Raw genomic sequence first — 560,196 nt, forward strand, 5'->3', positions numbered from 1 at the left:
TGCCCATTGCCAATCCAAGATTTTCATGTAGATATTTGTTGGCAAATATCACTCGGAAAGTATTCAAGCACTATTTGTCAGCAACCTTGCCCTGTGTTTCGTCACCCTTAGTTTTCTGAAATCATCCCAAACTCCATTACCTGGTTGCCTGCCCCCATTTGTGTGGCCACCTCAATGTCCACCTTTACCCCTTGAGTTAGTTACACCACCTGCTGTTAGCTTACTGGTTCCATCCTCTGCATCCCATGATTTTTATTATACAGCTGTATCTCATGCTAATTTGCTAACTGGATGACCTCTGCATCTACTACAGCTCTCCTTTAAGCATTATCTGGATTTCAGGTAGGTCCTGTGCACTGGGTCTCTCACTTCATTCATTATCATTCAGGGCCTGAATTATTCATTCAGGGCCACAATCTGGGGGGGGGGGGGTCCCTGCTGATTTTGACCTTTTTTGTAGTAAAACCCCTGATACGAATGTTAACTCCAAATCATTCATATAACAGTTTTGGTTAAAATTTAATAATGTATGATAATATAATACACCTTCAAATTGGCCTATCAATCCGCCAGAGTAACACCCTCTTCCCTCTTACGAACAGCCCTCGGCCCCCACCCTGAAAGGTAAGTTTTACCACTGGCATTCCGCACTTTGGTTAGCAGATTACTGATGTTCTGTAATTTTTAGTTCCCTTTTGTTCCTCTTTGAGTTCCAAAAAATACCTTACATGGCCCCCTTAAGGAGCCCCTATGTCAGTCTAGGGCCCCCAGACAGGTTAGTCCACCATCCATCGTTTGCCAGAAGCTTCTGATGATCTTCACTTTTATCCCCCATGCTAGGACAATGTAGCCTTCTATGCCGTTTCTCATTGTTCCAGTCATGCCAGGGCTGCTTCCTGACTCTCCTCTCATTTTCCTAAGAGTTTGGGTTTATCTCTTGGGTCAAAAATTAGACTAATTATACTGGCTTTGAATCCAACTCAACCATCTTCCAGAGTTTCAGCGAAACGTACCTCAAAAATACGCCTTACTCTGAATGGATGGTATTAATTAACACATTATCACAGCATTATGTTTCAGCATGTCATACTGTATAGTTTCTTCAAGGTTCTCCACGTTTCTGGACTGTCATGGTCACTTAAGAATCTCTGTTTAAAGCTAATCCACTTTGCAAGTATTTCCTGTTTATTCTGCCACCATTGTTTACATGTCCCTCAGAGGTGACATACCGCCGTTCCAGGGAGGTCCTGAGTATTACATCTAGTCCCTCTGTGAAAGGTGCCTCTCCAGGGATTTCAGGAAATCACTGGGATCACCATCACGGCTTCCAGCAAATGGTGTGCCAATGCTTGAAGTCTGAGGGTACAGCCCTGCTTGTTATCAGGTTTCCTTCTCGGGGAACCTATCTCCTGTTTTGCATTATGTGGGAAGTCCTTAACATAAGTCAGATTTGTTTTGCGTCTTAGGCAATAATGTCCTTGGGGATGCACTAAGCTAGCTTTTGTCTCCGACATCTATGCTATTACTCTAGTGTCAAATAAATCCCTGCTAAGCAGATTATAAATTTCTCATATTCATTCTGCTCCTATTTTTTTCATAAACACCGTATGGTCTAAGGTAAATGTTTCAATTAATTCCCTAGCAGCTCTAGCAGTATTATTAAAGGTTCAAGTAATGTATACATATCCTCATGGAAATTAGAATGCATTAAATTAACATTGCTTTACATGTAATTCCACAAACCATCCATGCCCTGGTCCCCATTTTGTCAGGGAATATTGTAGTGCATAAAAAAATATGCATTGTTGCTTCAGAAATGAATAATAATATCAACATATTGTATTGCTGGGCTCTATTTTGTAATGTCCTGCTGAGGAAATATCTGTCTCCTATATCCCATTGCTATATAGCAGAATTGCAACATTTTCCCTAAGAACTGGGGAAAAGCATCATCCATTTCCTGAATAGTAAACAAACACATTCATGCACCCTGTCACTCCCTGGCCCATCTGCCCCTCCTGTTTCCTCCCTAGCATGGCCCTAACAAGCCACGCCTATTAAACGTTAGTCTTACCTCTCATTCCCGCCCTCTCGTTAATTACTCCAGCTGCCACTCATTTGCTCCCTTGTCAGTCTTGTATTTCCCAGTTCTATGTTCGCCAGACTAGTCATTGACGTGGTACCCCCCTGTTACCTGTGCCCTGTCTTCTTCTGCTCCTCCCGGTTTTGATGAAAACTGGGGGCTAATTAGAGTTACCAAATTGCCCATAGATGTGAGTGACTGGTGTGTGAGTGTGCCCTGCGTTGGCGCCCCATCCTGGGTTGTTCCCTGCCTTGTGCCCATAGCCTCCAGGAGAGGGTTCAGAAAATAGATGGATGGATGGATGGATATTATTCATTTATTCATTCATTCATTCATTATTTCTTATGTTTGCTTTATTTAAAACTTCTGTAGCTAGCACACACCCCCACAGCATAGCTAGTATTATCCCAGTGACACCTTCCCCCCATTACGTCTTACGAACAATAGACACTGCAGCCACCTGTGGTTAGCGACAGGCTTTCGGCACATCCTGGTCTACCAGTGGGCTTGACATTCTTAATTACATCACGTCCATATCTATTGCATACTGCTAGCCAAAAGAAAGCCAGACCATTCGGAAAATTAACATGGTTACGGTTGTCAAAGGCACCAGACAACTTTGCTGTACTGGTGTGGGTTCCTGGACTGTAGATACACAGCAACTTGTCAAGGTTATTAATAAACAGACCTACATCCATATTTCTCTGGGATATAATTTGATGATCATTGCTGTTCTCCTGGACCTTCTCCTGGACTGTCAAAAAGACAGCATGGGCTCTTTGAAGATAATCACCTTCACAACATTTTACCCCCAAACCATTCCATTGTCATATTGATTTTGCAGCCTAAATTTTCGTTGAAGCATTTGTGATGTTACTGTGAGAAGCAGAGCAATTGTACTGTACATAGAGCCTTGATAAATAGTTGCAAGGAAACAACTGAAAAAGCAAAAAGCAGAATGACAGATAATAATGGATCTTGTTTACTGGCACCATGCTATGTACGAGGCTCTTGGGAGGTGCCATCTTATTGGACAGGCCAAGGTAGAGACTGCATTCTCATCATTACTGACACAGCTCTCACTGTGCTAACACACAGATACGGTGATGTGGCAACAAGAAAAATCTATCACCTCACTGTACTTATCTGGCAGGACAGACAATAACTGTTTCTTCTATGCAGATGAAAGGTGAAGCATTTAATTACAAAACTAATCTCATGGGATGCAGATTGAAGTGCTGACCCATGGTAACCTCCTTGTGTCTCCTCACATGTGTCATTTATATATTTTCATGGGAGCAGTTAACTGCTTAACACCACAAAAAGACAAAAACAAACACAGATGATCCAGCACAAGCTTCCATATCTGTTTACCTTATCCAGAGACATTTTCTGAGCTCAGATAGGTTCTCAGAATGCCAGGTAACCAACCAGAAAATCTCCTTTTTAGCATTTTTCTATTTACTGCAGGGTCATTAAATTTGATTCTGACGTAGTTGTCTCATATGTTATTGAAGACTTTGTAAATTTGACAATCATCAATTTTTAACTGCCACATAAATTCTTCTTATCATTAGCATTCTGGTTGCGAAATGTACAATATGTACATGGAATTGGTTATTGAATTGCTGCTAGATTTCTAATGAGTGACTGTGTGATTCTAGCAATCCCGAATAGAAGACTCCATCCTTAGCTTAAAATAAAACTGACTGCTCTATTTTCTCTGTTGTCAAGGAGACCTGCTGCTCCTCCATAACTTGACCCCAGTTCTAGTAATCGCTTCTTTTAGCAGCAATGTTTTCATCTAACCTGCACCACACTGTGCACTTGAAGTCCTATGAGTCGGATCGATCATACTCTGCACTAACAGAAAGGACATTACAGATGGGGACTAGCAAACCTCAAGCACAGCGTCGCCGTCTTCAGAAATGTCCGACTGTGTGCAAAACCTCCCAAGGCTACAGCGCAGCTTGCTTTACGAAACAGACCACAGTGGTAGCCGAGGATTCAGAAGCTGCCCATCTGAATGACTCTTCAAAATAATACCCAGCTATACTCAAGAAACTGATGCTGATTATTTTTCTTAGTCTGCATGCACTGATGATTTTTAGAAAACCACACTGTGTGGTTCACTTGAAAACTGCTTTTCCTTAACCATGCAAGAAGTCAAGAGATTAAAGAACAACTTAAAAAAAACAGGAATCTGAGGCACAAAAAGTACTGAATGAAAAATCCAACTTTAAGGTACCTAAATATACTTCTCCAGGCTTCTTAAGCATAAAGAACAAAACGCTCAAGTATCTCGAACTTCAGCCATGTCAATGCCCTGAAGCGATTAGGGTTTTGTGCTTCAAAGGGAAAGTACAAGATAAAAGTGGGGCAACAGTTCTCCTTTATCAACTATCTAAACTGTAAAAGATTTCAACACAAAATCAGCATTTCAAATGTTCAACATAAGCAGGTTACTTAACGTATAATCCTTTGAAGTCTGATGAAGATCTGAGGGACTTATTCAATGAAAAAAATGAAACAAGACGTATATGCCACTGATATTTCTCACCAAGATGAAGAGCAGACCCCTTTAAAATGAAAAAATCAATTAGAAAATATTTAACTATTCTTTGGGGCCCATGATAGCATGTTATATTTGCCCCCCGACCCAGACTATTCCAAATAAATTTAAAATTTCCTAGGGCCCCCATCACTCAGGATCCTTTAGAACCAACCTAAGCACCCCCCCCCCCCCTTCCCAAGGCGCCCCCCCCCACCCCTCCCCCGTTTGTTATGGTTCCACTATTAGGTAAATAATCACCCAAATGCCATGTAAATTTTTGGATGTCAGTAAATAATGCAAATGAATTAAATAAATATCGTGGCTGAAAAATGTAGGATGCAGCTATACCCTGGAAACGTTTACATCTTCCCATTAGTCAATCCCTCAATTAGCCATAAAAATGAAGGCAGACAAACTCAATCATTATTCAATAACCACCAATGATGTATTTGGAACTCTCAAGATTAAATTTGTAATCGTTTACTTTGTATACATGTGAATTTGTGCATGTGTTTCACACAGTGCTGGGTTTCTTTGCTCCTGAAAAGCATGTGCCATCCTAGCGATTTCCTCGGCCGGTCAGTGGCAGCAGTAATTTGAGGCTAGATTTCTCTGGAGACCCCCTCAGTACTCTCCTTATATCAGATTCAGTAAAGGGGCACGACTCAAGCTCAGAGGTGGAAATTAGCCAAGGCTCTGATTTTATCCAGTCGCAGCACGAAGCTCGGGCCTTTTCGGAAATGCTGTGTTTACCGTGTCTTCCACTGAGCAGCTCGAACTTGTAAATGGTGTAGCTCTATTTTGAGCACAGAGGTAAAAGAGCTTGGACTTTTATGGGGATTATCAAGGACAATTATTACACAATGCACTTTTCAGGGACTATTAGCTAATCAAGCAAAAGAAAAGCTGGGCAATTAGTGTCCTTCCTGGTGATTAATTTCTTGGTGCTTTACAAGAAGCAGCCAAGACAAATAGAAACCGTGCCAGGTTTCTTTATGTCAATGATGCATGAATTGCCTGATAATTAGACACACTGTAAAAAGCAACTCTCCTCATGTTCCTGCTGAAATCTTACGTACGTGAATGAAGTGTTTCCTGTTATCGCCGGCTGATCTAAGAATCCAAAGACGAGAGAAACGATTGTCATGGTGTTTGTCATCAAGCAGTACCAGGGCGTTTAGTAACATATGGATAAACCTTTGAATTCCTTCTCTGATCTTGCACAAATCTGTCATTTACCATTGGATGGTGTGTGGCTTAGTGGGTCTGGACGCTGCGTCTGTGATGAGAAACTCAGTGGTTTCACTCCCAGGTCATTTTCACTCTTGGTGAGCAAGGCAACACCCAAATGTTCCAGGGACTGGCTGGTCCTGCTTCCTCAAAATGTACATTGTTTTGCATGAAAGAATCTGTTAAATAAATAAATGTGAACTGTTTAGTAAAGGAAAGTTGTCTGACTACTGTAGTCCAGAGCCTTTTCCAGTCAACTATTCACATCTGCTCCATATTTGGGAGAAAAGCACCAAGTGAAAAACAGACCAATCAGAAGTACCCTTCTGTGAACGCCCAGTACCCAGGGCCCAGAGCTCGCCACACCTAGGATGCAGCAGAGAGCGCTGGGTGTCTCCGGCAGTCGCAGGGATGTGCTGGAGCCCAAGCCGAATAATTGGGGGCATTTCCTTTGCTAAAGAGACAGATGTTCTGCCTGAGATAATTGTGGGCAGGGAGGCAGGAGACTGCAGTTCTCTCCTGGAGGGATGAAGCCGCCACAGGCCACAGGCAGATGGAGGAAGTGCGGCTCATCCATCATTGGCCTTCCCAGAACTGGGTGACAGGGTGTCTGCCACACAGCGTGCACCACTGCCTGCTCTACCATGACAGAGACAGCCGGCTCAGTAACACAGTGACAGATTACATCTTTCCCATTTCCGCTGGCATCCTCCCTGCCATGCCGTTCTTCACGTCCTAACAAGGTCTCAGGGTTAACCAGCAACTTGTTAGACAACTGGAAACGGCTCCCAGTATATACAAGCAGATGAATTATAGCGGTGGTCCGTATATTCGGGTTTCCCAGTCCGGTCCTCGGGGACCCACAGACAGTCTATGTTTTTGCTCCTTCCCTATGTGGACTGCAGGGCAGGGAGCTGTGAGGCAGCAAAAACATGGACCATCTCTGGGTTCCTGAAGACCGGGTTGGGAAACACTTTTCATAAGGACTTAATTCTTTCACAGCCTGAGCTGCTCTAACTTTCGGTTTTCAGATACAAAATTTCAAACTTTCTGATACAAAACAATGGGATCTTATAAATATACTAAAGGGTTTAAGTGATCCATAAAACTGTATTTCTTCCTGCACCCCACCAGGCCTTTTTGTGGGGCTGGGTTTAGAGCCTAAGCCTGCTGGTTCTATCAAAGTGGTTCCCCCAGCCTGAAAAGTCAGCAAGTGTTCCTTGGACAAACCATCAGCCTATTCCAGTGTTTTGTTGGCTATTTTTTCCCAGAACATTTCACAGATCATTACTGATTTCTTCCATTAATTTTTTTTTATAGAATATGTACCTAAAAATGCAACGTAACACTTTACCATTCAGTGGGATCTTGCATACAAATAAAACATTATAGTGTATAAGAATTTCAGTATATATTCAAAATAATCTTCAGTAAATATGCAATAGAAAAGATACACATTTTCGTGGGTGCAGATAGGTGGCAGTCTCCTGGTTTCATGTGACTTGTTCCATGATGCTTCAGGTCTGGAATCAGACGTGACTGGCTTAAAGCTGGAGAGGAACACTGCCCCCGCAGAGACCCCCCGGTTCTTACTCACCTAGGCTCTGGAGACTAGGCTGTGTAATATAAAGAGTTGCAGATCTTTGAGCTCTTAAGCCTGTTAGGGTCTCGCCTGCTGACTTTATGCTTGTCCTGCTTCAATTATTCCAGTTCGATTCAGAGAAGCCGATTACACCTAACCTCAGGGCGCCCTAGGAGAGGCGGGGCCTCACACAACTGTGACACGCCGCAATGAGTATCCGCATTATGCAAATTGTTAAAATGGATCTGAGGAAAGCAAGGCGGACCTGAGGAAATGAGGATAAAATTAGAAGTAGATACAAAACAATAGTAAAGAAAATTAAAGTATAAGCAGCCCCCAATGGGTTTTGTATGCGGTGCTTGTGGTCGTTGAAGCAGGTTGCACGTCTACTGCAGCCCCATTGAATATTAGCAACAGGCCCATGAGGGTTGAGGGGGAAGAAGCCAAGAGCGGTACTACTGTTACCGCAGAAACAAGCCAATGCAAGTAACACATAAGGGATTTTATTTACCCTTTTTTTCACACTTTAGATGCACGTCAGCAGTGCAATTTCTGTGATAGCGCCTTATAATCATAAACAGCTCAACAAATCCCGCTAATCTACAGTGCCCAATATATAACAAAAGAATGTATAATTCTGATGGGGCAGAAATTCTCCACGATAAGCCCTAAACAAAGACAAAGGGCAGAGTACTTATCAGAAATGTCTCGCCCACCTGGGACGTTTTCTCCATTATATCTTAAGGCTCATGTATTACTGGAATAACCCGGAGTAATTATTAATTATCAGTCTTTCATGAATTTTGGGGAAGTATTTCCTATTATTCTTTGTTACTGGGTGCACTGGGTACAGGAGGGAAGTAAATAAAGTCATATCTCAGCATCCTCAGTGAATGACTCGTTCCAGCAGGTCGGCGACCCTCACAGCTCACTGGCCGCTGCGATCTCCAATAAAAAAAGGCTTAAAATGAGAGTCGTTACAGAAGAAAATGACATTTCATTCCTAACCCTAACCCTTTGCACCCTCTACATGGGCATCGTTTGGCCAGACATCACATTAGTCTCTTTATGTTCAGCATTATTTTGAAACGCTTTTTAGCAGTTTTACAATGAACTGTCAATTAACATTACAAAAACTATAATACATTTTTCATGTGTCTAAACTTAAGCATGATGTCAATAGTCTCCTCAGTAAATTGCCTGTAAGTAACGTTGTCTACCCAGCTAACATTTAACGTTGGCCGAATGTTGGTAGAACGTCATTAGCAGACGTTGGCCGGACGTGCATCTGCAGATCGGGTTTACGTCAACTCAACGTCTGCATCGAACGTCAAATGCACGTTGTCCCAACGTGCAGTAAACCAAGTAGTGATAAGCAAATGTGTGCAATTCCCTGTGACCAACGTAAAACCAACGTCCCATGGACATTATGGGGACCATGTGCCAACCTACTTTCGATGTCTGGGTTACATCAACTCAACGTCTGCAGCTAATTTATACATTTTAGCAGAAGTTCAGTAGAACTGATTCATGTTTTGTTACTCATGAGCACGGCAGCTATGCCCTTCCTGACACTTGGACCAATATCTTAAAGGCTGAGGTTCCAAACAGTTGCTCTTCCTTGTAAAATGGCACAAAAAATTAGGGTCAGAAAAGGAGTAAAACAAAAACCTGTTTAAGTGTGAAAAGACTTCACAGACAGTAAACACGGCATCTCATTTCAGTAAGACCAATAGGATCTTTATCCTGCTTTACCCTCAGCACTGCTAGTAACAGCATAAATAGTCTTGTCCAGACCAACGCTGATGCATTCTCCCAGTCTAGGAAAGGCTTTCTGTCTCTTCAACAATCTCATATTTCAGTGTTCATACTCGGGCTAATGGCATCCTCAAGATACCCACTCATAACACATTAACAATTTATGCATAATTTGTCATTGCAGTGGCTGCCAAACTCTCACAGGCAATTACATTGTTAATACAAGCCCACTTATGTGCTGTCAAGGGACGTTTTGAATATTTCAAGTGCCAAAAACAAGTTACGGACCCATTCAACACTGAATATTATCACCGTGTTCAAACTACCTGTCTGTGCCCTTTCATACAAAATACAGATTAAAACTAACGCCAGTAATGACTGATATTTGCATGTTATATATTTTTATTGGAATCTGAAGGCATATTGTGAGAGCAAAAGTGTGCTACATAGGAGCCAGGAAATCAGTCATCCAACGGAGAAAGACATTTTATCGGCCTTAATCTTCACCCTATTTAACAGCTGGATGGATGGGTGCTGTTAGAGATTTTTACTCCCAACCTGGACCGATCCAATTATTTTCAGATTTTTTAGGACCCCAGTCACTCAGGAGTCACTCAGGAGTCCTTGGAATCGTTCTAACATTCCCACCTTTACAGTACAACTGGTTCCATGTTTGTGGGAAGAGTATAAAGCGAATCCGTTTGTCATCGACCTGTCCTTTGGCCAATATCAGCAGCATAACAAGATGCGTCAGGGTAGTGCTTGTCTATTTGAAAGCACGTGTTTGTTGGCATTCAGTTCCTTCGACCAAACGCGGATCCGCGTCTCCAAATGCAGATGCTAAGAATCACTTCTGGCTGACTCACATTAGGAGGCAGGAGCTCTTTTGAGTATCTCTTATCCATGCACAGTATGGGGTAAAGCTGTTTTCCAAGTAGCAAGAGCCATCAACCATCACTGCTTTGTGAGTATGGTTGTAGCACCAGGGACTACGAGACTGAAAAAAAGCAGAATTTCTATACAATTTATAAGCATGAAAGGCAAATTAATCAGGTCACCATGGAAGTTCTTTCCGTCTGTTGCATTTTATTTACATGTATAAAAACAACCGAATAACTTCTATTCAAAACAATGTGAACAAATTCTTCATCAGACATACTGAGGAACGCCAACCTAATGTACATGGGTTGTCGCTGCAGGCATTCTGTCAGACAGCAGGAAGGACACCCGTTCTTTCACATGCATGTCGACTACGCAGCTGAAAACACAGTCACGCATGGATGGCTCCCTGTCCGTCACATACAGAAAGTCTGCTGTATCTTCTTGATCTCTTGTAGGGAACAGCTAAGAGGTTATCACCACGGCTTACTGCCTCCATCAACATTAAGGGCTTAGCGGATAATTCGGGAAGGTCTGTGAGGCATCAGCTAGAACCACACTGAAAACGTTAGCAGTTCTTATCATCAGCGTCCCCCTGACATGGGCCCAGGAACGCCCCCCCCCCAAGGCCGGTAAACTTCCCTTCGACCACTGCATCAGAATTTGTCAATTCATCCATGAGAGTCATATGTTTTCTGTCATTTATAGAGGAGCCGCTGACAAAAATGAACCTGCTGTCATATTTATCTGGAGTGACCTTGAAACAGCCGGCTGTTGATTGACTTTAAAGGATGGCGACGTGCTGCACAGCATGCCTCTGCTGGGGCTTCCCGAAGGCAGGGTCATGTTATTAGCGTGGCCCCCCCTGACCCACGTCAGGGCACTTCAGCCAAGCTGTCAGCTCATATCTCAGGTGATGAGTGTGGCAGACTCTCCTCAGACATATTTGCTATGCTATAATTGGGAACAGTTATATATATAATATTCCTTATCGATGTCAAAGCAGAGTTAGCACTTGCTTGCAGATACAGGCATAACTTTTAATTAAACATTCAGCATATTACAGCTGGTTACGGAGTACTTATATTAAGACGCATCCAACCTGATAATCTTGTAGGGAAGTGGTGAGGCAAGACTTAGCTCTAGAAGTACAATGCTTTTCTTTCTTTTGATTCGCATGTTTTGACAGTCTGATTTAAATCTTGAAAATGCGATGCATAGACGTCAGATTGTCCTACAGCGCGGTGAAGGCTGAATTAAATGTTCACATTTCGAGAACGCAAAGTGAGTTGGAGACGCTGCATATTCTCTCAGTCCCCCAGGCTCCACAGCCTAGTTGCTGTATGGAGATGCTTCCCTGGTATAGTATGTATGACCAATTTTAGGGATCGTGCTTGTGATCGTCTTGAATATTTAACACAATCTTGTTCAAAATTTAAAAAGAAACAACCCCCCCCCCCAAACAACTACAAATTCCAATGCTCATCACTAAAGGTACTAACTACTACTGAGACTCGTTATTTTATTAATGCCCTGAAGTTGTACATTACCATTTTATATTCTAGAAACTGGTTTATCCACCATAGCATTCATTGTCATGTTTTTTCCAGTCACCCTCCCACAGGAATTTTACCCTCATTCTACAAATACTTTTGCTTTCCTCGTGTCATTAGTGACCCAGCATGTAAAACTAAAAACATCAACCCACAAATGCTCTAAACTCAGCAAACATTTACTGTATTTAATGTTTGACTGTTGATGACTCATGGTGACTCTGAACAGTTTCTGGACGTGTTTAATGCTTTACGAATATTTTTTTAATTAAACAAATTCTTAATATTTCCTAGCCTAGCCTAATATTAGCAATTAGCAATAATGGCGACTCTTAGAAATGTTTTCAATTTATCTAAAGCACAATAACATACCGGGGGTCTATTGTGACCCGATACCTTTCTTGCGAACAAACGGTCATAAAAAATTAATTTGACGCAATTTCAGTATTTCTTTTTTAAAATTAATATAGATGAAAAATATGAGGCAAATCCAAAAGACTGATTCAAGACTGCATCAAATAATATGACAAAAAATAATAAAAAGTTACATCTCAGGTCACTAATGAGGTATGCATCTAGGAGTTAACTTGGATCCTTTTGCCCTTAAGCAATTTGCAACCTGTTGACAAGAGCTGTTTCTATCAGCTGCGTTTGCTCCAAGTGAAAGCCTCAAATGAGTCAGCCCTACACGTGACTTGCTGTTCGCAGCGTCAGCTCTGGGACTGTAAATCAGATTGTTTAATCTGGCAGAGCAGAATGCACAAAATAAAAAGGGACAAAGGAAAATACAATAATCAGCGAGCAAAAAAAACATATTAACATGACTTTGGAACTTTGGAGAAAACCGACTGACGGTCCAAAAGCAAAGGACATGAGATTTGCCCTTAGTCAAAATGGTGTTTTCGATATCAGAGGTCCATGAGTAAAAAAAAAAGTGTGGTTTCTGGCTGATCTGTTGGGAAATTAGGTTTGAACTTTGGAATTCCAAGGACAAATTGTGTTGTTCTTAGCGAGAGTAATGCAGAGTATCACAACAGAATGATGAACCGGGGACATATAAAACTCCATGTCAGGTTGCGGTCCGTCGATCACTTTGCCCTTCTCTCTGAGGCTTTGTCACTTCTGAGGGAAGAATGCATGAGGGCATGTACTGTCAGGGTAGACCTAAGGAGCTCAAGGTGATCAGATATATCAAAGCCGGAGTGATGTGACAGCTGGGATGTGTCATCCAGTGTTTCTCCAGTCCCCATGCCACAGTGCTGTCTCCCTTCTGGCACTGGTGGGAGGAACACTGAGCTAGAATGGCAGACAGAGTTCCAGACAGAGACCTCGACATCTGTTGTCACAGCTGTGATGGACAGGTTAGGGCAGCTGAGTTGAAATACCCAATTCATGTGAGGGTGTCACACAATCACCCAATTGATTGCCACAGAGGCCATGCTATTCACTGACTTCAATTAGCATTGGATTTTTGAAGAACTCAGCTTTGTTCTTCACGGGAGGGAGAAAACATTGACTCAGACAGCAGCTTGCCCCCGCTCTGTCAGGAAACTCTGGGTCATAGAATTCCACTGGGGAGCACGGAGTTTCTCCTCCAACCGGGACCTAAAAAATACATATGGAAAATACAGTGCAGCAGGTCAATGTCAGAGTTAGACAGGTGGAGGCATGAGCAAAAAACACACAAGGTGCCATAAGTTCTGGTGCCAGGCATATATTCAGAATCAAAGGCAGAAAAGCTAAGCTTGAAGTGATGAATATACATGCAGACGTAACAAACAAACCATGAAAACAACTGAAATTATCCCTGGCCTTGCGCCCTAAATAGGATGAAGACCGGATGTAGACTGTGCAGTGCTGTACTCCCATTTCAGACTTGTTTTGAATAGTTCAATTTAATGAACAGACATAAACAGTCAAAGATTATGTTATATTTTTATCTTCAGAATTACTTGGATCGACTTTGGAACAACTGCAGCGGTTTCCCAACTCGACACAAAACAGCAGCTCACAGCATCGTGATAAATACATAAGAGACTAGCATCTTTTTCAAAGGGTGTAAAATCCGCACTGAGCAGATCAAGCTGCTATTCAGGGGCAAATCAGAAAAATCTCTCTCTCATGCACTGCTAGAGGGCAGCATTGTGTCAGGCTGCAATCCGTAGCATGCCCCACTGACAGTATGCTATTCCTGGACAAGAAGAATCGGCAAAGGTGTCATTTGTTCAGCCTCAAAACCGCTCTGATGTTCACCCATGCCATCACGGCTCTCAGTAAACATTTGCTGCATGTTGAAGGAGCACCCGGGTGAAATTCATACATGTGTCAACAGGTGGAGCAGTGGTTAAGGCACAGAAGCATATATGCCTGGGGATATAGCAGCCGCGTGATTGGGGGTGCATTTGACATGTTGCATTGGTCCCTAGCATGGGTGACCTCGAAAAGTAACCTTTAGTTCCCTAATGACACTTAGGACTACAAATTAAAAATGTATTATTATTCTCTTATAATATAATTATTATCTTTACAGATTTTTTTGCAATACCACAAATTTATAAGCAAGTGACTGGAGAGTAGTGTAGGGTTGCAATCAACAATATGGCATTTGCTCCAGGACCTGAGTCTTTGTAGGGAGTAAGAAAATAGCAGGAACATCAGCCTTTATTTATTTGCTCAGTTCACTGTGAAGAGTTCATTTCCATATCTTGAGCCTCTTTCTAGAGGCCCTGTCATCCTCCTGTTGGGGCCAGCTGACCATGCTGCAAAGAGACACGCGACACAAGAAGAATGTGGGCCAAGTCTGCCAAATGACTGAGGTCATTCGGCCAGATAGATAATCTGTCCTTCTATAGCTGCACTTTATCATGATAGGTTTGATTGGTTAACTTTTGATCAATCATACTAATGAATAACGTAAAACATGAAATAAACATGAATCACATGACATCTAAGAACTGAGCGTAAAATGAGAACTTAAAAAGCTCTAATTGTTCTCACTGTAGCCAAGGAAAGATACATTTCTGTGCTGTCAGTTAAAGGACTTAAATGCCAATTGTAAAAGTGCATGCTGGGAAATTCAGAAGACTACTTTAAAGGAATTTCAGAACATGCATTCAGACATTTCAGATATATACGTTTTCTCCAAGGAAATTAAGACTATTTCTTATGAAAGAGGGTGATGCAACAGGAATCCTTCTCATAATACCATCTCCAACCAAGGCATCTCCACTCATGGGTATTTCCTGACATTGTCAATTACCTTAATCTGTTACCTCTGTCTGCCACTCCTACTTACAAAAGTGCAGAAATCATTTAACGTGTACAATGTCTGCAATAATACCCCAAGACGCCCTAAAACCATACAATCAGCACATGGCTGAACAGGTGTGAAAAACAAAGGTCCAAATGACCAGGCTGGTGCACAGATGTTAAAATGGCTACCAAACAGGCTTCTATCCCAGTCCCATAGCATCTACACTTCAGCACAACGCACAAGTGCCCCATGTGTGACGCATCGGTGCCTCGCTGTTGCAACTCACAATGTCTCACGCAGATGAGATGACGTTATGTAACAGTCCTCCCGGAGTGTCCCGAGAATCCCAAATGCGAGCGAATCTTTTCCAGCCATCGAGTCATGACACATTTCTCTCATTTCTCCCTCACTTCTGTCCGTCGTAATGAAACATTCTGACTTACTGATAGGCTCCAGATGTTATCTTACACAGATTAAAAGAAATTAGACAGACGCAACAAACAACAGAACATCAATTTAGCAAAAAATCAAGTGAAAGCGCTCAACAATGTCGTCAGGTGCTCAGGCCAAGCAGCACCGGCCAGACCCAGGGATTTGTGCCTGTGTGGGAATGTGTGCTGGACGTGCCGGTGCCGTCCTCAGGGAGATGCTAAGTATGAGGAGTCAGCCAAATGCTGGCGATAGACAAATGAAAAACAGAGACCAGCTCCAGCTCTTTCTGATGTTGAGCACCAAATGCTCATTCACTGGTCACACACCTTTTTGCGTGAATCACATTTACATTGATTTAAGCTTCATTTGCTAAAAGTGCCTGCTACCTCCATAATAAAATATAGCCAAGTCTAATAAAACTGAAATCTTGTAAACCAAAATGAAACTCCAAGCCATTTTGTATCAAAACTAAAACAGGTTGTTGCCACAACTATTCCCAATACATTAAGCAAATAATTTAGATTAGCACCAATTAAATGCATGTTGTTGTTTTTTACTTGGTATGGATGACATTATTTGATACAAGGTAATTTATTAATACAATAGAATGAATTATTGTTAATCACTATTTATTGTAAAACTGCAAAGTGAATCAATTGTCTGTACATGCCAAACTGCTGATATGACAATGGGGAATGAATCACCTTTATGAGTTACAGATCATTTTCAATGTGATTATGATCTGGGAGAAACGACAGGGTTTAGCACTCTCTATTCCAACACTGACAAGCGTATTATCTTGTGTAGGGTGTAGGTTTCAAATTCGAAAGAGGATGGCGGGAGATTTCCTTCAGCATCACACGAAGGGAAATTATTGGAGAATCAAGAAGAAAGTACAGTAATCTTAATTTGACACTGAAGAGAACAGACCAAGCTGTGGTTATACGGTAGATGAAAAAAAAATTCCACTCACACTCCCAATTTGAGTTGGTGGTATATATATATAAAATAATGTCAGAGGGATGAATACATCAGGACAATTTATGCAGCGGAACTTTAAGAAATGTTTGCATTGAAACAGGAACATATGACATTCTCACTATCTTCTATGCAGGATCACAGTGTCCAGATGCAATCCCAGATACTACAGGTGAAAGGCAGGGAATAACTCAGAGCTGGGCGCCAACCCATCACTGGGAACTGTACCATTCACAGCCAATAACACAATTCACAGCCACGGACAATTTAAAACTCCTGTTCACCTCAGCATCATTTTGGACTGAGGGGAAAAAAACCCCGGGAAGGCCCAGGACAGAGAGTTGAACCCTGATTCCAGTGATTCCAGATCTAACCATTGTGTCACCATACTCACCGCCATATTGTTAAATATTGAAGTTTTATTGTCCAATAACATCATCTCAAAGCCCGCTCAAAACGATGAGGCAGACCCTCTCCACCATAATAATCCTGTAATATAATATCGCCACGTGCTGCATTGTGCTATATTCCTTAAAACTGGAGGGCAGCATCTGTTCGTTGTAAAAACTTTCAGATGGGTCAGCGTTGATTAGCCAGCTGGCATCACACAATCCCTTGCAAACTGAAAAGTTCTTTTGAAGCCAGGAAGAGGCCACAGGCCTATGGATGTCGCTTGATTTTCCTCCTTTGATGTCCAACGTGAGCTGAAGTTATGTGATATTTCTCAAGGGCTCTAACTTTTTTTTGACAAAGTGCTCATCTTTCAATTAATATCTTTAAGTGTTTATACTCCAATCAGTGAATAATCAGGGAATAAAAAGAACCACGCACATTGATATTAAGCAAAGTACATATCATCAAAATATATTGCTGCAGACAGACAGACAGACAGACAGACAGACAGATAGATAGATAGATAGATAGATAGATAGATAGATAGATAGATAGATAGATAGATAGATAGATAGATAGATAGATAGATAGATAGATGCTTTAATGACTCAGGACGCTGCAGTCAGCCACTGGGAGTCACGGCGTACAGTAGCCCATGCTGCCCATGTGCTGTGCTGTAGCCCCGCTGCTCAGGAACAGGCAGTGGCAATGGGAGACTGCTGGGTGCATTTCGAGAATACCTCCCCGGAAAGCCAGCCCCTTCCCTTCCAATCTCTCTCTCTCTGCCTCCCTGCCTGATGTTCCCTGCCTCCCCCGCCACCCCTCCCATCCCGCACTCGTGTGCGAACGCTCCTCTGAAGACCTCTCCCTCACACACGCAACTCCGTCTGTGGCTGAAAGAGCGGATATTCTCTCTGCAGTGGTTCACTTTGGTTTACGTGTCTGGAGACTGCGGTCAACTTCACTGTTTTCTGTGTCTGATTTTATGTTCTCACTTTCATTTTGTTTCATTTCCCTCTTTGAAACCTTCTTTTTTTTGCATGAAAATCACTGATTTCTTAATCATCAGGGCAATCATTTTTGTTCCTGGCAAAACTCTAATTTCCTTCTTCTCTTTGACAGACTATTGCGCAATGACCGCAGGTTAAAGGTGGACTTTTTGCGAATGTGGGAACATCTTTTAGTTGTTTTATTTATTAATTTATTTATTGAAAATGCTTCTTTTTGTAATCACTGGGACCTCAAACTTCTTGTGAATCACACATGCTGCACTATGAGTTCATCAGTGTTGTATGACTGGTCCTAAATGTCGAACCGCTCTCTCAAAGAAGTCCTGCTTTATTCTGCACTCAACCAAGGTAAGGCATTCAAATTGGTACTTTGTTACTTAGGGTTAGTGAAACTGTACCAAATAGAGAGTGACTCACTAAGAATAGAGGTACCTGCAGTGTTTTCTATATATATGAAGACCAAATAACTCTTAATTACAATTTAAATCTTACTTACAATTCAGCGCAGTACTTTTCAGATGATTTGGTGAATCCTCCCCCGCAAACAACAAATACGATAGAGTTTCAATAGTCTTTTCTGTGGGTTTGCTGTCAGGACACAGTGCCTTTAGCGAACAATAGTTCAGTTAAACTAAAACTTAATTCATGTCCAAAAAACCAACGGTATTTCCATACAAAATCCCAGTTGCAAATTATTAGTTTGTAAAATGTGCCTGTTTTCTGACCATGTGTTGTCCATCGATGCACAGAGATGGCCACCCTGGAGCCAGTGGGGGTCCTATTGGAGAGGATGACCAACACCACCGATCCTCCACGGAATGCTTCAGCTGAGGATATGGCTGCCACCTTTACCATTGGCACAATCCTGTCCGTCATGTGCCTGGCGGGAGTAACTGGGAACATCTACACTCTGGTAGTCATGTGTCACTCCATGCGCTCAGTTGCCTCCATGTATATCTACATCATCAACCTGGCGTTGGCAGACCTACTGTACTTGTTGACAATCCCATTCGTGGTCTGTACCCACTTCCTGAAGGGTTGGTACTTTGGTGAGGTGGGTTGCCACATCCTAATTAGTATGGACTTCCTGACCATGCATGCCAGCATCTTCACACTGACTATCATGAGCACAGAGAGATACTTTGCCGTTCTCAAGCCGCTGGACACGGTGAAAAGATCCAAAAGCTACCGCAAAGCCATTGCGATCCTGGTGTGGGTGGCATCCCTTATTCTAACCTTACCCATGATCATCAGAATCCAGCTCATACCGGTGGGCAACAAGATCATGTGCCAACCTACTCTCAGCCAACTGTCCTACAAGATCTATATCTCCTTCCTCTTCTGCACAAGCATCGTGGCCCCCGGAATGATAATTGGCTACCTTTACATCCGCCTGGCCCGGACATACTGGGTCAGTCAGACAGAGATCTTCAAGCAAACGAAGAAGTTGCCTAACCAGAAAGTGCTGTACCTGATCTTCACCATCGTGCTGCTCTTCTGGGCCTGCTTTCTGCCCTTCTGGATCTGGCAGCTTTTGGGACAGTTCCATCCTTCCTTGTCTCTGTCCGGCAAAGCCAGGCGCAACATCAACTACATGACCACCTGTCTCACCTACAGCAACAGCTGCATCAACCCCTTCCTCTACACATTGCTCACCAAGAACTACAAGGAGTACCTGCACAATCGGCAGCGGACCTGGACCGCGGGGAGCTACTTCAACCGCAGGAGCCGCTTCCAGCGATCCCCTCGCCGCTCCCTGTCATCCAGCAGCCAGCAGTGCACTGAGAGCTTTATGCTTGGACATACTGCTCGAACTAACCACTGCAGTCTATGAGGTAGGTGCCTGTCCATGCACTGGCTGACACTCCCCCAGCTTCCCTTACCCACCTACTTGACCAGCATTTCTCAGTCCCAACCTTGGGGACCTGCAGTTCATGTTGTAGCTTCCTCCCAGCTTCCAGTAGGGAGCAATAACATGGCAGAGAGCTGGGAGGGAGATTGGTTTGGGAAACACTGTACTAGACCATCGTGGGTTAAATCTCCTGACAACTTAGTACAATATGTTCAGTCTCTGAGATATGTTTTGGTGACTGAGATGCGTTTCGTGGTCCGTTTACGTTAAGAGGAAGCTGGTTTGGTTTGGTGGCCTAAACTTGCCTCAGCTGTTTGGAATTAAGCTCCATCCAAGGTGTGATGTGATGGGTATTCATGAGGTTGCAAACACATCTGGGTTTTTCATAGCACATCTTCACTTTATGGGCCAGCAAAGGACTTATTAAAAAGAGGAATTGTATGGATTTTTTTGTGGGATCTGGAGGGTTGAAAGGGAGAGGAAGAAGTGAAGAAGCTTGCGCTTGACAGCACTCCATCCCGACCTTTTCACTATCAGCCTCAGACTTTCTTACCCAGAAACATTTCTCATAGTTGTGAGAATGACTGACGCTTAAATGAGATGAGCATCCCTTGTAAGCAGCAAACTCCGCTGTTATTACACCCAGTAATTTATGGTCAAGAAAAATGCTGGTTCAATGAAATGTTAATGAGCTATGTCTAATTGATCTGCATAATCATAAACTTATTTGTATATAAATAACATTACCTAAATAGCATATATGTCTAGACTTTTTCTGAGGTTTCATTTGTTAATTTATTGATATGCTATAATTGTATAATTTCAATAATGTAAATATAATCATATCAATAACCTAGAATGCAATTTCATTCTGTTATGTAAATGACATGAATATTTACTTCTCAGGATATTTTGGCACAAAAATCAACCACTAATCCTAGAATTTATTTAAACAGTCATAATAGGAAAAATGCATAAATGTATTAATCAGGATATACTTTACGATTTGCAATTGTTTTTGTCTTTCAAAGCATAACAAACACAAACAATGAATTAGATACATGAACGTTTATTTTTGTTTGATGTGAGTAAAATTGTAGATCTATCTGTAGATGCGAATATTTAAAAATATATAATATTGCATATTTATTTGTTCCCGTTTTCTTCACTACTTGACATTGGTATGATGTCAGTGCATGTGTGGTTTCTTTTCTCTATTTACTTTAAAAAAATAAATATTAGGGTGTATACATCAATCTGGTAAAGTATTTTATTGTCATATAAGATCTAGAAGCAAAATATTACATTTTGCACATATAGTATATGTTATTGTTTTCAATTTCCATATAATCATATTACCTTAGAGGATTTTAAAAAAATCACAGAATATATATCGCAAGGTATGTATAATACTCTATTCAGTGGATTTATAACTGTCCCTTAGATTTTACTGCTAGTTAAAGTCATTGTCAATGAATATTCATCAGCAGTGAATAATCAATAATATGGTTGTATTGCACTCTAAGATGCTGATTTTCTCGCTTCAGTGGATCAGAAAAAAAGACTATGAATGTAACACAGTCAGCTAGGAACAATCAGGAATTATCTATATTGGTTCAGTTTATAAAAAGTTGCAGTTTGCAGGGTCTAAACACCATATTTCTCATCAGAGGAACACTTTCGTTATCAGTTTTCACTGCCCTATTCTGCACCTGACGTTAACATACCCCTTCAGACTGTAATACACCCTTCATACTGTAACATACCCCTTCAGACTGTAATACACCCTTCAGACTGTAACATACCCCTTCAGACTGTAATATACCCTTCAGACTGTAATACACCCTTCAGACTGTAACATACCCCTTCAGACTTTCCAAATTATACATGTACTGTAGGTTAACAGCTTTGGAATAAACAACATTTTGTACTTTACAAAAAATAAATCACAATTTATAACTGTTTCATTCCATTTATAAAACTTCCAAGAAACATGCAACCTAGGTATGAAACTCATTCTACAGTCAAGTGAAAGGAATTTAGGGTGACCTTTGGGTATTATTGAAACTGTAATAGTTACAGTATTGTTACGTGATGTCTAATCAATAGCCAATCATATAGACGGCAATTCTCCAGAAATAACAGAGCTAAACTGAACACTTTTCACAAATGTATATACAATTGTAGCGAATGCACTTTTATAAAAAAAAAGAACTGAGAGAGCAAATATATGCAGTCCTTAAGTAAATATAAAATGCTGCAATGCACAACACTAATTGCACGTGGCTGTAATCATCACAGAAAAAAAGTGAAAATATGGAGATGAGCCATGAAACATGATTTGGCAGAAAAGCAGCATGCAGCAATGGATCAGTGGTCTCTAAGTGATTAATCATGTTACTGCCTTATGATGTTAGTCCACACAAAATGTGCAGTGAAGTCTTATGACTTACAGATTGCCAAAACAGGAGGCAAAAAAATAGTGTTTATAATCAATTGTGAATGAGTGAATGAAAGAATGGATGAACATGTTAAAACTAATTAAAAGATTAACAGCAGGAAAGGAGCATGTGAAACGAATCAAGCCAAGGCATTCTATTAAAATTATGAAGGCACTGGATTAAATTGTACAAACTAAACAGAAACAAATCACACATGCACTGAAACACTGGACAGAAAAAGACTGAGCAATATCTTTAATCACCCTTGCTTGATATGTTTTACTTTTTCATAAGCATTGATTAAGTTCATTCTCTTGACTCATAGCTAAGGTTTTCCTGTCCTTACTCTTCTCACATGATGGGAGAGACCATCATTTTTGCTGACCTCATCAATCACACCTGCAGCAAAGAACGTAAAATGTTTCCTGTTAGTGCAGTACATGTATCACGGTGGGATTTTCTTTGATTTTGTATCACAATGAGCAGAGTACAACTCAATGCAAGCCTGTCTATAGTTACATTTAATCCACATTAATAACACATCTTTTACTATGGATTCTATTGCAAAGTACTAATTGATTTATTTATGCATACTACTGATGTCACACTACTGATGTTATGCATACTACTGATGTCAGACTACTGATGTTATGCATACTACTGATGTCACACTAATTATGTTATGCATACTACTGATGTCACACTACTGATGTTATGCATACTACTGATGTCACACTAATTATGTTATGCGTACTACTGATGTCACACTACTGATGTCATGCATACTACTGATGTTTTCGTGACTTACACCAGTGTCTCATTTTCTTAGTTTCCATTTCAAGCCACTTGGCTCTGCCTTAGAAAAACTATGAGCCAACAGACCAGAAAATAATCATAAAGTCCAAAAGAGCAGCAGTTTCTTATTGCTCGGTTTTCCCCAGGTGAACACAGATTATCAGTTCATACAGCCTGAAGTTCAATTCAGCTGCAGTATAGTAGGCAAGAAGGCTGACCTTTGTGCATTTCTGTTTATCAAATCATGCACTGCAACTATGCTTGAAGAAACGACATAATGCCCACCGTATTGATTCCTTTCGAAGGGGTGTAAGTCGACTCCACAATCATCACGCCAGATCACCAAACCTTTCTCTTATTCCCACAAGATGTTTAAATGGTGCTCTGTGGCAAAGGTCAGCATACTGATTTAGAGTTAGTCATCAATAAACCCTTTAAGAAGTTCAGCGCATACTTTTAAGTGCACGCATGAAAGAATTTTTTGCTTTGTTCTTTTTTATAGCCAGAACATTGCTTTCAAAGTACAAACAGTTATTAGCTGAATTATTTACATGACTGCTAATTCTTTTTAATTTCTTCCCCTTTTTATGGCATTTGCGCATATTTTTTAAGTGATACATTATTATGTGTTTATTCTGTGAACCCTAATTCAGCATGAGGTTAATATAATGCTCTTTACCAGGAAGCTTTAATTGTGGTGTTTAAATTTTCACGTAACAGTTTGCCTGAAAAGTCAATTATTGATCTGATTAGTCAATTTTCTTATCAGTTTTACCAGACTATTTTTCTCTGCGTTTTTCGTATTAATTAATTTATTTATTTTTATACCAGCTAAAATGCTGTGCCAGGGGTCAGACAAGTTTGACACAGGAGGTTTAACACATTAAGGCCCATTTGCTAAATGCTGTTAAGCGTTCTTTTTTGTAATATCTACGTGGAAATTTTCAGATGAGGGATGGGCCACTGTTGTACATGAAAGTAAAGCAAAGAAAATGATGCTTACAGTATGTATGTATAATTTTCTATTCTCAGCTGTCATGCATGTGTGTGTTTCTCCAGATTATGCATGCGCGCTCTGCTGATTGGACAGTCAGTTTCTGCTTGAAGAAGGATGCAAAGGGATGGGACAGAGGAGAGCGCTGAATGAAGCGGAAGGCGGGCTGTCTCAGAACAGGCGGGGGTGGATCTTTATTTGGGATAATGCCAAAGATGGGGGGAGGGGCTGAATGAAGGAGAGTTATGGCATTGAGAATACAACAATGAAGGAGGTATGGGGCAGGGAAAGGAGGGGGGGGGGTGGGGGTTAGTGAAACGAAGAATGTAACTGATGTGACTGTAATGGAGCAGCAGTGTTTACGTATCGGCCTCTTTCTTTGGGGGAGGATTTGTAAATAGTTTTCCTGTGACCCCTGAGAAAGGGGCATGTCTGCCCTCTGCGTTTGTGTGAATTTGCGCCTTTGTGTCACAGCTCAGACACTGACAGGGCTATTTCAGAAGCACGGGAAATATGTAATGTTGGACTAATAGATACGTGAAAGCAGCTTCAAGCAATTTAAGTGGCCTCTCACACAGTCTGTATTTAAATAGTGTTTTTTTGTGCATTACAGGTTTCTCTGGATTAGCAATAACATCCTTTAACACACAAAAAAGTTGCCCACTTCGCTAAATCTGCATTACACTTTCACACAGTAGCCTGTTAAAGGTCGTATAGCTACTTGGCTGGTAATCTTGTTTTTATGCTTCTCTTAACCCTAACCCTGCCACTATTTCATAATGCCTCTGTGATTTACAGCTGGTGTTCTAACCCTTGGTGCTGAGCTAAATGTCACACAACGTATTAGTAATGGCATTACAGGACAAAAAAAAAAAAAAAACTTGTTCCGAAGTCTATTATGAACCTGACCAGATAAGTCTTGCCACGCGTTTCCAGCCTTAATAATGATTATGCATAATGAAATCGTGTATAGGGGTTGGCATGGTGGTGCAGTGGTTAGCACTGTTGCTGTGTGAGATCAGGGTTTGCATCTCTGCCATGGATCCCTGTGTGTGGAGTTTGCATTTCTCCCCTTGTCTTCATGGGGTTTCCTCTGGGTACAACCGGTCTCCCTCTACAGTCCAGAAATGTGCTTAGGTTAATAGGAGTTACCAATAGGTGTGAATGGCGTGTGAGTGTGCCCTGTGATGGTTGGTGCCCCGTCCTGGGTTGCTTCCTACTGTACCTTGTGCCTACAGCTCTGGACTCCCTGCGACCCTCAATAGGACGAGTAGTTACCGAAAATGAATGAATGGAAATCATGTGTAACGAGCATTTACACTGTACGTGGCCAGTCACTTTCTTTGTACATGTTCTACAGTATGTTCCCATGTATTGCAATATAACAATTTTTTTTTCTGACATGGTGATTGTACTTAAATTTGGCTTGTTGTTTCAGGTTCCTTATCATCCCTGTCAAATGATCCAAAAGTGAGACTCTAATCACCATGTGGTCCATTTCACTGAGGTCTACAGCTTCAGCGTGCGACAAAGGAAGGGAAGCTCTGCTGTGTCCAAACATATTTCGTCTCATTTCTGTAGACCTGGCATCAGAATAGCAGTGAAGGCAGTGTAACCAGCACGGGTTCACTGGAATCCTGGGCCCAACACATTGTTTATTCTTCTCAATTCAAACTTAATTAATAAGAAAAAATTATCGATGCATTGTCGCTAATCAGTATTATAACCATTTATGGGGAAAAAACGTTATCACATGCAAACGAAAGACATAAACACATATTTAGTGGAGACAAGAAACAGTTCAAAGAGCTTGAAAGGATCATCGGGCTTAAGCAGGACCAGATGATGAAAGACATTCTTATAGTAATACATAAGAGAACTTCTGGGGAAGGTGACTCCAGGAAAGATTTTATTAGGTGTATCTGACACGAAAGGCAGATTTCAGTGATTTGCACAGTCACCACCACCAGAGGGGGCACCACCTCAACACCTCCGAAGCATGTATATACAGTAAGAACTGCTTCATTAAAAACACACATTCTGCATTCTACTATTTTCCTTTAAAAAAGGTGCCTCAAGTGTGGTACGAATATATTGCGTTCCTCAATAATATTTATAGTTTTATATATATGCACACACACACACCCATGTATACTGTATATGACAGTGCTTAAAATCATTTAGTTTCTTAATACATTGCTAAAGAGATGTGTGACTTCCAATCGATAAAATCTTTATGTATTTTGAGTGGAAATTGATTGCATTGGTTGCTCTTGGAAAACTTTATCTAATTGAGAAAGATGGTGATCGCAGATCACATGGTCATTGCTGTGTTTCCTGCGTCTCGGGTGCTTCAGAAGCCCCCTTATAAGGAAACGGGGGGGGGGGGTGTAGTGCTTTTTTTGAGGCCACAGATTCTCCAAAAAGCAAATCATGTGGCTGCAGCAGAATACAGGCGACCCTCCTGCATCATGACTTTCCCCATCCAGGATATATTGTATGATCAGCATAAGAAATTAAGTGGGAATTGTTTGGGAATTTTGCAAAAGCTGCTCATGACATGCCAGCAGACGACGCTCTAAAAGTTTATTAACTCATAAATGCATAAAATAAACATATAGTGCTATTTTGGAGGGTGCCAAGCATGTTTATGGCGGCCTTTCACATCATATCTCGCAGAGATCTTTGTATCTCATCTTTCTAAAATTCTTTTCGCCTTCATTCTGCTCACATACTTGCTTTCTTCATCAAGAGGACTGACAACAAATATTACACAGTTCTTTCATATCACATGTGGCCTGCGCCCCGAACCACAAGGTGGAAGGATCAAGTGTATATACAATATCCAGTCAAGAGCTTCATTTACAGTTTGATGGAATGTTAGAATGGCTAAGATGCATGATCTAAGTGATATTGAACAGTGTGATTGTTCCAGCATTTACAGAACAGCCTTCCTAGGTCTTCATACATCTACGGTGTACAGAAAAGTGTATGTGGAGCAAACACCCAGTCAGTGGTATTTTTGTTGCAATTAATGTCTTGTTAATGATGAGGTCAGAGGAGAATGACTCATTACAGCAAAAAGGAATAGAGGCACTTTATTAATCCCCAGAGGGAAACCGGGGAGTTTTCACATACCTCGTCTTCCTCTCTACAAGAGATACAGACACATACGTACACACAGGAAAAGCAGGTTTTGCAATCAGAGTACAGCATCAGCCAGGGGCATTGAAGCAGTTATGGTTCATTACTTTGGTGGATATAGGATATAGGATCTGAACCCACAACCTTCCAAACATGGGCATAGAATGCTATCTCACAAAGCTGAATGGCAATAGAAAAATCCCAGTTGGGGCTGAGAGCGTCACAAGTGTGAAAATAACAGCTCAGTACAACAGCAAAGTGCTGATAAACTTCACAGCTTCTCTTGAAGCTTTTCTGGTAGGGAAAGTGAGTTTTAGCTAGCCATGCCTAATAAAGTGGCCACTGAGTGCATGTGCATGGTTATAAGATGGCACAGTAAGTCCCAGAAAAGTTGTTGTCTTTTACCTTTGAGAAATCAGAATAAATATCTTGCTATTAGTTTGCAGACTTGCTAAAGCTATGGCCGTCGCTGAAATTGAATAAATAGGTATGATGGCATAGCTGTCAACTTCAATATGAATGAGAGAAAGCATAGTGCATGGTGGTTGAACACAGACTCTTTTATGTTGCGCAATAGCAAAATTATAGAAACATGGAACACAGATGTTCTTACACTAGACACCGTGTAGCAGTGTGCTCCCTGTGAATGTTAGCAAGAAAACAGCTGACAAATTCATTAAGGAGCATACTAATACAAATGAGGAAACGCAATCACGAAAATACATTAATCCCAAGATCTACAAATTCTGAATGATAAATCTAAAATATTGCTTCACTACTTAAGCTTTTAAGGATATAATAACTTAGTGAAGAAGAGTGTGTGAGAATGTGTTTTTCTACTTATTACATTGTGGGGACCAGATTTCTCCACAATGTAATGAAAACCTGTAACGTTTTACCTTGTGGGGACATTTTTTCCATTCCCCACAAGGATAACCTCAATTTTATAAAAATCTGGGACTGCAATAAAACATTAATTAATATGCTGATTCTCACGCCCGGCTCGTCCACTCCTCGTGTGTGCTACGCCCCCTGATTATCCACGTGTGCTTCCCTGATCTTGCCCAGCTGTGTCCGATATATTTTCGCCCAGTACCGTCTATTTCAGTCCATGTCTTGCCTTAGTTCTTGGTCCGTCATTGATGTTAGTCGATGTTCGAGCTTCTGTTCTGTTCCGTCCTGACCTGCCCGTACCTGAATAAACCCCCAGTTCTTCCCCGTACTTCGCCTGCTTGCCTGCTTTCTGCCCGCTTGCCTGCCTGTACGCCCGTGCGATCACCTGTTTTACCGGCGCGATCGTAACACTGATAGTATAATTAATTGATAGACATGCCAAAAGTCATGTATTTTGTTTGGTTCCTCATGGTTAAGGTTAGGCCTGGGTAGGGCATAGGGTTGTTACAGTTGGGATTAGGGTTACGCCCATAGAAATGAATGGAAAGACTTATATACAGTGTGTGTGTGTTTGTGTGCTTGAGTGAGTGAAAGAGAGAGAGAGAGAGAGAGAGAGAGAGAGACAGAGTTTTGCCCTCCGTGCTGAGTGAAATACAGTGTTTGCATATGAAATGTTTCTTATCAAATACTGACTCATAGCTAAGTGTCACCTCAGCTATTGAGATTCTTCCTTCCTTTGGGAGCTTTTTCTGCCTGAAATTTCCTGCAATCACTACAAATCATTAGTTTAATTGTTCTGGGCTCCTCAGTAGGAGGCTGCCAGCATATCAGTCCAATTTATCATGTGTTCATGAAAATTAAAAATATCCAAAACGAAAGGTGAACTGGTTATATATAAACATTTCCCATCTTCTGTAAAATGCCCATTGTTCCATTAATCATTATTCTTTATGCAACTAACTTGTGTGTGCATGGCTAAAATATGTGTGGCTGCAGTCCCCTAAAGAGGGAAACATATTTTTCCCAGCATTCGCAACAAACAGCCATATTGGGACCCTGACCCCTTGGAGTCAGAGCTAGACCAATTGAAAACATGAAATTCACAGTGGGACTGGTTGGCCTAAAAAATCCAAAAAGTCCACTTCAGAACTGGGGTGTGTTTCCCAGCAACAAACAAGACAAGATCCGTAAGTGTTTCCCAAAGCCTTTCGTTATTCCAGAATTACCGAACAAACCTTAAATGGTACTTTGTTGGTTCCTCCCCAGCCTAGAGAAGTACGGACTTTTGATAACAGGAACATCGATCCGACATATTTCAATGGTGAAATATATTATGAGATTGTTGCATCAGACATGCAAATGTAAAAAAATATAAACTAATTAAAAATTCAATAAAATCACTCCGAATTAAGACCAAAATTATTTAACTGATAAATTTGTCGGAAATATACTAATGCGCTCAAAATGTGATGTTGGTTCCTTGTAAAAAATGAACAATGGCCAGCAGCAATAGCGTTAAAACATTTTATTGAGGAGGTGGTCAAAAATACATTTTAATAAAATAATTACTGCGGTGTGTGCAGCATATCATCCATAACAATGACAGCAGAGCAGCATTCAGTGGGAAATCTTATCACTCCTAAGGACTTGTGCAGATACCAGATTCCACATGGCCATGCTCTATAGCAGTGCGTGTTCTTTGATGTGTGGCGTTACAGTATGTGTCTCCTCAGCCACAGTTTGGGGATTCGACACTGAAGCCAGCAAGTATTCGCTAAAAGGAGCCAGCACCAAACCAGCCACCAGGGAGCACACCATCCTTTGCTATCTGACACACTCCAACACTGGACCAGATATAAGCATCAGTGTACTCCCAGGCTACTGTCTGTAAAATGTCCTTCATGGCTGCATATCACCTGGGCATTTAGGCCTAGTACCAAAACCATTTTTTCAACAGATACAGCTAGGATTCAAGAGTTTGGGAGTATGAATAGGGCTGCGTGTTCCATCCAGTGCACCAAAATTACCTGCAATGACATGAAAACCATTTGTAGTGTAATACAAACATACCCTTCCAGCTGGAACTTGTACGTAGGTCTGTGCACGACGCAATAGAAATGTGATCATGGATATGGACGCAGTAACCTTGCTGAGGCCATGTGCATCACCAACCATACCCATCAGCAGCATAGATAATAGAGCAGTCACAAGCTGAACAATCCTGATGTGCTCCTCCTTTCAATTTATCCTGCACCAGACCTAGGAGGTTCATTATTTCAGTCCAGGTCAGCCTGTATTTGCCTATGAATTGTCCATTACTAAGAAGGTACTAAGGCTTCATGTTCCTCAATACAGCATTCAGACATGCAGCTTGGCTTCCTAGACGATTCTGTCTCAAATCCCATCTTCGGTTGAGTTGCCATTGCTGGTCCTGAGGGCTGATTCACCTTCCCAATTTAAAGGATGTGACTGAACACGTAGCAAATCTAATTTGGTAGCTCATTGTGTACCATGGTTGTTGAGAATTTATAAATTGTGCCCCATTCCATATATTTATTGGAATTTTAATTAAACTGGCCACACACTGTAAGATGTTCAATTGGAAGTGGAATGACAGGAAGAAAAAATGCATTAATTCATTAATCATTCAGTTCAAATAAATTCAGTACAATCACACAACACGATAATGCAATTTCATCTAGCAGAACACAAATAATTATATAATAGATTTAGTTTTTAGATGGTAGATGTATATATTGATTTTATATATGTATGGAGTGTACTTTATATTTACATGATTGTAAGACACAAATTGTGCGATTGTTTTTAGCCTGTTCTAACCATATGCATTTGGTTTATGTCAGCCCTCTAATGGATAGGGTTCTGATAGGGTTACTTGTCTGACTGTATGAAATGCTCTTTCACCACGATACACAAAAACACTGTTAAATTATTTGTTCTGTACATGACACTTCAAATGCGGCATTTTTTCATTCTGAACAATAGTGACAAGCACAGACTTTTCAGCTACTGTAGGTGCTTGAAATTAAGTAAATATTTGTGATCAAGGTGGGGGTAGGTGGTGCAGTGCACACTGCAACTGTACTATGTACTGAATATGACTGAATGAGAAATCAATTGCATTTTAATTCTACTTCCTATTATTCAGATTCAAATTCTACACTCTGTTGTCAACCAATTTCAATGGTGCGAAAACAATGCGCCCATTTTACCGTTAATTTATAGCCTACACTATAGCTTTATATTGTAACATCTGCCTCGTTATTATTTTATTATCATCAACATTATTATTACGTTGTCCAAAAAAAAGAGTGTCAATGTGTTTTTGTGATCTATTTTGAGTGATCTGTATGTCTCTGTAACAGAACAGTGGGCAAAAGTTCAAATAAAGAATGACAGAAAATGACGAGTGGGTTGGAGCAATTGTAAATTCACAAGATTACGAACTGCTTCAGTTATGAAGGGATTCAAGAAACACTCGCTAATTAATGGTTTGTCCTAAATGCTAGATAAACTACTTAGCATTATGAAGCTTTTGGGAAATGCACCCCAGATCAGATTAAAAAATAACTGATTATGTAAGTGCAATATTACTAGTTAAACTCCATAGTCCTATTATCTACTGCAACAACTAAATCAAAATGTCCATCTTTCTTGGAGGATGGACCATGGGATCTCCTTGGAATGTCCATGTGCAGAAAGTGAGCTGAGAACAACACAATATACTTTTATTACACAACATGCCATCAGGTTCATGATTTAATGATCAACCTGTTGACTTCTACTCTCCACTTTCTACTGACTGCTGGACAGCATAGTCACTCTTTTTCCCCGAGGTATATGTCGTATACCTGCCTGTCTCTCTCATTTCATGGCCCTAACAAGCCATGCCTGTTACTCGTTTATCCCTCTTGTCTTACCTAACCCACATATGGAAATCGCTCCCAGCTGCCTCTTGTTAGCTCCCTCATCAGTCCCATATATACATGCTTCCCAGTCTTGTGTTCCCCAGTGTGGTTATTGATGTCAAACTTTCCTGTTGCCTGTGCCCCTCCTTATTGCCTGTCTTCCTGTTTTGACCCCTCGTGAACCTCTTTGTTTCCAGTCTTTGTTCATTTAATTCAATAACCCCCCTTTTTGTTTACCAAATCCCCTGCCCTCGAGTCCTTCATGCCTTAAGTCACAATAGTATATGACTGATGACCACATTTGCAGGCCCAGAATATGACATAGAACACCCGGAAGAGGAGAAACTGCACAGGCATTATTGTGTTCAAATCCATTCATTCAAAGTAGGTTTCAAAGGTTCCGAAAGATGTAATACTGTGGGTATGTTTTTGTCCTTCTACGGAGTGTGAAAAACAAACAGGTTTTGTTTTTTGTATTTTTTCCATGCTTGTACATCTCTTTTTTACACATCAGGGGGCAGATCGATGACTCACAATAACACTCTTTACTAAGTCCAAATAAGGGAATAGTTAACATGATGTTAATGACACGCTTTTACCCCAGGCAGATAGACAGAGGTGCCTTACACAGAACAAATGTTCTTTTAGCAAATGGTAGACAGATGGAAAGCTTATTAGAATCTGGATATTTGAGGTATGAGTTGAAGTGTGGCCTGCTTGCCGAGAAACCCTTTCTCCGTTGGCTGGCTTCTCTCCGGCACCTGGGCTCCTACCTACCCACAAATAGGACAGAGTCTACCAGCTATCAGGGTTTCATAAAAGAAAAAAAAACAGCAAGAGCTGAGAATCTAAGTAAGTGATCTTCTCAACCTGCAATGTCTCGGTATTATCAAACATTACTTAATTCACATGAATACTACGTTAAAGTGTTATGTGTTACTATGTCACAAAGTGATGCAACATTCTCAAAAGGGCTCAGGACTGTAACTTTCTTACAGTATAAAGAGGAACACTAAGTATTGAGGTGATATGATTATAACTCACATTTCTTGGCTGAAGCCCACAGCATCTTGTGCGTAATTATATGTATCATTATTTTCTATTCTGTGTTAAATACATATCTCTTATTAATTTAATATAACACTAGTTACATTTACAGAAAAATTATGCTTCTTGTTTGGCTAGTATTTAGTTCATGATCTAGAACCTGACCAATTTAATATGAGAAACAATAATTCTGTTCTATGTGCACAGCCTTTCACGTTATTCAATATTTTCATTATATTCCTCCTACAAGCCTATTATGGTGATTTCTTATCTGAAATCAGACAAGTATGCGTGCTTCATCTTGAGATTAAGTTTATTATCATGTATATGAATACATGTTTAATACACAATGTATTTGGTTGTGTTCCCATGTACAGTAATCAGTGTAAAATAGCAATATTTCACCGATTTTTGATTTTCAGTAGCTACTTGTTGAAAAACTTATGTCGCCATACAAAAAGTGACATTCACAACATGTGAATATAATAATTATTAATATCTTAATATTCTCTGTGCATTGCCCTTTCAGTAACATGCCTGCATATGCCGGACTTTTCTTCGAACTCTTGAAAACCTGTTGCTGTGAGATAAAAGCAGAGTTTTAAAGAGGCAATTTGCCGCAAAAACAGCAACATGTGAAAACTCTTAAGGTCAGTTTTTTCTTTTACCGAGTTACTTGAACCAGCCGTCATACTGTCTTGGCTGGAATGATGACCAGTATTATTTTTATGACGATTTCAGTTGTTGACAATGTGGTATGGGGATCACAGTATAACAAAAAAGGACACCATCTTTAAGTTGGAGAGTGAATGCACACGCATACAAGGAAATCACGGTTTGTAACTGACACAATCAAATTTATTGGTAAAATATGACAAACAATACTCCCTCGATCTGGAGGTCAAATATAAGACTAACCATACCTGATGACCTTTGACATTAACTTTTCTTGTGCTATGCTGCTTCCCATTGAAGGGGTGGAGCTTACTTGATGAATGCCTGCTGACAATGGGGATGCTGTGGTCTGTCCTCGAGAGGTAGGGGATTAGGTTAGCACAACTGAGCACATGATACAGAGTGCCCAAATGTCAGTTGTTAGAAAATTTACTTGAGCATATACACTGTACAGTGCCATACAGATGAAGCATCAACTGGCAGGGACACACCAGCCATACTTGCTTCTGTAAAGCAATTAGTACAGGGGTGGTCAATCTTATCCACAAAGGGCCGGCGCGTATGCGGATTTTCACTGCAACTCCCTAATTAGATTACTAATTAGAGGACTGATTGGCTGAAGAGTCCTCACATCTGGGTTTGAACAGCTGACCTAAAGGTTATCCCAAAAACCTGCATACACACAGGCCCTTTGTGGATAAGACTGGCCACCCCTGAATTAGTATATGATTTTCATTAAAATTTAGCTCACTCTTCACTTCTTGAGTACTAGGATTTTGCTGATTGTTGCACGTCATTTAATGCTTCTCTTTCTGAACTCAGTTCCATGTGCAGTTTGCTAATGGAGGATGACAAAAAAAAGTTGCAGACTACTGTGCATGAAGCTCTTTACAAGTTAGCAGGATAAAAAGAGGATTAAAGGTATTCAGCATCTCATCTATCTGGTGTGATCTTTGGAGCAAGCCTCTGTGGTGCATTCTCAGTAATGGACAGGCTTTCTAAGAAACACATTACCCTAGAAGTTATAATCAGACCATGATCAAAAACCTTGCTGCGAAATTATCGTAAACGATTCTTTATCATCCAGTGAAATTTGTGGCATATGATGGTAAATCATTCAAGCAAAAAAAAAGGTCTTAGTGTAGATCACATGTCACTGGACTTTTATACGTACATATATACAGTGTATATACAGCCACAGAAAAAATTAAGAGACCGCAGCAGAATTTTTTGTTTTAATCATTTCTCTACAGCTGTACGTTTGTGAATAATATATATATATATTTTTTGCAAACTGCAGCCTCATTAATGAAGGGCTTCTTCCTTGCTTTATTGGACTTCAGTCCTGCTCCTAGGAGCCTGATACTGTACACACTGTCCTAGCAGTGCACTTCACACCTGCACTTAACGTTTCCCACTCCTTTTGAAGGTCACTTGATGTCATTGTCTGATTCATGAAAAACTGTCAGATATGTTAACAGTCATCTCTGGCATTAGAATGTCGCTTCTGCCCTCTACCTGCCTGGTTTCTGATCATTCCCAGTGTCTCCAGCTTCACCTCATTCCTGTGTACTGCTGTCTTAGAAATTTTGAACCTGGAAGCAACCTGCTGCTCAGAGCAGCCTTCTGCCAGCAGAACCAGGATTAAACCAGGATTTAAAAATGCAGATTTGTTTAAAAATATAGAGTGGTCTCTTAATTTTTTCCACAGCTGTAGAAGGCCACATGGCACAGCCAGGATAATATAGTTGTCCATGAATTCTAGCTTTCTGCTTTTGAGGGTCAGGAATGCAATGAAAGTGCATGTTTCTTGTGAAAGTATCGATTCACCACAAGGACTATAACACTAGAGTCTCAAATACCATTAATAGCACAGGATGCCTTTAAGGCATTTTCTTGCCTTCTCAGTTGGCATCTGAGCTAAGCGATTAACATGCTTCTACACAAATACAGACCACTTCCAACTTCCATGTTTTCTTCACCTTCCTCTTCTTTTCAAAACTGAACCAAGTATTTTTTACTGCTGATGTTTTATTTATTTTTTTATTTCACCATCCGGCTTTGAAGACCAAACTGAAAATGAAAATGAACTACAAGTGTACTTTTAATCTGCGTTCATTTATTCACTCCAGCCCAAATTGGCCTTTAATCTGTGGTAAAAATTCGTGGACAGAAGCTACACATAGTATTTTGGCTGCAGTTAGGGACTAATTAGTGGAATAAGATATATCCAGCTTTAATTATTTAGTAAACATGCTTACTAAACAAACCTAAATAAACATGGAGCAACTTGGGGCATAATTTTGTGGCTGTGCAAGATGACCGAAACTATAATGAACAAGATATCTGCAATGGCCTATGTCTCCTACTGTATGTTCAGGAGACATGTCATTTCTCAGCTCAGCACCAACTTACAGATAGCAGAGCTTGTGTAAAGAGCACAACATGACACACAGCACCATATTTCACTTACACAGTGAAAAACACCAAGCATGAACATATACATTTTATTGTTGACATTATCATCATCACGTATTCAGATCAATAAATCCCTGTCGTCACATATTCAGGCCTCCTGGTACAGTAAGAGCTACAGTGGCAACCTGCCGAGTTGATCAGGCCAGACCTCTCTGTCCAATGCCCAGAAGTCCGCACAAGTTTCCAGTCCAGCTGGGAGACAGAATCCCCACAGATTTCTTATTATGGACAAATCAAATAAACGAAATGGGGAGGAGGCTGTTTGACCCACAGTTTTGAAATAATGTAGTATTATGCTATTACTTATGTATTAATTAACCACACACTAAGTTACATAATGATCTCATATTTGTTCATCATTAATGAGTTATGACATCTTTTCTCTGAAGCAGTTACTATATTTGTTACTGTTTGTTACCTAATTCTATAAACCTTTGTGAACTACTGAAGGAACGAATGATGAATAACACGTGATAGTGATCTCACATTTGTACATCAAATGAATGCATCTTTTATGTCAAGTAGCTATATTTGTTCACGATTTGTCCATGATTTGAACTCTAGTAGTAATTGAGTTGTTGCTATGTATTTCTGCCCCAAGTAAAGTGTTACTGGATAAATAATTGTTTTTTCAATTATATCCTAGTTATATTCTGTAGATCAGATTCTTCAGTTTCTTTAGAGTAGTAGCTGCTCGTTTTATTACTTTTTGCTAAGTAGAGTGGGAGCCCTGAATCGTCGTTTACTTCAGTTATCCATGGTTTGCCACGGCCCAAAAAAAACATTAAAGAATTCTAGAATTAAACGCTTCATGAATTTCAAACTGTGCACTAAGAGAGTACAGGCTGTAACATGGTGAAACGCGCCAGCCTGTTCCTAGCACATACAGGTAACTTATGTTCCTTTGTCCCCATACCTCGCTTCCCTCTACCACTCTTAGCCGTCTGCCTCTAGCATTCTCGCTGCTCACATTCATTGCCATGTTATAGCAGAGTTTGTGTCATAAAAATTTATAAAAAAAAAAAAAAAAAAAAAAAAAAAACACAATTCTCATTGCTCTTCATACATAATATTTTTGAAAAATGTAAGGCCAATGGAACCCATCTGTAATGGAAGTGGCATTTTTCATTACAGGTGCAGCTTGACTAAATGGTGGAGGGAGGAGTTTGCACAGCTGCAGCCGTGTAGATTATTGGGATCAGATTTAGCTCTCGGCCCCTCAATCAAACCAAACAGCATTCAATTGTTACTCGTCCACATTAAGATGATGTGTATCCTAGGGTAATTCTGTCTATAAACCGTAAATCAGCTTATAAAACGGTTCCACTTGGTAGGCATTTGGAAGCTTCATAGCCCAGACAATCGAAAATACTCTTATTACTCTTTAAATTTTAAATCCTATTCATATATTGACTATTTTCTAACCGCTAACTTTATTACACATGGATTGATGGATCTAATCATCCATAGCATTATAACTTCGGTCCATGTCCTCATCGGTATTACATTTCTAGTATATTCACACACTTGACGCCCACAGTGTTTCAATAAGACCTTCCTCAGTTACAGTCAACATGAATGGGCATTGTTTTTAGAGACAATATACAGTACCAGTAATATTGGAATGCGCAGTATGGGACACAGTTATGGTAGCAATGAGAGAGAAAAATGTCTTTTTGCGCCCAAAAGAAGAAAAGAGGTAAAGATAAAGCAATTAGAGGTCTCTCCTCAAAGGCCTCTAGAAAACCCTTTATGAGCTGAACAATACCATTTACCAAAAACCAGATCTTTCTTTTCTTTGACTCCTGCAAGATAATTTCATATATTGTAATAAAACCAGGAAACTTGTATGAAACTTACTAAACAAAATACAGAAAAAAATCATTAAATACCTCTATTAGGTATAAATCTGGAAATATCGTCTTAGAACAATTAACAACACTTTCAGATACTTTGATCCTAATCTCTGTATTGTGGATTATAATGTTACATCAGAAGAAATAAGTACCTTCCAAAGGAATATTTCACTTCAACAGTTAAACAAAACACAGAGAGAATTTCTAGAAACTCATATGAGGAGAGGTATGCATGAGAGCACATCTCATGCCAAACAATCAAGCACGCGGTTTAATTATATAATTAATTCTATAAACACATGCCTTTATATATGAATACTGCCCTTATTACTGGACATGCTACTGTTCTCACTGTTATCGCTAAAGACCCTTTGATGGAGTTAACTGGCCCTTTCCCTATGGCATTCGGCAAAGTGTCTGGCCAACATTGTTAATTGGTTGACATCTGAGATTCTGTCTCATGTCCACCTTACATGAAACACAATGCTGGAGTTATGGATTCACTCCTCCTCCAAATTGTCCTGTCTATCAAATATCTAGGTGCTCATATACCACCCAATCTAAAGGATTTGCTTAAGCTCAATTTCATCCCACTATTTCAGTCTATTCAAGATGGAATATTATCACTTTCATCAATAGGGTGACTCTCCACACTCAAGACGAAGGTGTTTGTAAAAGCCAACTCCCTCTTCTCTATGACCCCCGCAAATCCACCCCCTGCCTGATTCACTGAGCTCATTTCTGCAGTGACTTCATTACTAATGACAGGGAGAAAACTTAAAATGAAGCTGTCATCTATTCAGAAAATAAAATTACATGGTGGACTAGAACTTTTTCAACTATAGTACTTTCTTTTATATCAGTTACAGTATGTTCATCTTAGTATCCATTCAATGTAGATTGATATGGAAAAACAACATCAGGCTCAAGAAATGCTTGTCAAAGACATAACCAATCACAGACATTTGTGGGGAAAAAAACAATGCAACTTTACAGGACTTAGCATAACCTAAACCGCATGGTTGAAAGACATTTCTTAGCAACTCGTCACCATTAATTTTCATCCAACTATGGCACAATGTTGTGTTCAAAATCAGCAGAAAAGGTACAGAAAGAGAGAGGAGTTTACAGCCTGTGCCTGTATTCAAAGATGACTTGCTCATGACCTTCAAACAGATAAAGAGAAAGAAATACAATTTAATTCACATTTAGTTAAAAGAATTACAAAGGAACACTATGACCATGACTGGGATAATCACTTAGAAGGTGGGTGGGGGGTGGGTCAATTGCCGTTTGTAACTTGAAATGTTTATAAGTCGTCATTCAACATCATTTTAATGGTATACGTAAAGTACAAAGAACTAGGATGCTGGGAGTACGCACGCTACGCTGCTGCTGTGGCAGGAGCAGCGGCCAGAAGTTGAAAGACATTTCTTAGCAACTTGTCACCATTTAATTTTAACTCTCTAAAAGGCAGGATTGGTGTTGCAGACAGATGTTGCGGACAGGAAACGGGAGCCCAAAGAACACAATTTGGACTTACAGTCCTCTTCATTCGTATGTCTGAGAGTTCGTAAGTTGAGAGTTCGTAAGTAGAGGTCTGTATTTGTTCTTAAGACAGGAATTCACAGTAATATATTTACAGTAGCTGAAGAACAAAAGTAGCAACAGACATCAGTATGCACCCTTGTCAATGTTGCATTCTATGGCGTCCCATCCTGCCCTCACTGCATTGCCATTTTCTATCGTCTTGCCACAACAGCCTTGTCCTGTCTTCATAGTTCTATTTTGTACATTTCTATCATCCTACACTTTCACATACAAAAGTGTTGAAGTCCAAGCGGTACTCCATCCAATTTTTGTTATTGTTGTACGTCTGCTGCCCTCCTTGGACAAGATGAACTTGAGGCGTTGTAGGTTTTACGAGCTGTTAAAGTATTCTGGGTAAATGGAATATTTACAGCCTACAGTGAAGATGTAAGCAAATGTGACCTGATTTGACACTTTGTTTCTGGTCATGATGTTTCTGAGCAAATAAAAATGTATGCGTGTGGAGCCCTAGTCTTGAGAATGTTTTAAAATTAGCACACCCATGTGAATATATCTGCTCAGCGCCCAGGACCTCAGCCAATGAAGGGCATTCAGACTGACATCACAAAAAAAATAAATGATTATTGAAAATTTCAAGAAAAAACAAAATGTGCAAGAAAAAGCTCCCTCACACATGCATGTGTGCTATTCATGTTGACGGACCACATTCATGTGCTTCAGCGTAGAAATTACCGACATCTTCATTGACAAAAGAAAATCAGCATTATTAGTCTTGCTGTTACAGCATATGGCGTCAGAAAATAACATTTACTCTCTAAAAGTGCATCAAGAAATCAATACCTTCAGCACTTTCGGTGAATTGCCGAACACCTCCAGTGCCGGGGATTTGAATCATCTCTCCACTCTGTGTGGGCGGAGATTTACATGGGTTCTCTTGTATCTTCCTGCACTCCAAAGACATGCAGTTAAATGAACTGGCATTTCTAAACTGGGATAATAGGTTGGAAGATGGAATGGTTATGAAATATAGTACTGATATAATTTTAAACATCCATGCCTAGGCCTTAGTTTGGTTTCATTTATACTGGTTTATTTTAGATTCTACTATATGTCTAGCCTATATTTCTATTAAGACTGGAAAATCTATTGCTGAACGCATTGCATTAATAACGCATCGATTAATCACACCTAATATTTATTGAATGGGCAAATATTGCTAAGTCAATATGTCGCATGCTGATAGGCTCCTACCCAAAAAGACTGAATGCTGTAATTAAATCAAAAGGTGCTTCAAAAAAGTATTAGTCTAAGGCCGTGCACATTTATGTAACCAGCTTATTGTATGTGTTTTACGTTTTATATTTTCCCCCCTAACAGATCTGCTTGCTTTTCAATTGAATTGTACAGGTTATAGGTCACATTAAAGGTGGGAAAAGTTTTGAAATGATTCATTGTGGTCTCAGTTTTTTACATCACAAAAACCTGCAATTTTAACAGGGCTGTGAACGCGTTTTATATCCACTATGTTCATGGAATTAACTTGTGCAATTCGTGTCATTTTGTAATATGTGCAGTTCAGAAAATATCAAGTTTGTAATTTTCTTTTTATCACTTTCCAAAGGTTTCTCCTCATTGTTCAATTGCACACGTAAAAATTTACACAACAGTCCATCTATTGCCATGTATATATGGAGGTTAAATAATAAATATCAAACATTAACATTTTATTTAGGATATCACTGTAGTGTTACTTATGTAAACAAATAAATACCCCCTCATTTAAACACAGCCTGTGGCATATTTAATATCTGAACCACAGTAATCCACTATGAGCCAAGCAGTGAACTAATACCCTACTCTTAAATGGAAGCACAGAGAACCAATTTCTCATGGCCTACATTGTATCATTTGGTTCCAGTGAAATAAATTTGCACTAATCACATAACACATAATGCTTTCGAGATGGGTCACTTTAATTACTGTGTATTGCCTACAAATGGTAACACGCAATGGTCAGATTTTAGTTATCACATGGGCCCGAGTACTTCGACACAAAATGAGAATCTATTAAGTGTCACTTGCCAGAGACTGCTTGCATTTCATGCGTGTCCAGGCACATACAGTATATGGACAAAAAAAGAAAAATATTATACAAATATTAAATACAGCTTCATATTTACTCATTAAGTTCAATTTATTATTATATGACATGCATTCATTTTTCTGGAAGGTGGCTATAAGCAACAAGATGCCTGTGCATGAATTAAACATTTCTCCATTGAAAATTCCATGAAGGTTATGGACAGACACCATGAAAAGCACCCACCAAATCACTGACTACTACCCAAGCTCCCTGTTCCACCTTTTTGGTGTCATGGTCCCTGCCTCAGAGCCCCACCTTGACATCTGCTCCAGTCCACTAAGCTTTGCTAATCTACTCCTGCCTTGGGAGCCCAGGCAGGCCTGCCTTGCTGGGTGAAAACAAGACGTCGACGGAGATTTTAATTTTAAGAAAAATAAATGGTGGCTGGTAAGGAAGCAGTACATATAGAATCATTTATTTATTTAGGAGATATACAGTAGGCAGCAATCTGACATGCCTGACTGCCTGGATAAGTGCATGTATCCTTCTGTATGCACTCTGTAGATAGAGAAGTGGGAGAAGGTTGAGGAAGAATGTTCCAGTTTAACTGCAAACTATAAAAGTCACACCTTTGTCTGAAACAAAAGGCAACAGATTCCATCCATCCATCCATTTTCCAAACCGCTTATCCTATTGGGTCGCGGGGGGTCCGGAGCCTATCCCGGAAGCAATGGGCACGAGGCAGGGAACAACCCAGGATGGGGGGCCAGCCCATCGCAGGGCACACTCACACACCATTCACTCACACATGCACACCTATGGGCAATTTAGCGACTCCAATTAGCCTCAGCATGTTTTTGGACTGTGGGGGGAAACCGGAGTACCCGGAGGAAACCCCACGACGACATGGGGAGAACATGCAAACTCCACACACATGTGACCCAGGCGGAGACTTGAACCCGGGTCCCAGAGGTGTGAGGCAACAGTGCTAACCACTGCACCACCATGCCGCCCCCAGCAACAGATTCATTAAGAGGATAAATTAAGTGCTGGTATGGCAGGCCAGTTTATATGGAAAATCTGCCAAAGCCAGTCTGTGAGCCTCTGTTACACATCTTTTGGTAAGAATGGCAGACCGTGCAGTTCGACAGACTGCAGTGACACTGCGGGCTTCACAGTAACGGTCCCACACTGGCAACCACTAGGCACAGAAAGCCCCAGATGCAGGCTCCATTTATGAGTTGCACTACACTCCAGGGCCCTTGCAGATCCTGTAATTTATATAAACCGCAGACTTCCTTGTTAATTATTCCGTTCTGAAATGCACTATAATTAAGTGTAGGAAACTATGGCTAGATTTTGTAAAAAAAAAATTGAATATAAACTGTAAAAAAAAAGCTGGTAAGATGGCAAGATTTGCAAGTCACTGAATACATGTTTTTTATATTATTTATATGCATGATTTATGTATTTTTTATATGACTTATGTACTGTATTAAAATTAGATTTCAGTTTGCAGTGAATTCTATTTGTCACCTTTTTCATGTTCTGAACCAGTTTAAGGGCGATTCTAAGTAAAGATGAAACAATTAAGTAAAGGAATAATTAATTAATTGCATTGTGATAATTATTGATATCATTTGATATGGAAAAAATTACAAAATATTTAACTGTATCTCCCAGTCAAATGCTGATATCAAAATTGATTTACACACATCGTTTTACTATCGTCTGTCTGTCATCAGACATTGTAGCATTTATAAAATAAGGATAAAACTCTCACCTTTGATACAATTAGGAACCACACTGTCGTAAACTTTTCATACACCAGTCCTATGAACACGACCAGCCAAAAAAAATGCATCTAAACTTTTATGAGCTTTGAACTGCGCTTGCAAGTATTTATAAGTAAGAACACACCACACAGGTTTCTGAATAGCATGTCTGGTGAGGCAGAGATTTATCAAAACTGGTTCCTATATCAGCCATTAACATTTTTTGCCAAAACAAACATGCCACATAACCCAACAGTTCATAGGAACGTCACTGAAGAATGCTAAGTGCACAAGAGAGATAAATAAAAGATAATTCAGTACTAAAGGTACTAAAGCAGGCTTGAAGTAAGACTCTGCAGAGAAGAATGCAGTTGTTTAACAAGTATATTTACAATAATAATGCAATGCCGGGTTTATTTTGGGTCGGCTGCTGAATTTTTTATTTATTTTTCGGTGAGGGGTCTTGAATTTATTTTGAATCTTAAGTGTGTTTTCATTCAGCTGTCCTTCAAAGATATCTAGTGTTTGCTGCATGCATTTCTGTAATTGGTACAGTCCTAGTAATTACATTTCTGGTGAAAGTCTGTGCTGTATGCCAGTAAACTGATGTTCTATTACAGAAGATGGTAGCATGAGAATTCATGGTGTACGCCTGTGTGTTTTCATGTTAAGAGATTAGCGGAAATACCGTCATCTGCAAGGAATTAGCATTTCATACCCTGTCTACGTCCAGAGCGCAACAAGTCAGACACAACTGAAAGCCATTAATGACTTGGGAAGTTTTACAATGCATTAAGTCAGATTCAGCAAAAATACATAGAATAAATAATTCAATTTAAGCATCCAGCACATATCTAACATAATGGTATACCCAAGATACATTTTATGCTGTTAACACTATATTTTAATGAAGAGCTAACATAATCCCAAGTATGATATGTTTAGAAACACATGGCACGAGACTCTCTGGATAACATACCAGTCCATCACAAGACAAGCATACATTTAAAGGGAATGGCAGTGTACAAAAAACTCAAAAAGCCTGGTATTAACTACTTTGGACGGCTGTTCTGTTTATTTTTACTAGACCTTCACTCCAGACTTGAATAATTTCCAGTCATACATAACTAATGTCTCTCCAAGTAAAAAAAAAAAAAAAAAAAAAAACAGCAAAATAAAATATTGTTAAAGAACTTCGTTATAATGCCTGAGCATTTACCACTGCTCTCTCGCTGCTATTTCAGAGCGGATGCTTATTTGTTCTGCTTTATGTTTCGTACTAATATTTGTTTTATTTCCTTTCCTAAAAGCAGATGTTATGTCGGTTCAGCCACTGCTAAATTACTCCTTTCAACCATTTTGCGTTTCAGTGGGTTTGTATGCTAAAAGCTAACGATAATAGCACGCGTTCCATTCTCAGACTAGAAAAGTAATTCGAAAAAACAAAACCTCATTATGTTTGCAGCCTGGGAAAATTCACAATACTGCTAATTCTCATAGAGAATGCACATTATGTATTGCGTTACGTATTTAAATAATTAAATAATATTTGTACAATATAATTTCTGAGTTTGACTTGCATGGAATTTTTGACAAATGAAAGAGGAACAGCTTATATATGGGAAGAAATCATTCTTGTATAACTGCAGCTGAGAGTCGGATGGGATCGGGAGTTACATAATATTTGGTTTGTGTCACCTTTTCATCTCATTGCGGAACCATCTGTTGTGGATGGAAAAGACAAAGAGCCCCCTGTAATTATGTTCTGTAATGCTGGCCAGTAAGGAGTGGCTGGTGTCTGTCATGGATTTACCATTCACTGCCGCGGCGTTTGATTAAACGCGTTGTGTTTTTACGGCGGATGCTTGTCAGCTGCGTGGCCTCGGGAAGCGGAGAGCCGTGAGTGCATCGCCATCATCATCACGCCGCACTAATTGGCAGCTAGCTCACGGCATTGCTCGCCCCGCTTTGGAGCTGGAAGGCGGCGTGTTAAGGAGCGAGGAACCGCTGCGTCTTGGCACAGGTGCCGGAACATCCGAGCCAAACCCCATTAACATCTCACGTTCGCTGGGTTTCTGATTCATAGTTGGACCGTAATGGGATACTGATGTGAAAGACATGGGTGAGAAAAAAAAAATCTATTAACAACAGACCAGGTCTTAGTAATAGACCGAAACCCACTGACCTCGTTACCTGAAGAAAAACAGTTCCTTTAGGATCTCACATCATGGAAGAAGTCACACAGGGGAAGCCAGGAACTGAACACAAGCACAAAGGGAACAAAATTTAATGTTTATTAAATTAAAACCAACTTCACAGAGCTAATGAGCATGTGGCCCGATGACACTTCAGTGCTTCGAAACAAATCAGGAACTTTATCAATATTGCTTATTTTATTTTATCTGCAAAATAAAAATGAACTAATTAAGAACTGGCATAACCTGTGTTTGAGACCAGTACGAACATATGTCTCCTCTTACAATAAATAACTTTGTCTGTCTGCCCTTCTAATGAATGGCTATCTATGCCACCAACGTTTAGCTTCATAAATAAGAACAATTGTTGCTTCATACATTGTCTTCTTGCATACAAATAAATTACCGAAATCGAAAACAGGATCTCAATGCTGTTTTTGGAAACAAGCCCAGGAATGCTCTTATTCACTTGTCATTTGTTTGGTTGAAGTTATGAGTGACTGTTTAATTTGTTAAATATGTTAAATTTTTGGATGCGATTTCCTGTAATCATAGACATATATATATATATATATGTCTGTATATATACTTTATTATTTATTTATTATTTTTTTATGAAACTTTTCTCTTGAGGAATTTTGATTGCATCTTTTCAGAAACATTTCACTTTGTTTTCTTCTGAAATCCCAACAGAATCAGATAAAATTTCATAAGCTGTGAGAACCAGAAACCTAATAAACTTCTCAAAATAACACTGTTGGGTCAAACTCTGTTCTATGAATGAGGGTTACGTCTCACACACTGGAGATCAATCACATGTGTGTGCCTGAAAAAGCCAGCTCCTCATATTCATTTTTGTCTCCTTTTTTGTAATTCAGAACACAAATAAATAAGCAAATAAACTGATCAATCCCAAAAGCCAAGTCAATTAACTTACTTCATTAAACTTCATTTCTGTCACACAACGATCAAATGTGATGGACAGGGATGTAATCTGTCATTATACTGGAAGGAACAGGAAATTTCTGGGAAACTTCTCTAACTTCACGTAAATGAAAATCACTTTGGTAAAGTCTTTGGTGACAAAACGAAATATACTGCAGTGCGTCAGGACTTCACACTCTGCTGCTGTGATTATGTGGATGTGTTATAAAGGACAAGGAAAGATAATTTTGTAATATGCATGAAATACATGTTTTGGTCTCTTAATTGTTATGTTTAAAACCGTACTCAGTAGCACTGGAGAATAAATATTAAAGTGTAGATAATGACAGATCAACAATTTAACAACAAAGATGTGATTTATTTTCTTGCTTATGAAATTCCTGCAGCTTTTACTAAACTGATTCAAAGTTGGGGAGTAAGTATATCAGTGACATTAATGTCCATGAACGAATGATAGAATTAAAGCTATGAACTGTATGAAACTTCAATTGCTCAGAAACATTCATAGACTGCAAATATTGCAGATGATGACTGATTAAGTATGCCATGGGGTGGTGGGAGGGCACAACTTAATAATTCAAATGCAAACGGGGGGTGAATGAGTCCAAATTAAATATTGGGGACACCCCCCCCCCCCACTCAGATCCTATGCCTCTGGGGACGAATCAACCATTGCAACAAATCAGGGCAAGACAGGTATCCACGTCCCTATGGTACGTTACCCCTGCTGCCCAAAGGCCATAATTAAAGAGAGAGCAGGATCAGAAAGTTCCCTCTTAACCTTTCAGTTTATTGTACACTCAGGGGATTATCAGCCACCACAGTCTGCTGTGGAGAGACGATGACGACCACAATAATAATAATAATAAGTAAAGTAAAGTAAATAACAGTGACCCTGAATAGGATAAGTGGTTTTAGAGAATGGATGGCTAATAATAACCAGACATAAATTAAAAGAAATCCCTGATCTCCAGACCTGGGACACTGACCTTTAGGAAAGGAGTCCTGATAACGTATACTGCATAGGACAGGCATGAAGATAGCCTTCCACCCACCCACAAAAAATGGCTCTTTCTGGAGTCTTCAGAAGAAACGGCAACTTCTACAGTAAAATGTGTTTTTTTCCATCCCTGGCACCTCTCTGAACTCAGTATTCCTCCAGTAGGAAACACTTATTCACACAATCTTCTTTTGACATGCCCTTTGAAAAACAGCCTCATACAAAGAGTTTTGTGGATGATATAGTTACCAAGGCAGTATTTTGGGGGGATACACTTACCATGGCAATGTTCTATGAGGGATACAGTTACCGCTGCCATTTGTCTTTATTCAACCCAAACTCAGTATTTTATGCAAATGGTGAAACAGGGATTCTCGTCCAACGGCCTTTTGTTTCCAAGCCACCCAGACGTTCCAAACAATTGAAGAAATCGGAGAATGTCTCAAGAGCTAAGACGCTTATCACGAGATTAGAAAACCAGAAAAAGTGTTAAAAGGCTGCCCAGGGTACGATGGGACAGGCAGCAGGTAAGAAAAGGGACCGGAGAGATGGACGTGGCAGCCTGCATGCAAGGTAGTGAGGGGAGTCCAAAGGGATTAGCTGTCTCTGCCGTCAGTCTATAACCGTCTACAGCCCTCTGTCAAGAGTTTGATGTAGGGCCAGACAACTTGAACCACAGCATTACGGTCCATAACAAATGCAGAATATAATAAGAGCTACAATATCCCCCATTAATCTTCCTTAGGTATGCGAGTTGATTAATACCTGCCATAACATTGTCAGTATGTCAGTAACAAACACACAGACACACAGGCACAACAGAGAGACCTTGGCAGTGGTCATGGCTGTCCTGGCTGACACTGGGGGAGCTGGACTGCCCTTACTGGAATGAGAAAACGAGGGAGCTACGGAGAAGTGAGTCGCTTCCTCATTAAATAAGAAATCCACAATTGATGCCCGTGCTGGCTGGGCGAACAGGACTCACACAAGCTAAACAATTAAGCCGAATGGCTTCGGAATCTAGCTCATGTAAGCATTAATAGAAAAGATGTCGGATTTCATAACTCTCAATCTTTTTGTGGCACTTTTTAGTTTTGCTGCATTTTATGCATGCTGCTGCATTGTTTTACCACTGCACGTCGGCAGAGAGACAATTCAGAATTTCACTGCTTTTCAGCTAGAACGTTTCATAACACTCGGGCACATTTCTTGATATTCTCTCACCTGCTCTCTGCCAGCCTTGCAATAAAACTGGATACCAGGAACTCGTTTCTGCTGTCAGAGTGTTCACTCCTGGCCACACACCAATCCCAGAAGCCTGTAGCCCCTGAGACCCATGTGTTAAGTCTAGTCTGCAGTCGGAGCGCCACTGACTGCAGCAGTGCATGGCAAAGACCCCTCGAGTCCTGCTCATCCTCCGAAACCGCACATCACATTGGGAAGTGAAAAAAACCAACATACACAGTGCTGTCAGAGGCTATGAAAACATCGCTAATACAATCATATACAAGATCAATATATTATGCCTATTTCCTCACTGGTATTTCTTCATTATAAGTTACTTCAGTGAGTAGCACTGTAGCTTCACATCTCCAGGGATCTGAGTTTGATTCCCACCATTCACTCCTTGTAGAATTTGCATATTCTACCCTTTTCATGTCTCCCCTGGTCCTCCAGGCTCCTCCCACATTCCAGAAACAGGCGATTTAGGTGAATTTTTCTGTCTCTAAATTGCCCATAATTTGTGGGTACGTGCTCTGTGATGGACCAGCGTCCTTCATAAGGTGCTGTCTGCCACCCGACCCTGTGATTTATGGCATAAGTTCCACAATTACTAGGGCCCTGTAGTAGTTGGAAGATGGAAATCAAATAAGTTGTGCAATAACTTGGACGTTTTTCCAGCATTGAGATAAAGTCAGGATTCCAAACGGCTGAAACCGCTGTGCCCTTTGAAAAGTCCTCTTAGTATTTAAATGTAAAGCGCTGCACAAGAACCCAAACACTTACAGTAATTAGCGTGTCCTCAATGTAGCATAAAGCGCTGCACACTCCTCTGTCAATTTCAGATTCTCTGCAAAGTGCTGTATTTACCATCTGTAGGACTGAAGGTTTCATTTTGCCACACGACAAAATATCGTTCTCCTTACTTTTTCCGTGTTCCTCCAATGGTAGCATTTCGTCCCTTTTCAATGTATTCACAAGATTAACGGATACATTGTGCTTTCAAATGCCCCATGCAACTTCTTGATGTCATATTATATTATTTTTTATTTGAAAACACTATTGTCAAGATAGGGATTTGGGGGGTAACTCCCTACTTGAAATTCTTTTGACACAATGTTATTCAGATGTGTCTTCCATTTAATAAAAATGTGTTTGTGGGGACTTTTAGTTCGTTGAGCTCTATGCTGATGAGTTTTACGAAAAAGTGAATTAAAAATACCCAGGTAAACGAAGCCTTTGCTTTGTTATACCGTTTGGTACAAGTGGCAGAAAATCTATAAGGCAGATTCTCTGCAGCCGGGCTGACATGGGAGTGATCGGCACTGTAATGAACTCAACAAACTCATTCATGGAGAAGCATCTACATTTAAGTTCCCAGGATACCGTTCTCCCAACTGAGCCAGTGAATATTAATTGCTTTCCTCCACCCCCTTCCACGCAAAAATTGGCAGATGCTCCTCCCCAGCCTTAGCTGCCAGATATGCAGATTTCTATTTCCCGAAGGGTCGTGCTGATACCACAAAAGAATGTCCTGACTGAGCTATACAATGCAAGCAGTGCTAATGACTATTCCTTACTTTCTTCTCCTCCTCATTCTTCTTCTTAGTATTTGCATTGCTAATATCATTACAGCTGACATCAATATCAAATTGCATAAGACAGCTGACGACCCGGGTTGAGACAACGGCCCACTGCACGACTTGTTCCAAGCGAAGACTCACTCATTAAAAAGTGCAGTAGCTGCAGTCAGGAAGTAATGTGTGATAAGCAGTTATCTAAACAGCTTAAGCAGGAGGGGCATCATGGTGGCATGTGTGAGTGCCCAGTGACGGGTTGGCACCCCACCATGTGCCTATAAGGCTCCAGACTCACTGTGACCCTGAATAGGACAAGCAGCTTCAGAAAATGGGTGGATTAAGCAGAGGGAACAAGTGTGTTGTCAGTAAGCTGTAACAATGCTGTAAAGCAGATTGACGGGGTCAGATTTCTGTAAACCACAGACAGGCATTGATGCCGTTACACTAATAAGACACACTGAGCACGGGAACAGATGGAGCAGCTGAAAATCCTAAAGAAACGAACCTTTGGAGTGAGCTGAGTTAATCTGTGACCCGTATGATGACCTCAAGAAAATGGCTCACGGGACTATTGATCACCTGCAGTGACTCTGACTTTTATATTGACTGTGAGGGCGCAGTGGGAGCCAGTAAACCAATTCAACTGCCATCATGCCGAAGGTAAAAAAAATCAACAAATGCGTAATTTAATTTAGGAACAGTCAGGAGGCGATTAAATTGTAAATAATAATGTGGTCAACGTGGAAGCACTGGACCAGCAGTCCAGCTGCAGGAGGGATGGGAATGTCACCTTGTTTTGATCTGTTTTCCTCCTGATTAAGTTGAGACCCAGAAAATTGGACGTTCTGACAAGCTGAAGTGGTCCTTCTTGTACCCCTCACCGGGCTGTTGATTAAGGTCAAAGGGCATGTTAGATTATTAGGTTATTTATTCACTAATCAGCCTCAACAGCACCAGCTGCACTGCCCTCACCCCCTTTCTCTCTGAATATCTCGAGTACACGTCCTTCCAGGCCGCTGGATTTCATCCTGTGCCTTTCCATTCACTCAGTCCCCTGCAAGCTCCTGAGAAATGATGCATTCTAATGGTCGCCGTGAAACAGAAAACAACTCCCACTCGAGCCAAAAAACAGGATTTTGTCATTTTGTTCATATGATTTCCTCTGCCGGCCCCTGCAATTGCATTTAACTGAAAAACAACTAGTTTGTTACTTCTCAATGCCATGTACCTGTTCTGGTCCATATCAATCTCAAATGCTCAGATTTAAAACAATACTTTTAAAACGTTTCATGTAGGCCTCAAGAGAAAGGAAACTCACAGGCAAAGAAATAAAAGCATGCATCTGACCTCATCTGCTTTTGATCAGCTTCATTCATGAAACATTAATTTATTATAAAGGGCAGTACATGTGATTTTCCACAGATTTTAAAGTGGTGCTTGACATCGCGACATACTTTTCAAAGAGTTGCAGGTACGTTACAGGTTTTATTTTAGTCTTAGGATGAAAATTGTCAGGTGTGCTATACATGTCATCCAAGACAGTTCACTAGAGATAGGAATGACACAATCTGGATTATTTCGTGAGCCTTTTTTTCATTTACAGGCATAAGACACATTCCAGGCTGAGATTCATCTAAGTCTGCTCAGATTCCTTCCAGCATGACATTTTCATTTCATTATGTCAAGCACAGAGTGTATAGCCAGTGAAAACAGGATTTGGAACTGAACTATGAATGAAAACAGACATCACTTATTAACATGTGAAAAATAACGACAATGGTAAATACCAATAACAACAATAATAATAATAATGTTTATTCAGCCTTCTATTGACATAAGAATACTTTGCAAATTGTCAGAAATCCAGCAATTTCTTAATTCCACCCCCAGCTATAACGGGTTCATTGGTATATTACCGAAACAATTTTTTTTACACGCACTTTATTCTTACAAAAAAATGCTACGATGCCACTTTTGTTCTACTTTATGTTAGTAGAAACTTTAGAAATTTTCAGTATTTTGCTGTCAATATATTATTTCCTGTATTTTGTGCCTCAAATTTCAAAAGCTTCAAAAATCGCTGGTCAAAAAAGGCTTTAATAATTATCAGAGTGGTTTTCCCAGTCACATGATTATATATAAATTTGGGGTGGCATGGTGGTGCAGTGGTTTGCACTGTTGCCTCACACCTCTGGGACCCAGATTCAAGTCTCCGCCTGGGTCACATGTGTGTGGAGTTTGCATGTTCTCCCCATGTCGTCATGGGGTTTCCTCCGGGTACTCCGGTTTCCCCCCACAGTCCAAAGACATGCTGAGGCTAATTGGAGTTGCTAAATTGCCCGTAGGAACGCATGAGTGAGTGAATGGTGTGTGAGTGTGCCCTGCGATGGGATGGCCCCCCATCCTGGGCTGTTCCCTGCCTCATGCCCATTGCTTCCGGGATAGGCTCCAGACCCCCCAGTTAGATAAGCGGTTTGGAAAATGGATGGAGATATGGAAAAATTATCTTGACAATTGCATCCAACATAGGTTTGGTATAGATTAAGCCTATATAGAACATCGTCTACTACTTACATTGCTTGCTATTTGAAACACTGTGAGTATATATATATACTTACACACACATTTCTTTTTCCTTTGACGGTTGCCTTTTCTGTTTAAAACCTCCGTCATGTCACAAGATCAAAGATTGTTAAAATTTGTTTAATAATTTTTATTTCCACCGCTAAATTATGACGAGAATCACATGTAAGTTCTAATGAGTTCTGAGCAAGGCCCTTGGTTTGTTTGAAGACGGTGAGTCATGCTTTGAGGTAAACAGAATCTCGCTGATATGCCTGTGTGGAGGAGAGGGGTGAAAATTTCATGTTGTTACATGGAAGAGGAGTGTGCAGTTCAAGGGAAGCCGGACGGATGAGTGCTGTGCTTAGTAGCCCAGCTACCGCATCCACACAAAGTATGACAATTTCTCACCATTATGGCTCATTCAGCTTTGCGTACTTGCCTTGGGAGAATTAGTGCTGGGAGTGGAGGAGGACACAGTCCGGCTCGATAATATTCCCCAGCTCTGGATGTCCTTCATAAACGGGAGTGTAAAAGCATTAAAAGCGATTAGAGTGGAACAAGGACTGCTACTCATACTGTAGCACTTATGTCCTGCTGCCAAATCCAACAGCAATATGCTTATCGCAATATGGAAGCATCACATTGCACATTGGCATGTATGCGAGGTATTAACAGTTGCTGGATTTTGTATTGTTTTAACAGGGTTGGAAAAGTGGTTGACAGATGCGGCGTGGAGCAGGCTAAGGGACCTGACATCAGTCAAGACGGGGAAAGAAAAGAGCGCAGATGGATGTGGACACGTGGCATGTCATCATTGCTGACATGCATGGACCAGCACCAAGTGCAGCATCTGTCATCTTTGGATGTACAGTACAATCACCAGCTCCTAAAGTACTGCACACCTGCCATACTGAAATTCTGATGCGGCTCCTGTCACACAGTAACTATGGTAACATGTTTCTCGACATTCTGCCATGTTCACCTCTGAGTGACTTTTGCTTTCACCGTTGTCATTGTTCCCTGACATTCTGGAGTAAATTCCAGAAGAAAAGTGTCATCACCTCACTTGATTTTCCACACTCTACTGCACCTTGAGCATCAGACTCAATCCCCCCTGTAATTTACCAGTTTCTATGGAACTAAGGCCTTACCTAATGTAATTTTATTGAATTCACGTTGCGATCATTGTCGTGTGATCAATATTTATCTGTTTTGCTCCTTAATTTCAACAGTTCGAAATGCAATTCAAGCATTTTGCGTAGGATAAATATGACCCAATAGCAGGCATGATATCATGTTTAAAATATATGTGCTGACAATTTTCAGACTCACTAAATTTCTAAATACCTTTACTTAGCCTCAGGTAGACAAGCCAATCAGAATCGTGATTGCATTGGTATGTGGAGGTTACCACTCGCCATGAGAGATGTTAGACACATTTCTGTTGGGCTTCATCCTTGGCACTGACGATCAGCCCAGTCATCTAGATATCCAGTACGCAGGCAGACAGCTGGCAGATTGAGGGCAGGTGATACAGACCCACCTATCAGTCATCAGTTAATCAGCAGAACTCAGGGCAAAACCGTGGCTATAGGCTGCTCATTATTCAAGGGGGGCAACTGAGTGCCGTTTTGGTTGATGCGTACATGGGTACAATGCAAAAGAACATCTGACTTTGTATAACAGGGAGGGTGTGTCCATCAACCCAAGGAATTGAGGGTCTGCTAATGTGTTTTTAAAATGAGAAAAACAGACAACTGGTGCCCTCAAGCTTTGAGCATGGGGGGGGGGGGGGGGTCACACCCGAGATTCCTTTTTTTTTCTGGTCAGAATATGAGTTTCACTGCTGAGTATCATCAGTGCTGTTTTCATTAATGTTTCTTTTTTCTGTCCACAAGAATATTCCTTTGAGTAGCATGTTTGCACAGCCATATATAGCTGGTTTTTAGCCAGCAAGCAACGCTACCAATCACATAAACTAAGCAACGAAAACATGTACGGCAGATGCCGTGGTCTTCCCGTGTGCTTATATGGCGTGTCGCTGAGAACACTCCGTGTAGGAGTTCCTCTGGGAAGGGCCACAGCCAGCGGATATCACGATGCACATCTTAGACCAAATGGCCAGTGCCAAAGATAAACCCTGCATAGACAGACACGCTTAATTTATTTCTTATTTGGAGCTACACACTGAAACTCAAGGAGGACTTGATGTCTGCAAGTGAACTTGCAGGGCTCTCTATGAATAAAGCAGCCCTGCCCAGTCAAAGGTTCATTGTATTAACATATTTCTTATAAATACAGATGCATGTATAGTAGCTCTGTCTCTAATTTAAAAGAACTGCATTTTAGATGAGCGTAAGCATTAGGCAGACAGAGATCAAAGGGCTATGAGACCGAGGCCAGACAAGAAGATGTAAATATGTGCTTATTGCTTTTTTGGTGTAATGACTTTCCTTATTGCTTCTTGGCTTTATTTGCTAACAAAAATTTGAAGTTGCCAGACTGTGCTTTTGATCGCATATTAATATGTTTACCTGTGCAAATTCTGCTTCACTCATTTCAGTGTATCTCTGTGCGTGTGTCATTGGTGTTGGAAAAGCAGGCAGAGACATGGGCAGCTTAATGAAGACGGTTAACGTACGGGGAAATGACTGAACACGATTTTCCACTAAATGAGAGGATCATCATAGTTGTAATTTTCTACCTTGTTATTTTCACAGGAAAATGCTTTCAACAGCGAATAGCACAGCGTGTCAAATTACCTACGCCCCAGTTCATCACAGGATCTAGAAATATGAATAATCAATAATCAAGATGGATTACCTTAGTTAGGTAAGCTTACTGTAGCAAGGGGTAAGCTAGGGGCTAGTATTCCAGTGCGTCATGGAAGGCTGGGGGTTTAATGTAAATAAAGCTACATTGACCAATAATAATCATTTGCTCTAAAACACAGAAATAAAAATGAAAGACAGCACCCACACATACGTAGTTAATTAATATTACAAATATGTAGTGGTGCACAGGATGCCGTTAATCCGCAAGCTGCTAATTAGCGAAACTAAGGTGATAACATTTTACTTAAGGACATTCTTTTAGTAATTTATAAAGACATTCATAATGCATAGTGGCTAAGGCTTCCTTCTCAATTTGAGCATACTGCTGATTGGTGGAAGGCTTGCTGCTGCTGTGGGCTCCAGGTCCACATGCTGGACTTCCTCAACAATTCTCTAAAAGGACGTGTTTTCTCCACCAGGTGAGGTAGGAATTTCCCCAGATGGTTTGTCATTCCAAGAAAACACCTAACTACTCGCTAACATTACTGGATTCCGTCATAATTTTCACGGCATTCACCTTGTTGGGGTCGACGCTGATTCCTGAGGGCTCAATAACTTGTCCCAGGAACTTTATCCTGCTCGTTGATAACTCGCACTTGTCGCTTAGTGTCATTCTGGCCTCCTGCAGTCGTGTCAACACCTTTCTTAGCGTCTCATCGTGTTCTCTATGCGTCGTGCCCCAAATGAGCACGTCGTCCTTCTGACACAGAACCCCTTCCAGTCCCTCCAGGATGCGAGATAAGCGCTTCTGGAAGTGTTCTCCAGCAGACGAAATCCCAAAGCAAAGGCAATTGTAACAGTACTGGCCGAATGGGATTATGAAGGTTGTGAGGAGAGAGGACTCTTTGGATAACGGGATCTGCCGGAATCCAGCCTTGGCATCGAGTTTCCAGAAAACTTTGGCTCTAGCAAGCTGTCCTACTGTAACGTGTGTTCGACGGAAGGCAGAGGATGATCCTCCCTCATCACAGGCTTCTTTTTCTCTGTGAGATTTGTGCAAATTCGAACTTTTCCTGAGCGCTTGGGTGCCCCCACCATAGGTGCACACCATGCTGGGGGCTCTTCTACCTTTGAATTCACCCCTTGCTTCTCCATATGATTCAGCTCTTCTTTTACCTTTGGCATGAGCGGGAGTGATGTGCAGCATGGCATGGAGAGGAAGAAAGGCTTCGCCCCGGGCTTTAGTACAATATTGTACTCCCCCTCCATTTTCCATAAACCTGAGAAAAGCTTTGGAAACTCTCCTTTTACAGTCTCTTTAGTGTCCAGGCTGAAGTTGGCTACCAGCTGAAGTGGTATGGCGGCTACTCCTCCAAGGAGTGGCATGTTTACTTTTAAAGGCGGTCCTCCTGGTCCGTAAAGAACCTTTTTCGCTCTGGGCAACTTGTTGAACTGGCCCTGGGTGTAGGACTTTACGGGGACTGCAGTGACGTCAGCCCCAGTGTTAATGTTGAACACTGCTTTGTGGTTGTCCACTTTTATTCCTGATAATCCACGGACTGACTCCCGTTTTCCTTAACACAGAGCCTAAAAGATGCGATGTCCGCATCGCTGTTCTCAGTCACTGCTGCTACACTCACTTCCGTGCTCGGTTTGGTTTTTGGACTCTAGCGTTAATGCCCCTTCTTTCTGCAGTGATTATACGCAGCCTCTCTTGCTGCACGCTGCTGAGGATAATGCCGTCGTGTGTCTCCACATTGTGAACGTTTCTCCGGAGTCCTGTTTGCTCCGCTGCCTGTTTTTCTTTCGTGTTAAAGCCGCTAAGCCGTTGTGTACTTATGCCATCTACCTGGTTATTACGAGCTTCTGCTTTAAAATGTCTTAAGCATTTCAAGCCACTTTTTTTACACTTGCACACACGCTTTGTTAATGACTTTCTCTAACGTCAGTTCAGCATCCATTTGTAGCTGTTCTGATAGGCGCTTATCCCTTGGACCCACGACAGGTCGATCTCTCAACATTTCGTCATGCAGAGCACCATGTCCGCAATGCTCTGCGAGGCAATGTAGCACGGTGTGAAAGCTGTGGACCACCTCGCCGACTCCGTGTGCTCTTTGATTGAATTTAGCCCTCTCGCATATGATATTTCTGCTAGCTACAAAATGAGCATCCAGTTTTTGTTTAACTGCATAATCACCCGCTTCCTACTCAGTTAGGTGCAGAGAAAGTAAAATATCTTCAGCGTCTTCGCCCATTGAATAAATGAATGTATTCACTTGGTTTTTGTCGTCTTGTGTGTCTAATCCTGAAACCTTTCAAATCTTTTTATCCACTTTGTCCACTCGTCTGCCTTGAACGAAAACGTCTTTGGAGGAGTGATTTGGAACTGAGTCATTCTGTTGCCGGTACATGCTATTGCTGCCTCGCTAACTAGCCTAGCAGTTTCACTCAGCGGTCTCGTGTAAATGATGCACGCCAAACTAGTGCACTATGCAGCCGTCTACACAATAATATTATCTATTTATCATCACACTTCTGACACCATGTTCAGTTGGCCAAGCTTATACTCGAAATAGGGAGAGAGTGAGACATTCTGTCTGTCCGATACAGCAGATGTCTTGGCCTCCATTCCCTCTTGTCCCTCTGCAGATCCAATTATCTTTGGCTGAGCACCTACAGGATTGTGAGCAGAAATAAGGGAATGGCTCTCTCTTCCATATGTTACATAAAGAATGCAGCATCGACCATGAGATACATGCACTTCAGCCAGTTCACACGCTCACTCACTACACCTTGTGTTTCTCACGCTGAGAAGTACAGTGAGGGATAATGCCCACCATGGTTCCCATTCCATAGAATTAACGGACAGGCATGCGGAGTGTTTTCCACCACGTTCATAGCCGTCCCGATCTTGTTATACAGAGTTAATAGTCACCTACCAGCCAATCAGAAAATAGCATTTGTTGTTTCTGTAAATTCCAAAATAAGTTACATGTGATCCTGCTGCAAGCACATTAATAGAGGGATGCACACACACCGAGTGCAGACAAGGCAGATGTGGCAGAGCAAGATCAGATGAATGCAGCAGGCAGGGTTTTCAAATCTCATGCATTGACCGTGAGAGAAGTACTTCCGCTCCTAACAGATAATCTCACCCCAAACTTTTGATGAAATTTGAGACCCCTGCAATATGGTGACATGACATAAGTGACTGACCACTCACAGATACACAACAGATACACAGCACAAGGTGTATCTGATTCTCAAAACTGACCTGTCCACATGGTCCTTGAGTGAAAGACTTATGATGGGATAATTGGGTTACTCTAAATAAGTATAACTTGGCTGACCTAATCCGGTTTATACAAAACACCCCTGGAAAACCTACTATTTTTAAAAATAGTGACAATTCATTGTGTTTGAATGATACTATTCTGTTACTATAAAATCCAACTGTCTTAACTAACACAAATGTCAGATTATGAAAGGATGTACCCTGTTGAATAGTTCTGGTTTAATGAGTTGAACTGAATATGAAAATAGATTTTTTGCCAACCCAATTAGGGTTCCAGGAGGGCGTGTGTATATATTTCTTTGTCTAATTGACCACTGGGTGAATTCCAGATGGTTTCCCATAGTGTACTTTGTAAGAAACATCTCAAAGCTTGTATTTCTCTTGAAGGTTTTCAAGGAATGGCATTTTCAAGGAGAGCATAAATTGAAAAACACACAGAAGAAGGTATGAAATCCATACACTTTTGGACAGAAATGGCTGATTGACCAATATCACACAGCTATAAAATTGAACCTTGCAGTAGATTTTAATAGATGATAATAAAGAACAAAGAATGTATAAAGAACAAAGAATTTTCAGTTCCAGAACGCTAATTAAAAATTTCTTTAGGATTTTTCGCATGAGGAAAAGCTTATGAAGGGTATAAGCTCAGGCACTTAGAAACAAAAACTTCTTGGTACTAAATTTCCGATAGCAGGACAGTGCACCAGTCATGGAGTGATACCCTGTCCCTGTCTTTCCTGTGATGGAATGACACCCTATCCAGGGCGGTCCCTGTCTTTCCTGTGATGGAGTGACACCCTCTTCAGGGCGGTCCCTGTCTTTCCTGTGATGGAGTGACACCCTATCCAGGGCGGTCCCTGTCTTTCCTGTGATGGAGTGACACCCTGTCCAAGGGCGGTCCCTGTCTTTCCTGTGATATAGTGACACCCTCTTCAGAGCGGACCCTGTGTTTCCTGTGATGGACTGACACCCTGTCCAAGGGCGGTCCCTGTCTTTCCTGTGATATAGTGACACCCTCTTCAGGGCGGACCCTGTGTTTCCTGTGATGGACTGACACCCTGTTCAGGGCGGTCCCTGTCTTTCCTGTGATAGAGTGACACCCTATCCAGGGCGGTCCCTGTCTTTTCAGAGATGGACTGACACCCTGTCCAGGGCGGTCCCTGTCTTTCCTGTGATAGAGTGACACCCTATCCAGGGCGGTCCCTGTCTTTTCAGAGATGGACTGACACCCTGTCCAGGGCGGTCCCTGTCTTTCCTGTGATAGAGTGACACCCTCTTCAGGGTGGACCCTGTGTTTCCTGTGATGGAGTGACACCCTGTCCAGGGCGGTCCCTGTCTTTCCTGTGATAGAGTGACACCCTCTTCAGGGTGGACCCTGTGTTTCCTGTGATGGAGTGACACCCTGTCCAGGGCGGTCCCTGTCTTTCCTGTGATGGAAAAGGAAATTTTTACCTTTTACAGGACATTAAATTGCTTCAGTATGAATACAAATATACAAATAAAACAGTTATAGTTATGAATAAAATTACTAACCAAGGAAGATAAGCATGCATAAGGCAGCACATGCAAAAGCTGTAATTCAATGAGTGACACTGAAACACTATTCAAAGCTCAAACTGCACATGTTCGGACACTGGTTCACCTACAGAAACGTTCATGACATCCCATTCGAAATCCACGGGCATCAGTATGGAGTTGTTCCTCACCCATTTACAGCTGTAAATAGCTGCCACTCTTTTGGAAAGGCTTTACACACAATTTAAAAATGGGGGTTAATGCCAGAGGAGGTTTGGAACTCTGCAGTTATTGAGTCAACAGAAAGATGGTAACTTTTACACACTGTGCGCGTTAGCACTCAGCGTCCACAGTCTGATACTTTATGTGGTCTGCCACTTTGTGGCTGAGTTTCTCTATTTCTCATATTTGTATCTCATATCTAGCAGGAAAGACAACTCATGAATTAATTTACTACAAAGGTGGCATCCTGTGACAGTACTGTACCACGCTTAAAGTCACTGAGCTCTTCAGTACTGTACTACGCTTAAAGTCACTGAGCTCTTCAGAATGACACATTCTTTCACAAATGTTTGTAAACCTGACTGCATGGCTAGGTGCTGGATTTTATACACCTGTGAGTACAATGAAACTAAGTAGTGTGTACTAATACCTTTGTCCAGATAGTATATAAGAAGTAACAGAAGACTAAATGTGGTGTCATAAAGGTTTTATTTCAGTAGCTACATACTGTATGAAACCGTACATTTTGGGGCAAATGTGTGGCTTATACTTAAATTTTTGTTGTCAATGCATATATGGGTGAAATGTATTCAGTGAAGATCTTAGCACATGCTAGTCTGGAACAACATGATCTTCACTGGATTAGTCCTTCCAAGAACGATAAATGTAGGACTTTGAAAAAATAGAAATGCCCTTTCTATCACTTCTAGAATGCACATGTTCACCAGTATTATCCTTTACTTATGGTTCCCTAACAATGTTTTTTTTTCCTACCCACCACTACCAGACGCAAACTCTCTGGCATACAGTAGCTCTGAGTCATAATGTAACCGAAACTGAAGAATGTTAAAATGAACTATTGAATTATATTAAAAAATTATGCACGAGAAAATCTCAGTGTATCTATTGTCTAAACCATCAAATTATCTCATAGGTATATTTTATAATTTCAATTATATACTAATAGTGCTGGATAATACCAGGTTGGAACAGCTAAAGGTCAACTTTCATTGTATTTATTTTATTGGCTGGTGACAGGCTTGAATAAAATATGGAAAGTTTTGCACAAAATGAAGTGTACCTTTAAAATGTGTTCGACCAGCACTAGTCTATATTCAAAACTCAAGCCTGGAACAGCAGTGTAAGGCAGTGCCTCAAGTGAAATCAACCTGGTTTCATTTTGCGTCCGTAAAAGGTCACATAATTGGCAGAACGAAAATCCTGGGCAGGGTGAACAAGCGTAGTTAAAATGATCAGAACAGCACTAAATTTACTATATATGCAATAAAAAAAAGTAATGAACAAAGGTAGAATATGATCTAATTCCAATTACTGGAAATTGAAGTTTAAATAACTTTTGTCAGAAGTGCACAAACATCCACACTCATTCAAAGCTGTCGGCTGCCCAGTTGGATACAATCGTTCAGCCAGTGAGTGGTTCCTTACAATAGTGTATTAAACCTTTTAAAAAGTGAACTAAATATAGGCTCAGTTCAGTTATACTGTAGCAGCCAAGCAAAGTAGATATAGTAGACAGTACATCCAAATAGTCCAAAGAAATGCATAAACCATAATAAAAGAAACTCAGGTGTAAACTGCACCAAGAAAACTAGCAGACAACAATACATTATGTAATTAATACGCCCTAATTAACTAGAGGGAGATTTTTTCACCAAGGTAAACTTAGCTTATTCACAGGGGTATAACAATAGTTCTGTTTCACTAATGTGTTGCCATCGAGCAAGTAACATTTTAAAGGTGGGTGGAGGTGTTAATGAATACTCCAACCTGCACTTAATTTCTGTCTCTCAAGTACTGAAATACTTTCGGGTACCACAATAAGACTACCTTTATAATGGACTTATGAATGGTTTATAATCAGGTTATTAATTAGGCTGTAATACTTTGTAAATTGTTAATAGACAATCATAAGTTATAACAGTTTATAATAATAACAACAATAATAACTATTATTATTATTATTAATGATAATAATACTCATTTATAAGTGATAAAACAGAGCCTAATTGTGAACCAAACCAGACTTTCTTATTTGTTTATTTTAATTCTAACTTGTTTGAAGCTGTCTAATTACAGAGCACCTAAACTTACTTTACCATTATTCACAGCCTACTGTATTTTGTAAATCAATCCTTATTGACATAACTGGTCCATCCTTCCCAATGAATGACACATGTATTTGTGCTACTGATCTATTGACAGGAGCAGCTGAAGGTTTGTTACATACTTGCTACTGAATGAGGACCTAAATGCTGTGATTTAGATTTAGATCGGAAAGACAGTGATGTCTCAACCTTTGCGTGCATCACCTTCACATTTAGTACAATGGAAAGAGTCATTTTGATGAATGAGAGATGCACATACATTACACAGCATGTGAATTATTTCTCATGTGAATTATTCTCTGCAACAGTGGTGAGGACCAATCTCAAGCTATTAACCAGCTATCCATCCATCCATCCTTTTTCCAAACCGCTTATCGGGGGGGGGGGCTATCCTGGAACCAAGGGACATGAGGCAGGGAACAACCCAGGATGGGGGGGCCAGCCCATCGCAGGGCACACTCACACACCCTTCACTCAGCAACTCCAATTAGCCTCAGCATGTCTTTGGACTGTGGGGGGAAACCGGAGTACCCGGAGGAAACCCCACGACAACACGGGGAGAACATGCAAACTCCGCACACATGTGACCCAGGCAGAGACTCGAACCCGGGTCCCAGAGTTGTGAGGCAACATAGCTAACCACGGCACCATCATGTCGCCCCCATTAACCAGCTATTATCGAGCTAAAAAGGTTCTGGTTCAAAAGTTTGCCACAATCATAAAGTGAATAATATGAAACAATTCTTTCAATCCTTTTACGACAGTTTCGGTTGTGAATTTAAGTTTGAACTAGTGTAAGACTGTCTCCATCCATCTTTCAACATTTTTTTCTTGATCTTTAAAGTGTGACTCACTACATCTATTACCTGTGATGCACAGACTGCCTAGACTTACCTCTCCTTACAATCAAAGGCCCCCAACCATATCTATGCATGTTATGATTTTCAGAAATGGTGTCTGCAAAGGTTTAGTTGATATCATGTATGGAAATTTTTTTTAAAGATAAGCAGATGATGGTACCATTTCCCTTTATCTGTTACATGTATGCAGTACAGTATGTATGCAGTATAGTATATATGCAGTACATAGATCATACTTAGACATTCCTAGATCTAGCTACATAGATTCCGTTCCTCCAAAGCCACTTTCTATACCGACCTACCGTGCATCAGATTTCAGCAAATCAGGTAACTGAATTTCTGTTGTAGGGTAATTCCAGCATTATGGATATGACGCTTAGAAAAAAATGCTTCAGAGCATGTATAAGCTTGCTGGAGGCCAAGTGTAAGCCCTGGAGTTGAATATGGACAAATTCTCAAAATTCACATATTAAATAAATGTTATAAATGCATAGCATTTTATTAGTGTTTTGGATGTGACATCAAATGGAGATTTGCAAAGGACTGCCTTGCAATACTTTTCAGTGGAGCCATGCAAAACAATGAATTACAGGGAAAATTCCATGTACCAAAGACAGTCTCCTACTTTCCCTTAGATGTCAGCCCGGGAAGGATGCCTCTGGGAGCTGGTGCAGCCATGCAGCCACTCTGCGCTGTAAACGGGGAGAGATACAAATCATCTTGGATGCTGAATGCTGTTTAGGAAAGACAGGGCACCGCGAGACCTTGGCACTGACTCGGGGATCAGTCATGTGCTGACGGAGATCCAGAGCAGTCCAGCTCAAACGGGGCATGATTAATCGGCCAAGGGTTGCGCCAGAAAGACACACATGCATGAAGCATCCAGTCTGGGTCCTGCTGGAACTGCAGGTTTCTGGTCCTCTGCCGAGGAGAGAGCAGACAGTGGCCGTGCTTTATGTTTCTCTCCTGCTTTTAGCCATCATCACAATGCACATACCTTTGCCACAGAGCAGAGTTGCATGTCTGCAGTACTCAGCTGAGGCGAGAGGGAAATCTGCCCAATCTGTCAGAGCAGTTTGTTTTAAATAAAAAAAAAACAAAAAAACAAAAACAGACATTGGCCTCAACTGAGGACAATGAGACAACTGAGGAAACTATATTCCTCCATCCTCATTTTTCACTGGCTTCTCTGTGAGGCCTGTCAATAACGTTTCTCAGTGGGTTACAGATGTAAGCCTCCATCAGTCTGTAACTTAATTGTCTTTTTTTAACTAAATTGGAAAAACCCAATGAAAATTAACAGAATTCCAGTCATGTACAAAACAAATAACAGTTAAACTATATATATATATATATACATACAATCAACAATCAAATTATTGCATGGCTTTTGGATATATATATATATATATATCCGCACAGACATTTCCATAATTTTTTGACTGACTCAGTTCTGTTCTTTCACTAATAATTTAATATTATTTGAAATTAATGTTTCCTTAATACTTTCAGTTGTTTCTAAAGTAAAACATATATTTTGTAAATGAATGAAGTAATATTTTTTGTTATTAAAACTAAAAAATTCACAATATTTTTACTGAGTTAAGCAAGCATTCCAAGAGCACTGTGTGCATGTACAGTATGTATGCAAGTATGTATGTACAGTATGTATGTATGTATGCAAGTATGTATGTATGTATGCAAGTATGTATGTATGTACTATATGTATATAATCGGTTCAGGGGTCAAACAGCACAAATGCAGTTATACTTTGTCATATTCTTGAATGTTACTAATTTTAAGCTAATTACAATCTTAATCATCAGAATTATAGTAATCAACATACCACTGAGTCATCAAGCAGTAGGATAGTGAGGGGCAGGGCACGCCACCTGTCTGATCAGAGAAACGCCTCAGATTTCCTCTGCTGCAGGGTTTTCCTCTCTTCCATGATTCAGTGCCTCAGTCCTCAAGTAAGTGTCACTTTTGCAGAAATCCATGCAATTCCTGTAGGCCATGGGAGGCCAGTCTCATCCACAAAGGCCCGGTGTGTAAGCAGGTTTTTGGGATAACCTTTAGGTTAGCTCAGGAGTGCAGATGGTGGGGGGACAACGAGGACAAGGGGGACAAGGGGGACACGTCCTCCCCCCATCCCCCAGTTACATTACCAGTCAAAAGTTTTGCATGCCACAGATTTTTAATACTTTTACATTTGTTTCATAAACTGCTGACCTTTTATTCTTGCACTAGAAAGTTGATGAAAAGCTATAAATGAAAATATAAGTGAAATAAAGTAAGTTCACTTTATAACATGGAAAGAGAATTTAACAGTGCAACCTAGTATCTAATCTAACAGACAACCTAGTAACTGGCTGTGTGCTGATTGCATAGTCAAATTCTAGGCTGTCCTTTAACTTTAAATATACCAGTCAACGGTTTCATCCCACGAAACAGAGCAGTATTTAATGTCCCTTGTACGAAGAATGCCTTGAATTTTCTCTGCTGTTACAACTACTAAAGGAGGTCACTTTGATGAAACAAAGATATGACATGTTCTTGCTAATAAAGGTACCCAAATGGCGAACATACTGTGAATTTATTTGTTAGCAAAGAATATTGAGTGTATTTTTAGTAAATGTTAAGTGAGCAACATGCAAATGTAGAAAATCTCAGAGTGTACAAATTTACTTTGCTAGTGTTAATAGGGACCTTGACCCATCCCTCACACTTTTGAGGGGAAAAAATAAGAAAATTTTGTTAAGTAGCATCTCTAAATAGGGTTCGATATGCTTCATTAAAGCTATACATCTATGAATGTGTCCTGACACATTTTGTAACATTACATTATACTGAGGCTCAGTAAATTTAAACTTTCAACAAACAGAGAAATCTGTTGTTTATGCTCTTGTCCAACAGGCCATTTCTGGGTGACTGGCTATTCCATACCCGACAACATTGTATGCATGTCGAAGAGTGTCAATCAAAATCACACCGAATTCCTCATCAAGCGTAGCTGTATAAGCTTAAGAGCTGAAACCTTTTGCTCAGTTTGGTCCCACCCACTTCAAAAATCTCTCCTGGTCCCCGGGGTGAGCAGTACAAACCCAGGTGTGAGGACTCTCAGCCAATCAGTCCGCTAATTAGTAATCTAACTCAGGAGTTGCAGCGAAAGTGTCTGGGTACGAAGCAGGGAAGAAGGCACAGGAGCCGGGGGAATTGGGCGAATATGCCATTTATTCTGAATAGATACACTTACAGTTCTGGATCGTACAAGCCACCCCTGCTGTAGGCTTACCTGTCCTTGATGCTACATTTGTAAATCCCTTTGAAGATGTGTACTAACCCAGGTCACAGTATGATGAGATAAGGAGCTGCCCATGACAGAGATTTATAGTGGGGACCATGACTCATGGATGCTGAATAAGCTGCTACTTGTGATTCAATTGCCTTCAGCCCGCTCCCCCTAGAGATGAATTCACATACTCAGTATACCTTTATTGAGAGCACCACATACACACTCAGAGTCTTGGAGTCATAGCTATCATTCCAGATGCAACAGTCAGAATCCAAAGGAAGAATGCCTGACTCACCTATTATGCAGGATTGTTAATCTAACCAAAGCTCCTACCTAACGACCGACCGGCAGATGAATCACTAATCTACTGTAACTAATCGTGACGCATGGAAAATTATAGTTTCTTTTTTGAGTGAACTTGATCCAAGATTCTCAGTCCTTACTGATGACACTATGGGTTAAGTTACATCAGGTTAAAAATGATTTAATGATGTCCTCATTATGATGTGTTGTATGTGAAAATTAATCAAGTATGTCATCTGATCAAAAGAGATCATTGTGCTCACTGTTCAGGAAGGGTGACACAACCTTGGAAACGGTTGCAAAACGCTTTGGGCCCCACTGAAAACCATACACCACTGTTCACTTCCCAGGAAAGGTCAATCACCAAATATAATCCCAACAGCAAGGCTGACAATATAACATGAGATGAAAATTAACCTTGAGGGTCAAAGTTGATCTCAATTTTCACAAGTCCACCAGCAAAGAAGGAATGACTGCTTTCAAAAAAGTGCATGTCCATCCATATCCTGTTTTCTGAAAATTATCTAACAGGAGTACCCAGAATTGTAAAGTTACCAGAGAGTGGGTCTTACAGCATGGCAACCATGCTTAGTATGCAAGACAATCAGCAAAATTACTGCAGCAGAAAGTTCATTACTTTAGAATGGCTAAGTTAAAAAATGATTAGTAAAGCATTTTCTAACAAATGAGGTCTTGGATCAATGTGTTAACATGAAAAAAAGTAATTATTTTTGTCTTTTATTGCTCAATCTTATTTTCTATATTGATTCTTTGCCATCAATGGTCAAATAATGTAATTCAGAGCTATTGATATCTCTAAATGGTTAATAAGTCTTTGTTTCTGTTGTGTTGGACAAAAAAGATGCAAGAGAAGGGATCAGGGCCAAAACAGGATAGGTTTATTCTCAGTCAAAAGACAGGAAAATACAGGGCTGTCAGGGAAGCTCAAAACTGGTACTCACCACTAGACTTACAGACATAACAACACTAATGTCAGGACTGGGGAGCATTGGACTGGGAGGTACTTATAACAGGGACTAACGGAGAGCACAACGAGAGGCAGCTGGAGTGAATTACAGAAGGGCAGAAGTTAGAGGTAAGACAAATGCGTAACAGGAATGTCACACTGGGGAAAGAAACCGAAGGATTGGCTAAGCAGGGTGTGACAGTTTCTTGCTGATGTAGAAGATATTATTACAATATGCAGTCCTTCTACAGCATGACTAACACATTCCTGAAAACCCTCATATTCACAATAGCAGCATATCAAAATACATATATGCAACAGGAAAAATGTAACTTATACCTAACAGAATTAAATAATAAACAAAGCGATACAAGTGACCAATAATGTAATTATATGCAGTTTAAGCAACAGCAAATAATAATTCATTAATGAATTATATTATAAACATTATCTATAGGTCTTATGAGAATTGCCTAGAACCTGATGGATGCCAAGAGCTGGAAGTAGTGAGCCATAGCCACCATGCGGCATGCACCAGGCATGCACGCAGCACCAATAAAATGGATTACGGTATGCGGAGGGATGCCATGCGGCCTGGCATGCGCTCAGCACTCAGACATGCACTCAGCACATAGCTACAGACAGTCTATGAAAGGCACATGTAAATGAATTTAAAAAGGTTGCTGTGTGTTTATATATGATAATTTGTGAAATATTTTTAGATTTTTACCATTTAAGAATTTCACATGTGCAAATGCATGGAGGTACAAAAAGTTCAACGGTTTTAGATTTGAAAAGCAGTTCCACCCATTCACTGAAAAAAAGCAGGTCAAAATGATTCATTCATGAATTGGATATAACTGTCCTTCATCTGGACAGCTTTGTGCATGCAAGTACTGGTTCTCGCTAAGACTATTTCACGTACTTCACATAGTCTTTTTCTCTTTTATTGAAAATCACGCAAATACAAATGCAATTTTGCATTGTATTGGACTTGGGTGCGAATATAGCAATTGCATTAGAATAGATTTGCGGTGTGACATCATGCATTGTAGCAGGAGTGACTGACAGTTACGTCACCCTTTTTATGGTACAGTAATTAAAAGGTATGACATACTTTAATATTTTATTCACTTAAATTAAAACACATTCTTTTTTCATGGATTTTCTTTTCAAAGCACTGTAATTGAACTCAACTGATCTGAACTGAACTGGAATTTTATTTTATTTTATTGTCAGAGTGGCTCAGAAGCCTCGGTGTGGAAATGCACTATGCCAAATGTTTTAAACATTTGCTATTAATCTTCATAAAACAAAACAAAGCAAAGTAGAACAATAAATTACATTCAGTAAATATACCATTTGTAAAATATTATGACTTGACTTACAGTCAATTATATGTATAGGATAGGATAAAGTTTCATAAAGTTTACCAGAATGAATGACATTATTGATAACACTTTCTATGAATAGCATGTCTATATGAATCTGAGAACACATTCATAACACACTGTAGTGCATTCATAAAGCATTATAAATACAGTTCTAAATAATGATCAAAAGGCATAACACATTATAGCTATGTATACTGTATTTTGAATTATAAATGTTTTATGAAGCTGTCATCTATGATGCACTATACATATCTTCATAATGCAGTTCAAAGCATTCTTAATTCTCATACCGATCATTATAATGCATTATAAAGGTATCTATAGTGGATTATAGATGAGAGCTTCATTAAAGTTTATGAAATATTGTAATCAAAACTATAATGCTTTATGAATTAATAAAAGCTGCTGTAATGTAAAAAGTTCTTATACCTATCATTATAATGCATTATGAAGGTGTCTATATTGGATTATAATTGACAGCTTTAAGTAAAGAGTTATCAAATAATTTTATGTACTTACTTAACAGCTACATCATAAAAAAAATGTCATACTCTTTTCTTCAATTAATGTGAATGACTTGTAAGCAAGGATAGAAAATGTTGACTTCTATTTATGTTAAAATGTAAATTTAGTTAAGTAAACTGCCCTTCATCTTGGGGAAGTGAGGAAAGCATATTATATACTTTGAGAGCAATTTAAAATGATGTAATCGCATAACTGTTCCTCCATAGTCAATTTGCATATCCATGTAATTATAAATGTAAATGCTGCTGTGACAATAACAAACGACTAAGCCAGTGCTGATGTTCCCTGGGACACATGGAGATGACATTTGTGAGGTTGGACTCTAAGTCCACACCTCAGCCACTCTCCCGCAGCCCAGCTGCTCTCACTGGGATACAGACAGCTATGCCTCAGTGTAGTTCACATTTTGCCTACTTTCCGGTCCTATTTTACTAGTCTGACCAGGTGTTGACAGATGTCCAGTCTGTGTGGTTCTCCTGATCCCCTGCCCGGTGAGTGTGTGTCCTGACCCATCTTTCCGTGTGACTGTGGGTTCCAAAGTCCCGCATCTGCATGTGTACCTGCCTTCCCCTTCCACCCCCAGGGCAGATTCTGGGATACAGAATCTGCTGAGGCTAATTGGAGTTGCTACATTGCCCGTAGGTGTGCATGTGTGAGTGGATGGTGTGTGAATGTGCCCTGCGATGGGCTGGCCCCCCATCCTGGGTTGTTCCCTGCCTCGTGCCCATTGCTTCCGGGATAGGCTCCAGACCCTCTGCGATCCAGTAGGATAAGCGGTTTGGAAAATGGATGGATGGACGTTGGACTCACGTGTGGTTTGCTGGGTGGTACTGTAAGATGGCTTAGTAGCAAACACTGAAGTTACACATCTCCATAAGGTTGCTTTTGTCCCAAATTGTGTTGGGTGGAGTCTGCATGGAGTTTCTCCAAAGACTCTTCAGTTTCCTTTTCTTTGTACAGAAGCTGAGGATGGCTGTGCTTGCGATTATTTTTTCAATGCCGTTATCTTGAGATAACAAGATAATCAGCCTGTTAACTCAAGTTAACAAAGCTTGTTTTCTAATGGGATCATTTTTTTTAATTAAAGGAAAAACATTTTGTGACACCCATTTTTTGACCGAATCCTTGGGTGTTATTCCACCAAGCAAAATTCGCTTGATACTGTTCCATCTACACAATGGCCGATATACAAAGCAACCCTTAGATATCAATGTAAACTATGCATAAGCTGCAAGTCCTTTAAAAACCCGCGGGTTACATTGCCACGCTGCTACATTCTCATTATCTCAAGAAAACAAGCTTTGTTATCTCAGAATAAATGATCTTCTCCAGTTAACGTCATTAAAAAAATTGCAAGCACGGCCAATCTCGGCTTGCATATCTTTACAAGTTTGTTTTTATTATTAATTTAAAATAAAATACAAAGCTATACATTTTTAGTGTAATATATTATGCATGGCTTTCCTCAGGGCATCACCCTCAGCTTTAGTCGTATGTAAAATAAACCTCCTGGCTTGGAATAAAAGAATCAGGGCTCTGCTCTCCACCAAAATACTGAGCTTTCATGTTGGTGCAATAGGCATTTTACTTGTAACCCTTCAGGCAAATGTCATTTGTCTTCCACATTGGCTATAGCTCACTTTGGTTTTCCATTGCAGAAGTTTGGCCCAGTAAAAGTGTTGGTGGGTTTGGAGAGCGACAGTAAAGTAAAACCAAAGAGACGTTTATTTACTATTCACATGATGTACATAACGATTCACTATCTGCTAATCTCCGCTAACACGTTTGTGACAATGACCGTATTATGGTAGCATCAAACGCGAGCAGTACTGGCGTTAGCTTGCGTAAATTTTGTATTACGAATCTATTTCATTCAGCTGTTCTGTTAGTACTTTTTAAAGTAGGAGGTTGGAAATATTCAAGTTCCTCGCTGGGAATGCTTCAAAATGCCGTGATGTGCAGTACTACTAATAATGAATAATATATAGAATATGCCTTTTCTTTCTTCGGATAATCCATGCATATTGACACAGGTATTTAAATTTCGACACATCGGATGGTAGTGACGAGGCATCCAGCTCGCTTTAGTCACGCTCATGTCTGCCGTTACGCAGGGCCATGTCAATTTACGAAGGAAAACTGTTTTTTCGTGGCATGGCTCGGGTCGTGCTTGATCCTTGGTGGCAGTAGAAAAGTGACAGCGATGATGTCCACTTTTAAATGATGATGCATTTAATTATGTTCCTAAATACTCAGAAGGGACACTAACTTTGGGCCCTTTTGCAAGGTTTCTCCCAAAATATCTCACTTAGAAGCTAGCATTTGGGCCTAAACTAAGTAATCTGCTTCGCCTTCGAATGGTGCTTTATAAATGATTTACATTGACTCCAGTACCTATGGACTAGTTCCCAGTATATGCGTTTAGGTTGGAGAAGTTGATGGCTCTTTCCTAAACATTACCCATATCAATCTCTGCAACAAGAAGGTCAACATTAATTTCTCTGTTTTTACTGCACTTGAAAACCTGTGAGGCTGTAAGATTTAGTGTCCACATGTGTGGGACTCACAGGAGTGAAACTTGGCGGATACCGCACTGGAAACACTAAACACAAATGCAAAACAGTTACATTTCTCTTAGCCATGTGTTACCCAAAGAAAGAAAATTTATTGATTTCCACTTTCATGTGTTTTTGTGTGGGAAAACCTTGCAATGAAGCTTTGCGTGCCAGTCGATGTGACGGCCTGGTCTAATTATGTGACTCCTTTGGGTTAGGTTTGGCCGTGGGATAATTTTAGAAAACATGACAGACTAACAAAACTGAGCAGCATTGATATAAATTCAGAATACATCACAGCATGTCACCTCGGTAAACATCTGTGTGAAATTCATTCCACATCAAACCAAAAATAAATTAAGGAAAACAGTCACAGAATAATAATGATTTCCTGAGTCAGTATTTCACAGACGCAGCCTCTGGAAAATGTATCACTAACACACAACCCAGTGATTCTGAAGAAAAAACTGCATAATATTATATTTTATTTATTTACCTTTCCATGTTGGTTTTAGTATTTACGCCATATTCCAATGGTTCTAATGGTTATTTTTTAATTTTGTGCTTAGTGGCACGATTCAAAATGAAATATTCTCAAAAACAGGAAGGCTGTACTTGTTTGCAAAGACATGACATGTATGTGTATAGCAGAGCCACACATATAGGAAAATTAAATCATTTTCAATTGTCCAGAAAGCTGATTTGTATACCGCAGCTTAAGTTGGAACAAATTAAAATAAATTTCCCGAAGCTGCCCAAGAACATATGGCTAAGAAAACGACATTTCATCTGACAGCAGCGCACAGAAAAATCTCATTTTGAGGAAATGATCGAAAATAACATTGTTCCTTTTTCCATGTGTATGTGTGATTCATTATTTTGTACCCTATAGGTAAAACAGCCGAGGCACTGAGAACCACAGCTTCTGTCTTTGACCTTTATGACATCATATCCCACAGCAGAGTATTAAGCCTCACTGAGTATTGCTGAGGGGTTTAATATACTCTGAGGGAATCCTATGAGATTGTCCTTATTAGACTCATTTGCAAGTCTCTCTTCAGCCTTCCCATAATACTTCTGGTTGAGCCATATGGGTGTAGACCCTTCCGGAGCTGCTCTTTGTTGGCCATGAAGCACAACTGATCCCCAGTGAGGATAGACTCGATTTCCTGTGGGCACAAATAAAGCGAAATGGGGTGGGTGTCACACTGTTTGTTTTCCTATGTCTTTGAACATAAAGGCAAGGAATTTCTGGCTGTAACAGAATCTCATGACCCGTAAACTCTGATCCTTAGAGAAAATGATAGGGCAGAAGACCCTGCACAGCGGTCTGGTCAAGGCTCTGCAGATGAGCAGCTTGAATGACTACCCAGGATTACAGCGAGTTTGCAAGGCAGAGAGAATGATTCAGAAAGCAATAACGATAATGTGTACTTAAAAAATATTTTAAAAAGGAGAAAATTTTAAGAAACGAACAAAATCAAACATAGCAGTACCATTCTGGGACATGTACAGAAAATAACAAAGGGAAATATTTGCATATTGCCTCCTACCTGAAGGTCAGGAATAAAGCTGTCTCAGTGTTTAAGGTGTCCTGTAGCGGCCGATCAACCAGCCTATATCAGAACCATCCCAGATCATCTGATGCCCAGATACCCCATACAATCCAGCCAAGGCTCCGAATGGCACGCTACCCTAGCAGTCTCCCTGACAAGCATGTGCATAGCCCTGATCGAGCTGCTTTTCTTATACCAAGCAGCAATGCGGGTCTGTAGGGTGCAGACTGACAATGCGACCTTCATGTGGGCATCATAACTGGATCTAGAACTCTGGACACCAGATCATGGTCCATTTCCTAACAAGAACCTAGCTGTAAGATAAGCATCTATTAAGTAATGGGTTAGGGGAACTCTATTTCCTCCACCCCCAAACTGTACACCACACACTCACATATCCACACTAAATCTAAATTAAACAGGTCTGTCACTGGGAATACCAGGAATAACTGCAAATCAATTATATTACCCTATTACAACACATTTAAAGATCTGCCTTAAATTGTTTCCTGCAATTTTTCCCCTAGATATTTCAAGTAATTGAGTGAGGTCGTTAGTACAACATCATACAGTGCTACCATACAGGAAGAGGGGAGGGAAAGAACAATCATGAGAACATTAAGATGATGACAAACAGCAAGGTTAAACAAGCAGTACATTTTAATTGCAGTTAACATCTTGGGAGAACGTGCGTATGCCTTCCGTGAATATTGTCAGGGGATACTCTCCATCCCGCCCATGTACATAACTGTAGTCTCGGTTCCCACCCTTTCTGGGAGCCCAGAACAACACAGCTACCAGATAAGTTCACAACATTAATAGGCAGGTTCAAAAAGATACACTTGTGACCATGGGAACCCAATAACAGAACACAAGAAGTGTGTTTCCAGTTTGTCTAAATATCAGTTGTCCTTGCATTTGTTTTGCTGCCACATCTGTCGTTTGTTGCAGTAATAGGCCTTGCAATATGGTGAAACTTTCAGGGAACCTTCTGTAAGTCATTTTCGTCCCCAATTAACGTGACCTTTCTCCGTCAAATTAATAATAGTTCTTGGTGCAAGCTGGACAGCCTTAAGTCTTGTTGACTTGGGGGGGAAATAGACATAGCCAGGAGTTTTTGCTGCTTTGGTTTAACATTTTAAAAAATTTATCACAGTGCATCGTCATCTTGTTCTCAGGGATACAACCCACCATCTGAACGTCCTAAATAAAGACGAAGGCTTTGGTCCATGTGAAGCTAGAACAGAGATAACAAACAGGATGCTGCGTGTGCTATTTGTGGCAGCGGCAGTGACAGCTTTCACGTCGGCTGGCAGAACCCGAACGCCCTAATTCTGCCAGAGGGGCAGGGGGTATAGTCTGCCATGAGAGGTTCATGCCATCTTTTTTGACAGGAGTCTTGCAGGCAAACCTGTGAGCCATTACTGTTGCTCACTGTGTGTATTGAAGCACTATAAAACGCTGCATCTGACAGCACACAGGGAGCTCTGTTTATTTGAGGTTTCTGCCAAGATACATTGCGGAACTTATATTTCTCAAAAGGAACAAAGATATTGAGATGTTGTGCTGTGAAAGCTCTACTGCTTCTCAGCTGTTAAACAGCACATCATTTGTTGTTCATATGCTGTACAGAAAATATTCCGAAATGTAACTCACTGATTTTGTCATTTCATATTCAAATACACAGTACAATCCATAATTGTTGATATTTAAATCATTCTGACCTACATTTCCATTTTATTTTTTACTTCATATTTTTTTCCTTGTTACCTGGACATTATCCCCCAGATCAAAATGATGTGGGATCGGACCCTGCTAGGGTAGGGTCACCATGTACAAAAATTTTATTTCTGACTGATTGCATATTCCTGCAAATCAATTATATTACCCTAATAATAATTTCTTTTTGTGGGTAAATTGTTCCATAGTGCCACCCAAAAATGATATCAATGTTTACACTCCAGGCTGCATATTGTGCATTGATGTTCTGTACTTCCACTACCTTTGACACTAATAGCTATTCCAAATACTGTGCATATTAGGATTATTCTAATACCCTCACCTACCTGTCTGATCATGTATAGGATGTATTTCACCTGTGCATCCCATGTTTTTTATATTATACTCTTCCTGTATTTAAGTTATATATACTGTGTAATTTATGTTTGTAATTTATGCTGCTGTAACAAAAGAATTTTCCATGGATCGATCTATCTATCTATCTATCTATCTATCTATCTATCTATCTATCTATCCTTCCATCATCCATCCATCCATCCATCCATCCATCTATCTATCTATCTATCTATCCTTCCATTATCCATCCATCTATCTATCTATCCTTCCATCATCCATCCATCTATCTATCTATCTATCTATCTATCTATCTATCCTTCCATCATCCATCTATCTATCCAGATATGCTGTTCAGTATTACATTTAAAATTTGATTTAATTAGCAGACACCATTGTCCAAAGTGACGTACAAATAAGTATCAGAGAGCTACATTACGCAGTGTCCCTGGGGGGATTGGGGCTGAGGGCTTTCCTTTAGGGCCCTTTGGTGAAATCAGAGCCAGTGACCTTCCACTCACAGGCAGCACGAGTGCAAACCCGCAGAGTCATGTTATATACATACGTATCCCGTACTCACAGCTGTATCCTTGAAAATGATGAACCTCGTAAAATATGCATAAGCGCTTTGCATAAAAGGAGCAGTTAAGCACATAAATAATGTAAAACGGCAACTCATTATGATAAATGGACAAAAAATAGGCTTATGTCAGCTCTAAAAGAAATGTTTAAATGACCTTGAGTGTGTTTATAACCCATTTCAGCTTCTTTTTCTATAAGTTCTCATGCAACCCGCAAAGCACTTCTGAAGTCATTGTCTGGGGCCATCTGTTGAGAAAGGATTCTGAGAGTGACTCACAGGGTCGCCAGGCAGCGGGGCCCCACTAAAGGCCCTTAGCACTCTGGCTGATAGGAACTCGCTACAACACTGAGGGCACTTAAAGAGGCGGCTTGGGGCTGAAGTTTCAGCCTGTTTCCCTGGTCTCAGTGGAAGCCCTCAACACTCATGCTCTTATCGCCTTGCATCAGGCAGCGGCTGGTCCCAATTGCTCCCTTCCCTCTGCAGCCAGGACACTTGGCCTGCTGTACACTTGATACCTGTGACATTAAAGTGTGATGAGAACCAGCAATGACAGAATCCATCAGTCATATTTTCTTGGAAATATCCCCAGACTTTTGAGTTTTTTTTTTTGGTTTCCTGATACCCTTGGATGCCAAAAGGTTTTAGGCATAGCTGCCTTTCGCTTATGAACGAAATTAGAACATTCCGTAAGACGAGTGCTATCTTGAAATGAAAAAAATGTGACATTTCACTGGGTTTAACTGACCTATCATGTTATGTTATCAAGCAGTAATTATTGAAAAAAAAAACAAGCAAAAAAGAACAGAAAATACAGAACACTTTGTACCTCGCATGATTTTTTATGGTTCCACTCACAGGAGAAATAAAAAGTAAGAAAAACATGTTGCTTTGCTGCTGCATTCTGACCTTCAACTTTGCAGGATCATCTCGACGACAGTTAAGCAGAATTAACAAACCCCCCCCCCACCCGACGTGTGATTTACTGACTTCCTCTCCACTCATTCTCATTTCCACTCTGTATCATTATCTTGTTGAAGTCTGTCACTTAGGTAAATGATCATACTTTCCATTCATTTAATGAATCTGGAGGGCCCTTATCTACCCCCCTCCCCCCGGCCTATTCAAATTCAGATGTATTTGGTATTTCGTCATGCCTGTAGAGGAGACAGCTCTGACAGTCAAGAAGAGACATATTATGTATCACCTTCACATCTTGGTCTACTAATAACCTCATTTGTCCTACAACCTCATTTGATTTGCTTTCGAGGTACACACCTGCTATTAACTAATTTTGTAAAGCCTCAATTTTTTTTCCCTGCTTCATAATGTTACCAGATGCTGACTCACCCATAAATTCTCAGAAGTTACCTTTGTTAAAATATTATCAGCTCTCTTGTTAGTCCACAACATTTCCCACCCCAACCAAAGGACGATGACACTGGTGAAATAATTTTTTATTCTTTTTTTTAAATAGGAAATTTATTTAATATTATGTTTTATTTTTGTTTCATTTTGTATCATGAATGCGAAAAACAGAAGTCAAAAGAAACCTGTAACTCTGTGAAAATATATTCAGCTATATTTCACTGTAGGTTTATTTTGAAATACAATCACTCTGTATAACTTCACAGCTTCTATAAGAAGGGGCGCTTTTTGGAAACCCGCCCGATTCAAACTTTCCTCCAACGGAGGAAAGCCTGAAAAAGTCCCTTTTTTCCCTTGTCTCTGGATTTGATATTTTTTCTGATAGCTAAATAACATTATAAAACATAATTTTTTATCTTAATCCGGTGCTCAGCTTGTTCGTGTTACAAATTTAAACTGAACATTTCATTGCAGCTCATTTGTGCGGTAGTCCTGGAATATAACACTGAGCATATTCTCAGTGGTTGTGACAAAGGGCCAAACGGCGCCCCTTCCCTTTTCCCTAAATTTAGGCTAGGCGGACTGTGGGAATGAGGAATATTAAAGCACATTCCAGCTTTCTGAACAGTTTATAATTGATGAGTTATGCTTTGACCTTCAGCAGAAGTCTATTTTATAACTTTGTTTTGTCTGTAGAATTGCTTTTTTTCTAACTACTGTTTTCCCATTTATTTAGAACTATTGTGAAAGTACTGTATGTCCATATACACTCACCGGCCACTTTATTAGGTACACCTTGCTAGTACCGGGTTGGACCCCCTTTTGCCTTCAGAACTGCCTTAATCCTTCGTGGCATAGATTCAACAAGGTACTGGAAACATTCCTCAGAGATATTGGTCCATATTGACATGATAGCATCATGCAGTTGCTGCAGATTTGTCGACTGCACATCCATGATGAGAATCTCCCATTCCATCACATTCCAAGGGTGCACTATTGGATTGAGATCTGGTGACTGTGGAGGCCATTTGAGTACAGTGAACTCATTGTCATGTTCAAGAAACCAGTCTGAGATGATTCGAGCTTTATGACATGGTGCATTATCCTGCTGGAAGTAGCCATCAGAAGATGGGTACACTGTGGTCATAAAGGGATGGACATGGTCAGCAATAATACTCAGGTAGGCTGTGGCGTTACATAGATGATCAGTTAGTACTAAGGGGCCCAAAGTGTGCCAAGAAAATGTCCCCCACACCATTACACCACCACCAGCAGCCTGAACCGTTGATACAAGGCAGGATGGATCCATGCTTTTATGTTGTTGACACCAAATTCTGACCCTACCCTCCGAATGTCGCAGCAGAAATCAAGACTCATCAGACCAGGCAACATTTTTCCAGTCTTCTATTGTCCAATTTCGGTGAGCCTGTGCGAATTGTAGCCTCAGTTTCCTGTTCTTTGCTGACAGGAGTGGCACCCAGTGTGGTCTTCTGCTGCTGTAGCCCATCTGCCTCAAGGTTCGACGTGTTGTGCATTCGGAGATGCTCTTCTGCATACCTTGGTTGTAACGAGTGGTTATTTGAGTTACTGTTGCCTTTCTATCAGCTTGAACCACTCTGGCCATTCTTCTCTGACCTCTGGCATCAACAAGGCATTTTCGCCCACAGAACTGCCGCTCACTGGATGTTTTCCTTTTTTCGGACCATTCTCTGTAAACCCTAGAGATGGTTGTGCGTGACAATCCCAGAAGAGCAGCAGTTTCTGCAATACTCAGACCAGCCCTCAGACCAGACCATTCTGAAGCTCGGTTTGAACTGCAGCGGTTCGTCTTGACCATGTCAACATGCCTAAATGCATTGAGTTGCCACCATGTGATTGGCTGATCAGTAATTTGCGTCAACGAGCAGATGGACAGGTCTGCCTAATAAAGTGGCCATCCATACTGTTCTTTCAAGGCTTTATTAGAAAACGCTACACGTAAACCATATATAAATTTCAATTTTGTACTACAATGTTGTACAACTTTATTGAAAAAGGCTTTTATTTTAAGCTTTCACACAGCATACTGCAAATTAAGACTGAATTAAATATTTAATCCTTTACTGCACTGTTATTCCATTCCCCCATCAGAGATTACAATTCTTTATTTTTCCCTTTTTTTCCGTTAATTTTGGCTGACATTTCAAACAAACAATCTGAGATGTTCAGTTTATCCGAGCTGGGATCTCCTTCTCCATACACTTCCCTTGTCAGGCAGTGTAACAAACCTGGGGGGGACTGAATTCACTCACACAAGACAGCAGACGTTGCTGTAGGGTAATAAGTGAAAATAACCAGCTAAGCCATGCAAACGGATTTTGATAGATTCTGCCTTGCATGGGGCTCCTTAAACACTGGACTAAACTTGGTTCCTTGCTATAAACCACATGTTGGTTTTTCATTTATCAGGCTGGTTTTAATGGAAAATTCAGAATGAAAAAAAATGAATGAATAAAATGATCAGTATAACATCAGTGCAAAAAAATCATTTTCCATGAATTTATTGCAGTTTGCAAGGTGTTATAATTAGGATTAGGTTGCGGTGACCTGATTTCAGCATCTTTCTACATTTCACGTCATGATAGAAGAGGCTGCCAGATATCAAAGCAAATTAAACACATTCTTACACCCTTTTCACTCAAGCAAACATCATTAGTTCTGAAATGTTTATCACTAAGAAAAGGCAATAAATTGTGTGCTGACTAACTATCCCTCGCAGCCAAATATAACTCAATAAATGTAAATATTTTGTTATAAAATCAAGAAGCAAGGTACTTCTAAGATTACAACTTATATATGTATTTTCACAAAAGAGCAGGACTCCGACTGAGGAACATGGAGTATATTGCCCATTATATTAAGTTACATTAAGTTACATTACATTAGTATCAAAGTCACCCTTTGATAGAAACAAGTGAGATACAGGAAGCTACTAAATTTTAAATTAAGCAAGGCATATGCCATGTTATTTATAACCAGCAAAAAAGCTATTTATGTCAACAATCGGTCCTCAGGTTGGGAAGATACACTTCAATAGATAGCATACAGACAAGCTTGATTCAAATCTGTTAAAAGCTGATAAACATGTCATTCTCCATCATGTCACAAAACTAATGAGGTATTATTATTATTATTATTATTATTATTATTATTATAGTTGTTCAATGTGTGTGTGTGTGTGTGTGTGTGTGTGCGTGTGTGTGTATATTGTGTTTATATTACATTGTGGGGACCAAATGTTCCCCCCAATGTAACAATTTTGATATTGTGGGGACCATTTTTCAGGTCCCCACAAAGATCTGTGAATGCAATCAAAAAATTAAAAATACCAAAAGTCTTTTTGTTTAGTTACTTATGGTTAAATTTAGGGCTGGGTAGGGGTTAAGGTTGTCATGTTGGGATTACAGTTTTCCCCATAGAAATGACAAGTGAGTCCCCGCAATGATGTAATTGCAAGCCTGTGTGTGGGTGTGTGTAGGTGTAGATACATACAGTGCCTAATGAAGTGGTCACTGACTTGGAGTGTATTTGCCCAGTGCCCGTGATAAATGTACTAATAGCAGAGCTGACAATTACTCTGAGAAATCTAAATGCCCTAGGTCCCTGTATGTACTGTAATACAATGCAAACTACAGTACCATTAAAAAAGACTCAGTTTCATTATATTTTCACGTTGCTAATGGTTAGTGGGCAGTACTTGTATTTGTTTAGCACTATGTCCTTCTTTTTTCCCATTAATAAACTGTATGGAATCACGCTGACCTTTCGCTATTTTTAACTGTGTTGCACCCCGACCTTGTAGCATTCATTGTGACTTCAGGTGCAATTTGATGAATATTAGATATTTTTCCTCCCTGCACACAAACAGCCTCTCAGCATTCAGCGCCATCGGACGAAGGACGAAATAGCCGCATAGCTTAATATGAATATTGTTTGCCATGGATTTGCAACTACAGTATAGAGAATAATATACAGAATAAGTTAATGAGCAGCAAGCATTATGTTTAACAGAAACTTAAAATGTACTTTCACACTAAAAGAAGGGTATAAAGTTAAATGTAGAATCGCACAGAGACAACATTCTCTCACTGGAGAGAAGAGAAGTCCCATCACGAGGCAGCAGTTGGGCAGGTTATGGGTTTGTCCATATTCCCTACACTTTTTCCAACACTGCCAAGTCTAACTGGTGGCGGAAGTGGCCTCAGCCCTGTGGGCTGCGGTTACCACTGAACAACCAAAGTGTGCAGCACTAACTCAGCACTATATGAATCTTTCCAGCTGCTGAATGCTCTTGCCCGGCATAAAATGGATGGCACACTACCAAGGAATTCATCATTAGCTAGCTTTGATCTAACTGTCCTTTGTAATACAAGGATGAAAAAGAGGCTCTGATTATGGAGCAGGAATGTGTATCAAATGCTGCTTCCAAAAAAAGAGAAAATGAACCACCAAGAATGAACCTACTACACGTACAAGAAGAATCTACTGGACTGTATACTCTTCGCCTTTAATGTTGTATATATGTGAATAATCTCCATAATAATGTTTCCATGGAAACAGCATGCTAAATATTTTGTAACACTTTAATTGAGGGGACCTGAATAATGTAGTAGTACATGATTGCTTAATACATACTTACTTGATTAACCACTAGCTAAGCATTTGTTACATACCGATCCCACAGTTATTCATTATTAATCAATCATGACACTTCATGTGTTTAATTTCGGACACTATATTAGTTAACAGTTAAGTAATTAGTTAATAATGGAAAGATTTCACTTGAGGGAGCAAAAATTACTTCTTATTTACTACTTAAGAAAAACTCATGAACTAATACAGGTTTCCCCATGAAATATAATGAACTGTCATGATTGATTAATGATAAAAGAATATGGGATCAACACTCAGTTACTCATTAATTAATGCATAAAGTAGGCATGCACGACATTACAAACTACATTATTCATGTCCCCTCAAATAAAGTGTTACCCATATTTTAATCATTAAATCATAATAGTTGGGTTGCAATGTTTTTGTATGTTGCTGATTGTGTCAGGCCAGTAAATTCTCAGACCTTCTCAGATAGGTGTGGATGAAAGCCTAGATGTTCTTGTTGGGGGCAACAATGGTCCTCCATGTCTCAGGTCCATAGAGTTGGACTGATTTCATGTTGATGTTGAAAACCCTGATCTTGGTGGCAATGGACAGACCCCTGGATCCCAAGATATTCTTTAGTTGGAGGAAAGTTGACCTTGCCTTGCCGATCATAACTCTAATCTCAGTATCTGTCCCACCTTGCCGGTCAACAGTACTGCCAAGGTGGGTGAAGCTTTCTGCCTCTACTACTGCTCTACCTTCCAGTGTGTTAGGGAATGTGTAGGGAATGTGTAGGCAGCATTTACCTTAAGGATCTTGCTCTTTCCTCTGTGGATGCTAAGCCACCTCTTCTCTTTGTATGTTTGCATTCCAAATATTGGAAAGCAGCTTATCAGACATGGTGGTAATTGGTAAGAAGATGTCCTCGGAATATCCGTGGTACTCCTGAATCGTTGTCAAATAAACAGACTTCCCCTCAGTGTAATGACTTCCCAATGATTACATGCTGCCCGCGTTCTGAGGCTGAAAAGATGCTGCATCCCCATGCTCCCTCATCCTAACATGCTGGTATAATCAAAAAGTCTTTTTTTTTTCTTTCAGTGATTCCAACCAGGCATGTGAGGTTATAAAATAACCCCCAAGCCCCAACAGATACTCTCAGAACCACTGCAATTCCGCGATGAATGGTCAGTATTAGCATAATTTACTTCCTGAAATTCAGCAAATGTTTGATTGACTTTTCTGTTCTACTTTGGTAAAGATAGGCAGCATTGTTGGTTTTGTCTTTGGTATGATCCCATACGTACATATCCCAGTGATCAGTGTTCAGTGAAGACTCACGTTTACCAGTGCAACTGATGTCTGAAGATGTTCAACCTTTCCCCTGAGGTTTCACTACCTTCTAAAATTGATCCACCCATCTTTCATACTAGCGTCCAGTACAACATCATAACATATTCTAATTGTGAACATATTGCTCCTTTCATATTCTATACAAAGTTGATATTGCACATCTGCCGACCTGCGGCTGCTTTGGTGTGTCACGATTACAGGGAATTCAAGGATTTCAAGGGTGGGTGGAAACGATTAATGTACTAACCTAGAATGCTACAATTCTGGGTTGAACCTTGACTGAAAACTGCTACTAAAACATAAATTGTCTGTGACCTGTGGTACAGTATTAAATTTTCATCGCATGAAAGAAAATTGTACTTTATTCCACGTATATTATTATATATACGTAATTTGATGAAGTGAGAAATAATTAATGTATGTAAGTCAAGAATTTGACAAGACTAATTATGTCCTATATTTGCCCTATATTTTCCCTTACAAAAACATATTATGTAATAAATCATATGGATCAGCACCTTGTCACCCAGTGTCCTTGTTGAGGTTTTATGTCTGTAACTTATAATTTGTTGCTCCCCTTTGAGCAGCAGGTAACAGTTCCCAGAGGCTACGCCAGTGAACCGTACACAAGGCTTGTTTATAAATATTATATAAATATTTTTAATCAGTGTGATTTCTAAAAGTCTGCATAACAAACAAAACAAAAATGTTAACTCAACCCAAGTGTAGCTGCTGTGTGTAATAAAAAATACATTAGAGCCAGAACATTCTTCCAGACTAGATAGGTCGGCACGCATTCGAATTGCATTTCGTACATTAGAAAGCAAATCATGCACCTTACCGAAAAATGTGTTCAGTCTGTGGTAAAACGAACCTGCCGCTTCTTTCAGCAGTATACTTTAGGTTTATTATCTGCGTATGACACAGATTCACTACATCTACTGTCAGTACACTACAGCTCTGATCAGTGTTCATGCTCAAAGAACAGATTCAAAATAAATCAAAGTTATACCATTTAATTTCAGCTATCTTTTATCTCTCCGTTTCCTGCCTTAAAAATGTCATTTTGAAGATAGGTGGAATAGCCTTCATCAATTGAACAAAAGAGAAGAAGGCAAAAGATATGATGCTATTTATCCTGGGCCATTACAAATCTTCTGATGCTATATTCACTGACGTTACAAAAAACAAAGATTTAGTGTGGCTGGAATATACTCTTGTGCTGTTTGAAACACAGCTCGTTAAAAGCACTCTGGACTTAGATCTCATTTATGCCAACGATGGAATCCTTTTTGAAACAGTGAGAAGGCAGCCACCAGGCATGGAGCTGCGAGGACTATTTATTTATTTATTTATTTACTATCCTACTCCTGCAGCCTCCACAGTAATGATGCCCAGCTAGCAATAATGCATAATCAAGAGACTCTGTTAGAGTTCAAACGTGACAGTTCTTGCTTAAAGAGGAAGAGGAATGGAGGACACAGAATAAGCAGAACAGGAACCCCCCTCAGCATCTTGTCACCTTGATGGCTTGCATGGAAGTTTACTTTGAAATATGGTGTCATATTAGTTGAAATGTATTCTAACTATTTCAATACACTTTTGAACTGGTTTGAAACTATTAACTAATTAACTATTTAAAAAACTATAAAAATCCTTCTAAAATGGTTCCCTACAATTGCACTCAGTACTTACAGTTTTTCTCAGTTGCTTTGATGCATTTCTCACAACAGAATTGAAGTTCTCGATACTACTCGTTCAATTCCCACAACCTCTAGTCAGTTGTGCACAATCAAATGATCAAAATGCATTGTTCTAGCACTGACATACTCAGGGACATAAATACTTGCTTTTGAGTCATGGACTAAGGATTTACCCAATTATGCCGGTCATCAATGATGTTTTGCCATGTGCACTGCTTGCAAGTGTTTAGACAAATGCACTCGCTGTTATGCAAATGTTAAGTGTGTTGTGAGGAATGCACCAAAGCGAAAAACTGTAATATTAAAGTTATTATTTTATGTCAGTCATGTTTTATAATGTTTCCTCCGGGTTCTCTGGTTTCCCCCCACAGTCCAAAAACATGCTGAGGCTAGTTGGAGTTGCTAAATTGCCTGTTGGTGTGCATGTGTGAGTAAATGGTGTGTGAGTGTGCCCTGCGATGGGCTGGCCCCCCATCCTGGGTTGTTCCCTGCCTCGTGCCCATTGCTTCCGGGATAGGCTCCGGACCCCCCACGACCAAGTAGGATAAGCGGTTTGGAAAATGGATAGATGGATGGATATTAATACACTATCATGCAATGCAAAATGGCAATATACAGAAAACTCATTATGCCAGCCGTTGCATCGGTGTAGAATTCACCAGTCAGCTTCAATGCTGACTGAATGCTTAAAAGACTCTTTATTTTAAGACATCCCAAGTCAGCTTGCAAAGTACATCTGGCCACAGTCTCATAATCCTGGATCTGTGAAGCAACAAATCTGGTGAGACATTGTGTCCAAAATCTTTGTTTGCAGGAATTATGCATCCTGCAGGGATTTGAACCCGAGCTCCACTGGTTGACAATGCTTCAACTTCTACAAGTTTCTATGGACCTTTATTCCCAGTTTCTGCTGATTGGATTGTAATTGAACTCCTTCAACTATGTCAATTTCTTTTGAAATGGGTATAGAAGTTAATACAATAAGAAATTATGATCACTAAGGTTTAGAACATGTCGGCAATTAAATGGGAAAAAAAAAGATTTCACCAGAAAAAATCCCCTCTTGGAACATGTAGTGCATTACCTTCCTCAGTACCCTAAGGGGTGAGAGTACGACAGTGGGACATCATTTTCGGTCATTCCCTTCTCCCCAGAGCATTTCTACCTCTTCTTACACATGGCCTTACCATTTATGGCAAAGTTCTGCAGATGCAAGAGCGAGTTCCTTAATAACAATCACTTGGAAAGAATGTTGTAATTGGTTGTTTTTTGTTTTGTTTTACTTTGTATTTTTTGCAGAAACAAAGGGAATAACCACAGACTGTCTATTATTCAAGAGATTTACATCTCTAAATAAAATTTAGTTTTGTTTTACACACACCTGTTATCATTCAGGATCCTTGTGCGCTTCTGAAATCGATGTGTGATATTAGCATATTTTATTTCCTGATTTTACCCTTTTTCTGGACCAGCAGCAACATTTTCTGACATTTTCCAAAATATTGTGCCATGTTTCTCTCACTACATCATCTTTAAAATTTTTGTACATTTCCAAATATTAAAAAAACAAACCTACAAAAGTTAAATGGAACCCATTCATCCATCACAATAACTTCAGTGCAGGCAGTAATGGAGACAATGACTGAGTATGAAGATTTCTGAAAGTCAGGAGCATTTTCACGCCACACATCTCCAGTTCATACCAGTTTACCGTAGCTGCTACAGGGTTGCAAAAGCTGAATTCAGTGGACATCCTCCTGGGTGATGCACCACTAACTAGACCGGCAGCTGGAGTTCCTATATAGTAAATATGGCCTGAGAAACCATCTGGGCCTGAACTGCAAGCACTGGACAAAAGATCACAACCAAATGCAAAGATCTAACAGTCCTGAAGAACCAGAATCCTGTTTCAAATGTATGCATTGGCCTGGTATATATTTGTATGACAAACGTAATATTGGATCTCTATTTATAACTCAGCTCTTTTTTTCTAGCAAGACCAGATGGCAGTTCCTCTCAAATGTAAACTTTCATTTGGTTGGCAATCAAGGACAAGCAGCCTTGACAACCTGTCCTGATCAGTTAGCATACTTTTTGGGCACCCATAGCATTTTGAAATTTATTAATTAAACCAACAGCAATAGCCTATGTGAATAGTTTTAACATTATCAGTGAAATATGCATAGATTAATTAACTTCCATTCAATGGATACATTCCGATATTAATTTGGCCTCAGCTGTTACAGAACCTCATCGCTAGGGAATAGGATATATATGAACTCACATGTAGGGTAAATATGACATTAAACAGAAACACAAAACATAATAATTGCGTTATTATTGTGCATCTAATATCATGCACACATTTACATTTAGTCTATGGAATCTGACAGGTGCCCTTAGCCAGAGTGTCTTACATAAGTGCTTTGAAGTCACCATTTGAAGTGTCATTAGGGAATACATTCTAATACTGATTCAATAGAATATTATCACTCTAAAAAACTCTGCTGGCAAGTAATACTGTTTTTTGTAAGAATATAAGATTGAAAGTGTTCATCCAAGTACTGCCAAAAGAGGTAGGTGTTAACTGGCCGCTTGAAGACAGCCAGCGGTTGGGCTGCACCAGAAGCTTAGGTACAGCTTATATATGTCAGAACTAACTTATGGCCCTACAGAGAAATGTGTTTTTTTCTGTCAGAATGTATTTCCTTTCTGTGAACTTTAAGCTGTAAAGTTAAAAATTCTGACTCATCTTTAAATCATATTGAATATTGAACGTAGAAGACAGACATTTTTAAGAAATATAATACCTTTTACAGAACTATTTTAAATGACACATAGATTATTGAAATATTCATGTATTTATTTCACGACAGTGATTCGTCCATCCATCAATATTCAATAATCAGTATCTGTGATAGTGTTTTTTTAATAAGTCAATCAAAATACATTTTTTGCAGCGTAACCTCCATAAAGAGAATAAAGAAAGGTTGAATTGCATTATCAAAATTTGATCTGATTAATCATGTTTATTCAAATTTTTATTGAACAGATTACAGCAACATTCTCCCTTTATGCTGGATAAAATACGTGAACATCTACTATACAGTAATCAACTCTATCTAGTGATGTATATGGGCCAGATGTCCAGTCAATTAGATCCCAAATAGAGACCTACCAGAAAGGCTACAAAGGGTTACAGAAGTTTTTCGCATAAATTTCAACAAATGCAAAAAAAAAAATAAAAAAATGGGGAGAATTTGATAGCACTGTTAGACTTCCCATGAGCAGTCGTCCAAGAAAATCACACCAGGAGCAGGGGGAAATAATGCAAGAGGAGGTCACAAGGAAGTCCGGGGTAATGAGAACGGGCATGTCGACTGCTCTCACACTGGCTAATGTGAGAGTTTATATCTGCACCTCAAGGAGAACTCGGGACGAGGCCGACATGAATGAAGGCAACCAAGGAGGGAACTGCTGTCCTCAAAAAGATTGTTGTAGTTTTGCCAAAATCCACCTCCATGACCTAGAATGCAGCTGGAAGAAAATTCTGCGGAAGCAAGAGATGAAATTTAAACAATTCATTATTAAAAAGAAATTGTATGTTTTTCAAAAAGGAAACACAAATTATATAAGAGCATGTTACATCTCCGGCAACATAGAAAATAAGAACAGAAAGAGTGTCAAACATCAGAACGAAGATAATTTATACATAAATCTGCAAAAGAAGGGCTGAGGAAATGTTGTTTTGGCCCTAATATAAATTAAATATTGTGGCAAATGTGTGTGGCAAGCAGCCCATTATAAAGACCCAATATTATTGATGAGAAAATCCATCTGGAAAAGCTTGTGACAAAATCACTCCAAAGCCATGAGAGATTAAGCAGTTATTGAATTGTTACCAACTACTAAAGAAGCACAGATTTCTGAAATGATGTGTTCAGGCATAAGTAAGTGGAATTTTTGAATACAATACAGTTCAAAGGTAGCACAGTGGCTCAGTGGGTAACAATCGCCTCACATCTCCAGGGCTGTTGCTGAGGATCTGATCTCTGTGTGTTTCCTACAGATACTCTAGCTGCCTCCTGCAGTCCAATAACAAGTGGTTAGGCTATGTGACGTCACTAAATTGCCCATAGTGTATGATTGTCTCATGTGATGAAATGGCATCCAATCCATGCCGTTCTCCTATCTTGTGCCCTTCATTGCTTGGGATATGATCCCGGTCGCTCCAAAACCCTGTGCAGGATAAGCTTTTGGAAGACGGAAGGATAAATATCTGTTTGATCCGATACTGTTTTTATACTTTAAGTACAGGCCATCATATACATTTACGTGACACAGGGTTTGAAGAATGAAAAGGAGAATATTATGGTTCAGAGGGTAACAGTGGAAGAAAATAAAATGTATCAAGGATTGGAATCAAGGAATCACAGATGGCACAGGCTAAGTCTTAGGGAGCAAACCTGGTGGGGAAGTTGGCTACCACACTATTTTCAGTCCAAGAGGAAAGGGGACTTTTTAGAAACAATTGCGACTTATTGGAAAACAATCTCAGCTTCCACTTAGCACACATATGGCTAGTGGGATCTCACTGCTTTGCTCAATCCCTCCTTAGAAGGAATGATTCCTGTATACCACTAGCAAACCAATTCAGTACTCATATTTGGAAAATTAATCATTTCAACTGAATTAGAACTCTTCTTGATGTGTTTATTTTCAAATCCATGCAGCATTTCATCAAAGGAATAGAAAAAAAACTCATAAAATGAACCAAAGTCAAGAATACAATAAGACCAGACGTGTTAAAGTCAACTGAAATGCCAAAAATTGTTTTCAACTATGGTCCAAAGTTGTGGTCTTTAGTTGTAAGTATTTGTTGGAATTCAGCTAGTGTCACGAAGTAACACTTGAAATGGAAAACACACCATAACAAACCAGCAAAGCATTCAGAATTCGTCATATCTTACAATACTGCTGAACAATTTCCCGAATCTACCTTGAAAATAAGTATGTATTTCTAAAATGCAGAGGACTAAAGGTGGCCACACACTTCAAACGACATCCAGACAAAACGAAATCGAACAAGTCGGTGAGAACAATGTGTTGCATACTTCAGAAATGATGTCACCTTGTTTCTTCTATGTCATGCCACAACCCTACAGGATGAAGAATGTTTTTTGATGCACGAGTCCCACATGCAGACCACAGATACACATGGTGCACGTGCATGAGTCACTTTAATAGAAGAGACCACAGCTTTTAAAATGGAAGTTGCTCTGTTTATTAACAGCTTCTATGGTTTTAATACTAGCAGCAGCACAAACAGGGAAGCCAACAATTTGCACAGCCCTCGCAGTTACACGCTAATGAAACACGCATTCCTTGGAACATGTTACACAGTTATGACATTTACTATTCACAACATAAGTACACAAATAAACATATTAATTAAAAACTTTTTCAAGATATGCACTGAGCAGTGCAACGCATGTCAGTAACTACTAAATCAGTCCTGCTGACCAATCCTACGGCATCACATCATGTGACCCAATTGTGGACAGTAGGTGTTATCAGAACAAGCAAAACACTTTGCCTCGGGGGCCCACACAAGTAGTGTGTCGAAACAGTGATCGCCGCTATTACATCATATTGTTAACGTGACGTTGATTCTGTCCATTTCCTTGTATCTTTTGAAATTAATTATTGTAGGAATTGAAAAGTTGTAGTGTAAAGAATTTAGCAGTTTAACAAGCTGATCAGGAGGATCTTAGTTATAAAAGCCAGAAACTAGAAGTTCAGATGCAGAAAGTAAAAATCCAGACCATGGTTTTCTTTCAACCAACCAGTTGAGCATAAAGAGTTAAAGTCACAGAGTAGCTTAACTGGTTGGTTACTTTCTGAACCTGAACTTTCCATCTCTGTCAATAACAGTGGTGAGTAGTTCATGCTGTAAAGACATCCTGTGCATTGTTATCATCAAAACAGTCACAGTACTGCATTCTCAAAATAGTGTCATAATTTCTAAAGGCACTTCTTAGCTAGAACATATCATTGCTAAGGAGACTATGATGTCTTATGATGAGCATCTACCTGATTTGTCATTTCCTCCATCCTCTCATTGTCTCTGTCAAAAACAGATCTTGTACAGAAAACAAATTTATTTTTAAAACTCCCTAAATTGTTTAGATGCTCACAGCCCGAATCTTGTGAAAAGCAGATTTTTTCCTGCACAACTGAAGTATTGTCTGTTATAACAATATCAACAATCACCACCTCCTATTCTACCGGCATGTGGCAACTGTTCAGTTTCAGCTGAACGCAGTAAGATTTAAATGGACAAAGCCTGCATTTAAGTAGTGAAACTGCATGCTTTATTACAATATACATTCCAGCAATACTGTGACATGTTATGTTGATCACATACCTGTTATATATTCCTGAAAGCCCTTGTACTTGACGTACTCATCACTTTTAACAAAAGAGTCTGCTAAATTATTAAATAAAAATGTCAGTGTAATGCAGGATCATCTGAAATGAGACTCTACCTTTTATCTGTTGGTTAATCCTCGGGAGCAGTCATTCACGGTTAATCTCATGCGGTACTAGTGTGGACCACATTTCACTATAAATATATGTATTCCTTTGTCTTGCTGTTGCTTCAGCATACAGTTCTCCTATCCTTATGTGACTTACTTGGCAACCTTTCTTTCTCCTTTTCATTCTTCTCTTATTGTTTGCCAAGCTCGAAGGATACCTTTCATAGATTTTATAGCTGTGATATATTGTTCCACAGTTCTGTTTGGCATTCAAACCAGAGCTTATCCTACAGTAAGGTATTGCACCACAACACACTACCACTATAGTCTAGAACTGAACTACGCTGATGATTGAAACAATACAGGAAGACATGTTATAAAATTTTTCGATGCACTGTACAACAGACAGCTAGTAAGTCAAAGAGGAGTGGTAGTTCATGGCAAAGTTATTTCTGGGGGCAATGTACCTGTGTCTTATTCCTACCCCACAACCGATTCCTTCTCAGGTCACCCATGTATGGTGGTGAAATGCTTATTCATTCAACTATAAAAAATGTACTTAGATTCATTTCAGTAAAATACAACAAACTGGAAAAGGAGTAAAGGCACGTAAAATGTTCATATTTCAAAATGACAGAAATTCCCTTTTCGTAAAATATCGTCGAGTTTCATACCGAAGGAAGTTCCACTGTGAAGCATAAACGTGGGAAGCAGAGCCAGTCAATCAGCAACGCCAGGAGGAAAAGAAAAGAGCAGAGCTGTTCCTGGTCGTGAAGTGGAGGGGCTTGAACCGTTGTCTCTTTGAAAATAGAGACTGCAGCTAGCCTTTCGCACCCCTTTACGAATGGAAGATGGGGTAGCAGCCAGACACCCCCCATAAAGATGTTTTTAGGTGCTCTGTACTGTTTTCCCTATACCTCTTCATCCTGCTTTTTTGAACACAGAACCAGCGAACCACAGGCTAATCTAAGATCTTACTTAGACAAAATAGCATGAGGTCATCCACAGAGATATCGGCATGCTCATTATAGAGAGCCACCAAGTGCTGGATTTGATAATAAGAGAGAGAGAGAGAGTCTAGATTCCACCCCAGATAATGACCAGATTTAAGAACAAGCAATAGTTCTCCACCTAGCTGCCATGAAAGGGAAGGCTGTATGATTTGTATTTTTTAGAGTGGAAATGAATATGGAGACGAATTTCCTTAAACAAAATCAGACTTAGATTTGTAATTCTACTGAGAATGGCCTATAGCTTCCTGAAACAACAAATCATATTCTTCAGGTATGACATTTGAATAAGGAATAATGTCCAATGGTGCACTTCTACACCAGATCTCTGTAAATTAATTCTTTGAAAACATCCCTCTGAAACTTCATCCAACCATGCATTCTCTGAGCCCTACTGTTTTCTACCCAACTCCAAAATAATAAAATCCCAACACTTCTGCGTATTGTTATTAGTTGGACTTTTATCATATAAATCCTTTGCTTGGCTGACCATTTTTTGTGTTTGGTTTCTCAGTATGATCTGCTTCTTTGTCTTTCCATATTTATGAAACAGTCTGCCTATCTTGACTCTTTTTTAAACCGTGTTTTGTCTCACATTTATCCTCCTTCTTGGCATGCGTGCATCTAGCAAAGTCTTTGTTACACTGTAAAAGGTCTTTAAAGGCCTCCCTTTTGCTTTCTGTCCCCTCAGCTGTAACTGCACAGAACCAGTTACAGTCATACAAAGTTTCCTCTTTCTTGATGGGATTCACAGCCCATTGAAAGGGTGAACATTACATTTACATTTTCTAATTTTGCCTCATATGCTTCATATTTTTCCACACCATAAAAGCAGCTAAAGAAGGAAAAAAAAACATTTTGTGAGACTCACATAATCATTTTCTGTGAAGACACATTAACAATTATTAGAACGTGCATTCGAATGTTTTAACATTCTGTGGTGCATTTTAATCATCCATCTACTTATCTAGTGCACGGTTGAGGGGATATATTGATCTCGTAATTAACTTTCATTCTGCTTGTCTTCTTGGGGGTCACATTTGGAGCAGGCTGAGCAGTACAGCCCAGAGAGTCTTACCTCCAGATTCCAGCTACCAAGGACCCATAAGATGCCATCCCTCCTATAAGACAATCCTTCGGTACAACTGGTTACAGCCAGTTCTGATAAATAACACAATATAAGATTGTGTTTCGGTTACTCAGAATGGCAGGCAATATATAGCAGTATTTTTCAGGAACATTATGACATTAAATACAAATTTATTATTCTTTTTAGAGATTAAAGACAAATAATAAATGCTTAGTGCATGGTTTTCAGTATAAAACTTGATGAAATTATTTCAGTTTGTGTATTAGTACTTTTTCAACAATTTCAGTACATTTTACCGCAATAATACCCATGATAATTTTCGTGACTGTAATCATGATATTAAATGTTCACACCAATTCATCTCTGTTTAAGGCTAGTTAGTGCTATGATTATTTTTCTAGTTTGGACAGCATGTGTTTGGTGATAAAATGTGTTACATAGTGTTTGTCATGCTCCGCTCGTCCAACCCTTCCGTGTGCCACACCCCCTCATCTACCCCGTGTGGATTCCCCGTGTTTACCGGCTGATTCTCATTACGGTTAATTTAGTCCTATGTATTTAAGTCTGCGTTTGGCATGTTTTCCCCAGTCCGGTCATTGACGTCCGACATCTGTCTTGTGCTTTCTGTAATAAATCCCTAGTTCCCCAGTTCTCTATCTCTCTGCTCCTGCTTCCCCAGTCCGAGATGTGACAGTGTTGTTGTTGCAGTATTTACCAACTTTTTAATGCATATATTTTGCCATTTGAAAGATACAGTCATGTGAAAAAATTAGGACACCCCCATTAAATATTTAATTATTTATTAAGAACTATAAAAATGTCATTATTATGTCCTCTTTCAGATTATCTGTAGATAAAGGTGATACAATTTCATCACCGGCAAAAACAAGAAACAAATTCACTTATTTAACAAAAGAGGTTAACTAAGATGCCAACTCCTACTGAGGAAAAAGTTAGGGCACCCTGTGCCCTAATAGCTAGTATTTACCCCTTTGGCTGAAATAACCTCAGTGAGACGTTTCCTATAACCATCTATCAATCTCTGACATTGACTGCCAGAAAGCTTTCTCCACTCTCCAATGCAAAATTCCTTAAGCTGTGTGATGTCTGAAGGGTGTCTTGCATGCACTTCCGCATCAAATCACCCCACAGCATCTCAATGCGATTCAGATTTGGGCTTTGACTTGACCGTTCCAGAACTCTCCTTTTCTTTCTTGTAAGCCATTCCTTAATATATTTACTGGAATGTTTTAGGTCATTGTCATTTGCATGGTTCACCCCCACTTCAGCTTCAACTTCTGGATTGATGTTTTGACATTGTCCTCAAGTACCCTCTGATATGATAAAGAATTCACAGTGGATTCTGTGATGGTGAGCTGGCCAGGTACTGCTGCAGCAAAGCAGCCCCAAACCATGACATTTACACCCCCATGCTTCACAGTTGGTATGAGATTCTTTTGCTCAAAAGCTGTCTTTGGTTTATTCCAAACATGTCCTCTGTTACTGCGCCCAAATAATTCAAGCTTCCTGTACGACCTGTGATGACATTTTAGAATTTTTGGAGACTTCTTTCAGAATCTTTCAGCATCTTCTCTTGGGCTGAACTTGCTAGTGTGACACTGCCCACCACAAAGGGAAAGGAATCCAGAAATGCGTTTCACAGCGCTTTTTAATAAAGGCACTGGAGACAGGTTAAAGGGAACAGGCTGAAAGAATAGTAGATGTCCAAAGGCGTGGGTCAGAAGCCGGGGGACCCGTCCTACACGGGGGCACAGGACTGGAACACACAGGGAAACGGGAACAGGACGGGCCGGGCTCAGCAGGAGAGGAGACGGGTCAGGTTCGGGAACGGGTCTGGGAAGAGGGCGAGGACAAGGTAAGGTTAGAACACAAGGCAGACGGAAGGGGTACAGGGATTTAGGAAAACGATAGACGAGAAAACGCTTGGTATGGCACAATGTCATTGGCTCAATACTTCGCGGCGTCCTGGGGCTTGTCTGTGTCTTTTAACTGTTCGCTAATTAGATGCGCTGCGTCGGACCTTGTGGGGTCCGCCCCTGTGGGCGTGACAGCTAGGGCATCCTGCCTTAACCGTGCTGGCAGTTTTTTAAAATATTCTCCACTTGTAAATTATTTTCCAGACAGTGGAATGGCTGATTCCAGACTCTCTTGATCTTTTTGAGCTCTGTAACGATGTTCTAATTATTTTCACCTGATATGGTGGACCAATTTTCCTGTTCTCTGTGCTCTAATCTATCACCCACCAAAATTTAACATGGATTTTATTAAAGATTTTACTGACTTTTTCACTGAAATATCATTGAAGTATGACAGACTTCTTATCGTTGGTGATTTTAACATCCATGTCTGCTGTAAATCTAAACCTTTAGTCAATGAGCTTCTTAGTCTTGTTGGTTTATTTAACCTAACTCAATCAGTGAATGTCCCGACACGTGTAAAGAGGCACACATTAGACCTTGATCTGTCATAAGGTTTAGATCTGTCAGATATCAATATAGACAACACATGTATATCAGACCATTTTGCTCTTTTGTTTACTGTCACGTTGCCATCCTTCCACGTTAAACCCAGCGCACCATTAACACTTCAACTGCTGCTTGATTCTCCGTTGCTTTTAACGACTCTGTGCTCCGTACCAGTGCAAATTGTGGTGACCTCAACACAGATGAATTGTTTGATCTGTTCAACTCCACATGTTCTGATATTCTGGACTCAGTACTGTAGCTCCTATGAGGATTAAACGCGCCAAACCAGACATGCGTACGGGCATGCTGAGTGAAAGCGGATCTTGAACCTTCGCATGCACTTTGTGAACAATCTCTTAACTTTTTTAAAGATAAAATTGCAAATATCGGATGTTTTACATCTACCTAAGCCTTAGGCCCCTCCAGCTCTCCTATATGCCAAGCTGGTTTTCATCAGTTTGAACCAGCGTCTCTCTCCACCCTAAGTGAAATAATTAAGCATCTGTGGCCATATTTTTGTCCACTTGACACTGTTCCACCATGCCTTTGCAAGGATGTATTGAATTCCATCAGGCCGCATATTGCTGACTTAATTAATTCATCTCTGATGTCCAGCTGTGTTCCAGCTGCCTTTAAACAAGCTGTAGTACAACCGCTGATCAAAAAGAGAAACCTGGATCACTCTGTTCCCTCCAACTTCAGGCCCATTTCTAAACTCCCTTTTTTATCAAAAGTTTTAGAAAAGGTTGTTTATAACCAGTTGCAGGCACACCTTGATTTACAGTAAATGGGATCTCTGAAACTCTAACTGCCCTCCTAAGAGTTTTCAATGATTTGTTCTTAAATCGTTCCAATCATACCTGTCAGGCAGGAGTTTCTCTGTCCAGCTATAGCTTTATAAATAAATTGATTGATTTACAATCATATTACCCCCAGAAGGTGAGTAAGTCATTCATTCTGAAATGAACTACATAGGAAGGTGTTGCACTAAGCCCTCAGGCCATCAGGGACATGTACCATGGCTGTGTCAATAGTCAGTGTCCTCTCTTTGCAGACACACGAGTGGTAGACCAAACAGGACCCGTTTCCTGAAGCCTCGTGTATTTTTTTTTTAATTATTATTATTATTATTTCTCCAAGACCGTTTCTTTCACCAACACAACAGTTTGTTTGTACTGTGCATAAGTTGTTTCCATACAGTGAACAAAGGTGGTACAGGGAACGTGAATATGCATGTGATGTCTCAATACAGAAACCCCACGATGTCAGATGACCACCAGTACAGTTGTATGTTTACTGGATGCTTTTGTCCGATGCGACATACAAGTGAAACAAGTGGTCCATCACAAACATGTGTGGTTACATAATACCTGTACATTTAGTGCCAAATTCTCTTTCAGAGAGGTATAGGTCAGACTCAAGAAGCTGGGAGCTAGAATTGGGATCAGAATTCCATCAACGGTACCTAGAATATCAGGTATACCTGCAATAGCATGAAGGCATTTCCTTTTGCTGTAAATTGTATGTGGGAGGGCATATGGTGTTTAAGTAGTCTAGTTACTGTGTGCACAGTTTTGGACACAGTACTCATAGTGAGGCCGTCCACGTCACCAAATGTCTGCAGGAATCCACTGATGGCACAGAACAATAAACAATAAGAGCGGTACTGAGGGCGAGGTTCTGCTGTGTCCCTCTCTCCAATCCAACCTGCACCAGACCAAGGAGGCTCATGATTTCACCCTTTGGCAGCCTGTTGTTTATCAATTAATTGTTCATTGCTGAGGTGGTTCAAGGGGTTCGCATGGGAATATGGAGACACACTCGTGCAGGGGGAGGGATCGGGGGGGGCACACTTACCAGGCAGGGGTTCTGGAATCACACACTCATGAAAGAACAGAGAAGTAAGTGCAAGCACTCGTGAAAGACAGGGGAGATAATAGTACGCTTGGCAACTTCTCATAGAGACAATTCTTTGAAATGGCTTGTGGGGGACTGGCCAGGTTTATACACACCCAGCAGATTGGGGACCTGGCATGGAGACGTGTCACAGTTGTTGGTACTCTAGATGTGTTGATTAGTTAAATGGGGCTGTGGTTGTGCTTAGGAAACTGACTGTTTGCAGTTCTGCCTTGCAATACATGTCGAGTTTGATCTGTGGGCTCATTTATTATATGCATGTAATATTGCATGCAGTTCTGGCCTGTACAAAGAGTCCTTTTAAGCTGGGGTGAATATTGGTTAAGTAGGACAAAGGGTAAACTGGGACACTAATATGTTTGGTACTCTATGGCTCTGTGGTCTATTAACTTTAGTTCAGCTCGTGCTTTCAGTGATACTTTTATGTTTTAATATTTATGATTAGGACTGTATTTGTCACACCCGATCGTTCGATCTCTCCATATGCCACGCCCCCCCTCATTAACCCCGTGTGAAGTCCCTACGTTTACCAGCTGTCCTACGTTTCTTGCTAATAGTCTTGTGCATTTCAGTCCACATTCAAGTCTGTTTCCCCAGTGGTGTCATTAATGTTACATGTTCCTGTGTCCTGCATTTGGATAGATTCCGAATAAACCCTGCATTCCCTGATCTCTCATCTCCCTGGTCCTGCTTCAGTACATGATGGTACTTTTAAAGTGAGAGAGAAAGTATGATTTCAAATATTGCCCCTGATTACGAATAACCACTCTAATTTATAGTGTATATTGTAAGTAATTATTGCAATACTGCCCTATGATGATGATTATGGTAGGCATAATATGAAATTCATGATTGTCATTGATGGATACTGTTGCTGTTATTGTAATTATTGCTACGTTGTCCACCAAACGGCGTATGTGTGTTTTTTGTGGTTCGTTATGGCTGATCTCTGTAGCTCTGTAACAGGACATCAGGCAAAAGTTTAAATAAGAATGACATAGAAAATAATGCATGGGTCAGAGCACTCATGAATTTACGGAAAACTTCTTACATTTGTACCTGGGCAATCATTGTAAGCTCAGCTTAGCTACAATTATGCCTATTTGACTCCTCGATAGTATGAGTATTTGCAAAGTGCTGTTTTCCTGGCTTGTTTGTCACTTGGGATAAGACTGTCATGCAAATATTTGCATGTAAAAAAGAAAGACAGTTGGCAGTAGAAAAATTAATGCTGTGATTCACAAAGATGTTTCCTGAAAGGAGACCAACAGTATTCCATGTTGGACGTGACCATTTCTGGTAGTGGGAGATGGATGCATGTGACCGGGAAAAGACTGCATCGGCTCTGTCAGCTTGTCTGAGATTGCATGGATGCCTTTTGGACTTTGTAATGCTCCTGCTACATTCCAAGACCTCACGTAACACAGCCTGGAGATTAGTAAATGAGAGATTGCTAATTTATTTGGAAAATGTCACAGTAAGCTCTTCAGATTTTGACAGCCAATTTCACAACTTGAAACAGGTCATAGAATGGCTCTATATTCATGGACTGAAGTTGCAACTAAAGTTGTTATGATAAACAAAAATTACACATTACATTATTGTACACATTACAATACATAATACTCGTACTTAACAGAATACCAAATTTTTCCATTATTATTTTTGTTGAGTGATCAAAATTAAAACATATATGGATCACATTTTATGGAAACCATGCCCCGCTCTCAAGAAGGAGTGTAAATGTCTTTCTTTACATCGTCACTGGAGAGGAGATGGTTTCACGTTCAATGCCAGGTTAGACAGTTTACTCAGGTGGTATTACCAGAATACGCAATTTACCATAATAGTGCATTTTTAGCTACAAGAGATAAGATGGTGGCTCATCCCCAAGAATGCTAACTTGTGGATTGGATCTGCTACCCATGGAGCCTGCAGTTCTAGTCTCGCCCCCAGCACTTGCTTCCTTGCTGGCAATCACATCACCCTGGTTAAGGATGGATGTCTTCTTCTCGCTCCCTGGGGTTCTCCAGGAGCTACATCAGCCAGAGCCCCGGTTGTTGTGTTTTGCTAACTGCTTGAGGTCCCTGTTGTGCCAGTCTCCCTGCCCGAGGTCACTACTATGCCTTGTTCAACACTAGAGGGGTCCACCATGCTGCGCCCTCTGCCAGAGGGGCCCATCGTGCTGTGCTTGCCGGCAGAGGTGTCCACCATCCACTTCTCCCCACCAGAGCTGCCCGTCGTTCTCTGCCTGCAGACAAATCACCTGTCAAGCTCTGCCTGCCTCCAGAAGTGCCCGTGGAGCTCTCTTAATTGCCCGCCAGTTTCCCAGCTATGCTCTGTTCACCTGCTTATGCCTGTGCTCTGTTCACTTCGTTGGCTACCCAGCCTGCAGGCATCACCCAGATGGCTCCTGTCCAACCCGCGGGCATTGCCCAGAGGGCTCCTGTGCAACCTGTGGCTGTTTAGCGCAGATGGCTCCTGCCTGCCTACCTGCCTGCCTGTGGCCATCACCCAGATGACTCCTGCATCGCCCAAACAGCTGTGGTCATTGCCCAGAAGGCTCCTACATTCCCCTGGAGGATCCACTGGGTATTGCCTGTCCTCCTCCATGGGTCACTGTTCTGGATTTAAGCCTTATTGGTCCCCAGCTCCAAAAAAGTCCCAAGTACTGGGGGAAGCTTTGAATTGGGACTGGCTGAGTCTCTGTCTCCCATCGAGGGAAGCAGGAACACATCATCCATGGCAGCCATGCCAGTCCTGACTCTTGCCCTGCAGACCCCTCAGAACTCTCCGGCCAGACCAGCCCCTCAGAGTCCTCTTGTCCCAGTTCCTATCCCCATCTATGTTGTTGCCCGACAAGTCCCACAACGTCCAAGGATTCTGACCCGGAAGTCCCAGCAGCACCCCTCTGCCCTGCGGTACCGGTGGCACGTCCCTACTTGGCAGTTCCTGTTGGCCTTACCTGCTCCAGCCTTGGTTCCTGTCTGGTCTAGTCCCCAATGATGTCTGCCATCATCTTTATGTAATTTTCTCCCTGATCCTGTCTCCCTAAGTCTCCAGTCATGAGTCTGAGTGTCTAGCATCCGACTCCGTCCAGCATCCCCTGGTCCTGCCCTGCCCTGGGGTACTGTCACGTTCAGCCCCACCCTGCTTGTCTGCATTTCCCTTGAGCTTGTAGTCTTACCTCCTGTTCCTGTCCTCCTGTCAACCAGCCACAGTTGCCTCTTATTTACTCCTCTGTTAATCATGTATATTAGCGTCTCTTAGTCCTGTGACTTAATCATTGCTCTCTGTCCGCATGAACTGTCCCGCCTGCTTTCCTAAATAAACTCCCCTGCAGAGGGGTTGCACTAGCTCTCAGTCTGCATTTGGATCATCCTTCTCCTCTGTGTCATGACAGCTACATGAGCTTCATGGTGCATTAAGTTGATTCTGAATAGGAGCTACAGCCACGTATCCTTTGCATTTGAGTGATCATACAGGAGAAAATATTACACAAGGTGTTCTTTATTTGCTGGACGAGTAGGGGCTACAAAATCATTGTTGGCACAATGGACAGTACTTCAAACAACAAAATACACTTAGCTATATATATATATAGCAGTCACACCCCGCATGCCTTTTTCCCCCTGTGTTACGGTACTAACGAGCCACACCTGTTCCTTGTTTAGGCCTGCCTCTTGTTTCAGCCCTCATGTGGAGGATCCCAGGTGCCTCTCGTCTGCTCCCTCATCTGTGGTGTATATAGTGCCTCCTCGTCCTGAGCTCCCCAGCCCGGTCATTGTATTGTTAGGTGTAGTGTCACATTGGAGTGTTCTGCTGGTGACTCTGTGTACCCCTTCAATTACCCTGCACCCTGTGTTTCTCCCCCAATCTCCCTGCCTGGTTTTAGACCCCTTGTGGCCAATTTATTTTTGTCTTTGTCTTGTCTTTCGTTTGAATAAAGTTTTTCCCCCACACCTGCCTTCACCTCCATGCTTCCCGCATTGTGACATAGCTGCGAATATGTGGATAGATACTTTCTTTGCACAGCCACATGTGGCTGTATTTCCTCAGCTTTGGTTTAGCTTATCTTACCAGTGTTACCCATAGAATTAGATTATATTTGTGGCGGTAGCTGGCAAAGGGTACAGGTGCATGTGTGTGTGCACATGGAAGAAGGATGCCAGTCACACACAAACTCAAAAAAGTAAATGAATTTTAGGTATACGGAACTAGCAACTGTGGTGCTTATAATATGCAACCTGAAGTTCACCAGTCGATGTTACAAAACTTCAGCTTTATTTAGACGTACAAACTGATTTTGTCATAGTTCACCACTGTGAGGGAAGTGAATTCAGCTAGCAATGCCAACTGAATCCACACAGTTTTTCATTTTTTGCATTCCCCTCAAAAATCTAAAACTCCCCCTATATGCTAATAATAATAATAATAATAATAATAATAATAATAACAAGCTGAGCAAATCAGTGTGCTATGACCTGACACAGGACGTCTCTACTTGATGGGGATCATGGAAGAGAGATTTGTGGAGCAGCAAGAAGCACCGTCTGCTGTATTTGCTCAGGATTGCAATCTGTGGAATCTCCTGCCCTCAGAGGAGAAACTTGCAACACTTGTGGATATGGAAGCTATTTTGGCCCCTCTCCCGAAACTCCCTCACTGGTGACAAGTACATTACAAGATCCTCACTTCACGCACTTCTGGCCTGCCTTTTGCCCCTCTAGACAGTGAGCATAATAGGGTAGAAGAACTGAAACAAATCATTCAAACTGATTTCAGATGGAGGTATGAACCATCCAAAGGCATCTTTCATGTCAGTACATTCTTGGATCCCTGCTTCCGTGATTCCACTTTGACTGAAGAAGAGCAAGGTCTCGTACTTCAGTGAAGAGGGAGACTGAAGCAGACCAGGAAAGTGACCGTGACGACCATGACAAAACTGATGGAGATGTCACCCAAGCTGGCCCCTTGCCAAGGCTGCCAAAGAGTCTTGTTTTGTACTCTGGCTGACTTTCTGCACATAACAGTTCATAAAAAAGACCAAAACAGGAAAACATAGAAGGTCCACACTGAATGAAACTATTCCGCTAGAGATTGCTGGTTTCCTAGCCATACCTCAGCTTGATGTTGAATGCGACCCACTGATGTGGTGGAAAACAAATGCGACTAGCACTCCATTGCTTTCCGCACTTGCAAAGACATCAGAGAGACTTTTCAGCAGTTCTGGTCTAATTGTGAACCATCGGAGAAACAGGCTGAAACCACAAACTCTTAGCACGATGGTGTTTTTGTCCAACGATTTGGAGTAATGCCTGTGTGAAAGACTGCCAGTGGCCCTACGCATTATTTCGAGATGAGTGATAAGGCAACTGGGTAGTTGTGTAAAGATGCAGTGTTTTTCCAAAAACAGCTTTTCTTTTTACAGTGACTTTCTCCAACAATAGCAAGAAAATATAAAAAATCTAATTCTAAGAACAAAAATGAATAACATGAAAAGAGATTAGAATATAGGCATGTGAACAAACAGGCACATACTTATAGACGTGGATGTGTATACACACACACACACACACACACACACACATACAGTACAACTGATCATTCCAATGGATATATGAAGGCTAAATCACTATCACCTACGATATGATGAGTATATGACTCATCATTAGAAGAAGAAAAACATATATTTTTGCAGTTTTATTGCTAGGCACTCGAGAACACTTTTTTGCATGAATTTTGCTCTGATTTTGGATAGCTATTGTACTCAATACTCATATTTACATCGTTTTATATCAGTGATTATGGGTAAAACAGTTCTCAATATTCTAAAAAAATCTTGCTTATTTCCAAAACCTATGTGTACATCTTTCTTAAATGAGGTTTTGGCTATCTAACCATTTTTGGCCAGTTGTAACATCTATCCATTTTCTGAAACCACTTAGCCTATTCAGGGTCCTGGAGGCCACGGACGCAAGGCAGGGAACAACCCAGGACTGGGGCCAACCCATGGCAGAGCATGCTCACATACCATTCACACACATGCAATTTGGTAACTCCAATTAGCCTCATACATGCACACCTTAGCATGTTTTTGGACTGTTGGGGGAAACTAGAGTACCCGGAGAAAAACCCACATCGACACCGGGAGAACATATGAACTCCATGCACATGGAACCTGGGTGGAGGCTTGAACCCAGGTCTCAGAGGTGTGAGGTGACAGTGTTAACTACTGCACCACTGTGTCACCCACACAGTGTGACTTTTTAGTATAAATTACACGTTTGCTAGATCAGCGATTTCTGTCGACTCCATCAGATACATAGAAATATTTATAACATTATTTTGAATTACTGAATCACAGATTGTTACGATCGTCGCGGAGCGGGGAATCGCTCGGGAAGGCAGACGGGCAGAAAGCAGGCAAGGCAGGCAACGTCGGGGGAAACGGGGATTTATTATCAGAACAGGGAGCAGGAAACATCTGACAAAGACTAACATCAATGACGGACAAGGCACTAAGGTAAGACACGGACTGAGATAGACCAAACAACAGGGTACAGCTGGGTACAATCAGGGAAGCACACGTGGATAATCAGGGGGGCGTGGCACACACGAGGATCGTACGAGCTGGGCGTGACACAGATATTCTGACTTAGTATTTTCTTGGTTCACTTAATTGAAGACACCTATTTTCAAATGAATCATATCACATTTTAGATTAGTCATCTGACAGAGTTGACAAAATACCATGCACGTCTGATGCTTGTCAGCCTTACCTTCCATTCCTGCCTTTGTGTTTATTGCGTCCGGCTGTCTTCTGTTTACCCTCACTAGTTATTGTATTTAAGTGCTCCCCAGTTTTGTGCTCTTTAGTTAGTTCAGTCATTGTTGCTGTTACTGTTGTTACATTGTTACTGTTGCTGTCTCTGTTCTTGTGTCCCTGATGCAATAAAGTCCCCTACAGGCTTTTTGCCTTGGAACAAGCTGCATTTGAGACGGCTCTCTCCATCCTCACTGATGGTGCGTTAGTGGCTGCCACCAGACCTCTGGGGCTTGTTTCAGAGCTGAGGTATGGTGACTGGGTATGGTGGTCACCAGGACGGTTGATGGTTGGGGAGGGCAGTGTAGCACCGATGAGAGAGCTCCACATAACGGAACCTATTTGCATTTCCTGGCATGCTCACAAGCCATGTAATAACCCATGTATGTGTGCGTGTTCTCGAATTGTCGTGTGTGCCCTTGCCTGTGTCATGTGTGAATCCTGTCGGACCCTTGCATGCCCCTGGCTATTGCGTAACTTACCTGCAATCTGTGTGTCTTACTGTCCTGCATCAGATCTCCCTGCGTTTCCTTGTTACATGTGTCAGAGTCGTGGTTGTTGCTTGTGTGTCGTCCTTTTACTGGCTATAATAATAGAACCGCCTTGTTTAAAAGTGCCTCGCCTCGTGTCGTTCCTGCCGCTGTGATGTCTGAGTCTGCCAGTTGTTACAGTCGGTGAACATACCTCCCTACCGGTCTCATCCAGCCTAGTAATCGTTTTCCCTGGTGTGTTCAGCCAGTGCAGCGGATAATTGCTCTTCCCTATAGGGCTGAGCCGAAATGGCCAAAAATGTTATCACAATAAAAATTGTCATATCAGGCGGCATTGATAATAATCACAATAAATGTCAAAACATGATTCCTTTCCAGTTTAAGGTATTAAATGTTATGGACCTTTCCTCAAGCATTTGTTGATATCAAAAAAAGTATTGTTATTGTTTTATTGCCCAGTCCTAGTTTCCTGTTGGGGTCAAATTTTATAATATTTTTAATATTTTAAAATTTTTAATTTTATAATAACTTTTTCAGTTATATACAGTATTAATAAACTGTTATACTTGTGCATGGAGACCTGTTTCTGTCAAAGTTATTGGGTTAGGTTAATGGTGGGTATTCCCTGGGTGGTAGCTCCTGTGAATCTGCACCTTAGTCTGTGGTCCCAGCTTGATTGAAATCATATATATATATATATATATATATATATATATATATATATATATATATATATATATATATATATATATATATATATAGTATATGCATGTGTGTGTGTGAGCAGGTATACCTATCCTTATGGGGACACAATGTCCCCATAACGTGATAAATATCCATTTTTATCAACCAGGATACCGGTCCCCATAAGGGAAAACTCTATTTTATAAAAATCAGTGACTGCTATGAAAAAATTAAAAATGCAAAAACTCTTGTCTTTTGCTTGGTTACTTATGGTTATGGTTAGGGCAGGGTGGGGGTTAAGGTTGTCATAGTTAGTGTTAGAATTTTTCCCATAGAAGTGAATAGGCGGGCCCCATAAGGATAGGTATACCCTACATGTGTGTGTGTGTGTGTGTGTGTGTGTGTCTGCGTGTCCATGCGTTGTGTGTACTAGTATAATAGTACTATTCCATAGTTGTTTTGCATTGCTTTACATGCTTCGGGAGCATGTGGCTAGTCCAATGTAGCTCACATGGATTTAGTGTTTAGGATAGCTGCAGTGAAAGTGACTGTTTATTATACATATTTTAATAGTTACTGTCTGGCATTGTATGCGACTTTTTTGCCCACTTGTGTTTTTCTTTGTGGATATAAATCACTGCAGTACAAAAAACTGAACTTGGACAGGATTTTTTTGCCATGTCCAGTTGCCTTCGTACCAGCAGACAAATCCTCACCAAAATAAGGGGTCATAGCATGGACTAAACATTTTGCTCTTGGCAGAGATGTGATCCGGGCTCAGGGGAATGGAGGCACAGGACATAAATATATCACACACAAGTGGAAATAACCATTACTCCACTGACAACACTGCACAAAACTGCCAAAAAATGTCGAATGGAAGTTTCTTAATTTCCCTTTTGGGTGTAGTTTCAGACATATATTTATGACAGGCAAGATACCATAAAAATGGTGACCGGGTGTTAGAATTTATAATTATTTATCAGCCCAGTTTATGATGCTGAAACTGACCGTCCAAAAAGGGAAAAGGTACCAGCCTACTGCTAATTAACTGACAATAGAGATCACAAGGAGTAAGTTTCATAGACGGAAGCTTAGACAAGATAATATGAATGGATGGATGGATGGATGGATGGATGGATGGATGGATGGATGGATGGTGGATGGAGGTTGTGTTTGTTAAAAAACTGCTTATCCTAGTCAGCTTCACTGGCATATCAAATGATTGTCACACATTTGACTTAAACTTTGAAGTCTATACTTCATTTCGATTAAAGTGTTCCATATGTTGGTTTGTACACTGTAGTCATTTTATTTATATACCAATGTGGTTAAACATCTGTATTATAGAGTCAGAAAAATTGTTCAAAAACTACTAAATATAAGAACTGCATTTTACCTTAGCCATGAAAATCACATCAGTGCAGACACAAAGCAGACAGCACATTACCTGTGTTTGCTTTTAGAACATGTTTCTTCTCTACTGACGTACACAATTTTATATAGAATGTCTCATAGCGCTTGTAAGTGCAATTTGAAATGTATGACAATTACAACCTGCTGTGTACAAAACTACCTCATCTGAATTTATGGTAGAATTCGGATATTACTACATCGTTGGCCATTGTCATTTAGTTTTCCCAGAACCACTTACACGATGAGTCATGGCAAGTTTGGAATCTGTCCCAGAAAACAGAGGGTACGAGGCAGTGGACACCCCCGAAAAGATGCCAATCTATTGGTGGCTACACACAAAATCATAATCTCAGTTCACCTCAACCTCTCCAGATTCCTGGAGGAGACCAGAGGAGAACCATACAGTTTTGTTTTGTTTTTTTTTGCAGAAAATGAGAATGATTAATCAAAATCTTTGAAATGTTTCTGATAATGTAACTGGCTCAGGGCAATTTCTACCCAATTCAGCTTCCAAATAATCATTTGCTATTAAAGATTTTTGAACAATGCCTGGGTGATCACCTGAGTTTTGCTGATGGCATCAAGAAACTTTTTTTTTTTTTTTTTTTTTTAATGAAATACATTGCTCAAAAAGAATTAAAGGAACACTTTGAAAACGAATTACATCTGAATGGGAAAAAAATCATGCTGGATATCTATACTGATATGGGCTGGGAAATGTGTTAGGAGTGAAAGAATGCCACATCGTTTAATGGAAATGAAAATTCCAAATCTACAGAGGGCTGAATTCAAAGAAACCCCGAAAATCAAAGTGAAAAAATGATGCGGCAGGCTAGTCCATTATTCTGAAATTTCATTGCAGCAACTCAAAATCGTACTCAGTAGTTTGTATGGCCCCCACATGCTTGTATGCATGCCTGACAATGTCTGGGCATGGTCCTAATGAGATGATGGATGGTGTCCTGGGCGATCTCTATCACTAAGCTCCTGGACAGTCAGAGGTGCAACCTGGCGGCGTCGGATGGACCGAAACATAATGTCCCAGAGGTGTTCTACTGGATTTAGGTCAGGTGAAGATGGAGGGCAGTCAATGGTACCAATTCCTACATCCTCCAGGAACTGCCTACATGCTCTTGCCACATGAGGCCGGGCATTGCCGTGCACCGGGAGGAAACCAGGACTCACTGCACCAGCGCAGGGTCTGATAATGGGTCCAAGGATTTCATCCCGATACCTAATGGCAGTTGAGGTGCCGTTGTCTAGCCTGTAGAGGTCTGTGCGTCCCTCCATGGATATGCCTCCGCAGACCATCACTGACCCACCACCAAACCGGACATGCTGAACAATGTTACAGGCAGCATAATGTTCTCTACAGCTTCTCCAGACCCTTTCACGTGTCACATGTGCTCATGTTCAACCTGCTCTCGTCTGTGAAAAGCACAGGATGCCTATTCTATGGCAAATGCTGATCGAGCTCCACGGTGCCTGGCAGTGAGAGCAGGGTCCAATAGAGGACATCGGACCCTCAGACCACCCTCATGAAATCTGTTTCAGATTGTTTGGTCAGAGACATTCACACCAGTGGCCTGCTGGAGGTCATTTTGTAGGACTCTGTCAGTGCTCATCCTGTTCCTCCTTGAACAAAGGAGCAGATGCCGGTCCTGCTGATGGGTTAAGGACCTTCTACGGCCCTGTCCATCTCTCCTAGAGTAACTGCCTATCTCCTGGAATCTCCTCCATGCCCTTGAGACTGTGCTGGGAGACACAGCAAACCTTCTGGCAATGGCACGCATTGATACGCCATCCTGGAGGGGTTGGACTACCTGTACAACCTCTGTAGGGTCCAGGTATCGCCTCATGCTACCAGTAGTGACACTGACTTTCGCCAAATGCAAAACTAGTGAAAAAACCATTAGAAAAGATGAGGAGGGAAAAACATCAGTGGCCTCCACCTGTTAAACCATTCCTGTTTGGGGGTCGTCTCATTGTTGCCCCTATAATGCACCTGTAGATAATTTCATTAACATCAAAGCAGCTGAAAATGATAAACAACCCTCTCTGCTACTTAACTGACCGGATCAATATCATTCTGCCTCTATCTTGTTCAAATCAGAAGTACTCTAAAGTTTTTAGCTAAAAATATATAGTTATCCTGAAAGAAAGTTATAATGCAATATATTAATGAACAACTTATCATGGTTTTTAACGAACACTCAACTGATTTCCCTCCAGCATTTTTTTCCATGTGATTAGGTCTATTTCAGATATTTTAGGGTGTTTTTGCGACAGCACTGTTCAGAGTTTGGTTCGATTTCCCCCTCGGTGCGATTTGAATGAACAGGTATGAGCATAGTAATCACATTCGGGTGCAGACTAAGAGAGCCAGACCAAGACCCTTGAGAGGAGGTTGTCTCAGTCCGGTCCCAAACACACTCTGGAGTGGCTTGTCTGTGGTGTTAAAATGGTTTGACCTCAATCCGACCCAACTTCCGGTTGTACTCTGCAACTTTCAGATAAACAGCTCCTGTAGCCAGGTGTGCTTTGTATGCTGAGATTTGTCAGAACACACCAACCAGCAGCAGCAGCTAGAGAAGGAGAAATGAACCAAGGTCTTACTTGGTCTAGCATCAAGCTACGTTGCCTTCTTGAAATCTGGGCAGATGACTACATGTCAGTTCCTAAAAACAACCCATAAAAATATTCAAAATGATCAGTCAGAGGTTGACGTAGAGAGGATTTGACCAGTCAACTAAACAATGCTGTGTGAAAGTAAAAATACTGAGGCAACAGTGTGTGGTTCAGTGGGCTAAACTTCTGTGCTTCTGATCAGAAGGTTGCCAGTTTGAGCCCAGATTGTGGGTCCCTGAGCAAGACCTTTAACCCCCAGCTCCCTGGGTGCTACCAAGGGTGGCTGCCCTTTCCAGTCAGCTTGCTGTCACCTACACAGATCAAGTTGGGGCAGGTGTAAAGAGAATTTTCTTGCAAGGATCAATAAAGTATCAATTATCATTTAACCTGGGAGCATTTACTGCATAGCCCAGGACACAGAACCTTCTTCCTGTATTTACTGCATATCCCAGGACACAGAACCTTCTTCCTGTACGATCCTCGTGTGTGCCACGCCCCCCTGATTATCCACGTGTGCTTCCCCGATCGTACCCAGCTGTTCCTTGTTATTTCGCCTTGACTTTTCTTTATTAGTCCACGTCTTGCCCTGCATTGTTGTCCGTCATTGATGTTAGTTGATGTCAGTGCCAGTGTTCTGTTCCGTTTTTTCCGATCCCTTAATAAATCCCCAGTTTTCCCTGATTCTCATCTGCCTGCCTGATCCTTCCTGCCAGCCTGCTCATCCAATCACCCACGAACCGGACATTCTTCCTGTATTTACTGCATATCCCAGGACACAGGACCTTATTCCTGTATTTATTGTATAGCCCAGGACACAGGACCTTCTTCCTGTATTTACTGCATAGCCCAAGACACAGAACCTTATTCCTGTATTTATTGTATAGCCCAGGACACAGGACCTTCTTCCTGTATTTACTGCATAGCCCAGGACACAGGACCTTATTCCTGTATTTATTGTATAGCCCAGGACACAGGACCTTCTTCCTGTATTTACTGCATAGCCCAGGACACAGGACCTTCTTCCTGTATTTACTGCATAGCCCAGGACACAGGACCTTCTTCCTGTATTTACTGCATAGCCCAGGACACAGGACCTTCTTCCTGTATTTACTGCATAGCCCAGGACACAGGACATTCTTCCTGTATTTACTGCATAGCCCAGGACACAGGACCTTCTTCCTGTATTTACTGCATAGCCCAGGACACAGGACCTTCTTCCTGTATTTACTGCATAGCCCAGGACACAGGACCTTCTTCCTGTATTTACTGCATAGCCCAGGACACAGGACATTCTTCCTGTATTTACTGCATATCCCAGGACACATGACCATATTCCTGTATTTATTGTATAGCCCAGGACACAGGACCTTCTTCCTGTATTTACTGCATAGCCCAGGACACAGGACCTTCTTCCTGTATTTACTGCATAGCCCAGGACACAGGACCTTCTTCCTGTATTTACTGCATAGCCCAGGACACAGGACCTTCTTCCTGTATTTACTGCATAGCCCAGGACACAGGATCTTCTTCCTGTATTTACTGCATATCCCAGGACACAGGACCTTCTTCCTGTATTTACTGCATAGCTCAGGACACAGGACCTTCTTCCTGTATTTACTGCATAGCCCAGGACACAGGACCTTCTTCCTGTATTTACTGCATAGCCCAGGACACAGGATCTTCTTCGTTTCTTTACTTCCTTCTTCCCACCACAGACACATCTAACCAATAGAGAATGTTCTCAGGTGGTTTGTAGTGGTGCATCACTGCTTCGCCTGGATTTTTATCTGTGTGAAAGCAAACCAAACTGAGGGAAACACTATACATTTATAAACTCATCAACTGATTCGGAGAATACTGGCTTTCACTGCAGTACAAAAATGTATGATACAACATGGTAACATGTCTTTCCATGACATGAACCAAATGTTGTGTTTAAAGTTTGTGTCTGTATATATCTCCTCACTCACAAACTTGTAGCATTAGTAATTATCTGGTTCTTTTTCGTACAGTTTTTCGTCTGTAAAATAAAACGCAGACGCATCTATCAACATGGACACTGTCAATAGCCATTGTTATTACATGGCTGTGGTGTGAAATAACCTGCATTCTACAGCATATCTCCAGGACAGTAAGCGAACGAGTACACCTGTCATTTTTCCGTCTGTCACCTGTTTATCGTACGCTGAGGGAGGTTCTGCAGTCTGTCCAACTCCTACTGCTTCTGATTTCCGGAATGGAGTGAGAAATGACTTTCTTGGAAAGTCCAGCAATTCAAATAAAATGAGTCCATAAAAAATATATTTATTTCAGTGGCATGACTATCAATTGAGAAAGTGGAAGTTTATTCAAAGAAAAAGCTTGGACTATATGAATCTGCTTGAGGTTCTGGACTGACGCTGAGAGCATTACAAAGGGACTGATGACGCACAGAATTTGAAGGCAAGTATTTCGTCTTTGAAACTAAGATAAAGTTGAACTAAAACTTCAGTCAGTACAGAATTTAACCATTTAAGAAAGCAGACCTTGGCTTATTCTGTGTTTATTCCATAACAACTATTAAAACATTCTAATGTACATGAGTGCAGGGCTGATACACGATCTTTTTGTAATACAAATTGATGTCTAATGAATGACAACCAAATATCAAAGGAAACCACTTTGAACATGGAAAGTCAACAAGGCATGATAACAAAGATTTGGGATTAATATCTTTTAACTTTAATGTTTGACTTTAATGTTTAATGTCACTAGAGCCAACAGACGTAGATTTTTTTTAAAGTCAAAATTTCATTAGCACAAAAAAGGGAAAACTAAACTTACTTTTTTTTACATGAACCATGGGATTACTATACCCATACATAACCTGATAAAAACATACATATTTAACTTGCTTCAGAGGGACTCATTTATTAAAATGCATATTTGAGCCTCATTTGGTCTGAAACCTTTGAACACATGAAACCTCTATCAGCGCAACAACAAAATTTAAAAACATTCATGACTGTACAAGCTGTAGTCTGTGCAGTAAGAGTGACTTGTTAGGAGGGCTTCACTACCTGCTACCTAAGTTAGCAGGTGGGCTGCAAGATCATTTTTGTTCTATTTTTTTGTTTTAATTAGTTTTTTTATATATATTTTTTTTAATGTTTCCCTTTGGGTATAGTTTCAGTTTAGCTTCATTCGTTTTCCATCATGTTTATTTAAATTTTTCTTTTTACTGAACTTCATAGTGCAGTTTTAATTTTAGTTTTGGTTTTTAAAAAGAAGTTCTGGTGACATTTCACTGGGGGGGGGGGGTGTTATTGTGAGGTCTGGGTTAAATTTTGAGTCTGGATGTGAACCGGAGTCTGCTAACTGCATCAAAGTAAAGGTAATTCACACAAACTATTTGACGGGCGGCTTTACAAATACATTCTTATTTTCAGTGATGCAAAATGGCCATCATCGCAGTAGTTATTGCATATTTATACTATTTGATTTTTTCATTTGTAGAGTTTTACTGTAAATTAATTTTTCTATTAACTGTTAAGCCTCACTGTTAAAACAGTATTCAGAGTTCGACTCTCTCTAAGAAATGGAACTAGCTGTGAAGTTAAAGCAAAATGCTCTTCCATTTTATTGTATTTTTCAGAGAACTGATAGAACTGGCCATTCAATTTACAGAAAATTTACAGATGAATTATCAGCGTATTCCATTAGTTATAGAAACTGAAGTAAATTAATAGATACATTTACAATATACTCCATTACACAGATGAAGGACTGAAGTGCACAGAAAATCAACCAGCAATTTCCTAGTATTCTTCATTAGAGTATGTGTCTATACATATAACGTATGAAAACGGAGGTGAATTGACAGTATTTTCCATTTTAAGAGTTAAAGGAAGTTGTTGAGTTACTTGACAAAAAAACGGTACGTTACTTCTAGTATATTTTCCATTTTTTACAGTGTATGAAATATTTATTGAAGTGGTTAAATAGTCTTTCTAACATTTGTAGTAGTAATTTACCTGAAGTCATTTAAATATTCAAGCATGGGCTATAGCCCACACTAGTCAAACACACAACGTAGCATAATAAATTGAATGCCAGTCTTCGATGCCCCAACTGATGGGACCAGAAGGTGAGTGACACGCGGCCCAGCTGAGTTTTGGAGTCCGAGAGCTTGGAGTCCGAGAGCTTGGAGTCCGAGAGCTTGGGCCGGAATCAGACCTTGATTAAAAACAGAGGATGGCCGATCATACCTGGGCCGATTGCAGCCCAGTGAATTTGGCTGTCTGGGTGGGACCTTTTCCCTTTGTAGAGATCAGTCTGGCTGGCGGGGTTGTCTGGCAGGAAATTCTTCTCACATCATCGTCTGGCTTTCTTCAAATGATGCCTAGAATCTTCCACTATTCTTTAGTGCAACCTGCCATTCATAGTTTCTGGCGGTAATTCCCAAGCTTATAGTTAATGCTCATGGTCGGACAGTGATAACCTTAAGATATGGATGCTTTTCAGTTAATGCAGCAGCCACTGACTTAAGCTCCTGATTACTTGGATAAGCCTTGTAAGAAAAAAAAACACCTGAACTGTGCAATCCAATTTGTCCATTTTCATCTCCCTTAGAATTGTAAAAAGTGTTCCACTTTCTTTGAACAGCCCGTTCCTATTAATTAGCTTGAAATTTCCATCATAAGAGAGTGTAGGAATGAGGAAAGGAGCAGGTCCCTGCTGTGAATTCTCACGCTGCCTTAAAGCAATGGATTCTGGTCTGAGCTGGCGGATTGTGATTATTCCATGCTGCCGGTGTCTAAAGAAGATATTGAGGCCACCTCATCAGATTCTTTACCTGGCTTTTTGGGAATCTTCAGCACTGCTCAGTCTGATGGAAGCTCTTTTACGTCTGTGAAATTTCTGAGCTCATTTATGAATTCGGGATAGAAAGAAAATCAGAAAATCGTGATCAAAGTTATTCTTAAAGAAAGATTTTCAACTGAACAACGTAAGCATGGCTCTCTGCGGTAAGCAGTCTCATTATGTTATGAGGGGTATGCACGCAGCACCATGTCCTGTCAATACGGTAATATTTGTAGTAGCACAAAATTAGGACAAGCCAAATAAAATAGGCTACTGATAAATATATTCTCCTGTTTGCTCAGAGAAATTTCCAAGAATACGTCTATAAAGTTGCAAGTCTATTCCTAGGCAAGAAAAACAGTAGAGAAGGAGCCTAGTGAAAAGGACCAGGCAGAAACCCTTTTATTGGGTGAAAGAAACTGGCATGTTCCTTTTTATACACCAAGTCATCGCTGTCTCTTAGTTTGCCTATAATCTCGTTGTGATACTTCTTAGCTGAAAATGACGGGCAACTTGAGTCTGTGTGTCATCCTTTCTCGCTAGGCAAGATCTACACAGATTATCAGCTTGAAAGCTTTCTTGAAAGCCAGCTAGGTTGGGGGTCAAGACTGTCAGCACCTACACAGTACACTGTGTATTGCGGCAAGTGTGGAGTGGAATTTGGTTGGCAAATTTAGAAGCACTCAATAAACAGCTGTGATCTTCTTACTTTTGTTTGAAGTCAAAACCATCAATTTAGCCACCCAAAGAAAGAGTGAATTTGGTCAACTAAAAGTTAACTTTCTTTGTAATATTGCGGACTCCAAGTAGACTTATACTGCATTGGCAAGCCATCATAAACAACAGCTCTTCCTAACTCTTAACAATGGGACATACATGAAAGTGCTTTGGAGTAGCTTATCATAAGGGTACTCAACTGCAGAGATTTTGCAACACAAAATATAGTACAAAGGGGATACAGGGAGAGGGGGGTCTCAAACAGCCAGAATAACATCTTGAAAATATTGGATTTAATGGCACATATGACTGAGGGTTAAACTACCCTACAATGTCTAGCAGAAATCAGCCCATGCTTATATGGCATTAAGAACGTGTAATAGATCAGTATATATTTGTAGATACGTGTAAGATTGTTCTTGTATTGTAGACACTGCTACTGTTCTGCAGTGAGTAGAATAGGATTTCTTTTTGTGCGCTGCTTCTGATATAAATCGTCGTAGCTCCTCTGCTAATTAATCATCAGTGTTGTTTTCATTTTTTTTAATGTCCTTGATAGATTGCTTTGCTATGAACCTGGAACATGAGACAATATCACTGAATGTGCTTAATATTTTCTGAATTGCACTTTTCATGTTTCCCATCTCAAGCCTTTGCTATTTTTTTTTAATAGCTTAAGTCATTTTTATGAGTTAAACATTATATTCAAATACTTCTCAAATACTCTCCCCATAATGGTTAAAATGGTATTTTTCCCAATTAAACTTCATTAACTAAGCAAAGGTTTTTGAGACAGTACTCACAGGCTAACATAACCGACCTCATGTCTGCTGAAAGCATACTCTTAAAGTCTTACCACTGTATTAAAGACACCTCTCACTTCATTGTTGCTGTTCCCAGAAATAAAATGTAACATATTCGGATAATATACTTTTGGAACTCCATTATCATAGGGGCCCTAGTTTATTCATAGACAATTCTTGAGGGTAGCAGATAGAAGGTAAAGAGCTCCGGGAAAGAGCTCAGGTTTAGCTACATTTGCCGCAGTTAAGCAAATCTTTCATGTCATTACGTGAGTCCAATCATTACAGTATGTGTTTTAATAAAAGAGGAGAGAAACTTTTAGCAAGTGCAACTATTTTTCAGCGTTTGTCAAAGCTGTCTAGTATAGACGGGTTTCTTGTTTACAAAAATGACTGGCTGTGCACACAACCGGGCGGCAAATAGCTTTAGTAGCTGGTCACATGATTGGAGTCAACTGTTGTAATCAACAGAGATTTTGCTTTGGCTGTAAATTCACATGTAAACTCAATAATAAAATGTCATTTCAGTTGAATCATGATTTGCATATTTACATACATTACGTAAAATGTTAACCATCGATAGTAGACTGTCGGTATAGTTATCAGCTGTCTATGAAATTGATTGCTATTCACATGAATGTTTAGCTGGAAGGAGTTAGTCAAATCACAAAAACATTTATAGTTGCCTGCTGACCTAGATGGATCTAGCTAGATCTGTGACAGTGAGGAAATGGCTGACTCCTCCATAATGGTGAGAAATTACCAGAGCCCTGCACTAGTCCCGACCAAGAATGGATTTTACATACTATACTATATGTCACAGAGAAGCCTAGTGTTTCCACAAAAGAAAGGCTGCATGCATACAGAGCCTTTGATCCATATAATTCTATACTTTGTGGTCTGTGATGATGATGTACAGAAACCCATCTATTAAAATTAAATGAACAGTTAATTAAAAAATAAAAAGGATGAATGTGGTCTTGGATCACTGTAAATTAGCAGTGATTCTGTGTATGTGTGTGGGGGGGCTTATTATATTAACTTTATTAGAACGTCTGGTTCCATCGGTAAGATCTGTCTACTAAGCCAGCTCAGTACGTCCGATCAACATCATTATACGAATCAAGGGCCATTTACATGAGCAAAGAGCGTCATTTTTATTTAAATATGCCCTAATAATATTCAGCAATTTTGTTGCCTGAATTGTCTAATGTTTCCCACCAGTTACGTAAACTTCACAGCTCCGTGCTGCAGAGTGGAGAAAGTATCCAGTCTTCAGGACTATTATTGCAGGCTACTGTGTTTTCTTTTTTTAATCTGCTGGTTTGTCAACCGTCCAGGCAGAACCGACAGTCATCCCAGTCTGCGACGCAAACCTCTATGCAGCCATTTGGGACGTATGGGGGCCAGATACCATTTAAATTCAGTTTTTCTTCTCTTTTTTTTGCTTTCTTGATATAATATTATTATTGGCCGAGCAGGATTGTAACGTGGAGACCTGTTTGATGGTAAAGGAATGCAATTAATCTCTGTGTCAGAAGTATTGCCCTTGAGGTACATCAAAAAACCACCGACGTCCCTGTCAAGTCGCCCCTAACCCCCATTAGCAGACACACTCTTGAAAGCAGAAAAACTATTTTGAGATTTAATCAGTGACCATTTTCCATGAGGCCTAATTTTTTGGACCCTCACCCGACTGTCACCCGAGATTTACTATTGCTGTTGGCGCAGGTTGGTCAAAATAGCTGTGCAATCTAAATGACCCAGTCGATCCAGCCTCTCGGACCATTTACTATTTCACAGAGTTCCAGTAGAAAGTTCTGCGGTAACTTAAAAATTTCAGTAACATTCACAGGACAGTTTATGTCCTACAAACCCTGAGAATGTTCCTGGCAGAAGAGGTCACAGCATTTTTGTCCAACAGTTAGCAGATATTTTTTTGAATACCGAGGACTCATCTTATCATGAAATTTATAGCTTAAAAAATGAAAGCAAAAATGACAACACTTTAAAACTGTGGCTATTAATTAATTGAGAGGTATTCTAAAAAAAATTGAGCTGTTTTGTAAGGACATAGTTTTTTGTTTTTAATTTAAAAAAATGGTAATCCATGCAACAAGTAGTTGGAAGATGGATGGATAGAAATAATGTCATTTAAATGCAAAAAACTCTAAAGCCTTCTCATAGAATCATCTCCTTCCAGAACTTTATAACTTATATAATATGAGGAATTTGCAGGTAATGTCAGGTACTATGAGGCAGATTCAGTATCTTAGGCCTGTATATAATGTGAAAACAGCCAATTTTTTGGCCAGAAAATCATTACAATTGGTTGTAACAATTGATTGTTACTTTTATCGGAAGGCTTTTGTTAATTTTAAATTTAGTAATGTGGCAAAAATTTTTGGATCCAAGAAACCTTCACAGAAAGTTAAATATTCCTTTTTAATTTCAAATAATTCATCAACCATAAGCTGTTCCATTCATACTAAATACCCTGGTAGAAGGAGGTAAGGAGTGTGGACTGATTACAGCACATTGCTGCTCCCACCACACGACGAACCAGCTCAGGGATGAGAACCTGAGCACCACACTAGACCAATGGAACAGTGTGAGTTTTTTCCAGTGACTGGAGTGCCAGTCCTGCCACCAACCCCACAAATTTTCCCTGGAAGTTGGAGGACCTGCTACAGGGCTGGATGTAGATTAACATTGTAAGGAATCCGCTTGCAGAGTCTCCGCAGTTTCGGCAAAACGGTGGTTTATTGAACAGTAAAAAATAATATAATGTGATACAGTGTAGACATACACCGGGTATGGAAAGGCAGCTCAAATACAAATTAAGGACAGTTCTTCACCCCCCTTTATACCCCAAAAGACCCTCCCCAACAAGGTTCTGTGTGTAGTGGCAGGGGCGCTGCTAAGGATTTTGGGCCCCATGAAAAGAATCTTGACAGGGCACCCAACACAGTTTATTGGGGGCTTCTCTGGGCCCCCTCTCAGTCATGGGCCCCGAGAATCGTCATCGTTTGCTCCCCCTTTACAGCGCCCCTGTGTAGTGGTCTAAGTAAAGATCAATCCTATTCTTTGTATAGAACTTTCTTTTTCACCTCCAATGTCCATTGAGTAGATCACCTGAATTCATTATGCCATTCCTACCAATAAACTTTCTATTGTTAACATTGCTATTCCATCCTGTACTGTCATCCCATGATCTCTATGAACCTTTGTCAGGGTGTGTGATACAGTTACATAGGCTACTTATGCCGAATAAAGCTTTTTACCAATCCAATTAAACAAAGATCTCCACAAACTATGTATACCTCCGAAAATCAACTTATAGCAAAATCATTTTGTGGATATCAATCAATTATGTGATTAAGTTCCTCAGAACCTATTGCACAATAATATGACCCCCCCCCATGATCATTTCGTCTGTTGTGCCGTGGTTTTCAATGAGACTTGGAATATGTACTGTAACCTGAAAGACATCAAGTGCAGCGTTCATTCGTATGTCAGGTTAACATCTTGCATTCTGAATCAGTCTGTATTGGTCACTATGGAACCTCTTCATTACTGGTCCATTCCTCTCTTTGATTCTAAGTTTAAGATTGTCCTCCCCACAGGTGTCCACGGTTTCATGCGGCCCAGTCCAATTTGCATCCCAAAGCCCTTTCTTGAGGTATTTCCCATGGTATGATTTTCAGACAGAAAATCATCTTCTACAATTCTCTGTACATTTTTTGAGAACATGTCATGTTCTGCCCAATCTTGGATGAATGAATCTTTATTACTTTTCTTACAACATCATACCCAGGACAAAATAATTGCAGGTTGCAGGCCTTGCTCAAGGGCCCAACAGAGCAGGGGTAAGGAGAATGAACTCAAAGGTGACTGGAAATGGAAAAGGTCTGCTTGCCAGGCAAAGGGGGCTGGTGCAGAAGCACAATTCCAATCTCAATACTTTTTTACAGTACAGCTAGATCCCAAAGCATTATGTTCTTCATAATATTTTCTTTCAGGTACACAGTGCCAAATGGAAAATATATATATTTTTTATATGTTAGACACGTTTGACTGCATCTGCCTCAAAATACATTATCTTACATTTAATATTAAAATATTAAACCTTGCCATACCTAAAACTGAAATGTGAATATTTTTCTAAAATTATGACCTTTTAAAGATGATTCACTTTTAAACCATTTAGAAATTTTCGAATTGAATCAAGCTTTTGTTTCATTTGGTGGTGTTTAGTATTCAGTATTGAAATACTATCTGGGAAAGGTTTAGTTTAATGCAAATAAAAAAAAAACTTAGTGTAACTCCAGAGAGTCGTGCTTGAATAAACAAATATTTTTGTTGAATTTGGCACTCCATATTCTATTCTCCCTCAAAGTGCCTCACTCAGTACTTGCACATTAACTTGTCAATACATCCATCTACTTTTTCTGGAAAATGCTTACGGGAGGGAAGGGAGCATATCCTGACGATACTGATGCGCAAAGCCGCTCCCTGAACGGCCGTCCATCACGGAGCACATGCTTACAGTTTAGAGACAGGAATTAACTGCATTTCTTTAGGAGGAAAGCAGAAGCTCCCAAAGAAACCCAGAAGACACGATGAGAACATGTAAACTCCACACACAGAGCAGGAAATGTCTGTTGTGTACAATGTACAATTTAATGCATGCTTTCTCACTGGTGATGAATTGACAACATGCGTCAGTTCATCCTGGTCAGAGTCCGGGGGGGGCTAGTACAAACCTGGTTGATACACTACAGGCAATACTGGAACACTAGAATCATTTTAAAACAGACAAAAAAAATCTATTTCAAATTATTTATTTGCCAGGTGCTTTCGTCCAAAGCAACATGTAAGTGATGCACAGCCTATCATACATAATAAGCATATATAGATCCATCAGATACAAGCTTGGTACAAGTGTTGCTAGGCTAAGCCTCCTGTAAAAGTCCACAAACCAAAGCTAAACAGTTTGGTGCGTGAGAGCAAAGCAATTTCAGTGGAGCAGTCGACAGTCAGCGTGAGTACTGAGGGTAGGGGGTTAGCTGAGGTATCCCCAAAAGAGATGAGTCCCAAGGCAGTGCAGCCAAAATTCAACCAAAGTTAAATTTCTTACATTGTTCCTTTCATGGGCGAATCAACCCTAAACAATGCCTGCAGCAATTCCCCATTATAATTCACTACTTGAAAACTATGCTTATAAACTGCGAACTTGTATAAGATTTAACTGTAATTCCAGATAATATTTTTGGAATGGTTGCAGAGATGAAAAACTTTCACTTCAGTGCCGAAGGTTTATCTTAATAAACTACAGAAGAAAAGTTTTCAGTGGATTATTCAGCACATTTTCTTTAAGCTTAAGTATCCTTAGCCTGATCGTTAAAGAATGGCTTAAAGGCTCAAAATATTTCATTTCTAAGCCAGTAAAAGTGTTTTTATTGCTAGCTTTTAAAGCATCATTGTTCAACAGTATTTGGAAAAAGAACAGAAATCAAGGATCATTTTTAATGTATTGCTTTACATGTAAGAAAATATGGGGAATTAATTGCAGTGGATATTTTGCCTGTTTGTAGTTTATTTTAGATTGTAGATGTACTATTTGCAGCTCTGGCTTTGTTGAGCGTGTAATCCACGTTTTATGGGGAGATCATTCTGCTGCATTTTGATGAAAAACAACATAAATATTACATTGTTCTTTCATGCTTGCGTTTTAATCATGTCAGATGGTAACATATTTCAAATGGAGAGTGTTTGTTCTACTTTCTTTACAAAAAAACATTGAAACTTGAGCTTATTTTCCCCTCTGTTCTGGAAATGCATCCTGTAAAACAAATAAAAATCTATATTACCCCGACCAACAAATCACACTAATATTGCTTTCCTAACACATCTGAATGACTTGCACACATAATGCATCAATTCCGAAAAAGAAAACTTTATATATAGTATAATGAAAATTACCAGATATGCTGTACAACTGAAATTAAACAGTTTACAAAATGGCAGAGGCAGTAAAAGATTGCAGAAGGATGAGGTTGAACTGATCAGCTGCCAGTTACAGTAAATAATAATGTGTAACAGGACAAGAACAGGACAGTAGGGTCTCTCAGTGAGCAACACGCATACCTTCATGCTTGAAGGTTAGAATTCTGTCCCTGCTCTGTGTGGGTGGAATCAGCAGGTTCTTCCTGTGTCATGTAAGTTTCCTCCATTTTGACGATCTAACGGAAAGTGTAAAGTGCAAGGTACAACTAACATTTATGGGGGTCTCCAAATCCATTTTGCTATTTTGACGGCAGAAAAACCAGACTTCGCTCCAGTGCAAGGCGCAAATAGGTTGTCCTAACTCAATTATTCAGAGGGGTGTTTTGTGCATAACATGCAATGAACCAATCAGAATTACTTGTCACCTCACCTTTAAAAGACAGCGGCACATGAGCTATGCTGGATTGCTATTACAATGGCATGTTTGCCTAGCATACCGGGGATCCGTTCCGCAAAACGAACTACATTAGCAACTTGTGTAGTTCAAACTATCCAAGTACAATGCAGGTATTTCCCAAAACCATAGTTCAAATGAATTACTCTTATCAGCAGGAAATGGGCGCCAAATCATTTGGTATTTTGATGAGTTGCGCGCATGGCATGGAAAGGAAGAATGCGCTGGTACGAAACTAGCAAAGCCACCTTGGATCATCATTTCCACCAGTGCAAAATAGGGTCAATTGTGTGTATAAGTGGTATGTGCACTACAATGGACTGGCAACCCATCAAAGGTGAACCTTTGACTTGGGCTTGGATTAGGCTTCTGACCTCCTGGATGGATGGACGGATGGATGGATGGATGGACGGACGGACGGACGGACGGACGGACGGATGGATGGATGGATGGATGGATGGATGGATAAAAAAGAATAAAATAAATGTATGCACAGGATGCTGAAAAGCCTCAACCGGCTTTACAGAAGTAACAAGAGTGACATGAATTACTGTCAGTACTTATGCAGTACTCTCAGACCTCAAGGGACCCTACTGCAGTACTCTCAAACCTCAAGGGACCCTTCTGCAGTACTCTCAGACCTCAATGGACCCTTCTGCAGTACTCTCAGACCTCAAGGAACCCTTCTGCAGTACTCTCAGACCTCAAGGGACCCTTCTGCAGTACTCTCAGACCTCAAGGGACCCTTCTGCAGTACTCTCAGACCTCAAGCAAATTATCCTGAATTCACCCAGCAAAATTCCCAAATGCATAAATCAAAAGTAGACAACATTTTCGAGATTGCTTTGAATGAAAGCTTTAGCCAAGCTACTAAATTTACAACTTAATTATGATCACAGCATATTTTAAGCAAATCACTGTTTTTGACCAGTTCCCAAGTCATGTCACTTTACTAACATGTGCTACAGCAAAATCATATTTAATTTTTTTTTCTAGTAATAACATCATCATTGCTGAAATAAAAAATGAAAAATGATATCCCACTAAAACCACAGCAGTTTAGCAGAAGTAACTTACAATTGAGAGACATAACATACTACATACAGATGCACTGAATTGCCAAGTGGCTGCAGGTGGGTAAGTGGTTTCCAGTCTGGATATAGTGTGCCTTCTCTTTCACATCTTTGTTTCAATTTTCCCAGTTTGTTTATGAATGTTTCAGCCATTCAAAAGGAGAAATGAATTATTTAAGATAATGTGTACATTGCGAATAGCACAATTCATTCCCTGCCACTGTGTAGAGTACGTTGCAAGGGGCCTCTGCTTCTGAATGAAACTCCCCAAGTCACATCGCCAGCATGTTTGCCAAGATGGACAGTGCGGCTTGAGACCAGCCAGAATCCTGAGGTCAGCCCACATCCCTCCTCAGCAGCTGCCTTTGAAATCAAATCTCATTCAGTGAATCTGCGGGGTAAAGTAGTTGTCAAGGGGCATTTGAAAGGGAAGGAGCGCATCACCCAGCGAAGATGCAGACCCTGTGTTAATCTGAAATAGAAAATCGGCATGAGCAAACACCCCACTCCACCTCCCCCCCCCCCCCCAAAAAAAAAAGAAAGAAGACTGGATGCTAAGCCCGCTTCCTACTAAAGTATAAACACTTAGAGACAGCGCAGCGCCCCTGGCATGATCGTCATGAAAGCCCCCCACAGGAGGAATAAGCTTAATGAATAAAAACAACAGGAATCAGGACAGTGGTGACTTTCTGCATATTTCCTTCGGCATTTTTATGTTCTATTTTTCTTTTTCCTTCTTAAATCCAGCTCCAGTTTTGTCTGGCAAGCGATATATTATATAAAATATGTAAAATATGTGAATAGATGGATGAATTCTGAAAAATAATTAATAGCATTACAAGCAGGGTGTCTCCTGCGTCACGCCCTGTGTTTCTGGGATATGGCCCAAGCGGACTGTCACTCTTACCCCTCTTACTGGGTAAGTGCTATGGACCATGGGTGTGTGGAAATATAAGAGAGCTGTAGTAGCTTGTTTGATCTCTAGTTACAGATGCAGAAAACACACATATAAATGCTTCCATTCATTTTTTAGTCGAGTTTTGAAATTTTAGGGTGTGTATTTCCAGTGATAGAATATGGTTAACAGCTGTTCTTAACTACTGAAAAGTAAATTAACGACTGTTTCCATGCATGATTCATCTCAACCTTATTCATCTTCCATGTATATCTCAGTGCCGGAATCGGATAAATACTCAAACATACTATACTGCTAGCTTGTTTAGGGATAAATATAACTACCAAAATAATGCAAGGAGGTTTACGATGCACTTTATGCACCGCGCATAATAAATGTCAAAAACATTCAAGAGTTGCAAGTGTGACGTGCCTGAATTTCCAATCAATGAGTAATTTAAAAAACATAAGCCTGGAATAATATGAACTTTTCAGATGTGGGCAGCTTTGCACATCAGAATTTTTCCTACAATCAATTAATGCCAGATAGATATTCCCCACCATGCTTTAGCTCCTGCCAACAAAGGCACCCCCCTGATTCAAACCACCCACTGCCCCCCTCATTCAGGTATTAGAAGTGCCATTTGGGCGATTAACATTTTATCACAGCCCCTAATAAAAGCTAGCCCTTTTTTGCCTGCAGGTATTTCAGAGAACCGTGGGCAGACATCCATCTTTACAAACACAGACATGTCATATTTGAAGGGATTGTAGCCGCACAGATAATCACAAACCTACTGATTTCTCTCTTCGTTTACATCGTACTTCAAAAAGCACCCAGAAATGGTCTGAGACAAAGCACTGAAGAGGTCTAAAGTGGCCAGTAATCAGGCCAGACCCCAAGCCCATAAAACACCTGTGGAGAGATCTCAGAACAGCAGTTGGGAGAAGAGAGAGAGGTAAGGAACATACATGGGCAGCGTGGTGCTGCACCCACCACACAGAAAAACCAGTACAGCCATGTGGCTGGTGATACCTCAGCACCACACTAGTCCTATGGAACTGTGGGAGTTTTTTTCCAGTGGCTGGAGTGCCAATCCTGCCACCAAATGCCAAATTTCCCTGTAGGCTGGATAACCTGCTTGCAGGGTTGGATGTAGATTAACATCCTACCCAAAACAAAGCAACTGCAGGTTAAGGGCCTTGCTCAAGGGCCCAACAGAGTAGGGGTACCTAGCCTTAGAGCCACCATTCTGCCTGGGAGAAGGTGCCCTTCAAATCTGAGCGACCTGGAGCAGCTGGAAAAAGAAGAGTGGTCCAAAATTCCAGTAGGGAGGTGTAAGAAACTCAGTCATGGTTACAGGAAGAGATTGATTTCACTTATTGTTTCCAAAGGGTGTGCTACCAAATATTAAGTCAAGGGTGCCAATAATTTTGTCCGGTGCTCTTCGGGAATTCTTTGTGGAACGATATCAGATGTGACTTATTTTCTCTGCTTTTTTTCTTGTACCAATGCGAACAATAGAAATTAACATATTGATACCAAAGTATTTGTAATTGTAACAATTTTCATGAGAGGAGTGGTGGAGCGCAGGAGTTCCAATATTTTTTTGTTATTACTGTATGTTCACTAATATCTATTTACTTCTTATTTTAGCTGACTGAATAATCTATTACAGCTAAGCAGGGCTGTCAATTCTCACACATTGACCATTTCAACCGGTTCACACGCTTGTGCTGTGTTCATAGTCAACAACAAATTGGGGCTGTTTATTTTATATTTTATATAGAAGCTTGTAAGTAACATTAACATGGGTTGTACTTGTTAGTTTTAGATTATCAAAGAGTCCATGAATAAAAATGTAATTTGATATGACATATACAGTACAGTATCTAACTCGTATCATGTTGGCATTTCCTGGTGGGGGCAGATGTTTCAATGGGCAGCTATTCACTCTTGGATCTCCTGGTGCTCCTCTTATAATTATAAGGTAAATGAAGGAGTGTAATTCAAAAGTTACAGTAATTACCTCAAACGAAACATTTTAGCAATAGCATAAGTGAAATATTTATGAACACCTCTGTCCTACAGTGTTTGGCACCTCTCAGTCATGTAAAAGCACCCCAACAGAAAAAGAATCATCCAGGTAGTTAGTCGACGTTTAAAAAGCACAGACAAGACATTAAAAGGTATAATATTTGTTCAGTTTCACTCCATTACATTTGACTAAGTTGTGCTTCAGCACTTGTGGGGATTTTCATTGGTATAGTTTAAGACATTAGGCTAATACAAAAAGACAAATAGACAAATATACTATTTGTGTAGACTGAGTATACTCCTATTAAGACTTAGGATACCCCTATTAGTTAGTGTAATTGTCCAATTAAGCTATGCCCATTGCTGACACTAATATGGAATTAAGCACACAACCATGCAACAAAAATTGCATATGGGCCTAGAAAGGGTGATACAGAAGACTTGAGTTATTTTCAGTGTGATGGCAACACCTTTTTCCCAACAGATCGACCTCACCAGCTTTACAGAAGCTTCAAGAGCACTTTACCAGTGAACTATAAGTGAAGTGATTGTGAAGTGGAAACATCGAGGAACAACAATAGTCGAGGCAACAAAGTCACAGAAAGTGTCCGCCAAGTGCCGAAGTTGGAACGCTCCATGCCAACACAAGCATTTGTTGAGAGCTTAACAAAATGGATTTTCCATGGGTGAGTAGCTGAAGCACCAGCGTGGGACCCTGGACTGGTGGAAGCGTGTTCTCCGCAGTGATAAATCACCATTCACTATTTGGAAGGGTGACAGAAGACTGAGAATTCTCCATGTCTGCATAAGTGATGCCAACTATAAATTGGCTTACTAATAATAGTCTGGGACTGTTTTTCATGGTAAAGACCGGGGCCCCTGGTTGCAGTGAAAGCAAAGATTAATTCTACAGCATACATTGATATTTTTGCTAATTCTGGAATTCCTACTTTGTGGCAACAGGGGAAGGGAAGGCCCTGTCTTATGAGTATAGCTCCTTCATACTGAGTGAGGTTTACACATATGTTGTTTCCTTAGAAGTGGAGGAATTTGTCTGGCCTGTGTGGAGCCCTGACCTCAACCCAACAGAATATCTACAGCAGGGTTTCCCAATCCGGTCCTCAAGGACCTGCAGACAGTCCACAGTTTTGCTCCATCCCAGCTCCCAGTAATAGAAAATCAACGTAAATACACAACCTCCATCCCCCAAAAAAGCCAGAGATTGTAACCCAGCTTCTGGTAGGGAGTTGGAAGCGAGGCAAAATGTGGACCGACTGTGAGTCACCGAGGATCGGATTGTGGAGCACTGAATTATAGGATGAATTGGAACACAGAATGCGCAAGATTCTGCCCAAGCTTACCAATGCCCTTGCAGAAAATCCCACCCACTATTTTCCAGCATCTAATGGACACCTTTCCCAGAAGAGTTGAGGCTATCATGGGAATAGTTAAAAATATATGTGAAACTTTTCACAATAGAGGTAAACAAACATTGAATTTGAGTGATAAAAGAATCACTATATACAGTATACTGTGTATATTTATCATTCTTTGGCAGTTCACAGTAAGTCCAACCACGCCTGTGTGTATTTTACTACCTAAAGACCACAGCTGGAATCCTGTTGCTCGACTGCCACTTGCCCCAGTGTCTCTCTCTTCTGTGACTTATGCTCTTTTTTAAAAAAAATTGTTCACAGTGTGTTTTACCCAATCCACTAGCCTACGTAGTTTGTTTTTCACTGTTTTTCAATGGCTCTTTTTGCTTTCCTGCCAGCTGTCTGACCACTCTGCACCTGTCTGCAGACCTGTCTGCCACTATTACCCTGTGACGCTCCCTCCAGGAACCTGCATGCTTTTTACCCTGCTCATACCCTCTCACTGCCCTGATAACATACCATCTATCTATCTATCTATCTATCTATCTATCTATCTATCTATCTATCTATCTATCTATCTATCTATCTATCTATCTATCTATCCATCTATCTGTCTGTCTGTCTATCTATCTACAGTATCTATCTGTCTGTCTATCTATCTATCTATCTATCTATCTATCTATCTATCTATCTGTCTGTCTATCTATCTATCTGTCTGTCTATCTATCTGTCTGTCTATCTGTCTATCTATCTATCTATCTATCTATCTATCTATCTATCTATCTATCTATTTGGTGATATGAAAAGTCGGCATGCACACAGTCACTTAGCTGGCTTACTTGCAGTTCCCTGCTTTTGAATGGGTGTGACCTATTCCCAGTTTGTACAAGGTGTTGTATACACCTACCCCAGAGTTTCCATAAATATACGCATTTTTCCAATCAAGTTTGCATTGATAAATAAGGTTTCGTATAAAAAGCTGCATATGAAAGTTTCGACGTCTTTTTACGCACAAAGTTCTGATAAACAAAGTTCTGGGAACTAAGGCTCTGGAAACTAAGCCTCTGTGCCTGTGATCAGAAGTTTACATCTGAAGCCCCAGCCTTGGCACATCTACAGGTCCTTGACCCCCCGCTTGCTGTGTTGCTGTGGGCAGCTGCCCTTCACAGCCTGCTTGTTCTTACCTGCAGAGAGTAAGTTGCGGGAGGCATAAAGAGAATTTCCCCACAGGGATCAATAAAGCATCAACAAAAATCATACATCCGGCTATCACCGGCATGGTTAGCACTGTTGCCTCACACCTCTGGGACCCGGGTTCGAGTCTCCGCCTGGGTTACATGTGTGTGGAGTTTGCATGTTCTCCCCATGTCGTCATGGGGTTTCCTCCGGGTACTCCGATTTCCCCCCACAGTCCAAAAACATGCTGAGGCTAATTGGAGTTGCTAAATTGCCCGTAGGTGTGAATGTGTAAGTGAATGGTATGTGAGTGAGCCCTGCGATGGGCTGGCCCCCCATCCTGGGTTGTTCCCTGCCTCATGCCCATTGCTTCTGGGATAGGCTCCGGAACCCCCGCGACCCAGTAGGATAAGCAGTTTAGAAAATGGATGGATGGATGGATGGCCATTTGGTGTGGTGTGTCCCACTGTGTCTGATTGTAGCCTTCAACAGTGTCCCACAGTATCATCCTCTCAAGACTCTGTGACCCGGCCATTGACAGTACCACCACAGGCTGGTTCTCATTCTACCTGAAAGATGGCAAACAGTGAATTTCCATCTCAGGGTACTTATGGGGTTCCTCATGGTTGGGTCTCTTTGTTTTATGCAGTCTCCACCTCGGCTGTATTATTCAACAATTCAACCGCAATGTCCATTGCCATGCTGATGATGCCATGCCAGATTTACCTCAGCACTAAAACAATCCACTCAGCACTCTTGTCCTAAATTGAAGTATGTTAATCTGTAGTAAAGACCTGGATGACACACAATCTCCTCAAGGTGAACAGTGACAAAACTGAGTTTGTCATGATCGGCCAAAAATCGTTCCTCAGTAAAGCTCACTTGTTTACACTCATCATTGATGGCATAGCAGTTATTCCCTCTTTGACGGTTCACAACTTTATCATAATTCTGGACCCTTCACTCTCCTTCGACAGTCACATTTCTGCTACCGGGAAAACCCTCTATTTTCACTTATGTAACATGGTCTGCATCAGACCATGGTTCTCCCAACCTTCCGCTGATTCCCTCATCCATACCTTCCACTTCCAGCCTCCTCAATTACCGTAACTCCCTCCTGACTGGTATCAGTTCCAGACCCCGGCAGACGCTGGAAATGGTCCAGAACTCTGCAGCGTGCTTCTTCAACAATATCTACCTAAACAATTCTCCGCTCCTCTGTGACCTGCACTGGCTCCCTGTGAAACCTCACATCCACTTTCTTCTTCTCCCCTGTAAGGCGCTTTCCAATCTTGCTCCCTGCTATTAGTCTAACCTTCTCCTGCCCTAGAAGTTTCCACATGCTCATGGATCTTCCTCTTCTGGGCTTCTCGCTGCTTCTCTTTCCAACCACCACAGTTTTCTTCTGGGTGGCCCCTCAGCTTCAGAATTCCCTTCCATCCAATTTCAATAACAACCCCTCACTCCCAGTCTTCAAATCCTTCTAGTTCCCTCCATTCTGCTGTCTTCACCTTGGTCCCCCTGTGCCACCTCCCCCCCCCTCCATCTTTCTTCATCCATCTACTACTCCATATATTCCACATTACTGTATTGCCCATCTTGTGTGTCTGTTACTCCCAGGCCGTGCTCTCTTTTACTGAACACTGTTAGTGTTTTGGGGATTTGAAAAGTGCCATATAAATCTAATGTATCATTAACAATAATAATAATAAGAAGAGTAGTTGGCACTGTGCACATCTCTGGGGTAACAAAGTGTTACTGGAAAGTATTCTATGAGCAAAAATGTGTTCACAGCATTTTAGTGTGCTGTAACTGTGTCAGGAGAGAAATATATTTCTGTTTCACAAAATACTATCTGACCTTGTTAATGAACCACTACATTCTGCAGTAAACTCAAAGCAATACTTACTGTACGTTTTTATTACAGTCTCACACAAAAGTGAGAAACTGCCTTTTAAATTTTAGCTAAGAATCCCTGATTCCTGGATGCAACTCAAGAAACGCCACTAATGAATCAGTTCAACACATTATCGTTCTGGCGTTTAGACTACCATCCATTACTGTACCTACCTACCAAGAAATCTAGATAGTCAGACATGATTATGCACATATACATTTATAGCAAAAGTTTACAGACACATAATTAGCTATTCAATCACCACACCGAATGGCTTCCTCTGAAGCATAACCTACTCATCAGTCATTCTTACTCAGTTCAGTGAACCATAGTTCAGTGGTTCATTAATACATCATGCTGTAATTAATTCCAATACATTCCACTTAAAACAATTTGTATTTTCTTTCTTAATCTTTATGCTCCTTAACTGAGATGGTTATACTGTAGTATGGTGTATATGTTATGTTGATGACCACTAAGAGTTTTTCAGAAGATTACCATTTCCCTTTAATAATGCATGAAATATTGATAAATTACAAAATCAAGACTCATACCTTGAATCTTCTAGTGGATTCATTTTGGTGGTGAGCAAAGTTAGCTACCAGATTCAACATAAAATTGTTTAATCTGAAAAACCTTATGGCCTTAACGAGATGATTTTACAAGGCCTTGCATATAATAACAAGATACAGAACAACATAATATTCATCTTGCCGGAGGCCAGTGAAGAACCACTTATTGTCTGGCTTGTCTCTTTGACTTTGTCTTTATTAAAAGCCAAGGACTGATAAAGTGCTTATCCCTCAAATGGCTCCCTGCTGATGTCCTGTAATAGTTTCTATGGCTGTTTATTTAAGCCCAGCTTCACATCATTAATCCAAATTCATGTTTTTCCATGGCTAGGGTATGGAGATGCTTCACCAGACATGGCCTGCAAACATGGGTTGGTACTGTACAGGTTAACATGTTAGATGCTTGTATGGTGCTTTAATGATTCTGTGTGTTATTTCCCATTTTTTAATATAGTTGGTTACTTATGGTTATGGTTAGGGCTGGGTAGGGGTTAAGGTTGTCATAGTTAGGGTTAGCATTATTCCCATAGAAATGAATGAGTGGTCCCCAAAAAGATATGATTACACGAATGTGTGTGTGTGTGTGTGTGTGTGTGTGTGTGCGTGTGTGTGTGTGTGCGTGTGTGTGTGTGTGTACATTCACTGAGCACTGAAAGGAAAAAGCTTTAGGAGACAACTCACGTGTATTGACAAGGTCCTTTGTATGTCCATTATAGAACAGAATAGTGGTACTTTATACGTCTCCAAGGAGAAACTGTCTTTTCACCCAACCCATCTTGCTCCCCTCAGCAGAAGGTCAGCCATCTTGCAGGCCCCAGGAAGCTAAAGGCTGAGGGTCTTGCTCAAGGGACGATGGACGTGTGAATGTTCTGCCAAGGCCGGGGCTCAAACCAGCAACCTTTCGATCACAGACCCGAAGGCTTAGCCTGCTGAGGCACACGCCAAACGTCAGGGTCCAAACGCAGACCCACATCTCCCCATGCCAACGCAGCATATTGGAACAATTAATTTACCAGTTGGTCAGATTGGGTGAAAAAAAGAAGTCAGCTAAGCCTTCCGGCCTGCAAGCTTTCATCTTAGAAAAAACCGTGCTAACCAGTCCTGTTCTTTCAGGCTGAAAACCAACTTTTCTCTTCCTATTCCATTACATATATCCTTTCCGTGGTAAGTTGCAAAAACGTGACTCTGCCTTTATCTCAGAGTCGTTGTTCTGGCCCAGTTTTGTGTTTCCCCGGTTGGCCGCTCTTGTTTACTCTTTGTATTCGACCCTCTGCATTTCCCACCACCCCCTTGATTCCTGCAGAATCCTGAGGCTGTCATCAGACCCCTTCCCCAGGTTCCTCCCTGGTGTATCTGGCAGTGTTGGTATCTCCTCTCCCCCGATTTTGAACCTAGTGATGTTATGCGCCCTCCCTGTCTTCAACACCTTGGCTTGAATATCACCCCGGCCTCTGTAACCAGCGTTCCAGTCCTCCAGCATACACTTGCCCTTTTCCACCTCTCTGGCATTCTGCCTTTCCTGCAAATGACCTGCATCAGTCTTCAGAGACCTCGCTCTGGCCTTCTTAAAGATCTTAATAATGATCATACTTCTTGAAAGCTTTGGGTCTGCCATGTCAAACCTTACCTGTGGCTCTGGAGCAATCAGAAGTCTGTCCTACTGTTCTAGCTCCTGGTTCCTCGACAGGTCTCAGCAGGTCCTCCTGAGATAATCCTCTACTTCCTGCTTTGGACATTACAGCTTGTTGCACCATTTGTCCACTAGTAACCTTGTGGTGAACTTGGTGAGGATTTGATGTACCTTCTGCTCTTCTCCTAGCCAGTTCCCTAGTGTTTTTGCAGAGAATTTTTGAAAATAGTTGTTTCCTTAAAGGATCTCTCAGCTCTGCCACATTGCTCCTTTCCTCCTTGCTCATATTCTGATACCATTTACTGAGTTGACTCAGATCTTGTTGACTTGCTAGTCAGATTCCCCCTATCATTATTAAAATAATATTTGATTAAACCCATCCTCACCCAACCCCCATCGCAAACATCAAAATATTTTTTTCTTCCATACGAAATGAGTGATTACTTGTTGCAAACGAATAGCATAAAAAATTAAAAAGTAGCTTGAATAAATTAAACTGAAACTGAAATAAAATTGAATTAAACTAAAGAGGAAGCTGAATTGGAGTAAAATAGCTTGTGCCATGGGCAGTTATGGCACATGATTTCTTTATTTTTAACAATACAATTCTAACAACACTTCTCTGTCTTATAAGCTACTGCATTGATTTATTTTCATAAAAAATGTGACAACACTCGCTTTTGCAAAAGGATAACTTAAAGCATGAAAAATAGCTTTGATGACTTTGTTTTGATGTACATTTCATTTCTGTTTAGCTCTTAAGTGCTCCTACAATAATTATATTACCGTGAGAAGTCACCTGATATGTGCCTTTGGGGTCAATTTGACCCCATGGTTGGCGTGAGAGTTAGAAACGTTATCATATCTGCATATTCTGGATGAAGATGAGTGTGCAGCCTATTGCATATGAGGCCCACAGTCAGGAGCACTGGGATAGAAGTTATAGGCATACATAAACTTTTTTTGTGGTTTCATTTTTGGACCGAACCAGTAAATCCTGAAGATAGTCTATAGTCCTATACATAGCCTACACTGCCCCCTGGTGTACTGGGTCCACATACTTGAAGTTCCTGAGCAAATAAATCTGAAACTTATTAGAGAATAAATAAGTCACAATTAATTATATTACTGATAATATTTTTAAATGCTTCATTTGTTATTCGATTTTAAGACGTATTTTCGATTTTCCTGTTCACGCGCTTGCTGTGCTTTTCGTTGCAGATCCAAAACATTCAGTCGCTAAGGACTGTACTTCAGTCACGCAGTACATTTTTTAACAGACAGAGTAATATTGCACTCTTATTTTTCGTCCGCTATTTTTACTTGCAACCTTTTGTGTGGACAGTCTTTAAGCCCAATGCAAAGTGCTCTAACATACATCACATTTTGATCCCTGACTGTACCTATTCAGTGGATTTATTCCAGGAAGCGCGGTCTTCTGTTGGTCACCATGGGAATGCAATTTGCTTCCCTGGCGTTTCCGTTAAGCCACGTACAGTTTCTGGAATCGCTTTAATACCTACCATTGAAGCACACATCCTTCCTCCGAAAATCGACTTTAATGCTGTCTTCATTGACGCAGACATGAGGTTCATGTACGCAGTTAGTGCCAGTTGTCAGTCTTTCATATGCATAATCTTTTATTCTAACGCCAAAGTGGGGTTAGGTGCGAGCAGCCCAAGGGGGCGGGGGGGGGGGGGGGGGGGGGGGGTCCTCCCACATGTGGACTTGGGGACAACCTGTCATCCATCTTCACCTTTGGCAAGCTCTTTCCAGACACCCCATCTTGCAGACGCAAAGCCCATAAGCCTTTTGTAGCAGGCAAAAGATCAGCCACCTCCTCCTGGGGCGGCTACTGCTGGTCTTGGACCCACTGGACCATGGGTTGCCAGTCTGTATCCCTCTCCTACTGTAACTCCCACTCTGCTATTCTCACCACCTGCTGCTCCTGGCTCCCAGACATCAGCCCTGCATAAGTACATCTCCACCTCTACACCACACATCTCTCTCTCCCAAGCCTCCCTCTTCCCCCAGTAATTGCATCCATCAACTGCACATTGCCACCTTTTGCGTTTGCGCGTTGTGGCCTAGCCGTAAGCATATCTCTGACGTTATAGGATTGCAGTTCTTCAATCCAGCATGCAACTTGGCCCTTTAAAAGACATCAAACACTGAAGGGTCAAATGGGCAGTTCTGACAGTGAAGGGCAGACCATAGAGGTAATACTTAAAATGCTCTTCAGCACACAGCAGAACCACTGGCTCTTGCCAGGTGATGTAATAGCATCGTTCTGCTTTATCGAACACCATGTACAGAGTGGGACTAATTTTTATCCTGGGAGTTTTATGCCCAAGACCAAACGATTTTGTCTTTGCTTTCGGGGATCTTTGATAAATGATGTCACAGTGCAAGTGTCATTACCGTGATAAATGTATTGCTGACATTTCAAGGAGAAAATGAATAATAAATACCATATTTAGCTGCTAAAGCAGTTTGACTTTCTCAGCCGCACCTGATCTCTTTCTTGCATCCATTGTTTGAGAAACTTGATTAGCAATAGCGAGCGAATAGTCGTGGCACCTCCAGCACACGCACTGTGCTCACTCAGTTCTAACTGACAAACGAGCACACAGAAACATATACCATGCATTCATGCCAGGTTCAGTTCATATATAGTGCACATGTGCAGATGCATATGTCAGTCGCATCACTGACGTCATGTCTGTGTTCCATACCTGGGCATAGTTAGCGATCACACTACATCTATACCACGCCCAAGTCCGACTACTCGTGTTCTGGCCTACCTCTCCAAGTGGACCAGGACACTGTTAAGCATACCGTGCCTGGGCATGGACTTCGGAGATCAAACATACTTAGACACAATACGGACCAGCTAGTGAGAGTACATCCTAAATGCACACACACAGTTACTCGATTCTTGGTCAGAGAAATGCTACCACTCAGCCTTGTGGACAAGGCAGTTTTTTGTGTCATGCTGCTAGTATTTGGCTGAGACTGAGAGGTCCATTACAAAACCTTGATTTTGTGTTGCTGCAACCATTTCTGTTCAATTTTAGATGTGCACTTTTGATTGTTGTCTTTTTGGAAGACCCAACCATGGCCCAGTTTCAGCCTTCTGGCAGAGGCAACCAGATTTCGGCCTAAAATGGTCTGGTATTAAATTAAATCCATCATGCCACTGATCTTAACAAGAGGCCCTGGACCACAGGTAGCAAAACAGCCCCAACGCATCAAAGAGCCAGCACCATAATTTACCGTGAGTATGAGGTGCTGTTCTTTGCATGCAATTCCCTTTTTTTGCCAAACGTGAAGAAGATGTGCATGGCCAAAAAGCTCGATTTCTGTCTCATCTGATCCAGGTGTAACTCTAATGTTTTAAGCAAAGTTCAGACACTGGGATTTGTTTCTTAGTCTCAGGAAAGGCATCTTTCATGGAATTCATCCAAAAAGCTGGTCATGAAGGTGGTGTATCACTGTTGATTTTTAAACAGTGAAACCCAAAGATTCAATTAAACACTGCATTTGTGAGGCTGTGATCTTCAGGATGCTCTTTGCCCCTCTTGACACCCTCCTCACAGTACGCAGAGGCAGTTTGTGGTTGCATCCCCTTCCTGGTAAATTTTCAACAGTTCCATGCTTCTCAAAACTTCTTTACTATGGCTCTGATTGTGCTTACTGCTAATTTTAACTGATTGCCATTGTATTGTAGCCATTCCCCAATTTATGCAGCTCACCAGCTTTTATCTTTAGTTGAGTTGAGTGCTCTTTGACTTTACCCATATCGATGGACGGCAAAAGAATTTTATCTGTGTGTTACCTCATATTTATACCCCAGTGAATGAGGAAATGGTCATAGACAACAATAGTTACTAGATACTAAAATTAATACCAAGAAACATTTTTTTTCTATAAAAACACAAATTCTTTATTATTTATTTATAGTATTCTTCAAGGGTGCCAATAATTTTGCCACGTATGTTCCTGACATAATAAACTATTCCAAAGATAATACTTTTGCAGGAATAAATTATTAAATGAATAGCTAGCAATTTCGCCAAACATTTGACGAAAATTATAACGATTGTATGTAGGATCTATATTACATTAATGTTTTTGCTCACTTCGGTGAGGGGTGCTAATATTTCTGCAGTTGGCTGTAACAGTGCTATAGGCTGACGCCAGCCAACTAAATCCTGTCACCAGTGATTCTGTCAGCAGAATCTCTTATCACTATTTTTCTCCTGTTACTCCAGTGATGTGGCACATTCACAAGATGTCGATGCCAACTGAGGACAGCATGCAGATGATGGAGAGAAAAAAAGAATTGAATCTTGTCAAATATTGAAATTGTCTAACGCGGAAACTTCTGAGAATCAGCACACTGCTTGATCCCCGCTAAGCTGAGTACAATTTGAGAGAGTTGAAGGAAACAAAGGGATCTGTTTGCTGTAATAACTGCCAGCCTGCCGATGGTGCCAGAGGCGAATGCACCATTCTCTATGAGAAACTCCATCTAAAGGAAAATGGGTTCTCTTAGCAACTGCTTGGGAAGAACAAAAACCAAAAAGCTTTTGTGAGCAAAGAGGAGCGGCTGAACTTGTGGCTGAACTTGTGAACAAAGGCCACTTCCCTTTCAAGTCTGCTGCAGCCCAAAAGTTTCTGAGTGTATGTGTGAGAAGCATCCTGTCAAAAGGCAAATAATCACAGTCAGTGACAGAGATAGAGGCAAAAACAAAAAAAAAAAGGGGGGGGGGTCTCATCTTCCTGACTCAGGGACATTATATAGTTAGGCTCCACCTACATAATCTGCCATTGAACACAGGCCCCACCCACGTAATCAGCACCAGGTAAGGACGATGCACCATTGTACGCAGGTTCCTCCTAAGAGTCCAGCAGGGAGACTGCGTCAACACACACGCAAAGAAAGAGAGAAACAGACAGCACATAATAACCGCTGTGTGTCTTCACGTCACATGCCCACCCCTACGAGCTGAGCGCGCTTAGCTCACAATTTAGCCTCATAATATTGCGAGTCCCTCGCTTGTTTTAAATGATCAAGTTATAATCCTGCTCTGAAAGCGACCAGCACGTCGGCCATTCGTTGTGATTGCATATGAGCTATGAGAAAATGCAATGGGTTACGGTCTGAATACACGTACATGCACTTCGAAATACTGCAAAGCCCACAAATGCTCTAAAGTTTCTTTTTCGATGGCAGCACGATGCACTTGATGTTTGTTCAATTACTTAGAAAAATAACAAACAGGATTAGTTACATTCTCACCACCTTCTTGCAGTAAAACAGCGGCCACCCCTGTCGCACTCACATCCACCTTTACAAAATTTTGAGCAGAAAAATCAGATGCAATAAGGACTGGGGCTTGATTTGGGTCTCTATTTTGTTCCATTTGTTTGTCTAATCTTGCGTTTCGACTGAAATTTAGCCTATAAAATGTCTAAGGTGATTTTGCCTATTTATGATTAGTGGTATGTGTAATGTTCAGTTCTGATCCATCATCTGCACCTCAACCACATCCTTTTGCCAGTCGCTCACACCTGAATACTGACAGCTGCTACTCATTCCTGTACCGATTCCCACGATTCCCGTTTCCTATAAAATCAGTCTAAGCACTGCAACCAGTGCGAGAAATTGACCCATGTGCAACTGCAAAATCTTATTCTATCTCCTTCTTTTCTCCAGAGTATTCTCCTACTGTGTATTTTTGTGTGCTTCTGATCCCCAATCTCCTGCCAGTGACCATGTTTCCCAATCCCCCTCTCTCTCTCTCTCTCTCTGAGTGTTTTAGGGTAATAAAGCTATGTTTCTATATAAGGAATCTCTATTGAAATGGCTAAAATTACTCATGTTCCTGTAGTGAACAAGCATGGTAAAGGAACGGAACCTAGTTAGAAAAGCACAATGACTGGAATGTATATGGGGTGGAGACCATCTAGAAACAGCTTGTTGTGTTGGTATTAGAGAATGAAGCTCCTTCCCATTTAAGATGTCTGTCATTACCCCTTGTGTATCAATCTCCGTCTCTGTAACAAAAGAAATAAATCCTGCAGAACCACGTCTCTGGCAAAAATGCGACACTGTCCAGTTCCACAAACCATTCCAGAACAATATTTGCAGTGTGGCAGGGTTCATTATCCTGCTGGAAGAGGCCACTGCCATTGGGTATTACAGTTGGCATGAATGGATGTACTTGGTCTGGAACAGCGTTTAGCTAGTTGGTACACATCAAAGTAACATCCACATGAATGCCAGGACCCAAGGTTTCCCAGCAGGACACTGCCCGGAGTATCACACTGCCTCCACTGAATTGCCTTTTACCCATAGTGCATCCTGGTGCCATCTTTTCTTCCAGTAAACAACACACGTTCTCCCAGCTGTGCACATGGTGTAGCAGAAAACATGACTCATCAAACCTGGTGACCTTCTTCCATTGCTTCATGGTCCAGTTCTAATGCCCACGTGCCCATTGTAGGCGCTTTTCACAGTGGACAGGGGTCAGCATGGGCACTCTGACCAGTCTGCCGCTACACATCCCCATACGCGGCAAGCTGTGATACAATGTGTGTTCTGACACCTTTCTATCATAGCCAGCATTGACGTTTTCAGCTACAGTAGGTCTCCTGCAGGATCAGACCAGACGGGCTAGCCTGCGCTCCCCAAGCACCCATGGCTTTCTGGTTGGTCTTCCCTGGACCACTTTTGGAAGTATTAAGCACTGCATACCAGGAACACCCCCAAGACGTCACCTTTTTCAGATGGACTGACCCAGTAGTCTAGCCATCACAATTTGGCCCTTGTCAGAGATCCTTACACTTGCCTATTTTTCCTGCTTCCAACATATCAATTTCAAGAACTGACTGTTAACTTGCCTAATATAAAATGGCACCCTTGACATGTGCTATTGTAATGAGATAAACAACATTATTGACATCACCTGTCAGTGGTGTTAATGTTATAGCTGATCAGTGTAGTTTGCTCTTTATTGCACACTTATTGCCATTTACTTTGCCCCATGAGAAGATGGTGGCATCACCACTGTGCCAGGAAGGCAGTTCTGATGCTACAGCGGTAAAATAAATCAATTTGCCTTAAGAGTGTAATCATAATGTAAGGCACTCATTCAAAATGATTAAATCTAAAATTAATTATATGTCTGAGGTCCAAATTAGTGCAGCCACAGTCCAGGGATAGAACATGTAGTCCTATTATGCAAGTCATTTCAGTAACACTAATTCCTATGTAAGTAGGTTCAACAATAATTAAAACATTATTGGACTGCTGCCTAAATTCTAGACTGCTGACGGATACGAGTCCAACTGAGACCATCTGCCACAGTGCAAAGCTGCCAAAACATCTAATCAGGTTCTTTGGGACAAAGTATTGTCCTTCACACACAAAAAAAACTGTCATCACGATAGATTCAAAAAAACACCAGCAAGATACTCAGTAATACCATTCATAGGAAAAGTAATGCAGTGGCAATCAAATAGTAGCATATCTCATTTTTTAAAGGTAAAATTCTTAATCTTATGTAAATGTACCGTATTTATGTATTCCTAGTACTGTATGACTGAATGCAGAGGGATCCCATGCCCTTGTTACTCCTGTTATAAATTCAAGCTGTCTATCTAAAATCAATAGTCGACCCATCTACTTCACAACTGTCCCCATCGCGGTTTTGATATATGTTGTCGACTCGGCAGAAGAAGTTAAATGGGATTTTTTGGGAGTTTCTGCATAAGCTACAGACGATGCACAAAGGCAAGCAAACGACACAAAAAAAATTAATTAACTAATAAATGCATGATATATATGTTGCTGGTGTGACGGACAACCAGGCATGTTTATGGTAGCTTCTCACGTGATATTTCACAGTGATAGCGCAGTGCTCTTTGTAGCTCACGTTTCTCATACCTTTTCACATCGCACAGCACTGCTTGCCAAGAGGGTCAATAAATTGCAAATCTACTTGTACTTGTACATATACTTGTAAACAGTTTGCGCCCCTAACCCCCACAAGGCGGTAGGATCAACTGTATTTAGTATTTTCCTTTTTTTGATTATACAGTCACTGGCCACTTTATTAGGTACACCTGTTCAACTGCTTGTTGAAGCAAATATCTAATAAGCTAATCTTATGGCAGCAGTACAATGTATAAAATCACGCAGATTCAGGTCCAGATACAGATCTTCAGCTAACGTTGTGCAATTTCACCAGCATCTTTTCACTTTGCTCTCTTTCTTTTCTTTTTATCTGCCTGGCCCCTTGATTTGCTGTATGAAATATAGCACTGGTGTCGTCCTTTATGGCCTCTACTGCGATGCGGAAGCAAAGCATGGTCACTCCAGTGTAAATGCTGCTTCCTGAAATTCACAACAATCTCCTTTTTGTTTATATTCAAGGCACCACTCCGCCTCCTGTATAAGGAATCATTACCGTGATGATAATGACTGGCCATTATACAAGTTTACACACTTACGGATTCCATAGTTTTCATATATCCCATCTTACTCACCTATGAGACACACAGACACAGTTGAAAGCGAAGCATTTATCAGATATTTATTTGCTGCCCCTGAAGCAATATTCTGTGATAACGGCCTTCCTCAAGGGTCCAACATGTTCACTCTGCCGGCCATGAGATTTGTGTCATCTTCCATGTACGACCCACTGCCTTACTTCTGGTTGCCTAGTGATTGGAAGGACAGTCGGCAACGGCTTGTCGTCACCTCCCTGCTCCCCGGTTGTGTCTCAAATCTTATGACTTGGACAGCATGACTTGGCACTTAACCATCTCTCCTATTTGACTCTCCCTGCCGGCCCCTGGAGGATGGGCTCCCCCTTTGAGTCTGGTACCTCCCAAGGTTTCTTCCTTCTTGGGAGTTTTTCCTTGCCACTGTCGCCTTTGGCTTACTCACTGGGGGCTTTGGGTGAGGATGCTGTAAAGCGCTTTGAGACGATGTAATGTTGTGATAATGCGCTATACAAAAATACATTTGTTTGTTGTTGTTTGTATTTGAACTGGCCACCTATCTGATCATAGACACAGAGTCCTAACCTGCTGATGCATGCACCACCCCTAATTACTGGTTATGGGGAATCAGCAGCAAATTTGATCTTGCGGTAATTTATGAACTTGGCAATGCAGTCATGAGTGAAGAGGGTGTACAACACTTGTTGAAAATCAGACTGGATGAGGTTTTATTCCCAAACTTTACAAGTTGGGTCTGTCTGCCAAAAGTCAAGGGGTGTCTGAGGTTCAGTTCCCTGACTTTTCCCATCTGATTTTCCTGCTATGATGGTGTTTCAAGTTGACCTGAAATCAGTGAATCGTATCCTAAGGGTGTTTAAGGGTGGTGTTAAGGGCCAGAGATACAGCATCATTCACTGACCTAGTCCTCCGGCATGCAAACTGTATGGGGTTCAGAGAGTCCGGAACAATGATGTTGATGCGCTACTTGACTAATCACATCTTCCACTTAATAACCAGTGAGGTGAATGCCATTGGCCGCTGTCATCTCCAGATGGTTCTTGTTTTTACCCCCTCCCAGCTCCCTGCCTGACAGTCCATCTTTAGCTGGGAGGGAGCAAATACATAGACTGTCTGGGGGGTTTGAAAAACACTGCTATTGGCAGGTTGACAGCCACATCTGTGTGGTTTTCAGCAGTGGCAAAAGTATGGTCCTCTGGAAGCGCAGGTGGACAAGGGACATGGACAATGCAATGTTGGGCACCTGTAACCGACTTCAGAACACAAGAATCAATGTCATTAGCACCACATGATTTGTGATTTAGATCTCCTTCCATCCTGTTCAGAAAGTTCAGAGAGCTTTGCATTTCTGGTCAATATTTTTTCAGCCTCAAATCTTGCAAAAGACTTATTCTACTGTGACATGAGAATTTATAATCCGACACTCCTGTCCTTTGTAGTTGGTGATGACCTGCAGGCCATTCCATAGATGCCATGTGCTGGCATCCCCACATTGTGATTCCAGACTGCCTTTGTAGTCTCGTGAAAAAGCACTTGATTATTTATGTTCAGTGCTAGACATTGTGGATCAAGCGAAGGAGCCTCAACCCTAGTGTAGGGTGATCCATGCGCGTACGATGAATTCAATTTCAAATATTCGGTGGTCATTGGAATGCAGATCTCTGCACCTTAAAAGAATTGAGTTCAAGCCAATAAGGCGGTTTTCAAGAGAATGAGAGATTTAAATTAGACGTAATTTGCTGTATTAATGGAATTTAAACATAGTCATTAATAAAAAATGTTAAAGAAAATGCCAGAAATATGGAAAAAAAACTTGTACTTTTGGCCCAGGCGTTTTCAGGAAAAAGAAACAAGTGAGTGTGAAATAGATTGAAAGGTAATGTTGCAGTTAAGACTGCACACGTTATAATATGGACTGACAGCTGAAGTCCCAGAAAATGCTCTGCTGTGGGACTCCTGAATTCCTTAAATAAAATGTCTAGCATAAGTTTGGAAGATGGATGTAATATCTAGCTATATAAAAAGATTAAAAGAAAATGTACTGACTTTGGATTAAAGTGTCAGCAAAACATCATAATCATACCTTAACAACAATGTCACTAAAATGGTTTTGGCCTAGTTATGATTTTGCGGTGTGTGTGGAGTTTGCATGTTCTCCCCATGTCGTCGTGGGGTTTCCTCCGGGTTCTCCGGTTTCCCCCCACAGTCCAAAAACATGCTGAGGCTAATTGGACTTGCTAAATTGCCCGTAGGTGTGCATGCATGAGTGAATGGTGTGTGAGTGTGCCCTGCGATGGCCTGGCCCCCCATCCTGGGTTGTTCCCTGCCTCGTGCCCATATATTCCGGGATAGAATCCGGACCCCCCACGACCCAGTAGGATAAGCGACTTGGAAAATGGATGGATGGATGTTTTTGTGGTCAGTCAGTATAAACCTTTGTAGTCAAAACATTTTAAAACTCTTTTAAAATGAAACTGCAGATTCATGAAGAAAAATGTACCCCTTTATTAATACTGAGTTCAGTTTGTAAATTTAAATTTCTAATGCAGATTTGTAGACATACCACGCCATGACATCTATGTAGCTACTAGCTAAATGTACCGAATAAAGGGATTTCTGTTGTTATTTATATGTGGTTGTATACCTGAATTTAGATTTTAAAAAGCTAAACTTGACTTGATAGTTGGATGACTCCAATACGACTTGAGGGTTGAGGATTTACATGAAACACTGCATTGTGATACAGTCGCTGACTGTGCGGGTTTGAGTCTCTGGGTGTTATTTTGTGGTGCTTTCTGATAATTAATAGGATGTATTTTTTCCAGCCTTGATTTGGATCCTCTGGAGACACCTGATCTCCACAGGAGCCAAATGCAATCATGGTGCTACAGGAGAAAGTCTCGAATTTTCAACAGTCGCTGGGCTTACAGGCACATGTCTACAATGCAGCTTGCATTGTTTACAGATATACTTGTTATTAATGCTGAAGGAGAAGGTCGGGAGTATTGATGCCACACTTCTCTGTGGTCGGGGTTCAAATCCCAACCCTGTTCCGTGTGTGTGTGTGGAGCCATCTTTCCTTATATCTGTGTTGATTTCTTTTGCCTTTTTTCCCTATACTTAGACAATTAGGTGAATTGTTGGTGAATCCACTCATAGTGTGTTTGCGCCAATGTGGACTGGCATCCTGTCCAAGGTGTACCCGAGCCTTGTGCCCTGTTCTGCTCTGGATAGGTTCCAAACCCCACTATGACCTTGGAATCTTAAAGCTTCTTCTGTATAAGCATAGAGAAACAAGCAATGTTGAGGACCGAAAATGCAGTGGTTAGCCAAGGACACTTAGTGTAGCAGATGAAAGACACATCATGTAGAATTCATGATCAGAAGATGTCCATCAATGCCATCAATTCAGACCTATAAGCAGGACCCTAGTACATCTATCTATAATCTACAAACGTCTGGCCAAAAGTGGTCTTCATCAAAGACTAGCAGCCAAAAAAGTCATACGTCTGACGTGGGAACAAGGCGAAGCAACTGAGCTACACACAAAACACAGGAAATGAGATGTAAAAAAAAAATTGCAGAAGTTGCTCTGGACTCACAAGTCAAAATTTGACATTTTTGGCTGTAACATAAGGAAGTTTGTTTGCCAATGGGCTGGAAAGAGGATGAGGGTCTGCAGGCAACAGTGCCGCTTCCGTGCAGGTTTGAGGCTACATTTCTCAATGCTGAGAAGTAAAGATATTAATGCATCATACTGTACAGTACCATGAGAGATATTTAATTAGTCCCAAATTGATACTGAAGCACGAAAACAGCCCCAAACAGATCCTTAAAATCTGTATAACAGATGTACATTGGGCAGACACAAAAAATTAAATAGCTTGAGCTTGGGACTGGGCTGTGGTAGCGGATACTAGTCAATTAAAAAATGCCTGGATCAGTCTCAGTTCCGATCCTTGATATTGGCTCAGGACATCACTGCTGTATATTCATTTACATAACTGCTTATTATTCAACAACATAATTAAATGAATAAACCAATCAATCAAATTATGTTTTAGTTAATATAATTTAGAATAGGCTCACAATAACACTTGTTACAAAAGTTTTAAAATGGATTCTCTTAGTAAAAAAAACACAGATTAATCAATCAACTTAATTATTGTAATCAATAAGGCAAAAAGTCATTTTTGGATGGATTTATATGTCATTATATGTCCAATTAACCAGTAAGATTCACAGTATAACAGTTCTAACCTGATATTTCACATTTACTACCTGCATTAATGTCTCATATGGCGTAGGGTAGAGTATGAAGAGGGCACCACACGCTAATGACTATTCAGAGCACAAATTCACTTTTGCTCAAGTCTTGGGATTATGACAGGAACCCACAATGCCTGGAGGACATCTGAGTCAGCTGGAGATACGTTGTGGTCTTTGCAGGTCAGAGCAAACAATGTGCAATGTAAAAATCACTGTGACGTTAGTGAATTAGTAAAAACTAGCTTATCAACATCAAACTTTTTGCCTGAAAGGTGGCTGAAATAATGGCAATTAAAATGTTATAATTATACCACTGGAGGGATGATGCGACAGTGTTCAGGAACTCCATGCATTCCACCCACTCCCACATTTGATTGTCAGTTTTTCCTAAGAGACTATTTTTGGGTAATTTAACACAGAGTGACATTAATAGCCTAAAATCGTCTCCATAAAGTTGTTTTCCTTCCACTTGCTCTCACTGCTAGGCTATGCTCCAAATACCTGTAAGACCGTCACACTGAAGATCGACTTCATGGTCTGCAAGCAAAGCTACATATAATAAGCACCAAACAGTTCTTGATATCTTTGCCTTTGCGAACTGCGTTCATTTTAAACATTCTGCGTATCATAGAGGTTGGATCCATTTTTTTAAATCTTCATATTGTGCTGCAGGTGGATGGCGATCGCGGAGTCAAAATCTGGGAGGACGCACAAAGTGGCTTTACTGAGCGTATGTCACTCCAACAACACACACTGCCCACCGTGTTGACCATCCCAACTGCTCATACACACACACACCATTTACAAAAGTTAACATTTACACTACACATGATTACATATGGCAGTAGCAATACAATACATACACAGAGTTATTTACACTGAGTTACACTGCTGGCACCAGTTACAAATACTGATGCACTGTCTGACGGGTATCTCCAACACTACAAAAATCCCCCCCCCCCCCGCCCCCAGGCGGTTACCTGTCCCTGTACCCCCACAAATTCCCAATAGTGCATCGGGCAGTAGTGAGCCCTCCCTGGCCGCCAGGCCCCAAGTCCCCCACCATCTTCCTCAGTTCCGACCGCCAGGGTACTCACCACCAGTACTGGTGATGGCTGACCTGAATAGGCTAAGGGTTCTTACGAACCCCGGCGATCACAATGAAGCATGACAGTCCTGTGCCGCTCTGGCCTCCACACCGGGTACACCACCACCGAGATCGGCTCCAGGGCTGGAGGACCTGTCCCCGCCCATTTTTGCCTGGCCGTGGTCGAATCCTGAGGTTGCCAGGTTAGCTCCTACAGGGTCTCCACACGCTCCCTTATTTTACGCTTCACAACGAGGATCACCAGCTGCATGGCTAGGGTGCAGTGAACCTGCTTCACCAGTCTGTCACGCTATGGTCAGAGGAGGATAGTGCGGGTCTTCATCCCACACCGCCAACCCGCCAAATACCCGCACCTCGAAGTTTCTCCCCAGGCCGCTGTACAGTCCCTCTGGGGCCCTCAAAGTGACTAAAAAACCCCTCAAGGAACTTGTGGTGGTGGCGCTCGGGTCGGTAACCACATAATATAATTCTCGGCCACTTTGTGAAGTGATCCATGGCCACAAGATGGAGTGGTTCCCAGCCTTGGTGGAGGGAATCGGACCCAGATGCTCCATGTGAACGTGTCACATGTACAGTTAAATACACAAATTTAACAAAAAAAGTTTTTAAAAACAAAAATACATGTATGCATGTATAATACCTTAAAAGTTTTAGCGATACAGCAAAACACAGACAAAAGATCATTGAAAACATGTAAATGAGTTTCTAAATGTCAGAAACCATAGGTTTCGGTCCCTAGTCATCACATTAAATACCAAGATGAACTTATTGTATTACACGAAGAAGACTTGGTAAGTTCCATTAAAGGTGTAAGATCAACTCCAACACAAGGCTCAACTGGACGTGCAAGAATTCCATTTCCCCCATTTACATTGTTCTTTTGATTCTTGAAACGTTTAGGGGTGACAGAGAAGTGGAAGCTCCCAGTTCTTCAAACATCAAACTCAAACTTTCAAACATGGTTTTCATTTGAACAGAAAACACTTCCAGCCCATTAAATGATTATTATGTTTTATGTATATTAATATAAAAATGTGACTCATTTATGAGTCTAAGATGTAAACTATGATTACCTCACTTCTTCAAGTTGAAAAAAATAACTGCTTTTATATATCATACACCTGGCATTAGAAAATATCTTATATTCTATTTTTTTCTTAAAATCTGGAGAATAAGTAAGAAAACATGAGGTAGCTTAGAGCTCCACTCTCTGGGGAAACTTCAACTGGCCACCTATATCTCCTTCAAATAAAATTACTCTCTGCTGGATACCTACTCTTGGAGCTTTGCTGGTCATCCCCGCTGCTTGTCCTTAAACATAAATGTTGTTGCAGGATGCTTTCTTCTGCATTTCATAAGAATATAGCCAAGTCCATATGTGCCCTTGAGAAGTAAAGTGGGCTATCTCACAAAAACGAAGTTTTGAGGAAATGAGCTCCAAAGTTGAAATTTTTTCAAAAAACTCAGTGTGCCCTACAATTGATATAATATCATAGGTAGCACAGAAGTATGACTTAGATAATAATAACTTATCCAATTGAAAATATTCAATAAAAAGGGGGTAGGGGTCAAAAACGTGGGATAGCCCACTTTACCTCTCAAGGGCACATATGTTGCATGTGTTGAATTGCTTTGCTTAGAATGCTAGTCCTGGAAAACATATTTTTTAGAAAATTTGCCCATGGGCTTCATTGAGGGATGGTTTGAGCTGTTGTTGTTGCTGGAGGTGCCTTCCTCATAACTTTGCCTGACAAACTCTGAGATGAATGATTGGGTCCAGCTTACTGAAGGAGAAAAATGCCTTTTGCATGTTTAATCCCAAGCCGGTGCAGGGGATACCACTGTTGCTTCACCCCTCTAGGACTTGGGTGTACGATGCTTGCACTGTATTCTATTGTATTCTAAACATGCTAAGATAAACTGGAGTTATCAAATTGTTCATAGGTGTGAATGTATGAGTGTGCCCTGCAATGGGTTGGCGCCCCATCCTGGGTTGTTCTCTGCCTTGCCTCCGTAGCTTCTAGCTTAGGCTCCAGACTCCCCACAACCTTAAATATGACTGAATATGACAACTGGGAACTTGATGAATGTTTAATTTGAAAAGCAACTAATATTCATTTTAATTTCCCCTGGAACAAGCATGTGGATGCTAGCCAGGTGTATATCTTGCACATATCTTAACTAGATAAAATTCAATTAATGAAAATCAGCACTTACATCATTTTGCCTGGCATGCAGGTGAATACATGGTGCGCCCTAGTGGTCGAGGTGTGAAAGTTCAAAGAGCAAAGCCACCAACATAACACTCCAATGGTAGATAATTTACATCATTTATCCCATTGCTAATATAGATACCCTGTGTGCGTATCGGTTCAGTAGGTAAAATATGTAATGAAAGTCACCTGTTCTGCTGTAAATGCCAAACAATCCCAAGACTGAAGCCTAAAGCGAGAGAACCGGGGGGTAGGTGTGTACCCCCAATATTTAATTTGGAATCATTCATCCCCCCCCAATGAAAATACCTTTGTATTCAAATTGTGTAAATAGCTGTGTCCCGCCTCCAGTGGGGGAACCACTGTGATTGGCTGATTGAGAGACCATCCCAAAAATCTGCACCCACACCGGCCCTCCGTGCATCAGGTTCCCCACCCCTATCCAAAAAGACACAAGGAAAGGGGACAATGGTTATTATACTACCGGAAATATTAAAAATTGCATTTGGAAATGAAATCATGATGAATGTTTAGAAGACGCTCCAGCCGAAACTGGAAAAACCACAGCAAACTACTTAAAGGAGGGATTACAAAAAGATTTTAAACTTTGCAACTCTTGTCAGAACACCATGCTGATTTTATGGTTCAACATGTGACGTGACTACAGTCTCACAGGGTTAGTTTTTAATATCAGCCCAAGTGCCTCGGTTTTACAGGAAGTATCCCTCCATCAGTCACTAATCAGCATGAAGATAAACAATCACATCATTAATTCACCAGTGAGCTGAATCTCTTGTTTCATACTTAACTCATCTGGCTGAAGGGGCTCCTTGGGCACAATGGCTTAATGAATCATCTTTCCCCCTGGAGTAGGGAGAACACGGCGTCTTATCGAAGCAGACTGTGCACAAGTGCCACCGGAACTCTCCTTGATTCAGAATTAGTGGCAAAGGGATGTGCTGATTATTGTATGGCTCATGGTGCAAATAAGCATGGTTACCTAATTATATACAGCTTATATAGCTTTTTAAGCACCTAGATAGAACAGGCAGGAAATTAGCACCCTGCTGTAGTGCCATGCAGAAACATAGGCTAGATTTTGGTGAAATGTATGGCTTTGTCCTGTGGAGAATCGCTGTGGAGGTTACAGCACTGATAAATCACTATGTCTCAAATTGGTCACACAGGATGTTAACAGCACACAGAAAATCAAAGGAGTGCCATTACTCAGAGTCACATGCCATTACAATTATAGGATGTATAGAAAATGCTTGTTTTCCTTTACATTAACAGTCAATTTATTAGTCCATATAACTTTGAATAAGGAAACTGAGAATGAATAAGGAATGGAGAATGAATGTCAGAGAAAGGACAAGCCAGAGAGTATAAACCCCAGAGTGTCGCTTGCATCTTATTCAAATCCCCTAACAGGAGTTAGCATCTTCTCTCTCTCTCTCTCTCTCTCTCTCTCTCTCTCTCTCTCTCTCTCTCTCTCTCTGTCACAATCTAAAGAGCTCTAGAAGTAACAGCCAAGGCCCCTGTGTTTTCTCCACACATACACATTATGCATGGATGCAAAGACTGTATGCACCGTATGATTAAGATCACACACAGTCACTGCCACTGCATCACCAGGGCAACCTAGCACACGGCCCCCTCAAGACACCTTCAATTCCAGCCATAAATCTGTAAGTTTGCAAAAATATTGTGCTACTTTTGAGTTGTAGAATGCAGGGCACTTCATCCAGGGGCAATCATCAGACTAAAGGAATCATTTTAGGTTTTACTTCAAGTGATGTATCACATAGTTTGAAAACCGCCAAGCACCACGTAGGCAAACATTGCACAAGTTGTCATTTACACCGTGACATTTTCTAAAATATTATTATCAATCCGTTTTAATAATATAGCGATTTCTTGTCTTGAGTCAATTCCTTTTCCCGCAGCAGAGAAAAGCCTAAGGCTGCATTCGAAGCCCAAATGCATCACAGGGGCACGGCAAGGCTGTCCCATTTCGAAACCTCCTCCAAATGCAGCCTAGAAAAGAAGTCGTTCTTGTTCTAGGCCATGAAGGACCCATCAGATGAATCAGTAGCCCAACTTATTCCAAGATTCATTGTGCAGACCATACACAATACTCCTACAAAGGCTACATAGACCGCATCCTTCAAAGGATGCTGCCCCTGAAGTCGGACAGCAGAAACTAAAATGATTACGAATGGCTCGGAGAACACATGCCGAGCTCAGGTAACAGCAGCAGCGGTAATATTTACACTGGTTTTTTTGTTAACAAATACTAGATAATCTTGAAAATGATCATTAAAATTCTGCTTAGGGCCCCAGTTTGGTCAGGGGCAGCTTTGCTTAAGTGAACTAGAGTGTCTAAATTGACTGTATGTGTAAGTGAATGTGCACCCTATGATTTGTTGATGCCCCATCCAGGGTTGGTTCCTGCTTTGCACCGATTGCTATATAAACAATTATTAAATTAATTGGTAGATTACTCAGATATGAATTGTTGCAGTGAGGCAAGACACAGGGAAGAATGATCCACTATGGTGCCACCAAAATAGAATTATAGAAACGTAGAAGACATAAAAAAGGACCCTGAAGGGTAAAAAAACAAAGCAGAGAACTAAACTATAACTAATCACAAAGTAAACTAACACTAAAAATACAACTAAGAAGACACAGGTAATTAAGACATGTGGGGAGTGAACAAGGAGCAGAACACAGTAACACAGGAGCAGTATCAGTAAATGATCTGTACTATTATTGAGTAAAAACTGATCCTTTCAAGTAATCATATTCTTTGATGAAACATGAAAAACGCTCGTATTATATACCGTATGTATGAGTATTTGACAGACATGGGTATTCAAGCTCACCAGGTTGAGCAGTGATCTTCTGTTTTCCTTATGGCATCAGTATCAGCTTTCAGCACTGAGCATATCGTCTAATGATGCCAGAAAACGTGGACACACTCGCAGGTACCTCATCCCACGCCTGCTTCACCTCGAGACCCTTAGGTGGAGCAGTGTTGCTCCCATAGATGATATAGCCGCGCATTTTCAATTAGCACACCAGAAGGTCAATTTCCTCGGCCGAAAACCAATCCAGTTTGCAGGGTAAACACACCATTATAATAGCAATCCGCCGTAGCTCATGCACTGCAGCCTTTTAAAGGTGACGTGAGATGCCATTCGTTTTGGTTTATTGTATGTTGCACCTAAAAGAAGGCTCTGAATAATTAAGAGAGTTAGGACAACGTTTTTTCATCTTACGCTGGTGCCCGTCTGTTTTTCCACTGTCAAACAACAAAATGGATTTGGACATACCCATAAATGTTAGATGCGCATTGCGCTTTAAGCTTTACATTAGATCAAAATCAAAATTGAGTCCTAGGAGGGACATGATAGCCAGTGACACCTGCTGGCCAGTCAGGGAACAGACATTCTGAAGGGGCAGGACAGGGACCGGTCCTGACAACTAATATCATGGATAGTGACAGCCTGACTTGCAATGAACGTCCAGTAACGTGTTTTTGTGCTGCATGAAGTTGTGCAGTTATTTTATTTTCAGGTCTGTATCCTGGCTGATTTTTAGTGTGGAGAATTTCATTCGGAGGACTAAATGGGATGAAATTAGTCTTCTTGCCTTTGTACAGTCCGTGGGGTAAACCACAGAGGAGATCACATTTCTCACAAATTTGCCAGCAGTATTACTGCATTTTTAAACTGCAAATAAAAAAATGATGTAAAAAGAAGATCAAAGAGTATGTTGGTAGCGGGAGATGAGTTCACAAGGTAGGGATTGGGCAGGAAATGAATTACCCACTTGAACAAATTTGTACAGATTTCTAATTTCACTGCTTCTCAAACGTACACTGCAATTCCATTTGAAGCCAATAAAGAAACTTAGTTAAAACGTAGCCCAAGACAGCGGACATCGTTTCCTGAGCCACTGTTAAAAATGTTCAAAAACCAAGCTAATCAACTATCTGAGGTGCAGAGAAAATCAAACATAGTGCAGAACGCCTAGAGCAGAGAAAGTGTTTATTTTCCTGATGCCAAACATGAGTAACATCCCTCAGAGTAGTAATCTTGTTCAGTTATATAAACTATAAAATGTGATCTAGGAGAATTCAATTTTTTTCCCAAAAAATGAAGAGTTTAACAGCCAGACATATATGGTTAAAAAATAGCAAATGTTTTCTGTACTCTAAGACAACCTTCCTGCAAAAAAATGGTTTGATTTCTGCATTCTCTATTTCTGTTGTGACAAATAATCCTTGATTAATGTTTAGATTCAAATCATTTAATGCAGTTCCTTTAATACGTTAATAAAATATTATCCATCCATCTTTTGAAACCAGTTAGTCCCATCCAGGTTCATAGGAGGAGGTTCAGGAGCCTACAGGCGCAAGGCAGGGAACGACCCAGGATGGTCACAGGGCTACTCACACACCACTTACTAACACATGTACACCTATGGGCAGTTTGGTAACATGCCTTAGCATGTTTTGGACTGCGTGGGGGAAACTGGAGTACCTGGAGGAAACCCCACTATGACACAAGGAGAACATGCAAACTCCACACACATGGAACCCTGGTGGAGACTCGAACCTGGGACCCAGAGGTTTGAGGCAACAGTGCTAACCACTGCACCACCATGTCACCCCATAAAATATCATGTAATAACAAATTTTAAATTATCTCATCATTGATTTAATTTACCCAGTATCAATATTTGCAAGCATAGATCAAACTGGCATCATTAAAATGCAACTTTGTTTTATTTTATGGGTGGATACATACATATTATGTACATTATTTTTCAATCTAGCTATCCTTAAATGGTAATTTCTCCAAAGAAATAGCAATAGGCAACATCACTTCTGAAAAGCCTGGTGATGTGTGGTGCTTAGATTTCCCACGTGAGCTAAACATAATTTCCTGTAATTTAAGTGATTGCAGGTCCTCCGTGAACCAATATTCAAGCCATTTTGGGGTTGATTGCTTCCAGCTTTGAAGATTAAAATCACCCATGCAAAACAAGGGTTGCCTACACAGAACCCCAGTGTTTGCACTGTGTGTCATGTCCTGTCCAAAGTCTTTGCCCTGTGCTGTCTGCTGTCCCGTTTGTCTCCTGGACAACTGGTACAAACCCCCACACACACACACAATCCACCAAGCCATATGCCTTTAGACTGGGGGAAAAATTGGAGAACTTAAAGGAAACACATGGAACAGGGAGGGAACTTGCAACATCCACAAAAACATGGGGTGGATTCAAACCCACAATGTAGTAGGTGGCAGCTCACATCTCAGGAGACTTATTTCTTTCATTTGTCGGAGGAGGAATCCTTTAGTGGCATCTTTAACCAAGGCGCTTTACACAGAAGTTCTTGCATTTTGCAGAAAGTTACAGGTAAAACTTAAAAATTACACAGTAGTTTGTTACCTGTAACAATCATGTAAAGATTATGCAATAAGAAATCTGAACAATATACATTTGCTCTGCAAACTATAAATCCTTCATGTTTCATCTCGTACAGAATTTCACCGTAGAGCACAGTCCTACCCTGGCTGGATTCTCAGTCAAGGTCTATAGATATCCAGACCAGAGCACCAGAAAGTCAGTTTCTCCCATTCTTGAGTTAGACTTGCCTCTGCATCAAGAAGTAAAAAAGTTACAAATCAGGGGTTGAAATCATAAACAACAACAACTATATGGCCTAAATCAAATCTTGAAACCAAAATGCACAGGGTCAGCCATTCCAGCACAGTGTTCATGTAATCCAAGTCATGTGACAAATGTACCACAGAGTCCCAAAAGCAGCTCACAAACTCAATCGCTTTGTTAACTTCATTAAACTTTTTAACTTCATTAAAACACGCCCATTAACTCACATGGTATTTTTGGCTGCTTTAAACTTCATAGAGAGTGACTAAATTTATTTCTAGAGACAGTTATGCAGTTATTTTAGTTATAGTCTGAATTTTTGAATTCACATAATTATGTACTAATGTCTTCAAAATGAGTGAAACATGTCCCAGATATTATTAATGGTAATCTACATGCAATATACTGGATTACAATTCCTTGAATAATTTCCCTCAAGGTATAAAGATTTTTTTAAAAATCATGATATTAGCTAAAAAATATTTTCGAATGGTAATGGAAGGTACTTGAAAGTTTTTTTTGTTTCATTTCGGTGTCAGAGGCAATGCTTATAGTTATGTTTAGTTATAGTTTTTAATTTTATTTTTGTATTATTTTATTTGTTTACAAAAATGTCCTCATAGTTTTAATATGTATTAACAATGATAACCCTGCATCCAAATGTGACATTGAAAAAAAGTCAGAATTACTTTAGGGATTTTTCTCTGCAGGGACCTTCACAGGCTCGTCGTGCAAGACAAACATAAATATCTCATACAAAATCGCTGACCTTGCTTATTATCCCCCAGCAGAGGAACAACATTTCAATACGTCCTGAGGGGCCCGTTTCCCCCCAGAAACTGAACGGGCCCCAAATAATCTTCATTATTAATTCCTGTCAATTTAATCCATAACTGCCTTCCTGGTGCCCACCCCCCCAGTACTTTCTCTTATTTTATATGTTCCCATATTTCCAAGGCCTATTTCACCCCTCTCGTTTCGTCCCCCCATAGGCCATGCGAATCAACCAAATCCCCAGCTCTAAATCATGTAAAACAACCCGAAATCCCCACTGATTTCCTCCTTTTAGCCCAACCATTACTGACCTTATTTGAAAGACATAACAAAGTCCTTTCTGCGAGCGGGTGCTAATTTCATATAAATCCCACTTGCAATTACTGTTTCTTTTTCCACACTCCATCGAGTCAGGGCAGAGAGTTAAGACCAAAAATGTCAAGGGCTTGATGACGTTGCATCTTTGAGACCTGTTTTTTGGCTAATTATTGGTTCATTATCTTTAAAATTACCTTGGTTTTAATTTCACCTTTTTTCTTTAAGCAAGGAAACACCATGAAAAATACAATTGTGTCACTTCTTTAGAGTGTTAGTTTGTAAGAGCTGTACTTGTCTTTGGAAATACGATGGGGCTGACAATTGTGTACTCAGTGTCCCTGTAGGACCAGCCGAGGCTGTCCTTCGCTGACAGCAGCGGGGGGAGTTAGGGTAAAACAACATTCAATACTTTCCAAATTCTCTAACATTTTCAGAGATCTGGGCCTATGTCATAAAATGGGAGCTTTGTGAATGTGGGGATAATCGTGCATGAGCATCCCTCAGGTCTATAACACCACGGAGTTATCTTTTTCATTCATTTTCCTAACCCCTTCCCCTTTGTAGTGTAGTGCTGATGCAAGTTTGGAGTTTCTTCTGGGAAGGCAAGGGGGCATTAAACACCACAAATGGAAGGTCGGTTCACGCAGAAGCTCACTTTATAGGGAGCCCACAGACATTAACCTTCCTAAACGACCAGGTCTTTTAAGATGGGATGCAAAGAAGGCAAAAGAAACTCACGTGAACATGAGAGAACATGCAAACCTCTCACACACGGGCAAAGTGGGGTCCTGAACGACCCCCTTTCTAGGTGGAGAATATTAAAATAAGGGTCATTCTCACAACTTGAGAATTTCTTATTGTGTGTGTGTGTGTGTGTGTGTCTATGTGTGTGTGTGCTTGTGTGTGTATGTGTGTGTGTGTTACAATGAAATACAGCATTTGTTTTTGTGTAGACATTACCTTAACTTTTAGACATATTAAACTTGAAATCTGTTGCTCTGATTTGATTTTTAACCACTGTCACCAGATAGGTGGCCAAACACAAAACTAGATAAAATGTTTTTAAATCTTTCAACTTTTAGCTATGACCCATAATTAACCATACGTATAATAATGGTATAATAACAAATCTGATTTACTACCCCCAAGAAAAAATTGAAAGTTTAAACAATGAAGTTCCACAATTTGAGTCTGTCATATACTCCCGTTTGTGTTTATTGCACGTAAATTTAGAAGTTCAATATATAAATATTTATGATTGTAAGTTTTCATGTTAGGTGTGATTAACTGTGATTAATCAAAAAAACAGTCTGATTAAGTAGTTAATGTTCTTTAATCGATTCACAGCCCAATTTAATATGCTTTGTTTAGAACTCTAAGGTCAATAACATCTTATAAGTACAACACTGCAACAAACAGAATAGCAATATAGAGAGGGAGACAGTGGATAAGAATATGGTATTAATAAATAAACATGTAGGCATATAAATGAGGGTGAGGCGGCAACATTTGGGGAACAAACAGTTTAGGCTGTGTGCAAATAAGCTTAGGGTCAATAGCAATGCAAAGTACAGTGGGTAATATAGTGTGAAAGATCCCATAGATGCCAGTGTGCTTCTCATTGAACTTTGTTTAGGAGGACAATGGCCTGGGGGAAGAAGTTCTTCAGATGGTGAGTCATCCCATTACTCAGGTCTCTCACTCTCAGTTTTCGCCGAGATGGGAGACACTGGAGGAGGGAGTGACCCTGGTGGGAAGGGTTAGTCATTATGTTTTTAGCCCTGCTCCTCATCCTTGATAAGTACAAGACTTCATTATCCTTCACATTTCACCTCAGGTTCTTCTGGTTTCATAGCTTTTCACCCTACCCTTGCTCAGGTTTCCTTCCTGAGTATGCAGATATCATACAGGCACACTAATTTATGACTCACTAGGTCTTGAATCTTTGAAACCTGAGGCAAAGTGGACCATCCAAACATCCACACAGTGCTGTTTTTGAATATTTAATGGCATAGTTTTTACATCTTGGAGAGATGCACCTGGTGTCTGGAGAGCAGGGAAAGCCTGAGTAGATCAGCACACATAACTAGTAAAAGCCCTTGAATATCCTTAGAAATTAGCATTATTAGCTTTGTATTGGAGTAATTTCCACTCACCCCGCAGACCACTCAAATCCTCCTTGGAGACTAACAATCACATTTCACGCAGCTTCACTTAAAATGTCTTCAGAAGTGTGCATTCATACCTCACTACTTCAAACACAGTCATGTGTCCCCGTAGAGCAGAGCAGCAAATACATTTTTAATAAGCTTACCTTACAAATTAAACGTAGCCCCTTTACTGCTCGCATACCTGCATGACTGAAGACCAATAGGGACGGACTTCCATCTTTCTGGCATCTTACATTAAGGATCTTCTCTTCTCAAATCTTGATTTTGCCCTTTTCAGTCATTTAAAACAAGTAAATGCAATCTTACATGTACCACAAATTGTTTCACCCTGGTAACTCCCATAATGACAGCAGGCCTGGAGCATGTCCCAGGAAGCACTAGGTATGAGGCAGGGGACACCCTGGCCCGGACACCAGTCCATCACAAAGTGCACACTCACTAACACAAATCACATACTACTACAAATTTAGAAACACCAGTTCAACCAAGTGCATGTTTTTGGACCTGCAGAAGGAAATTAGGGTACATGGAGGAAACCCATACAAACACAGAAAGAACTGGGCTGGGAATTGAACTCACAACTGATTTATCACAAAGGCAAGCAGGGAGGGAGTGACAATCCATAGCTTAAAAAACTGAATGGGACTTTATTACAGAACATACATACACTTAACCAGTAACAGAAGGACCGTGAGGGACAGAAAAAGAGGCTGTAAGGATTAACCAGACGGAATAAGGTCTGACCTAAAACACAGTGAAAGACTTGGGGAAACAGTAACAAAGAACATTAACAGCGACCCATGCATGGGAACTAACAAACAACTCTAACAAACCCATATCAGCAATGACTGCCAAAGGAATGGGACAAGCACAGTATCATATCATGTAGTAACATGGCTAGACGAAGAACAGGTGTGGGCCAATTACTAATTACGTACAAGGCACTCAGGACTTGGAAAGGGAGAAGGTTATCAAACACTACAGAATCAAACACTAGGAAAGACAAGGAACAAGGGTTACAGTATATGACATTACTACAAAACTAAATGCAAGTTGGGATAACTAGATACAAAGATAAAAAAAAAACCATGACCTACACTGCAAACACAAGAACATATTAACAAGGCGAAAAGAAAACTAAGAAGTCCAACAGAACCCACAATGATATGGTATCACAGATCCTTAGCCACACCCTTAGCCCATTCAGCTACATGGCAGCCTGGGGAATAGGGGACTAAGGATTAAGAAGGGGACTATACCACTGAGAAGGAACAGGATGGCTAGTGACACCTGCAGGCCAAACAGGGGAATTACAAAACACATACACACACATGCAAACATATACACATACAGACTTCCACTGACCAGCAATTCCTTTCATATCTGAAACAAAAATAATTTCATAATTTTATGACATTAAACAGTCTACCCTTCTGTGAATGGATTTTTGAAGATTTTATTTATTTTCAGTGTTATAGTTCAAAACACTACCAGTCCTGCAAAAAAAAACACACGGTCACTGATACCTGAAGAGTCTAAGGCTTCAGATTTACAGAAAATTCTTTTCTCATTCCATAAAATTGGTGTGAAAATTTTGAAACATATCTATGGATGCAGCAGATGTGTGAGTGCTTCTGGCTCAGTTGCAGTAGCGCATTATGCAACCGATTGTGATTTTCTCCAGCGGTTGTCAACCATATACCACAAATTCAGTATCGGTATGATCCATCAGCTGACCTGTTTCTGTTCTGTTCTGTGTCCAAAAGATTTTTAGTTGGTCCTGGCCCAAAACTAGTTTATTGCTTTTCTACTTTTGACTCAAAGTTCCAATCTTCTGTGGATTTACTGGACTCTGTCTAGCAGCTATGGCCTAATATAATTCATGGAACGGGTGACAGGTACATAATGCAGAGTACAACCATGTTAAAACATCAAAGAAACATAAACCCACAGAAGACATGGAACAGAGGCATGACAAACTGACATCTGACCTTCTCTTCTTCACTTACGTTATGTATCTTCTCAGTCAGGTTCTCACATCTTTCGCTCCTTTCTAGAAACTTAACTTTAACGGTTTAAAAAAAAGTGAGGGACACAAGAATGAAAAGAATGCCCTGAAGAGTAAAATCAAATGTATGTAATAGCCTTTAACCTCTGTTGTTTAGGTTACTCAAATATTTAATTTCATTAACTTTAATTAACTTGGTCTGAATATTTACGGCCATGGTCTGAAAAGATGTTTCAGCTGAAAAAGTATAAAATGTTATCCATCCATCCATCCATCCATCCATCCCTCTATCCATCGTCTGCCACTTATCCAGGGTGGGGTCGCGGGGGCAGCAGTCTAAGTAGGGATGTCATGACGGACGCACTTCTCTCCCTCTCCCTCCCCTTATCTTCCCTGCTTTGCTCCTCTCGTCTCGTCTAATCTACTGTCTTATACTTTGAGAGACTCTCTCAGCCCTGCTCTCCAAACTAAGTAAAATCATGGATTTGATCAACTGGTCTCTCAACGCAATTGACACCATCTTCTCGACGAGAAGTCTAGGTTGGGGGGAACCTGACTGTCCTGCAGGAACGTACGCAGCTGGCTACACGATGGACGGATGGGGGAAGTGGAGGGTCGTGTGCCTGGCAGCTCTTTCCGTGGAGGACATTGAAGACATCTACCTATTCAGAACCATGATTACAGGTATTATGCTGATTGGATTAGGCATTGCCCTGGTTTATCAAAGATTGAAGAAATCGGTGACAGCCGCTCAAAACCCCACTAGGCTGGCCGGAATGATTGATGGAGTGGGCAGAAATGTTAGCACTCAGACTGTGACAATTGATCGCAAACTGGATAACATCATGGAGAAGCTCACGGCTTTGCAAAAATTATTGGATGGCGGAGACCAGCGTGGACATTAGGGGAGTTGGAGATTACAGCTTCTCGCCCGGAAACCCAAACAACCCTATCCTGTCAGGTTTTGGCTCCCCCCAATCAGCACTGGCCTCGGCCAAGGCCGCTGCTGAACTAACAACTCCCCCAGAAGAACAAGGCAGTGAGACTATCTTGCATTCCTCTCCCCCAATCCCAAGGACTCACCGCACCCTCCCCCATCCCACGCCTTCGCCGCTTCATACCCCCAGTGTGAACAGGCGGGTCTGTGACCAGCGCCCCCCATGGCTGCAGGACCGGATGGCTGTTGTCTATGCTGGACTACCTCCACCTCCCCATTTCCCTCACTTGTTGCAAGTCGTGTCATTTTATGTTGTAAGGTGTAGTGACCATGTGCTTATGTTGCTGAGGTGTTTTTTTCGGTTCCTACAATGTCCTCCCCACTGGAGTATAGTCTGGGGGCTTTTTATTCTCTTCCTCTCTCCTCATGTTATTCTGTTTCTTATCTTCTCTCTGTTTGCCCCTGTCTCCTGACCTGTCTACCCCCTACTGTGATGTTTGTGTATATGTATGGTCGGGTTGATGGCCAGTTTTTTCGCTGGTACTTGTGACTAGTGACATGGTGTATTGCAACAGCAATAAAGGGTTCTCATCATCCCTCTCTCCAGTCGCCTCCCCCAACTCCACCGGGAGAATATCAAGGTATTCCCAGGCCAGCTGATAAATATAATCTCTCTAGCATGTCCTGGGTCTGCCATGGGGTCTCCTCTCAGTTGGACCAAGAGACATCCAAGATAGAGGGCTGAACCACCTCAACTGGCTCTTTTCCATGTGGAGGAGCAGTAGCTCCGCTTTGAGCCCTGACCCACAAGTTGGTTTCCCGCTGACTTACTCCTGCACTTGTGATGAAGACCCAGATATACTTTAACTCCTGTACTTGAGGCAGTAACTAACATCCCCCCCCACCAAGAGATGGCAATCCACCCTTTTCCAATCAAGAACCGTGACCTCAGACTTGGATGCGCTGACCCTCATCCCAGCCACTTCACACTCAGCCACAGATTGCCCCAGTGCAGGCTGCAGATCACAATCTGACAAAGCCAACAGGACCACATCATCTACAAAAACTAACAATGCAATTAGACACTCTCTGCCCCTTGGCTATGACTACAAATTCTGTCCATAAAAGTTATGAACAGAATCAGTAACAAAGGGCTGCCCTGGTACAGTCCAGCACCCATCAAAAATGAGTGCTGGCAACACAAAACAAACTCTCACTCCACTTATCCAGGGACCTAACGCCCTGTAACAACAGGGATACTACTCCATGCTTTTTCCAAATCCAAAAAACACATGTAGATTGGTTGGGCAAACTTCCGTGAACCCTCTGATATCCTTGTGAAGGTGAAGAGCTGATCCAGTGTTTTGCAACCAGGACAGAATATGCATTCCTGTATCCAAGGTTTGGCCAACGGATGGAGCCTCCTCTCCAGTACCATAGCATAGACCATCTCAGGGAGGCTGGGATGTATGATCCCCCTAAAACTGGAAGAAACCCTCCGTTCCCCTTTCTTAAAAATTAGGATCACCACCCCAGTCTCCCAATCCATCGGCACTGTCCCTACTCCCTGCAATATTGAAGAGACGTGTGACTCAAAACAGCCCAACAACATCAAGATCTCCCAGGAATTCCAGGCGAATCCACCCCTGGAGACTTATTACCGAAGAGTTGACTGCTTCAGTGACCTCAGCCCTAGAAATAGGTAAGTCCTCCTCTGACTCTTCCAGCTCAATTTCCTCCAAGGAAGGTGTATTAGTGAGATTCAGGAGGTCCTTGAAATACTACTTCAACTACCTGACTATATACCCATTTGAGTTCTCCATCCCTGCTGTAAACAGCATGAGTAAAGCCTTGCTTCCCCTCTTGAGGCAAATGACAGTTGGCCAAAATCTTTTCAACTAAAAGTCCTTCTCCTGTCTGACACCTCCCTTTACCAATGGTGTTCACCACCAGGTTTGGGGATTGCCACCTTGACAGGAACTAGTAACCTTATGGCCACAACTCTGCGCAGCCATTTCTGCAATGGAGTCCTGGACCATTGCTCATTTAAACTCAGTGTCCCATGACTCCCTCTGGGACGTAATCATTATGATTACAAAAGTGATCATCGAACTGCGGCCTAGGGTGCTCTGGTGTCAGGTGCGCTTATGAACACCCTTACATTTGCCCATCGTATTCATTAGGGACAAACTGTGGTTTGCACAGAAGTCCAATAGCGGAGCACCACTCAGGTTCAGACCAGTTTTTGACCCCAAAAGACTGCTGGGCCAGAGTTGGTGACGTGTGACGTCGGGAGGCACGGTTAGAGTCATCAGAGCAGAAAAACGAAAGTGCACGAAGCAATGCAGAGTTGGAGAAGGTTAGGGGTTATCAGAATAACAGAGCAAGTCGTGAACAAGAATTAAAAAAATTTAAACGAATTGAGAAATTTGAAGAGAGAGCTAAATAAAAACTGTGCTGGGTGCCCTAAAGACAAATATCATGGACTCCATGTATGGAAACAGACCTGCTGGGTGACTGGAGCATTGATCTCCGCCACCACTTTGGAGGAATCCGGTAACTTGTTATTATTGTGTTTACCTCTAATGTGACTATGAACTTTAGTTACGTTTGGCGTATGTCAGGTGCCTTCTAAAGATCCGTCAAACAGAATAGCATATCGTTAAATACTCAGTTGTGTTTTGTGAGTTGGAAGTGTGTTGTGACTAGTGCTGCTTCATTTTCAAACATTTTTGTACAGCCAACCCATTTTTTGTAACAACTTAGCTAACTAATAAATTACCATTACAATTTGACTTCAGTGTACCAGCCAGTGATACATACTGTAACGTACAGCTATCTGCTTTGTTACAGCAATGAAACTAACAACTCACACACTGTCTTGCTTCAAATATCAGTTATATAAGTGAAATTTACCTATCGTGTCTTTCATGTGCTTGTTTTAACACAGGTGAAGAGAATGCAGATGGACAGGAGCATCACTGTTCATATTTATTTATTCCACGTGAAAAATGTACATATTTTTCACCCATAAGACTCATTTCGTGGTGATGGGTCACGTATGTTTACACTCTTAAGTCACTGCAGAAAGAAAAACTTCATCACAATCAAATCTCAGTATCTACACCGGTGCTGTGACATAACAAAGAGATTGGAAGGAGGTTTAAAAGTTACTGGTCAGACTTTACATGAAATATTATTATTATTCAAATGAAAATTTAAAAGGCTTAAAAAATTTATTGCATAATAAAGTTGTTTCTTAATTATCACTCCTTTAGCTCAGCCATGGGTCATGAGTTATATAAACCAGCCTCTATCTAGCTGCTTCCAACTATAAATAAGCAATTTACCTTTGAAGTGGTCTCAGCTGCTGGCTATCTGCATGGCTGCCAAACATCAGAAGCTCTGGCTCCAACCCAGCTGCAGGCAACTGCTGTGGGTTGTCAGACAGATTGCTGTAGACTGACTCTGGTCCATCATGCCAGATATTACTGCCGGGACCGGCAGTGTTCACCCAGTGGGATTACAAAACACTGCGGTTCCCTTGGACTCTAACAGCAGTTGGGTAGCAGTGGCAGTTTCCGCTGCTTCAGTGACGAAAGGGAACAGTGCAATAGAAAATGTGCTTAATCTAAACAAACTCCTACCGTCACAGCAGAAAGTCAGGCTTACTTTGGCTGCGACAAGCAAGAACATGTGCCTTAGGCCTATCCTGTTTATAGAAGTAGAACTTCATTCCGGAGACACCATCAAAGTAGAAGCATGGTTAGAAAGAGAGATTGTTTGATAATGATGATGATGATGGTGATGATGATGGTGATGATGGTGATGATGATGGTGATGATGATGATGATGGTGATGATGATGATGAAGGTGATGGTAATGATGATGATGTGATGATGGTGATGATGATGGTGATGATGGTGATGATGGTGATGATGATGGTGATGATGATGGTGATGATGATGATGGTGATGATTATGATGATGGTGGTGATGATGATGATGATGATGGTGATGGTGATGATGATGATGATGATTGTGTTGATGATAAGTGGGACTGTTCGACATTTTTGGATTTATTGGGATACAAATAGCAATTCCTCAAACTTACTCTCACCCCTTATCAAATATAACCAAGAGCTCAGAAAAAAAACCATGTCTAGTGAAAGGACCTGAAGTTAGTCCCCTGTAAATGTACATAATCTTCAAATGATCTAGATATACTTTTGTAACAGAAGCAGCACAAGAACGCGTATCTTGTGATTTACTTATGCTGTAAGCTGCTCCTATGTGACATTAATGTCATGGCCCTGTTTTAGAAGCCATTTATGGAAATGGTGGAGGGGGGGGGTGCAAAAGGGGCATAATGAGCAAGACTGTTCCACCTGCCCCCTCTGTGGTCATGTGTGTGACACTGCAGTAGAAATACTTTCTATTGCATGCGTTTGTCTTACTCTCTGCCATAGTGCTGCAATAGAAGATCAGAATATAGCTGTATACTTAAACGCAACCTAGCGAGAACCACTGGAGTGATCTGCCTGGATGGGAGAAGGAGTGAAGCAGAGACGAGCAAAACTGCAGGCTGACTGAGACCTGGCACCATCAGTGCTGGCAGCAGTTCCCGATAATGTGGAATTTCTCTCTTAAACATTGGTGGTTTCCATAAAGTTTTCCTATAATGAACATCTGCTGGGAATTACTTTGTTGTGGCATGTTGTATTTGTAATATTAATATTTCACTGTGGTGTTTATAAGATACGGAAATGAGACAATGTAACCCCAGACGAGTCTAGGCTGCTGCCATTACCGCTCTGAAGCAGTGTTTCTCAAATGAGTTCTCGGAGACCCCCAAATGGTCCACGTTCTCCCTCTCCCAGTTCCCAGGGAATTGGAGAGAGCAAAAATGTGCACCATCTGGGGATCCTCAGGGACGGGTTTGAGAAACACCATTTTAAAGCCAACAAAACGTTAAATTCTGTAGGACGTTTTTCAGGATCTGTTCAACTCTAATGCAATCTGGCATATACTCATTTTACAAAAGTTTCATTTTTGTTCAAAACTATCAATGAAACAAATGAAACCACTCAAATCATTAGCTGGACTCTATAACCATTAAGGGTGTAAGGATGCATTATGATTAATCAATTATTAAGGTGGCAATTCAAGTTGTTAGAATCGATTTATATAATCGATTTCTGGGGGCAAGATCCTCGTTAAGGACACTCCTACTTCTGGGTGTCGCGCTCTCATGCTGCAGGTAAACGCACGAAGTGGCCGCGTCAGTGGGGAATTTCCCAAATGTAGGATGGCAGGGAAGGCTCATTAATATTAATAAAGGAAGCGCTCCCTGACTGCATTATGACGCTTTTGGGAAACGCCGATCTTTTGTAGCACAATAAAGTTCAAATGCAGAAGTGGGTAATAGTTCAACTCAAACATAAAAATGTGTAACTGATTAAGATAATGGCAATATTTTCTTCTATCAATATTGTTTAAAATGTAGGAGCTGTCCAAGGAAAGCCGACCGGGGGCATCGGGTGCCCAAGGTTCATTGATGCACGTGGGCAGCGGAGACTAACACGTCTGGCTTAATCAAATAAACAAACGTGCATATAATATATATATATATATATATATATATATATATATATATATATATATATATATATATATATATATATATATATATATATGCATGCACAAATCAAATACAACGTTTAATATACGTTATCTTCTTTTTATTTGTATGTGGCCACACATTCTTATTAACGCTTTATTTTATGTCCTCAACTGCAAGGCAACATTTAAAAAAACCTTGATCTTCTTTATTAATATAATTTCTTTCCATACTAATATAATCAAAATGTTACCTTTTTACTATTTATAAATCGTACATCTTTATTCGGGGAGATCCACAACTTAACCTAAACTATTATAACAACACAGGCTATTATTTTGCACTTACATTGTACTATTACGTCTGTTCCTAATTCTGTGAAAGTACAGTTTCACACACAGCTCAGCAGTGTACTTACTATGCAGCAGCGTTCATTGAACCTCGTTTTCACCCTGTATAACAGGTGTTCCGAAATTATCTCAGGAGTACACATAAATCACAGGATAATGCAGAGCAGCCAGCCTCGCCATTAGCACACCGGTCGAAATAAGATTGCGTGCTGCTGAGGGGCGCGCTGCCTCTGCTCTACTCACTTCCTCCATCGCTGTACAGCGACATCTGCTGGTCACTGGGAACACACAATGTTTAAGTGCCTTAAAATGAAATCACATTCAAGACATCGTCCTGTTCAATTCCCTAATGATAAAAGAGTAATTGAAATGCAAGGCAGTCAGACTTGATTTAATTGAGTCATGGATTTCAAATAGCATGCGTTAACGACCATTCTGCATCAATACTTTGTATGTCACTTAAGTAGAATGTGTTTGTCCATGACCAGCAATTGTTTCACTAAATTGCTTTACCTGGTTGTTCTAATAATTTTATTTACTTACTGTAATGGTTAGGAGCAAATTAATTTCTGGTTTCCATTGTTTTCCTGTGGGTCAATAACCCTATAATATCCTGCTTAAAATTTTATACAGATATTTCTATATTTTAAGTTACTCGTAAAAAGGTTCATGAGAACAGCAGACTCTAATTCATTGTCGAACATGTAGCTCAGTACAGACTGTACTTCCTCAGTTGGTGAAGAAGTACAGAATTAAACAGAATCTCAAAAGTACTTAAACCGAAAGACAAACACATAAATGAAGAGGAAGTCGGAGAGTATCGTATCCAATGCATCGAATATCATAGCATATGACCTCACATCAGTCCATTAATTCTACACCAGGCAAGTTGCATTCGTAGATCGCCCATGCATTTTATACGCCTTTTTCAAGTGCTGTTCATTTTATGATTAATTCCTTTGAACTATAACTTTTCTATGTACACAGATACGTTCGTAATAGGGAAGGCGTGGTTTTCACCTGGTGATAAGCATGTCAAGCGTGGTTTTTCTAGTCTGCAAATACATGAATGCTCAGGGGAAAAAAACTAAAAAGCTGTTTAAACATAACAGCATCGACATTATTTAATTAAAGGATCATTTCACTATCCCACGCAGATCATAGCAAATTCGTTGAGACCTGTAATAGTTGCCCTTGCTATTATACAAATTATTCTGACTTGAAACAACAGGAGAGGGACAATCCAAAACTGAATAATTGGGGGGGGGGTGGGGGGGTAGGGGACAGAGGCTATAATAATACATTCACATACTTTGGTATCTGATTCCATATTAAGTCCTTCAGTTCCAAACTCACAATAACTAAAAACATAACATAGGTTGCAATATACTATAGATGGTCTCTTAGCCATTGTTAGTAACCGGAAGAACATAAAGGACACTGTCAGATGTGTTTTGGTCTCACCTTCTTAAACAAGATACAATTACATAAATGTGCGAAACCTATACTGATCAGGTAAGACTGCAGAAAAACACTGACAATCAGAGAAAGCAGTTCAAATTGTCATAGTGAATATGAAACGGTGTATACCACATTTTTTTGCTGCACAGCATAGCAATGCACCAAATATATCACAACTAATCTGGGTGAAGCCCCGGACTACTCCTGTAATCCCACATATATTTGCGAGACCTGGTGTGACCCCGCTTAATAGTCAATTAAATAGCTTTAGGAAATTGTATCACATTACTGGAGTAATTAAAGTGAAAATCTACGAAGCGTGCAGGAGGTTCCACATTATAGTTAGACTGTTCTTTACGGAGCGTCGGAGGGGCATGAATACCCTGACAGATTTAGGGGGCCCAGCACTTGACAGGGGCCTTTGCAGGGACGGATTATGGACCGGGCCAGCGGGGCCGCTGCCCAGGGGCCCTTGGGGTGCAGGGGGCCTGTGGGGCCCCTAGCCCAAAACAATTTGCAACGCTTATCGACAATGTATTTACGTTTGTCTATTTTAGAGGGCCTACATTCTTTGATCCTCTGCCTACAAGGGCCCCTGACCCTATAGGGAGGGCGTTTGGCTGTATTGAACTTGTAAGTGAACTTGCTGTATTGTACCATTGTCATACAGGAGTCACATGGGGTGTGTATGGCGTCAGTCAATGGACACTCGGATACCCTGAACAATTTATGTAAGAATTCTTCAGTAAAATCAAATAGTTTATCATCGTGTAGGTCCTTTATTGAAATATTGTCAACATGCATCAACATTTGTTAAATTACCTATTTTATTGCTCTTGCAAAACCAAAACATTAAACTAACATTAAAATAAAAGCTATTTAATGAAATAAGTATTTTATATTAACTGGTGTATTGACAGTTGTCAATGACGTTCAGATAGCGTTTGCCGTTAAGCACTATTACAGTGCGAATGTTAATTACTACTATTGACGCAGGCAAAGCAAAATACAAATAGATGTGAAACGGGTTGTTCCGTTAATTTATTTTTATAAAAATTATGACAATGTAGCAAACGTTCGGCTGTTTAGTCGTTTTGAAAACGTTTTGAGCGACGGTAGCCTATGTGGATAACGTGTAAATCCCACGCCGAGGTAAACTTGACCGCAAAAGATTGCGAAGAGCTGTGACGTTTGTTTGTGAAACCTATATATGTATTATTATGGACAAGGCTGTAATTTTTTTTATATAATGAAAGATGCATTTACCTTTATGCTATATGATTTCAGGCAAAACTGACATTCTCGGTGACCAAACTATATAAAACTCGCTGGGGAATACATCGCTCCACACAGGAAGAAATCCACAATTCACTGTGAAATTATCAGTAAATGACAATTGAAAGTTAAGTTGTGCTGCATTCTTCGAAGCAGAGCTACAGAGCATGCTACCCAGTAAGCCCGTTAAAAATGCATGTATTTTTAAGGCTATATACAGTTATAATGGATGTGAACGAATTTATCTTTTGATGAATTTCAGAGAAAACGCACACATTTTCCCGGTCGTCTCCCTTAAAATCCTCTCTCTCTTTTGTTCACTCTGTGTCTTCTCCCCCCGATGCAGTCATATATCAACACACTCGCACACCGATCACTTCGTTTGACAGCTATATTTTTTTGTTTGCCTGCACACGTGACGATATAAGGAGCGGAAGCGTCAAGATTCAGTAAGTACTTTATGGGGGGGAAATGTGCAGATATTTATCCTGAAACTGATATTTCTGTACGTGAAGCAAGTGATGAAGAGTTCTGTGGGTGACGTCAGGTGCTGCGGAACGCGCGGCGCGATCAGGATAATCAGGTGTATACTGCTTTAACACGGCTTGCTGTTGCGTGTCCAGCGCATCGCGACCGTGCAAACAAGCCGCGCAAATATAGAGGCGCTAAATAAATACAACAGAACAATGAATTACAGCAAGTCTGGGAACTTTAGCATCAGCCCTCCTCCCAACATCGGCGCCGGTTCCATGGACGAACTGGTCATCACCTCCACTTTCGGGACTTTGCTGTCGCTGGTGTATATTGTCGGAGTGTCGGGGAACGTATACACACTTATGGTGATGTGTCATTCTATCCGCTTCGCGACTCCCATGTACATTTCTATCATTAACCTGGCACTGGCAGACCTGCTTTATCTTTCCACAATCCCCTTTGTGGTATGCACCTACTTCCTCAAGGACTGGTACTTCGGAGATGTGGGCTGCCGCATTCTGCTGAGTCTTGACCTCCTAACCATGCATGCGAGCATCTTCACACTAACTGTCATGTGCACCGAGCGCTACCTGGCCGTGACCAAACCCCTGGATACCGTCAAGCGCTCCAAGAGCTACCGGAAAGCTATAGCAAGTGGCGTGTGGATTTTGTCTTTAATTCTTACGTTCCCCATGATGATCATGGTCAACCAGACCACCAAACATGCGCCAGGTGGAGTGAAGCGGATGTGTGCGCCCACGTGGGGCCCAGAAGCGTACAAGATCTACCTGACTATCCTTTTCAGCACCAGTATCATGGCACCTGGAATAATCATCGGGTATCTTTACACCAGATTAGCCCGCACTTACGTAGAGTCACAGAGGAACTCTGTCAGTAAGGGGAATAAACGTTCTCCAAAGCAGAAAGTCCTTATTATGATCTTTACAATAGTGCTGGTCTTCTGGGCATGTTTCTTACCATTTTGGATTTGGCAGCTTTTACCTTTATACCACAAACCCCTAAGACTGGCTTCTCACACTCACACCTGCATTAATTACTTGGTGGCCTGTCTGACTTATAGCAACAGCTGCATCAACCCCTTCCTCTATACACTGCTCACTAAGAACTACCGGGAGTATCTAAAGAATCGTCACCGGACGTTTTACCGATACACGTCTTCATTCAGGAACCGTCCCCCGAGTTTGTACTCGTGGGGAAAATGTGCATCTTCCAGCAATCAATTTGAATTCAACTCCGAGACGCTGGTCATGGCCCCACTTAAGGAATACCTGTGATCTGTCCACTGAAAAATCCTGTTAGGTAAGTTCTCCGTCTTAATTATCAGTATGACATTGTTTTCTTTTTGATGTAAAAAATACGATTCAGTACTGATTTCTAGAATACCAGAGGTACGAAGAACTAATTCTGTAAACTAATATTGTGAACTTTTGTCGAATATAAATGTGCTGAAACTTCAGCGTAAACTTTAATACACCTAAGATTCACAATATTGCTTTTTTTGCGATTTAACACCACGAAATAGTTTTAAGTCACTGAGTCACTGCCTATAGTGCGGGAGAAAACAGGAACTGTGAATAAGTGTGTGTGTGTGTGCGTGTGTGTGTGTGTGTGTGCGTGCATATGTGTGCGCGCCCGAAAATGCATGTATATAATTGACATCAGTGTTGTGCTTAATTCACAGAATACATTTTTATATCGCAATTCTTGTCTCGTTCATTGGTTTACGCTGTCAATGGTGTTGCCAGCTTCCTCAGTAAACGTGCTGAATAAGAAAGGTGAATTGAATTAAACTGAGAAATTATGTTATACTAATTAATTCGGAATATAAAATAGTATAATATTGTGCCATGTAGGGTGTTTCCTTCGTACATATGCAGGTCTGTATGCAACAAAACTGTACTACAATAAAACTGGTTCTGTAATTGCAACAGTTGCACTGGAAGTTGGGCATTCAAATTTCGTTGTATCTACAATGACAATGACAATGAAGATATATTCTATTCTATTCTATTCTATTCTATTCTATTCTATATTCTAAACATCAGATGTGCTTCGATCCGAAGTGCACATGGTGTGTTTGTCTGTGGTCTCCAGCTGTGCCATTAATTAAATATCCTCAGTTATACTTTATTGTAATTAATGAAATGCAAATATTTACCTAGTATGTATCATCCTTCTGTACTGTAAGTACTTAATATTTTCAGTTTAGTTAAAAAATAATATGTTTCCTTGTTGCTCAAGTGAACAGTGATTAAAGATAAGATAAAATCTTTTGATTCCAGGGGGTACATTTAGTAACCTTAATGTTTATATTTTAATGAAAGTAGGTTAGACCTTTCTATGGGATTTCGAACATATTTTTAATCCTAAACTCAGTTTTTATTAAAACCTGTTCTTATCTTTTACATGATGTATTGAAAACTAGTGTCATGTTGAGTCTCGTTCTTTTATTTATGTTTGATTAAGGCTTGAATTTGGACAAACTTTCTGGAGAGGTGCATGTACAAACCCAGGAGAACCGATTTTTTTTCTCATTATTTTAAAATAATGTATTTCATTGTAGCTCTTAATAACATACAGTTTAAAGAAAATTGTAATATGAGAGATCTTTAATAGGCAGGAAATATGAGACAAAACATACCATATATATATATATATATATATATATATATATATCCATCCATCCATTTTCCAAACCGCTTATCCTACTGGGTCGCGGGCGGTCCGGAGCCTATCCCGGAAGCAATGGGCACGAGGCAGGGGGAACAACCCAGGATGGGGGGCCAGCCCATCACAGGGCACACTCACACACCATTCACGCACACATTCACACCTACGGGCAATTTAGCAACTCCAGTTAGCCTCAGCATGTTTTCGGACTGTGTGTGTGTGTGTGTGTATATATATATATATATATATATATATATATATATATATATATATATATATATATATATATATATATAGGCACAAAACATACCATCCTCATGTCCTACCTCTGCCTCACTCCCTCCCTAGGAGAGATGGCCCTCTTGGCCTCATTTCTTTCCTTATCGAGATGGGGGCAGCCATGTCAAGTTCATACTATATCCTATCCTTGTGTAGGGAACAAACCAGAGTCACACTCGCCTGCACAGTAATTGCGTGTGATAAATGATTTAATTATTACTGGATAGTGCCTACACCATGTGTCATGACCCATCCGGTCCCACCCCCCCAGTATGACTAGCACGGGTCGCTGCTGGTCCTCCAGAACCCCTCTGTTTTCTTCACAGCTGTGTCCTGTTCGTAATCCCAGACCCTAATACGGTAAACGTCAACACCTGAATCGTATCAGTCCCTCGTGTTGCCTGTGCCCTTCCTGTATTAGTCTTCCCATTCTGGCCCTCGCAGTCCTGTTTGTTTCCTTTCTTTTGTGTTGTTCAGGAAAGCCCCACTTGTTTTATTTACACCAGCCCTTTGGTCCTGGTTTTCGATAAAACACCCTATATTTAATTGTTCAGCTGAATTGCATTACATTCAATGAGGCTAATTAACTATTGATTTGAACAGGATCACAAATGAACCAGATAATTTATTTGTTCGGTCATTTATTTATAGGGACATACAAAATGGATAATTTATAATTTATATATTTAAAGTAATACTCAAGGCAACAACAAGGGCCGTTCAACTTTCAAGAAATGACTTAAGAAAATACCCATCGCTTTCAAGGGAAACATCGAAAACCGCTTTGAGATGGACCTACATGACAGTCGTCACCAAGAACTCAATGAAAGCCATGGGGTAGATGGAACCCCTGTAGAAATATCAGAAGCAGCTGAAAAATCAATCAAGGCACTGACCCAGTTATGCCAACAAATCTGGAAATGGACTCAATAGCCTACAAAAGTGATTGTTTTAAAGACCATCATTCAGTTTCCCTCATATCACATGTCAGCAAGATTATTATAAGATCATTCAGCACATATCATAGCTCAACCAAGAAGAGAATTGACTGATATAGATGCTGGATTCAAGAAAGGCTGAGGAATAACAGGCATTATTGCCAACAGATGATGAATAATTGAAAAAACCATGAAATACCAGAAAGAGGTCAATGTGTGTCTTACTGATTGCAACAGAGCCCTCAGTTGTTTTGATCATGTAAAACTATGGGATGTCCTTAGGGAAATGGGTGTACCAGAGCATCTTGTCCTCTATGACGAATCTCTGCACTGGTCAAGAAGCCACAATGTACAAGTATGCGTACCACAGCCATACCTACTCAAATTCCATGCAGAGCATATAATCGTGAAATCTAGATATAGATTGAAGTAGACAAATCAAGCCTGAACTTTTACTTAATCAGATTGGAGTTGACTTATTTTTGGCATATTGTGAAAATATCCTGTGCATTGTTAAACGCCATAATGCTTGGAAGAGGCGTGATAATATTCAAGCAGTTTTTCTGTTTATTTTGATAGTTAGAAAGAGATTTGAAGGCTTCCTATGCCTGTATTTACTAGGAAATCCAGGTCATGCGAGGAAATACAAAAAAACTAAACTGGAAATATATTCGCAAACAACCCTCACCAGAATAAGCAGGTGGAAGATGACTGGCCAGATATTAATACATTTCAAAGTCTTATAAAGCCTACATAACAATTCAGGGGCTGCATCCTTCTAAGGCTACATTCAAAGACTGAATGGGTCACAGTAGTGCAACAATGTCGTCCCATTTGAAAGGCTCCTTCAAATGTGGTCACAAAGAATCCACCCAATGGATTATTTGTAGCACAGCATATCCCAGGATTCATTGTGCAGAGGTAAAGCGGATGTGTCCCGGCTAGGCGATTGGTATGACGCTTTGTGACTGAAGGGTAAAGGCGGGAACTGCTGGTGACGCAAATAGGAAATTATCCGTAGGACAGATGGTCCCATTTGACGACATTTTCTGTTTGACCTCCGAAAAACACAACCTACAAAAAGTACCGTAGGTCTACCTTCGTAGGCCGCGTCCTACGAGGTGCAGCTGATGATTTCGAACACAGCCTTAGTGACAATTTGTCAAGACTCAAGGGTACCTTATAGTGTATTATAAGAAAAAAGAGTATTATAAGTACTATTTTTATATATTTGTATTTTTAATTATACATCAATATGTAAAGGCAAATTGCAGATTAAGATAAAGATATTATGTTCATTTTGACAGGCTTCATACAGTATGTCATTTTAAGTAACAGCTACAGAATACACACGAAAAATAGAATTTAATGTTCAATGCATATCATGCGTAAATAACATTTAGTTTAAGCGAAGGTATTGAAAATAATGTTTTTAGATAAGTGATAATGTATTTTATTTTTGTATCTTGAACTCTAAATTATGTTTTCTTTAACTTTGTTTGAAAGGACGGAGGGAAAACCTTTCCTCTGAGCCAAAGTTCAGAATTGCTGGTTTAAATTGAGCATGAAGTGTATGGTCAATAATAGCAAAGTTAGCATTTTGGTGGTCAGCAATGATCTCCCCAGGCGTCATGCAGAGTTCGGTGCCAGACAAGAGGGCACATGCGACCGATGTGAAGTACGCCTTCATGATGATGATGTACCTTCAGACCTAAAAAGATCTGAAAAAATCAAAGTTTAAATTATTATCAGACAGAAATTGTCTGAGCCTAGTCAGATTATTAGTCATGAATCAGCATCAAAACTGTACCCTTAGGGTGTGTGATTATGCCGGTGCCATGTAATGAACTGGCATCACATCCATAGCTAGCCTGATGTCCCAGGACGATCAGGCTCTCCAGTCAGGCTATCAAAATGTAACACACCCTGATGATCAGAAATTATCCCCTAGTTAAAGTAAAATAAAATTCCCTCCTTTTTCATCTTTTCTGCTCTCTTGATTTAGTATTTCGTAGGAAAAACTTTGACCACCGAGTTGCTGATCATAATGATGATTTATCTGCCAGGAAGTGTATGCTTGAAGTCTTGATTTATAGTATGGTTTATTTATTGTGCAGTCACCTCACTCCGCCATCTTGGTGCAATGTCATTCAAGGTACTCCGCACATGACGAAGCCAGTAAGTCAAGTATGGCTTTATTATCACAACAGTTTTTTTCAGTACACTGCATATGGTGACATGAAATAACGTTATATGAACGTTATATAAAAGCAAATTCAAAGTGTTGAATCTGATGGTTAGGGAAGTGCCCTTGCTGGTTCAAATCCCTGACTGGTAAAGTACCACTGAGGTATTCCCAGCAAGGTACAGCTCCTCAGGCACTGCATTAGCTGCCCCCTGCTATGTCACATGTATGTTAAATTGCAAGGACGCATTTTGTTGTTGTGCTGTGGAGTGTCAACAATGACAACTAATCACTTTCACACAGTGGAAATGAATTGGTTGTGAGACTCCCGCTATCTGTTATGAGGATACTGTTAATTATCTGGCTTTATAAAAGTCATGTGTAACACTGAGGCAAAAGAAAGCAACTAAAAGTCTGGAGGTTTAAATTCTTACTAGGTACAAAAATTGTGAACAGGTTTCTCAAGTACCAAAGCGCATGATAGGTATAAGTTTAGACATGTTCTTCGACTACTACGTGAAAGTTAATTGCTGGGTTCTTTGCCTTTGGAGTATTAGGACGTTCTATAGTCCACCTGGATATAAAAAAAATGGATTTGGGGGCATGCAGGTTAATTTGTACACAAACTGTGTACAGGCTTTACAAGTGCCAAGCTGCAAATGTGTAGGTCCGGTCATGTTCTTCAAGCACAAGTTGAAATGTGGTCACATGGTTCTGTGGCTTTAGAACATTAGGATGCCCTGTGTTCCACCTGCAGATAAAAATAATGGTCATGTTGGCTTATTTCATTATTTACAGGTTTCACAACTAGGCTCTGTATGCACTGGTGATTTTGCGTACATGTGCCACACATTGGAATGGAGATTCAGAGGGTTTTATGTCTTCAGTACATGAATGCACAACAGTAGCTGGTTTATTTCGCATTTTCACAATTTATTAAAGGTAGTGATTGAATAACCGAGGTGTGTTTGCAATGTCGGAAATTCTGAATGCTGGGTTTGCTTTTTTTTTTGTCGTGTTTTTAATACAGGGGAATTCCTGTGAATGTCTGGCGGATAATGAATCCACCGCTAAGCACAGCATACCGGTGCTCTGGCATTTTTGATTGATTTATTGTATCCCTGAAAGAGTGGCTGCAGGGACTGTGAGGAGCTGTTTCTTTTTGCTTTCCTCTCCTGACGTGCGTGATGCTGACACACTGCACTGCTGGCGCCGGTTAATGTTGCGCCTGTCATGCATAGTGGCTGGTTTGCCAAACTTGCAGTCATAAGGGTGGCTAAATGGGAGTTCTGATGAGATATTTCAGAAGCCCGCTGTACGGCAGATAGGCTTAGGGCTCATAATGGGTTCAGTATGTTTACTTTTCCCTTATTTGTTATCGTTGCTCCTGGCTTATAGGGATTTTGGGGAAATTGCACCAAACATTATAACTTCGCTGTTGTGTAATTGAAAGAGTTCCTCCTAAAACGAAGTTATATTACAGTCGGGTCCAGTCACTCTCTGACCTGACAGTCAGGGGAATGCAGTTAGGACATTAAGGAAATATTGTATAAAATAAGCCTTTTCCTCTTTACTCGAGACACGTATGAGTTCTGAGGCAATATAACACGCTTTGGAAAATACAATAATATTTGGATTCAGTTGTGCTTTTTATAGAGGAAGGAACCAAAGAACAAGGAAGCTAATCCGAAAAGTACTAGGCCTATGTTCTGTCTGTACACCACGTGTTACATTTAACATACAGTATGAATGAGCGCTTACTGTAATTCACATATATATTATACAACACTTACCAGGAAATACATTTTTTTAAATAGTTATTACAGGCATCTGACTCTTACCTGACAGCAGAGTATGGCAGCCATGTAAGTTAAAGTTCTGCTCTCCTTGAATGAAACCCCAGAAAATGTGCTTTCCATCCATCCATAACCACTTAACCGGTTAGGGGTCACGGGAAGCATGGAGCCTATCCCAGTCAGCACCGGGCACAAAGCGGGGGGACACCCTGAAAGGGATGCCAGTCCATCACAGGGCATGTGCTTCTACATTTACGTTTATTTAGTGGAGGCTTTTTGTCCAAAGTGATGTACAAGTGAGGCAAATCGCAAATTACAAGCGTATGGTTGTCAAGGGGTCGATTAGGCGTAAGTACAGCTAGGCTGAACATCCGATGAGTGTAAGAAATATTTTCGAGTTTTCGAATAACTGAGATATTCACAATGCGCAAAGAAAGGCATTTATCGTCTCTGTTCCCTACTGACGACGAACAACAAAATACTTATTATAAAGCCCATTGATATCTGCATGCTGCAGCCTATGTGGGAGAGCTCACTGTTTTGCTGGAGTTAATGGAAAAGAGGATGTTTTCTTAATTTGGTTCGGTTCAGCGTGTTCCAAAAAAAAAGGACATTCAGCTTAATTAAAACAATGAGTCACTTCGTTAATTCATTACCCAGTGGTCAGGAAGCATGTTTTGTTTGGTAATAAGTTGGAACGCTGTTATGCTCTTTAAAACTGGATTTAAATCAAATTTTAAAAAAGAATAATGCCGGCCTTATAACTGTGTCATTGTCCTTTTCAGAAATGTAAGGGAATGACGTTTGATATAATAAATAAGGCAGATGTTAGAATGAAACCCAGGGGCATGTGACTGTGTCTGGAGTTTTCCTGGGGGGGGAGGGGTCTCCATTCTCCTTCTGCACTCCAAAAACATGCCGTTAGGCAATTGGTTATTTTTAAATTGCCTATAGTGAATGTGAATGTGTAATGAACTTCCAATGACATCCTGTCTAGGGTGCCCCCTGTCTTGTGGCCTATGTTTCCTAGAATAACCTCCAGGCACCTTACAACTTAAATGGATGGGTGTTTTTAGATGGAAAACAAATTACAGTAATATTTGAAACCCAATGACCTCGCTTGCATGACTGAAATTAGACAGAAGTTGCACAGGTTCTACAAAACAGAAGCCGCATCCAAAATCGATTGCTATGGCTGTCGTTCAAATACTTAATCGTGAAATAAAAAAAAAAAACAGCTGTTAGTGTAAAATGTAAATGAAACATATACAAAGTACCATTTTCTGAACAATTACATTGTTACAATTACATTCTTGGGCAGCATGAAGATACCTGTAATATATATTAATACGGTAACTCATGCAGTGACTGACTTCTTTCCTTCCCAGATTCACTCTTTTTCCAATTTCCCGCTTTGCAATCGATCCATATCTTCCGTGCGTCGTTTGTTTCTGCCTCAAAAGCGAATGTCACCGTACCAACACGCATGACTGCGGCGCCATTTAGGGAGAAGTGTCACACCGATGCCAGGAAGGAAGCTTTCAGGTTGGGCCACGATGCCGCATCAAGGACCATGGAGATCCTGCGTGTTTGGGTAGCTTGATTTCAACAACGAACTACCAGGCGCATGCGTGCCAATCGATGGGCACACAGGTGAAAAATGAAATGGGGCAGTTTAAAATGGCTTAATAAAATGAAATGTCAACAGCGTTAAGCCACCCATTAGATGATAAATACAATTCTGTGGCCATATCTCTGTTACCAGATGGACGTGAGTGACTGGCAGCAAATGGTCAGTAATGGGTGGCCAAAGGTCCTCACACGCTGAGAGCACTCTTCAGGCCTCAGGTGGAACGCTAAGAAGTAATTATGGGAGATGCTGCAATAGGCTGTATCCCTGGGAGTTAAAATGTGTTGCATTTCAGAGTTTATCCAGCAAAACAAAAAATACACATTCAATCCATTAAGACATACAGCCTTGGAAAAAAATTGAGACCACTGTATATTTTTAAACAAATCCGCATTTTTAAATCCTGGTTTAATCCTGGTTCTGCTGGCAGAAGGCTGCTCTGAGCAGCAGGTTGCTTTCAGGCTCAAATTTTCTAAGACAGCAGTACACAGGAATGAGGTGAAGCTGGAGACACTGGGAATGATCAGAAACCAGCGAGGTAGAGGGCAGAAGTGACTTTCTAATGACTGATGACCATTAACTTCTCTGACATGTCTCATGAATCGGAGGATGACCTTCAAAAGGAATGGGAAACATTAAGTGCAGGTGTGAAGTGCACTTCTAGGACAGTTTGTGTCAGGCTCCTGGAAGCAGGACTGAAGTGCCATAAGGCAAGGAAGAAGCCCTTCATTAATGAGAAGCAGGGAAGAACCAGGCTGGAGTTTACAAAAAAATGTACATTTTACACGGAAGCAAACCCATAAATTGATAAATGAGTAAAACTAAAAATTTTGCTGTGGTCTCTTAATTTTCCACGGCGGTATTTCAATGAATCTTTCCACTGCAGGAATTCAGTTGTAAATTCATAGTAATGGAAAAACAGCTGAAAAGGATGTATTTGATGTATTTAATACGGAGAGGGAGACAAAGTCATAAATCAATTAATTAGTCTGTACTGATTGTCACAATTTCGACTCACACATACAAATTTGTCTCGTGCTTGATTTGAAAACGTGCATTAAATATCTCATACACGGAGTCTGTATCACAGAATTTTCTGCGGAGCTGTAAGGTGAAACTGCGTGACTGATAACGAGCACTGGATAATTAGAAAAATGCACAATAAACGACAGACAAATAACTATGTACAGTATCGCTCTGATTATTTATACACATTTTCTGGCAAAACTGAATGAAAACGCTATTTCACAAAGCTGAATGAAAAGACTACTAAGCCATTACTCACATACCTAACAGCATAAAGTAGTAAAAACGTATAATGACTAGATTTTTTAATACACACGGAGAGAAAGCCTTTACTTTTAGAGAAAATCTTTTCATCTCCAGACTCCGGATCTTGCCGGAAAGGGGCCAGAAAAGAAGGTACAAATCTATGCTTTAGTGTCAAAACCACTTCTCGGGTTTTTCAAATGTTCAGCACCCACGAATCTGCAACTAATGAAAACGTGTTAATGGAAAAAACACCCATATCGGAGGCATTCGCGGCTTCTGCTTCCTGACGTGTCCGTGGGGATGCTGGATCAGACAGAACACATTTGCTGTAACGCTGCTGATCGCTCCACCTGATCTATTTTTCTGGGTTTTCTTAATTAATACTTACTGGCACCAAAAACGGTACTAGGTGTATCTGCTATCTGTAATTCACTTGTGGCACGACACTGGGGAAATCGTGGTTCCAAATTGAAGGAGCATCAGCCGTAACAGTGTAACTTATTAATACCAGCAGGGATTGTATCACAGTTGGTCTTTTATTATTAAGGGTCCAAAGCACGAAGTGTTATAGAATCTTATTTTTTTTCTTAGGATTATTATTATTTTTCTGCCCTAAAACTGAATGGGCAGCCTAAACCGTAAGTGCTAATTATCATTATTATGTGTTAGTTATTATTATCCATCCATCCATTTTCCAAACAGCTTAGCCTTCGCGGGGGGGTCCGGAGCCCATCCCAGAAGCAATGGGCACGAGGCAGGGAATAACCCAGGATGGGGGGCCAGCCCACCGCAGGGCACACTCACACATCAATCAGCCTCACCATGTGACCCAAGCAGAGAGTCGAAGCTGGGTCCCAATGGTGCGTGGCAACAGTGCTAACCACTGCACCATGCCGCCCCGTGTTTAAATATGATGAGTATATTTCATTGGGTCAAAATATATGCTAAATAAATCAATCCAAATTATTATCCCTTATTATTATTATTATTATTATTATTATTATTATTAATAATATTATTATTGTTGTTGTTGTTGTTGTTGTTGTTGTTGTTGTAGTCATTCAAATTATTTTATTAATAATAATATAGAATATTGATAATATAGTATTTGTTTTCTGAACAATAACATTTTCATTTTGGTTTGTGAGTTTCACCTGGACATGTAAAGCTTATTTGGGATGTAGCGAGTAAATTACTGTTTCTGCTGAGAAGGTCCCCCCCCCCCCAAAAAAAATTAATAAATAAAACACATCTCTGTTAAAATGATTTTTTTCAGTTTTATAGTGGGTGGGTTTAGTTCCCGCCTCGGATCTATCTCGGTCTCCGTCTCGGTCTCCGTCTCTGCGTCCGTGTCGATGTGGACGTCCTCGCGCAGTGAGCTTGACGAGACAACAGCCATGAGGCTTTTTTAAAGCTTGAATATATTTCGCTCCAGGGACGGTATCAGGGACTAAATGACTATCACATAAACTGCTGATAGTGTCGATATCTGCGTTTTATCAAGTTTTGCGAAAAGTGTGTGGACCCCCAGTTGGACCCCCGCTATTTATTCCATAAATAAATAGCGGCTATGTGATGGTATGCTCACTACTGGTCATTCATTTGCATTTTGGTGTCATGCAGGCACACATTTTGAAATGAGATGAGGCTTCATTAATATAAGGGTTACGATCCATATAATCGACCAGACTGTCTAAATCAAAGTAGGCCAAGCTATTCAGCATACTACAAAATTACTGATAATTACCAGTGCTGGTAATTAATAGTGTCTCTTAGTAATGGACCAGGAACATAATGCATGTTTATAAACATCCCTGATACAGGCGTTCACGCCTCTGACAGAGACGGATTAATTTTAAGTTATTATTTACTTTCAGCAGCGTTGTTTTGATGTTATGCTGTGTCACATTAAAGAGATTAAAGAGATTGTCACATTATAATATACACTTTTTTTTTCAAAATCATTTTCTAAAAGTCAAATCGTGAAGTGTTAAAAAATAGCCATCAGAAAACAGACCCCCCGGACACGGAGACTTGGAGGATGGAAATGGTACATTTATCGACTCCCTTGGGGTATAACAAGTGAACATCATGCAAAATTATTTTGATCTCTAACCAGAAATAAACAAACTGCAGACTCCTGAGAGCTGGACTGTTGCTCCCAGTCTGTTGCTCTCTCTCTCTCTCTCTCTTTCACAGAGATCAAACTTCACACACTTTACAAAATGATTAAAGTTGAGGTGCTTGCCTGCCAGTCTTGCCCCATCCCTGAAATATCTGCACCTACCCCACATGTTACAACAAGCCCAACAAGCAAACAAATGTTGGAGGGCATATTCTATAATCCCCATAGGATAAGGCCTTTCTCCCCCAATTATGGTCAAGACCAGGCATGAAGGTAAAAAATGCTAAGGTGTGACAATGAATGACCAAGAATGAACTGCACACTGCTGCAGATAAACATCACCTTGCCTTTAAAATCGCAGGATTTTCCACAGATCTTCATGACAAGATTAACCAGCCAAAACAAACCTATGCGGTGTGCCTAAGGGAACTGGTACAGTGCAGTTCCAGGTTGTGCGTATCATGTGCAAGCAGATTAATGATGAATGAAGCGTCATACATTATTTCAACAGCTTATGAGCATTTGAGATGATTTCGTATAAAAAATTTTTTTTTTGTTCGTTTGACTAGGTTTTTGTTTCTCAGTTAAAACAGTGGCAGAAAGAAAAAATTCCCTACGCAGAGGTTTGCGGTGCTCAGGAAATAGGTAAACCGTGCGGATATTCGAACCTCAGTACAGCACAGAAGCGGCTTTGAGCTGACATCAGCCCCATGGTTTATTAATAACAACAAGAGACAGGGCTGCAAATAAACAAAGGCAGAAGCTACAGTATCTGACCTATGATTCATAGTGTGTACTGTGTGACATTAAACTGTGAATAATTCATTTCACATAATTTATACATAAAACATATGCTCCCCCCCAAACTGGTATTAATATACTGGTAATCCTTTCTGGTGTAGGTGGCATTTCCATCTACATGGAATTTAAGCAATTTAAATTGGGACATGTCTTTCTTCCCTTTTAATTTCCTGAAAAATCCCATTTGGCGTTGCATGCATCCCACCCCCCCATCGGCAATCTGGTTTTCTTGCATGTGAAATGGCTAAATCTGCAAAGCTGTTAGTGGCAGCACCTTTAATTACGGTGAGACAAACACGGCACGAGAGCCGCATCCTCACCCTGGGACCAGCCTGCAGGTTCAGCCTCGCTTTGCGTCTCCTTCACCTGGTCTCATTTCAGCTCTTGCTGAACTTCATTTCGTTTTAGTATCTCATTATGTCTCTGGAACATAATACAGGGCTCTACCAAGGCCCTGTAGGTTGGACAGTGACTGCTGACACCTGACTGAACGTCAGGACACCGGCATCGCTTTCTAACCCTTCTCTTGATAAGGGACACCCACTAAGCCATTGGAACTAATGTGATATTTGCACTGCTGTCATACTCGCAAATAATAAAAAGGGTTATCATTGCAAAGTAGCGGCTTCGATAGCTGTTTACGGGGTGAAGAATCTGTCTCTGCCCCCTACACTGGCTCTCAACCCCATTCCCAATGCTGGGAACTGGGAATCCAACCCTAATCATTTGATTATCAGGTGACAGCCCTGGCCACTTCCCAAGGCTCCTTGACGATTCTCGGGGGCTCGAGTTGGCTCTGAGGGTCCCACGGAAGCGGCATTCTGTCATGTGCGGCAGTGTCCCTTGGACAGCTGTGTCTGCATATTCATGAATGGTAGGCAGATGTCACCTTGCAACAGGAAAACTTCCTGTTGAAGAATTAGGCATATTACAAGTTATTAAAGTTAATGTCATTATGAGGCATGGGATCATTAGGAATCCCCTGGGGTTTGGACACCTTCAGGTCTTCCTATTTCGTTCACTGATCACGATTTTCCTTTAGTCAAACAAAAACATAAAGACCCCGGTTTTTAAGTCCCTCATACAGTGAGAAGTCAGCAATTCAATAATTCATTGTGGCTGTGGAAGGAAGACGATGTCCAATCAGGTCGATAACTTTCCTGGATTTCCTTTTGAGATAACAGGAAGAATTCTCAAGGCGGGAGAAGCACAGAAAGACAGTGATGCTCTTTCATGCCTGGTGTTTGACTGACATCCTGCAGCTGTAACCTTCCATTCACCTGGAGAAACCAGCCACATGAATCTGTAACACGTACACATGGCTTAACACCTGGACAAGTCTTCAAGAAAACTTAAATTCGAGCTTATAGATACATGTGCTTCTATAATACTAGTTCCATGATAATTCCATTATATCTCCTCTATTTAATATTGTATTGGTAACCAATCAGTCTGGGAAAGGAATTTAAATAATTTAATCTACAATAATTCATCTTCAGTGAAGTATGCTGCCCTAGCTGAAAAGATATCAGTGTGGAGCGAGATCATTGCAGCTACTTTCCATAGAACGGCCTCGTTAGGGTACAAGGTAAAGTCAAAAACGCAGACAGCTGCACCTCTAGCACAAACTAAAGCCCAGACACTTTGGAAATCAAGTTTGAAAATATCTCCAATTAGATCGAAAAAGTTCAAAGCTCTCACTCGTCAATTGTATGAAAGCAGAGTAAAGGGGATTTTTTTTTTTACTTGCATGTAGACTCACCATTTCGCTGTTGCGTGGCTGAGCTGATTGCTGTAGCAATTGAGGGTCTCGCCCCTACAGAGCTCTCTACTGCCTCCAAATTAACTTGAATGCCTGTGTACCTTTTCATGTTTCGTTCTTTTATACTTTTTTCTTTTAAAAATGTGAAGATGACCACCACTTTAAAAACAACAAAGCTAGTAAAGTAAGAGTACACAAATACTGAATAAGGGAAATTTTATTTTATTAAAAAAAAAAAAAAAAAAGTAAAAATGATCTGAACCAGCACAAAAATTACAAAAAACATGACCTGTATTTAAACAAAAACTAATGTTTCTCAAGGGGAACATAATGGCAAACTACAGAAGATCTAACACTCTTAGGCGTCACTGTTATTTTTCTGGAAAATGAAGGTATATAAACCAAAAGAGAATCTTATATTTGTTCCAAAAATAAATACATTGCTATTGCCCTGGGTTCTTTCTCTCCTCTCCACACTAGTCTTTATCTGTCTTCCAGGAGTCCTCCAGGCCAGTAGAGGGTGGAACGACCAAGAAACCGCCTATGGCAAGGTTGGGTCATTAATTGCATGGGCAGGATTACATGTGAAAGAGACGGTGATTGCAAAGCGTGTCCCCCATTCAACCTTTTCTACTCGGTGGAGGTTTTCTGACCCAGAAGAAAAGAAGGACACGCGACCTGTGAAGAGAACAGAAAATGAATGACCAAAGGAGACCGACAGTCGAGGATGCAGCAAAAAATGTGGGACTAGGGAAAAGTGACTGATCAAATGAGTGGCTCGACCTTTAGATGCAGAGATGACACATATTTAAAACCACCTCGTATTTGTATCTTTGGCGTTTAAATAAACATGCCCGTCTGACTGAATAAGCACTTACAGAGAAAGGGCACTGATGTGCAGAGCACTATGTTTCGCTGTGTAAAGAATAAACAATACTGACCGCAAACATTCTGTTGGCCAAAGTCATGTTGTGAGCTATCCTGAAACAATGACTGTCATGCCATTTACATGTGGCACTTCAATACTGGCACAATTATCCCGACATGAAAGAGAAGCAAACAGCATGAACACAAACATAAGTGAGCGGAGAGCCATACAAAATAACGTTTCTAATTCAAAACTGATTCTGTACATTACGCTGTGCCACATTTGCACCCTCTTCCAACTAAGTCTATACACACCAAACATCCACTTTAGTTCCCCAAAGAAACAAACTTGCCCTTGGCTATGAATATTTACCTTTTTGTATACATGCTTTTAAGCATGTTATTCATATTCACTGGACATGGGACTATGATTAATGAACCAGAACAGAAGTTCTCAACAATTAAAGTGAAAAGCCTTGAGACAGTATTGCCCAATGAAATGTTAGAATTTGAATAGCAAGCGTTTATATAACTATACTGTACGTCCTGAAAGAATACATTCTAGAACAAAACCAATTAAGTTGCATTAGGTCCATATCTGCAATATATAAAAATATCACGCATCATAAGACATCAAAGGGGGGGGGACACAATGATATTTAAATGCAGTCCTTTACCCAAATGTTTAGTTACCTGAAATGCATCCAGATACACTGGACAGAGTGCAAAGTGTACATTCACAAGGACAAGTTTTCAACAAGATTCAACTAATCGAGGCAAAAAATGCAGTTGGAAAAGTGTCGCAAAATGAAACCACTGGGAAGATCTATCTACATTATGCTCATCGAAAGGTCGGTCAGGTATCCATACTGGCAGCGGTAGCAAATGTACTGTGTCACTCCCTTCACCAAAGCTGATGACAGCGCCCCCTGGTGGAAGTGCACAACATAATCGTATGACTTCTCTATCGTATGCATCCAACGCCATAATGCAGGTCATGTCTACAGCTAGTTTATCAGGAATCACTTTATGTCATTATGAATGTTGCACGATATTCCTTTAATGAGAATGAGGAGTTTTTAAAGTCCCCATTTAAAACAAAAAACAACTGACTACAATGCTGATTATAGGTCATATAGTAAATTATATTTGTTACATTATATATACTGTATGTGACATACTTTTAGAAGTTTAAATCATAGTATATGACACTGAATTCATGTTTTACTTTACTGTGGCTCTCACAAAAAGGAAGATAATTTGCATCTCCGGCTGGGTGCCTTCACTTTGATTAACAGCATCCCTGACTGGGCCTTAGTTTACTTTGTCACCTACCTGCACAAGAATGACAACATTTTGAGAATTTAGAGCACCGATGCACCAACTAAATATTACGGTATTATAATATCACTGTAACAATAAGGGGAATTATCACCAATAACTGTTAAGTGACTTGATTTTAGTATGTGGAGAATGTGCCAGATCATCTCTATGCCACTATACTGTTAGTGTGTATCAGTTTAGCTGAAATACTCGTACAGTTTTTATGTGATAGTATAAAACTGAAGACCTACCTAAGGCAGCACAACATACAAGGACCGCCAATGCAGGACAGTGCATTTTCACTCACTCACTCACTCACTCACTCACTCACTCACTCACTCACTCACTCACTCACTCACTCACTCACTCACTCACTCACTCACTCACTCACTCACTCACTCACTCACACATTAAGCAATTAGTAATTATAACTTCATTATCAAAATCCCAAAAAACAAACTATATAAATCACTGTACTTTAGAGGACTGCAGTAACCGTGGCAAATAGAAACCTAAAGATTTTACGCATAAAACTGTTTACAAAACATTCAGAATTAAAAATTCAGTTATGACAAAATCAGAGACGCTTCATTGGTCAAAAACTGAAGAATGTGACACATTATTCCAAACTTAGGCAGCGAACCCTGAATACGGGGGAGAACATAATGGTTATGAAGGGACTGGGGGTGAAATCAGAGTGGGTGGCTGATAACAGAAGTATGTCTGACTATCACCTGGCAGAGAAAGGCTCACCGCTCAAAATAAATTACTTTTGCAAAATTAAAATAGCAGTGATAGAAAAGGACTTTAGCAGCATCATATTTATGATGCGGTAATGAGCATTCAGACATTACATGTAGAATTATGATGTACACAGGTCTCCTGCGCAGGCTGACGTGATGCGGCATACCTGCTCTGGTCTTGTTAATGAGATTGTTGTCCACAAACTAGCAATATGGGTGACAACCTACCATTATAAAAAGTAGAACGACTCTCTGCTCAAGGGCCAGATTAATGGACTTGCATGGCAGTGGTATAAAACAAGCATTTGTACTTCTATAAAATTAACAGTTTATCTGTAATCTTCATTTCACTTTAATTTGATATTTACAGTTTAATACACCAAAAAATGAACGAATATTGTACTAAGTTAAATTCAAAGTACTAGGTTGAATTTAATTCATTTATAATTTGTTGACAACTTGGAGAGTCACACCAATATTCCTGCATACTACTGTAAAATCTTTTCATTTTAAGATCTTATTAATTTCAGTTGGATCCAATCAGAGCTTAATTGAATTGCATCTTCTTTGAATCTTATCATACCAAATCATTGCCGAGTTGAAGCATATGAAGTTCTTTACCTATCATATCATAGACCATGTATCGACATGCTTGTCTTATCTCAAAGGGAAGATACACATATCCCTACTGATTAACAGTTAACTGAAAGACAGCTGTTAATAATGATGTCTGCGCAATGTTGGTACCCACAGCACAAAAGGCATTTCAAGCATTATCCGAACACTTTTTTCTACATCACAAATCACTAAAGGATGTCCTACTACTTAAGTTGTTCATCAAGTGCCTCAAGCAAAATATATAAAAGGCTTTTATGTAGATAGTTCACCATCAACTAAGCCAAGTGTCCAGAATCCAAACTCCTTTCATGCTTTACAGTTTACAGTGACCTTACATCAGGGTTTGCTGATTCCTTTCATTCTGCAGTCACTCTCCTCTACATGACCTTGCTATCGATTCTCAACACTTCCGCAGTCCTTCCCCTCGTCTTTCCTTCCATCCTTTCTCCCGCTGCCTTCTCGCCAGGCCACTTTATCTCCTTCGTACTCCCATTTTCGCTGTTCTTTCTTGGATGCTGATTGTCACACTGCAGCTGCAATTATGCAGCATTCACCACAATTATACAAAGCAATTACTTCAATGAGACTGACCAGGCAACTTATTGTCACATACTGACAGGAATGACCTTGAAGTTAGTGCGACTTTAGAGGCTGATTTACACACACATTGTTACAGTGCCGTCACGGCCTCCCATTTCAACTGTTAAGTCTCCCAAGACCTTAACAAGAACATTATCACTTAATTTCTCTGCTTTTATTCTTTTATACAGTAAACCTTGGGTAGAAGTGTAACGATATTTTGTCACAAAATTCTGCATTTCAAAAATATTTATTGTAGACATATAATAGATTGCAATAACTTATGAAAATGAAATAATGAAATAATGCAATAATAGGAAATCAGTTTCATGTAATACTGTATGAAAGTCACTCATTCTCCCTAATTCTTAAATGCTGTTTTAGCAGCATTAGGCACAACATACATTAACAAATCAGCTGAAATGTTAAGGCTGTGGCTAAGCACACAATTAACTAAAAATGGAGTCACGCAAAGTTGAAATTAAGGATGCTCATATTTTAAGCCTGCTCGCTGGCAATATTTTGTTCTGATAAAAAAGAAAATGGCAGGAACAAATCTGATAAGACAAAGACCACCTGACGTGCATTTTGACACGTGTTACGGCTAACAAACGGAGTATGTTGAACCATGTACAGTACCACCGCTGAGACAAATCCAACTCACCACGCTTGAAGATACCCTTGAATTTCACTGATTCAGTGGCACAGTCCCCGAGTGGAGTAGAGCAAGAAAATGGAATGTACAGAAGACTATTACACTCACTATATGTCCACTGAAATGGTGAAGTGCAAACGCTTCAAAGTATCCAGTACTTTCCCCACTGGCCAAAACATATCTTTCAACTCCAGCAACCCCCATTCCAAGTGTACACGTCTTTCGACTGCAGGATGTACTGCGGATGCCAGAAGACTGGAACTGTTACCGGAAAATGTGGTCAAGCTTGTGTTTCTACAAATCTGCTGACCTCCTAGGCTAAGAAAGTATATTAAGTCTAAATATTAGGAGTGTTTTGTCTTTTATTAAGCACTTTGTGTTTTTATTAAGCACACTGTAGTAGCAAGGAAAAGATATATATAATCATAGTTTTCTTTCAGATTTTGTTCAAAATATAAAGTGTACTGAATTGTGACCCATTTTCAGGAATAGAACCAAATCATGAGCTAAGTATATTGTTACACCCCTACCTACACTAGTATTCATTGTTTTTCCAAAATATATATACAGATGCTCCTTTACCTGCGAACGAGATATGTTCCGAACAGCCATTCGTAACTTGAAATGTTCGTAAGTCGTTATTCGACATCATTTTAAGGGTATACGCAAGTACCAAGAACTAGGATGCTGGGAGTACGCACGCTACGCTGCTGCGCGGAGGGAGTAGCAGCCAGAAGTCGTACTAGGAGGAACTGGCGGGCAGAAAAAAAGCCTTGATGTTGCGGACAGGAAACGGGAGCCCAAGGAACACAATCTGGACTTACAGTCCTCTTCGTTCGTATGTCTGAAAGTTCGTAAGTTGAAAGTTTGTAAGTAGAGGAGCGTCTGTATATACGATGACAGAAAAAAGATGGTTGAAAGCTGGAGAAGCTGCAGCTCACACAGCTCTCAGCATGAAAGGAAAGCAAGTAAGTATTATCAAAGGACCCTGGCATGCCTGGGGACTGTCCTGCTGGGTAGGGGGTGCAATGACAGCTCATGATGATAACAACAAACCTGCAAATAAATAACGCTAACTGCTGCACACATAGAATTACCCCAGGGTCCTTAGAGAACCTTACAGCAATTAAATCTGCTTCAGCTGTGCGGGTTACCAGCATCTCTGAATTATAAAACAGGGCGAGGAACTCCATACAGGGTGTACGCTTACATATTCATGGGTAACCATTTGTTCTCAAGTACTTTACAATTATTAGCAAATTTGGCACCTGCCTTGATAACGAGCCACCCAGCAGGAACAAACATGTCCAGTTCATCACGACAGCTGAGTGTATAAAAAGCTAAATATGGCTCCATATTTTTAACTAGCACCAGGTCAGAAAGATCGTCCCGTTCTTGCATAATGACTCATGCTGTTAACGGTTCACTGGTCAGTATGTGCCTGTCCCCGGCGCGCATCAGACCCAGCGCTACAGACCTGAACAATATATTGCAACGAATTACAGTGGAGCAATTTTCAGACCACTTACCAGGAAGTGGGAGTCAGCCTAGTGGTTCGCTGGCTTACTTATTACTTCTATTTACAGCAGTTAAATCCACTGTCACCCATTACCCCGCTGATAATTGAGACAAAGATGTTATGAGAAGCAGAGCAGTGGAGTCAGAGGATGTAGTTCAGCAGAGGCAGATATGCTAACATAAAGGTCAGTTTGCTCAGCTCTGCATCATAATATTCTAATGTTCATTTCTTTTTACAAGTCTAAATTGATGTACTTTATCTGTGAAAACTACTGTTAAGCTCTGTATACAGATTCACTTGCATTTAGGAATGGCAAACCATGAGAAACGCAGGGCAGGCAACACAAAATAAAGAGGTTAAATAAAACAACCCGATTAAACTTAAAATCTTCATATCCGGATTAAGGAGTTTATAAGGTTAATAAACATTTTGCTTGACATATCAGCTTTAACTAGATACCTTGAGATGTCACTTCACATTCAAGGACCTACCAGTCCCCCCCCCCCCCCCACCTGGCTGGTCGGCTGGTCATTGCTGTAATGAATTGCCTTTATGGTCTTGAAAAGCGAAGGCATTTTATCCTCGACAATGAACAACATTTTATTAAAAGCACAAAGACCGTAGGTGCCTCTGAATGACTTCAGTCCCCTTCCCATCCCCCCCCCCACCCTCACCTTCTCAATTTACAGTATAGGTTGTGTCTAGGTTTGATGTTGCTCATTCATAGCTTGTACTTAAAATATACTGTCCAGAGCAGAGACGGGGAAAGAAGAAACCCTGTTCATTTCTGTGACAGCCTCTCTCAGTTCAGACCCCCCCAAAGAAAAAAAGAAAGAAATAAATCATACTGCACACAAATCCTTTTGTCTTAGGACCAAGAACGATGAAGGAGAACTTGAGCTATATTTGAACAGCTGATATATATATCGGGGAAAAAAAAAAGCTAATAGGAAAAGTAACAACCAGAGGGTGAGAAACATCACTGGGCTGTCTGGCAGGACCTGCAGAGCGAGCGTCTAAGGCTGCGGCGGACTAAGCAGCTCCAGGGACACCAATATCAGGCGTCCACAGCCATCTGACACCGCTTTTCTCATTCAGCCTCAAAGCTGCCCGACTTCTCCATGTGACCGCACAGTGTGTGTGGATGGGAGTTTTGGGCAAGAAGGCGGAGAAGGAGTCACAAAGGAAACCGGACAGCATCTGCCCACCTTCCTGTGCGCACAGGATGATCTTTAAGGTACAGCATCTGTCCCAAACCCCCAACACCTCCGCACATCTCACCAACTCGAGGCTCCACGGTCCGGTTTCCATCCGCATCCATGAAGACGAAACGCCCGCCGCCAAAGTCCGTGCGGTAGTCTGACAGGTACAGTAATGACGTGTAGTCAAAGGAGCCGTACGTCTCCTGCGTGAAGAGGTCACTATCAGTCCAGGGTCCAGCGCTATTACAATAAGGTATAGAGTGCCAGGCAAAGGTCTGGACACACCTGCCTTTAATGCATTTGTCTCTTCTTTAGCTATGTTACTCACCTGATAGTAAAAGACCTCAAGGCATTGAAATATGGCAAAGACCAAGGGAAGTGTTCAACATCTCAAAATTCTCTCAAATTTTAGACCTTTCAAAACAGCCCCCTTTTGCTTCCATAACACCATTGCAGACTCCTGTCATTCTTTCAACCAGCTCCCAGATGTAGCCACCTGAAATGCTTCTCTAACAGCCCCGAAGGAGTTTCCACACGTTCTGGGCACAAGTTGGCTACCCAAACCTGGGATTTAGGTCAGGGGACTGTGGCGGCCAGGTCATCTGACATCTGACACTCCATTTCTTTCCTTGTTCACAAGATAAAATTTGGTACATAACCACAATGTGTGCTTAGGGTCCTTATCTTATTTAAAGAAACTAATGATTTTCAATAGGTGTTTCCAGACTTTTGAATAGTACCGTACTGCATGTGTGTTCATTAATTTGCAATGGCTAGCTAGACAACAATGGTATTGCAAAAATTATTAATGATAAAACAGTACTATATTATACATTTTTCACAGTAAATGGGGCTAAGTAAACTAAATGACTGAACACTCAAACATTAGTTTTATGATTAGAATATTAACTATAGCTTCACTGAATTGTTTTTCATGCAGTGAAGCCCACACCAATCGTAAAACATATATAAGCAAACACTTCAGGGCAGCTAAATCATTTGTCAACAATGGATACAAAAATATAGTTATTCTTGAATCATTCATTCAAATTCTTCAATAGGAAAATTCCCCAGTTAAGAAGAGAATTCAACCATAAAACCAAACTATGCTGCAACTACAGTTTATGTTGACTTGCCTTGGGGGCACCTTAACTACAGCTTGATAGATTTCACACAAATGAATCAGGGTTAAGGACAAGAAAACCGAGAGTAAGAATTCACTTCAATCCTCCTTTGGAGATTAGTGGCCGAGGACTGGTGCCACTGTGAGCGTCAGGAACTATATCAGTACGCTGTGCATGACGACACCTTGAGCTTGAACACAAGCAACATGGTCAAATCCACATTCACACCAAACCATCAACTCTTCTGCTGCCGTTTTTCAGTGCAGAAATTAAGCAATACAGTCAGATCACAAGGACATCATCCATTAATTTCCAAAGCTTTTGTAAAGCTAAGGATAAAAAAGAATAATTGATCTATTTAACTTACCCATATTTGTTAGCATTAACGTTACTATATGATAGATATATATATAGGGTTCTGTTAAAAAGAATTATAATGCAGATGCACATAGCCTCCATTATGAAATTAAAGCAAATGTATTTGCATTATGACACAGTAAGTATTATAAAATAGCTGTGGATGCATTTAGAACTAAAGATGGAACAGTGCTGCTGTACTAATCATACCGGATCTCTTTGCGTGTGGATGCCTGTGTTTACATCACCTTGTCGATGTGAGGGTGCCAATATTCATCATGCGTAGTTTTGGCGGCGCTGCTGTTGATCCGGGAGAAGAAGGTGGGCTTCGTTAGGTACAGCAGTGAGGCGTCCAGACCGAACGTCTCTGCTATCACTTGCTGAATCCTTCCACGGACGTCCCTGATACGAAATACTGTATCAAACCTTTGTTTTTAAAATCAAATACACAATATGTGCTCAACTTACAAGGCAACCTGTAAAAACGGGGACTGCAAGTAAGACGGCCGAATGAGAAAGGAATCAATGTTTGAAAATAAATATAATGAGGAAACTTCTTACCGATAGAGGTGAAAATCCTCCTCAGAAAATATTTCTTTGATCTGGTCCCCGAAATACCTTCAGCGGTTGAGAAGACATGAGATTAAAGTGGTTTTTGCAATTTCAGGAATAAGGAGACCCTGTCTATCAGCATCATCAGAAGGTATTGATTAAGACTCATAAGTAAATACACCCAGGAATTCCTATATTAATACGAAATGAGAATTCACAATTGAAGCAGGAGATGTGGCGGATTCGGTACACATAAGGCTGAGCAGGCCCACCGCCAGAGTCTTAGGCGGTCGCCCCGATCCCACTCATAAAAACACCTGCCAATTTGTCACTGCACCTCTGAGCCCTGAGACCTGCTCAGTGAATTAGGCAGAAGCTTTATAGGAGCTGCACAGGACGTGAGCAGAGAGTTGAACACGTCCTACAGGGCATTGGAAGAGGAAAGGGGGAGCATTTGACAAAATTACTTATTTGATACCAAAAATAAACTGGTTTTATTATGCATCAACGTTTCCCACAGTTGTTCACCTTAATGTACAAAGGAAACCTACACAAAGACCAAACGAAGGGGTCATAGAGTTTCTCCAAGAGCAAAGTAATAGAAATGAAGAAGAATCATCAAATAAAAGGCTTGAGGGTTTCTCACCTGTAGATATTGACAAACTGCTTCCCCATTGACAAGGCCCCGGAATGCAGGTCCAGGATGGATGCCTGACGAAAGGAAGGTTAGCATTACTAGAATTATTATTAGTAATAATGTCAAATAATGGATTGCAAAACGTTTACAGAAATAAATCTCCTGCAAATACAAATGTGTTTCAAATCCGCTTTTTAAAATCCTGCTTATATATAACTGACTAATGGTCAGTCCTGTGCTGTTCTCCTGGTCTGTGCTATATTTCTGACACAAAGTATATGTCTCTCCATAGCCTAACTTGTCTATTCACCGCTTATGTAATTACCCCCTGCCCATTCATACATATACCAGAATTCTGTACCTGCGATGTCTGTACACTTATGAATAAATAGATAGATAAATAAATCAATTGAAAGGTCCTGCAGCCATTATTGTACTTTCTGAAGTGCTAAGATACCGCTCTCACCTGGAAAGCTTTGCGCTAAGATTTTCCGACAAGAAGACAGATTCACCCTTGTCGTGTCATTACCTTCCCGTGACTGGCAGTACACCTTACCCATTATTTTTAAACAACTGCAAGTACCACCACATAAAATGTTTTCAGAAAGCAATTACTTCTTGATGCATCCCACAACTTCGGGTGTTCATATATATTCATAGCCTATTTTAAGTGCTAGAAAACTCCATCTTATTCAGACAACAGGTAGGGTGGTATATGACTTGGCAGGCTTTCTGAGGCAATCCAAGAGCCATTAACTAAAGGAACGCCACACATACCGGTGAATTACAGCCAGACCATGTGCTGCTCTGCAGCTTAGGACTGTGCCTGTCATCAGAAGGTCATTAGTTCAAATCCTGAAATTGGCAATGAAGCTGCTGTTGGGTCTTTGATCAAGACCCTTGACCCCAGTTGTTTTCTGATACTAATTTGTATGTCACTTTGGACAAGCAGCTGCTAAATAAATACAAAAGCAAAAATTCATAACAGCATACTTCGTAACTTTGTATATCTTTCATAAATACACTACAGCCTACCTAGACTGACATATTTTCCGTAAGAAGCAAGGTCAAGCAAGGAAACGCACTTGATTGAAATGTTCAATGTTTTCCTTGAAGGTTGATAAGTTCTTTACAGAACCCACATCTTTGTAATGAATTTATCATTTCCTTCACAGTAAGCAAGCTTAATGTATTGGGGCCGTTTATGAACCATTTTGTGCCGTAGCATCTATTAAGGAACATCCATCTATCTAATCCATCCAGCCAATTATCCTTGACAGCATCACAGAGTTGTAGTACTCTGCCCTCTAGTGTACGCTGGCAAAACAGCAAGCCTCTTTCGATTCAGTAATGTCTCCAGGCATGTTAACATAAATGATGAGAACCTGGACATTCTTTTGCAATGAATTGCCACAAAGCCCTGAACAAAACATTTCAACAATTCAATGTATTAAAAATTAGGTTAAACTGAGATATGATTAACAGATGAGGCAGGAAGCAGAAAGGTTTTCATCCACCAGATGCAGGTACTTTTGTCCCTCCTCCATTATATCAGCATTCATGCTGTTTCCTTGCGATACAATTTGTGCTATTAATTGGTTGGTGTTATTGTGTGCAATACTGTTTGTGTATTGTCTGATGCAAATTCATACTATTATTCTTAGTTAATGAATATTGGAGTGTCAGAGGGAATCATGCAAGTATCTCAGTGTACCAAGTACATATAACAAACTTGAACATATTGATATTTACTTTCATAACAAACCTGGCCACATTATATTATATATATATATATATATATATATATATATATATATATATATATATATATATATATATATATACACACACACACACACACAAAGAATTCTGGATTATTTGTCAGAAAAGTACTCACACCTCCGTCCGAACCGCCCACTGACAGTCCCCTCTCTGCCAGTCTGAAGGACAACAAGGGAAATTTGGCAAACTAGGGTAAAACCATATTAATGTGACAGTGTGTGAGCAGATGAGAGCGACCATGAGGCTGTGGGCTACGTAATTAGCTTGATGAAAGGGATGCAGTGACGGCTTCTCCATATATCCTCTCACAAGAAGGACAAAGAGCAACTACAGCACCAGCAGTCCTACCTTGACAGACATTTTATAGGGGAGAACTAAGCCAGCTGGTTCCTTTTCTGCACCTATCCCCCCCACAACAGCATTGTACCCATCAAAGACTAATCTGGTTTGTTTGCTTTTCAGTACTTCATTGAACAATATTGCCAAGACCACTCCCAAAAACGGCCAAATCAGGATTAAATTCAACTTGGTTTCAGGCAGTTTTAAAAAGTTAAGCAATCGTGATACTGCTTAAAAAAAAAACTTAAATATGGTACCAACTAGTAGTAATGGTAGTAATTCTGATACAGTACCCTAGCACAAGTAAATTTGCTTCCCATACTACACAAGACCATTTGCTACCTAAACGTAAATGACTATAGTCTTTTTTCCACTTTATAATGTATTTTATCCTCCATTTTATCGGGAGTCACAACTCATTTGCTTCTTCCTATCCAAAGTCTTCTGGGGTGTCTGTCCAATTCCGGTACAGTCCTGCTTACCTCCTGAGCGCACTCGCCTCTTCCCGAGTGACCACATGGTCCGTTACAGCTCGCCCACAAGTCTGCGGAGTACAACCTGGAGGACAGGCACGGAGGCATCAGATGAAGCCTCATACAAGCTCAGCCCAACAGCTCTGGAAATCAATCGGGGGGGCTGCACCCTAAACTGACCCTCCAGCACTTCACACCTCAGAATAAAATAGACCTAGGCCTGTTTTCACAAAGCATCTTAAGGCTAAAAGCAGCTCCTAACTTAGTGGTAAGATAAAAAGCTTTGCGAATATGAATTTCTAAACCTCTTCGATTCAGCTCTTAAAATTTGTACTTCTGCTGATTATTGAAAAGGAACAAATTCACCATCAGGGCTATGCCTAAGTCCCAATGAAGGCCTATGTTACCATTCATCGGCAGCTTTAGCTTCACCAGAAGAGCCTTTCAAGCATAACCATTACTGTACCTGTGCATCATTAATGAAAGTGTTACAGACCCTCCAGCATGAATGAAAGGTAAAAAAAAAAGTGAAATGTTGGGAGCTCAATATAGATTAAATGACAAATTTTAATTTTGAAAAAGGTGACTTTTTTACGCATCCTTTAAAATGATTTCCGATGACCATAACTGTCGTCATACAGAGACAATGACAATCAAATGGGAGAAGCGGCAGGAATTACAAACCCTGGTGCCACAAGATGCCTTCAGCTCACCTGGGTATCGCTTGTGTTTGTTGTAATCCTCAGAGCAGGGCACCTTAAACACTCTCGGCAACTGAACTATCTCACTTTGCCAGACTAGAGTCTCTGTGATGTCATCCCCCCAGAGAAGGAACAGCCAGCCGGCAGAACATGCAGCAAGAGCCATCAACACAAGCAGAGAGACCCTTGTTCCGGTCCAGAAGGAAGCATGTTTGGGTCCATTTTGTCTGCATTCAATTAAATGAGAAAACTTTTAAAATGAAAGGTGGGTTATTGGTAACATTTAATCTGATCATATCAAAATACTCTTCAGTTTCGGTTGTATTGTCTTTACACTTTTTCTTTGTACTGCACTATGGGTTTGTATACCTGCACACCTTCCTGCTGTATGCACAAAATCTGTGATCAAGGCTTAAAATTGCGATTTGAATTGCAAAGTAATTTCATGTCCTTACTTTCTCCGCATAAAAGGTTTTTAACTGCTATTTCGTTACAAGGTGATAGGGAAAAGGAAAGCAATTCTTGTGGAGTCAGTATTGTACACTTAAAGCAAAACCGAAAAGTCAGGGAAATGTTCTCATTTTAAGAGCATTTTGGTGTAGCACTTTTACACTTGCATTAATACAATTGCTCGATTTCGACGTTACTTTTAATTTTAACTTTGCACTGTACGGCATATTATATTCCCGATAATAAAAGATCTAGACAATTTACAAGTAGGAGTGCAGTTTTAATGTGGTAATCTATGTAAAATGTTCCAACAACTTCCAGGAACTCCATTCCCTAATAAAAACTGCAAATGAATGGAACTTTAAGGTAACAGCCGAAATTATCCAGAATAACCTTATGTAAAATAACGATGCTAAGTTCTAATTTCCAAGCAAAGCAGTGATCGCTACCTTATTGATGACACCTGTCAAACCCCGTCAAACGTAAAGTAACTTCGGCAGTACAAAATATGAGACTTACCTAATTTTTTTGTAAATACCGTTAGCGTCTGTAGACTTTGCATGAAATCGTCGCTGTATAGCCATGTTTTCAAGCGGATACTGAACATACACTGACCAGCACGAAACCCTTATGGCATCTGATCGGTACCTGATCCGGTCAGGAGTCCAGTAACCGCGACAGGCGCGCGCTTCTTACTGGTTATCGGTCCTCGCGGATCGCTGTAGCTCTTGCCGTATCTGTTGGATTTGAGAAATAATTGCTGCAAAAAAATATGTCTTAAAATTCATTTGTAGTTGCGACTAGTATACAATGCTATATCACGACATTTAATTTAATATGTATAAATAATGTAGCAACAGCTTAACTGGCTTTAAATGGGTGTTCGTTAAAATTAAATGATTATATTAATTATTCACTAAACAATTTTAATTAATGGTTGTATCACTTAACACTCATATATGTATGATTACAATAGAGTCCTTTGGGGATTTGTAAAGCTGGTTTACACACTATTCCCTAATTAAAATAACAAATTAAGCCTGGATGATAATACAGTTAGCAACAATAACCTGTGGGCGTTTCTTACGTCTGTGTACGTCCGGGCCAAAGGTACGCAGACGGAAGGGTTATCGATCGCTCACTCTCGGCTCATCGGGTCTGGAATATGCAGTAAGACAAAAGTAATTGATATGTTTGCGAATCAGGAAATAGACTAGGCTTTGCGAGACTACCTTTTGCTACGCTGGGTAAGGCTTTATATTTGCAGCTGGATCACAAACGTTTCTTTTAGCAACATCTGTTGGATTGTTTGCCAGAGACAGCTTGTTATTACTTGTCGTCAGTGTAATAGAAATGCATTCATACTTGGTAGCAAATGGGCGTAATGAATGTGTTAATGGAATGTAAACAAGCTCTTCGTGTCTGGTATAACGGCATTATTAATGCTGTTAATCAAAATAAAAACCAAAATGTTAATTATACGTGGTTTCTTTTGTAATTAATGTATCCTACCGTAACATTCCCTTAGCTTATCAGATAGCATTTGTTTTTTTTTTGAGAGAGAAAAGTTCGTGAACCCTCTAGAATTATCTGGATTTCTTTTCAAATCTAGCATTCAGTTTAGTTGTAAAAATGAAGACGGTGTTGTTTATGAAACAATAACAACCAGTTTATTTCGTATAATCAATGTTGGTGATGGAAAACATCTGTGAAGACAGAGGAGGCGCTGCAATATTACTAATGCGGGTTCCATCCATAGTAGTACTCTGTGGGATACTGAGCGTAAATTCTAGATCAGGGATGGGTAATCTTGTGTATGCAGGGTTTTGCTGCAACTCTTTAATTAGATTACTAATTAGGGGACTGGTTGGCTGAAGGGTCCTCATACCTGGGTTTGAACAGCTGACCTAAAGGTTTTCCCAAATACCTGCATACACACTGGCCCTTTGTGGATAAGATTGCCCACCCCTGTTCTGGATGACAAAATGTCCACTTTCCCCAACGTGAAAAACTTTGGAGTGTCAGAAGGCAGCAATGAATATCGCAGAGCTTTGGAATAGTGAATTTCAAGAATATCCTGTTAGGTCTTTTCAACCTTACTGCTGTCCAAGACACGGCGATGACACTTTTTCTGGATAACTTGGGATTTCCCAGATTATAGAAAGCTGTTTTGTGTCCATATTGCACAAATGTTGCCATTGAACCTGCCTCTTCAGCCTTGTTTGTATCTATTTTTTGCATTATGCAATGTTATTGCAGTTATATATATAGAGGGATATTTGTAAGTATGACAAAAATAGAGTCCATAATACAAGGGTAAAAAATTTTTTTTATCTAATGCTAAAAGTGGAAAAATTATTACACAATTCTAGGGGAAAATATTGAACTGAAATTAAACAGTAGATACAATTGTGTTAGGTTACTTATTAAATTAGTATACTTGATTTTTTTAATGTTTGCTGTCTGCTAACGGATGTTCTTTCATAATGGATATAACTGCCGTGCACTTATTGTTCCGAATATCATGTGATAAATATTTGGTAAAGAGTGAGTCATGAGAATATGCATATCTTAATTATTGCTTATTGACCAGATTTTTTTTTCACTGAAATGCTTGACTGATTCTTATTTCAGTTATTGTATTTTAACATTTAACTTGGCATAGTCTTTATAGAACCCGCCTTTCCCTTTCTTCTAATGACAAAACTGCGGAATGGTTCCAATCTTCTTGTACATAAAATACTGTTATCTTAATGGCTGTGTTTTATAGTATATAAATTATTCATTAAATTCCTCCATGGGAGTTTGTTTGCCCAGTTTGCTATTTATTTATGAACGGCAATCATTCCAGTGAACCTGAATAGAGTGTCACACCAGTCTCATTACTTTTCAGTTGGTCAACAATGCACACACCCAAATTTAGTTTCGTTTCTTGACCTCACCGAAACTTCTTAGTTGTGTCCCTTGTATGTTGGTTCTGCTCTATGCCCAGCCTCCATAAGCTATGATAAGGGACGTCCATCTGCTTCTTTTTTCCAAGCCCATCCCTGTCTCACGAGGTTCTGTTCCCCATTCCAACCAGAATGGTAAACACAGCTATTAAGATGTAGCAACCTTTATTTTTTTTTATTTTTTTTTGTTTTATTTGTTTTTTTTTATCTGACACAATTAATGTTTGCAATATAGAACCGCCGATAAGAATAAAGAAAATGAAGAAATTGCTTTAATGGAATCCATGGTACATGTCATTCTTTAAAAGATCTAATGGAGTGAATTGCTTCTAATTTTGGTTTAACATTAAAAACAGGAGATTTTGCAAAACGGAAGGTTTCTGGATTCACTGCATTTGATTTTTATTTTTGTCTTCTGTGAACATATTCCTCTGTAATTCTGCCAGGATTTGAGTGTTATTTGCGTTTTTTTCTTATATTAACAAAAACAATTCAGTGTTGCATATAACACGAGACATGACATGGAGCCCATGTATGGAAGAACTTGTACACATGAAGAAAAAGGAAAAGAATAAATTAGTTGGAGGGCAGCACATCATATGGTTGCATTAGTATAAGATGTTATATGCAAGAGGGGGGAAGAATCAGCTCAGTATGATGTCATAGAAGGATTTAATGTTATCATTCAAAGATGCTGCGAACTGGAGTGATCGGTGAATCATTATTGTATCTCTTTTACAGATAGTTTTCAAACTGAATAACTCTGACTACTGCCTTTCCCTGCATTTCAGATCCCCACAGCTAACATGAGCTTCCCGCCATGGAGCAGTGGAAAGAAATTAGTTCACTTGGATCTCAAAGGGGCTCCTCCCAGAATCGCATACCTGCGAAAGGTACTATTAACTATTAAAGAAATTATTAAACCATTAAAGAAATTATCCGACCCTGAAGGGCCAGCGACTGATGATGTCAGTAATATGACAAGTGAAACGCTTTAGAATTTTAGTCTTTAGTCTTCTGTGAACATATTCCTCTGTCATTCTGGCAGGATCTGAGCATATATATATATATTATGAACAAAACCAACACAATGTTGCATATATCATGATATATGACATGGAAGCAGATGTATGAAGAACTTGTGCACATGAAGAAAAATGAAAGAACCAACGAAATGGAGGGTAGCACATTTACATAATAAATTGCACTTCAAAATTATATCAACAAGATGGTGACCTAATTTAATGTCTAATTCTGGTTGTTGTCCGGTTATGATCATCCATCAGTCCATCCGTCTTCCATCCACTTAACTTGGTTAGGCTGATTATTGTCAACGTTACAGTACCAGAAACAAATTTTGTTATATCAAATGCTGAAATTAACTGAGACACTTTTAAATACCTAGTAGAATCCACACAGTAGTTCCATTGGGAAGCCTAAAAACGTAGACAGAAAAGATGAAATTTTGTAGGAATGCCATCTATGTGGCCCTCAGGGCTGCCGTCAAATTCAAATCAGCATGGAGTTACTTTAACAGACGTCGTTTGTGTCCCGTTTCCATTCCCGTCTCTCTAGCTCATACCCCTGTTTGCTCGGCTCGGTGCCCATGGGTTACTGTTGGAGTATGAGGACATGTTTCCCTACGAGGGGAAGCTGGAGGTCCTGCGAGCTACCAGTCACTCCTCATACAGGTGTGGCTTATCAGCTATCTTATCTGGTCAATAGGGATTCAGTACTAATATATTTGTATTGCAGAGGCTTCTTCTGCATACTCCAGTTTCCTCCCAGAGTTTAAAAACATGCATATACGCTAAGTGGTGTCTATAAATTGCTCATTTTGTGTGTGTGTGTGTGTGTGTGTGTGAGAGAGAGAGAGAGAGAGAGAGAGAGAGAGAGAGAGAGAGAGAGGCTTTTTTTTTACCTCAATGTGGGGCTCAAATGTCCCCAGAATGTGGTAAAACCTGTTACTTTTTAGCTTGCGGGGACATTTTTCAGGTCCCCTCAATATAAACCTCAGTTTTATAAACATCTGTGAATGCAATCAAAAAACTGAAATCGAAAAGTCTTGTACTTTGCCTGGTCTCTTATGGTTAAGGTTAGGGCTGGGTTAGGGTTAGAGTTATCATAGTTAGAGTTTTGCCCATATAAATGAATGAAGAGTCCCCACAATGATTGCAATATATGAACCGTGTGCATGTGTGCGCACCCAATGATGAACCGGCCCAATTCAGGGTATGTGGTTAGAAGATGTATGGTTGCTTATTTGTTAGTAAATATACATTAAATGTAAATTAGTAAATATTTGATTATTATTCTGGCTCCGTCCGTTTACAAGAACTGCTCATCCTTCAGGGCAGTTGTTGCTCAAAGCCTAAAATTATTTAAGCAATAGTTCATCACAGGGACGACATAGACACACCCAGACAGGTTCTGTGAGCGCTGAAGGTGCTGGAGTGTGTGGGGGGTCAATTTCCAAACAGAGGGTAAAACAATGCATAGCTGACAGAGCAGGAGCCGAAATCCAAACTCGTATCCCTGCAGGTGTCACGTAACATTGCTGCCAGCTAAATCACTCTTGTTGGGAGATACGTCTGTATGTTTAGTTTAACGAAATTGCCCAAGCTGTCGTATTGTATTGAGGCAGCAGCTGGTGAGGTTCGTTTGCAATTCTGAAGTGTTTTTCCACAGCTGTTGTACATCTACACTCTGCGTGTTTAGCTGTGTGGACATATTTCTCGGACACATTTTAATATTATCAGTCACTGCCAGCTGCAGTAGCCAATGAATGAATTTGCTTTATTCTTGGACATTCTGACAGATTTCTAGAACACAAAATGTGGAAAAGAACAGACGTTGCATAATCCTACTTGTTTTAGTACTTAGTTTATATTGCAATCTATTACAGTCTTAAAACTTTAATTGACTTGCAAGTGGTGTGTTTCCTAAGTGTGATGATCATTCCTAGTGTTATTCTCCAATGCAGTCGTGCAGAGATCCAGTCAATTCAGGATGCAGCCAGATCCAGTGGGTTGGAGGTTATTCCCCTGGTTCAGACTTTTGGGCACCTCGAGGTGAGAGTCTAGCACCCATTCCATTAGCTTTGCTCCATAATCTTATCTGTTGGAGATCTCCACCATTTGTTCTAAACATAAGTGGATGCAGTCGGTCAATGAATATTTCAGTGTATCTGTTTTCATGTGAGCTCGTATTATAAATGAATTTTAAGGTCACCTCACTTCTGTGCAGTTTGTCTTAAAGCACCAGCAGTTCTGGGATCTACGGGAGGTTGGTTCCTGCCTTGGGACCCTGAATCCAAACAAGCCACAGAGTTTGCAGCTGGTGCTGGAGATGGTGCGGCAGGTGCTGGAATTGCATCCTGACAGCAGATATCTGCATATCGGGGCAGATGAGGTACGGAACCTATAGCAGGAAATCGGGAAAAACTGTGGGTAGTAAGTAATAGAATGAGATGCCTATATTGTAATTGTACAGAGCAATTACAAGGAAATGCACAATCAGTGATATATAGAGCTGCACGATATCACATCGTGATCATTTGAAATATTTGCACTTAATATCGTGCTCTCGGCAAAACGAAAATGGAGATAAAATTTTCTATGAAATAATCCAAAGCAAACAGAACTTATTATTTACCGGTAGAGTAGGTTACGTTGCTGGTGCTGCCCACCGGCACAGATCTCTGCCAACAATAGCAATGTCATTACAGGGCTTTAGATAACGGGCATAAAAATTTGTCTGGACACCAGCTTTTTGGCTACCTTGCTCCCTTAACCTCTATGATAGGCTCCGGAAACCCCATGACTCTATAAAGGACAAGTGGTTTCAGAAAGTAGGTGGATGGAACAGGTTTTGGTACGATACGGACGTTTACTTACGGCCCACAATTTGATCAGCTGATTAGTATTTGGCATCCTTTTGTTAATAAACATGTTGGACTTCACAATGCAAAAAGTACCGCCACACCACTTACGTCTTTGTGCCTTGTTTATCCACAATATCTCTAATACCTTTCAACAGATATTGTGACTGCTGAGCTCTCCCTTTCTTCACCCGTACTTTAGTGCGTATCGCTTCTATGATTTACCAAAATGGCAGCATGTGCCGTGCTCCGCTAACCAAATTTAATAACCATAAGGATACGCCACACGAATATGATTACTAACTTTTGGGCATCACAATACACCTCTCAATAATATTTTAGGCATTCTACTAATCTGCCTATCAAACTGTGGGTATAAGTAAATGTTGAATTGGTACCGAAATCCGGCACCTAGACAAATTTATTTTACTCGTTATCTAAGACGTTGGTGATTATAGCCCATGTGCACATACTGCAATTAAAGCATAGATATTTAAATATATCACGCCCGAGTGTGATCTCTGTGCAATCCAAAATATTTCCATACAGCAGAACACAATTGTCTTTTGTTGAGCAGCTCTTATTTGCTTTTCTCCTCCTCACTTGTTAAATTTACCACAGACACGTCACACTGATTATGAATGAGTCCAAAAGCATGAATGAAAATAATTATAAGATAGTCAGAGAGCACTTACCGAGCTCGTGCAAAAGCAGCGGTGGGTAGCGTATTAGCATCTCGTAAATGTGGACACTGTGCATTTATAAATAACAGAACCACTATTATGCATGCAGTGTGCAGTTTATTAGTACAGTTGTATACTTTGTTCTATGTTCTTTTTTGTTATTATACTATATGGGTGTGAATTTCTCCCATACTGTTACTGCTTTGAAAATCTATATCCAAATGGAAAATGTCGCTAAATACTATGCTATAGACTAGAATAAAACGGGAAAATAATGTTTCTCAGGTCTACCTCCTCGGCCAAGGGGAGGAGTCAAAGCAGTGGCTAAGCGTTCCAGGTCATGACGTACACGGCTTGTTCCTTGGTCATGTGACAGACGTGGCTAAGAACATACATGCAACCTGGCCCCAGCTCAAGCTGATCATGTGGGATGACATGCTGAGGGGTGTGAGCCACGATGTCCTGAAAGGTAATGATTCATTGGTGTTTTTCATGGCGGCTACTCAGTAGCACAAATGGGTGGCTTTAGAATGCATATCATCACTGTCCAGTGAAGAACATGTATCTCCAAAATTCCGTTATTTCAGGAGTATGAAAAAAATGCATTTTCTCAGAAACTGCTTTACAAAATAAACCTAAAACAACGGGACTTCCTTAGCACCACAAACAGAAATCTTTAATGTTTTAAATGGACCAGTGGTGATTTTCAGTGAGGCGAATATGTCAGTGTGAACAAGATCCAAATTAATCTCGCCGTCTAATAAAAATAAAAAATGATGTTGGTTAGATAGCTATCTAGTTACGTATCACCATTAAATTGTTAAAAACAATAGCAATATAAAGTGATCCACACAAACAACCAGTAAGAATACAAATGTTAACTAGAACATAAATATTAGTGGAATAGTTGAATTCATAAAACTTTTTATTGATCAGTTAAGACATCAAATGCTGTCAGCAGACAAAGGAGTTGGGTGTAAACCATCTACAGTAAAAAGTGGACATATACGATTTTCATTGGCCAGCGACGATGATGCTTTGACATTTATATTTTCATATATTATTTTTCCTTCACAGACAGTGGTCTTGCTGGAGTTGTGCAGTTGATGCTGTGGGACTACAGCCCCTTTCTTGATGCTGAAAACACAGGTAGTAACAGAGCAGTACAATGGGCAGAAAAATCTCCACAGCTCACAAGTCATTCAAATATTTAATCGGCAGATTCTGGAAACTGATGGTCTTCCTGTCTGCTTTACGTTTCTCCCTCCCGCACGGCTCAGGCCGTCTCTTGCAAAAGTACGAGAGTGCGGGTCTCTCTCGGGTGTGGGCTGCCAGCTCGTTCAAAGGCTCCACCGAGGTGAGCACCTGCGTGACCTGCACGCAGAGGCACGTGGATAACCACCTGCAGTGGCTAAAGGTGGCGGCCGCACTGCACGGCGGGATAGAACTGCAGGGCATCGCCATCACCGGCTGGCAGAGGTGAGAGAGTCAGCAGTGCAGGTCCATCATGTAATGATGAGGTGTTGTGGCATGATCTCACAATTCATGAGTAAAGAGGGCTGTTGCAGGCCAAATATTGAGTTGGACTTTGCATATTTAGAGCAATGATATTTCTTAAGCAGCAAACTAGAATGGAACTGGGCAATTGGCCTGCATATAGAGAAAGGCTCTGTTAAGGGAACGGGATAGAAGCTGCTCATTGCCTCTTCCCCTTTCACAGGTATGACCACTTGTCTGTCTTGTGCGAGCTGCTGCCAGTGGGGCTGCCCTCTCTCGCTGCCTGCCTTCAAACCCTGCGCCACGGTCAGTCGCTAGCTCCGCTGCCCTCCTCATACAGTCCGACAGACAATTCCTTTCACGATGACCGACGGACAGATTAGCTAAGAATATGTGCTTCAGGCAGCTTTGGCAAGGAGGCCCAGAGCAGTGCGATGGAAACCTTGGGCATCACTACCACAGAGGTGACACTGATGGCAAGGTAAAGCCTTTCTTCCCCACCTGCGTAAATTTGGCAGCCAGCTTAACTTATGGGGATTTCTAAACTATGATATGATGTATAATATCATAGTTTATTGTACAGCATGGAATTTGAAACAAGGGCAATGTCTGTATGCCTGTTTTTTGTTCTGGTAGAGTTTTGCTCTAGATAAGCATATCAAGCTATACAAACGACATGCAAATATTTAACGTGGCAGTCCAGTGTTATTCCGCCGCGGCATCAGCGACCCGGTCAGTCGCGGGCAGTAACGTGGCCCTGGCATTTTCCTCTCCTTGTCGCAGCTCTCCCCCGGGCAGCACACCCACGTACCCGGGATTCAAGTTGGCGGGGCTGGTGGTGGAGCTCAACACATTGCTGCAATCAGAGGAGCTGCGTTTCCCGGCCAATAACATGTGGGTTGTGCCGGCCTGCCTCCTAAGAGCGTGCCTTGTCGTGCTTGCCGGTATCAAGGACTGTTTGTTTTCTTTGATTGTGGTGCAGGTATGTGAAGGGCTGGTTCACTCCGTACCACAAGCAGAGGAGGCTGGCTAACCCGCTTATCGTTCAGCAAATACAACAGCAGGCCACGCTGTAAGTCGGCTTCAGCTTATCATCATCATTTACTCTGGCTTGTGTCGTTCTGAACCAGGGGTCCTCAACTATTCCCCAAGGATCACATTGCATTCGCACAACAAAGCGAACAAAGGTCCACTGCTTCCGATGACATTATGCTGAACGGCAGGGGTTGGGATCAAGCTCATGGCTCAGATTAAATTGTATTTCAGTCTGGGTCCATGGGATGGAGTGGAGGCTCTGAGGCTAGGGATCTATGCCAGCAACCGGAAGGTTACTGGTTCAAATCCTGTGAATGCCCAGAGTGATCCTACACTGTTGGGCCCTTGAGCAAGGCTCTTAACCTGAAATTGCTTTGTCCTGGGTATAATATTAAACTACATCCAGCACTGTAATCAGTGCACACTCCTTACCTCACTCTCCTTGCCTCACTCTCCTCAGTCTGGGTGTGGACCGCAGTCTTCCAGTTATTTAGCCATTCATAAAAGGACTATTTATTAATGCATTAAAAGTTTTGGCACAGCAATGCCCATGACAAATATGCCATAGGGCAGGGGTAGGCAGTGCCGCTCCAGTAGTGCCTGTATCCAGTAGATTTTCCATCCTACCTGGTCTCTGATGGACCACACCTGATCTCAGGCAGAGTGTTACTCATCAGGTATGATAGAAAACCTGCTGGATACCCGCACTCCAGGACCAGGGTCGCCTACCCTGCCGTAGGGTTTGGTGTCACTACCTTATTTTTGATCTATCCCACCACACTTTGTTTAACCCTTTATTATTATGTTCTAATAAACAGCGATTCAAAAACAGATTTAAATCATGGGAAAGAATTATGCAGTAAGAGATTCATATTTATAAAATACACACTTAAGTCACAGTACAGAAGCTTAAACTGCTTTTAAAGGAAAACTTTGTACGCTGAAATAAACGCAGCTATTTTTTAGCTATATGTGTGTGATGCGAGTAAGCTACCTATTTTAAACAGCTACAAGTCAACTGAACATTTAACGAAAATGCTTATCAACTGAAATATCTTTTTACCTTATTTTACGCTCAACTGGCAAGAAAAACACCAACGTGTCCAATTTGGTTTTCTGCAGAACCATAGTACATAAATGCCAAAATACCAAACTGCTGTTTCCCCACAATATGATTTCCCCATGTTCCTGTGAATGTATACATAATGTTATTAAGGAATTATGCTGATATTATGTAAACACTCATTCTCCTCCCTTCCATTAGCTTGCTGGCAAGTGTAGAGCAGAAGGTCCAGGCCTTGTGCGTGGAGATGACACAGCTGTTCCCCGAGGCCACTGCAGAGGAGTGGGTTCAGCAGCATGTCAGCACGCTGCTGGAGCCCATCCGCAGTCTGCTGCAGGACACACAAGCCACCATCCAGGAGATGCTTCCAGATCACACTCGCCTGCCCCCAGCTGTGCAGGAGGCCAGAGATAGAGGACAGGACCACTGAGCATTGACCTCAGTAGAGGCACAGAATGCTATCACCTCACCCCATGTGATTTTTAGGAGTTAAAAATTAAGGACATTAATATTGAGGTCATCAGGAGCCCGTCCTTCCTGTGCACCGTGGTTCATGTTTTAGTTGTTATATGTGAGCATACATGTAACATGTACATATGCACATGGGCAGCTGTTAGCCTAGCAGTTCAGCCGCAGTACCCATGATGGAAAACCCAAGGTTTCTGGTGCTTTAACTGTGAAATTCTTGTGTAAAATATAGATTTGAATAGCAGGCTAACGCTTCCGGCTATGGCTTTTTAACCAACGGTTCTGTTCCTAGCAGTCTGAAGATATAGAACCAATATGCAGCCAAAACATCAACCATGCTGTTGTTAAGGTTCTAACTGCACTTCATTGTATGTCTGTCTGATTGCAGAGATGAAAACATACCCTGCCTACATATTAAAATTTACCCAAACACTACTGTTCACTTTTTTATTTCTGACATTAGAAAGCATTGAGCATTGCATTACACACAAAAAACCACACAAAACTGTGCTTTCATTCATTTTCCAAAAGGACGTGTTATGTTCAGTTGGCATTGGAGGTCCGTCTTGTAACAAGTTTCCCAGCCATGGCTTTATGCAAGCAGCAGCCAACAAGTTTTTTGATGCCTGCATGTATTAAATGCTTTCACTTTTGGACTTTTAGTGCATAAGACCCATGCAACCCATGCATGTTAGACCCATGCAACTGGTCCAAGGCCAATGGGTTGCTTTAGCAGTAGAAGACAATTCCACATATTGGAGACACATGCAGTTGACTAATGAACATGTAACGTAATGATCAGAAACCATCTGGTCAACTATCACTATAATTGATAGTTGTATCAGGTCATGCATCTTAATTTCCTGCACGGAGTATATGCAAATAAACCATACATTTCAGTAACAATTTTAAAAAATTAAATACGTGCTGCATATATTGAAGAACTGTAGGGAGTTGTACAATGGAGTACGTAAAGTTCATGGTTTGTCATCTATATACAGGACAACTAAATTTCCCACAATGCAACTGTGGAGCATTACAGGCTGGTCAGTGGTCATCATCATCATCATCATCATCTGAGTCACTGCTGTAATCATCAGCATCATCCATTGCTCCATCATCATCTTCGTGTTGAAATTCTTGAGGCTCTTCAAGTCCCAAAAACCGTTTCAGCAGCATGGCCACCGCATCTACATCACTTCAGAAATGATATATGGAAAACCTTTTAACTTGATATCACAGCTTCCTCCTAAGTGGGGTTTTAAAGCTTAATAATGTACCTGCAATACTTAATGGGTTGTTTGTGCTCAATCTATTTAGAATTGTGTTTATTTAGAAATGACATGCTAACATAAAACCTAGTACCTGCTTTCTCCATTGTATGTCACTTTAGTCTGCTAAATAACTAAATGCAAATGTTATTTATGTGAACTAAATATCAGGTGGAAACAGGTGTGTATCCTGTATCAAACCAGGTATGTAAAGTATTGAAAAAAGTCAATTGATTAAGTTGAGTTACATTATTCTTATCAATCACTACTTTGTTACCTTCAACAGAATTAAATTAATTTGGCATTTATAGCTTGGTGAGGTTTGAATACTGAGTACGCCTGTGTCCACAGAGACAGGCACATTCTTGGCAGTACTTGGGTACACCCGGGCAAAGCCCAAATTATAATCACCCAGAAACACCTCCAGTAGGTCCTACCTGCGTCCACCCAGAGTGGCACTCTGCGTAAGTGGGTGTGAGATGCCTGTAGCCAGGCGTAGCACCACAAGGTAACCTTTTCCTAGGTAGCGAACCTTCTCCTCCTCAACGGTGATGTCCCGCAGGTATCGCAAGGGCAGCACCACTGAAGGAAGAATGGAGGAAGGAGGAGATAATAACCTTTATGTTCAGCTCTGTTCTTGGGCAGATGACAACAAGCATCTGATTAACGGGTCAGGGCTGTGCCTCATCGGGTACTGTAGGGAGACACTCAGATGGAAGTGGTGCTCACCTCTCTCCCGACCTTTCTTCCAAAGGGTCAATATTCTGGCATACAAACTAAACGTCTTCAGCTCTATCTGCCCACCGGATTTGTCGAACAAAGCCTCCTAAAACCATAAGAAAATCAACACAAGACAGTACCACATCTGTTTGTCAAATTCTATTGCAATAATCCAGATATCACGTTAATGACATTTGGTTACTGATTATCAGACAAGTTCATGTGTGATGCTGTCTCCTACCTCCCAATCTTCCATGTTCTGCAGAGCCACAAAGAAACAGCCTACCACATAGAACAGCTTCCATAATATGCTATCTGAAAGTCAAAGAAGCAAGTGAAATAGCACATCACACTTTCGGGTTTGGTATTAAAGCAGCACATTTGAAATACGCAGACTCTCGAGAAGACTACGTTTGTTTGATAAACATGCTTTCACCTGAGCTGTAGTAGGCTGCTGCCAAACCAACCGAGGCTATACCTGGATATACAAGGAAAAAAAAGCTTCCTGTTAAATGAATGGATGTATCGCCTCTGTAAGACAGAGTCAAGGGAGCGGCTCATTGCAGCGATAAAAGGAAACGTACCAACGAGCAATGACCACGAGCGAATTCCGGGGGACCTTGTAAGATGTAACAGAGAGGCTGTGTGCGTTTTCACTGTCATATACCCCATCTATAGGAAACAGAAAATATATGTATTCACTGCGAGTTATATGAACATGAAATAATCTCGAACGCATACAACCTTTACGATGCATTCAGCACCTAATGATTTAGGCGTGGAAAGCAAAGAAAATGTAGGGTGTGAAGTACCCTTTCGATTTCCTCTGATGAAAGTTACCTCTGGTGTTATCTTTCTATCTTCTCCGCAACTTTTATAACGGATATGATCATTTGCTGATGAATCTAATATACCGAATATGGATTTGTAGATTATGTTAAATGTTTGCAAAGTAATACTTGGTAAAGGCCACGTAAAGCTACCTCCTTACCTTCCAGCTAACTAGTAAAATTGAACTTATTAATTCTACACTTGCGATTTCTGAGTAAGATCGACAAACAGACCAGAAAATATATAATCGCCTTTTTCAAGCCATACTCGAAAGGTCTGTACATAGTTAATACCGACATTTTTTACTATTTAACTTGCCTTTTAAAGATCCGGGACAATATTCAGATGTCACAATATTTCTTTTTGAGACTTTGGAAAATGGGGAAGCGTGAAAAACATACTAGGCGGGTTCTACTTCCTTTCTTGAGTACTCGCATTCTGATTGGCTGATGGCGATCGTTAGCCCATCCTCCTCGGAGCGTGCCCGCCGATAGCTTTAAAATCTGAAACGTAACAAGGCACTTAAGACAGAGTAATACTTTGAATGTTATGCACGCCTCATGTTGTTGTCGTTTTATTTTCCCTTCACATAACTTAACACACTGCTTAAGCCTCGGGTTATTTTTAATTTTGTACTGTTTTTCCACCATCTAAAAGAACACAAAGAGTTAAAAACAAAAAAACCCCCAAAAGAACGCCGGTCTGACCGAAAAGCAATGCCAGCGCATGCGCCTTGTGATGGGAAACAGGGCACAATGGAGTCGGACGGTGTGACTTGCTGTTACCGGAGACTTGGTCGTGCCGTATCGCACGAGTCCGTCTCAGACCTAGATGAGTGCTGTAAGCCCACTGTAGGATAAGTTTTTCGCTGCCCCGGGTTTAGAGATAGCCTTCGGAAAACCAAAGCGGAAAAATCGTATTACCGGTGAGCAGTTGTGCCCGCAGCTAGCTAACCGATGCTTTTCCACACGCACACCTTCAGACAAATAGAGCAGTGACCTTTTTGTTTTTTCCTATTGTAAAACAAGTGCTTCGTCCACTAAACTTGGTGAGTGTCGTGCTTTATTCATTTCATTAAAACACTTTATTTCGCGCGTTGTTCTACTCGCAATGCGGCACGGCGCTGTCATAGGGGTCACCTGAGGCAAAAACATACAGCCCATTTTCTTTTCGGCCTATAATAAAATAAGCTACTGAGAAATCAAAATTTTGGTCCTGGAAATAACGAGCATTGTTCACGGAGTGGTATTTTAACCTCAGTAATACTTTTTTAATATAAGTAGTGGTGTTTTATTGAGTTGGTGCCAGTTCATACTCCCCTCGTCGTCTTCCAAATAAGTATTTATGGGTTACTTAACTAAGGACCTTGAATGAGTATAGTTGCCTAAATACTTGTATCCATTTGTAACTAATGATTATTCTGTTTTCATAATCCTATGACTCCGTTTAATTCTGAAGGGAAGGTATGGGTAGTTTTTCGTCCTCTTCCTGTTGTTATTGTACATGTAATTGGTTTATTTATTTCTCGTACACCACCGTTAACTGAAGTGGATTCTCCCTTTTAAATCGTCACAACAGACGTCTTAATGACCTTCAGTTTATCATTCCGGATAACTGTCTAGCCGAAAAATAGAGACGTCCTTGGGGTTGAGTTAAAAACTCAGACATCCGGCTTTGGTTCATACCAATGGCGTAGGAGAGTTTAAGATGGGGGAGAGGGGGACAAAATTTAAGAATTTATATACAACGACCTGTTTATTGGGAGGATGAATGAAGCCAAATTAATTATGGGGGAGGGGGGCATGTCCTTCTTGATTCATACCAAACTGAAACGTTGTTCTTAAGTACCATGCACTTATTATAACCGACCTGTTTTAATAGGTTATGTGAGGAAACATGTCAGAAGTTGCAATTGGCAAGCGAAAGGAAAAGTGTGAGAACTGCACGAAACAGGTGAGACTTGCATTTCCTGCCCTGGCTGCTCAAAGATCTCTGTGCTTTATGTCAAAACAAACTATTAGACTAAGTTTATGACATTTGGGAAAACATAATTTATATATATTTATATATAACAGCTATTTAATTCCTTCTGGTCAGTCATGTAAATACATCAGGAAAAAAATGCAAGTACTTCTGTTTACATGTTGCTCTGTATAGTTTTGTTAAGTAACAATAACATAATTAATGGCAGTGCAGCAAGAAGCAGAGTAATGAAAACCAAGACTCCGCTCCAGAAAAAGCCGAGGTCAATGGCGAGGTATGTGGTAGATGAGAATTATTTGTCATTCGTATTGTTATAGAGCAGGGGTGCCCACATCCAGTCCTGGGGGGACAGAGCCCTGCACATTTTTGGGTTTCCCCTCATTTAATGCACCTGATTCAACTTCTTGTGCTAATTAGCACACAGCTCTTGAGCTGAATCATTTATGGTGGAACAGGGCAAGAACTAAGCTACTCCAGGACTAGATTTGGGCATTCCTGCTATACAATTAGACTTTTTTGTGTAGTATTTGATTTTGTAGGGTTGTTACGTTATGTGGGATAAAATCATTTATAAGGCTTACACATTTTTATCCTGATGTTAACGCCTGTTCTGGTTGGTGACCATTTGTGTCTCTCCCTCTTCGCTGTAGGCGAATGAAGAGGACCCGAAGCAGCCGGTCTTGCTGAGTGCCTGTCTGTCCTGCGACCGCTGCGTCTCAGATGAAGAGAGCCAGCGCATCTCGCAGCAAAACCTGCAGGAGATCTACAAAGTTCTGGGCCTCAACAAGGTGCAGTATTATGCAGCGTCATCCCACATGAGTTCTGTTAACGTTATGGTCACCCGAAGCACTGTCAGCTTGGACTCATGCACCTGGAAATAATGGCCGTGTTTATATAGTTACTCAAACAAGCTGTTTGGCCATGTGCTTAGTTTATGTGCTTTTTGTGTTTTTTTCCCCCTTCTCTGACATCAGAGATGCGATGCCTCCAAACACAAAGTGCTGGCGGTGTCTGTGTGCCCCCAGTCTCTTCCCTTCTTTTCCGTCAAATTCCATCTGGACGTCCCACAGGCCGCGCAGAAGCTCTGCGGCTTCTTGAAAAGCTTGGGTCAGTAACACGCAGAGATACGTCTGTGGGGGAGTTAAATTAGCAACACAATAGGCCAGGGTTGGTATTGTTTGTAAACTCCCCTTTTTTTTTTTTACAATGTTACTCTATATGTATTTGTAACCTGAAGGACAGTAAAATTACTATGAATAATGTAGGCTTTACAGTGGCTCAGCTTCTCTCTGTGTGGGTAGGAGGGCGAGCCTTCCTGTAAGTTTCCCATTTCTCTCCCAGGTGTGCACTATGTCTTTGACACCACGGTGGCCGCTGGCTTCAGCATCTTGGAGAGCCAGAAGGACTTCATTCAGAGGTTCCGGCGCAGACACCATGATAGCAATGCTCTTCCCATGTTTACCTCATCTTGTCCAGGTCAGCAGTCACTCTCAAATATCCCCATAGAATAAATGCTTTCAGACTTGTCTACATACACAAGATTTATGCTATAGGTGTTCTGACGTTCACTCTGCTTCCTGGGAGCATCTCGGATTTGCTCGCCCACCTTTCTTTAGATGTTATCAGGCCTGATTAAATGCTGAATTTAAGCCGTTTCCCTGTTGAGACTGCATTTGTTCAACATGCCATTTGCTTTGAATTTGCTGTTAGTCATACAATAGGAACCTGAGACTGTATTGCAGCTGAACACCCAGTTATCACTCAATACTTGAGCATAATCAGCTTGAAAGCAGTGCTGTTTTGTCAAAGTCCACATTTTTTTGTACCAAGTCTTTTTTAATTATTACTAGAATGTCCTTGTGTCTCTCTGGTTTAGATGATCTGCTTACTGAAAGTCGGACAGCCCCCAGAACTGCTTTTTAAATTAGCATAACCACAGAGCTGCTGGAAGGTAGTACACAGCTCAGAGATAGTGCTGGGGTCCTGAGAATTAGAGATATGCTTGGTGGGGCAGGTTCACGTCTGTCCTTTGGAAGATAGTGCCGTCACACTGCTGGACATCTCTGCCCCTGTTTGTGTGTTCCACACTTTCTCACAAAACCTCTGGTCTCATTTACTGCATGCCTGTATTGTTTGTTTGTTTGTTTGTGTGTGCGTGCGTGTGTGTGTGTGTGTGTGTGTGTTTCTCTGCAGGGTGGATTCGCTATGCAGAGCGGGTCTTGGGCAGTCTGGTTACACCACTCATATGCACAGCAAAGTCACCTCAGCAGATCATGGGGTCTCTTGTCAAAGACTTCTTCACACAGCAGCAGGTCTTTTATTTCGATTTCCCTTATTTATTGTCTTAGTCTTTGTTGTGGATTCTCGTGACTGAAAACATAATGAACAATTCAAGCCATTATGTGATTTTGAAGAAGTTCCCCTTTGAACATTGAGTTTCCTCTGGCTGCAGCTTAAACAGTTCATAGTTTCCCGGATGTATGATGTGTTCATGCATGGTCTTATGACCCTGTTTAAGCTCAGGGAGATTAGACACATTACCTGTAAGGAAGCAAGCCAAAATACTTCCCCAGCTAACATTCTCACAAAACAGGTCAGCTCTCACCCATCCATAGATGAATAACAACTGCAAACAATGCAGTTATCTGTCGGCCCTACAAGTGTTCTCTAAAAATGCTCGGCTGTATTTAAAAATCAGTTCACTAATTATCGCTGATTGCTGCCAAGTCTGGTCTTTTGTCACTTAGTGAAACTGTTTGATGTTGATGTTACTTTATCACTGTTTCACAGTGCGCCAGTTAAACTGTTAACCATGATTCAGGTCCCTATAAAAATTAAACTATGTGTTAATAATTTACATTTATACACTACATATATATATATAATGTATACACTTTGTTACAGTTGGAGAAGATGGATTATGTGGCCAAAAATATATGAATACCAGCGTGGCCAACATCTCATTATGAAACTCAGGATATCGATATGCAGCTGGTCAGCGCATTGTTGCGATAACGCCTCTGGTCTTCTGGGAAGGCTTTCCATTAGATGTTGAAACATTGCTCATAAGATTTGCTGCCTTTCAACGTGGGTGTTGAAGTTGGGTGATCTTTTGGGTGATCCTTTCTGTGAGTTTGTGTGGTCTGTGGCTTCACAGCTGAACTGAACCTAGACATTTTAACCTTCAGTCACATTGTTGTGGTTGACCAGGGTAGTAGTAACAGGTCAGGAATGTGACAAACTCACTTGTGGGAAAGATGCCGTCCTATGATGGTGCCAAGTGGAAAGTCACTAATGTCTTCTGTAGAATCACTCAATCTGCTACTGATGTTTGTTGTAGGAGACTGTGCTTTATTTTAGACCTGCGTGAGCATTGTGTGCGGCTTATTTAGGGAATTCCTCTAATATGAGTATCCATATATTTTTGACCATATAGTGTGTTTCTTTACACTGACAAGCCTGTGTTATGCTGTTTCAGAAGCTGTCCCCGGACAAGGTGTACCACGTAGTAGTGGCCCCCTGCTTCGACAAGAAGCTGGAGGCTGTCAGAGACGAGTTCTACAGCAACCTGCTGGAGACTCAGGATGTTGACTGTGTGCTCACCTCAGGTCGGGCTCAGTACCATATGCCTCTTTAATCAAACAAATGGTGATTGTGACACGGGGCTGGCTATATAAACAATATATCAACTTATCATCACATAGAATTTAAGTTATAAGAAAACAAGAAATTTCGATTAAGCTGTCAATAATGGACATTGCTTGATGACTCGCATCACAGAAACTAATGAAATTCCAACCAGTCACATGGTAATCATTTAAGAAGGAATAACCTATAAATGCAAAGCAAGGTTGATGGAGGTAGTGGAGCACTGGAAAGTACAACTACCCTGCATTTCTAATGAAAATTGAAACTAATAAAAAAAATGAATACAATCAAAACTATAACACTGCACCTAATGACAGTTTATTTTTGTATGATTCAGTTACTAAAATAAATATCAGTTTGTAGTCCAGTCAATTTGTCTTTTTTATGTTCTGAATTTGGTGAAGGGGAATTCTAAGCAATATATGAAAAAACGGAGTACAGAAGTAATCGCTTGAATTATACGGTGATGGTTATTCGTATCGACTGATATAAAAAAATAATTATCATGATAAAATATTTCGCCCAGCTCTAGTTTGAAACTTCCCAATAAATTACATGTGATTTCATGTATTTTGAAAGTGGTTCCTGACTGACTGCATGTTCCATACTAACGATTTGTGCTTGGATATTGGTTTCGTATGACTCAATTCAGGTGAGGTTCTCCGCATGATGGAAGAGAAGGGAGTTTTGGTTGAAGACGTGGACTCTGTGCCTCTAGATCACGTGTGAGTTGTTGTATGACCCCTGCTAATGCATAGCGGAGACTGTCAAACTGCCTGAAGGTTTCTGTCTCCCCTCTCTGATGTGCCATTTCAATCTCATTGGTTTTGAAGGCTAGGGGAGTTTAATGAGGAAAGCTTAATGCGGCATGAAGGCAGAAGTTCGGAGGGCTTTCTGGAACACATCTTCAAGCATGCTGCCAAGGAGCTCTTTGGCCTGAAGGTGGAGGAGGTGGTGTATAAGACACTCAGGTAATAGTTCAGCATTGTCGAGGTCGGCTAGAATTAAACGTGAACCTAGGGGTTTTGGTCCCCATCACTGTATCAAGTCTGAGTCAAGACTGAGCACTATACCGCAGGTAACCTGATCAGATTTTCATGTGAACCACTCATTAGGGTGAAAGATGTGTAAAAAGGTGTATGGAAGAATTCTAGTTTTTGTTGGTTGTACTTGCTGTGTGTGCGCGTGTGGTATGAGAGAATTAATTTATATTTTTGCTGTTTTATTATATTTTCTGTATGAGGTACAATGGTTGTGTCTGTAGTGAAAATGTACAGACTTTTATTTCCCTGTCATTATTCCCTCAGCAATGTAGTTTAACAACTATTTACATGGCGTTTACAATGTATTGGGTATAATAAGTAAGCTGGAGATGATTTAAAGTGTGCGGGAGGATTTGTGTAGGTTATATGCAAATACTACACAATTTTTATATAGAACTTAAGCAATCGGGGATTTTGGTATCCATGGGGGGTCCTGGAGCCAATCCGCCACGAATGCAAAGGCCCTCTGTACCATGATTATGGTTTATTGGTGCTTTAGTGTGCACACACCCTGCCCTTAAAGCACGGGGACGTTGATCAGTCCCATGGTCGGGTAATATGGGACATATCGTGTCCCGTAGTTATTCAGAAAGGAATACGATATTTTATTTTTTCAATGTCTCGGACGATCCCATTATATGCAGGGTGTGTGGTAACTCTTTCCAGAGGGGAATTTGAGTGCCGTTTTTTCTTTTCTATAAACAAGACCTGATGCATGTAAAGTGAATGTAAGGAGGAAAGCCAGTCAGAGTACTCATATACACAGCATAAAAGCAGCAGTTAAGATTATACCTGCGTAACTTGCGTGAGCTTCTGGGGAGAACTAACCACGTAAGACTTATGATGACCACACTCACTCTGGTACTAACAATATCTATTGGACTGAGCAGTTTAGAGTTTGCTGTATAACGCTGTGCTTGAATGTGAGAAACACTATTACGTGATGTAATAGGAACTTCTGTCCCTAAGGGTTTTCCCAAGGTAGCATTGTACTCTGTCCGTGTTTTCAAAAATAAAATAAATCAATGTGTATTTAATACAATAAAGGTGAATGATAGATCTATTTTATCTTATCTTATTAATTGTATTTTATTAATGTGTACTATTACTGCAAGAGTAGAGTAAGGAGAAATAAGACATTACTTGTGTCTTGCCCCAAAATTAAGTCCGACCCACAGACACTCTAGTCCAAGAGTTGAAATGTTTTAAGTTCCGATGAGTCAGTGAAAAATGGGATCTTGAGACCAAGACTGGACCTGTGTACTACAACACTGCATGAACCATAACCTTTCTGTTGGGTTCCTGCTTTTCCTACGCTGAGGTGGTAAAGGTTGAACAGCTTGTTCTGTCTGCTGACACTTTGCTGTGAATTCCCAGCCATCTGCATTCCTATGTGCTGTCGTCCCTCCATCTGCTCATACTGTATATTCGCTTCTGTTCCAGGAACCGCGACTTCCTAGAAGTATCCCTAGAGCGCGACGGGGAAACCCTGCTGCAGTTTGCAGCTGTCTATGGCTTCCGTAATATCCAGACCTTGGTGCACCGCATGAGGAAAGGGAGGGTCCCGTATCAGCTGGTAGAGGTACTCTCCTGTCCAGGAGGTAATTTTTGCTGATTGCTCTGTATAGATGCTGAAAAATAAGCATTGTCTTCGTTTTAAATACGATGAGTATGTTCCATTGGGTCAAAATATATACCAAATAAATCAATCCAAATTATTAAACACCTAGTTTTTTGGTCCTGGGGAGGTGGGCTGGCATTCACATTTAACACTGGTATCTACAGTACATGCCCCTCCCATCCCACCCCCCCCGATTACAGTTTACTAATTTACACTTCATATGACTTGTATAGCATTGTTTTCTGTTGCGTATAAAGGTGTCTGCCTTATTTACTTAATGGTTGTGTGTTGATTGACGATGCGTTTTCCTGGCCAAGTGTGATAGAAAGGCTGCTTTCATTAAATGTAATTGAATTACATTCGCCTGAGGAGAAAGGCCTGAAATCTTCAGTGCTTCTAATGATCGTGTTTGTTGTGCTTAATTATATATTTTAAACCAAACTCCCGCTACTCCACTGCCAGGCTGCCTGAATGGCCGTGGGCAGTGTGAGGGGGAGGGCGGACGTGCGGACAAGGCCCTGCTGCAGCAGATGGAGGAGGCCTACAGCAGCCTGCCCGTCAGGCTGCCGGAGATGAACCCCGAGATCCAGCGGCTGTACCACGACTGGCTGGAAGGCCAGGACTCCCCGCCAGCCATGCAGGCTCTGCACACCCAGTATAGCCAGAGGCAGTCTCAGCAGCTGCCTCCAGACATCCAGTGGTGAAGGACAGGGCCACTGCTGAAAGGAGCTAGGATCCATGCTGCCAGCACGAGACTGTTGATTGATCACATGTATTGCGTAAGGATGGAAGAGCACAAGATTACCGCCATATTGCCGGTATGGAATGGAAGCCAACCTCACTGGCAGTGATCCTGATGTGACCAATGAAGTTCAGTGCGATTGGTTTGGTGCTGAAAGACTAGAATGCAGGCCAGTGGGGTATGGATTCATTTGGTAGTATTTAATCTGTGACAAATTTTGGAATTTTGGGGAGTGAAAAATGTATACATTTCATTGGACATTTTAGTATTGTTACATTTCCACAAAACGCCTCCTGTAATAAACCTATGCAGTTCACTTACTACATTGCCTGGAAAATCCTGTACCTTTTATGGCAGAATAATTGACACATCTTTGGATAACTCTGCTGAAGTGAGGACACTGCAGAGGGGGGATATTTAGTGTTTTTAGTACTTGTAAGTCTGGTAAATTTTCCCACCAGTTTTCCGTCTTGTCACGCATTAAAATGGATTTTGTTTGTGTAGGTTTTAAAAATCTGTATTATGTAATTAACACCCAACAAAAATAAAAAATGAAATTTTATTGGCCAAATGGTAACATGCATCTTGTACATTTTGATTAAATGCTTTCTGAAGAGTGTTTGCTGCGCTGTTATGCCGGTCAAGGACGGGGAGCAAGGATCCAGACGTGCGTGCAGCCCAAGCCTTTATTGGGTGTCCGAGAATAGAAGTATAAGTAGGGCTAGGCAAACAGGAAGGTCAGTGATGGAGAGCAAGGGTCTGAAGTCGGGAGGTCTGTCCAACGAAGAGGCACACGACACGAGAACAAAGGGACTGGGGCACGAGAGGAGCCGGACTCGGCGGGGAAGGCGGTTCAGGTGCGGGATCGGGTCTGGGGAGAGGAAAGGAATAGGGAGCGGCAAGTACACAAGGTAGACGAGAGAGGGAGGAAGCAAAGGGAACACGGAGGACACATAATTGCTCAGTAAGGCACATGGGTATGGCTCAATACTTCGCGTGGACTCGCTGGTGATCCGTGCTTAAAACTGTCCCGTCATTAGTTTCATGCGAAACACCCGATCAGACCCGCCCACGGGAGGTGATTAGGCGGAGCCGTCGGCGGGCACCGTCAGTCGGGGTGTGACATTATTTTTTTGTGGGGGGGGGGGCATCCTGATTTTTATGTACCAAACACTGGGGGGGGGGTGTTAAAAGTAAGAGTAATAGGAAACTTTTTTTAAAAACATAAATTACATGTAATTTTTTAAATGTACAGCACTTGCTTCTCCGGATTGGGAAGTTAGTGGTTTATTACATTAATGTACATGTTGAAAGAAGGACGTGTTTTATCTCCTGCATACGAGTAAAACCTTGACTCAGCACATGACAAGTTGGTTAGAAATGTAATAAAAGTGATGGTGACCAATAAGTAGCCCTACTATTGCACCTTTTCATTTAAATTTTTTCTGCTGTTTCCCTGCTGATTAACGTGAGACATGGTTGTGGAGTAAGAAGAGGTACCGAATTGAAATTATGATCTATTCTTGTCTTTGCTTTTTGAATATATAAATAAGCAGCAGTTCTAAATGTTTATGATCGAAAGCACCAGGTAGTGTAAAGTGTGATGAAATTCAGGCGTATGGCATGAAGCGGGATCCAAATAAAATAATTTAAGGTTTAAGCCTTAAATTCTATAACTATACTCACCACTAGAGGGTGTTAATCGCCACAACATGATGGCTGTAATCTTAAAACATGACAACAGAATATGTTGTTGTTGCTCACATATACACTCTAATTCTCTTTATCTTCTACATTTTAAAAAGTTTTCCTTGACTTTGAAAAAAAATAATCAAAGCATTGTTCGTTTCATAAGAGTTTTGTCCCTATTGAACATTATGTCAGAATTTCAGAAACAACTGTAAGAACTTCATTTGATTTCCATCTTGGTTTAAATGATTTGTTGAAAAGTTCTGTAGAGTTGAATTGTTGGAAATTATTTGAAATTGTATATATTTTTGCAAATATTTTTGTATTCATCCAGCCATTATCTTCCAACTATTCTCGGAGTGTGTGTGCGTGTGTGTGCGCGTGCGCGCGTGTGCGCGCATGATTGGGTATGTGTGCGTGCTAGTGGATGTGTAGCCTGCAATACACTCGCATTGCATACAACCTGCTCCCTTCTTCTTGCCTAAGCTTACTAATCAGATATGGAATCGGCATGGCTTTAAGACGAGTGTGTAATACAGTCAGAATGAAAGTGAAAGTATTTCTCCTCCCGCTTTATTATTCTAGGTCAGCTTGCAACCCATTTCTCCCTCAGAGAGCCACTGACAGAGTGCAGTCATCAAACTGTAAGTCTGTATTCCTCTGCTATTTATTTACTCGGGCGTTTTAGAGAACAGGAATAACACAGGCAGTGATAGAGTGCTGTGTAAACTGAGATCATGGTCATGGCTGCTGTTCAGATTCATCTGATTTTGTTGTCTTTGACGCAATAGTTATTAAATTGGTGATTCCATTGTACTATAATATATAATAATATTATTGCATAAATTAGCATGAAGAAATGTGGCAAATGCTGCCATACTGGCAGCATCATAATGTAACAACTTTGCAAGCTGCTTTACATAGAAATAATCTGCTTTATCTGAGGAACATTCATACCAAAGAGGTGATTTTAGTTTTTCATGCATGATTGACTAGTACTTACTAGAAAAACTTGCATCGTTTTGCAGGTTAATTGATTTTAATGTATTAATATATGCTGAAAGAAGAAAATAACTTCATTAAATGAGTATTTTTCAAATTCTTTTCAGGAATATAGAAGCATCGCCTAAGAAGATGGTGTCACATCTATGCCTTTTTGTTTTTGCTGTGTTTGGCCTCAGATCGATCATCGCCGGTATGTCTGTCTTACACTCTCCAATTTACTCCCCAAATCCAAATTTGAAAAAACTATTTAAGTGGTAATTGATTATATTTTCCTATATATTATGAGTTTTTTTTACTGTGTGTTTATGATGCTTAATTTTTCAGATAAGGTGAACTGTACGATTTCAGTTGACAGCAGAACTGCAGTTTTGGACTGCCACTTACTATGTAAAGATGTAAAGATCCGTTTTCTGAAGTGGACTAAGAATCAATCAACACTTGCACTATACAATGGGTCCAATTACACACATACGAATCGCACTGGATTCAGGCAGCCATGGAATAACAGCTCCCAGGACATTTCTCTCCAGATAAACGACATTACAAAGGAAGACAGCGGGGAATATAACTATTATGTACTTAGTAATTGTGAGACTTTTAACAGTTCTGTCAATTTGAAAATTACAGGTAAATATTATCATACATTCATGTACACTTAGCAAAATAATATTCAAAATTTTGAACATTATTGAATTATATTGCTGGTCTTTTATTCCTGTCAAGAGTGTCATGCAATGGGCTTTCTGGGATGGGCTACATGATGAATGTGGTTATGGATGGATGGATGGAAATAAGTTAAATCAGACTAGCTTTTTTAAAGATTAAAAAACTATTGGTTTCCTTACTTCCACAGATCTGACAACCCATTCTCCAGTACAGTATAATGGTGGGAAACACTGAATTTTATTTTTAAACTATGTCACTGAATAATTTTTCAGTTAATAATGGTAAGTATTTCAGCCATTTTAAGCAATCATTATATGGAATGTGTCTCTTTTTTCAGAATCTAAAACATTGCCGCAAAATGGGATGATACACAGTCAAGTTCTGTTTGTGGTTGGGATTCTCACAGCTGTCCTTGTGTTGGCCATAATTATCTTATGGAAGAAGAAAAAAATCCATTTTCATGCACTACGTCAAAACGGTTGAATCTTTAAGCAATTTGCCAGTGGAAAGCTCTTTCTTACAACTAAACACGGACTTTTTCCAGTGAATCACACCATGAGGACTACTGATCATTTTATACCTGTACAGAGTTTTCAGCATTACTTACTGTTTGCACTGGGTCTCCAAGCTTACTGCAATCCTGTCAGGGATGATGGCTTGATGGATGGACTAATGGATGGATTAACGGATAATTGATTGATCTATTGATTGATTGGTTGATTGATAATAATGTAAAATATTAAACCAAAGCTGTGTGTCTTACTCATACAAATGTATTAATATGTTAATCAACTGTAAATAACGATTGAATAAAATAAGGTCTTCACAAGGATGACTGTAACTGTGATTTTCAAACTCTGGGAGTCCTAAGTTCACATATTCTTCACATGGCAATTTAAGGGCATTTGTTAGATCAGTTAGGTGTTCTTAAGAATCAACAAGCTCATAAATGGTCAAAGTGTAATGTATCCAGTCGTTAACATCCTTGAAAATAGATATAGCAATTAAAAACAGTTTACAATATAATTAGTAACCAATACTCAGATCAGGAAAAAAAATCTTTTTTTTTTGTTAATTGGCTTGCTTAAATCATTTGATTAATGACAGGTACATAACTTAATAGAACAAGGTACAATTCCTTTCAAACAGTCTGATCCACATCATATATTACTTTACATATCTGAATTTATAATTAACTCTGAACTCAGAACCCCGTCCTGTCAGTATGCAGAACATACAGGAACTGGGTGTGGTTTGATGCACAACAAGACATGTTGGACAGTAACAATACACAGATATAATACAACAATCCAGATGTGATGCAACAACAGTAAGGTGCAGGATTGATAGAAAATAATCACTATGTAATAGTGCAAAACAACAAGAATAATACAACATCAGTGTGCAAAAACAGATGTAGTGCAACTCAGGATAGATCTCAGTAGCGTGATTGTGGTAGGAAAGGTGACCTGTCTAGCTGAGTTAGCTCAGGAACAGAGGAGCTGTTTAGACCATGTTTTGCTTTGCAGTGAGGTCAGTAGGCACACATTCGTCAATGCATGCTCAGCGTTTCCATGTGAAACACAGAGCTAGAAAGGAGTAGAAGAAGCCTAAAGCAGAGATTAAACTGTTTGATTTTGTCCCATTTAAAATCAGCTTAGGCTTCTTCTCTATTCAAGCCGTCTGTTCCTGGTCAGGTAAGTGATGAAGAAATCACATCTTTACAGCCCAATGACATCTAATCAAAGAAAAACTCAACTGGGAAAAACCGAATGCTCTGTAGTCATTTCAACAAGTTTTAGACAACTGCCTATTGTCTATAGATCTGAAATTAATTTAAGTAAGTAAGTAATTTACTTATAAAGCACTTATCTCAATAAAGCACTTTACAGTAGTAAAACAAAGTAAAACAGTGGAGAGAATACAATACTAGAGAGATAAAGTATAAAACAGTACATAAACAGCAAACAAATACATAAAACATTTCATAAATACAAAACACAAAGATAAAACAAAGATTATTCAGCTCAGAGTAAAAGTCTGTCTAAAAAGAAAGTTTTTGAGCTGTTTTTTAAAACAGTCTACTTAAACAGCAGTGCGCAAGCCATATGCAAGATGTTCCAGAGCCAAGGTGCCGCTGTCTGAAATGCACAATCGCCACAAGTTTTCAGTTGGGTACGAGGGACCACTAATAGGCCCTGCTGTCCAGATCTGAGCTCCCGACAGGGAGTGTCTGTCTTGGTACATTTTATTTATGTTTGTCTTCAGGTTGCACAGAGACACGTAGAAGCATTTTTTCCGGTGGAGACCAACCAGAAACATGTTGTACAATCCACCAGTATCATAACATCATGTGATAAGATGCCAGATAAATGCTTCTCTCTCTTTTTTTGCTATTTAAGCTTTGTTAACAGCATTATTTTCTTGCACCTAAAGATGGACTTTTTCCAGTGAATCACACCATGAGGACTACTGATCATTTTATACCTGTACAGAGTTTTCAGCATTACTTACTGTTTGCACTGGGTCTCCAAGCTTACTGCAATCCTCCCATGCCCATTGCTTCTGGGATAGGCTCTGGACCCCCCAGTAAGATAAGCGGTTTGGAAAAGGATGGATGGATGGATGGATGGATGGATGGATGGATGGATGGATGGATGGATGGATGGATGGATTAGTACCTGAGTAGTAACTGAATTACTAAGTTACTTGTCCCCTGTCAAGTAACGTGTCACCAAAGTGTCTGCTAAAAAGATTGCTGTGTGGTACATGTTGGTCATATTAGGCCAAATCTGACTTCAGCCAATGAAGACGGATTATAACAAACAACTAACAGATGATTATAGCAAATTACTGGAAATGAACACACCTAAGCTACCATAACTGATGGCAAATCTGTTTTCCTTATTTAATGCTGAGGTCCTGTCTCTCTATCCATCTATACAGAGAGGGATCCTAAGGAAGACTGCAAAAGAAAGATCACCGTGTATCGCATCCTATTCTTACTGGGCTTCACTGGGCTACTCATCATACAGTAGTTAGCGTCCTCGCTGGTTTAATCTATGCAGCCCAGGCTAATTTCAGTGTCCTTACAGTGGTGTACGTGCCTGCTGTGTTCTGTGTATTTCATATTTGCCCTTCCCAAGATGAATATGTCCTCCACATTCCATTTGGAAATGTAGCTCATTCAAATCAGTCTGTACACTTGCTTAAAGTGTCACGCGACCGGTTTAACGTTATGAAAGAAATATCACACTATGCCTGGGTAATTCCACTATTTTCATTACAGGGAGACTTGTGAAATTCTTATATGAATTCACGCGATAACTACAAGTGTCAGAGCTTAAACCGTTTATTCATGCGTTATTTTGTATTTCCAAGATCTCTTACGTAAAAACTGCAGCATGTGTCGCGCAAACCTTCCCTTCTAGTAAAGCTGCGAATAAGAAGCTACATGAATCGGAAGCTGCAAATAAGTAGCTAAGTTAAACCGCATGTGACTTTGCCATTAGTTTGGGGGACACGGATCACCATGTACAAGAAACATAACGACACTGAATTCAACAACCGCAATGTGATCCATAGCTCCGCCCACTGCCCGCTCCAATTAACACATATTTGCATGTTGTCAACTTGAAAATGTAAAAGCAAAGTAGGACATAAAAAGTCAAGTTACAAAATGAAAAGACAAAAAGGCTTTTTAATTTTATTTTTTATTTTTTTCTCAAATGACTCATGCATGAGTGGAAAATTATAATGCGAATTGTGCCATTTCATTTCAATTTTCATTTTTGCAGGATTTTTGTGTATAGACTTTGAAAAGTAAACTTTGGAGAGTGTATTTTCATTTTATCATTATCATTCTATTTTTTGCATAAAATACCTCCCATACCTCGTCCTTTTACAGTTACGACTCATCAATTACCAGAGAGCAAGTGCCCCCCCAATCCCTCACTACAGTATTTTATTAATGCACGTCGTTATTGTGGGAGGAGTATGAGAAATAAGATGGAATATCACTTGCATCTTGCTCTAAAATTATGAGTCCAAACCAAAGACATTCTAGTCCTAGACTGATTCAAGACAGAGTAAAAATTGGCAGATTGATCTGTATTGATGAAGGCTTATTTTTCAGTGTTTAAATATCCATCCATCCATTTTCCAAACCACTTATCCTACTGGGGGGTCTGGAGCCTATCCTAGAAGCAAGGGGCATGAGGCAGGGAACAATCAAGGATGGGGGGCCAGCCCATCGCAGGGCACACTCACACAGCCTCAGCATGTCTTTGGACTGTGGGGGGAACCCGGAGTACCTGGAGGAAACCTCACGACGACATGGGGAGAACATGCAAACTCCACACACATGTGACCCAGGCGGAGACTCGAACCCAGTTCCCAGAGGTGTGAGGCAACAGTGCTAACCACTGCACCACCATGCCGCCCCGTGTTTAAGTATGATGAGTATATTTCATTGGGTCAAAATATATGCCAAATAAATCAATCCAAATTCTTAAACACCTAGTTTTTCGGTCCTGGGGAGGTCGGCTGGCATTCACATTTAACACTGGTATCTACAGTACATGCCCCCCCGCTTCCAGTTTACACTTCATATGACTTGTATAGCATTGTTTTCTGTTGCGTATAAAGATGTCTGCCTTATTTACTTAATGGTTGTGTGTTGATTGATGATGCATTTTCCTGGCCAAGTGTGATAGAAAGGCTGCTTTCATTAAATGTAATTAAATTCTATTTGCCTGAGGAGAAAGGCCTGAAATCTTCACTGCTTCTAATGATCGTGTTTGTTGTGCTTAATTATATATTTTAAACAAAACTCCCGCTGCTCCACTGCCAGGCTGCCTGAATGGCCGTGGGCAGTCTGAGAGGGAGGGTGGAAATTTAATACAATTCATAAAAATGATAGCGACCAATAAGTAGCCCTACTATTGCACCTTTTCATTAAAATTTTTTCTGCTGTTTCCCTGCTGATTAACATGAGACACGGTTGTGGAGTAAGAAGAGGTACCGAATTGAAATTATGATCTATTCTTGTCTTTGCTTTTTGAATATATAAATAAGCAGCAGTTCTAAATGTTTATGATCGAAAGCACCAGGTAGTGTAAAGTGTGATGAAATTCAGGCGTATGGCATGAAGCGGGATCCAAATAGAATAATTTAAAGTTTAAACCTCGCTTGTGTTCAGAATAAAACATAAAATAGAAATTCTAGAACTACACTCACCACTAGAGGGTGTTAATGGCCACAACATGATGGCGGTAAAACATGACAACATAATATATTGTTGTTGCTCACATATACACTGTAATTCTCTTTATCTTCTACATTTTAAAGTTTTCCTTGACTTTGAAAAAAAATAATCAAAAGCATTGTTTGTTTCTGAAGAGTTTTGTTCCTATTAATGAACATTATGCCAGAATTTCAGAAACATTTTCAGAACTTCACTTGATTTCCATCTGAGTTTAAATGATTTGTTGAAAAGTGGATGTGTAGCCTGCAATACACTCGCATTGCATACAACCTGCTCCCTTCTTCTTGCCTAAGCTTACTAATCATATATGGAATCGGCATGGCTTTAAGAAGAGTGTGTTGACATAATACAGTCAGAATGAAAGTGAAAGTATTTCTCCTCCCTCTTTTATTATTCAAGGTCAGCTTGCAACCCATTTCTCCCTCAGAGAGCCACTAGCAGCGCGCAGGCATCCAACTGTAAGTCTGTATTCCTCTCCTATTTATTTACTCGGGAGTTTTAGAGAACAGGAAAAACACAGGCAGTGATAGAGTGCTGTGTAAACTGAGATCATGGTCAGGGCAGCTGTTCAGATCCATAGGATTTTGTTGTCTTTGACACAATAGTTATTAAATTGGTGATTACTAGAATATTCTTGCATAAATTAGCATGAAGAAATGTGGCAAATGCTGCCATACTGGCAGCATCATAATGTAACAACTTTGCAAGCTGCTTTACATAGAAATAATCTGCTTTATCTGAGGAACATTCATACCAAAGAGGTGATTTGAGTTTTTCATATATGATTGACTAGTACTTACTAGAAAAACTTGCATCGTTTTGCAGGTTAATTGATTTTAATGTATTAATATATGCTGAAAGAAGAAAATAACTTCATTAAATGAGTATTTTTCTAATTCTTTTCAGGAATATAGAAGCATCGCCTAAGAAGATGGTGTCACATCTATGCCTTTTTGTTTTTGCTGTGTTTGGCCTCAGATCGATCATCGCCGGTATGTCTGTCTTACACTCTCCAATTTACTCCCCAAATCCAAATTTGAGTAAACTATTTAAGTGTTAATTGATTATATTTTCCTATATATATATATATAGGAGTTTTTTTACTGTATGTTTATTATGTTTAATTTTTCAGATAAGCTGAAGTGTAAGACTTCGGTTGACAGCAGAACTGCAGTTTTGGACTGCCACTTACTATGTAAAGATGTAAAGATCCGTTTTCTGAAGTGGACTAAGAATCAATCAGCACTTGCACTATACAATGGGTCCAGTTACACACGTACGAATCGCATTGGATTCAGGCAGCCATGGAATAACAGCTCCCAGGACATTTCTCTCCAGATAAACGACATTACAAAGGAAGACAGCGGGGAATATAACTATTCTGTAATTAGTGATTGTGACACTCTTACGGGTTCTGTCCATTTGGAGATTCCAGGTAAATATTATCATACATTCATGTACACTTAGCAAAATAATATTAAAAATTTTGAACATTATTGAATTATATTGCTGGTCTATTATTCCTGTCAAGAGTGTCAGGCAATGGGATTTCTGGGATGGGCTACATGCCGAATGTGGTTATGGATGAATGGATGGATGGATGGATGGAAGATTAAAAAACTGTTTCCTTACTCCCACAGATCTGACAACTACTTCCCCGGTACAGAAAGAACCGAATAATGGTGAGAAACACTGATTTTTATTATTAGCTTTGTCACTGAATTATTTTTCAATTAAAATGACAAATATTTCATCAATGCTAAGCAATCGTTATACGGACTCTGTCTCTTTTTTCAGAATTCAAAACAAAAGCTGAGACAAATCCCTTAAAACAAGAGGAGACAGAAAAACCGAGACACAGTCCAGTTCTGCCCGTGGTTGTGATTCTCACAGCTGTCCTTGTGTTGGGGATACTTGTCTTATGGAAGAGGAAGAACATTCCATTTTCATGCACCACATCAGAAAAAGGCCAATCCAAAGGCAATTTGCCAGTGGAAAACTACCCCGTAGCAAATTGCACTGAGCGCACGGCTGAAGAAGGACTATTACACACAAATAAGGGCACAGACTCCTATGATTGAGAGATACACTCCAGTGAAGCATGACTTGCAGTGTAAATTTTATTTTCTTACAACTAAACACGGACTTTTTCCAGTGAATCACACCATGAGGACTGCTGATCATTTTATACCTGTACAGAGTTTTCAGCATTACTTACTGTTTGCACTGGGTCTCCAAGCTTACTGCAATCCTCTCATGGATGATGGCTTGATGGATGGATCGATGGATGGATTAATGGATAAATGATTGATCTATTGATTGATTGGTTGATTGATAATAATGTAAAATATTAAACCAAAGCTATGTGTCTTACTCATACAAATGTATTAATATGTTAATCAACTGTAAATAGCGATTGAATAAAATAAGGTCTTCACAAGGATGACTGTACCTGTGATTTTCAAACTCTGGGAGTCCTAAGTTCACATATTCTTCACATGGCAATTTAAGGGCATTTGTTAGATCAGTTAGGTGCTCTTAAGAATCAACAAGCTCATAAATGGTCAAAGTGTAATGTATCCAGTCGTTAACATCCTTGAAAATAGATATAGCAATTAAAAACAGTTTACAATATAATTAGTAACCAATACTCAGATCAGGAAAAAAAATCTTTTTTTTTTGTTAATTGGCTTGCTTAAATCATTTGATTAATGACAGGTACATAACTTAATAGAACAAGGTACAATTCCTTTCAAACAGTCTGATCCACATCATATATTACTTTACATATCTGAATTTATAATTAACTCTGAACTCAGAACCCCGTCCTGTCAGTATGCAGAACATACAGGAACTGGGTGTGGTTTGATGCACAACAAGACATGTTGGACAGTAACAATACACAGATATAATACAACAATCCAGATGTGATGCAACAACAGTAAGGTGCAGGATTGATAGAAAATAATCACTATGTAATAGTGCAAAACAACAAGAATAATACAACATCAGTGTGCAAAAACAGATGTAGTGCAACTCAGGATAGATCTCAGTAGCGTGATTGTGGTAGGAAAGGTGACCTGTCTAGCTGAGTTAGCTCAGGAACAGAGGAGCTGTTTAGACCATGTTTTGCTTTGCAGTGAGGTCAGTAGGCACACATTCGTCAATGCATGCTCAGCGTTTCCATGTGAAACACAGAGCTAGAAAGGAGTAGAAGAAGCCTAAAGCAGAGATTAAAAAAAAAAAGCAAAACCACACTTCCTGTTAAAGAGCAGCAGGTCTGCTTGTCTCTGCCTCCTTTTGTGCCATTTATAATCAGCAGCCCTCGTCTGCATTATCAGTGGGTGGGCAGACAATGGAGTCCCTCCACTGGATTTACCTCTTAGGCTTCTTCTCTATTCAAGCCGTCTGTTCCTGGTCAGGTAAGTGATGAAGAAATCACATCTTTACAGCCCAATGACGTCTAATCAAAGAGAAACTGAACTGGGAAAAACCGAATGCTCTGTAGTCATTTCAACAAGTTTTAGACAACTGCCTATTGTATATAGATCTGAAATTAATTAAAATATAATTAACAGTAAATTAATTATATTATATAAAATATTTGTAAGGTATTATGAATGCATATATTTAAATTAATCTTCTGCTGTCCCAAAACAGGAAATGAAAGCTTAAATAGCAAAAAAAGAGAGAAGCTTTTATTTATATATATATATATATATATATATATATATATATATATATATATATATATATATATATATATATATATATACATAATTTTTTTTATTTTTTTATTTTTTTTCTTTTTGGGGGCGGCATGGTGGTGCAGTGGTTAGCACTGTTGCCTCACACCTCTGGGACCCGGGTTCGAGTCTCCGCCTGGGTCACATGTGTGTGGAGTTTGCATGTTCTCCCCATGTCGTCGTGGGGTTTCCTCTGGGTGCTCCGGTTTCCCCCCACAGTCCAAAAACATGCTGAGGCTAATTGGAGTTGCTAAATTGCCCATAGGTGTGCATGTGTGAGTGAATGGTGTGTGAGTGTGCCCTGCGATGGGCTGGCCCCCCATTCTGGGTTGTTCCCTGCCTCGTGCCCATTGCTTCCGGGATAGGCTCCGGAACCCCCGCGACCCAATTGGATAAGCGGTTTGGAAAATGGATGGATGGATGGATATATATATATATTTTTTTAAAATAATATATATATATATATATATATATATATATATATTTTTTTTTTTTTTTTTTAAATAATATATATATATATATATATATATATATCTTACCACATGATGTTACGATACTGGTGGATTGTACAACATGTTTCATTTGTAACTCCATCTTCTTCTCCTCATAGAACAGAATTTGGTCTTACAGAGTCCAAAAGCAATTTCATTGATGAAGGTCAATTCAACTGCCAATATAAGATGTTACTCCACAATGCACAACCTGGTTGGCCTCTACCTGAAAAGACGCTTCTACGGCAACACGGACATAATCTACGTGTCTCTGAGCAACATGAAGATAAACATAAATAAAATGTACCAACACAGACACTCCGTGACAGGCCAGTGCTGTGATTTTACCTTCCATCTGTCACAGCTTACTGTTGAAGACTCAGACAGCTATTACTGCAACTGGACACAGATAAACACCCAAAAAATGGATGCTGTGACCTACCAAAGCGAAGACACAATTATTATTGTCAGAGGTACATGGGGAAGGGGATCAGACACATTAAGCCTTCAAACGTTCATGTACAATGTTTAGAATAATGTCATATTCAGCTCCATAAGCCTTGTAGTTCAACTGAGATCTGCAGAAGCTGCAGACTGCTTTAAAAACTCTCTTGCTGCAAACAAACATTTCTGAACTGCCGTCACAGATAAATGTCAAAAACTATCTAGCAAGATGCAGCAGCCACAATATTGTTTATTTTCTGAAGTGTAGAATTTGCTCACATGCTGATTGGGTTGGTGTGTGGACCAGGATGCTATACTCATCATCAGAATGTTGTCAGTTCAAATCCCAAATCAACAGTGTGATTTCATCCCTTGATTTCCTGGGCAACCCCAATCGTTCCAGTGACTGGCTTGTCCTGCTTTCCCAATTGTATGTTGCTTTGTACAAAAGCTTCAGTAATACTTTACATGAGGAGGCACAAGTAACCCAGCAGTACACTCTAACTTAAAGTATTAATTACCCGGAAATTCTATTACATACTGATCCCATGTTCATTCATCATGAATAAATCATGACAGTTCATGTATTTCATGCAGTTACTATATTTGTTCATGATTAGTATCTGAGTAGTAACTGTTACTAAGTTACTTGTCCCCACTCAAGTAACGTGTCACCAAAATGTGGTACATGTTGGTCATATTAGGCCAAATCTGACAACAAACCAAGAGGGATTTGTTAACTAGCAAATGACTTTAACAAATTACTGGATATTAACACACCTAAGCTGTCATAACTGATGGCAAATACTGTTTGCAGTATCTGTTTTCCTTATTTAATGTTGAGGTTCTGTCTTTCTATCCATCTATACAGAGAGGGATCCTAAGGAAGACTGCAAAAGAAATGTCACCATGTATCGCATCCTAATCTTACTGGGTTTCACTGGGCTCGTCATCATAGTTTGTGTCCTCATTGGCGTAATGTTGTGGTGCTGCACGCGGGTGAGTCGTTGGAAGGTTTTAAGGTTCTTTATGCATGGCGAGGATGGTGCAGAAACATGTACATAAAACATATACTTAAAGTGTTCGTTTTTTGGAAAATGTATAAAAATGCTTTTTCTCTCATTCTCTCTTTGGTGGGCCCAGCCTTCCAGTGTGAGTTGGTGTGACCTTCTCTGTGTCATGTGTCCTTACAGACTAAAAGAACATACAGCCCAAAGAGGAGCCACAATCAATTCTGCATTTGCCCTCGGCACAGTGCATCACTTTTATAGTGATTCCAAAGTGACGGAAGAGGCCATCTTCACGTCAGGCCAAAAAAAAAACTCGTCTTTCTTGATGTGCAGCCCTACATACTGGTGTACGTGTGTCTCTGCCTTTACCTGCATATACTGTATGGCCGTGTGTCTTCTAGTGCACTTATTAAAGAAATATATTGTGTATCTTATTGTGTTTAATGCAGAATATGTTAATTTTATATCAGCAAGCAATCGTGGGCATTAACAAAACAGCTAATGTGTGTCAATTTCTAAAACCTTTATTTGGCAATACAATTTTAAATATGCATCATAGAAATGTCCAAAAGTATCTATTTTCAGTTATGGAGAATCTTTGTGAACCTTTAAATTATAATGGAACTTTATTTAAAATTGTATTGTCAAATATAAGTTCTGGAAGCAATTCTTGTTTAATCTTGCTGCGATATGTTACCAAAGAATGCTCATTTGTTTATTTCTGAATGTTGTATTTTTATGTTTACACATCCAAGAATTAAAATATCTTTCCTTTTCAATTTAAGGCTTCTTGTTGCCTGACTGTTCTTTGAAATTCAAATAATCCATCCATCCATCCATCCATCCATCCATCCATCTTATTGCCTTTTTAAAAACCTGACAGCAAAAAAAAAAATTATAATACTTTTTGTGTAATGATTGTTAAATGTAGATAGTAATCTCTTTATTATTGATTTATGATTGTCTTACTAGTTCTGAGCTTTTTGGATTATATTTTCCTCATCTGGTCTTCCAGCCAGTGGGAAATCTATAGAAATCTATAACTTTATAAAAACACATGTTGGAAGATAAAATAAATAAAAATAAATAAAACCTATGTTGGAAGGTAAAATACATTTTCTAAAGTAAATTAAAAATCAGAATATACTTTTGTAGGAGTTATATGAATGTATGTTACATATTAAGGGGAGTCAGTAATTTTGAAATGTGGTCAAACAGACACCAGGGTCGTCCTTGGCAGACCGTATGTCCTTGATGGTACGAGATGTGCTTTTTGCTGATACCCCTGATAGCGTTTAGTTCCGTGCGGAGATAAGCGCCGGCTTGTACCTCTAATAAATCAGCCGCCACCCGGAACCATTATGTGAAGGTTTTTGTTGCAGCAGGACGGCGTACCGCGGGATAACTCCGGTAAATAGAAGGGTTATATTTTTTATATAGTGAGCATGAATGACCGTAGTTAAACCTGTATTGATAAATAACAACTCCTTTTCATATCAGTTATGGCATACGAAAGAGAGAGTCTGTTTTAGGATATTACAGCCTTTAGATTACACGTGATAGTTCACCGTCTCGGTTATTAGCACGTTAGAGTGAAATTAAGTGCTAGATGGGTAGAAAGTTTTACATTAGAACGATATATTATGTGCACTTTACGTAATATGTGTATTATAATTTATGTTTTAGATGAAGGTATGTTCTGTATTATAAAACAATGTGATCCTGCTCAAGATAATTTGTTTTTTTTCCCCACAGAATTACACCAAAATGAACGTACGCAGGATATGTGTCTTAAGATGTAAATCGCTGTTAAATAGCAAGTATCTTAGGAGTAGTCAGATCGTTGGTAAGTTTCTGGTGGAGTTTCTAAGAGTAGAAAGACCTGTGTCACCCAGTAATTATTAAGCGGTGATTTTCTGATAAATGTTTGACTACTTTAATGCGGCTGTTTAGTAGTTAGTATTGTCAGTAAGGTGACAAAGTCTAAAAACGACACTGGATGGTTGAATAACATCGTTGGGTCCATCCATCCATCCATCCATCCAACCATTCATTCATTCATTCATTCATTCATTCATTCATTCATGTTTTTGCTTTTAATCACAATTGCAAGGCACAAGTGTGACAACCTGTTATCGTGATTGTTACTTTGCCATCAACTGCCAGCCATCAACTGAAATCAGTTTTTTTTAAGACGTTCTAAGCTGTGCATTTGGTAGTAAGCCCTGTTCTTTTCTGTTGTGTAGGTGTTCGTAAGCTAACCTCTCCATCTGGATCCAGCCCCAAGGTATGCATTGTTGGTGGAGGCCCAGCAGGCTTCTATACTGCTCAGCATCTACTGAAGGTGAGTTTCTTTGCTTAATTTTTCAGCAGGTTTTTTTTTTGTCATTTCAAGAATGTAGTTGAATAACCATCCAGCCATCTATCTTCCAACTGATTATCCAGTAAAAAGTTATGAGGGGCTGCCTTGAACCACCACTGTCCCTGACAGAAACAATCTTCTACCTCTTTTGGTTACTGATTAGCTTCGAGGTCTTTTAATACCTTTTCCTTCTTTAGACTCGTTGAAGCAGATTATGCCCCAAAGCCACAAATGATTACATTTCCATTTAGCCAGCATCATGTGAGAAGTTTGAGTGCAAATGAAATCCAGTTATAATCACCTTTATATGTTTCCATCAGTACAATAAAATTATTGTTCTTCTTTAGCTCCTTTTAGTAATAGCTACTCAAGTTCTGCATGTGTCTTACATTTCAAACTCGCATGGTTATGAAAAATTATAATGAATAAAAGTGGTTATTCCAAGACCCAGAATGGCATGTGTCTGTGGCTAACCTCATGGTATTCGATGAGTCTGTCAAACCTCTGTGTATTTTAGCGATTAAATGTTTGGTTAGTATTTGGTTAGGATTTCTTAGTAGCCCTTTGCATTGATCTGATCAGGGCTGTCAATATCAATTATAGAGATAATCGAGTGAGCTACCGATTATTCTGATGATTCTTTTAATATAAACATTGCAACTGATGCGAGTCAGGAACCAATCAAGCATTGCATGGTGCTACTCACTGTGCTGCCCACATTATAGGCTTGCAAGATGTGCGATGTTAATATTGACATGGCATTTCATGCACATGCAGCTGTCGCATCACAAGGACCAAGATAGTCTGCTGGGTTCAAACCGTCAATATGTTGCCCTAAAGCATTTTTACTTAGTTATAGGAAACAAAACATTGCAATTTTAATTATGGCTCCTATTCAAAATTTTCTAGTATATGTATATATATATGTGTGTGTGTGTGTGTGTAAAAAAAAAATAAATATATATATATATATATGTTTACTGCCACTGCTTTCGCATGTGATCCGCATGTGTCCTCCGAGCCAATCATAATTATTCTCGTCCTTGCTATTGGATTCACTCATAGACTGTGTGGCACATTTCTGCGAAAACAAACCAAAATAAGTGAGGAGAAAAGCGAATAAGAAATCGTCACTAAAAGACATTTGTCTTCCACTGTATATTATTTAGTAAAATAATGCCAAATATTATTTAATGTTATATTGCATCGAGATGATATTGAGCAGAAGTAAGTGATCTGCTGGCACAGCTCACGGAACTGCCAGCTTATTTGGCAGATTATGTTGGCAGATAAGTTATATTTGTCTATATATATTGCAAAACTTCATATATCTTGATGTGAACTTTTTCAGTATTGTTTTGCCCAAAACTCACAACACATTCACAAAAAAAAATATTAATATTATAAATTAATATAATTTATCGTATTATGCAAGATGATGCTACTAAGGGACAGCTCTCGTCTTCATTTTAGCACCGATTTATTTTGACAAACGGGAATCAAAGAAAGTAAATTAAGCAAAATAATTTAAGTCCAAGTGGTTATTCCAAGAGCCGGAATGCTCAACCTCAAGTTATTGGGTGAGTCTGTCAAACCTGAATATCTTCTTTTAAGATGTGTTTGTGTTGCAGTTGTGCTGTGCTGATGTTTAAGTTCTGCTTTACAATGCTTGCATTGAACTGCACCTTCATTCACTTTTAACATGACGTTTCCCACCCCGCTGATGCTTTCGCTCTTTATTTGAACCCCCCGTCCGTCTTCCTTCCGCCATATTGTCAAGTAATTGAGTAAAAGTAAAATTTTAATAGATGCTTTTAAATAATTGTGTAATCGCAACAGCTCTAGATCTGATATTAATTTCTCCTAAAATATGATCCCATATTCATAATAAATCATAACTGTCTGATTGAAATAAATAACATACATTTTTTTTGTGTGTTAACGTTCAAGGCTTGGGGGAAAGAAGTATACAAACCTTTATATTTATATTAATTTTATTGATCCCAGGGGGAAATCTTGTTAATAGCAGTAACGTCAATCAAATATTTTCTGTACTTGTTCAAGGTATTTTGGCTCATAACTTTGTAGAATGGGTTGCCTTGTGTGAATGGTCTTTGTCATTTTGTTGCACATTTTCTGTTTAGGGTTTACTGTCAAGCTCCCTGACCGTCTCCCATTGAGCTTCAGATTATTGACAATGGTATTCTTTTGTAGAATTTCCTGATATATTATTATATTATAGTTTATTATAGTCTATAATTCATTGTTCCCTTGATGATCACACGGCATCTACGTCCAGTGGCCCCAAACCCTGTTTTCTTCACCCTGCAGTCTTTTCTTCCACGGCACTTGGTCATTTTTTTTTTTTTTATTTATTCTGAAGTCTTCGGCACAGATTTATGAAATGCCTACAGATTCATAACACTTATATTCTTCTATCAATAGGGATCTTTGTTATAGTTCAGTGTACGCCAGTGATGCACAATTCTAAGGGAAAGTAGCAAAGCCTTTAGGTCTTTTTTTTGCCTCAATATCTCCACTTTCTTATCTGTCTTATATTATCTTATGAAATCTTTCTTGATCGAGTCATTTCAACCTCTCTCTATTGTGACAAGCAGTGTCTTTTGGTTAGTGTAAACATTGTGGTTTTTATGGAAGGGCACCTTAAAGACACACCTGAATGTCAACAGAACACTTTACTCTGTTTACACCTTTTCATAGAAATCACCCCACTGGTTCATGTGTTTTCCCAGCGCTGTCCGTGACTGTTTAAACAGTGTTGTCCAAATAAATTTGAAAAATGCATTTTGTGACTTTTGTTCATTCGGATGTTTTTTTTTTTTTTTTTTTTATAATCATGACCTAGATGCAGTTTGGACAATATTTCAGGGGCAATCAAGACAGGAAATCCTGGTCTTTAAAAGCTTTTTGCTGCCTTACAAGAGGATTAATACTGGGTGCAGCATTGTTAGTAATTGGCACCATTTTCTCTCTACGGTTCCTGGTTTGTTTTGCGGTGGCAGCATGCCGAGCAAGTGACACGAGATGTTTGGCTTGGTTTGGGGGATTTCTAGGCCGCTTCCAGCCATCTGTTTAATTACAATCTCTTCAGTGTGTCAGGCTGGAATGCATTCTTGATGGAGACCGACTCCCGCAATTTTGTTCCTAACAAAAAGGAACTAACTCTTACTGCATTCGGAAGGGGGCCAAACGGAACAAGACTGTGGCCCCAGTGCTCTAAAAGCACACTCATACTCCGTCATTAAAACATAATGAAAACTCGCATAGCTGTGTGCGGTCAACTGTTCCCTAGCCAAGCTGATGGTGTTAGATGTCTTCACATAGGCATCAAACAATAATGGAGAGAAATAGTGGAACATCAGTGGGGCAAAGGCCTACTCTGATATAGGCGTAGTGAATGAGGGGGGAGAAGTCCATCCCCCCCGCCCCCCCCTTCTTCAACACTATAATCGGTCACTTATTTGCATTCACGCTCTCGCCGTGTCATAAAGCATAAAGTCACCGGTGACATTACTGTGTCGCCAGGGGATGGATTAACAGCACAGCTGTAATGTTTTGCTCCCATTTCCACACGACACTAAAATCTTAGTAAAATAGCAATTAAGAAGTGGGTTTCAGTGTGTGTGAGTGAGGTGTAAGGGAGCGAGGAGATGCGTTGCCCCCCCCCCCCCCCCCCCCCCGCCCCCAACCTTGCCAAATGCCTGCTCTGTTTGCCTACCTCGTCTGTTTTTCTTTTCCTTTAGAGATTTTTTTGCATTGATGAAATTGCAGTTGGTGACCTTGATGAAATTCTATCCATATATGGCTCTTAACAATTAAAATCACCACATATTATGATATAGCTGTAGCACTGACATCATGGTTTATATGAAATGTCTTGTGGACGAAGTAGGGACCGTATATGTTAAGCAAAGTTATTGGGAGGGAGTTCCCTCTGTCCCTGTGATGGGAAGGTCACCGGTTCAAGCACAGCAGAATATTTATGAGCCCTTGAACCCTTGACCCCCCAGCTCCATGGTTGCCATCATGGGTGGTTGCCCTTCACTGCCAGGCTTGCTCTCACCTAAATATGTGTGTGTGCCACATGAAGAGCAAGACGGGGCAGGCGTAAGGGGAATTTCCCCACTGGGGGTCAATAAGATATCATCCTTTCATTGCATTAATATACCCTAATGCATTATGCTATCTACAGTTTGAGTCGGCTATCATCCAGTGAAGATGAAAATGACTTTTTTCCAAACTTGCCTTTTGGGGGTGGGATCGAGCTTGTGATTTGTTAATCCTTTGCGATCCGTTACTCCGCCTAGCGGATATGGGACGCAGCCTGAAAAGGCCTTGGAAGCTGTGGAGGATGTAAGGGAGGTCAGTAGTTGGATGCATAGGTTAGCGGAGCAAACGGAAGAAAGAGGCGCAGTCATGACAAATGTCTTACCCCATGGCAGGCCGTCGGGGTAAAAGCCGTGAGACATACTCCTCCACGCGGTGTATCACCCTCTATACTCCTCCACGCGGTGTATCACCCTCTATACTCCTCCACGCGGTGTATTACCCTCTATACGCCTCCACGCGGTGTATTACCCTCTATACGCCTCCACGCGGTGTATTACCCTCTATACTCCTCCACGCGGTGTATTACCCTCTATACTCCTCCACGCGGTGTATTACCCTCTATACTCCTCCACGCGGTGTATTACCCTCTATACTCCTCCACGCGGTGTATTACCCTCTATACTCCTACACGCGGTGTATTACGCTCTATACTCCTCCACGCGGTGTATTACCCTCTATACGCCTCCACGCGGTGTATTACCCTCTATACGCCTCCACGCGGTGTATCACCCTCTATACGCCTCCACGCGGTGTATCACCCTCTATACGCCTCCACGCGGTGTATCACCCTCTATACGCCTCCACGCGGTGTATCACCCTCTATACGCCTCCACGCGGTGTATCACCCTCTATACGCCTCCACGCGGTGTATCACCCTCTATACGCCTCCACGCGGTGTATCACCCTCTATACGCCTCCACGCGGTGTATCACCCTCTATACTCCTCCACGCGGTGTATCACCCTCTATACTCCTCCACGCGGTGTATCACCCTCTATACGCCTCCACGCGGTGTATCACCCTCTATACGCCTCCACGCGGTGTATCACCCTCTATACGCCTCCACGCGGTGTATCACCCTCTATACTCCTCCACGCGGTGTATCACCCTCTATACTCCTCCACGCGGTGTATCACCCTCTATACTCCTCCACGCGGTGTATCACCCTCTATACGCCTCCACGCGGTGTATCACCCTCTATACGCCACGCGATGGTATGGTATGTCATGCTTATATCTCTATCTTAAGAGATTAGTCTGGAGCACATCATCGGCTTAATAAATTTATAATATAAATTTATAAGCAAAATCGTATAATGTTTATCAAAGTATATTAAAACTGTTAAAGTATGTTAAGATGCCACTTGCATACTAAGTACGTACAGTAAATGCTGATTATGAAAGTTCTACTACTGTATTAGAAATGCATTATGAAGGTGCATTTAATGTAAAGTATTACCTAATATTTTTGCATGGGAACACAGAAAAGTTGATAAGCTAAAAGCTTCAATTTATTTGCTCTCCAGAAATTCCACAACCTGATTAACTGCCCATACTGCTTTTACTGAATATTGTCTTGCTCAATTTGCGAAATGATATGTTTGCAGATAAACTTCTTGATGGCGGACCAGAATAGTTCCACTAGTGCTGATTCTACGGCAGTAGTGTAGTGAATATGCTTCTTTGTGCTTTTAAATGGCACAACAGCGTGATTGATAATGCAGCTCTTATGCTTTTGTTTGTTATTCCTTGCTTGTGAAAACACTACAGGCCAGAAGTCCTCTTGGGTTTTCTAAAAAATTAACAATACACTGCTTCATCAGACTTTTATTACAAGAAAATATTAGAAGTACTCAAAACAAATGTAACTGACTATTTTCAGTATGTTATAGCTTGTAGTAACACATTATTTAGCCACAAAGGCTGAAACTATTGGTTTTGGAGAAGAAATATCTGACCTGGCTTTGGTGCATTGACGTTCACTTTGTGTTGGAATTCTGTTTACTAATGTCAGACATTGATTAGCTCTTGGCCTCTCGTCAATGTATCTTTGATACAGTCAAGCAAAGACTGAGAGCAGCTAGACTGCAGAATTACTTTGTTGTGTTAGTAAGAAAAAGAAGCTATTATAGACTAAACAACAGAAACCCTGGAGTATTCAGGACTGGGAGCAGGTTTTTTTGATGGATGAAATTTCATCTGTGGGACGAGTTGAACCAATAGCCTTCGTTTAAATATAGTCTTTCTTTTAGACATGGGTATTGAGGTATAAGTGCTTATTGTTGTGGCTTTAAGCTGTATGCTTAATCTGTTAGTGATTTCTGCAAATGGGCCTTCAGTGTCAGATGGTGTCGTCTTTTCTTCTGTTCCACATGCAAGCTTGAACAGGTTATTTCCAGAAATTTCTGGAAAGGATGCTGTGAATCTCTGCTGCTGTGATTAAGGCAAGGGGTGGTTATTTTGATGAAAAACATACTCAGGCCCACGCATTCAGTAAATTGCACTTATTACAATTACAATGCATAGTATATTACACTTCGAAACCAGTTATATTTCAGTATTTTTAAACATTTTCTTGTATTAAAAGTTTGAAAAAGCAGTCCATTATTTATTTTGTGAGATATTGGGCGGTGGGCCCAGACTTCCGGCCTGTATTGTATTTACTAGTATAATACTACAGTATTACTGTCATGATGTTTTGTTTCGGTACATTTCATGTTGCAATACTGCAAGGTTTGTTGCAGGTAATTACTTTTTATACTACTGACCCATCACCAAACATTTCCTGGATCCTCATCGTCCCAAGAAGCAGTGTTGGTAACCAATTTCTGTATAAATGATGAGTAGAGGAGATCAAGTATTTCTTGATTTTTTTCCAATATGATGAAGCAAAAACACTGGGAAGCTGTTGCTTTAGTTTTAAACACAAATAGGCCATATTGCATTCTCTCTGCAATAGCCTGCCTTGTTGTTTTGTTTGTCTCCGAATGGCATGGTGTCTTTTCAGAATGATGAGGCCTGAAGTTTTCTGGGGACTTCGTTTTGTCATGTACATTTCCTTGTTCATTTTCTTTACCAGGGGAGTTTGGCTTTATCTCAAAAATGTATTATCTGCCAGCATCTTTTTTTCCTCAAAATAGCTTGTTCGAATTATCTGTGTGTAAAATATAAATCAGTAAATCCAGACCACACTTAAACCACATTCAAACTCTGTGCGACCCTTTAACCTATGTGGTTTGCACAGATTTGGCTCCAGACAAGCTTGACCCCCAAGGTTAACCTATTAAGTCTGCAAAATCCCCCCCCCTCCATTGTGGCCCTACCAGCAATAGAAACCCGGAACTATGTCTGCTTCTACTTGTTTTTAAATGTGCTATCTAGGTTCTTTAGTTATGCAGTCCACAGATCTTGGAGATTAAATTATTATTATTTAACTAAAATGAAAACCAGCCATACTCGAGATCGCATTGTCAGATATTTTCTCATGCCAGGAACTGAGGAAAGTTATTGAAGATGGCTGTTGTGCTGATAAGCAATGTAACCATGTTTACAAGGTAAAATCCTGTGTACTAAGATTTATGTCTAGTCTCTCTCTATATGTATACAAAGTCATAATACAGTTTGTCACGGAAAGTTGATCCTAACTGGGTCATTCTGATAAACTTTTTTGAAAATGTTACAGTAAAAGACTGCTAAAATACAGCAATTGCTCAACACATAGAATAATCTTTTTAGGTATATTAAAGTTATGCTCTGACTTAATGATTTTCTAACCACTTTTCCCCTAAATATTACAATTACTATATTACAAATTCAATTGGACATAGATTGAGAGTAGATTTGAATAGTGTAGCTTTGGCACACTTCGGATTTTGACCGGATGGGGGATGTCATCCAGGAACTTCCTTTGGCACTAAGCGATGTGCACTATCTCTTCAGGCACACTACTATGTCTTGTGTAGTATTTTTGCACAATATAGATTTGAAGTGTGCAATTTCAGATGCAGCCAAAATCTTGATGCTGCAAGCGTTCAGCCGCAAATGAAATGCATTTACGTCTATTGCACCATATGTGTATGGCCATGTCCACGTGTGGAGAAGTATGAACAGATGTTCTGCCGTTTTTTCCTACCCAACAGAAACTGCTCCCAAAAGCTTCAGCACATGCGTAAATCAATATTACAATTTAAAATGCCTGAAAATTTTTGCTACCTTTTGCAGTTTAACGTGGTGATATTCATATTTTGTCTATGTTTATATATATTACAAACCATCCAGGTGATTAATTTATTGCTTGTATTCTTCCAAATTCTGTAAATATGGAACCAGATTTTACCATCAAACTCGACGGCACACGTGTATATGTTTTGCTTATTTAGACAACTTAAAATTGTCTTTGTTTTAATTAAAGTCAAAATATTTGATTTTAATAACAGCTAACACAATTTAAACAGCTTCTGTTTAGCCTGGAACTACACTTGTTTGACATGATATTCTTACCCTGGAATTACATAAAAAAAATTAAAAAAAAAACTACTACCCTACTGAAAACTATAAGTAGGATTTTCGCAGCATAAATCTACATGTAAAACAACTGTTGCCACACTGAAAAAAGTAACTGTTTCTGATTGCATCTCCATTTAAAGTACAGGACAATTATTTTGATAGCATAAATGATTATACAAATGTTCATCCAAGACTATAGGTAGGATATTTTGGAAAAGTAACAAAGACGGACAGATATAACTGAAGATGTCTGCTATGGTAGCAAATTCCAGCAAGTCGGCAAAGAATGGCAGAACACTGGCCTTTAGGAAATAGCCTCGGATGCTGCCACCGTCCATGAAGTCAACTGATTTCACAAGTCAATGACCCAAATATGCTGTAAATGTATCATTTTCCGAATGACACAATCGAAACTGAATAAGAACAGCGACAGCGGAGAATGCTGCCGTGCAGGAAATGGCTTTGTTTCTGCCAGGTTTATTGCATCACCGTGATTGTCCTGTTAGCTATTGTTAGTTTCATTATGGTTAAGGTAATTTCCCCTAATAATAAAGCATTATGTCATTCACGAACAAATAATGGCCAGTGAACCACCTCCGGAAGTTCTCACGGGTCAGTGGATGAACCCTGTAGACTGGGATGGGAGTTTTTCGCAGACAGAGGCACAACAGCCCTTTCTCTAGAATTTCTTACAGGTTATTGGTCTTGGCCATTGGTTTCCAAGACCTTCCTGTACCATTTATCCATAATCTGATCTCGCAGGTCTTAGAATGCTCTTTTATCTTTGCATATTTTGACCAAAAGAACAGCATTTAATCTCATGGATGATAACATTCTTCAGTGCATGGTCCCATGGCAACTTTGGGAAGCACCGAGCATGAAAGTGCAGAGCACTGGATGGGGAGCCCCCTTGTAATGGCTTTGCACCATGATACCCAGAGCTCATTCGCGTAACATAATGAGGGCATGCAATTTAAAACAATTTCCCAAACAGCACTGAAAGATGTGGAGTTTGTTTACAATTGCATTAAGGAATTGCATGTTGTTTAGATGTTCAGATGAAATGGGGTGCTCTCTTACTTTCAGCGCTCTGATGGAACTAACACCTCCCTGAAAACACTACCTTACACACCAACATGCTCTGCCCACTCTGATGACTGTCCTGACTATAACGGCAAGTTGTGGACACACACAAACACACACAATTTACAACACATAACATTGAACACTATACATGACACTGCAGTACAACACAATCACAGCCCAATATACTACCTGCACACCTATGGGCAATGTAGCAACTCCAATTAGCCTCAGCATATTTTTAGACTGTGGGGGGAAACCAGAGTACCCAGAGAAAACCCCACGACGACAGGGGGAGAACATGCAAACTCCACACACATGTGACCCAGGCGGAGACTTGAACCCGAGTCCCAGAGGTGTGAGGCAACAGCATGTTCCCTTGTGGGTTTTTCCAGAGTAATCTAGTTGTCTGCTGTTTGAAGATAAGCTGTCTAGTGACTTAAAATAACTTTTTAATATCATGTAAGTACTTGACAAATATCTTATTTGGATTGTAAGTAAATAAAGTTGGGATATGAAATTGTGTCATCATCTCAGTTTAATAGCAATCCACACTGTGCAATCCCCGTCGTTAACTGCATAATCACACTGCTTCGGGATTTTTGACATTCCGCTTAAAGTGATACTTCTTGTTTAGCAACTGAGCTCCATTGCAGTGACCTGTTTCTTAAGCATAATGGCTGCTAATTGAAAATCACGGTAGCCTGTGACTGTGCTTATGACTCCATTTCAGCCTTTCATGTCTTTTATCCTTTATAAAGTGTACATTTTTAACATTTTTGTACATTCTGCTTCAGAAATCTCACTCACTTCGGTGTGCATTGTCAGGTGTATGACATTTGATTGTAAATGCGCGCATCGGTCTGATAATGAATTTTATTTATTACCGTTGTATGTATGTGAATGTTCACTGACCACGGTAGTCGCTTTATTTAATTTAATGTGTAAAAAGGGGTGGCTTCAACCGATGATTACAATGTTCATTAAAGCCCTTAAAGCTTTCAGGGAAGAATCTATCTTATTTTGGCGAAAGATATATATAAAATGACAGATATATAATATCTGTATATACTTGATGAGAGAGCGATCGTAAATTTCTCTGTCATGGGGGTTACCATTAAGGAAAGGCTTGGTTCTTTACATGGTGCTTTTTGTCCCCTCTCTGCAGAGCCACCTGGATATACGGGTGGATTTATTCGAGCGCCTCCCTGTCCCCTTCGGCCTGGTACGGTTTGGGGTTGCACCTGACCATCCGGAAGTCAAGGTCACTACACAGCACTTACCCTTTATTTTAGGTCATTTTGAAAATGAAATTCATTCTTCATCCCATTGTAAAATTACTTAATCATTTATTTTACGGTTTTAGGATAAATATTGTAGTACAAAACAGAAGTAGTTATGCAGACGTTCATATTACCTGACTGCTAGGCTAGTTTTTACCCCCAGCAAAATGCAGGCATGGGATTAAGCCTAATTCACCAGTCTGGTGAAGTGGCTGGATTTCCAACGCAATCCACTACTCTCCTTTTCAGAATGTCATCAACACCTTCACCCAGACTGCCCTGCATGAGCGCTGCAACTTCTTTGGTAACGTCAGCGTAGGGAAAGATGTGAGCGTGGCGGAGCTGCGGCAGGCATATCATGCTGTGGTCCTGGTGAGGTTTGCTCATTGTTTCCACGCGCAGGTGGTCCCAGTGTCGCCGGTGTGCTTCGATGGCGTGTTTTTGTGAGCTTCCCTCCCAGAGGTCTTGTTTTTTGTGTGTGTGTGTGTGTGTGTGTGTGAGCACAGAGCTATGGCGCGGAGGGGAATCGACATCTCGGCATTCCGGGTGAAGATCTACGAGGAGTTTATTCTGCCAAAGACTTTGTTGGCTGGTATAATGGTCTCCCTGGCAACAAAGAAGTGAGCTCAAGTACTATAGCTGTCCATCTACATTTAATTGCATAAGAAGTCTTCAGTCCAAGTACCTGCCCCTTGTTTATTTACAGATTGGGTAGTAATTATCTATTGTGCCTTATCCTACCCCTTGCCGTGCTTCCTTTCCTGAATAAGAACCATGAACAATGAAGCATTCTGAAGTTTCTGTAATCTTTCATTTGTTTTAACTTGGTTGTTTAAACTTCGTTTCTATTTGGTTCAGTTTAGCTTTCTCTTTTGTATTGAATGTTGCTGTTCTGCTTGCCTCCAGTTAAGACCAGACCTGAGCAGTGAGACTGCAGTGGTTCTGGGCCAAGGGAATGTGGCACTGGATGTTGCCAGGATACTGCTTTCACCTCTGGACATTCTGAAGGTCAGACCACTAGCTTCCAGTGGGGTGGTAGAATAGATAAACATCAAGGTAGGTTAATGGCATGTTCAGGGACGATGTTTCTGTGTAAGGAGAATAACATCTTAGGAGTTTTCAATTCTTCTTAAACTGGAGGGGAGCAGTAACCTTTCCTGACATTTTGAATATTTTTTGCATCCCACAGGGAATGTTGACCTCCTTTTAATGTTTTTTGCAATTTTAATATGTAGCAATGTTTCATTTGTGGTTATATGATTTGTACTGCTACACATTATATTTGATGTGTTTACTCTTGCAGATTACAAAACATCATTTGAAAAACATGGCCTTTCTTTAAGTTGTTTATTCCAATGGAATGTTCTAACTAACGCCAATCCTGCTGCTTTCACACAGACTATAGACTATTACTTAATGGTTTATTCTCCAGTTTCCTCCTCATACGGAAGTTGCTTAAGATTTTCCGTTGTTTACAATAATCAAAATGACGTCAGGTGGTGTTTCTGGATCTTGTTTGCTAAATTAAACTGCCCACACTCCCATGTCAGGACATGGGCAGGGATGTCACAGGCCCCTAATATCTGAACGACTACCTCGTTAAACTTCTCATTTCTGGCAGACACTGCACATCACTTTGTGCCAAAACAAACTGGCACAAGAACAGCTTCTTTCCACATGACATTACTCCCACGAATAGCTGCCCTAGCTGCCCTATCTCAGCCTCCACTCCCACCCCTGCACTACCACGCATCGCATCGCATCGCATCGCCTCACTGTTGAAAATACTGCACTGATTTGTATCTTACTTTACATGGTTCATTTATGCCTTTCCTTACACTGACATACTTATACTTTTTTGTAGTTACCACATAGTTTATATATATATATATATATATATATATATATATATATATATATATATATATATATATATATATATAAAAAAAAGTGTATGTAACCATTATCTTGACTGTTGCCGTTGACAACTGGGGACAAATTCCCTGTGTGTGTTTGTGAGCATACCTGGCCAATAAATCTGATCCTGGTCCTGATTCTGAAGAGCGCCCTTGCTATCACTGGGTTTACAGCTGCCGGAGGGGAATTTGTTTGTTACGCTTGTCTGAGCCTGTTTGAGTATGTTGTCGTCTGGCCTCTCTGCAGAAGACAGATATCACACAGCCCTCCCTCGAGGCCCTTGCAGGAAGTCGAGTGCAAAGAGTCCTCATTGTGGGCCGGCGAGGACCCCTCCAAGTGGCCTGTACCATAAAGGTCAGTCTGCTACCTTAAAGATCAGTCCATTCTTAGTACAGATCAGGGGGTCAACATCGATCAAATTCTGATGGACATCTTGATCCAAATTCACTTTTTACCATGGACATGGTATTTATTGACTGCGTACCATCTCATTTAGGCAAGTTTAACTCGTAAGATGAAGAGGTATTTGTCTGACGTGGGTGATTTGTTTTCCTTTTATTCTAATCTGCCACGAACTTATTCCAAGAAGGGTCAAGATGACAAGGTGCCTTCTAGGTGCCGCAGTGAGCTGAGCTCCTGTGACAGGGGGATGGGCTGGAACGAGAAAATTGTAAGGTTTAGCAGTGGAAAAATTCACGTGACTGATTAGGAAGTGGCACGTAGCCATGTAGTGAAATTACAGGTTTCAACTCTCCCCCAGTCGGCAAACTCAAAAGGGGACGGTTGCAAAACAAAAGAACAGAAAGTTTTTTTATTATTCTTAATCTAACCTGACACTTGTTCTTGAGACTGGCGTGAAAAAATGTCGTGCAGGTCTGTGCAATGTCTTGCCAGTGCTTTGACAAACCGGATCTCACAAGGTACTTTTTCCGTTTGTGGAAGATCTGTGAGATTTGGCTTAAGTCAGATTGGATTTGGATAAGGGGGTATTTACATGCAAGAGAGCATCTGTGAATGTGTACTGAGAACAGCAGTAAGGTACCCACACAGAGATTCATGCAGCAATGACTGATGTCCCGAGTAAATCCAGAAGAGCACTCCAATGGTGTGTTTGCTCAGATGTTTTAACAACAGATCTCTCAGTTCCATACAACACCATAGTCATAGTGCTTATAGTGCTCTAAGATTATTTCTTTGATTGCTTTACTACCTGCAGTATTTTGATACACAAAAGGGAGAAAAGTTTGAACCAAAATTTTTAATAGAGATTGTAGTATTCCTTCCTTGGTTATATTTCGTCCTTGTTGGCAAAGTTGTACAGAATAAAAAAAACATCTCAATTCAAAATATTCAGTAAGTGTCTGGTGGGGAAGCTGATTTATGCATTTTTTATTTTGACACTTCTGTTTGAAGTAAATTTCTATAATCAGTATTCAAATTATAACATCTTCTTTTAGTCGTATTGCAACATGATTATATATGCAATTAATCATGCCAAGTGTGGAATTGATCGCGATTAAATAATAAATCGTTTGACAGCCCTAATTCATCATTTTCAAAAGAGAACGATTAGTATAGATCAAGGATCAACACCAGGTAAATTCTGATAGACATCTTGATTCGTGGCATGGTGGTGCAGTGGTTAGCACTGTTGCCTTACACCTCTGGGACCTGGGTTCAAATCTCCGCACACTGAAAGTAACAGTTTTACTTGGAAATATATTTTTGTAAGATCTCATGGCAGTTGATTGCTTGTTACTTTGAAAATGGCATTGAGGGCTAGTAACAATTTATCTAGGCTAGTATATTTTTAAAAGGCTGGTAGCAAAAGTTCCATCCCTGGAATTCTTACCATTGACTTTTGCCTTTTCCACCACTCACCCCTTACTGCCATGTGGCCATCAGTGAAACGCTCCTTTCTTTGTGATTATCCTGGGTAACAGTGCATCACAGATTAATGTGATTATAATGGGGAAAAACTCATGATCTCACATCATGAGATTCCATGTCCGAGTTCAACCCACGGATTACATTGCCTGAACTTTGCAGAATGCCATGCAGTCTTGTGGTCAGTTTACACCCAAATTGAATTCTCTAGCTATGAATGCTTTTTTGTCCAGTAAACGGTGCATGGAAGGAAAAACACCTCATTCTTGCAGTAAAATAGCAATGGTGGATAATTCATACTATCCAGTAAATATATATATATATATATATATATATATTTAATGTAAAATATGGCTCAGTCTCTCAGTTGCTGTTCATTACATCAATGGAAAGTGTGTTAAGCTTATGGGCAGAATCCGGTAATTCTATGTGTCTTTCGTTTCATGACCATTTCCTTCATTGAGCTGAATGACTCAGAAACGTGTATTTCCAAATGTTAATGGTGCCGCAATATTTATTTTGCAAGGGGAATAACATTTGGTAGTGGTACTTTTAGATGCAGAGGTGGGATTTGGAATAGGATATGTTTATTCATCATAGGCGACTACTGTGAGCCTGCAAAAATGTGTTCGTACAGAAAGTCTGCTAGTCATATGCAGAGCACCTGGATGGTTTTATTGTGTCATTGTTTGTATTGTTTGTTTCAGGAACTCAGGGAGATGGTCAACCTTCCAGGTACCATGGCAGATATGGTGACTGCTGACTTTGAGGGAGTTGCTAGTGTGCTAAAAGGTGAGCCTGGGACAGGGGAAAGTTACCGGGTGTAAACACTTCAGTGTCAGAAAAAAAGAAGGGTGCAGGCCTGGTACAGTTTTGTACCCCAAGGTACATACAAAAATAAAGTACCCCCAATGAGTCCATTTCTATACCTTAAAAGGTACATTTGCCTACATCTAGGGTTCTGTTGGCAGAACCATGAGGGTACAGCCCCAGTAGCAATTGTACCCTCAAAAATACAAATTGGTACTTTTTTCCAGACAGTGTAGGGTTGGGTATTGTTTGGATTTTTTCCAATACTGATACTAAAACGATACTTTTAAAACGGTGCTGGTGCCGAGATGTTGCCTCAACCAGTCGTTCAAAGTAAAGAAAAAGCAGAAAGCAAAGGTTGCTGACATAAACCAAGCAGCCCAAGACTCTTTTAATTTTGATAAAATGTTGCAATATTATTGTTTTCATAAAGCCCAATGACAAGCAGTGTTTAACATATCTGCACACATCTTCCATACGTATACTTCCTCTTTATTGTCATAGTTTTTATAGGCAAGGATGTGGAGGCATAGAACCGATCAATACAATGTAACTTTCTTTTTTTTTTAAGGGCTGATTCATTTTTGTCATATTTTTAGTAGTAAATTGTTAGGCGTGAAAAATTCCTCACATACCCTGGGTACAGCCTCCATGGTGAAGCTTGTGACACGAGGAAAGCTGTAAACATGATGGCCAAGTCACTAGCAATCTGTGGTGCACTATGTGGAAAAGAATGAAAAGAATTGGGACCCACCTCTTATTCATTGAAATCTGGTATTCTGGTTCATTGCCACAAGTGTATAAAATCAAGCACCTAGCCATGCAGTCAGGTTTACAAACACTTGTGAAAGAATGAGTCATTTGGAAGAGCTCAGTGAATTCCAGCAATTGTCACAAGATGGCACCTATGCAGCAAGTCAGGTCGTGAAATACCTTTTGTGATAGATATTCCAGTTAAATGTAAGTGGTATTTTTGCAAAGTGGAAGCATTTAGGAACAACAGAAACTCAGCCATGAAGTGTCGGAACAGTGAAAGTGACAGAGCGGAGTCGCCGAGCTCCCAGGCACATAGTGTGTAAAAGTCGCCAACGCTCTGTTGACCCAAGAACTACAGAGATCCAAACTTCCTCTGGCATTAACCTCGGCACAGAACCTGTGTCCCAGGAGCCTCATGGAATGGGCCTCCATGACCGAGCAGCTGCATGCAAGCCTGACGTCACCAAGCACAGTGCCAAGTATCAGATGGAGTGGTGTAAAGCACGCCGCCACTGGACTCTGGAACAGCAGAAACGTGTTCTGTTGAGCGAAGATTCGTGGTTCTCTGGCAGTTTCATGGATGAGTCTAGGTTTGGCGGATACCTGAAGAACATTACCTGCCTGACTCCATTTTGCCAGCTGTAAAGTTTGGTGTAGGGGGGATAATATTATGCATCTGATAATATTATGCATCTGCTTTTCAGGGGTTGGGCTCGGTCCCATTGTTCCAGTGAAGGGAACTTAATGCTTCAACATACCAAAACATTTTGGATAATTCTATGCTTCCAACTTTGTGGGAACAGTTTGGGGAAGGAAGGCCCTTTTCTGTTCCATCATGACTGTGCCACAGTGCACAAATGAAGGTCTATAAAGACAGGTTGGGTGAGTTTGGTGTGGAAGAACTTGACTGGCCTGCACAGGGCCCTGACCTCAACCACATCAGACACCTTTGGGATGAACTAGAATGGAGATTTCGAGCCAGACCTTTATGTCCCACATCAATGCCTGACCTTCTGAATGAAAGGACAAAAATTCTCATAGACACACCCCGAAATCTTGTTTAAAGCCTTCCCAGAAGTGTGGCAGCTGTTATAGCTACAAAGGGGGGACCAACTTAATATTGATGCCTATGGATTTAGAATGGGATGTCATAAAAGTTCCTGTAGTTGTAATGGACTGGTGTCCCAAAACTTTTGTGCGTATAGTGTTGGTATACAGGAGTTAAATATATAAATAAATACAAAACACTTAACAGATATGCATAGCAACGTCCTGGTGTCAGAATCCTTTAGCGTGAAATAGAGCTACACTTCAGACCGTTTAGATTTAGGCATTTTAACTGTTTAAGGTAGATACTAGTTAATGGTAAGCATCTACTGACATCAGAGCAAGTGTAACTAGTGATGGCGTGTGAGATGCAGTGATGCTGCTGTTGCCTGAGCAACAGAGGGTAAATATTTCAATCGAAGGCTTGGGCATTTAAGTGGCACTGAAATGAGGCGCCAAAATCTGCGTTGCAGTGCGGTCTGGTACATGCTATTGTATAGGAACTGGCGCCTTTTTTCGATATTCAGCCCTGGTGAGGGAGTGCAAAATGATAAGCTGCATGAAAAATTACTGCAGACCTGCACTGGGTGTGTTTTGATAACTGATTTAGTTTGAGGTAATTTACATAACACCCAATAATGTAGAAGTTTGTCACACCGAATTGATTTATTGATTTAAAAAGATTTGTTAGGCCCTATAAAGAACTAATATCTTATTGTTTTTAGTTATTTGCTTCTGGCCACTGCATGTTTTTCTTTTGAATTATTTTATTTTTAAAATTTTTGCCTCTACCGTCTAGTTTTGCGGTGAATGTCAATAACCAGAATCTCACTCAGCAGTACTTCCATCATTTGATTTGTGATGCACAGAGCTCTAGTACCATCTTTGTTTATGTATAAGGAGGAAATGGTTTCTTAACACAGCGTCCAATTCTGACATTGTGAAAGGACCCTTTGGTGACTATGGGTGCGAGTATTTTTTTGTGTTTGACAATTTGTCCTTTACTTTCATACAGTACTGGAAAAAAAACATGGTTTTTAAGAAACTGAGATTGAGGAATAATATTCAGCTGGGGGGAAAATAAGCTTTGTGATGCAGACTTCATACATGCAGAGTTAGAGTGGGATTCAAATACGTAACCCTGTAAGTGTGAGACGACAGTGCTACCGACTGCCAAGGGCTCCCCAATTAAATCAACTGTGGAACAGTTTTGTAGGTAACAATGCACTGCATTGCACTTGTTTTTTCTGAAATGGTTGAATTGCGGACACTGTTTTATTATGAGGTACTTTGTTGTGGTGCCAAATGATCCTAGTGGAGTCCAACACCCACTGGAAACAAGTTTGATTTGCTGCTGGCAACGAGACCTGATGGCCCACAGCACTGGACCCCGTAAGCCATGATCCTGGAGCAGCCCCAACAGGAGCCCCCGAAGGAGATGTTATGCCTTCTTCACGTGTAGACCAGTCAGCAAACTCCCATGAACCTTGTGAGGGTAAAGAGCTGGTCCAGCGTACATCACCCTGCACTCCAGTACCTCACCATAGACCTTACCAAGGAGGCTGAGGAACGTGATCCCTCTGTTTTTAGTCCTCTTTCTTGAGTGGGACCACCACCCCAGTCTGCCAATCCAGAGGCACTGTCCCCGACGTCCACACAGTGTTGAAGAGGCATATCAGCCAAGTTAGCCCAGACACATTAAGAGTTTTCAAGAACTCAGGGTCAATTTAGAGCTTTACCTCCGAAGAGTTTGTTGACTATTTCAGGGACCTAGCGATGGGCAAGTGCCCCCTGAGTCTTCCAGCTTTCCTTCCTCCAAGGAAGGTGTTATCAGTGGGCTTCAGGAGATCCTCAAAATATTCTTTTCAGTGCCTAACTATGTATCTGCAAGTAAGGTCAAAATTTTTCCATCCCTGTTGTAAACATCTTGGGTGACGCCCTGCTTTTCCTGACGGTTTGCCAAAATATTTTAAACCAAAGCCCAACCGAAAGTCCTTCTCCATGACCTCTCCAAACTCCTCCCTCACAGAGTTTTGCCACTGTAAGTGCCGCAGCCACATTCCGCTTGGCCTGCCGGTACCTGTCAGCTGCTGCAGGTGTCCCACAAGCTAATCAAGCTCAGAAAGCCTCCTCCTTTATTCTGACAGCTCCCCTTAGCACTGGTGTCCAACGCTGGCTTCCAGAATTGCCATCGCGACAGGCACCAACAACCTTACGACCACAGTTCCGCACCCCCGTCTCAGCTATGGAGTCCCAGAACATGGCCCAGTCAGGCTCCATGCCGCCTGACTCCCTCGGGATGGAGAAGTAGTTCTGCTGGAGGTGCAAGAAGATCTCTCAGACAGGGACTTCAGCAGGTGCTCCCAGCACACCCTCCCAATGCATTTGGGTCTACCAGGTCTATCCGGCATCTTCCCCCTCCGTCGGATCCAACTTACCACCCGGGTGTCCAAAACATGCTGAGGCTAATTGGAGTTACTAAATTGCCCATAGGTGTACCTGTGTAAGTGAATGGTGTGTGAATGTGCCCTGCGATGGGCTGGCCCCCCATCCTGGGTTGTTTCCTGCCTCGTGCCCATTGCTTCCGGGATAGGCTCCGGACCCCCCGTGACCCAGTAGGATAAGCGGTTTGGAAAATGGATGGATGGATATTTGTTTTACACAGATGCATACCCATAAATTGAGAAATGAGTGAAACTGAAAATTTTGCTGTGGTCTCCTAATTTTTTCCAGAGATGTATAAATGTGCCCTTTGACGGACTGGCATCCCGTCCAGGGTGTCCCCTGCCTCCTGCCCTGTGACAGACTGGCATCCCATCCAGGGTGTCCCCCCTGCCTCCTGCCCTGTGACAGACTGGCATCCCGTCCAGGGTGTCCCCCCTGCCTCCTGCCCTGTGACAGGCTGGCATCCCGTCCAGGGTGTCCCCCCTGCCCTGTGACAGACTGGCATCGCCGCCAAGGGTGTCCCTCCTGCCCTGTGACAGACTGGCATCCCATCCAGGGTGTCCCCTACCCTGCGCCCCTCCTAAGATAGACTTCACATTAGGGCTGCATGATATTGGGAGAAAAATCACATTGCAATATTTATTCTTCATGCGATATATATTGTGTAGGAATTATTATCTCAGGTAAATTTTAATATCTCCACCAATATGTTTTGAAATGAATTAACTTTTAATTAATTATTTAATGCTGATTATTAACGAGTTGTTATGCCGAATGGTAGGCTCCTCCAAACTCGATTGCGAATCCCTGTGAGTCTGTTAATGTGAGACTTAAATGGGATTCACTAATAACCAGTATCGCTTGGTAATCTAGGTTAGAAGGCTCGCTCAGTGAGCTGCGTCACCAGGTAATGTAAACGATCGGTAGCGAAGCTCCCCTCACGGCCGATGAGAGAGAATCTCGCGATATTTCAGGCGAGTTTGAGGTTTCAGAGCGTAGTAGCCAGATCGCACAGAGGCAGAGACTATTATGAGCACTCAATGACGGAGGCTGAAGTTGTGTAAAACACATGCATTTATTCCTACAACTAACATAAGACAGACATTACACCTAACCAATAAACATGAAATAACGGAATAGACACAAACAATGTAATTATGGAAGCGCAATGACTAGATTTAAATGAGTAACCTTAAAAGGCAAATACTGTTCTGCAAAACAAGCACATTTTGTGGAAACATGATCTGAAAGTCATATAGCAGGTTAACAGAACAGCTTAGGTTGCTAGAATAAGCGGAAGTTGGTTTACCTGGTTTCAGAGTGGGGGGGGGGGGCTCTTGGCAGTTGGTTGCAGATGCTGATGAGCTGATGGGTGATGGCACTCAGGGAGGCGCTGCGTTTGCAGGGATTTATGACCAGACTGATTCCCCCTTTATTGATGATTATCGTCAACCTGGTGTAACTTTTGATATATCCACTTTCATGGTAACTGACCATCAGCAGTGACTTTCCATCAGTTTGATACCAAACATGCCATACCAGCCTAGCGGTTCACACCTCCTACCATCTGTATTAATTAATGAACAATTACTTATATCATGTATGTTACTGACTCACATCAGTATACGGTATAGGTGTTTTGGGTTGCATTTCAACAGATGTTACACTTTATACAGACATTACATGACATATTCACATTCCAACAGCACATCTTACCCTTAGATAGGCATGGCCGTTAGTCTGTGGTCATACCAATTTAAATTGCACATCTGGCAGCAACATATTTTGCTTGGTGTCCCAATTGATCTTCTCCCCAGAATGGATAATGTACACCTTAATTCAATCCTGTTAATATAGGATGGTAGAACACAAAAAGCTTGCTAACGGCCACCAAGATCAGTAAGGGCCACCAAGGAATGTGGAAGAGAAAGTTTGTCAAACAAAGAAAAAGAATCTCTGAAAGTTAGGACCCATACATAAGGGTGTTGGTCTGTTGGGTGAGTGGTATGTAAGGCAGGATGTCTGGGGAGGGCGTTGTGTGCCAAGTCGAGGGACCCCTGTCCTTGAGGTCCACTCTACTGTCTGTAGGTCCTGGAGTGCTGGCCTCCCTTGTTATCTGTGTGTTTAAGTGTGTTTGTATGTGTGGGGTCACGAACCTCCTTTTGATGCCTAGGCCAGCGAGTACCTCTCGTACCAGGGTAGGCCTTGTATCAGGCCACCTGGAATTTAAGCTCTGTGATATGTGCATGTGTGATCCTATAATTGTGATAGTAGGATTTAAAAAAAATTATCTAATTAGTGAAAGTCGCCATTAATAAAGTGGACAGTCAGGTTTACGTAGGGCTCCGTTGTCCGGCTAGACCACAAATCCATTATAGGTGCATAATATCGTCCCGCTGAAAGTTCCATTTCAGCTTCTGCCTTGCATTTCCTTACAGCTACAAGGTGGCAAGTTGTGAAAAAGTAGCTCCTTGAAGGTATAATATAACACTTGTCAAGCGACCGGATCATGTTTTTAAAACCCTCTTTGCTGACTGTGTTAATTGGTACCATGTCTTTTGCAAGATGGAAAGTTTTCATATTGGTTATTTCCCTGTGTCATTTGGAACCTTAATCATATGGTAATACTAGCAAAGGCACCTGAAATAGTTTTTTGCTTTGGACGGCAGTCAGATTTTGCTTTGCATTCATCATACAGGGCTTTGTGGTGCCGATTTAAATGATCAAACAAATTAGTTGCGTTTCCCCCGTTGTGGCAGCAGCTGCAAGGCACTGTGACAAATGACCTGTTTTTGGTTGACGTCATGCATCCTGTAGCCGGAACAATTCCACGCAGCCTTTCTTTTTGCAACAAAATCTTCATTTTTCACGCTGTAGTAAAATGATGACTAGAGGGAGCAAGTTGATCAAGAGTGTTTGTGATTGGTGGTTCATTCTGTGATCGGCATGTTTGTTAGCTGCGCGTGCAGAGCTGCGTGTCGGCTCCATATCCAAAATCCTTTAAATTGACCTAAATTATAATAGACAGACTTTTGAGGATTGTTTAAGAATAAGAAGAGTGCGACATTTGTTCGTTTAGCAAAAACACCAAAAGCGTCGTCCACGCCGCTTCAGTTAATTTGCGTTACTTGACACTGCACGTCCTGCGATGTGACTATTGCACGTGCGTACATCGCGATGACGATGCCGAAATGATATATCGTGCAACCCTGTTTAACATATCAAAGTGCTGGTTGGCAGACTTCTTTTATAACTGAGATATATTACTTATTATTTATTGGCAGTCAACCAAGCATGACTGACTTCTGTTGCAATGTTTATAACTGTGATATTTAGGTCACATGTATTAAAAACATGTCATCATCCAATGAAGCTGATTTAGTGCCATAAAAGTACCGTGTTTTGGTTTATTTAGCGTGGGTAATGGCTCCGAAAACATTGTGTCTTACAAGCATTCCTCTTTCTGATTTTTAATAGAAAGGATATGAAAATTCGGTTGTGCCTGGAGGTGCCGAGTTAAGTAGAAGCATCACAAGCCTGATTTGTTTAGCTCTGTTGTTTTAGCAACAGTGGGGTCAGTTTGAGAATACTTGAACAGGTCAGGTGTCTGGGTTCAACACCGGATGTTCTAAGATCCAAGGACAATGGCCCTGTGACCTGTTGTTGAGAGTTCTGCTATTTGCAGATGTTAATTTTTGTCTTTCACAGCTGGGCCGTCCAATATTTTTGTCCTCTGGAGCCGAGCCGAATCACTTCCTTCAAGTAAGCGGGGAGACTCTGCCCTTAATGAAGGAGTCAGGATCTTGTTCCTGAAACGTAGTTCGAATGAACGTGAGATTGTCAGGTAGATTTGTTTCTTGGTTGTAGTTGTATTAGCACTTAGAAGGTCTCACATCTCACAGGGGTGTCACTTGATTGTCAACTCACTGAGTGGAGTCCCCAAGCAAAATTCAGGATACCATGGAAAGATTATGTCTCCCAGCTGGTTTAGGGATCTCTGGGCATCCCTCAGTGGGAGTGAGCGTCCGCTGCCGCATGGAGTGACCTTTGGTGTGACTTGCATGGTATGAGTTGATGGATGCTTTTTTTAAAGATTTTTTTTTTTTATTTACATTTTTTTGCAACAACTACATACAACACCGTTGTCTGTCTCTCTGTGCTAATTCAGACCTGTCCAGGCCAAGAAAGCGGCTGACGGAGCTCCTGCTTAAGGCGGCACAGGGGGGTACATCCGGGCAGGTGGGAGCTCCCCGTCAGTGGGGCTTCCGCTTCCTGCGTAGCCCCCTAGAGATTCTGCCCGCTGATGACTTGACGAGCGCCGCTGGGATTCGACTGGCCGTGAACGTGCTGGAGGTGAGCGAAATCAGCCTGATTCCCAGAGATGTGCGAGGCCTTTAAACACCTATCGTTTGAAAAGAACAATCAAAAATTATTACGTAAAACACTTGACCAAAGTCTAAAGGAATCCGGACAAGAATTAGATTGTTTGATATATTTAATATTTGAATCAAAATAATTTTTTTAGATGGTACTAGGACCAAGGCACTTGTATTGACACGTCATAGACGATCGTGGTGCATGTGTGTCTCCGTCTGTGACCTCCGTTTTACGACCGTTTCATTGACTGTGATTTCTACCAGTCGCATACATGCTACTCTCCTATGACAAGGGCTCACACGAAGGGGCACGGGCAGTGCCGACAGGGGAGGTGGAGGAGCTGAAGTGCGGAATGGTCATCAGCAGCATTGGCTACCGGAGCCTGTGCATCGACCCCGTTGTGCCTTTTGACCAGCATAAAGCCGTAATTCCCAACACGGTGGGAAGAGTGCGGCCTGGAGCTGGTGAGAGGCCACGGTCGTATTTTCCCTCCTTGAAAACAATATGCAAATGAGCATGGCCGACAATAAGCGGCATTGTATCCTGTAGTTTGGAACCTAATACGGTTTTTCACAGCTTAGCATTGTGGCTGTGTCAAGAGAACAATCCCCCTTTTCCAGTTGTAGACCTTTGCTCACATGGCGGAGGGAAGAGGCCTTGTCAGCTTGATTTTCTCTGGATTTTCCCTGGTGTAATCTGCCCACAATGAGCCAACAGTCTGTTGTAGTCATAGCCTACGTATTCGTCTTCTATGTTTTGTTAGCTGAACAGAGAAGAATCTGTTTTCGCTGCCATTATGTGCATTCATGTGAAACTGAAATTCCTGATTTGCGTTCAGGTCACTGTTCTTGCCAATGTGCTACCCTTCTGTGAAGCCTTCTTATAAAAAAGGAGTTTCCATTATTCATGATATGGATAAAGGTCAAATGTAATCATTTTTATTGCCACATTAGTAGATTGGGTTAACTAGTGAGTGAAAGTCTTGGATCACGAGTTCATATTCACAGTGCAGTATATTAAATAAATGCAAAATGTGCGTAAAACAACTGCAACAGTATACAACTCTACATATGCACAAATGCAACAGTATACACACTACAATACACACAATACACTACAGCATATATACAGCATGCAAGCAGCATGCCTTGGGGCAGACAGACTGTAGGTGTAATACAGTACAGTTTAGTGAACCAGAGGCATTCACTAGTGCATTGGGGAGTGGGGGTGGCTGATATCAGGTGGCTGGGCTCCCTGCTGATTTTTGCAGCTTTCCTCTAGCACCACCCACTGCATTTCTTTGTGGTTGAGGGAAATGCAGCCCCCGTACCAGGTGGTGATGCATCTGGTTTGGAGGCTCTCAATAGTGCATCTGTAGAATGTCCTAAGGATGCAAGGGTTCAGGCCGAACCTTTTCAGCTTTCTGAGGTAGTAGAGGTGCTGCTGTGCCTACTTACATGCCTCAGTGGTGTCCATTGTCCATGTGAGGTCGTCTGTGATGTGCACACCGAGGAACTTAAAGCTACTGACCTTCTCCAGGGTGGTCCCATTGATGGAGATAGAGGGTGTGTACTCCCTGCCTCCTGAAGTCCACTATCAGCTCCTTTGGTCTTGGCGACGTTGAGGGTGAGGCAGTTCTCCCGGCATCAGTGTGTCAGCGCTCTGACCTCCTCTTTGTAAGAAGTCTCACCGTGGGTGGAGATGAGACCCACCACTGTCATGTCGTCTATGAACTTCATGATGATGCTGGAGCTCTTTGTGGCCACACAGTCATGGCTGTACAGGGAGTATAGGAAGAGGACTCAATACACATCCTGTACCGGGTCCAAAGTGGCAGGCAGGGGGAAGCAGATGAAGTCCTTGACTATTTTCAAAGCCCTTGCTGACAATGGGGGTCGGAGCAATGGGGCGGCAGTCATTAAGACAGGTTATCCTTGTGGTCTTTGGCACGGAGACAGTAGTGGACATTTTGAAGCAGTCAGGGACAGGGTGGGGGGGAGTGGTTGAGAATGTCTGCGAACACTCCAGCCAGCTGATTCACACACTGAGGACCCTCCGGGAGATGCCATCTGGCCCAGCAGCCTTCCTTGTCGAGCTTAACTCACAGGAAGCCAGAGAGCTTGGGGAGCAGTGGCATGCAGTCTCTCTGGGCAGGTGATGTTGTTTGCCTCAAAGCGAGCATAAAACATGTTCGGTTCTTCCAGGAGAGATACGGCAGTGTGGACATGCTGGCTTTCCCTCTGCACTCCGTTATGGTGTTCAGTACCTGCCACATGCTGTGGCCATTTACCTTAAATTGCAGTTCAACTTTGTCCCTGTACTCAGGCTTGGCTGCCCGTATTGTCTTACAGAGGACATAGCCGGATTGCTAGTATACCTCTGGATTTCTGGGAGCCCCTTGAACCTCACTGCTTATCCGGGGTTTCTGGTTACGGTATACCTTTATTGTTCTGGATGGGACAACATTCAGGATTTTCTGATTAATCTACAAACTGATTCCGCATATCCGTAGACGTTTTCGGAGGCTATGCTGAACATTTTGCAGTTCACATAATAATAGGATATATCATACATGAAAATCAGACTTTAAGTGCTTTGTTTGCAGTTTGTTTTAGAGTTTTATTCAAAGCTGAAGTATTTTCTGCATCTTCAGCTGTACTATTCCTTGGTCATGTTATACACACACACACACACACACACACACACACACACACACACACACACACACACAGAGTTGTATAAATGGTCATGAGTTGTGCGGTTGGGTTCCCTCACAGGTTTGTACTGCAGTGGGTGGGTGAAGCGTGGACCTACCGGCGTGATCGCCACGACGATGAATGACAGCTTCGACACCGCCCGGTCACTACTACAGGACTTAGAGGCTGGAGTGATTGACGCGTCTTCCGTGAAGCCGGGGTCAAGGGCTGTCCTCTCCTCGCTGGAGAGCCGAGGTGCGTTTCTCAAGCATTCTTTCATTTTTTTTTTATTGCAGATATGTTTATCACTTGTGATTCACATTGTCTTCTGGCAACGTTTAGTATGTTTGAACTACAGTGCAACACGACACCTGTGCTAATGATCCGATTAGCTACAGGTTGCTGCACGATATAGCAAGGGCCATATGCTGCAGCTGGCAGCGGTTATGTTAAAGCTGTACAGGACAACGACAATAAGAGAGACACACTCACAGTGTGAGACTGGAATAAAAATACAGGACGGCCGCCAAGCGAAGAAACGCGGTGTCCCATTCCAAGAGGGCCGACATGCAGCCTAATGGGGCAAGTCACGTTAAGTGGCCTGACGCAACATGCGATTCTGTGGTCGCACTCGCACAACCTGTTCGGCTTCTGAATAGTGTTACTTGTATTTCTGACAGAGAAGACAATGTGAGCAGCAAAATAATCATACCTGTTTGGTTTGTCCGCCCCCACAATGGAAATTCTCTTATACCGTTAAGATGGCTGCTTGTGGTTTGGCTGCTCCCCTGCTTGTCGGGACACTTGTTTATTTGGCTGTCGTCACTGTGCCTCTGTTTGCACAGGTGTGAAGTGGGTGTCCTTCTCAGACTGGGAGAAGATTGACAAAGAGGAGGTCAGAAGAGGCCAGAGAATAGGAAAGCCCAGGGAGAAGATCTTGGATGTAGCGGAGATGCTAAGGGTGGCCCACTCCTGAGGACTCCACTCAGCTTACACATAGCTACATGTCCAGTGCATCATTCCAAGTGAAGTAATTATAGAATATTCAGTTAGGAGTACCAGTGTTATGTGCAGTATTATTGAGAAACTGATTAATAGTTTGCCAGTTTTGCCTATTTTAGTTGATTTCATACTCTATTTTAGAGTATGATTCTTTTGTATTTATAAAAAGCACTTGAAGTGCCGTTAATCATTCAGTTCATCAAAATGAACTGTTTGACATGAATTTTCCCCTTTCACACAATTACCAAGTTATGCAAAGTGATATTTTACTGAAAGTGTTAATTATATTACACAACATCTTCCTTTGTGTCGGTTATTAGCCCACATCAGAAAGGCTCCATCTTTTGGTCTCAGTCACACCTAATGTCTCTCTTTCGAGTGGCTCGGTCGCTTCACTTCCACCTGCCTCCACATTCCACACCCAATGTGGAAAATTACCCAATATTAGCTTGAGGCAGGCCATAAACTATAAATAAATATAGACAGACATCAATGCAGATATTCGGAAGGCACTGCTGGTGTGCTGCTGGTCGCTACATTCTGAATAATGTTACTGATCAGACAGAACATAATATCCTACAGAGAGCAATTACAGCAGGTAACTCATGTCATTTACATCCCTTGTACTGAGTCTGATTGGTGATTTCTGCCTACAAATGTCAGGATTTTGCAGTTAAATCCTTATGTACTTGTTTAGCTAGACAATTTTCAGTCTCTGTAGGCATATGGGATTGTGACGTTCTTACACATATTTATCTCATTTACTCAGTTACTTGGCTCTCCTAGTGTGGGATTTTCAAATCTTCCCACTATAAAAATCAGCTTGGATACGTCTCACTTTGAGACATCTGGGACCTCCTTAACCAGCTGTACCTGGTTAATTTTCACATCTGTATGTGAAATCTGAATGTAAGCCAGCATAGGAATTTCCAGGGTACTTTCCAGACATTCTCCCTATTTCCTTCCTACCTCCAAACAATACTCCCTAACCAAAGGGACTGAGACTTCCATGTCCTTAAGGAAGCCTGTTTTCACTGCTCATGGCTGAGGAGAAAGCCGCTGAATGCCCACACTGAAAGCAATTACTCTCGCATTTCTTGGAAACGAGATGGATGTCTGGCAAATGATGCATGTTTCACTTTCTGTTATTTAACAGATGCTTGATAGAGACTATGTATTAGTGCAGGGGAGTCATTCACTATTAACTCATCTGAATGTGGCTGAACCAGGGAAGATGATCTTGTGAGCTGGGTCACTGACATACTGTACGATTGCTATACCTGAATAAGGGATTGGCCCTGGTTATTTTCAACAGTAGCCAGCATGTGCCTCAGTGAAAGAATGCTAACAAAGATAGCTATCATATTAAAAACAACAACAAAAAAAAAAAAGACTGAGATCAAGTAATATACCTGAATTTCTTGTTTGGTGATAAGACTTTTTGGTTCCTTAAATGCTTTAGTATCACAAAACTCATTTGGTTAGTAATCAACTGTATTTATTGCAAATAATTACACAGTATATGTAAATGCAGCACAGAAGACGAGCCTTGTCACTGATCGGATCAGTAAATGCCGTAAGTGGGTTCGTGCCCCTCGCGGTATCTGTCCAGGTATCGCAAGGGCTGACGATGTGGATACAGCTTCTGAGGCGGATGGTACGCAGGGGGCCGCAGAAACTCAAACACGGGCTCTTTCATGTCTGCGGAAGAACAAAGAGCATGGAAGCTGGTGCAGCCTTATCGCGAGTTTCCCAAATCTGATCCTCGGGGACCCGCACACCTTTTTGCCACCTGGAGCGGGGAGTGAGCAAAAATGTGGATCTATGGGTCGCCGCGGACAGGGTTGGAAACTCTGCCAAAAAGGGTTTGCAATGCCCACAACATGCAATAGATTTAATGCAGTTTTTCTTCAATCCAAAAAGTTTTTTTTTTTTTACCAGCACAATTACACGATTAAATGTGATCTATTGAAGGGTACGACAAAGGACTCACTCAGAAGGCCATGGAAGGTTTGGCTGACAGAGTCATCCCACTGCGACTGGAAAAAGGCCAGACCAGCAGGAGTCATGCTGTCCTGATGCGCCCTGTAAAACTCCAGCGTCTTGAAGGTTCGCTGATTCAAATTATGGCTTTAAAAGAATAATTTCAAGAAGTCAAAACGATACCTCGTACTTTTGGAATGAGAATCCATCCATCATCCAGCCACTTAATCTAGTTCAGGGTGACAATGGGCACCTGGAGTCTTTCCCAGGCAGTTTAAGGCACACGGCTGGGATACATTCTCATCTCAGGGCAGACATACATAATAAGGGATCGCTGGAGGAAACTGCATGAAAACCATGCAATACAGGGAGAACTCAGAGCCTCAACACAAAGCAGGGTGGATTGAAACCCCCGTATCCCCCAAAGGGTGGGAGGTAACAGTGCGGCCCACACAATTGCATAATGATGGGACAGTGGTTATCACATTTCCTCTAGCCTCTTCTAGAACTAATAAGCATTTAGGATGTTTGTGAGTTTGCAGTGCATCGTGTTTGTGCTGGGACTTACCATGGTGAGGGTCTGCAATCCCCTTGGAATTTGATGGGGCCGTCCTGCTTGAACAGGATAAAAATGAATCTGTGGAAGCCAGTGCCCTTAACGGGGAATGGGGGCAGGTACTGGCACAGCTCCTCTCCCAAATGAACTGCATTGCCCGGAATGTTCCCCCTGAGTGAAGATTATAAAGCTATCAAATCCATTTCCAGAATGAACGGTTTTAAATGCATGTAATGATCCCCTTTGGAGTACATTTTGTTGTTCTTTGTTGTCCTGTGCAGTTCTCAAAACATTAAATAAGGAAGAGGACGTCTAGTAAAACCGGTAGTTAAATTCCACAGAGGAAAACAGCCCACAGGCTCTCTACTCACAAAGACAGGCCATCTCCAAGCATGGAAATACTCACAGGAGCCAATGCACGTACTCCCCTTCGTTATCCTGCAAATGCTCATCTGTCAAACAGAGCGATGCACAAGTGAAGTGCAGCAAATGTGGGGGACAGCAATGAGCAGACGAGGCCCCTGCAATCACTCCAAACAACATTAGTGTTCTGAAGACTGTACTATGACTGCTACCTTACACATGTAAAACACAGTAACTATATTGGCACTGAAATTGTGGGTGGGGGTGGGGGGGGGGGGGGGGGGGGGCAGGTCACAAGATAAAACGGAGCCTGAAAGACCAGATTTTGGACAAAATATGCAGATATGATGCTTTGCCTATATGGCAGAATAGCTACAGCCTAGAAACATCCCATATCCAAACTGCTATAATCATGCAATAACTGCTAACAGCAGCTGCACCCTTCCACATTAACCACATCACACTTTAACTGCCGTTTCAAAAGTTCAGCTACATTTTATTTTTCTACCGCAGTTGGCATTTTGACCTTATATGGTGATAGGTTAAACATTAAAACGAACTCTACATGACCTTCAGCTGCATAAACAGAAATGCTTTAAAGGGAAGTGATTACAATGCCAAAGTTCACCTCTGTCTTATTTATTTGAGAGGCTGTAGAAACTGTTTTCTGTTTTCTTTTAGCTGGTAACTGGCGCCCTCGTGTGGTGGATATTAGATTTTCCTGCCACTTATCCAGGTTATGGGAACTCATTTATAAAGACTTTGAACGAACAAAATTAAGAGAGAAACATGTGCATCCACATTTATATAAAGAATGAATTTAAATAGAAAAACGTATCCTGAAGAAGTCTGCATATTTAGGAATGGTCCAGAACTGTCCTACCGACGTTTTGGAGAAAAGAGAAAAAAAGTGACATCCAGTGTTCAGATTAAAATGTGCATCAGTTAGTTTTAGCGTATTATGGCAAGTAAATGCTTGTGAATGATCATTTTCTTATATGCGATATACGACTAACATTCAGCATTTGTTTTATTGTTTTAAATGAGTGAATTTACGTATACAAATACATTTATTGCATACAATCTAAGTTAGAGGTGTGCATATCTGCGGGTCCTTGACCGAGGCCGTTAACCCCCAGCTCCCTGTGCACCCCAACAGGTGGCTGCCCTTTGCGGACGGCTCACTCTACAAAGAGCGAGTTGAGGGAGGCGTAAAGACTATTTCCCCACAGGGATCAATAAAGTATTGATAACAAATAATAATAATGATTATTATTATACTGAAAAGTCAAAGTAAACAGGCACGACCATGTGTGCATCCACATGTAATAAGTGTAATCATGTCACACAGCATCATCCTCATGGCGCATTAACGCAGCCGGATACAAAGGGACTGAGTATTTACAGATCACAAGAATTATTTTTCTAGTGATGATTTGTGGCTTAGCCATTTCAGACTGCCAAAAGCAATTCTGATGGTGTTGTTCGTGAATGAGCAACACCAAGAAATCAAATTGTTCCTGTCCATCTTTAAGTACTGACAACACTTGGATTTTTGACGACAGGAACATGCTGACAGATGAGTGATATCCCAGCACAAACGAGTTCCAATGCAATTTGCAGTGATGACTGACGTTGCTAATGTGGTTGACGCTATTCACTGCACGAACATCGCAATAAGCACCAGGAAGCAGCTTCACTCCATCAACGTGCAACTCATCAGTGATGCCAGCAGGGACCTAACAAATGCTGCACTGGAACCACAAAAGATGCTCCTATTTTAAGAAACGGCAATGTAGATCATAACGATTTGTAGGACAATTAATCCTTAATTAAAATTTCAGGATCGGGACAGCCCTACACACGGCTAATTCACTTTACTAATTTACTTCACCAATTTCTGGTGGGGATGGTGTGGTTTTTAAAGTGCACACACCTACGAATGTTTCAACGATAAGTGGGATTTATAAAACTTTAGGGCGTAAACCTCAGTTTACACAAGGTCTTATAAATCTTTTACTGCTGAGTTTTCGTACATAAATTCTCCTGCAAAGACAAATGAACTTTTTTATAAATTAGCCAAACTGTATGTCTTTGGACTGCATGAGAAAACCTTTGCATCTCGGGGAGAAATGCAAACTCCACATGCACAGTGGGGGTAGAATGCAAACCCTATTCAAACCATAAACCAGGGGTCTCCAACTCCGGTCCTGGAGGGGTTCCTACCGTCCAGTAGATTTTCTATCCTACCTGGCATCTGATGAGCCGCACCTGATCTCAGGTAAATACCAGGAACAGGTGTGGCTCATCAGAAGCCGGGTAGGATAGAAAACCTACTGGACAGTAGCTCTCGAGGACCGGAGTTGGAGACCCCTGCCCTAAACCACTGACGTGTGGCAACAGTGCAACCCCCTGAGCCCCCTTCCTCCCATCTGAACATGTACATAACAAAACATTTCCCATGTCTAATTATCAAAAATGCATTTCAGAAATAATTTCAATCGGAAAACAAACTTGTCAATCACCACAAAATGCAGAGTCGTCATTGTCTTACAATCATTTTTCTGACAGCCCCCACAGTACTGGGTGGGTTCCATACCTGGGCTGGTGAGGAGCAGAGTCCACAGTGCATCCGGATCCGTCTCGTAGTTCACGTTAGGAGCAGCCAGTGCCTGAAGTGAATCAAGTCACCATGTGTCCATGTCAAATCCCAGCTGTACAAAATCACGTTTCCTTTTACGTTACATTTATCTAATACTTTCGTCTAGTGATAAGGAAACTGGCCAAAACCAATAGCCGATTATGTAAAAAAACTGACACAAATACAAACTGTTTGGGTAGTTCTACTTAAAGTTTAAAGGTCACTCCACCCAAATTATCTGAAAAATAAATGTACATTCCAGAAATATAAAATATAGTGCTACATTTTATAACTGTGATAAACTCTGTAGCATTCCAGCAATAACTTCTGATTTTGCACTGAATTTTCTTTTGCTATCAAACTGTTGTGTTACTGACAGGCTAGTACAATTCACCAGCACTGCCGCCTTCATTTTTGGAACAGATTTGTTTTTCAGAAATTCTTCATACTCTTCACACTGTCTCACCGTAACATACACAATCAAATTCCTTGTGTTCAGATCTTTATTAGATCCTCCTTGTCAAATTTTAGCAGAGCGATGTTTGCAAAATGCATTTCCAACAACATTAAAATAATTCCACACTGGAGACATTTTTCTAATTGTTTAGTACATGGTTGTGCAAAGCAATGTGGGTCACAATTTTAAAGGGAATTATCGGCAGTAAATATCGTCTCATTTTTAATCACAGGCCAATGGCCGGTCGTTGCCGTATCGGCCGAGACCAATAGCTGGGGGATACCTTTGGTGCATCTCTACTTTCATGCGCAGCAACTTAGAGTAGAGGGCAGAGTAACAATTTATGTGCGCTCCATGGGATTTGAACCCACAACCTTGGTGTTGCTAGGGCAAGGATCTACTTTTTAAGTTACAAGAGCTAAACCTTTTCTCCTTTTAACCCGGCGGCCATACCTCTGTGGGCGTCACATGATTCCCATGATACACGTGTGTGCCGGGGCTATTTCCATAAGCAATGCGCAGCATGACTCGCGGCAGAAAGTACGCCCCAGGGAACAGGTCGCGGTAGACGCCGTAGTGCCTTGCGACGTTGTGCAGATGATAGGGACCAGCGGTGCGCTCCCATTCCGCTTTCACGCGATCGAGTGGGATGGTGACTGTGGAAAAACAGCGCGATACGTCAAGAAACAGATGACACAGGGACACCATGTCCTCAGGATGCCTCTAGGGGACGTGTTGCACATACATGTGAGCAGGCGTGAGGCCTTCTCCAGCTCTGGGTTATGTCGATTCTCCCTCATCACCCGATTTCTCTCCTTCACCTGTTCTTTACGGGACAGACGATGGGAGGCCAGTCCGATGTTCACCAGTGGGGCGTCTTGGCATTTGGGAGAAACACGCTTACATTAGTGGGTACTTTAAGGGCGGACGGCATGCAGGTATATCGCTTACATTCCCTGCAACGCTGCGGGTTAATTTTATTACCTTCGTCAGGGTTTTCCTCTTTCAGATGTTGTCTGTAAGTTCTCCACCAGCATTTCTTGTTCTTTGCCTCTTCGGCGACCCTCAGGTAGCGCGTGAAGCTGTCGTATCTTTTGCGAGCTTCTGGGTCACTCAGGTCGATGTCGTCGTTGGGCATGGGTCCCAGAGGGGTGGCTCGGCGCCATAATGTGCCTGAAATTTCACAGGAAACCCCACACGCAGTTATCAGAAAACAGGAATGCTGTCCTGGAATATTCACCCATCTTTCAAACTTTTATCCTGGATATTGTATCATGGATAGGGTCTTCGGCATGGAGCGGTGTTAGGCAACAGTGTTACCCTGTGAAGTGATATGCTGCCCTGGGAGTGTTATATTAATTAATGACGGGACACTTGAAGACGAGGCTTCAATTTCAGATGAAACCTCATTTTGCTTGTATCACTGTCAGAGAAACATGTGACCGGCAACCAACGAGGATCTCCATAGAGACCCGCTACTGCTTCATTCGCAGTTTCAGGTTATACACATGCCGTGTCATGGTTTGTATTGTGGTGAGTTCGAAGCCTAGGTTTGCATCCATCCATTGAAGGCATTTTTCTTGAAGAATTTCTCCATCAAGGCAAGTATCACATTGACTGAATCACGTCAACGACAGCATTTGCATCTTCATTTAGGGACTGCAAAACCGGACTGGCTTCAGTGTCACCAACTCTACATTTTACAGGAAAGTCAGTGCTTATACTTTTTCATACAGCTCCATTGTAAATGATGTGAGCCGTAGCTGAGCTGTACCCGCACTGACATGGCTGTGTTTACCAGCGGGGCCGAGAGCGAGACTAAACTGAGCTGGTCCTCTGATTGGTTGAAATGCACCAAGATCATGGTGATCTACGTCAACATGCATGGATTATCTGAAGGAAAAATAGGCATATTCCGTATATTATTCATTATTAGTTTTATCGTACATGGCGATGTACTGATGCATGCCCGATAACTCGGGGCTTGAAAATTCGAAAATGACTTGAGAAAGTGCTACAGAACAACTGAACAGAATAGATTCGTAATGCAAATCTAAAAAAGCTAATAACGACTCTGCTTGCTTTTCAGGCTAACATAACACAACGATTCTCACAGACGTGCTCGCGGAAAATATCACATAAAGTAAACCATGGCGTGCCTCGTGTGAACGGTAAATAAGCGTCGCTTCTGCTTTACGTCACTGTCGCTTGCCAGACATGGAAATGCCTTTGCTGAACCGAGCCTTCTGTAGCGCAAAATCGAATGGAGCTGCTGTCAATTCGCGGTCCCTGTATGCCAACGGAAAGGCGCCATTAGTGCAGTGGTTAGTATCCCTGCCTATCACTCAGGAGGCCAGGGGTCGATTCCCCAGTGGGAGGGGCAACTTCTACCAGGACATTAGGTATTTCTCAATATGCGTACTTGACTGCATTTAGATTAGATTATCCTTTATTAGTCCCATAAGTGGGAAATTTGCATCATCACAGCAGAAAGTGGACAGTACAAAATTAAAAAACAATAGAATAAAAACTGTACCAACAGTACAGTGCAAAAAGTACACTAAACAAATGTGTTCTTATGTACTTGTTGTACGTCATCTTCCACTGCCAAAGACCGGCTACAAAAGTAAAGAGAAGAGAGGATGTCCTCCTTCCTCCACCCTGAATACCAAGGATAAAATCGGCAGCATCCTCACCAAACAAGATCAATTCATTGCACCCCAAGTTCATTCTTGGGAAGCAGGTCAGCACAGACCGGTCTTGCCGAGACAACAAGTACAATCTTTGTGTTCCTGGTATTGAGAAACACCCATTCAGTGGAAGCCCAACCTGGTCCACTCCTCTACAGCAGATACATTTGTAATGTGCAATGTGCCTCAGCTGTATGACACTTTGGACAAAAGGGTCTGTTAAATAAAAATATGTAAATATAAACATGCTGTGGCACAATTTAGCAATTTTTAACTTTGTTCTACATGTCCATAGCAAGTACGTGCAAATACACTAATAATAATAATAGCATCATTATCATCTGTTACTTCATCCAATTTCTTACAACTAAACTAAATATGATCATTATAAACAAACCCGGATAAAAAATTTAATTTACTATTGGAAATAGCACAAAAATACTGAATTACAATGTCAGCTATCATAACAATGGTTAGATGAACTGGTGTGCACTGGTCTATGTACTGTGTCCCCTCCTGCTCTAACCATTTCTGAACAGCAGGGGACCCTAGTGATCATCCAAAGCCTCGAAAAATGAACCACCTTTCAACACAATTCACTGGAAAGCTTCAGTGTCTCTAGCATTATCTGGCCATAACTTTACTAATGGCCCAAATAAGTCCATTTGAAATCACACCTGATACCCCATAGTGTTTTTCCATCCATCCATCTATTTTCTATACCCACTTGTCCTATGCAGGGTCAGGGGTCCGGAGCCTGTCCTGAAAGCTATGGGTGCCAGGCCGGGAATGAGGTCACCCAGGACAGGGGCTCCAACCCACTGCAGGGCACACATGCCATAATCACCACAAAAAACAGCTCAACAAAATCAATGAATTTATGAAATTCGGCACTGAATTTAAATACCACTTTGAATTTCACTGGGCATTGCTAAACCTATGCCAAGAGAATCAGACCTGCTTTATGTGAGGCGTTCCCAGCAAGCTAAAATCCCATCAACAGCCACTAAAAACCCATAAATACAGTGATATAAAGAAATAACTGAATGGAAATTAATATGGACCTTTGTTGTCTGGTATGAAATAAACTTATTAATAAAGACAACCATTATATACTACTAGATAAACATTGTGATAAAACATTAGACCAAATTGTTTAAAGCTTGGCATTAATTTAACTGTTGAAGGGCAACATGATGGCGCTGTTGCCTCACACCTCCTGGGTTGGAAGGTTCAGATCAGCTCTGGGTTGTGGAGTTTGCGTCTGTGTCGTGTCAGTTTCCTGCCACAGACTAATAATATGCAGTTTGGCTAACTGGTGTCTTAAAATTGCCCAGTATGTGCATGTGTGCCCTGGGATAGACTGGCATCCCATCCAGGGCACACACCAGCCACATGCCCTATGGAACAGGCCTCAACCCTCCCTCCTGTGAACTTGACCAGGATAAGTGATTAGACGACAGATGCATGCACAGCTAATTCAAAATACTTGAGTGCTCAGATTTACTTTACTTTAAATGTTACAGCAAAGATTAAAATCAGAGATCAGAGAAGCAAGAAATCAAAGTTAACTGATGGCAGACGGTATTCACAGTGCAGAACGCATCCGAGTGCAGACCGACACAATATTAACAATTATTCCTTTCCGTATACAGCAAAATAATATTCCATAGCCCTTAACCTCAGCGAATTTTTCTGATAAAAGTTTTAAAGGAATTATTAATACAACAAGCGATTCTGATCTTAAGGGTTTGAGGAATAGATGGACTTACCATTGGAATAACAGATTACGCACTACATGTAAACTTAGGGTATATATAGCTGCTTTTAACTTGTGTACATGTTTAATGGTCGTGCCTGAGTCACCCTGGATGGATAGAATGGACGAGTTACACTATTTTGGGAAATCACAAATGCAGAACTCCGCTCACTTACATACATCTGCGCAGAAAACGAGCATATTTGACAAAGAACATGTAAAACTACATTACAACAATGCAAGACCAAATTAAATATGTAAGGTGAATTAGACCAAGAGATTATAAGTACTGGAGCAGCGTTATGTACATCACCGCAGAGATGCATAGCTGTCAATGCAGACTATTACAGGATAGCCTGCACGTAATATAGAATTTCGTTTACAGAGTTAAACGGATACATACCGGCGGTGCCAAAGCCCTTCACGTTACCGACCCCCAGGTCGGTCGGTGACCGCAGGGCAGCCCTGCACAACGTGCGCCACGCCATTTTCCCAGCCGGCGTGACGAAAGAGTGTGGTAACCTGCGGTCACATGACTACGTGCGCAGTGACGTTTCCGGGTGCTGTACGTCATCCGCACAGGCATCAGGCTGCCACCCATTCTGGCAATATACAATTCCGAGAAGGAAGAAGCCCGATAAATACTGTTTTTACACCTCAAGTAAAGCTTGGGATAAGAAGCCATTTCTGATTAACAAGGTAGGTATTCTTTTTCGAGAAAGATCGGTACTTGATTTCATGGATATTTTTATTGAAGAATAGATGCATGTATGATGACTGTAAAGCACTGTATATGGAGGTCAGTGCAAATTTCATTCATATAGATAGATGTCATTCGTACGCTTATGTGAATGAATATGCAACTATATATTTTTCATCGTTATTATCGGTCTATTTAGTGACTTGTCAGTTCTATTATTAACGAAAGATGGTGCCTATATACAGTTTGGTGCGTATATAGTCCTTCCAGTCGTTCAGTTACTAAGGCTGAAGCTTGTTTTAGAAATAGTCATTTTAGTTTCATACATTTTTAAAATATGTGTATGCGTATGTGTATAAAAAACAGTGTATGCGTAATGACAAATATATATGATTACCATTATGTATCACGTGGTGTGTAGCTGATTCGTGGATGGTCTTTTGTTTAGAGGGAGAGTTAGAGATTTCAACTTTGTTATTGAATGGGGCTTTCGGTGTTAATGCTATCTATGCGAGTGTAACCGTGCAAAGGGGGATACCCCGTTTATTGTCTTTCTTTCTATCAGGGGATATTAAGAGGTCTGCAGCTATGTCCCAAAATTTGTGCTGCAGCATCTGCTTGGATCAGTTCAAGGTTCCAGTGACTATTCCATGTGGTCACACCTTCTGTCAGAGATGCATCACAGTTCACTGGGACAAGATGACTGAAGCCAGTATGGATATAAAGTGTCCAATATGCAATGAAAAGTTTGACCCCAGACCCACGCTGAAACGAAACGTGACCCTGTCTGATGTGACGGAGACGATACAGCAAGGTACAGAGAGCCAGGGTGCCACTGCAGCACCCAGGCAGAGCGCCGTGGCAGCCCAGGTCCAGCTACTCTGTGACCGACACAAGAAGGCCCTGGTCTACTACTGCAAAACAGACAGCATGTGTGTGTGCTGTGAATGCGCAATCAGAGAGTGCAAAACCCACGAGCAAGTCCTGATAGAGGAGGAGAAGCAGCGGCGGGAGGCAAGTGACATTTGCTTTGCCTTTGATTTGTCTAATTGACGTCACCTGAAGCCGTGATCTCATTTTGAAATGTCAAGGCGGAAAGTGTGCTGTAGTCCAGAACATGCGTCTATGCATTTTACAGGAAGGGCTGAAGAAGAAGAGCAGAGAGGTGGATAAAATCAAGGACGACACAGAGAAGAAGGTCCAGGAGCTCTCCGAGAATATTAACAAAACTAAGGTTAGAGAGGAGCTGTAGGCTCCTGACATTCATATCTTGTTGTGAGTTTGAGTTCTGTTGTTCGTGGCGAAACATTCCCTGGCATCGGAACAAAGTGACGTGTGACCAGGCAGACGTTTTTAATTGTGTATGTTGGATGTTTCAGAGCGACTTAACTGTCGGGTGCCTAGGTCTTCCTGGGTTGTTGTGTCAATCCTGCAGTCCATGCTTATCCATCCTGCACACTGCCACCTTCTCTGCTTGGATAAAAAAAGCTGGTCCAATGAAAATCTGTCAGATAGAGATAAGGCTAGACCACATTTTCAGGTAGAGAATGGGAGGAAGGCAAGTAAGAAATGTGGTGATACCTGTGAATATTTCTCTGAAAGGGAGTTTCTGCAGATATAGAAAAATCATGATTTTTTACTAGACTAATATCAATAATAATAAAAAAACATTTACTTTTCTATGTACTGTATGATATGCATCAATTGGTGTATTTGTAACACAAATGTATTACAATGTATTGTTGTAGCCTTTCTGTTTTATATTCAGTATTAATTAAAAAAATAATAGTAAGAATCGAAGCTGAATGACTAAAAGGTGCCAGAAACGTGTCATTCATTCAGTGTCTTCATGCTTCCCATTGATGCAACATCTTCATCTCTTTCCGCAGGTGTCCCTGAAGCAGACCTCCCATTGGGTAAATGCGAAGTTTGCTAGCCTGGTGAAAGTGCTGGCAGAGAAACAGGAGTCAGTGCTAAGCTTCATAGAGCAGGAGCAGCAGCTAGCCCTCAGTGAGGCGGAAACTAATCTCAGTGCACTAGAGGACAGAGTCCAGCAAATGGGAGAGATCCAGGGGCAGATAGCTACCCTGCAGGCCATGACTGATATCCAGCTCATTCAGGTACATTTATGTTTGAGTGCTAACCCAAGAATTCCACCGAGAGTGGCTGTACCGGCCACTGCGGCTGATCACATTCACTCTAGTCAGTGCTCATGATTCCACGAGAAGCTCTGTGGAGCAGTTCAGAAGCAGCTTCTGGGACACCTCTGACAGTAGTTCAACCATGCAAAGCAGGGTAACATGAAGTTGGAGCATAAATACTAATGCAGATATGAAATAAATACGATGAATGTATTTTTGTTTGGTTGAATGTACTTTTAACAATTGCAGCCACAATCTTTGACCCATGTCATTCATAACTAACTGTATTAACACTGTCTGTAGAGTACAGCACAACAAAGTAGAAAATAACAGCATAAAACATTTAAAATAACCAAAAAAAGTTACAATTTATCTACGTAGGTGACTTACCCACGGTAGAACAACAAAAATTAAAGGAAAAAAACAACTGAAAAGTTAGCAAGTGGGGCGGCATGGTGGTGCAGTGGTTAGCACTGTTGCCTCACACCTCTGGGACCCGGGTTCGAGTCTCCGCCTGGGTCACATGTGTGTGGAGTTTGCATGTTCTCCCCATGTCGTCGTGGGGTTTCCTCCGGGTACTCCGGTTTCCCCCCACAGTCCAAAAACATGCTGAGGCTAATTGGAGTCGCTAAATTGCCCATAGGTGTGCATGTGTGCGTGAATGGTGTGTGAGTGTGCCCTGCGATGGGCTGGCCCCCCATCCTGGGTTGTTCCCTGCCTCGTGCCCATTGCTTCCGGGATAGGCTCCGGACCCCCCGCGACCCAATAGGATAAGCGGTTTGGAAAATGGATGGATGGATGGAAGTTAGCAAGTCAACGATGCTGTGCTTCTGAAATGCATGTGGTGGGTGTCAAGGCCGTGCAGTGGATGGAGCAAAAACGCGTCACAGCCGTTCTCGGTGCAATTCTGGGGATAGTGTAACTGAGAAATGGAGAAACGTGGGAGTCAGAATGGACTCGCAGTCAATCACAATGTGTGTATGTGCATGTGTGTAACTTCCCTGCCGACTTCAAGAGACAAAACACAATTTTGATTAAGTATGTTAATGACCGATAATCTTTCCAGGAATCAAGATTAGTCGAGGTCCCTCAGATGAAAGACATTCCCTTGGACGTCCCTACAAACCTACAAGGCAGACTCTCCTTGATCACCGATGTCTTGTCTCAGATTTCCAAGTTGGTCTCAGAAGACCTGGAGAAAGCAGTAAATGCAGTTATCGGGCAAGACAAGCAAGGTATGTTGGTCGATTCTTAGGTCCAGATGAAACTGTTAACATGTCACCTTTGATCCCTTATCCACATATGTGCATTACCTCTGTTTAGGCTCACCTCAGGATAAACGTCCTGTGCTAGCTGTGGTCCCAAGTCCTGCTACACCTTGTTCTCCAGCAGTCAAAGAGGGACTCAGTGCATGTAGGTATCATTTTAAGACATCATCCTTGTTATTCTGGAACATAAACTTTGTTGTCTGCAGCAGACTTCAGAATTTTAACTATCAACTATAGTACTGCAGTATTACAGTGGACTTGCATTTTATTTCGGATGAACAACCTCCTTGCCCGAGAGGTTGGGATGCTCAAGTTGGTATTTACAGAACATATTCCCCTTCTCTCTCACAGTCCACTGCACCCTCACTTTTGACCCACGCACTGCCAACGCTAATCTGCAGCTGTCCCAGGAGAACCGGCGAGCAGAGCATCTCGTCTCGGGCCCCCGCCAGGTCCCCCCACACGAGGCACGGTTTGACACCACCTGGCAGGTGCTGTGCTTCCAAAGTTTCACCCATGGGCAGCACTACTGGGAGGTAGAGGTGTCCAAGCCTTGGGCCTATTTAGGGGTGACATACCAGGGGATCCCACGCAAAGAAAAGGGGAAACGCTGCATGGTGGGCATGAACGAGTTGTCATGGAGCCTGCAACTGGACGAGAGGCAGCTGAGCGCCTGGCACAATGGCAGGAGAGAGGCCGTGGCGGGGCATCCTCAGCACCACAGGATCGGGATGCTGTTGGACTATGAGGCAGGGACTCTGACCTACTATGGGGACGGCCAAGCCCGCCTGCATGCCTTTCACTGCGCCTTCTCCCAGGAGCTGTTCCCAGCCTGCTGGATTGGTGAGGGTGTGAGCATCACCCTCTGCACACCCTGACAAGAAGACAGCAACCAATGCAGTGGAATTGTTCTCCATTTACAACCAGGATGTTCCCTGTATCTGTCCCACCCGACCTGCTTCTTAGTGATGATGATGCTTTTTCCCCCCTGTTAAGTCCCCTTGCTGGCTTAGAACCTCATACTGCTGAAGTCATGTCATACTTTGAAGTTTCAGCATGGCCATCTTGCATGACATTTCTTCTGAGCCAGGAGGAAATGTGAAGCACAGTTTGAATATTTGATGTTGTACATGACCCTGTGGGCGACTTAATTTGCACAAGTTCATTCTTCAGCACAAGACGCGGGTAGTTCATGATTGTTAGCGTAATATGGGTAGGTTGGTAAAGCACATTACTGATGCTCAATAAGACACTAAAGACTTCACACAAATTTGGTTTAATAAAATTCAGTTCACAGTATTTAAGTCACACACAAAATCATGCGTCTTTTTCCGAGTTCCACTTAATGCATAAATTAGTGAGACAGCGTTTTTATAGTGTTTCGCTCCATACAGTTATGAAAGAGAAGAGATAGTAATGCATAGCCATTTCAAAAGTGCAAGACTTGGTATCTGCGCGGAACAGCCATCTGCTTAGTGCCAGCAAGAGAGAGCCTCTACAAGACTTGCAAACAAAGTGCTCAACTAAGAAGAGTTACAAAGTGCCTTCAAACAACTTGATTTACAACAAAAATTTACAACAAAAATTAATGACAGAATACTGACTAGGCAGATGTGAGCAATCTGACAGATTCAGTTGAAATGTGACAATCTATGGAGCTTTACACAGCCATGAACGGGGAAGCTCATGGTCTTAGGAGAATACTTCTATATACACACATTCTAAAATGCACATTCAGACACTTCCTATGCTTCCAACGCAGCTGAAATTAGTCAGGAGCCGATGCCACACTATGCGAGTTCCTCCAAGGATCCTGTCATTCCCTGGTCCCTTTTACTACGGGTTACTGTAGCTCTTGCTCCATCTACTGTATCCCCACTCACTAACAGAGCTAATACACATAAAGATGGCCAGTCAGTTTTTGGTTACATCTTCCAGCTTTGTGCATTTCAGCTGCATCAATCAGTAAAACCAGAAGACACTGCCACTGCATTTAATTCCACTTTCCAAGACATACTGGAAATAACTGATATCCAGAATGTTTTATTTTTCATCTAGGTAATAAAATGCCAAAATCCACTTCCTGAAATGTAATACTACTACTTTAGGTGACATACTTTTTTTTTTTTTTTTTAGCAAATAACAATACGCTCATACTGATCCTTGTGTGATGTACTCTTGGAGACAGGGAAAGAGAAGTTAAAGATTTGATACAGCTGTAGATGTTCCAAGGAGGGCACTGGAACAGTGTGGAGTACAGGCTGCATAGAGCATCTCACACCCAGGTAAGAAGAGAAGGCGACAGTGGGAGGATCCAAGCTGCAGCAGGTGGGACTCGTTACCCTCACCCCTACTGAGTCTTCTTGTCTTCAGGTGGCGAATAGGGTGGCGGCTTGTCCTGTGGGACACATTAAAACCAACATGGCTATGACGCGTGAAACTTACGCAGTCGGAGACTCAGCCTCCATCTTAAAACAGTCAGATTTGCCAACAGCACACAGAGGAGATAAAGCCTGCAGCATATAAACAAGGCAGTTTTCATCTTTTGGAACACGAAGATCATTAATCTCATCGTTTGCCAAGCTCTCTACTATGTACCAGTTACTGACCAGTACCACTACACATACAGTACTGTGCAAAAGTCTTAGGCAGTCAAAGAAAATGATACTAAAATGATTTTCACGTGTCTGTCAAAGTGTCAGCTTTATCATTTCAAAACCTCTCCTAAAGTCACCCCAGTATTAGCGGCCACCACCCATGTGTTTTTTGACTCGACGCATAGCACAGCACATGCGGCCAATCAAAATGTCACTTTTTCAAACTAATTTAATTAAGTGAGCTGGTGGACGGAATGTAACAAATACATGGAATGGCTGAGGTGCCCCGGAGGAGAGGTTTGGAAACCGAAGTGGAGTTCATCCAGCCATCCAACGAGACATCAGTGATGTTTTGGAGAACATAAATTCCTGTTAGTTTTTATCGCGTTACTGATAATTTGCAGATATAAAAGTGAATAATCATTAAAACACAGCCCAATAAGTGTCCTAGAGAGCCCAAATTCAGCCATTACTGATTAGCTTTTGATCTCTTACAGCAAAATGGGTAGACATCAGTAACCTTAAATATCTTAGGGAGTAAATATGAACTGTTACCCTTTCATGTAGTGTAAATGGCTTTGGATAGAAGCATCAGAAATATGAGTATATGTAAATATTAAATATTCCTAATTAAGAGATGAATCCAGTCCTCCAGGTAGCAGACAGATGATTCCTGCCTTCACTTTTTTATTCATGTGAAACTGAAAACGGAATGCAAAAGGAAATAATGAACTGGGACTGAGAGGTCACTGATGACATTGGTGACAGTGGCACACCGCAGACGGTACATACTAGTGAGAGATGGCACAGGATTTACTCACGTGTGGCAGGTAGACGTGGGGAGGAGGAGGAGGGGGGGCGCAGCTTGCACTGGCTGCTGCCTCTGCTGCCTTGGCTTCCGCTGAGAGAGAGAGAGAGACTGTGTATGTGCGTGCTACGGGACACACTGGCCTTAACCTGAGCTAGCTGAACCCACAACTGTATCTCATACCTGCTGGAGTGTTGGGAATGTCAGGATCAAAAGGGGCTGGGGCCTGTGGTCCAGAGTAAGGTGGCGGAGGCATGTAGGCTGCAGCACTGTTCAAAGTAGGAGGCCCAGGGTAGAATGGTCCTGCTAATGGCCAACACATGAAAACAGTCAATACAGACACAATGTGATGACATCGTTCCCTGAAAGCATGACTACAGACAAAGCGAAGAGCAGCCAGGTACCCTGAGGTGGAGGTCCTGGGTAAGAGTAGCCGGGAGGAGGTTCAGCTGGGTACATCCCATTAGCAGGAGGTGGCGGGTATGCAAATGCTCCATTGGCCATGTAAGAGCAACCAAATGCCCCAGTCACTGGCTGACCTCTAGAAGCTGGAGAGGACACAATGAGTGCTGCTTCATCACATTCACTATACGGTAGCAGTCAAAAGTCTGGACACACCGTATGTATGGGTAGTAAGCGGGATGATGAGCACGGTGGACAGTGCGAGTGCGTGTGGTTGGAGACAGTTCGGGGTTCAGTCACCAGGTGGCGTTTATTACACCCATACCGCTCCAACCACATACACTCGCACTGCCCACCATGCTCATCGCCCCGCTTACTCCCAATGCAAACGGTGGGTGGGCGCACACACACACACACACTCACACACACACACACTATGTACAACGATAAACATTAAACACTATACATGACATAACACACGGCACATTTACAATGACACAATCGACTACCAGGAACAATTTACAGAGCTGGCATCAGTCCAAGCTGCCGCGCTGCCCGCAGGAACCGCTGCGCTACACTATGCATTCTTCATTGCCTCAAGGCCTTTTACCATAAGCTGAATAACATAACGAAAATAGAAACATGCATTAAAAGCAGGTGTGTCTAGACTTCTGATTGGTATTGTATTACACACCCAGCTTTATTTCTGCCTCCTGGCCAGTAAGCAGACTGCAATATTTCCAACAAAAGGTACGCATTATTTTGTATCTTATATTCATGGTTTTATATCTAATGTTTTAAAGAATTTCTCCATGAGTGTACTGATAAAAACACAATGATTATATAAGGCATGAAATTAATTTGATCAGTCTGTTGCTTGCTTTAATTGGGGCATCTAAATCTTTGAAAACTGACAAAGGGCCAAGTGCGATTTATCGCCAAGCAGGCAAGCATTTTTCTGTGATCGCAGCAGAATGGCCCACCTTGTGCTGCGACCTGAAGCATGTACTGTCCAAACTCAATGGCCCCTCCAGCATTGAAAACCAGCTTGAAGGTTGCAGATCCCTCCCAGCCTCCTGAAAAAATGACCATCCTATAAATTACAAAACACCCAATGACTGACGGACAGCGGAACGGCCGGAACTCTGCAGCGACGTACCTCCGGGCTCCGCGCTCACTGTGCCTTTGACATAGTTGGCTCCAAGTACAGGCTGCTTCACCTCACAGTTCTTCATCAAATAGAAAGGCATCATAAAGGACTGAAGTGCATCCCGTCCCTTGGCCAGGAATATCATCTGCATTGACAATACGAGACACGATTACGTATCTGTTTAACTCATGACAGATACTGGGGTATATACCATTCTTTTGTTTCTGTGTTTTTTTTTTTTTTACTTGAAAGTTTCAGTTTATTATATATCGAGAACAGGGATTTGCAACACAACTTTTACCTATTTATAATGTTAGAAACTTTGTGAGATAGATTCTCTTGGGACTTAACCTGTAAACTCTTGTTCCTAAACTAGCACAGCATGCCACTCTCAGTTTCTCTTACAGCCTATATTTAAATCCTTTAATTCCTTGCCATACCAAGGATTGCACTTGTTATTTGTCTACTCTCCTACCCGGTATGGGGTCAGGTAGACGCTGCCCTTCTTGCTCTTCCTGAAGGCCTCGGGGAGGGCTTCTGTATCACTGAAGACAAGTTCCACGTTCTCATATGTCATCAAGACACTGCAGAAACACGAACAGTGGAAGGACAGTGAGAATAGTGCTGTTGTATGCTGAGATTTAAAAAGATGACGTATTTAAAACATTCTTTCAATACACACTTGAAGATTTCTAATAACTCTTTGTTTAAGTGCTTTTATTCAGGCAACCTTACAGTTATTTGAGGTCAAATCCAAATTTACAGCTAGATATTTAAAACCATTGAGAATGTCTTTAGAGGGGCAGACATACCAGAAGACAAGTTTAGGGAGCTGCCTAAGCTAGAATTTCCAAAAATTACATTTATGGATATAACATAATATGATCGTTTAAGTTATAGTAACATATATGTTTATTTGCAATTTTAGCGACAATTTTCTGTATAGAAAAAGTTGCCCCCTGTCGCGGCTATAATGGACTATTCCTATTTTGATATTTCACGCCTCAACTTTTTTCAAGGTGGAGTCTTGCTGTACCGGTTGTCCCACTGCAAAACTTGTGGAAAGACGTGGAGAACACAATTAAATGAACGTGTAATCAACACTAATCTTACCTCAGGGGCGGAGTAAGGCATAGAATATCCTAGGCTATAGCTATATGTTGATGAGCTATAGCCTAGGACCACGGCAAAAATGGGAACAACTTAAACTTGGCCGATCGATCCTGCTGATCGGCTTATTTTACCGACAATTCTTCCGATCTCACCCTGACAGGTAAGTTTTACCGCTGGCACCACGCTATTTGGGTAGCAGATTATTGATGTTCCATCGTTTTTAATTCCCTAATTTCTTATATTTCTTATATTTTCTTTCTTTTCTATTATTTTCTTATTATATTTCTTATATTTTTATTTCTTTTTCGACTCCAAAAAAAATTGTCCTCTTAGGGGGGGCCCTAGCCATGTCAGTCTAGGGCCCCAAGAAAACTTCCCTCTGCTCTCGTGTCTTCAAGTACTGCAAAGTGACATATTACAGTATACGAGTAAACCAACCTAACTACCTACAAGTGAAAAACCCAAGTTACGTAGATGCTGATTTAAAGACAGAGCATTGCGTAGTATTTGAAAACCAAATACAAAAAGATTCACCGCACAGAGAAAATGGACTACCCTAGTGCAGTAGATCTCACGTTAGACGAATTACATGTGATGTGAAACAAGCCAAGAATTTTGATAAACTGTATGTACTTTTAGAAACATCTACAGCAACAACACTGCAGAGGCCCACCTGTTTACGTATTTAACAGAGCATGATATGTGTAAACACAGTGCAACGTGTACAGCCAATAGTATAATATTTAGCTGAAAATAGAGCAGATAATATCTGGTTATCTAACCGGAAACGAGGAACTGGTTTTTAGCGTCTAAAAAATTGCACCAAATAAACGCACTTTCATAAATCAATTCCTTACATTATAAAGGCACAAAATTGTGTGATTCTATTAAAAGACGTAAACACATAAAGATATTTTATTCGCCAATTAACTATTTCAACATTGAGAAAATGTTTAAAAGAACAGGATCACAATTCATAAATTGTGGAGGAACGTATTGCATATTAATATTAGCCGTTTAGCTGTCGGGATGAGAGGATGTGGTTGAGACCCTGTTAAGAAGCCATTCGGTTAGCTGGCTACCTTTCGCTGTTGTTGATGATGACGCCGCCTGATTCCGAGCAGTTTTTGTTGAGAGCCATGTTAGTGAGGGTAACCGGCTGTTAGCGGCGGTCTGGCGAAAGCGTCACCGAGCGGCCCGGATCGCTCAGACGCTCAAGCTCCGGCGCTGCTCCGCTACCCAAGTAACGGGCCAGCAGAAGCACCTGCACTTCCGGCTCGCGTGACGCCTGCGCGTGAGTCTCCAGAATATTCTCACTAGCGGCCGGACATGCAAATTTCACTTTTCTTACAGTTTTACCGTTTTATTTATTTTAGGATTTTTTCGAATGTTGCTTTTCTGTTTTTATTTTTTTTGTTTATTAGAACCGGTATAAGCACAGTTATAACAAACAAACAAAAAAAAACAATGCATTCAATTCTGAATCTTATTATTTCATTTTATTTAAAGATGACAGGAATATACCAGAAGGAATGGCGGCTCATTTGATAGTATACTCTGTTCTCTCTGTGTCCAAAGAATAGGCATTTAAATTATTTCTCTGAACATATTTGTGCCTTATGATGGGACCGCCCGGATGCACCCCTGCCTTGTGCCTGGTGCTGCCAGGACGCGGCTCCGAGGCCCCCTACAGCCCTGTCCTAGACAAGCGCTTGGAAGGTGAATGGATGAAGAACTATATACCACAACCTTCTCAACTTAAATCATATGCCTGACGTGCTGTATGCGTTCTTAAAGTCACAAATGCTATGTACAAAGACATTATACACTTGAGTGCTTGAGGTAAACATCTTAATCGTTTTAATGCAGTAGTTATTATAGCCTCAAAAATATGAAAATTATAAATCTGTCCTAGAAACAAACAATGAATAAAATTGGCTGAATTATTTGTATTAATTTTATTTTGTTAATTTGCTTATGGTGGATATGCATTCATGATCAAAGAAGAACCTACAGGCCTGTTATCTGGGGCTGGGTGAGTGTGTTGCAGGAGCTCGTTTCATCTTTGCGCCGCTTCTCCTGGTCAGGGGTTGTGATGGCCGCATGCTAAGCAAGTCAGACACAATCTCTATTTCAGTGGCTGCAGATTTAAGATGATTCTGCGGGATTATCAGATGTTCCCAAGCAGACAGGAGCCATGTTTCAAAAACAGTGTCACTTAATCCTTTCCTTTGTGCAAACTCTATTTGCATGCTATTAAGTTTTCCTTTGTTTACGTTTGTCCTGTGTCCCTTTTATTTTTGCCGTGACAAGGTATTGCACAATGCACATTCTCCTTAATCTGGATGCCGCAAGGTTTTATGATGAACTAGAATTTAAGATTGTTATAAATTTTTTGGAGGGGTAGTGCCTCTGACAGCCAGCACATACAGGAGGAGGAAAAAAGGCACAGAGGACAGAAAAAGTCACAGAAGGAAATTGTATGAAGTCTGATTTAAATGGTGATCCAAAACAACATAAGATAAAGAGTGTTTGAGTGGGAATGGAACAGAAACAGAAAGAGAGCGAGAGCGAGAGCAAACGAAAGAGAGAGATGGTGTTAAAAGGCAGATGTAGAAACCGTCACAGTTACAACCTCCAACAGGAAATGGTGACTTCCGGCTGCTGTGCAAGTGGCCTGAAGTGAAGCTGTAGGTTTAATCATAGCCACTTAGACCATCACCCTGAATCAAGACTACTGCCCTGTACCATACAGAGTGCTGGTTGACTGGAAGAACAATGGTACCAGCCCAAGATGGGCTCACAACAGCATCTGGGGACACCCTGTCTCTGCCACAAGAACAGGCAAGTGTTTGTCTTTCTGTCCACTTCTGATATTTCTGTTGCCCTGAAGTTGCTGGAAAAAATAGGTGCGTTGGTGAACATTGAAAATTACACACTTCAGAAGCTCAGTTGGAGTTATAAGTCAGAGGAAGAGAGATTTTTACCTTCTCCATTTGTATGTATGCTTTTGACTTGGGTTTGAATCAACATGTTTACTACGTGATGCCGGAATGTAGTGGGTGTTGGTGACGTTTCCATTACCCATTTGGTTTTTCACATAAATTGGACTGGAATTTGATATACAGTATAGTTATTTATGTATCAAATTTATGCATCATCCCCCTGAAATGAAAATAGATTCCAGTTTAACTTCTTGCTTTTCGTGAGTCAATTTTAAGGACATCTGTATTTGGTCAGACTGCCTGGAAAGTCTGAGGGGGCAAAGCTGAGTGTCGCGTGGGCCGGCCAGGCCGGGTGCGCTTGAGTTTCAAAATCTCTACAGATTTTGCGTGCCTGTGTTCCTCAGTCCAATTCAGATATTTTCGTTATGGGAATTTTGCATTTGTTTTGACATGAAAGGCAAAATTGGTGTGTTAGTGTGTGTATGTAATGACACTTGGATGGTTAATGCACTAGTTTTTGGCATATTTATTTGTAATTTCTTATTTTGATGCGTCTTGCAGCCCTCACAGACTGCCTCAAAGTACAACAGGCATTCACAGCATCGGCTGAGACAGGTGGTGTCCGGAATCTTTTTTTGTTCTTCTCTTAAACTATTTCAAAACACTGCTTTTTTGCAGCAGACTAACTGCCAGTCTTTGCCTCTCGTTCTCCTGCCTGCTCACTAGGTCTCCCCTGGTCAAGTAAGGAAGCTGGGAGTAACCAGGAAGCTTAGGGAAAGGAGAGTGAGTGTCTTTCGTCACCAAGCAGGGCTATGCTTGCAAAAGCCCTTTCGTCAATGATAGATTGCTATCTTTGACGCTGTGGAGAGTTACTTCTGGATTGTGATATGCATGCTGATGTGGGTCTGTATGCTGCACAGGAATTTAAGGAGCAGGAGAATCCAGAGGAAGAACGGAGGAGACACAAAGAGCAGGAGGTAAACACAGACCATGTGACTTATGAGGTCTGATCGTAACATTATGATTGGACCTCCGTATCTGTGGGGGATTGGTTGCAGGCCCCCCTACAGATAGCAAAATCCGTGCGTGCTGAAGTTCCTTATATAAAATGGTGCCATATTTACACACAACCTACACACATCCTCCTATATACTTCGAATCATCTCAAGATTACTTATAATACCTGATATAACTTAAATACTATGGAAATGGTTATACTGTATTGTTAAGGGAACAATGACAAGAAATAAGCCTTTATATGTTCAGTACAGACCCAACTATCACACTTCATCTGGGAAATTATAATTAGAAACAGAGAATATAAATAGATCCTCTTTCTCGCACACACACACACACATGACACAATGTTAACTCTCACCGACATCCAAAACTACACTATCACTTCATTTATGTGGATTCATCATAATGGTTGGTATGAAGTAAATTCGAGTTTTGCTCGAAATAGAGTTTTTTTTTTCTTTTTAAGAATATTTCTGTGGTTGTTTGATTCTGTAGATGTGCATCCCACAGATACGGAAGGGCAGCTAATTCCAAACTGGAATATTAAACTATTAGGCCTTTCTGACGTACAGCCAGAAATTTCTGATTAGGAAAAAGGGTTTGATATTAGTGCACTACATGGACAAAAGCATGGGGACACACCTGTTAATCATTGAATTCAGGTGTTTCGTTCAGACCCATTGCCACAGGTGTATAAAATCAAGCACCTAGCCATTCAGTCAGGTTTACAAACATTTGTGTAAGAATGAGTTATTCTGAAGAGCTCAGTGAATTCAGGCATGGTACTGTCATATGATGACACCTTTGCAATAAGTCAGGTCATGAAATTTCTTCCCTTGATATTCCATGGTCAACTGTAAGTAGTATTATTGCAAATTGGAAGCATTTAGGAACAACATAAACTCAGCCAGAAAGTGGCAGATCTCGTGAAGTGCATAATAATCACCAACCCTCTGATGATTCACTAATTGCAGAGTTCCAAACTTCCTGTGGCAGAGCAGCTGCATGCAAGCCTTGCATCAAATTCAGTGCCAAGCGTTGGATGAGGTTGTGTAAAGCATGCCGCCACTGAAGTCTGGAGCAGTGGAAATATGTCCTGTGGAGTGACGAGTCATGCTTCTCTGTCTGGCAGTCTGATGGATGAGTCTGGGTTTGGCTGATGCCAATAGAACGTTACCTGCCTCACTGCATTGTTCCGACTGTAAAGTTCGGTGGAGAGGGGATAATGGTATGGGGTTGTTTTTCCGGGGTTGGGCTTGGCCACTTAGTTTCAGTGAAGGAAACTCATTATGCTTCAGCATACCAAGACATTTTGGACAGTTCTATACTTCCAACTTTGTGGACAGGGAAGGCCCTTTTCTGTTCCAGCATGACTGTCCCCCAGTGCACAAATCATGGTCCATAAAGACATGGTTGGGTGAGTTTGGTGTGGAAAAACTTGACTGGTTCACACAGAGCCCTGACCTCGACCCCAATGAACACCTTTGGGATGAACTTGAATGCAGACTGCAAGCCAGACCAACATCAGTGCTTGACCTTAAAAAACGCTCTTCTGGATGAACGGGCAAAAATTCTGACAGACACACTCCGAAATTTTCTGGAAAGCCTTCCCAGAAGAGTAGCAGCTGTTATAGCTGCAAAAAAAGGGAGAACTAACTCCATATTGATGCCATTAGATTTAGGATGTCATAAAAGTTTTTGAAGGTGTTAATGGCCCAATATTTTTGTCCATATGGTGTATGTACATGCTACGCATATATAAAGATGAAATATCATTAGATTTAATATGTTTTGCTGTATTTGGGTTGTGTGTATGTAATGATGGAATGTTCAAAATCCTGGAGTGAAAAAGAAAAGCACTGAATTACTAAACGTACTGGAATTTCATGTAACTGCAGTTTGTCTGGACTTGAAAAGTGACAGATCAGAATGCAGAACTGACCAACTAAAAACACATTCAGCAAGTGGCAGAAAATGTGTTGCCACCTGACTTCTTCTCTGCGTTCTCACTTCATTTTATTATCTCTCTCAGTTAAAACCTCTGTATAAAGAGCTGCTGTACACCATAGCTCACAGGCTGGGAAGAACATCTATGAAGGAGCAGTTTGACGATCTTCAGCTCCAGCACTATATAATGGAGGTGAGCATTTAAAGCAATGCAAAAGCCAAGTATGATTCCTTGCCACACAAGGTGGGAGCATTAAGTTGCAGGGGGGGGGGGTTACCTGGTTCGTTCACAATGATTTTCTCCACCTGCACCATGTTCTCAAAATATTCATATAGCATTTTTTTTTAACCAGAAATCAATGATTTTTCTTTAACTGTGAGAAATAATTGAGCTGCCTTTATTTATAGAGTCATACACATTGGGTTAATACAGCATCTGTGCGAGTTTCAACACTGTGCATTAACATCATGCCTTATCAACAAGTCTTTCTCCATTCCAAGGCCTTGAATATGACAGACGATGAACACAAGAGCCTTCTAGACAGTGTACGAGCAATGCGGGTGAGGACATGCACTCTGTAAAAGACCAGCACATCTGCCAACGATGCTTGTTTTCTTAAGAGAAATGGTAAACGGTTTTGCGTATTCCGATTTACAGCGTCCAGCTTACTGTCTGATGGTCACTGTGAAGGAAGCTAAAGACGTTTTGGGAAAAGACATCAGCGGTATGTCATTTATGCACGCAAGTGATGAAGGTCCTTCCTAATCAAAGGTACTGTGAGGTTTCATTGGGAGTAACATCGATTTAAAGTCTACAGTGGGCTAGATTACTGGGCTTTGTGAATTATAGTCTGGTTGCACCCAGTTGAGTCTAATGAAGTAACCAGTGAGAAGTGGATTAAACTTGTTAACGAGTAATAACATCTGTTGGATTTCAAACCATGACCCTTCACTGTTGTAAATCATTTGCACGGTTCTTTCTGTGGGGCAGGTTTCAGCGACCCTTACTGTCTGCTGACCATCGTACACAAGGAGAAGGAGGAGAGCAAAAAGAGCTCGCAGGCAAAGTCCTCGAAAGTTGTGCTGAAGGACAAAGTGCCGTCAAAGAACATGTTCCAAACAGATGTCAAAACACAGACGCTTAACCCCATCTGGAATCAAACATTCGTAATGTGTGGGCCCTAAATTAACAGTTTATATTTTTTCATTGGTCTTCATTCCATATCATATGAACCTTTCTGTGATCCTGTCCTTAATGACAGTGTCTACATGTTATCCTAGGAAGGGGAATGTTTAATGTTTCATTTCAGGATCATTATTCTTCTTCCTTCATACAGTTACTCCATACTTTAGCATCTAGAGAAGTGACCTTTCTTTATTTCTCATTTGTTCATTTATCATCGGTTTTACATAGTATGTGGAGATGCTTGTATATATTTTGCTGTGTTGTGTACTTGAAAATGGGCTGATTACCTTTTTCTTTGATTCCGGCAGGGAACTGGATCACCCTGAAGTCGCAAGTTTATACTTGGAGATGTTGTAAGTCTACTGTGTCTGGCAAATGGTTTCTCACCTTTCAATTTGCCCATGTTCTGCTCTCCATTCTCTTTCTAATATCCCACACATACAGTAGGTTCCTTCTGTATTCAGTGTCCAGTATTCTTCATTCTCTGTACTGGAGAGAGTCGCTTTGTCCACAATACTAAGGGCTGAACATTCTTGTTTCAGCTGGTAAAGGAACTTCAGCTTTCATTCTGTGTGTGTTAGGAAATACAGAGAAACAGACATATTTCACAGACATCTTCTTCTTCTGCTTCTTCATCTTTTTTCTCTGCATCTTTTCCCACTTTTATGCAGAGTCTATATGGCTCAGTCATGTGCCTCTTTCTCAGTCAGACCCTTTTCCTTTAAGTCCTTCTTTATGCAATAAATCCATATCTATCAGTTATCTTTGTTTTTATGTCTTTCAGTGATAAGGATGAGGAGATCACCCTAGGACAAAAGCTGGAGGAGATAAGATCCAACTTTCATGGAATTAAGAGGTTTTCTTGAGTTATACATTGCTCTTTGTACTTCCTGCCAAGCAGGATATGTATGCTTGGTTTACACTGTATTAATATAAGCGTATAATAAGCCCATTTCGATTCAACGCTCTCATGAATTAAAAATTCTAGTTATATTACCATTCAGTAAGACCTGTTCATCGATTCAATTCCCTCCTTTGTAGAATGATCAAAGAGGTAAAGAAGGAGAAAGGCCAAGATGATTTCCTGGGAAACATCGTGCTGAAGCTGAAGGTGCTGTAGAATGTGAACGTTGCAGATTTCCAACACTGTTGCGCATAAGCAACAGAACACATACTCATAACAGCAATGTTCTATTTTGTTCCGCTTAAGCTTCAAAGATAAGTAAATGAAATGTTTATACTTTTTGGTCTCTCGTGTTTTACTTGTCCTCCTAGGTGATTCAGCTGAGTACCTTTTGAAATGATCATCTGTGTACTTATTTTGTGTAATTCCTTATAATACATTCAGCATCTTGTTCACCCGATGTTGGTGCAGGACCTGCATTGTACAGAAGACTGCTGGTATATTCTTGAGCCACGGACTGAGACCTACCCTGACAGAGGAAAATGTCACCTGCAGCTGAAGTTCATCCACAGGGAGGTCAGCAATCTTCAGTTCCAGAGCACTGTTACTAGAATTGCACGGCTAGATTTGCAAAATGTCAGTGTGACGTTGTGTAAGCCTTGTACGGTTTGACTGAAAAGTTTTGTCATCGCCAGAGGGACAGTGCACTGACCACCGGTCGCAGCGCGTACATGAACTACTGTGGCATCTTGCAGCAGTTTGTACATTCCCACATCTCAAAGCAGCAGGTATGACACTGCAACTCTCACGCTGGATATCTGTCCATGAGGTCACCTTATTTGTGGTTGGCTAAGTGTCACAAGCTGTTAATCTCTCTTCAGCAGAGCAGCGGCCCTTGGAAAGGGGAACTGTGTGGACAAGGCCAGACTCTACTAGAGCTCTATGCCACGCAGAATGACCTTTCCCCCTTCCTGCAAGATCTGGCGTGAGTTCTGCTCTTGGGGCTTCTTACCCAAAATTTACACAAACTCTCTTGTAGATCCATAGCCTGCAAGAACACGCCTTCTTAAACACATCCGATGTACTTAACCGAGTCTTTCAGTAAATTTGTAAATATGTAAAAAAATACTAAAAGTGCATACTACAGCTCCTGATGAATTGAACTGGCGACGCCAGGTCAGTGGATCTGTTGTCTTTTTGATCTTATTCATAATCCAGCATAAAAAGTAATATGGAGTCTTTTAAAGCATTAGTATTTGGTGAGTTAATGGGAAAACGCCGTCGCCCCTAGCAGCAAAGCCATATATCTTCATTTGACTAATTATTTAACTGCGTGTTATATTTTGAATAAGTGTGATCATTTGTAGAGAGCAGTTTAGTTCCAGTGTGCATGCAGATTGATGGTAGTATGATTGCATCTGCCTTTGCAGGAAGTGGGTAGCTTATAGCAAACTGTATCAGAGTCTAGAAGTGGATCCCACAGTATTGTTCAAGCAGCTTACCAGCATCGAATACCACTGGGATCAGCAGGAGTTGCCATATCAACAGGTCAGTTAATACATAAATAAAATCTACACTAAATAAAATACTGTTTACATCTGTATACTGTTCACTTGTGCTGTACAGCTGCTTTTGAGCATGCAAAGTACTTCCATGTACTAATTTCCCAGTGGAGCATGCCTGTGTCGTTGTTTGTGGAATGTTTTATATTTATGTTAAGTAGTAAATATAGGTTGAAGTCTTCCTACTGTGTCTCATCCTCTAAAATTATTAATAATTGAACGGAGAACTCGGAGAACAATAATGCTTTACTTGACTTTAAATATTCCGTGTATCAGTTATGACAATCAGTTATGTGGTTGTTTTTATGTTTAGAAACAGGAACTTGGAGACTCTCTGCATGGCTTCCTGCAATACGGTCTGTGTCTGGTCTCCAAGTACAGAGACATCATCCCCCCGACCCCCAAAGAAACCCCTCGTCTTCAGACCTTGCTCAGGTACCCTGGCATGAACTGCATGAGCAAAGAGTTGGATGCAACACAGCGGAAATATCACTGTGCTTTCCATTTGCTGTAAAGTGCAACACGCATATCTGATGTTACGTATTTTTTTGTGATAGAGTTTTAGTTCAGATTTGCAAGACGAGGGCCTTTCAGAAGCTAAATCCTGCTCATTTTGACCTGCATGAGGAAGTTATCGACGCTGTGCAGGTGAGTGTGTCTCTTTATGGCAATTGCTATTATACCTTGATTATTATCCCATACAAGAAGAATTTCAATGATAGTAATTGCAATGATTTTTGGAAAAAAAAAATATATTTTAATATAAATGATTGAAATGACTAAATATCTGTGGAAGTGACAAGTGTATCTTTGAGTTGCAGGTGGGCACACAGGAATGGTTCAACATTAAGAAGGGTCTTCACCAGCCCATGACAAAAGTAATTTTCAAATTAGCATTCTTATTTCATTCTTTTTGTTATCTTTCCTTATCAAATTCTGCAGCTCTGTTCATCCATGTAGCAGCTGCTAGGTTTTCACTGTCCTGCTGTTTCTTTTTGTTTGTTGCACTACTTGTTTACTTCCCATTTTCTAAATCCTGTTCTTCCCTCTCTTTCTCGAGGAAATGTCGGAAACGGTGAATGCTCTGTCCAGCCTGATCGAAGAAGTGCGAGAAGACATACGACTCAGCAAGGACGTGTGGAACAAGATCTTCGTCAGGTGGGGCCACCTATGGATACTCGTGTCTCGCACTAGCGGCTCCGGACGATGACCCTCTCAGGGGCCTCACAGTGTGTGTTCACCTTGCCTCCCGCAGTGCTGTGCAGCTGGACATGTTCACTGTGGTTTACCAGGAGCTGGACTCCCTGGTGAGTGGCACTGCCCACGATAAGGGCCAGTTTCACAGTGCTTAACCTGTGGTAAGACTTGACCGGATTGGGAAACATTGCTCTAAATCAGGGATGGCCAATCTTATCCGCAAAGGGCCGGTGTGTATGCAGGTTTGGGGATAACCTTTAGGCCAGCTGTTCAAACCCAGGTGTGAGGACTCTTCAGCCAATCAGTCCTCTAATTAGTAATCTAATTAGGGAATGGCAGCGAAAACTCGCATACAAACCGGCCCTTTGCGGATAAGATTGGCCACCCCTGTTCTAAAGGCAGTGAGTTCAATTAATACACTTAATTAATACTTGGTGGAGAAACGGACCAAATGTGCAGTTTGGGTTTGGCCCATTTTTTTGGGCCATTACGATTAGTCATGAGCTACAGTACAGTAAAAAAAAAAAAAGAAATTTCATCTATGCAAGACACAAATATCTTAATCTTAAAATGCGATAACATTAGAAAACGATAAAGGTTTTTGAAAAGATATTTATGCTGAAAAGAGAAGTGACTGCTTGCCTTTTTTGCCCAGGTCATTTTTGATTGTAGATATGCAATTTCTTCATACATCCTGTCTTTTCCTTTCCTTGTGCCTGTTCTTCTGCCCTGCTGTTGATTCTCTCTGATCTCATACCCTCCTGCCCCATTATCAGTTGGCGGCTGAGGTGCGGAACACCATGGGCCAAGTGGACACCCAGATGGACCAGGCTCTGGCCAATAACCTGTTCTCAGTCTACCTCAACCTCAAAGCCATCCACAAGGACAAGGCCTTTCTGCAAAAGAGGTCATCACCCATTGCACCTCTCAGTGCAGATCAGCGTTCCATTTAAATAAAACATCCCTATCCCTTATAGAACAGCAGTAGTTGTGCACCTCGTAATACTAGCAGAGCGTGACTTGATCACCGGATTTGGCGGTGAACATGATGTCTGTCTTTTTCGGCTGGATACTGCTGCAGGACCAAACTGCTGGAGCTGACAGACTTCCAGGAGTGTTTCCGTGATGCTCTCCCCTTCTGGCTGAACAAGGCTTATAATACAACCCTGGAGAGAGTTCAGAGGGCAGTACAACTGGATATGGTATATTCTTGTACTTTTGTCCCACATTCACAGTCATGTTTACATTCTATCGGGTTCTCTAACATCCCCCTTCCTCACGTGTCACCTGCTTGTAGCTGCAGCCCCTGCAGACGGGCATGGTACCTGTGAAGCACAGCTCATCTGCGGTGGACCTGGCTTCCTGCCTGCAGCCCATCTGCCAGCTGTGGGAACATCTGGGCTGGCCCGACCCTGAGGAGGGCTTCATGCTCATGGTCAAACTGACTGAGGTACGCCTGGGATTAATGTAGATCACATCAGAGTTGTGTCTGTTATGGAGAATTTACACAGTTTTTTTTTTTTTTTTTTTTTTTTTGTATCTGTGTGCAGGACATTTGTAAGATTGCAGTGACATACTGTCATCTGATAAAGCAGAGGGTGAAAGAGCTCTCTGCGAATTCTGACCCTGGAACTGCTGTCAATATGGTGAGGGGACTGGAATCCTTCTGTCCTTCCCAGTGTCTGTACAGTTCTTATTGCCAGCAACATAAAACAAACACTTGTAAGGGTCTGTGCCTGCAAACCAAGGAATGTGTCTTTTCATCGGAGGCTTGTAACCAGATGTTCTGCGCGTGACCCTCGCCTCCTCCGCTTCCTATCCTAGTTGTGCGTGGTAGTGAACGACCTGGAGTACTTGCGCACGGTGTTGGCCCGTTTGCCCCAGCAGCTGAACTGGGGCGGGCTACGCGAGCGCACGGACCACGTCATCAAGGAGATGCAGTTCAACAACACCCTGCCATCTCAGCTGCAGCACACCCAGGGCGTTCTGACCCGGGAGATCCGCTTGGCTCTGGAAACACTAGGGAAGCAGGTATGAGGACTCTTTGCTAAAATTTTGTTTGGAGTTTTGGACGATAATGAAAACCCAGACCAAACAATCTAGACCATGTGAGATCATGAAGGCATCAGTATCAGTGTTTCACACCCTAATATCAGATGGTAATTTGCCCAAAACTATGTTTTAAGATGCTCTGTTCTTTTTGATTCTAGCTGCGTTCAGACATAGAGAAGCATGTGTTGAGCATGGCGGCCCGGCGCAGGCTCTCCTGCACGTCCACAGAGGATGTAAGGAGCATCAGCGTGACCATAACAGAGCAATTTCACATATACATATACACTCCTCACTGTCATCCCATGAGCTCACTTTAGCATGCAAGACATCGACACAGCCTTAGATATAAAATGTCAAACCTTTGAACTGAGTCATTTAATGATTTATTAATGACTTTTTCATCCTCACTGGGACTGGCGTTCCAGGCTGTACGTCCTCTGATGAGGTATCTGGAAAATGAGCTGAAATTCATGAATGAGAATTTGGTGCAAGAGAGCTTCAACAGGTATAGAACAAATATGTCTCATGAAAAATATGGTTAAACGTATCCAGTTAATTTTATTACAGGATTTCCAGTTTTCTGTTACTGCGTCACAGGCTGTTTCATCAGTGACCTATCTACCCTTCTCGCTCTCTCACTGTATCAGCCTTTTGGCTCCACTATGGACCAACTCTGTACAGATCCTGGACCAAGTGTCCCGGCAGAAGAGTGGGGTGACAGAGTTCTACCAGAGATTACACTACACCCTGCAGGTATTTTCTTGTAAAAGGATTAATATGGGTAGCCATAGGAACAGTTTCTACTTCATGCATGTTTTCTAAATGTATGTGTTCCTAATGGAGTTTGGATACTGACCTTTGCTATTCTTGCAGTCTCTAGAGCAGTGTTTTCATGCCGAAGGGAACGGTCTGTCCCTGGATACACTGCATTCCGACCAGTTTAAGGTGAGGTAAGGCTGATGTGCAGTACATCAGCATTTCTTCTTCAATAGTGCCCTTGTATTTCAGAGTATATGGAGTATGGTGTGAGGAGGTAGCTGCATTAATAACCAACAAACTGCTTGTTAACTAACCTCGTGATTAATATTTATTAATGTTATCTCTTCTCATTCTGTGCAGAGTCTGAAAGCACATCTAGGGCTGAACTCCCTGAACACCTGTCAGCTGATTGATAAGTTCATGGAGAAGAAGGTGCGGGAGCAGGTATGAGAGTAACCTGGGGTGTTGGTATCAAATCTGTCAATGAATTTATACAGGATGCCAATCGGCCATGTCCTCGGGTGGATCGCTTGTTTTACAGAAGGAGTACAGTGGTGAGAAATATGGAGCAGTTACCCTGATTGGCTCTTACAAGAGATCAGACCAGAAGCTGCACATCGAGGTGCTTAACGCTGTTAACCTCATTCCCATGGACTCCAATGGTGAGAGGACTTGAATTTAACATGAGATGGCTTGATAAACACTTTCATGTGGATTGTTAATAGGCAACTCCAGCATTATAGATGTGAAGTGCCTCAGAGCATAGGCAAGCTTGGCATCAAGGAGGCAATTTGCGTATCTTTTTATGTAATCTTTTGGGTTGAACATTCCTGAAAATGTATATATTACGTTACATTAGAAATACATAGCATTTTGTCAGCATTATGAGTGTGACATCAAACGGACTTTTACTTGGAATTGCCCTAATTATTATAGTCCAGTGGTATGTGTCAGAGAACTCATGTCCCATGGTCCATTTCAGGCTTTAGTGACCCATTTGTACTGCTCTCCCTGGAACCACGGCACATTTTCCCTGAGGTGGAGCATCGCCGTACACAAATCAAGAATCGTGAACTCAACCCACTCTTTGAAGAGGCTTTTGAATTGTACGTCCATCTAGGTGGCCCCTACCTGACCCTTATAAATGGCAACCTGTGTAGCATCATGGACCTAACAGGGGTGCAACAGGCATTGTAAAAAACTTCAGAACATGGAGCGCCGATGTATAAATGAGTCTCTTATAAAATCACTTCATGGATGTAATATGTAATTTGGAATGTTATAGGCTTATATTGTGCTTCAGCGTGCAGACAAATAATGAATTTGCAACAGGAAACTGAGAAAAAAAGAATAAGATTTATCATGTCATCAGCAGAAGAGCTCAGCTTCCGAAAGAGATGGGAAAGATGGGCTGACATTGCTGATGTTTCTCTCCCTCGTGCACAGCCTGGTCTCACTGGAGCAGTGCAACGCTGCAGGAGCCTCTCTGCTGATAACAGTGCTGGATCACGACACCATTGGCAGCGATGACTTCGAGGGAGAGGCTTTCCTGTCCCTGAGGGCAATACCAGGGGTGAGCGGCACAGCCCCTCAGGCCCCCACTCAAATAAGACTGCCCCTCATGCACCCAAAACCAAACGGTACGTCCCCTGTTTTCTCCCCTACAGCATGGCCATGCAACATATACTGAGATATGGAGATAGCTGACAAGGAACACACATCCCACTGCAGGAAATTGCTGCTCTGTCCTCTCACATTGCTGCATGACATTGTGAGCAATGCAGTAACTGGACGAGCTTGATACAAGTGTTGTCTTCATTTGTACATCTAAGGTCACTTCACCCATTGGTTTGAGTTTTCAGATCAGTGCTTCTTGGTGGTCGTTTACACTTGTATTTAGCAATGTCCATTTGCGATCTGATCGCCCAGGATCCATTTTAAAACTAAGGCTAAACAGGCCCATAGTAAGGCCTCATTGTAGCCCTCTAGAGTTTATGTTGAAACAGCCACTCTACTCTGCATACGTACAGGCTTCCTCTCATGCTTCAGAAACATGCATCTAAATGGAGTCTCTAAATTGTCCTTAGTGTGGGTTTGGGTGTGTCCTGCAAGTGCTGTCTACTGCCTTGTGAAATTCACATTTGTTGTGAAGCGATTGCATATGCGCACTCTGTACTTATCTATGTGGCTTTGTACTGGGAGTGCGCAACAAGGGTCTGTGGTGCTTGATTTTAGAGGATAACATCCTGAAGCTGCTGGAGGCTAGGAAGGCAGACCGTGACGCACAGGCCTTCGTCAAACTGCGCCGACAGAAGGAGAAGTTATCCCAGGAAGTGGAACAAACGTAGAAGGTGGAACTCAGTTGGATAACTGTTAGAAAAAGCCTGTTAGCGTCTTCTTTGTTTTCCATGTTGTTATTTTTACCTCTTATCAAGCAGATGTGAAGTTACAGACAACACTGCCTACCGGCGATTCTGTGATGCAGTACAAACAGTGCCACCCATAGCACAGGTCGCAGCTTCCTGAGGATTACAGTGTCGTTTACCACTGAAAAGCAGCCCATCACCTTTCCCAGTATTAGAACAGGAAGCCTCAATCACAAACCTGCTGGCACCTTGGACGTTGTGAGCATCTTGTCTTTTTAAACTGCGGAGAACCAGTCACGATACAAATGCCAGTGATTGCAAAACACAGCAGAACACGTTAATCCAAAAATATAAAATTTATTTTTCTATACAAAAACAAAAAGACAAATGATGAGACACTGCTGTCCAGTTTTCTAGGGCAGATGGCGATGACCGTCCCCACAGTGTGACCCAGAGGTCCAGCAGTGGGTGGCCAGTAGGTCCCATCTGTCACCCTGCACCATGACAAGCATGCGACTAGTTTTTTTTGAGTGTTCAGTTATGTAGAGGAAGAGTCATAGATCATTGATCAATATTCTACGCCTTTAGATACTGAATATTGACTGGAATATAAAAAATTAGTACGTATACAATATCCAGAAGGTAGGGGAGGAAAGAAATACTGAATGCCATGCCTGTCTGTATCGGCAAACAGATGTCGTTTTGTAATGGAAAAATATATTAAAAAGCTAAATAAATGATTGAATATGCCCAGTTTGATTGTGTGTTTTTCCTTAGTTTTCCAGTTAAAGGCAATACAGCTTAAACCTGACAGGTTTAACATTTAAAATTTTATGAGAATTGTTTATTATAACATTGAAAAACTTGAGAGAAACAAGTCTTGTCATTAGGAGTCCAAGCAGGTAGTGCTGGAACCTGGTTGTTTTTGTTCTTTGTTTCCTCGGCACATTCCTTGCCCAGACTAAAAACCAGTACGACCAGGTAATGAGGAGAGATTTAGACAGGTATCCATCCTCAGTAATCAATGCACCACCTGTTAATGTAGCTGTATGTCTTGTTCCGTCCACCACAAGGAAAACCTCTGGGTTAGATCAAACGAATGACACAGGGCGCAGTCAGAAATTTGGTGAGCTGTGGAGTTTGGGGCAAAGTCAGGAAGGCAGACCCAGCGCCTGCTGGTGCTCTGCACAAGCCGGGCACTCGCTAGAGCTGGCACAGCCCTCGCACAGCAGCCCATGTTGGCAAGGTAACGTGACTGAGCCCAGCTCACCACAAATTGCACAGCACAGCCGCTGTTTCCTGAATACTGCCTGTGGGAAACGCAGAGGGAAGGGACTGTGAGAATGGCAACTTTGAGGAACTCCCCTTACACATACATATCAGTCCTACCTTCTATGGCTACCCTTTGCCCAAGAATATGACAAGTGAGAAGCTGCTTTGTCTATTACCTGTTCCACAGTATGCAGGCAGGTGCAGAGTTGTGCCTGGAGACTGCACACAGCCTCAAGGGGCAGACGGTGCAACAGTTGCAGCTGATGCAGGGACAGGTGGGGGTTTTCTGCATTCTGCAGACTCTCCAGGGCCTCTTCCAAGAGACTGGCCTGCCGTTGGGCCTCCTCTTCCCCTCGCTGCGCCCGCTCCGCCTCCAGGGTCAGCCGGCTCGCCAGAACCCGGGACTCCTCAGCATCTGCCTTCATAATTGCCCAGGACTGTGCAGAAAAATGAGAGGGAGTCATGTAACGCAGTGTTTCCCAACCCAGTCTTTGGGAACCCCCCAACACACATGTACCAGGGATTTGGTGTTCTTGATTATTTGGGAGCTGGGTGGAAGCAAAAATATGAACTGTCTGGAGGCCCCTGAGGACCGGGTTGGGAAACATTGGTCAGGTTTGGTGCTTCTTTTTTCGATGGAATTTGTAAGGCTCTTAGGGTCACTCACCTGGGCCATCTGCCTCCAGCTGTGGTCCCAGTGCTTCAGCACCCGGTTTGCATCCTCTACTTCCTGTTTTAGTCGTGTTGCCTCCATACACAGGCCGGAAGGATGCAGGGTCGGGGGTGTGCCGGGGGAGCCCTGTGCTGGAGGGAGGTGCTCCCAGATACTGCAACTCATCCCATTTAGCCCTGCAGGCAGAATACATTTATATTTATTTATTTAGCTGAAGCTTTTATCCATAGTGGCAAATCATTGAAAAAGCTGCTTAAATACCGACCAAGAGAGCTGTGTGATGGACCCAGAAAGCTGCCTTCTGATTGACCAGGTTGCGGCAAGTGAGCAGAAAGGAAGGGGGATGTTAGTGCTCTGACTGGTGGAGAGGGTGAGGGTGAGCGGAATGGGGCGGAGCTACTGAAGGAGCCAGGAATGTTGACCGGTGCAGAGCTCTGTAGTTGGCTTCCTCCTGCAAGATATAATGAAAGGGTAACAGTGATTAAAAAAGCATATTTCAGCCACTTGTACCTGCAACCTTGTTATTTCGGTTACTACCCCCAGTTCTAAACACATAAGGACCTAAACCGATCAGCAGACTCTGCTTGGGAACTCAACTCATGATTGACCATGAGCCGCTTTCCTTCTGAAGTTCATGAACCTAGTTCCTGGTTTTCATAGTTCCTAGCCACTTTCATGTGCCGTCTTCCCACTGTACAACAGGTATTGTGACGTTTAAATAAGCAAGGGAGACACATAAAGCTTGTACAGGGTATATACAGAAATCCAGAGGTTAAATTTAACACCTTTTAATACCTTTTTTAATACTTACTCAATATTTTTTAAAACCACCAAGACATTGATTTGCAACCATTTTTAAATACGTTTCAAACTGATTTAAAAATGTATAATATTATACAATCTTGGCCTGTACAACAGAATTTAAATGGGGAACATGGGTCAACAGAATAAATTTTGTGACTGTGATTTTGAAAACACCTTGCATTTGTTTAACTTCTTCAGTCACAAGTCCATATCTTTATCCAATACGCTACTCATGGCAAGTGCCTTAAGTGTTTGGTTTTTTCTTCAATGAGTTTATCGATTTGCACCAGATGGCTAACTGCTCTCGTCCAAGCATTCCTGATTTATGAGTTGTGCATCGCATATGCGACCAGAGAGCGTTAACCCCCATCCAGGTGATATTTATGGTTTTTTTTAACAGAACAGAACAGTAACCCTCTTAATTTTTTCCTGCTACCGGCCTTAGGCAGTCTTTAAACGCCGGTTTCTGAAAATTCGGGACAAATCGCATTTTATTTAAGTTTTATTTATACGGTACACAACATGTTCATAATTTCTTATTAAATCTGGCAGAGTGATCAGAACAGATGTACAGATATTCTGCTAATTAACACTGGCAAGTTTCACTGCCTGCACTGGCAATATTAGACACAGGTATTTTGGTTATTGATCGAATTTTCTGATGCAGAAATAAGGAGATGCAAGCAAGACAGGTATGCATTTAATGTAACTGAGATACGGAAATAATTCTATCTGCTCAACTTTTGACTCACTACTTCCATCTTTCCCTGCATTCTGGTCATTTCTAAGTAATCGCTAGTGCTTGTGGTCAATCAATCAGCAATGCGTATCTTCCATCATATGTCCCACCCAGTAGTTTTTGGTCAATTGAAAAGTACCTACTCTGAAGTAGGATCTAAAAAATGTTCAGGAACTACCTCCAAGGAACTACAGTCAGGTCGAGTTTGGACAGAAGCTCCTGGTTCCTGAAAAAGGTTCCTGTGGTGGGAAAGTGCCACATCACACAGCAATAGAGGACCCCAAATCACAGCCTTTGACCCATTTGACTTTGATAGTATCATGACTAAACTGTTACTCATGAATCTCCACTAGGAGCACGTGCTAATTTCTGGTGTGAAAGGGACAATCCATTCTTTGGCAAAACTGCTTGATCTGGACAAAAGCTAGACTGCTGCATCATACGTATAACCTGAATGATCTCTACTGATGACCTTTCTGTGGAAATGCATGCTTGTTCTCACTCCATTTCTGGTCACTAAGGTCAAATTTAGGTTTATTTGAAAGCATGTTTTCACGTAATTTCTGAATGGTTTGTGGAAAATTTCCTGGCAGCTGTCTTTACTGTGACCTTCATCCCCATCATTGTCGACACCGGAAAGAGACTCCAAAGCAGTAGACAATGATAGCTCCCCTAAACAAGCGTTTACCATTCAAACACGCCTACCTGACAGGAAACTACTGAAGCAGACTAGCCAGGAACCTCAGGTACCCAGAAATGGGGGAAACACTGAAAACACTCAGCAGGTTTCAAGCCTGCTCACCCCATCCATCCCATCTCTCAAACTGCACATCAATCACTCATGTCACAACCAACATCCCAGTATAGAGAATCTAAACAAAAAAAAATTTCACCGCCCAAATCATTCTTAATTTGAAAACACTGTGAATGTGTCAAGACTCAAACTTTGTACAAAGGACTGTATCTGCATGAATTTCAAGGATTCACAGAAAAGCATGAAATAGTTTATTAGGAATGTATGTGGGTTCCGTTCCAAACAGGAAGTGGGAAGTGCCTTGTAAGAGTGGCGCTCTGTCTCACCCTGTATGGGGGCTGCAGTGCTGCTGTCAAGGCTCTTCTCCAGTGCGGACATGCCAAAGTCGTTCAGGTCAAGATCATCCAGAGCTGATTCTGGAAAAAGCACAAAAAATTACTTATTTACATGTCATATGACAGAAAAAAATAAACATAAAAAATATGCGTATACAAGTGAGGCATACTAAATGTTACAACTGTTATGTGTGTGCGCTGCTCCTCTATGCCTTTTAAATTGCCCCTCAGGGACAAATAAAGTTTTCTGAATTTGAATACTAAGGTAAACTCCGAAAACACAGCAAGTGCTAGCAATTTCAAATGCCACTTGGTGCTCTTATTTGCTCTACTTAACAGTTCAAGTGCCTAGTTGCTGAGCTTCCTAAGTCAGCTCCTGTTTTACCACAATGTCATGCCACAATAGTATAATGATTGTCCTTGGTGTCAACATCAATTATCAGCCTGGAGAATGCGGGTTTAAGTAAAACAAACTCTTGCAGCAGATCTGCCAGGCAGACTCACCAACAACAGACTCTACTGTATCACTGGTGGGGTAAAAAGGTAGCGCATTAGCATTCATGCCAGGAGATGGTCCAGGAGGGGCGGGGCTTGGGGGCGTGGCAGCCAGGCTGGAGGGCACGCTGGATGACATGCTGAGAGGACTGCCAACTGGGAGGAAGACCATCAGGTCCTAGATGGAACAACATAGCATGAATCTGGTACTAGATAATTTCACAGACTGCTGGAAACAGTGGCAGTCCGGAGGATGGGACGTTACCTGCTTACTGTGAATGTGCGTTGTCTCTCTGCTGCGATGCTCCATGGAGATAGTTTTCTGTTTTGCCTGTGCAGTAAAACAGTGCTAAGATTAAAAAAGAAGCCCCAGCCTTGCAGAGCAATATGCATCGATTCGAGAAGAATCCTGTCAAGACCAACCTGGTCCTCTCGCTCAAAGCCTGGTGCCCGTCCGTATCCCCCATCTCCCACCCAAGGAGTCAGAGGGGCATCTAGGCTGGGTGAGTCCTCACCAAGCAGCCTCCCTCGGAGGCCTTGCTCTGGTATGCATGCACCACTAGGGGGGGCAAAAGGAGCGCCACCAATGCAGCCTTGGGGACTCCCAGGGCTCCCCTGGCCTGTGTCTTCCATCATGGTCCCTGATGGCAGCGGGGAACTGGGGTTTAGGAACACCTGCTGGATTTCCTCATTAATGCTAGGATCTGTGCAGAGAGAAAGGCGGGCTGAGCTCTGTGTGCATAATGATAGGGTCTCACACACACACACAGCGACAGAGACACATCCAGAGTTATAATGCACTGGAAAACAACAGCAGAAAAGGCAACAAGCAATAAGAAGAAGAGAATGAAAAGTGCTTACGCTCCAAGTGTGCAAAGGCACAGAAGGGGCCTCTAGGGCAGGTGCCAGACTGCTGCATGTCGTTACACTTAGTCGACTTATATATCTGACAGGAGGGAAAAGAGAAAACAAAACGGACTGTCAGATATTCATCATTTCTGTCCATAACGACAGAAATCACCCATGCAGAAACAGCACAGAAAACAACACCTTACAGAAAAGATTAAGTACACTTCTGTGGAATGGGAAAGCAGACCATACTCAGGGTTTTGAAGAATAAATTGATCTCTAACCAAAAACTACTACATTTCCAAATCTCAATGGTATATTTTTACGCTGAAGGGGTGGGTTGCATTAGTATGTTGCTGATCCAGGAGAGAATGATACGTGGCTCCATCGGTATAATTTTGCTGATCGGGTGGGGGGTCCCTCTTGGTGAATTTTGCCCATCACAATCGACCGGTTGGCCACCAATGAAATACAGCATCATCTATTAATTATCCCGCCATCGATCCGGAAGCACGATCGATCGTGCTTCACGGGTTGGGCACCCCTGCTCTACACTACTACACAGAGGCTGAAAGCAGGATAACAGTTTTGTGAGCTTCAGCTGCTGCAACTACAATCACTCTGGAAGGGGACCAGACAGTATGATGGCAATCGCTCCCTAATCCATGAATTTTGTGTGCGTCTATAAAATCAGCAACACACCAAAGGGGGACCTCAGGTACATCATTATAATACAACACAATTACGATTTAATACTCATTTTATGGCGGCGGATCGTACCTCCGGGTGGAACTGCTGCTCAGTGCGAGTGTGGCAGTACTGACAGCTCTCTCCACTCTCGCACTTGCTGGGGTCACCCCACTCATCACTGTGCTTCACAGCAGGGCACGGCAGCGCTCTGAAAGGAGAGGGACTTGTGAGGCTGCTGACCACTGACTAATGGTGGAAGAAAAAAGATCACGGCAAAGCGTTGGCTGTTTATGCTGCTGCTACTGTTCGTGAAAAATTACCATTAATTGCGAACCTGCCATTAAAAAATGTACAAGCACAACAATTAAACCACACACCAGAATGCATTTCCACTAATATCCATTTTTTAAATAATCTCCATTTTTGGCTGGTGTGTTTGTCCACAATCGATGCAGGAGGACATAAAAAATGTCAAGCCTAAAATTCAGAGTGGCTGCTTAACGGGAAGGGGGCTTCCTCAGTGACGAACCTGTACTTAAGTTTGTGCGGACTGCGCCGACGGTCCTTGCTGTTGTGATAATACGGACAGGCGTAACCTTGGCGACAGAGGCGAGGCGGCTTCTTGCACAGCTCCGTTTTGTAATGCGACAGCACGTAGTTGTTATCTGCGGGCAGCCACAAGTAAAAACACTGCAGTGAGGCACCTTCTGCGGGGCTGCACACCCACCCCGTACGGCACTCGTCAGAAAGACCCTCACCGCAGGAAGCGGCGATGCCAGCAACATACAGCATTTAACTGCAATAAGAGCCTGCACTGTAGCGTGGAACGTGAACAGATGTGGATCAGAGCCAGGGTAACCAAACAGAGCACCTTGCCAGCTAGGTTCCTCAGCCAGGATCTTCTCTATGAGGGCGGTGCTGGCCGCCAGTCCCGACTGCCCATCCCCAGAGGCTCCCTCCATGCCTCCCGTGCCGGCCTGCGCCTCGATCATCTGCACCTCCCTGGTTGACAAGAAACACCAACTAAAACAGTAAATTCTGTGCAGATTCATAGACAAAGTGCAGGATCACATGTTTTTTGCAACCTGGCCTGTGTAAATACAGTGCAAGTATGACTGGACATTAGACTGGACTGGTCGTTAGTGTTTTCTTCCTTTTTAAGGCTTTGATTTGACCACCTCAGCCACAGTAATTCAGTCACCGCCTGAGGACCTGTGAGATGCTGAGATTACTGTTCAGCTCAGCATTTCCAGCAGTATTGGTAGCAGGGGGGCAGTAGAGAGTTATACTGCAGGAACGGAGGTACTTCAAAGAAAGCTTTTTCACTGGGCTTAATGTCATTATCTGATGTGTGTTCAACCTCCATCATCCACCACCCTACATACTCTATTCCACTTCTAAGGATCCCTGGAATCGGTTTATTCAGAGTGGACTGCATTCAAAGAGCCTGTTCCTTATGACTATCTACAAGGCAACAGCATGCCTATGAATGCCACGCCACTCCCACCAATCACAGGCGAGCGACAGAGCATACCTGATGTCGTAGACGGGACTGCGTAGGTCGTGGGAGCCGTGGGCAAAGGCACAGTGGGGGCCGTTTTTACTGCAGTGCCCCTTGCTGTCAGTCTCATGGATGCAGGAGCCTGTTTTGTAGTAACGGAGGTGATACCGTCGCTCAGTATCGCCAGCTGTCCGGTGCAAGAAAGGGCATCTGACACACAAACAGAGAACTAGGCTGAAATGTTAATATGTCAGTTTCATTATTTAACCCTACATATTTCCGATACCAGCAATTAAACTGCAGCATGATATGATCTGTATCGTGTGCTGTATATGAACATGTATCTAAAACATCTAAGCAGATGCACTGACTAACACTGGTTGATCCCTGGTTAGAATGCCGGTGTTGAAATATGATAATGTAGAAGACCTGCATAACACAAGCCTTTACACAAGTTTTAGAATGAATTCAGTTCTTATTCCATTCATTATAGTTTTTTCAGTATTTATACCCTACTACTTATAGTTCGATTGTGATTCCAAAAAAGGAATTTTCAGTTCCCTTTGTCTTCCAACAGACCCTTATCTTAAATCGGTGCCAAAATTGTGAGTACGTGAGAGGTACTTCACTGCGCCTGTGGTTGTCAGCAATTTCACATTCTCCGTAACCTTTGCTGAGACTGATGTTCAGACAGCTAACCGGCATCTCTACACTGATCGTGACATTTGCCGCTACCTTCGGTTCACGCAACCCGCGTTCCGGCCCCGGACCGCAAACTCACTCGTCTCCATCGGGGCAGGTTCCCGTGCCCTCGTCGTATTTGGTGCAGTAGATGTCCGGACTGTAGTTGAACGTGCCGTCTCTGCGCCGAACCGGACGGCGGCGGCGCTGGTTGAGGAAATGCCAGTGAAAGCAGGCAAAGGGGCGGTGCTGCGTGCACTTGTGCTGCACAAAGAGCGGGCACTGCTCCGTGCGGAACTCCTTCAGGTAACTGGGGTACAGAGATCGACACTGACACTGAGATCGGGGGCAGGGATCGTGTAGCGCGGATAGGGTCGATAGCATCAGATAGTCAAGGGCAGCTAACATACACAAGTGTACAGGGAAATGCGAGGACTGTTAGTAATAATCTGGGCACGTTTTACTTCATCTGAATCATAATGTAAATGAGTGACAAGCATGTGGTGCATTGCATGCATATTATAGAGGGGCATTCATAGTCGCTCGGTAAACGTACCGTTATCTGGCCAGGAAAATGTCAGCCTATTTTATTACTATCTACAATCTTTAAATCCGCAGGTACCTCAAAACTATCAATTCACTGTCTTTGGAATAATAATTAAAAACGTACTTTTATAACTCCAGACCACCTTTATTTAGACTTATTTTTAATTATGTGTTATATATGTGAATAACGGCATGATATCTTTTTATACGGAGAAATCGTTATTTAAAAAAATCACTGAAATAAATAGAATTATCTTCCTATTTGCTTAAATCGGTGGCTCCAGAATGACAGAAAATCCGTCCTTATAGCAGTTCGTTCTTCTCGGCCAATTAGATCTATTCAAACGTATCGATTAATAATAAGGCGGCAACAAATGAGGGGCTTCACGCGCGATGTGACCCAACAACCGTGTACATGAGAAGACCAGCAGTTTTTGCATACCATGTTCCATATTTACAAAAGGCAGCGGTAACATATTAAACGCCCGCCGCAGTAACAACCGCCTATTTCTGGACTGTACCAAGTGAACGTTTTCGTGTGTAGGCCTCCGCTTCAACCCTGCGTCGGTTTGAACTGGTACAAACCGGTACGGACCAGTTCGAACGCGAGCGCCATGCCCGCCCAATTAGCTACAGATAGCTATAGCTCGCCGTCTTCGCCTGCCATGTCAGGTGCGTAATGGCCTATGACTGCAAGTGCACGTGAGGGTGTGTTGGCTACGTACGTGTAGTGCTGCGGTTTCTCGGGCTGTACGTGCAGTACGTTAGCGGGAGACGTCGAGCCGCCAGCTGACGAGGAAGAAGAAGATGAGGAGGAAGGTCCGGCACTGGCTGCAGTCCCCGAAGTGGAATTGGCCTGTATGGCCGCCTTCGACATATTTCCTTTTCAAACGCTTCTCTATCTATTTTTACTGTTCTTCGCGCTTCGAAGTCCGCATTCTTCTCTGAAGTGCGCCTGCGCTTGGCACTAGGAAGAGGAAGCCCCGGACATGAAGACCTTTAAAGTATGATGGGACGTGTAGTTCCCATAGATTCTCCTTTAAAATGTTTTCGTAAACTGTATATGATCGTGTGTTAGTGTGTAATTTCTCCACGCGGTGACCATTAGATTGTTTCACAAGGATTTCGTGAACCATCGTCATCTACTCGACAATATGTCCGTAAATGAATACAACGGCTTACATTTGAAATAATTTCACGTCGTACTATCTTAAAATATATTGTCTCATGTTGCTTTTTGGCGGGAACTGATATTTTCCAGTTATGACTTGAATTAGAATTTGAATCTACAATTATTAACACCAAATGGTCCCAACATAAAAAATAAAGAATTTGCTCTAAGCTAGGGCGTTGCGCCCTAGTGAGCAAAGGTTTTGGTTGCATTTCAGGTTGCCTGTAAATGTATGTATCTTCACTATGGAAAAAGTCAGCTATCCAGTAAAATACCAAAGCTTTCTCCAAATTACTACATTGCAACCGTATTTGTTTTTATCATGACCCATCCTCAAAAAAGCATCTTGCTTCTATTTGAGTTCTGCACTTTCTTGTTGTTATAACTTCTCCATCCAAGTTCGAACGTCTTAATTGTGGCGGAAATTTTGCAATTTATCGGAGTAGTTTTATATAAGTTCTTCATAAAAATGAATATGAAACACTTCACATTTAATAAAATTTCGACTTCAAGGTGAAAGAACTCCTGCGTTGTGTATGTTTTCGACTTGGTGCCAATGAGTCACGAGTTTAGTAATGATTTAAAACTCGAACTGTGCATAGATTAACCCGGGCCGCTACAGACTGCATTGATGGTGAAAAAATAATGACGCTGATAGTCTTTACAAAACATTGTATGGCGCCAATGACTTACTGAAAGCTAAAGGTCTAGTACGTTCACACATGAGACTTCTGCGTAGAACTCTACATTTAGAACTTTATACGTTTATTTAAATACTATACATTAAATTTGTTTACGTTTCTTTGGCGCACATGGGACTTATTTCTTCCCCTCAACGAATGTCTTGGCACAACTGACTGTTTGTCAATTGGTTAGTCGCTCTATAGAAAGAACCAATTGGATGGTAATATATAAACCAAGTCCAATAGGTCTTTCTTCAACCAATAAACGCAAGGGCTGGGCCACTTCAACCCAATCGTCGATGGACTGGATAAGGAAATTTGAAGTGTGATGAAGTGACGTAAGGCATTACTATAAATATCTAGGCTCTGTCACGTCGGTTGTATTTAGGATTCCACCGAGAGGAGGATCTGCATTCTTGGATTTTCTTCCCTCCTTCACCGATCCGGATTATTCAGGTTTTCCCTACCGATCAACCAATCTAGCGCTTTTTTCGAGTGGGTGAAACACGAACAGGTATTTATATTCCCGCTTGTCGTTTAATACTTATCCATCGTTTAATTTTCGGAGAATAGCTTGGGCTATCTCGTGGTTTCGGCCACGGTTTGTAAATTTCAACTGGCTGGCGTGAACGACCTTGAATTCTCGGTAGGGCTTGTGTGAACAGCCTGCCTTTGTTCTCGTGGTGAGCAATATGCCGGGGTGGACGGAACTGACTACTAAACATTTTGTCTTGTGTCGAAATTACTATAGAAAATTGGCGGGCAACTGAGAATACGTCTAAGTATTGTATTTCCACGAAGTATACATGGCGATCGCTGCCGAACAAAGGCAGCTGTAAAACTAGCGCCGAGTGCTGTGAGGTCTAGGCCTCCTGAAGGCGGGGATAGTGAGCACCGCGGTCTATTCATAATCAAATTTGGAGGTTCTCTGACACACCGAACGCCTCCCAGCGGCGCCGACATCTATGTGGGTTTTCCACTAGGAGGGTGGGGTGGGTTTCTATATCCGTGTAGGTGTTGTGGCGTGTGTGTGTTTTTTTTTTTTTTTTTTTGTCCTTTGCCCTGACATTCCAATTTTCGGTAAACTTTTTATTATAAATTTGTCAGTACTGCAGCTAGTGATTACAATCGATGGCAGGATTACTTTTCCTGGGAGGGATCCTCATTTCATAACTTTCAATAGTATGCAATTGACCTGGTCTGGTTTTGAAAATGGCATATTAATGTCCTTGAGTGATTTTTGCGCTTTTACCTTTTTAAAGGTAAGATATGGCTCGTACCAAGCAGACCGCTCGTAAGTCTACTGGAGGAAAGGCGCCAAGGAAGCAACTGGCGACCAAAGCTGCTAGGAAAAGCGCGCCCTCTACTGGTGGTGTGAAGAAGCCTCATCGTTACAGGTTGGTTTTGTGCGACACAATTCCACGTTAGAGGTGCTTTTACAAGTTTAATGTCTTTTCTCCTTACATACTTGCATACGAAAATTACAATTGACAATTTTCATCTTAATTGATGTGCTAATTAACCTTGCTTCCCAAAACCAGGCCTGGAACTGTGGCTCTGAGAGAGATCAGGCGTTACCAGAAGTCAACAGAGCTGCTCATCCGGAAGCTTCCCTTCCAGCGACTGGTCAGGGAAATTGCCCAGGACTTCAAGACTGACCTGCGTTTTCAGAGTGCTGCGATTGGGGCTCTCCAGGTAACAAGCGAGTAATTAACTGATATAGATTAATCCATTACATTATCACTTATTTGACACGTCCCCTTGTTTTAGGTGCAATGAATGCAAAAGCAATTTTTTTTTCTTTCTCTCCATCAGGAAGCCAGTGAAGCATACCTTGTTGGGCTGTTCGAGGACACAAACTTGTGTGCCATTCACGCCAAGAGGGTGACCATCATGCCCAAAGATATCCAGCTGGCTCGCCGGATAAGAGGGGAGAGGGCTTAGATGGCACCCTTTTGGGTGCCCGCAGAATATTTATCATGCTTTTATTTACCACTTTGGACGTTCAGTTTCATTCATTTTTTTAAGAAGATGTATTTAAGACAAGAACAAAGTCGCTGTAATTATCATTCCATTGAGTTAGATGTGTACAGCGTGTCACGCGGGTACTGTGCCATAGGTTTAAGGTAGAGATGGTGCAGGGATTTGATTTAATAGTTTGTGGTTGTCTGAGACGAGCTCTTTGCATGTATTGGGTTGATGTAAGTACATTAGATGTCGCCCTTTAGGTGGTCAATAGGAATTTGGGGGGGTGTTTCACACAAAACCGGGTTGTAAATCCTTTCAAGTGGCCCTGGGATGGATCTGTGCTATTGTCATGGTGTGTGTATGCATATAGGTGTCTGTTTCCCTCTTCCAGCCTCTAGGGAATCCCAGCAGGATCCCTCATGCAATAATCTCCACTTGAGCCGTCACCCAGCATCTCTTGCACGGTGTTAGGAACAAAAGTGGGTGAATGCAAACATTGTGCAGACTTGTTGTATTCAGGGCTGCTTTTTATATTTTTCCAATGTAAACTTTGGCAGCTACAAATATGTGTCACATTGTCTTTCTATTAAATTCCTTTAAAAGTGTCCTGTGTTCCAGTTAGCTGAAGTGTCTGTAAACCGATGCTGCTTCGTTCTGAACCTTATGGAGCAGTGAGGAATGGCAACAACTACTGTCAACACACGAGACGGACAGGTAGTTTCAGGTCAATGCAAACAGCAATTGTAGTTGGTATGGTATAGCTAGTATACAGTTTAGGGTATTGAACTCACATCTCAAGTTAACAATGAACTTCGACGCTGCCAGTGGTGAGGCTAGTATCTGTTCGGCCATCTCAGACAAACCCCTCTGTGTGCTTGAAACCAATGGCTGCAGAGACATGGAACAAATTATTTGCCACTCAAGGTTGCAGAAGAGGCTTAGTTCAGCAATACAACTATATGTACCTCTCCCTGCTATCAGCTTGTTCACGGTCACATACCTATCCGGGTGACGATAGCTTCGCATTCCTGAGCGGATCCTGCATGCATTGCCAGGCAGCTGAAGCTTCTTGACTGGGGGGTTTCCAGGCAGTCCCTGTGATGCAGTAAATTGTATTCAGCCAGCATGTTGTTTCCAAACTCATCATCAAATAGACGTGCCCCACCAGTCCGACTTTCAGAGAGAAATGAGTGTCGGCTATGGGGTTAATTGCTGGTATGTGAATAAGGTTCTACTTTGCTGCAGGTTTTAGATTGTTTCATAATCACGCAAACTGGCTGATTCTCTGTTCAAGGTTGCATATCTATGTCTGCTGTGAGATTGTCCCAAATTTCCCTGTAACTGTATGATATTATTCACAAAACATGTTCCCTCTGTAGCCACATGTACTACATCAAGTAAATGATACTAGCTCAGCAGGTCTGCATGGATCATAATCACTGTGCCCCCATCTGCTCAAGAGATGCTGGCCAGACCTGCTCTGACCACAAGGTTTCTGCACTTGCATAAAGCATCTGCTAAACGTTACTGAATGCTGTTCGATGTGTGCTAATGGAATGACTACTCCAAATGCACCTTTATAAAAGCACGTTAAGATGATCCTGTTTATTCCCTCCTGCAAGCTTCATGTGCGCTGTGATACAGATAGTGAATACTATTCATGTTCTTTGAGGTTTTCAGTGGTTAAGTACTGAATTTGAAATGTTTAAGTCAGACTGATTGGACAGGAACAGTCTAGGTTTTAAGAGGCTGGTAACAAGCACTATTACTATGGTGATCTCAACAGAAGCAGCACTTCTTTGCTCTCACAGAATCACACCTTCACACTTCTCCACCCATGACAGATACTCACGCGACACAGAAGGCAAAAATCGTGTGATCTGATTGGTTGTATCTCCCCACACAGGAAATCTCTGGGTAGTGATGCTGGAAAATCTCCTGAACAGAAGAGGAAGACAGATAAAAGCTAGTCGCACAGTAAATAATGTGTGATTTTTTTATGACAGATGTACTAATGTGTGTTTCTAAAGAGTGGGGGGGGGTGTACCCTTGCTCCACTTCATTTATTCACATCTTGCCCCCATTTTTTTTACTGTGATTTCTGTACCGGCACCAGGTCACTGCAGTTCCATGGGGACTCAACCATTTAGGAAAAAAACAAGCAAGAGGACTTCACTCCTGTTTTTGGGCAAACACCCTGGGTTTATTTATCGGACGGCCCCGGTGGGCCCACGTTCCTGCCTGGCGGAAAAACGCTCACTTGTTTCGTCTCCTTCTCCATGCAGGTCACATGTGTCTCCTTCAGGTCCAATAGCACCACCTGCGGGAGCCATGGACAATGAATGAAGCCAAACCTGAATCATTGCGTGAGACGAGAGCTGCAGCTGCATTTAATGGCTGTTAGCGTTTGCACGAGCTTGCTACCTCTTCATGCTGCGAAGATTCATGCTACGTGGTACAGACACGCTTTCACTAAATATGGTCACGGCTTGGGAGAAAAAAATATTATCAAAGTTGTATGAACAGGGATTCGGATTAGCAGTGTATACTACAATGCTGAATGAAATACAGCTGCCATTCTGTCTAAAGCATTTCTGTAGAGCATATTCTCAGTCTGCTCTTTTTTGCAGGCATCAAATCAAATAGCCTCTTATTGTCAATTCACTATATGTCCATAACATACAAGGGAGTATTCTCCCAGTGTCGTCGTGGGGTTTCCTCCGGGTACTCCGGTTTCCCCCCACAGTCCAAAAACATGCTGAGGCTAATTGGACTTGCTAAATTGCCCGCAGGAGTGCCTGTGTGTGTGAATGGTGTGTGAGTGTGCCCTGCGATGGGCTGGCCCCCCATCCTGGGTTGTTCCCTGCCTCGTGCCCATTGCTTCCGGGATAGGCTCCGGACCCCCCGCGACCCAGTAGGATAAACAGTTTGGAAAATGGATCGATGGATACAAGGGAGTCGAAATGCTGTTTTTCTCTCATCTTTGTAGTGCGATATAAAGTATGAAAAGTACAAACATATAAGATAAAGATAAATAAAATATGGTCTGACATGCATATAGTGGTTTGACAGTAGATATATTAGCGTGATGAAGCCCTTCAGGGGTACCTTTCTGGGCTGATTCTGATCCAGGACCAGAGCAACCCCACGCTGCAGCACTTCCTTTCCCCCACACTGAAATGCAAACCCAGGACAAACACAATTTGCTACATACACACCTTAAACTCTGGTTTCTCGTTGGCTGTGCACATAGAAAAATGGCAGACGGCACAGACGTGTACATTTACCATTCCGACGCTGGCTTTTCCCAAATACTGCACGATGTACACGATCCTAGAAAAACAAAGGAACACGGCTGAGATGCCACACATGAGGAATGTGCCCACATGCACCGAACTTCCCCAATCGCTACATAAAGAGACTGACGAGAGTCCCGTCCCTCACCGCCCATCCCTCAGGCACTGGGACTCCTGTCGTGGCGGGGACAGGGAGGTGGGGTGCAGCTGCAGCGACGGATTCTCCTGCTGAAGTTCCTGCAGGTGTCTGACCACAGGCCGGTACACTGATCCATCCTCGGCCCTCCATCGCAGCACTCGCAGGGACAGCGGGGCGCCCCTCAGCTGCGCCAGCACTGTGCCTGCCTGTGTACAGAAAGGGAGCCTCCAGTACAGGCTATGAGGTGGATAGTTCAAGGCCATTAAAAATGCCAACTAACTCCAGTGCAGTCGGGCCGTCGTGTGCAGCCAGATATGGAGTAGATATGATGTAGAATAACATCAACAAGAGCAGGAACTGCTCTGCAGCAGTCCAGTACCATTAAACCAGTTCCCCTTGATCTGATGGCCTCAAAGTCCTCTCAAAGACTCAATCTGAAGTCCAGTAAGCAATAAAGTGGCTGAGTAATTTTATCCTCCTCCTCCTAAAAAACCATCCTGCTGACTACATAACTCTAGACACCCCCTCAACCCAAAGAGGAACTATTAACCAGGAGGGTTCAAGGCACAACACAATCAATTTGCCTTTAGTAGATCTAGACAATGCCAGAAATGCAGTCATTGTTTAAAAAGGAGCGATTAGCGGTCTATACCAATGAGAAAGCTGCTCTCTGGACACCGTGCTAAAACCGCAGCAGTCATGGCTTTGAGGCACCACATCAGCAGCTCGCTTTCGCATAATGAGGTTTTCAGTGTTTTCACAAGACTGACACTCTCCTCTGAATGTTGTTAAATTATTAACGGTTCCCGCAGCCTGCGGGACCAGCCGAATGAGTATTAAAAATTAGTAAGAATTACTGCCAATTCAAGGTGACTGAGGTCCCTGCCTGCAGCCAGCTGGCTGTTGGAGTCTAATTGCATAGATGATTATAAACATCATTTCTGTCTGAGTGCTTCACATGTGCTTTATGGCTGAATTCTTTGCCTATAGTAAGTAGCTGGTGTTATCTGAGCTGAGGAAATAAGCACATGCGGATGCTGCAGGTGCCGCTGCCTCACCTGTCCGTTGGAGGCGTTCCTCAGGGATATGCCGTTGATTTCGTCGATGATGTCACCGGGCTGTACACACCCGTCTACCTGCGCCTGGCTGCCCTCAATCAGGTCCAACACGAAGACGCGTCCCCCAAGGTATCTGGCTCATAGAATGGGGGGGGGGGTTATATAGGGCTGTTTTGGTACTGGAGACACTTGAAAAGAGGAAGGAAGAAGACAAGAACTAACCTGAGTACCATTCCCAGTTTCCGGCATGGTACCACCTCATAAACATCGCATACCTGGAACATGCAAAGACAAACATCATCCTCTCTGCCAACATACAGACAACAAACATAAAACCCAAAATCAGATGCATTCTCAAGAGCCTCCTTCATTGACACAAACAGAGATCAATAGCATTTTAGCAATTCCAGTGGAATCCATTCCAGGAACTGGGGTTGTTCCAAGTAGCGAAAGTATCTACTAACTGTCACACAATGGGTAATGGCCTGCCTCCACAAAGCAAAAAATAGGGTTGAAGCAGATCTTAATTTAATGTAACAAATAAACCCACTAGGAAGACATTATTTATTTTAAGAATTTACCGGCAACAGCCAGCTGTCATCCAAAAAGCTGCAGTTCTACAGTAAAAAGAAAGGATGGGGGTGAGTCTCACTAAATTCCATCACTTGACTTTACGGTATAGAGAAAGGGGTAGGAGATAAGTTTTACCTTGATGTTAAGGTTGAACTCCAGTTCAGAAAGGACAAGCAGTAAAGACAGGAATGGTTCTGGAGAGTAATGTAGTTTCATATTTGTAAGTTTTAAAGTAGCACTCTGCTGCAAAGTAAAACTATTCACAGATACCTTTAACTGGGACAGTTTCTGGTGTACGAAGAAAACTTACCCATAAACTCATCATTTCTGACAATAGAAATAGTAGGATTGTACCACTAAAATAAGACAGAGAGTTATAATCATTTGGCCGTCCAGTTTTGGTCTTAATTTACTATATTTTTATTATATTCTGACTAATTGTAATGCTCCTAATCCAACAATTAAAAGTACAGTTTTCTCTTTCACATTTGCAAGTCCCTAAATGCAGTATAAAATATCATTTTACATTTATACAGGCAATACCTTTTTTTGCTTGTTACTGACCTCCAACAGCTTGCTTGTGTGTGAAAGGTGCTGAACTACATTTCCCAAAATCCTTCTCTCAAGGGCCAGCCTTAGGAAATACCGCCCCCTGCCCTGCGCTGTCAAGAGCTTCTTGCAAGCAGATGTCTGTTCCAGAGCCAAAGAGATTAGGCTCAGCCTGCTGAATGGGCCAAATGAGAAATTTATAAAAGAAAGTGAATATCTCAATCCAGGGGAAAATGTATGAATATTTTAGCCCGTTCATTAATCTGAAATTTATTGCATCGTTGGGATTAACATTCACTGAGATTATGAATGTATTTGAAGATGCAAAAATCTAGTCTCCAATTCATTCTTCAAGGCAAGTAACTACTGATTCATCAATATAATGCCTGTAGTGATCCTCTGCTTTCGTTAAATGAAAAGAGGAAAACCCACAGGTTCCTGCTGCTCACCTTCCACAGGAGTCCACCTGGGGAAGCTGTTCCACACAGTGCCAGTAATCCCTCTGCACAAACCCAAGGACCGGCTCTGCAGATCCCACAATGCACCATTACTCCTATCATTAGGCTCCTGCCTGCTTTATGTGAAAATCCCTCCTACCCAGACACTAAGGACACTGTCTGTTGCCTTATTTAACATGAGCCATGGTTGTGGAAGGTTTAAACAGTGAGGAAAGTCTCCAGATCCTATGATAAACGAAACACCTCATTCATCTTAGCTAAAGGTGCACTTTCAATACTGTCAAGATACCCAACAGGAGGTTCGCTGACATCCTGTCACAGATATGCCAGTTCAAACTATGGGAATACTCTATCAGGCACCACTCCCAATCACAGAGTGTGACAGTAACAGGCAGGCATTGTACCAGAATGATAGAGAAGGGTTTTGTTTTCGCCTGCCAGTGGACATCAGTCAACATTCATCAGCCTGATCCCTGGAAACTGTGAGGTGACTCAGTTCATCTTGTTATTTCAACATATCTGTCTGACTCCATATAGCAGTGTTCCTCAAACTGGTCCTTGGACACCCCCAGACAGAACTTTCTTTTCTTGCTCCTTCCCAGCTCTAGGTAGGACAGGAGTGGATGATCTGGCAGGAAGCCGGGATGGAGCAAAAACCTGGACTGTCTGTGGGTCCCCGAGGACCGGGTGGAAAAACATTACCATATAGGGTACTATCTAATAGTATATTACACATTCAAGCCTAAAATCAGAAGTCATCATCCGCCTCATCCCACATTATTCATCCTGTAGATCTGTCACAATAAAAATGAAAACACAGTCAATAAGTGCGTATTAATCCGAGTGTGAAAGTGTAACTTGAGCTGTGCTATTGTTTCAGAGCTCCTGTCTATTACTACACCCTCTACACCAATGAATGGCAAGCAGCCAGTAAAACCACACCTTTCCAGGCTCTGCTGCACATACGAAAAGCCTTTTGTCCAGCCATAATCAGGTGTGGCCAGTTGTGCACGCTTTGGAACAGAAGTTTAGAGTGAACTAGATTCATTACTGAGAAGGTGCTAACTGATCCACTTTGTTGAAAAAAATATGGTAAATTATATATAAACACATAATTGTGAGAGAAGTGCTTGAAGTGGTCAATTCCTTACTGGTACTCAGTACTGGCACCTCTCGATATCTGTTGGTACTGAATAACAAGAGGAGTATCTGCACTTGGTACTGAACAACAAGAGAAGAACCTGCACTTGGTAGTGAATAACAAGGGGATTACCTGTACCTGGTACTAAATAATAAGGGGAGCATCTGCATTTGGTACTGAATAACAAGAGAAGAACCTGCACTTGGTAGTGAATAACAAGGGGATTACCTGTACCTGATACTAAATAATAAGGGGAGCATCTGCATTTGGTACTGAATAACAAGGGGAGTACCTGCTCCTGGTATTAAATGACAAGGGGATTTCCTGTACCTGGTAATAAATAACAAGGGGAGCATCTGCACTTGATACTGAATAACAAGAGGATTACCTGCACCTGATACTAAATAATAATAATAATAATACATTTTATTTATAACACACTCGACATTTTTGGAGAAAATCTCTAAGTGCTACAAAACCTCAACAATCTAAAAAATAGCTATAAAGCAAAAAATTAGCAATGATAAAGTCTGCTAAAAAGGAAGGGTTTAAGTCCTTTTTTAAAACTGTTAGTTGACTGGGCTGCCCTCAGAGTGTCAGGAAGGGCATTCCATAGGTGAGACACAGCAGCAGAGAAGGTCCGATCGCCCATTGTGCTGAGTTTAGTTCTGGGGGGATGGAGGCGATTAACAAGGGTATTACCTGTACCTGGTACTAAATAGCAAGGGGAGAACCAGAAAATGGTACTAAATAACAAGGGGAGAACCTGAACATGGTACTAAATAACTAGGGGAGAACCTGAAATGGCACTAAATAACAAGGGGAGAACCTGAACATGGCACTAAATAACATGGGGAGAACCTGAACATGGCACTAAATAACAAGGGGAGAACCTGGACCTGGTGCTAAATAACAAGGGGAGAACCTGAACACGGTACTAAATAACTAGGGGGAGAACCTGAAATGGCACTAAATAACAAGGGGAGAACCTGAACATGGTACTAAATAACATGGGGAGAACTTGAAATGGTACTAAATAACAAGGGGAGAAGCTGAACATGGTACTAAATAACAAGGGGAGTACTAGCAGCTGTTTTTCAGAGTATATGTACATATGGATCTGCAGAATACTCACGCTGAAGCCCCTTGCGAAGAATGAGCTCCAATAACTGACAGCAGGAGGACAGTTCAGGGTTGGAGTCTATTATTACGCCCCTCTCTGATTTAAGACTGAGAATACACACTTTGACAGAAATATTAAGCATCGTTAAAGACTGAATTTCACAGATGTGTCATATTTTATTATTAATGTGTTTTTAGGATCATTTAATAACGGATTCAACTAAGATTGAAGGAGATTACAATACATCTGCAAGCCTTAGAAGGTTACTAGTGTGCGGAAATAAAGCGGCAACGAAGGCAAAGTCTTACATGCAGGTGATCATGCTACAAAACGCGTTTAATAACTATAACGCAACAATAAAACACAGACATTTTAACATATAAAAAGTATTATTTTAGATTACCTTTAAAAATTAACGTACGGTTCTTTTTAGTGCCAAAATCAACTAAGCACAGGAAGAGCATTGATTGTTTTTTTTTTTTTTTTTTTTACCAAAAACGCATAGTTAATGCGTATTGTGGTTAACCTACATTGACAGCTGAACGATCTAAAATGCAGATTTACCTATGAATGTACAAATGATGTGGAATTTAAGATGTAGTCGCTATAAATCTGATTATTGTGTGTAATAGTTGGTATATTAATCATCATACATAGGTAACATTTTTCAGCAACAGAGCAATCTGTTATGTTATATTAACGTACCTTTAAGTGCGCTCAATAGTGGATCTTTAGTGGACATTTTCGTGCCCGACACGGTAGGTTGATCTTAATAGCGATCAAACTGAATGTGCGCCACCCTTCCGCAAAAGCAACATACCGTCACCGTAACTTTCTCTCCCCTCCCTCTCTCTGATCGTATAAAATATTTCTCTGTTTACATGTCTGACTGATCATGCGTTCCCGTTTCTTCGTGTAAGTGATGAGACTGCTTTCATTAAAATGATACGAGTCGTAGTAGTATCTATGCTGTAGCAAAAAATAAAAAAATAAAATAAATTTTGGCAGCCCCTTGCAGACAATTATAAAACTATAATTTTACTATAATCATCATTCCTGTTTGTAGAGTGATACGTGATATTCTAAGAATGACCAGACATTGGCTCAAGTTGCATTGATAATCTATTTTTTGCCGTGATTTACAAACAGCATGTAGACTCTACGTATGTTGAATTACATACTGTTAGCGTTTATATTAGTATTCATTATTTTATGTAAAAAGAAAAATCTTATTTATCAAACTCATTAAGGTGGGAGCATAAAATCCACAACAAATATGGCCGCTGTCGCCGTCCTCTTTCGTACTTAGCCGGAAATTGACGAATCACAATCGTGATTCTCCACAGGCTTGTATGTAAACAAGGTCAGCCCTACACTGCAGTGCATATCACAGGCTGCTGGAAAGGCAGAAGTTGGCTGGTCTTCGTGGACACCTGTGGCAGAAGTCTGCGGACGCTGATTTTTCTTTAGGGGTTCAAGTAAGTAATGCTTTATATCGTGATGGAAGCTAGATGTTATTTTGTCAAAAGTGCTTGTGGAAAATTCTATAGTTTAAAATCGATTGCATTTTTCATTGATTCAGGTATAAAAATGCCGAGCCAGTTATGCCTGTGGCATGACCTGCAGTTGTGCACGACGTGCGAATAACGGACATCAGAAAATGCATTCATATTAAAGACTAGCTAAGTTAAAGGAAAATGTTCTATTTCTCATGAATGTATCATGTGTTCCCAAGTGCTGTGAAAGCCAGTCTCCGTATGTTAACTGGGTTTTTGCTGTTTTCATGTGAGTTAATAATATTGATCTGTATTACAGAGGTGCATGTTTACATGTTATGCCAATGTTTTTTCATAACAAACATGAATACATACATAAATATCTGTAGGCATATGGGTGTATATCTGTTATGTAAAAAGTCCAATGTTCCGTGCCAGCTTCTGCGCAGCGTTTCGCAAAGCCTTTTTACGGTCATCTCCGATCCACCTCCACCGCAAGCGCCTGACTTATTGTCAGCCACCTATTAATTAAATTTGCGCTTTTGAAATTATTGTGACGACAATTTGTTTTTCAGAATTAATCAAGTAGAAGAAATGTATTGTTTTTCCCAACTCTCCAAAATAACAGGTATTTTTGTTTTCGAGAAGTTAAACGGTGTTTGCCACGGTCATGAATTTTTTATTCTCACTTTTTAAATATTTAATTTCTCGCAATTTTATTCCCATGGTTCCTTGACTGTCAGTATGTAACTTCTACTAACAGTCTCCAGCCTACTTATTTTAAGGGCTTATTGTGCATGTGCTTGCGCACAAGCGTCCCTCCAGTCCATCTGTCAGCAGTGACAGTATTTCTTACGTTTATGAAAGGACTTCACTGAGGAGTGACAAGCCCTACAAACAGAGGGCCCTTCTTGGTGATTTGCCTGTGCTACTTCTCCCTGTGTGGCCACTTTAAGTGTGACGTTCAGGGGTTTTGATGAGTTTTGCTAAGCCAAAGTCTAAAAAGATTACTTTCGCTCTTTAATCCACTGTTTGAGGTGAGTAATAAAAAACAAAACACTGCAGTGTAGAGAGGTTTGGAAATACTGCTTGCTTTATTGTAGGTCTTTCGTGTATTTGATTCTGTATTGCAAATTTTTTTTAAATGATTTAGCCATGTATGAAACAAGCAATGACTCAGTGTCCTTGACTTCTTGGTCATGGGTATGACTGTTTTGATTTGGGACAGTGAGCAGAAGTTTGCAGTAAAGTTTCTGTTTTGTTTATTGCTTAATTATCAACTTGTCTGCCCTTTTTGGAATGCAGATGTGATCTTATTTTACGGAACAGGAAACACCTTGACCTATTTACATGAAGAAAGGGGTCGTGGGAAGGAGTTGGGGGCTGTTCTCTTATGCTGCTGATTCAGTCTCACTGCTGCTGAAAGAAGCGATTTTACAAGCTGGTTCAGGTCTCCTTGGATTATTTTAGTTTGGTATTATTTTTGCTAATATGCTGCAGAACAGCATCTATGCAATATAATCACAGTACATCACCTCTCTCTGTCCATCTTGTGAGTGTGTGAGTGTGTGTGTGTGTGTGTGTGTGTGTGTGTGTGTGAGTGTGTGTGTGTGTGGGGGGGGGGTTAGGGGATTAGATCTAATGCTTCCATTTAAATGAGCCCCTAACAAGCTCAGCGGCTCTGCAGAGTAACGGTCAGGACAGAGCAGTGCAGTGCAGTGCAGTGCAGTGCAGGGCTGCATGTGCTCCACACCCCCAGGCTCTCGCACTGCTACGCCCCCAGCTGTCTGCATTCCAGCTGCCGTGGAAAAGTTCCAATCTTCATGGATTTTTTATTTTTTGAGGGCTTTAAGCATCAGCAGCTGCACAATGGGGACCCGGGTGATGCGGAAAGGCTGGGGGGGTCGCAGAGACTGTGAGGGGGGGGTGCAGTGAGGGAGCCCGCTGTCAGCTTGGGGTGCCGCTAAGCTGCGCTTTTGCTGTTGTCTGTGTTTTATTTCTAGGAGGTCCACAGAGCTGCCAAGATGATGAAAGACTGCCTGCATTTTCTCATCGAGCCGGCCAAGAAGCTCAAAATCCGGCTGAAGGTACGAGGCAGTCAGTGCCGTATTGCTATGAGCCGTTGCGTTATCAAGCGTGTCGCAAGTCGTCTAAAGGCATCGTGTACGAGGCTACCACAATAATCGATTTCTTTTTCACAAGAGCAAAATATGAATAAATCCCTCTCTTCCCTGCTAACAAAAGCAAATGCTCCCGTGAAACCATCCAAACCCACTTTCATTTATGTATATCTGTAGTGACAAAATCCATAGCTAAGCAGGTAACGTTACACATGCAAATGGCCCGTGCTCTCAGGAGCTGTAGGTCACTTACTGCAGTTTGCCATGCCATGAATTAGAATACTTGAAATGCTAAATAATTCCAAGGCCATATTCTCACCAACCCTCTCTCCCCCCCCCCCCCCCCCCCCCCCCCAACTCTCCAAGGTTTCTTCTCCTGTTTACCTTTCCGCTATTTCACCTCTGAATTTTTTCAGGAATCTCGTAAAAGAGCAAGAACTGAAAAGAAAGCCCCCCTTCTAGAGAGTCAGCTGTTCATCATGGAGCTGGCCAGGGAGCTGAACCGGGTGTGCCAGGTACACACACACACACACACACACACACACACACGGCGATGCATTTGGACAGGGCTGCTGACGCAGTGATGGTGACACATGGAGACATACAGCACAGTCCTTACATTTAATTCTGCTGATGCCAAGCTCACACCCACACACACACTCAGATATGGGCAGCCGGTGTCCTGATACTCCTTTTTTTATCAGAAATCCGACGTCCTCGGATATATCTGGACCTGTCAGGACATCTGGCCCCCTTCCATGTGCCGTGCCTTCATCTTCGAATGGGCCTCGGTGCTGGAGAGTAAGGTGAGCGAGGTGTGCTGTGCGAGTGCAGCAGTGTGCATCTGGTCACCCATTATTCAGGTAACAGATGACAGCTATTAGCACTGAGGGTCAAGGGTCATAAGAGCTTAAATGGAAGAAGAGCCGAGGTCAGATGTGGGTCACGTTCCTCCCAATGGAAGATAAATATCAACCCATAATGCACCTTCTATTCTATCGTCAAAAGAAAAAATTAGGGAAATAATTTTGCTCGAAGCCCTGTTGGGAGTGCGCCAGAGGTGAGAATTCCTGTGACATGTTGCGTTCAGCAGAAGCCAGTGCCGGCACGTGAGTGGTCAGAGCGGTGTGACTGGAGGGCGCAGCTTTTAGGCAGCTTGGAGCGGGATAGCGAGCAGGATGTGGAGACCTCCAAGAGGACCATACAGGACTGGAGTCGGGAGCTGAGGATGCAGTCAAAGGTTAGTAGCTCTGCCTATGGCGATGTGCCAGTCGGGGCCAGATATACCTTGTCACAGCCACTAAGCAGGCCCATAGCCAGAAATAAATTCGGGGGTGGGTTGGTGGACTGCACCAGATTGGGTGGGGGGAGGGGTTCTCAGTGGAACCTGTTCTGCCAGTCAGGTCCTAGGCAGCTTCTTAGCTTCCCTTTGCCTAGATCCAGCACTGTTGCCAGTTAAACCAGTAAAGATGATGAACCTGCCTTTTTGACGTGTTTTGGATAAAGTGCAGTTCATGCCAGAAGCTGCCATTTCGTTTTTATAACAGAAGAATTTCCTGATTAGCCTGCATTATGTTGTATTGCGCCGAATTGCATGCATTCTTGTTGCGTGTTGATTTGCCCTTGATGTATGGCTTTGTTGCCTTTCTGTTAACACCGTATCGCCGGCGGTGAATGCGAGTCCAGGGGTGGTGGACGCCAGGCAGGCATGGTCTGCGCTGGTGCCCTTCATTTACCTCTGTCATCGTTAATTGCTTTTTGGCAATACTAGGCTGTTAGCTGCCTCCTGGATCTGAGCGTTTAACACTGATAATGATTTTGGTGTCTAACTCTCATCCTACATTCATTAATCTCTAAGAGTACTGACAGACCTCTAGAGAAAACCACGTGTCTAATAAAATCTTACCTCACTTCCCTTGCATCCTCTCAGCTTGATATCCCTTCTCTTTCATTCTGTCTCCTTCCTTATCTCCCTCTCAAATGTCTGTTTTAGTTGAAATTAATCTTATTTTGGATTAATTGAGGGTAAAGTCATATTTGAGTAGACAGAGCGAAAGACCAGTGATTCTGGCAGCACAGAGATGCTGCACTGGCCCCCTCTCATTTCTCAGGGGGGGTTGCATAGTAATTCTCCCTGTCTGTGATTGATTGATTCGGACTGCGCTGTTGGCAGCTCCCTCCCTGGGGGGGCCCATTTCTCCGTCTGGTGACTCTGCACTCAGCAGCGTCTCTCCTCCCTCCCCGTCCAGCGTAGCGTGTGGCCCGGGGAGCCGGTGGTGCTGATGCTGGACGACCTGGAGACACAGTGGCGGAAGGGGCGGGTGCCAAGCCTGCTCTCCGCCATGGAGCTGGTCATGTGGACCCTGCTGACCGACGACCCACAGAAGGTAAAGGTTCCTCCTCATCTCTGCCCCTGAAACACCGAATCCACACGCAGCCGGTATATATAGGTATGACAGCCTGGCTTACTCTCATCTCATCATAACCCTATTTCAGAAAAGCCCATTCATTGTACTGGGCCGTACTCTCTCACACTGTACTCTGCAATTAGACACCTCAGCATCTGTTTATGCACCGTAGGCAATTCTCTGTACTCTAGGGCTTCTCTCCCATTCCATCCCTCACGCTTGCCATGCTACTACCCTCCTCCATTGAGCAAATGCTCAGACAGTCTGTATTTATTACCGCAGTACTTCGCTTTAAACCAAAGCTACAGTTGGTACTTGGTTGCAAATGCTTCTGTATCTCCCAAACTTCATAAATATTTCATAATGCTCTTGCGTGAAACATTTTATGTCATCAGTCCCTTCTTCCACCGTCTTTTAGAATTTCCTCGAACATCCATTTCTTTGTACTTCCTTTATGCTTTGTGAGGCTCTGTCATTGTAGAATGACAATAAAGCTGAACTGTATTGAAATAGTCATACTTCCTGCCCGCAGGATTCTGTTCCCCAGCTGTGGTTCACCAGGAAACAAAGGAGTCAGAAATTAAGTGAGTCTCAGGGTTCATCTGTCCACATTCAATGCTGCCAATGCATGCAAGTGTTTTTGTTTTGGTCCCTCTGGTTACCTGGGTGCTTTCTGGTGTTTGATTAGCCAGGCTGGATGTGGAGGTGTTAGTCAGTTGCCTGAACATAATACAATGGTGTTAGTAGGGAATGTGAATTGTAAAGACTCTATGAATAGTGACAGGACTCATTGGTCTCCTTGGGTATTATCCTTCCAGATGCTACCAGGTACATTCCTCACAATGGTAAGTCATTTGCATATCTGATCATGATCATGCTAATGTATGTATAGGACTCTGTATTAGTAAATAGCTCAGTCCAGTTCACCTTGTGTTCAATGTGATTTTGTTCGTGTTATATATATCATTCTTAATGAGGAAGCTTTTACTACGTAAGAGGATCCATTATGTAATATGTAAACACAAATAGAGGGATACAATGTGCTTAATGCGTTACCCATGTTATACTTTATTATAACATTTCTACTTTTCTCATAGTCTGGAACTGGATCACTGAAGCAGCAGGTAGCTATTTCTTTTTTTAATTTCCGGTTTCCTTGTCGGTGTTGGTCTTTAAAGTTGCTGAGTAGTGTCACAATCTTACCTGCAGTGGAGGTGACCCTTGACCCAGACACGGCAAACCCAGACCTGTTGATCTCCCACGACGGCAAGCGCATGCGCTGCGGCTTCGAGAGGAAGGAGGTGCCCAACTTCCACCGGCGCTTTGACGGCTGGTGGTGCGCAGTGGGCACACAGAGCTTCGCATCCGGGCGGCATTACTGGGAGGTGGAGGTGGGCGAGAGGGACTGGCGGCTGGGCGTGGCCAAGGAGTCGGCCCTCAGGAAGGGCTACAAGTCGCTGAACACGGAGATGGGCTACCTAACCCTGCGCGTGGAGAGGGGCACTGAGTTCAAGGCGCTCACCGTGCCATTCACCCCTCTACCATCGAGCCTCATCCCCCGTAAGGTGGGCATCTATCTCGACTACGACAACGGCCAGCTCTCTTTCTACAACGTGGAGAACCGCTCACACATCTACACCTTCAGCGAGACCTTCACCGAGAAACTGTACCCGCTCTTTGGCACCGTGGAGGTCGGCAAGGGCCTGGTTATCAGGTCGGCGGGGGCCAGGGGACACTGCTTCTGCCCTGGCCCCTGTCTGTGGGGCTAAGCGCTCAGCCTCCTTCATTGGCAATGTCTCATAGCTGGATGTATGTGACCTGTATCGCTAGCCGGTGGTCCTTAGCCATAAATGCAGCATGCTTTTCGCATCGCATGCACAGAGCTGCGCCATCGATGCACTTGACCCTGTTATTCCCGCTTGCTAGAATGTCACGCTGCATATTTCTGTCGGTCTAAAAGGAAAAATTGTCATGATACAGTAGCACTTGTCCACGGTTGATCTTGCAAATAATGAAGCACTTTGCGTGATTAATAAATTTATCAAGTGAAAAAATCATTTGCCTTTGTGTTTATTCCCTTTTTGATAGGCTTAAGTTGAATATTTACAAAGTAAATGCGTAAGTATATTTACTACATTACATAGGGTGACCAAATAATCCATGCTTGGGAGGACACCGAGTTAGGACAGGATTTGTAAACTGCCATTTTAATTAAAATGACCTGGATTCCACTTTACTCACTTTCATTTTTCAGTACTGAGTACCCGCTGTGTGCTGATTGGTCAGTCTCCTATAATATGCATGTTTCATTAATATTACTGTGAAGCTGGATGAGTATTTCAAAGAACAGAAAGAACCAAACTATTTAGCCAAGCATAGGAACCTTTTAAGGTAGTTTGCAAAACCCCAAGTAGCTCAAAGTATCCTCCCTGACATGGATTATCTGGTCACCCTAACAATACATAGGTTTACCGAAGGATTTCAAATATAGATTAGTGCTATTACCACCAAAGACAAATTAAGAAAGTCAGTTTTAAGCATAAAGCCATGTTTATTAAGTGCAATACATCCGACACGCTTGAGAAAAAAACTGTTGATGCTAGTTGATGTGTACATATTATGTAGGGCAGCTCTCATAAAAACCAAAAAGTAAAGAGTTTGAATGCATGTTAAACTGCATGCATGTTTGAAACGTGAACGATAAAGACTTTAACTTGCCCATTTATGTTTGTTTCATGATATACCCTTAAATACTAAAAATGTGGATGTGTGAAGACATTTTCAAGACATTAAATTGCAGAGGAGAGGGGATACAGTCCTAGGCCGTGGGGGGGCAAAAATGTCGCATGTCGGGAGTCCAAACGCAGCTGCGTGTGTGCTTGTACACATGGATGCAACTGAAGGATCCGTCTGTTAGTACAAATGAATGATGATGATGATGATGATAATTAAAGCACAGGAACACCTCGTCTACGCAGCCAGAAGAGCATAAACAAACATATAAGCTTTAGTCATAAAACTCTGCTCACCATGAAATATAATACTTTATATACAAACACGGCAGTTAAAAAGCATTATATTCTTTATATGAGAAATTTGGAGAGACTTAGACTAATGTAAACTTGGTTTTAAAATTGAAGGAAATACCATTAGCAGTACATATGCCATTTGTACATTTATAAATTGGCTTATTTAAATGAAATTAAGGGCTTCTTTGTTTCAAGGGCTTTGCAGGGATTCATATATAACTATTCCATTCTGTACACAACTCCCTTTGTTTACAGATAGGCAAAGATTTAAGTGCAGCTTGAGTATGAAACAGGATCTGTGATGGATTTGGATTACAGTCAGCTGACTGTCAGCTGTGCGTTTTGAAGCTATTTCAGGTTCAGCACACCTCTGTACCTGCCCCAGGTTCCCACATGGATAATCCAACAAGGAGAACGTCAGCGATGGAGATCCATGTTTTACAATGAGCTCAGCTTATCCTATACCACCGTGACAGACATTCTGCTGAAAGACGAGCACTTACAAGGCCTACGACACCAGTTGCCAAGCAACTCCTCTTGGCTTTTTTTTTAAATCGTTAGATAGAAAAGCAAGATTTGTTTGATTTGCAAGAGAAACAGCAGAGCAGGTACAAATGCAGAAGTTCATTGTCTCGTGTAATAGATTTAAAAAAAAAAAACTGCAAAATATTCAGGGTTTTACAACTTGCTCTTCACTGAGGTCTCAGGCCTCATAGAACTTCTCCACCTTCTTGGTCATGCTGTTGCCCGCTGTCACGGTCCTGGTGACCACCTCCTTGGTGATGTGCCGGGTCACCATGCCGCCGGTCTCCACGTGCTGCGTTGTGAGCTTCATGCCGTCTGGGCAGGGAGGCACGAGAGTTACGTTTGCGTACGTGGGGAACTAACATGCCTCTCGGAAGGGAACATCTCTCAGCGGACGTACCTGAGAAGTACGGGTCGTTGAATGTGGTGTGAGTGACGTTAGTGCGAGTGCTTATCTCCCCCGGAAGGTTGAAGACTTCTCGCCTCGTCATCGCCTGGCTGCTGTACTGAGACGCGCTACCTGAAGCAGCAGGAGAACGAAAGTCAGAAAACATGCTTAATGTTCTCCAGGTCTCAGGCGAATCTCCACTGACAGACAAACAAATCTGAACCAAATACGCAGCTGTGGTGAGGAATGTTTCGACAATATACCTCCGTCCTGTGACTCGATAGTGATGATGCCCTCCCTCTCGGGGCCAAAGCCCAGCGTGGTCCTCGCCTGAACCTTGAACTTGTAGGGCACATTCTCAGTCAGGTTAGACACCGTCAGACTGGTCTCTGCATTGTCGCCGCCCACCTGGAAGGTCCGCATGTCACCTGAGGTGAATGAGAGAGAGAGGGAGAATATTCTCATCAAAGAGCAGTGGTGTCTCCTCCAGAATCTATCCCTCTGCAACATTAAAGGTACAGCACAGTCCATACGCCTAAGAAGTAAAAAGCCATAGACTCTGCTCTAAACCCACCTCCTCCATGTAGCTGTTCACAGGTGACCACATAGCCCAGGATGTCCCCATTGGGCTTTCGGGGTTTGTCCCAGCTCAGCCGCAGGGCGTCAGGGCTCAGGGCCGTGAAAACCAGAGGACCGGGGGCGCTGGGGGTGCTGAGAGTGAAAGGGGATCCTAGTGGGGGGAGGGCGGGGGAAGTTACTACAGGCATGGCTTCAGAGATGATCTAAACCAGTGTTTCCCAACCCCGTTCCTCGGGAACCCCCAAGATAGTCCTTGTTTTTACTCAGGAGCTGGGAGGGAGCAAAAACGTGGACAGTCTGGAGGTTGCCGAGGACCGGGAGTGGTGCTTACTGCTCCTCAAACTGCGAGGAGCCCCCAAGGTTAAGCGTCCCCCAGTTGACCATAAGCAGTCGCTACATTCAATATTAAATAAACTGACTCCTTATGTAGGAGATTTGGAAGCAGCGTGTTCTGCTGACTAGCCACAGTCTCCTGACTCTGCTCATTAGCTATTCATTTAGTTTTTGGAACATTTGAGACCATGGGAGGTTTCAACTGGGGCCCTAAAAAGAGTAAAACCACCCAAGCAAACGAAGGGAAGATTCTGATCCAAAAGCATGGGGGGGGCGCGGGGGGGTCACCTGGCATAGGGCTGAGGGGGCTTCGAGGATCAACAGCAGACTCTATGGTGATGACGCCCTCTCTCTCAGGGCCCCAGCCCTCCTGGCTCTTTGCCTTCACCTTGAAAATGTAGGACTGATTGGGCAGAAGGTCCTGTACCACCACAGAATTCTCCATGGACCCAGGAACATCCAGGCGCTTAACCTCGCCTACAGGAGGTCAAACACAGCCGGAAGCAACAATTAGCACAGTTCCACTGCAGTCACGATTCCAGATTCTTTATTCCAGATTCACTTTCTAAAACCAAAAGAACGTACCACCAGCCTTGTTTCACAATTTTGTACATCCATTTTGAATGGCAGATTGGGGAAAAAAAGATAATAAAATAATACTTTACAGCTAACATGAGTCATTTCAAAGACAGCTCTTAGTAAATAAACAGCTCGTTTTCTTAATCATAGAAGGAAGTGTTATTTATGAAAAGGCAGCTACATTAATATTCAGGCACCTTAAAGGCCAGCTGGAGTAGCAGAGGTGACTTAAATTCATATGTATTTATAGCATAGTTTACTTTATGAGCAGCAGCACCGATTTCCAAAATAACTAGGGATATTTTTCTGAAAACAGAGAGTGTCGTGAAACAGCCCCCCCCCCCCCCCCCCCCCGGTACTAACCTCCGCTGAGCAGCTGGTACAGCACGCAATAACCCAGCACCTGGTTCTCACAGTGAGGCTCCTGCCAGCTCACCTTCAGGGCAGTGGGCCCCAGCGCCGAGAAGACCAGGCGCGTCGGCGTGTCCGGGACGCCCGGCGTGAGCCTGGGGTCTGCGGCAGCAGAACGCGGACAGGGTGAGGTGGGGGAGTTGGAAACAGCAAGGGAGGGACGGGGGTGGGGGGGCAAAACGGGAGATGAGCGCTGCCACACAGATGCGCGTGTGCTGAGGCGTGCTATGCAAGCTCACATGCATGGGAGTCACAAGTGCACAGCACACACGGGGGGAGGAAGTGAGACAGAAAACGGTGGTAGTGACCAGACAGCGGCACACGTTCACACTCTGGATTGCAAACATAACTCAGCAACACAGAGCCCATCCATGACCCTCAGTGCCTCCAGTCTGAATAGAAGATACATCTTCCCAGAGACTCGATGCGCACAAAGAGAAATATCCTATGAAAACTACCATTGAGTTCAAGCATTTAGAGGTCCCCGTGAGTCTTTTAGTTAAACAGGGGACCGTGTAGCTTATCCCTGTGCATCTTCACAGAGGAGGCGGGGCAGGGTCACGCTGGGCTGTGTGTGCACTCACCCTGAAGCACCCTGTCCAGGTTCTGTAGCGCGTCAGCGACATCTTCAGACTGCGTGCGGGCCCTGAGGCCGGGACCGGTGCTGTAGTTCACCAGCGTTCTGCTGTAGCCAGAGCCACCTGAGAGAGCAGAGAGGGGAGAGCGGGGGGAGGGGGGGGAGCATCACGGGAGCGAGCGTTAAATACAAGAAGCAGGGGACGGGGGGGGGGCGCCTAAGCGGCTGTGAGAGCGGATGCAAGGAGGGGGAGGCGAGGGGGGGGGGGGTGTGTAAGAGGGCGGCAGCGAGCATTGGCGGCCTTGCGGAGCGCGACTGGCAGGCCATGCACGCAGCATCGGGGAACATCCTGCACAGGGTCCCTGGCGAAAGAACCCCCCCCAATGTTTACAGCTGGATTATACCAGCATGCTGCGCGATTAAGGGGTCAGAGGAACGTCAGGGAAGCACCGACTCGTCAGTGATTGGTCAGCAAACACAAGTTTAAGTGGATCCTTAACTTCTGAAATAAAGTTAATATACAAGCTTTTTCGGTTACAGGCCATGAATTTAGTAATTTAGAAACGCATTCATAACAAACAATAATGCATTCATCAAGCATTATAAACGTGGCTATAAATATTTATTAAAAGGTGTAACACATTATAGCCATGTTTATTATGCATTATGAATGTTTTATGACGCTTTCGTCTATAATGCACTACAGATACCTTCATAATGCAGTACAAAGCATCCTTAATGCTTATACTGACCATTATACTGCATTATAATGGTATCTATTGTGCATTATAGATGAGAGCTTCATAAGACATTCATAATGCATAATAAACATGGCTATAATGCTTTATGAATGCATTATTATTTGTTAGAAATGTATTTACGAATTACTAAAAACACGGCCTTCAGTAAATTGTTACCGCTGATTATGCTGGGTGTTAAGGCCCTTTCTGTGGAATTTCACCATAGATGAGTGAGTGCAGAGGACATCAGCCATGGGGGCTTACAAGCTGCGGTCAGTGTGGAGCACTTTAATACTGGCCCACACTAACTCGCAAGGCTTACTGAATGTGACTGAGACTGTCCTGCCTGAAGGGAAGAGTGAGGTGGTTAAGCTTGGATGTCAGTCGCCCCCGGAATGAAGCCACGCTGATGGTACCTGTGCTTCCGGAGAAGCCGCCAGGTATGTCCACCATGACGATGGAGTCCCTCACGCCGTCGCTGTCGTAGTAGCCCCTCTCCGAGCGCTTCCTCAGGACCACCTCCTCGGTGCGAACCCCACCAACAGTCATCATCTGCTGCCTGCGTGAGAGGGAGTTCCCTGAGGGGTGGGGGGGGGTGTAGGGGGAGAGAATGGCAGAGAATTGAGGGTGGGAAGTGAGCCGTAGGTGACGGGGGGAACCTGGATCAGCTACTGCGGGATGAGGGAGGTGGGATCAGCCGGATGCCCAGGAATCCCCTGGGAATCTAAAAATAGTCCTGGCTGAAATCTGCATGATTAATTTGTGGGATTATGCGGCGAGGTTCATTTCTACAGTAAATTTCCAAAAGCTTGGCATGGATAGGATTTGAATGGGCATACAAGAAAATGTCGGCGTATAAAATGAACCCAGGTTCAAGGCGTACAGGAACCTTCCAGGTCTCATTCCAGCAACACATTCATTCAAAAGTTTCAATTTTGATAATTCTGTCATCTATATTTCAAATATTACCCAAGATTTTGTAAGATAATCAAGTTAATCCCCAGAATTATGCCAGTGTCTGTTTTCAATATATACCAGCTGTTACAACTGTAAAAACAGAACATTTATGACAATAAACTATATATTAATTACTTAAAGAACAAACACTGGAAACTAAAAATGTCTCCCAGAGCATAACATGGCAGAAGTCTGTATTAGCAACAAACAGTATCTGGAAATGGCTTTCTTGCTCAGTGCAGGAATAACAAAGGGCTTGATCTTATGGTCCAGGAGCCTGGAATGTGATGCAGGTGCCGAGAAGTATGTTTGTATCTCAACTCATGTTATAACTGTGAGAAGAAAGAACTGTTCTGGGCCTACACACCTGGGCCAGACAGATAAGTGGTGGTGCTCTGCATGGTAGCTCCACCCATCCCATGGGGGGAGAGAGGCGAATAGGTGGAGGACGAGGTGGACAAGTTCCTTGTCGCGGATCCTGGCCCTCCCGGGTATAACATGCTCTGCTCCCACTTTCCGGTCATGGTCGGATCTGAGAAGGAGAAAATCAACAGGAAACGGTTCCCCACCATGAGCCTGAAAACACGGAGGGGGGAACCGAACATCCCATGGGCTCCACTGCCTGTCCACACCTCTGCCTCTGCCGCCACAGCACCTCTACGCCCTGTGCTCGAGTGCAATAGCGGAAAACAAGAAGCTTCCTCCTCCCAGACGGACTCCAGTGCAGAGAGAGAGAAGGGGGGGGGGCGCAGCCGTGTAGCCGACTCCCTGATCATCAACTGGGCCGAGCAGTTGATGTCGGTAGGCGTCTCCTTTGGGCTGGCAGGCCGGGAAGGGGGAATGGCTGCCCGCTACGTTGCTAACCAGGCAGGCTGCTGTCAAAGCGGGTGGGGTGACGTGCTCCAAGGTGGGCGGGGGAGGGGGGGGAGCCTGCATGCGTCAACTGGGTCGGTCTTCACCTTGCAGCGGGGTCTGGGCACGGCCAAGACGCGGCGCTTCATCGTTGGCCTCTGTGTCGGAGCTGAGTCGTCTGGGTATGATATCTGCCGGCAGTCTCCAGGACACCTTTCGCAGGTCCAGGTCCTCACCGACCAGTTGGACATGTTTCCAGCGCAAGCCTTGTTTTGGGGGGAGTGGGAAGCAAGCAAGCACGATGGCGTGTTGGTGGGGAGGCTCGCTGGCCGGCGAGGTGGCTGGCTTTTCGTTAAAGTGGGGGGAAATGGTGAGCTGCTTAGGGGAGCAGGAGCATGCAGGGGGCAGGCAGGCAGGCAGGCAGGCAGGCAGGCAGGCAGGCAGGCAGGCAGGCAGGCAGGCAGACCCGGGCAGTTTGGGCTCAGGAGCGGAGGGGGGGAAATCTCGCATATGACAGGCCTGGAAGTGGCAGCTAAAGACACCTCAGAACACATTGCTGAACCGGTCAACCCACATCCAAATCAACAAAGATTGTATTCAGGAAAATTAAGGGATGTGAGAGATTTCGGCACTCCAGGCACTTCTGCAGCGTTCCTCGAACAAAGCGCTGTGAATCGGTCTTAATCGGCCTCGTGTGGAACATCCCTGTGCACGTCTGACCGGTGTCCAGGTGTGAACACGGCAATTAAAGAATTAGCAGGGGTGTCAAAGCAAGGCTGCGACAGGCACCTTTCGTAACCCATCCAAGTGAAGCGGAATACGATTCGGCCCCAAAGCAGGGCGATTTCAGACAAACTGACAGATTCCTCCTACAGCAGCTTCTCCTCTGCGAGTTTTGCAGTAGCATATGGCAGCGTTTCAAGGTTGACAGCAACTCCTTGCTCAGCAGACCATGACCATTCATTTCCCAAGGAAGTTCAGGTGAAAAGTGAAACAACATTTGTGGCAGAAGCTTCAGTAAGAGGACTGATATTGAATAATAAAAAAAAAAACATTCAATGTGTACAGCATCCCATGCAAGCTACAACAAAGTTGCCAATAATATCAACACATACTGGGTGTGGATGGAGACTGGGAACAGACAGGAATCAGCAAGATAAATAAATCTGCTCTGCTGAGAATTGGATCTATCTTTTTTTTGTGTCATTTTGTAACTCACAAACCGGTGAGAAATGATTTGTTTTGCAGCTTATATCGCTCATCGCTTTAAAAAAGTAGCATATTTGAATTACAATTTTTCATTTTTCAGTCCATAACTCTCTCATATTATATTTGTGCTCATGCTACGTGTCTTCTCTGGGATTGTGACAATCCCCCTGCAGACAAACGTGAAGAGGCGCTCAACGTTATGACCCATCTGCAATGCAGTGGGCTGCGGGCTGCGTTTCCACACCAACCTTCGTCGGAGGTGCTGGACCTGCCCCCTGGGGACCGCAGCACGTCACTGCTGTACATCAGGTAGCTGTCGTAGCCCTCGCCTGCCTCTGCGTCGACGATGGGGATGTCAGGGATGATGGGGACTGTGGAGATAAGGCAGGGGGACAGGGTGAGGGATACAGAGGGAGAATGAAACATCCGACACAGTACTGTGCAAAAATCTTCGGCTGCCGGAGGAGGTCATGTTTGTGCTGGTGCAGGACGATCACTTCATGTCTGCACCAGGTTAGTCATTCCAAAACCTCCCCAGAAGTCACCACATGTTTGTTGAATTCACCCATTAGTGCATCTTGTTTGGTTAAATTTTTTAGAGAAAACGAGAAACATTTTTTTTCTGATTTATTTGAATATATATAAAACGTGTTTTTCCCCCTGAAATATATACTTCCTACTAAAATAACTAGCTTTAAACAAAATTTCCTTTTGCACAGTACTGCACATAACCAAAATGTCAGACATAGAGTATATCTCGTGCAGTTTGTCTCATTCCGCCCTTGCCACCACCCCCCTCCCCGGATCATGTGACACGGTGTCCTTACTGGACATGGGTCTGTTTGGCTGGGTGGCCAGGTTGATGGTGGCATCCCTGTTGGGGCCCCAGCCGACGCTGTTGCACGCACGCACATTGTAGCAGTAGATCTGAGACGGCTGGAGGTTCTCAATCAGGAGCATGCGCTTCCTGGGGTTGTCGATTTTCACCTTCTTGGTGGGGCCGATGGGTTCTGCAGGGCAGCAGACGTCAAGAATCCACTGTCACAGGATATTTACATCAAATAAAGGGCACAGCTTCTCAGTGGTATGAGGAGTATCTGTGTGGTGTACACAATGCCTACATAAACACAAACAGAATGAGTGTCTGTGTAGAGTATAACACACCTACAAATAAACACACAGGGTGGGTATCTGTGTAGAGTATAACACACCTACAAATAAACACACAGGGTGGGTAACTGTGTAGAGTATAACACACCTACAAATAAACACACAGGGTGTGTATCTGTGTAGAGTATAACACACCTACAAATAAACACACAGGGTGGGTAACTGTGTAGAGTATAACACACCTACAAATAAACACACAGGGTGGGTATCTGTGTAGAGTATAACACACCTACAAATAAACACACAGGGTGGGTATCTGTGTAGAGTATAACACACCTACAAATAAACACACAGGGTGGGTATCTGTGTAGAGTATAACACACCTACAAATAAGCACACAGGGTGGGTAACTGTGTAGAGTATAACACACCTACAAATAAACACACAGGGTGGGTATCTGTGTAGAGTATAACACACCTACAAATAAACACACAGGGTGGGTATCTGTGTAGAGTATAACACACCAACAAATAAACACACAGGGTGGGTAACTGTGTAGAGTATAACACACCTACAAATAAACACACAGGGTGGGTATCTGTGTAGAGTATAACACACCAACAAATAAACACACAGGGTGGGTAACTGTGTAGAGTATAACACACCTACAAATAAACACACAGGGTGGGTAACTGTGTAGAGTATAACACACCTACAAATAAACATACAGGGTGGGTATCTGTGTAGAGTATAACACACCTACAAATAAACACACAGGGTGGGTATCTGTGTAGAGTAAGACACATAAATACACATGGAGATGGAGTTGGTATGTAGCGTGGACACACAGTAAAGCAAGCCTGTGTAAGGAGCTATACAACAAAAATAAAGTGCGGAGATGATATGAGGAGTTTTCTTCAGTGAGCGATGTGTGTAGAGAAGGCTGCTTACTGTTGTTCTCATCGATGGGTGTGTAGGTGACCTCGTAAGCGGTGATAATGCCGTTGGTCTCAGCCGGCTCTGCCCAGCTCAGCTGAGTGACCGTGGGGCTGATGACGTTAAACGCGAGCCTGCCAGGCTCTCCGGGCACTGGTGGGGAGAGAACGTATCAGAAGGCTCTGGCAAGCAGCAGGGAGCTTCTTAAAGGGGGCAGTCAGCTTACCGTCCTCCTGCGTCTGACACTGCACCACGCCGCTGTACTGCCCGTTGCCCATGCCGTTGTAACCACACACGCGCATCTCATAGTCGCAATACGGGTACAGGTTAGTCAGCTCTGCTTGAGTCTTCTTACAGTCGATGACCTGGGCGTCGGCCTCGGGGTCACCCTCAATCCAGTACTTCACCTGAGAACGCAGACAGCCATGCTTTATGAACTCAGCGCTTATGAAAACCTTGGACCAGCTGTGTGCCTCTCTCAGAAATACTCAAGCCCTGGCTACACCTACGTCACCTTGTATCCAAGGGGATTGCCAGGTAGAGCAGCCCAGTTGAGGCGGATGGTTCTGGGACCAGTGGCAGCAGCTTTAATATCACCGGGAGGGACCAGTCGTCCCCCAGGAGACTGTGCTGTCTGCGGGAATATTTCCATAAGCTCTGGACCATCCCCTGCGCATTAGGGACCAAACATGGTTCATGTTAAGTTCTCATGTGAAGCTTTCACAGTCTGCAGTGCTTATGAAATTAAATATAATGGTCCTGCTCCGTAATAAATGTGCACCTTTATCAAAAATACTTTAAATATAATTCTTTAATTTCATGAAAACCTGCGTACTATCATTCTATGAGGATTTACCAGAGTCGGAGACATTGACGACGGTCGTCTTCTTGTCCCCCAGGACAGTGTTGCTGCTGGGGTCATACAGCTCCAGTTGGAAGGTCTCGGCTTTGACGGGGCCAGGGTGTGCCCGCGGCTTGATCACCACGTTCTTCTTTGATTCACCGGGGGCAAAGTTGAGGGCACCTTGCAGATTAAAGCGCGAGGCTTTGCGCGTGCGCCAGTGCACAGTGGCTGGGGTGTCCAGGTTGGTGGTGCGCTGCACGGGAACAGAGTACTCTGCATCGGCGATGCTGAACGTCTGAGTGCTCTTCTTGAACGCCACGACACTCGGTTCTGCGTGTGGCACAAAGGGGGTATTATTAGACAAATGACTGGTCCTCATGACAACCTATACAGTAAAAGAGGTAAATATCAGTGAAATGTTCGTAATGTTGCCTGGCTGGTGTTTTACCTGAGCTATCCATAATGGTGACGGTGGTGCGGGGGTATCTGCCCAACTTAGCCCCTTGGCGTGGATTGGTGAGGTCCATGACAAACTGCTTGACCTGCTTTTCACCCAAGAGGGAGTCATCCTCGCTCCATTCCAGGAGCTTCACCGGAATCGTCTTCTGAACTTCCCCAGGCAAAAAGGTCAAGTCCCCTTCCATGGAGATATAATCCTGTAGGTACAACAAGGAAGCGGATACAGATGAGGAGACAGACTAAAGCGGTTTGATTCTATGATCATGTCTGAACATCATTCAACGTGATGCAAAGAAAGCGAATTAAAATCAGCACAAGGGGAAACAGGGTGAGCAGGGAAAGCATCTAAGTGTGCGCGTGTGTGAGTGAGTGTGCGCGTGTGTGAGTGAGTGTGCGCGTGTGTGAGTGAGTGTGCGCGTGTGTGAGTGAGTGTGCGCGTGTGTGAGTGAGTGTGCGCGTGTGTGAGTGAGTGTGCGTGTGTGTGAGTGAGTGTGCGCGTGTGTGAGTGAGTGTGCGCGTGTGTGAGTGAGTGTGCGCGTGTGTGAGTGAGTGTGCGCGTGTGTGAGTGAGTGTGCGCGTGTGTGAGTGAGTGTGCGCGCGTGTGAGTGAGTGTGCGCGTGTGTGAGTGAGTGTGTGCGTGTGTGAGTGAGTGTGCACATTCCTCACCTTCTTGTCCTTGGCAGTGAGGTCACGGGTGCGGTAGGTGACTTGGGTTTGTCCATCCTCATAGATTTCACGGTTAACGGGGATGTTGGCAAACTTTTCCTGTCGAATGTAGGAGTAGGATGGTTGGAGGAAAGTCAGGACGCTCTTGGCTGGGGGATGCAGACACAGAAGAGTGATAAAACTCACCCATAACATGCAAACAGCTCGGATAAACAGATAATGAAACTTCACTGTGAGGAATAATTAGTGTGGATTAGTTGACTTTAAATAACTACAGAAGACAAAGGTTTATTATTATGAGATACTAAAAAGCTGTCATATTCTGTTGAGCATTACAGGCCACAAGGCCAGGGGTCAAAGGTCAGTGAAGTCAGCTGATCCTCACCATGCTCCTTGATGACAGTGATGTTGACGAAACGACGGCCAATCTCAGCGATGCCGATGGGCACATCCAGGGCCTCCACGCGCAGTTGCTTCTTGTCATCGTCCTCGTCCTTTATGAAGAGGGGCACGTGGACGTCCACAGACTCCACCCCCTCCTGCATCTCCACTGCCCCTTTCGCCTCTGGCCAATTACAGGAAGATTCATGCTAACGTGCGGAAAGGTTTGTGTACGTGCACATGTACAGCCACATCGACTCCAAATATTCATTCTCAGATATACCCTGTCCTTGTATGTGGTCCTGCAGCTTAACAAGTTGAGAATTGTGTTAACAATGCATAGGTTGTGGGTTCGAATCCCAGGGAACACACATAATTCTTCCTTCTATTGTAAACCGATTTGGATAAACAAGAAAAAAATATATGCATTGATGTTCCTATGGCTCTGACCTCTGTCTGTAGCCACCGTGTAGTAGCCAGGCACCACCTTGAGGTCACTGAAGGTGCCGGCCTGAACCGACCTCTCCGTCAGGTTGACGATGTCGTTGTAGGCAGCCCGGGGGGCAGGCAGAACTGTGTCCACCACCGTGTGGTTCTGTCTGTGGGTGAAGAACATACCTTTATATATGCTTCTGTTGTTGATATTATAATTCAACTTAATTCATTTTAATTAACCACCACTACTGCGATTATTACCTTTTACCAGCATTTGATTGCTTCCTGAAAAAGAAAATATTAAATATCAGAAACAAGCAAACGCACAGACCAATGCCGTTCATTTTGATAAAAATGAGCTGCACATAATTGCCCAAAGCACAGGTCTTCCCAGTCTCTATTGATTATGAGTTTCTGCCACCAGGGTGTAACCCTGTGAGCTATTATTGCACAGAGGGATGTCGCTATACAGCCATGTCGTCCTCACTTCCTCACCTAAAAATTGTCTTCTTCACCTTCTGCGCTCCAGGGATCTGCTTGTAGACTTCATTGAGCTGCAAGACGACAGAGAGAGAGAGATATCACATGACCAGGTGACAGCCAATGAGCGACGCCTTTCATACGAGCTGCTTCTGTACTTCTCAAGCTAACAGCAAACGCACATGGCAGACAGATAAAGCCCCACTAGTTAAAGGCACTGCACTCACATTTTCCTCCACCTCCTTGCACAGGACCTCTGTGTCCCGAGCATCAGGGTTGGACAGGCTGTCGGTGAACAGGCGGTTAAGGCGCAGGGAGATAGGGTACTGGACTGGAGGGAGACACCGGCAATGACAGGAAACAAGACCAGAAACCAGCCACGTCAATAAAATTATTTTTGTTGATAGGCATTCTGTGTATTTTGCTTGAATAGTTTATTTTTAACCCAGTTCTTGTTGCTTAGATATTGATTATCCTATATTTTCACCACCGAATAGTTTAGCAGTAAAGACCAAGTTGCCTCAAAATACTAACTAAAGGCAGTGAGGTCAACATAGATTCTATGTATAGTTTTCCACATGGTTGATGAGGGGCGTGGCCTAGAAACACAAAATCAAAGCGGGCACAATAATTTGGGGTTTGATGGTCTCTTGCCGACATGCAGAAAGCAGCTACGGTGAGTTTCAGTTAGAGGTTTTGTTGCTCGGCAATAAGCCCACCCAGCATGCACCTCTCAATGTGCTTTGCAATGCTACTAGAGCTAAGCTGCTTTGGGTAAAAGCAGTTAAAGATAACGCGTATCGGAATAAAGCATTGTGGGAACTCACTGGTTTCCTTAGGGCTGGGTACCACCTGGCTCTGGGGGTGGCTGGCTAACCGGTGCACATTGTCCGTGATCTTCCAGCGGACCACATCGGTGCTTTTGGGCGGGCCGGTGCGCATGAGCGGCGTATCAAGGTGGTCAGAAGCCAGTGTGGACTGCCGTAGCATATACTGATCTTCCTTAAAGCCCACCACACGACCTGTGGGCGCAATACACCATTACACATGCAGCATCCAGACTAGGTCCAGAAAAAATGGTCCAGACAACATTCTACATCGTCAGCCTAGGTGCTCACAAAGAGACACTCACACCCAATGCCTTTCTTATTCATTCATCAACCTTTGTTTAATCAAAATGACCTGAATACAGGAAATATCCTACAAACATACCTCTTGCACAGCATGGCAACAGAGCAAGGCATTCCTAAGAGATGGACGAAAAAGAAACCTCATTAGCGTTCCAGATATTTCCATTCTTATAAAATCGCAGGCAGGCAGAATTGGGGAAAGCCTCCCCCTACACAGGCAAAACCGAGGAATGTGTGATCTCTATGCGATGGTGTGTGAAGTGTATCAGGAGATGAGCGTGTGACTATGAGCATGTGGTAGCTAGAGCCCTTGAATCCTGGGCCTGGTGGTATGTAGTGGGTAGAATGTTCAGGTGCAGAAGGAACAAATCCAGACGAAATCCAAACAAACATTTGAGCATGAAGAGTTACAGTCACAGAGAACTTAATTGATTGAAACAAAATCTTGGTCTGGATTTGTACTTCCCGAACCCGGACTCGGGACAGCAGGTGTGGCGGTGGGGGCGTGGTGCTGGTGGGGAGGTACCCTGCAGCATCCGCAGTACTTCCAGCAGCAGAGCAGCAACAGGCCCAGCAGCAGCATCAGGAACATGATCAGGGGAATCAGCCAGAGAAACGCCCCGGGTGGACAATCTGCAAGACACACACAGCAGTTTGAAGGCAAGATCCTTCACTACTGGGGCGACCAGACAATCCATGTCAGGGAGGACCGTTTGAGTTAGGACAGGTTTGCAAACTACCATTTCAATGAAAAGGACCTGGACTTCACTTCAGAGTTCTTCCTGTGTGCTGATTGGTCAGTCTCCTATAATTATGCATGTGTCATTAATACTAGTGAGAAAGAGCTGGATGAGTAATTCATGGAAAGAAACCAAAATATAAAAAGAACTGTTTAGCCAAGCATAGGAGCCTTTCAGTTCTAAACTAGCTTGTAAAACCTGAAGTAGCTCAAAATGTCCTCCTTGACATGGATTATCCGATTCACCATGACAACAGCTGAGCACAGAATCCTTCTTAACCGGTTAATCCCCAAAAACTCGCTTAAAGTTTGAACCGGAGATCCCCTGCTAGGTGTGAGCCAGCAGCCTGCTTGATCGATGCTACACGCATGCAAATGGAGACATTCATTCATTTCATTTCATTTCTTTTCATTTAATGTTCAGACAGATAGCAGCTCACCCCTCTTCTTGAGCACCTGGACTTCATCCTTCTCACTGGGGTTGCTGGAGAACAGCACAGAGTAGTGGAAAGTGCAGTCATCGTCCTCGTCTCGGAAGCTGCACGTCTCGATGGCATCCTTGCCTGTGGACACATGACATGAAGACCCACTGATTTGCGGAGAGTAGTTCAGAAATAACGAGCATATTATGGATCTGATGACGAGGAAGAACGGGCTGCTCCAATCCTTGAGGGCCACCAGGTGGGCTGTTGATTATTTATTTAGAAATCTTTAGAAAGTTAAATGCGATCACTTTGTGACTCCGGTTACCTGGCGTTACCCTCAATCCAGCAGTTGACTGACAGGTAAACCTGTAGCTCTCGAAATCTGGAGCTGATCCGGAAAGCCAGGGGTGGCCAGTCTTATCCACAAAGGGCCAGTATGTAGCAGGTTTTTGGGATAACCTTTAGGCGTGAGGACTCTTCAGCCAATCAGTCCTCTAATTAGTAATCTAATCAGGTAGTTGCAATGAAAACCTCCACACACAGTGGCCCTTTCTGGACAAGGTGGGCCACCTCTGCAGTAAGTTAAAGGTGAAATTACTGACTGTCGGGGAGCTTGTCCACCATGGTGATCTTAAAGGGACAGCTGTCGCACTTATCCCCCTTCCTCTCCCCAGTCTTCCACGCCTGGCACTGAACACAGGTCCGCCTGTCCTCACACATTCCCAGCTGGGCCTGGAGGGAGTGTCAATAAGGCGAGAAGGCGAATCGCTCAGAAAGGGCCGATTCCACCACCGGTCCATCCGTGACAGCACAGCACAGCACAGCACGGCACAGCACAGCACGGCACGGCACGGCACGGCACGGCACAGCACAGCACAGCACGGCACGGCACAGCACAGCACAGCACAGCACAGCACGGCACAAAATACAACACGAATGTCGGCACTGTCGCATCTAGTGTCATACTTTGTATATGGTGTGTTTCTATATGTACCCAAATGCATTTCTAAATTCAGGGACACCGTAAGGGGGGGGGGGGGATATGCTATCATGGGGCCCGTAATCTCTAGCAGTGGCCTTGTGTAATATTTATATATATTATAGATATATATGAAATTGTCTTTACGTATGATGCATATTGTACACAGGGGCAAATAAATGAATTGGTTGTCTTAGGCTATAATCAAGGGCTCCTGCAAATAGCAGGGTCCCACCTCGATAAAGATGGAATGGTTAGTTAAATCGACGGCAGTGGAGTATTCAATCTTATGGTGGCTTAGGGCCCGCAGATTAATCTCCCCCTGACTGCATTTGCTGTACAGCTGGATGAATGACATTTCGCTAAATGATATCCCACTGTTCTGTGTGCAGTAACAATAAAGGCTCTTATCTTATATCTTATTTCACATGGAAGCCCTGCATGTGCTGATTTACTTATGCTATTTCTATGGGGAAAACCTAATATTTAATCTTTTAGCCTTTAATTTTTTAGTTTTTTGATTGCAGTCACAGATTTTAATGGAATGGACTTTCCCTTTGCAGGGACCGAAAAGATGGTCCGGACAACATCAAAATGTTTGGTCCCCACAATGTAATATATACAAAACACACTCGCGCGTGCATGCACACACACACACACACACACACACACACACACACACACAATAAGCACACCAGCTGGGCAATGTTTTTGATTACCTGGAAACCAATTTCACAGGTCGGGCCAAGATCAGTCCGGGAACTGTCACAGTGGCATCGTCCACACTTACAGTAGCCACGTCCATTGCAGATCCCCTACGGCGGGTCGAGGGAAAGCGAGACGTAAGTTTCAAGAACATAAAACCCACGGAATTTCCGTCACGTTGATATAATTCGGCTATAAACATTTTAGCTGACAAGCAGCTGAGTAAGAACTCGACAGATAAGACTGAGAGTCTTAGACACTGACGGAAGGAAGGCTGGCCGGCAGCACTTACCCCTTCACTGTCCACGCAGGTGTCGTTACTCTTGGGACACTCACAAGCAGCTCCTTCCCAGCCTTCCTCACAAGCACAGCTGCCCATATAGCAGCGCCCGCGATCTGTACAGGGACACAGACACGAAGTGATGAAGTGAAGGTTTGCAAAAACTGAACCACAATAAAAGAATGTGTGTCTATAACAACCATTGCTGTCATTTCTTAAAGACCGAGCCAATGACCAGTGTGTCACTGCATTTAGGGTCACCACGTTCAATCTGAAGAATTAAGGGACAACCATTTTCAAATTTCATTTGGGCATGCAAACTGACATTTTGGGTGGAATTTGCACGCCCTTGGTCTCACCTCAGTCTAATGGAGCTTTTCCACTGCAACCAAGAACCAAGGCGTACCCGAGCCGTACCGCGTACTGACAGTTTTCCATTGTAAATCCTGTGAGCCATCCCCAAGCCGTACCCGAGCCGTACCCACACCGACTAAACTGAGCTGGTTGTGTTACCTCCACCTGACTGGTCACAATGCACAGAGATCTGCGTCAATTTGCACGCATTCTCTAAAGGAGCAAAGGGCATATTCTATATATTATTCACTGCCAGTAGTATCACACATCATGATGTATTGATGCATCCCCGATAACTTTTGACTTAAAAAAACTACTACATAACCAGAGATAGATAGTTCAGGTCCAGAAAGCAAAAATCCAGACCAAGATTTTGTTTCAACCAACCAGTTGATTACTCTGTGACTGTCACTCTTTATCCTAAACTGGTTCTGTATCGAACAACAGAACGGAATGAATCTGTAATGCAAATTTACACAAGCGAATGCTAATTCCACCAGCGTTTGATGCTAACATAAGATGGCAATTCTTAGACGTGCTAGAGGATTCTGACACATAGTAAATCATGATGTATACTGTGTGAACGATAAATAAGCGTCTCATTGGTTTTACGCTACTGTCACTCTCCAAACCCGGCAACACCTTTACCGAGCCGACCCTTCTGCAGTGGAAAATCAAAGCGAGCTGGAACTGCACTGGAACTGCGCTGTAACTAGTGTCTCTTCGTGGTATAGGTCAGGTACGGCTTGGTTTCTGTATGCCAGTGGAAAAGAGCCGTAAGACTGAAAACACACCTGTCCTTCGGATATCAAGAAATCCGGTAACCCCTCAATTCAAAATAACATCGTAGAAGCAAAACCTTAACTGCCGCCTACTCACCGTTGCAGAGGAACCCCCCAAACCGCTGACACTGGGACTTGTCAAATTGACAGTAGGGGCCCTCGTACTGATGGGGGTGGTGGCAAGTGCAGGTCCCGCACTGGCAGTCCCCTTTGCCCGAGCAGACCTCACCCGTGCTAGAATTGGTGCACTTGCTGTTGTCCAAAGAGGACACTGCCGCAGAGCAGTTGCAGAAGGCCCCCAGCCTGGAAAGGGAAGCAGGAAAAGGTCATCATCTGTATTGACGACACAGGGGATGATCTGGCATCTAGCATACTTCCAGTCCAATCTGATGCATGTACAGCTGGAGATCTTCACTAATTGCCCAAATATATGCAAGAAGACTTCTGGAAACTTAATGAACTTACTTCTAAATAAGCTGTATAATCATTAAATAAATGTGTTGATATTACCGCATGATTTTTCTGTGGGTTCACCTGCATTATCCTTCAGGCGAATGGTGAGCTTGGTACCTGTTTCCTAACGGCATGGTAAGTTGTGAATCACATGGTGAGAGCGGCACTTACCAGCCGGGGTGGCAGTGACACACCCCACAGATCAGATCTCCATTCCTATTGCATTTCACTGCATTCAACTGAGGTTTCTACGTCAACAGAGAAATGGGAAACCAAGCTTAGTCACTATGCTTCTGTTTCAGCTCAGGATGGCAACGGGTCATATCTAATAGAAGGCATCATCTCTGAACTACTCTCTGCAAATCAGTGGGTCTCCATGTCATGTGTTCATTTAAAAAGCTGTAATATCTAGCATACATCAACAATAACATCCCTGCATCAAGATAAGTTAAGCTGAGATGATGATATGATTTGATACAATATGATATGATATGATATGATACGATACGATAGGATATGATATGAATTTCCAGGGGAAATTCTGCTGCATGTAACATGATGCAAAATATGATGAAGTGCAAAGACAGTTCACATCGTGCAAATAAGTAAACACAGTGTAAATGCTTTTAAAAAGGTAAAAGTGCACAGCCAAAACATCCTTAAAAAATTAGGAAAAAATGAAACATAAAACAGATTACCTTACTGGTCTCAAATTCATACCCTTGACCTTTGGCCTCTGCCCTCCTCCCTCACCTTTTCACAGTCGCAGGTGGCACACAGCACTTCGGTGTTAATCCTGAGGTTGGGGGTGAAGGTGGTGGGTTTCACCCGCATGGCACCCTTCCTGTCCTCTTCGGGCAGCCGGCACACGTGCTCCTCCCCCACCGAGCTGTGAGCTTTCACCCGAAGCTTGAACGTGCCCTGAGGTCGACACACGCACTCGTGTCACACACGTGGCGGTTCACCGATGAAGGAGCATATTTACACTTTTGACCCCAGGAAGCTCTACAGCACCACTGAAAAAACTCACTGCCTCTCAGGTCAAATATGCTGTTGATGTGTCACTACCAAAATACAAAAGTTTATCAATAAAATCAAAATAATGTACTAAGAAAAAAGAAATCAAGTGAGTATAAAATGGAGAATTTTTCCTTACATTTTTCATTACTTATACAGTTTACGTCACGTTTTTTTGTATGACACGTTGATTTGATACTGTTGTGTGCATCCTACCGTTTTTCCCGGTTTATTCGTGAAGGTCCCATCCTTGTTCATACTACCAGTAGTGGATAAGAATTGGGTCTCCACAGCCTTGGGTCTGTCCTCAGCTCTCAGGCTGATCTTCGAGCGAATGTTCTAGTGGGCAGGACAGGGGGAGGAGAAGAATGAGAGCAGAAGAGGGTCAAGAAAAAAAAATCTGCTGCAGCTATGGAGGAACTCGAGCAGAAAAATCCAGCAGATGGTGTCCGTAGTTAAACTGCTTCAGTGCTGCGTAAATAAGTTACAGCATCGTATTCACCGGCCAGATACTCATGCTTATGCATGGAATTCATGACACTCACAATGAAAGCACTTCCGATGAGAGTCAGGATGTTGGAAGAATCTTCTTGCAGTTCCCCAATATCAGCGATGGGAAAGTATTGGTACAATTTCTACAAAAAAACATGACAAGGTGGAAGAACAGAACTGTTAGAGTTAGCAGGGTGATCAACATGCTATGCTGAGGATGAGCTAAATTAGAGAGGAAAACAGGGATGTCCTAATGTACAGGCAGCTGGATCTCTAACAACAAGAGCAATATTAAACCGTGTTGCTATGCGTTCATCCAACAGCTGGTATCACCACTAAAAACCAAAAGAAAATTTCAGCCTATTAGAAGGACAACAGTTTTATAATATGAGCGGACAGATGAAATTATGGCAGAAAACAGTGGGGTGACCGACACAGATATGAACAGAAAAATGAAATAGCTAAGCAAAGCACTAAGTCACAACAGGAGACAAATGAAAATGTGAAAAATTAAGCAGAATGAGAAAAAATTTATTGGAATGCATAAAAACATAAAATCGGTTTGCACTCAGAACGGGTGTTAGGAAAGAAACAGGAGATGGTTGTGATGTTTGAATTGCTGAATAAACATCAGGTCTGTGCCAGGCATTCTTAAGACAGGGAGGAATTAAGAGACAGGAGGGGAGGGCTGGACAGAAGCTATGAGAAGCTACAAACATGTCCTGGAAATGACTGAGAAATCTGAGTGGGAGTGGATGACAAACTAGCAGACTGACGATCAATTAGGGAAAGGAATGACTAAAATAACAGGGGAATGAGGAGTGTCACATTTATGGAGCACCAGAGAACCGGCCTTTGAGACAGTCCAAACCGTCTAAACAGGGCATAAACAGGACATAAACAGGGCATAAACAGGGCATAAACAGGGCCTAAACAGGGCATAAACAGGGCCTAAACAGGGCATAAACAGGGCCTAAACAGGGAATAAACAAGACATAAACAGGGCCTAAACAGGGCATAAACAGGGAATAAACAGGGCATAAACAGGGCCTAAACAGGGCATAAACAGGGTATAAACAGGGCCTAAACAGGGCATAAACAGGGCCTAAACAGGGAATAAACAGGGCCTAAACAGGGAATAAACAGGGCCTAAACAGGGCATAAACAGGGAATAAACAGGGTCTAAACAGGGCCTAAACAGGGCATAAACAGGGCATAAACAGGGAATAAACAGGGCCTAAACAGGGAATAAACAGGGAATAAACAGGGCCTAAACAAGGCCTAAACAGGGCATAAACAGGGCCTAAACAGGGCCTAAACAGGACCTAAACAGGGCCTAAACAGGGAATAAACAAGGCCTAAACAGGACATAAACAGGGCCTAAACAGGACCTAAACAGGGCCTAAACAAGGCATAAACAGGGCATAAACAGGGCCTAAACAGGGCATAAACAGGGCCTATACAGGGAATAAACAGGACCTAAACAGGACCTAAACAGGGCATAAACAGGGCCTAAACAGGGAATAAACAGGGCCTAAACAGGGCCTAAACAGGGAATAAACAGGACCTAAACAGGGGCTAAACAGGGCCTTCACACACAGCAAGTAATAGAGACCAAGTTTCATTCCAAACTCCAGGTCGTTAAGCAAAATGGTCACTAAGTGAAAGTCACAGTAGTCTAGGTGTGACCATGACTGTACTTCCGACTTTACTTCAGCCTTCTCTACTTAATGCCTTTTATCCTTCACAAAGTGGACATTATTTACAGTATTTTCTACATTCTACTTTGAAAATCTCTCTCACTCCGGTGTGCGTTATCAGGTGTACAAAATTTGGTTGTAAATGTGCATGAATTTTTTGTAACGTTGTACTTGTGAATGATTGCTAACCGAGGTTGTTGCTAAACGAGGAGTGGTTGTAATATTACATTAATTAAATCCAAGGCTTGTGTTCATCTTCGGTCAATGATTCTCATTATTATTTAAAATACTTCAGCTCGACCCCAATTGAAGCAAATGATCTCAGTTCACCAGGTAAAAATCAATTTGAGTTCTTTCATCCCGGACTGCAGGCCCACCTACCTCGTAGTAAGAGTAAGAGTAGTTTGTGACAGCAAAAATGGGAATGATGTTATGTTTGCCTAGCAGTCGCACGAGGGTGGGTACGGAGGGGTAATCCTGCCGTGTGTCATAGGTGTAAGAGCCATCAGGTGTCAGGTGGCAGGCTTCATCATTGCGTGGCAGGATGCCAGCCAGCACGTTGGCACCATCGGCCTCGTAGTGGAACGCAGACTCAGTAGAGAAGACCAGCAGGTGTATGCTGTTTTCCCTCCAGCCAATCTGCTCCTGGTAAGGGCAGACGGACAAATTGCTGCAATTATCTGTGGCATATTCCAGTGTGGTAACTACACTCGCCCAGAGGATTTAGTGCTCTCCAAACCCATAAATTAAAAACACAGAAATTAAACAATATTGAAATATCTGTATGCTGTGAAGAGCCATACTTGACTTCTTCTCTTCTTCTGCTTTTCCATGGCTTATGGGAATTTTACTTACACAGTAATGTTCTAAGGGCAGAAGGAAAAAATATTGGTTCAGAGAGATAACCAATCATATTGTAGAGGTGGTGGGTCCAAGCAGCCAGAGGAGGTGGAATCAATCAATCAGATGTCTTGGTCCCACCTCCTCTAACTGCTTGGACCCACCTCCTCTACAATATGATTGGTTATCTCTCTGAACCAATCATTTCCCTTACTGCCCTCACAACATTCTTTTGTGTAAGTAAAACTCCCACAAGCTTTTCCATGTTTTATTAACTACTGTTTGCCAATTACTGCTTGAATGCCAGTTTAATCTTGGCCCGGGTGATAAGTAGAAACTCTATTAACACAATCTAGTCCCGAGTGATTAGAAGCCTCTTGTGAAGCACTAAGGCAATAGAACAAAGGGAACAGGAGGCTTCTGATGGAGAGAAGTTGCTAACGTGGAGTTACCTGACACACGGCTGCCTGGAGAATGGCATCAAACCCTCCCTCCGGAGCGTCCAGGTTGCCTGAGATACGCTCCTTCTTCAGCTTCTCCGTGAACAGGGTGATGTTGCTGGTGAGAGGGATCGTGTTCTGGAAGGAGAAGGGTGGGTCACTGTCTGGCCATGGTTGCTTCAGCCTGGGGGGAAAAGGACAAACTCTAGCTAGAAATCAATCCCATTGACCAACCAGATTCAGAATTCCCAAAAAGAGTCTGCGATGAAAAAGGACGGCCTGCGATGCAGATTCTTACTTTGAGGGACTCATGCTAGTCTGCGGCTCAGTCACTTTATCGACAAACTTCCCAAAGCCAATAGTGTAGTCGTCTGACAGCTGACCAACCAGGTTCGCTGTTACGTACACAGTAACATCACCGTTACACATCATGCGGCGATGCTCCTGACAAATCACAACAAAATGCACTACATAAGAAGACTGCGAAGCAGCACCAAACTGCGCATCTTACCCAGGGAATTCCCCATCTTCTTCAGATTCAGCAAATCGTCCTTCATGGAGTTGGAGAAGTCCATGAGAATATACAGGTCCAGAGGACCCTTCTCAGCCTCGAAGATGTTCACCAACAGCTCCCTCTCCTCTCCTGGGACCAGGCGCATGGTCATCAGCTGCGGGGCGACTTGTGAAACATTCAGCCTGGTGTTGATCTCGGTGTTCTGCACGCCAAATGAGGTAAGGGGGTCACATGGTAAGAGCTGTGTGCTTCAGATAAGCGTTCCAAGTCACATCAGACAGAGCAATTTAATCTGTTAAACAAAAGGGAAGTGGGACACAGGGCCAGTCAGTCCTACAGACGACACAGGTGACCACCCTGGGCACCAACTTCAGAGAGGGCACTGACTTGACAGTCAATTTCACTTCTGAGAAGATAAGATAAGATGATGGTCACCTAGGGCGCCGCATGGGTTAGGATCGGCCCTGTCAGGACATGTTGTGCTCAGATCCCTTGCTGACTTACCTTGTCTGTCTGCATCATGCTCTCGACCCCTGTCATCATGGTGCAACCATTTGACTTCAGGGTTTCAGGAAGGTCACAGCGTGGAAAATCAAACGACTGCAATCCAACACACAGAAAAACAAATACAGCTCTTAGAAAAATTTCTGTCAAAAAAAAAAAAAGTTGAATGAAAGAACTTCTTATATGTTACATAAATATGTTACATATTTAATAGCGGCATACACTCAATGGGCAATCTAATAGATAAACCTAGCTTAGTCCTACAGAACTACAACCAGGGTAGATGAGTTCTGCGTTCAGAGAAGCATTTCTGCACGCTGCTGTTGCACTGATCTTGTGCCCTTGGTGTTACTTGTAACAGATCTGACCATTTCTCCTATAATATTGTTCATTGGCAAAGAGTTTTCACACCACAGAACTATCGCTGTGCAGATGTTTGTCGCTTAACATGTCATTCATCTCAGAAACCACCAGCAATCACACCAAACTCAGAATCACTTAGATCAGGCGCCTCAGCCTCAGCAGAGCTTATTCAAATAGTAACTGAACCTCTTGACCTCGTTTGTGTGCTGTACATTTACCTGATTTGCTGTTTAGAGGAGCCGGCTGTTCGCATGACAGGCAGGTATACCTAATAAATGGATCACTTTTGGTGCATATTACTGGTTTCTACATGTTCTAAAGATACATGTTGTGAAATGTGATGTCTCTAATTAATCTTGTTCAATAATGATTTTTCCAACAAGAACATTTTATTACTGAAATGAATGAATATTTATAAATACCTTCATTCTTTAGTTGTCCGAGTTTAAATGCACACTATAATCAGTACTCATCTTTTAAGAAGAAAAGTTCCCAGTGAATTCACCGTACTACACTAATCCTATTGACTCAGGAACCTTCGAAGGTGACTTTTGCTGCAATGGGGAACGTCATCGGTCGTAGGGAAGCTGCACCGCTGGCTGCAGCAGTGACAGCCGAATCTCACCTCATCACTGCAGTACGTGCAGCCTTTTCCAGCCTGGATGCATTCAGAGCAGCGGGAGGTTTGGGCCGCGATGCAGTGATTGACTGCAGAGGGAAGCAGGGTCACGGAAAGGTAAACTGGCATATCTCCACCATTTTAATAATCATCCAGAGGGTCAGAGTTTACCCAGTCCTGATGTTAGGCATCAAAGGAAGCTTTTCAGCATTTTGACATCTGCACCACTAACGATCGGGAAAAATATGCTATTTGAACGGATAGAAAATAAACCACCGACACTCTTGGGATGCTATATGCTGATATTTAATGCTATATATCTGTTGTATAATGGGTACATTTTATAGGATTAGGACACCATGTTAGGTCAATACTGTACTGAAAGGAGTGCTCGACTGTAACAGCATGAGGCAGTGATTTTCATTTGCCCCCTACCCCCCCTTAATTTTCCTGGTTAACCTTCTATTTCTGAACATCAGCTGTTGCACAGTCGGTACTTTTAACGAGACTGAGCACTTTTATGTCTGTCACTTATAATAATCTTGCACTTGTCGCTCCTTTTTTCTGTGTGAGGCAATGGAAGCTTGGGTAGCCTTTCTGCTTTGTTTTGCTTCTAAATGTGTGCTGTATACGTTCGTCTGTTAAAGTTGAAAGCACAACCAAGGTATTTTCGCCCAGAGGGCAGGATGGGATGGTAGGGGTGACGGCGGTCTTGCTGCACTGGGGTTACCTCTTTGGGCTTGGCACAGCGTTAGAAGGACTGCCCCCAGCGAGAGCCATACGATCCAGCCGCTCATTTCCCTCCTGTAACACAGAGCAGAGCGACGAATCACCAACGGGCGTTGCATTCAAATCGGGCATGTCAGCAGAACATGCTGAAGGGGGTTGTGTGGCTCAGAAGGCTACGCCTCAGTGCCCATGATCGGAAGATCACTGGTTCAAGCCTGGCTTCAGCAGAACAGTCACAGGTCCATGGACTCCTTCAGGCCCTAAACCTCCCCCCCACCCCACCAGCACCCTCTGTGCCACAAGGTGGCTGCCCTTTCACTCTGACATGCACGAAGACCAATGCAGGGCAAAATGGTAAAGAGAATTTCCCCACAGGGATCAATGCTCGTTCCAGATGAATGAAGAAAGAGGCACAATAATGGAAAAACAATATTCCACTTAACCATGTCAACAGCAGCCAAGGAAAACTGGTCTGGATGATGCGTCCATTTGACAGCAGGGCCAAAGCCCAATCAATCCACCCTCTTTGATGGAAGAAGACTCTGCTTCAAACGAGTTAGGAATTTTGGATCCTTGCTGGATCCCTGATATCACGCACGATCAAACACAATCACCATGGCATTAATTAAGGGATCTTACTGCATCTGTGATCATGGAGAGCAATTTAGAAACAATCATGTCTAGAAAGAGTGAATAGAAGTTCAATGTTTTCTCGAAGCCTGCAGTTCACCTTGCGTCTCCTGAGTCACAGAGCAAGAATTTCTACATTGGGTGAGAGTGACCAGAGAGGCTCCAAAACAGCACTCTTCGGGGAAACACCGGGGAAAAAATACAATATTGCACCCATTTGTGAATTTGATTACAGAAGGTGCTGTGAGTGGAGCAAAAATACTCGTCTCCCTTGGAAAACAATGTAAGCCTGATAGGTTGAAATGTTGTTTTGTTTTCTGGCTGAGTCAAACCAGTTCAGGGAGAGACTAGTAAATCGTAACCCTGAGCCTGACCGTAGGGTCAAGGGCTGTGATCCCCACTCATCAGGACAATAGAGAGCGCAGTATAACAGGCCATGCTCCCACAAGATGAACATTCCAGAGAGGGGCGAGGCCAGGCTGCTGACATCGCCGGGGGGGTGGGTGGGGGGGGCAAGGGGCTCAGGAAAACATGCGCAGAGGGGCTTTCTGCAAACACAACACGCTGAGGAGTCTCTCTCGGGATTTTTGGAGAGCACCAGCTCTCAAGTGCTAGCACATTTCAGATGTTATCGCTAAACTAGCAAGAGGCTGGTTACCTGACCACCCCATGACTAATCAAACCAGCTATGGCTTGGCAGGCATGAGGCAGACTGGCGAGGGGGCTGCGCTGATGATTTAAACACCCCCATCATGTAACGCAATGTCGCACTGCTACTTCCAAGCGCACGGGAGCTGACCATCAGCTTCCTACGTCTCCCCATGGCTCTCCTGCTCAGGAGCAGCTTCACAGCCACCAGCCGAGTTACAGGTGCAGTGGGACCCATACGGACAGGCAGAGCCTCCTTCCAAAGACTGAATTCCACGGCCCTCGGAAACACACCGCTCTCCCGTCTTTCCTGACACAACACAGACGTGACCCTCACTTGACCTCCACAACTTAATATCCTGTACAATAAAGCTAATGAAATTAAACCCTCCAGCACACCGGAGTTCATCTATCACTCTGCGAAAAACTGCGAAAAACTCACAACCCTTAAGGCGTCCGTGCGGTTCCCTGTCTGGAATGTCTCACCTTTGTCTGTAACTTCTTCGCTTCCCATTGCTCTTTTCCAGAAATATCTGCAAAGCCTTATAATAGCAGCACTAATAGCACCAATATTAAACAGCAGAGATGACTTACAAGGTTACGTGGCAGATTATATCTCGGTTTACCTGGACTCTTTCTGGCATAAATACGAAGTCTTCAAAGAGTTGGAACAGCACCTGAAAACCTGAAACTGGCCTCTGGCTCTCAAGGTAAAATTCCACCACACAACCTGAAGCATGTTTATCTTACTGCCTGGTAAGACTCAGCAACAAATAAAAACAATGATTACAGATATAACGGCTTCACACAAGCTCATAAGTCAAAGGCCTGCAATGCCAATAAAACAGCTTCCGTGTACTTTTTCAACTAACATTTATAATGCAACACGCATATAACATTCTCACCATCTTAGCAGGGCCAGTAAAGCCCAGGAGTCCAGGACTGTTGTCCCAAAACACACAAATCAGTGAAAAGTACAGAGACTGCTGGCCAGGATTCGTAAGAGGATTACAGAAGTGACAAACCTCATGCGGCTCAGTTTCCCGGTCTAGGTCCCAAAGTTTAAACAACAAAAAAGTAAATTCCTTATCTCCTCTTCTGGCGCTGAGTTATCTAATATCCACTTTTGTTTTCCACAGACACCTTTCTGCAGTTAGTTCCAGCTTCGGAGAATTTTACTGCTTCTCTTCCTGGCTTTGGACAGAACCCCAGTGCTGGACTTTTATGCCCTGAACCTCAGAGACGGACGGCGTGCTTCAGAATGTGAGTGCGTGCGTGTGTGTGTGTGTGTGTGCGCGCGTGCGAGTGCACACTCAGGCGCGACAGTGCCTAGAAGTGAGAGTGACTGGGAGAGAACAAGGTTGAAAAGTAATAAGGGTGTGTGTGAGAGAGCTGTAGCCCCTCCCCCTGACTGAGCTCCGCGCTCCTTTATCCCAGGTGTGCTGCGTGAATGGCCACCTTCCCTTCCTCTTTCCCTCCCTCCTCCCCTTCCTTTATATCTCAGAGGTGTCACTAATTATACGAGGCCGGGCCTCTCCCCTTGCCCCGTTCCACCCGGCGTGGCTCGCCTGTGTGGGCTTGAGACTGACGTACCTCTTCCCTGCCCCCCCTCCTCCCCCACTCCCCTCTTGGGAGGGGCAGCAAGAACCATGCCCAAAGGGTGTGTAAAAAGTGCACAGTCAGGACTGCACAAACAGACACGGAGTGCTGAATACATACACATACACTACTGTATTTTGACAGGTATATCCTTGAAGGCCACAGCATGGAACTTCCTGAAAGTTGATTGTATTTGCTCCTGTAAAACTCACACACACACACACACACACACACACGCACGCGTCCTGTAGCCTGTGTACAGTTACACGAGAGCAGTGAGGGAGAGAGGAGAGGGGTAGGCCGCTGCATTCCTGAGCAGGAGGGATTTGACTGTGCCAGTCAGCCAAAGCTCTCTCCAGAGTGTGACCTCTACGCACACAGACACGCCAAGGGAGAAAAATCGCCTCTTTCTGCGTGATCCGCCGCGCAGCTAAAAAAAAAAAAAAAAAAAACAGCCCCCGCCGTCAGCTTTGCGGCGAGCGCTGATCCGCTGCATATTTTCCTCTTAAGCCTGATGAAAGCATCTTTCTCTAGTTTAACTGTTCAAAAACACTTGCAGGATTTTGCTGTTACTTTGTTATGTTACCGGTTGTTCCATTACTTTGTAACACAGAATTGCTAGCCACTGCAAGCCCTATCTTGCACTGCACCAGGAGAGCAGTCTCTGTTCTGACACGACTATCACCAAAGTACCAACCTGCAGTGTTGTTTCTCTCACTGGGATGTACATTACTGATGCGGAGGCCTGGTTTCCTGCACCAGAATCATGCTGTTAGCACAAGTTCTTTATACATATAAAATTATCATCGATAATATGTTCGCAACAGACACTGCAGTGTATTAAACAACCATGTGACTTAAAATATCGCATAATTTTCCTTTTCTACTTTTGAAAAAAAAATCACTGGAGAATTCTTCTACACATTTCTAAATGTGACTTTAGTCTGTAATTCTATTTTTCCGAAGCACAACAGGAATAACCCCTTTGCTTAACATTCTTTTCACTGGACTAGAATATTATTACTGGAATGACAGGACTCAAAGTTACAATGTGCACAGAGTACATATTTGATTGTGCTTTCCTGTAATTCTGACCAACGCCCTGAACTGTGGGTCATCAAGTAGCTGGATGGGCATTTGACAAAGAATACCACAGTTCTGTCCCACCCCCCAAAAAAAGGCACTGCAATGTCACTGCATCTTGTTTAGGACTTTCTAAACTGCAGAAATGTGGAATCACGCTAATTTAGAACGATCAGAAACACCTAGTTTCCTTCCAAGAACATAAAATCAAACAAGTCCCTATATTATAGATGCAAAGTGAAGTTATCACATGAAGGAGAGAGGCTGTCTCACACATCCTGCTTAGATTGCCCCACGCCAGGCTCCTACATTCCGATGTTCTTCACTCATCCAAATTAACGCTCTTTCAATCCAAAATGCTTAAAATGGCTGAAAGTTTGAGTACAATACAGCAGCTTCTTGACGGTCTTCCCCCTATCCTCGAAGACAGGGGCATTCAGACTCCTTCTCGCAGCCCTGACGATGCTTAATCCCCATTACTTTTCTAAAACACGCAAATAACTCAAACTTCTTGTTTTCACATGCATCGAAATCATATTAGATGCTAATAAATATTAACCCAGAACCATACAGAATGACGTTTGAGTTATTCGAAAGTTGTAGAACTACGTATAAAGTGTAATAATGTAATAATGAAAATGTAATGCTACTTAACGCAAAATAATCAACAGGTGTTTCCAACATATTGCATCACTGAGAGAAGAGATATATTAAAACCATTTCTTTATTTGTGTCTTTGATAAATTTAAACTCAGATCTCAAAATCTCATAATGTAAAATACTTACTTCAATTTCAAAACGTCGAAGTCACGTTATTTGTTGTATCCTTCACGTGCATAACCAATTTCTGGAAATTAATTGACCACGAACGATGTATCCGAGTCACATTTCGACGGGACTGCAATGCTGCCGCGCAGTTTGCTGGGTCTCTCCGTCGCTCATTCGCTTGCAGCCAAACTCCGCGGCTCTCCCGCGGACTCCTGCCTCCCTGCACCGGACTCCTAACAATTTCCATAACAATCGGTCACATTTTTAGACCAATGAATTCTTTCAATGGCCTTTGTCAGCTGCCATTGCGGGGAATTGAAAAACACCTCCATAAACTGATAGAGTAAATAGGGAATGAAATCCACGTGGAGATAAATAAAAAATATTTGTATTTTTAAATATTACTACTAGCATCCATGCGTAGCAGCACTTCGTTTCAAAGTCTCGTTTGTGCAAGAATGTTTTTCATTCCTTGGCCCTTCTCTAGTTTTGCAATTTTGCCAAAACAAACAAAATCCTTCAAATTAAGCAAGATAACTTCATTCAGAAACCTATATTCAACTTTTACATTTTCAAGAGCAGAATCATTACCCATCAACTAACCATTTATCCTGGTCCAGGGAGGTCAAAGGCACAGAGCACGTGCATAGATTATGGGCAATTTGGAGACACCAATTAGCCTGCCGGCATGCCTAAGGACAGAAGGATATCCCACTCAGTGGGGAGGACATGCAAAGCCCACACAAAGTAGTAGCAAGGGAGTCATTCAATCATTCATCCCTTCTTTCCATCCATCCATCTTCTGTGTAACTGCTTATCCTGTTCAGAGTTGTGGGAGATCCAGAGCCTGTCCTGGAGGCTATGAGTGCAAGGCGGCAGCGCCAGGATTCAAACCCCTAATATGATGGTGTGAGACCACCGATTCCCAACACTAGACAAGCACTGTAGACTCCAAGAACCGCTTTTTATAGTCGTTTTATGAAAAAGGGCAGCATTTTTGTGTGTGTATTTTTTATAGGTGAATATGTCATTTAAGTGCGTCATTGAAGGGCCAGCAGGTTCAGCAGAACGTTCAGTATAAATTCCATGTGTTTATCATATGGTTCCTGCTATCTATAGTTCATCAGAGCTCTTCTACTAGGACACAGTTTATTTCAAAGGAAATAAAGGGCACATTCTAAAGGGTATATTCTAGAACTTTCTATGAAGTTTTACTAATCATTGTTTAGGCCCTTGTGAATTCTGTAATATATGCATGGTGGTGCCGTGGTTAGCACTGTTGCCTCACACCTTTGGGACCCGGGTTCGAGTCTCCGCCTGGGTCACATGTGTGTGGAGTTTGCATGTTCTCCCCATGTCGTCGTGGGGTTTCCTTCGGATACCCCGGTTTCCCCCCACGGTCCAAAAACATGCTGAGGTTAATAGGACCTGCTAAATTGAGTGAATGGTGTGTGAGTGTGCCCTGCGATGGGCTGGCCCCCCATCCTGGGTTGTTCCCTGCCTCGTGCCCATTGCTTCCGGGATAGGCTCCGCACCCCCCGCGACCCAGTAAGATAAGCGGTTTGGAAAATGTATGGATGGATGTTGGTCAGTTGTCAGCAATCAAAATGCTGACAACTGACAGGAAGTCCTGATTACACACATAGATCCTGGGTTTATTTTGTGTAACAATCAGACAAGTGAGCTGCAGCAGCAGGTGTTGCTCCCCGTGCACCATTCCCCGTGCACGCCAGGTGTGCTCAGTGACTCACACGCAGGTCAGGCTGCTCAGCACGGAGGTCGGGGCAGGGCAGGAGCTTACGGCATAAATGCATGAGTCTCCGACCGCTTAAATTACATTGCCTGCGGACTCGAGAACACACCCCACCACAGCGGAACGGTGCCAGTAGGGCAGGAGAGACATTCTGCGTAATGTGGCACCGGAGGGGGGTATGAGTCACATTTCACAACACTTTTGAGTATTGGAGTTTGGGAAAATTCAAACGTGGCCAAATACTGTCTATAAGTATTAATACAAACAACATGGACAGTTGCACATACATGCCCCCAAAAGGGGATCTGCCACATTCATGAACCATGGCAATGACCAGAGGTGGAAAGTATAGAAATGCCTGGTTCTCACCCTCTTACCTCATTTCTGTAATTGAGTTTTCAACGGCATTTTCCCAGCGTTCAATGCATTTATCAGAGGTGGAAAGTTCAGATCCCAAAAGTACAAATCCAGACCAAAGTTTTGTTTCAACAACCAGTTGAGTACTCAGTGACCGTGACTTTTTAAAACTCGGTGGGTTGGTTGAAACAAAGCCATGGTCAGGATTTGTACTTTCTGCACCTGAACTTTCCACCTCTGGCAAATGCATTGAGAACTCATGTACAGAAATGAGGTAACATGGTCAGAACCAGGCGACCATGAAAGCCTGAGGACAAGATCTTTTATACTGTCAAAGCTGAAACACTACCATCATAGAATAAGTTCCTTAAGTGTACTAAGTCCACCTGATTACTCTTCTTAATGATGTTACCCAGATGACAGGTGGATGCTTAAGCCAGTTGGCAAGACACACAGATGTTCCAAACCTGTCCTCCAGGGGACTAAGAAGGACATACCTCCACATACCTCTTCATACATTTGAAACTCCACATTAACTTCCTATGAATTGCACAGCCTCCATTTACATATAATCAGCCATTCGCTAATCACTCTGCCTGGTGCCTAGTAGGATGGGCTTTGTGATGTGGAAAAATGTATGACTAAAATCAAAAAACTTTTCAGCTGCACGAGTATCAACCCCTTAAAAACAAGTAGCCACCAACACCAGGCAGGCGCTCACCACACCCAGTGCATTCCCCTCTTCCAACACGTCTGCCATCGATGTACTTGCATAATCCCGTTGTGAAACAGCCAGACTTGCCCCTGCCCCCACTCTCCTTAATGATTCAGCTTCCTACTGTGCATCTGGGCTGCGCATACACTCACCTTTGACCCCAGCGGCATTTCAGAAGTCAGCGCGGTTCTTATCAGCGGAGTTGTACGGAACCCAGATGTGAAGACTAAATCAAGCACCCACCTGGATAACAGATGTGTTCCTCAGCCTTCTGGAAAGTGCAAAGCTGCAAGCTTTCTTTTCACATTGTTTAATAACCCATACAAGCCACAATTCTGTAAATTATTTATACATCCAATTATAGAACATCAACAGCAGTAATATTTTCAATGTAACCAATACATGTTTAAGTGAATGTACCATCCTTTGCAGGGTTATGCTGTTTTATTTCAGAACATTTGGCTACAAAACTGAAACTACGTTTGAAATGACCTTTTTCAGGGAACGAACAGAGCAAGTGCTGCAGCTAAGCATCCTTTCATGTGTCACCTGATGTCCAGCGATCTTCCACTTAAAATACCCTTTTTTGTGAGATGTTTGTAACAGCGATTCTCAACCCAGGTCACAGCAAGTTCTGAAAGGGTCGCAAGGCAGTTGGAAATGTAAGCATTTTAAAACCAGCAAGCTCCTATGCTGATCCATGATCAGATTTCCCAGCTGCAATCCTAGAATTAACATATATAAACGGTACTGGAGTCTGCAAGCATTTAGCACAAAACTAGTGTACCCTCACCCAATCCAAGAAGCCAACCGCAGATGCTTAATTAAAAATTCACTGGTGCATCCAATCAGAATTGTGCGACAGGCATTGATTGGTGTAAACTGCAGAGTGCACTGCGTGCTTGATCATAGTGTTAATTTAAACCTATACATGATAATGGGTCGCACCTGAGCTGGTGTGGTAAAAACTGGGCCAAAAAAGGTTGAGAACCACTGCTTTATAAGACCCAATTAGGGGTAGCATCAATCTGGTTATTCCCCTTTAAATTTTTGACATCAAAATGTTTAGAAAACAGTATCTAAAACCGGAATTAAATGTAACACAAATACAGACATCTTTTATTCCTCTACACACATCAGCATAACATTCCCGTGTAAAAATATTACCAAAAAGTCTTTGAACAGGCATTAAAACAATAAAAATGACAGACGACACACAATCTTATTTTCTTAGATGTAAATTGCCCCCCCCCCCCCCCTAACGAGCTGTCTCTCATCAGAACACTGAAAAGTAAGCTTTAGGAAGAGAGCCAACTTTCCCAGGTATGCATCCTCTTTCACTTGGGAGATGAACAAGCAGATAAGCCAGAGACCTGGAGTAAACATGGGCCTCAATGGTGGCCAAATTTTGAAGGGGGGGACATAAATGTTACAGTGGTTGCACGAGTACAAGGGGGACATCCTCAGTCTCTCAGCTGCATGGTTGCCAAGCAATCACGGGGATGCAGGTAGCCCTAACTGTCTAGCCATACATTTTCCAGTGAAAAACCTGTGACCCTGACAGAGAACCATTTTCCTCAACTGGAAACTATTGTCTCTCCCATTTATATATACCATTGGCTTCACTTCAATGTAAATATACAACAAAGTGTAAGAAGGTGGATGTCGGTTGGAATACAATGGGCATGCGATTATTAAAGCTTGATTTAGGGATGTCAGAGACTGTGGCAACGAGATTTGAAGGTAGAAGTTTATGAAGGGGGAGGAGTAGGATGTCCAGGTAAACGTTCTGAGCATCGTCCATCCTGAGCAGGTCAAAAGAGCAGGAACTGGGCCGAGCACAGTACTGAGACAGGCGAGAATCTCCTCTCCTGGAGGGCGGGACACGTGCCGGAAGAGTCGCCCGGGCTCTCACTGCTTGGCCTTTTTCAGGATGGTGCCAACAGCGGAGATGACGGTGGTCTTGGTGCCGCTGGCTGTGGTAGTGACAGAGACCACGCCGGGCAGCGTGGCCGTGGTGGTGAGCAGCGCCGGCTGGGCCAGAGTGACAGGAACCGCCGAATCCCATTTGCTCTTCCTCTTCTGGGCGTCTGAGACAGGGGTGACATCACAACACCAGGACTAATGAAATTAACAGAAAACACTACTGATAGCTGACAGAGGGCAACGGTTTTTTTTTTTTGGAAAATTAAATAAGGTGTTACAGAATCTGCAATTATTTCTCATTTACAGGGTTTTTCCCCCAAACAGTTCAGGTTTCCTCCTAAACACAAGCAGCACTGGCGAATCTGTCAAAAAGCGTCCGTCTGTAAATGTATGTGGAGATGTCTTCTACACAGACTGGCATTCAGGCCGCATGCCATTTCATGCCCCGTGCACAAAGGATCGCATCCCAAAGCACTTGCTCACTGTGACCCTGACTGGGAAAGCAGCAACTACCACAAACAGGCTGATATACAAAGGTCAGAAATGAGATGATTTGGAGATGGGTGTGGATGCAGCTCTGCTGGCCGACACCGGTGGTCCGTGTTCATACCCGTTGCCGCGGTGCTGGTGGTGTTGGTGGTAGAAGCAGCGCTGGTGGTTGTTCCCTTTTTGGTGCCAGTCACAAACTCAATCTGTAAGGTGAAAACCGTACGAGTCAGCAAAGGCGTGACCAATCAGAGATATAATCTGCTATCAGTGTGTTGCGGTTAGCCAGCTGTACTAGATGGAACCATAGACAAGAGGCGTCTCCTAACCACAACGGAAAACTCCACGCCTGTACAGAACGTTCTCCATGTGCTGCACCCCACTGCCCAATAAGCAGCTTGATGACTCTACATGAAATGGACTGTTAAAACTTGCCAATCCATTCCAATACATTTTACTCAGGCAAATAAAGCCTGTTCAAACAGGATCCTCTACTTTCAAGTCACAAACGTGGCATGCAGTTATCAAGCGTGCTGCCGAGCCATTTAGAGATGACTGACGAACTGAAACTTTGGACAGCTTGAGCAGTAGAGGGTTTGGGTGGAAAACAGCGTTCAGATGTCTAATGTATTGCACACTGACCAATTATGTAGATGACAAATTTATTTTTTGGTAGCGACCTAGAAGGTTCAAAACCTTGTTAGGCTGCTCACCTTAGTCCGCTCTTTCTTTGCCTTCTCCAGTTTGTCCATTTCTACTTTCTGAGCTTTGGCTGTCCAGACAACCAGATGCAAAAAGCAGTTTAACATGGTTTGGACAAAATGGCAAAGAAAACAGTCGACCAACACAACAACACTCAAATGAATACCTAGAGCTTCGTAATAGGAATCTTCAGACCAGCCATGTGGATCGAACATGTCCTGTAGAACAAGTTGAGAAGCACGAAGGTAAAGCTACTGACCTATGATGAGGCTGTAGTTCTGCATTACGGTGTAAAGTATAGGTAAGACCGGTAAGAAATATGGTACAAAATTCAGCGGAGGTGGATACACAATATAACACCAGCAATGCATACCAGTTACAAAACGTCACTTTCCAACAACAATCATTACAACTACAACTTAATGTTGAGCAATACACCGATGAATGGTAACGTCTTAAAAACACCCATCACAGAAGTCTGGTATTTAAGATCTGTATACAAAAGCAAATTTATTAAACTTTTTTAAACTGGCATTTAAAAATAACCATTCATAAAGTAGGAAACAAGAAAAAAAAGTGTGAGATTTTCCAGCTTCTGGTCTACTTTCTTTCAGAGGCATCTCACGCGGCATGGGAGTGAGTGCACCGTACCTTGGGGTAATTCGTGCCGAGCTCGTCGATGCTGCAGAACTGAATGAGTTTCTCATAAATACTGCAGAAAGGACACAGAGGTCAGACACACTTGTCTCTCCCCAGCTTGGTCCAGAAGATCCCTATTGAGGGTCGCACGACGTACCTGGGGTTACGAAACTCCTTCTTGTTCTGGATGTGGAAGTTTGTGTCAAAGTTGCCATGCAGCTTGCGTTCGTACAGCTTCTGTATCTTCTCCTATCAAGATGAAATCACATTCAAAACTCACACACAGACCACATATTCATATCATTCTGGAGACTCCAAATCCATTCGTTTCTATGGGCATAACCCAACACCTGTGCCTAATTCTGAGCCCAGCTTTCCTGTGGTGCCACACTGGAGCCATTTATTCTGCCCCAGGGCATTTTTTTTTGTGGTGGAAACGCGTGGAACCGGTGCCAGATTAAGGAAAAGCCCAGCAACAACACAACATTGGTGGAAACGAGGCAAACGACAACCTTAACCGCTACCCAACCCTGACCATAAGCATCAGTAATCGAACAAAATATAAGAATTTCGGCATTTTTAGTTTTTTTTATTGCATTCACAGATTTTTTTTATAAAATTGGGGTTCTTCGAGGGACCGATAGAGAGAGGTGCCCTGGCACACTCTTAGGGTTGAACGCTCAAAGAATAAAACAATCCCCTTCTCATACAATATGCAACTTCACAATAAAACCATCATCCGTTAAGCAGCACAAATGCACAATATCTGCACATCCAGTTTGGGCAGCAGCAGTCTGCCCCCCAGGGGGTCTGACTGTTCTGTGCAGGATGCAGATCAGATACGCTGTTTCACAGCAGGCCGACCCAGGCCAAAGCAGATCGCGCCAGCGGGAGAGGGATCTGAGGGCAGGCATTTTCTGATACGCAAGGGCAATATTTCACAGCAAGCGTGGAGAGATGCAGGAACTGGCCTGAGGCCAATCGTTCCCATTCGTCTCACTCCAGCTTTGATCAGACAGATTAGAAGAGCTCTATACTGGGAGTCTGTCCACCATACAAGGAATATTTGAATAACCTGGGTATGAGAAATGGCATAGAAGAAAAAAAAAACAATTGTCTAGTTTGCTATACTATCCAATCTGTACTGTGACAACAAAATAAATGTTTAGTTGGAAACACCGCAGCCCTTCCTGTGAAATCTGCCGGGCAGGATATTAGTCACTAGGAGGTGGACGCATGGAACAGAGAGGCGGGTCTCTTATCCCACAATGCCCTGCAGGGCCGACACCACCCTCCCCTGCAGGGACCAGCGCTCGCCACCATGGCACCCTCAGAGCTACTGCCACGGCTTGCTGTCAGCAAGCTGTCTGTGAATTTAACTTTCGCTCTCAAAAAAATGCTGCGGTTTGCATTACAACAGTGCCGGGAGCTGGCAGCTCCAAGCCAAAGCCTTCCATTCACCGCATGGTCGCAATTACTGCAGAAGACGGCACCGGCTCACAGACTGCTTGATTAATATTTTACTATTAAACCACTTAAGGGGTTTCCTTGTTAAGTAAGTAATCAAGCGCAAATAAATGACTGGTGGATATAATATATAAGTGATGAGAGCATCGTGATTTGTTGATCAATCGTGTAGCATGGTGTACAAAGGGGAGCCAACACGGACTTGAAACACCCAGTACTTCCAAACTTGTACGCACGACCATCAGCGACCATTCTATTCCAGAGAGTAAAGCATCAGGTTTAGGGTTTAAATTAACAATAACTGCGGCAGAAAATGTCATTCACAGCTTAAAAGATGAAAAAGGTCACATTATTAACCGGGCCAGATAGCAGCATCATGGGCGGCATAGAGAGAGTAACCACCAGCCCCACATGTCCCAGTAACGGAAGCGATTCCCAGAGCCGTTCTAGCACTTTTGGGCTCGACTTAGCAGGAAGCATGCAGACAGGAGACCAGGCACCACCACTCAGCCCCTCCCACATGGAGGCACCGGGGGCCATCAGACGCAAGGAGCGCCGTTACAGATGGCCGGCTGAGTTTCTCTCAATTTATTTTAAATTAGGAACTTGTGAAGAAGGATTGCTTCCCTTATGGTTTTCTGCAGTCTACATTCCCTAAAGGGTTGTCTGTCTTTTCTGGCCAATCGCTGCTGTCACTGCTGAAGAAAATGTTTGGCTACTTGGCAACCAAGGTCCATTAGCCTTGCTCCCACCTTACTGTCCCCACTCTGGGTACAGCTGGCTGCAAGCATCCTCACTCTCACACCAAGGCCCAGACAGACACTTCAAGAGCAGCACATTGCCTATATAGACCGCTGATGGATTGCGACCTAAATGGGGCAGAGCGAAGGAGCTCAGGGCAGATAAGGATAAAGCTGGCATTGGGCACCACGCGACAGACTGGCAGCCAAGGAGAATCGCAGAAAAACAAAGCGGACAATAGGAGTGAGTCAAGCGGAAATAGCCGGTCATAAAACTTCAGAGGTTTTTCTTTTTTTGTGGTTTGCTGGACTTTTATCTCGTATGCTGATCACCGATCTTACAGTCAAAGGGCTCGTTATCATCAAAGACAGGTGCTCCGGAGTGGCGGGCAGAGGAAGGTGCACGCCCCTCACCTGCAAGTGGCTGGAGCAGCGTCCCGGCGGCTCGGGCGGGATCCGGATCTCGTCGGGAGACATGTTCCTCACCTTCTCCGAAAACTGAGCTGCCGGACGAACAGAGCAGATTAACAAAGCATTCAAAACACGACATGGACAGACATAAACATTAGGCAGAGTGCTGGAAGTCATACTTTATAAATATATTTATGTTTTTTTTATAACCATTAATATTAATATTACTGTAAACACGCAGCTACTTTTGCGCTGATCACATAAAACAGGCAGTCAGTATCGAGTGTATATCTCACTTTATGTCAGTATTAACTATTACACTGAGGTGGAAGTAGTGCGTCACTAAAAAAGATGAATGTGATGCACCGGAAAAAGCAGCTGTACTGAAGGGGCAACTCCCCAAGGAAAATGGTACCTGGTTGGTATAAATCCAGGGATGCCTGACACTTAAAAATAAGCTTTGGTATGAAGCCGCCCCCACCCCAGCAGACTGTTGGGGCTTGTTTTGGGAGGAGTTCCATAATATTCCTGACTGGAGGCCAAGAAATTCTGACTTCCTCATACACTCCTCTCCTCGGCACAGGAGTTTCCCGGGATCTGGGTAAGCTGGTGTCAGGCAAATCCGACCTTTATTCATCAAGGTCAGATTGTCCCATTATAAAAATACTTACCTTTAGGCTGCACCGTCTTCTCAAAGACGTCCTATGTACATTATAGTTAAATATAGTTAAAATGCCATCGTTTCAGAGAACCTCAAACAGAAAATTACTATTCAGCCTAAGTAATGGAGAACTGCCATCATCCATTAAGTAATGCAAAAGATTTAAATATCTCATCATATTACTGAGGCTGTGTCACTTCTGCTAGACAAGACGGTATTACGTAACAGTAATCCAGAGTATAGTATTTCCTGAGTATCATCCAACATTGTACGATAGGTTGCTAGGTTCAATCCCGACTGTGCCACGTTAGTGGTGTATGGTGGCAACACCCAGAAAATGGGAACGAGCTCTCACTGCGCCTGATGGGTTATGCGGCTGGATTCCTCAACCCTCTAAATGAATGGCTGATGGTCCCCATAGGCAGCGAGATGGAATAATAGGTGTCGGTCCTCCTCCAAATGTGCTATATCGCTCCACAAAGACTCCACCCCTAAAATGACTGCTGGATGTTGTGCATGGTGCCAAGTGGTGGAATTGATTATGCTGCACTGCAAATTCTGGCAACACTCCACATCATTATGAACAAGCGGACGCTGCTGGAGTCCAGCACTGCCGTTTATCTGCAAAAAGGTCCACCGCTGAAAAATGATGAGGCCCATCTGATCCCGACTGCACTGATTGTCTTCTAGGGCTTTAAACAGTCAGCTAAGCGGGTTTGCGAGCACCCAAGAAGGCGACCATGCGATACTTAAACGCCCTGTCGTGTTTCAGTTGAGGCGTTCCTTGGTTTTGTTGATAGATGGTTCTTAAATGGAGCCTCATCCACATTTCTTCCCCTTGTTTGTCTGAACCCTGCTGTCCCTCACCTCTGACCTTCCTTGTGGATATACTCCCTTCAGTGCGGCCTCACAATCCAGAACAGTCCCAAGGCATTCCTGCTTAAACACTACTAAACCCCCCCCAGCATAACAATGAAGCACCAAGGGTGGTCTGTCTTTACTTATATTGCTTATTAAATTATATTCCTAATAATCATGAGCTTTACATAAATGTTACGATAGCTATTTATTACCGCTCTATAGAACACACACTATCCATTCTCTTACCTATAACATACTCGTCTTGTCACATCTCATCATTTAACACAAGCAAACAAGAATATGCTTTAAAAGTCAAGGACTTAGTAATTGTTACATAAATGTCAGACTGTATTGGCACTCTGTGGTTGAAAGTTGAGCATTGAAGATGGGTAAACATACACCAGCCTTTACTCGCTTATAATTTGTGGAAAAATGTGAAGTTCACATTTAAAGTCTGTCCAAGTTCACAATACAACCTCTTCAGATCTCACATGCCTGGACAAGACCCCATGACCACCTCTACAATACTCCGACAGTTAAGAATTTCTTCAGAGGCCAAGGTAAACGGCGCCAGGAGAACCTCAACCCTCTGAGGGAAGAGACAACGCAGACCCAACAGGCCCAGCCTCAGGCCCCACCCTCTGCTGGAGAAAAGCCTGGGTTGAGAGCTTGCAGAACAGCCACAGACATGCCCTGGTGAGCTTCACACCAGGAGACAGAATAATGTTTGCCTTCGGGCTGCAAAATACTGATCCTTTTTTTTTTTTTCTAAACCTGATCGGGCACGCCAGACGACAGAAGAGAAGAGCACGTTCTGAGAGAAGGAAATAAAAAAGGAAGGGTGGGTCAGGTAACACAGTGGTCTCCTAGCTACAGCCTCCCCACGTCACTGCTGCTAAAACCAGAAGCCCCCCAAAGCCCCCCGTATGAAAACCCTCCTCGGACTTCTGAGATCATTGTTACAGGGCAACACCCTGCCCACTTATCTTTGAAATCCAGTATCCATCCATTTTTTATGCTTTTCAAAGCAAGCCACAGGGCATTGTGTACTGTACAGAAGGTGACTTTAAATAACATTTTCGTAATCTTTGTTTGGTGAAGCCGAATCCTCGTTCTTGCCGAGCCAACCCTGTGGTAATCAGTTCTCTGCCGACGTGATGAATGCATCACGGCATGCGGCTGCGGCAGAGGGAGCCTGCTGCGAGGCATGGTAAGCATGCAGAGGACCTCGATGAGAACACTGCTTGGAGAAGCTGGGACACTAGCAAAGTATCCTCAGCAGGTGCTGTACAGACCTGAGCTGCATTTCAGGCTGGGTCACCAGCGTGACTGACAGGGTGCTGTATGCATTTTGACCAAAGCATTTTAGCCGCATGCTTTAGCTACCGTCTAAAATACCATGTGACATTTTTTCAAGGACTCGTTTAAAAATGCCTGGTAATGCAGACTGACAGTTAACCTCATAAAATAACCCCTTCGAGGATTTTGCGATTCTGCAATCGCACAAATTAATGCAAACTCAAGCAAAGTCAGCAATATATGAAAGAGCTTGCAATTCTTCACATTTACCATGCTGGTTATACAAGAGATGGCCGAATCAATAAAGTGCTTGCATTTGAACCGTGACATGTCCTGTGACGCGTCCATTGCAGTGTGCGTTCGTGTGGTTTTTGCCAGGCAGAAAACACCTGACTTACCGACAAAAATTTCCTCTAAAGACTGTGCCTAAGAATTACCGAATGTTTTGCACGAAAGTGGGTCCAAGCTTTTTATTATGTTGAGACATTGTAAAGAGCACAGAAATCTGCAGAAAACTGACGCTTAGAAAATGAAACTATACATTTTTCTGTTATTTGACTGATTTTATTTGCTGCTAATGCTGAATTGAGTGAAATTATATACATGTTCTTGAATTCAGAAAATAAATAAAGCAACTGAACGATTCATTATAAAAGTCAGAGAGAGAAAATAACAAAAAGTAATTTCTTTACTTGTAATGGTTTAAAAACTTCCAGCCAATTTAAAGAAATTTTTGAGAAAAGTCACTGCAAAATCAAGCACTTTAGCAGCAACAATCACACAAAAAAAACAGTAGGGATTGAATATAACATAATGGAAATAAAACAGCACAGCATCAACCCTGGTTGGTGTGAACCGAAGCCCAATCGTGCAGCTGAACATTGCCTTAATGATTGCTTTCACATGTGTGTAAACTGCCAGACAGCATCCTGTCCAGCCCGAGGCGAGAGCAGGAAGGATGGGTCACTTACCAGGCTCATTTCCACAGGGGCACCGTAACCACACACACTCACAAAGTTCAAGGGCCTGGCCGTAGGCACCAGTTACGCCAGGACACAGAAACACCAATGAAAAGGCCAAGAATCGCCCAAATCAGCATGGTCTTTGTGTGCCGAGAACAAAGCACATGTTCAAGAGTCTCTCCAAAGACCTTTAGGAGAGGATTCCAACATTTCATTCTGCCTTTCTGGTTGGTGCACGCAATTAACCAGAAATTCCATTCCTGCAGTGCATGAATGTCTGTGCACATCCACAGAAACCAGTCTCCACTGCATGAGTGCAGGAAAACTTCATGGTCGAGTTCCAAACAGGATCTGAATCACGACACATTTGACGCCAGTAACGAAACAAACATTTGCCACTGGCCCGTAAAAGGACTTAAAGAAAACTGAGAACCTCAGAGAACAGAGGGAAACTGTGGTATTGCTACAGTACCCGAGAAACAGTCACAGGCTGTTTAGTAACAAACAACTGAGGGCACTAACTGAAAAGTTATTTCAATAACTACTAATCTGCTAATTCGATAACACTAAACTGAAAACCACAAAAAATTTGGAAGTTAACAATAACTGTAATTTTTATTATATGAATATAGCTCTGGTTTGGTTTTTGGCTCTTAAATCCTTAAAAACATACCTAGAGGATTACAATTCTGACCTGTTTATCAGTGAAGTCCCATTTGTTGGACTAGAGTGATCACCAGGGGATATTTAGGACTCACCCTGCTGCTGTTGGATTCTGCAGAGTCTGAGAAATAGATCTGCATTGACATTTTCTTTGTAGGATATTCCATTTGCGAGATATTGGCATTTTTGTCAGAGAAGCCTTATTTTGCACCTGGCCCATGCTGACACTTTGCCCTCAGCGAAGCCACTAGGGGACTTGAAAAATGGCGCCATTTACCTGGAACTAGGAAGGAGGGATTCAGGACTTTGTTAGTCTATAGCTCTGTCAATCAGAACCTGGAAAATACAACCGAGAGCCCGCATCACGAAGCAGAATTTCTTGCTTAGCCAGATAACTTGTTGGATTTAAGGTAGTCTGAGGTACAGTTAATGTTAATCAAGTTAATGAAGTCCATTTAAACTAAGGTACCTTAAATCCGGCAAGTTATCAGGCTCAGCAAAACATCCACCTTCATGATAAAAGCCTTCACTTAGTTCAGGGTACCCCAGTTTACACGGACTTCATCTTCGTTCACTTGCATTTAGCCAAGACTACCTTAAATACGAAAAGTCGTTGGCCAATCACTCCTTCTGTTTGCATGCAGTCAGCCAACAGCATGAGAGACAGACTGTTGCAGACACGCTCATAACAAACAGTAAAAAAATACAAATGATTTTAATGGTTACAAATGCTTTTGACCTTTAAAACTTCAGATCGGTAATGGAACTATAGTTAGTGGAAGCTAAATGGTCTTCAAAAAGTTAGCTTTGCTAATTAGCGGTTAGCGGATTAGTGGAACCCTGCCCACCAAATACACTAACGTGTTGGGATGGTCGTCTTCTTCCTGTGCTCCCCAGCCACCCACTCGAAACAAAGCTATGCTAGCAAATACAGTCGCAGCACACGGCACGCCTCTCCCCCTCCCAGTGCTGACCGACTCATTTCCTGGGTGCTCCCAGCACCGAACAATCATCAGGAGTCCGTCATACTACAAGCAGCCCATCCACACCGCCGCTGGGACGCTGGCAGAGTCACGCCTCGACGGAACCTCATCGCTGGGAATTACCATGTCACGATATGGGGACTATTGCCAAAGACACAGAGGTCGAGTGACAGGACTGATGATGCTGTCTGGCAGCACATCGGCTTTGGTCAACAACGTGACAAACAAAGGGCCCTCTGTGGTCCTTTTAGGTAGAAGGCCTCACAAACCAAATTCAGGTAACACCGCACATCAAACAAATGCACTTCCAGCGACTCTGCCATGGCCAGTGCAAATGATTTACCCATGCAGAACTAAATCTGAGTTCCTGGGACATTTATGCACAGTAACCGAAGTCCCTGGTCCCAGGATATTGGTTTTAAAAAAAAAAGAAGTCCCAGTCTTGGTATAATAAACTCAAATCTGCATTAGCAGCAAATAAATATAAAAAAATAAAAATAAAAAAACAAGGAGCATGTGACCAAAGAGAAGCTCTGTAGAAGCTCCATCTCCACAGCAGTCGGGTTCCTAGGCATCCTTGGCACGCTACCATGGCAACGGGGGGGCCCTTCTGAGACCGAGGCTCGGGCCGCTTAGACAGTGACCCTGTTTTTGAACATTCAAGACAGGAGTTTGTAGGCTGACGTCAAAGGAGGAATAGCAGACAGAGCTGTATTCAAATCCAGATTCAAGCGTCTCTGAATCTTTCAGACTTTCCTGGGTTTTGGGGTCTGTTGCACAGTTCAAATCTGTCCGAAGAGTCATTTCTCATGCTACTCTAACATGTCTGCAGGCCAACTGACTCGAATCCCTAACTTTGATAAACTTTGGTCTTTTCTGGCACATATATGGTGTTTAACTTTAAACTCATGAACGGCAACATAGGAGCAACAAATCGAATGTTATCCAACGTTAAAAGGCATTTAGTGCAAATGAGCGCACTTTCCTTGGCCGATTCTGCATTTCTCTAAAATAAAATCAGCTGACATCTCAAGCAGCACCAGCTTGCTGGCTTGAAGCGCCAAGACCCTCGTAGGTGAGCATATCACAGCTACACATTCTTTAGATTTTGCGGCCCAGAAAACGCTGCCGTCTTCCAGGCCCCTCTGGACCACGACCCCGTCTAAGCAGGAGCTGGAGAGGGAGCTTCCAGCCGCCACTCCCGCCTGCGTGTGCCGACGCCGTCATTAACAGCTGAAACAGGCAGGCTGTTAGGGCCAATATCAAGACTTCCTGAACTCCTCCCAATTCAAAGAATATCTGTTCACAGGTCAGAAGATCCCAGTGTGATTGTGTGGGTCAGGCTTTTGAAACCTCTCCAACTCTCAAAAGCCAAATAAATGTAATTAATATGGTGAGGCTACCACACGATAGTGACTAAATACTAAAAAACATGTGCTATTACAATACAGGGCACCATTAAAAAGACTCACAAAAATGGCATGAATATGGATAATCCATAGGACCTTGTGAATGAATCGCCACCTGGCAGGAATTTCTATAGATTTTTTTTTGCACAAGAGCAGTGTCCTCACACAGCCTTTGCAGTGTACTTACCAACCAGCTCATTGGGATCCCGCTTCTCAGCCTCTGAAATCTCCTGAAAGACAGATTACGGGAGAGAGCACTTCAATGGACGGCAACATGAAGACAACACCCAACGAAGACGCTATGGGATCCCTGCAGGTAGATCCTCCGGATGTTCAGCAGTTGCAGAGATGATGGAGGTTAATGTAGATATCCATCCATCCTCCAACTACTTACTCTGGTCAAGGATGCAGAGGGTCCTGGAAGGTACAACCCTGGGGTACACTCTGTATGGGATGCCAGTTCATTACACATACAGACACACACACACACACACACACACACACACACACACACACACACACACACACACACACACACACACACACACACACACACACACACACACACACACACACACACACACACAAACGGGCAATTCAGAGACTCCTATTAGCAATCCATTTAGATTGCAGGAGGAACCTGCATGACACAGAGAATATGCAAACTCCACACACTGAGCCGCCACGCTGCCCTAAGCACAAACGCGTTTATGAATGTTATATGTTAAGTACAGGCATACTTGTAAAACTAAGCGAAAGCCACACTCATGCAGGGCATCCAGACCCTATACTGCACCCCTTTCACCTACAGATTGGCTCATTTCTCACGATACATTACGACAGAAAGCACCTCATGTTTACAAACTATCACTAAGGTCAGAGAGAGAACAGAGGACAGTATAAGAATGAGAGAAGGGATGAATGTGTCCCAGTGAAATTAGCATTAAAATGACTGCAGTCTTTCAAAGTGATTAAAAACAAACCAAATAAAACCCCCATTCTCTGCCAGCGATTGGAATTAAAGGTGATTTGCCTCCATCGTATTCTGTCCGAATGTCAGAGGATTGTATACTGAGGTTACAGTTTCCCATAGGATTAAAGTGCTAGGAGGCCGTGAACTTAAGGAGTCAGGATCATTACTTGCAGTGAGCTGGAGGGCAGGGGGAGGGAGCGAGTGGGGGAGGGAGAGGCTGGGTCAGTAGAGCAGAACAGCACTTCAATTCACCCACACCACTCTGCCCCCCTCAATACACACCCCTCACAACAGCCTGCAGTGCGGCCACCTGGTTGCCAAGCAACCATGCAGGCACATCTAAACACTGTAAACAGAGGAGAGCAATGGGTTCGTACCACGTGAGGTTACTGGGAGGGGGAGGTGGTGGGTGGTCAGGCAGAACGGCTTGGGAGGGGCACTGTAAATCAGGAAAACAAAAGGGGCTGCTCTCTGCCTGGAAGATCACAGCAAAATATCTCAACCCACAAATCATCTATGTCCAGCTCTTGCTTGGTGAAGCGAGGGAAGAAATTAATCTCTTCTCCGGTGCCCCTGCTTTTGTTGTAGCATGGCTTGGCTGTTCTCCTTGGGGCATATTATACATGTGCAGCTGAGAGTGCATTAGCAATAGTTAAAGTATCACATATACAACTGGAGACTCAGGTTCAGACGTAAAAGCTGCGCCTTAAGCTATGAATGATGACGTCCCGCATGAATGGACAGAGCAGGAGTAATAAAGGAAAGAAACACCCAGATTTAAGCAACCATGACTGTAGAAGACGACATCAGACGAACAGGAATATCCGACAATGGAGGGGCACAGAGATTCACCTACACAACACGGCTGTTTCACAAAGCAGATTGATGTTTTACTTTAAGCAGCCTTCAAGAAAATGTAAAAGCAAAACCATTTTGAAACAGCCACAAAGGTAACAGGCCAATTGATTAAGACTCAGCAGCACACAACAGTTTGCCGGTTAAACACCTTCACTTGCCAGTGCATTGAAATTAAGGCAGCGTGTGAAATCGGTGTCACTGACTGCATCGTCACAGAAAGCTACAAACGCCCCCAGGCCTGCGCACTACCCGCCGTTTTCCTTTCCAGATAACGTGCCCCTACGCTCTTATCATTTCCCCGACCATAAGCAGGAAACCGCAGGCTGTAAGAGAACCTATGGGAGGCTGTACACTACAGAACAGACAGGTGCTCACATTCGTTTCACAATCCACATGGTTTATTACCCCCAGTATAAATCTTTAAAAGCTTTACTTCAGCATATGAAAACAGCAGCTGGGCTTTTACACACGGCATTTAAAAACACTGCACAAGATAACCATTCCAGAAGACGGTCCACAATGTACCACTGTGTAACTACCCTGTGAAAGGTGAACATGATTGTCATTGTTGACACACCACAGCACACAGTGCGCGACAATGAAATGTGTCCTCTGCATTTAACCTGCATGTGACTTTGTGTTATTGAGCAGCCCGGGGAACAGTGTGTGGGGGTGGTACCTCGGGATTGGTGCAGCCCTTAATTCCCATCATGCTATGCGCGCCTTTGTAGGTTCCGTTCAAACTTGCTGCGCAGGGTATTAGCTTGAGGTTTCTTTGAACTTTCCTCAATAAAACTTAGTATAAATCATGATCCTCTCCTGCAATGCTAGGATTTGGGACGCCGACATGTACTGACAGCAAGGGACCAGGTTTGGGATTCACTTCATTACACAAGTACTCATGCGGGATCCGACGACGATCTTACATATCATAGCATACCAACACCCCTGTCCCTTCTAACAGCGATGACAATGTTAACCAGGAACAGAAGCTCCTAACATTACACCTACTCCAATCATTTTCGGTAAAGAACGATTTTGCTTGGGCTTTACAGACTTGATCCTTTACTTTAAATCAGGCATGACTAGTTGCCCTTCCAGACCAGTATAGATGAGCCGAGATCTAAAGGGTCTCAGACAAACCCAAATTTGTGCAACAAGACAACAGCAGTTAGGCCTGTACAAACAGAAGCGTGGATCCGGAAAAGCCCCCTATTAAATCCTAGCCACCTGGCCTCCTCATACTAACCCCCCCCATCACCATCTCCTACCCCACCCTGAACAACCCTATACAGACCAAAGGATGATCATCTCTATGACCAGCCCAAACACCTCAGCCTCGGTGACATGTGACATGAGGACATGACGCCCCCCCTCCCCTGACCACCAGCCGCCATCATAAAGGCGAGCCAAAGATATCAAGCGGAACAGCTTTTCGGGACAAACTTTCTGAATCAGACCTCAAATTTCTGGGTATTACACCTTCCTTTGTATTCAGTGTCAGTGATCTCATGCATCTTAAAATATTTTAAAATTCCATAACAAGGCTGCAAAACCCACCTCTGATATAGCAGTCAGCAATGTATTCGGTCAGAATTTATCCATAATCCAAGACCCATGGATGTACTACACTTATACATTTGTGTGTATATGTACACACACACTACGCACTGGCTTACATAATGGCGGATTGAAGGCTGAACGTTTGCCACATGGAAAGGAGAGTAGCATGAAACAGCAGCCAAAACCAACAACCAGTGATTAGTCCCCTTTAAACTATCCAAGACAAATCAGTTTTAATAGTGTTATACTGGGTTTGTCAATGGTGGCAATTGCGGGCAATAGGGGGGTGATCAATTGCTGTAACAAGGCAAAATAACCGTGACCCAGCCACAAACAGATCTTCGGCCTCCAAACAGTATTCTACTAAAAGGGTACAACGTTTCTGAAATCAGCAGAAAAAGACGAGGGCATCATTACGTACAGAGATGTTCAGAACAAAGGTCCAGTGTATCTAACTAGACAATAGGGCTGGGATTCATGCCCATCCATGACCCTGCACGGCTGTAAGACAAAGCTTTCAAAACCAGCAGTCGCTGACTTCAGACACCAAACCTAAGCATGCTTAATTTTCCAAGGTACTGAAAATAACAATTGAGTGACTGACGTCATCAGCAAAAGATGCATCCTCGTACATGACGCAGCGCCAGGAAGGCGAGACTTGAGCCTCCAGACTTGGAGGAGCTCCATATTTACCTTACCAAGCTTAAATCTGATTCCACTCAGTCATTTCACACATAGAATTTAGCATTTCCACTGCAGTATCTCATGCTTAAGTTCCTTACATAAATATAAAAGCCCGCATCCAGAAACTTTAGCACAATGCTATTCCAGACTGACTGGAAAACTCCATCACAATCTTTCTGCAAATGAAGGTACAATGGACTGGACAAAGCGTTAATTCAATTAACCAAGACACACTAGTATACAAAGACTAACAGCGGTATAAATACTGCAACGGCATGGCCACAAATACTCCCACATCGCAAGGTCCTGCTACCTGACCCAACAGCAGCTGCCCGGTTACAGCTTATAAAGTTCACTATCACCGGCACCCAGAGCAACACGACATCTATCAAACTGTTCTTACGGATATTATGTTCCTGCAGCACAATGGTGAAATTTAGAAGTGCAAGGACAGCAATTTATGATTTTTTTGAGGGATGATGGAGCACAGTATGAAGTGTAAATTACACAAGCCTTGGCTGTTCTCCTTGCAATCTGAACTCTACGGCTAAGCGTCGCCTTGCAGTTTATGGCTGCCTTCAAGGCCCTCTTACTGCCTTATAGAGGTGGATGGAAAACAGAAATACTGCAAACTCAAAAACAGAACTCCAACAAATACACTCCATGACCATATTTATGACAAGGTTCAAAGAATATACAATTATCTCCAAAACACTTCTCTAGTATTTAATTTGTACCCTTTCCTCAGTTACACAAGTGCCTTGTAGCAAAAACACACAGCTAACAATTCATTATAGTCTCAGATGAGCTGACGCCCAGCAGAAAATAAGTGATGAAGAGAGAACCAAGGGGACATCAAAAGCCTAAAGCTGTGCCTCCCTCTAGTGGACATTTTCCACATCAGCTTTCATTTTTTACAGGCTACCCCCCATGAGGGCAAAGCCTGCAGCTCCCCACCAGCCCCGCTCCAACTTCAGATCATGTTACCGGGGCCACCAACCAGTGGGTTTCCAAATACCTTCAAATCATCTGCGTCTCCCCCCTCAAGGTCTGACTCGTCCCCTTCCTACAAAGACAAGAATGCAAAGGGTTAAAAATGAGAACCGCAAACAGGGGCAGAGAGAGGTAGTGCTCTCTTGAAGCATGAATCAAAGATACTGTAGACCTTTGTTTCCCGAATTTGGTACTTGGGGACCCCCAGACTATCCACATTTTAAGAGGGAGCAAAAATGCAGATAGGGAAGGAGCTCAGAGGGAGCAAAAACATGGACTGACTGTGGGTCCCCGAGAACTGGATTGGGAAACACTGATGTACACTCTTTCTTCCCCAATGCAGTACCTACTAAAAGGTTGCAAGTTTAAATTCTTAAAACTACAGCTTCTCCCAGATCCTTAACGGTTATCCAAAAAGCTAAAATGATTTTCCAGCTATGCTGTAAAACAAAACATACCACCTGCAATGCAGTACAAAGCTGCACATTAATAAAATGGCCAATATTCAAAGTACTTAGAGTCAGAGGAACCAGTGAGAGAAAATGACACAGGTGATGTTACGGCTGACGAACATAATGAGTTTTAAGGAATCACTGCTCTCAACTATTTTGAGTCGAAGGAGGCAACACAATCAATTTCTAGATGTGCACCTAAATATCTAATTCGTCAAAGAATTTTGAAGACAGAATTTAGAGATTAGTCGTCATTGACGACACACCACAGCACACAACAATGAAATGTGTTCTCTGCATCTAACCCATATGTGACAATGTGACATAGCAGGGGGTACTGGGATTAATATTTACTGTCAGGCTGAGAGGATCTCAATTGCATTTCGTAATGTTTTCCAAAGGCAACGTTTTTAAGCAGTGATCCGACAGCGCTTTTCCTAGTAGCACTTGTATCTAACTGGCTTCTTAACATTTGTATGCTTGTCATGTATTACCTGATGCACTGGTACATATCTGGACAAAAGTGTATGCTAAAGAAATAACCAGAAAACATAGGGTGTTTTTCATATTTAAAAAAAGCACTTGAAAGAGTTACCCTCTAGTCACATACAACTCAGAACAGGACTCCGCAGCACCTTCTTACAAGAGATGCGCAACGCGTCTGATAATAAAAAAAATGTGTAATATGATAATGAACAGAAAATTTCTTAACAAAAAAGCCACATTCCTTCAGTTCCCAAACACAGACTTGCCTCAGCCAAAACACCTAGGCACTGAGAACACACATTTAATTCCGTAATACAGACTAATACACCTAATATAATTAACGAAGAATTTCGCCTGGAATTATTATAATTAATGGTAATACACTGGAGCAATTAAAGACATATGCTTGCAATCCTGCTTTTATATTTTTCTGCTTCAGGACTTCAGTAAAGCAGAATTATTGAACCAAGCGAATAGCAATATAACTAAATTGGTCTCAAAATGTCTTTTGACTGGGGATGGAAATTGCACAGACTGAACCAGGGCAGGGAAAATTACTAATCAGCATCTTGAGCATTTAGAGCTGTAAGGGGGTGTTTGACTTCAAAAGCTGCTTTGCCCAGTCTTCAAAAACACTGACAGCGCTAAGGTTCTCAGAGAGGGCTCAATAATGTATCCTTGCTTATATTAGCTGTTCACAGGAAAAGTGTGGACTGACCGAATTCCTGGAGCTGTCCCCACTGTCTTCGTCGCCAGAGCCCTTGTCATCTCCATCTTCCATATGGCCCACGTCGCCCTCCCCGTAGCTGGCAGACACCAGACCTCCATGGCCCTCTAAAACCAAAGAGCTCATTCAGATTATAACAGCAAGGACAGGCTCAGCAGTCAGCAGCACACTGGAGAAGCAGAAGAACTAGATGTGATCACTTGAAGAACCAGGAAAAAAAATATCTGTAACGTAAAATGTGCAATTAAAACTACTGCTGGCTTCTGGATTAAGGAAATAGATTCAGTTGTTCGGGCAACGGCAGTATCATGCGAGACACATTCTAATGCAAGATCTTAATTTCACAATAGATTATTGTGAAGATTTTCAAGAGTAACTGAACTTTGTTTTCCAAAAACGTCCATATTTAGCACCAAAACTGTAGTTTTCTGACTAAAACTGTGTTATAAGTCTATTAGATTTCTGCAAAACATTCCATATTATCGACCTTAAGTTTCGCTTCAACAACTCTAATTTAAATTACTGTCACTTTACTGACAAAATTTAATCTGCCAGAAAGCAACACAAGCGTTCAGTTGTGAAATCAGCCCCATTCGGTAAAATACATACGCATTCATCCACAGGTTAATTACTCGGCTCCATCAATGTAGGGAAAATGACCAAAGTACAATATTCATACATGGCGGATCCAAACGATGTTTGAAGAGCTGCAGGTTACCCGCTACTGATAGCCAGGTAAGCACTATCTTTTCAAAGTACATCACTACCAATAAAATTTCATCGTTTGGTCAAAAGACAGTCGGTACCTGGCTCTGGTAAGGAGCATGCATTGATTACAGTGTGCTGCCTGGCTCTGACCCATAAAAATATACAGAATTTTATCAAGCTGCTTTACTCACAAAAGGAAAGTTTAATTACTGCAAAATTTTGAACCACACGCATTTATACACCAATATTATAATACTGCGTTGTAAACGCGTGACATACAAGACTGCTTCCTAAAGTTAAATATCTATACAATACATCATGTTTTAAAACAGTAGCATTCGAATACAATGCTTTCACCTTTTGACTTTGTATATGACGTATTCTTTGTTTTACCTTTTCAAGCCAGTTCACCGGAATGTTAGTTAAGTTATACTGTAAACTATATGGCAAAGTTACTTCATACTTGGAGCAAAGATAAGTTCCGATTTTTGAAACCATTCGCTCAAGTTATAAATGAAAGTAAAAACCAAATGTCACTGAATAGATCCCAGTCAGCTACCTGCTTCCTCGGTCTCCGGGTCTGAATCTTGCTCCGAATCATCCCCATAAGCCGCCAAAGAAGACAGTAGCGTATTTCTCTTTCCACTCGCCATTGCTATTAGAGTCGCACAGGAAACTCGTCACGGCGCTTTGTGCGCATGTCTGGGATCCTGAATATGACGTAAGGGGCGATATCAAGAGCGCTTACTGTAGGCGGCGGTATGTAGCTTTGCATTAGGGAGACGAGGAAGATTATAGTAGGTACTCCCGAATTTCAGGTCTTTGTGGATTTAAAGAATGGTATTTATAAGTTTGTTTTAATTTGAGAGCGGTAAAAGTTACTATTGATACTTCCAGACCATTTCTCACGAGATGATCCAGTAAAGTTTCAGAATGAAGGTGTGAAGAAGTTGGTGTGAAAGTAGTTATTTCGGCAAGTTCCGTAGTTTGGGGGCTTTGGCTGACACATGCACGTGTGTAAAGGACAGAAGCGCGAAAACTCGGTTTTTAGTTTACGTTCTGTTGTTTGTATTAGTTGTATTAGTTTATTGAAAGACTGACCAAGAAGTTCAGTTTTGTTCATTTAGCTTGGGACCGCAGGATAATTTTAGTAATTCCATTAAGAATTGTATTATTGTTATTGACTTTAATGTCAGGATGTTCACAAATCTGTGTTTACACTAGTGCGTTTTTAATAGAAGTATTATATTTGACCTTGACTTGAAATTTATACTAACTAAGATTCAGTAAAATTTGTACTACCTCACAAATCACAAATTTGACCAGGATAAGAGGCTGGGAATTGATTGGGTGTATGTTAAGCATGTTAAGCATTTGCAAATGTATATGATATGATTTACAGGCAAGATAAAAACTCTTCCACACACACACACACACACATATATATATATATATATATATATATATATATATGCACACATGCATACACACACACCATCCCAACAGAAAATAGGTGTGTTTTTGGATTGTGGAAAACGTGCTGCCTGTGATAGGTTCAAGGCCCCACTGCTACAGTGTCCCAGACAAGCAGCTGGAGGATGGATGGATGGATGGACGGACGGACGGACGGATGGATGGACGGACGGATATCTACAATAAGTGGAAGTTGGCTGAAGTGCTCTCATGATGATAATTAAGATGATCTAGGAAATGCATTAATTGAGTTACATGACAGTTTTCTAAGGGTTTCTATGTGGGACCTTTATTCTACCAAAGTACGAAGCATGGACCCAACAGGAAGAGCTGATTGCGCTAAAGGTCCCCGACTGAGGCACAAAAGGCCACTGTATCTGTAGTGATGGTCCCCTGAACACGTCACTCTGTACTGCTCCTCGTTACTCAGAGTGGTCGGGGCGAAAACCCCAGGAAGCAGAAATACACAAACACAGGGACTGTGCAGAATAACACTAGGCCTTTAATCTGGAAGGGGCTGATTCTGGAAGCGTTCCGTCATCGTCTCTCTATAAAACGGCATTTGTATGTACATGTATACTTCAGCAGCCACCTACTGCAGAGGCCAGCAGAGTGGGAGATCTTTTCATCTGAGATGCAGCATTGCCTCTCTTTCAGCCTTTGTGTTCCCACTGCTGTAGAATTGGGACTTTTGCCCTTGATCGCCCACAGCATTGACCTCGTATTGAGCAGTCAGCGACTGCAGTGAGTCACAGGTGTCGGCTGGCTTCTAGATCACCGTGCCCCTGTCCCGGACCCCTTTGACAGGGCGGGGGGAGCAGCAGCAGCCGTAGAGCAGGGCGAAGATCAGTATGGCCATAAACGCTGCTAGGAACGCCGCAATAACCACAGCGCCACCTAGTGCCCAGGGCTCCACCTGCAGCCGCTGCCACGCCCATTCCCCCCAGTCCTGTGCTGTTCCAGCATAGTCCGGCAACTTAGGTGTACTAGAGTTTGACAGGGAAAAAGACAAAGGAATAATTGCCAATGGAGCTGTTGAACAGAGTAAAAGTTTTAATGTTTTTAGTCTTCATGAAAATTTTGGGCAAACCATCCATTATATGCTCATGTCAGGCTAGACTTGCACAATAATAATAATTAATCTCTGTGGATAAATTCTCTTTATGCCTCCCCCAACTTGCTCTCTCTGAAGGGAGGAACAAGCTGACTGTGAAGGGCAGCTGCCCACAGCAACACCCAGGGAGCTGGGGGTTAAGGGCCTCGCTCAAGGACCCACAGATGTGCTGAGACTGGGCTCAAACCAGTAACCTTCTAATCACAGGCACAGGGGCTTAGCCCACTGCGCCACACACTGCCTCTTCAGCTGAATTCCGTACAGTTTTCAGTGTTCTCATGTGGTTTTCTCTTATTCTGCTCCGAATGCTGTCTTTCAGTAAGAATGAGCACTTCTATACCTCATCTTCTTATTCAGAGTTATAGTTATTTGGTCTTTGGTTTATTTTCTCTTGCTGTCAGTGGACCATCACTTCTGAATGTCCAAGTCGCGTTAAATGAGACCCAGGGCTCTGTTTTCTCTAGCATGAAAAAGCAGAGCAATGTTCGGTCAGCAGACGCTAAACAGGAAGTAGATCCTTTTAATTCTGCATGCCCCCCTCTCTTTGATCACGATTCATTGTCTAGAATGTTTTCGTTATATCAGGCTCATTTTTATAGTGTGTTACAGAGCCTTCTACAGCCAGGCAATGTTTGAACGGATCTCTGGTGCAAGCTCACGCTTGGAAGCTCACCTCTCCACCACCACCATGTCGGCCGTGCCGGACAGCTGCTGTGCGTGTAGCCAAAGAAGGTGGAAGTCCTCGCCTTTGTGCTGGAATGAGCGAACCGGAGACTGTTACCTCCCTTCCTGAGTCTGTCAGACGGACTTTTTGCTTTACACGAAGAATCTCCTGAAACGTCAGTGATTCTGAATTGTCCTATAAGCTCCCGCTCTGCTTCAGCTCTGACGTTTGTTTGTGTTGCTCAGTAGGAGAGAGGTTCCTGGGTTAATGTTTAACAGCAATATTATCGCAGTCAACAGTGAGGCCTGTGTTGTGTGGTTCGGCCTCATACTGCCATGTGCCATAGAAGGGAATCAGCCTGTAGATATGCCTCTGTGAGCTCACAGCCATCGCAGCTTGGTGTCCAGCGGCGCTGTCATCTGTCTTATAAAGAACTTGTGGTGCACCTGTGTCAGGCAGCCTCACTGAGGTACAGCCAGGACCGGAGGGCTGTATATATGCAAGGTATTTGTTTTGATGTTTTTGGCACAGAGATGCACATCTTTACAGGTTAACATTCCTAATATGTCACAAAGTGCAGACTGGTATTTAATATGCTTGTTACACACATTGTGCTGTTTGCTGATATTTTATTCCCTGTGTCTTTGACCTTTTGAGCAACAAAAGCTCTTCCACTCCCTGGATTTTCCTCGTGATAATCTGTGATGTGCATTTTAATAATATGTACTGAATTACTGTCCCGCAATCCTGACCAGGATAACAGGTTAGAAGATGGAAAGGTTATATAGCATAAAATATTTTTGAAAAACGTGCAATAAATGCATATCTAAATGCTGTACATAATAATATATTTGCAACGCAGCTCATTCACTTTTTAGCACACGTTGTCATCTTAAGCGTAAAATCACCACAAGTCATGTGAATGTTGAAGGAAGCTTTAATTCTGTAAATGAGTAATTGAAAAATGTAAACAAAAAGCAAAAATCATACAAAACCTTTATTTCCAACTGACAAAATAAAGCTACGTCGATATGCTTTCCCTTTCATCAGCCAGACAATTACAGGGAGTTCACACAGACGCAACAAATATATAAACAAAAGCTCAACATCAATAACATATAAACAAACAGCATAGAGATGCATTTTCATACTGCTTTGGAGGGAGAGGGGAGGATAATGCTCAGATGAAAAGGCCGCACTGCATCGCAGTGTGCAGTGTGCAGGCCAAGTCTCAGCAGCTGCAGTCCGGGGCTGCACCCTGACCTTAACTGTTAGAGTGCGCAGCATGTTTGGGTTAAACCAGGACGTGTATTGTTCACTTTTTTTAATGCTGGACAGTCATAGGTAAGATGAAGTGTAGCAATTGCAATCTGTTGCTTTATTCAAAGGTTAGTTAAGGCCTTTAACACCCCTTGTGTTTTATACAGTTCATAAACAGTATTTTCGACGTCGCACAGCTCTTTGATTGTTTGATTTTGGCCTTTTCATTGGCAATCGGGTGAAAATAAATTGCTGAAAAATCAAAGAGCTATGGAGATACGCTGACCCCCACTCAAAAGGTTCCTTTGAAGTATGAATCGTCATGTAGTTTCTCTGACTAAAACATAAATATATTTTTGTTGATGTCTTTTGGAGAACCGCGCTGCTCTGCGAGCGAAAACAGAAATCCAGCTGTTGACGACGAGCAAAAGCACAGGAGCAAGCACATAGCCTTTTTTTACATGCATTTGGCCCCTTAAAATTTTCAATCCCGCTTTATTCCCATGCTTCGTCTTTCAGCCTGCAGCCTTCCGTCCTTTAGGGGGGGCACATTGGATCGGTGCAGCTCTTGTTTTCGGGGGTCTTTGGGACACCTTGAAATGAGCCCCATAGCCGCAGAGCGAGGTCCGCATCACCACGGCAGGGCCCACGGAGCTCTGACCAGCTGCCGGCGGTCCTGGCGGTCCCCGGTCTCATACGGCGTGTATGGGCTGCACCCTCGAGGCCTGATACTTGGGTTTGCCGCAGCAGCAGCAGTGGGCACAGGACAGCAAGATCATGAGCAGGAAGGTGGCTGTAGGGACATAAGGGCAGCCACATCCTCAGTTTCAGAAATCCTGCATCACATGTGCTACTTATTACGGTCTTGATGACATGATAACATTTTTCTCTTGTCCTGGCATTTTGAAAGGTGGTTAACTTCACTGTTGACCAACCCAGAGTGATTTTCAGTGGCATAGTGAGACATCCATCCATCCATGCGCCTATCCATCTTCTAGATATGTTCAATAATATTTCACTAATATTTTTTTTATTTATTTCAGTTCTACTGTAATTACTGCTCCAATCTAATTGGCACACATGACAGCAGCCTCTCTCTAAGCATCGATATCGAGGTGGTCAGTACGTTACGCACCAATGAAGAGAACTAGGACGAAAAAAAGTCCTAGCTCTGCAGCACTAGCATGGGGCAGGTCCTGCAGCTTCACCCAGACCTTCTGCAGCAGGTCCAGCACCTCCTGCTTGGCTTCCATGTTGCCTTATGGATGCTGTTTCTCAAGGATGGGTGCAGGCGTTCTGGAAGGTCAGCTGAAACGAATACTGAGAGACATGTAGGGTGCCCCCTGTCAGCGTCGCCATCCCACACTACGCGAAGGTGTGTTGTTACACCTTACAGTTGTCTTTGGTTTGTCTGTGACACCAAAAACCCGTAAAGCCATAAACATCTTAGTTTGAAGTGGTTTAACAGGTAAGAACATTTCAGATTTACCTGTGCACAACTGATAAATACAACCAGATTTTCTACATTTGCATGTTATTCACTTAACATTTACTAAAAGTACACTCAGTACTCTTTGCTAACAAATAAATGTATAGTATGTTCATCGTTTGAGTACCTTTATTAGCAAGAAAACGTATCTTTGATTCATGAAAGTGACCTTTAGTTGTTTTAACAGCAGAGAAAATTCGAGGCACTCTTTCTAAAAGGGACATTAAATGCTGCTCTGTTTCATGGGATGAAACAGTTAATTAGTGCATTTAAAGTTAAAGGGCAGCCTAGAATTTGACTGCCGTCACCAAACAACCAGATAATAGGATGTCAGACATGCACGGTTACATACTCTTTCCATGTTATAAAGGAAACTTGTTTTATTTGACTCGCATTTTCACTTATAGTTGTTCGCTCAACTTTCCAATGCTTAACACTTAAAAATCTGCAGATTTTTGGAAAACTGGTAAAAACCTGTTGTGTGCAAAAACTTTTAACTGGTGTTTCTCAAAACAGATCGGACTATTAGACCTGGAAGTTCCCAGGTTTTGCTCCTCTCTGAATGGGCCACCATGGATACGGTGTAAATAGGAGCCTCTCTCTGCTTTTTGGAAACGGAGCAAGTAGTCAAGTGCAGCCTAAACATTCAACAGAACATTGGTTTGCCTTATAATTATAAACCCGCAAGACTTTTTCAGGATCAGCCCACCAAGTGAACCTTGTAATAGCAGACGACATGAGGGCGACTCCCATACTCCTTTCATGAACAAGGCGGCGATGTGGGCCGATGAGGGTGAGGAGCATCACTGGCCGGGCCAGCTTGGAGTGAGATAGATGGGTCACCCCATTGTGACAGTTGAAACTCTAATAGGGGTTCAGAGCACACAGTGGCGGGACGGACAGCTGTTCTTTACAAGCAGGATCATCCATTCTCACACCAGCTAGTATTAAACAACACACAGGATCATTCAAGGGCTCAGAAGCTGGACATGAGCTGTATGGGACACAAAACTCTAATTTCCCCGCCCCAGTCAATACATTCACCCCCCTGCGATACTGTGTCAGTGGTTCACGCCAAGGAAGGCTGGCCCAGCAGGTGCCGCCTGACAGTGAGTGGTGCTCGTGGCCCCATCCGCGCTCACACACCCCTACTTTAATAATGGGAGCGGCCTTGTGAGTGTGCTGTGGGATGGAGCTGCCAGTCCCCCCTTCTCGGTTATGCCACCCTAACCCGCCCTGGCCCTGAGCTGGCCGCACTGCCACGGGGCAGCTACTGTAGAACGTACCATGTAGTGTCCAGGTTCTCCCCGGCAGAAAAGCACCTGCTGCCAGCAAAGCAGTTTTTTTTATAGACAGTCTGACACACATGCGAATGCTGCTATTTCTGACGCGCGGCCGTCAGCGTTCCGACTGTCCGCACGCCGTGCGTCCGCAGTGTTTGCGTGTGAAATTCCTGCTGGGAATGTATATGCAAATATGACGGTTCATTCCAATGGGACAACACATAATGGGCTGGAGAATCCACTGGTTTTGTTTTCATGTGTGCTGGCTGCCGTCTGCCCATCTGGCTGGGTTTGTCAGGGGGGTGGTTTGGGGGAGGGGGAGATCAGCTGCGTTTGTGGTTGGCGGGGGTCTCTCCAGCTGATTGTCACAGTTTTCAGAAGTGCCACCTGCCAGGGTGCTCACAGAGAGCGCCTGACCGCTGTATCCTTTTCCCTTCTTGTTCTTTATCTCTCTCACCATCTCTTCTCTTTTTTGTCCGTCTCTCTATTTATTAGCAGGAACTGAGAGTCGACTTTGCAGGCAGTTTTTTTGTGTCCCACTCTGCATTCAGACAAAGCTAGCAAGCAAAACTAACTCCCACACTGATGTCTGTCTTTGTCCAAACTCACCTAAGAGCAGAACTCTCTACGGCTTTACGGGAGTTCTTGTTTCTTCTTGCACACTTGACACACCCCTGTTTCGCACACTCAAGCGCTCACAACTACGCTCTACATTTCTGCCCCCCCCCCCCCCCCCCCCCCCCATCTGGACTCCATCTGAAGCATTACGGACGTGGTAGCCAATGAATTTCTCACACTGAAGGGTTGCACAACAAACTCAGCGTGTGACATCTGCGCATCCAGACAGGGCAGCCTTCATGCACAACACAGAACTGTTTCTTACCTCCAGGAATGGGAAGGTAGTTACTCTTCACTTTAGGGCACCTTCCCTGACTTGTCTCTCAGTCGTTTTTCAGTTGCCGGAGGTTTCAATCACCCAAGAACAGTAAACCAAACACGAAAAAATGCAGTTTAGCTTGGGCGATTTTTGAACACTTTTCATGGAGAAAAACAAACTTTTCTCCATGAGTTTACTTTTCTGCCGTTCCTTCTTGCCGTGTTGTTTTTCTGATTTGCTTGTTTTCCTTTTTTCTTGCTCAGTTACTTTCTTCTGAGTAAATCTCTCATATCTTTACTGGTCCTTTTATGTCCTTTTGTCATTTTAACAGCAAATTACTTGGTATCCCAGCCTTGCTGTACCTCTTCACTCTTTTCTTGTACTTTTCTTCTGATTTTTTTTTCTGCCGTGTCTCTCTTTTCTTTGCTCTCTCTCTCTCTCTCGTTCTCTCTCTCGCTCTCTCTTGCTCTGTCACTCGCTCACTCTCAAAGCCAGCTGCTCTTGAGACGGGCTGCCTCCCTTTTTTTGTTTCTGGTCACCGTGGAGACCGGGTTTCCTTTTACCACAAATGGAATAAGGGGCCAGGGTAACACTGTCTATTTGTATGGCTCTGAAATGGGCTCCCAGCTGACACACAAACACTTCTGTGTGCATGTGTCTGCGAGGGCATGTGTGTATCGTTTGGGCATCTGTTCCTGCGATTATTCTTAATGTGTATACGTGTGTAAAACTCCCCCAAACCATCAATATCTTAAACAGTCAGAGAGGAAAAAGGTTAAGGACATTTCTAAAACATATTTTTCCAAAGGAAGAAACAACCCCAGGCATTTTCCTTGCCTTTGTACTTTATTGATGAAAAATAATATAGCCTGGAATACAGTAAATTCACAATGTAGGAAACACCCAAAAGTCCACACTCTGTTAATGAGCTGTCAGAACTGCCCCCCAACCATGTACTACTTTAGAGAGGTGGGGGCGAGAGGTGGGTATGGAGCTGGGATTTCCAATAAAATGCAATAGGCAGTTTTATATGACTGGAAGAAGGTGGAAACCAGTTAAATGCGCATTAATGTTGAACAGCGTGGATAACAATGATTAGCTAGAAAGAAAAAGGAAACAATTGCTGTGTTATATTTAACCTCAAAAGAGGACAAATCTGGACAGATTTACCCTTTATGCATGATCTCACCGGACTGGCAAAATTAATATTCAAGAGTATCTCATTAATGCAAGTTGATAGTCAGCACAAGTTGGTATTTAATGCCACCAAGTATGAGTCTGCGTCTCTGATGTTCCGCTTAACATGCATCTTAATGCACTCCCACCTCTCGTCGCAAAATAGCTATCAGCCTCCCGAAATATGAGTGGTGTGATTCTCTAAATGCCATTTGGCAAAAAAAAAAAATGAATAAAACCATCCGTCTATGAACATTTACTCACCCTGGACGTGTAGGCTGTACTTCACACCTCTCTGCATCTCTGGGCATATTTATAAGAGGCACACGCTATTCGCCGAAGGAGAAGGCATCAGCCAATCAGACATTTCGAAAGTTAGTGGAAAGCTAATGAGCGGCGTCAGCGGCTGAAGAGGCAGCCTCCCGAGCTGTGGAACGCGTGCTGCCTTTAAGGGGAGCCCCGTGAGCAGCGAGCCCTGGGAATGAGCTGTTACTGACGTACTCATTTGTGTGTGTGAGATCTAAGCATGTCAGGCCTTTTTTGGATTCATTTCCTCACCCTTTCAAGGCCAGCTTCTTTCAGGAGAAAACCAAACTTCTGTTTGCGAACCTCATGCACTAGCTAATCTTAATACCATTACCTGTTGTGTTGTGTTCTAAACTACATTTTATTAGCTGTTCGGTGTCGCAGTTTCTGGGATATGGGCGTCGTAGGGATCTCCACAGTAGCAAACGTCATGGTGCACGATAAACAACGGTGTGAACTGCAATGGGACTGGGGGCTCAATATCCACTGTTCCAACATCTGCAGTGGGGAGAGGAGAGAAAAATCCTGAACCGTTGGGTGCGTGAGATTCCACATCATTCTCCTTCTCGGTGACATGTGGTGTTGAGTCAGACCTAATGAGGCCCTGCAGCGTCCGACAGCGTGCAGATTGTCTATGGTAATCGTCACCCCTCCCAAGATGGTGTGTGCATTGTTATTCAATGGGAGTTATAGACAACCAATTATTCTTGTAATTTTGGGGTAGAATGGGGAAAAGGTGGGGAATGTACCAAGGCACCATTCTGAATCTGAGGGCATTATGTTTTAAAAAACGGAAAGATACGTTCCATAGCCCTAAAAGCCAGTTTAAGGCAAGGACTATAATTCGCTGTTACAGTGGTGTAAATGGCCAAAGACTGGGTCAGCAGAGTGGCGCAGCGGAAGCGTGCTGGGCCCGTAACCCAGAGATCGATGGATCAAAACCATCCTCTGCTAAGGGCTTAGGTTAAGTTTTCCCCATAAAAAAATAATGTTGTTGTAATGACTGACTTTGTTAGACAATGGACCCCCAATCTCATTCCTTTTCTCTGCATAGGGTCAGATCCTACTGTCAGTAGTAGAACTTGTCCCTTGTAGAGCAGAGTGGCGCAGCGGAAGCGTGCTGGGCCCATAACCCAGAGGTCGATAGATCGAAACTATCCTCTGCTAAGGGCTGAGGTTAAGTTTTCCCCATAAAAAAATAATGTTGTGGTAATGACTGACTTTGTTAGACAATGGACCCCCAATCTGTTGCCTTTTCCCCACATAGATTCACATCCTACTGTCAATGGTAGACCTTCTTACTCGCAGAGCAGGGTGGCGCAGCGGAAGTGTGCTGGGCCCATAACCCAGCGGTCAATGGACCGAAACCATCCTCTGTTATACTCTAATGATTTCAATAAAAGTAACATTGTGCCTGAAATGTTGCTGTGTGTTTGCTGCCTTAGTCATGTAAATGATATAGTTATTCTAATTATATATCACACATTGGAGATTGTCTCCTATCCAGATCTCACGCATAGTAACAAAGGGATGCTGCTTTGGACTTTGGTTTTAATGAAAATGTTATTTTTCTGAACATATTTTGTTGTATTTTTTAAAGTGGCCTTAGATTTATGAGCAAAGGCAGCTATTTAACAATGATTAGGTGCAACATGGTTAAATACCCACGAATAAAACAGTTTCATGAGCTCATAATAAAGTGGCTGCTGTAAAGTGAGCATGGAGCTAACAGGACTAGCCAGCTCTCGCTGCGAGGCTAACTCCCTGCCGGTCATTTATTAGAAGCCCAGAATTGCTGAACTTGTGCCTAGCTGGTTCCATGAAAGTTGTACGCTTGCAATGTTCCTTGAAAGTGTCTGTACACCACCCTCATATATGTGCTCATACGCAATTATTCACAAGTATTGGATGGTACTTGTGATGAGGAGTAAAACTGGTTAAAAAAAAAAATCAAGAAGTGAGCTCTAAATGCTGTGTGATTTACTCCACAGATCAGATGAGCAGCTCTCGGGTTAGAAGCGGCTCCAGCTGAGGGAAGTGGAGGCATGTGGAAGCTCGGCTTCGTAAAAATTTGTGAATTCGATCTAAAAACGAAATGAGACAAAAGTTTTGTATTTTGGTTACTTATGGTTAAGGTTAGGGCTGGGTGGGGGTTAAGGTCGTCATTATTGGGATTATTGAGATTGTGTGTGTGTGTGCGTGTGTGTGTGTGTGTGTGTGTGTGTGTGTGTGTGTGTGTGTGTGTGTGTGTGTGTGTGTGTGTGCGTGTGTGTGTGTGTGTGTGTGTGTGTGTGAACACTGGACTGTCTGAGGAGCCTCATATGTACATATCCTTCATATGACAGTCCTCTGTAATTACATCACTTTCAAAGACTGAATGTATGAAACAGGATGAATCTCTGAAACAAAGAGTGACATCTGGAAAAGTAATGAAATGACAAGTAAAGAAAGCCTGTGATTTCTATCTTCATTCTATCCAGAACACTCTGGCATGATAAAGATCGTTTTACATATTCAGTACTGTTTGTTGAGTGAATAGCACTATTTGTCATAAAAAGTGAAATGGATCCCTGTGCCAAGACTCTGACACTGACGAACAATCACACTCTTCTTAGCGCTGAGTCTTGAGATTTGCCACGTCCACTGCGATGACTGATTCACAGGCTGGGCTCTACGAGTAGTACCCAACTATGGACATTTCCTGTGCAGAATGTGTGGGTATCTCCTACGGGGGAGGCTTGGCAGGAGAAAGGACTTAATTCAAACCAGCTCATTTTTATCAAAAGTGGGAAAAGCAGTGAATAGCAGGACAAATGCAAAACATACAAAAAAGTTATTTGGTGATTAGTATGCAACGCACCATATAATGAGAAGAAGATGGGAGATTATTTGGAATGGTATCTCTTATCAGGGTGTCTCTGGGTAAAGATTTTCTTGTTAGGATATTTCTGGGTACAGTGTCCCTTGTTAGGGTATCTCTGGGTACAGTGTCCTTTGTTAGGGTATCTCTGGGTACAGTGTCCTTTGTTAGGGTATCTCTGGGTACAGTGTCCCTTGTTAGATTATCTCTGGGTACAGTATCCTTTTTTTTGTATCTCTGAGTACAGTGTCCTTTGTTAGGGTATCTCTGGGTGCAGTGTCCTTTGTTAGGGTATCTCTGGGTGCAGTGTCACCTGTTAGGGTATCTCTGGGTACAGTGTCCCTTGTTAGATTATCTCTGGGTACAGTATCCTTTGTTTGGGTATCTCTGAGTACAGTATCTTGGAATATCACGTTCAAGTTTCAAGTATTATTTGTTACATACACAAACAAACAGTGTACGTGTGAGATGCATTTTCCATCTGCTTCATGGGCTGTGCTCAAATGGGAAATTCATAATATAAAGAAAAATAGTAGAAAATAGTCAGTAAATAAATAATAACATTTAAATAGCAATATGTAAAGATGTGAAGTGGCCAATTAGTTTATGAAGTGGCATGTCAGTTGTTGGACCTTCTCATTTAGCATACAGGCAGCCTGAGGGTAGAACCTTGTTCTGCATCTCTCAGTGTCCTTCAGGCTGCAGAATGTGGGAGAATGTGGACTGTCTAGCAGGGAGCTGGGAGGGAGCAAAAATGTGGACTTTTTGGGGGGTCCCTGAGGATCGGGTTGGGAAACACTGCCCTAGGTGACCTGCCAGTTAGGGAAAATGCACCTCCCTCGCAAACGAGCTGATGATGTTAAACAAACATGCCCTAGGTGAGGCTCGGACTCATGGCTTTTGCATTGCTTTGTTTCATACTACTGTGCAAATGCATGTGCTAACCAGTTGTTCCACTGGAGCTCCAAAGTATTGTGTGTCTAGTTACGATGTCTCTGGGTAAAACCTGAGTGAATCTGCTTGAATATAAATGGTAACAGGTGGGTAAATGGAAACTGTTTGTGGATATGAGCATCTGTTTCCATGGTGATGCACAAGTATGCTGACTGTAAAACTGTAATTTCATATTGTGGATAAACTACAATGGTTCATATAAAATCAGCTACCCTCAAACAGGGTTACCTGTTATCCAAAGCTGGCTTGTATGGATGTGTCTTTGATTTAGAAATGATTTTAATCATTTTGATTTTAAGCCTGGGGCGGCGTGGTGGTGCAGTGGTTCGCACTGTTGCCTCACACCTCTGGCACCCGGGTTCGAGTCTCCGCCTGGGTCACATGTGTGTGGAGTTTGTATGTTCTCCCCATGTCGTCGTGGGGTTTCCTCCAGGTACTCCAGTTTCCCCCCACAGTCCAAAAAAAAACATGCTGAGGCTAATTGGAGTTGCAAAATTGCCCATAGGTGTGAGAGTGAGTGGTGTGTGAGTGTGCCCTGTGATGGGCTGGCCCCCCATCCTGGGTTGTTCCCTGCCTTGTGCCCATTGCTTCTGGGATAGGCTCCGGACCCCCTGCGACCCAGTAGGATAAGCGGTTTGGAAAATGGATAGATAGATGGATTTTAAGCCTTCATTTAGTCGTAAAAATCATAGCAAACGCTTCCACCTGTTTGCCACTGGATACCAGACAAACAACCCAGTTCATTCTTCTGAAGTATCAAACGCCATATAGACATTTATATATTGTGCACCCCCCCCCTGAAAAAGTCTCCGCACGACCTGGCCCAGAATATGACAAAAAAAACAATTTATACACTCAAGGAACATTGCACCTTTTATACCTCCACTCTGCACATTTTACTGTGGGGGCCCACTGCAATATTTTGCCAGGGAGCCCAGAATTCCTAGCTACATCCCTGAAATTGATGTAGCACTAGGCTACTTACATGTTTACCCTTTTTAAGATCACTAGTTGTCAGAAACTAAGGCAGGGTGCATGGTACTCAGTTTCTCGATAATGAGTCCTTCAGACGGAAGCAATGTGCACAAGCATCACTTTTTGTGTGGCAGTATCAGTTGCTCTTTACATAGTTCCTAGTGTGAATAGTCCCCCGCCCCTATCTGCTTTACCCATGCAGCATGACTCAGGGGGCCAGTCTCGCATGCCCAAGGGATCAGTCATACACACTGGTTATCATTCCAGCCCATTTCCTTTCCTCAGCGGCTCTAGCGCATGTCTGCAGACACACTGTTTTGATCATTCAATCTGCATTTAAACTGTTTGTAGGCCACAGGATGCGAACGATGAAACAGCTGCTAATTTAGACTGGCACAATGCGACGTCGCGCACCAACCCACGGAAACTGAAACTCATATACTCTGACTACGTAGTGCAATAATGCTGCTGCGGAAGGAAAAATGTTTTCTACACGTGTTGGGGGGGGGGCTGTATAAGTGAATTGAACAAAACTGGGTACTTTCCAGGGTTCAGAGTCGCATCTGGCGGGACATCTATGTTATTCCTTTATAAACATAAAATTAGCTACAACAAAAGCACTGTAGCAGTTTGCAACCCCTATAGAATATTTACAATGTAGTAAAACTGTTACATACATGGAAATGCATGTGCATTTGTGTGCAGATTTGCCTCAAATTGAAAATCTCACACCAGCTGACCAAAGTTGGCAACTCTAAGGCTTTACTTCTTCACACTGCTAGACATGCTTTTTGCATGTAGTTAATTTGCTTAAGTATCACTTCCTAAGTCAGTATGTTGCCAGCAAATTGATTCATGTACACTGAGTAATCTAATTTGACTTACGTTTTGGACTTTTCAACATTGCAACCAGGTGCCAAGTGGTCGGTACAGTACATCACCGGCGAAATCCTCTTTTTCTAAATGAGTCGTTTTCTCTAAGTCAAGTGTACTAGGATAGTCAGCATCCATATTTTATTAATGTCGATCCACCGTTTCACTCACTACTCTGACTGCATAATTAAAATCTCGTTCTCCATTTCCCCGCACATGATATTGTTTTAATCACAGACATGACTCACGCTCACAGTAACACCATTCCTAGAAGGAAAAAATAAAGTTGATATATATCAACTACTATAGGGCAGCCAAGTAACTTTGGTAACATTGGGGGGGACTTAGGTCTCCACTCATTTAGGAGGAGACATGATTATTGGGGGGGTATTAACTCGTTTTGTTTATTGGGGGGGGGGGGGGGTTACAACACCCCTGTAATTTAGGTGCATGAGGATAGCACAGTATATGTATCAACTTTATATATGGGATCATAGAGGCGCAGTGGTTGGCGATGCAGTGTAAGACCTCTGCAGGTGAGGGTTTGAATTCGTGTGTGAAGTGCTCTGCTGGGTACTCCAGTTTCTACAGGCAGCCCAAAACCATCTGTGTCAATTATTGCCTGCAGTGTGTCATAACAAGTGTGTGTGTGAGCACTGCTGCGGACTGATAACACAGCCAGAGAACCCCCTACTTCTTATGATGGGGTCCAGGCTAACTGTGATTCATTACGGATAATCAATATGGATGAATGGATGGGTGGATAAACATCTCATGTCATGCTATAACCTTTGAGCCCCTGTTACCAACAGTGTTACTCCATTATTTTGTCACAAGCTTGCAAGCAACATCTCGAAACTTTTAATGGTCCGGGATTTTAATTGTAGTGGATAAACGAGGAAAACTAACAAATAAGGCATTTTCAGGCTTCTTAAGAAACCTGTTTAGTATCCAGCACACTAGTAGAAAATAAAGAGAAGTCATGCAGAACCAATATATCTAACGTTTTTCATCCCAACACCCAATTTGTTGTGTAGAAGAAAAAAATACTTGCTGGAATAAATATATCAGGTAGAAAATAAACACGGGTAGACATTTGGGGAGGGGGCTTTCAGGCACACATATGTATGATGATGAACTGCATATATTCTCTGTCCACTATCACATTTGCATTGACCGGAAAGACCCAGCTACATGATCCACATCATACCAGACATGCGTATCACCACTGATCTGAGGGCAGCCCGATAAATGTGCATTTCTCTCCTGAATCCTCATTAATTCTGTGTGTGACGAATACCATCCTAGAGTAATAGACTTAGAGCTTCTATTTCTTACATCGTCAGTATCACTGACGACAGCCATGTTCTTAAAACGTGTTTCGTGATTCACAAGAGTCAAGTGAAATGTGTGAGAGATGAATCAATCCTGGACTCGTTTTACCATTTTTCCTTTTCTCTCTGCCTCCCCCTACTGGATGTTGTTAAATTCCTGTCTCTGGAGTTTTCACCCCACCTGGTGTTGCAACGCGCCATCCCCCCCCCCCCCCCCCCCCCCCAAGTGCATCGCATATAAGAAGATGGACAAACAGGAACAGGGTAATTACTGACTGGGAAACTGGCTGTTTTTGTTCAAATGTACAAATCTTTAGACACAGCAAAATTTCATGCATTTAACCCAAAGCCAACTCATAAACATGAGTCACTTGGCAAAATTTCCCCAGTTACTTTCAGAACAAAATACCAAAGAGGCCTGAGCTACAACAGAATGGGAGATGAGTCTGGATTCAGACCTAATCTAGGAAAGACTGAGGTGTACATTCATGTTTTATCTATGTTTTGTATAAGACATTGGTATTAATTTCAGTGGGAAGCTTTCTGATTTGGGGTGATGCAGTGGTGCAGTGGTTGGTCCTGTTGCCTCATGCCTCTAAGAGCGGGGTTCAAGTCCTTGCCCTGGCTCCAGGTGTGCGGTATTTTGTGTTCTCCTCATATCATTAGGGGAATTCTACCAGGTACCCTGCTTTCCCCCTACAGGCCAAGATCATGCTGAGGTTAATTGGAGCTACTAAATTGTGAATGGTGTGTGCCGTGTACCTTGTGTTGGGTTGGCACCCCGTATTGCGTTATTCCCTGCCTTAGCTTCTAGGATAGGCTCATGACCCTGAATAGGACAGGCAGGTACAGAACATGGATGGATGGAACTTCCCAAATTAAAAATGGAGGCCAACTGCTGGTTCAATGTTTTACAAAATGTACAAAAGCTTTAGATCACCCTCCATTTTTCCAGTTTTATTGAAATAAATATTCTAGAGAATGACCTGAAATACTATGAAGGTTAGGTTATCAAAAACTAAACAATGATGCAAACTTGAAATTTATAAAAAAAAAAATGCCTTTTTCCAGGGAGCAAGTAATGGGATTAACCCTTAAAAGCGTCAATCTTTCTTTTAGAGAAATTGCTTGGAGAGCCAAGGTGTCGTGAGTACAGTATCTGACATTGTCAAAATGCATGATTGAACCGGAGGAAACTCTGACAGGAAGAGGTTTGCGACTTTGCACGGAAAGACTGAAACCCAGAACCAATAGGGCTGCCACAGCCTTTTGCAACACCATGCAATACCTTCTGGTCAATGCCTACAGTAGTTGGTCAGGTGTTGATCGCACAGCAAGATATTGATCCAAAACATACCTCCAGGTTGTGTTACGAGAAAAGAGCAAGACAGTAAAAATAATGGAATGCACAGTTTCCAGACTTAAGCCCCATCATGCTGGTTTGGGATGAACTGGACAGGAGACTGAAAGCAAAGCAGCCTGCAAGTGCAACACATTTGTGGAAACAACTGCAGCAGTGATGAGACGAAGTTCCTGAAAAATATTTAAATTCCATTGTAGAAAAAAATGTGTTATGATTGTGTTTGGCTACTTTGATAGGTCAAAAATGTAGATTGAAGTGTGTTAAACAAAACAATTCCATGACTTGTTTTTCTGTCCAATTATTTGTCATTCTGTGCTTTAATTTCACAGTACACTGAGACATTAAATGGTGAAAACTGTCCATAAAAATAGAAAATCATGACAGATTTCACCTTTGACCGGTAATGTACTGACATCTAATACAAAATTAGTTCAAAATAAACATGAATTTGTGAACAAAAATTACCAGTATAGTATAATTACACAAAAAAAGTCTAGTTGTCTTGATTGCACTGACAGATAGGGAAAGCTCTGAAAAAACTTCCTGCATAACACAGACAGAGGAAGTCTACAATAAAATCGTAGCCCATGTGTGCGTCGTTTACAATTGTCACCTCTAGCCCAGTTCCTTGTTCTATAAGCATTACACTCAAAAGCATATTCACAAAATGTATGTAGCATAAAGGCCCAGGTGATATTTGTCATTATTTGTCTGTAGGTACCTGGCTTTCAGTTACCAACCTCAATGAAACATGTTTTGTGATGATATAAGTAACCATAGTCTGTTTTTACATACTTAAGGAGGACTGTACATTGTTAGTCAAAGAATGTCTAAGAGAATCTATTTTGAACTCCTCTAACATACATTGGGATGGAGTGGTGGATTTGAGGCTAGGGATCTGTGCCAAGAACTAGAAGGTTGCTGGTTCAAATCCCGTGAATGCCTAGTGTGATTCTACTCTATTGAGCCCTTGATCAAGGCCCTTAACCTGCAATTGCTTCATCCTGGGTATGATGTTAATCTACACCCAGCCCTATAAGGAGGTCCTCCAACTTACAGGGGAAAGCTTGGGGGTTGGTGGCAGATTGGTACTCCAGCCACTGGAAAAGACCTCACACTGGTCCATGTGGACTAGTGCGATGCTAAGGAGCCACATGGCACCCTGAGGTGGTTTGTCATGTGGTCGGCGTGGCAACGTGCTGTAATCAGTGCATGCTCCTTACCTCTAACATACATTAGCAAATTGCTAACCTAAGTAAAGTTTGGTTACCTATGACACCATCCTAGAAGGCAGCTTACTGTGACAGTGATGGACTGTATTGATGTGTTGCAGCTATTCCTTGTTCCTGGAGTTTGGTATGTGCTAATGAGTTCTGTGCATCCCAAGTAACTTGGACCCCAAACTCCTTGGTGAGAAAGACAGACAGCATCCAGACAAACCCCACGACGAAACGGGGAGAACATGCAAACTCCGCACACATGTGACCCAGGCGGAGACTCGAACCCGGGTCCCAGAGGTGTGAGGCAACAGTGCTAACCACTGCACCACCATGCCGCCCCTTACAGTGCTAACCACTGCACCACCATGCCGCCCCCGTTGCTGGAAGTTAGCTGTAATTTCTGACAAGCTTCACAGGACAACTAACAGAGAAAGGCAGTTCTGTGGGCTGGGGGGGTGAGCAAAGAAGGATATTCTCCGAAGCCCAAGATGTATTATGCAACATATTTCCTAGCAGAGACCCCCCTTCATATTTCACCCCCCCGGGCCTGGTTCCTTGAGGCGTCCCTGGTAACAGATTCATTCCAATTCTGGGGAGTGTGACCTCCACTGGGTTCCGTTGACATCAGTTATCAGCTCTCTCTCTCTGCATTAACGGTATTCATCACTGCCCATATATGGAAGAAGTGTTGTCACTGCATGTATTAGATATATGAGCTCTTTTAGCAATAAAGTGGACCGCAGCTGTGCAGGGTAACTTCTCTAACTGAATCCAACCATTTAGGCTTTTGGCACTACTTAAGTGCATTAATGAATGCACCCGTACTGTAAAAAGTATTATAAATAAGAGCAAAAAGCAGAGTCTTCTTATAAATTCTTATTCAAGAATAATATTTTAACCAAGAAACAATTTAGTGGAAAGTACAGTGCATAAATAATTCTGAAACGAACATAATTGTTTAAATACCGCCACCTAGTGGACATATTTAGTAATTCGACTTCCATAGCACCTAATTCAGGAGTGTCAAATTCCAGTCCTGAGGGACCATAGCCCTGTGTAGCTTAGTTCCTTCTCTGTTCCACCACAAATGATTCAGCCCAAGAGCTGTGTGGTAATTAGCACAAGGAAGTGCAACAAGTTGATCAGCTGTGTTAAATGATGGGAAACCCAAAAATGTGCAGGGTTCCAGCCCCCAGGACTGGAGTTTGATACCCCGGACCTAATTGCAGGATTTTGGACCGTGGAAGGGAACCCACGCAGAAAGAGAGAGAACATGCCACCTCTGCATACAGATAGTGGGTGGGATTCATATCCCCGACCCTGTTGGCGTGAGGCCTCTGCACTCTCAGCATTCAACTGACATAACTAATGGTTCCCTCTTTCCAAATTTCCTGCAAGCCTCCACTCTTTTTCATCCTTAGATGCTAACCGAAACCAGAGCTGCAGCCCTCAGACTTTCTGAGGATATTTGACTGTGATCACCTGAATTGTAAGACATAGCAGTGAACAGGTTTGATTTGCTAAGCTAAAGGCCTGACATTGTGCTGCGTAAGGAGACCCAGAGAATGAAGAATTGGGTTCCTCTCACCTATGATGTACTGTTGACCGTGTGAGTGTCTTTATTGCCCTCTGGTTGGGTGCCATGCATGAAGAGAGAGTCCTGCAATAAATGAATCAAGTGGCACGCTGAGAGAATAAAAGAGGGGGGAGGGGGCCCTGCCTTTGTACCCTTGAGAAATGTAATTCATTTGAAACAATTCAATGAAATACCCAACTGCTTAACTGAGGAACACAATAATGAATAAATATCAGCTGAATTGACAGGCTTCTGTTATACTAAGGCTCTGTGTTATATTGTGTTGAATCATTGTATTTGCTCTGAAAGAAGCAATTTTACAAGGGTTACATTTCTTCTTTGTGATTTATGAACACGATTGTAAATGGAGAGAAATTACTGTAACTTATTTACTAAAATGGGGACGGTATGGTCAGGAGCACCATAGAGGGGGGAAATGGTCTAGCGACCCACATCCTGGCACTGAGGGTCCTCATCAAGTACAAACGCAAAAATTTGGGAGAATTTTTTTTTTTGCAGCCTTTGTCTATTTTCGTAAAGCATAAAATTCAGTTGATCGAGCTGCCATGTGGGATATCCTGAGGCTTCGCAGGATCCCCGCTGAAGTTGCTGGACATCATGTCCTATCATGCGTTCTATCTATCATGCGTTCTTCCCTGTCAATTCCGCGGTTCATCGTGAGTGTGTTTTTGCTCATATTCTGTTCAGTGCTTGCATGGACTGAGTATTGGGAGGGATCGTGGAGTTTAGCGGCCGTGGAGCATCTGTTGTTGAAGAAATATTCACTGATCTCTACTTTGCCAAAGATGCTTTGATCTTCGCGGAGTCAATGGAGGCTCTGATCGGGACTGAGCGCGGAGTCTGAGTGACTGGGTTTGTTAGTGTCCTGGACGAAAACCAAGATCTTGGCCTTTAATGACCTCTTGGGCATAACCATCAGCAGTGTGTCTGTCTGCAGAGAGAATGTCAACCGCATTGAGAGCTTCACTTACCCTGGTAGCAACATTCATGTCTCTGCTGAATCTTCATATTAAGTCAGTAGATGGATTGGGAGAGCATGGGGGATCATGAGGTCACTGGAAATGGGTGTGTGGCGCTCCTGATATCTTTGCAAGAGGACAAAGGTCCGAGTCTTCAGAGTCCTGGTGCTCCCTGTCTTGCTGTATGGCTGTGAGACATGGACGCTATCCAGTGAGCTGAGAGGAAGACCTCACTCCATTGGTACCGTGTCTCTTTGGAGAATCCCTGGGTGTCGCTGGTTTCATCATGCGCTGGATGCAGCAATGCGCTGTACCAGGCTGACCTGACTGGCTTGGGGGCCCAAAATGTTTAGCAGGGCCCCTGGGTATGGTGTACCTTGGATAAAGGTGCCAGCTAAGTAAAAAGACATTGCCCAACACTGAGCTCTGTTAGAGTACAGTATTACATTTAATTGCAGTAAATGACGGCATGTAGTAATGAATTCAAGTAAAATGTTTTAAAATGACTTTGGTTTACTTTACAGAATATGGCAGAGACGGCAGGCTATTTCACACAACAGTAACATTAAGGAACTGATACATGGATGAACTTTAAAAATATATAGACAAACAACCGTTTAATTCAGTTTATTTGATATCTTCAAGAAGTACAAAAAATCAAGACAGTATCGAGGAGACATCACTAACATGGGCTACACAAGAAGCCTAAACAAATTACACGGTTTAGTTCTTCAGCAGGAAATGCATGGCTAATGGCCATTAATGATTCTACTCAAATATCCCAGGCAAGATGATTACAGTGTTCAGAATAGGAGCTGCCGGTTCGTACTGCTTTTCGGGAGATCGGCCGGGCGTCTAAGTGAATCTCTTAGGTCATGGTATTAATGATTAAACAATAAATACTCAGAGGAGCACCATAGATTTTCCGGACTATAATAATCGAAGAGAGAACATGTTATTGCGATCGTCCGCCTTTCTCCATCTGCGACAGGGAGGAGGGGGCTGCAGTATCTGCCACGTCTGCTCCGGAGAGGATGAGAAAGATGAAGTCAGTCTCCCTCTCTCTCTCTCTCTCTCTCTCTCTGCGAAAGCGTACTAAAGGGAGACATCGGTGCAAAGCACTGAGAGGAGGGGGGCTGAGTGGGATAACAGCTGGAGACCTATGAAAATACATTTTTTAAAAGCTTAAATCGTCCGCTGTTTCAGACTCGGAGGCTGAGGTGCGCAACTATTGCGAAGTGCGAGTCCTACCGGACTTTTTCCCGATTAACGAAACGGATGGAAGGAAACAAACGTTTGTTTTCATCTCGTTTGACCGTCAATTACATTTAAATCCATTAAGCGTTACTTTGATTGCGATCAGTGTTTCGCAGTAATATTATTGTTTTTGATAAACTGAGCAGATTGGACGTTGAGGAACACAAAGTCCTGCTTTTATTTTATTACTACTATTATTACTATATTTTATACAAGCGGAGGTGTAGTGCTCCGAAGTCAGGACGGTCGTTCCATCCCCGGCTGCACGCCCGGTTTCGCCCCGATGATCCGGGGGCTGTGATGTGGGCTTTGTTCACTTTCCTCACAGCGCCGACACCTTTTTAAATTACAACAGAAAACCACAAACGACAAAATCCAAAGATTCTGCCTAGGAGAGGACGAGAGAAGAGGATTTGCAGCAGAAATAAACACTATGAGCTAGAAGGCGAAAGCCGGGGAGCAGCGTCGCAGTTCCTTAATTGCCCGTAGAAGCGCGCCTCCTCCAGCGGCTGTGCGTGCGTCTGCCCGGCGGCTGCTCTCCATGCTCAGCGCCGGCAGGATGGAGGACTTCGAGACGGAGGAAGAGGAACCATGGTACGACCAACAGGATCTGGAGCAGGGTATGTAGGCGGGCACGACATTCGCTGACACCGGCCTCTCTATTGTACTTCGAGCCCACCGGGAAAGCCCGTTTGCGCGGCCAAACAAAGGTTTCCCTCTGACGGAGCGATAATCACAGCGAACCGCGTTATTATTAAAGCGCCCGGTCATTAAAACACAGTCATCCGTGCGGCACGACTTGGGTTGTTTTAAGCGGTGTTTGCTGCTAGATCTAGTTAGCTAGTTAGCAGACTTTGGAGGCCTGGCTGCGGAGCTGGATCCGTGGCTGCCTGTCACTGTTGCATCCCATAGCCCGGACATCCTCGCAGCGGCGACAAAGGACTAGCTCTACTTATATCTGGGGGGGAAGAAATAAACATTAAAAGAACCCGAAACATTAGCGATGATGCACGAGCGGATGTAGAGCAATCGGCATATGTTATAAGCCCTTGGCTGCGGTGCAGATGTCAGCAAGCGCCGCGGCACCCCGGCAGCACAGTGGCCGCGACTCGCGTCCTTCATACTCGCGGTTCTTCATTGTTCTGCTACTGTCCCTACGGGTGCACCTTTATTTAAAATTTACTGTGTTTCTGCACTTCTTCACTTTCTAAGGTTATTCACTTTTGGGGTAAATGAAGCACCAACATGCTAGAGGCATATATTATCTTATATTTCATATTTCCCTTGAGGTCACTAAAATTGGACTGTGCCAGGTTTGGGGTCAAACGAATTAAACCTGCACATATGTTTATTTAAATTACCTAGATTATTTATCTGGTAAATATCAGCTTTATCTAACCATTTACTGGAGTAAATAATGCATGTTACCCCAGCTTTGTGAAATGCATGTACACACCCACAGTTTGGGAGATTTCTCAGGGTGCAGTTACTGTGAAGTTGCGATATTTTTGGTCTGCATTTGTTTCACTGTTAATCTAGGGAATGCAGAATATCTGGCTTCGGGATTTTCACATATTAAAAACATTTCTTTGAGAAATAACACGCTTTCTCACCTGCTCGTTCATTTACTGTGATCTTATGAGATAAATCATGTCCAGTTTGTTCCAGTAGCACAAAACTAATTTCTCGTTTTTATTTTTGCTTTTCTGTTTCCCACAATCCTCTCCAATGTATCACATGTCCTTTCAGGCTAATTATAACCATTTCCACCAAGGTCCCTAAGTAGTTGATGTTCTCTTTATTGGAGTAGCAGGGGAGAAAAGAGAATGAGGGAGGGAGGGGGGGTGCTTTAGTTCCCCCTTGTGCAGTCAGTGATCCTCTGACACCACAGTGTGGGCAGTATCAGCCACCATGATGGTATCGCCTCTGCTGTGGAAGTGCTGAGCTGACGGGCACTGTGACATTGCCATGAGGAAGCGGCAGCCCGAGGGCACAAAGGTGGCTTTGGAGAGAAGAGATACGGAACAGATACGGAAGATATGGGATGGGCAAAGGGCCGAATCAGGCACTCTGGAAAGACGCTTGGAATTAAGCTAGGAACGTGGCTCGAGAGAGCAGGCGATTCCCAGAAAAGTAAGCGGACGCAGATGTGCATCTTGGAACGATGAATGCCCCGGGAATGCTATGGGGAAGGGTGGGATGCAGGCTTCCCAGGAAGGGATGATAAATGAAATGAAAGTAGTTTCGACTTGTTTTCATAGGCAGCCGTCTGTGAGCTGGTATGGTGTGCTGCTGGTGGCCTTCACAGGTATAAAGCGAACTGGAATTACAGAATTGTTTTGTTCTACAGACCAGTGTTTCCCTATATGGTCCTCAGGGACTCACAGCTGGTCCATGTTTTTGCTCCGAGCTGGGAGGGAATATGTGGACTGTCTGACAGGGAGATGGGAGGGAGCAAAAACATGGACCGGCTGTGGGTCCCTGAGGACCGGGTTTGGAAACACTGCTACGGGCACTTCAACTTGAGGTTGTAAAGTTGTGGGAAAACGTCATGAGTTGGTTAGTTGCAAAGCGGAAAAACAACCCAGGCATTTCTGTTAAACTGAGAAAATAAAACTTTGGACGGAGTGCAGAATTGTAATTTCAATTACAGCATTCAATTACAGCATTCAATTACAGCATTAAATGTGTGTAAGTCTCTGTCAGCAGCACCAATCTTTCACTAACGTTTAGATCACAGATGTGGCACAAAAACATAATCACACGCTTAATCTTAAGCAAAGTGATAATCTTTTCATAGAATGCTGAGAGACCGGCGCTTTGAACTGCATAGTTCAGAGAAGCACCTCTTTGTACAAACACTTCGCATCCTCTGCATTGTCCCTCACTGTCCTGGCACGATGGATGAGGGATTCTGCTGCAGAGCACGCAGATAATGCCAGAGGCATAAACACGGTGCCAGATTCCAATCCTGTGCCACTATGCACCTCCTGTTTGTGCAGTTTGGAAGGACACAGTATTTTTTTTTTTTATTATTGATTTAATTTTTCTTGTTCACCTCAGGCTGCTTTACCGATGAAGTGTTAGCGACCCACTTCCCTCAATTAGAAAAAAAAATCGTGCTTAAAATAAACGTGTCATCTCCAGACTCTGTTTCTGGGTCGTGAGGCTTAGTATTCGGGGGTGGGAGTGAGGTCGTGGGTCATTGCAATGCTGACGCACCTTGTTCTTTGCTGCTACTCATCGGCCCCAGAACGTCTGCACCGATCAATCGGCTCGATTGTGGTCGATGTGAGGAAGAGGAGAAGGAGCCCGTGGTCTGAAATCTCCTCAACATGACCTTTTGTTCCCTTACAGAAGTCATTCCAAGAGGCCCAGGTGACCGTGTGTTTTAAATGTGACCGTCCCTCCTGTCTGGCTACCGGAGGGGCTTCAGTGAAGCATTGTGGCCTCAACGTCTGTGGTCACAGCCCAGCACCGGCGCGTCCTATTTAAATTCTGCCGTGGGATCGGCGGACAGTTGTGAAGAATGGAGAGTCCTCGGCGGAAGAGCCCAGAACAAAAGCGTAGTGTGAGGCACACGGCTTCCTTTGTTTGCCGGCATTCCCAGCCCCGGTCAGCCGGCACCGCTGTGAGCCGGCCGAACACGCCTGCCGAGCTCCGCGTCTGACGCTGCGGCTCTAAGCTCGGTATAATCGGATTAGGGGACTCCAGGCAATGCCGTGGTCTCTCAGGCGGGGATTTCGGAGCAGGCGGCGGGGGACAGGGTGGAAGGGGACAGTCCTGTCCCACCAAACCGTTAGAAAGTATCTGCGCCCAAAGGGCGGCTACTAATTATTCTGTTCTATACTGCTTCGGATCTACATTTGGCCTCCCTGCCACGCTGTCCTCACTCGCTCTTACACCTGCTGCAGCCTCGCATAAATTGCATCAGCGCAGCTCACTCAGGATCTTTCCGGTAGAAGGTGATGGGTCGCGGGCTCCGCGTGGCTCTCCGTCGAGGCTCATTCGCACTGCCTACGCGAGCGATTGTTAATTGCGCTTTTCCTTGCCTGTCCTGACACGTCTAGCTGTGCTCATTTTAGGATGCTATATTATTATTATTATTTATTATTATTTTGGAGATTCTTGAGTCTTGCACGCAGACACATATCTGGAACAGTAAGCGAGGTGCACGGGGGTTCTGTCAGAGATTTACTTTGTGTGCTTTACATTGTTGTTTTCAGTGGAAAACCAAATACAAATCACCGAAATTACATACCTGCTGGTGCTTTCACATGCTGAAGGACTCTGCTTCACTCTCCCCATCCGGTTTTGTTCAGTAGTGCCCCCTTGTGTCCACTTCAATGATGAGCACCCCGCCTCAAGAACGGGGTGACGGAATCGGTTTGGCCAGTGGCCTGAAGGCTGAATGGTACTGTGTGCGTGTGTGTATGTCCCATGTGCCAAAAGTCGGCTAATAAGGGCACATCAGGTGACCTAGTTTTAGGGTCTCAGGGGAGGTGGCTCTCTGGCTCCTGTGCCATTTCTGTGCATTTGTAAAAGTGCAGCGTGCAGTTTAAATGGGGCTTTTTTTTTTGTCACCATTGTCCTTGTTGGCTTTAGCCTACCGCTCGCAGGGTGTTCTGGGTACACGCTGTCCCTGTGTGTGTGAGTGAGCGAGTGAATCACATTTTTGTGTCATTCATCAAGATAAGAGCCCGGCTTAGTCTCCTGGCGTCTGAAATAACTTCTGTTACACGTCCCAAGCGGTGGCCTTAGCGGCAACGTTAACGTTAACATTAGCGTTAGCCAGTTAATAACGTCAGTGTTGGCACCCCCTAATGGTGGCGGTATGGATTTCCTGCGTTTTCCTGTTCTGTCTCTCTTCTCATGCCCCCCCGCATCCCCCATGGCTGCTGGGAAGAAACCTGACAGGGTCTGCACACCCCGCGTCTGACCAGTGATACATGAAGCCCACTAGCACGGTTCCTGGGCCCCTCCTGGAGGCCCCTCAGTGTTAAGTCTGCTCACCGTTTGCTCGGCCCCGCTGTTGAATTATTCATGTCTCTCCTGTTTTTTGTTATCATGTCTTGGGCATGGCAGTGTGTCACCATATTTAATCCTGGGAATTAATTATCTTGCCAGGATGTTTATTTGTTTTGGGACCGCTGAAGGGCACTTGGTGCAAGAGTATAAATATAATTTATATGCACTCAGTTTATATATTTTTTAAACGCATTAATCAAGCAGCTAGACTGGAAGGAAACCAAAGATGTGTGTGAGACGTGAAGCAGCCACTGCAAAGTGTGATATGCGGTAAAAAATTTGGTTAGTTAATAATCCCCTCGGATTTTCTTTATAAATTCTAATAATTTTTATCACAATGTACATTCAGCTTGTCAGAGATGCAGATGTAAATATTGACCAAGGCTTCCCAGTTTCCAAATGTAAATGTCTCTGGAGAGAGTGATGCCGGATCGACAAAGTGATATTCTAGATTGTTTTTTTTTTCTTTCTGCTGACTGGGTTCTATTGGACACATTTCGTTGACCTAAACAGAATTTAGCCCGGGACATTTTTTCGGTTTGCTCTCCTCCATCTTCTAAGCTGTTAATTTTCGGCCAAACGTGACCATTGTTCCGCTGTCCTGTTGACCTTCATTCGGGTTTCCATGTCATTGCCTCCATCTCCTGACAGGCGACGTCTCTGGCATTTCCCGCGGCCTGATCGCAAGATTTACTGCGTCTCGCTCTCCTCTGGTCACTGATGCGTGGGCGGGTGACCCATGCTGTTTTTTTGGTACCCAGCGCACCAGTAGGTTATAGGTTTGAGCCCCCCTCAACTCCCCCCGGTGCTGACTAAGGTTCCCTGTGGATTACGCGACGTTGATTATAGTCACTGCAGATGATGCGGGGACAAGCAGGAACTGGGTTAACTGGGAGCCGGCTTTTCGGCTTTACAAGGAGAGCGCAGAACAGGAGAGACATGATAGCAAAATGAAGTAAAACCGGAAGGCCTGGCTGGGCGTGCTGGCACCAGGGAAGAACGTAAAAGCCTTTACCTATCGTTAAGAGTGAGAGGCCAGGGCTGTGACTCAGCGTAAGTAACCCATGTGCCCTGATGCTCCCACATGAAATGGCCAGACCCTCATTCTTACACCTGCCATTTATTTATTAATCATTTAGTAGGGTCTCAAATGAGTGTGAGCTGCTTTTCCGGGGGAGATCGCTGGTGACTGCGGCCAGGGATCACGGAGACGCCGTATGTGGGAGAAGAGAGGATTAAAAAGAGCAGCATGGAGGGGTGGGGGTGGGGGTGGGGGTGGGGTCTGCCGAGGGCTCTGCTCCCTGTCTCTCACTGCCTCGCTCAGAATGACAGCCCAGCGGTGCTGAGTCATATGGAAATGACCCATGAGCGCCACTCTGCTGGACGTGAGCACCCTGTTTGAAGTCATCAGTCAATGTCGCGCCCTTGCCTTACCTCTGAGCGATCATTTGCATGCTGTTGTTGATGATGTCAGTATGATTATGGATTTTTATTTCCCAGGCTGATCAGGAAATCTTGAGTAATGAGACTTCAACCTTTTATATCAGGTTTCGGCACAGCTTAACATCACCCCCCATATCCTCTTTCCTGCAAAACATACCCCTCCCCCCCCCACACACTTCTTTTTGTCGGACTCAGACCTCCACCTGGCCGCGGAGCTGGGGAAGACCCTGCTAGAGAGAAACAAGGAGCTGGAGGACTCCCTGCAGCAGATGTACATCACCAATGAGGAGCAGGTGCAGGAGATTGAGGTAGGGGGCGCCCTGCGCATGTGTGGAGTCTCACTGGTTTAGGTACTGGACCTGTGGCAGAGATCGGAGAGAGCGAGTCGCCTACTGTGAGCCGTTTAAAGGTTACGGTGAGAGCGGAGCTCTCTGGAGTGCAGCAGCAGGTCCGTTCTTCTCACCGTCATGGCCGAGCGGCTGCCATCCTCCTAACCGAGGGTAGGGGGGGGGTGATAATCCCAGAAAGATGACAGTTAGACTGTTAAGGCGATACAGCAGCAACTGAGTGAGCGAAGCCTCTGAACGGGCTGCGCTGGCCCTTTAAGGCCAGGCGACGTGATTGGATCCCGCCAGCAGTGATGGCAGGTGCCCGCAGTGAGAGCTGACGCACAGCCAAGGGGCAGCTTTCCCTGCAGGCTGAGTGGGGGGCTGCTTCCTGTTCAGGAAGCAGAGAGGCTTCTCAGGCCGTGGCCATGTGTGCGTGTCTGTGCGTGTGTGTGTGTGCGTGTGTGTGTGTGCGTGTCTGTGCGTGTGTGTGTGTGCGTGTCTGTGCGTGTGTGTGTGTGCGTGTGTGTGCGTGTGTGTGTGTGCGTGTGTGTGTGTGTGTGCGTGTGTGTGCGTGTGTGTGTGTGCGTGTGTGTGCGTGCGTGTGTGTGCGTGTGTGTGTGCGTGTGTGTGTGCGTGTGTGTGTGCGTGTCTGTGCGTGTGTGTCTGTGCGTGTGTGTGTGTGCGTGTGTGTGCGTGTGTGCGTGTGTGTGTGTGCGTGTGTGTCTGTGCGTGCGTGTCTGTGCGTGTGTGTGTGTGCGTGTGTGTGCGTGTGTGACAGTCAGTCTTTTCCAGTGAGCAAATTGTCCATAATTATCTATCTTTCGTCATCGCCTGTCCCCTGGCTTAAGGCCGTGCTGCCTGTCGTCTAACCCGGGCTCCATGACTCTCCCTTTGGGCAATTAAGCAATACAGAGGCTGGGGGAAGTGGGTGGGGGGCCTCGGCACCCCCCACACGATGACACGGAAAGCTCTGCAGTCATGCGTCTTCATTAGCGTTACCGTTATTGTTGTGTGATGTCGGAATGGGGATTTCAGAGTGGAGGCGTCTCCATGGGTAACCAGCTCACCACTCCAGGTAATGCCCCAGTAAACCGATCAAGTTTAATCCCATTTCAACATTTAGACAAGAAAAAATAAACAAATCCAGGTCTTGTTCCTCTGGGTGTGTCGCTGCATCCTCTAAATTTTTAACACACTCTTACTGTTGATTTCTCTGATAAGAAAACGACCAAGAAATTGTACCTTGTTTAAAAATGTCAACTCTTGTTTTTTCCTCAGCATGAGGTGACAGGCTTTTCGGTTGTTTTGTCATCTTTTTTTCCAAGACTTCAAGACTTTCATCTATTTGTAAGAAGCTTTTATCCAAAGCCAGGACCTGCCGGTCCCTCGGGCAGTTGGGTCTGAGGGCTTTGCTCGGGGGGGCCAGCAGTGACATCATAGCTGACTCCAGGATCTGAATCCCTCACATGGCGTTCACGGACGCAGTGTGCTAACCTACTGAGCCACACACCTCCCTCGGGAATTATCAGAGTTGCATCGTCAGTGGCTCAAACTGATCATTGACATGTTCTGGTGGCTGCACCATGCTTGGGGGTAGAAGGGACATGATGATGTCACCTCACCTTTCTATGTCTAATGCATCTATATTTGGAACATATGTGCACTTCACTGTATTCACTTACATTTAAATGCTACTCACCATCTCTCCCCCCCCCAGCTGCTTCCTGGGAGAGGCTCTGCCCCTCCCTCGATCCTTTGCAGCATAAGTAGTAGGAACGTGGGTTGATGTATAAATAGTGACTCAGCAATGTGGACGTTTTGCCTGATAACAGATATATTTTTGTCGAATATTACTGATATGGTTAACTGGTTAACTTCGGAGCTGCAGAGATATGCAGTAAAACTGATGTTTGCGATGTTACTTCTTAAGGCCTCATAAATGCGTCTGGCAACCGCATCCTATAATGCGGGCAGTGAGACGTCAGCAGTGCAGCACTGACCTGGGAGACCAGCGAGGTTCTGAGGGTTAGCCTGAGTAGCTCGCTTGCTGTCCGGAAGAGAACTATTGAGTTCTAGGAGATCTAGTGCAGTGTTTCCCAATCCAGTCCTCTAGGACCTTCATTCGGTACAGGTTTTTGCTCCCTCCAAGCTCCCTGTCAGGTAGTCCACATTTTTGCTCCCTATCGGGAGCTGGGACAAAAACGTGGACGGTCTGTGGGTCCCCAAGGATTGGATTGGGAAACGCTGATTTAGAGCACGGGAGTGTGTACTGTGCACTTCTTGAAGCTTAATTTCGCCCCCGGACGTCTGCCTCCCACGCGTCCGATGTCGTGATGATCCACGCTAAGGCGGTGAAGGCATCTGCTGCTATTGAAGCCTGTTCAGAAGGTTTGTGACATTTAACATGCTTTCTTTTGAGGAGGAGAACAAGAGACCCTCTCGCCGGTATTGAAGTGCCCGTATCGAAAGAGCTGAATATTCAAGCGGTTTCACACTTGTTCCTGTTTGGAAGTGCTTCAGAAAGCGATGTAAATAGCACCATCTGCTAGCCAGCCTGCAGGCATGGTGGCCATCTTTGTTTGTGGTTACTGATGGCGACCATTCATACCAGATGATTGTCTTTTTATTCCCTACAGCTGTTTATTGCTGAGCAGAAGAATCAATTAACCATCATTAATCCTGACATGCCCTCCGTTAGCGCTCGTGATGAATAAATACTCGGTATGTTTTCTAATTGTATGGATTAGCATTAGCATATGCAGGGCACTGGTAGGGCCATGGATATCCTGGCAGATTCAGAGAGCCCAGGACTTTTATTTAATGGGAGGGGACAAGGTGACATTTTGTCAAGGTGGCCCAGATTAGCTAGCTACGCCCCCGGAGAATTTGTACCTATGTACCTGTTTGCTGGAGCCGCCCGCCTCTCGCCCGCAGTACCTGTCGAAACAGCTGGAGATGCTGAGGCAGATGAACGAGCAGCACGCCAAAGTGTACGAGCAGCTGGACGTCACGGCGCGTGACCTGGAGGTGACCAACGAGAGCCTGGTCTTGGAGAGCAAGGCATCTCAACAGAAGATTGAGAGGTCCGGCCCGAAGTACACACACACACACACACACACACACATACATACAGACACAAACATACAATGGGCAACAGTATCACATGACACTCCTCTGGCACGCTATTGGCTTGACCCCACAGCTGTGATACCAAACCAGACGTCCACTCGTAGTACAGTTCACACAAAACAGCACTTTTGTGCATTATAGGTACAGATACAGGGACTTGATTCAGACTTTTTGAACCAGTTTCACTGGTTGTGTTCTGTACATACCCAGTGCATAATTAGTAATGCGCATTAAAATAAATTCATTTTATTGGAAAACCAATTCAGCTGGTTCTGGGGAGCCACGGGATGCCGCGTTTATGTAGACGACCCTCGTACACCCTCATGATTCAGCAAACCGGCAAATCATCAAGCACCTTAGCGTTCCTCGCGGAAGCGTCCGGGGCTCACCGTGTGTTCACTTCACGGGGGGGGTGGGGGCTTTCAGGCTGACGGGCACCATCGAGCTGCTGCAGGCTCAGGTGGAGGCGCTGACGGTGCAGGTGGAGGAGCTGCGTTCGCTGGAGCAGCTGAGAGTGCGCCGACAGAAGAGGGAACGACGCAAGACCATCCACTCATTCCCCTGCCTGAAGGAGCTGTGCACCGCGCCCAGGTCAGGCGGGACCCGCGTCCGGCGCCATGGAAACGAGAACAGACCTAAAGCTGCTATCTAGCTGTGGTTCAGAGCAGCTGAGGAGGCTCCAGTATTCTTACTACATTCATAATGGTGGGGCAGACAAGGACCCTGTGAAGACGGGCGCTTATTAAAATTCACAAAAACCTTTTCTTCAATTAGTTGTCGAAGAAATTATTTTAGCGCAACAATTTTTTAATCCAGGCCGCATGTTGGCTCAGTGGGCAGCTTTGTAGCTTCACACCTCGAAGATATTGAATTCAGTCCATTCCTTGTGTGTGTGGAGGCTATAATGGTTTCCCTGGGTAATCCAACATCCACCATAGTCCAAACACCTGGTTCAGGGCAATCTGTCTCTGAGTTACATCCAGTCTATGGTGAACTATGATGGATGGATGGATGGATGAATGGATGGATGAATGGATGGATGGATGGATGGATTGTATGTGCCCTGTAATAGAGAGACATTCTGTCCAGGGTGTTTCTTGAACTGCTGCCTTTTCATGCATGGGCAGGGTCACTGTAAGTGGGTATTAATGGAGTATTAACTGAGTTCTGATCATTCAGTCAGCAGGATCAGTTCTATCCTCCATTCAGGCAGCTCGTTTTGTCCATAGGTATGAGGACGGCTTTGTGATTGGCAGCCCCAGGCCCCCAAGCTTGGAAGTGGAGCGTCGCCCCCTGGAGGAGGAGAACGAGCGACTGCAGGACACTGTGACATCCCTCCGGTCGGCCGTGCGGGCAGAGCGGGGGAGGCGCGAGGGTGCCGAGAAGGAGTGCGCCGCTGTCCTGCAGGAGTTTGCGCGTCTCGAGCAGCGGCTGCAGGGGGCGGAGACCTGCCAGCTGCGCGTGCAGGAACTGGAGGCGGAGCTGCAAGAGCTGCAGCAGCTGCGCAGGGCCCGAGCTGTTCTGCTAAGCGGGGAGGACGGCCTGGCGCAGACGCTGCTCAACAGCACGCCCGAGACTGACACGCTGGAGGAAGAGCAGGGGGCGGTGCCTGGTGGGGAAGGGGGTGGGGTCAGAGGAGGGGAGGAGCTACCGACGTCCAACCCGGTGCGAAAGAGCTGCAGTGACACGGCACTGAACGCCATCGTGGCCAGGGACGCCTCCGGCCGCCGGCGGGGGAGCTATGCGCTGCACGCCAATAGTGTGCGCAAGCGGGGCATGTCCATCCTGCGAGAGGTGGATGAGCAGTACCACGCGCTGCTGGAGAAATACGAGGAGCTGCTGGGCAAATGTCGACGGCATGAGGAGAGCATGCGGCACGCCAGCGTGCAGACGTCCCGGCCCATCTCCCGGGACCCCTCCATGAAGGACTGCGCCACGCCGGCCCCGCAGCCCGCCCCCGTCCCCACCCCTGCTCCCTCCACCCCTGAAGCCATCGAAAGCATCAGCAAGCAGGTGGAGGCTGTGGACAAGCGTCTGGGCCAGAACACACCCGAGTACAAGGCCCTTTTCAAGGAGATATTCTCTCGCATCCAGAAGACCAAGACCGACATCAGCTCCAGCAAGGCCGGCTCCAAAGGAGCCAAGAGCAGCAAATGAACCTCCTTCCCGTCCCTGAGCTGCATCTCCACACTCCTGCAGCAACATGGATTCAGATGAAAACATCTGACCTCTCTTGGCCTCTCTTGGTCTCTCTTTAGCAGGGGTGTATTTTTTTTATGAACCATCATTACATCTTTGCTGCCTTCTTCTGACTTGCAGGGATGTCCTGACTTAGCCACAGTACGCAAAAGACAGCCAGAGCAGGAAATGAGCCCGACTGGACACGACCATCCCATTCCTCCGTCTGCAGTGCTTTCAGCTTCTCCGAACCACAGTGCCGGGAAATGCGGCGCGTTAAAGGATCGAGACCATTGTGGTGAACCGAAAGGGAGGTCCTGGATGCAGGAGAAGGACCAGACACCAATTAGAAAAGCTTTTAACCTTTTTGTTTCTCTAAGGATGAAGGCATTGCACTTATGAGCTTGTAATTTAACCCTTAATTTGCAAACCCAAAGAGCATTATGATTGGTGCATTGGTACTGCTTCCCAAACACTCAGCTGTTAAAGCCCGTCCAATCAGAAGGCGTGTCAGACCTTGTGTATAGTAAAGGAAGCTTTTAGTTTGGTGTGTGCTCTCGATACCCACGAAGTGTCTGGGTTCGAGACCGGTCGGTAGGAGGTCCAAACATTTGAGTGGATATGCATCCGTGGGTGGGGGGGCGGGGGGTTAATTTCAGTATAAGACGCGGAAACAATCCTGCCTGAGGACACAAAACAATAGCCAGGCAATACCATCAAAACTGTGAGGCAGACGCGAAAGGCCACAGCTTTCTTAGATCTGCTTTGTTTTAAGAAGAGCTAATTTTCTGTGTTTACTCCGCAGTACTGCGCTAATGCATAACACAGGGTGTGTGTGAAATCTTTTTTCTTTTTCAATAAGTATTTTCCATTATTAAAAGGCCTGATAAATCCTCTGCCTGCTGTCTTTTCCCCCACCTGTTGAGGGGAAGGGGCTGTAGGGGGCGCTGTAGCCTTAGAATGGTGCGGCACGATAAACTTCTGCGACTTCAGTGATTAGGATCTACTCTCTACAAACTTCTCTCACCATCTGCTTCTCTTTCCTACAATTTGGCCAGTCTTCCTCGCTCTACAGGTACAGATGTGGGTTCATTTTCTGACTTGACCATACCTAGCTTTGCCGATGATAGCCTCAGGTTAAAGGACAACAAAAAAAAATCTGAATTCACAGAACTGCGTTTAATGTAAATTAGCGCAGGTTCCTGCATGAGGCGTAAACGCGGAAGCTGAGCTGTAGCGCGCTGCCCGGCGCTGATCAGCGTGCTAAGGGAGCCGCCCCACGGCTGCTGTCGGGAATCATTTCGCTCCACAGGAAAATATGCTGCGAGGTGGTCGTCACGTCAACGAGCTCTTTTTAGCCTTAGACTACGGACATTTTTCTACTTTTGCTCTGAACCGGCTGTCTTAGTCTCTGTTGCCGAATCCCTGTCTTTACGAAACGTCCGACTGGGTTCCATCTCACGTCTGAGCAGATTTGGGTCAGAGCCGGGTCCAACTTTCTCTCAGGGTCTTAAAGGGTTGCAAGGTCAATGAACTTAGCAATTGTAACACTGGTTTTGAAAAAGGGAGAGAATGTTTTGGTTCGGGAAAAGTTTGCCAAAATGGAGCCCAGCTGAGCCTAAAAAGTGATGCGTTTTTCTCCTCTGGAGGCATCTTGGCCTTCCCTGCTGAGATGTTCTCCACTTGCACTAGAAGATGCTCTTGGCCATCTTATTTATTATTATAGATTTATTGACATGTCTTTTGTGTCATCTCAATATCAGAGACTAACCTTTCATTCCGAATAGATCGCCGAGTTGTTAGAAGGAAAGACTGCGTTGTGAAGAATCTGTGGTGGCGTATCAAAGATTTTGATAACTAATGCAAACCTTTTTGAAGCTTAACTTGGTCGAACTGGCTTCGTTTTTTGTTTGGCACATGTTGAATCTGTATGTTGGGTTGGTTACCATAGTTTTAGCTTTTTTTTCCCCACTCTAGCTTTTGTCCAGAGTTACACATGGGTTACACATTATGTATAAACCAGCCTACTCAGTTCTTCCTCTGTCAAAATAAAAAATGTAGATGTTAACTTCTGTTCTATGTCATCTTAAATATCTCCTTTATCTTATATTCCATTAAAGAATTGCAGACAAGTTTCAGTGTGGATTCACTTATTTTTAGGAATGACTGACACACACCAGTTTGAGAAGAGGGGGGGGGCATATGCATATAGATCTTGACCCACTTTCCATCAAAATATGAAATGAACAGTTTGTGTATCTCGCTTAGCAATAGTGTGATTTGGCTCCGGTTAAGTCTCTGTATTTGTAATCAGAAGGTTGCTGGTTTGAGCCTAGGCCCTGACCCCCCCCAGGTCCACATATGCTGCTGTGGGTGGCTGCCCTTCACTGCCATGCTTTCTCTCACCTACGTGTGTGTAATAAAACGTCATTGATATTTTGGTTTTCATGATGAGCTAAGAATCATGATTATTGTCACACACAAAGCCACAAAGTACAGTACAGAAAACTCATCCATCCATTTCCTGTATCTGCTTATCCTATTCAAGGTCGCGGGGGGTTAGGAGCCTATCTCAGAGGCTACGGGCACAAGGCAGGGAACAACCCAGGATAGGGCACCAAATCAATCACCAGACATACTATTAAAGCTATAAAGCTCTATGTTTTGCAGATACAGTTTGTTTTGCACCTTTTTGAGATGCTCTGCTATATATTTCTTTACAAGGAATAACTTCACGTGATTAGACAAATTGTGAGGGATCCCATATATATATCCCAAATATAATAGTTTCTAAATCTTAGACTGTTACTTTATTCACAGGAGCAAGTTACCCAATACCACTGTCACCCTTTGGGGGAAGAATTTTTCAGTCTTTCGCATTGTTGTTGAGGAATTCAGACCCACTCTTTGCAGAACTGCTTTAATTCAGACACATTGACAGGTTTGAACATGAGCTGCTTATTTCACACCCCGTCACAGCATCTCTTTAATTTTGTTTCTTCTGAGCCATTCAGCTTTAGAATTAGGTTTAAGTTTTGGATCATTGCCTTACTGTATTATCCAGTTAGTCTCCAACTTCAGGTCTCAGACAGATTCTGCTTAAGAATTTTCCAGCAAAGTGCAGGATTCATGGTTCCTTCAGTGATGACAAATCTTCCGGTTCCTAAGGTAGCATATGAAGCAGCTACCCGCTATCACACTGCCACCTGTGTGTCTTGCTGTAGGTCTGACGTTCTTACTTTGGAAATGCTGTACTTGAATATCGCCAGACATAGCGAGACCTGTGTTGATCCAATATACTCCTCTGTCCATAGAACATTATTCCCAAAAGCGTAAGTATCGCCCAAGTGTTTCTTTGCAAATGTCACTGAGCACTCATGCTACTCAAGGCAAGCATATCCCTTCAATAATAGTAAATGATTGGCTTCCAGGTATAGCTTAGTTGGTATATTAGGCTATCCTGGTCTTTTTGGTATGAATCTGGCTTTTAGTTTTAAGAATTAGAAGTCTTTTATTGTCATTATACCAGGTATAACGAAATTGTAAAGCTTCTACCCCTTTGGATATAACGAAGAACAAACATTCAATCATTTACACAGTGATTATAGAAAGAACTACAAAGAAATACAACTGAATAAAAAGTATATAAATAAGTGTACATAGTATGTATATTGCACAGGTAGCATATATTGCGCTTGGCTGTAGTTTTTACGCAAGATAATTATTGCACATCCAGAGAGGGGGAGAGAGACTGAGACAGAGACCGAGACCCAGAGAGATGGTCAGTGCGTGTTAAGGTTCACTTAACACTGTTATGGTTCTGGAGGAGAAGCTGTCCCTGAGTCTATGCTTGGTTTGATGGACCTCTAGCACCTACCAGAGGTCTAACAGGTGAAAACCAGGCTGTGAGGAGTCCTTCAGAATGTTTTTGGCCCTGCCGAGGGCGCAGGAGGTGCAGGTCTCGTGTGGAGGGCAGAGAGCAGCCGACCATCTCAGCTGCGTTGATGTAGACCACTTTGGACTCCGGCACCTGGTTAGTAAGGTAAATAGCATTTGTTGCTCTCCCGTGAATCCCATATTTTCTCAGTCTCTTATTGTGGAGCCACGAACACTGACCTTGACAAGCCAGCAGCTCTTTGGACATTCATGCGGGATCTGTAAAAACTACTTGAATGAGTGGTTGCTGTGCCCCTGTAGACATTTTGGCAGGCTAGCCTTTCCTGGGAAGATTCCCCACTGTTCCAAATATTCTCCATTTGAAGAAAGCTTTTGCTGTGGTGCTGTGGAGTCTCAGAGCGTCGGAAATGGCTTGGTAACCCTTTCCTGATACATCACTTTAACACCTTTTAACTTCCCTCCTAACCTCTTCTAGAGTGTCTTTTTTCTGTTTCTGTGTTTGCAGACCCTTGTGGTGACTTCACCCTCATGAAAAGGGTCAGTATATGACAAGGCATAGATTCAACAGGGCTGGTTACAATTATGTCTTGCTTTGTCTATCAATTAAATTTTTCAGTAAAATGATCAAATTAGCTAATTTGGACAGCAGGTTAAGTAGGGGACGATTGTTGTGTCAAATGAGCAATATGGGTGTTGGATAACTTTATTGCTTAAGTATATTAACTATTACACACTCCTACCATAATTATGTTACTATGACAAATCACTTGATGGCTGCCTTTGGGGTCAGTTTGACCCCAGGGTGAGTGCCAGAGTTCGATTTAAAAGTAAATAATGCAAAAAAACATAATGCAAAAAAACAGGATATCATGAGAGGGATACACACCATCATTATGATTTTATTATTTTTTTATTAGCAACTACTGCATATCTGCTTTCCCTTTATGTTTATACAGTATTTAATCAATATCATTTTGTACGACTTTGCACTGTTTGTTATTTTATTCTGTTTTATTTCTACTTATTCTGTGTTTCGTAATTTATGTTCTATGATCTATGTTGTCTTTGAATGTAAGCACCAATACTGCCAAAACGAATTCCTAGTACATGCAGTTGTACCTGGGCAATGAAGTGAATTCTGATTCTGATTCGAAGGGGGGACGCAGATTCGTCAGTCCTTCAATAGATGGCAGTGTTTGCATAGCAATTGAAAAACCACATGGGCTGCCCATTTACCAACTAGTAAAGTCCCCCGAGTCTGCTGCAAGTTGGAGTCGTTGTGCCTCTACTAACGTCTGCAGAAAAAGGTTAATTGAACAAGGACTGTGATTTAATGCAACAGCATTCAAAATAATGATTAAAACAGCACTGCAGCAAACTAAAGCGATATGCTAGAAGCAGTAAATTTCTTGTTCATCTAATATTCCATTTTGCTCGTAGGTAGACTGAACTACGAAATGGTAGCTCTTTTCTTAAATATATAGTTTGTTAGATTTAATTGCACTGTTTAGAAAAAGTTGATCACTCCACATAATTAATCGCAGTTTAAGCGCCAACATTAGGTAACAGCCTTGGACAACTAAGGCGAAAAGAGTGTTTTTCTTGTATTGACCGCGTGGCCTAATGGATAAGGCGTCTGACTTCGGATCAGAAGATTGAGGGTTCGAGTCCCTTCGTGGTCGGTATTTTATTTTACGTGTAAAATTCTTTCGCCCTAAAATATCAATGTATGCATCAGATTTTTCTAAAGTAGTGCCCAAGGATCGACATTTGAAATATTCTTCAATGATCACGAAATTTTACGTAACTGTTTTGCTCAGGGTAGCGATAAAACTCATTCCAGCCCTCTGTAAATATAAATAACTCGATTTAATATTAATCAGTCTTATACATTACGATAAGGCACACATGGAATCAAATTAAACGACTAATGCACGAATTAATTTAAACATCAATAGGTATACAAAAGGAAAAACATCAGCTAGCAGAGTGGCGCAGCGGAAGCGTGCTGGGCCCATAACCCAGAGGTCGATGGATCGAAACCATCCTCTGCTAATTTTATTTTCTTACTTGAAAATAATGAAATGTTACTTACATTTAACAACTTAGTATCTACTTACTTATTCACTCAAATAAGTGCAAATGATATGGTTTTTCTACTCATAAATATCACATTTCATATTGTTTACCACTACTAAAGAATAAGATGCTGGTTTAAACATTTATCTAGTTTACACATATATGACAAATAAAAACTTTGAATCCTTGTTTCAATAAAAAGTATGTGATAGTCTTCTGAACAAATGCTGTTGTTTTTTAAAAGGAGCCTTAGAATCATGAGCAAAGACAAATTTTTGACAATGATTAGGTACAACACGGTCAAATGCCCATGAATAAAACAGTTTTAATGATGCACATATTCTTTATTTCAGAAAACAAAAACGTACCATTAAAAATCACAATTACTTCTGCAATAAATATTTTTATGTAAAAAGTATACTTTTATATAAATACTTTAGTCAAAATCCACTTTCCGGCTCTGCTTTATGACTGAGTGAATCTTCTTCTGTTTTAGCCTTTCCTTGTTCATATGTTCCAACCTAAGAGAGATTTTCAAATATATGTGAATTATATAAAGGAGTTAATTATGTGCAGAATCACACATTGCAGTGATGTAATCCGCGTCTACACATTTAAGTAGGGCCTTGTATTTTTCAAATCTGATGATTATTCGATATATCGATAGTCAATGCAATGGCAACATTTAAATATAAAAATAGGTTTTAATATATGACAGACAACAGTTGAGTGCATTTTTATCCACTACCTCGCCTTCCTGATAGCAATATCCTCTTCAGTGGGTTCATGTGGCTTCTGGCTGGCGTCTGCAATTATGTCATGGATTTTCTGCAAACAGTCATTCAGGTTTTGCTGCTGACTTCTACTTGCCTCGGATGTGACCAACAACTCGCCCACTTTGTTGATGCGATTTTTATTCTATGGTGGCCAAGACAGAAGATAAAGATGTAACAGAGGTAATCCTACAGATCATAGAACTTTCAGATTCTTGCTGTATCCAGATTTTACCTGTTATGAACCTTCCACCCGACCACGAGAGAACGAGTTACTACTTATTTGTTACTGACGTAGCAATCCACCAGCATAAGGCAGCAAGTCACCGAATTGCTGAAACTTCAACCAGTAACAAATGAACTGGAGCAAGATATACGCTATACAGTTACGTCGCAAGAACAAAATTCACTTACCTGGATGATGATCTTATTCCTAACATCCTCCGGAATCCAGTCTGCTGTCTGTACATGAAATCGGATTTCTGCCTTTGTGTTGACTATCAAAAAAAAGTGAGCAATGATGTACTCTATCCATTATCATCGATATAGGCATGAAATATACTATATTGTTTTTTTATCAGAATAAAAAAATAACCGTCAAATATGGCATCACCCTAACAAGTACTTGTATAAATATTGAGATATTAATGCCGTCGTTCCGAAAGTACATTTTATAACATTTAAACCTTTGTTCACGTGCTGCCCGCCCGGTCCGCTGCTCCTGCTGTACGTTACTGTCAGGCGATCTGCACAGATGAAAGCAGTAATAACTGGGGTTCTTTTTCTGATATAAGTCTATGGTCCTTTAGGAGGCTCTGTGATGCAAAAGAAGCAGACTGCAGACCTATCGGCATACAGGTTACCTGTATCGTACATTTCACCAAGTCTGGCTAATTAAAGGAAACCAACATAAATCATAACGCTTATCAAAAATATATCATCATGATGATATATCATAAGCTCATATAATCATCATAAGCGTGATATATCATAAGCTTATCAAAAAATCAGACAAACTCAGTAGTACTACTTCGAAATGTTAGGAGAACTACGTACCCATGGGGATAGCCAATCTCCCGCCCTACAACAATATAAAACGCATGTTAACTAAAACTCAGCTTTCGATAACAGCTTATCGAATTCATCGACATGCTACAATTACATAACTTAATGATTAACCAAAAGTATCACCACATCCTAGTCCATAACTTAATTTACCCGGTTATAATCGTCAGCCTTGTTGCCATAATTAAGACTCGAGGAGAAATATCGCACGAATATATTGGCTGTATCCAGTTCTGCATTCATATACTGATGGTGTAAACCAGTCTTAATCTGAATGGGGACAACACGTGGTTTTATCCCAAACAAACGCATCATGTTGAGGATAATAGACGCCATTTTGCAATATCATTTTACGGCTTTCTGGTTGACACGGCAACTCTTCGATGTTTACGACAAATTATTTTTGAGGAATTTCATTGACCTATAGACTTACATTATATATGAATAAATTATAAACCACTCAAAATTATGGATTGAGAATGATAGTATATTGGTACTGGGTTTTTGAGCTGTGAATAGATATTTAATAATATAAATGTAGTCATTTATAATAGTATAATATTTAATTTATGTAAAACACCATAATCCCACAACTATATCAGCCAGTACGTATCATTCAAAAAGTGATACATAAATTATGTCGTTGGGATCAGAAATACTCCACATAAAAGGAAAAAAAATACATTAGAATCCATCTGATTTTGAATATAGTTACCAAAAAGAGTGCGTAATCTAAAAGCTCACGTGTCTCCCTTCGATAGCTCAGTTGGTAGAGCGGAGGACTGTAGGCGTCAAATGTGGACATCCTTAGGTCGCTGGTTCGAATCCGGCTCGAAGGAGAACTAATTTTGAATGCCGTCTTCATGTTGCCGAAATATGTATAACTAGTTTATTAAAGCATCATCTGGTCATAAAGTTGCTTTTTAAAATCGAAGTCAACAGACCAATACTGAGATATTGTAAAATCGTAATCTTCGACACACAGCAGCAGCAGAAAAATGAGAAATATATCGGATTAGTCCTTACAGCCGTCAAATTGCTATTAATTTCTAACCCAGTTACCATGCTGGCTTCTGCTACCTTCATTGCAAGGTCATGATTGCACGTTTTAATTAAGACTCATGAGAAAAGCCTGATGGAAAGTCATGCTAAACATGTGCTTAATACGGTTATTTAAATCCTGAATATAGGAAGACTGATTGTTAAATGGGACAAGTCACATCCATGAAATACAACTAAAACAATTAAAGCGATATTCAGTGTAATAGATCTATCAATGTAATGTTCTTTACTGCTACCGAGCTGCCCAACCTGTACGGGTGCATTTAAAATGTAGTCCTGGAGTGTTTCTCTTCAAGGACATAGTAATATACTTAAGTATACTCATTTTAAAAGGTGCCAGTTTTGATTGCATATAAAATCATGTTGCGAAATGCGCAAAAACAACACATTCAGGTTTTGTTCATGTTCAGGTTTTGCTGATTTCCTGCAACCAACCCAAAACACACCGCATCCTGTTCATAGCAGTTGCACAATGCATAACAATGTATTGCAACAGCCTTTGTATGTAATGTAACAATATTTGTTTTTCATGACAAATATAAATTAACTCTCAAGTGCACATACCAGTAACAAGGTGAATGTCACCTATGCACTTAGCTCATTTGAAATATTGCAGATATATATTTTGTCATTTGTCCATTTTGAAATCGTCATTTCCTACCTTTGCAAAACTGTTACATGTCTCGTTTGCAGCAGGTAAAACAGTAATGAGAAAATCTGAAACGTTGCCGTTTACTGATATCTATACAATGAATAAGTTTACATTCTTGGATATGTCACTTGTCTATGATTTTAATCATGGTGTATATCGATCTTTAATAGTCATAAAATCCATTAAAAAATAAAATCACAGAATAGCGATGAATTCTTTCCCTGTTAATATGAATCCTATTGCAGTGACTCGAGTGCTCGACAAACTAAAAAGAGCACATTTCCTTGCATTTCTATAGGCAAACATCTGCTTTAAAAACACTGGCAATTACAATGCCCTTTGTTACCAAATCACTTGTTGAAGACAAATAATTATATCTTAGTTCAAGTCACTGTCATCTTTTACAGACTGCTGGCTTAAAAATACCAGACTGACAGGAGAGCTGGATCACTCATTCACATTCCTGGAGAGTGTTGGTCAGATCTGATTTGTTAGCAGACAGGGGAAGGAAGAGGAAGTCAGCCATATTGAATCTGAACACTTTAATGGTGACTGATGAACAGCTGGTCCAGAATGACACAATCTGAATAATCGAGGCGTCACAGAAGTAGCACACAAAATACAATCGTATCATCAAACGTAAGGTAAATGGAGTATAAAAATGGGGTTATAGAAAATTACACAGCTACAAGCCACGATGTCTAGTCCCTGAAAGCCGGTCACAATCACTAGTCCTAGTGTGGATCCAAGAGGAAAAACTTCGACATTTTGGGGATGAAAGGCGCAGGAGGGTTTCACTGACACCTAAATACTCCACAGAATCAGTACTCAAAATAAAGCACCTTTGGTTAACCAACTCGTCCATCCCAGGACATTTAGAGTGCAGCTTTTGTATAGGTGATATTAACAAAGTAAGCCTCCAACCTACAATAAAAGGCGTCAGCATACAGCATCTCAGAGCACTCGAAAAGATGAAAGCTTCAGACCAGAAGCCTCACTGCAGGTTGGACAAAAACAATGATAAAAAGGATCACAAACGATAAGCATTTCTATCTGCATTTCTGGGTGTGTGAGATACATGCAACCCGCTAAATACAGCCTCTACTTTCATTAATACATGCTGAGGTAGCATAATTACGCCAAACAAGTCTGGTCATCACCATTAGCCCTTTCTATAGCAGTTCTGGCAATTCAGAAAGCTTGCACACTCAACTACCAGTCAGTCATTAAACACACACCTTCCAGGCTGTGCAAAAGTCAGTTTTAAAACTTAGAACGGCCACTTCTCATGCGCAGAGGGCAAAAGGTCTTCAGCCCACATCTTTAAAGTATGGATTCTCTTTCACCGGTTTCTATAATGCAGTGTTTCCGAAACCAGTAGGGAGCAAAAATGTGGACCAGCTAGGGGTCCCCGAGGGTGGGGTTGGGACAGACTGCTATAACAGATCGAGGCAATCACCATCATGGTTGTCAGCAGCAGATGGTCATCTTGCCAGATCTTCCACATTTTGCCCTTTTACCCTAAGGGACTGAGAGCCCACCATGTGGGTAATGAGGTGCAGTGCTAAGGCAAAGGTAATCTCATTACATGCAATCTCTCTCATTGTTTAGCAACTCGAATCTCCATTAAGGCCACATGACAGCAGAGTACTGACAACCACGCTAAACCATTGCTGATCATATCGTTCAGCTGTAATTGTGGGAAGAGACACCTAGAGGCTTGACGACACTTTACAGGGCGGCATGTCGGTCCAGTAAGAGGCAGAAGAGGAGGAAGGCAGCGTGAAGCCTGTGCACTTTGTTACCCCTCGCCGCATGAAATGTATTTTAACAGAGCCGGGATCAGTTGTCAGTTGGTTCTTGCTACCAGCCTTTAACAGATTTCAAAAGAAATGAATAGACTGAACCTTAAAGAGGCATGTGCGATCCTCAGCGCGACTCGAACCTCGATATCTTGGCCGGACAGCTGTGTAAAAATCTTGAACCCCGTGCACATGAACATTTACACTTCAAGCACGTCTGTCCCCGTTCCAATCACTCAGTATAAGGCAGAGAAGGAGCCTGCACCCCATTTTATATATATATAATAATGATATATATATAATTTGTTTAAAACACCTGTGATCCCCAGACCTCGAAAAGGTGAGAATAAATGTTAAGGAAGAGTAACCAATACAGCACATCCCTCGCAATCATTAAACACTAAGGAAGGCAGTTCTTGGTTTAGAGGAAAAAAAAATACATCCAGCATGAAATAGGAATGTGGAAAAAAGGATTGGGGGGGGGGTTGAGGGAGGGAATGATTAGGAAAGACAGAAAAACCGTCAAGTAAAAATGAGTGCAATGGTAAAAAAAAAGATAAAGAAAATCACCATCTGTTCATGCGTCTTCATATCCCTTAAACAAACACCCACCAACACACAAAGGCTGGGGGTCGGCCAGGATTTTCTCCTACACACACAGATCAAAAAAAAGCTTCCATGTTTTCTGTGGAAGACGCCATTTTTTTTTTGTTGACAGGGGCAAGGAACGCTTTTTCCTTCAAGTAGCATGGACAACAGCTGAGAAGCACTGGATGCTTTGGGGCACATAAGAGCAAGGTATAAAATGGGGTGGGGGAGAGAGAGAGAGAGAGAGAGAGAGAGAGAAGGAAACTTGGTGGCTACTGAAGTTAAGCAAGTGTGTATGTTTTGGGGAGGGGGGGGGGGGGGGGGGGGGGGGGGGAGGACTTGGAAACAAGAGGGAAGATGATGATTCTGAGGGCAGCTCAATCTTTCCAGTCCTTCTTGATGTTTAGGTTCCACTCCCAAGAGAGGTGGTCGTGCTTGTCGTCGTCGGTGAACTTGGATTTGATGCTGTAGGTACCGCGGGCGAGCATGCCCTTGGGCGCCTCCTCCATGGGAGTGAGAAACTCGTACTCGGACTCTCGCGGCCCATAGCTTCCCACCATGTAGTCAGATTTGTCAACTGGCAGGAATAATGGGAGAGCAGTCAGGCCATTGATACCTTAATGATGCGGGCTATAGGCTCATATTACACTCATTTTAAACTATGGCAAATCACAAAAAAAATGAACGTCATGAATCTGAGCTGTATGCTATTGCATGCTTCAAAACCACAAAATACCAGAGCTACCTGCTCCGAGGTAAAGCGTTACATTGCCTTAATGTCGACTTCAGAATAACGTTACAGTGGGTCACATGGCTTTTACTGAACTTTTCCGATCAGGCAGAGAGCAGGGCAACAATTTATTAAGGGGTACAAGGGACTCACTCTTTACTCCTTTCCTGAAGGTCTGCTGAACATATTTGAGCCCAGAGACAATCTCTTTGTTCACCTGCAAGAATAAAGATTTAAAGGTTGCACAGATGGCTACAAACGATCCTTAAACATACTTGGCATCCTAACTCATTTCTTGATCTGTCAAAGCATGGAAGAGAATCGGATATTACAGAAGAAGGCTATTTAGAAGAAATAAAGACACTATTCACCTTAAAGTTAATTTTTATCTTGTACTCCACTCCCTCCTTCAACACGAAGGACTGCTTTTTCAATGTGTCCAGTTCACCTGTTGTAAGAAATCAGACGAGCTTAGGCATGTTAAACAATGGAAGACGGAATCAACCTATGAAATCGGTCTTGAGAAAATTTAAGACTTGGGTAAGCTACAGTCATCGGTAAAGGAAACGGCTGATGCTGCTAAAGGGTGACGCATTCAAACTGCTCTGCATTTGATTTTGAGCTCGGTCACCAAGTTCTAAAACACCAAGTTGATCCACCATGTAAAAAAAAAAAAAAAAAAAAAAACCGGAGTGATTATTTGATCTGTCATGACCTCAGTGCAACAAGTGAAACAAGATACGGGAAATTCAAAATCCAGGCACGTTCATCCTTTGCCACACGTTAAATTGCGAAACTGAAAAGCAGCAAAAATCAAAACTATGGGAAGCAGTTTTCAGATGCGTTTAAGGATCTATACCATACACAGCTGGAATGTCAAGCCAGTCTGCCAGTGCTCACTGGGGCTTTACTTACCCTGCAGGTCGAGTGTCAGGGGAGCGGGGGGCAGCGTCACAAACCAAGGTCAGCCGAGTCACCTGCACATTCGCGACACTGGGATCTGAGAGGCAGGGAAAATACAGCAACAGATACAGAAAAACAGGCAATTTTTATTAGGAATGCAGGAGACAGACATGCCGTGTTTTAGCATCTACAATCTCAAGAATTTAGCATTAGGGTGATGTGGGAATGAATACGTCACACAGGAGAAAAATGAACAGGCAACTACGCCCTGCATGGTCCACGAGAATTTATTTGGACCAAAAAAAAAAAAGGATTGTATTTCTATTTGGACGCTCCACAAAGTCTGCTGGTTAGTGATGTCAGCTGCACTACATCCACCTAACAGGGCAGAACCTTAAATGAGGTTCTCTGCAGTGCTCTGACACACAGCTAAATTGTTAATTGTCGCACAGGTTGTTTAACGGCTAATTCATACCAACAGCATTACAGTTTACCCTACGGATGCATGCTATCGTTTGTACCCAAGCTGCTCATAGGTTCATAGTCAGAAAAGTCTGCCAGTGCGTCAGAAGTTGCCCGACAGTTTCGCTCACAGCTACAATCAGGTCAGTCCCTGGGAGGCGCCGCAGGCACAGCCAGCCTTAATCACAGCACTCCTATTCTGGAGCAGGGACCCAAGGGAGCGGCGTCCTCGCCCAGCTCGGTGCACCAGGAGCCCCGGCAGCCGCACACGCCCACAGACACAGACAGGTACCTGCAGCCTTGGGCGCGGAGCCCAGCAGGGCCTCTTTGTACTTCCGCAGGCTCTCATCGTCCTTGTCCAGCTCCTGGATCTCCTGCAGCGACTTCTGGGCCGGGGCCCGGTAGTTCACAGACTCCGCCTCCTCGTTCTCCGCAGCAATGGCGGCTAACTGCTCTGGGGTGGGATCGTGTTCAGCCATTTTCTGGGGGGGGGGGGGGGCAATAACAATTATAAATGACAGCTGGAGTTGAGGTCACCCTGTCTTCTTACTCTGCTAGGGTGTCTAAGAAATGTCCTTTGCATACAGGGGGAGGCAAACAGTGAAGATAGCGAGAGCCATGGATGCCTGTACAACCAGGTTGCTTACAGGGGAAAAATATCGACCGCCCCCTTTTGGCTGCCGTGACAATCTGAATTTGATTATGAGACCTGCCTGTCAAAGGAATAAAGGCAGGGGGTTGCTGCAGGATAAGTAAAGTCTTTAAAAAAAATGAATGACAAATAATTTAAATAGAATTTAAATAGGTCTAATGTTACAAACTGCTCACAATAGAAGCAGGTGGCTCAAACAAATATGACCACACTAGAGTGGTTAAATGCAACCTGGGAGGGAGAGAGAGAGACGGGGGGGGGGAGAGAGAGAGACGGGGGAGGGAGAGAGAGAGACGGGGAGGGAGAGAGAGAGACGGGGAGGGAGAGAGAGAGACGGGGGGGGAGAGAGAGACACGGGGGGGGAGGGAGAGAGACGGGGAGGGAGAGAGAGAGAGAGACGGGGAGGGAGAGAGAGAGAGAGACGGGGAGGGAGAGAGAGAGAGAGACGGGGAGGGAGAGAGAGAGACGGGGAGGGAGAGAGAGACGGGGAGGGAGAGAGAGAGACGGGGGGGGAGAGAGAGAGACGGGGGGGGAGAGAGAGAGACGGGGGGGGAGAGAGAGAGACGGGGAGGGAGAGAGAGAGACGGGGAGGGAGAGAGAGAGACGGGGAGGGAGAGAGAGAGACGGGGAGGGAGAGAGAGAGACGGGGAGGGAGAGAGAGACGGGGAGGGAGAGAGAGAGACGGGGAGGGAGAGAGAGACGGGGAGGGAGAGAGAGACGGGGGGGGAGAGAGAGACGGGGAGGGAGAGAGAGAGACGGGGAGGGAGAGAGAGAGACGGGGAGGGAGAGAGAGAGACGGGGAGGGAGAGAGAGAGACGGGGAGGGAGAGAGAGAGACGGGGAGGGAGAGAGAGAGACGGGGAGGGAGAGAGAGAGACGGGGAGGGAGAGAGAGACGGGGAGGGAGAGAGAGACGGGGAGGGAGAGAGAGAGACGGGGAGGGAGAGAGAGAGACGGGGAGGGAGAGAGAGAGACGGGGAGGGAGAGAGAGAGACGGGGAGGGAGAGAGAGAGACGGGGAGGGAGAGAGAGAGACGGGGAGGGAGAGAGAGACGGGGGGGGAGAGAGAGAGACGGGGAGGGAGAGAGAGAGACGGGGAGGGAGAGAGAGAGACGGGGAGGGAGAGAGAGAGACGGGGAGGGAGAGAGAGAGACGGGGAGGGAGAGAGAGAGACGGGGAGGGAGAGAGAGAGACGGGGAGGGAGAGAGAGAGACGGGGAGGGAGAGAGAGAGACGGGGAGGGAGAGAGAGACGGGGAGGGAGAGAGAGAGACGGGGAGGGAGAGAGAGAGACGGGGAGGGAGAGAGAGAGACGGGGAGGGAGAGAGAGAGACGGGGAGGGAGAGAGAGACGGGGAGGGAGAGAGAGAGACGGGGAGGGAGAGAGAGAGACGGGGGGAGAGAGAGACGGGGAGGGAGAGAGAGAGACGGGGAGGGAGAGAGAGAGACGGGGGGAGAGAGAGACGGGGAGGGAGAGAGAGACGGGGAGGGAGAGAGAGACGGGGAGGGAGAGAGACGGCTCTAAAGCTACCAGCACACACTCCCCTAATAGAACTCTCACAACACCCCAAGACACCCTTGATGAAAAGTCTAAAAATAAACGCATTACATTCACACACATTTATGCATACAGGTATCCAAATCCACCAGTACAACTGCTAATTTAAAAGAAATCTTGTGTGAAGAACATCAATTAAAAAAAAAAAAAAGGTGGCTTCACACCACTTCATTCTTTTCACTCACACCAAATGTAACAGACATTACATAAAACTCTACAGCATTCCGGGATCCATTTACACTCATAATCCTCAGGCCATCAGGCACTTAAACACGACGAGTGACCTGGCGGTGTCACAGAAGCAGGAATTCTTCTTCACAAGGGACGCACACACGGACAGAGAGATGCACAGACCCAGCCGCGATAAAGCCTGTACTTTCCACTGGGCCATAAATCTGCCCCACAAGCAGTGGCCAAGACATTGAGGAAAGCTCAACAGCTTGCTTTCATCTGAATTAGAATGCAAAAAACACATTCCACTCTTCAGAAGAATGATGACGGTATAAACGGTTTCGCAAGATCGGATTTCTTTAAAAAAAAAAAAAAAAAAACACTTGTTATAAAACTCAGGTGCACAGAAGGATACAGGTTCTCATTTTTTCTTACTTACATAAAGAGATAATTATTAATGTCACCTGCAATATATGTGCTATGGTCGCGAGGGGGAGTGTAAGGAGGGGGGCGGGAGAGAGGTTGGTGAGTCAGAACAAAAAGAACTGGAATTTCACAAAACACTGGTGCAGCAGTATGGAGATGCTGCAAACAGAGTAACGTAGCAGCACCACAGCAAGTCGAGCTGCCAGGAAGCTCCAGTTTCACAGTGCCAGCCTCTGACATAACTGGGACGCCGGGGAGCAGGCAAGGCCGAGACGCTGCCCCGCGTCCCTCCAGCACACCGCCATTAACATGCACCATGCCTCCTCAGGAAAACACGCTCTCGGTAAGCCATGATCCCGTCTCAAGGAAACCTTGGCCAACAACTGGCCCCCAATCCGCAGAACCTTGCGGCACCAGGCCATCCAATGGGGGCTTTGGGGGGAAGCAAACCTTAAACCAAAAAAAGTATGCTATAATAAAGTTATACTCTTTAAACGTGACAGCGATATAAAATGGGGTTTGTTTGCCATGCTACTTCCGGTTTGTCAAAGAAAAAAAGCTAAGTATGGATCACGTAGGAAATGACAAAACTACGATTTCCTCTTCCGTGCCAACCGGAACGAAGTGGATCACGACAAAATTAAAGACAAAATACCAGCACTAGCCAAGGACAGACAAACAAATATCTGATCATTAAGTACGACCCATCTAGCCCTCACTAAAAATTCTCTCTATCTTCAAGGCTAAGATGAACACTCAAACCCTGGACACACACACACTCCAGCACATTAGTACTAAACTGTTAAACCAGCCCAATTAAAACAATGAATGTTATTCTTTTGCATTAGCAATAACAGCTAAGTATTACAACAACAGTCATTAGGAACCTGTTGACCAAATGATGCATGAATTCAGACATAGCGAATGTTACGCTTTTCTAATAAAACCCCTTTTCAGTATCACATCTATTTATATGATTAACAATGCCTCACATAACATTAATGGGATACACGCAAGTGAGGCACAATACTCATTCAGAAAAACACTCCCGGTATTTGTCTACAACAGCAGCTGTTAGTACAGACAGAATGAATGTTCTCATACTCATTCTCACTTCATACAAATTAGTCTGCATATTAATGACATCTCAAGATTCAAGATTCGTCAAATGTATCAAGTACAAGATGTACTAAAATACAATTAAATTCTTACTGGCATGCCACTTAAGTGATAATTCTCTCATAAAGATGTTTATCAAAGTCTAAGGATCTGATACCAAAACATATCTGGAAAACCTCAGCATCGGTCGTTAACAGCCAGGGTCATTTCATCGATGTCTTTCACCGCTGACCTAAGCACAACTCCTGCACATCTGACTTCAGCAGAAGTGCTTCGATTGTTCAGTCTAGACAAATAGAAATCATCCAAGCACTTCACCTGCCTGCAAAGACAGCATGGTCTGGTCTGGAGACCTGCAGCACCCTAAGGAGGCACTGTTATACTGATAAAAAAAGATAACGATAGTTACACAAACCACTATTGCAATTTCTGTTGCAGTCACCTGGTAAGAGATCAGTCTCACACTGCAGTCTGAAGCAGCGTCACAGGAAGTCACTGCAGATATGTGAGAATGTTAAACACTCATTCTGAAGTAGGCCAAAGTCAGCCTTCTGACTGGAGACAAGCCGCTGGTTATTCCTAGGTAGAAGGACCCAAAACAGCTACTGAAACAAACATCCATCCATCCATCCATTTTCCAAACCGCTTATCCTACTGGGTCGCGGGGGGTCTGGAGCCTATCCCGGAAGCAATGGGCACGAGGCAGGGAACAACCCAGGACAGGGGGCCAGCCCATCGCAGGGCACACTCACACACCATTCACACACACATGCATTCCTACGGGCAATTTAGCAAGTCCAATTAGCCTCAGTATGTTTTTTTTGGACTGTGGGGGGAAACCGGAGTACCTGGAGGATACCCCACGACGACATGGGGAGAACATGCAAACTCCACACACATGTGACCCAGGCGGAGACTCGAACCCGGGTCCCAGAGGTGTGAGGCAACAGTGCTAACCACTGCACCACCAGAAACAAACATAAGTAAGCTAAAAGGAAAAGTAACTTCTCGAGTGCTGGTGTGGATGTCATGGCAGAGACAGAGAAGCAGCTAGCGTCCAGCAAGGGAGCCATACATTTTAAGAAATGTACTTTTTTTGCAATTCTAGGTCTGGGGCTAAACTGATTAACTCAAGATACATTCGTGTCACTGAAACCAAGCAAAGTTCACCGCCTTGCTCTCTTTCCCTTGGAGAGTTGAGTCTGTGGAAACAGCCATACAACTCAGACAATGAATGTCAAAGCACATTCAGAAATAGTTCATTACAAGTCAGCCACCTGCGACTAACATTACATGAGAAAACTGTACACCGCTAAGCTTCAATAAAGCCACAGTTTAACAGTATAGTCCACAGCCATTCAAACAACAGGACAGCAAAGAAGCACAAATGAAACAGAATTGCAATGACAACTGAAACACCACCATGCCTGTTCTGTGAAAGTCAGGGGCCCAGTCAACGCCACACCAGTCTGCTGGAAGCACAGGGCAGCTTCAATCCCAACAGCATCACAAAGGCAGCAAATGCCAGATCTTATCTGATGAGGTATTTCTTTGCCATGTTAGAACATGGGAGAACTAGGAGCATTATAACCTCACAGATCACTTAAAAAGCAATCAAACAGGCCGTTTGCAAAAGCACATTGCCCCCTTTTCCCTCTCCCTCCTTCTCAAATTGTCATCTCCTCCGGGAAACCTCCCTCGAGGTAGAGGAGGACACAGTGGAATGGGGAGAGCAACTGCTTCCCTGTCTGACCTGGAAAGATCACTGCTGAAAATCTGGGTCTTGTTAAGAGCATGGAGCTGTATCGATGGATATCCAAAATAACACCATGCACCAAAGTTACTCCACATAATGAGACAGAGTGTAGCAGATCAGCAGGAAAATGGCTACGAAGCACCTCTAATCATGAGGAGCATCAGTAAAAGGATTTAAAACGGTAAAAGTTATCATGTAGTACAAGGTAATAGATTTTACATTAAATGTCAGATGTTTACTTCATCTACATATGCATGGAATAAAATTACACTGCAATATTGTCAGCAGTATTTAATTCACTTATACTGAGCAAAATAATGGTCTTTGATATATAGTTTCTGAAGAAAAGTTTGTAAGTTTTATTAAAAGGGCAAAAAAGAGCTGAAACTATCTGCTCGACGAAAACACTGATTTTACATTCATCAAAAACAAAGACTACCGTAACACTGCATAAGGACACACTTCCAAAAACATGTGCCATCAAGAGCTGCCTTCAAGACAAAACTTGTAATCTGACAGGCCAAATGTCAACTTCCAGATGACCAAAATACACCATTTCAGAGATAACAGCAGTGTGTATATTAAGACTGTGCCGCATTAATAACATTCATGGCCTGTTCCACAGCTGCAACCCTGCAGGTGGGAAGGAAAGGAAATAAATAAAAAATTACATACCACACACAGCTGTCAAACAACCATCTGGAATACTGGGCAAATTCATTCAAAATCACTATGAACCGAATAACTGCCCTTGGTATGAGTGCCAAAGACATTTGGCTCTAACCAGTCTGCTAATACTGTGAAGATGTAACTGGGATGGACCATCAAATGAGCTGGAAACAGAATGAAGAAAAAAAAAATCAGCGACTGGGAAAATTCAAGGTTAAAAATAGTAAGCAGACCATCATCCTGTTTCACTTTATTTCCATACTGAAAAGTCGTGATTTCCTCTTTAATAAAAAAATGCCAAAAACACATACTAACAGAATTTAAAGTGATTATTATTAAAAAGTGACTCTATACCGGCTGTTAAATGTCCACTGCGTGAATTGCATTACATAACACCAAAGCAGTCGGAATGGCACACAAACAGCTGAACTTCCTCATGCCAGCTCACTAATATCATAATCAAGTCAAATCTATAGCAGAAAGCCAGCAGTTAACACGTGAATTTCAGATAAAATTCACAGGATCCCCACATTGCTGAACAGCTGAGGCAGCATAGATAAGATTTGCGAGCATGTTAACTTGTAGAACACATATCTTAACCATCCAAAGGAATAATCTTCTGAGAAGCAGCAAGGAAGATACACTGAACATTAACTGCAATAATACGCTGTCAAATTCGATCAAGATAAAGCACTTTAAAGTTGCATGGAAGTTTTATTTTGTTAAAAGGAACAATGTGAAAAAGCCTCTATGTACGAAACTAGGACCGAGACAGTCCTGGGTCATGAAAATCAGTTAATTCTGTCCACTTTGCCTCCCAAGGACACCGGCTCCCTTTACAAGAATACCTAAGCAGCACCCTAACCCTCCCATAGGTCTGCATTTTAAAGGCGACCCAGACAACCATCCCAACACACATTCAGAGTCAACACATTTTTCTAAGATCAGCTGATGGGTGCTTTAGTGCTTTGGCTGCATTTCAGAAAATAATTAACCAAATCAGTAAAGCTCCCTGGGCATCTCAATTTCCACTGGTAATTTCCCTTTTGCAGCTTTATAATCACCGATGTCCGACCTGAGAGAGTTAGTAAATGGGGGGGTGGGGGGTTGGGTTTGTAAAGTATTTAAGCTCGATGAAATGGGAATGTCGCAGAATAGAAACCATATTCACATTTACTGTAAAGCTCAACTAGGTCAAAATATCTGCCAAATGGCTTAGTTATGGTGCCCCTGCCACGTTTTACATAACGCCCCAAATTTCAAGTTTGCCGACCGAAGGCAAAGTAAAGTGTAACATGTGGTTAACCATAAGGCCCAAAGGGAGAAAGTGCGGTGAGAAAAAACGGCTATATGCGACGAAATATATTATACGCGTCAGTTAACCTGTTGTGTTGGACGGAGTTTGAAGGTGTGTGTGTATGTGTGTGTGTGTGTGTGGGGTGGGGGAATGAGAGACACCGCCCCCTCCCCGCGAGAAAGACCTAGAACCAGGGCAGACAGGAAGCCGTGGCTCTTCAGATCGGCCCGGCTGGGAGAGACCAGGACCCACCCACACATTAGTCACACGCCTTTCTGGTTTCTGCAGCGCTTCCTCCACGGGCAGCAGAACCGCCTCAGGTCGCCTCTCGGCGGCGGACCGATACAGGGGGGCCGCTTCGTCCGGCTGGCAGAGGGACCGCAGTGCCGGCGAACGTTAAACCCAAACCCGGCAGGTTCGCCAAACTCTAATGCAGGTGCACTGCGGAGGTTAACTTCTCGCCACCTAAGCGTTGCACATTTCATTTAATACCGCAAACGACGCGCTTCTTCTAAATCATCATCTAAGCATCATCTGCACTGATGCGTCCGTGTTACCAGCTGGAAAAATTCACCCGAGTTTCGGTGCAACTTCTTACTACTTGAAGTCACTCCTGCGGCACGGTAACTGGCAACAGGAAATACAAGTAACCCGACTGCACGAGTAAACTGGGAAAAGTGAATCCTAACTGGAAGGCGGAAGGAGGGGGGAAACATTTCGCGTGGTAATGGTACAGACTTTCCGACAAAGTAGTTATTTCTATTGCGTTAATTCCCGTTTGTACCCACCGGGCGGCCCTGGGAACTAAAGGCCCCGTAACGCCGGATACATGAAGTCCAACTTCAGCCCTTCGGAAACATGCAGACTGTCCGCGCTTCAGCTAGCTTACGACGTTTATCTTTTTTTCCGGCAAAAATTACACTATAGTCAGTTATTAACATAATCGATTAAATAGTTAGGTGCGACGATCGAGACATCTAGTAAAACTAATGGGAAAGATTAAGTGAATAAGTTAGTTTAACTTAGCTAGCTACACCCAACTGAGGATATCTAAAACTGCATATAGGAAATTGAATCGATACAACTAATGAATAGGTTCATGCAACCCGGGTCAGTCAAAGAAAATAATAAAACAACAATGCTGAAATTGCAAGTACCTTAATAACAATAATGAAGCTTTTTAAATTCTTGGAATTAGATCGCAGTAGAGCGGTATTACCGAAATGAACCCTGGACGTAACTATCTGCTATTGTCAAAGCTACCGAACGTGTAAGTATTTAAAATTTCGTCTTGTTAGCGCCCCGGTGAACCACTCCTTACCGTTATAACGCGGATTTACCTGAGCTCTACGCGCAAAGGGCTCCGATCGCTGCACTCCGTGGGGCTAGAATGGCGATCAGAGAGCGGAGCCGCCCGCACGACACGCTTCCGGGAGCGGGGCCGCGCACCGCTGGGAACGGCTCTGTGAACGCGCCCCAAACCGGCGTCTTGCTGAAGAATTTAGGCGCCAAGTTGAATGTGGGGGATCCGTCCGCGCTTGGCGCTTTTTAATTTTACACGTTTCGATTCCATATATTTCAGTTTGCCCGTACATGATCCTGTTAGCCGGAATTTGTCCAAGTCACAACTTTTCACTGATTGTGCCTCTTTGCGAAAGATTAGCAAACGATTCGTTTTACCGCCCCCTTATAAATATTAAATTGTAATAAATGTGATGCCTGTGGGGGAAACACGGCATACATTTAGTGAAAATAAATAGATTGGCCGACATTAATTAATGTTATGTTCACTGGTGTGCAAGTGTGACGAAGACTGAGCTGAAACACCTACATATATTTTAATATACTGCAGTGCATGTCTAAATCTTAATCTGCGCATAGTCACAACACTGTACATACTTTGGTGATCCAGTGACATCTCGATTTACAGCTAGTAAATGCGATAGCATTTGCGGTTTATAACAGGTTTCACTGCAATATCAGCGACGAATTTGGTCATTTAGTGTGAGCGAAAGTGACGAGTGACACTTGTTAGTAAATCGTTTTTCATTCATGGGTTTAAATATTCACTTGTATTATATCTCTGCGATAAATTTAAGTATGAAGGTTATTTCACTATCAGCGCACTAATATTGTCCCATTGTGAAGATTACTGACTAAAATTAACTGCGAAGATAAACCCGGTATGCGATGTGCAAATTTAGCATGTAAAGCCATATAAAATTGTATAACAGGAACATCAGCGTTGTCAGCTCTCATGAATCTAGCGTCACACTCACGCTTTCAGCCTCTCACGCAAGAAATCTTACGGCAAATCTATATTAATCCATTATAAACCGGAAACTGGCTATATCAAAAGCGTTGGGGTAGTTGCAAACCCTGCAGGCTATTTATAAGGTAATGAAACTACTGTATACATGTAAATGAGTGTGCGGACTTGTCTGGAACTGAAAATTTCACGCCAACCAGCTGAGCAAAGTTGGCAAACTTGCAACATTGTAATTCATTACAAAAGACCATTTGTGCAAAGTCGGAATGTTTAAATGCGTGGCTAAAGTAAGCAATAAAGCATTGCGGATAGTAATACTGATAATTATACTGATACTAAGCTGTATTTAGGGTTTACATGTTTGAATACGAACAGGATGGAAGGGTAAAATCTGTAAGAATTAACGAGAATAGTTCTGTGATATTGGTGAATCATGGTTGTTTGATGCCTGTAGTCATGCCCTATATGTGCCTGCAGCAAGGGTTTGAGTTCCAGGGGGGCTTTTTGATAACTTTGCTGAATAATTTTATTAAAACGGTTTGAAAAGTGGAAAATGACCTCAGTGATATTTTCATATGACACCTGTGAAGAATTTTACTGTAGCTTTCTCAAGTTGATACCCCAGTTTAGCACTGCATGGTTGAAGAAATGTATTCAGAGATATGCTTGGGAACAAGGCCCAGGAATCTGAAGACCTTTGTCTAGAGTAGCGCTCTATATAGATAATCCCAGAGGTTCAACTTTTGAAACGTAATTACATTTTAGTTACAGTCACCACTGGAACACAGACATTTTGATTAATCTTATACCTTACGCTCACATGGTCTCATCCTACTTTTTCCTTATAAAATTAAGTTTCTTTGTGCTATTTCAGCTTACACTATGGGGGGGTGTTGTAAGGTGTGTTGATTTATAGCATTTGCATCGTAACATACAGCTACTTTCATACAAAATATATTATGGAGCACAAGGAAATATTCATGTGCAATAAGCATGGGAAGAGTTTTGGGTCAAATGACTTTTTCAGGAAGTGGAGGGTACCCCAGATGGAACCTCCAAGCTATGGAGAGCAAGATAGGGTCAGTGAAGACAAGCATCACAATGTACCAGTACCTGTGCAAATGGCAAATAAAGCATGTTGTCAATGTGGATTTATTATCCCTAGGAGTGTACACAAGTATCAGCATATTGAGGACTGGAAATTTTGAAATGGCTTTTCCATGCAAAGTTTGTGTGCACGCTTGGTTGGGGGGGCCACACTGATGACAAAGCATCACTTCTCCAAAAGTACAGCTGACTGAATTATTACAGCTATTTGTCATTATTTAAATTGCATTACCTGAAGGCTTGATAGTTTTACCAATTCATACAGCTGAATATTTAATACACCACATAATTAATTCATAAGTGCTTTCCGGCACTACTTACACACTTGAATTTTGAACACGCAAACCGCAGATCGCAAATAATGTTGCACAGCCACTTCGTAATGCTACCAAACGGATTATCACTCAGGCACTAAGATTGGCCCTCAACAGTAGAGAATGCACCTTCTCATAAGGCAGATGATTCTCGCAAGCACACTTGAACTAAAAGCTCCCATGAAATATCAGCCAGTGTTGTGTAGATTTGATGGTAAGGTGAGACTGACCAGTACCCCCCCCCCCCCCCCCCCATCCAATCCAAGTCCTTAAACCAACAGCTTTCAAGTGTTTCAGTGAACACACACAGACCACTGCCACATCACTGTCAAACAGAAGTGAAAGGTGAACACTGCAGAAACATTTAATTGATATTGATAAAATGCAAAGCAATGACCAAAGCAGACAGAAGCAAATATGTACAGGATCTCACACACTGCTTAAACATACGGCTATTTATTTGGTCATGGTATCACCTCTTCCCTACAGCCAATGGTGATGGTTTGGAAGATACATCAAGTTCATGATTGGTCACCATGGACCAGCCCTTCAGTCACTGAACAGAACCGCTAACACACAACCAGGCTGTTACAAATACAAAGGGTAACAATGTCCAGCAACCAAGTAAAAAAATAAGAGCATCACAAAGGTTAAACCTGGCTAGAATAAAAGGCTGCTGTTCTCAGCCGAAACTGCAATGGCTAAATTCAAATCTCAGTAGAAACATTTAAAAATCCACACGAAGTAAACCTCCTTCATTTGTACTGGCATCACAAATGAACAGGCAGTCATTGCGGCATTAACAGACACTGCAGGTTTATTACAATGATGCAAAAAGGGATCAAGACAAAACAAAGCAACTACATCCTTTTATATCCTACAGTCCAAAAGGTACAAAGAAAAGTAGAATGCGGAGAAAAAAAAAAGCCTCTCTGGAAAATTTTAAAATGCATGAGAGCTGAAGTAAAACATCCCATGACTACTGCTCAAAGTCGGCAAGCGATTTATTGCCAAGGCTGAGAGTAGCTGACAGATACGGTTCAGAGTGCTTTATGTCTAGCTGGTATCCATCTGCGGACAGAGAGAGAGGGGGAAAGGTTAGGCAGCACCCGCACTGCGTTTGCACTGTATACGCTGAACTCTTTGCCAGTTCACTCACCCTTGCATTGTATGCATCAAGCTGCGCATCCAGCTCTTCAGCAGACAGCTGCTGCCTGTTACCACCACGTCCGCCTCTTCCGCGTCCCCGTCCCCTGGTCCCGCTACCCCTGCCGCCCCGCTTCGTCATCCCTCCAAAACTGCCCCCGATTCGATTCCTGTTGAGGCCACCTACTGGATTCAAACTGCACATTGGCGACAGGATTAGACCGGCATTCCCAGTATAGGCTGTGGAGGATCAACCAACCACAAAACGCCACTTACCCCTGCACGACAGGCCTCCTCTGTGTGTCAATCTGCGACGTGACCAACTGGATGTTCATTGGGCGACCTGTTTGTTTCGATTAAAAATTCAGTAACACGTGCATCTGCAGCACTTCAGAAAACCCAACACCGAGCGCCACTCACCATCGAGTGGGACCCCATCATACTGCTTCATGGCTTTCAGCGCGTCGGCCTTCCTCTCGAAGTGGACATCCGCCGTCCCCAGGCTGCGGCCTGACCTGTCATAGTGCACCGCCGCTTTCTTTAGTGTCCCGAACTCTGCAAACAGCTCCTGCAAAATAAGCGGGGCATCAGGACTGCCGCCATGATGAAAACCCCCCACTTCACACAGTGACACTTGCATGGCTTCTGGGAGAAAATGCAAGCTTGATTACATGGCTGTCACAGGAGTTAAGGAAGAAGAGAGGCAAGCAAAGAGGAATATAAGCCACACTTAAGACAATACCTGGATATCTGCATCAGAGACCCCAAAGTCAAGGTTGGACACAAGCAGTTTGCCGCCTGTCTCCACGCCAGCTGCACCTCCTCCGGCACTTGCACCATAGCCGCTATCAAACAGGTCGTGCTGCCATTTGTCGGGGAGCTGCTTGGGCTGCAAGGGCAAAGACAAAGAACGCACCTGCTGACTTCAGGGCCCCTGTCCCTGCCAATCACACAGATCCCGGGAGACCAGAGACAAGTCCCGCTTCTCCAGGGAACACCAACCAGCCCAGGGACCCGCTGTCCTGTTCAGACTCATCTTCCATTACACTTTAAGGTAATGGTGAAAATGCACACTATAGACACTACATACATACACCACCAAGATACTAAGAACAGACAAGTTCCAAACACACCAGCTCAACACATTAACAACAATAGTGGGGTTTAATAAATCTAAATGGGCAGAAAAATCATTCACAATCACAAGCATGCTTCAGCGCGAGGAGTTAAATACATTCGATTAACTGGACAATGGGGTGGTTTACAAAAAGGCAACTCATCTAAACAACTCTACTAAGTAGATTCAGAATTTGTGGCCTGGGAGCATACCAATTAAGTGCCCCACTGAGAGAATGCATATTCCAAGCCTCACTTTTAATCAGTACCCCTGACACCCCTCCCCAACAGTGAAAGCCAGGGCCGATCTGCTTCGACAATCCCCGTCGCTGCATCGTCACATCGGAGGTGAAATAATCCTTCTCGAAGAAAAATTCCCTCTCGTTTGCAGGAAATGCTGCGACTTGGCTCGTCTAGCGCTGGGCTCCATTTCCTGCTTAAACCCGTAGAGTGCTCTTCATCACGACCAGGAGAGTCCAATGATTCGCTGGGTTTTCGCATCTTAAGTCCATGAATAAGTATAGGTTGAAGTACTGAGCGTCATGCCAAGGAGTAGAAATGGCGGTCAGCTATTTAAGCGTCCATTTTGTCCTTACGCCATTTTGTCAGAACAACAATGGAGCCGATCGTGTGACTGCATTTCGTTTAAATTAACAAAAGTCTCTGTTCCTCTTCTCGTTGACTAAGTTGCAGGTTCTTCAAAATTCACTGATTTCTATATTAGAGTAGATCCGACAAAGGTCTCCTGGATTCGAGCCCCAAAGTATGCTCGTTCATTCATTCATTTGGAGGAGATTCCCTAAACGATCCTGGCCGACGACTTACAGATGACATTTTCATTTCACTTGATCCACTGTGGCTCGTCGAAAAATAATAAAAAAAAAACCTTTGAATGAAACTTGCACTCATCCGAAGACTGGAGCTGAACACCGGCCTCTTCATCTTATTCAAGATGGCGCTGCAAGGCAATTTATACACTCGACACGGCGAGTTGGATAGCGTTATGAAATCAAAATTTAAGGTTACCGTTTGGGGGAAATGAAAACATCATGAATTACACTTCCTCTAACGATGGCCACTTTAGTAGTGGCCAAATAACATTTTGCTCCAAATTAGAACTCCAGAGGGTTCCCATGCTAGCTAGCAACGTTAGCTAAGTATATAATATTTTAAAAGACTGAGGACTCTGATGCCACGATCTTATCCGATTTCTGAGCCAATCTCTTTTTCTTTCTCCTACCCTGCTGTACGGCGTAGGTCTGCTTCTACCCCGGCTTAGGGTTTGTCGATTCCGAAAAGGGCCCGATCCGCCGCCTCGGCCCCCAAAGCCGCCTCCTCCGGTGCCTCCAAGTCGGCCGACGTTACCGCCTCGTCCTCCGCCCAACCCTCCCCTACCACGGCCTCTACCGCCACGCGCCCCGCCGCCCCCTCGCTGCTGCTTGTTTATCTTAATAATATCATCCAGCGACATATCCATTTTGTCAGCCATAGCGCCGCTGAAGTCACGTATCTTTACACCGTACACACCAAACTCTGCACTAACTGGCTCTATGTGGCTACCTACCACTAAACTAATGCAAGAACAAACGCTCTCGGGCTTCTCTAATGATTCCCAGGAAATGACGTTTCCCTAATGCGCAACTTCCGTTTAATGTTGGTTTTGGGAATTGGAGTAATATGAGTGCTGATGTAGTTGCGGCAGTTCTTGCATGCACGGTGTTGATAGCAAACAGGCATTCATTATTGAGACTGTAATATAAGTGCTGCTGGTGTACAGTATTTATAGTTCCTCCTGTTATTCCGTTTATTAATATAAAGTATCATGCAATATACAAATAATAACGTCTAGTTTCAGTATTTTTCCATATGAAAACCGAACTCTTTAAGTTTCTATTTACATTATATTGCATGTTTCCTCATAGTTCATTGTGTGTCTATTGTGTGTCATCTTCATAGTTCATAGTGTGTCTATTGTGTGTCATCTGTTGTGTCAAATGTTACAACTGTTATGTGTGTGCGCTGCTCCTCTGTGTCTTTAAATTGCCTGGGACAAATGAAGTTTTTTAAATTGAATTGAATTAAACAGACCATCTTTTCCCAAGTATACGTTGAATAAAATATTTATAGCTGCATACACGCGAAATGTAATAATGTATACATGTTTCCACTTAGGATAAACAAACGTGAACTCTATATTAAATGCGATTATTTCATAAAAATAACATTCTGAATATATTTTATCTAAAATGACTACACTTTAGACTATCGTGATTACTATAATACTGCGGGTGGCAGCTATAGTGCGATGAAACGTTCACATCATAGTAAGATGGAGTCTTCCTCCACATCGCAAGGGGGCGCTGTATAATATTTTTTATCCCTTATGCCGAACTAGGGGGGCAGATGTAAACGGAACTACTTATTAGAAATGGCATTCGTTTGGCTTTGAGGAGAGAATCCAGCGCTGTTGAAAAGACTTTTTGATTAAATCGTTAGGTATAAAGATATGTAGTAATTTATTCCGTTGCTGTTTTCACTTTTGTTTATAGCAAACATTTTAGATCTCATAAATGATCTGTAGCAAGCATGCTTACATTCGGCTTTGTGACTGAAGAGATTTGATTGTAGTTGTTCAACAAGTAAATTCAAATTAAAAAAAAAACTTTAATTCTCTGGTTATCTTTCGGAATAATTTTACTGCGGCGGAGAGACACCAATTGCAATTAAATAACTATACGTAGTGTAATGATCTGAATTGTTGATTCAGAACAGTTTGATTGCGAAATTAAAGTTTATTCAAGGTCTTAATAAGAAGTAACTGGATTGTGGTTTTCATATACTAAATGTGCAGGCTTCCGCTGTTATTCCGACAGACTATTAACGGACAGTGTTTTGATCGACAGCGCCTATAAGTCGGAGATGAAGGTGAAAATCAAGCAATGGAACGGCGTGGCGTCTTGGCTGTGGGTGGCCAACGACGAGAATTGTGGCATCTGCAGGATGTCCTTTAATGGTTGCTGTCCGGACTGTAAGTGCCAAGACAGTTGATATACGCTGTTGAGCTATGTCCCTTTATGTATTTGAATACCAGTTATAATCAATTCCAGTCTAAAAGGAAGATATCTTTTTCAGGTAAGGTGCCTGGTGATGACTGCCCATTGGTCTGGGGTCAGTGTTCTCATTGTTTCCACATGCATTGCATCTTGAAGTGGCTGAACTCACAGCAGGTGCAGCAGCAATGTCCTATGTGCCGCCAGGAATGGAAGTTCAAAGAATGACATCAGCACACCTGTCTATGAACTGCTTCAGGAAGTGGAAATGGAACACAAGGGGCTTAGATGCTTTAAAGCCCAACACGCTTATTGTCCATGTATTTTATTATTTATTATTATTTTATTTGTGTTGTTATTGCAGGTGCCTCTTTATCCTAATCTAGAGATCTCTATGCTTATGAGTATCTGTGTCTCTGAGAAAAGGGATTTTTTTTTATCTGGTAGCTGAATTTCAAGCTTTACATTTCATCATAATGCTTTGTACCATTTTGTTGTATGTTGTTCGAAAAAAATAAATAGTATTAAAATTATCACACGTACATATGAAATGGGAAAAAGTTTGCATTTGACAGCCATTCCACTAATGATGGCAACAGGACTAGGTTGTCCCTTAATATCATTTGACTCTGTTGCAAGTGAAGTACTTCACTATGGTTCCCCGAAATCTTTTGCCTTGTTCGCAGCGCACACTGGTCTGCTCAGACAAGTCGGAAGCAGTTATGACCATCAATCTGTCATCCCCTGCGGTGACTCCATTCCAGTGCTGCTTATTTAAACTCAGTTTCTGTTATTCAAGGCTGCAGCTGATGACGTAACAGTATTCTGTATTTCAGTGATAGAGCAATTTGGTAATTACAAGACAAACCTTGAGTGACAGTCCCCTGCACACTGAGTCCACGCAGGGACGGATTACGGACCGGGCCAGCGGGGCCGCTGCCCAGGGGCCCTTGGGGCCCATGGGGCCCCTAGCCCAAAACAATTTGCAACGCTTATCAACAATGTATTTTTGTTTGTCTATTTTAGAGGGCCTACATTCTTTGATCCTCTGCCTACAAGGGTCCCTGACCCTATAGGGAGGGCGTTTGGCTGCCAAGAGCCCTTGAATTGTGGTGGTGGTGCTGGTGGTGGGGGGGGGCCCTCGCGAACGTTTTGCCCAGGGGCCCACACAACCCATAATCCGTCCCTGAGTCCACGGCAAAGGGTCCAAAGCAGATTTCAGGCTTTGTTACATGTTTTTTTTTTTTTCCATTAAAGAAACCCAACTATTTTGTGTATCTCTTATGAAAGCTTTATTTACACAATTCTTTAGCAGATACGGCTTTTTGAACTTCTCGGGACTTGTAGTTTCTCTCCATTTGCAAAAACCATTTGCACTCCATCATTTTAGCAAATCATGTAGGAAAACAAAATGAAAACAAAAACATGCCTTCCTGAGTTGGCATTGAGGAAGAACCAGAATCCTAATGATGGAACATACTTTAAGCAACATTCAGTCCAATTCTGCTCAGATGCATGAGAACTTTCCATGCGACCCATCTTAAGCGGACACATCAGAAAAACCATTCGTACCGGGCTTTGGTAGTCTGTATTCCACAGGATTATGAGGATGCTTGCAGGAGGAGAAAAACTGAAATGCCAGCACACGACGGCTTCAGCATTGCAGGACAGACCCTGGAAAACCCGTTTAGTGCAGAAGCACGTAATAGCAGTCAACAAAATGGGGCTGAGTGGACAGGACGAATCTCAAAAATTACCTTGCAAAAGGTTTGCAGGGTATGGACTTGTGGCAGGCCAATGCAGTCAAGCGTCGACACCAAAAAAAGCTGAGCATGTCAAGCTTCTACTAGCTGAATTCATTATCTGCTGATGTTAAACAATGCTGCCAGTTTTATCAGGTCTGCCCATAAATCTCCCATGTAATTGTAACAAGTCAGGTGAATAAGGAATATATTAATTGTTTATAATATAATAACAAAGGCGTTCTAAATACGTTCTAAAAACATGATTTTAGGAGGAAACAAGAAATTGTCAGCATATTACAGGGAGGAGTTTGAATATAACATAATTCTCTGCTTAACCAAGGTAAAAAATTCACAATACCTGCAAGTGCAGCTTCATCATAACTGATCTTTAGCAAGATACTGTTACACCAGCATTGTGTAACTAGTATCTGCATCTGCAATCACTTTAAAATAAATACATTTTGTAGGACAATGAATGGTCTGACTAGAGCAGTCGTCATTTTGCAAGGAGCTGCACTTTTTAAAAAGTCAGAAATGATCCTAAAATGTCTTAGCATAACTCAATCTCATCACCACGTCTTTATTCTATCATACTAGTTTCACCTAAAACTGTCACCGGCCATTAGAAATCCTCACATTCTGCCAATCATGTAGTCAGGAAAATCAGCAGAGCAAACAGTAAGACTGTAAACCTGCCAAGAGAAAATAAGTGGATTGACCTTTAAAATCAGCTAATCAGCACTACCCTCCTGATAGTCTGCTTTAGCTCCAATAATACATTTTGCATGAAAAACAATTTGCAATAACCCAATTCCAACAAGTGTCATTTTTCCCACTGCCACAATATATCCAGGAATCAAGTGGAAAGAATCACCACAGTGAAAAACACAATGCTAACTCTCCCTTGATCTCTCACCTCCCCAATAGGGAAGCCAAAAATCAGAAGTCAAACAGAGCAAAGCTCTGAGGGTGTCAGCGAGATGTCGACGTGACGTTCCGATGCAGCAGGGCCAGGAAATGGGGTCAGTCACTGTACTGTAGCTGTAGAAGGGCCAGTAAGCAGTGCTGGGAGCCGAGAACACAGGCCGTCCTGGGACTGGTCAATTGGCTGGTCAGCTGATAAAAAGGATCGTTGGAAGAGTGTCTCAGGGAAAGGCAGACAAGTTAGGACGGACAGCTAAGACTTTTTGGAATCCTGTGTGTTTCGCCTTTTGATGTCACTGAGGTCGACTGGTGTGAAAGCTGCAGACAGGACAGAAACAGCAATGACAATGGGAATTCGCAAAACAACATTACATGCCCAATAAAACAAAATATTATTTCAATTTATGTAACTGAGGGGTGAGACGATGGATTTTATACAAATACTTTTATAACAAAATTTAAATATAGTGAAGACTGCCATGCATTAAAGTAGCAATTCAGAATTTTTAAAATAAATAAATTGAACGATACGATGCTGCACTTGTTTTTACTTGCTTTTAATCTGAATCCCAAATGCGGAAAGACAAGTAAAGTGGCTTACAATGCAGGGCAGGGTTTGGGTTCTTTTCCACATATTCCTGAGGTCCTCGATCACTGTTCTGGGAGGACTTGACGTCTCTCATAACACACTGCCAGGCTGATGGAAACAGTGTTTAAGCATTGATTGCATTTAGATCATCAACATGACGATTTCTCTTATATGGGATTGTGACATTCACACTGCTCAGGCAAAAAAAAAAAAACAGCTGCTGTTTGAATTTTTGGTTTCACCTTTAGCTTTGATGATGACGCACATTTCTCATGGCATTGTCTCCACAGGCTTATACAACATCTCACCCTTTATTTTCATCCACATTTGCATTAATTTCTCACCGAGATCCTGTACTGACAAGTGAGTTGAGCCCCTCCATAAAGCCTCCTTTATCACATGCCAAAGACCTTCAATGAGGTTAAGGTCGCAACTCTGAGGTGACCAAGTAATACGTGATAATGATTCCTCATGCGCCCTGAACCACTCTTTGACAATTCGAACCCAATGAATCTTGGCATTCTTGTGCTGGAATATGCCCATGCCAACAGGGAAGAGAAAAACCCATTCATGATGGACGGAGGTGCAACCTGGCCATTAGATCCAGGTACTCAGCTGACTTATGTAAATAATGCTGAATAACGTTGCTGAGCTGTAATAATGATCCTAGTCATTGGCTCTTAAGTATTTTCTGATACAAATTCTAATGGTGACGTTTTTTTGGCCGGGCAGTGTATATTACATTATGAAGAAGCAATAATAAAAAAAAGATTTGGAAATTAGCACTAGTGTGACTTAAGGGATAAATTAAACTAAAGAACTTATTACGTGTTTCTGCTTCCCCGTAAAATTCCGCCATTGACTCACTGTCATGGATGAAACGCACGTTCTCCTCATGCGCTGGCGTGAAGAGCTCCCCTGTGTTAGTAGGGGATCGAGGACTGGAGGTCCGTTTGTAGTTGTGAACTATCCTAGCAGCTGGTGAGCTGGGAAAGAAAACAGCAGAAGCCGTCACACCATCGGAATTACAGGGAGGGGAGGAGCAAGACAATATACAAAATCTCACAAGTAAAAAAAATCTGGTGCCAGATGCTGCCAGGATTTTCATGGACATAGTGAGAAAAACAAAATATCAAGTGTAAAGTCCAAGCATAGACCAGCTTTATAAATAATTTAAAAAAATGCTTTTACAAGGATTTTCACAAGCGCTAGATATGGAGACATGGTATGGGAGCCATTATTAACGGCTTAATAATTTCTAAAGTTGAGAGTGGCTTCCAGTTTCACAACTACATTCAGAAATCTTTCTGCACCCTTTCGGCCAGGAGCACATCCCCCCACCTGGTCATTTTGGCGTCTGACTTTACTTAATCTTCTCCTCTTCGGTCCTTTTATTACTGGCAGAGCCCTGGCAATCTAGGAAACTGGTCGATTGCTGTGGTTCATTCTGGCAAAACAGAAACATCAGTGGATTCAATTTCATATTTGGCAACAAAAATCGTAGAGACTTTTCAGTATATCCAGTTGGCAAGGAAAATACATCTAGCGAGATTGGATAAGACAGATGTCAAACACGTAGTACTGGCGAAACATGTCTAGGTCCCATACAAATACCTTAGGATAATTAACTCGGGTTTTTGTAACTAGTAAAGAATACTTTCAGTATACCGGAATTCTTATGTAATTAGGACACGTATGGTTGCAAATTACAAATGTGGTGATTATGAATGCATGTGTCTCCATGCGTTTAACCATTATCAGGTTATCTAAATATAAATAGGAAAGCTTCCTGCCAATGGGCAAATTACAGAGGCTGAAAGTGTCCCACGTTGTTACCCGGAGAGTGTACGTTTCAGATTGCACAATTACAGGGGGTTATCTGTGCACCTCCACTAAAACAAACACATCCTAGATTACACAGGCTATAGGTTATATTACACGTGAAATGTGTGAAGCGAGAATCGCCCCTGTACAGGACATCAGCACTGCCATATTTGAAAGGATTCAGATTTCTCTTCAGTACTACTCTGCAACTGAAGAGAAACGAAAACGACAGCAGACTCTAGGTGGCTAATAATGTCACCAACCCAGTGATTAAATGTGTGGCTACATGAAGATATATGCGAAATTCTATGTGCAGTCCCTGTAGCGCCGGTAGAAGTCAGTATGCATGCAACCTAAAAAAAAGGCACTTACCAGGCTCGCTGGTTAATAATAATCGAAGTGCACGCTGACCCAGTTATCAGTACCGGCTAGCGATCATCGGTCCGACCTCGGCTGGTTCCGGTAACTTAAGACAAAGCGGATCGCGGGTACCGAAGGGAGGCGGCGAGCTGCTCAGGTTCCTCGGTAAATTCCCCCGTTTGGCAGCCAGCGGGTCCTTTCTTTCTGTCTTCTTTCTTTTCTTTTCTTCCCCTCCTTCCCTGCTGTGCTTCGGGCCTCCGAAGGCCGTGACGCTTCCCCTGTTTTCCGATCCCTTCCGGGCAGCAGGCGGAAGCCCGACTGAGGCAGTCCGTACGAGTGCGCCGAAAGCCCGACAAAAGCGGCTCGCAGGACCGCGCTGATAGCCGTACAAAAGCGGCCTCCGCAGCCGAACTGAAATCCCTACAATTACAGCTCCCACCGAAAGCCGTGTCCTCCCATAAAACTAGCAGATTCACGACTTACGGCTGTAAAAATGAAACTCCCTACTTACGTCCCCATAACCGTCAGCTGTCGTTTACCGGTCACACGACAAATTAAACAAGACTTGTATTTACCGGCACCCCAAGTTAACTTTGTTTTCTCTCTTCACGTAGATATCGAATGGTTTCCTTTGTTCTTTTTATTCTCGAGAAGTCATACTTGATAGACCGTATACCCAGAATGACAAATACAAAATGAACTTTCACAAAAAAGAATTTTATTTAAAAATGGTATTATATATAAAAAAACAAATAATGTTAATAGTAAAAAAAATACCGTACAGTTTTGTAGTAAGAATGTTATCGTTTAACACTAATAATAAGACATAATATGTAAAAACAGTTAAATAACTAAAGCTTGAAAAGATCTTTGTGCAAAGAGCAGCAAAACATTCATTCCAAGATGTTGTGAACGTTGTGTTTTAAGTGCTAATCAAAGTTCTGTTCTCAAATATTCACTATTTTCGATATTCTCCACAGGATAATAAACAGGTTACATAAATGCCGTGTGCCTTTTCTTATAAACGGTAAACACGTACTATATGGCATACTGTGTGTGTGTGTGTGTTCTCTAACATTTTACATTCTAAAATTCAGTCTATTTGTCTTTTACTTTTGGAGATGGGAAACATACAAAAAAAATGTTAAACATAATCTCAAAATAAAGAACACACTTAGTTTGAGGTCGACATTCAGAGATAAGCACTTTTAATACATTATTTTAGGAATCCTGCTGTAATGTTCAAATGTAACACAGTCTCATACATGTGTAAAAGCGAAGAACAATAAAACAAAAATGCAAAAATAAAAATATAAGACAAAATGTAAGTATCATTTTCAGTTCTACAAAATAGTGTGCCTGTATTCAGTCCTTGTGCAGTAAAATGCTTTTTCAATGAGCTTGTCTGCCGGCTGAGATCAGAAATGTTCACTCTCCAGTTCCCACAACGTGTCTGAATGCAGCTATTTGACTTTCACTGGGCCAGACCTGTCTTCCTACTCCAGAGAGGTGACTGGAAAGCAGGACGTCCGGCTGACCTTGCCGCTTCGTTCTGTTACCGTCAGCGTACGCATGGAAGACGACGCACTTGAGTTTCAGTGAAGACTTTACTCTGGGTCAGTCACAGCCCACCTTGAACAGCCTGAGCAGCTCCTTGCAGTCGGGATCTATGAGGTCCACTGGCTTCTCCCCACATTTGTTCACAACTTTAGCATCAGCACCCAGAGACAGCAGGTATCTGAGGAGAGAACCAGTGGGAGATGAATATGCATCAAAGTGGGGACATCTGCACTGACCAAGTGACAATGGCATGGAGAGCTCTGAAAGTCACAGACTCAGTTGCACGGGAGACAAACTGATGTTTGACCATTGTGTTTGAGTCCTTGGAAAGGACACGAGCATGCTTCTCTCTTGTGTAGTCTGGATGTGGTTCTGTCTACATCTATGCATGTCGGAAAGTAGCAGACCTTTCCGGTCAGCACGCTGTTACAGTAGTGCTGACCAAAGTACCATGGCAAGGTGCATATTTGCATTTTCCAGCAGCTTACTTGGCAATGTGCGGATAGCTATCGCTGCAGGCCATATGCAAGGGCGTCCAGCCTTCCTCGTCCTCCTGCTGGATGTCCGCCCCGTATTTCACCAGCAGCTTCACACATTCCAGATTGCCTGAGAGGACGGCTTCGTGGAGGGCGCACATGCCTGTGGGATCAGCAATGGCCATTCTGTTGGTTATGATACAGTTGATGAAACCATGCTGGACAAGCCTTTGCAGGAAAGGGACACCAGTGACTTCATTATTCATATGACAAAAAGTACTTTTTATTATTGCATTTGGGCATAAACAGCATATTTGGGCTTCTAGTCTGACTTCATCTCAAATCTATTAGCCTCTAAACAGAGTTGGGTAATTCAGGTGCAGAGAGTAAAAGTCTACATTCACTTAACTGTATTTTTGGATTTCAAGAGGAAACCAGAATTTACATAAGGAGGACATGCAAGCTCCAGAAGTAATTATGGAACCCACAACCTGTAGATGTGAAGCTACGTTACTAACCCCTGAAGCCACACTGTACCAGCAGTTCCAGCAGCGGCTAATTCTCTTACCTGACTGGAAAATGGTTCCCAAGCAGATTTTTTTAGTCCTGATGAAGCGGCCTACTTGCTCCAGGTCTCCCTCCCGAATGTGATCCTGGAAGACGATGTCATTGGGAAAGTGCACAGATCGGGGTGGCTTGAGTGAAACGGCAGTACGCTTACAAGTCGTAATGCTGCCATCGACTGGGATGCAGCGGTTGTACTGAGTATTCTTCATAACGGCACACTGGCTGAAATATTTCATGTCTGCGGTAAAGGAGCGAAAAACGAAGTGGGAATCGAGGCTGCTGGGAAGCAAAAAAATTAAAAAATATCAAGTGCTTCAGCAAAAGTAAAATACTCCAATTCCCGTATCCTTTAAGTTCCTCTTGTTAGTGTCTAGCTCTCTTAAGACTCGCTGAAGTAAAATAAAAGAATCAAAACCTAAGACTTCAGTATCGGTGCAGTGGTTTACCTCCCTTGTGGTCAGAAAGCAGTGTAGGTTCTGGGTTACATGCGGGAAATGAGACTCTATATACTCTCTGCGGAGCTATTTTTGGGTGCTGTCACCTTACTTATCAGATGGCTTCTGCATGACTGGGTCCTTCCCACATCACGCCCTCTGCTTGCTCACGCCTCATAAAGCAATGAGAGAGCAGCCTTAGCATCTGTTTTCATCTTGGCCGATGAGCACATTCATCATCTATATCATCAAGATCCGTTACAGGCAGGGCTCACGTAGAGCACTGACAGAACGTAAACTTCTAGTAAATAGCACTGGGTGAGGGGGACAGGGGAAGCCTTCCTACATGTCACTCGTGTGCAATTCTAGAACTTCGGACATGTTTAACGTTGTTGGTAACGATCAACAACCATCCATGGGTCATACTGGTACTCATGCTTCCAGAACGGTCTACTCGTTTGAGTTGGCTGTGACAATTCATGCAGTCTGATGTCAGAGAAGCTCCTCAGACTGATAAACATTAAGATAAAATGGGTTGGGGCTTTAATTGATACTTTATTGATCCTCATGGGGAAATTCTCTTTATTCCTCCCCCAACTTACTCTCTGTAGGTAAGAACAAGCTGACTGTGAAGGGCAGCCACTGATAGCAGCACCCAGGGAGCTCAGGGTTAAGGGCCGTACTCAAGGACATGTTGGCCCCTGGAGGATGGGCTCCCCCTTTGAGTCTGGTCCCTCCCAAGGTTTCTTCCTTCTAGGGAGTTTTTCCTTGCCACTCGTCAACATTACAATGTAATGTTGTGATAATGCGCTATATAAAAATAAATTTGTTGTTGTTGTTGTTGTTGTTTGTTTGTTTGTTTGTTTGTTGTGCCGAGACTGGGCTCAAACCAGCAATTTTCTGATCACAGGCACAGAGGCTTAGCCCACTGTGCCACACACTGCCCCCTGGCATCGCTCTACTTTTACTTTAAAATAACACATATAGTGCCTTTCTAGATTATCACTCTACTATAAACTTTGTCCTGTTATTTAATTTTGTAGACAAAGCTTACAATCGATATCATATTCGCGTCGATGTTTCGTATTCAAATGTGACATTTGAAAATTCAAAATAGATGTCAAGAGTTAAATGTTCCATGGGTATTGTATAGTGTAATGTTTGAAGGAGTTAAATGTTTCATGGGTATTGTATAGTGTAATGTTTGTAGGAGTTAAATGTTTCATGGGTATTGTATAGTGTAGTGCTTGTAGGAGTTAAATGTTTCATGGGTATTGTATAGTGTAATGTTTGTAGGAGTTAAATGTTTCATGGGTATTGTATAGTGTAGTGCTTGTAGGAGTTAAATGTTTCATGGGTATTGTAAAGTGCATAAAAGCAACCATGTTATGCTCACTTTCTCAATTCACTTTAATACAGCACTTCTCAACACAGGGGAGAAATTTGACAAAGGGTTTACTGGATTGCACAACTATTTGAGCATCTCTTTGTTGGTGTACACTAAGGACACTATCATCGCACCTGTGGGCATCTAACAGGTTCGTTATCTAAGCTCATTAACTGGACAGAAAATTTGGTTACAATTTGTAATGTTATGGTCGGAACACTCATTTCAGGTAATTAGTCTGCCTTTATGTTTTAGTTGCAGATCTGGGAGGATAAGTACACAGAAAAGCGTTACATTTATGGACAGGCAGAGACTGTATTCAGAACGGACTTGTACAAATATATCCTGCATAAAACATACAAATCAGCATTTAGCCATAAATTAATATACCTCCCACATAAAGAATGCTATTAATTTCTGGTGAATTCATGATGAATTCATTTATAGAGCATTTGGCTGTAGTTGGGGGCGTGAGTATGACATGTAATATGTCACTTGTGGGACACACATCCCACAAGCCAAGGAACATTTGATTTTTTTTCCCCTAAAACTATGTTGGGGACTAGGACAGGTCAGCAAGTGTTTTTACATATGTACACCCTGTTCCAAATTATTATGCAAATGATATTTTTCTCATTTATCTAAATAAGTGATGTAAACAACAGTCAGAATAATTCTCATGTTATCAACTATTAAGAGTGCAATTCAAATTTTATTGAACAAATCTCCTAATGATTACAGTATTTTTTTGTTAAATAAAACACAATGAACTGTTCCAAATTATTATGCACAGTAAGCTTCAAAACACTTTATAAGTTGTAAAGAACTGAAAAATGTCATTTGTTGTGTTTGCAGCATATGTACTGAAATCAAACGCTATTTGAATCAAACTTTTAAAACGTTTTTACTTTTTAAACGTTTTAACAGGTCACGTCACATTTTGACATAGAACCCCTTATTTGATAGCAGCTTCACAAGTCTTGCATCCATTGAACTTATAAGTATTTGGACAGTTTCTGCTTGAATTTGTTTGCAAGATGTCAGAATAGCCTCCCAGAGCTGCTGTTTGGATGTAAACTGCCTCCCACCCTCATAGATCTTTAGCTTGAGGATCCTCCAAAGGTCCTCAATAGGACTGAGGTCAGGGGAGGATGGAGGCCACACCATGACTTTCCTTTTATCCCCATAGCAGCCATTGATGCAGAGGTATTCTTTGCAGCATGAGATGGTGCATTGTCATGCATGAAGATGATTTTATTACGGAAGGCATAGTTCTTCCTTCTGTACCAGGGAAGAAAGTGGTCAGTCAGAAACTCCACATACTTTGCCGAGGTCATCTTCACACCTTCAGGGACCCTAAAGGGGCCAACCAGCTCTCTTCCCATGATTCCAGCCCAAAACATGACTCCACCACCTCCTTGCTGATGTCGCAGCTTTGTTGGAACGCGGTGGCTGTCCACCAACCATCCACTACTCCATCCATCTGGACCATCCAGGGTCGCACGGCACTCATCAGTGAACAGGACTGTTTGAAAATTAGTCTTCATGTATTTCTCTGCCCACTGCAGCCATTTCTGCTTGTGAGCACTGGTTAGTGGTGGCCGAATAGAAGGTTTATGCACAGTTGTCTGACTCTGGAGGACTCTACACCTTGATGTCTGTGGGACTCCAGAGGCACCAGCAGCTTCAAATATCTATTTGCTGCTACATAACGGCATTTTAGCAGCTGCTCTCTTGATCCGATGCATGGATCTGACAGAAATCTTCCTGAATTTGCCTTTATCTGCACGAACCCGTCTGTGCTCTAAATCAGACACAAATCTCTTGATAGTGCGATGATCACGCTTAAGTTTTTGTGAAATGCCTAATGTTTTCATACCTCGTCCAAGGCACTGACATATTTCACGCTTCTCAGCAGCAGAGAGATCCTTTTTCTTCCCCATATTGGTTGCTAACTGTGGTCTGCTTAATAACGTGGAACATCCTTCTTAAGTAGTTTATCCTTTAATTGGGCACACCTGGTCAAGTAATTGTCACAGGTGTCTAAAATTTCTTCCAGTGATCCAAAGAGCCCGGAAACACAATGCCATCCATGAGTTTAATTGAAAACCAAAAAATCTAATTTTAGTGACACTTAAATAGAATTTGCATAACAATTTGGAACAGGGTGTAGAAGAATTGCAACTGTCTCAAACTGCCTTTTCTCAGGTAGGCAGGAGATCCAACTACAGTCATGTGCCACGTAACGTTTTGGCCAACGATAGAGGTCCCATAAGATTATACTATAATGGAGATGAGAAAATCGCATTGCATTAGACATTAGTGGCGATGCTGGTATAAACAAACCTACTTTGCTGCCAATGATACAAAATAGCACCTACAGTTACATACAGGCCATAATGCTGCATAAAACATTTATGCATTTACTATACTGTACTTGGTGTACTTTCTACTTATGAAGCTTTATTGTAGCCTCTGTGCGCAGTAGGCTATACCTTCTAGGTTTGTGTAAGTACTCTGATGTTCACATAATGGCGATATCGCCTAATGACGCATTTCTCAGAATGTATCCCTGTTAAGCATCGCCTAACCGTACTTGCATGCCAATGCAAAGTGAAGGAGGTGAAAGAAAGAGGAACAGAACCCACTGGTATTTATTTATTTTATTTGGCCACCGGTTTGTTAATGTTAATTTGGGATGGAATGCTTTGTCTTTCATCCCCCAATCATCCCCCAGCCTTGCAAAATCCCACCCAACAATTCACAAAGAAAAAAAAATAAAAATATATCACATTCAATACCCTGCCCCAGAAGACGAGAACAGCTTAATTCATCTGCACTCTTCCCGTCACCCCGACCACATAAGAACACAGTACAGCCCAGACAGGCGAGAAGTGTCAGGTAGAGCAAAAGACTGAGGGATGGATGGGCAGCGGTGACATGGTCCTGGCCCAGACGCCGGAGAGGCCTTTTCTAAACACCCAGAAGGAGCTGCCCGGCCTTGAAGTAACAATCCTATTTCCGATGGCACCAAGTTACGACGAGTTCCACGTTTCCCCATTTCCAAGTAATGGAGGCCAAAGATGCCCCTTGCAGGCATAATTCCTGCTGTGTACACTGGTATACAAGCAGGCCAATTAAAATTAATTAAAAAAAATATTACAATAAACTGATCCGAGTTTAGTTTTAAAATCAAAACCAAACACTAAATTATGAAACTGAAAAGTTAGAGGAAAAAAAAAAAAACATTTGGTTCAGAAGAAAATCATAACCCTAGACCAATATTTCTCAATCTGGTCCACAGAGACCCACCCCCCCCCCTCCAGACAGTCTACATTTTTGTTCCCTCCCAGTTAGGAGAGCGCAAAAACAGACTGTCTGGTAGTTGGGAAGCACTGCACCAGACCACGGCCTCTGAAGAGTGCACTCATATGCCCACGGAAATGGTTTGGATTCATTAACACCCACTGAAGTGCTGCACATCCAGGGCACCCATATTTTACAAATGAAATGATCATAGCCCTGAGAGAGAGCGCGAGTGAACGAGGGAGCTCCTCGGCCTTCGAACCGTCTTTCAGGAGAATTATGACTTCTCCACATTAGTCAACATGTCCCATTCACAACCCATGTAAATAAGGGTGCAGAATTGTTACACAGAAGGCTTTGAAAGGAAGCAATAAAGGTCTAGAACTGACACTAGTTGATGCATGTACAATAAAGAGGATACAAATTGCAGAAATTTCACAAAGACCCTCCCCTCCAGGAACTATTGCAGTGCCGGGTTCCTTGAGGGCAGATTGATCTGACTGGGCCAAAAAGTATGGGTGCTGGAGTGATGGCAGTTGGGGGTAATTGAGGGTCCCTGTGACACCTGACAATTCGAGCAGTAGTTGCAAAGGTAAGGGCTAGTGTTCATCTGAAGGGTGTGTATAGGGTCAGGGCAACTGGGATGGAGGCTGAGACGGTGGGGTGGTGTTCCTCCGAGCCATCGCTTACAACTCGTCATGTGGTTCATCACCCTCTGAATCGTCGTCATCATCTTGTTGATCGTCAAGATCCCCCAGATCCTATGGAAAAACAATCATGGCATATTTACCAACCATAGCAGGACCTTAACTGATGTACATCTAAAGCAGAATTCAACCAAAGTAATAAAGTCAGCAAACTGATGATCAGCATGCCAAGATTTAACATTTTGGGTGCAAGTTGCCACCATTTCAAGATGGGTCAGTGTAACATGATGGCCAAGAACCCAAAAAATATCAATTTCAGCACCTAGAGGGCACCAACCTCTCGAATGCGCCAAACCCAGACTGTTGGAAATAGGCACCATAGCCAAGCATTTCCCAAAACAAGAAGGTTATCTGGGGTTGACCTCCTTGGGTAGATGAGTGTTTGCTGTGGCAAGAGCTTTTGACTGGAAGCATGGTAAACATTAGCAACAGCTGCAGGAGTCAGGTTCTGTAATTAGTCTTCTTTGAAACCCGTCTAGTTTGAACTGGCTTTTTCAGGGTCTTGGACCTATTCCCATGCTAGACACTATGCAGACTCTTCCTACGTGGTCAGTCCTGTCAACACTGCTGATTGGCTGATGATACCGGGATCACAGCCCTGCCAATTTTTTTTAAACAGGTAACGCACACGGCCCCTACACGTGAGCTTCCAGCAGCGTCGTTACTAGCAGACCCAACCTTTTGCAAAGCTCTTGTTTAGCCAGCAACTCATGAAGCTAAGAAGTAAGTTACCTGACTGCTTTCCAAATGTTATCAAATGCGTTTACATTTGAAATGAAAATAAAAGGGAGAATACTATGCTGTAGGTCTTATGAAACCTGTTTCTGCATGTCTTGAGAGCCACTTCTGAAGTTCAGGCTCTTGCAAATCTTAATGTTAGCAATCATCCTACAAAGTATGGCTGCAAAATGCAAAAAAAGTAACCGTCGGCTATGGTGTCCAATCCTACCAGACAGACCGATAAGTGCCATGTCCAAGACGGCCGAGATGTTTCTATGAATGGTGCTACAGAAAAATGTAAATGCAATGCCCAAGTCTTTTCCAACTGCATTTCTTCAAAGCACTTTCAACTTTGACGCATGGTGTCCACATGAGTAGCACCTGAACAGCAAGTGTGCCAACTAACTTTGCATCCAGATGAATACCAGATCTGTTTTAAATATTTCATGAATTGAAGATTGCAGAGTGGGCAACATCATTCAGCACCCATTAAAGAATACCCCCACCCCCCCCAAAAATAAAAAAAAATAAAAATAAAAAATCCTTATCACGTACATCTTCCTCTTCATCCTCATCTTCTCCAGCTGGTGCACCACCATCTGTGCCTCCACTCTCCAAGAACTTGGTGAAGCCCTCGAGAGTCCTCTCACCATTGTAGTCAATCACCTGTTAAATTGGCAAACAAGTCATTTCAGAGCACCAGCAGCAAAATAGACTGGATTTCATATCCCAGCTGAGACTTCTGCATTAAAACCCCAAGAGATAGCTTTCAAAAGCCTATCCAAAAAACACAATTACTGACAAACTGCATTTCATAGTGTTATATGAAGGAAAAAAAAGTTTAAAAATAAAGTTTCAGAAAGCATCACGAAGCCAAGCAAAAAAAGAATCCATGATAATTCAAGGACATTAGAAACCATGTAAAACTCCTCAGGTTCATAACCAAGACAGCCATTCCCTGAAGGGTTGTACTGGTTGGTAAGATTACTTCTACCCAGTTGAGAGAAGTAGTTATTCTCTACACTATGATCCTACACTACATATCAGGTCCAATCAATCACTCACCAAATAAAGCAGCGACAGACAGGAACAATGACCCTTGGACCACCTCATCTGGCAAATGCTGCAGCTGCTACCTCCTTCAAAACTAAACAGACCCTCCCCAGGACTTTGGACAAAAAGGGAGGCAAGGCAGCACAACAGATGGTGAAGTCCGCAGAAACTGGACGATATGAAAAAGCTCTGTCCACTGCCTCCTTCAAGCAGAACCGCTGCAGTCATCACCTGCGAATACTGCAGCCACTGGGCTGGCATTGGGTTCTCATACAAGTTCACCAACAGAGCATTTCTATATTAGGTCCATGTAATTGAGGGTGCCTGCAGGAGAGGATTACCACCGTGCATCAGACTGAAATAACAGAAGGGCCACGCGAAGCTTGCCGCAGCACTTTAAGCTGTGGTTGTCAACGGAATGAGATTTCATGCCAATTAACCCAGTCTTGAGTTTATTCATAAACAGGACACTCCCATTAAACCGTTTTGTGGTCAGCTTGGGAAACAATCTAAAATGCACCTGTTGAGACTAAACCCGACAACCTCCATGGCTCAGGAGAAACCTGCCGACGTGACAAAAGGTGAAAGGAATTAACCTTGCGATCGTCTCCTGCAGGGAAGAACTTCAATGTGGGGAAGCTGTGAACTTTAACAGCTTCGATCTCATTGGCGGTAGAGTCCATCTTCGCCACAACAATGTTGTCACTGTCCTTGTACTTCTCGCCCAGCTTGTCCCAGATGGGCGCGAGCTGTTTGCAGTGTCCGCACCAGGGTGCATCTGTGTGACGAAACGAGAAAGGGGAAGTCAGCCAGCTTTGATCTTTGCGAGACCAAGAGCTTCCCGTAAAAATGGAAGCGTGGGAAAATTCTCGTAAAGCCTCCACTAGACATAAATGCCTTTAAAATTAATATTAATTCCACTGAGAAGTTCAGTACAGCAAGATAAGTTCCCCAACCACCACACACATGCCCCAACACGCAAGACCTGCATTTACATACTGTGGGCTGCAAATTTTACAAAGCAAAAGGGCAACACTCTGAACTAGATGCCACTTATAGATTGGGCTTAATACAAACACTTGATAAATGCACTGGCAAACCAGAGCTTTTCCCCCCAAGTGAGGCCTGGGTTTTCATTAGCCATTCAATGGTCTAATGGACTATTAGACTCGAACCACAAGTCAAGTCACCAAAGGACCAAAGCTCGATTCAGCAACTGCGACTAAGGAAATAAGCAATATTAAGGAAAATCTCACCCCTTTAGAGGCTGCTATGAGAGCCACAAGCTGTGCACGACCAAAAGCGCAAGTATGTAGGTGCACCAGCAGGCCAGGGAGATCTATAATCCTCTGGGGTCGGGTGCATCGTACTTTTCGCATCTATTTCAGTTTATATCTCGCTGAAATCATGTAGAATTATGAAAAAACACTGGCTAAATCTGCAATCTGTCTTTTCAAAATGTCCATTGTCAGAAGTATTAAAGTTTTTAAAATTAGGTTAAAATCAGTAAAAAAGTAAACCATGTCACCTTGTTTTACCGGCATCGGAGGCGTGTAGTACCGCCCAGACATGAAGATCGCTATTCGCTAGCCACGTTACCGCGTATTCAAATAGCATTCGCACGGTAATTCCATGAACTCAGCGGTGAAATGCGATCGATACATCCCCATCAGTGCCATATGGGGGGAGGGGGACGTGCCCAGGTGTGAATGTATGTATGCATGAGCCATTCAATGGAAGGAGACCAGAAATGGTGACACGAGTTAGGTTTCTTATTTATCAAACTGAATGTTGCAACTACAGTATTTAGTCATCTTCATATGGCCAAGACTTAGGTGATCAGATATCTGGGATCAAAACAAACTGCCACCATTGCTTACTATGTACTTTCATGATATTTCTGCAGGTGCTCCAAAATGCAATGTCTATACTTTGATGTCAAATTACAAACTTCACATAAATCTGACATATTTACAAAGTATATTAAAGATGTGCAATGGCAAAACAAATAATTTGTCATAAGTGATATTTGAGGAAATATGTGCTCAAACCCCAGTCTGAGAAGGTCCGTTTCCTACTACTTAATCTTAATTACTACATAAGCAACCGACTCTGCATGAATGAATGAATAAATTAGGCACGTCGGCCTGAGGCACACCATCAAGCTCTCACTTATTCCTGCAACAGTTAAGTGCCATCGATAAACATGGAACTATACTTACAGAATTCGATGAAAACGTTTTTGGTGGGATCAAAGGCAACTTCTTCAAAGTTCTTCCCAACCAGCACCTTGACGGGGCTCTTGTCCCAGTCCTCAGGAATATCCTGGCTCATGAGGTGAGCCTGAAGAGACATTCACGCACTTCTGATTCCAAATTCACTTTGAAATGCAGTAAACACCCGGCAGATAACTGCGTCAACCCCAAATAAACCGACCCGCCAATCCTACATTCTGCTCGATGCCCTACAGTAGAGTTAAAACAAACTTCACATGCATTTTAAACCATTCGCTCAAAACAAAATTTACAAAATTACTGTAAAACTGGCTTGACTCATTTCATGCGATTAGCCAAGCCTAAAAAAATGTAATGAAGACTAGCACTCACTACCAAAATGGCAACTACATACCTTCAGTTTCCCTTCCAGGAAGAGCGTGCAGAAAGAGACAATGTTCTCTGCGGTGAGGGCCTCATTATCAGGCTTGTACTTGGTCATCTCATCTTCCAGGGTGATGAGGCGGACTGCTGGACATTCCTCCTTCTTCAGGCCGAAGAACTCCAGGATGCGCTGGTTGTCATCCAGGTCACTATCAATGTAGATGAAGAGGATCTAGGAGGACAGAAAGAAAAGTTAAAAGGATGAAATGTTTAGACTGCAAAGCTAAGGCATCCAGCAGAGACATTACTATTAAAAACCCATTATACACAAATGATTCAGCTAAGCAACAAATTGGGGAAAGGACATCGCAGAAGCTTGGCTTTCGGTGGTCCGAGAGCCAGAATTTCAGTACAGGTGGCCAAAGAGCAAAACTAAAAAGTATTAGAGAGAGAACACTTCAAGGTCTGCAGCCAGGTTTCTGAGAGCTACCGCAGGCACCCAAACGAGGCGATGACGAAAGGACTGCAGCCTGCAGCTCTCGTGACACGGAGTAACTCGCATGCACCCACCTTGCCCTTGAAATTCTGAGCAGCTTTTTTAAACTCGTCCATCTTCCCCTGGAAGTCTGTGGCCGCCTTCGGCACAAACATCAGGATGTGCGATTTTATGTCTCCCCCGAAGATCTTGGGGGCCGTCTGCAAAGAATTCACCCACTTAATACAAGGAGAAATGATGAACTGCAGAACTGACGGATGCAAGGAAAAAATAGTAGTGAGGTGGCAGAGGAATGGATAAGGAGTGACTTACCTGCTCAGTGAACTCTATGACCAGGGGCAGCTGGTTGGCCTTCATGAAGCTCAGGAGATTCTCCTTGTTCATCTCCCCATCGAAGTTGTTCCGGCCCTCATCGAACTGTGAAGGGAAACATGAAAAGTTGGGGCTGAGCTTCCAAAAACAGATGGCCAACCTATCCGCAAAGTTAAAGGAAATACGAGGTCGATATCGCCGGAAAGGCTCAGTTGCAGAAAGTCACTCCCAAAGTGCACACAGTACTGGACGTTGGCGTTTAGCCGGAAGGCCGTAGCGTGTGAATATAAAAACAGGGGGTTGATCAGAATTGCTGACACTGACCAGAAGATAAACTATTCTGAAGGGTACAGCTGTTCATAAAAGTTGTGACTATTTACTGGCAGACCAGCACATGCTGTGCGATAAACAGAAGGTCGGCGGTCTAGACACGGGATACATTTGAATGAAGCTCTTAAAAACCAGCCATAAAACCCATTAACACTGTTCAGGTTTTTAAGCAAAAGTTAAAGGGCAGCAGATGGACCGCATTTCCAGCACTACATTATAGCATCGCACTGCCTTATAATGCACCCTTATGCACACAGGCCTGTCCAATCAGGTTTCTTTACACTGTCCAGGTCCCGCTGCAGGCTGCCAAGACCATTAATGATAAGCGTAGGCCAGGCCGTTTCAGCAATCACAACACTGCCCTTTATCTAGAAAGAAATGACCATCCATAAAATAACCATTCTGCTCCCAAGTGACAGAGCAATAATCACTACACAAAATGGACAAATTTCACCTTGAGCGCCCACACACACACACACACGATAGAGCTCTCTTCTGCCACACTAATGAGCAGAACATGCACTCATACGACGCTTTGAACAAAAGCAAAAAATCCAAAAAGGAAAAAAAAAAAAAAGCCAAATAAATGGAAATTTGAAAGGTGGCATTAAGGGAACTGCACTGAGAGACAGATTCAGCAAACACAGAACGAGAACTTTCTTCCAGTTTTGAATAAATCCAGACTAAAAACACACCCAACAGGTCTGGAAAATGTTGTACAGCCGATTCTCTCTCTCTCAACATAGACTTGAGCCCGACCAGCAGGGCAAATTGGATGCTAAAGCGCGTTTTCCCTTTGAGACAATCACCAGTGAGTTCTCTCTTGAATTACAAGTACAAGAGCCAGGAAATGCAGCCCAGGTGTAATGATGCAGCCTCCCTCCACAGGACAGGGTCACGTCCTCAAAGCAGACGAGAAGAGGCATTCCCTTGGCACTCAACCTGCCTATTTTAGCAGCCGTCAATGAGACAGAACCTAAATATGGGAAGAGATTCCACCATGCTTAAAAAAGTAAATATGGGGGAATTCCCTGAGCTCTTTCTCAGGACATTTACCAGGTTTTTAAGCAACGCAAGTCCATTCTGTAAATTCCTCCATCAACCTGTGCACGGCTGTTGAAAAATCTTGGTACACAAATACGACAGACACACACGAGAAGGTCTGTTGCTAGGGATGATGTGTAAACTTCCAAAACATGCAACACCAGGCAGAATAGAGACACTGGCCTTTAACAGACACTCCGCACCAGTCAGGCGTTACCTTCTTGAAGAGGACGACGCCATCTTCGGAGAGCTCAAACTTGGAGAAGAGCGCATCTTCTGAGGTAATGCCAAAGGGGACGTCATCTACAGCCTCGGCAGCCTTTAGGAAGGCCTTGGCGCCCTCAGACTCTGCATCCTAGTCAACCAAAAAACAAAACAAAAACTTTATTTTCCTCTTCATTAATTTTGCAAGAATGGGTTTTCTATCCAGTTTCTCAATTCTGAAATCATTCCTCTGCAAATTTAAAAACAAGCACTATCAAACAGCATACAATTTTAATGGGTTGACGAGACTCTTCCCTGGACCTAGGCTAAGGCGCCAGTAGACCCAGCCAGCTGATGATTCCCAGACCCACTCATTCAAAAGGGAAGACGAACTAACCTTGAAGAAGCCGATCACCACGACTTCATTGTCCGCTATCAGAGACTCCGCCTGGGCGACATCAGTGAGGATGGTGGCAGCTGGACCGGTGCGTTTCTTCAGCCAGCTCACAATGTCATCAGCCTGTCTGCCGGCTGCGGGAGGGGACAGGGTGATGAAAATGGGGACTTTCTGCACAAAAGACCAGTGCTTCACTACCGATCCATCAATTCAACCACAAAGCATTGAGTGCTACATATAAAGGCATCTAACTCTGAGAACCAAACAAATTCCAATAGTACATAAAAAAAAAAACATACATTTGAAGCGCTACTTTGAAGGTTTGTATGCATCGGGCTGTACGAACGACCGCCACATAAGTACAGGAAGCTATGACAAAACAGCCTGGTAACTCTAAAACCATAAATCTGCAAAGCGAAGTGATGAGGCGCGTATTTTAAGACTAGTCTTGAGTAACCGGGCAGCCGTTCAGGACCCTCCCACAGATCCCACCCCAACACACGTGGCCAGAAGTCAACGTGAGGAGCTGCACATCACGGAGCTGGCTGGAAGCGCTCCAGCCACACTGAATGAAACACGGACCCACAACCAAAACCCCCACCACAGGCGGGGGGGACCAGCATGTGCACCAAATCTAACATGAATTTATTACGGCTGTTTATCTTTTAGTAAAAATAGCATGTTGTGTAATTGATAAAATCAGATCAATTTTTTTTTTTTAAACGAAATAAATATTTTACAGATTAAAAGAACAGTATTATAAAGTACTCCGCTGGTACAGGTCTGAGACCAGTTAAATAATTCATCTGATTTTACAAAAGAGACTTACCGGAATATTCTTTGGGGGACTGTTTCTCTCCCCCCTTAAAGAACTTTATGGTGGGGTACCCCCGCACGCCAAATTCCTGTGCCAGTTCAGTCTCCTCGGTGGCATCGACCTTGGCCAGCCGGATGTCGGAGCCTTCTGCCTTCAGACTGCCGGCCGCCTTGGCGTACTCTGGGGCCAGTGCCTTGCAGTGGCCACACCAGGGGGCATCTTAAAGGGGACCAGCACAGAAAGACCATCAGTGCAGGGGCAATGCAGAGATCAAGCAGCTTCACTGGGCATGCCGGCAACAACGCTGGGGTTATAACCTGAAGCATTACAGCAGATCATTTCACCCAAGAATATAAAGTTTCGCATTTGCTGCTTTACGAAAACAAACATGGGCATTTAGCCAGTCTCATGGGCATCACTGTTCTGTGGGATGTAGAACAAACGGGTAAATTCCCCAAACATGCCGAATCAGCAAGCGTCTATTCAGTGGTGCAAGAAATGTTAGCTCTTCGGGTTCATTATTTTCAGCCAATAACATGAGGCAAACACACTAAAAGTGGATTATGCTTTGCAACGTGTTATGATATCCCAATGGTCAAAAATCAGCACTGCCAAATCAGCAAGTCCAATGTTCACTTCCCCGTTGATTAATATTTAATCATAGAAAAAGTTTGCAAAAGTTCTGTTAACGAGAGAACCTACGCAAAGCGAAGGGACGAAGCGCGGAGCTGACCTAAAACGGATCCACTTCCATTCTGCAATTCCCATACGTGGGGGAACTCACGTCCCACAAAACTTTTTTTTGGGGGGGTGGGGGGGGTGGTAGTTATCGCAGATCTAGAAGTACACGTCAACCTACCATTCCACAAACGGTCCCGCCCAGCTCGCAAACACTGTGAGCAAACAGCGCTTGAGTCCGCCCCGCCCCCGGGGAGCACATTGGGGGACCGAAACCTTGGAGCCCTTTGACTGGCCGTCGGACCCGTCAGCTTCCCCCAGATTTAGCGCTGACCGTGTCCGCATCCCTGGATGGCCCACGAAACCGACAAAATGGAGAAGGGGGGGGGGGGGTTCCAGTGCAGTCCAAAAACCGTACAACCAGATGCTCACGCGAAACTTGCACGATTCTATACAAGCAGCGCTGGCAAACTGCACCTGCAATAGGGCTCTCGCCCAGAAATACCCCGAATATAAACAAGGATCAATGCACCTACAGTTTCACCATGTTATCAAAAGAGGAAATATAGTAAAAGGTATTCAGCGAGGACTAAACACTTCCGTCTTAGAGACTTGCCTGAATGATCCGATCACACATACATACACTGGCTATGGAGTGGAAAGGCCGGGGCATTAAAAGAGCAGTACAAGCATGATAAAGTTACAGACAAAACAAATGCGTCTGTAAAGCACACATCTCCCTTAAGATGATTTGACCAACGATTCAAGAGAATTAATCTACATTCGTCACTCGAGTACATACAAATGCAGACAGGGAAATAATCCACAACTGAACAGCAGTACAAAAATATCCAAGTATATTGCAAAGTAACCACAAATATGATATTACCTAATGAATGGTAAGCTTAAGTATGAAACTATATTAAGAAAGTCTCAGAAAATAACTGAATCAGAGACGGACATGGACATGCATTCGGCTGGACAGCTCCGAAGTTTCTCTTTACAATTGCCACTTAGTTATAACGCCTTCGCTGTCAATGTCAAATGTCCACACGGACCCCAGTCGCCAAGCAACTACTGTAAAGAGAGTTCAAGTGCATGGAGGCTTGTAGTTGCCACAAAGCAATCTGAACTTCGGCAAACTCATTTAGCTACCGCGATTCCGCGTAAAGGCGAGGCGAACCGCCAGGCTCCTTTATCCGTACGAGCGAAGCCAGCCGCCAGCCACATCGCAGTCTACCAAAACGCTACTTACAAAACTCAACAAGTAAGTTGGGGTGAGCTTTCAGCGCCTCGTCGAAGTTACTTTTCTTCAAGACCAGGACATCATCCTCTTCGGCGATGTCAGCCCTGCTAGCCACGGCCAGAGTACACAAGATTAAAATCTTATACATACTTCCACCAATCTTCGATGACTTAAAAAAAAACGAGAGACCCGGAGATCGCAGACGATGCGAGCTGCACACGGACGAGGGAGAAGCGAAGGGAAGCCTCGTAGTTGTGGGATTTCGCTTATTTCACTTGGCTGGGGCGCCTCTGTTTTGCGTCTGCCGCTACTAACGTGGCACCGGGCGCAGGAACCGGAGAGGCCGGGCGCACTGCGCATGCGCTTTTATCAGTCTCAACGCCGTTCGTGTTGAATTGTGACTGGACCGCAGCGCGAGGCACCTGGAAGTAAATGCAACTGCTTCGTGTTTGTCGGGCTCCTGCGTATGCTTCGGAGTGGTTGGTAACCAGGAACCTTTCACGATTTTTTTCAGGGTGCTGGCCTTACATACTCATAAGAGAGACATTGATGTGCCGGAAACAAGCCCCTTAAAAGTGCAGTAGAGCGTGGATTTTAAGGGCAATAAATGAATGAGCACTGTAATATAACATTCGATGGATCAGTATCAGTTAATCTAGGGATACCAATTAACATTTTAGTCCCATGATTTTATCCATGCATTCACTGCTTGTTATTTTTTATTATATTATATCGAAGTAGTATTTTTTCCGTAGTAGAAGCATTTAAATTTCTGCATTACGTTTAATATGTGTATCGCAGCTGGACTGTAGTGCAGTGACCTCGCCGAATCAAGGGACACGTCATTCAACCTCATTAAAATGAACGGGAGAGCAAGTTTGACAGGCTATTGTGACATTCACTAGAACGAACAAACAAACCTTTACTTAACTGTGGCTACACTTACTAAGGCTTAAATGCATTATCCTATTCTACTAACTGTTATCATCCATGAAAACTTAAGGGCAAACACTATTCCAGGAAATGTTTGCGGTTTTTCTCGGTTTTTCACATTTCTTGAAACATACTTAACAAGACCATAAGAGCATTTCTCAAACCAGTTCACGCATATAGCACAACACAATGGTTTAGCTGCAAAAGCCTGTAACCTACCCAAAACAATTAGCCCATGTCTCAAAAGCTAATAATTCCTCCAATGAATTAGTACCTCCAAAATGAAAAGTACAATCACCATTGTTTTAATCATGAGCCTCAAAATGCTTAGATATATTGTCATAATGTCAGTGTAAGTATGCTCCTGAGCTCCACAATTCTGATTGATTGTTGATTACCTTTTTCTTATTGCCACTGACCGATAATTTTTCTTTGGGAAAACTAATAATTTTCCATGTCAAAGACTCCCATTTCAACACTAAAAGGCTCTACATTGCAGTACAGTATGTAAAGTTCACCAGCAAGAGAAAGCATTCGCATGCACATGTAACTTCTTCAGATCTCGACAGCACAATAACAAATGAAAAAGTCACACAGCACTGTATAGGGCAAAATGGCAGTACAGGACAACAAAATCATGTACCGTGGGGCCCAGAAACACAGCAGTGTCATAGCACTGTAATTTATGGAATGTACTTTGAAATAATTTTTTAAGCTTGGTTAACTGTTTTGCATGAGGTGGCTAACATGACAATCGCATAGATTAAAGAAACTGAAAACTGTGCCAAATTATGAAAAATGCACAAAACCATTTGCATATATGACCTAAAACATTTGCAAATTTGTGTGAAACAATGAGAAATGACGTTCTGCTCTGCAGAAGTGACATTTTGGTGTGGGTTTGGAGTGTACACTTAGGGGCGGCATGGTGGTGCAGTGGTTAGCACTGTTGCCTCACACCTCTGGGACCCGGGTTTAAGTCTCCGCCTGGGTCACATGTGTGCGGAGTTTGCATGTTCTCCCCATGTCACCATGGGTTTTTCTCCAGGTACTCTGGTTTCCCCCCACGGTCCAAACACATACTGAGGCTCTGTGAGTGTGCCCTGCGATGGGCTGGCCCCCTGTCCTGGGTTGTTCCCTGCCTCATGCCCATTGTTTCTGGGATAAGCTCCATGACCCAGTAGGATAAGTGGTTTGGAAAATGGATGGATTACACTTGCTGTTTTGCAAATGTTAATTGTCATTTGAAGAAATTCTTCAAAACGATTGAGAAAAACTATGGTATGTACAGAGGCAGGCCCAGGTCCAAGCCCGAATGCTCTCATAGGTACATCGGCAGACATTCATCATCAATGAGTTGAGGTTGGGTGGTTCCTTTACAGACTGACAGGGATAAACTGGCCTCTGGGAAAATTTCAGTGCAAGGCAATGTTTTCTTCAGCCATGGGGGCACCATTTATCTAATTTATGATCATCTAGAGCCTGTCCCAGCCAACAAAGTGGACAGGTTGCCCCCTCTTGCTCTCTCCTGAGTCCATCAGTGTGCAGGCATATCTGCTGTTGGTGCTGCAGTCATTGATAGCACTGGTTATGGTCAGCAGGGACGGATTACGGACCGGGCCAGCGGGGCCGCTGCCCAGGGGCCCTTGGGGTGCAGGGGGCCCGTGGGGCCCCTAGCCCAAAACAATTTGCAATGCTTATCAACAATGTATTTTCGTTTGTCTATTTTAGAGGGCCTACATTCTTTGATCCTCTGCCTACAAGGGCCCCTGACCCTATAGGGAGGGCGTTTGGCTGCCAAGGGCCCTTGAATTGTGGTGGTTGTGGTGGTGGTGGTGGTGGTGGTGCTGGTGGTGGGGGGGGGGGGGGGGGGGGGGGGGCACACAACCCATAATCCGTCCCTGATGGACAGTGCTATTTCTGTGATGTTTTGAAAAGGTATGTAGCAATGTAGCCTACAAATGCAATGGCTAAAGCCAGCTAGATGCATGTGAGATCAAGGAGACTAGACAATTCCTAATTAATATGCACACTCATCACCAACAGGACAGAGGTGTGAATTACTTAAAGTTATGGTAGATCAGGTCACCTTCAGTGTTCTAATCCGTCTTCAGGCTTTAGATTTTTCTGTCATTGTCAATATTAAGTCAATGACAGTAAATGTTTGGTCAACATGACCTCAGATGCTTGTGTCCCTTGCAATGGATTGGTGTCCCGCTCAAGGTGTGCCCCCCCCCCCCCCCCCCGCCAACCTCTTGTCCTCTTTGTTGGCTGGGGCAGGCTGAATAAGTTAAGTAAGTAGATGGATGGATTGAATAGTGAAATAGTGCTGACAGATAAGGATGTTAATTTGTACCATATGTACATTTACATATGAAAGCGTTTTGAAATGAGTAAAATTCACTTTTAAAAAGTTGATAATGCATAGCTCCAGTAAGCTGAACTCGTTTAAAACTGATTTCATCAGTCACAGAGAGAGACGTGAAGGGGAAGTAGCGATGAACATCACACGTTTCCTTTTGACAGTTGAATCACCCATTCAGCAGGCTCTGGGTGTTGTTAGATAAAGGTGTCATGTGTCAGTACTGTTTAACGAAACTCAAAAGCTCAATTGGTCACTACCTTTATTACATTCATCTTCACATTTTGCAGACGCTTTCATGCAAAGCGACGTAGAAGTGAGGCAGATAGCACATTGCAAACACACATACTGTGAAGCAGTCAGCTAGGAATATGTGTGTCTAAGCTCAGCTTCCAATGAATGCCCATGTACACCTGTAAGCAGCATTGGAGCAGGGGATACACAACAGCTTCTAACAAAGCAGAAATATAATAATACTATTCACTGACCAATGGTTATTCTCTATTGTTTTCTCAAAATATAACGACAATCTTAGAGAGTAAATGGAAGAAACTTAAAGCAGTCTCTTGAACGTATATACACAGTGCATTCTATTTAGGTAACAGTTGACAGACACATTCACACCCCAGTACAAAGCACAAACACACCACCACACCAGCACTCAATAACACATCCCCAAATAATTCCGCCATCTCTGCAGCTTCAGCTTGTGGAAGTCTGATGGGGCAGCCCCTGATTGGCCAATGGCTAATGACACAGCATTCTACTAATACAAGAAATATGTTTTCACCATTTCTGGAAATCCGACTACTGCCAATTATAATAATTCTAAATGCTTCTATATAGAATTAATGAGCGAATGACATAAATCGCATCCCTTCTCATGTAAAGAGGCTATATGATAGATAAGAAAAACAGTTGCCATGTCAACCCTGATGACCCTAGCATTTTCTGCAAATAGTGAAATACAGTCATGAGTCACGTTTCTGACGTACTGTCTTTCGCTGTGGACGATCATCCATGTTGTTGTTCAAGGCAAAAGTAATTAGAGGAAATCAAATGATCTCGTTTACTTCCACGTGCAGATAGTCTAATTTTCCGTGGTACATGTACAAAAAGTCCACAACGGCGATAATAGCATTTGCTTGCCCTTCATTTAATTTGCTTCTTTTTTTCAGACTGCGGGATATATCGCTTTTCTTCATCCACCATTATCATTAACGTCCTTTAGTAGCAATGGTAAAAACAATGTTGGATTGAAGGAGAAGGTCATTGGAAGAATGCACCCAGATACTGTGTCAAAAGCATAATGCCATTTCTTTTTAGCCAATCAGAAATTTCCCATAGTTTTGTTCCAGAAGGAGCCTACAGTTTGTGGTTGGATGCAAGAAGCACACAGTGATCAATCAATCTTTTCTTTACCATTCAAAGTAATTTCGCCCGATGTGTGTCACACGTACTTAGAAACATTCAGACACAAATAAATGCTGACTGCATCCTTAGAAACATGAAGGTAAAATGACCAACTACTAAAATCAATGACATTGCAGGGGCCAGAGACGCCAGAAAATTAAAGTTTTTTTTTTTTTTTATCTTTCGTGTGCGCTTACTTACTTAATTTTTGATTCAGTCCTCACTGTATAATGTCTCATCAAGCAGACGCCAACTGAAACTGAGATCCTAATTAAATGTTTTGCCATGCTTAATTCAATAATGAATGTTGTAACAAGAAATAAGTAAAAAAGTATGTCCTCTGATGTGAGAATGCTGTGGAATTAAGACGGGTTTAGAATGCAAAACACTATTAGATTTTTCCAGCGCAGCCTAGCTTCCGTAGCCTTCGGTATATGCTCTGGACCAACTGCCACCCTGAATAGGACAAGCATTTACGAAGAATGAATGGATAGATGGATGGATGGATGGATGGATGGATGGATGGATGGATATTTCCAACAGAAATAGGAAAAGCATTTAAGGCAAAGAAAAACACCATTAAATAATGTCAACTTCCCCCAAAATGATGTCCATATGCAAATACGATTACTCTGTCAATCCATTTTCAGCAACTGCTAATCCGAACAATCTTGTAGCAATCAGGCCACAAGGTGGCGCACACTCTAAATGAAAGGTCGGTCTAGCTTCTTATTTAACTAATAACCACTTGCTTTTAGAAAGCAGGATTGGATATCGGGCTGCCGGCCCATTTCATGTAATTCATAGGTAAACAGGAGAGGCATATGGAAAGGCGTCAACAGCTAGAGCTTTTATGGACAGGTAATGATAATAATATCGTCTATTTTAAAGGGGAAACACGTTTTGAACGTTTTAAATAAAACAGAGAAAAAAGTAATCTCAAAAATAATCTTTTTAGTCGATAAAAAGTCATCTCAAAGCTAGTCTTTTTAGTCGATAAAAAGTTGCCTCAAAGCTAATCCTTTTAGTGGATGCCTATGTAACGTTTGGTGTATCTAACTGCATCTTTCCTTGAGGTTAGCGACTTTATAATGAAACTGCAGTACTACAATCCCTCTCTAGGTGGCAGTTCTCACACAAACACATCACCATATATTTTTTAAAATAATGTTCACATTTTACTAATGGAGGCTAGACCAGCTGTGCTGCTCAGTGCTATGTACTAAATAATATTATGCGCCACCTAAATGGGAGAACTGAGCAATAGAGACAAGTCAAGCCAACTACATAAAGCTGCACGCTTTCATATTCTGGGGATGGGTGAAATATTGGGAACATCACGCGACAGAAGAGTTTAACTCTGAAGTAGCTTTATCATGATTACAGATACCACTAAAAGGTTACTTGTATTAGACTGAATGCCGATTTACAGTCTGCGTTTTCAAAGCATCATGAGGCAGCTAACAACTCCAAGGAGGTCAAACTGCACGTCAGTCACAAAACTGCAAAACTTTAATGTATCAAAGTGGACACTCTCAAACATCATGACGGCACGAATCTAAGCTCCCCAACAGAAGACATACTGAACAGGCGAAACGTCACAAAGATGCAGCATCAAAAGTGAACATATGACTGAATGAACAGCTCCCTGAGCCAGCATCAGCAAACACTGTATATATATGGTGACCTCCTCAAAACGCAGTTTGTGGGCTGCTTATATTCAAGGCCAAGGCACAGAGGCATATGCTGCATAAGGAGCACAAATCCTGAGTAATACGCTCTGCTGAGTCACGCCTCACCCCTTTCCTACATCCAGACAGGTTTATAGTCACTGGGAGCCAAAGGACGCCTTCATGCGAGGAACCTGTGGTGCGATGGGCAGCATCAGTATGTCTGGTTATGACTGTTCTGCATGGTCATATAACAGCTGAGGAATGAGGGCATTTCACAGGACTGTGTGGAGCCTTTATTGCATATTGCAAGGTGATAAGCCCCCCCCCCCCACACACACACACCACTAAGCAAAGTGAACAAGAGCTTTATGAACACCAGGATGAAGTCACATGACTTTCCTGGGCTCCTCCATTCACCAGATCTAGACATATCCAGAGTCTAATATCCTGCTTTTCCAACTGAAGCTGTTCTGAAGGCAAACAGCATACCTACACCATATTAATATATTGTAGGGCATTTCTCTTATTTTGTGCATTCCCTGTATATTTTATTCAAAGTAATTTCACCGGTCTGCTGGTTGACATTTGTATTTTTATATTATAATTTGTAGCACTATATAGATACTTGTACTAAAATTACTATGCTGTTCAGAAAAGGCAGGAAACAGCTTAAAATTCCCATGGTACAATAGCTCAGACCATCGAGCTTTACTCACAGAGCACTCATGACTGTTGTCATTTTATGTGTCGAACATACTGCAGAGAAAAACCGATATTCTAAAACCTAACTGTAATAAATTGTCTCCCCCAGTGCTTGAGGGAGCAGCACTTTATGAAAGTGTTTTCTAATGACCCACGTTTTGCTGTATATGCCACTTATTACTGTTTGCAACACATCCTAGTATAAATTCAGCTTTCCAGGCTCATTGCTATTCAACGGTTCCCTGCGCCCTCGTTTTTTTGCAAATAGCACAGATGGGTGTGTCCATATTTGCAGCAGTAAGCTATGACCTTTGGTCCCGACGCCTTGATCCCCCTCCATGGTTTAGCCTCATTTTTTAAAAATCTGTTTTGGTCTCATCATTCCAAGTCCTGGGTTTTGTGTTTATGGATGTTTCGTGTTAGCAAACTGCTCCATGCTACCAAGCCCCTGTGTCACGTGGTTCTGCTCGCCGTCCCCACCAGAGACTCTCTCAGGCAGGTATGTAGGAATGAGCCTTATTAGCTTCCACAGCAGTGTTGGCATCACCTGTGCCCCCCCCCCCATCCAAAAATCATCAGATTTTTTCTGGCGCTGACATTGATCCGGAACCAAACCAGTGGAATTCCCTTACCTTCTATCAAAAGTGCAGCGTGAAGTCGCTATCAGAAATGACCACTATGCGGCAGCATTGACTGGTTAATATCAATGCTGCTAAGAGGAAGACAACATCCACAAAGCCAGTGTCCAGGTCTACAGCACGGGACTGTGCACACGTCTCCAGGAAAGCCACACACAGGCTTTGTGGATTAGTATGCTTTCTGTTGATTAGTATAACTTTCTGTTGATTAGTATGTACTTGGCCTTCATTTACAGGGAAAGTAAAAACTGTGCTGTTCCTAGGGAGAGCACTGGAAGCGACACAGGCCAATGGAAACACGGGAGACATGCTCAGACGCACGTATCCAAAGTATGGGGTACGGGCTTTACATGGGGTAAGGGCTCCCGGCGCGTGATGGTAGACCAGAGGCATTGCGGACGGCGGGAAGGAGGGCAGGCTGGCTCCGTAAGGGTCCTGTGACAGAAATGGTGTGGAGGAGACGTTGAAGAGCGGCCAGCTGGCAAATACACGCAGCTCATAGCACCTGCTGATGTTTGTCTGCTGGGTCAGCGCCGCTAAGAGCCAGGAAACCAGGAGACACCATCGCATGGTCTGTGTTTCACACGTGCCTCACATTCACATGGTTTTAATGGTATCTACCTCTAAAACGCTTTGGACCACCTTCTGGATATAAGGTTACAGCAACTACCCATGTGTTTACGGTTTCTCCTAACCTAAGAATTTCATAACAATAATGCAGTGCAACTGGTATGAAAAAAAAACAGGCAAACAAATGGTAAAACGATCTAATTGATTTTTGACTTGATTATAACACAGATGACCAACTTTTTACATTAATGGGGAATGGATGATGTGACAGCATCAATTTGCAGGTGATCCCCTTAAACTTGTCAGACAAAAGTTAACCCCTGATTAAGCTTAGTCACATTTCAGTTTCAAAGACCCCCTGCCTGCCGAATTTTCCCCCGATAATCCTTTTCTCTTGTGTACCCCAATGTTCAGCAAGGATGCAAATAAAAATTACTCTGACAGAGACATTACAGTGTCCCAAATTACAGTATTATGCAAATGACACATCAGTAGGATTTAATCAAAATAAACATTGAATTTTTAGTTTGTAAATCAGAGTTTTTGCCAGTTTTATTCTTCGTGTCATTTTAAACGACGGGTGTCAAGCTCAGAGAGGTTTGTGAATTAGTTTGTCAGCTGATCTTCATTAAAGGGAAATCTACTTTGTGAGAGTGTTCCACGTTATTAAGCACGTCACAGTTCTCATGTAGTATGGGGAAGGAGAAAGACCTTTCTGAAGCTGAAAAGCATGAAATAGTGCAAAGCCTTTCAAAAGGCATGATAACAAATGATATTTCACAAAAACTGACAAGAGATCACCGAACTGTTAAATGGTTTGCGGGTGATTCAGAGCACAAAGAGATTTGTTGAGATGAAGGTAAGCTGAGGAAAGTTTCAGCCAGACAGATGGATGCTTTAAAAAGGGCAGCTCAAAAAACCCAGTGTTAAGTAGCAAAGAGGTACTTCAACCTCCAGGTGTCTCTGAAGTCCAGGATCCTGCAGAGGCGTGCAGTTGTCCAAAAAGTCGTATTTCGACCTCCCCTAACAAAAGCTCACAAGGAGAAACATTTGGATTGGAAAAAAAATACATTAAGAGAAATTTCCAAACAGTTATATTCACAGATGAATGCTGTGCACCAGATGGTGCATGGTCCAGATGGGTGGAGTTCAGGGCGGTTGGGGAATGGATACCCTCTTCCAACTAGATGTCAGCAAGGAGGTGGGGGAGTGATGATTTGGGCCACAGTATTGAAGAATTTGAAGGTGTAAATATCAAAAAAACTTCTGCAAAATGTGTGGAGTTCCTTACTGACTATCTCCTGCCAGGATATGAAACAAAGATCCATGCATTCCAGAAAAAATAAAAATGCATGCAGGACAATGTACCATCACATGCTGAAAAAAACACCATTGACTCTTTGGGTGCTATGGGGATGAAATGAGAAAATCATCACGGAGTAGCGGCCCCCGACCTCAACCCTACTGAGAGCCGGGGGAGAGGATTCACAGCTGATGTTCTCAGATGAAATATAGGCAGAGGACATACATGGCCTTACAAGTTCAATGAATAAAAGTATCAAAGAAGGGTTCCGGTATTAATATGTATTTTGGCCTGTACTTTTTGATTTAAATTGTGTTTAATATCTGTAAAAGGGCCTCTTCAAATAACAAATGCAAATAATTTTGGTGTCATGCTTATTTTCACTTACTGACTGTTACCAAACTTCATTTTGCATAATTTAGAACAATGTGTGATTTTTAAAATATTAAAAAATACTGTTGTCACTGTCAGTGGTTTGGCTTATAAAACATAAGACAATTTGTAATACAAATAAATCTTTATTCAAACCGACTGTTTAGGAAAGACATTTGAAAATGGCATTTGTATAATAATTTGGAACAGAGTGTAAACAAAACTCATGTGGAAAAACATGGGGGAAATAGGACTGTTAGTCTGCACTCTGTAACCAAGGCGTGGTTAATAAAATCACTTCAATTTTTGACTCAAACAGGAAGGGGGCAGCATTGCCATAGGAGAGGGGTCTGGGCCAACCCGCTATCTTTCTACTCAGAGAAGGCAACAATGGTTAGCTGAGTAAATTCTTGGCAGTTAAGTTGCTTTATAGGAAAATATGCAAAATGAAGTAAACGTATACAAATGAGTTTGAAGCTGAATAATCTAAACGGATCACCTCCTACCAAACAGTTCCCAAATCGACTAATTTTAAGGAAAGGGAAACACCATTTGTATGGCAAAACAGGGCTAAATAAGTTCAATGGCTAAATGAAATCAACATACCAAAAATTTTCATATATATATATATAGCCTTAAAAAAAAACACGGCCCCTTGCAGGATATCCATCATATTGACAGATAGTTTATTCTTAAAAGAAGCCATTTAAAATATTTCACAAGAATAATAGGATATTTAACATTTCAAAGTGTATGAATATGTATCATGACATAGAAAACCCTTCATTTTAGTTGCTGACTGAAGTCTTTCGCCGGTCACACAGGTACGGATATTTCCATCTTGAGAATCGGACCTCTAGGACATCTGGGTCTGTTTGCCAGGGCCAAAGTGACAGTTATCATCCACACACAGCACTGGAAAGGAAGTCTCTGTTTGCGTTTCCATTTTCTCACACTTCCCTTCTCACTGCGCAAGCTGCAGCCCGAACGATGTTCTCTGAGTCATGGAGTAAAATGCGATACCGCAGCTGTAAGTTGGAAACTGCGGAAAGGTGACAGCTATCCTCCAAGTTACACTCCGCATAAAATGTTTTAAAATCATTTAGCGGGTTAATGGTGACGACAGTTTCTGAGGACGTGAGCACGACGTTTATTCTGAGATGTATACACACTGACATCAAGTGCTACTGAGTAGGACTGAAGCGTCAAAACTGACACTTTAGAAAAGTAGTTTTTTTCCACAAAATTTTATCAAAATTCTCTTTCTTCCTCTCGCTTGGCTGTAAGAAAGTCATCACCATCAGCTCACAGTCTATGAGTCTGACTGCACTTTGTGGCTGGGCTACTTTACCTGCCTGCTGTCACTGACAGAGCCCCAGCTAATGTCAGTCAGGGGCAGATTGAGGAACAGGCTTCTCCAGGCTGAAGAGCAGGGGCCCCAAATGATGGGGACGGCATCTAATTTTTAACAGTCATTTTTTAAAAGTGATCCTTTATTGGTCGTAAATGTTTCGCAAGTTTGTGATTAATTAAAACTGAATGAGGAGACCAATTTGAAATCTCTTTCGTATCTCTTTGTTGGCGCTCATTTTGGTTGCATTTTCTGGAATGCATAGTACAATTATGATACATGCAACGATTCTGTTATGAAAAATGCAACAAACCTGCCATTCTAATGGTAAGAATGTTTTATATTCTTTTGGAATCTGCCCCTCTCTGTAAAGTTATCTGTGCTCTATGCCAGTGTTTCCCAACCCGGTCCTTGGGGAACCCCGGACAGTCCACTTTTTTGCTCCCTCCCAGCCAATCAGGAACACCTAATACCTGGTACAGGTGCAATGGGAGCTGAGAGGAAGCAAAAACGTGGACCCCGAAGACAGGGTTGGGAAACACTGGTCTATGCTATCTATGGTAGATATGTCTAGTATGCTGTTGACATGCACTGGATCAGATAGTAATATTCTAAAGACACCATTACTGAGATAGGTCTATCCAGTGGGGTCTCTCTTACACTCTACACTCTACACTCTACACTCTATCTGATTGCCACATATGACTGATGTGAAATTGTTGTCGGTTTGCTGTTCTTCTGATGTGACTGCTGTCCTTTGATACAGCGTCACGTTCTTCTTCAATAAGTGAAAATAATTTCATAATTACTATAAAATGTAATAGTTTTATAGTAAATTACTGGATCCTATTGGGGAGTGGGGGGCAGAAGATGGGCCCATGGCAAGCGTAGCCTAGGGGCCCCTCAACACGGTGACCCGCCATTGGTGACCATATTACACCCACAGCTTCCAGAGTACTTACAGACCTGGGAAATGAGTACTACTTGCAGTAGTATGCGGCAGAGCTGTAAGATGCTAATGAGTACTTGTATTTTGTAGTCATATCTATTAGCCATTAGCATGGTGTGTATTATTGCATCTGATCCATCTCCTAAATGCTTCCAGGTGAGATCTACAGAACAGCAATTAGACGTGAAAGTTTACGTAAAGGGCAGGTACTCATTACAGTCTGTAGTTGCGGTTTAATGAATTGCACCCCAAGCCAAGTGACGTTTCTCGCACGGCAGGGTGGGGGGCGCCACCATCACTGCATGATCAAGGCTTCATCGTGGTTCAGGTGGATGTACTCCACTGCCCCCCCCTAGGGTGAAGGCAGACAAGGTTATATCACTTCGGTTCCGCAGACCGGCACTCAGACAGCACTGGAGATCTGGACCATGGTTTTGTTTCAACCAACCAGTTGAGTACTCAGTGACGTTTGATACTCAAGTGGTTGGTTGAAACAAAATCTTGGTCTGGAATTGTAGCTTCTGGACCAGAACTATCCACCTTTGATTAAGAGTAATATCAAAACTGTAATATAAAAACTAAACATGTACCAGTAATCTGAACACAGTTACATTTCCCCTTCATATTACATTTATAGAATAATTACATTTTATATAATCAGGTATACAGTATTTACGAGCGTACATAGAAATTTTGGACTAATGGGTAGACGAAGAAAACTACTGTATGAATTAAAGTCATATTGTGGATGGAGGGAGTGATGGAAAATGGGGCTTTGAAACTCACAAAGGGAGGAATTGGATCATCAATCACTGCCTGGTTTAATCCAGTGGCAAACCAAATAATCAAGTGGATGTGGATCACAATGGCCAGTGACTCACTGCACACCAAAACAGCACCTAATTTGCACTTCAAGGCCGCATTTCTCCCATCCCTCACAGTACGAAAAACTCTGAGATGAGTCATCTTTGATCTAGACCACTGCATTTCTAATGCTGCAATATCATACAGTATGAGCAAAATGGAACAAAAATATATACATTTTTAAAATATAGTGGGAGTTCAAAGTGCTTTATATTTGCAGTTCTGCCTCATGTAAACCGAAAACAGGCTACGATATGTGGCCCTTTGAGGCCAAAAGAAACACATGTGAGTATTTTTTCGCTAATGCTCCCTCTTACGTTTCCTCCTGCCCTAATATCATCCGCGTCCAGCATACAAACAGTCCCAGCTCAGCTCCACAATGGCCAGATTCAATTGTGCTGGCTTCCTCCCCTCCCTGCCCCCCCCCATCCCTCCTGTCAGCCATAAAGACGTCTCTGAGATGTTTTGGATGCCGCTGGTTGTAATCCTGCAGCTAAGATGGTGCAACTCGATAAGGGAAGGAAACCGGTGCTTTGGTGCCTTTGTACTCATTCCGGAAACTGTGAGCAACAACTTCCCACTGGACAGAGTCAGGGCCCCCCAGTGACACGTTCTGCATTCTTTGAAAGATAACTAAACGAGCATGGTCACTGTAAATGTATGTGACGGCATCCCCAAAAACTCACCCCCGCGCTGGTCCGCTCTAGGCCAGAGACGCTGTTTCACTTACGCCGCCGATGCTGCATTCGGCACCTGTGGAAATAATTAGCGACAAGTTACGGGCAGAAAATTCCAAAGTCTGCACGCCATGTAAGGTACAAATGGAGTACAAAGCGATCTCATTCTACTGGTGATACACATCGATGTTTTCTAACAAACAAAGTAACAGACCAGACTCACACAAAAGAACAGCTGCGGAAAACATTCCCTTAAACAGGAAGAGGAAGCGGACACCTGCCGGCTCTCTACCCGTTAGTGGACGCTGTGGCTCACACACAGCAAGCCTGTCCCTGCTCAGTGTTAGAAAGCTTTACATAATGGTGACTGTTTGGCAGTAACCGTGATGCCCTTTGGTGTGGGAGGTGGTTGGTTCACCTTGGCAGGAATTCTGGAGCTCACTGTACACGGTGTCCGTGCCTTTCCTACAAGAAGCTGCATCACAAAAAAGAAAAAAACTATTTTGTGTCAGCACACCTTCGGAGTGGGTTTTACTGTACTGTGATATACGAAGTATTCATTTTAATATTAAACAATGATTAAAAGTCTAAGTCACTGTTATGTTACAGTACTCCAAGAGGCACATTAAGGGGCACAGAGGCGGGGTCTAAAAAGGTAATCTTAATTATGATAATGAATTCCTTCCTGTTTATTTGGGGGGAAAATGATGTTGTGAAGTGTGATTTTCTTGTTCGCCAAGCTCTGACAAATTATAAGCAATTTAGATAGACCACTCCCAAAAGGAAGCCCAAATGGATATTCCTCTTATCAGGTAATGAATTCTGTAAACAGTCCAATTTGGGCCTTCAAAGACATCTGACTAAGATGAATTGAGGAATAAATACTGAACAATCACAGTCCCGCTCAGCATCCGGGGAGTCGTTGTCCGCACCCCTCTATGGCGGGTTGTGCGCTCAGTCACCTTGAGCCGTGTTTGCGGGCTGCGGGTGCATGACCTCGGTATACTCCACATCGCTGGAGTCCTCCTCTGAACTCAGCTCAGAGCCTACAGAAAATACAGCAGCATAATGTGTACCTATGCATCGGAGAATTCAGGGGTGTGGATTAACTTCTCAGGGGGGCCTGGGCTGATACGGACATTTGAGGAGCCAGTCGAGGGAAGGAGGAGTAGTTGCTGTTAGTAAAATTTGCTAATATGCCGGAGGGAGTGCTGGAGGTAAAATCTGCAGGGCGCGGGGGGGGAGGGATATCACACTGTGGATTGATTGGCCATTTTTCCTGGTGGGGCGGGGCCCCTGACTTTGCCAGGACCCTAGGCTGAAGCCCAGGATAGCCTGTGCATTAACCTGTCCTTACCTGAGAACCTGTAAATTACTGTAAAATGCAGCCAATTGATGCTGCTGCATGTCCTGCTGCTGTTTTCTGCAGGAAACCTCTTGGGCCTCATCAGCAAAGGCCCCTTCCTGCCATATTCCTACCTGTGTCAGAGCTGCTCCTGCCGCCGATGCTGCTCTCCGCTACATCAGTATCAACTGAAAGACACAGGGACATGGGGTCTGTGGTTAGGGGTCCCTAAGGCAGGGGGGCGATGGGTTTCCCTAGTGGTGGCCAGAAAAATGTTAACACAATGTCAAAATAACAAGCTTTAATCACATGGTAGGCACATTTGGTGCCCAGCATGTCATATATACATCCCTTTTTTACTCACTCACTCACTCAGACACACAAACAAACACACACAAGTTGGTCTTCCTATCTAAAAGGGGACCGTCCAGTAATTTCTATGGGAAAAACCCTAATCCCAGTCACGACACCCTTAACCCCCACCCAGCTCTAACTTTAACTATAAGTAACCAACCAAAATTCAAGACTTTTGGCACTTTTACTTTTTTGATTGCATTCATAGATTTTTATAAAAGTGAGGTTATCCAAATGGGGACCTGAAGAAGTGTCCCCAAAAGTAAGGATGTTTCAGGTTTTACCGCACTTTGGGGACATTTTGATTCCCAAATGTGATCTGTGCAAACCTACACACACCCACACACACACATATACTTCCTATTCCTATCTTTATAGGAACCATCCATTCATTTCTATGGGCATAATCCTAATCCAAACCATGATAACCTTAACCCCTAAGACTTTCGGCTATTTTAGTTTTTTGATTGCAGTCATAGATTTTCATAAAATTGAGCTTTCCCCTGTGGGGAACAGAGAAATGTCCCCACAAGGCAAAAAGTCTCATGTAGTATAGATAGACACTCATACACAGAAACACTCACGCACAGAGACTCACGCGCAGAGACACTCGCACAGAGACACTCACGCACAGAGACACTCACGCACAGAGTCACTCGCACAGAGACACTCACGCACAGAGACTCACGCGCAGAGACACTCACACAGAGACACTCGCACAGAGACACTCACGCACAGAGTCATTCGCACAGAGACACTCACGCACAGAGACTCACGCGCAGAGACACTCACACAGAGACACTCGCACAGAGACACTCACGCACAGAGACACTCACACAGAGACACTCGCACAGAGACACTCACGCACAGAGACTCATGCGCAGAGACACACACAGAGACACTCGCACAGAGACACTCACGCACAGAGACACTCGCACAGAGACACTCACACAGAGACACTCGCACAGAGACACTCACACAGAGACACTCACGCACAGAGACTCACGCGCAGAGACACTCACACAGAGACACTCGCACAGAGACACTCACGCACAGAGACTCACGCGCAGAGACACTCACACAGAGACCCTCGCACAGAGACACTCACGCACAGAGACACTCACACAGAGACACTCATGCACAGAGACACTCACACAGAGACACTCGCACAGAGACACGCACAGAGAAACACACACAGACACACTTACACACAGAGACACTCACGCACAGAGACATTCATGCACAGACACACACACCGAGACACTCACACACCGACACACTCACACACACATACTCGCACAGAGACACTCACACAGAGACACTCATGCACAGACACACTCACACACAGACACACACACAGACACTCACACACAGAGACACACAGAGACACACAGACACTCACACACACAGACACTCACACACAGAGACACACAGACACTCACACACACTCACACACACAGACACTCACACACAGACACTCACACACAGACACACACAGAGACACACAGACACTCACACACAGACACACACAGAGACACACAGACACTCACACACACAGACACTCACACACAGAGACACACAGACACTCACACACAGACACACACAGAGACACACAGACACTCACACACAGACACACACAGAGACACACAGACACTCACACACAGACACACACACAGACACTCACACACAGACACACACAGAGACACACACAGAGACACTCACACACAGACACACACAGAGACACTCACGCACAGACACACTCACACACAGACACTCACACACAGACACTCACACACAGACACACACAGAGACACTCACACACAGACACACACAGAGACACTCACGCACAGACACACTCACACACAGACACTCACACACAGACACACACAGACACACACAGAGACACTCATACACAGCTGGGTTATTGTGTTTCCTCCACGTGCATTACCCATTGAAATCCTTGATCCCCACATCCTTATGCCACTTGACTTGAAGGAAGCAGAAGGAAATTCTAAGTGCACAGTATTGTTCCAGAAAGCACTCATACTGAACAAGCCATAACCAATCATTTTACTGTTCAGAATCAATTTACAAAGATTAACAGTGTCAAAATTTGACCATGCGATATATTACCAATCTAAAAACATTGGAAGGAGACAGGTTCCAAAAATACGTTTTTATTTTAGGGACAATTCTTCCATGCAAACAAAATATTACTGAACATGAACAGCGAGCATGATGTGCGTGCAAATGGACTCATGGAATGTTGGCATGGAGACACAGGTGAGGAGATGGACAGACATGAAATGAAATGGACACAATCAAAAGGCCACAGGTTTCTTTATCAGCCTTTCTGGGAATTAATACAGACAACAAACAAAGCCCGCTGTGGGCGGTGAGTGTGTGACACACACGGACCGTACAGGGGATTCCCAAGAAGACATTTTGAACTTGGGGCAGGGGGGGTGGGGGGGGGGAGGGTAGCAGGGTCTCGGAGATATACCAGCTTTTGAAAGCCACTGTGTCTAATTTAGATACATGATAACAAGAGCCAATTAAAGTTGAAAATAGGAGTAGTCGCGTTTGCCTCTCTACTTATTTCATGAGGATGTATGGTGCCTAATCCCTTGTGGGCATTTCCTCTGCCGTCCCAGTGCGACTGGGCAGGGTCTTTATTTGGTTACACAAACGCCTCCACTTCAGGCTGGCCCATCTCTAAACTGTCGCTGGGCTACTGTAGCTGCTCCGGTTGCTGCCGTTAGCAGGAAGTGATGCTGCACTATCGCACGTCCCAATGGTCGCTGTCCCCTCCACGGCTGCGTCTGTAATAAGATTCAGGATGGGGGGGGGGGGGGGGTTGTGTTGCCTGTGATATACATGCTGTAAAACCAGGCATTCGCAACACACTACACCACTACAAGCCTGGAGTTAGCGGTTAACCAAACGCAGGTGTGCTAGCCGTCCAGTGCTCTGGGGAACTGTATCACTCCTGAGAACCAGTGGGATGAGTGAGTGTGGTGCTCTGTGATACTGCTGCCCTCTGTCTGTGATGCGTAGCAGCACCGAGGGCTGTGACAGCGGCAGGGGACAGAAGCGTGTGCAGGATGCGGGGTGCAGACGATGCCCATGCACACAGACAACATGGACAGGGGGAGGCGAGAGGATTCCAGTGCATGTGGCAGGGAGCGGACGAGGGGCTGGGGTGGGGGGTTCCTACCTTGAGAATAGTAAACGTTGGCATTATTTTGTAGCCTCACGGTGACAGAGTCATCTGGTGTAGCGCTTGAAGGCTTTCTGAGGAATGGTGATAGTAAAGTCATCATGGGCATTTTCAAACAGGGAGGAATGAGACCTTATTGGTCCCTGGGGGATGGGGGGGGGCAGTGATTGCTTGCTATCTGAACACACAGAACAATAAGGGAGGTGTCGCTAACACGTTAGCATGTGTCGATAGCAGCCGTACAGGAAGAAAGGTACAAGCGAACTCACACTGACAGGTCAGTGACCACCATCCTTTGCCCTATAACAAAAGGGAGAAGAACAGGAGAAGATTCATATGGGGTTAGGAACATGAGGTTTGGGATGCTGCAGGACCAGACACGTTTGTACCTCTCTTAACTTTGTACCAGACCACACCAACGATAACAGCCAGGGCTAGGATACAGCTGACGGCAATCAGGCCCTTCTTCCAACTGGCCATCTTCACTGTGTGGGATCAGAGAGGAGGGAATTTATCATGCACTGCTTTGCTACAAGTGCGGGGAGGGGAGGGGGGGGGGGGGGGGGAGGTCCCCTTCTCAAGACAGATACACACGGCAAATTCAGCTATGGCAGGAAAGAATCCCCGTCACTTAAGGCAACCCCACTGCCTTATGGTAGAGAACTGGAGAACAAGCCCTGCTTCTACCCGGAATCGGAGGCCAACGTTAATCCTGATCAACACAAATGACGGAGCTCAGGCAGGAGCTGCACCGCCTGGCTGCAAATAACCACAATCAGCAAAGTGAGACCCACACCTAAGTGACGAAAAGGAGAAAAGGCAAAGGAGAATGGAAGTAACCCACAGAGCAGACCTTACCCTGAATGATGAGGACGCGGCTTTTTTCACCCATATCTGATTGATTCGTAGCATCGCAGTAGTAACCGCCCTCGTGCTCCCTGCCGGCCCATTTGACTTCGTACACGCCGGACCTGTCATAGACCTTCTCGGTGTACAGCTGCTGATTCTTTCGATACCGGTACCACGAGAAAGTGATGGGGTGGCTGCCCTTCTGGACGCTGCAGTAAATTTTCAGCGTGTCGCCTTCCTCGATGTTCCCCTCCTCGATTTCATTACTTTCAATGTGCGCGTCTCGGAGTGAAATCGTGACTTTTGTTGGGGGCACTATTGGGGGGCAGAAGAGGACATATCAGTTTATTGCCTGGGGAGGTTTCCTCTGGTTGCGTAGGCTGGTTTTTTGTTTGTTTGTTTCTGTGTTATTAAGCTTTTAGCAGTTGGCGCTCAGTTGTTCTTTGTCAGATTGTATGGGGCACAGACATTCAGCAGCACTCGCAAAACAACTCCAATCAAATAAGCAATACATTCTAATTTAGTGGACTGTTGCAAGCAAAGCCCAGCACAGATGAAAACTCAATCCAATTAGTCACTAACAGACAAATCAAAAAGATTTCACTCAACTCCCGTGGAGCTCACCTATGACTTCTGGTCGGTGTTTCGAACTGTCTTCTCGAGGGCCGTCATTTTGGACGTGGCAGGAGAACTCCCAATTATCCCCTTCGTTCTTGATGGTGACGTTGAAGAAGGCATAGCCTAAGGGTTGGCTCACTGTTTCATTGCCCACCCACCGCGGGCCTTGCTTTAGGGTGTAACGGATGGGAAGGGAGCCTCGCTCAGAACGGCAGCGAATTCGGAACGTCTTCCCCAAGACCACCTTATCCATGACCTCTATCTTAGGGGTCGACACCAGCTCTGACACAAAAATGAGGAGAACGGGAATGAGATGGAGAAAGTAGTGAGTTATATTTACATGCATTTAAGGAACAAGGGGCGGCATGGTGGTGCAGTGGTTATCACTGTTGCCTCACACCTCTGGGACCCGGGTTTGAGTCTCCGCCTGGGTCACATGTGTGTGGAGTTTCCTCCCCATGTCGTCGTGGGGTTTCCTCCGGGTACTCCGGTTTCCCCCCACAGTCCAAAAACATGCTGAGGCTAACTGGACTTGCTAAATTGCCCGTGTGTGTGAATGGTGTGTGAGTGTGCCCTGCGATGGGCTGGCCCCCCATCCTGGGTTCCCTGCCTCATGCCCATTACTTCCAGGATAGGCTCCGGACCCCCTGCAACCCAGTAGGATAAGCGGTTTGGAGAATGGATGGATGGATTTAAGGAACATTTTTGGTCTGGCAGGACAAAAATAAGCATGTCACACCTTTTGCTTTGAATATGAAATCTCTGCTGCTTTTGGAAATCCCTCTGGCTACAGCGAGGCAGCTGTAATTGCCATCTAAGGATTTTCCTGCCTTCATCATGCTGTCGCCCATGAAGGAGCGGCCGTCTTTATATATCGTGTACGTTACATCTCCGTGGCTGATTCTGCCTGTCATTATGGTCTTGCTGGAGCAGTTGAAATTGAACTGCATCCCCTCGAACACCAGCGGAGGATTCGTGGTCAACACTGGCTCTGAGAACAGCTCTGTCAGGGCAAAAAAGAGACAGTTACCCGACACAAGCTTATGCCTCAGAATGAGTGTAAGATCCCTGTGTTGGCTCTACCTGCTAAGTGTTGTGAGTATACCGTGATGGTATATGATAGTATACCACTATCATAAATGATATATACTGTACAGCCCCGTGCAAAAATCTTATGCAGTCAAAGAAAATTATTTTTAAAGGATCTTCATCTCAATATAAACCTATGATATTATGCCTGTCAAAGTGTCAGTTTAACCATTTCAGAACATCTTCAAGAATCACCACAGCACGTGCAGCAACCGTCTAATACACTCAAGTATTTTTTGACTCGACCACTAAGCCATGTTGTTTGGCTAATCAAGACCCCATTGGCTAATCCACACCCCATTGAATTTTGTAACAAATAAAAATCAATTAACTGAGCTGGTAGAGAAGTTTAGTAAATACATACAACGGCTGAAGTGCCCTTAAGGAGATGTTTAGGAACCAAAGAGTATATCTAGCAATCCGCCAAAATATTAATATCTCGATGAAACATATTAATAGCTCGATAAGAACAGATGAAATTCTAAATTAGTTTTATTAGTTTTTATACCACTTCTACCGAGATAAAGGGCCATAAACATTTTCTTTGACTGCCTACGACTTTTGCGCAGTTCTGGGCTTGAAACACACAGGCACAGTGCAATTGCTGTCCATTAAAAAAAATACTGATGGAAATTAGCACGGGAGGGCGCACACCAAACGAACGAGGGCTCCTTAAAAATTCATTAAAAAATGTCATCCTCACCTGTTACACTTACATTGGCTGAAGCGGTTTTCAACACGTTTCCTGTCTTTAACACACAATGATATAGACCAGAATCTTGGGGTTTGGCTCTCAGCTTTCTGCTGACAGTGTTATTTCCTTCTTCACCCCACTGGTCCTTCAATAGGAGCATCTTTAAGCCTGAGTTGCTTCCACTGACAGTACAGTTCACCTCCAAATGGTCTCCTTCAACAACGTTTCTGTTAGGCCAAACTAAAATGTCTGGTTTAATAGACAGCTCTGTGGGCAAAGAAGAAACAAACAAAAAGTTATATCCATGATTAGCGGGGTCCAAGCGCCATAGCAGGCGGGGATGGCTATCAGCAGGTTAAAGACACACAAAATTCATACAGGGATACCTACCATTAAAGTTTGATCCTGATTGGCCATTGTTAAGCCTCTAAAATGGCTTTTGAAATCCCATTGGTTGATGCTGCCCATATTTTTGCGAATATAATTTTATTACTGACTGTACATGTTACATGATTACATTTAGAAAACTTCAAACTGATTCATCAAGCAGTTCCAGAGATTCAATTCTCTAAATTTCGCAGCTCCCCACACAGGCAAAACAGCCCTGATATTACTGCAGATTTAGCAGATTCGCAGATAAGTCTACCGGGTGCAGCTTAATGGTACAATTCAGTTTACGAGATATGTGCCAAAGTGAAATAGTGCACTACAGCGCCCTACTCAGGCTACCCGGGCACCTGCTAACAAGAACAACAGCACTGCAGGGCTCCTACAAAAGATGTAGATGATTGTAACCTCACCTTTCACATCTATGGTGATGTTCTCACTCATTTCCGATTTCACGAAATTGTCCGTGAGCTGCACGGCATACTGACACCGCAGGGTCTTCCTTCCTGGCGTGAAGGTCAGCTGGACTTCAACCTCATTGATGGCACTCTTAGAATGTTGGATTTCATTATCGTTCTCGTAAAAGTAGAAATTGAAGGCACCGAGCTCATCACGGGCATGGCAGGTGGCCGTCACCCCCTGGCTCTCGAGAATTTGGTTGTTGCTGACGCTAATTTCAGGGGTCTGCAGACCTGGGAGCACAGGACAGCATCAGCATCCGGCGCAGCCCCGGGATGGAGCAGACGGCGGCAAGGTAGGCCTTCACGGCGTACGACAGCTCAGGCGTGAGCAAAGAGGGAACGGGCAAGGCGCCACATACCTGTGACAGTTAGCGGTACCTCTGAACTGTCCATTTTCTCGCCCTCTGCTTCAACGCGACACTTGTATCTCCCCGAGTGTGAAACTCTGGCGCTCGTTACATTGTACGACACTGTGATATGTTGCGTCTCCTTGGTGTCCACGACTAGACCATCCTTAAAGAAGGTGACCTTGTGACTGCGAGTAACTTGTGACGTGTAGCTGACCCGACCCTCGCAGACGACAGCAACATATTCCCCCCTCTTCACAGTGCCTCGGGGCTCCAGTGTAATCTTCACTGGGAGTATGTAGACCCCTGAAGAACATCACAGACACTCCATGAAGAGCCACACAGTAACACTAATAATTATTAAAACTAAATCAAGCAAATCAAACTTCAGAAGACACCTGATAAGAAAGCTAAGTATTAAAGCTAATGTTTTCATCATTTTAGCTTCATTGAACAGGCAACAAACACACCAGAGGACAGAAAGTTCTTAATTGTTGATCAGGAATAAAAAAATAGGCTGTCCCAGGACCGGACCGGCTCTATTCTAGGACTTTGTTCCACCTGGTATTGCTCAGCAGTCCGTCACACAATGAGCTGAAGCTGGGAAATGCTCACAGGGGGCGGGGTGAGCTGGGCCAGAGAGCGAGACAAAAGCCCCGAAGTGAGAATATGCTACATCGACACACATGTCCGCTTCCATTTACATTAATAGCGGTGCTGTGGAATCTCTGCCTCGTCCAAACAAAAGCATGACGTGGGGTAGGTCTCTCGTAAAGCCCTTTCTCACCGAACAAGGCACACGCTCGTGATTTCTATAGCTTGCCGTGCATTATGCCAGCTTTCCGCATCGCGTGCCGCCATCTGACATACTGTTGGTGTGGCCAATAAGTAATCCGCGGAAGAGCACAGCGAAGATAGTTCCGGCAGTTTCAGATTTTCCTGAAATATATAATCCATCTCACCTCTCCTACAGAGATATTAGAAAGCAACAATATATCATTAATATCATGTAGCCATTTCTTTTATACTGCTGCTTCTTAAAAATATGACAGCTTCTTCTTTCTTTTTGGAACAACGCAATTTTCATTGTGGCAGTAAGCGCAGCGCGTTCAGTGGAAAAGGCCCTTTAGAGATAGGAGATGCAAGTGGCAGGACAGAGCGGCCTCTTCTCAAAGCCGTAACGCTACGGACGGAGGGGCCTCTTCTCAAAGCCGTAACGCTACGGACGGAGGGGCCTCTTCTCAAAGCCGTAACGCTACGGACGGAGGGGCCTCTTCTCAAAGCCGTAACGCTACGGACGGAGGGACCTCTTCTCAAAGCCGTAACGCTACGGACAGAGCGGCCTCTTCTCAAAGCCGTAACGCTACGGACGGAGGGGCCTCTTCTCAAAGCCGTAACGCTACGGACGGAGGGGCCTCTTCTCAAAGCCGTAACGCTACGGACGGAGGGGCCTCTTCTCAAAGCCGTAACGCTACGGACGGAGGGGCCTCTTCTCAAAGCCGTAACGCTACGGACGGAGGGGCCTCTTCTCAAAGCCGTAACGCTACGGACGGAGGGGCCTCTTCTCAAAGCCGTAACGCTACGGACGGAGGGGCCTCTTCTCAAAGCCGTAACGCTACGGACGGAGGGGCCTCTTCTCAAAGCCGTAACGCTACGGACGGAGGGGCCTCTTCTCAAAGCCGGAACGCTACGGACGGAGGGGCCTCTTCTCAAAGCCGGAACGCTACGGACGGAGGGGCCTCTTCTCAAAGCCGTAACGCTACGGACGGAGGGGCCTCTTCTCAAAGCCGTAACGCTACGGACGGAGGGGCCTCTTCTCAAAGCCGTAACGCTACGGACGGAGGGGCCTCTTCTCAAAGCCGTAACGCTACGGACGGAGGGGCCTCTTCTCAAAGCCGTAACGCTACGGACGGAGGGGCCTCTTCTCAAAGCCGTAACGCTACGGACGGAGGGGCCTCTTCTCAAAGCCGTAACGCTACGGACGGAGCGGGAACTTCTCAAAGCCGTAACACCAACGACACTCTCCAGTCAGCACCAAAACGTTTAGGAGAACAAGCTCTCTCACTATGGAATTAAGGTCGAAAAATAATATTTTATCATTTATTCTCCAGTTACGTCGAGTCGATGGGGCGTCTAACATGTTCTGACGGCAAAGAAAGTCCCTTTTCACTATCTTATACACTGACTTTTTCAATTCCTTATAATAAAAAAACATTTCTAGAAATATATGGCAACAAAATAATGGCATTATACAGAAACATAAACTGAGAAATGTGTCAATGTTCAGCATATAAAACAGGGGTGGGCAATCTTACCCAGAAAGGGCCGGTGTGTGTGCAGGTTTTCACTGCAACTCCCTAATTAGATTACTAATTAGGGGACTGATTGGCTGAGAAGTCCTCATACCTGGATCTGAACAGCTGACGTAAAGGTTTTCCCAAAAACCTGCATACACACTGGCCCTTTGCGGATAAGACTGGCCACCCCTGGTATAAAAGCACTTGACAGAACACATACTATTTGAAGCACCCCTGTCACATAGCTAAGCTCGATGGATGAAATGCACTTACCTCCCTGCCTTTCAGTACCTTGCCATGTCAAATTGAGGAGAGCACAGGAGGACAGGAGGACTAGGGAGGAGGTTGAAGAAGGAGACAAGTTTAAACATTTTGAAAACGGCATCATGAACTTGTGAGGGAATCAAGGCAACTCTTACAGGTGTGGAGGATCAGTAGGACGAGGAGAGGCCTCGATCTCATCCTGAACAGGGGTCCGGGGGTCTCCCACATCGCAGGACAGCGTAGAGATGACTGACCAGCAAACGGAAAGCCGGGGAATGTCGGCGACTGGAGGGTGGGAGCCGTCTACCAGATTAACTTGATTTGCCAGGAAGTGACTGTGTTTCCTGAGGATATGCGAACCTCAGCTCCCTGTTGCTGTTTTGGAATTTGCTTTGTCTGGGGAGCATGAGGGGTGCTGTGTGCTGGGCCAGCATGGGGGGGGGGGGGGGCCACACACACGCGAGACCCGGGAGCCCGACCAACCCACTGCATTGATAATAGACCCCCAAGGGAACCAGCTGCCAGCGTGGTACCAAGGCATCCAAAAGTGCGACACTGTCTACCTGAATAATTTGGGGGGGGGGGGGGGGGGGGAGACTATAGCCGATCTCTGGCTGTACAGAGCAGGAGATGGGAAAACTGGAAGAAAACTTTTGTCTCTCAACCACTTTAACTAAATTAATCAGAGACCTTTACACTCAAGAATTTCTTCTTTATGAATAAGCAAGCGTGATTTTCCTTCTGCAGCATGAGGGAAGACCCCCACCCATACATACAATACAACAATAAATAGACAGAGAGCTCGGGGGCGGGGCCTTCACACCTTTACAATACCAATTCTTTGAACAGGCTCCACCCTCCGATACACCCCCACCCCAAGTTTTTCAAACCTTTTGCATTTCTAAACACTTCTAAACAACTAATCTAATATTCATAAATGCCCTAATTACGTCTAATAATCTTGTACTAAATGTGTATAATAATCATGCACACAGCTTTTCGTTAACATCCGTTGCATATATGTAAAAGTTTCTTTGCTTGAATGAATGACTGAATGAATGAATATTGCATTTATGTAGCACTTTTCAAGATAACCACAGAGCTGACTTTTGTACGCACGCCTCTCTAGACCAGGGTTTCCCAACCTGGAAACCGTGCCCCCCTAGTGGGCCATTACGGTATTGAATGTGGGCCTCCACGTGCTGATGTGTATTTTTTGTAGGTTAATTAATGAGAGGCTTGATAGCAAGCTAAAATAACCAGAACGAAGATTGATGGCTTTCAATGGGATCAGTTAAATAGAAAAAAACAGTTGAAACCAATGAAGAACAAACAAACGTTAAAACGAAAATGAAATGTTATGAGACAACAGTCACTCCACATTTGCGAGGGTTAGAGACGGAAGATCTAACGTGAACATTAAAATCTAATTAATACTTGGGGCCCATTAACCTTAATCCATAACAGTCTGCTAGCCTGAACGACAATGTAAAAAGTCTTACCGATTACGAATTTCTCAACAAACAGTACTGTACTGCAAAATTTAAATGGCAAATTGCTTTGTCATTTTCTATCAAGACCTTTTCATATAATATACAAACCATCTAAATTATCCTGTAAGTTACTATTGTATGCACTTGAAGTACTACATTTTGGACCCATTATTAAAAATTAATGGCATTAAATTTTTTTAAATTACTGCGAGATTCCACGATCACGTGAGTGAGGCAGGTTGCCGAGACAAAGATGCGGGGTGTACGTAAGCCAAGTGTTTTAATATTAATGATATATTATGCACTTACACTAAGAAATGCTATGCATCACTAATATTTATATATTACGTAAATTTATGCGGTCCAGATCATTCCCATTATTGTTTTTACCTATAGCATCGTCTGCAAGTTCCTTTCAGCAAGCTCCAAATTATTTTCGCCAATTTGCGAATAACGAAAACTGTCACTGTTCACCAGTGAGTATTTGGCGTTTGGATTTCAGCGCCAGCCCTCTCATTAGGTGAGTGAGCAAGTTTATGAAAAACACAAAACTTTCACCACGGCATTGCAAATATGTAAAGAAAGCTGATATTTGTAGTCAGATTTGATATGTTTGCTCACTGGCATTCGTGTACATCTTGCTAATAACACGTACGTAATGAGCCTGTGTACGTGGTTGTGTGGTTAAATTTTTTTGTGGACTAAAAATGCTTTTTGAATTATGAAAGGGGACTGTCAAATGAAAAAGGTTGGGAAACACTGCCTTAGACTATTTTCAGATTCCAACAGAACTCAGCTGCATATATCGAACTGCTATTCTGTCTTCTGGGCATTGATATTGCCAGCCTGCGGTACAACTGGCACAGATAGCATTATTGAACATAAGGTCTCTTGCAAGTAAGGCTTTTGTATTAAATGATATCTCGGCACAAAAAACTTTCTGCTCGTTATTGGGACATGGTTGTATCCTGGTGATTTTTCTGCTCTCCTGGAAACTTCACCACCAGCTTATAACTTCTTAAGCACTGTCTGGCCAAGGTAGGCAAGTTGCAGTATTTTTGAAAAAAAAAAAAAACACTTTTCTAAGGTATTTTTAAATGTTTTAAATTAGAAGCTGATATGTTTAAATCATTTGAAATACAGTGATTGAAGGTTATGGGCCATTGTTCATTGCTCTGTGTGCCAGTATGCTGACCTCCTAAGGCAAATGATGTTTTTATTCATGAATTTTTTCATCACTTTCTCTTACGGCTGACAATCTGTGGATCCTGGGTGATTTCAACATTTATGTATGCTGCCCTTCAAAACCTAAGGTTCAGGAATCATTTCACATCATTGAAACGTTCAATTTAACCCCGTCGGTCAAGGCACCAAATCTGTGGTCATATACTGGATATTCCCTTATCCTCTCAGATAACTGGTGACATTAATATTGAAGATGTATGTTTGATTTTTCAGATCACAAGCTCATTGACTTTGACATGCCTTTAGCTTCTATGTCTTCTTCTACATTTACAAAACTTCCATGCAACTTTTCTAGCCGTATACTGTGGCGATCAAAATTAGAGAACGGGATGTTTTTCTGGTACACAAAGTCACAGTTATCTGAATTCAAAGATATTCTAAGCTGGATAGAAAAGATGCATTTTAATCCTGTTTCATCAGTGAATGCTAGGCCACAAAATAAATGCTTTAGGCAAGAAATTTAAAAGCATGCAATCAAAATTACAGAACGGTTTTTTTTTTTTCTACAAGAAACTTACAAATGAATTATGTGAACCTTTTTAAATGATAACTTTCAGAAATTAAGAGGAAGCATAGAGGCCCATGCTTTCAATGACTGGCACATCAGCGCCCACAGGACATTGACCAATTTCTCACACGGTTTTGACGAGTTTCTTCCACATTTTGGTAACTGTGGTGGGTTTGTTTGCCATCATTTTCTGGACTTGAATGACTTACCTTTATTATAAAGCTTAAATATTTGAACAACTAACGTTCCATCCAGTAGCTGAGAGAATCATCCCATCGGCCTTCATCTGAACAGCCTGATGATACAGGGTTTTGGTCACCATGGAGAGGTCCACCATCTTGCAAAATGCCTGCCAACGTTGCCAAACAGAACTGGGTTGCCAGAAATTTCAGATTAGGTCCAAAAACTGTCAAGTATAACAAATCGTTCTCTAATTTGGATGAAATATATGATGAAATATGATTAAAATGCATACAGTAAAATCACTCATAACGAAATATCAACTAACATTTCTGGATAATTTTAAATCATTTGCTAACGGGATCCTTGGCAGTGGTGGCCATTTCAGGTCCAGAGGCTACAGATCCAGACCAAGATTTTGTTTTTACCAACCAGTTGAGTACTCTGTGGCTGAGACTCTTTATGGTCAACTGGTAGGTAAAAACAAAATCTTGGTCTGGATCTGTAGCCTCTGGACCTGAAATGGCCATCACTGGTCTTTGGTATGATGGGGGACAAAGTGATAAAAAAAAATTGATGAATAAAAATATTTGGCTTAAGGGGGTCTGTAAAGTAGTGCACTATTGGGAGCGGGGAGGGAGCAAAAACATGGACTGTCTGTAGGTCCCCGAGGACCGGATTGGGAAACCCTGTTGTACAGTGCTTTGGTCAACCTGTTTTTTTTTTTTTTTTATAAATAACATCACGTCCTGTAACATTTGCTTGTTACATGTCTTAACCTTTAGGCCACACACACACACCTCAACTTTGTCTTACAAACAAGTCAGCTACCTCCAACTTGACTTCAATTCCCAGCATGCCCTGCAACATCACAGGTTCTACTCCCACAACACACACAAACACCACAGGATATTTAGAGGTGCCAAATAGGTTAACAACATACTTTTTGGACTGTGGGAGGAAACCGCAGTACCTGAAGAAAACATGCATGACCCAGGGAGAACATGCTGATTTCTTTCACACACACACACACACACGGAGCAGGGAATTCAAACCCCCTAATATGGAAGTGACAGGTGGTATGTTACTATAACCTGCCGACTGTAATTTATTATTATACACTTACATAACCGAAACATTTTTACTTTCTTTAGAATGGGATGAGATGTATGTTGATCATTGCCACATATTTTGTAGTCTTCCCACAGGAGTGTCACTGCCCCCTGCTGGCCATACTCATATTGACATCCTGTGGCAGGCTCCTGGTACAATTCCACTAGTCATATACAGTACATGGACAGAATACTAATGCACATACATGGTTGCTTCGAAAAGTCTGTCAAGGTAGAGAAGAGGATAAAAAAAGAGGAAACTTGGTTTTGTGCATTTGGTTTATTTCAATGTCTTTATTCTGTCTTACAAACCATGGTTGGCAAAGCAATCTACAGTCACAGATAACACCTGATTGTTTTCGTTTCATTCTATTATTTTAAAGTCTTTGTCTAAAATATTAAAACTCAGAGCGAGATGTTAAAGATGCGTTTCTGAGTAGGGTGACGGTAGGCTGCCAGTTTGCCGAAGAGGTGCGGCTGCAATAACACCTCCTTCCCTTGGGGAGGAACCAGAGAGCAGAAGTGGGCAAGACTGAGACTGCAGTCCATTATCATTAATGTTCAGTGTTCGTTTGGGTGGTTAGCGTTACCCTCCAATTCCTCAAAGGGCACAGCTGAGCAGAGCGGGCCGGAGGCAGCACATCCGTGGGACAGACAAGGACCCCGTCGGTCGTTTCAAAGCCCATTTCCCCCATGGACCGAGGATGCCGTCGACAGATGTATTAAAAACGTAAAATTACAAAGGCTGGAAAAGGGTTAAAAATGAAAGCCATACCAGAAATCATACATCATGAAAACAATAAAAAAAAAAAGCCGAATAAAGGATGTTCCCACATTTATCAGGAACACTGTGTCACTTGGAGTAAGCAAGTCTAGAACACCGTTAACAGCCAGGCAAGGATTTTACCTTCAGCTGGCTGAAAGGATCAACGTGGTTAATCCACGTATAAGGAATTTAAAAAGCCCCTTTTGTCTCCAACCCTTTGGACAGTCTCCTTTTGCTGAACAGTTTTGCGTCTACAGTTGCAGAAACTGAACGGAGGAGACTATAATTCATGAATTTCAAGGTAATGCACAGAAAGGATAGCAGAAAGATCGGGGACTCGTGGAGATGCAGAGGAAAGGTGACAGCAGCCAGCGCTTTCCGGGGGCCCAGGCTGGACAGTCTACGCTCTGCCACTCTCTCAAACCAGACACTTCACGACCTCGCTGCTCTGATATGCAATCAATTCCTGCACTTAAAAACAAGACTTTAGCTTAAAAGTAATGGAAATAAATTAATACCCATGTGATGCTACAAGTACTGTGATGCACATCACTTTCCCAGGTAGCAGAAGGCCTGGTAGGAGATGGCAGGAGGCTGGGGGGGGGGGGGGGGGTAGTGGGGTTCTGCAGATGCCCACTGTAAGGTCCAGCTGGCGCTATGAAGGCCTGTGCAGTGGCCACCTCAGTGCTCAGATCTTGGTGTTATTTGCAGTCTTGAATCCGTGGTTTAAGGTGTGTCACTGTGTCGGGAGCAAGAAGATAGCAGGCAGTGGTGCACAAGGCGTGCAGGACACCTCCAGACCCACAGAGGGCGCCAAAAGCAGCTCAGCTGCTTATCCAGAAGTTGACAGTCCCCCCGCCGCACACCCCCCAGGGCAGCAGAAGGAGGCTCAGAACCAACGCTAACTCCGGAATCGCGACAGAGGAGGAAGGTCATCCTTGTTGAGTTTAAAACTGTCTTTTTAACAGCCGTAAGGGCGGGCAGACAGACCCGCCGCCCCTCCACACACCAAAACCTTGTTTATTGCTTTACAGAGCAAACAGGGCTGGATAAAGGCTCGGAAAGGTAGACATTCAGCGCACTGCAGACAGACTAGAGGAGGTGGGTCAGAGGAGCACTGGCTAGATTAGCACATTTGGCACAGCAGAGGGAGGGGGTATAGGGTTAGGGTGAGGGGGTACAGCAGATGGCGGGGCATGGCCAGGTGCGGGCCGGGGCATGTGTTTGGGGGGGGGGCAGGCATAGCAGAAGGCAGGCTCCAGCCGTGCCATCCTGGCCCCAGTGGGTCCACCAGAGAACCTATCAGGCTCCACTTCCAACGATGGCTTGGAACCCAAACACTGAGAAAGGAAACAGCAGGGCAGGACCTGGGGGAGGGGCAGCGATGGAGGCTGCTGTTCAGTCCCCCCCCCCCGCTGACAGCCACAGGCCGGCGCAGCCGAACGGGCACCACCTTAAACTCTCCATTAACAATATAAGCAATTAAATATATACACTCCTCAGCACAGCCAAGTCTACAATCAAATAGCCCATAATTATAATAACATTAATAATAACAATAATAATAATAATAATTATAACATAAGCATCAGCAGCCTTCACTACACATTCAAGGTAACAATTGCATATGTACATCAGAAGTCATTTACACGGTGGATCGGGGGGGCTGCTTGACGTTATCTCAGCCTCTTCTCAGCTGAGTAGATGGACATGTAGTAGTCATTGCTGCCGACGGCCAGGTGAGGCTGCAAGGGGAGACATGGGCAGAGTCAGACACGGGTGGGGAGGAATGGGGCAGAGTCAGACACGGGTGGGGAGGAATGGGGCAGAGTCGGACACGGGTGGGGAGGAATGGGGCAGAGTCGGACACGGGTGGGGAGGAATGGGGCAGAGTCGGACACGGGTGGGGAGGAATGGGGCAGAGTCGGACACGGGTGGGGAGGAATGGGGCAGAGTCGGACACGGGTGGGGAGGAATGGGGCAGAGTCAGACACGGGTGGGGAGGAATGGGGCAGAGTCAGACACGGGTGGGGAGGAATGGGGCAGAGTCAGACACGGGTGGGGAGGAATGGGGCAGAGTCAGACACGGGTGGGGTGGAATGGGGTAGAGTCAGACACGGGTGTAGTCAGACGTGGGCTGCTGAGGGCTCTCTCATTACCTGTGATTTCATCCAATCATGCTCCGGTGGTGCTACCAGAACCCGCGGATCAGTCACAGACGGACAGAGAAACAAACATCCGGCCAGCTAACCAGCGACAGGCACACAAACCAACGGGCACCCAGAAAAACCAGTTTGATGCAAAAAACTCGGTACCCAGTAGGGATGGAAGGCTAGACAGCTGATGGCACCGATCCGCTGACCCATGAAGCCATCGTAGTACTTGATGTTGCTGATGACGTCCCCATTGGAGCTGTAGACGGCGATGAACTGGTTCATGGAACCGCTGGGGACAGGAGGGGACAGTCAAGGCCAGTGACACCCAGGCCTTCGCAGGGCCGAGTTTGTTCCCTCAGCAAGACACCTCTCATCCCATCCCAAAGCACAGGTGGCAGGACTCTGTCCAAAACACTTCAGGGACAAAGTGATCTCAGAGCCCGAGAAACAATCGGACACCTCTGTTCCCAAGAATATGCTAACAACATGTGACAGCGCATGCTGTCCTCCCCCGGATGACTCACCAGGCAAAGAGGTTGGCCTGTGGATGGATGTCCAAGGCAGTCAACCCCTTCACTGTCTGCAGCACGTTCACCGAGTCCAACATCCTGGGCTCGAAGAACCGGACATCTCCGTTTACGCTGGGATGGACAGCAGGAAGGTAAGACGGGCAGATGCACACAAACAAACACAAACAAGCCAGATTCTTAACGAGTTTGTTTGCAACTGGATGAACAGCTTCCCCCGAAAATAAAAATGATGAAAATTTGCTTTCTTCCTAGAATTTCGACCAGATGAAATAATCGCATAAGCCAAAAAAAAAAAAAAAACAAAATTCTCAACATCCCTTAACATTCATTCATACCACTGTGACCTCATCGTTTGCCACGAGTGCGTTTGTGCCGGGAACCGGCAGCCGCACCATGAGATTAGGAGCCTTAAACGGGGAAGGAACCACAAGCAGACAGCAGAGGGCGCATGACTGTGCAGTTGCTACCAGTGACTCGGCAACAATGGAACAGAGGTGCCATGAGAAAGGCAGACTGTCCTCGTGCGACCGGTGTACACCTGCTCATTACAGGAGGCAGTCTACAGGAGGCGGTCTACAGGAGGCGGTCTACAGGAGCGTTCAATGAAGCATGAGGAGATCCCTGCTGCTTGACCAAGTTAGGCTGCCATCAACCCCCCAGCATGCCTCTGGAGTAATCCCAGGAAAGGGGATTAGTGGGATCCAGCCACCGAGTGCCTCCCACAGCCACCCAGTGTGTGACCGCCTCCTTGTGGCCTCTGATGGCATGGCGGCTTGCCAGTGCAGTCTTTCCTAAACCATCCGACGCTGCGTCAGCCTTTAGCGCCTCCAGATTACAGACGAATGACGGCTGTCGCCGCGAAGCCCGTGAGCCGGGGTCGAAGGGGTGCGGGGGGTGGGTGGGCGTGTACCTGACGCTGATGATGCGGCCCTCCGTCTCCTTCTGTAGGTGGGCTTTCACCACCCAGGCACCGTGCTCGCGGTACGTCATGATGCGGCTGTGAACGCACAGAGGAAGAGAACACTGAGCCAAATGGAGAAAAGCGGGAACTGGGCCTTATAAAATATACATGCATACGAGGGAAGCACACTTGGGCACAGTCATTCCCAGTCTTCTGTTCTGCAGTGAGGGGGGGTCTGTTACTAATGGCTTCCTGAAGGTGGCTGCAATTCCCGAATGAAACCACCGGGTGGCGCTGACAGCGCATGCATAGTGCGGTTCCCTTCTGACAGTGAAAGACCCCCAAAAACAGGAGGGAGCAGAACTGATACCTCCACTTCAGTTTGCCTTTGGGAACTGTTAGATTAACGTCACTTAAATATTCATGCGATGGGTTATTGCTTAATTGTGCTACTATCTAATCAGGGGGAAGTTTAAGAGAAGTGTGTGAGCAGCATAGAGGACAGTCCTGAATACATTGTTTGCCTGCATGCGTAGGCGTGCAAGCACATGGAGAGGACATAAGTGTGCCACGATGGACACTAGGGGAGGCTCTAAGGTGTGTGCGCTCACCGATCAGCAGCCTATTCGCCCAGACGGCGCCCCCATGTGGGGAAGAGACGAACTGCATCTTACCACTCGTTAGGGCCCATCCTCCTGTCGTAGACGCGCACCGAGCCGTCGCCAAGGCCGGCCACGATTAGCGAGCGGTGGGGGTCACAGGACAGGCTGGTCACGCAGCTGTCTGCCCCCGTGGGGAAGTCCTAGTGGGGCAGAGGGGGCAATGTAACGCTGCGCGGTCAGCACCCCAGTGAATTTTCCTAAACGCACTGCGGTTTTGCCCTCATGTTTAACCTGAAGCGATTTTACTGGCTTTAAATCCCAGTGTGACTATATAAACACTGCAACTAAATTTAGGTCAAAAAATCCTTCCTATAATGTGCATAACTGTCCCCCAAGACAGAGTATAAAATGTATGATTGTCAAAGCCTTCCTGTAACGCCTGTCACCGGGAAATACCATCTCATCCCCACCACATTTGTGAAAATGGCCCAGTCCCATCTTCACTATAAGCCGGCAGCTTCCGTCCTCAGCCTCCCGCCCTGAGGACCTACCTGAACCTTCATCTCTCGCTCTGTGTCCCAGATGCGGATGACCCTCACATCCCCAGAGGTCATAAGAAGCCCCGTCTCCTGTTCCCAGTCCACCACCATCCCGGCACCTGTGCATGAAAGGGGGGGGGGGGGTGCAGTCCTTGTGACAGACTGTTACACCATCCCACATGTCACAAAAGATGCCACGCCGTCAGCCGAGCTAGAAGAAACTTCTAGAATCAATACCAGAGACCTGGTTAGTAGAAAATGTGGATGGGGGTCGGGGGGGGGCGGGGCTAAATTTCAATTTGCAGGCATTATGAAGGTTTTCATTAATAAGAAAAAAAATTCTACCTGGAAGAGAAGGCACCCGAGACTCCCAGCCAGTGGGTGGCGCCGTAGCTCAACCACTGTCAACGGGATGTTTGACCAGATCATAGCCGGAATCCCAGGCAAGCCGAGGGCTGATGCCCCCCTGTGAGGCCAGCCGGAAGGGTGACAGGTTTGCGTCCCCTCCCACCCAGTGAAGTTGTACTGCTGCATCCTGCTGTATTCACACACACGCCCCTTTGGTTTTTATTGAGGCCACTTATACGGAGCGCCATCTGTTTTTACACCACAGCTCCGCCTGAACGAGTGTCATTTTTAAAGGGGTGTCACCCAGCAAGACAGTGACCTGCATCTCCCACACCGCACTGTGGCGACTGAGGAAAGCGACAACATTACTATGCAGTGTGTTTGTTTACAGCTCTCTCTCTCTCTCTCATCATTCAGTCCCAATTTCTATTCAATTTTAATAGAGCCTTTGTGGCAATTTGCAGCCTGGAAGCTGGATGGGGAACCTCAGTGCCCCGAGTTGATTTCAGTAAGAAAATTACACGTCGCGTCAGACAATGGAGCCGGAGAACACAGACGTCAGCGTGCGCAGCAGACCGAGACCGAGACCGAAACCGAGACCGGCGTAGAAGAATGTAAGTCACTTCAGACTCTTCACAATACAAGCTAAATTTGAATATGGCATTTACATGACAATTAGAAACCAAAGTACTGAGTGACTTTATAAACGAAACCGACGTAAAGTTTAATAACAGTGGAGAACGACTAGTTTTTCGTTAAATGGAACTCCGTCTCCAGAACCTTCGGTCCCTTTTGGTCTGTTTTGTTAGGGAATGGGGGGGGGGGGTTAACTGCAGATATGAGGGGTGACAGCAGAGCAGTGGTGGTGTGTGATGTATATAATGCCGTCTGGCCCAAGTGCACCTCCCAGTGGTGTCTGTTTCACTGCAACACAGTTTTTGACGGGGGCGAGGCCACGCAGTGCCCATCGGATAGCGTGCGCACCAGCACCCCCTAACTGCAGTGTTAACCGAGCGGGCAAAGTGGGAACCCGAAAGGGGTAAACCACATCGAGCAGTGATAAGGACTCCATCCGCAAATAATGCTGGATCTAAATTAGGTTTGCATTCCCATCAGACCCTGCAATATCACACAGGCCTGGGGGGGGGGCAAACTCTGGCTTTCTGGCAAGCCAGCAAACGTGGGGTGTTTCTCGAAATGCACAGCATGGCCTGACAGCGCCCCCTAGCCCCCAATCCAAGTTCTGCCGTGAGATCGACAGGATTACAGCTCCATCGCCTCTGCTCTCTTATCAGTCAATCCGCTTCGTTTCAGACGTAGGTTCTCATTCAACCGCCTTTATTTAATCAATTTACACACCAGGAAGCACAGGGGACACTAGCCGCCGCCCCCCGGCAGAGTTGGCCTTGCCATCACTGTCATGTACAGGACTGGGTCTGAACAAACAGCTCTCCCAGGTTAAGGACACGAAACAGGCAGGAAGCCCTAAAGAGGCTGTTAGATCTCATAAACGTGTGTCTGAAACAGTCGGAGTCAGCCATCATTCAGAATCAATTTCTGCCAGTTTAACTCTCGGCCACTGTCGGGTTCTAGCCTCCAGGAAGACCCAGGTCCCGTCTGGCGGCCGAAAGGCGAAACACTGGCTTTGAACATGAGGTCACTGCGAAGAAATGAAATTCTGGGGTGGGGGTGCCTGGCCCACTCCAGACCGGGACCTGCGCACTCGAGATGAACTTAAGGTTGCGGCGCAAACAGCATTCCTGTACGCAGCCCCTGTGCTGAGGCTGACCAGAGCTGAAAATCAATGGCGACATTGTGGCATCTAAGGAAATACATAAATCAGAGGGAGGCAGAGAGAGGGCGCGCAGGCTCCGTAGAAAACTTGCTGGTTCTGCAGCTCTGCTTACATGTTAAAAAGGTAACACATCACAGAGCCAACAGCATTTCTCACTTCAGCCTAGGGACAAACTTCCATTTCAGAGACCATCCGCTCTAGTCTGCCCCCTAGAGGGCCACTGGTGCTAGTGCAGCCAGCTTCAGCTGTGTAACTGTAGGACCCCCCCCCGAATAATATGTAGAAACCTTTCTCTCCCCGGATCCCGCCTGCTTCATCTATCCACACCCTGATGGGAGGGGGGTGTACATCTCCATTCACTACCATCAGGCACGTGACTGACTGCCTCCAACACCACAAGTAATTAGCTGGAGAGAATAGAGAACACACTCAAAACGGAAGGCGGGGGGGGGGGAGAAAGTAAACACACGCACAGGCCACCCCCCCCCCCCCCCTTCCTACGTGCCCAACAGATCCATGCCATCACTTCAGCATCTCGCATACTGCTGGCATCGAGGGGTGCGAGCTTCTGAAGAGAGCAGGGCACTGTGGGATTTATGAAAAAGACTGTCCAAGGGAATGGAGGAATGGGGGGGGGGGGGGGGGGGGGAACGATACTGCTGAGGCAGAGAGACCTAAATATTAAGAAGAGGGGCTAATGGTGTTTGTGAGGTCCTCCTGAGAGACGGTCCAGCGGCATGTCCTCTATCCCGGCCTGCTTTCCCGATGGACTGAAATAGGTGTAGCAAACATGGGGGTGCAAGGGAGGGGGGGGGTGGGGGTGCAGTACTGAAAAAAATGAAGGAGGGCAAAGTGTGGAGGAAAACCAGCAGATCGCCTTCGCTTTAATGCAGCATAAACACAAACATTAGAGGGCTGTTGGGTGGGGGGGGCGAGAAAAGATGGAAGCACTCACCTCCCTGCTTACTCCTGTCAAGATAGATTGAGACCCTTCTGGCCAGACCTATGAGAGGGAGGGTAGAGAGGGGTTGGGGGATGGGGGGGGGTGGGTAGGGGGCAAGCGGGTCAGTAAATCAGCCGGAGGAAACCACCCCGTTAGCAACAGAACGCACGCTCATGGAAAAGCAGGAACAAGACTGCAGTCTCCCAGCATGCCGCTGGGGCCGGAGCGTCCCGCCACAAACGTGCACTTCTGCAGAGCTCATCCTGAGCTAATCAACAGCTAATTGGAAAGGCTGCGAGTGGAGAGAGCGGCTATAAATCTCAGCCACCGGTGCCATCAATCTCACGTGGAGAAACGCTTAACGATTCGGCTGCTCCGGCTGATGATGGCGAGGAGCCGGGCATAAATAGCGATGCCGGGTAACTGCCGGTGGAATGACTGCGGCGTGGGAAACTGCATTTTGCCCTGTGCTTTTTTTTTTACACAGGGATAAAACAAATCAGCACAAAGAGGAATGAACAAAAATATAAGGCAGGCAAAATGAAGACGCAAAAGGTATGAATAAACACAAGGAAGAAAAGGCAGGTTTGAGAAGCTTTTACGGGTGTGTGTGAGCGTGTGTGTGTATGTGAGCGTGTGTGTGTATGTGAGCGTGTGTGTGAGTGTGTGTGTGTATGTGAGCGTGTGTGTGTATGTGAGTGTGTGTGTGAGTGTATGTGAGTGTGTGTGTGTATGTGAGCGTGTGTGTGTATGTGAGTGTGTGTGTGAGTGTGTGTGTGAGTGTGTGTGACAGGGAGCCTCATTTCTAGACCCCAAGGTCTGTATAACATCTTGTTACTCCTGAGCTCCCAGTCTACAGATCCCCCAACCCCGTCTCTGCTAATTTTCAGGAAGGCCTGACCTTTCACAATCAGGGGAGCACAACTGAGCCACTTCCGCCCCCCACCCTTTGGAAAGCCCAGGGTGTCCCGAGCCCCCCCCCCCCCCCCCCCCCCGCCTGACGCTGGCTGCTTTCGGCTGCAATGGCATCTGACTGTTTCCAGCAGGATTGCGAAGGACAAGCAGACCAATAAAACAGGGAAGAGAAAAAAAAAAAAGTGCCCCCACCCTCTTGCTCTAATTCTGGACCTGGTTAATGTTCCGGCTTTATTACTCCCCCCCCCCCAAACAAAATACAAAACCAGCAGAACGGTCCATGTTAACACAGTTACATTGTCATGTGGTTCCAGGTAAAGCGTGGATTTATACAGGATTAAATAGGTATCAAACAGCAGTTTGAATTATTCCAAGGCATGTCCCCCCCCCCAACACCCCCCACCACCACCGCTGCTAATGCTATATTAGCATTTATCCACCTCTGCTGCCACACTGATTTCCCGCCGATGGCTTGGGAGTGGCAAAACAGGAGGATTTCCAAAGGATGTGATGTTGAGAATGCAGAACGGAAGGGGTGGCGGGGGGGGGGGGGGGGGGAGTGAGAGGATAATGGAAGAATGTTTGTAGGGAGAGAAGAAATGATTCCTGGAGGCTGAGTCTGGAATTCTGGGTCTGTGGAGAGGTGGTTTGACCGGACCTTCGCCTGGAAAACGGGCTGGGACTGCCGGATCGGCTGTGGGCCGGGGATTGCAGTGGGGGCGCGGACTCTGACCTCGGGTGGTGGGAAGCATGTCTGAGAGGCCCTGCCAGGCCGTCACCATCTCAGGGTTCTTCTGGTCGGCGAAGTTCTTCCAGATCCGCAAGGCACCGTCGTCTGGGAGGGTTAAGGGAGGTACGTCAGCTGGACGGCCCCATAACAGGTCCCCCCCCAACCCGTCCTATCTCCCCCTAACAGACTCTACCCATCTGCCCCTTAACCCAGTCCCACCAGCAGGTCCTGTGAGATTTCACCCATCGGCCCCTTAACTCAGTCCCACCAGCAGGTCCTGTGAGATTTTACCCATCGGTCCAACATTCTGGATCTAAAATTTCAATCCTCCATCCAAATTCCACTACACGTCAGTTTTAAACACAATTACCCATTTTCTTATATTGCCAGGGGGTTGACAATCCTTCATAATATTACAAAAAATTAAAGCTCAAAACACTTCTGACATAAATAGCTAAATGGTTTAAAAAAGATGAATTCATATTTTAGCCATTATATACTTTACAGCTGACAATGGAAGCTTTTGATCAGAAAAATTAAATTGGCTTAAATACGTTTCAAATTCAAAATTATGAGAGAAAGTAAAACAAATTAAAATGATTAATTTGGCAAAAACTAGTGCAATGTTCAGGTTTTAAAAAGGTTGGTGCCACTAAAATGATAATTAAATAAGTTTAAACGTATCCATTTGTATCCATTAGAGAGCTCAAAACCTTAGGCTAATATATTTAAGAGCAAAGCACAGATTGCATTGACTCCAAGTGCTGCAGTGAAATCAGAGATGGAAGGTTCTAGAACAAATCTGTGGCACACAGCATATTCTCTGCATCACTAAAAGTGGCACAATTGGAGCACTGGAAGACTGAAGTGACCGGGTTCAGTCCAGGGTGGGGCAGGACACAAATTTTAATATGAATCACTAGGTTTCCTTCAATGCTGACATCTCTGCACCCATTCGCAGCTATAAACCACATTTACTGGATCCAGTTGTCCAAAACGTGAAGATTAAGAGTAGTACAGACACTGTTTACAAATGTGGCCCGGCATTATTTTTTGCGAGCTACTTATTTATTTATAAGCACGTTAAGGGCCTGTGATGCTTTCATCTTTCGTGAAAATGCCTCTGCGCTGAAGAGTAACACAGCAGTAAATGTAATCACCTGCATTTCTGGCCAGCTCCGGTTTAACGAACTCGGCCGGCCTGCAGAGGGACCCGTGATGCTCACTTGCCTAACCTGCTTGCTCAGCTCGCAGCCTCACTTTGCCCAAGTGAGGGTTGTTTGGCTTTTTAACCCAGGAACGGCAACAACTGGCAGCTTGGCTTAACGAGGCTAATGCTCATCCGGCTGAAGGTCACCATGATTGTTTTCTGCTCAAGACTGGTACTTCATCAAGCTGCAAAAACTCAAACTATGGGGAAAAAGTTTCCCTCTCTTACATTAATTATCTGGCAGAGCTGAACGTAGCTGATCTCTCTTCACCACCTCCCACAAGCGAGACACCGAACGGCTTCTGGATTCTCCCGTCAAAACTACACCGACCAAACCAGCGGGGAAACAAGTCCCACGTGGAAGAGGCGCAGCCACCTGTAAGTGGAAACCCCATCAGCACAGCCTATTCCACTCCAGGGAACTAGGAGAATGGGTAAACACCCCTCGATAACAAAATGGAATAACCCATCTAGGTATTTGACACAAAAGTATCAAATAAAAGCCCAGGACTTGGCTGGTGTTCCCCAAGGCCTCAGTGCTGGCCTGGACATGATAAACGGCGGGTCAGGGGTGCTTTCTTATTCTGAGCTTTGGCACGAAGACCAAAACAGACAGTGCTGAAAGGATTCCCTGAAACGTCATGGGCCGTTTTTGCCAGGGACTGGCCAAAATGTGAATTGAAATGATTTCTACTGTTCTGATAACACTGATGGTAATGTGACAACACCCATCAGTCAGCTGTAACAGCCTTGCCAGCGGTGTAAAACGCTACCCCCTGCTGGTAGGCAGCCTATTACTACAGCTCACTTTCCCCTGGCCCATTGTCCAGTTGGACATGGCCATCGTTCCCCGATGTCACCTGCTGATACAGGATCAGCCCCCTTAACCTACAGCCCCGTAAAAACCACTTCTGCTAAAATTTTGCTGGAAAAAAGAGACGTAGAAGGTAAAACTAGTGCTAGAGAGCAACTTCACACCGAAATGTATGAACATTTTTGAAAATTAAAAAGATGTCTGGCATTTCAATTTTGAATACTAATTTTACGTAATGATTTTAAGTAAATTACAGGCTAACACACCCATATTCACCGTTTCCGTTATTACACATATATTAACCCTTTGTTTTTCTAATGGCAAACATCGGCTGCCAAAGGCTGCAGGGATAGCAGCACAGAGCGTGCTGGAATGTACTGTCGGAAACCATCGTCTTGTTTAACGAAGGCTATAATTCCCAATATAGCCAACTACAGGGGTGTTTCTAAATGGGTAACAGCGAGCGAGTGAATGAGGGCACCGTATGGAAGATCTTAACCCTCTTTCTCAGAGGTCAAAGGTAAAAAAAATATAGACGAGGTCCGGCCACAGATTCAGGAGGGGGCTCCGAAGAGGAATCACCACCACTGAGAGCCACGCGAAGGATCAAACATGAGTTGAGTAATGAGGAGGAGACCACCAACAAAACACCATGGGGTGGGGGGAGGGAGATGCTCACTGCATAATGAGGATCGACCCCCAGCTCCTCTGCGTGCCCTTCGCAGGGTGAGAAAAACGAGCTGATTCTGGGTAAACAGAGAGGAGTTAAAAGACTGCGAACATGCAGTATCAGCGTCCCCGTGACGCTCAGCCCGTGGTTTTGTTTGTTGGGGACGCTTGCATGCTTTGCTTAAGCCGACGGTGAAGGAGACAGCGATTCAGTCCTTTCGGGATGCGTACACCCACATGGCCTGCAGGGGGCACCATCCCACAGAGGCTCGAAGCGCTCACCTGTGGCCGTGAGGAGCAGAGAGCAGTCGTGCCCGTTGAGGTACTCCATCGCCGTGATGCGGGTGTAGCGGGGGTTCCCGTTGTAGAAGTAGTCCAGCCGCTCGCCTTTCTCCCAATCCCAAAAGCTTGAGGGGGAGGGGGGGCGGGGGGGCAGAGAATCCAGGAGATTACCGTGAGTGAACAGAGTAGTAACGGCAAACCGGATGCCTGCTCGCACGTGAAAGCACCACTACTCCACGACATCACATGTTGCCTGGGGGGGCTACAAGCCTGGCAAACTGCTCACCAGATGCTGTCTTTGTCGGCGACCGCGATGCAGGGGTTGAAGGGGTGGAACTTGACCACTGACGGCACGCCAGGGTTGCGGTTGATGAAGATCTGGTCATCCAGGCGAGTGATGCCTACGCATGCACACGTGCAAAGATACAGGACGTTAAAGGCACATCCTGTTGTAGATACTGACCTTTGTAAGGGGACCGTAAGTCTGATCCCGTGTGATGTGCACTATGTATGGATTCACCACTGAGAACTTGAGAACTTCCACTTACTGCTGAAAGCTACTCAAATGTCACGCCTCCCTATCAATCTTGTCAAAGATTTCTAAGTCAAACTACAATTGCAACTAATAAGGACAACATGTGACGGCTTTAAATGCAGTGAAGAAATCAGATTAAAACGTTAAGGTGTCTCCAGTTCAATAATTCATGTGCAGATGTTACAACCTTGGGATTTCGTGAATGGAAAAAAAGGCGATGATGCACGGAGAAGGAGTCACTCCATTTTTAATGTTCCAGAATATTCTGATCTCTAGTCATGAGTCTCTGCAGGAGCTGAAGAAGAATGAAAGTAGGGCAGCGTCGGAGTATCTTACAGACTCGGCACGAAGTCGGGGGTGGGGGTCTGAGGGGGAAGCATGGGGGGGGACCGGAGCACTGACGCCATTGCAGGGAGGGGAGGGGCAGCTAACGTGGACATCTCAGGCATTCTCTTTGACTACCATGCTGACATCAGACGGAAAGGGAGCCCCCCCCCCCCCCCCCCGGAGTCCTTCAACTCCAAAGGGCTGCCAGAGACTCGCTCCGAGCTGCTTTGGCCCCCAATTAACGCAAGTCTGACTGCACAGCCCATCCCCTGCACACCCCCCGCGCTGCAGTCTCCCTCACCCCTCTGCATGATGCGCTGGCTTTGCCTCCGGACCCGGGCATTCCTCAGGAATCTCCACTCCCTCTCCTTCCTCACCTGACTCTCCACATCATGCTCCTCAGGCATCTGCAAAGGAGCCAGAAGCAGCGAGGGGCTCAGGGTGCGAGCGTGCAGACGTAGCTGGCCAACGGGACACGTTCCCTGGCCGCTGAGACCTGAGTGTGGAGTGTGGGGCCTGCTTTCGAGCCTAATTAACATTACTGCAGGCCACAGCATGGAAACAAGCAACAGGTTTCATAAGCGGAAACGGATACGCATCCATAAAGAGAAGGGCATGCACACACACACACACACACACACACACACACACACACACACACACACACAGAGGTGGGAGAGTCACCAAACAGCACCTAACTGCACTGAGAAGAACGTTGGTAAGGCATTCCGCTGCTGTGAGTCAGTACTCCATTACGGCTCTTTCATTGCAATGTGTAACAGGCGTAAATCAGGAAACTGCATATTTTAATACCCCATTATGGCTCTGCTACTTCCGTTTGTGACTGGTGATCAGAATCTGTGAAGAAGTGCCTCCAGTGCCTACAATTGGGGGGGTGGTGTTCTCTTTTCTCTCTTCAAGAAACAACTTGGTGCAAAAAAGGTGTGCTAATGAGGTAGGGTGTGGGGTAGATGCTCCCTCCAGCCAGCAACTGAGGCTCTTCTTAATTAGACGGTAATTTATTTTGGGTTCCCATGACATAGGGGGCCACCTCCATGTGGGGTGAGCCCAGGACAGGGTCTGATATCGCCTGCCGCGAACTGCAGGCAGAGCAGCTACGCTAAGCTAGCATATTAGCATTTAGCCAAAGCATTTCCCATCTGTCTCACTGTATGGAACGCACTGTCCTTCCGCTGCGTAACCTGCACAGTGCGCGTCTATGTTAGAAAAGCACCCTCTCAGCGGTACGGCGTTAGATCCTGCGGAGAAGGATACCTAATACTTCCATATTAAGCGGAAATGAATGCTGCTGAGTGGGAGTGAGCAGACTGCATATTTAAGCCTGAGGACCCTTTACATCCGAATTAGCGCCAGGCTAACTAATAACATGTGCGGGTCTATAATGGGCTCTGGTGCCCCCCCCAACATGGCCCCTACTCCTTTTCGTGTGGATTTTAATCATCCCGCCTGAATTAGATGCTTGGGGGGGGGGGGGGGGTCGTATTAATCAGACCCCTAGAGTAAGAAGTGCATGGGAGGGAGGAAGCGCGCCAATGCCCGTGCCGACGAATCGCCGTGACGGCAGCTTCCGGCCGACTGACGCCTTCAGCGGAGTTCTGTGAAACCGGTGGAGGGACCCGCCACCGCAGGGAGAGGACGAGACAGCGTGAACATGCAGCGTGAAGCCAGATTCACGCCTGGAACGGCTCACGCCTCGCAGACCTGCAACAGCCGCTTCTCGTCCTGCTCCGATAACAGAAGCACAAAGCAAGAGACAAACAGAGGACGCTCCGGGAAACACCGAGAGTACTGCTCACCGAGGAGGAGAGCAACGCCCCACAGTGCAGGGCCTGAAGGGACTAAAGCGGCGGACCTCCACCTCCGACTAAGACAGCGACACTCAGCGGAAGTGGAGTGAGAAGGTGCACCCCCCTGGAGGTTTCAACATGCCGACGCTGAACGCGGGACCCGCATGCCTGGGTCTCTGGTGTTAAAGTGTGGCGGGCCGGCGGGGGGGGATGGGGGTCCAGTCTGACAGGGCAGTGGTCCAGCACTGCAAACTGACGTTAGATATGGAAACGGTTTCCATGCGACGGGTCTGTAAAGACGAGAGCTAGGATTCCGGGGGAGGGGGATATGATCGACAGCCGTGGCAATCAGGAGGCTGCGATGCGGCCGAACAGAGACGGATAGAAGGATGGAGGGAGGGAGGCGGAGTCAAAGGCAGGCAGTGATACATCAGGCCTGTAGTGTGACTGGTCTGTGGGTTTAATCAGTCTGCACCCACACATACTAACTCAAACACGATCAATCAGACGCACAAATTACCCACATACAGCCTAAACACACACAATTAGATACCAAAACACAAATTACCCGCAACACCATGTCTCTATAAACACATACACAGGCTACTCGACAAGACGGCATTAAATGAAGTTCAGCCGTAAAACAAATAGCTATAGCAGGCCTAATGATACCGGGAAGGAAGAGAGAGATCAATGTGAAATACCTGGCTTACTACAGCGCTCAATCGCTGCTGTTATTACTCTCATAGACGCCCCCTAGGCGGTTTATAATACACAGGGAACCGGGCGTCTGCAGAACGCATCACAAACAGCCTATTACATAAAGCAGCCCCTGGGGGGGGGGGGTACCTTCATGACGGGTTGGGCGAAGTACTTGGCGCTCCAGTCACAGAGGCCGGTCTGCATGGTGGTGCTGATGAAGTTCCGATGTCCTCCAGGTTCGTCGCTGTCATCTGCGGTCTGCAGAGGGGAGGGGGTGGAGAGAGAGAGACACCCCCCCGAGACGCGGCATCGTCACAAATTGTCAAGAAATAAAAAGTCACACACAGAGTTACAATTGTTGGTCGGGTTCGCGGTGCCTCCCATGATCCTTTGCTCTCTGGACATCTAGGAAAACCGTGCAGGCCTGGGCCACAGTCTGTGTCCATCACAAAATCACAAACAGTCCCATTTCGTTTTAATTTTGGACCTATGCGCCGCCCCCACCTCCCACCCTTCCCTTCCTTCAGTACCTATCAGTCGTGTGTTACCATGCTGGTAAAATGGGCATCATATCAACATGTGCAACGTTTTTTATCTTTATGAGACACGGAAAGGGCCACTCTCTCTTCTGGAGGGTGGGGGAGCCAGTACAGGAGGGAAGAAACCGAGTTTTTGGTGGGGAGGGGACAGTGATGATGTAAGAGATACTGGAAAGAGGCCACCAGTGAAACGCGGCAAGGATGCAGGAAGAGCAGCACCATTGATACACATCTAATCTACGACAGCCGCGTAAATACGCCCGTCCCACGGAAGCAAGGCAGGAAGACAGGGGCACCTGGTCGGGGCCTTTGTCGAACATCTTACGATGGCGCTGGAACTGATGCGAGTGGGGGGCCTGGCCAGAAAATGGGGGGGTGTACGGCGGCCGGCTGGGGGGCAGCTCGCGGGCGGGGGGCTTAGGCACCTCGTTGGTCAGGCTGGAGCTGCTGGCACTGGGCATGGGAGGGGAGCCCCTGGAAGATAGTGAAGATAAAGATAACAAGGGTGGAGAGAGTTGGGACAGACTTGTGTTCAGGTCAAGAAAGTAAATATCCAGACCAAGATTTTATTTCAACCAACCAGTTGAATATAAAGAGTCACAGTCACATAATACTCAACTGCTTGGTTGTAACTAAATCTTGGTCTGGATTTTTACTTCCTGGTCCTGAATTATCTACCTAAGGAAAATAACCACTAGCATCAGACATATCTATCAATAAAGGGTTACATGGTGGGAATGGAGAGGGCGTAACATACCCCGCCTGGTGAATGTGCGTTCCTTTGCTGGTAGGGCTGGCGGGCGCTGACTGTGTGAGCGAGCCGGAGATCTTCTGGGGCCGAGCGTTCATGGTGGCCTGGGGGTGGGGAGGACAGGTTCAATGTCTTGGTGGCCGAGTTGGGGGAATTAAATTGAAAATGGAATTTAAATTGAAAGCTCAAGAACAGATTTTAATCAGAATGGAAAAAAAAAAGGAATCGGAACTGCATTAAATTTCACACAGTGAGGAAACATCCACTTGAATAAAAAGTCAGAATGTGCATTACGGTGTTTGAAGAAGCAGCATTTAATGAAACTTCATACCCTAAGGGTGGGGAACTCTGTAATAAATACGGCTTCATTTCAGGCATAGTAATCAAACTCAGAAGGCTTCGCCTGCAAGTTACAGCAGGTCTGACGGGTAACGGCGTCCATCACAACACTGCTCCACATGTTCACAGTCGTGGGAGCAGATGAGGACAGTCAGAGGGGCATGTGATGGGGAGCCCAGGTCAGACACAAGAGCGAGGAGAAGCCCCCCCCCCATCTAATAAGGAGAGTGAACTTAAGTAAGCGAGCGATTATCTGACAGCTGCTACTCCAGGTCTTGTCAACAAATCTGGAGCATAGAGATCATCTTCCATGTTCCCCTGGTAATGAATCCATTACCATGTGTGGGGAAATAAATAAATAAATAAAAAAATCAACAAACAAACATTCTCTCTCTTTATCCTTGGCACCAGCCCAGGCTGAAAAGTGGAACGGGGGTGGCAGCCAACTAGCAAAATATGGCATTTTGAAACTTTGGAAGATGACTGTCTTCTGAGAATAGGGCACCATTCTGGTTCTGCTGCAGGTCTGAGGAAGCATGATGGAGACCACAGTACCGACAACATGACAGCCTCTCTTCCAGCGGTGATGTTAGGTGACAGGAAGGGATGTTCCGACACATCCAAGATAGGTTTCCTCGCACTCATTACCAACACTGCCTTGATCTGCGCTCAGCGGAAGGCACCTTTGAGGTGTTGATAGGACACACTAGTCTCCATGACAGTCACCTTGCATGCGGCAGCAACCGATTTCTCAGAAGGCTGGGCGCTCGCTTGGGTCTGTAATACTACCGGGACACATGGGGGAAAAGACTCAAATCAGGAAATGACAAACCAGGCGTAGTAATCAAAGTCAGAAGGCTTCTCCTGCAAGTCACACCAGGCTCTGACGGGTCACAGCCCCCGTCAGGACACTGCTCCACATGTTCGCGAATGACAAAATTTGCGAGGAAAGCCACAAAGCCAACTTCGCATCCCAGCATGACCGGAGACCTCCCAAACATGTCTCCATCAGGACTCGTTTAAACCTCTTCATGACCTCGAGGTGTATTCAAGAACAGGCACTCAGCTATAAGTCCTGTAACCCATCCACCGCGCCCCCCCCAGCTCAAACACAGGATTGGCATAGGGACCATGGGAAGGTTGGAAGGGAACAGGTGACAGCACCTGTATACTCAATAGGTGTGCAACTAAACTCCATCAATCAGGTCCACCACAGGCCTATAGGATGGCTATCGAGTAAGATGAGGTCAGGGGGTGCGGAACCCAAGCCCGGTGTATCAGGATCAGGGTAAAGAACCCAGGAGCTCAGAAAGCAACAATAAGCCCACAGCCAGGCAGCAGTGAGCCCTTGCTTGTGGCGATATTGGATTATCCTCATCATATTGCCTTACTCATTATTTCCCCAAGTCAGACTCCTAAGGATCAGCTTCATCACGTCCGCTGGGTTTCACGTAATTCGGCCGTGACGCTTACAGGAAAACACTCAAACGACAAAATAAAACTATCCGCATTTTTGGGCTTCGTGCTCTGTGATGCTAATCCGCATAAGTAACGACTGCGCTAATGTGTGCGATACGTTTAATGACATTTAGTATTAAAGCAGGTCGGACGTGATGAATTTAAATGGGATGAGGAAATGGGAAGTGATTTTGCAGTGGGATTTTTTTTTTTTGTTAGTCAGTGACCTCAATGCTTCTTGCTTTTGAATTAGCAGAAAAACATTAGGATTACACTGAACTGACCGCAACCCCTGTCGAGCATAAACATCATTACTGTAGTCTCTGGTGACTTAATTTACTCTAATTGCCCCAGTTTAAACCCCATATGTCCGCCACAATGTATTAGGCATTAACAATATATAAACACACAATTTTACCAGAACAGGGCATTGTCCTAGTCGCGCGTATCAGAAATAAGGAAAACATACAGCTACTTCACTGCATCCAGTTCCATCAATACTTTCAAGACTGGATTTAATGCGGTACAAATGTGCAAAATTTTTCTTGACCAGCAGAAATTAATCAATCAAGCACAGTGTTCCAGCCACCAAACATCCAGAACTTTAGTCCATAAGTCTAATAGGAGACAAGAAATTGCACCTACACTGACTGCAACGAAAGATTACAGATAAATCTCACCATTTCCTTCCAAAGAATTAAAACCTGATGACTCTGAATGTTCACTGTGAGAAAGACAACAAAAGTGACGCAGCCTGAATTAATGTCCGCAACTTCCATACCCTTTATTGTTTCTATGCTAATTTGAGGTTTTTAAGTGTGTATGTTTGTGTGTGTGTGTGAGTGTGTGTGTGTGTCCTCAAACTGTAGGTGTGCAAGATGATCACCAGCCTCGGGAGCCAGTGTCCTCAGCTCGCATATCTTTAACAGAAACAATGACATTGATGCCAAGAATCTAAGAGTCTCCACGCGTTCATATTGCAATGCTAATTAGATGGAAAGACAAGGAAGTAATTATAACATAACCTCAGCAGCACGGCGTATAAATGCACAGGGAGATTCACGTCTGACTGTGGAAATCAATGCTTGGGAAAACAAACACGTGCACAGAGGGACAAGTGCACCAGGCAAACTCAATAACTAATAATAAGCATGCAATTCCGTGCTAAAGCATCTCCTGCGGCTGCAGGGAGAATGCAGACGTAGAGCCCAGCGCCGTTCCCGCCGTATCCACTGCTCTGATTTCCCCTAAGCAGCTGTCCCGTGGAGTGATCCACAGAGAGAAGGGGCATGCAAGCCGTCCTGGCGAACCGAGATGGATCCTAAGGGTGGGAACAAGTCTGGTGCCACTCGAAGTACTTTTACCAGTTGATGGATGTTGATCAGGGGAGGCAGGAAAGAAAAATAAAACGCAGACACAAACATGTCAGCCTGAGAGCCATTTAAAGCCTTAATTAATTAAATTCTCCCCGGTGACCAACAACAAAAGCGGCCCTCGATTTTTCACAGCGAACGTTCCGCAACGTCTCGCTAATTAGAGATGCAAACGGGCCTTAATTAAACCGTGTCATTCGGCAGAGTAACGTGCAGTGCGGACCTGATGGCTTCTCGGGCTGCAATCTCTGCGGGGTGCCCTGGCACGCACAGTGCCGTCTTCATTTCTTAAACAATTTAACTTACTTATCAGCTAAAGTAACTGTCAATGCCCTTAATAAAACGACGCATCGGGGGAGCAGAGACAACGCACCCCAAAGCAGTGCTATGAAGTAAAAAAAATTTTTTTTTTTGATGCCATTTTTAAAGGGGGGGGGAGCCACAGATTGTTTATGAAGGTACTTGTTCATTAATATAATTTTCCCACCTGAGAGCCACACTGTACGAGAACTAGAACTCAAAAGCTGGCCATGGAATAATTACATTTATCCAAAGCAAAGTATAACTGAGATGGCAGAGTGAGGTAGTTCCTGGAGAAACCTTGCTTAGGGGCTCAATGGCGAATTCACTTTGCCCACCTTGGGATTTTAACCGGCAACTTACCGATGACGGGCACAGCATACTCTGATTGGCTTGAGGCCACAGCAGAGGGGATCAGAGCATCAGCGGGCCCTCTGCCCCATCCCGAAGTAAAGGGAGACCGCCCTCGTCTCTCCGAGAGCATTACTAACAAAACCCTGGCAACAGAACTGGCCAGAGGAAGAACAGAACTGCTGGGAATTTTTTACAACAAGAGGACACTATAGCCAAGAGATATTAATGAAACAAACAGCATTATTATTGCATAAAGGGAGACTGTCTATCCCACACTGGCAGTTTGCATATTTAATCAATAAGTCTTGGCAGAACTTCCCCAGCCCCCAAAGCCCTCCACAGCTCTGGTCCAACAAAGGGACCTTCTATCAAAGCAGACCAACTATACTCGAGCTAATTTCAAATTATGTGGACTAGGGCTAGATTCATGGTCAGAGTATCCATCCATCCATCCATCCATCCATCTATCCATCCATTTTCCAAACCGCTTATCCTACTGGGTCACGGGGGGTCCGGAGCCTATCCCAGAAGCAATGGGCACGAGGCTGGGAACGACCCAGGATGGGGGGCCAGCCCATCGTAGGGCACACTCACACACCAGTCACTCACACATGCACACCTAGGTGGAGACTCGAACCTGGGACCCAGAGGTGTGAGGCACCACCATGCCGCCCCTTGGTCAGAGTATATGGATGGTAAAACAAACTGAACAATAAAAAAAAAAATTAAACTTATTAAAGTAATTAAATTAAATTAAATTAAATTAAATTAAAGTAATCATAGAATGTTAGAAACATTTACAGTTTAAAGAAAGTAAATAAGGTGCTTAAGGTTAGTTTTCAATAATAAAAAAATATCTAAGAAAGCCTCCTATATAACTTCTAAAAACCTCTGCTAAAGAGTAAGTAAAATGGTAACTAAGCCAAAGAGAGCTAACGAAGGACAAAACAAGAGTTAAAGGAGCGTTATGTGCAGGACATACATGTGTAAGGTGAAAGATGCCAGTCAGCCCGGTTGGCCTAATGTGACCCCCTGTATAGATAACCTTGTCCCAGTGATTAAAACAGCGACTGTTGCTCCATTTGTAACAAATGTGGTACTTTCATGAGGGTTATATACGTAACTGTCCCATTCCCTTTGCCGTATTTTCATTACATTCCCGCGCATCGCAGGTCTGAGGTCAGATGGTAGGGGTGAAAACTTCTTTGCGTCTCAACAGAGTGGCTCCCTAGCACCCACATCTGCTTGTTCGTTACCAGTCATGCCGCAGTGACCTGGCACCCAACAGGAATAAATACTAAAATTCTGTTCATCAAGGATAGCGAGGCCGGTTAAAATCTTAAAACAACTGCTGGGTGATCTATTTTCAATGCCGCAAGCGCTTGCAGGAAGGGTTTTGAGTTTTAAAAAGGCTGCTCACTTTCAATACAGGCAAGAGGCGACAGAAGGTCACCAGCTTCAGATGAACTGGTATACGAATACCGATATGCACGTTTAAGCACAACTGCGGCAGAGACACGGCTGTCAACACTTGATTTTTCATAAGAAAAAGTTACCGAAGAAAGTTGTAGACGTTTGATATAAATGTTCCACACATCTACTTAACTGTAAGAATAATTATATAGGAGGCAATAAATAAAAAAAATGTATTTAAAATGAGCTTAAGTTGACTGCATAAAAGTTAAAAGTAGAAAAATATATACATCACTACAAGAATGATGTGAAGCTGATGTGAGAACAAAGGGGTTATTAGGGAATTTGTTTTGCACCTAGCTTGAGCGCGCAAGTTCCCATCATGCCTTGGGGGACACAAACATCAAAAAGAGATTGGACAGGGAGGGTAAGAGCACAGCTCTCCTGCTGCCTATTTAACTGCGGTTTAGAAACTTCACAAACTTTAGGGTGGGGGTTGAAACGTTTGGGAATCAGCAAACAGCAGGACTGAGGGGCTCTGAGCTCCGGTTCTCTCCCACCCCCCCAACATTCAGCTTTAAAGAGTGGCCCTAATTACAGGGCCGATTCTGAGCACGCCGGTGTCTCTCTCAGGCCACGTGGAATCACCCGTGAGAGCGGCCCAGATTAAGCGATCGCAGCCCGGTCTGGCAGTAAAACGCCCCTCACGACAAGGGATCGACGCCGGATTTTATGCTCTGAGTTTTCCTTTCATCAGAAATGCAGTTAAAACTTTAAGGGGAGGGTGCAGGCAGACGCCACCCCCCCCCCCCCCCCCACTCTTCCCTCCACCCACCCCAGCCTGGCGGTCTCTGTTTGAAGTGAGGAGCAGGGCTGCTGCGGGAGGGGAAGGCACTCGGGAGAAGAGAAGTGGGACGAGGGTCCGTAAGCGGTCAAACGGCATCTTTCCCAGGTCACATCTGGGTCCAATCCCAGGTCCACAGACAGCAGCAAATCCAAGATCTCAAACTTCAGCTGCCCCCACAGCGCAGGTGAAAAGTGTACACATGGTCCCACTGGAGTAGCATCTCAAGTCCATGTGGGAGGGTGACAAACGTACCAGGAAACCCCCCCCCCCATCTGACAACGGCCCCTGCCAAAAACACTGCCACTGCAGCAGCAGCTACAGGAAACGGCCACATCATCCAAGCGGAGCTGCCAAGTGACCTGCTCGCAAAGACGCGATCGGAGAGGCCCAGGTGGGACCCAGCACGTGCCTTCCCTCCCAGGCTCAGTGAGGTTCAGGACCGTGCGAGCGTGGTTGCAGGAAAAGCGCGCGCATTAAGAATTAAAGATAACTCGCCTGAAAATCTGAGGAAAACAGCGAGGGTCTTCACAGACCGCTAATGAAGTTTCTTCCGGGCGTGAAGCTCGCGACGACATCGAACGAGGGGCAGTTCTGTGACTGTTAGATATAATTCTCTCAAAAACAAACACGGCAGGTCCACCAATTTAGGCCAATAATGTGAGATTCACATTGGAAAATATTCATCCGGTCACAGTACATTGCTGATAAAATGTACATTTACAGTTGAAGAGGAGGGGAAAAAAAGACGATTAAGTTGGGTATCTGACGCTTAGGGACTGTTTATGCCAGCAGCAGAGATTAAAGGGAGTTCTGCACTGGGCACAAATGTGGTTATTACCTCCCTAACTTACAGCAGAGTTTACAGCCCTCTCCTCCCCGCATAGCTGAGCTTCAGGGACCAATTTCTGTTTAATTGCACTCACAAGGAGCTAAACGCCTTTGGATGTGGAGAGCTGGGTATCGGACAGGAGCGGCGGATGTGTTTTAAGGGCAAGACGTATACACAGCAGCAGGAAGATCAATGTAACACACACGCAGAACTACAGTCGACAGAATTCTCCAGCGTGTCAGAGAAGCAAAGAACTGGGAAGGGAGAGAGAATGGCATATGTGCAAGGACAGGAAGAGTGCAGAGAGAGGGAGAGGCAGGCAGACCTTGTAGGCGATGCTGTTGAGAACCTTCATGGCCAGGTCAGAAACCTCGGGGAAGGGGTCGGCGGCCAGGTGCAGCAGGACCCTCCATATCTGCGTGTAGACGCTGTTGAAGGAGACCCCTGAAAGAGGAAGTACATAGAGACACCCGCAGCGTCAGGGCTGGGGAAGGGTGACTGTCCTGCTCACTCTCCACGCTGCTCCATTGCATTTATTTATGTGTTTACAAGGTGCTTTATTCACCGACCGGACGGCCTTCGTTCCAGCCAATCACACAGCTCTCGGGGCGTATATAGAGTGCCTTCGCTGTGATGACAGCCTGGATCACGCTGATGGAGGAGGTCTGCCCTCTGTTCCGTCTCCATGCAGCATAGCGCGTGACCTGTCACAGCCACTTTGTTTATCTTACCCTGTTTTACCTTCATCACAGGTGACAGGATGGGGAGATGCCTGTCAAATGGCAAGCCACCCCCACCCCACTGCACCCCCCCTGGCATCCTACAGCAACTTTCTTTCAAGACCACCTTCTATGATCTGGGGTAAGTGCTGAATCTGCCCCCTTGTGGGGGGCCAGCCCCCACCCCGTGGCCCATCTTTTCTTTCCCTCGTCTGCCTCCATGGTCTATGCTGGCAAAGACAGACACTTCAGGAAGTGCACTGGGAACAGAGGGCCTTTGACGAGCCTTGGGAAGGCAGAAGGCCATGTTGGACCAGGGGGCCCATAAGGCTTGGGACAGTGACACTGGATAGTGCTGCTACATTTCCGCAAGATCAAGGTGATCCCCCCGTTCCGGTCCAACTGTGAAGCAGGTGGCAGAGTCTCTGGCTGTGAGGTGGGAGGACCTGTGTGTGTGTGTGTGTGTGTACGTACACAAAGGATACACGCACAGGTGCAGTTACAACAGGGCCTGCCAGCCAGGGAACACGGAGGCCTGTCCGCAGCCAGGCTGGTGGGGGGGGGGGGTTCTGCATTCAGAGCACACTCGCTGAACGTGTGGGAGGTTATGTAAGGATGCTAGGGAACACAAAGCGCTCCAGCAGAGAGGGAGAGCAGGAGGAGGCGCCTGAGGTGGAGGAGCCGCAGGTCCGTCGACACGGCGGTGCTGCCTGAGCCACGTGGGGAGATCCCGTTTACTGCCCGCGAGGCAACAAACGGAGAGAGACACATGGCACAGAAAGGTGTCGACGGTCCAGTAACATGCGACAGTGATGGCTGTTAACCCCCCCGGTCAGTAACGCGAGCACTTGACTAACAAGCGCCAATGATGGGCACTAACAAGAATCGCTAATCACAGGAGCTAAAGGAAGGCACTGACAATGAGCACATAGCCTCTGTCATTAGTTCCAGTAGTAACAAGGGGAACTAATAACTAGCTAACCGCAGGAGCTAATGACAGGTGCCAATGACTGGTGCTATCGGTGGGCGCTAACCATGGGAGTTAGCGGCAGGCGCTGACAGCAGGGGCTAACGACAGGCGCTAACAATGAACGCTAACCACTGGAGTTAACAGCAGGCGCTAACGGCAGGCCTGCCGGGGCTAACAGCAAGCGCTAAAAATGAGTGCTAACCACTGGAGTTAACAGCAGGAGCTAATGGCGGGCCCGCCGATGTCTGGCCTGTGGCTGCAGAGATTCTGCGCAGATTATTTTGTACAAAAAATATAAACTCTGCTCACTCACCCCCACCCTACCCCCCTACGGCAGAACAAAACCAAATGGACTCTGGAGCCCATTCAGAATCTGAGCCACGGGGTTCTGCTAACTGTAGTGTACATGGTAGGGGGGCAGGAACTGGAAATGGGCAAACAAATGTATTCCCAAAGTGTAACAGAAGTCCCTTCCCTTTGTCATGTCAGCTCTCCCTGCCTCCGACAACAGGCACCGACTTCGAGGACAGCATTCGGCCAGTGAGCACTGCGTGGTTGAAGCAAAATTAAAATGTATAACCATTTTCTGTGTGACTGCGGGTAGGTTTAATCCCCATGAGCACAGTGAAAGGCTCCTCTAGTGTCCAGATCCTCCTCACAGAGTAGAGCGCGGTTTAAAAAAAAAAAAGATAGTAAAACTCGCATATATAATGTATATAATATATAACCATTGCAGATTAAGTTCAAACATCCTAACCGGCGCTAACAAGTTAGCATGTTACGCAAAGGTGATTTATCTTATTCGACTCAACCCACTTGTGCAGATACTCATTTGTCCTCATCTGCATCCCGTCTTCATTGGGGTGGGGATATTGTGTCAGTGGGGGGGTGAGTGTACGTGAGACCGTTGGGGATGGGGGGGGGACAAGCATCCACAGTCCCTGACAGATGGCAGTTAGGGAGGACATTGTGAGCCCGCAATAGGAGTTAATACCCTGTTCCTCCCACAATGCCCCTGTGAGAATGACTCCACTCCGCTCGCACCTATACTGCATGTGCTCCCGTTAGCCGGGAGCGGCTTTAACACCACTGAGGACGTACCAGCACACACGTAGGAATGGCTTCAGGCCGGAGGGTGGGGAGATCTACCTGATTGGGCTGTTTCAGGTAATAACGGGCAACTCCGCGGCTGCTGAGAAGTGAATTTTATATTAAGAAACGCAACTTACTCAAGGCAGCAAACTGCAGAGTCGCAGGGCATTACAGCCGGCGCATCGTTCAATTTCATATCCAATTTAGCACAGTTCTGAGCAACGGAAATTGCACTGGGACCAAAAGAGTAGCGCAAACTCCTTATTATATGAAAAAATGAAATGTCAGTATGGTTATAATGCACTGTAGCAGCACCATAAATCCAGGACAGTCACAAAAGAATCTCACTGCCACATGGCTGCTTCAGCATGGGGTACAAGAAATCATCCTAAATTTCCCCAAAGAGGACCTTCGGAAACCGAAGCTGGCCCTGCCAGTTGCCTGACCCTCCTTTAAGCTGAAATCTGCATTCTTTTCTATTACCCCTGGCCATAGCTTCTCATGACTATTTGTACTAGTACAAATGTAGCGATTGCTCTCCTTCCTGATGCCGAGAGGTCCAGAGATCTTGACCCTGAAGACCCAGCCATGCCATGAGCTGCACCGAGCCGCACACACTCCTGATATACAGACACATGCTGCTCCAAGTACTCTCCATCGGCTCGGGGTATTAACATTACCCTTGATGGCAAACTCTCTCACACTGACCCAGCTCCTGGCCCGGCTCATTGCGACAAGACCAAAAAAATTCCCCAACTCCTGTTTTTATGCCAGGATCTCAGTGCCTTCCACCGACGCCAACTTGACTGTCCTCAGGACACTAAGGAACTTTTCGTCGTCGATATCCAGCATTCCACAAATGAAGCATGCTCCTACGATGCGTCGTGTAAGCAACGCCTGGCCCTTCCCATTAGGAACCCGAAGACAACCCAGATCCTGCTCTGCAACTTTCGTCCACCAGGGGTCCTCGGAGGCTAAACCAGCTACCAAAGCAACCTCCGTGACCTTCCAGTGTGCACGACCACCCCAGGAACCAAGACCTTCAGACACAGCTCACAGTCTAAGTCCACTGACTGACTCTCATGGAGCGGCTCAGTGGATTACAAGCTGCCACACACATCTTCGTCTGACCTGCCAAATCCCAAGGTTAAGGCTGGTAGTACGAACAGGGAGCCTTTTAGCAAGGAGGTCAAAGGTCACCTCTTAAAGTCACTCCATTTAAACAATGCGAGTCATCCTGGACCCTAACCTGCTACCCGAGATCTTCTCTAGTGGAATGGCATGTGGATGCTGATCATTTGGTTTGTTAAATGAGGGGAGGGGGGCTGCAGTTTACCCCTGGAACTGGTTCTGCAGTATCTCAAAGCCCAATAGAAACGTAAAAGCCATCGCCATACCCCCCCTCCCCGGGGAGTAAAATGTTTGCTGCCACATAAAACACGTGTCAGGATGCATAGAGAGGTCTGTCACTCAGCCAGCCTGGCTGCGCCCCCATGGAGAAGCGCTGGTGGAAGCACACCGTACTGGGGGGGGGGGGGGGGGGGGGTTTGCTGCGGGCTTTTCCCACCTCCGTCTGTCCTGCACCGACTCACGGTTCCTCGAATCCGTGCTCAAAACTGACTCTCCCGGCCTGGTTCTGCTGTTTACCAGACCTTAATTAGAGAGAGAAGGGGGCTGCCCCCCCCCCCCGGCAATACCTCAGCTCAGCGAAAAAACAAGAGAAACAAAGCCAACGAAAAAGGAGGAATTAGCACCATTACTTACAGACAGCATATTAGATTTCATAGAAACAACGTAGCTAAATCCAAAGATGTAAACTAAGCCAGATTACGGCCCCCCCCCCCCCCCCAAAAACCCCACACAACGAGGAACAGGCGATTCGTGACAGGAATGGATGTGCATGAGGAATATCCCCAATGTAGCTGATAATCATGGCGTCAGTTAGCCTGGGCATCACTGCGGTCTCAAGCCCTCGCAGCCAGCGCTGAGCTGGGTGGGTTTCATAGACCGAGGTCGACTCCGCATTTGTAATTGAAAGGCTCTTCGGATCAGACGGGAAGGGCAGTAAAATGCTTCCGCTGCAAAAGAACAGCATTAATGATGATGTCAAGAGGGGCCCCGCGGAGGGGCCTGTAGATTTCACATCGATTAAGACCGCATCACACATTTGCTCAGACAGGATGGGGTTCTAACATCCCTTCCACCATGTTTACTCGCTGTATAATTACCACTGGGGCAAGCACTGAACCTGATCAGACAGAACAAATACAGGAAACCTTGCAGGAGGCCCCTGGGGAGACTCACCGATGAGCGAGTTGAGGGACGAGTACGAACTGACCCTCCTCATCTTGTCGATGGTCTCGAAGGACAGGATGTACTCGTCGTTGTCCGGGCTGCCCAGCGTGCTGCTGGCGCTGCTGCTGGTGCTCAGGTTCCCGGGGGAGAAGGCCACAGAGCCCACTGCAGGCGATGGAGGAGTACAGCGGTCACCTGTCACGGTTTTTTTTTCTTTTCAGCTGACGGAAGTAGGAGCAGGATGAAGCCTAACAGCTGTGGGATCTCACCCCCCCTCCCCCCTCCCCACCAAAGCCCGTCCCATCATAAAAAAAAAATTAAAAATAAATTAAATCTGATATTCATGTAAGTTCTATGTTCAGCATTGTCTTCCTCTTGGTGAGGGAAGAAGGAAGGGGGGTGACAGCAACAATGATAGAGAGAGTGGGGGGGGGACTGTTAAAGCAGAGCCATCCTGCTGATGGAAGAGGTCGTGTAAAGGTCGTGTTGATGGGGGGGGGGGGGGGGGCTCACCCTCCTCACTGAGGTTCAGGTTCTGCAGGCTCTTGTTCAGGTTACGAGTGGTGGTGGCGGCGCGGATGTTGGTGTAGGAGCTGACGGAGCGCATGCGCGCCGGGCTTTCCCGCACCTGGCTCTGGTTCCCCGGTTCTGCAGATGCACCGAATGCAGGATATGAGGAGGATGAAGAGAACGGCAGGACCACATGATGACCTGGACGAGCCGCAGAGGACCGGCATGCATCACCGGGTCTCGTGCCGGTGAAACCTGCCGCTGGAGGGGGGGTTGGCGTACCCGTGGGGATGGCAGGGGAGGGCACAGCGTAGTTCTTCTCCTCTTCCATGAACTGCAGGGCCACCGTGCAGAAGTTGCTCTCATACTGGACTACCAGGTGGCTGAGAGCCACCACCAGCTCCTGGGAGCCACAGGGGACACGAGAGTCACTCACGGGCACCTCGCACGCTTCACCTCACACTATTCACCTCACAGGCACCTCACACGCTTCACCTCACGGGCACCTCACACTATTCACCTCACGGGCACCTCACACTATTCACCTCACGGGCACCTCACACTATTCACCTCACGGGCACCTCACACTATTCACCTCACGGGCACCTCACACTATTCACCTCACGGGCACCTCACACTATTCACCTCACACGCTTCACCTCACACGCTTCACCTCACACGCTTCACCTCACACGCTTCACCTCACACGCTTCACCTCACACGCTTCACACGCTTCACCTCACAAGCTTCACACGCTTCACCTCACAGGCACCTCACACGCTTCACTTCACACGCTTCACTTCACACGCTTCACTTCACACGCTTCACTTCACACGCTTCACTTCACACGCTTCACACGCTTCACTTCACACGCTTCACCTCACGGGCACCTTGCACGCTTCACCTCACGGGCACCTCGCACACCCACATGAATCAGTGCCGTGTGGAAAGTGTCTCCTCTGACAGAGTAAGAGTCTGATAAGGCCATTGACAGTGCATTTTTAACTTGTTTTTATATAGCCATAATAAAATCTTATTCATATTAAAACTCCTTTAACAGAGTTTGCCGGTGATATTTTACTGAAAGCCCCTGCTGTCAGGCAGACCTTCAGGGTATTTACATGCACAAGTGACGGATGATGATGTGGATGAAATCTGTGTGGAACTGAGGCCTGAGCTCTTGGGAGTCACCGGCGTGTGTGTGTGTGTGTGTGTGTGTGTGTATATGTGTACGTGCGAGTGTGTGTCTCCGTCACACACCCACCTTGCGCACGATGGGGCTCCCGTCGTTGATCAGCTGCGCCAACATCATGGCCACGTTATGATCGATAGTGGTGGAATGGTCTGTCCGCTCCGCCGAATTGCCCACGAAGGTGCCCAGGGCGAACACGGCTGCACAGCGTACCTGCATGCGAGTCACACGCGCCTTGGGGGTTACTGGGGGGGGGCTCACGTGATCAGGGATTTCGCTTATATATGACGGGGTGCAGAGGTGGAGAAAGACTACCACTTCCTCTCGCCGCACGCTGACCAACTTCAACCCCAAGTTCACGCGTGGACACCTTAAAAAGTTCCTAACGTGATAAAACGGACAGTAAAGAGGGAGAAACTCAGGAAAACGTGACAAAACACCCAGCGGATCAGATTAGACGGAAGACAATCAATGGATCCAAGCGGAGAGGAGATGGAAAAGGAGGGAGGTGGAATATCATATTCAAATGGAAAGTCGGACTGCCGAGTAGAGCAGCAAATTAAAATTTAATGTAATTTTCCTTCTATTATTGTCCTGACACAATCTGCACCGGGGGCCTCTGCGGAGTGTCACGTGCCCCTTTTCCAAGAGAACCCCATTAGCGGCATTGAAAAATACAAGCCAGGCATTGAGAAGAGGACCCGGGATGGGATGGTCCCAAAACGAGGCTTTGTGGACCTGAGCTTACCTGAAAATTAGGCCCGCCTTATGTGACACTAATATCACCATCGCACATTACGCCATTGTTACATCACAGGGCCTGCGATAGTTGGCTTTCAACCATCAACCTTAAGTTAAAACATTTTTACTCTGTCATAGGAAACAAAACTTAGCAAGCTTTGGCATTTTAATTATGGTTCCTTTTAAAAACATCTAGGATAGGTTTACAAAATCTGTTTAAAGTTTACCGCCACTGCTTTTACACGAGCTCTGCATGCGCTCTCCAAGCCGAATCATAATCATTTTCATCCATACTGCATGACTCACTCACAGAGTGCAGCGTGCTTGTGAGAAAATTTGCAAAAATAAGTGCGGAGGAGAAAGGCAAACAACAACTCATCACCATAAGACATTCACCTTCCACTGTATGGAAATATTTTGTATTCCATAAGGACAATATTGAGCAAAAGTGATTTGCTGACACTGCCCGTGTCTCTTGACACAACTCACAGCAACACTACCACCTTATTTGACAAACTCTATCGGTAGATAATTTCCATTTGGCTATAGCTTATTTAGTGTTTATTTTCAACAAAATTTTTTTGTTTTATAAATATCGCAGTATTTACTGGAAATTGGTGAACTTTTTCCAATGTCTTTCAGCCCTACTGGAAATTATCGGCGACTTGCTCGAGGGAGACAGAAGCACAATTTCCCAGCATGCAACACACAGCACGATGGGCTCTCCAGTCAACGTCGGTGTCGCTCTACTCTGCTCTCGACTGGCTGCACCCGCTGGCAAAACATCACCGCCACCGGCTGAGAGACAGGAGTTACTGTTTTAGGCACAGAAGGCAAAAGCCCCTAAGTAGGTCTGTCCCACTGATGCCGGCTGCTCAAACCAGAGGCAGGAACCTCAGGGGACCCGGACATGCCCTTACACTCTTCATCATCGGCAGCTATCGCGCTTTGGGTTCCCCTGCCCCTGCATTATTGTGGCAATCTCTCTTCTGTAAGATTTCAAGGTCAATATGTTTTTTTCACAGTGGGATTCCTCCTAAGATAAGTCTCGACGCTTTGTTACCATGATGCTCAGAGCTCAGATGTGTGAGAACCCCACCGGTCCACCTGACGGTGCATGGTCTGTAGGAGGTGGAGACGGACTTCTCTGCTCTCCACTAGACCTCAGCTCCTAATTGCTTCGGTTATCTGGCTGTCAAGACTCCCCGTCTGCTATTGCGGCTGTCAATCAGCCACTAATGAATGCACCTGCTGCGGAAATCTGCAGGACCCCACCCTGTCGGATCTGGACTCGGGGGCAGGGGAGCAACGGGGCCACCTGAGTGCGGCCGTAACCATGGCGCTCCCACCTCGGGGATGGGGTCGGACAGGAGGCTGTAGAGCTTCTCATGGGCGCTGTCTCGCACGCCGCACCAACGCGCCGAGTCAAAGTTCTGCCAGATGCGGCCCAGGCAGATGGCCACCCACTGGCGCAGCAGGGGGTGCGGGTCGTTCAGCTGCTCCAGGCAGATGGCGATGAGGTTCCCCTGCAGGCAGGCCTCCTGAGGAAAGCACGGGGGTGGGACGTCAGGGACCAACCACTGGAAGGGCACCGGAAACCGTAACGGCACCATGGCTACACGAGGGGCAGGAGTGACGTGGGGCGCCGAGGAATCATTCCAGAACCCAGTGGTGCCGGAAGCACCAGGCCGTAGATACGGCACGTAATCAAACAAGTACAGGGAGAAATGCGCTCATCTATAACGCAGCACGCAACTGAAATGTGCGTCTGGGAAAGAGGCGGCGCTGGTGGGGGCCACGAACACCCGCCACCACCCCATGAGGCCCTGGAGGAGGCCGGGAGAATTATTCCCAGGTTATGTTTGCTGGTTTCGCCATTGGACCCACCTGCCCAATGTTGTAGCTGTTCACAATCACAGCCAGGATAAACACTGCCATGGTCCGGTGCTCAGCCTGTGAACCAGAACCAGGAGAGATCCTTAAAGCGAGAGAGAGAGAGAGAGAGAGAGAGAGCGCACAGAGACCAGCGGGTAGACAGCCTACCATCCGGCACAGAAACGCAGGAAACAAAGCTACTGTCCCGGTGCGGATGGACACAGGCTTACAAGGGCAGCCTCACCATCAGGGCTGGAGGGGACAGGGTACTCACAGGCATGTAGGGGTCGGCCAGCACGGACAGGAAGTACTTGTGGCCGTTGTCCTTCACCAGGTCAGCCTGACAGGACTGCAGGGACAGGGGGGAGAAGCCACGTCATGGTTTGCGGGGGGGGGGGGGGACCGGCAGCTGTATCACAGGCGGCTGTTCGTGGCTCCTTTAGGTTTCATCCCGACAGAGGTCCCCCTCCATACCACCTGATGGGCACCGCCACCAGGTGCCCTGCCCGCTGATGGGATGGCCATGACCCCGAGTGTGTGTCATCCTCCCATAATCAGTCATCATGCTCTTCCTTTGTTATTCCCTTCCGAGAACCATTATATGCCTGCATGGAACAATTAACTCTCCCCCCATCACGCAAAGAAAAAGTGGTTCAGCCGGAAAACCCTAACGAAGCGTGTCATTAATCTCATCCATGCTGCTGCACGCTTGGGGAAGGGGTGTTTACAACCGGGGGGGACTTTGCTTCCAGAGGGATGCAAACAGGGGGTGGGGGGAGAGCGAGACTAACGAGCCCGGAGCTGCTGCTCTGCCATTGTGGCCCTTCCCCCCTCCTCCCGGATATCACACTTTTTCTGCATTCGGATAAGCAAGACCCCTCCCCCATATAAAACATGGTGTGTTTGTGTGTATAAATGGGGAAGGAATGTTCAGTTAATCAAGTTATGTTAATTATTCAAGAGCAGTGCGGCGTCACTAGTCAACGTCCGTGAGGGCGGAGCCAAGCGGAAAATGCAGTGTCCCCTCTCGGGTAGAACAGTGTGCACGGTACAGGATGTGCCGATTGCAAGGTGATATGGCTAAAACGAAGGGGGGGGGGTTACTGCACCAGCGCGTTTGTGGGGGGGGGGGGGCGCTAAGGAAATGGGCAGCATATGGAAACCGAGTTGGCAGGAGCAAGCAGCATTTTCAGCAGAACATATTAGCAACTCCATACCCCACTCAGCTCTGAAGGGGGGCGTGGCTGCATTCAAAAAGGCCCCAAAGCACTGGCCTGCTAGCATCCTGCTTTGGGTGCCATTCCCAATCCTACCCCCTCCCCCGCCAGGCTACGCCCTCCCTTCCTCTGAGACAAAGTGACAGGTGATGAATCTGACAGATCCGATGAGCCGGCTGGCAGTAATCAGCACTGGAGTAACCTGCAGCAGCCCATTTCCCCTCAAACTCGCTTTACGGCACCAGGAACGACTCCTAAGTTGTGTCCATTCCCCAGACATAACTGAAACTAGCTAGCGACTTGCTAATTACCCGCTCTGCGAGGACATCCTGTTTATAAAGGAACGGCTGACATTACGTCCTGTCGTTATTCTTTTATGAATATGGGCACAAACACAGAAAAAACCCAACAACGTGGAGAATTTTAATATTTATAAGAAACCAAATCAAGTCAATAATAACAGTCCTTAATGTTAATATCTCAATCTGGATGACTTAGCATCTTTAAATGTCAAAATCATTAAAACTGGTGCTCTGCATCGCCAGAGAGTAGCGGAGGTAAGGTGGAGAGGGACGCAGTTTTGTTGGGTACCATAGAGGGAGGGGGTGCTACAGGGCGGGAGGAGGGGTGCTGAGGGACTGCGCGCCAAACGTGTCCTTGGGGAGGGAGGGGCCGCGGTATCACATGCACTTGAGAGTGAAAGGGCTCACATTGACCCCTCTGCCACTCAGAGGAGAAAGAAAGGACCCTGGCCTCTCAACAGACCTTATTCAAGCTATTTTTGCCTTTCCAATTACTGGCTGCACGTCTCTTCAGTACACAAGTGTGGTTGAGAACACCATTACATCCAGGAAAGGGATGAGGCATTCTGAGCACCTGCTCAACAGATCTGGCATCCCCTGGGTCCTACACACCCCCATTCGCCCCTCTGTTGTCATTAAATCCATTGTTTAATCAAACACCACATTTCATATATTTATCATACCCGAACACAGGTGCGGGGCGGCATGGTGGTGCAGTGGTTAGCACTGTAAGGGGCGGCATGGTGTTGCGGTGGTTAGCACTGTTGCCTCACACCTCTGGGACCCAGGTTCGAGTCTCCACCTGGGTCACATGTGTGTGGAGTTTGCATGTTCTCCCCATGTCGTCGTGGGGTTTCCTCCGGGTTCTCCGGTTTCCCCCCACAGTCCAAATACATGCTGAGGCTAATTGGAGTTGCTAAATTGCCCGTAGGAGTGAATGTGTGTGTGAATGGTGTGTGTGTGCCCTGCGATGGGCTGGCCCCCCATCCTGGGTTGTTCCCTGCCTCGTGCCCATTGCTTCCGGGATAGGCTCCGGACCCCCCACAACCCAGTAGGATAAGCGGTTTGGAAAATGGATGGATGGATGGAACACAGGCGCTCCTCTACTTACGAACTTTCAACTTACGAACTTTCAGACATACGAACGAAGACGACCGTAAGTCCAAATTGTGTTTGTTGGGCTCTCGTTTCCTGTCCGCAACATCAAATATTGTTCTGCGTGCCATTTCCAACTTGTGTGAATTCTGGCTGCTACTCCCACCGCGCAGCAGCGTATCTTGCGTGCGGTCAAAGTTTACTTCGTTTTTATTGCAAAATATTCTGTGCATCCATTATCCATCATGGTTAAAAGTGAGAAGTGAAAGACTAGTGATGATAGATTTGAGCACCTTTAAAACGATGATGAATAACAACTTACAAACATGTCAAGTTACAAACGGCCAGATAGAATGCAACTCGTTCATAAGTAGAGGATCGTTTGCACCTATTTGCTACTGAGAATGCTTTGAACATCTCTTTTTTTCTTCACATGAACCCAAAGGAGATCAGAGGAGGGACCCCACAAGACCTGGGATATTTCTCAATACAAATGCAAAGATGAATTTGGAGCGCAATGAATCATGGGACCGGGATTTTTACCATCCTCTGAGTTGTGCCAACTTCTGTTCTTAGCTTTGGAATTGGTCTTTGGCAATGGAAGACGACATAAAACGGGTTCATAAGAACACAAGTATGGTCAGTTACACATATTGAGAAACACCCCTGGTAATAAGGAAGAGCGGCGATTCAACAGCCCACGTGAGCCCCCCCCCCCTGCTGGCCAACTGGGGAAGATGTTGCCAGGGTTTGGATCAAAATGGCAGCTGTTTTGAGGGCTACTCACGCTGTCCACGGCTAGGATCTTGGCCCAGATGAAAACGAGGAGAGGCCGTAGCTCACGGGCCGAGCTCTGCAGTAGCTTCAGCACGTAGGGGAAGATGCCGACGGAGAGCGCCTAGGGCAAGACACACGTCGTCAGCTCGGCACACGCAAGTGCACTGCCCCAAACTGGCCTTCTTACGAGGCATCTTTAACTATTTAAATAACTAAACTTCCAGCTGTACAAATAAGGTGGAGGGGATTAATATTAAGCTCTGCGGGTCGCTTTGAGATAAAAGGAGGCAGACAATGCAATGGTTTAAATAATTTAGTATTAACTGTTGATATCTGCAAGCGCTTCACTGATTCATTATGCAGATCAGCTTATGGTTGGGTAGCACATCAGCCACCTGCGACACGGGTGGGGGGAAAAGGGTACAGGAGGACAGCCACATGGCTGCTGAGGTATAATCCTCCGAATGATAGATAAAACGAACAAACATGAGCTCCAAAGTAAAAAGTAGGAGCTAAAATGTGCAGAAAGACCAGCGTGAGAGGTGCGTGAGAGGTGCGTGAGAGAGGTGCGTGAGAGAGGTGCGTGAGAGAGGTGCGTGAGAGAGGTGCGTGAGAGAGGTGCGTGAGAGAGGTGCGTGAGAGAGGTGCGTGAGAGAAGCGTCACGCCTGACCTGGCCAGATCCACTCACTCACCAGGCTGACTGCCCAGGGCCCGAGGTCCAGGAAGCGGCCCAACAGGTCCAGGGCTCGCAGTCGATGCACCTGACTGAGGAGGACCTGTGAGAGAACAAGGGGCGATCGATCGGTGAGGAAGGCTGGCACACTGAGACCTAATGTGGGTAGCTGAGTCCATGTGTGTGTGCGTGTGAGTGACAGTGTGTGTGTGTGTTGGAATGCCAGAAGGTCTCTGTAACCTATCCAAGTGTCTCGGTGCAAGTGTCCGTGCCCGTGTGCGTCTGTGCCCGTGTACGTCCGCGCGCACATGCTTGGCACGGGTGAGCACGGCAGCAGAGCGGGGGCCAGATGACGGCACTCCCACGCAGCACCGGCCTGCTGCTCCCCTGGACCGGTACAGAAGGAAGCGGACTCAGCACCGCCAACGCGGGAGCGGATAGACCCCCTCGTCCAAGGCTATACTTAGCATACCCACAGAGCGGTGTCACTGGCGGGGGAGGGGAAGAGCCGGGAGGGGGCAGCCAAACCAGCACCAGCACCGGGGCCCAGCCTCCCAAAAGGATAAGCCTGAGAGAGCTCAGGTCATGGGGCGGGTGGGTATGTGGAGAAGCAGAGCACGACCTGCTGGGAGATTATTGTGGCATATTGGGACACCCGGTACCCTGAAAATGTGGGTCCATCCAGCCATGACTCGAGGCCAACCAATGACGGTAACGTGCCAGAGCAACACTAAGGCCAGCCGCTAACAGGACGAGCTGAGCGCGGTGTCGCTGCTAGCGCCCTCACCTGGCGGACGGGAAGAAAAAGGAGGCCGGCCGTCGGGGCGGGGCAGGAATCAGACTGTGCAGATGTCCGATCTGCATAGCCATGGACGGCGAGGTAATTAGGGCGACTCGTTTAGAGGGGGTGCTCTCGTGCCGCCATATGTGCACTTGGCCTGGCTGTGGCGGGGCAGCACTATGCCCGCATGCATGTGTCTGGTGTTCATGCACCACGTTACCACTGTGGACTGGGAGGTTCCCCTGGAGACCGACAGGACACGATGATGACATCAGCTCAGCCAGCATCCCTCTGGATTATTCTTCCCAGCTGCTAGAATACCCCTCCGCCCCCAGTAAATCCAGAGTCTCTTCACCCGATTAGCATAAGGCTTTGAAGATGTGTGGGTGTACGGGTAGGGGAGGGGCCTCACTGTAAACACGGGGGCCTCCTTCTCAGATGGTTCACAGCTTTCTGCAACCATGTCTTACATAACAGATTTATTTTTTAAACTGGAGGGTGGGGGGCACCAACTGCTAAAGATTAAGGGGCATGTGAAGGAGGAGACAGTGGAGATTCATCACTGTGCCCTGCGAGCGCATTTTAGAAAAGGTTACAGAAAGTGGGAAATGCGGCGTGGGGCCCAAACGAGAGCCGGGCCGGGCGGCACCGGGGGACGGCGGGCGGCTCCAAATGCCACCACTAAATGGGCAGCGGCCTGTGGGCCGGCGTGGGGGGGCTGGGGATTTGTGTGTGTACCGGTAGCATGCTAATGAGCGGCGGCCGGAACGAGCACAGAGCGGAGAGACACCGCGCTGATACCCTCCGGCTGCGGCTCCACCCCCAAGGTCTCATTTAGCAGTTTTTTTTGTATGTTTTCATAACTTTTCAGGAAAAAAGGTGAGGAGGAGGGGCGGGGGAGGGCTGTGCAGGGGCTCAAACCCGGAGCTGGCCGATGTGCCTTTATTAACCCAGATTGTCTGGGCCCCATGATAAAATGTCACCTGGGCCCCCCTGCCGGATTTTGTGGCCCCTGTCTAGGCACCCTGCATTGGCCAGGGTATGCATGGCCCCCCGACGCCCCTGGACGCATCTCCATCAATCCACACCGACAGCAGTCAAGACTCAGACAGGCAGATATCCCAGCATGCCTTGCTGTCCCCTGCCTCCTCATCGCTCCCTGCAGGCAGTGGCTGCTGACTCAGGACGAAATCAACTGAGCGCAGGGCCGTCTGTGAAGCGCATCGCAGTCTGCGGTGGGGGGCGTCGATTTGGGGAGACAGAGCACGACAGGGAGGCGGGAGTGTCGCACCCTACAGAGCGAGAAACGGCAAGGCGGTGATGACTCCCGGGGGGGGGGGGTTACCTGCAGGACGATGGGCAGTTGCTCGGGGGGGTTCCTGTTCTCCACCCCCATGGTCAGCCAGACCTGGAAGGCCGTCAACTGCTCCGCGAAGAAGGGGCTATGCTGGGGGGGTAGAGACGTGTTAACATGAGACAGCAGCAGGCGCGCACGCGCACACGCACACGCACACACACACACACACACACACACACACACACGCCTCCCTCTGCCACAAACAAAAAAAAAAATCACAATGACAGACAGATGGACACACAGACTGAAAATCCAGTCACACACAGGCGGAGAGACAAGAACGCAGCTGTAAATAATGAAAGAGTATCGATTAGTATGCTGGGATCTTATATAACGCCTTACATAACCAGAGCGCATCCGCCGCCGCGATCGGGCTGCACGCGCTCACACAGCACCTTTCCCACTCATCTTCCGTACAGACAGCATGCTCTATTAATATGGGGGGGCCAAATGAAATGCCCCGCCCCTACCCATCATCCCTCACTCTCCTATCATCAGTGTTGGCTATGGAAAAGGAGTCCTTAAAAAATGGCAGATTCCCCCCCGACCTGGAATGGCCAGACTACCTGCAGCGAGCTGGAGTGCCACCAGCCATTCATTGTCAATCTCTGACAGGTGTGTGTGTGTGTGTGTGTGTGTGTGTGTGTGTGTGTGTGTATCCGTATTTTTAGACCTTGAAGGTCAATTTAACTATCGCATCTTGCTGGTCCAATCACAACCAAATGGGCTCTCAGCTCCAAACATACAGCACCAGTCAGATATGGACCTCGATTCCCCAGCCCCCACCCAGCCCACTGCAGTGTGGGCTCACCTGAGGAGTGACCTGAGGCCAGGTGTGGCGGAGGCACTGGAGTTTAAGCGCTACCCCCCCCCCTTTAAATCCGCGGTACGTAGACAGCAGGTCTCAGAGATCTCCGGAAGGTATTACCTCATGTCTGAACGCTGACACGTCCTGACATGCAGGGTGACACTGAAGTGGCGAAAACTACGCCTGGTTCTTCCTGTAACCGCTTCCTATTTCCTCTTTTGTTTTGCCACTTGGGAAATGCTGCTGCATGTTTATCTAACTGGTGCATCGCAAAAGATTAAAGGAGCAGATGAACAACCCAAATATATAGTTTTTATATAAGTAAACAACTAAACAGACCACAAAATGTATATAAAACTGGCATTCTGTAAGCCCTGCGTTTGCCAGGAGCAGGGCCAACCAGTCACGTGCGCAAGACACGAGACGCAAGATGCACAACGCATGGAAGGTAGGCAATGGCGGCAGAATCGCCCCCGGCCTCGGGTGCGAACATATTTTATCGTCATGGTTTCCCTCTTAATCTATAGGCACACATACTCAGGCGCCATAAATGCACAACACAAAATATTTAAACTAATACTAATTTCAAATTAAGTGCATAATAGATATAAAAAAGTTTTTGCACTGAACTTGATCATATATTCTACATGCACCCAGTCTGGACTGTGGGCACCAGCACGGCTCTCGCTGTGCAATGCAGGGCTGGATTTTTACCTTCAGGAATTTCTTTTGATCACAGACTGAGGTGAAGCATTGATCTGGTAACCGAGATCTGATGCTGATGCTGAATGTTAACAAGCGAATTCAACTCTATAGAAATGTGGAACATCTGATGGAAGAACAATGCTTTACCACAGCACCGTTCCTTGCCGTGTTCTTTTCCCAGATATTCCGGAATGAGCTCCAGATATTCCGGGATCCTCAGCTAATTGGGACAGTCACTCATAACGGCACTAATTTCAAAGGCAGAAGGTATGGCTTGCGAATAATGAAACCGTTTGCAGCTAATTAAATTTCTAAGTGATGCCAACTTCCAGTAACTGCACCTCCATTTGTTCCAGAGAGCGATCATCTACCGCCTGGTCATACTGCCGGAGGAATGACGCCTTCAGATGGAGGAAGGTGATGAAGGCCAGAGCTATTCTCGGTACCCTGGACCACTGTCAGGCGCTACCGATGAGGCAGCGGCAAAAAACTTTGGGGCTATAACTGGTATAAATATGTATTATACCATTTCCCCCGATGACTCTTACCCAGGTGACATGGCTAAAAGCCATACAGAACAGGCCGTACAGTATTCAAGGCACGTCATCGCCTGTGACAACCCAGGAGCGAATGTGCCACTTATCACTTAAGTGTTGGCCCCCTCATTTAAGACCTTAACCTTTGGGGAAATCTGAATGAGAGCCCAGGTCAGCACCCCCCCCCTCCCCCCAAGGCAGAATATTCAGAGTGGAACGTCAGATTATACCAAGTTCATCCTTCCCATTTAAAATTCACACTCGTGTCCATAACATGAAATCAGTATAGGTTGAAATTTATGCCTATATTGCCAGCTGGTCAATACCTGCATCACCTGCCCACCCCCCGAACTTCTGCCCCCCCGTCGTCCCTTGAACAGGTGGGGGGGGGGGGGGCTGCTTTAGGTGAGCGATCATGGCTTGGCTTGATTCCCCACCGCAGGTTCCGGAATTATCCGACCCGCTCCTGATTTAACAGGCTGGCCGGATGCCTGCGGCGATGCCCCCGCGTTATGAATCTATCGATTCTGCTTGACGTGATCCGCCGCTGCACAAATGCCAACAAAACACACCGCGCCGTATTTCCCGTTACGAAACGTAATAACGTTAATGATGAGGCCCTTTCCCAGGAGGCCCGGCGGCACTGATGAATGGTGCAGGAACGCAGAGACGGTCCTGGGATGGATCTGTGTGGGCGGTGAAGCGGGCAGGCAGTGAAAGCAGCCCAGTGGAACAGAACTGGATTCCGGAAGGAAGATGGCAGCGTGCCCCCCCCCCCCCCCCCCCCGTCTCCCCCCCTTTCTAAACCAACATACACTTATCATGAAAAAGTGAAAAGTGAGACGGGAAACACCGCCCACGGAATCCCTCTCCTGGGCCGAGGGGCGCCTTAACCGGAGGGGGGGGGTGAGTTCTGAGCGAGCATTTGCAGAGCCCCCCCCCCACGGCCTCCAGTACAGGTGGAAAGGCTGATACTCACTCTGAAGGCGGTGCCCTCCTCAATGATGGTGGGTAGCTGGGACAGGCAGATATCCACAGCGAGGTCCCACGCCTGCCTGCAGGAGGACAGACCGGGGTCAGTATCCGCCGTACATTTGCTGTCTATGTGCCAAGCGGGCCGGTCAGACCCCGAGGTCGGAGGGAAACAGGGGCACTTCCAGGACTCTGCAGTCATATCCTCCTGAGCAATATTAATATCATTAATAATACTGGCGGCTACTGGAGGGGAGGCTGTCCAGAGCGCGATCTCTGATACATACCCCCACGTCCCAAAGACACACCAGGGTGGCTGAAAGGCAAAGCAAAGGCAGCAAACAGCAATTAAGCATTTGCACAGGGAAACGCTGCCCAGCTGCTGCCGGTTGTTCGTGGAGCTATTAAAGAGCTGCCGGGCAGGTCCGCCGATGGCCCAGACCCCCCCCCCCAACCCCCAAATGTTATTTGCCGCGGGAATAACAATGGCAGTCGGCGTGCAGCCGTTGTGTGGGGAACCATCGCTTACAAGTCCTACACAGCCAAGAGCTGTACAAGGAACATAAGAAGGACATTCAGGGTGCTGGGGTGGGGGGGGGGGGGGTTCTGCAGGATGGTAGCTGGGTAAAAGTATAAGAGAGAGAGAGAGAGTGGAACACACCGCTAAGGCCATAAACGCGCGGAGTCATAACACACACCGCTAAGGCCATAAACGCGCGGAGTCATAACACACACCGCAAAGGCCGTAAACGCGCGGAGTCATAACACACGGCGCTAAGGCCATAAACGCACAGAGTCATAACACACACCGCTAAGGCCATAAACGCACAGAGTCATAACACACACCGCTAAGGCCATAAACGCGCGGAGTCATAACACACACCACTAAGGCCATAAACGCACAGAGTCATAACACACGGCGCTAAGGCCATAAACGCGCAGAGTCATAACACACACCGCAAAGGCCATAAACGCGCGGAGTCATAACACACACCACTAAGGCCATAAACGCACAGAGTCATAACACACACCGCTAAGGCCATAAACGCGCGGAGTCATAACACACACCGCAAAGGCCGTAAACGCGCGGAGTCATAACACACACCACTAAGGCCATAAACGCACAGAGTCATAACACACACCGCTAAGGCCATAAACGCGCGGAGTCATAACACACACCACTAAGGCCATAAACGCACAGAGTCATAACACACACCGCTAAGGCCATAAACGCACAGAGTCATAACACACACCGCTAAGGCCATAAACACGCGGAGTCATAACACACACCGCTAAGGCCATAAACGCACAGAGTCATAACACACACCGAGTCATAACACACACCGCTAAGGCCATAAACGCGCGGAGTCATAACACACACCGCTAAGGCCATAAACGCGCGGAGTCATAACACACACCGCTAAGGCCGTAAACGCGCGGAGTCATAACACACACCGCTAAGGCCGTAAACGCGCGGAGTCATAACACACACCACTAAGGCCGTAAACGCGCGGAGTCATAACACACACCGCTAAGGCCGTAAACGCGCGGAGTCATAACACACGCCGCTAAGGCCGCAAACGCACGGACCCATAACACACGCCGTTAAGGCGTCTAATGCACGGAGTCATAACACACGCCGCTAAGGCCGTAAACGCACAGAGCCATAACACACGCTGCTAAGGCCTCTAACACAGCGTGTTTCAATGCAAAAGCTCACTACGTGCAAATTCGGCACTTCTGTGAATAGGCACGCCACAGAACTCTTGGTAAAACACACGAATGGGCGAAAGGTGGCACCGTGCATTACGTTCCCGCACTCAGCCGGGTAACACCTTAAAGGTACAGGAAAAGGTTATCGTGCCTGGGGGCTTGAACTCACACAGGCTCTCCTCTTTTAAGTACCATCAGAGCTTTTGATTGCTCCCACTTTCTCTCTTTCTACTCCAGCTGTTTGTTGCTTTGTAGTGATCAGTCTAACATCAGTCGCGCTCCGATTCTCCTTAAATTCTTGTCAGAGCTGAGGAAAGGCAGAGCTTGAACTGATGTGAATTTCCGTCTCAGTAAAACCGCAGGATGTAATTTCATACGCTGCGTTCATTAGTTTGTAGGAACGGTGTTTACAAGGCCATATTTCAGTGCTGTCTGAATGCATCAGAGATACGCGTTTGAGATACACGTCTGGGATGATGGGTGGGCAGGCAGGCAGGCAGCCATAGCGTATCCCAGGGCGACGGCTGGAGGCTTTACCACATGGCGTGCATGTAGGTGGGGGGCAGGCGAGGGCTGCTGACGGGGGTGCAGTTGTACGACCTCATGATCCTCTCGGCCAGCAAGAAGTTGCGGAACAGACTGGCCACCAGCAGATCCTGGCGGAACAGCTTCTGGAAGAGGTCTGCAAAGACATTGGGAGAGGAGGAGGGGATGAGCACAGGCTTGGTCAGCGCTTACAGATACTCTCCCCTGGAGCAGAGCATCTCACAGGCTCGCTTCACCGGGGGGGGGCTCCTCATGTGTCAGGATCGCCTCAGTCTCCCTATGAGGTGAACTACACTCCATACGCTTTGAGTGGGCAGGTGCCCTCAATTCCAGATGATTGATTATCATCAGGTGCCGCTAAACATTTATCCATCAGCAATAATTACGATGTGAAAGAAAATCAAAGCTTGCTAAGAACAAGCCCCCCAGTGAAGAACTCCAAACAGCAACCCAACAGCCCCGGCACCATTCGCAGCTTCAAAGCCCATCTATCTCACGGCATATGCTCACTTGGCCTAGCCAATAGAAAAGCTTCTGAGCTTCAAAAAGCCCTGCAATTGGACAGGCACACTCAGGCCTGACGCCCTTAGCTCAGAAGACACGGGGCAACAGGCGCCAAAGAGAGGGATGAGCGCGTGGGTGCAGACCAGCCCCGCTCACCTCTGGGAAGCACATTCCAAGCTATGGTGTCTGTGATGGCTGTGAAGATCCAGTTGAGCTCCCCCAGGGGGGTGCGTCTGTCGTTCAGGCGCCCCGGAATCCTGTTCGTCAAGAGACAAACACAGACAGAGAGACACAGAGAACTTCAACCTTAAATACCGGCAAAGCATGCACTGCACGCACCTTCATTAACTGAATATTTTGCAATTTCTCCCATTGTCAGCCCTCAAGACAGGGTTCCCTTGAGGACGTCATGACGGACGGAGACCAAGGCCAGTCAAACAGCTGCCGCTTCTCCACCCGTGCCCATGCTCCCCTGCAGACATCCCCCCCCGGTTACCCCCAGTGAATATCAGCTTCACTGATACCCTTCTCAGAATCCACTAGACCTACCTCGGCTTCTCCGTCAAAAAATAAGTAAAACTACACAATGACTGCCAAATGCAATGGATTCTAACTAAACAGGAAGCTCTTTGACAGTCATGTACGCACGTTGCTTTTCATTTTATTAACCAGAGCTGGGAGTTTCATGAAACAAATGGAAGTAGACTATCAAAATACTGAATTATTTATTTTAGAATCATTATTCCGAAATGTCTGTTCTGTGCATGTACCAGCAGCCTGTCTCGGCTTCCGCCCTTAGCTGGGGGGAGGGGCGGGGATGGGTGGCAGTAGTGGAAGTTAATGAGAGATCCCACATTTGCACCACTCGGCTCGGTCTGAGCATGTGCAGACAGAGTGAGCTCAAGCCTGACGCGAATGAGAATAAAACATCAAAACGCACCTGAGCCTCTGGGCCGAGTTTGCACGGGCGGCACCAAATGGCCCAGATTAAAACGAGCGGCGGGATTCTGTTTGGTACACTGGTACCGGTACAGAAGCATGGGGGTGGGGTGCGCGAGAGCAGACAACGCAGAGCTTTCATCAATATGGAGAGGCTTAAGAAATCACCTCCACTGATGGCTCAGATCTGCGCATTTAATAAGGGCTGCGGCTCGGGGTGACGTAATCACCGAGGCCGCCCCCTAGTGGCGAGATGCGGAAGCGAGTGGCCGTCTCAAAACGACTCCGCGGGCATCTGAAGTACAAAACAGACCACTATAAATTATACTGGTCACAAGTCCTATTTGACGCTTATGATTGGCAGGGAGGAGTGAGAGGAAATGCAGTGAGGATGGCCTGCGCCAAAACGCCCCACAGTGAAGGCGACCGCCAAGTCCGAAAGACCGCAACAGACACGTGGCAGGTGCCAGCATCCAGAAAGGAGGAGAGCCCTGCAGAAATGCTCAAAGGGTGAGGGAACTGGGTTTTCCGGATGTATAACGGTGCATGACAGCAGCAGGACGAGAGCCTGAGGGAGAAGCTGCCTCAATCTGTAAAGCGGGGGATGAAACGCCTTCGCTCCCAGAGAGCTGCACCATGCAGCCGGCCGGATAATCCACTGACGTCATCCAGCATGGGCACCCTGCCCCGAACTTAGTGCAGGGACGACCAAGGGGAACGACGATATTGCAGAGCCAGAATCAACTGGGAGTCGGGTTAAGAGGAGAAAGAGAGGAAGGGGGCTGCTGGTGCGGGTAAAGTGGAATATTATAGGAGAATATTAAATAGCGGGGAAACAACGCCCCCGTGTCAGAGTGCATCTGAGGCCTGGCCTTCAAAAGCCGACGCCCCAAAGCCCAGCAGCGCCCCCGCCTAAAAGGCACCGATCCACCATCCACGCGCCAGCAGAGGGCAGCTTACTGGTGTTCCGAGGGGGGGGGCTGCTTTTAGCACCGCACTGACAGCATGGGGGAAGCAAGCTCTCAGCACCAGCAAATGCAACGCAGGAAGAGTGTTTGGGGGGGGGGGGTGGGCGTCTTCAGGGATCAGAAACATCAGTAAGAAGAGGCTTCATTTCCTCTTTTTTGGCAAATGTAGGCTTTTTAATGGTGCCATACATGGTTTTGTTTGACAATGGGAAAAACAGCATTTCACTGTAAGGACGCCAAGTTCGATAAACCGCAGCACGTACCTCAGAAGAAGGGAAGGGAGCGATATGGTGGGTGGGGGGGCGCTTAAGTGTCCCAAAGCATCCCTGGCTTCCCAGTAATACAACCAGACTGCAGCCAGGCTACGGCAAACGGCATTCGCCGTGTGTCGCCATTAACACTGTCCCTGTAAATCCCATTAAAGACTGGGGACGCAAACAAAATATCTGAGCGAATTATTTATTTATGAAGATTTAGCAAAAGCGACCGCGCATTTACAACAGACGATCGTCGCGTGGCCATTTTCTAGTCTTTGAAATGCCAAAAGTGCATTACATTTCACCACATATAAAACTCATTTCACTATGGTTACATTAACCTACGGGCTTCTGAATATTTCTGGAACTTTCTGTTGGCTGGTCAGGGTGAACGGGACGAGGGGGGCAAGGCACTGGTGGGGTGCTACGGAATTTCTCAAGCGAGCGCCGTTTGCTGGAACTTCCCACGGCGGAGGAGATGCCTTCCTAAATCTTTGCCATCGATTTCAATATCGACTGGGCGTTTGATTCAGAATGACCTTAATGCGACCATAAAGGAGTGCGCATTCAGCCGTTTATCGCACTTACTCAGCTGCGGTGCAGCTGCCAGCCAGCTCACCGGAGACCAGAACCGACACCCATCCCTGACCCGGGAGTGCTGGGAGCTTTTGGTGTTACAGGGTATTGGTGCGAGTAAACAGTATAATCGGTGCAAGCTAACAAGGGTATCTATGCCAGTCTACAGGAGTATCGGTGCTAGCGCTTACATCCTGCAGGAGTATCAGTGTTAGCTTACAGGAGTATGTATGCCAGTCTATAGGAGTATCGGTGTTAGCTCTTACATCCTATAGGAGTACCAGTGCTAGCTTACAGAAGTATGTACGCCAGTCTATAGGAGTATCGGTGCTAGCTCTTACATCCTACAGGAGTATTAGTGCTAGCTTACAGGAGTATTTACACCAGTCTGTAGGAGTATCGCTGCTAGCTCTTATGTCCTACAGGAGTATCAGTACTAGTTTACAGGAGTATCTATGCTAGTTTATAGGAGTATCGGTACTGGCTCTTACATCCTACAGGAGTATCAGTGCTAGCTTACAGGAGTATATACGCCAGTCTGTAGGAGTATCGCTGCTAGCTCTTACGTCCTACAGGAGTATCAGTACTAGTTTACAGGAGTATCTATGCTAGTCTATAGGAGTATCGGTACTGGCTCTTACATCCTACAAGAGTATCGGTACTAGCCTACAGGAATATCTGCCCGACTCTAGAGGAATATCAACGCTAGCTTACATCTTACAGTACAGGAGTAAGATGGGCAATGCGGCTCTCACACCAACTGCGCGAACTTCAGCTGCCTTCCCTGTCGGAACATGTAAAGCTAAGCTAAGGAAAGGTACCCAGCGCATGCTGCTCATAACTTTACGAAGAACATTACGAAACTTCAGCGATTCTCTTTTTCCATCTTCCCCCCCGCCCCCAATCAGAGAGTGCTCGAAATTACAGGCGCACATTTCCTTTGCATGGATTTTCCCTCTTTAAGAACCCAATTTTCGACCTTCCCTCCTGGGGGACACGTAGAGCATGCAGAGTGGAGAATAAAAGTTGCATCAGTGCCGACTGTTTATTGGGCCCATTTATATAACCTGCAAAGACGCCTTTGACACCAGAACGGCCGCCGGCGTGCTCATTTAGCCAATCGCGGCTGCATGAAGCTCTCGGTGTTAAACCCTGACCCACTGGCCACTGTGGAGCTCGCGAGCTTGTTAGCGTTATGCAGTAACTGCAGGTTGAGTCTGGCCTTTAAAAGTCTTTGGGGTAATCTCTAATCTAGAAAGAAGAAAAAGAACAACTCAAATATGTTTTCATTTTTATTTATTATTAATACCATCGATTTTGGTATATTGAATTTTACCTTAAAAATGTAACTTTCTACCTGCTATTGTGCATGGCCAACTTCTTAATGTGGTTCAAATCCGCTCACGCAAAGCCTGACCACAGGCAGGCAGGAAAGGTAACAGATGCACATCAGACTTCTGGGAACTGACCGGAATGTCCATCAAACGCAGAGTCTAAAGCGGGGAATGTTCACGCCAGCGATGTTCCCAAAGACACCTACGGGAGATACAAGTTTCCACCCAACC

At 43.3% G+C, this 560,196-nt stretch overlaps 29 protein-coding genes, 4 long non-coding RNA genes and 3 other non-coding genes across 85 annotated transcripts in view; 17 read left to right on the forward strand and 19 right to left on the reverse strand.

Moving 5' to 3' along the window:
* Positions 1-17,539: 17,539 nt before the first annotated feature.
* On the forward strand, positions 17,540-54,475 carry LOC125741863 (urotensin-2 receptor). 2 transcript variants are annotated; one of them, XM_049013312.1, is made up of 3 exons: positions 17,540-18,053; positions 18,455-19,540; positions 53,428-54,475. In XM_049013312.1, the coding sequence occupies exons 1-2, from the start codon at positions 18,002-18,004 to the stop codon at positions 19,537-19,539; spliced, it is 1,137 nt and encodes a 378-aa protein (XP_048869269.1). In that variant the 5' UTR covers positions 17,540-18,001; the 3' UTR covers position 19,540; positions 53,428-54,475. The 2 variants fall into 2 exon arrangements, with proteins under 2 accessions (XP_048869269.1, XP_048869267.1); XM_049013310.1 differs by lacking the exon at positions 53,428-54,475 and adding an exon at positions 23,853-24,030.
* A 105,982-nt stretch (positions 54,476-160,457) lies between these two features.
* On the forward strand, positions 160,458-235,497 carry LOC125741867 (uncharacterized). Of its 8 annotated transcripts, none has more exons than XM_049013332.1 (5): positions 160,458-160,461; positions 227,227-227,312; positions 234,187-234,489; positions 234,695-234,736; positions 234,852-235,497. In XM_049013332.1, exons 2-5 carry the CDS (start codon positions 227,252-227,254, stop codon positions 235,133-235,135), a joined length of 690 nt encoding a protein of 229 aa, XP_048869289.1. In that variant the 5' UTR covers positions 160,458-160,461; positions 227,227-227,251; the 3' UTR covers positions 235,136-235,497. The 8 variants fall into 8 exon arrangements, 7 of the variants coding, with proteins under 7 accessions (XP_048869289.1, XP_048869283.1, XP_048869285.1 ...); XR_007397924.1 differs by lacking the exon at positions 160,458-160,461 and adding an exon at positions 226,566-226,761 and having other exon boundaries at positions 227,227-227,407; positions 234,150-234,489; XM_049013326.1 differs by lacking the exon at positions 160,458-160,461 and adding an exon at positions 226,594-226,761.
* Positions 171,496-172,918, forward strand: LOC125741864 (urotensin-2 receptor). The gene has a single exon (XM_049013313.1). It carries the CDS (start codon positions 171,805-171,807, stop codon positions 172,885-172,887), a length of 1,083 nt encoding a protein of 360 aa, XP_048869270.1. The 5' UTR covers positions 171,496-171,804; the 3' UTR covers positions 172,888-172,918.
* uts2r2 (urotensin-2 receptor 2) lies at positions 187,305-202,096 on the reverse strand. Of its 8 annotated transcripts, none has more exons than XM_049013322.1 (10): positions 202,080-202,096; positions 201,641-201,729; positions 200,555-200,769; positions 199,851-199,926; positions 199,145-199,187; positions 197,257-197,321; positions 196,620-196,676; positions 196,307-196,460; positions 194,657-194,780; positions 187,305-187,749 (listed from the first exon to the last, which is right to left on the reverse strand). In XM_049013322.1, the coding sequence occupies exons 3-10, from the start codon at positions 200,706-200,708 to the stop codon at positions 187,613-187,615; spliced, it is 810 nt and encodes a 269-aa protein (XP_048869279.1). In that variant the 5' UTR covers positions 200,709-200,769; positions 201,641-201,729; positions 202,080-202,096; the 3' UTR covers positions 187,305-187,612. The 8 variants fall into 8 exon arrangements, with proteins under 8 accessions (XP_048869279.1, XP_048869274.1, XP_048869272.1 ...); XM_049013317.1 differs by having other exon boundaries at positions 201,512-201,729; XM_049013315.1 differs by having other exon boundaries at positions 201,512-201,729; positions 202,063-202,090.
* Positions 202,115-213,004, forward strand: hexdc (hexosaminidase (glycosyl hydrolase family 20, catalytic domain) containing). The gene is made up of 13 exons (XM_049013296.1): positions 202,115-202,239; positions 204,735-204,836; positions 205,519-205,634; positions 206,927-207,014; positions 207,190-207,354; positions 208,792-208,975; positions 209,584-209,655; positions 209,787-209,985; positions 210,227-210,309; positions 210,406-210,484; positions 210,787-210,897; positions 210,986-211,075; positions 212,303-213,004. Exons 2-13 carry the CDS (start codon positions 204,750-204,752, stop codon positions 212,529-212,531), a joined length of 1,503 nt encoding a protein of 500 aa, XP_048869253.1. The 5' UTR covers positions 202,115-202,239; positions 204,735-204,749; the 3' UTR covers positions 212,532-213,004.
* On the reverse strand, positions 213,003-215,830 carry LOC125741869 (cytochrome b-245 chaperone 1 homolog). 2 transcript variants are annotated; one of them, XM_049013335.1, is made up of 7 exons: positions 215,710-215,830; positions 215,145-215,232; positions 214,997-215,038; positions 214,802-214,875; positions 214,570-214,666; positions 214,278-214,422; positions 213,003-213,767 (listed from the first exon to the last, which is right to left on the reverse strand). In XM_049013335.1, exons 2-7 carry the CDS (start codon positions 215,230-215,232, stop codon positions 213,617-213,619), a joined length of 597 nt encoding a protein of 198 aa, XP_048869292.1. In that variant the 5' UTR covers positions 215,710-215,830; the 3' UTR covers positions 213,003-213,616. The 2 variants fall into 2 exon arrangements, with proteins under 2 accessions (XP_048869292.1, XP_048869293.1); XM_049013336.1 differs by lacking the exon at positions 215,710-215,830 and adding an exon at positions 215,401-215,656.
* On the forward strand, positions 215,924-225,005 carry narf (nuclear prelamin A recognition factor). 3 transcript variants are annotated; one of them, XM_049013302.1, is made up of 12 exons: positions 215,924-216,439; positions 217,273-217,344; positions 217,583-217,648; positions 218,025-218,162; positions 218,349-218,481; positions 218,716-218,850; positions 219,586-219,686; positions 220,853-220,982; positions 221,675-221,747; positions 221,856-221,993; positions 223,509-223,666; positions 224,149-225,005. In XM_049013302.1, the coding sequence occupies exons 2-12, from the start codon at positions 217,288-217,290 to the stop codon at positions 224,388-224,390; spliced, it is 1,371 nt and encodes a 456-aa protein (XP_048869259.1). In that variant the 5' UTR covers positions 215,924-216,439; positions 217,273-217,287; the 3' UTR covers positions 224,391-225,005. The 3 variants fall into 3 exon arrangements, with proteins under 3 accessions (XP_048869259.1, XP_048869257.1, XP_048869258.1); XM_049013300.1 differs by having other exon boundaries at positions 215,926-216,439; positions 219,568-219,686; XM_049013301.1 differs by having other exon boundaries at positions 215,926-216,316; positions 219,568-219,686.
* Positions 235,498-236,143: 646 nt separating the features above from the next.
* Positions 236,144-239,529, forward strand: LOC125741868 (uncharacterized). Of its 2 annotated transcripts, none has more exons than XM_049013334.1 (4): positions 236,144-236,476; positions 237,411-237,620; positions 238,607-238,734; positions 238,929-239,529. In XM_049013334.1, exons 1-4 carry the CDS (start codon positions 236,410-236,412, stop codon positions 239,004-239,006), a joined length of 483 nt encoding a protein of 160 aa, XP_048869291.1. In that variant the 5' UTR covers positions 236,144-236,409; the 3' UTR covers positions 239,007-239,529. The 2 variants fall into 2 exon arrangements, with proteins under 2 accessions (XP_048869291.1, XP_048869290.1); XM_049013333.1 differs by having other exon boundaries at positions 236,290-236,476; positions 237,411-237,764.
* A 494-nt stretch (positions 239,530-240,023) lies between these two features.
* fdxr (ferredoxin reductase) lies at positions 240,024-269,347 on the forward strand. Of its 2 annotated transcripts, XM_049013298.1 has the most exons (13): positions 240,024-240,155; positions 240,501-240,591; positions 240,992-241,089; positions 251,994-252,089; positions 252,358-252,480; positions 252,615-252,728; positions 253,015-253,116; positions 254,272-254,379; positions 256,620-256,704; positions 265,139-265,323; positions 265,640-265,811; positions 268,125-268,298; positions 268,889-269,347. In XM_049013298.1, exons 2-13 carry the CDS (start codon positions 240,513-240,515, stop codon positions 269,017-269,019), a joined length of 1,467 nt encoding a protein of 488 aa, XP_048869255.1. In that variant the 5' UTR covers positions 240,024-240,155; positions 240,501-240,512; the 3' UTR covers positions 269,020-269,347. The 2 variants fall into 2 exon arrangements, with proteins under 2 accessions (XP_048869255.1, XP_048869256.1); XM_049013299.1 differs by lacking the exon at positions 240,024-240,155 and having other exon boundaries at positions 240,166-240,591; positions 251,994-252,050.
* A 1,174-nt stretch (positions 269,348-270,521) lies between these two features.
* On the reverse strand, positions 270,522-280,029 carry mrpl38 (mitochondrial ribosomal protein L38). Its single transcript, XM_049013309.1, has 9 exons — positions 279,898-280,029; positions 276,030-276,218; positions 275,791-275,922; positions 275,499-275,701; positions 274,547-274,619; positions 271,991-272,036; positions 271,597-271,755; positions 271,039-271,175; positions 270,522-270,746 (listed from the first exon to the last, which is right to left on the reverse strand). The coding sequence occupies exons 1-9, from the start codon at positions 279,980-279,982 to the stop codon at positions 270,610-270,612; spliced, it is 1,161 nt and encodes a 386-aa protein (XP_048869266.1). The 5' UTR covers positions 279,983-280,029; the 3' UTR covers positions 270,522-270,609.
* Positions 280,030-280,040: 11 nt separating this feature from the next.
* trim65 (tripartite motif containing 65) lies at positions 280,041-284,902 on the forward strand. Its single transcript, XM_049013295.1, has 7 exons — positions 280,041-280,193; positions 280,760-281,212; positions 281,337-281,428; positions 282,084-282,314; positions 283,402-283,570; positions 283,659-283,748; positions 283,955-284,902. The coding sequence occupies exons 2-7, from the start codon at positions 280,783-280,785 to the stop codon at positions 284,479-284,481; spliced, it is 1,539 nt and encodes a 512-aa protein (XP_048869252.1). The 5' UTR covers positions 280,041-280,193; positions 280,760-280,782; the 3' UTR covers positions 284,482-284,902.
* wbp2 (WW domain binding protein 2) lies at positions 284,864-290,961 on the reverse strand. 2 transcript variants are annotated; one of them, XM_049013324.1, is made up of 8 exons: positions 290,756-290,961; positions 289,036-289,144; positions 288,570-288,705; positions 288,394-288,486; positions 287,413-287,556; positions 287,192-287,311; positions 287,022-287,101; positions 284,864-286,001 (listed from the first exon to the last, which is right to left on the reverse strand). In XM_049013324.1, the coding sequence occupies exons 1-8, from the start codon at positions 290,812-290,814 to the stop codon at positions 285,954-285,956; spliced, it is 789 nt and encodes a 262-aa protein (XP_048869281.1). In that variant the 5' UTR covers positions 290,815-290,961; the 3' UTR covers positions 284,864-285,953. The 2 variants fall into 2 exon arrangements, with proteins under 2 accessions (XP_048869281.1, XP_048869280.1); XM_049013323.1 differs by having other exon boundaries at positions 287,192-287,314; positions 290,756-290,959.
* Positions 289,609-306,360, forward strand: unc13d (unc-13 homolog D (C. elegans)). 4 transcript variants are annotated; one of them, XM_049013287.1, is made up of 35 exons: positions 289,609-289,833; positions 292,429-292,517; positions 293,180-293,233; positions 293,345-293,401; positions 293,539-293,595; positions 295,671-295,778; positions 296,087-296,146; positions 296,244-296,310; positions 296,577-296,757; positions 297,080-297,124; positions 297,556-297,627; positions 297,813-297,882; positions 298,147-298,251; positions 298,371-298,463; positions 298,557-298,660; positions 299,106-299,223; positions 299,551-299,672; positions 299,795-299,885; positions 300,059-300,115; positions 300,298-300,395; positions 300,493-300,544; positions 301,211-301,341; positions 301,516-301,636; positions 301,732-301,884; positions 301,985-302,080; positions 302,259-302,465; positions 302,645-302,719; positions 302,912-302,991; positions 303,134-303,239; positions 303,360-303,431; positions 303,606-303,689; positions 303,787-303,907; positions 304,228-304,351; positions 304,692-304,885; positions 305,481-306,360. In XM_049013287.1, exons 2-35 carry the CDS (start codon positions 292,452-292,454, stop codon positions 305,591-305,593), a joined length of 3,354 nt encoding a protein of 1,117 aa, XP_048869244.1. In that variant the 5' UTR covers positions 289,609-289,833; positions 292,429-292,451; the 3' UTR covers positions 305,594-306,360. The 4 variants fall into 4 exon arrangements, with proteins under 4 accessions (XP_048869244.1, XP_048869245.1, XP_048869243.1 ...); XM_049013288.1 differs by lacking the exons at positions 289,609-289,833; positions 305,481-306,360 and adding exons at positions 291,106-291,392; positions 304,913-305,474 and having other exon boundaries at positions 304,692-304,818; XM_049013286.1 differs by lacking the exon at positions 289,609-289,833 and adding an exon at positions 291,110-291,392 and having other exon boundaries at positions 298,560-298,660.
* unk (unk zinc finger) lies at positions 305,953-315,957 on the reverse strand. Of its 6 annotated transcripts, none has more exons than XM_049013291.1 (15): positions 315,676-315,957; positions 314,505-314,611; positions 313,757-313,865; positions 313,094-313,224; positions 312,752-312,887; positions 312,313-312,430; positions 311,545-311,629; positions 311,107-311,387; positions 310,949-311,014; positions 310,693-310,861; positions 310,180-310,269; positions 307,822-308,007; positions 307,551-307,732; positions 307,060-307,320; positions 305,953-306,921 (listed from the first exon to the last, which is right to left on the reverse strand). In XM_049013291.1, exons 1-15 carry the CDS (start codon positions 315,825-315,827, stop codon positions 306,763-306,765), a joined length of 2,232 nt encoding a protein of 743 aa, XP_048869248.1. In that variant the 5' UTR covers positions 315,828-315,957; the 3' UTR covers positions 305,953-306,762. The 6 variants fall into 6 exon arrangements, with proteins under 6 accessions (XP_048869248.1, XP_048869247.1, XP_048869246.1 ...); XM_049013290.1 differs by having other exon boundaries at positions 313,757-313,952; XM_049013289.1 differs by having other exon boundaries at positions 313,757-313,933; positions 314,505-314,714.
* Positions 315,958-317,161: 1,204 nt separating this feature from the next.
* On the forward strand, positions 317,162-319,377 carry LOC125741870 (histone H3.3A). The gene is made up of 4 exons (XM_049013337.1): positions 317,162-317,318; positions 318,067-318,201; positions 318,346-318,499; positions 318,620-319,377. Exons 2-4 carry the CDS (start codon positions 318,074-318,076, stop codon positions 318,746-318,748), a joined length of 411 nt encoding a protein of 136 aa, XP_048869294.1. The 5' UTR covers positions 317,162-317,318; positions 318,067-318,073; the 3' UTR covers positions 318,749-319,377.
* Positions 318,063-328,323, reverse strand: si:ch211-250n8.1 (uncharacterized). Of its 2 annotated transcripts, XM_049013303.1 has the most exons (16): positions 327,815-328,323; positions 327,122-327,229; positions 324,837-324,912; positions 324,403-324,562; positions 324,149-324,194; positions 323,974-324,032; positions 323,847-323,882; positions 323,488-323,540; positions 323,266-323,398; positions 322,217-322,413; positions 322,060-322,105; positions 321,881-321,946; positions 321,033-321,092; positions 320,625-320,710; positions 319,773-319,867; positions 318,063-319,660 (listed from the first exon to the last, which is right to left on the reverse strand). In XM_049013303.1, the coding sequence occupies exons 1-16, from the start codon at positions 327,849-327,851 to the stop codon at positions 319,626-319,628; spliced, it is 1,293 nt and encodes a 430-aa protein (XP_048869260.1). In that variant the 5' UTR covers positions 327,852-328,323; the 3' UTR covers positions 318,063-319,625. The 2 variants fall into 2 exon arrangements, with proteins under 2 accessions (XP_048869260.1, XP_048869261.1); XM_049013304.1 differs by lacking the exons at positions 324,837-324,912; positions 327,815-328,323.
* Positions 328,324-328,446: 123 nt separating this feature from the next.
* Positions 328,447-335,190, forward strand: LOC125741860 (butyrophilin subfamily 1 member A1-like). 4 transcript variants are annotated; one of them, XM_049013305.1, is made up of 10 exons: positions 328,449-328,587; positions 330,609-330,692; positions 331,142-331,240; positions 331,430-331,531; positions 331,816-331,965; positions 332,975-333,112; positions 333,666-333,717; positions 333,952-333,978; positions 334,231-334,257; positions 334,343-335,190. In XM_049013305.1, exons 2-10 carry the CDS (start codon positions 330,630-330,632, stop codon positions 334,900-334,902), a joined length of 1,218 nt encoding a protein of 405 aa, XP_048869262.1. In that variant the 5' UTR covers positions 328,449-328,587; positions 330,609-330,629; the 3' UTR covers positions 334,903-335,190. The 4 variants fall into 4 exon arrangements, with proteins under 4 accessions (XP_048869264.1, XP_048869262.1, XP_048869263.1 ...); XM_049013306.1 differs by having other exon boundaries at positions 328,450-328,587; positions 331,819-331,965; XM_049013308.1 differs by having other exon boundaries at positions 328,455-328,587; positions 331,092-331,240.
* A 470-nt stretch (positions 335,191-335,660) lies between these two features.
* On the reverse strand, positions 335,661-366,595 carry itgb4 (integrin, beta 4). Of its 3 annotated transcripts, none has more exons than XM_049013282.1 (42): positions 366,435-366,595; positions 361,690-361,763; positions 360,966-361,048; positions 359,978-360,073; positions 359,471-359,675; positions 359,258-359,354; positions 358,972-359,143; positions 358,061-358,324; positions 356,033-356,122; positions 355,704-355,826; positions 355,224-355,391; positions 354,642-354,718; positions 354,115-354,320; positions 352,894-352,997; positions 352,616-352,711; positions 351,520-351,649; positions 350,933-351,055; positions 350,280-350,386; positions 349,836-349,869; positions 349,451-349,645; positions 348,851-348,954; positions 348,639-348,697; positions 348,405-348,428; positions 348,159-348,307; positions 347,713-347,892; positions 347,328-347,476; positions 346,651-346,858; positions 346,215-346,532; positions 345,873-346,027; positions 345,585-345,765; positions 345,374-345,511; positions 344,140-344,322; positions 343,561-343,683; positions 341,619-341,783; positions 340,711-340,872; positions 339,562-339,678; positions 338,930-339,079; positions 338,276-338,464; positions 337,650-337,805; positions 337,339-337,503; positions 337,088-337,207; positions 335,661-337,002 (listed from the first exon to the last, which is right to left on the reverse strand). In XM_049013282.1, the coding sequence occupies exons 2-42, from the start codon at positions 361,754-361,756 to the stop codon at positions 336,866-336,868; spliced, it is 5,769 nt and encodes a 1,922-aa protein (XP_048869239.1). In that variant the 5' UTR covers positions 361,757-361,763; positions 366,435-366,595; the 3' UTR covers positions 335,661-336,865. The 3 variants fall into 3 exon arrangements, with proteins under 3 accessions (XP_048869239.1, XP_048869238.1, XP_048869240.1); XM_049013281.1 differs by lacking the exon at positions 366,435-366,595 and adding an exon at positions 363,992-364,435; XM_049013283.1 differs by lacking the exons at positions 339,562-339,678; positions 366,435-366,595 and adding an exon at positions 363,992-364,434.
* Positions 344,335-345,366, reverse strand: LOC125741872 (uncharacterized). Of its 3 annotated transcripts, XR_007397928.1 has the most exons (4): positions 345,182-345,366; positions 344,853-345,134; positions 344,618-344,805; positions 344,540-344,570 (listed from the first exon to the last, which is right to left on the reverse strand). It is a non-coding gene; the product is annotated as an uncharacterized LOC125741872 (long non-coding RNA). The 3 variants fall into 3 exon arrangements; XR_007397926.1 differs by lacking the exons at positions 344,540-344,570; positions 345,182-345,366 and adding an exon at positions 344,335-344,523 and having other exon boundaries at positions 344,665-344,805; positions 344,853-345,173; XR_007397927.1 differs by lacking the exon at positions 345,182-345,366 and having other exon boundaries at positions 344,853-345,173.
* On the reverse strand, positions 356,490-358,054 carry LOC125741871 (uncharacterized). The gene is made up of 2 exons (XR_007397925.1): positions 357,349-358,054; positions 356,490-357,315 (listed from the first exon to the last, which is right to left on the reverse strand). It is a non-coding gene; the product is annotated as an uncharacterized LOC125741871 (long non-coding RNA).
* A 2,979-nt stretch (positions 366,596-369,574) lies between the features above and the next one.
* Positions 369,575-390,595, reverse strand: LOC125742294 (SAP30 binding protein). The gene is made up of 11 exons (XM_049014182.1): positions 390,454-390,595; positions 389,178-389,293; positions 387,547-387,594; positions 382,638-382,680; positions 375,616-375,704; positions 373,152-373,243; positions 373,007-373,067; positions 372,522-372,573; positions 372,367-372,425; positions 371,778-371,859; positions 369,575-371,331 (listed from the first exon to the last, which is right to left on the reverse strand). Exons 1-11 carry the CDS (start codon positions 390,545-390,547, stop codon positions 371,153-371,155), a joined length of 915 nt encoding a protein of 304 aa, XP_048870139.1. The 5' UTR covers positions 390,548-390,595; the 3' UTR covers positions 369,575-371,152.
* Positions 390,596-390,642: 47 nt separating this feature from the next.
* LOC125742882 (uncharacterized) lies at positions 390,643-393,991 on the forward strand. Its single transcript, XR_007398224.1, has 2 exons — positions 390,643-390,734; positions 391,448-393,991. It is a non-coding gene; the product is annotated as an uncharacterized LOC125742882 (long non-coding RNA).
* Positions 393,992-394,064: 73 nt separating this feature from the next.
* Positions 394,065-398,613, reverse strand: LOC125742881 (uncharacterized). The gene is made up of 3 exons (XR_007398223.1): positions 398,061-398,613; positions 395,541-395,725; positions 394,065-395,198 (listed from the first exon to the last, which is right to left on the reverse strand). It is a non-coding gene; the product is annotated as an uncharacterized LOC125742881 (long non-coding RNA).
* A 1,805-nt stretch (positions 398,614-400,418) lies between these two features.
* On the forward strand, positions 400,419-400,490 carry trnat-cgu (transfer RNA threonine (anticodon CGU)). The gene has a single exon. It is a non-coding gene; the product is annotated as a tRNA-Thr (tRNA).
* An 11,826-nt stretch (positions 400,491-412,316) lies between these two features.
* On the forward strand, positions 412,317-427,167 carry LOC125742618 (cerebellar degeneration-related protein 2-like). Of its 2 annotated transcripts, none has more exons than XM_049014790.1 (5): positions 412,317-413,548; positions 419,595-419,707; positions 422,663-422,811; positions 423,284-423,448; positions 424,087-427,167. In XM_049014790.1, the coding sequence occupies exons 1-5, from the start codon at positions 413,470-413,472 to the stop codon at positions 425,012-425,014; spliced, it is 1,434 nt and encodes a 477-aa protein (XP_048870747.1). In that variant the 5' UTR covers positions 412,317-413,469; the 3' UTR covers positions 425,015-427,167. The 2 variants fall into 2 exon arrangements, with proteins under 2 accessions (XP_048870747.1, XP_048870746.1); XM_049014789.1 differs by lacking the exon at positions 412,317-413,548 and adding an exon at positions 414,799-415,061.
* A 3,374-nt stretch (positions 427,168-430,541) lies between these two features.
* trnar-ucg (transfer RNA arginine (anticodon UCG)) lies at positions 430,542-430,614 on the forward strand. Its single transcript has one exon. It is a non-coding gene; the product is annotated as a tRNA-Arg (tRNA).
* A 239-nt stretch (positions 430,615-430,853) lies between these two features.
* mrpl58 (mitochondrial ribosomal protein L58) lies at positions 430,854-433,195 on the reverse strand. Its single transcript, XM_049015791.1, has 6 exons — positions 433,003-433,195; positions 432,841-432,865; positions 432,471-432,530; positions 432,199-432,281; positions 431,760-431,929; positions 430,854-431,532 (listed from the first exon to the last, which is right to left on the reverse strand). Exons 1-6 carry the CDS (start codon positions 433,183-433,185, stop codon positions 431,448-431,450), a joined length of 606 nt encoding a protein of 201 aa, XP_048871748.1. The 5' UTR covers positions 433,186-433,195; the 3' UTR covers positions 430,854-431,447.
* Positions 433,196-433,600: 405 nt separating this feature from the next.
* Positions 433,601-433,688, forward strand: trnay-gua (transfer RNA tyrosine (anticodon GUA)). The gene is given in 2 exon segments: positions 433,601-433,637; positions 433,653-433,688. It is a non-coding gene; the product is annotated as a tRNA-Tyr (tRNA).
* A 1,402-nt stretch (positions 433,689-435,090) lies between these two features.
* On the reverse strand, positions 435,091-448,151 carry LOC125742206 (rho GDP-dissociation inhibitor 1-like). Its single transcript, XM_049013998.1, is given in 7 exon segments — positions 435,091-437,530; positions 437,837-437,900; positions 438,055-438,131; positions 438,599-438,626; positions 438,628-438,683; positions 439,341-439,530; positions 448,012-448,151. Coding segments are annotated over 6 exon segments (612 nt in total). The 5' UTR covers positions 439,528-439,530; positions 448,012-448,151; the 3' UTR covers positions 435,091-437,330.
* Positions 448,152-450,728: 2,577 nt separating this feature from the next.
* Positions 450,729-454,269, reverse strand: LOC125742213 (THO complex subunit 4-like). The gene is made up of 6 exons (XM_049014016.1): positions 453,883-454,269; positions 452,269-452,415; positions 451,947-452,094; positions 451,803-451,869; positions 451,540-451,723; positions 450,729-451,451 (listed from the first exon to the last, which is right to left on the reverse strand). Exons 1-6 carry the CDS (start codon positions 454,129-454,131, stop codon positions 451,437-451,439), a joined length of 810 nt encoding a protein of 269 aa, XP_048869973.1. The 5' UTR covers positions 454,132-454,269; the 3' UTR covers positions 450,729-451,436.
* A 730-nt stretch (positions 454,270-454,999) lies between these two features.
* Positions 455,000-456,058, forward strand: anapc11 (APC11 anaphase promoting complex subunit 11 homolog (yeast)). Its single transcript, XM_049014019.1, has 3 exons — positions 455,000-455,138; positions 455,546-455,670; positions 455,775-456,058. Exons 2-3 carry the CDS (start codon positions 455,562-455,564, stop codon positions 455,918-455,920), a joined length of 255 nt encoding a protein of 84 aa, XP_048869976.1. The 5' UTR covers positions 455,000-455,138; positions 455,546-455,561; the 3' UTR covers positions 455,921-456,058.
* Positions 456,059-456,834: 776 nt separating this feature from the next.
* LOC125742215 (mapk-regulated corepressor-interacting protein 1-like) lies at positions 456,835-461,681 on the reverse strand. The gene is made up of 5 exons (XM_049014018.1): positions 461,147-461,681; positions 460,292-460,397; positions 459,818-459,936; positions 458,963-459,058; positions 456,835-458,679 (listed from the first exon to the last, which is right to left on the reverse strand). The coding sequence occupies exons 2-5, from the start codon at positions 460,297-460,299 to the stop codon at positions 458,615-458,617; spliced, it is 288 nt and encodes a 95-aa protein (XP_048869975.1). The 5' UTR covers positions 460,300-460,397; positions 461,147-461,681; the 3' UTR covers positions 456,835-458,614.
* A 151-nt stretch (positions 461,682-461,832) lies between these two features.
* On the reverse strand, positions 461,833-464,219 carry ppp1r27b (protein phosphatase 1, regulatory subunit 27b). Its single transcript, XM_049014017.1, has 3 exons — positions 463,739-464,219; positions 463,183-463,333; positions 461,833-462,872 (listed from the first exon to the last, which is right to left on the reverse strand). The coding sequence occupies exons 1-3, from the start codon at positions 463,971-463,973 to the stop codon at positions 462,752-462,754; spliced, it is 507 nt and encodes a 168-aa protein (XP_048869974.1). The 5' UTR covers positions 463,974-464,219; the 3' UTR covers positions 461,833-462,751.
* A 3,987-nt stretch (positions 464,220-468,206) lies between these two features.
* Positions 468,207-479,819, reverse strand: p4hb (prolyl 4-hydroxylase, beta polypeptide). The gene is made up of 11 exons (XM_049013889.1): positions 479,475-479,819; positions 477,554-477,760; positions 476,725-476,858; positions 476,341-476,478; positions 474,750-474,854; positions 474,512-474,637; positions 473,973-474,173; positions 473,567-473,687; positions 471,941-472,122; positions 470,847-470,957; positions 468,207-469,625 (listed from the first exon to the last, which is right to left on the reverse strand). Exons 1-11 carry the CDS (start codon positions 479,611-479,613, stop codon positions 469,551-469,553), a joined length of 1,539 nt encoding a protein of 512 aa, XP_048869846.1. The 5' UTR covers positions 479,614-479,819; the 3' UTR covers positions 468,207-469,550.
* A 9,738-nt stretch (positions 479,820-489,557) lies between these two features.
* pecam1b (platelet and endothelial cell adhesion molecule 1b) lies at positions 489,558-505,482 on the reverse strand. Of its 8 annotated transcripts, XM_049014958.1 has the most exons (16): positions 505,353-505,482; positions 505,207-505,266; positions 502,649-502,942; positions 502,242-502,520; positions 501,451-501,708; positions 500,398-500,661; positions 499,665-499,940; positions 499,050-499,355; positions 498,581-498,676; positions 498,461-498,491; positions 498,189-498,265; positions 494,752-494,805; positions 494,235-494,318; positions 493,691-493,747; positions 493,282-493,348; positions 489,558-492,083 (listed from the first exon to the last, which is right to left on the reverse strand). In XM_049014958.1, the coding sequence occupies exons 1-15, from the start codon at positions 505,423-505,425 to the stop codon at positions 493,299-493,301; spliced, it is 2,259 nt and encodes a 752-aa protein (XP_048870915.1). In that variant the 5' UTR covers positions 505,426-505,482; the 3' UTR covers positions 489,558-492,083; positions 493,282-493,298. The 8 variants fall into 8 exon arrangements, 5 of the variants coding, with proteins under 5 accessions (XP_048870915.1, XP_048870916.1, XP_048870918.1 ...); XM_049014959.1 differs by lacking the exon at positions 494,235-494,318; XM_049014961.1 differs by lacking the exons at positions 493,691-493,747; positions 494,235-494,318.
* A 4,518-nt stretch (positions 505,483-510,000) lies between these two features.
* Positions 510,001-560,196, reverse strand: part of rptor (regulatory associated protein of MTOR, complex 1) — a 106,199-nt gene continuing 56,003 nt past the window's right edge. For 2 of the 5 annotated variants that reach the window (XM_049015388.1, XM_049015390.1), the window contains exons 9-36: positions 556,048-556,148; positions 555,379-555,523; positions 553,136-553,211; positions 550,096-550,197; positions 547,989-548,072; positions 547,306-547,416; positions 544,179-544,253; positions 543,917-543,982; positions 543,379-543,570; positions 541,361-541,501; positions 540,379-540,499; positions 540,100-540,234; positions 539,596-539,781; positions 534,836-534,954; positions 527,604-527,701; positions 527,143-527,320; positions 526,455-526,565; positions 524,099-524,204; positions 523,222-523,336; positions 522,936-523,060; positions 519,964-520,065; positions 518,328-518,375; positions 515,242-515,348; positions 514,763-514,890; positions 514,098-514,184; positions 513,182-513,298; positions 512,817-512,946; positions 510,001-512,246 (exon numbers count right to left, since the gene is read on the reverse strand). In XM_049015388.1, coding sequence (XP_048871345.1) covers positions 512,178-512,246; positions 512,817-512,946; positions 513,182-513,298; positions 514,098-514,184; positions 514,763-514,890; positions 515,242-515,348; positions 518,328-518,375; positions 519,964-520,065; positions 522,936-523,060; positions 523,222-523,336; positions 524,099-524,204; positions 526,455-526,565; positions 527,143-527,320; positions 527,604-527,701; positions 534,836-534,954; positions 539,596-539,781; positions 540,100-540,234; positions 540,379-540,499; positions 541,361-541,501; positions 543,379-543,570; positions 543,917-543,982; positions 544,179-544,253; positions 547,306-547,416; positions 547,989-548,072; positions 550,096-550,197; positions 553,136-553,211; positions 555,379-555,523; positions 556,048-556,148 — 3,175 coding nt within the window. In that variant the 3' untranslated portion in view covers positions 510,001-512,177. The remainder of the gene's footprint in view (positions 512,247-512,816; positions 512,947-513,181; positions 513,299-514,097; positions 514,185-514,762; positions 514,891-515,241; positions 515,349-518,327; positions 518,376-519,963; positions 520,066-522,935; positions 523,061-523,221; positions 523,337-524,098; positions 524,205-526,454; positions 526,566-527,142; positions 527,321-527,603; positions 527,702-534,835; positions 534,955-539,595; positions 539,782-540,099; positions 540,235-540,378; positions 540,500-541,360; positions 541,502-543,378; positions 543,571-543,916; positions 543,983-544,178; positions 544,254-547,305; positions 547,417-547,988; positions 548,073-550,095; positions 550,198-553,135; positions 553,212-555,378; positions 555,524-556,047; positions 556,149-560,196) is intronic. The other 3 variants (XM_049015391.1, XM_049015392.1, XM_049015393.1) reach the window with 3 other exon arrangements.

This window comes from Brienomyrus brachyistius, chromosome 5 (assembly GCF_023856365.1).
Source record: "Brienomyrus brachyistius isolate T26 chromosome 5, BBRACH_0.4, whole genome shotgun sequence".
NCBI classification, from domain to species: domain Eukaryota; kingdom Metazoa; phylum Chordata; class Actinopteri; order Osteoglossiformes; family Mormyridae; genus Brienomyrus; species Brienomyrus brachyistius.

Bases quoted from the DNA above. Each gene is read 5' to 3' on its own strand.
- itgb4 (XM_049013281.1), bottom strand. The intron at 351,650-352,615 runs GTAATCAAAAAC...CACTCCCTCCAG, and splicing joins CCTGTGAAATTGGTTTCCAG to GCCCAGCTGGGAATGTGTGA. The intron at 343,684-344,139 runs GTAAGGACACCG...TTATCTCCACAG, and splicing joins GCCAAACAGACCCATGTCCA to TCCCCATCATCCCTGACATC.
- LOC125741870 (XM_049013337.1), top strand. From the start codon at position 318,074: ATGGCTCGTACCAAGCAGACCGCTCGTAAGTCTACTGGAGGAAAGGCG. The intron at 318,202-318,345 runs GTTGGTTTTGTG...TCCCAAAACCAG, and splicing joins AAGAAGCCTCATCGTTACAG to GCCTGGAACTGTGGCTCTGA. The intron at 318,500-318,619 runs GTAACAAGCGAG...TCTCTCCATCAG, and splicing joins CTGCGATTGGGGCTCTCCAG to GAAGCCAGTGAAGCATACCT.
- unc13d (XM_049013285.1), top strand. From the start codon at position 291,293: ATGATGGGACCGCCCGGATGCACCCCTGCCTTGTGCCTGGTGCTGCCA. The intron at 301,885-301,984 runs GTACGCCTGGGA...ATCTGTGTGCAG, and splicing joins TCATGGTCAAACTGACTGAG to GACATTTGTAAGATTGCAGT. The intron at 302,081-302,258 runs GTGAGGGGACTG...TTCCTATCCTAG, and splicing joins CTGGAACTGCTGTCAATATG to TTGTGCGTGGTAGTGAACGA.
- mrpl38 (XM_049013309.1), bottom strand. From the start codon at position 279,982: ATGGCGTGGCGCACGTTGTGCAGGGCTGCCCTGCGGTCACCGACCGAC. The intron at 271,756-271,990 runs GTGAGTATTTCC...ATCTTCACTCAG, and splicing joins GAGTACGTGCATTGGCTCCT to GGGGAACATTCCGGGCAATG. The intron at 271,176-271,596 runs GTAAGTCCCAGC...ATTCTTTTAAAG, and splicing joins GATTGCAGACCCTCACCATG to CCATAATTTGAATCAGCGAA.
- uts2r2 (XM_049013317.1), bottom strand. From the start codon at position 201,576: ATGGCTATACAGCGACGATTTCATGCAAAGTCTACAGACGCTAACGGT. The intron at 197,322-199,144 runs GTGAGTACTTTT...TCCTTTCGTCAG, and splicing joins TGGGCGGTTCGGACGGAGGT to GCATCCATCCTGGACCTGCA. The intron at 194,781-196,306 runs GTGATGTAAACA...CTCTTCACGCAG, and splicing joins GGCACCCTCACATCGACAAG to GAGACGTACGGCTCCTTTGA.
- LOC125741867 (XM_049013332.1), top strand. From the start codon at position 227,252: ATGGTGTCACATCTATGCCTTTTTGTTTTTGCTGTGTTTGGCCTCAGA. The intron at 234,490-234,694 runs GTAAATATTATC...TTACTCCCACAG, and splicing joins TGTCCATTTGGAGATTCCAG to ATCTGACAACTACTTCCCCG. The intron at 234,737-234,851 runs GTGAGAAACACT...CTCTTTTTTCAG, and splicing joins ACAGAAAGAACCGAATAATG to AATTCAAAACAAAAGCTGAG.
- LOC125742213 (XM_049014016.1), bottom strand. From the start codon at position 454,131: ATGGCTGACAAAATGGATATGTCGCTGGATGATATTATTAAGATAAAC. The intron at 451,870-451,946 runs GTGAGTGGCGCT...CGAAACAAACAG, and splicing joins TGATGGGGTCCCACTCGATG to GTCGCCCAATGAACATCCAG. The intron at 451,724-451,802 runs GTAAGTGGCGTT...GCCAATGTGCAG, and splicing joins AGGAGGCCTGTCGTGCAGGG to TTTGAATCCAGTAGGTGGCC.
- unk (XM_049013289.1), bottom strand. From the start codon at position 315,827: ATGTCGAAGGCGGCCATACAGGCCAATTCCACTTCGGGGACTGCAGCC. The intron at 313,934-314,504 runs GTGAGTTTGCGG...TTTGTGTGTCAG, and splicing joins ACCTGCCCCGATGGAGACGA to ATGCCCTTTCTTGCACCGGA. The intron at 307,321-307,550 runs GTGAGTGACCCT...TTTTCTGCACAG, and splicing joins GCTGGAGGCAGATGGCCCAG to TCCTGGGCAATTATGAAGGC.
- LOC125741869 (XM_049013335.1), bottom strand. From the start codon at position 215,232: ATGGGGTATATGACAGTGAAAACGCACACAGCCTCTCTGTTACATCTT. The intron at 215,039-215,144 runs GTACGTTTCCTT...TTGTATATCCAG, and splicing joins CTCGTGGTCATTGCTCGTTG to GTATAGCCTCGGTTGGTTTG. The intron at 214,423-214,569 runs GTGAGCACCACT...TTCTTCCTTCAG, and splicing joins GAAGAAAGGTCGGGAGAGAG to TGGTGCTGCCCTTGCGATAC.
- LOC125741860 (XM_049013305.1), top strand. From the start codon at position 330,630: ATGATGAAAGACTGCCTGCATTTTCTCATCGAGCCGGCCAAGAAGCTC. The intron at 331,241-331,429 runs GTACACACACAC...TTTTTTTATCAG, and splicing joins AGCTGAACCGGGTGTGCCAG to AAATCCGACGTCCTCGGATA. The intron at 333,718-333,951 runs GTGAGTCTCAGG...TTATCCTTCCAG, and splicing joins ACAAAGGAGTCAGAAATTAA to ATGCTACCAGGTACATTCCT.
- wbp2 (XM_049013323.1), bottom strand. From the start codon at position 290,814: ATGGCTCTCAACAAAAACTGCTCGGAATCAGGCGGCGTCATCATCAAC. The intron at 288,487-288,569 runs GTACGTCGCTGC...TCATTTTTTCAG, and splicing joins AGTGAGCGCGGAGCCCGGAG to GAGGCTGGGAGGGATCTGCA. The intron at 286,002-287,021 runs GTGAGTAAATCC...TGTGTCCCACAG, and splicing joins CCCACGTCTACCTGCCACAC to GACAAGCCGCCACCCTATTC.
- LOC125742215 (XM_049014018.1), bottom strand. The intron at 459,059-459,817 runs GTGAGTCAATGG...TGTTTCCATCAG, and splicing joins CGTGCGTTTCATCCATGACA to CCTGGCAGTGTGTTATGAGA. The intron at 458,680-458,962 runs GTAAGCCACTTT...TCCTGTCTGCAG, and splicing joins CCCAAACCCTGCCCTGCATT to CTTTCACACCAGTCGACCTC.
- trim65 (XM_049013295.1), top strand. From the start codon at position 280,783: ATGTCCCAAAATTTGTGCTGCAGCATCTGCTTGGATCAGTTCAAGGTT. The intron at 281,213-281,336 runs GTGACATTTGCT...TTTTACAGGAAG, and splicing joins GAAGCAGCGGCGGGAGGCAA to GGCTGAAGAAGAAGAGCAGA. The intron at 282,315-283,401 runs GTACATTTATGT...TAATCTTTCCAG, and splicing joins CTGATATCCAGCTCATTCAG to GAATCAAGATTAGTCGAGGT.
- LOC125742618 (XM_049014789.1), top strand. From the start codon at position 414,968: ATGGGATGGGCAAAGGGCCGAATCAGGCACTCTGGAAAGACGCTTGGA. The intron at 422,812-423,283 runs GTCCGGCCCGAA...GGGGGCTTTCAG, and splicing joins TCTCAACAGAAGATTGAGAG to GCTGACGGGCACCATCGAGC. The intron at 423,449-424,086 runs GTCAGGCGGGAC...TTTTGTCCATAG, and splicing joins GAGCTGTGCACCGCGCCCAG to GTATGAGGACGGCTTTGTGA.
- narf (XM_049013300.1), top strand. From the start codon at position 217,288: ATGTCAGAAGTTGCAATTGGCAAGCGAAAGGAAAAGTGTGAGAACTGC. The intron at 217,345-217,582 runs GTGAGACTTGCA...AATTAATGGCAG, and splicing joins GTGAGAACTGCACGAAACAG to TGCAGCAAGAAGCAGAGTAA. The intron at 217,649-218,024 runs GTATGTGGTAGA...TCTTCGCTGTAG, and splicing joins AAGCCGAGGTCAATGGCGAG to GCGAATGAAGAGGACCCGAA.
- LOC125741864 (XM_049013313.1), top strand. From the start codon at position 171,805: ATGAATTACAGCAAGTCTGGGAACTTTAGCATCAGCCCTCCTCCCAAC.
- anapc11 (XM_049014019.1), top strand. From the start codon at position 455,562: ATGAAGGTGAAAATCAAGCAATGGAACGGCGTGGCGTCTTGGCTGTGG. The intron at 455,671-455,774 runs GTAAGTGCCAAG...TATCTTTTTCAG, and splicing joins TAATGGTTGCTGTCCGGACT to GTAAGGTGCCTGGTGATGAC.
- mrpl58 (XM_049015791.1), bottom strand. From the start codon at position 433,185: ATGGCGTCTATTATCCTCAACATGATGCGTTTGTTTGGGATAAAACCA. The intron at 432,866-433,002 runs GTAAATTAAGTT...ATATTGTTGTAG, and splicing joins AGGCTGACGATTATAACCGG to GGCGGGAGATTGGCTATCCC. The intron at 431,930-432,198 runs GTAAGTGAATTT...TGGCCACCATAG, and splicing joins GGAATAAGATCATCATCCAG to AATAAAAATCGCATCAACAA.
- hexdc (XM_049013296.1), top strand. From the start codon at position 204,750: ATGAGCTTCCCGCCATGGAGCAGTGGAAAGAAATTAGTTCACTTGGAT. The intron at 210,310-210,405 runs GTCAGTCGCTAG...TATGTGCTTCAG, and splicing joins CCTTCAAACCCTGCGCCACG to GCAGCTTTGGCAAGGAGGCC. The intron at 210,485-210,786 runs GTAAAGCCTTTC...TCCTTGTCGCAG, and splicing joins GAGGTGACACTGATGGCAAG to CTCTCCCCCGGGCAGCACAC.
- fdxr (XM_049013298.1), top strand. From the start codon at position 240,513: ATGAACGTACGCAGGATATGTGTCTTAAGATGTAAATCGCTGTTAAAT. The intron at 240,592-240,991 runs GTAAGTTTCTGG...TCTGTTGTGTAG, and splicing joins TAGGAGTAGTCAGATCGTTG to GTGTTCGTAAGCTAACCTCT. The intron at 253,117-254,271 runs GTCAGACCACTA...GCCTCTCTGCAG, and splicing joins CACCTCTGGACATTCTGAAG to AAGACAGATATCACACAGCC.
- si:ch211-250n8.1 (XM_049013303.1), bottom strand. From the start codon at position 327,851: ATGTCCACTAAAGATCCACTATTGAGCGCACTTAAAG. The intron at 324,563-324,836 runs GTGAGCAGCAGG...TGGCCCATTCAG, and splicing joins CAGGTGGACTCCTGTGGAAG to CAGGCTGAGCCTAATCTCTT. The intron at 323,883-323,973 runs GTAAAACTTATC...TTTTTACTGTAG, and splicing joins AGTTCAACCTTAACATCAAG to AACTGCAGCTTTTTGGATGA.
- pecam1b (XM_049014958.1), bottom strand. From the start codon at position 505,425: ATGTGGGAGACCCCCGGACCCCTGTTCAGGATGAGATCGAGGCCTCTC. The intron at 498,266-498,460 runs GTGAGTTCGCTT...ACCATTCCTCAG, and splicing joins GTGGTCACTGACCTGTCAGT to AAAGCCTTCAAGCGCTACAC. The intron at 494,806-498,188 runs GTAGGAACCCCC...TGTGTCTTTCAG, and splicing joins CAACGTTTACTATTCTCAAG to TTGATACTGATGTAGCGGAG.
- ppp1r27b (XM_049014017.1), bottom strand. From the start codon at position 463,973: ATGAAATATTTCAGCCAGTGTGCCGTTATGAAGAATACTCAGTACAAC. The intron at 463,334-463,738 runs GTAAGAGAATTA...CTGATCCCACAG, and splicing joins GGGAACCATTTTCCAGTCAG to GCATGTGCGCCCTCCACGAA. The intron at 462,873-463,182 runs GTAAGCTGCTGG...TTCTCTCCTCAG, and splicing joins AGCTATCCGCACATTGCCAA to ATACCTGCTGTCTCTGGGTG.
- LOC125742294 (XM_049014182.1), bottom strand. From the start codon at position 390,547: ATGGCGAGTGGAAAGAGAAATACGCTACTGTCTTCTTTGGCGGCTTAT. The intron at 373,068-373,151 runs GTACGTCGTGCG...TCCTTTCTGCAG, and splicing joins AAGGAGTTTCGTAACCCCAG to TATTTATGAGAAACTCATTC. The intron at 372,426-372,521 runs GTATTCATTTGA...TTGTCTGGACAG, and splicing joins TTCCTATTACGAAGCTCTAG to CCAAAGCTCAGAAAGTAGAA.
- LOC125741868 (XM_049013333.1), top strand. From the start codon at position 236,410: ATGGAGTCCCTCCACTGGATTTACCTCTTAGGCTTCTTCTCTATTCAA. The intron at 236,477-237,410 runs GTAAGTGATGAA...TTCTCCTCATAG, and splicing joins AGCCGTCTGTTCCTGGTCAG to AACAGAATTTGGTCTTACAG. The intron at 237,765-238,606 runs GTACATGGGGAA...CCATCTATACAG, and splicing joins CACAATTATTATTGTCAGAG to AGAGGGATCCTAAGGAAGAC.
- LOC125741863 (XM_049013312.1), top strand. From the start codon at position 18,002: ATGTCGAACCGCTCTCTCAAAGAAGTCCTGCTTTATTCTGCACTCAAC. The intron at 18,054-18,454 runs GTAAGGCATTCA...ATCGATGCACAG, and splicing joins TTATTCTGCACTCAACCAAG to AGATGGCCACCCTGGAGCCA.
- p4hb (XM_049013889.1), bottom strand. From the start codon at position 479,613: ATGTATAAGATTTTAATCTTGTGTACTCTGGCCGTGGCTAGCAGGGCT. The intron at 476,479-476,724 runs GTTAGTTCGTCT...TTGGTTGACTAG, and splicing joins TGGTGATCGGCTTCTTCAAG to GATGCAGAGTCTGAGGGCGC. The intron at 474,638-474,749 runs GTAAGTCACTCC...AATTCTTTGCAG, and splicing joins TCATAGAGTTCACTGAGCAG to ACGGCCCCCAAGATCTTCGG.